Genomic DNA, 576,716 nt, shown 5'->3' on the forward strand with positions numbered 1-576,716 from the left:
AATTATTATTAAGTCTGTAAAATGTCAGAAAGTTGAGAAAAATGCTCAACGCTTTGTAACAGAGCCAAAAGTGGAATCTCTAAACTGTCTCTTTAGTCAAAACAGCTCTTTGAAACTCCTCCAAAGCAGAAGATTCTGGAATGCATGAAGCTGGAACTAAATCATGATTGATTTTTTTTTGCTTGACAGAAACTTTGAATGATTCATCGTCCGTCGAATAGCTTGGCAATTCACTTTCTTTCAATGAATCATTGCAGCTCTAGATCATACGCTGCATTTTGCTTACAATGCTAGTAAGTACTTTGAAATATTCAGGTTGCATTTTTGTGATCTTTGTCTGAAAACCCCCAAAGTTCCTGGCCTTTCTAGTGGTAAATAAGTCTCAGATCTGAGGACAGAGGGTTGCACCAGGTTGTCAACTTCACGAACAGTGAGAAGGAAGAGAAGGAGCAGGAAGCTGTGGCTCAAGGAAGGAGACTCCATTATAGATTTACCAGTCAGGGTTTGTTTTTTTTGTTGTTGCTTCCTCAAACCTGACATTTGACAGACAGATGAAGCTTCTGGAGGGTGTCTAGTCAGAGAAGAGACTGGCGAAGGACTGTCGGAGGCTGCGGATGGTCTCAGCTTTGGCCTCATCATCAGTCAGGCTTCCTCTTAATGTCTCTGTGAAGGTGTTGGTCAACGACTGGGATTTGCTGTGCAGTAAGAGAACAGAAGTCTAGTTTGGTATACCTCTACCGAAAAGGTTAAAGGTCAGAAGCATAAAAATAAACCTCGGCATGACAAATGTTGCTTATATCAGAGATATGAAGCAGCCTGTGAGTATAAAATGACACACATTGATCAGTGACATTTAAAGTGTTATTATGCTCATTGACCTCCCTAGAATGAATCATGTTGGGCGGCTCAGTTGAATCGAGTGTCGACCTACTTCAGCTGTGGTGACTGTTTCTGAGCTCCAGGCCCAGAGGTGGCTGGGATGGGACCCGGCTGGAAAGCCTGGCTGGGTGAGGTGGAGGCTGACCGGGCTCTCTGAGGTGAACCCTGGGCTGACTGGGATGGAGAGGCAGATGCAGAGCGCTGTCCCCCTGCGGCAGGTATGAGCAAAACACATGTCCATTAGTCGTTCTAACTCAACAGCAAGTACTGTGTTGCAATAATAATGAACAAATAAAACACAAAAAACTACAGGCACTCCTACCTCGTCTGGGTTGTGTAGTCTGTGGACAGAGAGATAGAGCATCATTATTATTATCATCATTATCATTATTATTACACGACAAAGTTCAGACATCTATGACCTCTGTTTCTTCAGGCACCTCTTGTTTTAGTAATCAGATGTTGTTTGATCAGAAAACATTTATTGCTACAACACAGTGCCATAAAAGTTTCTCAGAAAAATCTGAATCTTTTGTAGGTTTTAAGTAATAAATTGTTACATTATAAATAACGGTCACAGTTAAACAATAGAAGTGGAGACATTGGCTAAAGTAGTAATAATAGAAGTTGCTGTAAAAGAGAATTTTAAAAATGACTCATTCGAGCAGTTGTTCAATTTTAAAACGATGAACAAGTAATTATTATTGATTTCTTAAAGTGACAAAACAAAAATATACAAATGTACAGTATAATCATTATAGCAAAGTGGGACATTAAATCTGAGTGGGCAATGTTCAAAGCCTCTATTGTGTTGAACTGTTTGCTCACGCAGTCTCTCACATAGCTGTGATCCCCTTTCTATCTGTACTTTACTCTGCCTCCCTGGAATGCTTTTTAAACCCAGTCATGTTACTTCCTGTTGCAAATTGAACAAATTAGTTAGATTCATTTTGCTGGTTTTCTTTCTTTTCTTGCAATTCGCATTTTTCTCAGTAATTTGTTGTTATTTTTTTACATGCCCTTCCTTTTTTAAGCATGATGCTGGCATAAAAATTTGAATTAGCATAAATGTATTGTCATCTCATCTCTTCTCTCTGCACTATATTCATTGAAACAGTGTTTCAATCATTTGAAAGCCATCAAAATCTGTTTGAATTAGCATCCATGATTATGTATCCTGATTATCATGATGCTGTTTTTTTTATACAGCATCAAATCTTTTTTTTGGCATCTGAGTTGAACATTATATTTATATCCTTTCTTAGTGATGAAGTCAAATCTTCAATAGTTAGACTGTAAATAAAGTGTATATTTTGATGTAGTGCCTGTGCCTTGTTCATATACATGCTGTTTTAGCATATGCAGCAAAACAACAGTTCTAACTTTTTCTTACTTCAATCTATTTTAAGTTGATTTCATGTACAGCACTGTCATTGTAAGAAAAGCACTTTATAAATAAAGTCTGATTGATTGATTGATTGATTGATTGATTGATATCAGTAAATTCCTACAATTTAATATTAGTGTCTGTATTCAAAATGGTAAAAAACTAATTATATCACAGTTTGATAGATTTTAATAAGTATTTAAAGTTGGTTTTCACTAGTAATACATTATAAACAGCAGTATTACTGTTTTCATTTACATACTGTATATCTTTATAGTTATGAAAAAGGACATAACAGTAGCAGTTGCTAACATGCTACAATGCAAGGTTACATTTGTATAGTACTAATATTCACAGGTAATAACATTAGTAGCTGTTACAGTAGTAATTATAATGGTAATAGTTCTCATTAAGTACAGGTGGTGTGTGTGTGATTGTACCTTAACAGAGGAAGGCTGAGGTGTAGAAACTCCCAGCAGCTCCTTGGCCATCTTGTTGATGATGAGCTCTGTGATCAGCTGTCTATCTTCCTCCACGTGTTCACCAATCAGAGGCATGGAGCTGTCCATCACCTACAGAGGCACAGGAAAACACAACTAATCAGATTCCTGGGTGACTGTTTCTGCAGGGAAAATACAGAGAACTAAATCTTTCACTTTGTCCACTAGATGGCAGCATTATATCCCTTATAATGGAGATGTTGAGTGTGCTGCTAGAGAACAGTGTTCGGTTTAATGGGCTCTTTGGGGTTTTGCCAGCATGATGACTCATTTTACAGAGATCCCAGGAAATATATGCTCTAACACTGGATGATGGCCATAAATACTATTTATATACTGAGTATGACTTTTCTGATGGTTCCCATGCACTTTCATACTCTTCAGAAAGCCTCTTGTTCTAGATCTGTCCGGCTGCATCCTCTACTAAAGCTGCAACAACCACAGTGAGGAAGTTCACTAATTTAAGATCTCTGAAAAGGTTGCATAATTGTAAAAAATAGGGCAAGACAGGAAGGAGCTTTTCTTGTATGTTTGCATTAAATTCTGAAATCTATCAAAGACATCAGACCCTCAGTCCTCTAAACACACAAATCTCATCCTTCAATCTAACTGCTGTTTTTCTGTGCCACCAAAACGGGTAAAAAAGGACCCAAAATAAGAGTGAGAAGCAATACAATGTTTCTGAATCTGTAAATATTGTGTTGCCCAGTATATAACCTGGAAAGTCACAGGCTATTATCCACCGCAATACTCAATTAATTAACCCATAAGAAAGAGGAAAAAACAAAACTTTCCCACCGCTCAAGCTCACATGCACTCACACGTGCACTGCAGACCCACAAAGCACATGGAGCTCAGGGACCTGACGTCCTCCTCCCTGAGGAACAAAACAAACATGAGCATGGAAGTGTGGCTGCTGGGGCTGCTGGTTTTGGATGCGGATGCCCGATGTGGTGGATGAGACTGCTGCACCGCGCCCCGGCCACAGCACAGGGGGGAGCATGCATGTGCTGATCCGCATGTACACAGTGTCTGCTGCCATGTGCTGCAGAGAGGTGCTGTTCTAAACAATAACTGCAGAAGCTCATTTTGCTGAATTTGCTTCCCCTGTAAGCTGTTTTTATCAGGGGCATCACTTTTATTACATTCAAAATACTTTCATCCCACAAGAGCAAATCTCATGAGCCGGTTTGGGAGCAAGAAAACACATGGACTTCATAGTGTTTTCATTGATATAGAGCCACCTTTAATGGTGAACCTGATAATGTACAGAACTGTGCAGAGCAAGGGAGCTATTGTCACTGGAGTTACACTTCCTACATGAATACACCGCTCTACGAAAATAATTCTGATCCTATTTGGGAATGTATAAATATGAAAAAATAACACGTTTGTCATGGGACTGAGTCTCTTTTGAACAGTATGTTACTTGAATAAAAATACTTGGCTTTATCATTTCTTCTCACTACCATTCCCAGCTGCTCAATTTGTAAGCTTGTTAGTTGGTACAAACTAAGCCAAACCCAGTGGATTCATCCTAAAGACACCAGCAGCCTTCCATCTGGAGAATTGAGAGTTCAAGTTTTACCAAGTCATACAACATGTTCTGCCTCATTGCATTCTAAATCTTTACTGTTTTTGCCATTAGCACTGATGTTTAAAGGCATCTCCTTTCATGGTTGCACTTGTAAAATTCATATATTGAAGGCTTAGTATTATGGGTTTTTATATATCCCTGTAATGCCCCAGAAAGAGATACTTATGTGTCATGAAACTACGATGAATGGTTGAAATATGACTTCAAACATGATCATTTGCCAGCTTGGAAAATTTGAAGTTAGTAGCAGGCATAGAAGCCATGAAGTACCAATCTCAAATCCCTATTTTAAGATTTGACAGGACCAAAGGCAGCCAGAAGTATAAGCCATTACAACCAACTAATACAGCTAACGTACGCTTAATCTACGAGTTAGCCTTCATTTCTGTTGCTAATTTCTAAAATAAAGGCCCCTCCAACTAGTGAAACATGCACAACATTGATTTATTTTTTAGGTTTCAGTTCTATTATTTTTTATTGTTAAAACTCATTTTTACATTTTCTTCAGAATAACTCAAAGTTCCTTCCCAAAAACTCAACATTGATCTTTATAAGGACCTAGCCAAGCTATCCTTGTTAAGCCTCAGTAGGGTTCCTTCTTGATCATAAATCCTCTCCCACCATCATGTTCCATTTGTAAACACATAAAACCACATAGTAAGTCTAAAAACCTTAAACTGGACCAGATTGTTTCATGAATTCTCTTATGTAATGAATCTGGAGAATCCAAAGTACTAAAATATAATTTCAAGCTGAGCTGTGTTTCCAGTGTTTCTCTCTCTTTACTTTGTTTTTGAGAGGACTCTTAGATCCAAACATTTGAGTTCATACTGTTCTTCCTTTTCCTGAGTACCCAGTGTCCTGGCGAGGATTTGTTGGTGAGGTGGGGTGTGGCACAGTGTTTTGGCCAGTTGAGTCATCACCATAGAGGACTGAGCAGAGGCTTGGCAAGCCAGCACAAGGCCCCACTTCAAACGGTGTGTGGTAGCAGGCAGGGCTGGGATCCACCCTGCTGATTTATTAGGATTTAGAGTCATCGAGCAGGAGACCGGTGCTTCCACCAGCCTTTTCAGCTTCTTGACACATGGACTCATAATATGTTATTCTGCACGTTTACAGAGCTGTACAGTGCCCTGTTTGGACAATACACCCTGCTGAATGGGAGAAATTACAAAGCACAATGTGTGAAATGTGCTCATTCACAATCATAGAGCAATTGTGGTGCAGGCATGGTTAAAGGGTTGTTCCACTGGAATGAAAAAACTCTTTATTTTTCCTTCATCTGTTTAGCTCTACAACCTTCATAACTCTTTACATTTTTTAAAGTGCAAGTAAACAAAAGGCATGGAGATTTAATATCACTATATTATAATATAACAATTTATTTATAAAATCTATTTGCCAGATTTACCCTTTTTTTGCATAAATTAGATTAAATAAGTAGTATGAAGTTACAAAGACAGGACTTTTATGTAATGGGGACTGGTATGACAGGATATTATGGCCGTCATTGATCCTTGGGATATAACATATCTCACAAGACTAAATTCCATAATCATTCAAACTTGTGTTAAAAAGTTGATCAACAATCTTTAGAATCAGAGACATTTTTTCATCATCTCTATTTAGACTTCAAAATGCACAGCATGGGTTGCTAGAGGTGAGCATGCTAGTAACAAGCCTGGGAAAACCGATATCCACCCAAGCCACTAGTATCCATTGGGTTCGAGCCTTGAAAGCTAATCTCCAGCCAAGCCATAAGCTGATCCAGTGGTGATCCCTTACTTCCCAGTCTACAGCTCTGGAAACGGCTTTGGAAGGTTACATCCAGCATGCAGCTGATAGTTAGGTACTAGCCTCTGTAATACTTTTAAAAGGTACATTTATTCAGGCCAATAGCTAATTCAGTTAGCAGCCAAATTAACATGCTGCTAATTGCCAGTTCTAGCAAATAGCAGAACTGGTTCCTAACTTTTTTACACTAGTTACCATCTTTGAAGGATAATATCCAGCGAGGCTACAGGGAATTACAGCAGGCTGCTAGCCTTCACAGGGCAGTTAACAGGCCTTGGAGCTACTGTGAAGCAAAGACACAGCTCCAGTTCGTTGCTAGCCTGAACATCCTATGTAAAAGCTTTTAAAAGTAGCATCCAGCTAAGCCAGCAGCTGACCCAGTGAGTAGCTAGTGTCTGTATACTAGTATCCATCTTTGAAAGCTAATATTGAGCCAGACATAAGTACTTCTAGCAGGTTTCTGACTTTGACATGCTAATTGGAACCTTGGAAGCTAATATTCAGCCAAGCAACTAGAGTTACCACCTGTCACGTTTTTCCCAGAGTTGTTCTCTTTTTTCACCACCTGTCCCGGGAAAATAAAAGTCTCCCTTGGGACACAATTTGTCCCGTTTTTGGGGAAAATTCAAAAACCTCATTTGATTTCCTTCGTTCTGTAGTCCAGAAAGGTCCCCAGTGCTTCTGCAGTTATTTAAAATTGTCTCTGTTTTCTTCCCGTATATGCGTATGTCACACGCGCCCGCCGTAGCACTCAAAGCGGCTCAAGTTGCAGCGGCAGAGCTTACCAGTGTCCTCTGTCCCAATTTGATGTTCATTTGGTCAGTCTGAACTGGTAATAGTGGCCGAGCCCTCTGCCACAAACAATTGATCGTGTCCCTTTTTTTCATAAATCCAAGGTGGCAACCCTTCAAGCAGGAAGCAGCACCTGTAAGTAGCTGGCCTCTGATTACTCCTTAACAGTTTTGAAATGTAACATACTTTCAGACCTTAGCTGATTTCTGTCCGTTGCTAGTCACTGCATGCTATTAGCTAGCTTCAGAGGCTCAAGTCCAGCCAGCTCAACAGCTGATCTAATGGATTGCTAGCCTTTATATGATAATAACCATCTTTGAAAGCTACTATCCAGCCATGCAGGAAAAAATTCAAGCAGGTTGCTATTGTTAACATGCTAGGTCCAAAGCCTTGGAGGCTAATGTGTAGCCAGACACTGCTGGCGTAGGTCACTAGCCTTAGCATGCTGCTGATTCAGTGGGTTGCTGGCCTCTGCCTTCAAGTTTACAGTTTTGGAAGCTAAAATCCAGGTAGGCCAGGAGCTAATCTGTTTGGTTGCCAATCTCTGAGTGCTATATGCTGGCTTTGAAGGTAATGTTAAGGCAACTAGAATTATTATCACTGAGTATCTGGGTTGGACCATAGACTGTATAAAATATAGACGTAGTATCCGTGATCTCACCCATCTGTTTCTGAAGCGCTGTTTTGAGGCCAATCGTCGGTGGCAGCCATATGTCAATCAAGTCAGCTGTGCCTCTCATTGGAAGACTCATAATCTGAATATCTTCGAAATTGCCGCGTTAGAAAAAAATTCACCCCCCGTACAGTGTGTGCCGATCAAGAAATGAGCTATCCAGACTACACTTTTTTTTTAACCAGGCTGTAAACATGTTTATTTCTGCTGTAAAGATCGTCTTTTTTGAATTGGTGTGTATGTGGTTTCAGGTACTTCTGAGGCCAGCCTCAAGTGGATCCTCAATGAACTGCAGTTTTTAACACTTTCACATTGGACTCATATTTTTAGACCGGGAGGTTGCCACTTGGGTTGGACACAAAATTAAAACAGTTAGATGAATAGTTGGCTCCTCTATTCCCAGTATCAGCCATTAAGTGACTGGAGCTTGTACCATTTAGACCAGAAACTGATTTTGACAAAGATTTAGCTCCTGCCAACTTAGCATCACTTTTGACTTTTACTCTACACTATTAATAGTGTGGCTAAAATGACGGCATTAAATGGTCGACAGTACTTTGACATCATACGTTAGTGTTAAAACTGTAGTGTCTTGTTGTATTAACACCGTCACAACATTTGGCTTGGATCTTTTTTTATGATGTGTGATAATGTTGTGGGATATCATGTCATGCTATCATCTGTGCACTTCTATAGTGAACTGAGACAAAGCTGGAGTTAAACACCAGCTGCAGTCAAGTGTTAATGAAGTGTCTCTGAGCAGATCATTACTTTTCATTAGGGAGAGGTGTCGTGGCTGATGTCTTTGTCTGGAACAAAAAACAGATTCCCACTGTGATGCACCCACAACTCATCCCTGTCGTGGTTAATTAAATTCCATCACGCTGAAGGGTAAGACAGAAAGAAATACACACACACACACACACACACACACACACACACACACACACACACACACACACACACACACACACACACACACACACACACACACACACACACAAACACACACACACACACAGACCGGTAAGGCAGACGAGGAGGAGGAAGTGTTGCTCGTCAGGGAACATTGTTACTCGACTGTGTCACCAGTTTGCTCTGAGACTACACATCTCTGGGGACCTGGGAGGTATTTCCTGAGATACTTCAGTTAAAAAAGGAGGTTTATTTTTTCACTGTTGACCTCAACCAGTGTATAGATAAGAAAAAATGTGATGTCATGTTCTAGTTCTAAATATATGCACATCAGAGGTTCCAGACAGGCCCGTTTCCTCAGATTTGAAGAAATGAGAGACTGTTCTAAGAACAAAACTGATTAGAGATGGTACAACTATTTATACTCTTTTTTTCCCCCTAGTGGGTACAGCTCTTAAAATAAAGTTTCCTCCACAACATTGTGACCACCTGCCTGATACTGTGGAGGCCCTCCTCTCCTTAGGTCAGGGCCACAACAGCCCTGATATGACAAAACATGGCTCCACAAGACATGAACAGCGAATCCTTTAATTCCTGTAAGTTGCAAAAATGGGCCTCCATAGATTAGACTTTCATGCCCAGCAGATGTTTGAATGATTGAGATTAGGGATGCGTAATGATTTTCATATATTCAAATATTCATTCACTTCGTAAAAATCAAAGAGTTAATATGAATATCATATTAAAAGTACACTTTTTCATTGTTTTCACCGGTGCCTGGTTGTAATATGGTATTTCCGCCAAACGGAGGCAACAGAGTGTCTTAAAGTTGTTTGCTAACCGCATTAAGTAACAGAAGAAGAAGAATGATAACTGCAATAAATAGCAAAAGAAGAAGAAAACATTATCAACAGTCGCAGGGATTTTCTCTGTTTCATTATTTGATTAATTGTCAATAGATGCCAATGATTATCAAATAGTATTTTGGCTTGAAATGCCCATCCCCAGTTGAGATTTGGGGAATTGGGAGGCCAAGTCAACACCTTGACCTTGTTGTTGTGCTCCTCTTGGCCTCCTTCTTGCATTGCTCCATTGTCCAGGTCTCATACTCGCATGCCTATCCCAGACGCTCTCAGCTGTGGACAGCGGTCAGCACGAGCACCCTGACCAGTCTACTGCTATGCATCCTCATACACAACAAACTTTGATGCACTGTGAATTTTGATATCTTCTATAAGAATCAGCATAAACTTTTACAGCAGTTTGAGCTCCAGTAGCTCTCCTGTTGCATTCAACCATCTTTTGCTCTCCTGGCTCATCCATGAGCCATAGCTGCCCATGAGCTTGTTCATGTATCACTTGTTTTCTTTCCTTGGACCTGCGTACACATCCACCAGAGTCAGAACAAACTAAGCCTTTCATTGAAATCAATGTATTTTGCAGTTTTCCCTTTCGACAGGAGGTGACTAACTTTGGTTACATTTGGTGCTGAGCAGGTAGCTTATTTTGGCTCGGAGCTGTTTTGCTGCCTGGTGGAAACTGGGTTGGAGTTTGGTCTCAAATCCCGAGGGAAATATTTAACTAATGCTATAAGCTAATTTTGTGCTTTTGCAATTTGGCGCTGGGTCGTTAGCATACATTGGATTCATTAGAAATGTTCACTGGAAATTACCCGCTGTGTTAAGAAAAAACTAATCAGAGCAGAGACTGAACAAAACAGCAAATTTGGTGCTTAGGGTTCAGAGAAAGTTAGAGGATTACTATTATTCACACTGAGATGGGAAATAGGATCCCCAAAACTTGAGGAAACCCGAAACTTCAAAGAAAAGCCTCCACCAAATGAGTTGTTTGAGGTTATGTAACAGCCTTTTTATCCGTCTGAAAACAAAAAACTGCACGTCAAAAGACAAACTTTACTTCTGGAATTCAAACTCTACCAGCTGACTCAAAAGAAACATGCTGTGTTGATGGACACAGTGAGTCAAGCACTGAATGCTGATCTTGTTTTCATTCTCTTGGCTGTGTTTGGTCTACAGACAGATCATTCTTTCAAGGCTTTGGTCATCAGGGACCACCAAGTCTGGCACCACCCTTCCCTGTTGACTTAAGCGTGATATTACATATATTATCAGCAGGGAGGGAGACTAAATCAAAGGTAACATTTATACTGGATTTGATGATTGATCTTACATCATTCCATCCTTCTGAGAAGTGGTCTGAAGATGACTGTGGGTCTAGTGCTCATGAATTGCTGAATCAGAATCATTGGAAACGAGCAGACTTAGGAAAGTATAGTGTTCCAAATAAATGATCATCTGTTCTCCTGAGCACATTTCAGGGTCGTATCCTTGAAGCACTGTTGTTTATTTTCTGCTGTGTGACCTCAGGCTGAGGTTGGAGGCTATATGACAAACAACAATCTTACCTCAATGATATAGTCGTTGCCGTCTTTTCCATGGACAGCCTTCACTGCACAGATATCCAAGCCACCAAACATCTCAGAGCAGGAGTCCACCCACATCCGATATCTAGAACACAGTGACACAAATAACTGATAAATTATCTACAAACCCAACAGCCTCTGCAGATCTCATGAGAATGTGTTGTTCTTTTAGTTTCTGAAGTTATTACGTAATAAACTCCAACTGTAAAACTCTTGAAAGATGTAAAACTTCAGACGTGTACTGCATGACAGTATTTAATGGACCTGAAATTGACCAAAAAGACGGTGACTGTAATTTTATAAACTATACAAAGCAGGCTGCAAATTGTCTGACAGAGACAAACAGACCAGCCGTAGTTCTGAGTCAGCTGACCTGTCAGTCATGGCGATCTGTTCCAACATGGCAGAGCCCGTGTTAGCCTTCCAGTTCCCAGAGATGGACGTCCTCCTGCAAATCAAAAAGAAACAATTTAATCATCAAGACTTAGACACCACTTAGTCGTAGCAAACCTCAGAGGACACGCTATCAACTCATCAGTGATGATGACTACTTTCCACACCTACATGATGTTTGTGTCAGAGCTGTTTGAAGACGTGCCTTCATGGTGAGTCCACGGGGAGAAGATGATGAGATAAGACTTGGCTGGACTGTTTTTCTGCTTTTTGTTAAGTAACTGTTTAGATACAGAGACTTGAAAGTTAACAGGGTGTTGACTCATATTCTTTGTTGTTTTATGCCTCAGATGAAGTTACAGAACAAGGTCTCTTGCTTCCAAATGGGTGTGTGGGTTTGAAGGAGGAAAGGGACCATGACTCTGCACAAGTTAGGACATCTTAGAATCAAGGGAAACATGACTGCCTTATCTTTTATAGCTGGAGAATGCTAAGTCTCAGCCTTTTTATTTAACGTATTATGTCTTTAGGCAAATTATGTTGCTTGCTTGCTCTAGGAAGCAAGCTGGATACAACCTGTAAAATTTGTGTCACATCTCTCATGAATCAACTAGTAAGGACTTTCCTCTCCATTCAGATCATCACATATGTGGATATAATGAGAGTCAGGATGAGAGCACACAGCGCAGCAGAGCGATGAGATGCTAACAGCTTATCTCAGCCACAAAAGACACAGAACTGGAGCAAACTGCACAGAGCTGCGGAGCTTTGTGGGCATTTTTGCGCTTAAATATTATTAGTGCAACATGCTTTGTGAATTAGACTTTAAGACGGAGCAGATAGTGGGGCCAATGATACACATTTTATAGTGCTATTGGCTACAGCAATTCATTCTTAGTGAATTCCCCCTTGATTACCTTTATAAATTAAATTTTCACATTTAAATACGCTTAAATGTGATAATGTGTGTAACAAAGCACTTACAGTATCAGTCTTTAAATACCATAATAATGAAAATAACCTACAGTCTATTGGATGGATGGGCCTTGTACTGGCATATTTTCAATCAGTTTTTTGCTAACGTACTCAGAGGCACATTTTAAGACAATCCTTTTGGGCTCTCTGTCTTCAGACAGTACAATCTGATACAGCATATTTCTTGGTTGTTTGACATTAGTTTAATGTAACTGCATTAATTACCATTTCCTTAAAAATATAAGTAGTTGTGGTTTTATTTGTCCTACTGTTGTGCATAGTATCCAGACTGATACATAGTTCATTATGTCTCTCCATCGTCCATCCATCTGGCTTCACAGAAGTGAGTGACAGGTGACCTCAGCCATTACGGGTACACTTCATTTACAGATAAGCAGCGCTGGTTAATGTTTTAATGCAAAGTGACATTTAATCAATAAGCACAAATATAAAAAGATCCCACTTTTTCAGATGTTATGTTTTTGGCCTTTTACACTTTTTATTTAGAGAGGAGAGGACAGTGGATAGAGAAGGAAACCAGGAGAGAGAGTGAGGGAATTACATAGTATGGGCGCACAATTAACCACTGGACTAAATCTGTGCCCTTTTCCAATGTAATTTAAAAGAAATAACACTCTGTCTTATATTTTGGTCAGTGCAGTAGTTCCTTGAACAAATGGAGCGACGCCTGCGAGCTAGTTCAGGCAGACAACTCGAGCTGCAATGCCATACACGTCACATGTCCCACTCTCATAACCATCATCCAATCCTGCCCTCTGCCTCTCAAATTGGCGGTCTATTTAATCTGGGGAAAAATCTCCCATATCTCCCTCTGCCTGTCAACGCCTCTGCTGCTGCATGCCTATTGCTGATATTTTCTTCTTCCCCACCGCCTCCCCAGCATCCACCTGCAGGCTCCGGGGGTGTTTAGTATGTTTTGCTCATCACTCCTCAATGTCTGCATGTAAACTTATCTGCAGGGAGTGATGAGGCCAGAGCCTGGGCGCCAAACATGAATATGTATTTGCTGCTACAATAAACAATTTAAACGTGAGTTGTCTGATTGAACTGACTGTACAAGATACTGACAAGATAGTTGAAATGCTGTTTTCACTGTGACAAGAACAAAACTGAGGACAGAGGCCCAAAATAGGATTTTAATGGCTTTCCTGTAAAAGGTGCTAAATGTAAACTACATCTAGTTATGGTTCCTGTTGTCACTTGTATAACGTTGGTTGTCACCATCTTACATGTAAGCCTTGTAGTTGTTGCCGATCTTCTGGATGCGGATGTCGTACTTGGACTGCACGTAGGGTTCGGTGGTGGCGTAGGTCCCGGCCAGGGCCACCACGCTGGTGATGTCCTGAAAGTCCTGTTGGTTTTCAACTTTGATCTGCGGGAGAGACGCCACTCGTTAGTGAGCAGCTAATTAAAAAGCACGCTGTCGAAGCTGGTGGTGGCTGCTTTCTTTTTAAATCCCACAGGAATTTCACACTTGAACACTGGTGGGCTAATGAAGGGTCCCTGAATGGAAACATTGCCAGGGGTTGCTTTGAAATACGTCACCTCACCGCCATCAAGTGATTAGACTGTAGACACAGACTGAGGGGGAAATGACGCAATGGGACACAAAACATGGCTCTTAGAAAGAACTTAGAGGTATTTTCCACTATAACTTTTTGATAATTAGGTAATGATGAGGTGTGACATGGTAACACAGGAAGAAAGAACTCATTCCCCTTCAATAGGCCTGCAAGACCCTCATAGATTCTTACATACACAACACACACTCATTGGCTCCTTGACTACATTTCCCAGAGATCATCTGACATTTGAACATCTGTATTCTGATGTCTTTATCTCCCTGGACGATGTTTCTGTATGTGTCTTTCTTTTCTGACAATGCTGACGCACAGATTGATGATTTGCACTCTGCCAGGTCATGGGAAATGTAGGATCTTTGCAGACAAACTCATTAATCAGCCGTTTAAATGTATGGCAAACTGTCAGCGCCTAGTGTCTGAGATGCAAAATGATTCAGTCCAGAGCTTCACTCACTCATCACCACCTTCTGTCCCTGGTCTACATCGCAGAGGTGGGGTGGGAACACTGAGGTGCCATCATGAAATGGGATGAACCAAGAGGAGAAACCAGGAAACCCACTTTTACAACTCTAATATTTCTCCTCTTTAGCTGAGACTCTATTTCACTCTCTGTAAGGATTAGTTTGGGTGTGGTTTGTGTGCTCTAAAAAGGCATCTCCATTGGTGTACCATACATTAATATAGACTTTGATGAAATATAGCAGGTTCCAATCATATGGCTTATAAATGTAATTGAATTTTAATGATTTCTGCATGTCTTTTTCTGTAAAATGGGAATTGAAATACATTTAGAATTTAAATGTTAGAAAGATTCAGGACAAAAAAGATGATTTATTTTTTTTATAGACGATGAATTCAGTAGTTGCTTTCTGCTGATTCATGTTGTCCTATTGGGATGGGTTGGAGAGCATTGCATTTGGACAGTTTGTGAGGTCTTTTGGACTTTCTGTGTTAAAGTATTTCAGTTAAGTGCAAATCCTCAAGAGTCCTATAATTTGCCCAGCTAAAACAAAGAAATCCCAAAGAGCTTTTAAAAAATGATGTAACCCTCACCAAAAAACCCACAAGAGAAAAACTGTGGGATAATGAATAAAGAAAAACTAAACATGAGAATTTCACCAAAACAATAAAAGGCGCTTGAAATGCATAAATGACAGGCTAGCGACTTTGATGGTTAGTGCGGTCCAATAAACAGAGTTGTTAGTTTGATTGGTAATAAAATGAAAACGCTTGCTGGAACCACTTTAAAAGAAGTTCTGCAGCAAATAAATCCATTAACTTCTTACACGGGCTCATGAGGCAGACAAATTATTAAAGCCCTTTTAGTATCTGTCAGAATCACAATTTAAGAACTGTTTCTGTAAGAGCCAAGGGTACAATAGTAATACAGTACAGTCTGGCACACACTTTGCAGAACCTCATCAGGGAACAGCACCTGAAACTAATGATTTCATCTTTTAACCCTTTATATGGCTCCTGGTCTAGATGATTGAATCATTTTTTTTTTTTTTAGTTATGTTTTTGGCCTTTTTGCCTTTATTAGATAGTACAGCTGAAGAGAGACAGGAAATGTGGGGAGTAGAAAGCGTGGGAAGACATGCAGGCAATGGTCGACTGGCCAGGAATCCAACCGGCGACCCCTGCGACACTGTGTCACTGAGGGAGTCGTAACCAGGGGTGCAGCTCGCTGAGCTGGAAGTGAAGCTTCCACCAAAGTGTCTGCCCCCTGGTGGCTGGCTGCAGTATAGGTCAAAAACTCTGTCTCCCCCATTCATTTGAATGCACAAGGGATTGTAACCCAAAAGCAAGCTAGCTGACACCAAAAAGTTGTAACCTAAAAAAGTAAGCTTACACTAAAGTAGTAATAACCTCATAAAAAGCTATATGACACCACATAAATTGCACGTTAGAACAAGCTAGCCAACATCAAACAAGCTAAAACACACAAAAAAAGCTCTAAACTTAAAAGACACTTACCTAAAAAAACTAAAAACAAGCTAGCTGACACTTAAGGTATCATAACCTAATAGGAAGCTAGCTAACACCAAATAAGTTGTAATATTAAAAGAAAATAGCTAGCTGGCACTAAAGTTATCCCAACACAAATAGGCTACATGCTACCTGACACCTAAGAGATTTAACCCCAAAATAAGCTAGCTTACATTTAAGTGATCGTAACCCAAAAATAAGCTAGCTGACACCAAAGAAACTGCAACCTTGCTAACTGCAATCCTCTTATGTCCTCTGATGGACACTATAGCAATGCTAATTTTTGAAGCTGTTTTAATTAGTGCTCTGTACCATCTAATTTAGCTAAATAACAAAAGTGCTTAGATATATGGGTAGCAGTGCATCTTAAATACTGCTGTGTTGCTGTACTTTACTTTGTGCAAAGCATTGATGCCGAGCACTGAACCTGGCCTGCTGGAAGTAAATGGGCAGAAGTTAAAACAACTAGAACCAACTGAATGAAGGGAATTGACTCACAGCTCACATCATAGCTCCAGAGGAACAACCTGATAGCTAGTGGCAGCTCCAGCTCTGTGCTGTAAGCACGCAAAGCACCAGAGAATTACACAATTCGTCTGAGAAACCAAACAAACTGTAATGATGCAAGGAGAAAGTAATAAGGTAAGCCAGAGAAGGTGAAACACTGGCAGAGAGATAAAGAGCAGTGTCTGGTGGAAACAGTTATGTCATACCGGCCGTGTCCAGACTGAGTGACATGCCTGCTAACAAGCAGACCGGAATGATCTAACAACAGGAAATGGGGAAACGGTGTGAAAAACGTCACACTGCTACTGTTACGTCAGTAAAATGAGTGAAATGCCAGAGGCTCAGCAGAAACAATTATGTCATATAGCCTTTTGAGCTGCACCACTAGTAGTACTGTTAGCATGAATTAGCCCTTTCAGTGACATTAGCACTCAGTAAGTTACTTTGTTTCGGTCACGCTGTGTTGCTTATGGATTACATTTTTTTTTAAAAGATACCTTCAAAACAGAATTGTGATTTATCCATTAACATGACCCAGTGAGTAGCTAGTGTCTGCATACTAGTATCCATCTTTGAAAGCTAATATTTAGCCAGACAATAAGTACTTCTAGCAGGTTTCTGACTTTGACATGCTAATTGGAACCTTGGAAGCTAATATTCAGCCAAGCAAGTAGAGTTGCCATCCGTCCCGTTTTTCCCAGAATTGTTCTCTTTTTTCACGAGCTGTCCCGGTAAAACAAAAATGTCTCCCGGGACACAATTTGTCCCGTTTTTGGGAAAATATAAAAACCTCATTTGATTTCCTTCGTTCTGTAGTCTAGAAAGGTCCCCCGTGCTTCTGCGGCTATTTGAAATTGTCTCTGTTTTCTTCCTGTCTTTGCGTACGTCACACGCACGCCCTAGCGCTCATAGCGGCTCAAGCAGAGAGGGAAACTTGACCTAAGAGAGACAGCAAGCTGAATTGACCGACGTACTCCGCGCTGAGGTCTTCTTTTCACCAACTTTTGGTGTCTCCATTTGAAATGGGAGGAGAGACGACTGACGAGGAAGGAGATGGAGAAAATACATGCAAGCCACCAGCACGAAAAAAAACATACTAGTTACAATCCTGACTGGGCCACACTGTCAGAGTGTGAACGGGTACGGCCGACACAGGGAGACTATTTTTCCTCCACATGCGTTTTTCTGACCGGCGAAAATCTCTGTAAAATATGAAGGGAAAAACACATTGAAAATCCACGCTAAAACAAAAAAGCATCAAGCTGTGGAATCAAACAAACAAAAACAGGCAGCCATTGAACTTTTATGACCAAAAAAGGTTCACCAGAAGAAGACAAGATTGTAGCGGCAGAGCTTACCAGTGTCCTATGTCCCAATTTGATGTTCATTTGGTCAGTCTGAACTGGTAATAGTGGCCAAGCCCCAAACAATTGGTCGAGTGGAAAACCTATTACAGCTTGAGCAGCTATTCTCTGAATATATCAGTGATTTTTATTGTCTCTCATTTAAACTATTCAATTTGTAAGGTGTGCCAATGTTTAGTTGTTTTTTTAAAAGGTCCTGTACCTTTTTTTTTTTTTTACAATTGACTTGCTGAAGGCAACTTTGCTTTGAAGGAACATTGCCTCTTCCTGTTTTGGGCGACAAAGTAGTTCAGCAGATTTCCCCTCAAACTTCTGAGCTGCAAATTATATAATAATATAAATGTCCTAATGACTCAGAACAAACTGCTATAGCTCCCTAAGGTGCTGAACCGGTCAAGGCAGATGGTCATCAACCTTTAGTTTGGCTCTGTTCGAGGTTTCTGCCTGTTATTGTGTTTTTTTTCCCGAGGTCTGCTCATAGTGGATTAAGTTGGGGCCTCTGTAAATTTACACCAGAGTGCAGACTAAATGTTCTCTACATGTAGTGTCATGACTTGACGTTTGTCTGACCTGACGCAATAAAAAGAAAGATGGAGAAACAGAAATAATAGGCAGTGTTTGGATGTATGCTTTTTTTGCATGCTGAAGAGGTTTCTGGCAGAAGCAAACAAAACAGCAATGACCTAAATCCCACATGTTCTTGATGTTCTCATAGCTCTGTGAGGTCTGAGGGGTTAAATGAGGTCCTGCTCTACAAGTGCCTGCCAAGTTCCCCACAAGCCTTATGGGAAATTCTATAGCATGTCTGGCTCCTGAACAGGAAACCAAGCCCATCCAGACAGACGAGAGCCAAAGATGTATAGGCAGAGTCTCCTCCTGTGAATCTATGTAACTGGTGGGAGAGTGAAAGATGGAGAGATGTTTATCGGAGAGAAATGATGTGAATTTATTGTTCAACACCATGACTTCAGTTGATATAAATCAGATCGTATATGCATCTTGGAAATAAAGACTCCATGCTGTTCAGTGTGACAGTCATCAGTCTACATGGTCTCTGTGCTGCAGTCATGTTCAATAGTCTGAGGATGTTAGCCAGAGAGTAGAGAAGATCAGAAACTACCAGTTGACTGTGCACGACGTATCAGCAGTGTTTAAGTCTGTGAGCTCTTTCAGATAATCAGATTCAGTGAGAGTAAAGCAGGAACACGTTCTTACAGGCTGATTATACCTGCGATGTGACCACTATGAGGGATGTTGAAGATAATTCAGAGACAACACCGGTTTCTACAAACTAGAACAGAAAGAGGTTTGGGTTTTCTGATCTCTTATCTTCTTTTTTAACCTCAGATCAGTCTAAGCTGTCCTGATATAATCACATTTGACTGCATGCATGACTTGAAACCAGACATATCTGAGAGTGAGCCTGTAGTCTGGGCTTAGTCTGCAAAATTCTGACGTTGCAAGTGTCACGCAGACGGGTTAAGATTTTAATGGTCCTTTTCTTCCCGATTCCAAGGTAAAGTTAGATATTTTCAGGCCAAATTAATATATTAATACCATTGTAATATTATTATTCTTAATATAAAGCTCCAAATGGGCAATTAGAGTAACTACACAGAAAGATGAAGCAAAGGGGAATAACTGCCAAAAGCTTACGAAGCACATACTGTATGTAGTTCAACGATTGGGTACTCAAAGCTTCTGTAAGGAACTTTCAGGTTGTGTCAATTTTGGCGCCCCCTGTGGACAAAACAGGATAAAGACCCTTCGTCTTATACCTGTTAGTGCAAAAATATTCATCCTTTTAATGTCTAACCTGCAACTCAGTTAATCCTTTGCTTGGAAAATTTGAAAAAAATTGTATCAGCAGTGAAGTTTTTAAGACACCTAGACCCCGGCAGTGGTTCCAGAACTAGTCAGTCTGGTCCCTGATGGTCTTGTTTCCTTTTCAGGTCACAAAGATGCATTAATGTTTCTTTCAGACTGTTTCATTACCATCGAAAAACTTCTCACAGGAGCTTTAAGTGAGCCACAGTGACCTAGCTTTAGCTCAGAATCAAACCAATAGATGTGACGGTGATGTCCATCTTCGTCACCTGACTCTCAGCAAATAGTTAAGATCTTTGCTGAAAATATTAGAGGCTAATGGTAAGACCTCTTGATTTAAAGTTGTATCCTGATCTTATTGTTAGAATTCACACAGTTTTCTAAACCAGGGGTTATGTTTATGGTTTGATACCATTTCATCTGAAATCAAAGAGCCTCAAAGTTGAGAGTTATTTCTTAGAGTTGGAGGGATTTCAACTTAAAGTTAAAAAAAAAAGGTGTACAATTCGAGGAACTCACCTTTCCCATGCCAGCGTGGGCGTGTCCCATCTTGACCACCACAGGGTAGGTAGGGGATGTGACCTGCACACAGAAAAACATTAGAGAATTAGTTGATTCAGTCATTTCATTGTTGGGTGGATGTCATATTTGCTATATTTGTGTCTGGTCTACTGACATGACTGAATAAACTATTATAACCCATGAAGAGTGGCAGATCAAATTGAAAAGAATGTCAAGCTTATACTTGCTTTTATAGAATGTGTTGATCAATGAAATCAAGCTTTGAAAACACGCTGACACCACCTTTAAAGAATAGCAAACAAGCTAGGAAAATATCTTCTCCTCTGTCCTGACAGAAATGTTAAGTTCTCAAGCGGTGTATACACTGTGGTTTTGGCACATTTGATTTGTAAGAGTTGAGATGAGTGAGTAAACCAAAACAGTAAAGCTTCCATAAAACCAAAACAATGCACATACTAAAAATGCTTCATTCTTCTCAGGGAAATGCAAAATCAGTTGATTATTCTCTGTGGGTTAATATAAGCAGCATTACATATTTTTATAATTTCTTAAAATTAAATTGTTGAAACAGCTTTAGAGGCATTGCTAATCTAAAAAAAAAGGTATCATGCTATCATGTGGTTTAAAGTTGCTTTGATCTTATAATGAGAGCCTCCAGTATCAAAGTTGGAAGCTCAGGATTTGTTTGGGGAAGGATGTCACGATAAGTAGGGACACTGAGGACCGACCTTGTCCTCTAAATATACACTTCGACAGACATGTGGTAAACACCACACTAAGAGGAAACCAGAAGCGGGGGCGCTGTTTCCTTTGAGATGTATACATTGAGTGTCCAGAACCACGGCCTTGTAAAGAAGTGGCTTTCGTGCCATCACACTGAACTTAAAGCTGCCCTGTTTAGGAGCCATGAGGTGGAGACGGAAGAATGTCGGTTTATTACACTAAAGGTTCTGGGAAGCTGTGTGAGAGACCACAGCTCTGAGGGATGGGTTTGTACAAACCAGACACACCAAAAACATGTTGTTTCTTAAAGTTTGTAGAAGTGAAGTGGGTGAAACATCAACAGATTACTGCAAACGTCCCTGTGGGTTATACGCCCCTTGTTAAATCCACTGATATGATTGTAAATGAGATGTGATCTAAGAGGGACTTTTCCAGCTCGTCCCAAAAGGCTCATTGGCTGTAATACCAAGTTATTGAAGAGGCTCTTGGGTAAGCTACTTCTGAGATCATGCATTGAGGTGTGAAGACAAGAACTGTACACCCACTTTCACAAACAACCAATGCCACATTTGCACAAAGTTATGTGCTCACTCTGTGTGGGGTCAGTTACTCCCCAGTTAGGGGCCACTTAGGCCCATTTTTGTTCAACAAGGTGGTACTAAAACCAATCATTCTAACAACAGAAGATACACTAAACAATCAGTATCTTACTGGATAGGATATCTAAAATATCACTTGTGTTAAAAATATAACTGATATCAAAATATTGGGACAATCACAAAGTTGGTCCTTCCTCCCTGACTGCCTGATGAGCTGCAGTGGCTGAGAGTGCTAGAGTAGTTGAAAGGCAGTATCCACATTAGCTAGCAACACTCAAGCCGTGACTCAGGGAAAAAATGTGCCTATATTTTTTTATTGTTTCACAGTAATAAACACACTTCTAATTGGAAGTGATGATCAAGAGGGAATATTCTTGCATGAGTCTAAAGTTTGGAACAGTTTAACACTTAAACCTGATTTATACTTCTGCGTTAAATGGACAGCGTAGCCTATGCCGGAGGTCCGCATAGCTCCCATACCTACTCAGAGACCTACACACAAAGCTGACGTGCCCCTCCTCCAAAATGTAACTACCCGTAGAATCCACGCGGACCACAAGCCCTGTGATTGGTTGGCTCGGCGGCATTGTATTTCCTGCATTTAAAGCACTTCCGGGATCCCCACTCATCGGCCGCACATCGGCCGTGTATTTAATCTCCTCCTCTCTATTCCTCATGTAATCATGTCTGTGTGATAAACAGCAACATGTATCAGCTGTAGATTAACAGAACATGCTCTGAATCTCTGTGGAAAAGGAAACAGAGATCGTAGCGGGGCCGGAAGCAGGCTACCGGCTATCAGAGAGACCACACTGCCATCAAGTGTTTCGGTGGAGAACTGCTGCTCGACACGGACACATCGACGCACAAGTATGTGGGGGTCATGTCCGCGTCATCCCCTGCTGTGTAGGGGAGACGCAGAAGTATAAATCAGCCTTTAGACTAAATGCTGAAAAACTTGGTTTAGCTTGTTTGTTTAACTCTGTTTTAATTTAGCTTAGCTAGCATGCTACGTGTCGGTTTAAAAGCGGTGCAGTAATACTGAGCAAAAAAAGTTATTTCACAGCGGGAAACAAACTCCAACTGGTTCATAAATGATTATTAAGAAGGAATAGTTTAGTATGCGTCCACAGGTAGCAACAGTAACATCGTAATATTAAGGTTATTTTATTTTTGGCTATATTGATTTAAAAATCGCTATAAGCCAAGCTAGCATGCTGTGCTTGTGTAACATAAAGCTGAGTAGATTGAAATATCACCTGGTATGTTGTTCTTGGTAAATTGATGTACCTATGATTTATGAAGTATTGAATTTTTTCACTATTGTTTTGTTGAACATTATCATCAATTAATCAATCAAGCTTTATTTATAGACCACCTTTCATACAAGTCAAAGTGTTTTACAGCGATTGAAAAACAAGAAAGAAGCAGAAATAAAATAGTGGCAAGACATATAAAAAAAAAATTGATTTTAAAATAGAGACTAATGCACACCAACAACAATAAAATATGTGTAATTAAAATAAGTTCAAGCGTCAGATTAATATTAAAAATATAAATAGTTAAAATAAATAAATTAAAAAGGGTTAAGAGGGTAAGAGTTGAAAATAATATTAAGGCTAAATATGTCAATAAAACTGAATAGATAAATTAAAATAAATAAATGAATGAAAAAATAAATACAAAATAAAATAAGATACACAGTAAAAAAAAATTAAATAATAAAGCAACATTTAAATCAATATAACAGTAAAAAGTAATTAATATAATTTTTAAACCCTACATAAAAGCCAGACTGAATAAATACGTTTTTAGTTTACGTTTAAAAATGATGACACCTACAGGCTGTGTGTGTGAGAATGAGGACAACCCTTGCCCTGACGAAGACAGCAAAAGAAAGGCTGTAGTGTGATGATAAATCACATCAAAATGTTAAACTGTGCATGTAAAATAACAGGTGACGGAGCTTTGAAATAGTCTTTAATTAACATGATGTAACATGTTCAGGCCAGAGGCAAACAGCCAAATCGTGCATTGATTCATAAACTCCGACCTGTGAAGAGGAAGGCAACGCCTAAACAGCTGCTATCACTTCATCCAAACCCTCCCCGACATCTGACAGGACTACACATCCTTATGTTGCTATCAGCTTGTTTTCTGCCGAGCTTTGAAGGGACACCGAGCCGCTCAAGGGCGTGAGCTCTGCTTCTGCTGACAAGTTTTGACAGCACAGGCTTGGCCGACATGCTGCCAAGATAAAGAGCTCTCTAATTGTCTCCATTATCACTTCATGGGTGCCAGAAAACAAGAGGGAGGGAGGAGGAAGTTCACTTTGTAATACATGCTGAGGTGCTGTACTGTCAGAACGCATTTGGTAAGTGAGGGAAACGCTGAGCAAGCAGTGATGCATGATTCAAGTTTCTGGGAAAATTCATCTCACAAACCATTTCCTTATTAAAGCACTTGTTAGCATAAATAAAATGAGCTCAGATGGGAACACTTCTTAAACATTTGAAGTCCTTCCTTCAGTCTTTGCTATGCATTAAGGAAACAACAGCATTTGAAAATTTGAAAGTATTCTCTGTGAATGAGTTTTCCATTGGTTGCATCAGTATCATTTTTCAAGGTGAGTGTCAGAGTTCGCTGGTATCACACAGAACTCTCACTGACATAAAAAATGGAGGCCTGAAATCTTAGTCATTACAGCTTACAAAAGCTGACTGCATAGTTAAGGTTTCTTGTAAAGACCAAACTACACACAAGTTGAATTTGGCCCAGCCCCATCTACAGGATCATCCTCCAAAATGTCAGGTTTCTTTATTTCAACTCATTCAGGTTCATTAATCCTTTTCTTTCAGTAATGTAAAAAGATCCTTTTGCTCTTTATCTGACCTTCAAAATGTCACTATCATCCTTTGTGCACATATCCTCAAATAAATGTGTTGAAATAATTATTCACAGAGCTAATCTGGGATCAGGCTGAACTACAGGGGGACAGTAGTAACAGGGACTAAAGGGGGTCCACCTGCTAACTTTTGCCTCTGAGTTTGAGGCTATACTCGAGTTGTGCCATTTGAGGAGGTTAACATTTAATCTAAGTCAACAGTGCAGAGCATGCAGCACTTTTATTTTACATACTGTAATTCTCAAAAAATCATGAGCATCACAACAGCTACTCCAAATGAAGCCAAATCTTTTAGAGCTCTCCCTGGTGACCAACAGCAGTACAGGTTATATAGTCCCGCTCCTCCATTGCAACAGATAGAACATGAGTAAAACTCCAAAAATTTAAACACACGTCAAGTTTTTTTTTTTCAAACCCGCTTACTGTCACAGCAGTTAGTTCTTATCATGCTGGTTTATGTGCAAGTGTTTGTTTCTCTGAGAATTTAAATTTTTTCAAATTGTTTCATGTAAAAAAAAAAAAAGATTGGAATTGACCAAATGATTTTTACATAATAATATGAAATCGATTTATTGCATTTGTCCACCCAAAACTGGACTTTCATATACAGTACATATATGTGTACCAAGCAGCAACCTCCAGTCTAAAAATATGAGTCCAATGCAGAAGTGCTTAAAACTGCAATTCATTGAGGATCCACTTGAGGCTGGCTCCAGAAGTACCGGAAACCACATACACACCAATTCAGAAAAGATGATCTTTACAGCAGAAATAAACATGTTTACAGCCTGGTTCAAAAAAAAGGGTTGTCTGGATAGCTCATTTCTTGATCGGCATACACTGTACGGGTGGTGAATTTTTTTCTAACGCGGCAATTTCAAAGATATTGAGATTACAAGTCTTCCAATGAGAGGCACGGCTGACTTGACTGACAGGCGGGAACACTGTAGCTGTTGGCTAGGAGGCTCAAAGCCCACCTCTTTACCTCACAATATGGCTCCCTCCAACGATTGGCCTCAAAACAGCTATTCAGAAACAGATGGGTGACGTCACGGATACTACGTCCATATTTATAATGATGTATGATGTATACATGTTCAACTGATTGAAATTGCACTATGTCGAATTTCACAAAGTCAGACTAACATACTTAGACTTTGTGGGTGGGGATCGATTTTCTTTTGAATCTCAAGCTCCAAATTAGCCAATGTGTTCAGCCCATGCTCCACAATTCACCCACTGGGCTTTGACCTGGAATCTGAACAACATAAATGCATAAAAGGAAGCCGGGTAGTAAATATACACTCAAAAGAAGAAGAAGCGAAGGAAATGATATGAAGCAATTGTAATGAGAGATACTGTTTGACATTCAACCAGTTAACCTCTTGCTGACTTGGTTGTCGTTTATTTTAGTACGTGACCTAATAGGACAACTGAAAGGTCTAATACTAAGAGACGGCATATCACCTCCTACCCTAACGGAGGTGGACGTACTTAAGTCAATAAATCAATTATGCCTTTCTGCTTGTAGGGTCAAGGACAGAAGTCCAATTAAATAGCTTAATCCAGTTATAACTGTAGCTGGATTTACCCGTGCATGTTAACCGACTGAGAGTTGCAAGAAGGTGGTCAGAAAGGTCCCTGAAGCAAGCTTGTGGTCAATGAAGAAAATATCAAGTACCTGCTGATGTCAACAGGTCGTTGATTTTGTCAACAGTTACTGTTAAAAATGAAAGAACTCATACAAATCAGTGTTAAACTTTCATCAAGTTGTTGTAAAGAAGAATTGATGTAATCAATGCAGCAGTCTAAATTCCAAATATTACTCAAATTTAGAACAGTAGTCTGTCTTCACTTTAAGAAATAAGGCTGGGTCAGAAGAATTACAATAAATGTGTTTCAAAATATCAAATACAGACATGTCCATACGACCAGTCAGAAGTTCAAGCTTCTATAGCAGTGCAAGTTATGTGTTTGCGTCACATGACGAATGATAAACTGCCTGAGGTTTTAGCGAGTGTGTGAGAAGAACAGGGCAGAGTCACAGTGTGGATGTCTAGTCTGCTGGAGTGTTTTGGGTGGAAGGGGTCTGCAGCCACCCACTCTGTCTGGACATGTTCCTTCCACTCATTCCCATCAGTGTGGCAATGACGGCAGACGCTGAACATATTGGAGGGAGACGACCACATCCTCCCTGCCCCTGATGAAACCCCCAGCGTCAGACGGAGACGTGCGCTCACTGTTGTTTTCTGACAGACTCGAAGACCGCAAAAATGCAAATGATATTACAATATCAGAGAAAGAAAACATCAACAGAAGATCGCCTCTGTGCAAGAATGTTGACTTTAGTCATGTCACATGGAAGCCCTACAGTTATTTTAACAACCGCAAGAGCCAGATTGACAGCATGTGTGTTGTGTCTGTTCCAGAGTCTGAATAATAACTGCTTTAACACCAGCTAGCAGCAGAAACACTGGCAGAGATACATTGATTGTTTAGGAATATGTGGTTTAGTCAGGAGTAATCTGGGATATACCTCAAGTATGCTTGGAAATGTATCAATAGATTCCCTTTCTGGTCATCCACAACTTGTTTTCCATCTTAAGTAACTTCAGACATGAATGGTGTGTGTTCTTTGAGAAAAATCTATTTCATTAGTCACTTCTTCTGACAGGTTATGGTTTGAAAAGACTGATTTAAGTGTGCATGTGATCAGCATCTATGTTTGTTGATTGATCTGTGTTCCCAGTGAGTTAAGGTTTCAGACCATGGAAAAATGTCAAGAGTCTATCTGAATCTTTTGTAACCTCTGTTTTTTTAATTGTTTTAAATCAAGCTAGTCTGTAAACTAGAGTTTCCACCCGTCCCGTTTTTCCCAGAATTCTTTTGTCTTTCTTCTTTTTTCACCAGCTGTCCCGGGAAAATAGAAAAATCTCTCCCGGGACACAATTTGTCCTGTTTTTTGGGGGAAATGCAAAAACCTCATTTGATTTCCTTCGTTCTGTAGTCTAGAAAGGTCCCCCGTGCTTCTGCGACTATTTACAATTGTCTCTGTTTTCTTCCCGTCTATGCGTACGTCACACGCACCCTAGCGCTCAAAGCGGCTCAAGCAGGGAGGGAAACTTGACCGAAGAGAGACAGCAAGCTGAATTGACCGCACTGAGGTCTTCTTTTCAACAATTTTTGGTGTCTCCTTTTGAAAGGGGAGGAGAGACGACTGACGAGGAAGGAGATGGAGCAAATACATGCAAGACACCAGCACAAAAAAAAACATATACTAGTTTCAATCCTGACTGGGCCACACTGTCAGAGTTTGAATGGGTACGGCCGACCCAGGGAGACTATTTTTCCTCCACATGCGTTTTGTGTCCGGTGAAAAACTCAAAAACAAACAAGCATCAAGCTGTGGAATCAAACAAACAAAAACAGGCAGCCATTGAACTTTTATGACCAAAGAAGGTTCACCAGAAGAAGACAAGATTGCAGCGGCAGATCTTACCAGTGTCCTATGTTCCAATTTGATGTTCATTTGGTCAGTCTGAACTGGTAATAGTGGCCGAGCCCTCCTCCCCAAACTATTGGTCCAGTGTCCCTTTCCTTTTCACAAATCCAAGGTAGAAACCCTATTGCAGCTTTAGCAGCTATTCTCTGTATATATCAGTGATTTTTATTGTCTCTCATTTAAACTATTCAATTTTTAAGGTGTGCCAATATTTAGTTGGTTTTTTTTAAAAGTCTTGTCCCTTTATTTCACAATTGACTTGCTGAAGGCAACTTTGCTTTGAAGGAACAGCGTCCTCTTCCTGCTTTGGAAGGAAAGGAAACACGCATTGGAAATCCACACAAAAACAAAAAAGCATCAAGCTGTGGAATCAAACAAACAAAAAACAGGTAGCCATTGAACTTTTATGACCAAAACAGGTTCACCAGAAGAAGACAAGATTGCAGCGGCAGAGCTTACCAGTGTCCTATGTCCCAATTTATGTTCAATTGGTCAGTCTGAACTGGTAATAGTGGCCGAGCCCTCCGCCACAAACTATTAGTCCAGTGTCCCTTTTTTTCCACAAATCCAAGGTGGAAACCCTACATAAACTATTGTTGATATGTACATATTGCGATCTAATTTGGGTTTTTTTCAAAAATCTTGAAGCATTTTGAATGAGTGTGGGTGAAAACCTGTGACTCACATACACTACAGCTCTGTTCTTTCAGTGAAAAGACGCATTCATTCTAAAGCTCCCTCAGTTACCAATCTTGCTAGCTGTCGGAAAGCAAGATTGTTAGCATGGTACCACAAGTTCACACAGCTTATACAGAAGTTGTAAGCTGTTCTTGTCTTAAAAACCTTCCAATAAATCATTTAGCTTCCACGGATTAACTTTTACTTTAACAGAGGAGGGCTAAATAAGTAAACAAACTAAGCTAACTGGCTAAGACAGGGGAGCTTAGTTTGCTTGGTTAGCAGGTTCGTTAGCATGGTACCACAAGTTCACACAGTTTATACAGGAGTGGTAAGCTGTTCTTACCACAGAGTTTTGTCTAAAAACCTTCCAAGAAATCATTTAGCCCCCATGGAATAACTTTCACTTCAACAGAGGAGGGCTAAATAAGTAAACAATCTAAGCTAGCCTGCTAATGCGGCCAATTCCACAGATAGTGACATAACTGTATTTGCTTCAAAAGCTGTTTCAACAGTATGATCTGTTTAAATTTATGTTTCCAATGATTGTTTTTGGCCTTAAATTTATAACACTTGTCTTGGTTTTATGTATTAAGAAGTTAAAAATTATTTTTACTGTTCTTGGTCAATGTTTCTTTAACTTGTATTTGGACTCTGTTATTTAAACGACTAAATATTTTCTCTTGCTTTGTATATTTTGTATTGGCACGTCAGTTCCAAAATACAGCAGAGTTTCTGTGAACTGTAGCTTCAGACAGACTTTCCTCCAGACATGAGGGAAACTGTTCTATGGTCGAGAGTTGTCAATGATTGATATTCTTTACGAGATTGTTCAACAAAACAAGTTTCCGTCCTTAGAAAAGCCTTGGTGGCCGTTAGTGCCAGAAGGCTCTCAGATGTGGAAATTTTGGTTTAAAACTGCAGTTCTCTTTTTCATCCCAGATGCCAGCGTCTACGCCGCCTCTTGTTCCCAGCAGAAATCTGTAAAAGGCATCCCGTGTGGTAAAGACATTATAAAAGAAAAAAAAATCACATTTTAGAAAAGCTAATTATACGGTGGGTGATTTCACCAGTCTAGGTTTTATTTCGTAATACAGTCCCTCCCTTTCATTTACAGTAAACATGCCAGACGACCAGGTCTGGCACATGATGGAAATACTTCAGGGAAGCCCATCCGCTCACACATGTATCCCCTCCCTCCGGCTGTATATGGAAAGCTTGTTGTAGGTGAGTCACACAGGACTGTCGCTCATGTCTGTCTGAGGTGAATCAGGCTTCCCTAGCTTCAGAACACCAACATGTGACATTCCAATCCCAAAAACATTCATCTACACGAGACTGAAAGTTTCCAGAACTGAGTGTTCACAGCTGGAACCAAAATGGAGAGGTGAGTAAGAGAACTGGAAAGCATTTGCATATCAGCTTTCACTGAACAGATCAGTCTCTTTTAAAACAGATGGTTGCAGATGAGCACAGATAAAGATCTGATAGACTACATGCCTAGCTAGTGAATACAGTCAGTCCCTTTGGGCTACATGGGGCAATACCATTTTTTTCATATACATTTTAATTCATACAGTTATGCAAAATAACAACAACAAAATAAGCATGGATAAATAGTGAACTCAAAGCCAATCATACACAAACACCTATCCAATGAAAAGCACACTGAGGGCAGTGCAGAGCTTTAGTTAAGAACCAAAGGAGTCTGATTATTCTTTGGGGGCACATGCATATTCCAACAAGCACATGGTGCATCCATCCTCCATTTATGATCCCCTCATTTTTACTATGGCCACTCAAACCTGCCACATCAAGGAGAAGACATGAGACGCAATGGTTTAGGCAGACGATGTGAGTACGGTACCCCGACCCGAAATCCTTTTCAGCTGTCCGACCACAGTGGGACCAAAGACGGCGGGCCCACATCAAACCCTGCCTGCGGATGAAGTTAGCCCAAAGAGACCAATAGTGTTTATAATGCAGGTCGAAGCTGAGTTACTGACAGTAATCATGCACCTGAAAGGACTCCACTCCACTCTTTAAAAATGTGGATGTCAACAAATTGTTTGAAATGAGGGTAATACAAAAAAGAGAGGTGAAAGATGGTATTCAAAAAACAGCAAAAATCCTTATGTGAAAGTTCAGTAATGAGAACATGGCTCACATAAAGTGCAGGTGGACTTTTAAGAACAATAATCAGCAGAGGTGTTGTGTTTCAACTGTCTGAATATACAGGGCCAAAAGAAAAAACTTCTGGAAAACCAGCTGAGGCCTGGTCCACACTCAACACATATTCTAAATGTGAGAGACCCCCACATGAGGACAAGTAATGACAGGTTCAGCAGCTTTGTTCTTACAGTGTGTGGAGGCCAACAATATGGCCAACACAGCACACCACAGACTAACAGATTCCATTCACCAGCAACCACAGAGTGCACACTCTGAAAACTGGAAATCTCTCGTGGTCAAACGTGACTTTAGAGTAAACAAACATGGCTGATTAAGGCATGCTTGTCAAGTTAGCAATAGAAAACATGGATAACTGCTTTGCTAACTGGTTCATTCCTTGCGGTTGCATTTTAAGTTATTTTTCGGGGGCATCTTTTGCCTTTATTGATAGGACAGCTGAAGAGACAGGAAATGTAGGGAGAGTTTGGGAAGACATGCAACTATGGGTCTTGGCTGGGAGTTGGACCATCAACTGCTGCAGCGAGTACTACAGCCTCTGTATACAGCCACTTAAACTGATAGACCTGATCTTTCTTAAGGAAGATGAAGATGATCAACTTGTCTGGTAGAATGTGAATGATGTTAAGTTTGGATCTTTGAGGGTTTATACAGATAGTCATGAATTTCTAACTGAATTGTAGGAAATTGGAACACTCCATTTCTTTATTGAAGGAAACTGGCTACGTACTGTCTCTACGGCAGGTTTACATTTATCAGTGCAGTATTGGTCATCAGTTCGTCCATCTTAAAGATTCACTTTTTGCTGTAAATAGTGCTTATGTACTTAATTTTGGAGCTTCGTGCCTCCATAATTAATATCATCACTATGGGACACTTGTATGCCATCATTTGGTTTGCAGGATTTTTAAGCCCAAAAGATTATACTGTAAATCAGCCTAATCTGTTTTTTAAGCAATAACTATCTATCTATCTATCTATCAATCAATCAATCAATCAATCAATCAATCAATCAATCAATCAATCAATCAATCAATCAATCAATCAATCAATCAATCAATCAATCAATCAATCAATCTTTATTTATAAAGTGCTTTTCATACAATGACATTGTAACACAAAGTGCTGTACATAAAAACAACTTAGAATAAATTATTATTATTAAAAATATATATAAAAAAGACCCCCCCATCCTAATCCCCAAACCAATCCCACAATCAAAAAAGGGGTTAAGAACACAATATATGAAACAATAATAAAAACCATAAAAATACAATAAAGAAAAATAAATGAAGAAGTTTCTGAACCGACTGAGGAAACGCTCTCATGATGTCTTAATGAGGAAACACTGGAGATAAAATAAGATGTTAAAACTCAACACAGCAAATTAAACTCACCAAAATAAAATACATTTCTAAGATAATGAAACACTAAAATATTAAACCATTAAAAGAAAATAAGATGCTATACTTAAAAAAATAAGTACATAAATAAATAAAATAAAATAAAAGTGAAAAAATTTGAACTAGATAATAAATAAATCAATCAATAAACTACAACTTGAGGTGTTGAACATCTTAAAGATAAGGCCTTCTGCTTTTGTGTTAAGAGAATGAAAATACCTGTGTTTGCCTGAATATTGAATATGAGGCAAGAGTAAGAAACCTGATTTGCTTAGCTTAGCTTAAAGATTGGACACAAAATGAAACAGCTGGTCCAGCTCTGTCCAAACCTTATCAAAGAACCAACCAGCATGCCATAAAGCTCACTAAATAACACGTTTGGTCCCTTTCTTTAAAGAGTGAAATAACAAAGAGTAAAAATGACAAAGTCATGGCTTTTACAAGGTGTCACGTGTCGGCTATTTCTCAGCCAAGCAGATAAAATAGCAGCTGGCTCAGTTCCTCAGACTGTAAACCTTCAAAACAAATTTTACACATGTTCCAAAACCAAGAGTGACATAAGTGTGACACATACGGTAGTTCCTGGATACGCGCCCACAACAGCCTTTTACGAGTTGTCATGGTGATCCCTCTGGGCTAACATCTGCTTCAAACTCCCTGTACTAGTCATGCTCATTGTGTTTAAGTGTATACAGTGAAGCCATCTAATGGGCCGGAGTAATTATTGTTCTGGAATTTAAACTCATCTGGCTTCCATTAGAGTCTGTCCCGGTGAATTTCCATTAAGTCCACAGCTGTCTGGAAAACAGGACTTATTACTGGGGAAAGTTTCCAGGGTGGACGCTTCCTGTCAACACTGAGGGGCTGATGGAGAAGTGTCAGAGACGGGTGGTAGCATCTTTGAGTGGTCGAGCCACCTGCTTTGTCATCCCAACTTGCAAAGATTTGGAGGGAGGAAGAGAAGGTCAAGAGAGTCACGCCTCCCCGTACAACAGTCATTTGATCTATCACTTGTAACCTTTTGAGTCAGTGTCATCAAGCAGCAGTTACTGATCACTCGAGGTGATACTTTTTAAGGTCTTGTTGATTGTTTTGTTGAGGTTGCCATGACTGATTCATTTGAGTACACAATATTTCCAACACCCAGTAGACGATTACCTGACACAGCTAAACCACACACTTAAACTTTGTGGTAATTATTCTATAGACATGAGATCTCACGGAAGTTTGCGTGATTAAACGTGACTTCAGAAGATAAACAAACACAAAACAAAAGGGCGATTGACATTGTCAGCCGGCTGACCTGGCGTGTGTTCTGTCATGCAGCAACAAAAACGAGGAAAAGAATATAGGTAAATAATGCCACAAGCTGGTCTACTTTTTTAATATTCAACTTGGCTCCACTTGAGCTGTAACAGGGCGAAACATCTAGTTGGTGAGGCTTCCTAGTCTGCTCCTCCTCCTGTTGGTTACCTTGGTATTCCATTGGGAGCAGTAAGATAGATGTAGTGACACCACACACTTAATAATTTGGACAAATAATCGGTTACGACGAGGACACACAAGTTCAGCGAACGGCGATCACTGGAGATGGAATATGGGGTCCTAAATGTGGTTTCAAATCATCTTGTGTGTGGCTTTCCTTTAAGTTGTCTCTTCATTTAGGCCTCCATCAAGCCTTATCTTTTAGTTTTCCAATACTAGACAGGGGTTCCTAAACCTTTCAGCATGTGACCCCCAAAATATAGGTTCCAAAGACTTGCGACCCCCACTGTCCCTCAAAGTGATTTAATGTGTCTTCATTTAGCTGGTCTGCAGAAAATGACCCTACCTATGTGAGCATGTGTCTGTGTTTCCTGTGCTGTTATGAATGAACCTGCTGCTACTGATGCTTTTGATAATGAACTGTTCACTAACCCTCAACTTAGGAGTCATCTGGCAAAAAGAAAGGCAGAAAACTCATTACATTTTATATTTTCAAGGTTTTATTTCAAGTTTAGCTATTACTTTTGTCTATATTTTTTTTACTATAATGGGTAAAAAGTACTAATTTTTTTAGATAACTTAAAAAAAAAACCATTCTGGAAGACATCTCCACGACCCTCCATTTGTGTCCCGTGAGCCCCAGGGGGTTCCGACCAAGCAGCAACCTCCGGTCTCAAACTATGAAGCGGAAGTGATATAAACTGCAATTCATCGAGTGTCCACTTGAGGCTGGCTGCAGAAACACCGGAAACCACATAGACAGCAATTCAAAGAAGACGATCTTTGCAGCAGAAATAAACATGTTTACAGCCTGGTTCAAAAAACAGCTTGGCCCTACGTAGCAAATTTCTCCTGGGGGGACCATTTCTTCTAACGCAACGATTCAGAAGATATTAGGTTCACAGGGTTTTTGCCCAAATAAGGACATGACTGACTTGACTGACAGGCGGGAACACATAGCTGTTGGCTAGGAGGCTCAAAGCCCGCCTCTCTATGTCACATAATGCCTGGTTGAGTTCAGCATTTCCAATATGGCTGCCGACGACGATTGGCTTCAAAACAGCACTCAGGAACAGATGGGTGACGTCATGGATACTACGTCCATTATTTATACAGTCTATGGTCCCGACCCACACTTTGGGAACCCCTGCTCTAGTTGATGACCAAGTACCAGCAAACCAGTTCCTGTCCAACCAGGATCTACTTTGTGTTTAATGCTAACCAGCATTTGTTAACCTAGCAAAGAGGGTTATATAACATTTTATAGACTAGATATCAACAAATCTATATGTTAATACCCACAGATCAGGTTTAACTATTAAGAGCGCAGGAACACTACTTGCATTGAGTGTGTGTATTGTGAGGTAAGCAGTAAACAGCTCTGTGTAGGCACACATTTATACAGTCCTATCAGGTTGCTGGATTATTGAGTAGACCTGCTGCGCTTTAAGGGCTACGTGTGTCAGCCTCTTAGCTTCACCTATAAGTCCCTCTTTATTCAGTACATGTTTGAATATTCTGACAATAACTTCTATTATGAGAGAGTTGCTTGTAATATCTTGATGATCTCACAGGTGGTTAATATTACAGATGGTTAACTAGCTAAGCACAGTGTACTCGAGTCCAGTCCATTCATTTAGCATAAACAGGGATTTGTTTGAAAGTCAGTGTTAAGTAAATGTCCAGACTGCACTAAAAAAGAGCTTCTCAGTCCAGTTTGACTGCGGTCGAGCCATAATAGGGACCTGGACAGGCCTTATTAGCGCTAATCAATTCACTAACCTACATTCCTGCTTCAGAAGAAAAAAGGACAGACAGGCCTCGGGCGAGCCAGTCCTGCAAAAATCATCAACGCTGTGCCACATTCCTCCCAGTCTAAGAGGAAAAGCGATGTTGCTTTCCCATTTTCCAGAGGCTCCCGCTGTATTAAGTCTCGGAAAAGGCTGAGCAGAAATGAGGTGACTGCATGAAGTTCTGGTTCCCCGTCACATTATCCAAAGATTAAATGGAATCATTCACTCAATCCTCTCAGTTACGTGATACTGGGAAAAACAATCATGGATCCAAACGTGCATCAACATGTGAGACTGAGAGAACACAAACAGGCAGAGAACATAGATTTCTTTCTGTAATGCTTCTCATCCTTATTTAAACACTTCTGTCAACACACGCTCACAGGGAGGTCAGAGGTCAGAATCACAAGTCAGTGTTAGTTCTTTGGCTTCATTAAAGCTACTCATCTTCCCTACAACTATTCAGTTGTGTTTCCATTACACATGATTTACAAAATAACACTTTTACAACCGTTCCTGAAAATGTTCTTCCTTGATAATCCTTCCATCCATTATCTTTTACAGCTCGTTCACCCGTTATGCATCACAGGTTTGGCGAGAGGCAATGTACACCCTGGACAGAATGCCAGCCAGGACTAACCATTCATGCACACTCACACTTACAGGTAATTAAGAGTGCCCAATCAACCAGGTGAGCATGTTTTTGGACTGTGGGAAGACGCCGGAGTACCCTGAGAGAACCCCACGAATGCACGCGTAGGACATTCAAACTCCACACTGAAAGGCACCTGCCTGACCGGGGATTCGAACCACAAACCTACTTTGCTGTGAGGCGACAGCACTAACCACTGCACATATGCTCCTGATAAAATACATTAAAGTGAGGAAGCTGGATGCTCTAAAAAAGCAGCTTTATTGTAGCGTCCAGGATACAAAGCAGATGTCCCAGTCTGGATTTGATAATGTTGCTTTAACTACTGTTACACCGGGCTTTTCAAGCAGTGGTTTGCCACAGCCTCATGCACCAATGTCAGGAAAATTGAGTCAAATCCCACAAAGTTTGGATGAAGTTATTTTCAAATGCACTAACCGGCAGAGCGGCAGTGCGGGAAGTGAATCTGTTTAAATGTTTTTAAAGTGAACTCATTGTATTTGTTCACATATTTATCTATTTACCACATAATGCTGCATCAGGTGTTAAAATCATTGAGTTTCTCCAAAGGTTCTACTTTACATTTCCAATAACACAGTGACAGATATATTCCACAGACTGTATAAATAATGGATTCAGCCACCCTGACATCAATCAGTGGCTTGTTTACTGATTTTACAAAGTTAGTTTGGCGGTTTGGTCACGGCCATGTTGGTTTTCTGGAACCAGAAGAAACCGGGTTTAGATGGAGGGGTGGTGCTTGAGAGGAGCACAAGTTATTAAAGCTACACAGTCCGTGCAAGTGGCCGATTCATCAGCCCAAAAAACGAGTTAGTTATATTTCCCATAGAAGGCAGCTGATGAGTTATTCTGGTTGGACTAAAGAAGCTAAGGCCTTGCTAACACGAGAATGAAAGCATGCCTGCCAGACCAGTAGTTGGAGGAATAACTTTGGAATGAAACACCACCAAAAACACCACGTGCCTACAAATGAAGTCGTTCTTCAACAAAGTGGTGAGTAAACAAACAAGAAGACTATGGCGAACACAAAAAACTTGAAATCTGTAAACTTTGTCAGGAGAAGCTTTAATAAACTCAGTAGAGTCAGCAGCATAAATGCAGCTAAGTGGTCTGCCACTGTTGTTATTATTCTCATACTCACACATGGCTGTTTGACTGGGAACGTAACACATTAATACCCGAGAGGAGCTGTGACGTCCCCATTGCTAGAGGATTTGTGTAGTGCTCATTTACACAGCAACAGAAGGTGTTTCAGCTTCAACAATTCCACTCTGGAACCTGTTTTCAACAGTTTGTGATATTAGTGGCCTAAAACACTGTTTCTGTGGAAGTCAAAGGCCAATAGTTTACCATTTTCTATTGGGAATGTTACCATGTAAACAGAGCCTAAAAGAGCTTTTGGGATGGAACTAGGGGTGTAACGATTAATCTACTACATGTAGATGTATCGATTTATATTCCTACGATCCAACTACATCGATCTGTGCTCAGCAGGTTGGCCTTCCGGACGACATATATCGATCTAACATCGTTTTAAAAGGTAATAAATCGATTGTATCGATACCAGGAAATAACACATTAGATTTAAGCACGGCAGACTTTATATGGATGTGGTCTTTTTACACTTTTAATGATAAAGACGTTAAACGTTACTCAATTCAGGCTGCCTGTCTGTGACATCATCGCAACGCGCCAGCAGACAACAAAACAGCATGGTGGACGGCAGAGGAGAAGCCAGCGAGACAGAAATGATCAAGCCACCATTGCTGTCCAGTGTGTGGAAACACTTTGGCTTTTACAAAGATGGAGATGTTCTAAATAAGTCGCTCGCTGTTTGTAGGATATGTAAAGGTCAAGTAAAGTTACCACAGCAACACCACAAATCTATCCAACCACCTACTAAGGCGCCATGGGATTTCACACAACGCCGACCGTCCAGGCACCTCTTGCAGCGTTCATCAAGGTAACATCAGCTCTGCAGAAGCCTCAGGCCTCTCCAGCATGTTTAGTCTGAGACTAGGACAAAAACTCAACTCGAGGCAAAAACATCAACATCAGGACTCTAGGACTGTCCAGTATCAAGTGTTTATTTCACGTTTATTTCACAGTCACACTGGTTGAGTTTTTGGCTAAAAAGTTACTGAATTGATTTCAAGTCACTGAATCGTTTCAGATCGTATCGTTCTAAATGAACCAATATCGTCCTTTAATCGTATCCACAACCACGAATCATGATACGAATCGAATCGTTAAAAACAATCGTTACACCCCTAGATGGAACGTATAGGCTTGCCCATTTCTCTTCGTAGGGAAAGAGAAAGATTTGGGTTAATGGCACGAACCATGTCACTTAAAACAACCAGCTGCTCGTGTTCTCTGCAGGAAGGGGGAACACAACAATAACCCTGACTCCCATGCATCATCAATGTATACCAAACACTGAACAAGCCAAGTATGGTGTCCACAAAATTGATAACTGCTTATGATGCTAACATGAACTGGAGAAGAGTTAAAGCCTCTCAAAGGGATATTTTGTTGATTTTTAAAGCGGGGTTGTATAAGGTACTTGTCAATCTTAAGTGTTTAAGCCACAGATAATCCTGGTCAGCTCAAACCCTTAATTTAAAGGTGATCAGAGAACAAGCATGGAAGCTTGGCGATCAGCTGTAGCAGACAGGGTGACTTCTACCATGTACAGTATCTCACAAACAAAGAAGAAATTAGCTGTATAAACTGTGCAAATGTTTAATTCTGTATTTAATCTGAACATTCTCAAACTTTAAGAGGGGTTATGGAGGCAGCCTGTGGTTCAAAGGTAAGAAGACGACAGCAGCTGAAACCAGAACAAGTGCAGAAGGTCAAATACAGGAGCTTCATTCTGGATTTCTAAACCCAAACAGCATGGCTGCAACACATAACAATGACACATGCCCTCAAATCCCACAACATGACAGTAACGTTAGGACATGTTAAGAAGTGTTTCCTGCTCTCTGCTGCTGATAAGGCTCAGTGAATGAAAGGGTAGATGAGGTGTCAGCTATTTTTTGACAGCAGAGGAAGGAAAGGCGGGCTTCTGCAGCCTGCATACCAGGCCTCAGCCCAAATGTCAGCGCCGCCACTGTTTTCAATTACGAGCCGGTACAAAGGGAGGAGACAGGAGAAACATCAAGGAGGAAGATGTTTAGGAGCAGCTGGATGTGGCAGACGCAGACTGTATTGAATCCAGCTGTGCAAGTAGCATGACTGGGTGGCACCCTGTAATAAATTGCTGCAGTATTAAAGCAACGTCTATGATACACTAAGTTGTCGTAAACAACAAGTGCAGCCGGGCTGTGTAACCCTCTGACAGAAAGTGTTCACATATGGTATTAATAAGCTGTGATTGGCTGATGACAGCAATGGATTTTCAATGATTAAAACAAGGAGTTGTGCAACGTCTTAAAAGAAACAGATCCACAACATGCACATTCACATGTCATGTTAATGAGCATGATGGATTGCATAACTATGATTTTTTTTAACCATAAAAAGGCTGCAAAAAAACAAAATGAAAAAACAACGACTAATAGTTTTATTTAAAGATCTATTAAGATAGTTTTGAGATGCTTATATCAGTAGTATCTGTAAAACCAAGGCTCAAGTTAATTTGGTTAATTAGCCTTATTGATGATAAAGACTACAATTTGTCACAAGTGAAAAATAATATATATTAATAGAATATCATGAAATTAGAAGATTTTTGCAAGATAAACACACAAAACTATGAATCTTCAACAAATGTGAGCACACAAACTATAGCAATATATCTTTTTACATGCAATTCTTCACACTTTTCAAAGTTGTGGTTTTTTACAGTGTATTTTTGGGGCTTTTTCTGCCTTCATTCAGAGAGAATAGCACAGTGGATAGAGCAGGAATGCCGGAGAGAGAGAGTGGGCAATGACATGCAGGTAAGGAGTCGCCCGTTGGAATCAAACCTTGGTTGGCCACTTGGAGACTAGCCTCTGTACAAACCACTAAGGTAAACCGAGGCCCCTGTGTTGTAGTGTTCAGATATATTTTCTTTTCTTAAGTTGAATTTTTTGGGCATTTTTGCCTTTAATGGATAGGACAGCTGAAGAGAGAATGGAAGTGTGGGGAGTAGAGAGTAGAGGAGGACATGCAGCAAATGGTTGTGGCAGGAAGTTGAACCTGCAACCGCTGCGACAAGGATTACAGGGGTGCTAAGACTGCTAGGCCAACAGCACCCCATATATTTCTTATATATACATATTATATACAGTATATATCTCATGAAATGAGAACTCAAAGACGTTTAGATACTTTTATCTTGGATAACATCTGTAAAACAATTTTACATGTTATATGTACATGTAACTGTATCAATCAATCAATCAATCAACCAATCAATCAATCAATCAATCAATCAATCAATCAATCAATCAATCAATCAATCAATCAATCAATCAATCAATCAATCAATCAATCAATCAATCAATCAATCAATCAATCAATCAATCAAGCTTTATTTTTATATAACCTTTCATACAAATCAAATGCAACCCATAGTGCTTTACAGCAACTGGACACAAGACAGAAGCAGAAATAAAACAGTGGCAAGACATATTAAAAACCTAAATGGATTTAAAATAGAGACTAAAATAGAGACTAATGACCATCGACAACAATAAAATACATAAAATAAAATGTGTAATTAAAATAAGTTAAAGCGTCAAATTAATATTAAGAATATAAATAGTTAAAATAAACAATTTTAAAGGATAATAGTTAAAAATAAATTTAAGGCTAAAAATATCAATACAACTGAGTAGATAAAATGAATAATTGAATGAATAAATTAATAAAAATAAAACAAGATAAAAAGTTAAAATGAATAAAATAATAAAGCAACATTTAAATCAATATAACAGGAAAAAGTAAGTAATAAATTGTTCAACCCTACATAAAAGCCAGACTGAATAAATACGATTTTAGTTTATGTTTAAAAGTCTCAATATCTCCAGCTCCTCCTAAATTGATCTTGGATCAGGACTGGACAATCCACAATCTCTGAGGCTAGTTTGTGTTAGACCCCCAACATCTACATGTTGTCCCAACGTTACCTTCATCAACAGTCATATGTTGGATACAAACTATATGAAGAAAAACACTTTACCTTCCTTTGCAAAGAAGCCTGTGTTTCTATTTAAGAAGTATGATACCGAATAATGAACATACTATCTCTCAGGGCTGGTATGGGGTCACATGCCTAATGTTACTCAGTTTTACTGCATAAGTAACAAGGGTAACCAGGGTAACCAGGGTAACCACATCTTGTAGCGCAGTGCAGTTTGGAGACAAAAAGTTGAGATAAAGTTGTATGTATGCTGTGTCGGGTTAAACTGGCGTATAGATACTCAGGCATGTGGACGCTAACCTGCAAGGAGGACTGATAGCTTGTGGTGCTAGCTCTGCTATTGGTAGCCACACTCAGCACACTAATTTGACATTGTTCACATGCAGACTCTCTCATCCCATGTGGAGCCATGTTAAATAAATTGTGCTGAATTTGGACTGTTTTCAGAGTGTTTAGTTACCCTTTACTCAAGTCAATCAGACAGAATTTCAGTTTGAAAGCCAAAGAAATGAACAGAGGAACAAACAAGACTTTGGGCCTCTGCAGGCTTAACAAAGACCTTGTTACTGTTGCTATCTAAACAGCATTATCTATTACCAGTTAGAATATCAGGTACACTATGTGACTGTTTCCATGCTGTGAGTAAATGTTTGTGTCTCGTCTCATTAATGGGGGATTCCAGTTATAAAAATAAACATGGGCTGACTTGCCTCCTGCTGTGGTTTGTCCAGCAAATTATGGTCAACTCTGGTCAGCGAAGCCCACACCCTCTGGTTACAGCCAGGGGGAATGATCATTACTACCCACAGAAACACTGAGACATCCAAGGAAGAGCTTTTAAAGGGAAAACTCCCAACAACAATTTGTCACAGCTTAAACTAATTCTGGAGAAGCATGAGGCATCCCTATGTTGACACTGGGATAATTTCCCACTCCTGAACATCTATCAAAGATGTCTCATGTTGTCTCCAAGTTTGAGTGGTCCAAGAAGTGGTTCACACCCTAGGGAGCTAAGATTAAATCTAAGAATCAATAATAATGAGAAGCAGCTAATGAAGTGCTTTGGCGCCTAAACCTCGCTCAACAGCTGTTATCATGTCCATCAGGTGATGTCAAGTAACATAATATGACAAGGTATAAGGTCACGTCACACAAAGCCACCCTAAGGTGATTTGAAATTCAAGTGGGTCTCACTTGTTAAGTCACGCCACACCACGTCACACAACGTCACGCCACACAATGTCACGCCACGCAACGTCACGCCACGCAACATCACGCCACGCAACGTCACGCCACGCAACGTCACGCAACGCCACGCCACGCAACGTCACGCAACGTCACGCCACACAACGTCACGCCACGTCACGCCACGCAACGTCACGTCACGCCACGTCACGTCATGCAGCATCAAGTCAAGCCACGGCACGCAACGCGCCGTCACGTCAAGTCGAGTCAGATCACATCACGTCACTTCAATTCACGTCATGCAAGGCAAGTCCACGCAACGCCACGCAAAGCTGCGTCATGTCACGTCAATTCAGGTCACGTCACGCCACGCCACGTCACGTCAAGTCAAGTCAAGTCACGTCAGATCACGTCACGTCAATTCACGTCATGCAAGGCAAGTCCACGCAATGCCACGCCAAGCCACATCATGTCACGTCAATTCACGGCATGCATGGCAAGTCCACGCCACGCCACACCAAGCCACGTCACATCAAGTCACGTCAAGTCACGCCAAGTCAAGTCACGTCAATTCACGTCAAGTCAAGTCACGTCAGATCACATCACGTCACTTCAATTCACGTCACGCCACGCCACCAAACGCCACGTCAAGTCAAGTCACGTCAGATCACGTCACGTCAATTCACGTCATGAAAGGCAAGTCCACGCTACGCCACGCCACGTCAAGTCACGTCAGATCACGTCACGTCAATTCACGTCATGCAAGGCAAGTCCACGCAACGCCACATCAAGTCATGTCACGTCAATTCACGACATGCATGGCAAGTCCACGCAACCCCACGCCACGCCACACCAAGCCACGTCAAATCAAGTCACGTAAGATCACATCACGTCACTTCAATTCACGTCACGCTACCAAACGCCACGTCAAGTCAAGTCAAGTCATGTCACGTCAGATCACGTCACGTCACGTCACGTCAATTCACGTCATGCAAGGCAAGTCCACGCAACGGCAAGCCACGTCATGTCACGTCAATTGACAGCATGCATGGCAAGTCCACGCAACCCCACGCCACACCGAGCCACGTCACGTTAAGTCACGTCAAGTCACGTCACGTTAAGTCACGTCACGTCAAGTCAAGTGAGATCAGGTCACGTCAAATAAAGTCATGTCACGTCAAGTCACGTCAAGTCACGGCATGCATGGCAAGTCCACACAACCCCACGCCACACCAAGCCACGTCACGTCAAGTCACGTCACGTTAAGTCACGTCACGTCAAGTCAAGTGAGATCAGGTCACGTCAAATAAAGTCACGTCAAGTCACGTCAAGTCACGGCATGCATGGCAAGTCCACGCAACCCCACCCCACGCCACGCCACACCAAGCCACGTCACGTCAAGTCACGTCAAGTCAAGTGAAGTCAGGTCACGTCAAATCAAGTCACGTCACATCACGTCAACTCACGTCAAGTCACGTCAGGTCACGTCACGTCACGTCACGTCACGTCACGTCACGTCATGCCATAAGTGACTGAGCTGACTTGATGTAAAGCCACTTGTTGCACAGTTGATTTTTTCCCCTTTGAAATAAATAGCAAACAGTCATAGCTGAGACGATGTGTATGATAATGCTGTTTGATTCTATTGATAAATACGTAATGTAGCAGGATAATGCGTGCAGTACAACTAGAAGCTGTCCATGTGACTGTTATTCATGCATAATTACGCATCCATGTCAAATTCGCACAGGGCCTCACACCCCCCCTGCGACAGCCCTGGGTGCCAGTACATTATGGATCTGTGTTAAAATGACGTGACCATCATACATTTCTATGATATTAGGTTGACGCCCACCTGTTGAAAGCTTTATAGATATATTTGATGGTCTGTTGGGTGCAGTGCTGTGGCCTGTATGTAAGAATGTAGGTACTACACTTACATGAGTAGAAAGGCTAACAAGCTGTTAGTTTTTGCTGTTTATTAAACTATTTCTTTCACATTTCAGTGAAATGAAACAATAACCCACATGTCTAAAAATGATTCCTTCAATTTCATTCTGGTAACATTTCCTGATGAGTGATTCCTGTTGCATTTTTCACCACCCACAAAGTAACTATTCTTAAAATAATAACTCTTCTTTGAGCAAAGGTCAAATGAATCATTGGCTTATTGTTTCAGCTTCCTGCCTAATGTTTTAGGGAGATAACACATCTGTCAAACTGTTTCAAAAAGAAACTCCATATATGCTGGGACAAGAGGGAAAAAACTGACAGGGGTATCCTGACAGTGTGATGTAATCTCTAAATATAGCCCTGACTGAGTTCCTGCAACCTCCCAGTGTGTGACGTCAGCACCCCGTGGACCCTTTTGACACCCTTGGCTTTTGACCTGCTGGTGACTCACTGGTTCTCTATTGACCATCTTCTGTGAAATGAACTCTCCCTCTCCCCCTCCCACACACACCTTCTCTTTACTGCTCTGGTTTCTGGGAAACACAGGCTTTTTACTGTTTTCTGATTTACTGTGTCTCGCAAATGAACTCCACTTGAGGGGATTAATAGGGCGCACTGCGATACTAAGAAGGAGTAGTTTATGGAGGAGCAGAACAGGAAAACACACTCCTCAGTTTGCTGTCCTTTCTCAAAACAGTGCAAGTGGTTCTCAGAGAAACCGGTTTGTTTTCAGTCCTAATCTTTCTACAAGCCCATCATTGCAATGTGTGAACAACAATGTTAATTTCATCTGTCTTTGGTGTTTGGTTATAAGAGACAGGTATAGAGATAAATATTTCAATACGACTAATAGTAAGCTACAAAGGTTTCTCATGTTGGCTGTGAGTGTTTGGCTAGCTAGCATAATGACAGTATTTGAAGTTGATTGTAGGAAAAGCTGTCTATAAGCACAAAACATGGCACAGTGGTCAGCCAATATTTGAGTGTACTTTAAAAAATTACTTGTTTCATGGATTGTAAATGAGTTTGAGCCATAAATCCAAATAGAAACATTCTCTGTTAGCATGATTCACTGGGGGCACTGGACACAACAATGAGCAAAATTAGCATTCAGTTGGAGTTGTATCAACTTGATCAATCTTATATCACTCTCATTTTAGCTTTGTTTTGCTAGGTATCAACTCAAGAAGGAAGCTACCTGATAATTTCCTTCTACTGTACATCTGCTAGCTAGTTTGCTAGTTGCTAGCTTTGCCCGTCGGCATTTTCGTTTCTGTTCATTTGGTGTAGAATTGAATGTTAGAGCTTTTTATCATAAAACTGGGGTACACAGAAAATGCTAAATTGCCAACACTACCTCCAAATGCTAAAACTAGTTTTAGCTAGTTTAACTACCTTTTCATGCAACTTTAGACTATTCATTTACAGTAAGTACAATGGAAACAGCGTATTTGATCACTTTTAATGGCTCTTAGCACTCTTTTTAATAAATAACTATTATTTTTTCTTTTTGTTGTTATTGTGAGATAGCGCCATTCAACTTATCTTGTTTACCTTGTTTCTATTTGTATTTTTCCTTGTGTTATAGCTGCATTTTAGTATTAGTAATTTATGCTACTCAATGGTCACATTGCCATTCTTTTCAGATTTTTTGGTGCAATAGTAATTATAACTTTAGAGGCTGATTCAATATAACAGGGCAGGTTCAGTATAAGCTTGTTTTTGTAACTTTGACATCTGAAGGGAACATTGTACTTGCAGACAGCCTTGTGATTTCTGTGTCTCATTTCGTGTATTGTTTAATTGTGTGATAGATGTTCACATTGTGATTACAGCTTTGTGTGGCACTGTGGTCCTAGATAAATGTATCTTGTCTCTTCTTATTTCTTATCTTGTAGTGCTTTCCACAGAAAGACGCCATACCTGTGGGGGGGTAGGAGGAGGTAACAAGGGCTTCTGTTGAAAACATTTAAATATATGACACTATTTATATAACATTCTGTCATGTATCTATGTATGTAAACAACTTTGATTCATTTGTTTTTTGGGTCTGTCATCCCCCCCATACACACACTGCACCAGCAGCTTACCTCTATTTAAACACAGAGCAGCGTGTCCTTCCCTGCCTCTGTTAGTTGCTCTCTTCTGTATGGGTCTGATATTTGACAATATTCATCAGCAGCACGTTTTCTAAAGATGCCCAAATAACAGCATTTTGAAATATTTCCCTAAGTCATCACCAGAGGTGTCAAAAGTATTCACATTCATTACTCAAGTAGAAGTAAAGATACTAGGGTTTGAAAAGACTTCTGTAGAAGTTGAAGTATCAACTCAAGCTTTTTACTCAAGTAAAAGTGTAAAAGTACTGATTTCAAAACTACTTCAAGTTTTAAAGTAAAAGTAATGTAAGGGGAATAAAATGACATTAAGGACAAAAGCTTAGGCTGCACCACAGGGGCCTGTAGTGCACTACCCCACCTCCCAAAAAAACACGTTTCTTGAGGCCATAATGGCTATAATGTCATATTAATATGTTCATGTTGAAATATTTGGGTTGGACCTGTTTCAGCCCCATTGACGCCCATTGAAAATGAACGCATTTTCATACAATGCAAATACATTAAAGAACCATATATGTGTTCTATGAGCATTAACGTGTTTCATGGAGCGGAAGATACGATGACTAGTTGCCTATAAGTATTGTAATGGTGCAAAAAGTCAAACTTCACAGGCATGTTGCCTTTATTGGAATGTAAATGTACATCCAAGCATCAAGCACCCACACGCATTCAAGACCTGGAACAGCTGGTGTTGACCAAAAGGGTCTTACTCAACATGAAGGCTAGATCGCTTCAAACTAATCTAGGCCAAAATGTTTGAATACTTTATTAAGACACTATCACATCACGCGTATAAATGTTAAGAGTAAGAAACTTGGCCTCTTTTCAGACGGCGCAATTTATCTGGATAGGTTTTTGTTTTTTTGTGTTTTTATTTTGAGCGATGACAAGCCGGAATGAAAACAAGCCGAAATGAAATAAGAGTGACAAGGCTATTTTTGAAATGTAAGGAGTAGAAGGTACAGATAATTGTGTGAAAATGTAAGGAGTAGAAGTAAAAAGTGGGCTGAAAAATAATTACTCCAGTAAAGTATAGATACCCAAAATTTCTACTTTAGTAAGGTAACAAAGTATTTGTACTTCATCACTTGACACCTCTGGTTATCACAACAGGTGATCCACGTGTGGACGAGGCTTGTTAACCACATAGCATTTAACAACAATCCAAAACTATAGAGCAGAATGACATCGGCAGTAACCAGCTGCACATAAAACTACACTGAACCGAACAAGAACCTTTCGGACAATGACACCAAAACAATTCCTTTAAAGACCCCCAAAAAAGGGTGGAGCTGTGAAAAAGTTAAAAGTTTACATCGGTCATAGTTAATGTATTTGATAACGTAACAGGTTATTACTACATTGACCAAGTTCCAGGGTGCAGGATTCAAACTATATAAAAATAATGTAACATTTTGTTTTCACTGTGCTCAGCACCAGAACCACTATAGGCATTCCCTCATCCTGAAGGAATTCCCAAAGCTATTTCCATGCTGTCACTTACCCGTGGTTATGGTTAGGCCTGGTCTCATGCTGTAATACAACATAGTCATTTTGTGGGGTTTCCTGACCACAAACACACCAAATATGTACAGTAGAATGCAGCAGGGGACCCTGAGTCTGAGCAGTGAGCGCTGTGGTTGCATTTGGCCCACTTGAGTAGGAAGTTACTGACCGTTCATCATATTTTATTGCTGGGGGAGTCCCATTGTGAGCAGGATCATGGGTCATGGGCTGTGTTTGTGTTTCCTTCACTGATGTCTTAACTCCACATCAGATGACAGACGTGCCGGAGTTGGAAAGTGCTGAACATCTGTTGAAATATTCAGTGGAGCGTTAAGACTTAGCAGCTAACTAAAGCGCCACCAGCACTGGATATCACTTCCTATCCCACTGGGAGGGTGGAGAGGAGAATGCCACTCAACAACCAGTGACAGCTTCTGTAATCTTTGAACTGATTTCCAACAATTCAGCCTCGATTGTTCAGAAAAGAGCAAAAACAAACGCTAAGGTTATCAAATGTCACGTCTCTCAGACTAAATGGCTTCTGAATATTCTGTCCACAGAGGGTGTTTCTCGGTCAGGCTACTTTTCTAAACTTTCAGACTGGATAATATCTCTCCTTATGAAGGGGTATAAGCATGAGTGCAAAAGTGAACTATGTCAAAAAATGAAAACTGAATCTCTCCTTTAAATAAGACTTCAAGGCACACTGTAGTACTTGTGTAGGGTTAAAATTGTATATAGACACAAAACGTCCTACTAAGGTCCGTCAAGGTCATCCAACACAACGGGTCAGTTATTTTGAAGATAGTTTGTCATGTAATAAAGGCATTCTAATCCTACACCAGTACTACAGTCATGGCCAAAAGTTTTGAGAATGACACAACTATTAATTTTCACAAAGTCTGCTGTTTCAGTTTTTATAATGGCAATTTGCATATACTCCAGAATGTTATGAGGAGTGATCAGCTCAACTGCAATTAATTGCAAAGTCCCTCTTTGCCTTGAAAATGAACTTTATTACCAAAAACACATTTCCACTGCATTTCAGCCCTGCCACAAAAGGACCAGCTAACATCATTTCAATGACACACAGGTGTCACACACATTAACACAGGTGTGGGTGTTGATGAGGACAAGGCGGGCGATCAATCTGTCATGATTGAGTGACTGGACACTTTAAAAGGAAGATGGTGCATGACACCATTGTTCCTCATCTGTTAGCCATGGTTACCTGCAAGGAAACACGTGCAGCCATCATTGCATTGCACAAAAAGGGCCTAACAGGGAAGTTTATAGCAGCGAGTAAGATTGCACCTCAGTCAACCGTCTATCCAATTATCAAGAACTTCAAGGAGAGAGGTTCAATTGTTGCCAAACAGGCTCCAGGGCGCCCAAGAAAGTCCAGCAAGCGCCAGGACCGTCTCCTGAAGGTGTTACAGCTGCGGGATCGGGCCACCACCAGTGCAGAGCTTGCTCAGGAATGGCAGCAGGCAGGTGTGAGTGCATCTGCACACACAGTGAGGCGAAGACTTTTGGAGGAAGGCCTGGTGTCAAGGAGGGCAGTAAAGAAGCCACTTCTCTCCAGTAAAAACATCAGGGACAGACTGATATTCTGCAGAAGGTACAGGGACTGGACTGCTGAGGACTGGGGTAAAGTCATTTTCTCTGATGAATCCCCTTTCCCATTGTTTGGGGCATCTGGAGGAAGGCTTGTTCGGAGAAGACGAGGTGAGCGCTACCATCAGTCCTGTCTCTTGCCAACAGTGAAGCATCCTGAGACCATTCATGTGTGGGGTTGCTTTTCGGTCAAGGGAGTGGGCTCTCTCACAATCTTGCCTAAAAACACAGCCATGTATAAAGAATGGTACCAGAACGTCCTCCGAGAGCAACTTCTCCCAACCATCCAAGGGCAGCTTGGTGATGAAGAATGCCTTTTCCAGCATGATGGAGCACCTTGCCATAAAGCAAAAGTCATAACAAAATGGCTCGGGGAACAAAACATTAAGATTTTGGGCCCTTGGCCAGGAAACTCCCCAGATCTTAATCCCATTGAGAACTTGTGGTCAATCCTCAAGAGGTGGGTGGACAATCAAAAACCCACAAATTCTAACAAACTCCAAGCATTGATTATGCAAGAATGGACTGCCATCAGTCAGGATTTGGTCCAGAAGTTGATTGACAGCATGCCAGGGAGAATTGCAGAGGTTGCATGAATTGCATGAATTCTGTGTAATTCCCAACTTTTGGCCATGACTGTACAGTGTGCCTGAGCGATTTTTTGCAGTTGCAGTTTAATGTTTTCAAAATGGGTCAATTTAGCAAACTACTTAAAGTTAACAAGCCATTATTACTGCTGTGGGGTCTCTCTAAACCAGTGTTTGAATGGAAGTAGTGCTTATAAGTGATCAAATTTCTACTTTTACTTTACTTTCAATCTAACGTTACTTTTGACAACACTGTAGGTGGTGTTTTAATAAAACCTGAGGAGTTACCAGCTGCTCTAACAGTCATGACGAACTTGAACTTGAACTTTGCACAACAAACAAGACTTAACTTCATGAAGAGTCTCGCTGTAAGAGAGCGGACACTTTACAAAGATTCACCAGCTGCACAGAGGACTCAAATATTTTCAGAAGTGAATCAAGAATATTACAAATGTTAATACATTTTCTCCATTCTGAGTGACCCGTTGATTGCATTTTGCTGTACAATGTCTTGCGATTAATGAAACTTTCATGTAATTAACGTTCCTCTACTAGCTAGTAAGGATGGGCATTTCAAGCCAAAATACTATTCAATAATCATTGGCATCTATTCAACGATTAATCCAATAATAAGCCCCACCCCACACACACACAAACACATACACCTGTCCCATTAACAGCCCGTTTGTGTGACAGTCGAGTTAGTTCACCAGCAGCAGGACAAGTCAAGTCAAGTCAACTTTATTTATATAGCACATTTAAAACAACCAGTGTTGGCCAAAGTGCTTTACAAGGTAAAAAGTAAAAATTACAAGGTGCTGCTAGTAGCGGGCACTGTCAGTATCTGTCTCGATCTTTATGTCAGTGTTTCTGTGACGCAGTGTGGCGTGTGTGTTTACATTTTACAGCCATGCTCAGTCTCTGGAAATACGTGTGTAGTAGTGGGAGATTCAGAGATGGAGAAAATCACAGTGACTCTTGTGAATGTTTTCTTCTTCTTTTGCTATTTAATGCAGTTAGCATTCTTCTTCTTCTGTTACTTAATGCGGTTAGCAAACAGCTTTAAGACGCTCTGTAGCCACCATCTGGTTGGAATACCGTTGTAAGAGCCAGATTCATGTTTTGGGTCAAGCTTTGAAACACATTGTTTATTGTGCCACAAGGTGTCATCGTTTTGCTCATTAAGGGCACAGGTATAAAAGTACGTCACAGCCTGGGTATCAGATGTGTGTCTTGACCCGGAAGGGCAGTTGGTTTTTGACCGTTGTTGCGTTGTTGCGTTGTCACGTTGTTACGTTGTTACGTTGTTACGTTGTTGCCTTGTCACGCTGTTACGTTGGATGCTGTGATGCTGCGTCGGCAGGCGGCATGGAGAACCGCGTCTAAAATGTTTGTTCGTGCAATGAAGGAGAAACTTGTGGACGCTGTCTAACACTTCGTACGGTGATTCAATAAATGGATTGTTTTGTGCTGCCAACCAGAGTTTCGCTTAAGACCTGTTATTTCAACAACTACAGTAAACGGTATTGTATGGACAAACATATGACAGTACAACGCGTCAGACAAGTCATTCCCGGGAGTAATCAAAACACACCGGCAGCTTTAGTACAGGACTAAGCTTCTATAACCGTATTACAACCAGGCACCGGTAAAAATGAAGAAAAATTGTACTTTTTAAAATGAGAAAATATTCAAAGTAACTCTTTGATTTTCACAAAGTGAACGAATATTTGAATATTCGAAAATCATTGCCCATCCCTACTAGCCAGCAAGCAAATCAAGAAGCTTTTTGATATCATTACAGTCAGAGTTGCAAATTAGCACAAAAAATAAAAAATGAAAAATGCATGCTCAATGAATAATTATAATATTTAAAAAAAACAGATTTGCCAATGCAGCTAGTCTGTGATAATTCATGCATTCATTCATTAATTGGTTAATGTAACAAGCATGATAGATGAGTGTTACATCACACAACACTTCATCAGAAATATGTGGCAGATACAGCCAGCTCTTTGCTCTTTTTCTCCATATGTGATCATGCTGCTGTTGTAACCGATTTCCAATAACTGTAAATAATGCTGAGATCATCTGATTAAGACACCTTCATTCACAGCTGTCTAATGTTATAAATGCAGCAATCTATTCTGCTGTCAGGCAGCAGCAGAATGCCGAGTTGCAGTAATAGCCTCTGCACACAATGGCAACACACCAATTGAATCGTCTTCAGTTCACTTTTTTTACCCATGCAACATGAAGTATCCAAAGAGCACCTGTACAAGACTAACACTTTTTTATTATTCAACTCTTTAATTTGACTTTGTTTGTTTTTTGTACCAACACTTTATGACATCTTAATAATGTGATAAATACTTCAACGTGATTTGATTAATCTCTGTGAATTCTTTAAGAATCATTTTCATGATTATGCAATATCATTACCGTACCCATAATCCTATCAAGAAACACCTTAATAGCATTAGTCTTCATTACAGTTAGTGGTGTTTTCCCTGAGTCAAAGCAGCCACTCAAGAAGCTTTAGAAACGTCCATCTCAAGTCCTCGAGATCCCCAAATCCCCTCTCAACCTGAGATCTGAGGTCAGCACTTTTTGTAACTGGGAAACATCCAATTACTGATTTCCTTCTTTGACTCAACTTCCACTACCGGTTGTCCTCCCATGACAGAGCTCCAGAACTAGGGTCGACTTGTCTGTCCCAGTTAACTGAAACGGCATGTGGGCTGTGCAACAGGGCCAAGTGAGTCAGGGCCGGGCACTCTCCCTCGGCGACCGTCGCTCCCGGCGGTGTTATCTTTCCAAGTTTCTCCTCTTCCTGTGACTCTTTAGCGGCTTGTCAGTCGGATGAAAGGTATTTCCTCTGAGTCACCGCTCTGTTCCCTTTTGTCAACTGAGAACCACGCAGGCTTTAAAGACCTCCGGAACACAATGCTGTTGTTTGCTCCCCCGGCGGCCGCTCGGCCTCAAAACAGGCCTTTTACTATAATTGGACTTTTTCAGATGAAATGCACTTTGCTCTGCTTTATGCTTACAGTATGTTGTTGGCCTAGTTTGGTGACATCTTTTCTAAAGGCTCCTCAGTTTTTTTTCTTATTTTCAGTTCTGTTGATCAAGTAATGGTTACAAGCTGTGAGAGACACACATAACCAGAATATTCTGGACACACTTTCGTTTGATCTCGTCCCATTTCTGACAGAAAAGTAAAAGTAGAGCATAAAGTGTTGCACAGACATGGCCCATGGTTTTATCTAGATAACTACTATTTCAAACCCACTGACCTTGTTGCTGCTCTGAGATATGGAGGAGGACTTCATCTATCTTAATGCAGTCTAAACTATTCTGTGAGGACAGCTGCAAGCCAAAGAGACACATTGATCCCACACACATATGGTGAGCAGTTCTTACTATTCAACGAGTCACCCTTAAAGGGAAATCAATGTCTATCCAGATTAGGGAGAATTTTAACAGTGTAGATCATTGAAGGACAAGTTCATGCTCATACATAGCTCTTTTTCACAAGATGACTCAAAAATGAAGCTCAGAAATCAGTTATGGAGTGTCCCAAAACAAGACTTATAATTATACATAGCAGCCAGGGCTTGTGGCCTATTTTGTGCTATTGTGAACTCAGAAATTGGTCAAAGTCATGAGTGATGCTTCCCAGTTGGCAAGAAGAATAAAGGTGAAAAAGAGCAGCTAAAGACAAGACAGAAACCAATTGTCTTATAACATGGGGAACTGAACCATATGTGAAGTTAAGGTGATCAATTTTCACATCAAAGATACTGTAGACCACTGGTTCCAAAAGTGTGGGTCGGGAACCCCCGGGGGGTCTTTTTTAAATAATCTTAAATTGCCTATGTTACCCATTATTCTAAAAAATATTGAGTCACCCTTAAAGGGAAATCAATGTCTATCCAGATTAGGGAGAATTTTAACAGTGTAAATCATTGAAGGACAAGTTCATGCTCATACATAGCTCTTTTTCACAAGAGGACTCAAAAATGAAGCTCTTCTTGCCAACTGGGAAGCATCACTCATGACAAAAATGGTTACATTTCAAATAAAATCTTTCAAAATTAAAAATGTTTCATCAGTTTTCTGTCTTTCTTTGTTGCCTGATGACTCCTACGGTTAGGGTAAGGTAACAATGAATTAATAGAAGCATCAGTAGCAGCAAGTTAATTCACAGCACCACAGGAAATACAGCCAGGTGTGCATGAAGGTGCTTCATTTTCTGCAGACTAGCTAAATGAAGTATGAAACAACATTTAATCACTTTGAGGGGGGTTGCGAGTCTTTGGTACCTATGTTTTGGGGGTCGCAAGCTGAAAAGTTTGGAAACCAATGCTGTAGACAACGATTGAAAAACACGACGACACAATAGCCAAAAACAGGAAAAAGGGTAGGACTGTGAGATAGGTGGGGCTGTGTTAAATATTAGCTACATCCAGTGCTAATGTACATATTTTTATTACATTAAAAACAGTTACTCTAATATTGGTCAGAATAGCCTTTTATTGGCCTTTTGCACAGTTTTAGAAAGTAATAGGATTTAAAAGGCAGCCAAAGTTTTGGATGTCAGCATAACATTAGCCCTGTTGACAGTGACAGGTACTCTCAACCTTAAACCTGAATAAAGTCTGCTAAATGGTCTATAGCCTCATTAAATAGAGCTGGGCTAGCCATAGCAACCCAGTTTATGGCCATTAAATGAAAATGAAACAACATTGGTTTCTACGAGTCATGTTTTTCCTCATGTGGTTGAGGCTAACAGCTTCCCATCACTGCTAGCTCCTGCGGTAAGCTATCAAATAGCTGACTAATATTAGCAACCCAGATAAAACCGCCTAAAATGAAAAGACAACTTAGGAGTATTTATGTATTGGATTCTTTATGGTCGAGGCTAACAGCTGGCAAGTTAACTGGGATCAACACTGAACACACAAAGAACAAAATGTCAAACAGGAAAAAGCTAACACCCAAACTAATACAGTTGCACAGTAGCAAAAATTAAGTACAAATCTATCTCAAGAAATATTTATCAACTTTACGTTTTTTTGTGTTGAGAAGCTAAAAGTGGAGCTGAGTAGACATGTGTCTGGTCTTCATCAGTTAGCATGGTTTTCATGTCATGTATGCTTGTTCTGGTCTGTGAGGAACATCAAAACTAACAAGTATACATGAGTTATATTTGGCAGTATGGCTCTGTTCTAGGAGCTCCCTGCCCTTCCGTGCGCCTACGTGGAATGCCAAAGCCTGAGGTGGGGAGAGCACACCTCCCCTCTCTTTCATTAGCATACATAAAAAGCCAAGGCAGGGAGAGCAGCAGCAAAGATCCCATAGTGGGCATCAGTGACACTACATAGAACACTGGTAAAATCAGACACAGCATAAAAGGAAACATTTTACTTCAATTTAAATAATGGGTATTAATGGCTGGACTTCCCTTTAAAAATACCTTTAAGTGCAAAACCAGTGCAAAGATGTTATCTTTGTGACATTTGTTAGGAATGCACAGCTGTTTCACCTCTTCATGTAGTGAAGTCATATATAATGTTGCACAAGTGAATCACTCTTCTTCATGTGCGTATGAACCTGCTTCCATCCCCCTATTTGGTAAAAAAAGAAGAAGGAAATCAACTTGTTCTGCATGCCAATCAGTGGCGGCTGGTGGAGTTTTCTCCAGGGGGGGCTATAACTCCAAAATAGTACATGTTTGCTTGCTTTTTGGTAAATGTCTGGGGTATCACACCAGTGTATTTACATACACGAAAACAGCAAAAGCAACATTGTAATGTCATGTACTGTTCTAACTTTTGTACATAAATTTTGCTCTTCTTTCCTTGAGAGAAATACATTTCTCAATGACTCTATGGTTAAAGTCAGGGATGCTTTTGACAAGTTTCTTCTCCATAGAGAGCACGGCCAATGCATTGAGACGATCCTGTGACATTGTGTTCCTGAGGAAGGTCTTGATTCTCTTCAGTGTTGAGAAGCACCTCTCAGATTCAGCAAGATTCATTTGATTGTCTTACTGCATCACCTGTAATAGATAAGTGACCATGGTGATGGTGTCTCATGGCTGCAGTATTCAGGCTGCCACTGGTGCAGTAGGCTAAATAGCTTCAGTAGATCATTGATTAATAAGATTTGTGTTTACCATTTGTATAAGCTGTGTAAGCTAATCATTGTCTCAGTACTTATTTAAAGAGGTGTAGATATTATTCATGAATCCCCAATTAATGTGTGTGTAGTAATGATATTACATGCTCGCCAGCAGAGGGCGCTGTTACACTGTGTATAATGCTTGTTAACAAATAATCTGTCAAATAATAGCATTACTATTCCTGCCAGTTTAACTTTTCTGAAAAGTGCTTTAAATCAGTGATACCTGTCTTAATCCATGCTGGGTCAGATCCTGATGTTTGGAAAAGGAGGCAGGGAAAGCAGACTAACGCATTAGCATCACTGCATGTAGTTAGCCTTGTTGCTAAACCAGGTCCTGGAAAAAGACCGGGTGTATTGTCTCCCTCTGTCTTTGGACTGATGATTAATGTTGATGTTCGGCTGATCAGGTCCACGCTCTTTCACGTGGAGCTTCTCCTGATATGTTCTCCTCTCAAAAGGTGATGTTTTGAGTGACTTCACTGAGTTATTTACTTTCTCTGCGTCTCTGTCCGATCGTCTCCTACTCCCACGGCTCGAGCTGTCAATCAGCCGCGCTTGATGACAGACGGCTGTGACGTCAGCCCCATGACAGGAGGGTGATGGTTTGTAAATCAAGCTGCATTCAGCTCGGGGCGCAGGGAAGGTGCGCCCCGACACGGCCCTATCTCTTGTATTGAAGAGGAGCTACTGCGCATGTACAACTTTTAACGAGAGTCTATGGCCAAAGATTTCTGCGCCCCGGAGGAAAACCGGAGAAAACCAGTCTATGGGGAAAACCCATGGGGAACATACGTCACCAATCAGACAACACAGATGAACGAAACAGCTTTGCTAATAATTATTTAACTATACAATATTAATCTTGCTCATTTTAAAATATATATACATACAGTTCAGAATATTATTTTATTATTTAATTTTTTTTTTTATTTTTTTTATTTTTTTTTTAATGTCTTGTGGTGGGTGGTGGGGCGGCGCCCTAGCGCCCCTATTGGCCAGCCGCCACTGATGCCAATATAATGTCTAACTACTCTGTTAGTTCAGACTTTAAGGCAGAAGCTGAAATAATATCTGACCAGACATTATCAATGGTTAACAACCAGCAGCTGTTGTGTTTTCCCTAATGACTGTTCATATGGTCAGAGTCATCCAACCTGCTCCGGGGCAGCAGATTAGACTGAACCTCTGATAAAACATGATATCCATGACTGATACAAAAATTCAGAAGAAGGTAAATGTCCTGTTTGATTGTTCTTTCTGCTCGATAGAAAGCAGAAGTCTGTTGATGAACAGTACCCGAGCACATCGCTGAACAAACAGAAGTTGGTGGTGGGTAAAAGTGAAAGGACAAAAGCAGTGTGGATGATTAATTCTTGATGTAAGTCTGAGTCATGGGTGAAGGGTGAATGAAACCATTAACAACATTTCCTGTGTAATAGTCCAGTAGAAATAAAAATGCTGGTTGTTTTATAACGAATGGAAGTCAATCCGTCTCATGAAACCATCAATAACTGACTTCACTCACTTTTCAAACTCTTTAAATCAAACTTTTAAAACTGAAATTTGAACCCAAGCTTATCAGGACCATGCTTAGTGCATTACTGGATTTGGGGGACTCTTTAAACTGAGATAACTATTAATGAAGGCACATAAAGGGTCAGAGTTCCCCGTCCTGATTGTTTCTGGCTTGCTTATATAACTTTGACAAGCGTCAACTCTTAACATAACTCCCCCAGCCTCTGAAGATAAGCCTCCATCCAAAGTGATAATTCTGCTCCAGTCCGAACCACAGACTCAGGAGGGGAGGTAGTGAGAGGAGTGTTTAATTGGCTAATTCTTTAAATGGTGCCCTGGTGAAATCATTCATAATAAAAAGAGATTAAATTAGACTGTGAATGATGTCTACGTGGCCATAGGGGCTGCCACAGGTAGTGTTTAAATTTAAGGAAAATTAAAGTGGAGGCTTTTATGTCTTCACATTAGCACTGTTGGTAGTGCAGACTGAAGGAATGTGGCTGCGACCTGTATTTAATATAGTGCAAGTATTACTAATGAAGGAGGCGTCAGGACGGTGGGCAGGATGACTAAGTGAGACTCTCTAAGTGGGACTGGGTGAGGAGTGAGCAAAGAGATAATGCTGTATGATTGTGTTTCTAGATGCAACATGAAGAGACATGTTTCCAGGGTTGTAAATTCATTAAAATGTGTATTGATAAACCAATCAAAACCCAAACACCACCAGACTCTGAACCGACAATGTTTGGTCGAACTGCTGGATGTGGGTCACCCTCATGTCTTTTTGAAAAAATGGAATATTGATATTGTGCTAAAAATAAGAATGCAGTAATTTAGTGTACCTCATTGGTTCACAGTAGGGGGCGGTTGTGGTTCTTCATGCCGTTGCCATAAAACGGAGGATAGACAAAGAAGCAGCAGCAGTAGACGAAGACTCAGTAACCAGCTAGCTAGCTAGTCTTTACCACACTGTGTGGCTACAAATGCATCACAAATCATGTAGAAGGAGGCGACTGATGAAAACAAGGTGCTCTACCCATACCCAAAAAAACTTTCCATGCCAGTTTTGGAGTTTTGGGAATTTCACAAAAAGACAGGGTGTTTGTGGACAACCTGTACGCAGAATCACACACAGAAGATGGTGAGTTCTTGTTTATTTAGAGGTTTCTGGTGACGCAGATAAACATAGATTTGTCTTGCCTTTCTGTAATATGACTGACAGTTTTGTTATTTTTTCTAGGTTTTCCATAAACATCTACATCAAAATTGATCATGATGTTTTGTGGCCGAGATAATCATGAAGTAAAAATTTGATATCATAACAGCCCTAATTTAAACCATACTAAGTTGAGTTTTATGCTAATTTAAGTCATATTACTGTATTTTCTTACATGGTCTAAACCAGGGGTTACCAAACCTTTCAGCCCGCGACCGCCAAAATATAGGTGCCAAAGACTCATGACCCACACTGTCCCTCAAAGTGATTTAATTAGGCTTCATTTAGCTGGTCTGCAGAAAATGTGTCTGTGTTTCCTGTGTTGTTATGAATTAACCTCCTTATACTTTTGATAATTAACTGTTCACTAACACTTAACTTAGGAGTCATCTGGCAACAAAGAAAGGCAGACAACTCATTACATGTTCTATGTTCAGGGTTTTATTTCAAGTTTAGTCACTATTCTTGTCCATATTTTTTACTATAATGGGTACAATGTACTATTATTTGATAACTTAAAAAAAAAAAACATTCTGGAAGACATCTCACATCCCCCCATTTGTGTCTCGCGACCCTCCAGGGGTTCTCAACCCACACTTTGAGAACCCCTGGTCTAAACCAGGGGTTCCAAATTTCTTTTCTTTTTTTTAAAAAGTATTTTAAATTAGCTTATTTTACACATAATTTAAAAAATATAGACAAGAAGAGTGATTACATATGAAATAAAACCCTGTAAATAAGTACATTTCATTAACTTTCTGCCTGTCTTTGTTGCCACATGACTCCTAAAGTTTGGGTTAGCTAACAGTTAATTAACAGAAGGATCAGTAGCAACAGGTTATTTCCATAGACTGTATAAATAATGGACGAACTATCCGTGATGTCACCCATCTGTTCCTGAACGCTGTTTTGAAGCCAATAGTCGTCGGCAGCCATATTGGATATGCGGAACCCAACCAGGCATGGTGTGACGTAAAGAGGCGGGGTTTGAGCCTCCTAGCTGACAGATATGTGTTCCTGTCCAGGAGTCAAGTCAGTCATGTCCTTATTTGGGCAAAAACTTGTAATCTTAATATCTTCTGAACCGTCGTGTTAGAAAAAATTCACCCCTATAGTGTGTGCCGATAGAGAGATTAGCGATGTAGACCTCAACTGTTTTTTGAACCAGGCTGTAATCATGTTTATTTCTGCTGTTAAGATTGTCTTTTTTGAATGGGTGTCTATGTGGTTTCTGGTGTTTCTGCAGCCAGCCTCTAGTGGATGCTCGATGAAATGCAGTTTATAACACTTCCGAATGGGCTTCATATTTTGAGGCCAGAGGTTGCCGCTTGGTTATTTCACAGCAGCACAGTCACATGAGCATGTAGGTAAATTTATTTTTTATGAAGTATGAAACAACATTTAATCACTTTGAGGGACAGTGGGGGTTGCAGGCTGAAAAGTTTGGGAACCCCTGGTCTAATTTGCAGCATTAAAAGAGTTAGGATGAACTACCTGCATGTAGGCTATATATTATTTAAGTGGTGGAGTATTCTTCAAATGAGATCAACAGTTTTGAGCCAGACTTTCCTTTTTTATTTTTATGAGCACCTTAAAAACAATCTGGCCCCGTATTTTTTAAAGGAATTAAACGGGGCAGGTTTGAGTTCCAAGATGTCATCATGTCTGTGATTCCTGAAGGCATCCCCGCCTGCTGATTGGCCGCCCCGCCCGCGCGCTGCAGAGGTGGCAACGGGGCGGGCTCGTCTCTCCGGCGCGCGCTATATGTACGGGCTGTGCGCCGCTCCGGGATCAGGGAGAACTCGAGCGAGGAGAGGAACACAAGCGCCAGACCAGAGCAGAGAACTGGACATTACACACACAGAGACACAGACAGACGACTACAGCAGAGGAACCAGACGGACTCCATTCACTTTACTCCAGCAGCACAGAGGAGCGCGTAAAGTTTGGAGAGATGCAGTCAGTGTACCAGCACCTGGTCAGCCTGCTGTTTATCTTCAGCAGTCTGCACGTTCACCAGCTGACAGAGGGCTGCACATGCGCTCTGACGCACCCCCAAGACGCCTTTTGCAACTCCGACATAGGTGAGTAACGGGTTATATGGAGCCTTTTACTGCTGTATCATGTTATTAAGCTGCGTGGATGATGTTAAAGCCTGTCACAGAGAAGAGGAGAGGGGACTGATCTGCTTTCATGCCATGCACGTCATTCAAAAACACTGCCTTTCAGGTAAACAAGTGGTGTACGTAGTATTAATACACATTTATCAGCAAACACTTTGTATTTTTACCTCATATACATATATATATCATTTTACCAGAACCATTACTTTACATGTTCATTAAAAAAATATTTAAATTCACTATGGCATCTCCAGCAGACAGCATGTACCAAGAGTTCATTTGCAAAAACAGATATCTCCGTTTTGATAAATAAAAAATATATATGTTTTTAATTAAGAATTTTAACAAAGTTACATTTTTAAGATACCTCTGATTAGTAGTCATTTTGACTTAGTCAAAGCAACCCAACTTCAATTGATTGATAATTCCTAAAGCTAGAAAAAAGCTGAAAAAATATGTTTTTGAAAACATTTTGAAAATCTTTTAAAAGTGAGTTATCTGTTTTTGCAAATTAACTTCATTTATTTCTTTTATTTTGAAATGTATCTGTATTTAATGCTCTTCTGTGCTCCTGTCACTGAAGCACAGTACATTATTAAATTCCTCCAGCTACAGGTGTGTTGTTGTGGCTTAGGAGTAAAGCATGAGCGGTGTACAGTGACACCACTTGATAACAGGCTCAGAAGTTTGCATAGAGAATTGCAGTCATGCTGATTTATCCACACACTGGTATTTCTCTGTCCGACAGCCACCTGGTTGTACCTCACGCATGCTTGGCCTCTGCTTCAAAAACGTTTGGCATGGAGGAGAGTTTAGTGAGCTTGTTTTACTGCCTGCTTTTGCTTTCTTTTACAATCCAGAATAATATGAACTCAGCATCAGGCTTTGGCTGGAATTCTAGTCCAACCTGGCCTCTGTTTTTAGATAACACTGGTAAAGACTGTGGGATTATCTGATCTGCTCTGATGGGAGAGAGGCTGTTTAGGGGTTGAGAGACGAATGTTTCAGATAGGACAAGAGGTTGACTCATTTCTTGAGTGAATACTGAGGACTTAAGATTTGTATTAATAACCTGTAACTTAGGTTCCCCATCACGGCTGCCTGTCTGTACTGCTCCTGATATTTCGCTTCATTTTCATTTGACCCAAAAATGTGAGTCCGTCTCTAAAACCCTGACATATAAACGCACAATAATCTCTCAGTCTAAACTGAGCACACGCACACACAAACTTACACACACATACACACAATACACACTGCAGCCATGTGTTCACTCTAATGCCTTGTGTCGACTAACACGTTGCAAGGGAAGGGAAGTCCTAGTTTCTGCAGGAACGCCCCTCTTACATCCTCGGATGTCATTTAATGATATTGCTCTTACTACTGTTAGCAGTAGAGGCCAAAAAATGATTGATCACAACATTTTTAATGATGCTCTACCATCATAAGTACGTGAAATATATGGAATATGAACAAAATTACATTAAAAATACTATTTCTGGACTTAATGCCGATACTCAGAAGACAAAATCTGCCTTTCCAGGAAGAAAAAATTCTGCTTTTTTTCAGCCCATCCTTTAAACCACTCATCTATTTCTGTTCTCACATCAACCAAGGACACATATTTTTGAACCATTGTGTCCAACCAATCTGCCTTTCTCTACTTATCAGTTCTCCTATTGGTTTGAAATTTTAATAAGAGTCCACTGCACCAACAAATAAATTAAAGACTGATTTTTTTTAGCTAGATGGCTTTTTTGGTTTGTATTTAAGATATTTAACCTTACTTTTTCAGTTATTAAAACACTGTTGAAAGCAGTTCTGTTCTCTTGATGTTTTTGAGAACTGTACGCCACAACAAGAACACGGTGTACCTTTCAAATAATCTGTGTCCTATTTACTAGATACACCACAAAAGCATCACAAGGTTTCCTCTCCAAATGCTCTTCATTTTTCAGCCAAGAAAATTAGGCATCTTTGCCCAAATTTGGAGAACACAGTCGGTATATCTTGTGGGCGTCAGTCACTTCTTTTAGTTCCGACGTGGGTGGGAATTCACAAGGATGCTCTGGTAAATCCTTTGTTGAGTCTCCGAGAGAGAGAGAGGGGAAGTGCAGGGTTAGCCTGATAGCTGTCTGAGGAACCCAAATTTAAAAGTGAAAGTCTTGGAAATAGGGCACAGATCCTTGTGACTCTTCGGCTCTTCCGTGTTGGTAAACTTTGACCACCGGGCCTGTGGGAGCGTCCTCAGTCAAGTGACCCGGTTGGAGTGAGTGAAAATACCACCTCCACAAACACTCATGCCTTTCACAGTCCTTCAGATCTCCAGATAGCTCATGATGTTGGCACCCGCTGAGACTTGCATTTGTAGAATGTGGGACTGACTTCAATGGGCGCAGTGATCAGTGGTGAGCCCCACAAATCCCATTTCCAAGGTCCCGGCTTAGCTTGACGTGTGCTTAGAATACTTGCAGTCCTTCTTATACCATGCTGCTTTGAGGGAAACACTTGTGGAATAGCAGTGTGGCACAAGGTACAAGAGTTATCATTGGTAATATTTCTGTTACAAATCTCTGAATATTACAAGTCCAGAGTTGAACATACATTTGTGTTGCCTAGATGTTTTAAAGTGATACTGATTTTGCTTAAATGTATTTTATAAAACGTATGGTTTTACAGGACACATTTACAAACCAATGAGGAAGCAATGATCTCTGGTCGTCCAGATTTACAGAAGTTGACATCCAATTACAGAATTCAGTCCTCCAGTCTGTATCCTTTAATTTGATGTCAGTTTCTATCACCTCAAACCAAAACCTGCACTTCTACTCATGTCTACAAGCCTATTCCAACACAGACGTGGAAAAACAAAAGAGAAGCAGGGGGTTGAAATGATAGAGCCACGAGGGAGAAACCCTGTAATTCTCACCGTCGACTTCAAAGGTAACTGGCCCGAATCTTCCCAAAGTAAGATTTGAGGTTGAGTTCAAAGAGTTTTGCTCTTGTTTTCCTGGACTTGACCCATAGTCACCCGCAGGCACTCCACTGGATGAATCTCAATGAGGTTAAAGGGTTGGAAATTAGATTACTGGAGTCTGTGTCTCTTTATTTGACAAATTGAAGTTGAAATATAAAGCATGAATGTGCTCGACAGATGGACAAAGTGTCTGGTGAACATTTTCAGTGCCTACTTTCCTGGCGATAATTTGAATACCTACTGATAAATAGGCATTTTTGGGGTCACCTTTATGAAAGCAACAAGTGAGAAACCCTCCACAGGGCATTTGGCTCACTTCTCGGCTCTGATGAGGTGGGAAAGGCATCCTGTCAGTCCTCCCTGCTCACATACCTGGGCACCAGGCAATGACCTAGCTGCTTTCTCTTGTAGAGACCTAGTTGGCTGCTATTACTGGGTTAAAGTGGCCCATTCACCAAGGTGAAATGAGAAGCATTTGTTTTCCCAAAGTCCTCCCAAAGCAAGATTAGAGGCCCTGCAGTAAACTTTGACCCTGAGATTTAATATCGCTCCGTTACGATGCTGGTTCCCAAGCGCTCGGGGTGACAGGAGCAAACCTCTACATGCTTCCAACGTGAACCAGGTCAGTTGCTGGGGATTAACGTGATGTGTGTGCGTATGCTCGCTTTGGGATTGAGGATCAGGCCATTGAGAGAAAGGGATCCCGCCCTGCTGTGGGTATTTTGTTGCGCAAAGAGGAGCTTTGTCAACCAAGTGCAGCACTGCAGGTTTAAAGTGGTGCATGTTCTGGGGCTTTGTGACAACGCTCTCCTGGTGCCAGTACATCCTCATCAGTCTGCTAATGAGCTGTGCAGTGTTGAGTTAAATCACAGTTCTCTGTCCACTCAGCCTCCTCCAACAGGTGACAGATGATAACCTAAGTGAGCCAGAACTCCTCTTTAGAGAAGCATTATGTAAGCTTGTATCAAATGTCCATAGTATTCCCAAAAGTGCGCTAAAATATGACGAGATGTCAGAGGTTGTGGATTCCGTACAAGCCTGGGATGTCCGTTCTATGAGCCAGGCGTATCAAATCTCCAATCCGTCCCTCCCGTCTCTACTGACCATACAGGCACTTATGAATTCACTGTTTTAAACAGGGGGCCAGCACGAGGGGTTATGGACATGAGCCCAGCATAAATCAAGATGCTAACGTGACTATTTGACTGCAAACCAATGCTTTAGTCATCATCAAATGCTCTCTAAAAACAGACAAACAACTAGATCTTTTTGGTGTAGAGACAATGGTAAAACCATTTCTTAGTCACCATGATGTCTAGTTTCAGTTGATGTCAATGGTGGCCGGTAACAGTCCAATTGAAAGTGACAGATGTTTAAAAACAGTAGCAGCAAGTTAAATCATCCAATCAGAGCTTGACTACAGACTGGTTTTTGACTTAATATAAATGCAAATTACATTTAAATAAGAAAAGATGAGAAGCAACCAGTAAGAAAGAACTTCAGCAATGAATGAAGGGCAAAGTCAAAAAACAGAAAGAGAAAGGGAAAGCAGGCACACAGCGCAGCAAGGACACAGATAACGTCAGGCCAACCATCAAGGCTTCAAGAGTTGGTGGTGACTCTCTCAAAGCACACTCAAAGACACTCACTAATTTGGGGCCAGGGTTTCTTTTTGGAGGAGGCTTACTGGAGACATCAATTTTAGCTTAGACAAGTGGTGTTTTTGAGGTTAGCTCGTCTGACATTATAATTTAAATGGCCCAGTTGGTTAGAGATTCCCATGCCTCAATCCAACAGTAACATCTTGTGAAAAGACAATCGTCGCCTTCTTGAAATAGAGAAAATTAGCTCTAACCAAGAATGTTTTTGTCAACTGGAACTGAAATAAGAAGCTGGTTTAAAGACTGAACCCTCAAAGCTGAGAATACTAAGACTTCTATCCGTTTTACCTCTTCTCTGCACACAGTAACACAGATGTGTGCCCTGGGTTTGATTATGTGATGGCTAGGAATGTGCAAATTTAGTCAGCTGAACTACTAATCACCCTGGCTAGTTGGCACCAGAATTACAAGGCGGTTAGCAAAGTGTTAATGTGTCTTTAATTGTAGACTCAAAATGTTTGTTTTATGGGGACTGGTGTAGTGCTGTCGGCTTGATGCTCTACTATTCAGATGTAAACAAACACAGACGGAGGATGGCTTGTCGTAACATGGCATGTGTAAAAGTTACTTTCTGGGGACATTTTTTGCCGTTCGAAAATATGGGTACCAGAGAGTGGGGGGTGTCATGCAGCAAAGGGGTGAAGTCAGGGTTGAACTAGCAACCGCTTTGTTGATGACTGTAGCCTCTGTAAATGTGGCGCATGCTTCAACTGACAAGCGAAACCGCCACCCTGATATACTTTGAATGTTGCTGCTTCATTCTTATTCCCACTGGTGTGACCTGTTGCTCATTAGTTACATTAGCTAACATTCTCAAATGTGACGTTTTTCTCCCTGATATTCCCAGACCAGTCTGATACTTCTTTACTTTTCCTTACTGAAACCGGTAAACAAAATCTACATCAAACATTACATAGTGCATTTAAACTGAGCAATTTTGAAATAGTTTGGTAGAATTGGACTCAGATTTTGATGAATTATGATGTGTTCATTTCCCCATGAGGAAGTACAAGAAATAGAGACTCATGCTTCATTGGCCGCCTTTCAATTTTAGCCCGTTTAGGCCCCAGCGTTTCAGCGGATACAGTTTCAGTGTTTATTTTTGAGCGTGGTAGTGTGTCGTCCTGAGAATTCCTCTTCCTCCCACTCGCCTCCTCACACTTGGACCACTTTCTGCATACTAAAATCACCGTCACCTGCCCCATGTCTTGTTTTCGCTCTCTCTCTTTTACACACACACAAATGAATAACCTTATTATTGTCATGCCTGCAGTTTGCCACACCGTACGTAGGCTGAAATGAATGTTTCAGTAAATTACATGCTCACCTTAAGGTTTGGAATTTGCATTTGTGCTTATGTAATCCCCTGCTTTAGGCAGGAGTGAAAAATGGATTCGCTGCTTCTTTTCTTTTCTGTCAGACCCTGGTTACCTCTCTTATCACCACAAGCCTCCCACTCTTGAAAATGTATGTCAGATCCTCTGCAGGAGATGAATACATGTGCGTCACAGGCCGGGGCTGTAATTCCTTCTCTTTAGAAAAGTAAGAGTGAGAGAGAGATTGCATTACAGTAGAGAGTAGCTGATAGTGCTTTTCATGCTAATATTAACCACTGGGTTATTAACAAGATCATTCCATCCCTGTGGGTTGAACCCATTAAGATTACGTTAGTTAAGAAGGAGCGGTCACCTTCACTGTTCACACTGTAAACATGGTCATAATAACAAGACAGGGAGCACTGCTCTATGACCTGGTGTTACAAAGTCATTAAGGTGTTCTGGTTTAATGTGTTGCAGCTCGCCATGTTGCCATTACATCCACACGACCAACACCAATAGATACTATGGAGAAGGTCGGCATGTATTCGAGTTCTGTGTCCTGTGTTATGATACGTTAGCAAAAGTAGCTATGTCTTCTCATCACACTGTTAACAATGTCTTTAAATATACCTGGTGTTTGTTGTCATTTTTAAAAATCATATTTGATTAAATGTTTTTTTTAACTGAGGACTTAGATAGCACAAAAATGCTAGTTATATCTAGCTATGCTAACTAGCTTACACTTTTAAAGAGGAGGACATTTAAGCCTGTAAGATAACTTGTACTTTTTAAGGGGAGTAAAAAATTTCAGTGCACAATGAATTCTCGCCATGTCATTGAATGACATAACAGATAGATTACTTGAGGCCCTTATATAAGCTCTATAATATAAAGGTCTCAGGTTAGCAGGAGCTTACAGTATGTAGAGTATGGCTACATCTATTTCAATCAATCAACCAATCAATCAACCAATCAATATCTTTAGTATATATAATATATGTATACCGCCAAATCACAACAAACGTTATCTCAAGATACTTTTACAAACAGAGCAGGTCTAGACCACTCTATGTTAAATTATGAACAGAGACCCAACACCAAGACAGGGTACACTCAGTCTTACCCCACCTTAATCCACCATGAGCATTGCACCTCGCAATTGACTTCATCTGATAAAGTTCTGCTGAAAAAGGTTACAAATATGAGCTCTTACTTAACATGATGCTCTGTATAAACATACCAAACATCTAAAAAAGATTTCATGTGACTGGTGTTGAATAAATGAAGTAGGTTAGAATAAAGCCTCACTGTTCTTCTCTATTTGAATGAGTATTTAAATGCTCTAAAATTGGATCAGTTTATCTCTGTATGGTAAATAGTGGAGTTACTTACTGGAGTTCTCCTTTGCATTTCCCTCAATGCTCTATGTACAAAGACCCTAATATACCTAGAAATGTGTTGAACCTCTATGAAGTAGTGTGTAAGTGTACATATGGTGTAAGTGTGGATGGAAATAAAAACAGGGCTTATTATTGGAGAATGAGCTGACGCAGTATGTCCATAGTTTCAGTTGAACCAGGTTGATGTGAGATCACATTACGAAACTGGGTTAAATAAACATGTGTAATATAGACTTTTAGACCTGAGCAGGCAGCCTTTCAGAGGTACATAAATATATCTGCTGAATGGAGGGGGAGGTCAAGGGGTTACTGCAGGGGTATGACTCAAAGCCTCTGTCTCTGGAGCAGCTGAGGCCCTTCACACATTCCTTTTCATGATGGCACCATCACTAGCCAATTAGTGGCCGCCGTCCAACAAGAGGGGTCCTATCTGGACGTGCTTCAGTTAAATCAGCTGACCTGTGGCCCTTCCAACACGAACATTTGTTTCTCTTGGGGGTTGGTTTTGAGGTCAGAACAGAGTAGGAAACTAGGTTTTGGGGTGACACTCAAAATAACGCTAACAGTGTATCAAACAGAGGCAAAAGTATCCTGTTCTATCTGCACATTCCTCTGTAATTGAGCCCCAGTTCCTCTGTAATTGCAGCGACAAACGTCTGTCAAAAAGCATTTGGGTACATTTAGCAGAGGCCCGTCAGGCAATGGCACTCTGGCTCATATGAAAAGAGTTGACAGATTAATGGATTAAATGTTCGATAGCAGGTTATTGTGAATGGTCATAAAAGTGAAGGGCAAGCAGGGGGTCAGAACTTTCATTTTCCTTGGTGGTTTGATCATTGTGAAACTGCCAGTGAGTCATGTAACACAATGCTATCAGGTGAAAGACACAAAGCAGTGGTTTCTGCACTGTATTACCTCTAACGCAGCTTTTAAAGTATTTTCCTCATGGGAGTTCTATAGTGCTGCTGGTTTACTGCAAGGTGGTGGTAACTGATCTAACATCAGAGGACATGAGTCATTAAAGTGCAACAGCCGGATATTAGTCAAGTTTTCTCTACTCTACAACTTTGGTTGAGAGTATAATGTTTTAACAGCTTAAGATTGAAATTCAATTTGGTGTAAATATCCATCGTGTCAAGAGGGTAATTCCTAATGACTTTCATGATTCATGAAACAGGCTAAACTAAATGGTAAACACTTCTTAGCATGACATTGCATATTGGCATTTTCCTTGTTGGTATTTCATCATGTAGTCCAAAGTAAAATTTCACTGCAAGTGCTAGTTAGCTCATTTTGCTAAAAGGCTAAACTTAAGTTGTAACGGGATTTTCCAAAGCGACTCATTTTCTGGTTGTTTAGATTTAAATTTAAATTCTGACGTTCTGATTAATCTTAAAGTAAGAAAATACTCACAAAACAGTCATACATGAGCACAAGTTAGCTAACATGGCTAAACACAAGATCACTGAGTCTGTTGGTAAACAACGCCACACTGGTTTGTTGTGTGTGGCTAACATTAGCAGAGCTAGCACCACCAGCCTTTGGTCATTTGTTAAATGCATGAATCTAAATACTGCCAAACAGCACCACATTACCAGATGTCACCTGTCATGTGTATGTGTTTACATCTGAGTAGCAGAGCATCACAGCAATTTGTCAGAAGTCATTACCAAGATATGGCTGCGGCTAGTGGTGGGCGACTGCGTTACAGCTTAGACACAATACATGACCAGCAGTTTCAGCCTATGGTAATACAAACATTTATTCACTTAACCCGCTAGTCACTCTGGTGCCGCCAAGCAAGGTGACAAGGTTTAATGGTTTAGTCGACTAAACACACATACCCCTACTTTTAACCCAGTGCTCCTGAGGTCAAGATTTCATTAAGCTATAATTAACTCATTTTAATGCTTACACGCTAAAGTGGTAATCATCTTAATTATAACTTGCTTCATATTGGGATAATCGCATTGTCACGTATTAGCTTATAGCACCAAAGGAAGCGTCTCAGATCTCAAAACTCTTGGAACCACTGCTTGTGTTTTTGCTGTTGGCTAGTTTTAAAAAGCTAGTTGTTATTTTTGGTACTTTCTTTGAAGTTCATTCCTCAAACACACCAACTTAATACAAAATGTTTGGGGAACACTATTTTGAAGCTGCTGGGTGACTCACTTCCTTTGATTTGTTCAAACTGGCCTAAAATAATATTTTTAAGGATATTTCATTACAGCCTTGGTTCACATTGGGGTCTTTATCCGTAATAAGTTTGGGTTCCCCACTTGTGGGCGGTCATGCGGTTTCTGCTTCCTGTTTGAGTTTTATTTTTATACCTGTCTCCGTTTGCCTGGAAGGACAGCTCGACTGGAGACCAAACAGAAGATGCCACATGCCTCAGACTTTTCTCTTTTTTTTCCTTCCTGGGGAATGTGAGCCCCAGAAGAATGTGTAAAGGAAATTCCAGCAGGAGAAGATAACAAACATGGCCAGTGTTAGTTGTGTCTGCAGCCAGACAAATGTGGGCAGCAGGTGAACTTCACAGAGGACTGACTGCTTATGCAGGACTCTCAGACCTTCCACAATAAGCCCCCTTACTCTAACACGAGTGAAAGCAAACAAATCAAAGTCGCCAATGAGCTTTTGCACCTTGCAGATGTTTACATGGGGGTCCCCTAGCCTGATAAGATCTTTTTAAGTCCTGATCCCAATACAGATGGAAACCTGTCTAAACAGAGCAGACCTGTTGCCTCCTTATGTTTTTCTTATGTGTCTGTAAGGGTGTTTTTAAGTAGCAAAAATGTTGACTTGAGTCACATTAAGTCTTCAAAATTAAAATCTCAGCATTTAAAAATAGAGATGACATTATGATATGAGAAATCATCCATAAATCAGGATCATAACCACAAAAAAAAGGGCCTTGAACATGCATGAGGCCTCTTCTCCTTTAATTTCTGTATCAAACTCAAAAGTCCCTGTAGTGGTTTTTGCCTTGGCCTCTCTTGGCAAACAGCAGCAATGCAGAAAATCGGATAAACGGATTAACTGTGGTGCCAACCTAGTCCTGAAATGGTATTTATAATAGCTGTCCTAATGCCTCCTACTGGCCGAGGCAGTGTGTTATTTGATGGATTGGAGCGGAAAGCTCAGAGTAATTCTGTATGTGGACTGAGGGGAAGGAATGTGACGGCTAGTTGTGATCTTTTTCAAAGTCATTGACCGGACTGTTTCCTGTCTTTCACAGTGATTCGAGCAAAAGTGGTCGGCAAGAAGCTCCTGAGAGATGGACCTTTTGGAACGATGCGCTACACCATCAAGCAAATGAAGGTGAGAGCTCCCATCCTCGGCTGAAGTGCTGCCAGGAAGGATGCTAAATCCTTTTCAGCTTTAAAGTAACAGTAAGACATATTGGCAAGAAGAGAAGGTTGAGACCGGCCTCATGTTGTGGGTTACATATGAAGCTAGAGCTAGTATGCTTAGCCTAGCAAAGCCCATAAGGACTGCAGAAAGGGAAAGTTAGATTATTTCATTAAACAAACATGATAAAAATCAATTTGTTAGTTGAACTTTTTTGGTTTGACGAGGACAGGCTAGCAGTCCTTAGCCACTCTGGTAACATAAGCTAACTATATGAGCTCACAAAGCTAGAAAAACAAGACTGCTAGATTTTGTATGAGGCTCTTAAATCATTGAATGGTTTAAAGCATGTTGAAGAAGTTTCATCTTTTGGTTGCTAACATTCTGGGAAGTCTTGGGGGCAGGGGTGTCGCCAGGAATTCTGGGCCCCCTGAAAAGATATCTCAGTGGGCCCCATCACCACAGCCAACCCTACAGAATATAACATTGCTGCTATAATACTGGTTTATTTGCATTATACAACAATATATGCTTAAAGCTATCCTGGTTAACTGACTCTAATCTAAGATATATATAATTTTTTTTTTTTTTTTTACAATTTCTCTAAATGTACCTGCACAATATTGACCTTCAGACTGTCCACCTCTTTGAACAAGATTATTTGAAGCCAGGTGACTTGTTGAATAACAACAAGGGGGCATTATTTGGTATAATCTAACCTCATGAAGTCAATTAAAACTCCCAAAAAAACTAAAGTTTACTTTCAATCAGATTCAGCCACACCTGATGCTGTGAAAATATGACGATTCCCCACTTTAGGCATGAGACACGGATCTCACAGAGCCGTGGAATTCTGAATGTTTGACTATTTATTCAGACAGTTTTAGTTATCTTATTGCAGTTATAACAAAACAAAATAAAAGCATTTTATTTCAGGCCCACTAAGGCCCCCCCTCCCCACTTGGGTCCTAGGTAGTCAGTCCCACTTTTCCCCCCACTACGACGCCCCTGGTCAGGGGTCAAGTGGTGTCATTAAAAAACATGGGAAGATTAAGGTTAATCACAGATGTCAAGTAATCCAAGTAATTTGGGCTTATTGGGAATATATTAGGTTGTAATTTGTCTCTTATCTGATGTTATAACAAATTCCCATTAAATTAAAAGTTATAAATAAAAGAGAAAAAAAATGACTTCAATCATTTCTGACATTAAGGAACAGTCTTTGATCTCTTTTTGAACAGCGCAGGCAAATGTAACGTCATTAACTGGATGTTGCGGGAACGTTTTAGCTACAGGAAAGCTCCTCCGCCCCCTCAGCTGCTGTGTGATGTCTAAGAAGCAGGAATACTTATCCTGAAAGCCTCTTCTTCGCTTCCTCTATATTCTTACATAACGCTGCACATTTCTGACAGATGCTGACATCGGCCTGCTGCTCAGACAGGAGCCAGGCCTGAGGATTAGCGAGCCTACAAGCACTACAGTTCAACCAAACTTCTCCCTCAGAGTGTAAACAACTCAACAGAGTCATGCGCCACATCAGTACAATCCCAGTTTGTGTAAAAGCATTAAGTGGCCTCTTGCTAGTGAAGCACACCAATCATCACTGGAAGGATTATCCCCAGGAATTAGACCTGACCCCTGCACCTCTCTGTGTTATGTATTCGTATTACAGTATGCAAACAGTGCTTTTCCTTGTGAGCTGTAATAGAATACATTTCCCTCCAATTTTCAACAAATCCTATGAGACAAATGCCTTTGGCTTTCTCAAACCTCCGCAGTTTCAGGCTTAAGTCACAGTTTGTTCTGCTTTTCTGGGAGCTTCTCGTCTAAACAGGGATTTCCTGTTGTTCCCAGACAAATAAATTACACTGAAGAAAACAGTTCTCAGGGCAAACACTGTTCGCTCTGCATGCCTGAGCTGAATGGAAGTAGCTTAGGTACGTGGTTTGCTATGTCCTTGCCAAAGTAGCATCAAAGTGAAAGCATATTACACAACCTAATTATGTTAACCATGATTTAGTTACGAGCAGTGCCTAATACTACTTCTCCCACGAGGCAGCCCTTCAGGAATGTCATCTGATAAAGCAGGCGCACTGTTTTTATTCCTGATTACTAATGTGAGGAGGTGGGGAGGTTGCGTCTGGGGTTGTAACACCAGGGTGAAGAATACAACATCCCACTTTCAATCAGGTCCTAACTCCAGTTTTGTTTCTCCTGTTTTGCAGATGTACAAAGGCTTCGATAAAGTCCACCACGTGCAGCACATCTACACAGACTCCTCTGAGAGTTTGTGTGGGGTTAAGTTCGACATCAACAAGTACCAGTATCTGATCACAGGTAAGCTGATTGAATGTTATCAAAGAAACCTTACATGTTTGATATAGGGAAATGCAGTGAATTGCAATTTCATCATTGTTGCAACAAAAATTTGAAATTTAGAGCAAAAAAGCAGGGAAATGATCTCATGAAACCAAGCTCTGGGTTCTCACTTAGCATGTATATATTTACCAATTGGATGGAAACATTTTGAAGATATCAGGAGAAGCTATTGGTGCCAATTCAGTGATGAAAAAGATGATGTTTTATCCTTATTTTTATAGTGCCAAATCACAACAAATGTCATATCAAGACACTTTACAGATTCAGTCTGATCTCATCTTAATCCACCATGAGCAGAGCACTTTGCAGCATTTAGCAAGTTACAGTGGCAAGGACAAACTTCCTTTAACAGGCAGAAACCTCCAGCAGGACCAGACTCATGTTAGACACACATCTGCTTTGACTGTGTTGGAGAGAGGGATAGAGGGAGGTGAAGAAAGAGAGAGATGATAGTGGTGAGACGGATAGTAGTAGTTTTTTGGATGAACTAGGGGGGGAGATGTCAGCAGGAACAGGTTGCTAATATGAATGCTGCTTAAATATAGTAAGTCTGATTATTCCTGTATGGAAATTTGTCTAGGACTCATACGCTACATGCATTGAGCTGCCTCTACAGTCCTTTTAAAGAAAAGCAACCATGCATCTTTAAGTCATAATTCTCTCTTTGTATTGTTCTTCATGTCTCTATATTAACCAATGTATTCACAAACCCCATCATTTCTTATCCCCTACATGTCTAGTCTGCTACTGTTTCCAATAGTATTTAGCTTGAGTCGTGCTAGAAGCACTGCAAATTTGTTTGGCCTAAAGTACCCTCTCATTCCTCTCCTCACCAAGGACTTCCTCGTTTGTCCTGTGACACAAACTTTCCTACTATTTATAACCTACCACTTGTAACTGTGCAGGCAGACAGCAAGGCCCCTTTTCTTTCTCTTTTTTACACTTTTGCGTTTATTTTCCTCAACTTCGAGGAGAGAGAGCAGAAGCCAGGTTTCTCTCTCTCACAACTGGTAATTAACAGCTTGCAGGAAGCGACTGGTGTTTTCCAGCCAAAGCTTTTTATGAGTTGCTATTTCCAACAGAGGTGCAGTTTACTTTGGACCCTGCTGTGCTTGGCCTGTATAACTGTCGCTAAGTCCTGGACCTGTAAATACTGCAACTACACCCCACAGTGCAAGTGAATGAGCTGGCGTTGCCAAGCAGCGACAGTTTTGTTGATGCAGTCGGGGTGCGAGTGACATCACTGACGTCTTCACTGTTCTCAGGGTGTCTATAATAAGTCTCGCATATGATCAAGACTGCATTGCATGCAATTGAAACACACCAGAGCTTGTGAAACGAGCTGCCTGACCCTCCTTTGATCAAGCCCTCTCTGCTCTGGTCCTGATCAGTATTTTAAGAGCATGTCACACACTCAACACCATGTAATAAGCCTGCCAGTGACTCCAGTAATCCCAGTGCAGGGATGCAGGCCGAGCAGGAGGTTCAGGGGGGTCGAAGAAGCACATATTTGTGAGCTGTCAAATTCCCGCGTGGTGACAACACGAGGGAGGAGACATACAGTGACAAATCATGACGTTCCTGAGAGCTACAGGCCGCAGCACTGCACCTGTCTCAGGAGTCTGTGAGCTGCCAACGGTCCGGCACTATTAATAGACTTCTGTTAACCTTTGGACATTCTAAAATAAGGGTGTTGGTTTAATATGGGCTTACTGTATGGGATTTTCTTTCCTTGGATAAACAGGTTGGATTGCTTGAGCATTTTGTTTTTGTTATCCTATGTTACATGCAGAGGATTTTGAAATTAGCCAAATTACAAAATACCATGCATTGCTACATGGATTAGGAATTAGTAAGGATAATTAAATTAAGGTTTCTTTTTTTTTTTAAATGTCCAAAAGGACTCTTGTTTCAGTCTCTGCCCAGTTTCACGACACCGTGTTGCTTCACAGCGTGCAATCTCAAGTCACGGTCAAAGAGAAACGAGCTAGCGCAGAACATCTGACAACAGAATTCAGTAGGAATGAGTGTATACATGACTACACATGAATCAGTAAACAAAAGGAATACACCACCCCTTTTTACTCTGATTAAAACTCCAATCTGATTGTCAGTTTTGTTTTAATCTGAGTGTTTATACAAGTCATTTTCCCACCGATTGGGCCATTTTTCCAGTTTTAACCTGATTAGAAGTGGTTGTGCAAACCCACCTAATGTTGGTGATCACCTGACATTAGCTCATGCCCACCAAGTAGTTGACATCAATGGTTTGGACTGATATACCTCAACTATCTGATGGATTGTCCTAAATGATCAGATCATCTCATTCTGATTTGGAGAAATCTTTCATGCATGCACTACTGGAATTTTCTAGAAATGTTCAGGAGCTCTGCCCCCCATATTTCCCCCCAAAGTTGCTTTACACATGTCCCCCACCATGTGAAGTCTCCCCTGGTGAACAAGAGGGGGGAGTCTCAAGAGGCAGGATGTAACATCAAAAGCCTGCTTCTAAAGCCAGTGTAATGTTTTCAACATGAGGCAACAGAGACCTACGCTGTGATGACATTTGTTGCATCTATATTAATGCTACATACAAAGATGTGCAAGAAATTATTATCCCCTTCAACCTCTGAGGCTACCAGACACATGGTATAAATATCATCACCCCATCCACTTGCTTTGGGTGAATCTTCCTGAATATTTCAGCACAACAAAGTATTATATTAATCAACTTGTAATCCACCATGTTAACCAGCAGTTGTCTTCTTTCCTGTCTCCTTCAGGTCGAGTGTACGATGGCAAGGTCTACACAGGTCTGTGCAACTTCAACGAGAGGTGGGAGCGACTCTCATTGGCCCAGAAGAAAGGCATCAACCATCGTTACCAGCTGGGCTGCAACTGCAGGGTGAGTCAAAGCTCCATCCAGGAAGGTGTTACATTGAGGGGAGGAAGCAGGAGATTCAAGAGAAGGAGGAGCTCGATGACACTCCTCAGCAATTGTACAACAAGGACTGAATGTTAAACTAAGGTAGCAGGGTGACCGCCTCTGTAAACTCAAGTAGAGTGTTTATCAATGATTACAGGAGCACAAAAATACCTGAAACAGAAGTGCATTTCTGTGTGAGGGTTCAAAACAATCCAGACTCATTAAGTGTTCAGTTTCTTTGTGAGCAGCCCACAAATAGAAACAGAGAGCAGGTTTCAGTCGCTTCAACTGAAGTGACCTTCATGGTTAAACGGCTGATGTGCCATATTACTGTTATTGACTCTGAATTATGAGCCCTGTTTGCTCTTTTATACATCACAGCTATTCCACAGAGACGGGAATTCAGAGAAAACAAGTGTTACCACTGTCAATAGGAGTTAAGTAACAACTCTGGAATCAGCTCAAGTTCTCATTCCAAGTTTTCCGTATCTGAAACATGTAGCCTGCCGCTGTGCAGCTGCTGACTCGCCTCGTAAACTCTCTACTGTACAACAGTGTCCCGGACATCTGCTAACACCATCAGCCCCTATCAGTATAAGTGGATTAGCAGAGAGCCCTATTTGTTCCCAGTGCAGGCCAGCGCCTGTAAACTGTGTCCACTGTGTAGATGGCAGCAGCCCAGAGGCATCCAGAGAAGGCCATCGATCAACTTAGCCCTTCAGTGTGAGAATCAGTGAGCACCAGCAGGCGTAAACATCACCAGACTTATTAAATGCACTCCACCGTCCTCAGCATTCCTCAACATATGATGATTTACTCCACTGGAAAGCAGGCACAGCATTGCACACGTTAGAAAACTATTCTCCACACTCCATTTAAACCACACAAATCAGGAAGTCATGTTGAACAGCTCTGAACCGTGGAGGACAGGCTCTCGAAACAACAACAAAGAATGGGAAGTGTGCTCTCTGACAGGCGGGTTGGATTTGCTGGCTCATTCAGATCCCGATAAGTGCAGCTCTATGCAGCTGATGACTCCATTTTGCTGTCAGTAAATATAGAGTTTCCATTCATCACCTCTCGGAGCAGCTACGTGGATCTTCCTGTGAATTCATGATGGATTTGCATCCATAAAGCTGCTAGTTTTTTGTGCGAGCACCTGGAGATGTGACACGCCAAAGATGCTCAGTAAAATGTAATGGAATCATTAAGAGACAACAAAAACACACAGTCCCTGCTTCTAGAGGTGGCTGTTGATCTTTGAGTATTCCAAAGCAAATCACATGTGAAAGCCACTTCCTGACTTCACACTCAAGTTTTATAAAAGCTGCCGTTTTGCATCTCATTTACATGCTGCAGTATATGATTATAAGAAACAGCTGAAGAGCAGTAGAGTGAAGATGAGGCTCTGAGTTGTGGATATTTCTGCCACATCATATACTCCCTTCCTTACTATTTTCCTTCCATCGTCCTCGTTAATATAAAGGCTGAATTTAAAAGTGTGACAGTGTATTTAATATTTTGTGGCTCATCAAATGAATATAACTTTGATCTTTGCTCTCACTCTTGTTGACTCACAGTTGTTGAAGTTGTATACTTAAAATCCCTGTTAATTATCATTAAGCAACACTTCAGAAATGCCATTCTTTAAAATGTACTCATTTGCTTCTAAGCAAGATTTTAGTGGAAGGGATCATTGCCACTCTTTAAATGCTAAATTTGAAGCTAGTTGCAGCTAACTTAAGCCTAAGCAGGGAGGTAAACAGAGTTAAGCTAGCCATTTCCACTTGCTGACAAACTTAATAAGTGAAAACAGCTAGCTTAGCTCCATTTAAAGATTAAAAAGCCACCTATTAGCTCACTAAATAATACATTGAAATATAAGATACAAGTTATCACTAAGTTTGTATGCTAAACTTGAAGCTAGTAGCAGGAGACTAACTTTAGCCTCAGTAGAGAGGTAAATAGATTAAGCTAGCTATTTCTACTTACCGACAAACTTAGCAAGTGAAAACAGCTAGCTTAGCTCTTTTTAAGGTTTAAAAAGCCACCTACCAGCTCACTAATACATTATGATATAAGATAACTTATCACTAAGTTTGTATGCTAAACTTGAAAGAAAGAGCTGGAGTTAAGCCATTTCTGCTTGCTCACAAACGTAGCGAAAGAAAACAGCTAGCTTAGCTCAATTTGAGGTTTTAAAAGCCACCCAGCCAGCTTAATTTTTATTCACATGCTAGTTAAGCTAATGCATGCAAGCCAAAATGTAACAGAAACAAGAAATCATGCTAGCTTGATAATTTCATATTTAATTATTTCATATTTAAAGCTGCTGTTGGTAGTCACAGTGTAAACATCTGTTCAGAGAGAGGGACTTCAAATGTCAACACTATCCCTCCCAACCAGATTTCCTCTTAGCCCCCCAACACAGATCGCCATGTGCAGTCATGATAATACCGGACTCATGAACAATCGGAGGACGTAGTAGGGGCCGCCCCTTAACCAACCAGAACTGAGGATTGGAGATTAGCTCTGATTGGTCTGTCATAATGGGAACGAGGGGAATAATAACATTGCTTGATACAAAGGCATTGGAAAACACAGAGATTTCACAATAGTCTCAAATTACTCCACTTACCGATGAGTACCGATGGGCATTATGACCTTTTCTCCAAACCCAGCAGAAAAACAAAGTTACGTTTTTTACACCATTCCTACCAACTGCACCTTTAACTTGGCACACACACTGAGTCCTTGGTAGTTGTTGCTAATATCCTGTTTTGTTACTTGATTCACTAAATCTTTTGTTTTGCTTCTGTCTCTATAGATTAAGCCCTGCCACTACCTGCCCTGCTTTGTGACCTCAAAGAATGAGTGTCTATGGACGGACATGCTTTCCCACTTTGGCTATCCTGGATACCAATCCCGGCACTACGCTTGCATCCAGCAGAAGGAAGGCTACTGCAGCTGGTATCGGGGGATGACCGCACGTGATAAAACAACCATCAACGCCACCGACCCCTGAGCCGCAAATGGCACTGCCCAAAATCTACTGCCACCTCCCTGAATCCGTCCCATCCCTTTCAATTTTAGAGAAATGACAGGACTCTTAAAGCTCAGCGGCCTGGGTAACAGCCTCTTTTAAAGGGGCAAAAAGAGAGAGCAAATCTATTACAGTGCCTGTTTTGTAGCACTTCTGACAAAAACAATACCTTTTTTTTGGGACTAACTACCCTGTCACAGTTATTGACCAATCTTCCAAACCAAGAATTAGTCTTTCAACTGCAATGTCTCTTAAGAGATATTTGACAAACTCGTACACAATTAAAATGATCAAGAATCACAAAGGTTTATTAGCCACCAGCAGTTAGCCTATTGCTAACCTAGTATCATTACGTTTTTTTTTTATATTTTTGCAGATGTTACTTTAAAAATAAGCAAGGACTCTCACATGTGAAGGCCATGCAAGTGAAGTACAATCAAACAGTAAAACCAATTATCACCGTGTACATTTCAGATTTGCATTATTGCTAATGAGCTGCACTTGCTAGCTAGGCTATGGCCTTTTCAACAACACAGAAGTTAGACCTCTTATTCTGGCAAGTTTTGAAAACTGTATTGTTTTATATTGAAGTACACATCGATTATGTTCACAGGTTTTACTGTAACATGTGTTTTCATGAATGATAGTATCTCTGCTTACCTGAATGTTTGCAATGTAACTCATTTTGCAGTTATATCCCAAACAGCGCCCTCTATCTTTGAGCACTGATGAATATCAGAGAATGCTAAATTATGTCTGTCTTACAGTGCCAACGCAGGGAAGAGCTCACTTCTTGCAGAGATGGTTTTATTTTATTTTTGCTGTATATAACATAAGCTACAGAAATGAACTATCAACTCAGCTGAAACCTCTGTGATACATCTATTTATATGTTATTGGATTACACAGTAACCAGGTGGTGTATCTGCCAAATCAGACAAAATATATGTATAATAGCCAGTCGACAATACATAGTGACAAACATCACAGCCAGAGCAGCCAACCAGAATGAAGGAGCATTATATCAAAGGGTGTGCTACTTCTGGTACTTTTTTATGTTAGATTGGTCGTATTAGTTCCCCTGGCTGGTACTCATCACAGAGGACAAAGTAAAGTATAAGCAGAGGTTTCAAACAATGAGATATTTTGTAAGTGTATATTCAATCTTTTTGTATTTAACTATTGAAAATGGACATTATATATATATATATGTATATGAAAGTAACAATATTGTCACTAAATTCATTCTGCTTCACCTGTTCCATCTAAGGTTTTTTGTTATTTCTTCCCAGTGCTGTACCTTCAGTCCATTCCATTTCTCGACACAGACTTGCCTCAAAAGGAGTAATGGTTGTTTCGTCATCAAAACAGAAGTAGCTCTGAAGATACACACTGTGGTTTATATCAGTCTGTCCTCTCAGAAAGAGTGCTTTGATTAGTACCACTCTGTAGTCTGGACCTTAAATGTGAAGCAACATCAAACAGCCTGTTAGCTTGGCTTAGAGTAGCATAAAGACAGGAAACGGCTAACCTTTTCCTCATAAGTAACTAAACCCACGTACCCTTTCAAGCTAACCCTTAAAGCTAACAAATGATCATGCTATATCTCCATTGTTTGATTTGTAGCGATATAGTAAAAACTATATGAAAATAAAATATCACTGGTGGTCATGGGGGGTGGATTATCTCTTGACCAATGATCTAGAGTCACAACCTTTTACACAAACTTTTCTTAAGAATAAATTTAAGGGCAAATCACAACAGATCTAAGCTAGCTGTTTCCAGTTGTTATGCTAGGCGGAACCAAACATTGTGCGGCTTTGGCGTCATATCTTTGAACAGACTTAAGAAAAAGGCACCAGACTTCTCATATGACTAAGTGTATTACCCATAATAGCAACAATATTGAACTTATCTCCATTCCATCCTTGCAGTCATAAAATATTTGAGCTTTTAGGACAAGATACTGAGCTTTAGGGGATTTTTGTAAATCACTTGAGATATTTATTGTTAAGTCCTTTAAATGAAATGTCCAGGCTCTTTCTCCAGTTGAGGCATCTCTGTGTCGTTATTTCTGTGGTTCCCGATTGTGTAAATATTCTGTCTGCTTAACACAGAAACACTTGGTCAAGTTTGATCCTTAAAAAAAAATCCAATCCAGGAAGCTGTGTACAGTCTGTGTGTAAACACTGATTCCTGACGTTTGTGGGGGGAAAGTTTCCTTGTAGGGGTTATAGAAATGTTTGACTTAAGTTCTGTGTTTTATATTTTTATAATAAAGATTTAATGAAAAACGGGCAACAGGAAGTCTTCAGTGATTTGTTTGTGTTTGTTTGTTTTGAGCATGTGTCTGTTCTCTGCGTTGTTTAGATGAAGAATAATATCTGCGGGGCACTTACCATCTGCATGTGGTTGGGATAGAAGGTTTGTTCATTCAGGGGGAATTTCTCTGGACCCAGGGAGTGGTAGAGCTTGATCATCTGAGAAAACTGCAAAAGAAATAAACATGATGGACATCATCGTATGAGCAGCGCTGGACAGGAGAAGATAGTCTGAAGCTTATTGACTTAGCCTTTAATTCACAGTATAACATTAAGAACCAGACTTATTAGCATGCTTGATAATGTCAACATCAGACTGGACTACAAATGCAGAGTGGTTGTTCAGCTGGAGAGCAGAGAGATCCCTAGTTACCTGGTGGTTCAGGTGTGTAAGGTGTGAGCTCATACCCACCAACTGAGAAAACTGGGTAACAACAGTACCTCTGGATCTTTGGGAATCAGAATATGACAGCGGCTGTATCACATAAAAGTGTTGTGATGGGAAAAATACAGAGAAAATAGTATTCCTGTGTTGATTAGAAGATAGTAAGTTAAACACACAGAGTCCTTCTGTGATTTGTATATTGTTGAAACCAGGGAGTGAGAGGTCAAGAAGGTGACCAGGAAGCGAGAGGTCATAAAAAGCTCTCTGGTTCATCTCACAGCTCCATGGATTTGTTTAACGATGTGATCATCTGATACTCTGAAGATGATAAATACCATGCTGAATCTTCACTCTGGGTCAGTTGTGCAGACCTGGTCTTGTCAGATTACCATCTGAACGCTTTGCAAAGCTCACTGAAGGCCCAAATAAAGCTCCTAAAGACAAAGACATTGTTGTTTGAGTGTTTCATTTTCAGATTTCTACCATAGTGTCTCCTGGGTAACCTTGGGTATTTAGTGATTGAAATTATGTCAAACTAAGTTTCAAAAATATCAGAATTCGCAACACATTCATACGTCCTTGACTGATTAGCTGGTCAGTGTCCTGCAGATGAAGCAACACACATGTGTCGCACCCAAGAGTCATGCAAAACCGAATGGGCTTTTTGACAGCAAAGTAAAGTGCAGACAAATTTCCAGAGATAAGACTTACACGGAGTCGGGGCGCTGTTGGCCTAGCAGTCTAAATGCGCGCCCCATGTACAGAGGATGTAGTCCTCGTCACAGTGATCGCAGGTTTGACTCCCAGCCTGTAAAATTCACTGCATGTTTTCCCCCACTCTCTACTCCCCACATTTCCTGTCTCTCTCCAGCTGCCCTGTTCAATGAAGGCCAAAATGCCCAAAAATATACCATAAAAAAAAAAAAGACTTACGCAGAGAACATTACTTATATTGAAGTTTCTTAAAATGAGCTTCCATTCTGGTTCCACAGCCAGTTTCTCAAAAAAAAAAAGGCCGAACTGACTGGGATCCCCTGTGGGTAACACATTTACTATTGACAAGTACCCCTAACAAAAAAGCTGACTGTCCCTTTAAAAAAAAATTTCCACCACATGTGAAGTGTATGTGTCTCGGGTTAGACATAACTTGTTCCTTCAAACTTATACTTGAAGCAGCAAGACTTCAAGTTTGACCCCAGACAGAGCCAGGTGTCACACCCTTTCACTGCATTCTTGTACGTTCTTTTCCCTCCACAGGCTGAGTCTTAATGTGCAGCGGTGGAGGTTACTCGCTCCGCCGACACCAAACACAGGTGTTACAGCTCCCTTTAACAGCCCAAATAAATCAGGCGCAGGCAGCCGAGGGAAGGCCTCACAGCTCGTTTGTGTGGGTTAAAGCAGAGAGCAGGGGAAAGGTGCATTCAAAGAGTACTTACCACCCAGGGTTTGCTGCAGAAGTTGTAGATGGAATAGAGAGAGTTGATGCTCGGGACGCCGCCAAAGTGCATGCCGATCACAAGGTTCCTGAAGTCCTCGCCGGGGATCATGCTGTAGGCGTGTTGACGAATCAGGACGAAGTCTGGCTTGAAAGATCTGTAGCAGGAAAGAGAAAAGAGTAAAGACATTTACATCATATTCGATGGTAACAAACTTTGAGTCCATCTAACATTGAATCCATTGGCATCTTAAAATCCAGATTTTACTTTAGGTATCTGCAATTATATGATTATCTAATGACATCACAATCAGCCTTATCTGTGCTATTTTCTTGTTAACATTTGCAAGCTAGCATGCCTAACAAAAATGTCAGCATACTGATATCAGCTTGAATCTGGAAAGCATCACAGCATTTGAGAACCCAGAGACCTGCTTGCACAACTGTGGTCCTAAAAGTTGTGAGGGAATCTGTCATTCTTTGACTAAACAGTCATCTCCAGAGATTTTCTCAGGATGTGGCATGCTGAGCAGGATCAGGAAAGTTCATTCTTATTTACTTGTGTCGCCACATGCAACTTAATTCTTGCACAATTCAAAATTTCTGACTCATTTCAAAGCTTCTAAGTTCTTCTAAGTTGTCAAACTCACTGAAGTCTGAAAACTTTCCCAAGCACAAGATCTTCTATTGCTGTCATTTCTGGATTTGAAATAAGAATATTAAACTTTAACCTGTTGAGAGTCCCCTTGGTCCCGCCCTCAAGCCCACCCTGTCAATCATCATGAAAGCTGTCAGCTGTCACAGAACAGGTACGTGTAAACACAAAGTGAGGGTCAGATAACTTTTTGAAAGTCTAACACGAATCACCTCTCTAACCTGACAGTGCTCAGGTCAGACATGTTACCTGTCAGCACCTCGACACTCTGCATCTGGTCCTTGTGTTAACAGCCAAAGGCTCCATTATTCAGCTGCTGTGTTTGGTTGGAAGGGTGGAGAAATATTTCTTGGTTCACTTAATCTTTTTGGACCATCTATCCAATTAACACAATCGAATCCTTCCTTAAAACACTGTTCTGGGAGCAGGGCCAAGCGACCCATCAGGCACCTGGAGGCCTCATTTAAAGCAGCCTGCGTTTCACATTAACTCAGGAAACTCACTTTGACTGCAGTCATGGGTTACCCATTATTTTTTTCCGTTTGGATTACGGGTGTCATGCGTGTTTCAGATTCTTGACATTTTCTGTGGTTGTTTTTTAATCTGCAGTGGTAGCATGTTACTTATTGGATTGATCACTGAAGTGCCTATAGGTGCATTTCGACCAAGAGTTCTGGGGTCTTTCATCCCCCAGAACTACTTTCCCCTGAAATAAAAGGTTCCTGTACCCCCATTGTTGTCTGTGTTTCGACCGCGGGGCCAAAGCCCCGGGTAGATTGTGCAAATCAGGCCAGAGACGTATGGCGGAAATAAAAAGTAAAGGCAGTTCACCACCAGACCAGTAGAGGGCAGTAAGTCAAAGACGAATGCCATTCATCACAAATGACACCATAGAAGAAGATGGGCCAGTAGGTATCACAACAGTTAGCCTGTTAGCATGAAGAGACTCAGCTGGTGCTGTTTTAGATGGTGCTATATTTCATCACAGATGGATTCACTGAATCAACACGTGAGAGGAGATAAGCGCGAGTAGAAAAGACGTTTCAACACGGCTTTAAAATCCTTTTGAACTCAAAAAGCCGTGGCTGTTTTGGTTTAAACAGTGACCCTGTTAACTGGAGACTTTCAGCCTGATGCATCCCTCATAAACGTCTTTAGACGATCATTAAATATCTGATGAGGATATTGAATCTTAAAAATTCCTTTGTTGCAACAGCTGTGTAAACTCTACAAACACTGAAATGTTCAGCTGAGGGTCTCCAGTTTACAGGGTCACTTTTAAAACTGTAACACAGGGGGAGACACATTCATGATGGGCTGAGAGAAGACTACTGTTACAAGCTGCTAAATCAAGAGAATCACAGCTTCTTCTTTTGAAAAGTACACACACATACAAAAAAGATAGAACAAATAAAAACTAATGAAAGAAAGAGAAATCAAGTGAATCACAGATGTGTGTGATGTTATTGTGGACGGAGGGCAGAATAAAAACACTGCGGTTAATCTACCAATCAGACACGTTCAGCATTGCAGGCCCTGCCCCCCAAAAGCCCTGGGGCTTTTTGAAAAGTACTACCCCACTAGCAGGGGCTTTTTAGAGGGGAGATTATCTACCACTGAACTAAATTTAGACCCTAGTTCCACCGGTCGAAACGCACGTAGTTCAGGGGTTAAGTCCCGAGTTCCAGGGTAAAGTTCCTCCGGTCGAAAAACGCCTTATGATGTGAGTCACAGGATACGATGGAATCATTTACTTCCTGCATTATTTACATGATCTACATTGCAAATCTCTGTGAATCTGTGAAATTGGTGTAAATCATGTCGACAAATGCGGTAACCCATATGCAGTTTCCTTATGTTTTGTAGCCGCCATGACTTCAATGGCAACCCAGTGTGTGCTAATGCCTGCTGACAGTAACAGTAGCATGGTTAGCTGCATTAAAGACCAACCATGCTGCTGGTGGTGCTACTTTAATTATGTACAGCACTCTGTTTCGGCTGTGGTTGTTTTTAAAGTGCTTTATGAATAAAGTTGAGTTGAGTTGAGTTAATGAACCCATCTTAAAAGTATGTAGATTTGACATATGAGACATCAGCTACAACAGCCTGGTTACATATTGAAGAAATGAAAACTTCACAACCCGTTTAACACAACCTCAATTCCCCCCAAAATTGGGACACAGTGTAAAGTGATGATGGGAATCCATATTTAATTGCTGCAAATGATATAAAGCTGAAACTGAACATTTTTATTGTGTCATGAAACAATATGTGCTCATTCTATAAATCATGCTGTCAACATGTTTCGAAAAAGTTGAACTGGGACAATAAAACACTGAAAAAGATGGAAAAAACAAACAAAAAGAAAAACAGATGAAGGAACATTTCCCAACTAATGAGGTTCAGTTGCAACAGATTAGTAACAACTGTGTACAAAAAGGGCATTCCAGAGAGGCTGAGTCTCATTAATAAAAGATAGGAAGAGGTTCCTAACTGAGAGACTGCATGAGCAAATAGTTCAACATCTTCCAATGAATGCTTGCAAAGGATTTTGGGATTACACCATCTCCTGTACATAATATCCTCAAAAGATAGAAAGAGGTGAAATATCTGTACAAATGGAACAAGCCTGAAAACCAATACTGGATGGCCGTGATCTCCAGGCCTTTGGGATATACTGCATTGAAAATAGACATGACTCTGTAGTGGGAATCCAAAAACATCTATGAACACAGTTTTTTGATATATCAACAACTGTACCACAAAAGGAAAGAGGGAACCATTTATGAACAGGATATTGAAAAGCTGGCGACTTCTCGAGACCCAAGCCTGTTTAAGATGGACTGAGGTAAAATGGAAAAGTGTCATATAGTCAGACAAATCAAAATTTGACATTGTTTTTGGGAACTAAATATATATATACAGTATATTATTAAAAGTGACATATCACGCTTTTATCATCAAAATATATTGGTCTAAGAGGTCCCCAAAACATGTCTTTAAAGTTTATGCTCAAAAAAACACTTTGAAATCAGATTTTGGTCTGCTTGAAAAACCCTCTTCTTCAGCCCTCCTCAGAACACTCTGTTTTCTCTCTGACCACGCCCCCTCAGGAAGTGGATGTGGCCTCGGCTGTCCAGCACGTTGATCTAATGTTTACATGTTGGCTGAATATACACGGCTGCTCAGAGATCACGTTACTTCAACCCTCTGAATCTGATCCAGAATCTGATCCTGACGGAGAGGCGCCTGTAGCAGGACCTTTCTGAAGGATTGGTCACAGATTTAGTGTTTCTTGTTGTTTTATTTATCAGTATGTCGACGTGTGTCTTGGTACACAGCTATGTGGCTATGCTAACTAGCGCTAGCACTTATCCATGATAAATAAAAATCCTCCACTAGATCTTCAAATCTGCAGGCCTGGGGAGTAAAACCGACCTCTACCAGAAAGACAGCAGGACCTTTCTGAAGGATTGGTCACAGATTTAGTGTTTCTTGTTGTTTTATTTGTCAGTATGTCGACGTGTGTCTTGGTACACAGCTACAGCTATGAACATGTAGCTATGTGGCTATGCTAATTAGCGCTAGCACTTATCCATGACAAATAAAAATCATCCACTAGATCTTCAAATCTGCAGACGTGGGGAGTAAAACCGACCTTTGTGTTTATTAAGACAGCCTACAACTAGCATGCCTCCCTCCTAAGCTCCTTGTTAGCACACATTTGTGCAGGTAATGAAAAACGGAGGAGGGATTCAGTATTATTTTATACAGTCTATGGGCTGAACAAGCTCCGAGCTCTGACTCCGTGACAGACCGGATATTGTTGTTACGTAACAAAAACACGGAAGTCTGAAACGGCTCGTTTCACACACATTTACAGAAAGGTGTAGAAATCAGAACAGGGGCAGAATGGATTTTTTTCATTCTCGGGGGGTTTGTAGAAAGGGACACATATTTCAGGTAGAGAACCATTAAAAAGTCAATTTTGCATGATATGTCACCTTTAATATATATGGTTTGGTCAGGCAATCATGCAACACATTCAGAAGCATTGATACATGTATGCACAGCTATGCACGCACAGGAAGTGGAGCTGCAGGTTGTAGAGTGAAATTATATCCAGGCTCTTTAACAGCCTCTGGGTCCTCAAGTGTTGCTTATGTTAGACCGGGTCAGGACTGGCTGGATGACTGAGGACTGATCTGGTCTTGGCGACAGAGTGACTACAGCTGTTTCCCCCTGCTGCTATACTGCACTCAGCCTCAGTGGCAGCAGACCAAACGATCTGCTATTTATACTGCCTGAAGCTGTTTATTGGAGCTCAAGAAGCAAACAAGACCAAGCAGACCATGTGAAACACAAGTTGGCGATAAATACACTGGTTCGTTTGTGAGATGAGCTATTGGTAAAACTCTCGAGGACAACATTCTGAGGATGCATTGGCTGCATTGGTCACATCACTGACTCAAAATACACCTGTCTTATCAGCCTTGAACATAATGTAGTGCTGCATCCAAGGGATTGCAGGTACTGGAGCAAGTAGAGTTGCAACTATTGCTTCCTTCCACTAGCAGCATTTTTTTTGTCATTAACACAGTAACAGAAAACCCAATCTCAATGTGTTACCGCTCACATTGTATGACTGTCCTTGGTGATGGTTCTTCACCCAAGAGACAAGGATTCAAGTCCACTGTGAATCATAGTGAGAAAGAAGCTGCCATTTCTACCTAAATCCTTATTTTGTACTGCATTTAACATGAAGTAGATGTACCTACTGCTAATCATTGAAAACCATTCTGCAAGAAATTCCATAATCTGTGGGTGAGGATTCAGATTTTGGTATTTGGAGACTTTGGGGGTTTGTTAGTCACACAATAATATCATCCAGTGGTGTTCCATGGATGAACCCAGGAAAACTGTACATGAAGTCTGCAATAATACAATCATGGCCGTCATCTAATGATGATTTAGTTAAAGTTAATTTCTATAAACAGAGATCTGCATGCAAGTGTAGCTAATAACATCTTCAAAGATGTCAACTTGTTAGTTTGACTGTAAATAATGAGATTGCATGGAAAACTAAGTATCAGTTGGCCTGATCCCAATCTCAGCATCCATTGGCAGTCATCGTCTATCATCGGCCGTTGATGATATAAGCCTCTGGGACTGGATGCCAGGTTCTCTGTGATTCTGGTGTAGCCAGTGATTAGCGTTGAGCTACTTCAAGCCAACACTTCCTTTCCTTTCCAGCATCTACGTCAGCAAAATAAACACCAACATTTCTATGTCCATCACATCCCCCAGAGTATCGCCTGTTCATCTGTTACCAGTATACAGTATTGTCCCAGTTCAACAGTAGATAGTAAACTCAACAGAGGCTTCACTCTGGTTTACTTCAGAGGAATGAGCCTCAAAGAGAAACTGACTTTATGTGATTAACTTGCACTTAGCGTGTCGTCATTTTGCTGAAACGATATCATGATGCAGATTTGTGAGAAGGAAAATCACAAGCGTTGTCAGGTCTGTTCTCACGAGGACAACAGGGCAACCTCAAAGACCAGTCTGTTGAATAGAGCACTTGCATGCAAGTATGATTTTAAACAGACAGAAATAATTGTCCGACCACCAGTGATCGGAGCCAGGATGGTAATACTGCAGATTCTGTTCTTCCTGCTTTGGCTCTCCACACATGCAGATTTTTCTGCATACACTACAGCAGAAAAATAGATTGATTAATACAAATGACATGTAATTACTGTTCCCCCTGTTACTACAACATGCTAACTGTCTCCAACAAAAACAAACTCACACGCACCACAAACACTGCCACCAAAATCATCCGCCTCCCCACACCCAACCTGTCTGACCTTATCAACCTCATCATACGCAGAGCACGCACCATAACACTGGACCCCCAACACCCCCTCTACTCAGTCTTCACACTACTACCATCTGGTTGCAGATACAGATCCCTTTAATGTAGGCGAGCCCGGTTTGACAGGAGCTTTGTCTCGTCGGCAATAGCACTGCTTAATAAAATGCCCATGTATGTGTCCAGTGTGTATATACAGTATGTATCTGATGTGTTTATGTGTCCTGTGTGTTTATATGTGTCCTGTTTGTATATATGTGTCAGGTGTGTTCATATGTGTCCGGTGTGTATATATATGTGGGATGATGTGCACCTTTGTTGCGGGGCTGGGTGGATGTTTATTGTTTATTTGTTTTGTATATATGTATTTTTTGTACAGACGGTGACAACAAATGTCCTTATTAAGGACAAATACAGATCTATCAATCTGTCTGTCTGCCTGCCTACCTACCTACCTATCTATCTATCTATCTATCTATCTATCTATCTATCTATCTATCTATCTATCTATCTATCTATCTATCTATCTATCTATCTATCTATCTACCTACCTACCTACCTACCTACCTACCTACCTACCTACCTACGTACCTACCTACCTACCTATCTGCCTGCCTGCCTGCCTGCCTGCCTGCCTGCCTGCCTGCCTGCCTGCCTACCTACCTACCTACCTACCTACCTACCTACCTACCTACCTACCTATCTATCTATCTATCTATCTATCTACCTACTGTGGAATCTTGATTAATATCCTCTATTATAATCATGCATTTTCTTTAAATATAATCATGTTTTTCTTATTATGCTCATGTATTCTTCTTTTAACAATTATATTCATGTTTTCCATTTTATATGTTTTATTGAAGAAACCAGCAAATAGTAAGGCATAAGGCCAGAGATCTGTGCAGATCTCTGAATAAAGGTGAGACTGAGGTCAGAGCCCCAGCTTCTGCAAGTTCAATGCAGGTTCAGCCCGGATGTGGTTAATTCATCTATTTATAAGTTGTTTTGCAAAGACCGAGAACCGACCCTAGCCTCATATTGCAGTTGAATGTAAGCGAAGGGGATTTTTGGTAACTATGCCAAACGCTTTGTGTTAGATAAAAGAGCCGACGTACGCTTTTAAGAATTGTTGATATGTGCTTTTGATAATCACAAATGTCGTAAGATGAATACCATATGTGCAGACGTGTGCTTTTTGTAAACAACTAGACTGAGGAAATGTCTCTGTTGTTTCCAGGGTACCATGTTCACCTGACAAGACCCTTTGCTCACCCTTGATTGCAACTCACCCACACCTGTTACCCCCCCTCCTTTCTCCCCCAGCCTTTGTTCTTCCTTACATATGAACAACTGTATTAAGGTCACACGTACACATGTTTCCCCCCTCCCTTTTTCCTCCCTTATGTTTGAAGAACTATAAAGTACTGAGCATCTCTGTCATTCAGCGGAGAACTTCAGATGCTCTTGAGTATGCTGTAACTTCTCTCTCATGCTGCATGAATAAACTTTGTGTGTAAACTTTGATACTGAGTTCGAAGCCTCATTTCTGGTCACTGCTCCACTGGACGATCGCCTCACGGCTGGGTCACCCTACCACACTACCTATCTATCTATCTATCTATCTATCTATCTATCTATCTATCTATCTATCTATCTATCTATCTATCTATCTATCTATCTATCTATCTATCTATCTATCTATCTACCTACCTACCTACCTACCTACCTACCTACCTATCTATCTATCTATCTATCTATCTATCTATCTATCTATCTATCTATCTATCTATCTATCTATCTATCTATCTAATAACATCCCAACCATGGGACCCAGGATTGTGTTACTGCATGTTCTATTCTCCCTGCTTTTGCTCTCCACCCAGGCAGATTTTTCTGCATACTAAAGAAAAATAAATTGATTAATAAATCACATGTAAGAATCTTGTATATCTTGTTGAGATACAAAGGGCGGTGAAAAGTGTTTCATTTGATTGCATGGGCTGAGGATGCTTTGATTACACACAAACTTAATCACTGTTTTTTGACAGCCTTATGTCAAACACTTGCAAATACATATGTTTAGAGAAAATTGAATAATAATTTGGATCAGTTCTTTTTCAGGATTAATAATAAACCATATAGACATTGGTGACTTGCTGTTTTCTTTAATCTTATGGAGACGTTTTTATCCATGTGGTGGATGTTCACAGATGAACAGTATGTTGGAAAAAAACAACCTCTCATCCAATGCTCTAATCCATTGTGTGTGTTCAACTGCTGTACCACTGCACGTGTTTCCTCCATGCAAAGCTAAGCACAGACATAATATCACAAAGAACACACCTTTGTATTACCTCATTACCACAGAAAGGCCAAACTCAGGACATCAAGCACAGTGGGATGGCTTTCATGGGGCTATATTTAATGGAGCCAGTGCCCTGTAGCAGCAGAGCATTACAGAGGTTTGCCACCCATTAACTTTGTTTTCCTGCCTGAGCAGGGCTCCCTGCAGGTCGCAGATTACACAGAAGCAGCACATCTATGCTTTACGATCTGAATCAGCGAGGCCCTACAGTCATCACTTCTCGGGCGATATGCTAATGTGCCCTTTGAATGGGTTATCAGCGGTGCAATAAAGGCTGATAACAGGCACTGATGGGGATAAAGCAGGGTTATAGATCAGGACATGAGGAGGGAATGGATCTATGTGGAGTCATGAGCAACACCTTAACAGTAAATTGAGCGGGGTATGTGCAGATGGGCTGGTAGAAATATCCATGTAAACAAGTCATTCATATAGTAGAGACAAATCAACCTGTGAAAAGGGTGAGGAGGTATAAAGAAAACACAAGTGAACAGTTTCTCTTGTGTGTCTTATGCTGGTGAATCTGCCTTTTGTTGATGTTGAATATAACACAGACGGACACTACTCTTAAAAGGAAATCTTTCACAGCCTGGCTTATTTCTTGAGTGTTTATCATAAACTCATTAGTAATGACAGTGGCACTGCATTAGGGTTCATGATGGTGTCTTTGGGGGACTGAATCATGTTTCAAACCATAACTATGTCTGCAGCTACTTCAGTCTGATATTTCTCGGGTCTTCGGTCATCTCTCAGCAACATCCTATCAAGAAGCAAAGGTGTCTTTCTTTTAATCATGTTTCCTACCAGCCACCAAATAAAGATGGTAAAAGTTAATGACAAGAAAGTGAAAGTACAACAGATCCAAAGAGCGATATCAATCAACCACCATGAGAAAATGAGCACATGGTTATTATTCCTTATTAGAGGTGTGCAGAAATGTGAATATCTAGTGATATCTAGCTGTTATATTCTAGACTGAATGCTCCCTTGCTCACCCCTTTCTTTGGTGAAGTGACGGTGGCCTTTGAGGGACAAGAAGCTGTTTGTTTTTGTTTGTTTTTACCATCAAAAACTCAAAACAATACAAATTCTTTTACACACAACAACCACCACTCGCTTTTTTGTCCTCCGATCCGTGCGGATACTCACTTAATACAAAAACGTGCTTGGCTGTTAGTATTTTGTCTGTTCTGTGCTACTGTAGAAATGGTGGTGTAAGATGGTGGCCTTCATGGAAGGCTTTTTTAGTCTTGAGACCACTGAAAACACTTTCACACTACATGTCACATTCACCAACCTCACCTTTGAAAAACATGTCACTAACATCACCAAAACCGCCTTCTTTCACCTGAAAAACATCGCCCGACTCCGCCTACTACTCTCCAGCTGAAACCCTGATCCAGAATCGACTACTGTAACAGCATCTTATATGGTTCATCATCCAAAGTCCTCAATAAACTCCAGTACATCCAGAACTCAGCTGCCCGTCTACTCACTCACTCCCGTTCCCTTGATCACATCACCCCTGTCCTCCAAAACCTCCACTGGCTTCCTGTCCCCCAACGCATTCACTTCAAACTCCTCCTCCTGACTTACAAAGCCCTCCATCACCTGGCCCCCTCCTATCTCACTGACCTGCTTCACCCTCACAACCCCTCCCGTGCTCTCCGCTCCTCTGATGAAAACCTCCTCTCCCCACCCTGTAGGACCAAGCACCGAACCTGGGGCGACAGGGCTTACTCCATTGCTGCCCCCGCCCTCTGGAACTCCCTCCCCAAACACATACGCAACTCCACTGACCTCCAAACATTCAAATCCCAGCTCAAAACACACCTCTTCAGAACTGCTTTGAACTGTTAATGTTTTTATTTCCACTGTGTTTCTAACTTGTTTCTTTTACTGTGTCTTTTATTATGTGCTATTTGTGAAATGTCTTTGAGTTCTGTGAAAAGCGCTATATAAATAAAATGTATTATTATTATTATAATTATTATTATTATTTATTATTATTCACAAAACATTCAGTCCAGGTTGAGATGGTCAACAGTTTGGAATGAAACAGCGAAAACTCAGACTCCACTCAGATTCTTCTTCAGTGACTCAGACTTGACTCAGGCTTCAACATTGAGAGTGGACTTGGACTCCAGGCTGGGGGACTCGACTACAACACTGGCATTTAGTACCAGACCTTTCAATCCACCCACTCCCTTGAGTGGACAGCTTTGTGACATGGAACAGTGGTTTCCATGTTGAAAAAAAGGAACTGATCCAATGAGCGCTATTAAGTGACTACCACTAGCAAAGGATTCAAATCCACTGCTGTTGGCCACTATTGTCAAGCTTTGGAACAATATTAACTGAATTCAATGATATCTGTTTTATTTGATGCAAACAAACTGGTCTTGAGAAATAGAGCAGGTGAGGAAGTGCTAAAAACTGCAGTTCCTTGAATGTCCACTTGAGGCTGGCTGCAGCAGCACTAGAAACCACATACACACCCATTCAAAAAGCCCACTTACAGCAATAATCAACAAGTTTACAGTCTGGTATAAAAAACTGATTTTGGTCTGAGTAGCTCATTTCTTTATCGGCACCAGTATTAATTTCGTTAACGAAATTATGACGATAAATGTTCGTCAACGACTCAATTTTTCATGACTGAAACCAGACTATGACGAGCTAAAGTGCTTACCTGATAATAAAAACTTTGACAAAAATATGTTTTGATTTTGTTGACGAGACAATGACGAGACAAAAACATAGTGGCTGACCGTTGAACATTCAAAATTCATATTTTACCCTTCTGAGCGTCTAATCTTTAATAAAAGTGATGACTTCCTGTGACAGACTGAGTTATTATCTGAGGGGCTCAGTGTTAGCTTGGTCTCTACCTGCAGCAGGTGTGCTTTATGAACCAGCTCTCCTCACCTCCATGCATCTGTCTCGTCTTCATTGAGGATTTTTACCCCCGGTGTGCGTTAGTGGGGATGTCTGTTTCTGTTTTAGGACTATTTGAAGTTTGCCGTTTTTGCCGCCATCACTGTAAAAAGCTCCACGTCTACAGCTTGATCCATTCCAGTTTGGTGAAACAGACACATTTAATAAGTTTGGATCAACTCCTTGTTGAAAGATGCAGATACATTTCAGAGTGGCGTGAACTGACTGTCTGTCCAGTGCGCCTGTCACTGTAGGTACATTCAAGGACCGTCGTAAATGTGCAATGCAGTCCTTTCATGGCATTTTTCTGTGAATCAAGAGAATCAAAATACAGTCACAGTGGTCACAGAGAGAATGTTTTCTTTTGACATTTTAGCAAGGACAGGCTGAATTATTTAACTTAAGATATTACACAAAAGAGTTAAATGAGTGTTGACGATTTGAACTCTTGGTATAACCCTGTTACCAATATCTGATCGACTACATGAATTATTTAAAGACTAGATCAAAGACTAAAATGATTTGAGTTTTCGTCGACTAAAACTAGACTACAACTATAAAGGGCTGAGAAGACTAAAATGGGACTAAAACTAACAGGCATCTTCGTCTAAAGACTAAGACTAGATCTAAAATAGCCACCAAAATTAACACTGATCGGCACACACTGTATGAGGAGTGAATTTCATTATGACTCGTTAGCTTAGAATATATGAAAGGTACAGTATGAGTTTGTATAATTAGAGGCGTGGCTGACTCAACTGACAGGCGGGCACACTGTAGCTGTTCGCAAGGCTTCTTGGTAGGTCATCTGAAAGTTAGGTTGAGTCAGCGTTTCCAGTATGGCAACTACAATAGGCTTCCAAACTAAGCTTCAGAAACCATTTGGTGGTATCATGGAGACTACGTCCATATGCTATACAGTCAATGGTTCAAATAGAGAGTTTGTCTTCTCAGTATTCCCTGCATGTAAAAGTATACCGGTACTTTTTTCAGCTTTCAGGTAAGATGGTCTCAAGTGAGGGTCAGAGAAAATGTCACCCTGCTTCCTCACAGAAAACTCAGTTAAAGCAGAGACAATGTCAGGCATGGAAACTCATTTGTGAATTGGCTGTTATTTTGAAACAGTAGCAGTGAAGTAAAAAACAAACAAACATGGAAACCGATTGGCAAAGTGTTTCTGCCAAAAGGAAAACTTTGTAAGAGCTCATATTAAGCTAATGCTCAAGGTACCAATCGACATTTCTAAAAGCCCTGCCTTTATTTTGGTCTTGTATGAATCTGTCGCAGCCCTGAAAGTTTGATCAAACCATTATAAAATAAACTGCACACAGTGCCAAAAGGTTTTCATCAGTGTTCCAAGAGCAGAAAACCATTCAAACCCAAGACAATATGCTGCCATTTTGGTCTTCAGATCCATTTATCATACAGAATCTCTGACCTTCTAATAAGGTCCACAGAGATGTGTGAACTGCAGGGCACATTATTCTTCATAACACCGCTGTGCCTGGCTCAAAGGCTGGTGAAGGCTTTATCTCCCTCCCATCAGTCTGTCTCTCAGTGATAAGGATAATCGGGGTGGAACTCGGAGGGAATGCTACAAATGCCAAACAGTACATACCAAGGATCAGCGCAGTATTTGTACACAATGGTGCATTGTGCAGTGCTGTGCTGGCTCTGCGTCATCAGAGGGAAATGCACCTTGGAGAGAAAAATCTGTGTTGTCTGGTTAGAGGACAGAGACTGTACGGAGACTCGTTGTGCCATAACAATGTTATGTAAGTTTTTAACAAGGCTGAAGTCCGTTAATGGAAAAAGAATACTCTAAAGTTCATCCTTCTGGGAATGATACTTATTATAACCTGGAAGACAGAGCGTCTTACATCATGTACGAGTGCTGGTGCTGTGACTGAGCACTCTTTCTTTAAGGCAGCTGTGAAGAACTTTTGGTTTGAGTCAATCTTTGGGACCAAGAGGCAGCCTCTGGTGGTGAAAACCAATGTGGTAAAAGCTTCTCCAGAGTACAGTTGAGGCTGGCTTCAAGCCAAAGAAACCCCATTGGAGGCCATATTGAAATGCCCATTTTCCCAACTGAACTAAACAGCGTGGTGTTTTTGTAAAAACGTGGTGCTGACGTTATGGTACAGACGTCACACTCTTTCTGCTAACCATACCACACTTTTAACTTACTGCTAAAACATTAACCCATAGGTCAGTACAGTCCACAGCAGAACTAATTCTTGACTTGGTCTGAGGTTCTTGGTTGGTTTGACCCGCATGGCTTTGAGAAGTTTATTAACTCTGGTTTGCTACTTTGTCTTTCCTCCTCTCTGATAATCTGGTGCATGGTGCTGTAGAAGCCCCATTTGATAACAGAGCTGTCAATCAATCACTTTTTAGAAATTAAACAACTATTCAAATTAAAATCAGCATGATAAGAACTAACTATAATCACAGAGAGCATGTTTGAGAAAACATTATTTGACGTGTAATTTCATTTTATAGTTTGACCTATGTTCCATCTGTTAACATGTAACATGTCTGAGGCTGGGTTTATGACCTATACCCAAGCGGCAACCTCTGGTCTTAAAATATGAAGCCAATGTGGAAGTGTGAAAAACTGCAGTTCATCAAGTGTCCAGAAACATCTCAAACCACATACACACCCATTCAAAAAAGCAGAACTTTACAGCAAAAATTGAGATGTTTAGACGGGGGGTGATTTTTTTTTAATATGCTAAACTTTTGAGTTTTACCTAAATAAGGGCAAGAACAGCAGGCTTCAAAACTCTGCTTCAGAAATAAATGGGTAACTTCACGGAGACTACGTCCATTTTTTTATAGTCTATACCTATACTGCAGCCAGTTAGCTGGGGGAGTTCTAACCTATTGCCTTCTCAAAGGCAGTCTATGGAAGCAACTGAACATGGTGGGCATGTTGTAGCTGTTTGGCAGGCTACTAGGTGATGGCCTCAGCTACATCTCTTTGCTTGTTTAGATGATTTTGAAGTTAGTTGGAGTCAGTATTTTCATTTTGGGTCTTCAGAAGTTTATAAGAGGGGTCAATAAGGCAAGGTCCATGATTTATACAGTCTGTGTTTGGAACCAGTGTGGACAAACCAGTACATCTTATCGCTTTGCTTTTCTTGTCCTGTAAATGTGTTGGTTGTGTTTTTTAGCAATAAAATACCATCTTATGTTTCTGTAAATTTCAACAGTCCAAAGAAACTGTGCACTGATCAGCAGCAGAAGCAGCTAACAGTCACCCCTGAAACCAATCCACTGACAGTGGTAACAGGTATTAAAATGTACAATCTTTTAGGAAAATGTACCAACCTCTAATTTTGGATGTGATTGTTTTTCTATGTGAAAATTAATAAAGTTAAAACAAAAAAAGTACAATCTTTTTACAGTCTGTTTCATAAGTAGCTAAAACCCCCTGGACTTGAAGGTACTGTGTAAGATATTTGTAATGTAGTCCTTTCCTTTTTAAAAGCTATAAAGTCTTCCTCTGCTAGTTCAAGCAGCTTAACATCTTGGGTCCCCCATGGCTTAAATCAAGGGCACCCTGTGGATGTGGCTGTGGCCCCAGGCTCGATGGAACCACGATGACCTGGCAGCTGGTCAGATCCTGGTTTGGTCAGCACAACCAAAGCTCTGGATCTCCTCCAGCGTCAATCACACCCCAGGGATCATCTCCCAAAGGTCATAGAAAGGTCTAGAAATCAGGGATGCTCACCAATTACTATGATAACAAAGAGCTGTAGACATATTTGAATAACAGCCCTGAAATCCAAACAGAAGAAGGTGTAAGTTAACACAACAAATTAGAGATTGTTTAGTTGCTCAGCAGAGATTGTGTTGAAGATTTGTAGAGGAGTCCCGTGGGAGTCCGATGTAATGAGGAAAAGGAGCTGGAAGAGCAATGGAACACCCAGTGACCTCTGACAGGAGGGAAATGAGTGTTTGTTAGGAGCTTGAGTGAATTAGTGGGGCCATTTGTATTCATGTCTTAATAAGAAAACAGCGGCTGTATGCTTTCATTACATTCACGACCCGCCTGAGGCCATGTCTGAACTCACACAGATTGATTTGCTTGGTAACGAGATGAACCTGTCTGCGGTATTAGGTGTTGACGCCGCTCCGGGTAGACAGGTCCTTCCCTGAATAAATTGTGCTCTCACAGGGGTCAAACAAAGAGGGTTTAAGGCCTGACTTTCTGTGTGTATGTCTGTGTGAATCGTCTCTGTGTGGTCTTTGTGGTTAATCGCCACCTGAGGTAACTAGAGGAGGACATTCTTGTGAAGTGCAGGGATCGGGAAGGAAAGAAGGGTTGCCCCATCTGGCTGAGTCTAGCAGCATTAAGGACAGAAAATTAAATAGAAGGAGAGAAAAAAATGGACGAAGATCTGCTAATGTAATTTGGATGTCTCCCAACCTCCATCGAGAGGTCCAAGACACGCAAGGAATGTGATGAAGCAAGGACGAGAGCCACACCCGGGGAAAAACATACAAAACAAAGTATGACATTAACTCCCAGGCAATGTCTGAATAGCATTTTAGATTGGTTAAAGCTCATGTACTAAATATCTATGTAATAATCTTCATTCTTATTGAGAATGAAGGAACATCTACTCTATTACTTCTGGCTTTAATTACCAAACATGGCTTTTGGGGATTATTACTAAAAAGCTGTCACTTTATTTAACATTATCCCTTTGTATATATCTAAGATGAGCATATATCAGGGCTATTCAATCACCCTTCAACTGGGCCAGATTTCAGGACCTGGACAATTAAAGCTGGGGTTGGTAATCAGATTTAGATACACTTTTTGTTATACTGGTTAAAATGATCTTTATGATGTGTTCTTAAAAAAGAGCGAAGAAAAGCTGCTATCTACAGCCGGAGTAAACCTGGGAAAACACCAACCAATCAGCCTTTTTTGGGTGCCAAAATTTTAAACCATTCAAATCCCGTCTTGCCTTCTGCCCACCTCCTGCGCGTACATTTCCCCGGCGTGTACTCCGTGTCCCCGTCTCCTGCCGCTGCTTCCCCTGACTCTATTTACTGCCCCTCTCGCTCGTCCTCGGACCTGTCCCGATGAGGTGCTTTGCTCAGGACTGTAGTCCGGATCAGTCCGTCCGGACGCTGTAGTGATGACGAGCCGATTAATGAACACGTTTAGTTTTAATAACCGGTCACTGTCGGCCGTGATCACGCCAACCAACAAAACAACAATCAATGTTTGAATGAATGAAAAACTTCTCCTCTTGTCTCTCCTCTCTCCCACTCGCACTCTCTACACCTCTCCTGATGCCTTCACTGACCGTCAACACTGTAGGAATTAAGAGCATCTACACTGAACACGTTTAACAAACAGTAGAGCTGTTACAGTATTACATGTGTTATAACTTTTCTCCTGATATCGTGTCACTGGTACAACTGGATAATGCTAGAATGACAGTTGTGAGTACTAACAGCAGCCATATTTATTTGTGATTTTAACTTTCACTGTGAGAATGTTTTGGTGAGGACCGGTTTTGAATCAGTCACCATCATATGGTCGCAAGTCAGCGGCGCTCGTGCATGTGCATGTGAGCAGGGGGGGGGGGGGCGTCGTTTTGGAGGAGCTCTGAGGGAGGAGGGGAGGGGTTAGACGGAGTCATGAGGAAATGCTACATTCAAATTCATGCTAGTTTTCCGAGACTGCCAACCCCAGCTTTAAGGGGCCTGACATTTTCAGCAGCATTCAAAATCTTTTTTTCCTGCTTCTGCCAAAGGCAAACTTTGAATAAATGCAAATGGATGTAGTAAAATAGAAACAATTATTATTATTTCGCATTTGAAATAAAACACTTTTTTAGTATTATTATTTAGATTTCTCAAAAGTATAAGAACGAGAGGAGGGGGGAGAGGTGATATTTTGTGGATGCCCTAAGGTGCAAATTTATAACCAAATCATGATAGGTGAATTCAGGTACCTACATCCAGGCAGGTAACAATAATAATAATAATAATGATAATAATAATAATAATAATAATAATAATAATAATAATAATAATAATAATAAGAAGAACTATTTATATAGCACCTTTAAAATCAAATGTTTATCTTTTAAAAGTACTATGACAAAAAAAACGTGGTTCAAATAAAGTAAACATTAAACAGCAAGGAGGAATTTTAACGATGCAAAACTAAATTCAATGCAAGAGGTTAAAAAGAATACACGTACATTAGACAGACTGAAGTGGTGGGACAATAGACCAATAAATCATTGTTGAGAGGTTTTTCAAGGGTAAATAGATCATATAAATAAATGAATAAAAAAATAATTTAATAATGAATAAGTAAATAAAACCCTTAAAAGGACATTAAAGAGGTTTTCAGAATAAGAGGACGTCATCACATCGGGAAAATGAGAAAAAGTGAAAAGGATAAATTAGGATCATTAAAATAACAGATGAAAAATAATACTACTACTAATAATAATAAATTAAACAATACATAATCAAATAAAATAATCAAATAAAATTGAAAACAATGAGTTAGTTGGATAAAAACTCAAATTAATAATATAATAGAAGTAAAAGCAGTTAGACAGATAAAGTCACATAAAGTCTGTAAAAATGTGTTTTAAGAAGAGATTTAAAAGATGTCACTGACTCTGCGAGCCTTATCTCCTCAGGGAGGTCGTTCCAAAGTCGAGGGGCTCTGATGGAGAAAGCATGATCCCCTTTGGATTTGCGCCTCGACTTTGGAACGACCAAAAAATGCCCTACCTGAGGATCTAAGGCAGCGAGATGGCTCAGAATTTATCAGCATTTCTGCGATGTAGCCGGGTCAAGACCCAGGCGAGCTTTAAAAGCCAGTGGAGAGAAGTGAGTACAGGAGTGATGGGATGTTGTGTGTTAAAACCTGTTAGAAGCCGAGCTGTGTTCTGGGCCAGTCAGAGGCGAGAGAACCTCATTGCAGAGGATCATAAACACACATAATCACAGTACTAAGCAATTAACCCAGACATCTCCTGACAGTGTCCCAGTGCCCACTCAGGCCCCAGTCAAAGTCTTTGAAGACACTAGCTGCTGTCTCCACACTGAGAAAGTCAAGGTAATCCTCCAGCCATGAGTCCGTCATGAAGCATGCTGGCTCCAAATAAGAAGTATCAATCTTTTAACTGAGAGGCACCCAAGGGCCCACAGGCATGTGACAACAGGGCTGGTTTTATTTTGGGACTTCTCACCCAGAATGCAAACTTTCTACTAAACTAAAATTTCTGTCATGCACTTCTGATCATAAGGACTTAACCGCGGGACATTCCCATAGCAAATGAAATAAAGAGCCACAAGGATGAACTTTGGAGTATTTTATTCCATTAGCAGAGTTGAGCCCTGTGAAAAACTTACATAACATTGTTGTGGCACCATGTGTCTCCGGACAGCCTCAGTCCTCTAACCAGACAACACAGATAAAAACCCCACTTTTGTTCACATAGAGAATTGTACATATCTGTACAGTTGTGCTGTGTCAGTTTGTCTGCCGATTTATTGACTGCTATAGACGTGACGTCGGCCTTGTTCAGTTCATCCATAGCCAGAATTTCAACCCTGCGAATGGTTGAAGTGTCAGATGGGTACATTTTCAATAGCAGATGCCACACTAACTTTACTTTTGGCATCATCATCATCAGCACACATTCTCTCTCTACTTTGGAGTTTGTGAATGGCCACTTCATCATTTCCAACATCCATGACACATGGTGGGAAATTACTGTGGATCTTTGTTGGGCTGTGCAGGATCGCACCAAGCTAGTACGTCTTCGCCCGTAAAAGCTGCAGATCAACTCTGGTACTTTAGTCTCCCTCTCCTGTAATCTCCTGGGAAAGCTGGCCCCAGAAAGTCAGGTGTTTTTAAAAGTGATGCCTCAAAACATCACATTCTTTAACCCTCCTGTTATGATCCGGGTCAGATTGACCCAATACAAAGTTAAAAAAAATAATAAATGTTAAAAGTATTTTTTTGGTATGAAACTTCTTCTGCTTGGCTTAATTAGCGTAGTCAACATATAAAATAAAATGGTTAATTTAACATACTTGCAATCCCCCTGCATTTTTTTATTACATAGATCCTGTTCGTGGGTCAATTTGACCCTGTAGTTAAAGTGGAGGCTAAAAGGGGTCAGAAGTGTCAAATACTAATTGTTTCTTTGCAACTGTGTGACATATTTCACCCCAATCATGAACACACACATGAAAAACGAGTGAGTCATCCTCATTGAACCATGATCTGTAAGAACCATTGCACTAAATATTGATTTAATTGGTTAGCAATGGAGTTTATAATGAGATTTTAAAAAATTGTATTGGGACTTCTTTTGGGTTCTGACACATTTGGGTAATTAAATATACTCCGGGTCAAGTTGACCCAAGAACCTTATTGGTGTTCCTGAAAAACGAACATAACAGGAGGGTTAATCACTGCAACGCACATTGCAAATGATGCATGTTGGCTTTGCTTTTGGAGTTGGCAGTTGACAAATAAATACTTTGCAGACCAGGCAGTGCAGGTTTTCAGTTTACTTTAGTCTATTTTTCACTGTTTTCTGTTTTAGTGTGGACAGCAACATTAGAAGTGGTTCTTCATGCTGCTGCTCGAGTCCTAACAAGGACCAAAAAAGTAGACCACATCACTCCAGTTCTTAGATCCCTACACTGGCTTCCTGTCTGTCAGAGAATAGACTTTAAAATCCTGCTGATGGTTTATAAAGCACTGAATGGTTTAGGCCCAAAATACATTGCTGATCTGCTGCTACTGTATGAACTATCTGGACCTCTGAGGTCATCAGGTACTGGTCTGCTTTCAGTCCCAAGAGTCAGAATGAAACATGGTGAAGCAGCGTTCAGTCATTATGCACCACATATCTGGAACACACTCCCTGAAATCTGTAGGTCCACTTCAACTCTCACCTCTTTAAATCAAAGATTAAGACTTTTTTATTTCCCACTGCCTTCCTATCTTAGCTTATTTTAACCCACTTTAAATGCAAACGTTAATTTTATTCTTAATATATATTTCTAATTTTCCTTTTCTTTTCTGTTTTATTATATTTGTCATTTTAATTATGTTCTTTTATGCCTGTCTGAATGTCTCCAATGCTTTTAATGTTTTAATGTAAAGCACATTGAGTTGCCCTCGTGTATGAAATGCGCTATACAAATAAAGCTGCCTTGCATTGCCTTGCCTTCAGTACTACATATGTTCAACTCTCAACAACAACAGCAATGAAATAAGATGGCTCACTTGCTCGGTGCACACTGTGTTGTTCAACTACTTTTTCATATACTGGGTTTTGTCCACCCAGAGGCGTGGTTCATGAGGTACCTCATTTTTTTGGTAATGGTTTTTGGTTTGGTGGCCAAAGCCATGGAGTGTTTTCTTGGTGTTCCATTCTTTGGCATTTTGGGTGAATTTTACAGGAACAGGCAAAGAAAAAGAGAGAGAGATATAACTATTTCTGTTATTTACTTTGCTAAAATAAAAATCAGATCAATATTTGGAGCTAAAAGTGGACCATGGTAAAGTAAATAATAGTATAAAAAGCAGAACCTGATGTCTTAGCTTAAAATCAGTTTGTTTCATTAAAATTCACTATAAGTTTAGCTGACATAGTCCTCATGGGTGCAATATTAAGAGTTGTTGGTTTTAATTACCCCCCCAACACACACACTGGCCACTAGATGTTTTTTATTCGACCCTGAAGCTGCCTGTGCTGACTAAACTCTTTGCACCTCCACCTCCACTTTGCTTTAACATCCAAACTCCTCATCTGACACACCCGCTCCCCTCCATGAATCACCGCTCCCCTCCATGAATCACCGCTACCTCACTAATAGGTTTCATCAACCACACCAGCAGCTCTGCAGAGATACTGAAGGACAGAAACGCCGCTCTGTGGCTTATCATTCTTCATACTCCAGCCAGACCAGCGGTCCCTCTTGGAGCCGAGCAGCTCGCCGGAGGTTTTGGCAGCCGAGAATAAAGAAGCCAAAGGGCTGACTACAGCAGTGAGGCGGGACACAACACGCCAGAACTACTGTACCTTGTGGTGTGTTGTGCTGCTGTACTGTAGGCCTTGCAGAGCGTGCCACGTTGCACTCAGTGTTAACAAAATTGCATGGTGACTCAAAGTTACTGATGTCATTTACTGGAACTACAGATGTGCATTTAAGCTTTGTTACAATTTTTAACTAAAAATAATAATAATTTATAATAATAATGTATAATAATACATATAAATACAAACATTTGTGCAGGGTCAGACCTAATGTTACCATCTGCATATCTGTACAGCTAGAATAAACAAATCATATTTCAAAATGCTCCATAATTTCAAAATAAGGGCTTCTATTTCTTTACATGTCAGTTGTATAAAAATAGTGGAAAGGCACCTGGGAAGACTTGGGGAACTTGTGAGCTTACAAGCAACAGGTAAACCAAATTATTGACAATCTTATGGAATAAATATGAATGTTTGAGATGCATATTGCAGATTATCTCAAGACAAACATATACATTATCTCATATCAGGTATAATAATAATAATAATAATACAATACGAATTTGTTGGAAACCTGAGCCTCCAATAAAACATGATGCAAATCAAATGATTACCAAAAGCTACTGACTACATTTTGTTTTTAGAACTGGTTCAGATGCAAACTATTTTGGTTTGCAACTTGAAACGTTGCATAGAGCTGTTAACCTCCACAAGTCTTTGTACCGTGGCTGAGGATGGACATAAAAGGCTGAAGAACGGTGATAAAATCATAATCATGATACTGCAAATAAACTGCTAACAGCTTGTTGCTCCACAGACCATATACAGTAGATGATTTCACCATAAGTCCTGCCTTTGATAGCCAATCATAGTTCAAGCAGAGTGCAAGGAGGCCAATGCCACCATCACCATGCCTACCCCTAATAATATAATAATAATAATTTTATTTGTAGAGCACTTTTCAAAACCAGGTTACAAAGTGCTTCACATGGGCAGCAAAATAAAACAGGCAGATCATAAAAACACACAAGTCAAGATAAAGAAATAAAACATATTTTAAAAATACATATAATTCCCCTAAAGAACTCTAAAGAAATACAATTCTTTTAAAATGTATTTCTTAAGACGGTTAAAATTAAATTCAATTAAATTAAATTCAGATAAAATCTGGGGAGTCTCTTCGATAAAAGTATGTTTTAAGACTGGATTTAAAAGAGCTCACTGACTCACAGACCTGATCTCCTCGGACAGAAGGTTCCAGAGAGTCTGACCCCTCACTGCGAACGCCCTGTCCCCTTTTGTTTTCATTTTAGTGTTTGGAATGAACAGTAAACCTCTGCCCGAGGATCTCATTGCACGTAAGGTACTAAAAGGTCTACTATATAGCTCGGAGTAAGTCCATGTAGAGCTTTAAAAGTAATCAGTCAAATCTTAAAATCAATTCTAAAACATACAGGGAGCCAGAGCAAGGACCTAAAACCAGAGAGATGTGGTCATATTTTTTGGTTCTGGTTAAAACCCTGGCAGCTGAGTTCCGCCCCTACCAGCCCAGGTCATCACTACAGCCTCCCCGGATCGACTCCTATGAAATGGACTGTGCCACTTGCAGTGTGTATTAGTGTTTGTGTTCCTCTTACATACCCGGTTGTGTTCTCTGTATTGAGCTGTATTTTTATTTTTAATTTTTTATACTTTTTGGGGCATTTTTGCCATCATTGGATTGGACAGCTGAAGGAAGACAGGAAAAATGGGGAGTAGAGAGAGGGGGAGGACATGCAGTAAATGGTCAAGGCTGGAATCAACCCGTGACCTCTGCGATGAGGACTATAGCCTCTATATGGGGTGCACACTTAGACCGCTAGGCCAACAGTGCACCATTGAGTTGTATTTCTGAGATTATTTGTGCTGTCTGTATTTGTTTTTCCAGTATTGTTAGCACATAGCTAAGTTCTTAAACTCAGTCGTCTTGTCTGATTTGGCATGTTGTTGTATTTGCATATCTTGTTGTATCTTGTCATGTTGTCTATGTTTAGTCTGAATATGCACTATTTGTTGCTGTACTGATCTTGGTTGTGTCATCTTTTCTTGCATCATGTTTCCTAAATAAGTCCATGTTTTCATACTTTGCATGTGTTTTGAGTGTTGCATGTTTACTTCAGCTGCAGTGCATTGACCTCTCAGGGCCACCGTACTCTATCCCTCTGAATATAAGAGAAATACAGTGAAAAGATCAAATATGAGCTCACTGATTGTGTCACATGTCAAGTTCTGTGACACTACATCTGTCACTATTAACCCGCCAAAATAAAGTACAGTATACAAAAAGACCAATAGATTTACCTAATTCATCTATCATTATCATCATCATCATCATCATCATCATCATCATCATCATCATCATCAGTTTTTTTGTATAATGCCAAATCACAACAAACGTTATCTCAAGACTCTTACAAACAGAGCAGGTCTAGACCACTCTATGTCAAATTATGAACAGAGACCCAACACCAAGACAGGATAAGATCCAGTCCAATCTTACAGACAGGACTCAGTCTGATCTCATCTTAATCCACCATGAGCAGAGCACTTTGCAGCATTTAGCAAGTTACAGTGGCAAGGACAAACTTCCTTTAACAGGCAGAAACCTCCAGCAGGACCAGACTCATGTTAGACACACATCTGCTGAGACTGTGTTAGAGAGAGGGATAAATGGAGATGAATGGAGAGAGAGAGCATTGATGATGAAATGAAAATGAAAGTTATTAATTCCAATAATGTTCCCTAGATCTATTCATTAACTCAACACAGGTTATTGTATGCAGCCTACAGCTCTAGACATTCTGCAGCACCGAAATATTGCCGATACAGAGCTTTGTGAATTTATGAAAATGATGTGACGAGATGCCAGGTTCACAGTGAAACTGGTTCAAAAGGAGTTAATCATTTGACCTGGGGGGGGGGGGGGGCGTCCTGTTTTTTTGCTCCGTATCCCATGCCTAAGAGCAATAGATCAACTTTTTGTATTGCATAAAAACATGACACGAGGGAGAGAGACTTCACTGTACAAACAACCCTGAAACCTCAGAGCTGTGAGAAAGCGTGCCTCAGCTCAGAGCAAGCAGAGGAGGAGTGTTTAGAGAGCGTGCCTGTGGACAGAGGTCAAAGGTCAGCACTGAGAACACAACCAACAGAGGAGACAGGGATGTGAAGGAAGTTGCTTTGGATATGGACCAATACCAGTAACACACACACACAATCCACAAACTGCTATCAGAGAAATAATAAGCTCTCATTGGCTATGGTCTGAGATAAAGTCAGATGTCTATCAGTTTAGTCTTGTTGGACTCAGCTGATCTTTTATCGAAAGAAACCTCAGTGTTTGACTCAAACAAAGCATCTCATGTTAACTGTCCACTGCTAACTACCCTGAGATTATCTGTAATCAGCTTCAGGTACATGAGCAACAAACTGAGGCACATGACTCAATGGAAAACGTCACACCATCTGCAGTTAAAGTGGCCGTAATCATTACAGTAATATCACCAAAACATTCCAACCACACAATGAGCTCTGTGTCCATTCTTATGGTTGCACTGTAACACCAGCACCATTACTGCTCCCACTCTGTTGTTATTAACGCTTGATTTCCACTCCAGTCAATGCAGAGGCTGTTTCCACGACTGATAAGAACGTCATTTTTTAAACTATTTGGACTCAAGACCAAGATTACGTGATTTTTCTTCATGAAGGCGGACACTAGAAGGAACTTACAGTAAGCTCACTCAATGGACCAATCAGAATGCACAGTGCAAGTGCACAGCTGTTGTTTGTACGTGATCACTCTTTCACATTCGAAGGGAAAAACATATAAATATACAGTATATATGTTTTTTTTAAGTTATGTTTTTGGGCATTTTTGCCTTTAATGACAGGACAGCTGAAGAGAGACAGGAAATGTGGGGAGTAGAGAGTGGGGGAAGACATGCAGCAAATTGTCGACAGGCCAGGAATCATACTGGTGACCTCTGCGTCGAGGACTGTAGCCTCTAAACGTGGGGTGCTTAGACTGCTAGGCCACCAGCTCCACAAAAAACTGTAAAGTATTTTGAGAACGTTTCAGCAGGTTTAAGAAAAACTGTAGAAAATTCTCATGTCTATCACAGTGTGAAGTCTCCCCTCTCAGAGGGGCGGGTGGTGGGCAAAGGGAAAGGGGATGGAGAGTCTAAGGGGACAGGACAGGATATTAGAAGAATGCTGCCAAAGCACCCCTCTCCTTTCTTTCCTCTCGTTTTTGAACACAGTAGACATGAGGACATGGCCGTCAGCAGTTGTTTTCTGCATCATGTGTATTTGCAGCACGTTGTTTTCATTTACAGTTCATTTCAACTTTAGTGCTTGCTTTGGAGTTTAGCATGTGTTTTCAAAATGTGCATCATCTCTGCATTTGCAGTAAATTTCTTCTCACGAAGAGCGCTTGGACTGTTGCAGACGATCTACCCTTGTTGATCATCTTGATTGCAAGCCCCAACGCAGCTCTTTTGTTGGACTTGATTGACAGGCTCAGCACCATGACTATTTGTTTTACCAACTGAACTTAAAGGTACAGTGTGCAGAAATTCAGGTAGACATTTTTAGTAATATCTAGCAATCACATTCTAGATTGAAGCGCTCCCTTGCTCACTCTTCCCATTGGTGAAGCAACGGTGCCTTCAAGGACACGATGCTCCTGGCGTGCGTGGTAACTATGATACTCCATTTGTCAAGTTTTTACCATAAAAAACATTTATCAAATCAAATTCTTTAGGGAACATCAACAACCAGTATTTTTCTTTGTCTTCCAAACACTTATACGGTTCTTGTTTTTGTGTATAGAGGTCTGCATGGTCAGGCTCCTGAATATCTATCGCCGACCTGCTCCACCCCAACTCACCAGTAGGTCACTCACTCTTCTGACCAGGGCTTGCTGGTTGTCCCTCGAGCTTGTCTAAGGACAAAAGGTGATTTGAAGTGGTGGCACCAACATTGTGGAACGCTCTTCCTGTAAATATTCATTCAGCTGTCTCTGTTGTCACTTCTAAAAAACTCTTTAAAGACACAATTATTTAAACAGGCCTTCCACTCACCTTTACAGACTAATCTTTTAATTATGCCATTGCCTGCTTCTTTTAATATTTTATGATTTCGGGTTTTTTTATGATTTCATTTTAATTTTAATATTTTTCCTGTGAAGCACTTTGTGATCTTATTCTATAAAAGGTGCTGTCTTACTAGTTTGTCCGCTCTGTACAACAGGAGAAACATGGCAGAGGAAGATAGCAACCTCTGTAAGGAAGGGGACTCGATCCTTATGTAGATACAGCAATGATTATGTTGATAAGGTTGTATGAGCATTACAATTACTTTAACATCCTTTGTATTACATTTTATTAAGTCTTTAAGACTGAAAAGGTGAATTTTGTCAGAGGTTGTCCCTAGCTGGTTCCCAACAAATCAAGATTGAAATAAAGGATCCTAACAAACATGTAAAAAATGTCCTTTACCAACCTTTGACAAAAAATCTAATCATCCCTGGGTCCAGGGATGTTTGTACCAAATATTAACACATCGCCTCCAGGGTATCTAAGGTAACACAACTTGACCTTTTGGGAGAAAGGATGTCATCACCTCATCATCAAAACCTTTCGATACGTTGGTATGAAAATGAGTTTGTAAACTGTTGAGTTGTGCCAACACTTTCTCCAAAGGTCAGAGTCATTTGGACTGTTAAACTTCATAGATTTGTTTTTAACTTTGATTTCAGTTCATGTAGACATGATAACACATTTCAACATATCTCTTGCAGGCATCCTGTGATGTTGCATTAACCCATTTAAGATCTACATGGAAATGACTGACAACCAGAAGCTTCAAGCTTCCAGTCTATGGATGCTAAATGTAGTTAGTGTCCAACTTAAAGGTGGAATCACTGTTACACAGGCCAAATCTTTTCAAGCAGATCATTCCATCACCTGGCATTAAAGTAAAGAATGTTACATATGAGCTTAAATGTAATCTTTATGCCGATGATATGATACTATATTCAGTTATTATAGGGAAAGCAATGTTACTAAAACATTAAAGCTCCTGTGAGAACTTTGTTTGTTTCAAGGTTGACTCCCCCGTCAGAGTTTATAAGTCATAAATAGGCGTCAGACAGCCTGTTTCATGATAAGAGGGGCTTTCAATATGACTTTATTCATAAAAGTGTCTCTGGCCTGTTTGGCTAGATGCCTGGCAAGTAGCTTGAAGTTAGCTTGTATGTTGGAAACAGCTGTTTGCAGAGGCTGAGAGAGTAAATCAAAACAAAGATTAAAAGAAAAGAAAAGATGAGAAAGAACTTCAAGTCTTCAAAGAGCTACTAGGAATCCCTGGCTTCTGGAGTTGTCACTATAAGCAACCCATCTTATATCACACAGAGTCATGTGACTCATTGTTAAACTACAAATAGAATATCATAGCAGCTTTATAGCTTTGATCTTTCAATGTTGAGTAAAAAACAGTAATGATATTCATGATGTCGTTTGAAGCAGGAGCATGACGTCATCTTTTCTGCGTTGATCAGCTGATGATCCAACCGCTCATACCGGAGTCATCTATTTAAACACACAGCTTCATGTGTCCAACTGCTGCTGTCACTGGAGAGGCTCACTGAGCAGAGGCATCTTTGTTCTGCCACTTAGAGAATGTTTTTCTTTGTTGTTGTGCTACCTTGTGTTTTTTAATTGCATGATTACACACTTATGTATATATGCATAGATGTATACACATTCCCATACACAACGGTAATATGGTTACACTGTGGGAAGTAGAGCTAAAATAGATCTTTAAATAACATGAAAACAACAAAAGTAGAAACCAGATTCAATGTTTTGAATGCTTCTTATTTCACCATTGTCGGACACTTTTTCCACCAAGGTTAAAGCACTGTAATCTCTTTTTTTAGCTTTCCCATGGTATAATCACATCACAGCTCTGAGTGCAAACAGTGTTATAAACACACATTCATGCTCATTGCTACTGAGAGAAAAGAACTGGAGCCTTTATGCTGGCTCACTGAGGCAGATAACTGACTGCGTGGGTAAATGCGTCAGAGGAGTGGAGCTGGATGTAGTGCGTCTTACCTGACCACTTTGGAGCCACCCTTGTTGACCTGCATGTCCACCATACATCCAGAGTTCACGTAGGAGGCCAGGTTAATCTCTGTGAACTCAGCCTGGAAGGAACAAAGAAAAACAACACGTCAAAGTATGAACCCAGACCAATATGGGAGGTGAGACCTGTGTCAAAAATAACTTTGAAGGGGAAACTTAACCATGGAGTAGATTGAACCCTGCTGAACTATGAGATGACAACAATCAAAGCTTTATTTGACTGAGGAAAAGTTGCCATATTGGCCAATATTGGTTTAACAGGTACTCAGATACAGTTGTTCTGTGAAGGCCTGCATCAGCTGAAAATATTGTCAGATCATTTAATAATCCTTCAGACTAGATGGAACATTGTAAGTAATTCATCAAATTGTCTTTCTAAAGTATGAAAACTATATTTTCATTTTGACTGATTGATTGATTGATTGATTGATTGATTGATTGATTGATTGATTGATTGATTGATTGATTGATTGATTGATGTTTTTTTGTGCTGTTTGCCTTTATTGGATAGGACAGCTGAGGAGAGACAGGAAATGTGCGGAGTAGAGTGTGGGGGAAGTAAAAGCCTGGAGTTGAAGCAGCAACCACTGAAATAAAGTTTGTTATGGGAAAAAATTTGAGTCAGTCCAAACTGAATTTGAATTATTTTGATTTGAATTACTCAACTTTAATGTTTGAATTGAAAATTAGAATTTAAATAATGTCATTTGATTTTTTTCATTGGAAAACTAAAGTTGAAAAAAAGAATTAAAAATTTCACATTCAGTCTCTGATAAAAAAAAATTAAATATCAGGATTCAAAATCAAATCCTAATTTCAAAGTTGAGCCATCTAAATTCAAATTTTAAATCAAATTTAGTTTTCTCAGACACAAATTTCTGCTCATAGACTTTAGCTTCTGTACATGTGGTGCTCGGCCAACCGCCCAAATACATAGATTTTCAAAAGTGAAAGTAAAAACATTCTTGCTCCCTGAATTGACTCATGAAATCATGCTACTCAAGTGATGGAGCTACTGGTGCAGACTCAAGCACTTCATCCTGTCGCTCTTACAAACAGGATGGTTGAAAAGACTAGAAAGGACAATAAATTCTTTCAATTTGACGTCATTTTGAAACTTCTGCATTCTGCACAAGAGTCAGACAAAGTTGGTGAGAGAAGGCAAATTGAGTTATTCCCAATTTTTGGACTCCAGAACAGTGAGAGCCTTGTGAAAGGCCGGGGCTCAGCTACCTAATGACTCAGGAAAACTCCCAGAGATACCAGAGACAAGGGGGGTGGGGGTGGGGGGCAGTCCACTTCTGGGAATGATGGTTTAAATAGACAAAGGAGGGATAATTCAATTCTTCTGCTTACAAACGCCAGTATAGACGTATAAATGTCCCTGAACAAATCCATGAATCCTAACCCCTCTACATTTACGATTACCCGTCTTATAACAGGTTTGTAATTCACTAATTGGAAGTCAGCAGACAGGAAAAGTTGTCATCTCGTTCGGTTGGGAAAATTGTCCTATTCATTCAACTGTTGCTTGTAAGTATCAAGTTAGAAATAGTCAAAATGAAGTTACTGTGACCAAAAATAAAGCTTGAATGACCAATGGGTTAAATGCATTACCTCTAGATGCATAAAGGGATCTAGAAGCAAGGTAGAAGATTGCAACCAAATAAAAACTCTCCCACATTTTAGCTTGTGAGAGAGCCTAGAGGTCAAGACATTTTCAAAACTCAGAGCCAATGTCAGGTTTGTCTGTCCTGGGTTACTGTAGAGACATAGTGGTGCTACCAAGCGGCAACCTCCGGCCATGAGAATTGAAGCCAATGTGGAAGTGTTAAAAACTGCAGTTCATCAAGTTTCCTCTTGAGGCTGGCTCCAGAAGTACCAGAAACCACATACACACCACTTCAAAAAAAGTTTGATCTTTACAGCAGAAGTAAACATGTTTACAGCCTGGTACAAAGACGAGTGGAGTCTGGATAGCTCATTTCTCGATCGGCTCACACTGTGAGGGGGGTGATATTTTTTCTAACGCTGCGATTTCGAAGATATTAAGATTATGAGTTTGTCATAATGAGAGGCACAGCTGATTGACAGGTGGGAACACTGTAGCTGTTGGCTAGGAGGCTTAAAGCCCGCCTCTTTACCGCAACAGAAGTTAAGTTGACTTCATTTCATCCAATATGGTTCCCGCTGCCGATTGTCTTCAAAACAGCGCTTCAGAAACAGATGGGTGACGTCATGGATACTCTGTCCATGATTTCTACAGTCTATGGGTGCAACAAGGCGGTCCACTGGAAATGAGACACCATTTTCCTCTTAAGTTGACTCTGCTCCTGCTGAGATAGATATGTCATGTTCCACTTTTGTCAAAATCCCTTCTAACTCTTGAACATTGTTGTGTACAGGCAGAATGCTAGCATTTGTTAGTTGTACCTTTTAAACGCAACATTCAAAGTGGCCCTTACCCTCAAACGTTTATACTCGCCATTTATTACTTATGGTAGAATCCAGATTATAAGTCGCACTGATATACACTTCCCAAAGGAAAAAGGGTTTGAGCTGTCCTAGCAACGGATGGAGTGCACGCACATTAGCTTTAGCTCAGATGAGCTTGGACCCACTGCCCACGACTAATTCGCTCAGACTTACATCACTCCTCCGCTGGTCATTCGTTGTCTCAGGTTGAGATCAAACCAGCACGCCACAAGATTCATTTACTAACTGTACACCAACGTCTTCTGATTGCATAATGATACATTTAGTGTACGACACTTGTCTTCCTCACTGTGTAACCAGCATGCTTTGGAAGCAAAGTGCTCGCTTGTGTCTTTGAGCACCATCTTCAAGACAATATATAGAAAGACAATAAAATACTTCTCTCTTCATCTGATACTGTCATACTGGTATATTATTTAGATGACAAAAAGGTTTAAAATTGCGTCTTATACACATTATTACAATACACTGTACATTCCAATACTTACAGTTTATACTCTGCTTTATGACCCAATACGTAAAAACTCATGACTTTCCCATCAAACTCAACTGTCTGTTGGGTTTATCAATAATGATTAGCCTTTGTTACAGTGCTGACATACTGAATCAAGTGTGGGGAACTTAAATCACTGATGAAAGAATTCGGGTGAAAAACAAACCAAACATGTACCCTCTAGTGGTGTAACCATTCATCTACTACATCGATGTATTGATTTATATTCCTATGATCCGACTACATCGATCTGTGCTCGGCAAGTTGGCCTTCAGGACGACATATATCGATCTAACATCGTTTTAAAAGGTAATACATGGATTGTATCCATACTAGGAAATAACACATTGGATTTAAGCACGGCAGACTTTATATGGATGTGGGTTTTTTTTTGCACTTTTATTGATAGACGTTAAACGTTACTCAATTCAGGCTGCCTGTCTGTGATGTCATCACCACGCGCCAGCAGACAACAAAACATAGCATGGTGGATGGCAGAGGAGAAGCCAGCGAGACAGAAATGATCAAGCCACCATTGCTCTCCAGTGTGTGGAAACACTTTGGCTTTTACAAAGACGGAGATGTTCTAAATAAGTCGCTTGCTGTTTATAGGATATGTAAAGGTCAAGTAAAGTACCATGGCAACACCACAAATCTATCCAACCACCTACTAAGGCGCCATGGGTTTTCACACAACGCCGACTGTCCAGGCACCTCTTGCAGCGTTCATCAAGGTAACATCAGCTCTGCAGAAGCCTCAGGCCTCTCCAGCATGTTTAGTCTGAGACTGGTTGAATTTTTGGCTAAAAAGTTACTGAATCGATTTCAAGTCACTGAATCGTTTCGGATTGTATCGTTCTAAATGAAACAACATCGTCCTTTAATCGTATCGGCAACCACGAATCATGATACGGATCGAATGGTTGTTAAAAAGAATCATTACACCCCTACTACCTTCTAATAGCAGACATGTATGACTTCTTTAGCACTGACTGCAAAAATTGAAGCACTTTTGACCCTGCTCCCTGAGTTCCCTCAGAAGTGGGAGGAACAGAACTGTTTTCAGTTAACACTGTTGGATCAGAGTTCCCATATTCCTTGGCAGGGTCAACCCAAAGGCTTCTTTGTTGTAAAGCCAGATACAGAAAGCCCCAGAGAGCAGCTTAAGAACAGACAGTTGACCTCAATTACAAAAGGCCGCCATTTGCAAGCCTTCACATCACTTCGAATCATGAGAAGTGACATTAAAGTAGCAGATTTAATGGGCCCTAAACAAGCAGCCTGCTGACTGTGTGTGGAAAAACAAGAATTCAATTTGCCCTGACGTGGTCCACTACCAAACACAACACAACAACAAGAGCGCGGCTACATTTCACTGGCCTGTGAGTACTCTGAGCCTGAGCCAGTGGTGGAGCAGATTCAGTCACTGAGTTTCCTCTCAATACAACATAAAAAGCATTCTGTGTTTTATGATGAGATGGTACTCAAAGGAGAAGCAAATGAATCAAATGAAAATGATATCCGAGCATGTGCCATACCGAGGTACAATAGTTCAGCTTTGTTTGTCAGCTTCTGGTGTCACATGACCACAGTGTGCTGCCAGTGAGATCAGAGACAAACACATTCCATGTCATCACTGCTTTTTGCTCGAGAGCCTGACCTGAGATTAATGTTATAAAATCAAGGTGTTATTCTCATCTTGCTACACTTAACAAATGATGACCACATTAAAAAATCTCAACATAAGACTCCATTTATTGCAAGGCTGCACTTTTTTTGTACAACAAAAGTGACTTGAAAGCGTTTTAGTTTATTTTGGATGCTGTTCAGATATTGTTCAGACTCTCAGGAACCTTCTGAAGGACACATGGCACTTTGGATTGAAGCCCGACACATGTACAGCACATGGCTAATAGCACAGGGCAGTATGCTAATCAAAGCAATGGGTATGTGACTGGAGGGTCAGTGGATTACTCCTGGACTGACGAGATAAATAAAACACTCAGCCTGATTTGTACAGTATTCAAACAATGACATGAAGTTATAGTATAGCCTCTCTTCTAGCTGCAAAAAAAGGAATGTTACTTTATTTTTATATCAATCTGAACATCAGTGTGTGAACAGGGACTCTGTTTATCTGCTTGTAAGCTGATGTGGTGGTTGAAGGTGGCTAATTTAGTAGATAAAATATTAAATAAAATAATATAGTTTCAACTAACTGAATTTGTGTTACTTCAAAATTCTAACCATTGATATCTGATGAATAGTCTATTCCTGCTTCTCCATCTGTAAATGAAAAGACAACAAATGGAATATTTGAAAGGAAAACCAGCCATGTTCCAAGAGAAGGACAATGTGTAGTGAGCGGGTGGTTATGGAAAATAGAATCCCGACAGGGTGAGACAAGACCCGGGCGCTTAATTGGGGGTCAACAAATTGACACTAAGTCTTCATTTCGTTTTAAAGGTGACATATCACGCTTTTTTCATCAATATATATTGGTCTAAGAGGTCCCCAAAACATGTCTTTAAAGTTTATGCTCAAAAAAACACTTTGAAATCAGATTTTGGCATGCCTGAAAAGCCCTCTTCTTCAGTCCTCCTCAGAACACTCTGTTTTCCCTCTGACCCCGCCCCCTCAGGAAGTGGATGTGCCCTCGGCTCTCTGGCACGTTGATCTAATGTTTACATGTTGGCTGAATATACACGGCTGCTCAGAGATCACGTTACTTCAACCCTCTGAATCTGATCCAGAATCTGATCCTGACGGAGAGGCGCCTGTAGCAGGACCTTTCTGAAGGATTGGTCACAGATTTAGTGTTTCTTGTTGTTTAATTTATCAGTATGTAGACGTGTGTCTTGATACACAGCTATGAACATGTAGCTATGTGGCTATGCTAACTAGCGCTAACACTTATCCATGATAAATAAAAATCATCCACTAGATCTTCAAATCTGCAGACGTGGGGAGTAAAACCGACCTCTGCCAGAAAGGCAGCGGGACCTTTCTGAAGGATTGGTCACAGATTTAGTGTTTCTTGTTGTTTTATTTGTCAGTATGTCTTGGTACACAGCTACAGCTACAGCTACAGCTACGACATGTAGCTATGTAGCTATGCTAACTAGCGCTAGCACTTATCCATGATAAATAAAAATCATCCACTAGATCTTCAAATCTGCAGACGTGGGGAGTAAAACCGACCTTTGTGTTTATTAAGACAGCCTACAACTAGCATGCCTCCTTCCTAAGCTCCTTGTTAGCACACATGTGTGCAGGTAATGAAAAACAGAGGAGGAGTTGAGTTGTGTTTTAAACAGTCTATGGGCTGAATAAGCTCCGAGCTCTGACTCCGTGACAGACCGGATATTGTTGTTACGTAACAAAAACACTGAAGTCTGAAACGGCTCGTTTCACACACATTTACAGAAAGGTGGAGAAATCAGAACAGGGGCAGAATGGATTTTTTTCATTCTCGGGGGGTTCGTAGACATGCCAGGGACACATATTTCAGGTAGAGAACCATTAAAAAGTCCATTTTGCATGATATGTCACCTTTAATGTTTAAAATGTCAAATTGTTGAGTGGGGACTTCTCGCATATTTTCTGGGAATGCCCAGTAATACAACCTTGCTGGGACAGAGTGATGAGAGAGGTTGGAGGGATTTTACATGTTGGTAGACTATCAGAGCCACAACATATCATTTTGGGAAGTACATCATTTGAGGGGCTAGGACACAACAAAAGATACATACTCAGGGCTCTTCTCTTAATAGCCCATAAAATGATCACAGTGAACTGGTTCAACCCGCTTCCCCCGACTATGGACCAAAGGAAACAACGGCTTCGAGATGTGAACTGTATGGAAAACTTGACTGCAAAGCTGCAGCTAAGGATGGACTTATACCAGGATAGATGGAGATCTGTCATAGACTATTTAACACAATAAATGTCTTGTAAGGATGTTGTGCAATGAGACGGGGTAAATGCAAACAGTCACATTACAATATTTGCACCTTCTCCTCCTTCCCTCTTAGGTGCTCTGACTCTGCTGGTTGGTTTGCCTTGTTTGTTACACACCTGTACATTCTCTGTATAACTTGTTTATGATGTGCTGTATGTGAGACATTGTGTCAAGGAACATGTTTTAATAAATGTTCAAAAAAAAAAAATTGTCAAATTGAAGTTAAACCTAAGGTTTTCATGAAGGTTGAAGTCTTAATATAAGCCTGTTTTACTCACGTTATACTTCAGGTTTCATTCAGGGTAAAGTCAAATAAATATTGTTTTCTCTTGCTATTCTTAACAGATACAGAAAATAACAATAGCAGTATCTGTATACAGTCTTTTACCATTTTCTCCTCACTCAGCTAGTCCTGTAAAGCTCCAAACCCCACACTGCGTTGCTGTTTGTGGTTGTTTTGTGTCTGTTTTCTTCCATTTGTTAGACGTCTCTTTCCCTCAGCTCCCTGTGTGTTTTAACATCCCTCACTAGTTTCTGCGCTGTTGTACTCCTCCCTTCTCCATCTCTCTGCTGGTGAGCGCTCAGCCATTAACCACCAACATATAGTTTTGTGCTCTCCATTTAAATTGAGAGCAATGTTAAAATATCCTCCATGTTTATTAACTCTATTGTAAACTTTTGTTTTTGCCACATAGTCCACAGGCAGAGGTGAAATCATAAACTAGCCAATATAAATGTGCCTGATATGGTTGTCCCTGGTCTTACACTTTTTATTTAGACTAACCACCATTGTAATTAGGTTTTGGCCAATCAGAATCAAATATTGAATACAGTGGGTGATTTTTTAGAACGCCAGGTAATGACTTAACACAATATTTTAACCCATTAGCCACAATCTGATTACAGCTTACTTGAGCATTCACACTTTGTAACCATAACCGTTAGCTAGACAAAAGTGACAGCTAAAATTACCATTGGTAGTTCTAGAATACAATAAGAAAGGTGTAATAAACTCCTAGCTTACTTTATGTCAAGCTGGGTGTGGTGAAATTTAACATTTACTGTAACATTAACATTTATTTAACATTAGCTGACACATTGATAACCTACTAGCTACAATCACAGTTGCATTAGCATCCAGGCAGATTCTAGATTTCATTACAGTTAGCTTAGAAGTAGGTTCATGTAGTTTTAAAGGATAGTTTAGTAAAGGACTCAAATCCTGGCTGACTGTGTTAGCTAGGCCACGTGTTCCCAAAGTGGGGGACGGGATCCCCTGGGGGGTCGCGAGACACTTATGAGGGGTCCTGAGAAGTCTCCCAGAATTAAAAAAAAAAATTCTGAGTAATCTAAAATTGCATATTTTACCCATTGTAAATATATTGACAAAAGCATCAGTAGCAGCAGGTTAATTCATACCAGCACAGGAAATGTGATGATTTTCTGCAGACTAGCTAAATAAAGTATGAAGCAACATTTAATTTACTATGATTTGCGGTGCAATACCTCATAACCATGTGCAATATTGTAATTTATTCCATAACGCATTTTATTATTATATTCATCTACTACGTACATGTGCACTCTGGTAGTATTTTTATTTTTATTTAGAAGTTTTAGATTAGATATTAGGTTTCTATATGTATTGTCCTTACTGTCTCGTTGTGTCCTTACTGTCTTGTTAAGTACCAGTGTTCCATTCACCACGTAAAATTCCTTGTGTGTGCGAGCTCACTTAGCAATACAACTTTCTTGAATCTTGATTGTTGAATCTTAATTACATCGAAGGACAGTGGGGGTCGTGAGTCTTTGGCACCTATATTTTGAGGGTCGTGGCCTGAAAAGTTTGGGAACCCCTGAACTAGGCCATGGTTGAATGCTAATATTTGCTATTCTCAAAAGTTAGCTAAGAGATTAGCATTTACTTTGTCTCAAAGTGATGAATTAGCCAATTTTCCTAAAGGTTTTTACTAACAATTGTCGTATTGTTGCTTATTTATCAAAGAATGGTGAAATAATTGAAACCACAATACAGTACTACGACACTTCAATAGCATTTAACTTCCCACTCCAAGCTTGACATCAGATGAACTCTGTGTTGACAGTGATGTGGTGTAGCTTGAATCTTACTCATGAAGAATTTTGACTCTTTCTTCATCTTTTTACTGTTAAAGCAGTTTGGATTTGGACCTTAAAGCTAGCAAAAGAAAATGTGGTATTTGAATGAGGCAAAGCTGGTCATTAGTTAATGCTATGATAGCTTCAAAACAATACAAATATGCAGTAAGCCTCTCTGCATTGCATGCTCCAACACACAATGCAAACACGACACATAGATCAGCCCTTCCAAACATTGACATGCATGGATATGGAACCAAATCCTCCAGCTGACCCTCTACTCAACCCAGCTCCTGACAATTTGCATAGCAAGTTCAGTCAGTTGCTATCTACACATTCTCATACTGTGTGATCATCCTTTGAGACTTTAAGCCTGCTTTACTAAGCTGTACATGAGCTTTCATCTACATAAACAGAAATATTATCAGCAATATTCTCTCAGAGATAAGATTCCCTTTCATCCAGAGCCGTGGCCCGTGTAAACTCTGTATGGGGGAGTGAGTTGGTTTAGAAAAGAATGCACCAACATAACGAAACTGGGGTTTTTTTGCCAAGAGAAAAAAACACCCACCTCTTTTATTTATTGTGTTGCACTCTCAGAGGAAGAGCAGGGGGCGAGTAAATGCCGTAATCTTATTTAGGGGACAACAAGGCGCCACTCACACACTATGTGCCTCAAGGACATGCACTTGGCTCCCTTCCTTTTCTCAGCTCTGCTCTTCTGATACCCTCCTCTGAAAGAAACATCTGTGAGCTCAGCAGCACATTCCTCACTAAAAAACACTCACTCAAACACACACATTCACTCGCAGGTACACGCACATCATTTCATCTCCTCAACAAATCCCATCTCAAACACCGGGGCCTACGTTGACTTTTGCTGCAGCCAGATAAAGGCAGAGAGTGGGCAACATTTTGGCAAGGGCAGAGGATTCCACGCTGCCTCTGATTGGCTGGTTCAGGGTAAGAGGAGTGCGAACAACAACTGTCATTGGGTGGTAATGGATGAAGTGGCTGGTGCGGGGCACAGGCCCAGAAGCCAGGACAGGAGGTCTTTTCACAGCACCATGGTTACCATCACGGTAACACATTCAGACACTTGTCTTGGAGCAGCTCTTGCCCTGGGAAAGGAAAACAGGAAGTGATACATGGGACAACTGCCTCCAGAGCTGATTCTTCTCATCTGCTGACCTGCATTCAGGCTGCATTAAGACCTGCTTTTAGCCAACCTGTTAAAGGGAACAGAATTATGAAAGCCAGCATGGCTATAATGAACTCCACCTCATACCCGACAGATAGTACAGAGGCTTCAGGCACTGATTTAGCTCAACCACAGACATTTACAAGCAAGCCTCATTTGTCCCCGCAGCTCTGCTTGCACCCTGTCCTGACCAGGCAGCCATGTGAACCTGTGGACAGTACAGTAAACACCACTCGACAGCAGCTCATCTGGAATCTTTGGGGGTATTTTTAGATTTGGACTAACCCGTGTCCCTGAGGTTCAGGTGGTTGAGGTGCCTTTCATTTGGTCATGAGTCAAATTCTAAACACACTTTTGTCCTTGGTCAAAGTAACAGGAGGGAACCGGTCACTCTGTAACTTCCTCTCTTAAAGCAACAACCAGAAAAAGTGAGTGCTCCAAAGAAAAATGTAAACAAACCTCTGCTTAGATAAAGAGACAACTGTTAACAGATCAAAATATTAGACAGGAGGTGTGGTTTAAGGTGTAGGGTGTCGGGGTAGAAGTTCTGTTTTCATGAACATTTTTGCCTTTGATGCTGCTATAGGTCTGACTGTCTGCTTGCGGATGGTTTACCTACTATGGACTTGATCCTTTTGTCTCCACACAGACTTGCTTGTTATTATAGATAATGCTTTGTTCACTTGTTACTTATCATTTAATTACACTCATGTTATCTATTTGTTTTATTTTAATTTATCATATTTATCAATTTTTATTTACACAGTTCTCACTTATTTGATTATTTATTTATCTATTTATTTATTATTATTATTTATTTATTATTTTTAAATTGTATTATGTCATTATTATTATTTATTATTTTTAAATTGTATTATTTCATTATTATTATTTTTATTATTATCATTTTCCTTTCTGATCTTTATCACCTTCCTGTCTTGTTATAGCTTTTCTGGGTGTCAGGTGGTTCTGGGGATGGTAGGGATGTACATGTATGTGTTAGTACATGTGCTTACTTGTTCAAACAATCTGAAAAAATTATAAATAACATTTAAAAAATTAAATCATGAATTAATTAATTAATTGAGGAACTTTAATTACTTGAATTTCACTTTAATGTGGCATGGAGCAAGGTTATTATAGTTATCCAAAACTGACAAAACAGCAAAAATGTTAATGTCAAAAACTTTTTCGTTACTTGATATAAAAACAAACAAAAGCAAGGCTTTAGAATTAAAAAAAGTCCTTATACCCTCGTCTAGTCCATCAACATGACCCTCCCTTCTACAGGGATCATCTATTGCAGAGCACAGTAACATGATGTACTTGAAGTGAGGCACGTGCTAACGAGCAGGGGCGTGTCCAGATTGTTTTTGGACTGGGGTGGCCCAAGTGGGGCACTGACTTAAGCAGGGGTAACAGAAAGTATGTGAGCCCAAGCACCAATAAATGTATTTGTTGTTGTAACACTATCCATGTAGTTAAATCTGTAAGTCCAGCCTCGGACAATTTGCCTGACAAGACAAATAGGATAGGATTTTGAGGTGGCACCTGGAGCAGCCAATCAGATTCATAAAAAAGAGGTGGGTGTGGCTTGTCTTTGGTGTGTGATTGTGGACCTTTATCTTTTGTATTTGAAACATTTTTTCAAGTGGTTTCATGCTTGATGTTTTTCTCCCCTAGCCAGGACAGACTGATGACCTCATGTAGAGGGCATCCCTCATACACCTGAAAGTCCAGTTTGTAGGCCACCTCTGTCGGCCTGTTTTTCACTGTTTCTTGTATATTAGAGGGCATGTCTGTTTTACTACAGTGGCAACTTTTGTATGTCTACATTGTAAAACTGTGTAAATGTTCTTTGTCAGCATTAGTTGATTTTTGCATGTTCCTCTGGTCCCTAACACTGATCTAACACTGAACTGTCTGGATCTATGATTTTGTTTCTTTCATTATATTTATATATTTATATATTCACATATAATGGATGAACGGGGTTCTTCTGATTGTTGTATGTCTTGGGTTTCATTCAGGGAAACCTTGACTTACCAATCCATGGATGAAACACCCCTCTGAATAGAAAAGAATGAGCAGTTACATTACAGTCAGGTTGTAGTGCATGATCAGTTGGTGTGAATAGTTAGAGGTAAATGATGTAAGGCTGTTCAGTTTCTTGAACAAATATTAAGAGAGAACAAACTCTGGTGATTTGATGTGGAGTTGCAGAGCAGACTGACCGGTGGAGTCATTGTTGATAAGCTCTGTCGGATCACATACTGATGCAATTGAGAGGTCTGAAGTACAGTGGAGCATTCATGTGCACCCCAGAGAAGTATTTGCCACTAATCACTACCACCTTGTACAGCAGTGAAATAATCCATTCAGGCACTAAATGCTGAAATTGAAGAGATGCTGAATGCCACAGGGGCAACAGAAGGCATGAGGGTAGCGGGATCAACAAGGACCAAACCAAATCACCCATCTTGAGAAAGTCTCTGCACTGTGTGATGTGCAAATACCAACGAAAGAAAGGCTGCAGATAGCTGCCACTGCTGCAGCAGAAAGCAGCACAGACAGATCTGAGGTCATAAGTCTGCAGAGCAGATGTTGCCCTCTCTGTCCAGAACCACACATGGTCAAGCAGCCCTGAAGAACTACCCCCTTGTTCAGTCACAAACAACAGGCCTCTTCAATTTGTCCAATTGTGTAAATTGCAGTGTTTATGACCCTGCAGGACCTGTGGGGAGCCAACAGACAGATTGTTTGGCAGCCTCTGACTGGGTGTCGTCATGTCTGTGACCAACTTTGATTGAAATCAGTTCACTTTAGTTTTGACATTTATCACAATAGACTATAACATTGTTGGAATTGCCAAATGTACCACTTATAATCCTGCAAGTTTAAGGGGAACTTTGTTCAGCATGTCCATCATGCAAACTCAAGATACTCCAGAGGCCGTCAAAGGGTTGTACACAATACCTGAAACACAACCTGTAAAGACTTCTTAAATGCCCCCATTCAGATTGTGCCAAATCTCCCTGTTCCAGGTTTCAAGTGTCCAGTTAACAAATCAGTTGAATTTGTGTGCCAATTATAAACTCCAATCAGTGACATGCAGGGATGTGAAACAATGGATTTCTTTAGTTGTGATTCATCGCACAATTTCAAAAGTGAATCATGATTAATCTCATTTTAATAGCATATTTTATTATTATTATTTTTATTATTATTATAATTATTATTATTTTATTATTATTTGTATTATCATCATTATTATTATTAATATTATTATTATTATTAGTAGTAGTAGTATTATCATCATTATTATTATTATCTTTATCATGTATTCTAAAAATAATAACAATGTACGATTATATTATTATTCATATTATCATAATAATTATCATGATATTTGTATTTTTATTGTTATTATTAAAAATAATTATACACACATATATATACACAGTATATATATTGCATAACGTAACAGTCCATTTCAATAATTTAAATAAATTCAAATCACATTTTTGTATTTTGGAGTCAAATGAATGCAATGAAATGTACTTACTGATCTTGACTTTTGGATTTATTATTCAAATAAAGCAGTACTGCTACACCAGTGTGGTCTGAAACCATGACTTAGAGACAGGAGACAGTTTCAAAGTGGTGGTCTATGAAAAACTGTTTTTATTTGTATCTTCTTTAACATTCAGAAAATGATATACAGGTGCGCTGGTGGCCTCGCGGTCTAAGCGGCCCACGTATCGAGGCTATAGTCACAGAGGTCGTTGGCTCGACTCCCGGCCGGTCAACCATTTGCTGCATGTCTTCCCTCTCTCTCTACTCCACACGTTTCCTGTCTCTCTTCAGCTGTATCAATAAAGGCGAAAAAGCCCCAAAATATAACTTACAAAAACTAAAAAGAAAAAAGGAAAAGATATATATTATATAAAATGTCCAATCAGTGATACCATGCTGTGCAATGTGCAGTTATTCCAAGGTAATCTAGACTTCACACTGATGTCCAGTGATTCCTGGTTAATGTGACATTCAGGAGTTCCAGCTTGGTTGCTTTCTCTGTGTCATGCATGTCCTGTATGTGTAAAACTATTGTTCCCCACTGTAATTCATATGACTGGTCACAACGTGTATCAAGTCCCTTTAATCCAAGCCACAGCTCTGCTGAGATTTGAACAGACGTTGAAAATAGTGCTCTGCAAGCTTTTGTGAAGCGGCTGCCCACTGACATTGGTCTTAGTCCCTGCACCTGTATGCTTAGTTCATAGGTGGTAGCTCAAACTCAAAGCTGCATGTTACTTTTGGCTTTTCAACTGAGCCATCTGGGAGTTTTTTGAAGAGAAATGTGCCGTTTAAAAGTAATGTAGTGTCATTATTTTCCATCACAGTGGCAGCAGGAGCAGTGGTATAACTACGGTGTGCCAAAAGGGACAAAAAGGCACATGAGTAATCTTCTAGCATGTTACAGCATGTCTAAATGACAAAGCTGCAGATTACAATATGCTAGCATAATGCTGTTTTCTCCCAGGACTACAGGAGTGTGGTAAAGAGGAGAGGAACATACCGTTGAGAAAGAATACAGCAATGTTTTTCTTCATTGATCTTATCAATTTTTTCCTTGTTCTCATGATTTCAGCAAATTACAGACTCATGATGTATGAGCATTTACCTTGTGTTACTGCATATTTGACTGTCATTTAACGGACACTGAGTAAGAGTAAAAAAGTTGATATACGACTCAAACATGTATCCATGCTTGTAAACATTTCTTTATTTGGCCCTGTAATGATTTATCCATGGGGCAGAGCTGATACGATAATCTGACAGAGGACTTCTTGGAATGTTCTTGGCGCTTAGAGCATCAAGATCAGTTAGTGCGCACGTTTTATCGTTCCAGCAATGAGAAACAGTCTGCCTGCTTTTATTAGCAGACACTGAGAGGCAGAGAGAACCACCACCGGCTCTCCCATGAGGATCTGTTTAGTGGATAAAAGGAGTTACCCGCTGGACACTGGACCTCAGACGCCTGCCAAATGTAACTTCAAAGTAAGTCATGTAAATGAGAGAGACAGATCTCCAACAACGGGCTCATAAATGAGCTGTGGGAGCAGTGGCTTGGGAAGGTAGAGGGCAGCTTTAATGACAGATATTACAAGGAGGAATCAAAGCCACTCTCTCTCTCCTTGTCTTGCTTTTTCTATTTCATACAGGCTGGCATCAGGCCTCCGCTCTGCTGAATCACATGCTGTGGCGAGTGTGTGCTGCAGCCTAAAGATGGCACCTTATATGGCAGCGAATATGCCAGAGGAGAGTTCTGTTAGTTTGGGGATTGTGATCATGAGCAGGATAGATGACAGCTAGCATACTGTATGTCAGAAGAGGTCCATCCAAGTGCAGATTTTTGGACTGCTTGATCAAAAGTGAAGTTACTTTTTTCTTCACAAAGTCAGCTGAACAGAGGACACTGTGAACACACTGAGAATCACATCACACAAACTGCATTCAGTTACCAGGTTCTCTAAAATCTATTAAAGCAATTATTTTCTAACGCTAAAAATTGTTTTCAAAAGCTTTAAAAAAATTCAACACTGAAACTATGTTGATATAAAAATGAAAGAAAGGTGAGCAGACTAATTATTTTCAAAAGTTACAACTTAAAACACAACTGATCAGTCTCATCAGATGTGTGTCTAAGATGAGTCTGGTCCTGCTGGAGGTTTCTGCCTGTTAAAGGAAGTTTAACTTGCTAAATGCTGCAAAGTGCTCTGCTCATGGTGGATTAAGATGAGATCAGACTGAGTCCTGTCTGGAAGATGGGACTGGATCTTATCCAGTCTTGATGTTGGGTCTCTGTTAATAATAGAACATAGAGCACGGTCTAAGCCTGTTGTGTTTGGAGAGAATCTTGAGATAACGTTTGTTGTCATATGGTGCTATATAAATAAAGATTGATTGATTGAACCGATTTCAATTTCAGCTGCAAGCTCTCTCAGGTGTTTGTTTTGTGGCTATACAGACACATTATTAAGGGACAGAGGAAGTCCCCAAACAGAAGTCTACAGTCTGGGTGATTGTACATTGGGGCGTACCAATAAGTCAAGATCAGGGATTTGTGTGTAGTTAGTTCAATGATTCAAGTCCAGCACCAGAATGATACATCAGTTAAACAAATGATTGACGTTTAAATTATTGCCAGTCCAAAATAAAGGGGAAATATTGTGCTAATGCCATAAGGCTTTTAAGCTCAACTACCAGGATGTAAACAAGCACAGCCGACAGATGGGTTCTTGTAGCATGGTATGGTTTGGCAAAAATGGAGATAAAGATGTATTTAGGCTGTGTCTGGTTAAACTGGCTTATAACCACTCAACTAGAGAAACCTGTACGGAGGACCGAAGGGTGGTGGTGCTAGCTATGCTAATTTTAGACACACTTGGCAAACCAATTTGACATTGTTTACCCGTAGACTCTGTGATCCCATGTTAAATAACTTGTAAGACTGTTTTCTGAGTGTGCTCTTACCTTAAGACTGGTGGGTTAGTCAGAATTTGAAATGTCAGATGTATGATTTCTAGTTAGCCTCAAACCTCAAAAATCTAGTGCAGACAGTTGCCTTGAAATTTTGAGTTTTCACAGCTTTTTTATTTTAACAGTGCAAGAAATGAGTCACTTTGGAATATATCTAGTCGTCACTGTCAACAAAAAATAATGACTGAATTAGCTGCATACAAATTGATTGGTTGATAATCCGTCAGCTGTGTTATAACAAGTGTTTCATGCTCATAACATTGTTTCCTGGAGCCAAGTTATTGGGGGGGGGGGGGCTCTCACATCTGTACTATCTCTGCTAAGAGACGGATGGAAAACAGTGGATGGAAGTCACAGGTAAACATAACAGCAACACCATCACATCCTAAAACTTATCAGGTCTGGGAGTGTGAGAGATGCAAGAAAAAAGGATTGACTGCTAAGTTTGAAAAGTGGTCCACACTTTGAAGAGAAGGCATGTTAGACATCTTTCTATTAACCATTAATGTGACATTTAAAGTAACAGTCCTTTGCAAAAAAATAATGAATATAAAAAAAAATACAAATAACATATCTAAGTAAAATATAAATATTTGGCCTTGGGCTTATCAATAATTATATCACACAGGTCAGGACCATGACTCACTGCCATATCAATATGTTTTTGTTCCACTCCTCATATACAGCTTACAGAAACAGACATGACACGTACAGTATCTCACAAAAGTGAGTACACCCCTCACATTTCTGCACATATTTAATTAAATCTTTTCATGGGACAACACTGCAGAAATGACACTTTGATACAATGTAAAGTAGTCAGTGTACAGCTTGTATAACAGTGTAAATTTACTGTCCCCTCAAAATAACTCAACACACAGCCGTTAATGTCTAAACAACCGGCAACAAAAGTGAGTACACCCCTGAGTGAAAATGTCCAAATTGGGCCCAAAGTATTAATGTTTTGTGTGGCCACCATTATTTTCCAGGACTGCCTTAAACCTCTTGGGCATGGAGTTCACCAGAGCTTCACAGGTTGTTACAGGAATCCTCTTCCACTCCTCCAAGACGACATCAAGGAGGTGGTGGATGTTAGAGACTTTGCGCTCCTCCACCTTCCGTTTGAGGATGCCCCACAGATACTCAATGGGGTTTAGGTCTGGGGACATGCTTGGCCACTCCATCACCTTCACCCTCAGCTTCTTTAGCAAGGCAGTGGTCCTCTTGGAGGTGTGTTTGTGGTCATTATCATGTTGGAGTACTGCCCTGCGGCCCAGTTTCTGAAGGGAGGGGATCATGCTCTGCTTCAGTATGTCACAGTACATGTTGGCATTCATGGTTCCCTCAATGAACTGTAGCTCCCCAGTGCCGGCAGCACTCATGCAGACCCAGACCATGACACTCCCACCACCATGCTTGACTGTAGGCAAGACACACTTGACTTTGTAGTCCTCACCTGGTTGCCCCCACACACGCTTGACACCTTCTGAACCAAATAAGTTTATCTTGGTCTCATCAGACCACAAGACATGGTTCAAGTAATCCATCACCTTAGTGTGCTTGTCTCTAGCAAACTGTTTGCGCGCTTTCTTGTCCTTCATCTTTCGAAGAAATGTGAGGGGTGCACTCACTTTTATGAGATACTGTATATACTTAAAGAAACATTATAGTTTGATGTTGTTTGTGACATGCATTGATCACATTTTAAACTTAATTTTAATTCAATAATGTCACTGAAGCTCTGATCTAAATTTAGAGATGCATTTACAAAAACAAATAAAAGATGAGACGCTTCTACTTTGTGTTACTATGTTCCAGAGATGTTGCATTCCCCATCCAAAAAAGCCCTTTAAGCGTTTACTGCTTCATAAAGCTGATAAGAAAGTGGGATTGACGAGAGAGGACTTTCAGTGCTGCTTTTATTGTCATCCCTTAAAATGGTTCATCCCAGCATGTTGCTAACTTTTCACACAGAGATCGGGTTTCCTCCGTCCCAAGGCTCACAGCAAGGTGCACAAACAGCCTGTGAAGAGTCTGGCTGCCGAAGGCAATTAGCGACTGACTTATTATAGTCAAAGCACAGGGCTTCTGGGACATCGTGAAGGATGCGAGGAGATCTAAGTAGGTCAGTTTGAGCTGTAGCTGAGGGTTGGTGGGCTCATGTGGTCCCCCCTCAACATCAGCTGAAGGGGGCTCATTAAGTCTACCTCTTTTTATTGGGGTTCAATATCTGTGACACCCGGACTTTAACATAAACTATCAATGCTAGCTTTGATTTTATAGAAACATTTTCCAACCGCACCCTGTCCCTGAAGGAGGAGGTGACCACAACAGTAGAGAGTCTAGCAAACAGGCTATAAAATCACCGGTCCAGCTCTTTGTGGTCCCTTTTGCCTCCTCTCATAAAACCCTCAACTCCATTTCAAAGCTGCTCCGCTCTCAACAATGGCTTACAGATGTATAACTGAACACTTTTTGAGGTTAATGAGACGTAATCTACACACTGTAATATAGTGTGTCTACACTAATACACATACTTCTATTATGTTTCACCAAATCAAAATAACTTCAAAAAATGTTTCTTTTTTCCCAAGAGTTAAATAAGAGGACTGATGTCTGTCAGTTAGGTATGTAGCTAATGCTATTAAATGATTAGTGAAGCCTAGCTTAGCATAAAGACAGGAATAAAGGCTGAAATTCTGTTTTTTAAAGTTCTTTTTATGTAGAGGCTTAACAAATGAGATTTTAACATTCTTAATGGAGCTCTTTAGAGGCGCTTATATGGAGATTTTTAATCTTTGGGGTTTGTTTTTATACTAAGTTAAGCTAATCACCTCCTGATTATGAGCTCCATCTCTTAAGGAACAGGCATGAGGCTGACTTAATCCTTTTGTTTCACTTCTGAGAAGTAAATCAAAATCAAGCAATACATTTAAAGTTATGTCCAGAATGAAAGGCTGATTTGAAAGTGAAAGGTCTGTGTTTAATGGAACGTAATGGAAGAATCAAATCAATAATTCCATTATTAATACAGAGGCAGAAAAATAAAAGTGAAAGGCAGGATTACCTGCAGAAGCACACACAGAGGGCCTGATCTACTAAGATCCCAAATAATGAGCGCTAATTTGTGTGTGCAAATTATAATTTTCCACGTGCAATTTCTGGGTGTGCTGCGGTTGATCTACTATGACCGCGTGCGCAAATGATAACGAGTGCAAAAGTGGTGTGGACCGCCCTATTTTAATGAGGATTTTGCATGTGCTACCAGCTGTCACCATGGAGAGTTTGAGAGAACAGAGTGGCCGTAAACGAAAAATGAAGTTTGAAGCCATGGAGTTGGAGGTCTTTTGGAGAAAAATAAACACAATAAAGGAAATAAACAATGCAATCAGTGTTTTGATGGAGTTCAGAGAGCAATTTGATGAGCCTAAGCCTCCCACTCTTGCTCTAGCTACTAAACTGGGAAGTCATTTGCAGTTTGAAACAACCAGGGCCAGAAAAGTTAGGCGTCACTTTGATGAAGACAGTCACCTCTTTGACACAGAGAGCAACTTTCGGGTGAACGTTTTTAATGCCTGTCTTGATATCATCATCCAGCAACTGTCCCAAAGATTCACCAGCTTAAATGGAACTGTGAACATGTTTGAGGCAATTCACCCCAACACACTGCTGCAAGCACGAGATGAGGAGTTACACCAAGCTGCCTGGCGGCTTAGTGAGCACTACAGTCAGGACATCGACCCCAGCTTCGCTGGCCAGCTGCTTTCTTTTAGAACCTCTTTCAGGGACCAGATACCAAAGCAAAAGTATGTTGCGGATCTGGAAAAAATGCTCATTGTCAACCACCCAGCAGTAACTTCTGCATTCAGTGAGGTTAGCACCGCCCTCCTCTTATTTTTGACTCTTCCCGTCAGGGTTGCAACTTCTGAGCGCTCATTCTCCAAGTTAAAACTAACTAAAAACCCCTTGATGAGCACGGTGGGACAGGAGAGACTGAGTGGACTTGCCATGTTGTCCATTGAGAATGACAGATCAAAGAAAATGGACATACAGCGAATCGTGATCAAGTCCGCGGAGCTTAAGGCGCATCCACAGTGGTGAGTAGGCCGAGTACTTCATATTGATTTTTTGTTTGTATGTGAACATGTGGGCCGCTGTGCCAATTTAACTAAACTGTATATCTGTTGATACAGTGACCTACTGTGCTCTCATTAGTTGAAACAGTTAAAGTGGGTGTCAGAATGATGCGGTCGCTATCTGTGGTGCTGAACTGCTTTGAATTTGTGTTGTTTTATTATTAACTTAATGTTTTTGTTGTTCTCTTGGTTTGTTAGACTTCCTGTCTGTTTGATTGACTTCAAAATTACATAACTGTTAGTAAAAAATGTAGTAATGCTTATAAGCCCCGCTGTTGCAGGCATGTTGTTTGTAAAGCGGTGTTATGATGAGCTTTACAGTGACCGCAGACATTTGTGCGTAACACTGTGCCAGTTAGCACCTGCCTTTCAAACGTGCTAAATATAGACGCAAAAACACCGCCCGCTATCTGCTTCAGATTTGATAGATCACATTCCGTGTGCTAAATGATTACATTTGCATCTCCTCCTCCCAGTATTTTGCACATTCTGATAATCTGCATGTATTCTGCATATTAATGAAGGCAAACATGGTAAATGGATAGCAAGTGCTATTTTGCTCATTTGACAGGCGCAATCCTCGGTGCTCCATTAGCTTTGCGTGCACTATCAAGTTTGCATGTGTTTTTATACACGCATACCTTTAGTAGATCGGGCCCTTAGTGTATCTTCTGAAATGTCCGTGTGGGTTTAGCTAAGTTAGCAAAACTAACGTTAACTTAGAGTTCGCAAGTCCGAACACAAGAGTAACATCAGAACCAATGACATTAAGTCCCCTTTTGCCAGACACTTCAGTATTGCTGGTCATGGAATTGGCATGCTGAGATTCAAGGGGATAGAGTCTGTTGGGCCGCTTTATAGGGAGGGTGATAGAGACAAGACACTCCTTCAGAGAGAGTCTCATTGGATCCATTATCTGCAAACAGAGTCTCCTTGAGGCTTAAATGAGGAGTTCTCTTTCTCCTGTTCCCTGTAAGTTGTATTTGTATTTTGGTGACCCTCATTTGGATGGCACAGTGTAGAGGATGTCGGGGTGTCGTGATTTTTTGCTGATCTTTGTGTTTATTGTACAATCTTTAGTCTGGAACAGTAATAATGTGTTTTATTGTGACTACAAAGTGAGATGGTAATGAGGTTTGGCCTGATTTGGATCTGTCCTGGTTGTATATTTTTGGGTTTTATGGTTCCAGTTGGTTTTATAATCGATTGTTTTTTAGTTTGACCATTTCTTTCACTATTTTTGTTTGTGTTATTTTCGCTCATGAGTTTTCATGCTGCCGCTATATCACACATTGTTTTTTACTTAGTCACTGAAAGTGTCTGAAAATGTTAAATCAACCCACAAGCAGGCAGATAAGAATATACATGTATAGATAAATCATTTTTAAATCAAGAAAAAATGTCTTCTGATCAAAATATTTTCTGTTGAGTTGTTTGTCTTCATTTTTTAATTATTTTATTTTATTTTATTTTATTTTTATTTTTAATATAGCATCTTATTTTCTTTTGATGGTTTAATATTTCAGTGTTTTATTATTTTAGAACTTTATTTTTTTTTGGTGAATTCAATTTAATTCTTAAGATGTCATGAGAGCGTTTCCTCAGTTCGTTTAGCACATTATTTTTCTATTTTTAATTTATTAATTTATTTTATTTGTATTGCTATGATTATTATTATTGTTGCATATTATTGCGTTCTTAACCTTAGGATTGTTGGATCGGGCTGGGGTTTGGATTAGGATCTTTTTATTTTTATATATATATTTATTTATTTTGTATTTATTTATTCCATTTTAAGTTGTTTTTATGTACAGCACTTTGTGTTACAAAGTCATTGTATGAAAAGCGCTTTATAAAAAAAGTCTGATTGATTGATTGATTGATTGATTGATTGATTGATTGATTGATTGATTGATTGATTGATCGATTGATTTGGTAACCATGTAATATGTGGGATCATTTGTTGTAGCTGATTTGAATCCCTTTAGGGTGAGCAAGACCCTCTACTTCTTGCTCACCCTGTCACAATTCCAATCAGCTGTGATAACTCTCACACTACATTGTCCCTTATTTGATGATGTTTGTTTCATGTCATTATGTGAGAGTATGGAAATGTTTTCAATAAAAGGAAGCTAACCATGACAGAAATTAAAACCAACATACCTGCTCCACCCGGATCTCATACTCTCCATTCAGCTTCTTCCCTCGAAAGTACTTAGCCCTGCAGAGAATTAGAAGAAAAATGTCAAGAATGACACAATAATGCTTTTTATACACAGCCTTTAATTCAGTCTGCACAAATGACACTGTGAAATGGTGATCATTCAAACTGTTGGAGTTACAGCATTTTAAGAACTGATGTGTATTTTTAATTGACTTGTGTGCATGAATGTGTGGATTCCTCTCCTGCTCTAACACATCTGACTCCTTACAGTCCAAACAATCTTAAAATAGCCTTTGTTTATTTGATAGAAGGAGTCCTAAAATTTCAACAGACCTTCCAAAATACCTTGTGAGAGAAAAAACAATGACTCATATTTTCCATAAATGCAGGATCTGAACTTGCGTGGGTTCAAATGAACAGAATCTCTCAGCACAGATTAACTAGTGAAGAACACTGCCTTTAATGGAGGGATTGTCCTTGTGGTTGTTGTTTCCTGTTATGTGGTTAAGGTAAAAGTAACCCTGGTGACTGTATGTCATCCATATTTCTGTCACTGTAATCAAGGAAACCCACCAGCTGTTGTAGTTACACTGCCCACACTAGAGTTAAGAAGACATGTGATGGTCTCAGGGGAAATTAAAACGTGACCTCAAGCACTAATAATGTTTGTTTTCTGATCCTGTGAACTTCAGCTACTGGGAGAAATATCTCCATATCAATCAGACTGGAAATTCTAAGAATAGTTTAAATTTGTCTTGTTTACAATGCACCGATCACCTAGACCAGGGGTGTCAAACTCATTTCAGTTCAGGGGCCACATACAGCCCAAGTTGATCTGAAGTGGGCCGGACCAGTAAAATCACAACATAATAACCTATAAATAACGACAACTCAAAAATTTCCCTTTGTTTTAGTGCAAAAAGGTACAAGTACATTCTGAAAATGTTTACATTTAATGAACCATCTTTCTACAAAAACAGCTGTTGGATTATGCAAACAGCAAGTAATCTATTTTCTCACTTTGAGAAAAAAAGTCCCGGTAAAAAAAAGTGCTGTTCAGGTGCGCTCCTTCAGCACTATGATTTTATTCAAGCCCCAGAGGACAAATTTGAAATAGTAGTTACTTTTATTGAAAAATTGCAGTTAATGTCTTCTCTGTCATTTTTTCACTTTGCGAAGTCGTTCCGCCAGCCGGATTGGAACCTCTGGCGGGCCGGTTTTGGCCCGCGGGCCGCATGTTTGACACCCCTGACCTAGACAATCAAAAGCACACCTGCACCTTGGATGATGCTACCGATATGAAACAAAATTTCCCATTGAAATCATCTAAGGCTGCTCTTGTTACATGTCTGATTGTGGAGATAAGCTGTTAGCATCTCCCCTCTCTGGGTTGCAGAGCTGTGCAGTGCACTTTGATCCTGATGGAGCTCCACATATAAATGATGAGCTGGGGAAAGTGGTGACGTGTGTATTGAGAAAGTGTGCCTGTATGTGCTGAAGTTAACCCCCCTGTTACCCTCAAATTTACTAACATCTTTTATCCTTGGGTTCAATTTGACCCCAGTAATTTAAACCTCCAGAAGCTGATTGTTACCCAGGTTTGTGTGTCAGGTACTTCATGTTTATTTGCAGACTAACTAAATAGCCTTTTAAATAAAATAAATTTAAAGCATAAACACAAATTAACCCTCCTATTATCCTTGGGGTCAATTGGACCCCATTCAATGTTTAACGTCTCTAAATTAATGACTACCATCATTTTTTTGGCTTCATATTTCATGACTTTTCCTAATTTAATGGGGACAATTTGGAGAACGTTATGTTAAAATGTTATGTTCCAATTTCCTGTAAAAAAATTACGCATCGGTGCTCCATGGGGTCAATTTGACCCCAGGCTGTTTTAGCTGCATATAACATAAGAAATATTAACATATTACACACATTTGTTTTGGTTGTTTTGGATGATATTGAGGTCACTACAGCCAAGGACACTTCTGCATGTGACTGCAGGAGCTGGGATCGAACCACCAACCTTCAGATTGAGATATAATATTTCCAGCCACCATGTCTCTAAAGACATTCAATGATGAGTCCTGTGTCATACGTTTTGATAACATAAAAACAAGGCAGGGCTGATGAGAGCATGACAAACTCACAGCAGTTTGATGTCCTGTTTTATAATAAAGTCCTTCTGAATGCTTTAAGCATGGCATCCTCTGTAAAAAAAAGCCTAGGGGTTCAGTTGTGCCACCCATATACAGAGGTTATAGCCCTTTCGAGGGTTCAATTTCAACTTGCAGCCCCTTCCCTGCATGTCACTCCCCACTCTCTCTGAGTTTCCTGCTCTATCCTCTGTCCTGTCCTCTCAGAATGAAGGCACTGAAGCCTGAAAATATAACTTAACTATAACTATAAAAAAAAATGGAATCCACCCTCACTGAACATATCCATTACTATTGGCTTTGTGAGCTAAATGTCTTTTGCAACATGGTTTATTTGCATTAAAATAGGCTCATTTTGCCACAACTGAATGCATAATGGCTCATTCAAATACACGCTGACAAAACACATAGCAGCTTTTTTTTCTGCAGCAGTTTAGGGAGCATTTAACCCTTTGCATGTGCTCTATGAATTTTTCACAGGTTTAGCAGGAAGAGAAGCCATCCAATCCTTTTGTGTTTTAAAAGGATGTGTTAAACGTGTGTTAAATAACTGTCTCTGTTAGTTTGCACTTATCACCTAGTCAATCAAAGGCACACCTGCACCTTGGATCACGTCACAAAATGGAACAAAATTTCCCGTTAAAATCATCCAAGTACAAAATCACCAATAAGTGTTGTAGCAATGTTTGTTTCGTGTCTGATTGTGGAGATAAGCTGTTAGCATCTCCCCTCTCTGGGCTGCAGAGCTGTGCTGTGCACTTTGATCCTGATAGAGCTCCACAGGAAGTTAAGCCACGCCCAGTACAGATTCAACACCTTTTATCATAATACTACTTAAAGGTTATCCTGAGGCGTAACTGCTGTCTTGGAAAGTTTCAGCATGGAAATATCTGTATAGAATATGACCCAGCCAGCACAAACTCTGATGGACAACAAGATATTCACTCTTGGGTCTTGGTTTGGCCTACTGGTTAGTTTGCACAACCCATGTATAGAATCTTCAGTCCTCTCAAGTCCAGGTTCAATTTGAACTTACAGCCTCTTCCACTCATGTCACTCTCCCCGTTTCCTGCTCTATCAACTGTCCTATCCTCTCAGAATAGAGCCATAAAAGCATGAAATATAACTTTAAAAAAAAATTCACTCTGTGTGTAGCTGTTAGCACTGGCATTTGGGAGCTAGATGCCTTTTGCTACATGGATTAAAATAGGCTAATTTTGCCACAACTGAATGCATTAAGGCTCATTTAAATACAAGCTAAAAAAGTTAACATAAATAAAGGCTTTTTTTCCTGTAGCACAGATTAGGGAGCACTTAACCCTTTGCATGCACTCTGTGGATTGTGTCTGTTTGTCTAATTTTAACATGTTTAGCAGGAAGAAAAGCTGTGCAGGCCTTTTGTGACTCAGGCCGAGTCCTCTCAATTCACCTATCCATACAAAAATATTATTTCCAATATGTGCTTTTCAATGGGCACTTTTAAGCTACAAGACACATTCAGCCTAGAAAGGTAGGATATTGCCCTGCTCTCAAATGTTCTGTTTGCATCACAGACCACTTTGTATTGACAATATGCCAAAAGGCACTCTAAATATGAATCAGAGACATTATGTTCCTTTAAAAAATGGAGTATTCATATTTATCTTTTTCTCCAATCTACTCCAAATGTGCTCTGGAACTGCACACATCACAAGTCTAAAGCATGCCTGACCCAGAATGCACCTGTGTACTGCAGTGTACTGTGTTTTTCATCAGAGATCAGCTGCTGCACACTCAGTGATGGAGTTTATGGAGGATTTGGACTCCTCAGCTGTTTTGCTGAATCAGATTGTTTCCTCATGGCCCACATGCAACAGGGTTTCTGAGAAATGATGTTTTATTTAGGAGAAACAACACGCACACTTGGATGTACTTGGCTAACATGTTCATTATACAACTCTATCTAGTGTAGATCCCTCTTGGCTTGTGGATTTTAAACGCTATGATGAACATTTTCAGCCATTTTTTTTATTCATGGCCGTGTTGTGTCCCAGCGCTCTGTGAGTCTCAGGGTTGAACTCTCACCTCTTGCAGGCGTGGGACGGTTAACAATCTGTTGAGGGCTTCAGGCTGGAGTTGTGTGTAGCTGAGGATCTAGGCTACATGCTAGAGGCCTTCAGTTACTGGGACAGGCTGTTTGGGATTTAGAGTGCCTCTCGACCTCCTCGCACAAAAACACATTTTCCTTTCGCAGCGTGTTTTTCAGAGCCCCTTGTCAAACAAAGCCTCTCTCCTTCTCCACTTGTCCTCATTTGCTTCTCATCTCCTTACATCAGTCCTTTCAGGTCCCTTCATTAAGCTTCATTAAGGCCGCTGAGGGGGGATCTTGATCTTAACATCTCCCAGCTGTTGGGAGTTTGACGTTTCGGGTCCCTTAGCTCTCTCATTCTCTGTAATTCTGGAAGCCGTGAATCTTCGGCACGACTGACCTACATTCTCGACAGGCAATGCCCTCTGTCACCCTGGACCACCACCGCCACAGAGCACGAGGCCGGACCTGCAAGCTCACCGCCCAAAAATGACCGGTATGCGTTTCAAGGTATTGCGAAACATGTCGTCACTTCGAATGATCGGTGAAATTTACAGTCTGCTGCGCCCTCTGTTCAGAACGACCTCTTTATATGTGTTCAAATGTAAACAACCAGCTCCGCTAAGAGGTCTGGGCTTTCCTTCTCCCAGTGCACACACCCACTATAAAAACACCATGCAGCTAAACTCCTCTTTTTTTACCATGAGAATATGTTCCTACTCTTGTGTACTCCTAATAGAAAGCGTATGAGTCATGAATGTGGCCCTCCAGTGTGTGTTTGCATTTATCTCTGCTTCTATATGTAACCACAGTGCTATACTTGATGTTGAGCCAATACTGCTGTGTTTACAAAGGAGATTTTCTATACAGGAAATATGTTTTCATAAGAAGATTAAATTTCCCATATGTTGGTTTAGTGCATGTTTTGTCCTTTGAAGGACGCAGGGCTCCCAGTAATAGAATAGAGGGTAACATTTAAGATGAATTGACCCGTCAAGTTAAGACAATTTTATCTACTTGGCTCTCAATCACAACACAATTTATCTCAGGGCATTTTCTCATAAAGCAGTTATACATCATAGTCTCAAGAAGACCCAGCCCTCAACCTCTCTTTGAAAGCAGATATGAGAACCTACACAGGCTGAGAAACTTGCAGTAATGCAAGACGTGTGGTCTACGGCAAACAGGAGGTACTGCAGAAACATGGCCGCCGCAGTGAACAAGGCTTACTATTTCTGTAGGTAGTACAATGTCTAAAAACATTTTGATTCTGTGTAAATGTTGAGAAAAATTATGATTTTGAAATAATTTGAGTCCTTTATTTAATTCTAAAAAGTGCAACTACAACATATCAAATATTGAGACCAACTAATATTATTGTTTAATTAAAAATAAATGCTAGTCTTAAAATTGATGCTAGCATCCCGCTTAAAAAAAATTGGGCAGGGACCAAACAACACTGAAAAAGTGTGTAATGCTAAAAATAAAATGAATGGAGAACATCTCCAAACTAATTCAGGTAATCTGGATGTTGACTGGATATAAAAAGAACATACCAGAGAGGCAGAGTCCCTAAGAACTAAAGATGGGAGGAGGTTCGACACTCTGTGAGTGACTGTGTGAGAAAATATTTCAACTATTTCAGAATACTGTTCTTCAGAGAACAATAGCAAACACTTTGGTGATTTCATCATCCTCAGTCTATAATATCACTCAAAGATTCAGAGACTCTGGAGAAATCTCTGTACAAAGCTAAAAACCTGAGCAGTCGTGATCTGAGAGCCTTCAGGCAGCATGGCATTGAAAACAAACATGACTCTGTAGTAGAACTCACTGCATGGGCTCAAAATCACCTCCAAAAGCCAATATCTGTGAAAGTTTGGCACTGCATCTAAGATAAGATAAGATAAGATAAGATAAGATAAGATAAGATAAGATAAGATAAGATAAGATAAGATAAGATAAGATAAGATAAGATAAGATAAGATAAGATAAGATAAGATAAGATAAGATAAGATAAGATAAGATACTCTTTTATTCGTTCCACAACGGGGAAATTCATGGAGTTAGGCATAGCAGTTGGGCATAATTCTCTACGAATGCATGATACAACTGTACCATGCAAAGATGAAACCATACCTGAAATGTTAAATGGACTGAAATTTGACCAATCAAAGCAATTTAACATTACTTGTCACATTCACCCATTCACACCACATTCATAACTCATTCTGGTCCTACAGTGATGGCACAGCCACCTGGAGCAAGTGTCTTGCCAAGTTCACTTGGCGGGTCCTGGGATTGAATCCCAAACTTCCGACTGAGAGACGACTAACTCTACCACTGAGCCACAGCCGCCCCACAAGTATATCAAAATGATCCAAACACACTGGCAACTTCTCTGGGCCTGAGCCCAGTTAAGATGGACTGGGGTGAAACTCCTGTGGTCTGACAGTTCAAAATGTGACGTTCTTTTTGGAAGTCATGGACATCACGTCCTCTGCTCAATAAAGGAGAGGGACCCCCAGGCTTGTTATCAGTGCACGGTTCAAATGCCAGCTTCAGTGATATGGAGTTGCAGGAGTGCACATGGCATGGGTAGCTTTTACACCCAGCAGGACACCATTAATGCTGAACAATGCAGACAGATCTTGAAGAAACATATAATGCCATCCAGACAATTCCCTTTCATACTCTGGCAAAACAATGCCAAATCACATTCTGCATACTTTTCAACAGCATGGCTCTGTAGTAGAAGAATCTCGTGCTAAACCGGCCTGCCTGCAGTCCCAACTTGTCACCCATTGAAAACATTTGGCACACCATGAGACGACAAATATAACAAAGGAGACCCTGAGCTGTTGAACAGCTGAATATAATAATCAGGCGAGAATGGGACATTTATCTTTCACACTTTCTGCTCTCTAAGGAGGGACTGTATTGGTCCAAATATGATGTGACCTTTAATTTAAAGCAAGGGTTGGTAGTCTCAGTAAACCAGCATGAATTTGAATGTAGCTTTTCCTCATGACTCCGTCTAACCCCTCCCCTCCTCCCTCAGAGCTCCTCCAAAATGACGCCCCCCCCGCTCACATGCACGAGCGCCGCTGATTCTCGACCATATGATGGTGACTGATTCAAAACTGGTCCTCACCAAAACATTCTCATAGTGAAAGTTAAAAACACAAACAAACATGGCTGCTGTTAGCACTCACAACTATCATGCTAGCATTATCCAGTTGTACTGGTGACACGATATCAGGAGAAAAGTTATAACACATGTAATACTGTAACAGCTCTACTGTTTGTTAAACGTGTTCAGTGTAGATGTTCCTAATTCCTACAGTGTTGACGGTCAGTGAAGGCATCAGGAGAGGTGTAGAGTGTGCAAGTGGGAGAGAGGAGAGGAGAAGTTTTTCATTCATTCAAACATTGATTGTTGTTTTGTTGGTTGGCGTGATCACGGCCGACAGTGACCGGTTATTAAAGATCAACGTGTTCACCAATCGGCTCGTCATCACTACAGCGTCCGGACGGACGCTACAATAAATATATATTTTCTGTAGGACTTACTGAACGTCATTAATTATTCTGCTTGTTGGTGAGAGCTTTTTAGACTCTGATCCAGACTACAGTCCTGAGCAAAGCACCTCATCAGGTCAGAGGGGACAGGCCCGAGGACGAGCGAGAGGGGCAGTCAGTAGAGTCAGGGGAAGTAGAGGCAGGAGACGGGGACGAGGAGGAGTGCACGCCGGGGAAATGTACGCGCAGGAGGAGGGCAGAACGGCTGGACGGGATTTGATTGGTTTAAAATTTGGGGAGCCAAAAAACAGTGATTGGTTGGTGTTTTCCCAGGTTTCCTCGGCTGTAGATAGCAGCTTTTTTTCACTCTTTTTTAGGAGCACATTATGTATTGATTACCATCAGGACATAAAGATCATTTTAACCAGTATGACAAAAAGTGTATCTAAATCTGATTACCAACCCCAGCTTTAATCATGTTTAGGAAAAATATTTTTTTAAGACAAAAGCTTATTATTACGAGTCAATTGTATTTGAAATGATACTAAAAACACATTGAATCAAACAACACGTGTTGTGTTTTACCACCTTCTCTAAACAGAATTATGTTTTCAATATATTTTATATTTAATATCATACAAACAAACGAGCTGTAGTTTAGTCCACATAGAGAGTTTGAAATATTGGGAGCAAGTTTTCCTGACTGACTGCATTACTAAAGTTATCTTTAAAAAGTTTCTGCTGCAGTGTTTGACTCCTGGTGTTAGCTGTGTTTGGTGAACTTTTGCCTTGTTTGTAAGGTACGGCTTGGGTTGATGAATGCCAAAAAGATGTTCTTCCACTTTTTAATCCGGAGACGTACAGCAGTGTGTGGGCTCCCTGCATGACAAAACATGCAATTAAAACCCACTTCATATGGCTCAGGGCAACCGAAGGATCACATCATGCTCTGCTTGGTACATGAAGCAGTAAACACTTTACCAACGCAGTGCTGAATTGAGCAATCAGAGGCTCATATCATTCAGAACACAGAACAAACAGACTGACAGCTTCTTGGCAAAAAGGTCTTACGTGTCAGCCTGAGAGCGGGAGAGAGGGAGAGCAAGAGACACTGAGGCAGAAAAGGAGGGATTGTGGACGGCGGCGGTGATGCTCTCGGAGACTTTGCCTCGGTGTTGTGTACTGCTATTGTGCATCAGTCATTGCTGGAGGCCAAGCTTGTCAGGACAGAGCAGCGTTTCCCCAGAGACCTCAGCCTCACAGCTGGAATGCCCAAAAGGAAATTCAACCCCAAGGCAGGGAGCGATGGATGGACGGACACTGTGATACCGTCAAGTCAGGAGAGTACAAGACACTCCTGAACTCTTAAACACTGTGAGGCTCCACTGTAAGTTCACAGCTTTTAACAGGTACGGATGTTACTGCTATTTTAGTTTTACTGCTATCGTCTCATTGGCCACAAGTTTTCACCACTTTAACTTTGGCAAAAATCCAAAGAACACAACTGCATGCCTTCTCCCAGTGCCATGGAAGCCCATTTCCTCCAGAAAAAAAAAGAGTCCCAGATGTTCAGTCATCATTAAATACATAGAGTCAAAATAATGTAATAACAAGTCAAATTTATGAGATAAGTCATAAATATGAGATAAAAGTCAAAATTACTTAAAGGTCAAAAACAATCATGAGAAAAAGATCAATATTAAGAGATACAAAATAAGTAATTATATAAAAGAAAGTCTAAATGCATTTAAAAAACTCAGGATTATGAGGTACCAAGTCCTACTTCAAGCATCAAATGTTAAAACTCTGAGTTAATAAGTGCAAATGATTAAAAGTGGATCACAATTATGACACAATTAGTCAATTATGAGATAGTAAGTTATAAGCATGAGATTAAAAGTCAAAATTATGAGAAAGTTTTTTTTTTTTAATATTAAAAAGGTCAATATTAAGGGATTCAAAATACAAATTATGAGATTAAAATTCAAAATAACTCTAAAATGTCAAAGTCATCGAATATGAAGCCATAATCATGGCTTATTATGTCATATTAATTATTGGTCATAATTAAAATGTTTAAATTATGAGGTAAAAAACAATCAGGACATAAGAAGTCAAAGCAATGAGATCATAAAGTCAAATTTACAAGATACAAAATCTAAATAGCAGACTGCTGGCCGAGCGGTCTGAGCGTGTGTGACAAGGAGGTTGTTACTGAATGTGGACAGCACATGGTGAGGCACGCACACACACACGCAGACGCACACACACACGCAGACGCACACACACACGCAGACGCACACACACACGCACACACACACACACACACACACGCACGCACACACGCACACACCTCGACACAAACACACACCTCGACACAGACAGACAGACAGACAGACAGACAGACACACACACACACACACACACACACACACACACACTGGCTGTTTTCTAAACGGCCTGCTAGATCCTACCTACTAATGTAATATAATGCGTTTGAATTTAGTCTGTAGTCTGACTGTTCTGTTGGATCTGTTCTGCAGGATGCTGGGACAGACGTCACTGGATTTCCGGTTTCAGAAAGCGGAAGTAAACAACGGCCAAGCTGATAGAGAAACTGCTTCTTTAGCATCACTTATGATTTAAAAAGTTAAGAAGTGGTTTACATGAATTTAATAATTTTCACAGCACATAAAAACTGAGTTCCCCCGTCAACAAAGAAGAGAAAACAAAAAGCGGAACAAGCGCTGTGCATTATGGGAAACAGTACGTGAGGGAGACTGGTTCAATGCATACTGTAAAATTTTCCCGAATCAGTAGACATCTGGGGAGTTTTGGCTTACTGCAGATTTTGCTCTTGTTCACATACTACTTACTACATTCTGAATTCTGCCCAAATCAATACGTACTGCTAGTTTTTGTATTTGGAGCCTGTCATGACTTTTAATGACTCATTTGTTGGCCATAGACACCAAACTGGCTACGTTTGCAGTGGTGTTTTTACTATTTCTATTCCTGTCTGTGTCCTGAGATCCTTTGTAACCATGGTCGCAATGTCTACATAGGAGATCAGCAGTTAGCTGCCCGTAGCATGTTGATGCTAAACCATGCAAGGCCCGATGTTCCCTGCGAGCTGAGGAGAAAGAGGCAAGGACGACGTGCTGGTACTGAGGTGCAAGCTAAGAAAAGACGACATGGACCTGTCCTTCCACCCACCGTTATGGGGAATGTAAGATCTATCTACGATAAGGTGGACGAGCTAACCCAGCACCAGAGGGAATACTGGCAGAGTAGCATCATGCTAACAGAGCTAACACTGGACACGAACGCCACATTGGAAGGATTTCACCTGCTGTGGGCGGACAGGGTACAGGAGAGCAAGACTGTACTAACTGGGGAAGAAGGCCAGCTCAGTCCTGGACCCTGTGGAGGAGGTGGCTGACAGGAGGATTATGGCCTAGCTGTCGTCTCTGATAGACATTTTTTTCTATATATATTCTTGTTGAAATTCTTGTACTGTACACCTTCTGGTTTGCTGCTGTAACTCTGTGAATTTCCCCGTTGTGGGACGAATAAAGGAGTATCTTATCTTAGTATAGTAGGCGGTTTTAAAAACAGCCACTCTTTCTCCCCATGATTGTTGTGGTGAGTGCACGAACTATAACAATCCACTTTTCTTTAAAAAGAGACCCATTATGAGATTGTTAAAGTAATCTGTGTATTCATGTTCTGGTCACTCACCATGCTGATCTGCTCCTCCACAGCTCCAGTGTTGGAATAGGAGCTGAGGGTGCAGCCTCCTTTTATAGGGGGAGGGGAGAGTAAGCTCAGGTGTGGTGATGATGGAAGGAACCATGTGGAGCATAGTGAGGGGTTCATTCTCTTTTAGTCATGAACAGAGGGGGTTTATGAAGGGTATTTTGGGGTGAATTGATTAGTGATGTAGTGTAACACAAGTGTTTAAGGTAAGATGAGTTGGTGGTTGGATATATCGGGTAAAGAAGAGTTAATTGCTCCTAAGAGTTGGTTGGTCCAGAGGGAGGGGCTAAGCCCTTAAAAACCTCTGCCCACCATGTTTTTCGAGGAGTCTGAGGGTAGCTCTCAATGAGTAAGGTTTGTTTAGTGCTCAAATGTTGTGTTCATTTGTTTATTTTTGTTCCAGATATTTTGTTTTTCATAATGATGGTAAGATAAAGCCTCATGAGGCATGGAACCACTTGAGCCAATTGGTTTGAGAAAGGGTTAGTCTCTCAAAGCTTCATGTGCACATGAAACCACCTACTGGCCAGGTGTATAATCACAGGCAGCTGGATCTTAACCACATAATGTGTGATGCATTGAATTTTTGTGTCTGTTATTGGAATGACTATGAATTACAAAAATGTTTGACACAATAATTTCTGTAGGCCTACATAAAGGATCATATATGTGTATGATAAAATATTTTTGAATGTATTCTGTGTGTACATTTTCCCAAAATGGTAGTATCATATGATATGGCAGGTTGTGTAATTATATTTTGCTGTCACTTTGGGAAAATGGAATTGGCTTAAGCAGGCAGAGGACAGTGAAAGTGATTGTGGAACTAGGAAGGGGCACTGAATATGCTTGTGTTATTAGGAGTTATTAAATCAAAATGTTACCACACAGGGGAAATCCTCCTTTTTTTCTTTTTTTTTAAAGTTGACTTTTTTTGGCTTTGACACCTTTTATTTATAGAGAGGACAGTGTAGGTAGAAACTGGGACAGAGTGGGAGAAAAAATGTGGTAAAAAAGCTGCAGGCTTGACTCGAACCCGAGCCAAATGTTAAATAGGCGTGCAACTTAACCATTAGGCCAAGTCCGCACCAGTTTTGCACCAGGTCCACACCCAATCCTCCTTTCTTGCTGGCCCTGTCTTACCTGTCCTTCTCTCCTCACTCTCCTAAATCTTCAAACTATCTCTCTCTCTCTAAACTCTCCAAACTATATAAACACTATCAGGGTTCCCACTCTTTTCCAGAGATCATTTTCAAGGACATTTCCAGGACATTTTCCTTGATGATCAAGCTGGTATGACAGTCTAAATTGAGTTCCTAATTTAGTTCCTAAATAGTCTAATATGTTCCTCTCAGTGGAAGTCTACATCAAAAGACATGCAGTCTATGGCTATCAATGAAATCCTCTCTTGCATGCTTAAAAATTATGGCAAATTAATTATAGAACAATGCAACCACAGATGTACAGCACTTCACTTTATTAGTGCAACCAAGTAACAATGATGGGCAACTCTCATCTCAGCTTTCTCTTCTCTCAAAAAATATAAAATGAGCTAAGTAAAAAACAAAAGAGACAGCAAAGGAATCAGGAAGCTGCCTTACTGAAGTAAATAAATAATAATCAGAGGATCAGTGCATTAATGACATAAATAGAACTGAATGGCAAAATTGGCCACAAATGTTGACCGGGGATGTGTTTTTTTTTAACCTTGTCAGGTCACACGCAGTCATGTTGGAATAATTTTCTAGGACAATCTGTGATTTTCCAGGATATTTTTACTTTTTCTCCCCTTTTCCAGGTGTTTTCCAGTACTCGAAAAATGGTCAACTGTTTTCCAGGTTTTCCAGGAAGCGTGGGAACCCTGCGCTATCCAAACTCTAGTATCCGAGGTATCAAAACTCTATCCAAACTCTGAATTGACCGCAACTCTCCATCAAACACCCACATTTTGAATAGAGCCTGAGGGGTTTATATTGCTGTCAAACCTCGCAGCAAAACCTGAACCACTTGCCAAAGCAGTCACGTGGGACAGCCATAGACTGGGCAGATAGGGCAGCGAGGTTTCGGACGTCATCATTTTCGGCTCCTCCCCTCAATGAAGCAAGCCTTGATACGCACTTCTCGGAAACGCCCCCTCCGATACTCGACTCACGCTTCGAAGCTTCGGCACATCTCGTAACATCACTAGTTTTTCACTTGTTTTTGCAAATAAAAACACTAGCCAGCTTTGTGAGTCAAGCCATCATGTGTTTGATTGATTATGGACCTTTTTTTGTAACAGCGTGCTATAGTCCTCGTTCAGTTTCCACTCCAGGCCTCTACCACTTGCTGCATGTCCTCCCCCACTCTCTACTCCCCACATTTTCTGTCTCTCTAGCTTTTCTATCCAATAAATGCAAAAATACCCCAAAAACAAAACTTTAAAAATAAATCAATAAATCAAAAATAATGAGATAGTTAGTCATAATCATGAGATAATGGGTCAAACTTATGAGATAAGTCGAAGAATGAGATGAATAGTCAATATTTGGAGTTGAAATTTCATGACAATGAGATGCTTATTTGAAATTAAGACAAATGTGAAAATGATGAGATAGTAAGACATAATTCTGAGAATATGAGTTAAAATGATGAGATAAGAAGCCAAAATTATGAGAGAACTCAAGTTGATGACTAGATTTATTACACAGGGAAAATGTACTTCATAAAGTTTTAATGTTTTGTTTGTCTTATTTTGTTTTGCTGCTTAGCTTTCCCTTGCTTTGTTTTCTTAGCTTTTCTATACTACAATTTATTTTCCTGTAAAGTGTCTTGGAGAAACTTTTAAAGTGCTTTTATAAATTAAAAGTATAGTTATTATTATTATTATCATTATCATTATTATTATTATTATTATTATTATTATTATTATTATTATTATCATAAAGAGCCAGAAATGTCGCTCAGAAGGTGTTGAGACCAAAGCAGAGCTAGAAGTTAAAATCAGTGTTATGTTGTCTTTCACTCTCTTCACATTTTCACAAAACTCCTAAAAAAACTCCTGAAATGTACAGGGCAGGCTGCATGTGGGAACACAGACAGACAAGACTTCAGCACAGGTGGGTGGGCAGGGTGATGATGTTTATATCACGTAACCTGTGGTAAGTATCAGGTATCAGGATTAAAGATTTAAAAAATCATCAGAGATTCAAGAAGAGGAATCAATTTCAACAGCAGAGATGTCTGCACGGTCGTCCGTTTACACACAACATTGATATAAATGCACAAACTGTGGTCAGAGTGTAGTTCTCTGTCACGTTGTAAACATTAACACTGTGTCTTTTCCAGCATGCTTGTGATGTCAAGTCCTGCCTCCTGAGACTCATCTCCCGCCTCCAGTCCACCACCTCCCTCATTCATCTGCCAAGACTTCATGCTTTGAGGAACATGACTGAACAAGCACCCTCGGACAGTTTCTAGAAACATCCAGGAGTGTACGTGTGGAAGTGGCTTTTGTGATTGTTTGATTTTCAACAAACGGTTTGCTGACACAGTCACATGTTCACAGGTCAGGCCAGGAACTGGAAAAGCTGCGAGACGTCCAAATAGATGTCTAATTTCTTACACTACATGAATTGCAACCTAAATCATGACATGGTGAAGATAGACACTGCCTAAATGATTCAAACTCAATATGCTGCGTCAGTCATGCCCTTGCAGCTCATTGTGCTCCCTCACAGTGACCAAAAACATCAATTAATGCCTTTAAAAACACGATTGGCCGTGACCACAGGAGAGTATTTTCTTAAGGATGTGGTTCCAAACTTTAAACCACAGCAGTGGCTCAAAATGTGCAAAGTTTGCAATGACAGTACAAAACCTCCCTAAGGGGGCCCCATCTGACAGCACTCACTGTCATTGCGCTGTGAAGCATCCCATTCACATTATTCCTGCAAAAGTTCCTCAATGAAAATCATCCAATGAAGAGGATTCATCCATGTGGGAGTGAGAAGAGGAGAAGAGATAGGCTGATGGTGTAAGTGGAGCAGATAATGGTGATTAGCATAACCTCCTCTAGCATTACTGTACGTGTAACATTAGCTATCTTAGCCATCAAAGCAGCCTGGTGTGTCCAGCTCTGCTAGCTGTGACCGAGTTGAGTGGACACAACTGATGCCGACTTAGCTAACAGATGAAAGTTGTGTCTGTTTGAGCTAACTGTCAAGCTATGTATGAATGCTACTAGTTTTAAACGTGAAGAGATGTTGTGGTTGGTGTTGGACTATTCATAACATGATGGTGATGGACGCTAGAGGGTGACACGGGAGGGGATTTTAACTCCTGTCCCATCCCACTCCCACAGAAAAAATCTTGTCCTGTCCCACTCCCGGTAAAATGACTCCCATTCCCATTCAGAATGACTCCCGCTCCTGTACCACTCCCATTTTTTTAATCTTCTTTTATTCTTTAGGCAATAAACACCTCAAAGCACAAAAGTGCATAAAGACATTACCTTCACAGTTCACATACTGTATTGAGTTTAGGAAAACTAAGACCTGAGCATTCATCGGTTTAGGTGTTCACTCCACTTGTGATTTTATTCAGCACTTTCACTTCACATCAGATAGCCTGTTTGTTTTTGCATTATTTGAGGATGCATCACAGACGTGCTCCTCCGCATGCAACGCACTGATCAGCTGTTCAGGTCTGAAGCTTCAAAGAGACAAAAATACAACTAAACTTCATAATGAGGGATTCTGACCACGCCAATGTCATGCTGTTTACTGCGGACAAACATAGGCTGTTTTCAAAACGACCTGCTACATACTACCTACTCATTCAAACACAGTATGTAGTAGGCAGTACATACTGCCTACTACATACTGTGTTTGAATTTAGTATGTAGTATGACTGTTCTGTTGGATCTATGTTGCAGTCAAGCGTGCCGGATACGGCTCTGGTGGTGAGGCTTTCAGCAGTGTGTCTGCCCCCTGGTGGCTGGCTGCAGTATAGGTCAAAAAATCTGTCTCCTCCATTCATTTGAATGGGGGAGCAGTCAAACTTTACAAAATAAATACACGTGGTACGAATGTTTCTCACATCTGTATGCTGTGGTGATATGTAGTCAGTATTTGACTGTTTTGTGTTCAAGGCCTCTTTTTCCTGAAAAGTTTCTTTTTCGTTATTTATTAGAGGTTAAAAAACGGGGTTTTACTTCCGGGTTTCCTTTGATTCACAGCCGCCGTAGAGGGAAACTTCAAAGGACACACAGCGTCTTGTGACGTAATGCTGTAGGGCGGAGCTTTTTACAGTGGCTTCACAGGCTCTGGCTGCACAATGGCGGCACCAAGCGGCAACCTCCGGTCTAAAAATATGAGTTAATGCGGAAGTGTTAAAAGCTGAAGTTCATGGAGGATCCGCTTGAGGCTGGCTCCGGAAGTACCGGAAGTCACATATACATGAATGGGGAAAAGACGATCTTTGCAGCATTAATAAACATGTTTACAGCCTGGTACAAAAGATGAGTGTAGTCTGAATAGCTAATTTCTCGATGTCCTCTCACTGTGAGGGGGGTGAATTTTTTTCTAATTCGGCAATTTCGAAGATATTGAGATTACTAGTCCTCCAATGAGAGACACAGCTGCCTGTGGGAACACTGCAGCTGTTGGCTAGGAGGCTCAAAGCCCGCTTCTTTACGTCACACTGGCTCGACAGAAGCAATATGGCTGCCGCAGCCGATTGGTCTCAAAACAGCTCTTCAGAAACAGATGGGTGACGTCACGGATACTACGTCCATATTTTTTACAGTCTATGGGCGGCACCCAGGAGAGGGATTTTTTGGCTTCAGAACTGTACAACGGGAAGAGGCGGAGCAACGCTGTCCATTTCATTTACAGTCTATGGTTGCAGTATGCTGAGCCAGACGTCACTGGATGCTGGATGTCCTGTTTCGGAAAGCAGAAGTAAACAATGGACAAGCTGATAGAGGAACTGCTTCTTTAACATCACTTCATCAAAAATGAAGAGAAAAGAAAAAGCAGACTGAGTGCTGTGCATTGTGGGAAACAGTACGTGAGGCAGACTGGTCCAATGCATACTGTGAAATTTTCCCAAATCAGTAGACATCCGGGGAGTTTTGGCATACTGCAGATTTTGCTCTTGTTCACATACTACTTACTACATTCTGAATTTTGGCCAAATCAGTACGTACTGCTAGTATAGTAGGCGATTTCAAAAACAGCCATGCGTTACCTGGTGGTGCAGGTGATTAAACTGTGAGCTAATGTTAACAGTTTACACACAATGAACTGAGAAAACTTCATGCTGTCACAAGTAAGACTAATCCACAGTCCCTCTAGACCAGTGGTTCTCAACTGGTCTGGCTTTGGGACCCACCATCACCCCTTAGCGATAAGCTGCGACACAAATCAAGGAAAAAATATCAATTTATCAAATTGATTTAATATAAAGATGGTGCAATTTGAACCTGAGATACAGAATATCAGATCATGCCAACACACAAAATAAATAAGTGTGTTCGGGTAAACCCAAAACGACCAGCAGGTGGCGATGCTAGAAGAAGAAATATGCCCTTCCACACTCTTTTAGCTGCATTTTAATGTAAAACAAAAAGTGCATATTAGGGACACATGGTTTCAAGAACATTATGCACAAACATGAAACAAATAAGTCTAACTAGTGAGAACTAGTTTCAAAGAGATTCAAAAATATGTAGTTTTGTCATCATAACATGTTATAAAAAAATGATGCTATTAAAAGAGAGAAGAGTGTTTTGTTTCCAAATGCCGCTTTCATTTTGACGGCTTCATACTTTCATATGCCAACACCTCAGTGCACACAACACACTGAGGTTTTTGTCGTCCTTTGTTATCAATTTAATCAAGTCCATATTTAATGCAGTCGCTGTATTATTTGTGTTTAGCCATGCTTATTTCTCATAAGAAAACAAATTACTCTGATTGTCTTCTTCTACACTGTCAAAAGCACGGCGTCACAATTTCTATTTACATTTTTTATCCCCAGCCGAAAGCCCCACTGAAAACCAGTCCGCAACCAGTTGAGAAACACTGCTGTAGACCATCCCACTCCTGTCTGCTTCTGTTAACTTTTTTGTCCTGTACCGTCCCAATCACGTGATTAATAGCAAAATTGACTCCCATCTCGCGGGAATCCCGTGACCCCATGATTCCGGAAAAAATGTCAGCCTCTAATGGACGCTGGTTGAAGGGCCTCCTGTGAATCCTTGCCCTAACAGATTCTAGAATGCCTCTGACATTTATAGTTCTTTATTACCCGGCTTTCTTACTGAGCTTCCAGTTGTGTAAGATGCTCGAAAAGTTAACAACCATTGTCAAGGTGTTTTGAACAATCAATCAATCAATCAATCAATCAATCTTTATTTGTATCGCGCCAAATCACAACAAAGGTTATCTCAAGACGCTTTTACAAACAGAGCAGGTCTAGACCACTCTATGTCAAATTATGAACAGAGACCCAACTTCAAGACAGGGTAAGACTCAGTCTGACCCCACCTTAATCCACCATGAGCATTGCACATCGCAGTATTTAGCTAGTTACAGTGGAGAGGAAAAACTTCCTTTTAACAGGCAGAAACCTTGAGCAGAACCAGACTCATGTTAGACAGACATCATGCCTCGACCGAGTTGGGTCTGGAAAGAGGGATAGAGGGGAGTAAGAGAGAGAGGGAGCGGTGATAGTGATGAGACGAGTAGTAGAAGCTGTTGCCGCTGGAGTCCAGCACGTCCGTATCAGCTGGAGTCCAGATCGTCCGCAGCAGGAGGACGTCTACAGCAGCTCAGAGGAATCTACGAGACAATGGAGCTCAGGGACTCCAGAAGGGTCTATGGTTAGTAACTTTAATGGGACAGGAAGAGTTAAAGTAAGTGATGAGGGGGTTGGGGGGAAGGGGGTGAGCTAGGATCCCAGTGTGTCAGTGCGCCAGTTCCCCCGGCAGTCTAGGCCTATAGCAGCATGACAAAAGCTGGTCCAAGCCTGATCAAGCTCTAACTATAAGCTTTGTCAAAAAGGAAAGTTTGAAGCCTACTCTTAAAAGTGGAGAGGGTGTCTGCCTCCCAGACCCTAACTGGTAGATGACAATCAGAATCAAGCATCTTACATAACTGGAAGATCAGTAAGAAAGCTGGGTGATAATGTATGGTTAGCAGGTGGTTATGGGAAATAGAATCCCGACAGGGTGAGACAAGACCTGAGGTGAAATTTGCCTTACATGTTTGCCTGAGATGTAAAGTATAAATATGTAGAGGTGGAGTTTGAAAGTTTGTTGTTCTTATCTTGTAGAGATTTGATAATGCGATAATATGTAGCTCTAGTGAAAGTTCAGACAGGAAGACTATAAAGCAATCACAGCAGTTGTTTAACTCTCCTCTCCCTCGTTCAATAGCTCACCTGCTTCCAGCTGCACGCTCCGGAGCTGTCATTGGTTAATCAGCGGCGGCTGTCATCCAATAGCTCAGTGGCACGCCCTTATCGTCAGCCTATCAACTTTCTGCTGTTTTTTTAAATGTGTCTCTCTCTCCTGCTAGTTCCTTCTTGCATTGATGGTGCACACCCCTCCACCTCCCCATCTCCACCTGGTCTCTGCAAGTCTTCAATTCCTAGAATTCATCAACCACCACTACCAGAGTCTGGACTCTAGGGGGATTTCTTCTGCTGCCAAATTCACACATCCTACGCTCCCCAAATTATCCCCATAGAGTCCTTACACCAAAGAATTCTGTGAAGTTTCATTATTCACTAAATTATAATAAATAACATTTAATCTTCAAATTGTGTCTCTCCTGATTGAATTAAAGTTGTCCTGGCTCTAGCAGTCAGAGTTTCCCCCAGATCAGACTGTCTCATTGGCTTCAGTGGTCCCTGTCAGACTAGTGACCACATACAGGTTCAGATGAATGCTGATTTAAGGACATGCATGAAGAGAACAACCTGTCTGTTTATACAGTGACTGCTTGGAGTCTGAAGCAACAGCACAGAAATAAAGATCACCTCTGGAATAACTACAAGACCATAAAGTCAATAAGAAGTTTGGTCAGGGAGGTTCAAATTAAGCCTGAACAGCACAGAGATTTCAACAGCAGAGTACAGTCGGCCTTCTTCTTCTTCTTCATGACCCATGAATGGACTAAAGGATTTAGCTCCCTAAAAGCAGGTTCCTCATCCTCATTGTCCTCAGAGCAAACACCCTGAAAGAAAAAGCCAACACCATCACACAGACGGGTTGCCAAAGCAGCAGCCAAATATTTGGTCTCTTTTTTTTGTCGTACTCGTCTCAGGGGTCAAGATTTAACTGTTGAGCTGCTGCTTCACGCTCTACCCGCTTCTTTTCAACGTCTGAACTCAGAGACTTTCTGCTGTAACACTCCAATTAGCAGAGAAACGGCTCTGATTATACCAAATTAAAAGTCATTACGCTGTGTGTTGCAGATCAAAGCTCACAGACACTTTAAGATCTACTTAAATAGATATGACGCGTTTGACTCCAGTGAAAATAAAACACAGGGTAAGCTCAATCCCTCTCTCTGTGAGAGAACTCGTGAGGGTTAAAGTCCTTTTTTAAATGCAAGTTGTTTTAATTCCATCCAAGTATTTGTTAAGTTGATCAAGCCGAGCTACGATGACTAGATCTCCATTATTCTCACAAAGGTGTTAAGTTCACCTCGGGATAACCTGAGGGATGACATCACAGAGGTACCATCACATGGACCTGTCCTTAAGTTGTCATATCAGAGTTAACTTTGCCCTAATCATTTGGTTTTAATGCAGCTTAACATTCATCCACTGATTGAAGGAATCATCTCAGAGTGAAGATCTCACTTTGTGTTTTAATCCAATATCCTCCTTTCACTGAGAAGACATTATTGAACTTCTGTGAGTGCTCCATGTAAACATGAGAAGCTATCACACATCGCCATCTGCTGGCCACAGGCCATCACTTCTACTCAGAAATATCAAAGCAAGAGGAGAGCTGAGGAGCAGATCTGTGAGGCTGAATGTGAACTGCAGTGCCACCTGGTGGTCAGAAAAGGAACAGGTTGATTTTAAAAATCAAGCAGCAGTTACCATAGATTGAAGAAGGACTGTGTTTACATATATTATTCAACCAGGGGTGGAAAGAGGATTCAAATTTTCTACTCAAGTAAAAGTAAGGTTACATGAATGACATTTCAATTAAGTGGAAGTAAGACTACCAGTCTGTTAATCTGCTCAAGTAAATGTAAAAAGTACTTGATTTGAAATTTTAGGTACTCAGTGGTGTACTCAGAGAGGGTTGGATTAAATGTTAAAAGGCCCTCTGCATGACTTTTTCAGTAAACAAGGTAAAAAAAAAAGTGCCATGTGAATGCCCTTCAAGAAAACTCCAGGTAAAAAAGGGGCACTCTATAGCTGCCACTTTGGTAAGAAAGCACAAAAAAGTGCCCTTGTAATTAATAATGCTATATCATCAATTATATAGAAATATCAATCATTTTGGGGGTTTTTCCTGTTACATAAAAAAAGATATGTATTCACCACAATACAGGAATTGAAGTGCTAGATGCTCAAAATGTTCTAGGGGACAGACCCCCCTCTTGTTACCTCTTCCTCAGTACATTTAAATTTTTGTTTCTTTTCTCCTGCCCCTGAAACAGACCGAGTACACCTGGTACCAAGTACTGAGTACTGAGTCTTAACCCATGGCAGTAGGCCCCCCAAGTTAAAAAAGCATATTTTCCCAAACTAATTAACTGATCTTGTCAACAGCAGTAATGTGAGAAGTGACTCTGACTCTCAGTATTGCACTTTGGATACCCCTGCACACTAAAGTCAAGGAAGGCTCTGCAGAGAAGCTTAAATGGTCTGGCACCGTCTTATTTATCAGATCTTGTACAGCCTCACAGTACTTCCAGAGCACTTAGGTCATCAAACCAGCTGCTCCTGGCAGTACCTCGGTCCAGACTCTCTACTCATGGGGACAGAGCCTTCTCAGTGGCGGCCCCAAAGCTGTGGAACAGCCTACCTTTCCAGGTTAGAGCTGCACAGTCTGTTGAGCACTTTAAATCACTGCTGAAAACCCATCTTTTCTCCTTGGCGTTCAGTCCCAGCTAAGCAAGAATCCTTGGCTTCTTAATTTCTTACTCTTTTTTATTTCCTAAATTCAGCTCTTACTATTCTTTTATTGTTTTTATGTATTATTACATTTGTGTATGATTATATTGTATCTTAATAACTGTACAGCACTTTGGTCAACTGAGGTTGTTTTTAAATGTGCTTTATAGATAAAGCTTGACTTGACATGACTTGTTATTAAAAGTCAAATAACAGACTTGGAATCGTGGTGAGTAAAAATGTCTGCCAGTGCAGCAAGAAATAAAAATGTGTTTCTTGAAATAAGATGTAATACTTATTTCAAGGACATTATCAAGAAAATGTTGGCTGGAAATATCCTGAAACATGATTTATATTTGGACCTGTCTGGTCAGAATAGCTTATATTAAGTGAAATGAGATATTTTGACCAGAAATGAGACAAATTGACTTAGTGAGATTTGAGATTTTTGCAGTGTAGTCATCATCCAATCAGCTTGCAGTGGATTGTAAGCTTGTACTGGTTATCTCTGCTGTTTATTTTTTTTTATTTAAAATGTAGAGAGTTACGACTCTTTCTATGGAAAATACTTAAAGGTGATATATCGCGCTTTTTTCATCAATATATATTGGTCTAAGAGGTCCCCAAAACATGTCTTTAAAGTTTATGCTCAAAAAAACACTTTGAAATCAGATTTTGACATGCCTGAAAAACCCTCTTCTTCAGCCCTCCTCAGAACAGTCTGTTTTCTCTCTGACCATGCCCCCTCAGGAAGTGGGTGTGCCTCGGCTGTCCAGCACGTTGATCTAATGTTTACATGTTGGCTGAATATACACGGCTGCTCACAGATCGCTTTACTTCAACCCTCTGAATCTGATCCAGAATCTGATCCTGACGGAGAGGCGCCTGTAGCGGGACCTTTCTGAAGGATTGGTCACAGATTTAGTGTTTCTTGTTGTTTTATTTATCAGTATGTAGACGTGTGTCTTGGTACACAGCTACGAACATGTAGCTATGTGGCTATGCTAACTAGCGCTAGCACTTATCCATGATAAATAAAAATCATCCACTAGATCTTCAAATCTGCAGACGTGGGGAGTAAAACCGACCTCTGCCAGAGAGGCAGCAGGACCTTTTCTGAAGGATTGGTCACAGATTTAGTGTTTCATGTTGTTTTATTTGTCAGTATGTAGACGTGTGTCTTGGTACACAGCTACAGCTACGACATGTAGCTATGTAGCTATGCTAACTAGCGCTAGCATTTATCCATGAAAAATAAAAATCATCCACTAGATCTTCAAATCTGCAGACGTGGGGAGTAAAACCGACCTTTGTGTTTATTAAGACAGCCTACAACTAGCATGCCTCCCTCCTAAGCTCCTTGTTAGCACACATTTGTGCAGGTAATGAAAAACAGAGGAGGGGTTCAGTATTATTTTATACAGTCTATGGGCTGAACAAGCTCCGAGCTCTGACTCCGTGACAGACCGGATATTGTTGTTACGTAACAAAAACACTGAAGTCTGAAACGGCTCGTTTCACACACATTTACAGAAAGGTGGAGAAATCAGAACAGGGGCAGAATGGATTTTTTTCATTCTCGGGGGGTTTGTAGACATGCCAGGGAAACATATTTCAGGTAGAGAACCATTAAAAAGTCCATTTTGCATGATATGTCACCTTTAAGTCAAAGTTATGAGTACACCAGAAAAAGCCACTCAAATAAGATAATGATGGTAAATGTAGTTTGTTACATTCCACCCCTGAATTCAAATGACTACAAATTGAAAAATGTAAATTGTGTGAATGACTCTTCGTTAGATCTTTGAATTTTTATAAGTATTAAAATCTCAGACTTTATGTTTATTTACCTTCATTCAAAAAAGCCACAGTTGTGAGCTTTAACAAAACAAAGTACTACTCAAGGGCTGTGTAATGGTACCGTGGTTAGCACTGTCACCTCAAAGAAAGAAAGTTCCTGGTTCAAATCATGACTGGAGCCTTTCAGCATGGAGTTTGAATGCTCTTCCTTTACATGCGTGGGTTCCCTCCAATCACTCCGTCTTCCTCCCACGGTCCACAGACACGCTCGTCAGGTTGATTGGTCACTCTAAATTGCCTGTACATGTCCTCTGTCTAATGTTAGCCCTGTGATAGGCTGGCTGTCCCTGCCTCTCGACCAATGCCAGCTGGGATAGACTCCAGCCCCCTGTGACCCTGAATGGAATAAGCAGTACAGATAATGGAGGGATAGATGGCCTTGGACATGACTGAATTAATCAAATGAGCCTCCAAGAGAATGGAGGATATGATAAAGGTAGCATTCATTGTTGCAGCAGATTGCTTTATATTGCTCAGGTATTGCTGCATGCATTGTAAAGCTTGTGTTTAAAGAGAGTCATCCTCAGAGAGAAAAATACATTGACTGTTAGAGTGCGTCCACATCCTTAAAAATAGGAAACAGTCCTTTTCTAAGTGTGTAAGTTTGTTTAGGTGAATAAAAACACCCTGCTGTTCTCTCTCCAGTGAGAGTGTTGCCTCAGAGAGTCGGAGGGGGCCCTGAACGCCTCAGAGAGCGGATGATCCTCTTGACGACTCATTCCAGAAACACCAGGACGTGCAGATGAACAGGCACTTTGGGGATTTCAGTCAGACGGATTAAAGAAAAGAGGCGGCCCTGCTTTTCAGAATATGGAGAGCGATCTCTGTGCTTGACGCGGCTGTCAGCGGGAGGGCTTTAATTTAGTGATCATTTTTAGACCTCGGCTTGATCTCCCCGCAGAGCCTCAGAGACACACGCTTCGGAGCAGAATCATCCCGGCTAATTGTGTACATAAATTCAAAAGGCTGGAAATAGCTAATAACAGCTTCACTAAGGTCGATTTACCAGCAAATGTCAGGCAGCGGAATAACAATTCATGAAAAGGACGAGCGCTTTATTGATTCAGTGAGACAAACATGATAAAGTGGCTGCTGCATGTCTCTGCAGCGGGAAATCAATTCCTCCACGGTGTGCAGCTCAAGGCAGCAGATATCAACGATGAACACACGTGTGGGCTGCTCCTGATATATGATCCTTTCTTCTCTCATTAAAGTTCATTCATTTTTCTGTCATCTCCACAGTTAAAGACCCGCCTCTTGTTATGACGACGATTTTAAATTTAGACTACAGTGGTATGAGCCTGCATGAGCTAAGAGTCGAGCAGAGACATTAAGATGTCTTACTCCTTTCAATGAATCTGAGTGTGTTTATGTTTAGTAGGAGCTAAAAAAAACTCAGAGATAAACAAAGTCCACAGGTTTTTATGATGATTAGCTTATTGATGCTAATTAGTCACCTCTAAGGTGGCAAAGTGAAAGAATACATCAACATTATTGAAAATATTTGGACCTAGTTTGTTGGTAATAAGTCAAGTCAAACTTTATTTATATAGCACATTTTAAAACAACAGCAGTTGGTGCTGTATAAGCTTAAAAACAAATAGTAATTCAAAAAGCCACAATAAATGAAAGCAAAATAAAATGTTGGATGTCTCACTCAACATATATTAACTTTCCTCTTATGTTGCGGGTCAAATTGACCCTTTTTAAAGTCTATTTTAGGCAATATATGCCTTCCAAACCAGCCAAATGCAGCATACAAATCTGGGCAGCATGTGACAGAAGAGGTGTCGTGTTAATTTATCAACATCACTTCATAAAAATAAAAAAAATCTAGATGTAAAATAAAATAAAAAACAAAAATCTGTGTCATGTAAAACTGTTTTATTTATATTTAGGGCTTTCCAATATATATTGAAAAAGTTTTAACATGAATTTTAATGATAAATGAGTGAGTTATCCTCATTGAACCATGATCTGTGAGAATTAAAGAACACCAATGGACTAAATCTTGATTTAAATGGTTAGTATTGGACTTAAGGCGGATTTATACTTCTGCGTTGAATCAACGGCGTACCCTACAAGCCGGGGGTCCGCGTAGCTCCTGTACCTACGCCGAGGCCTACGCACGTAGCTGATGTGCACCTCCTCCAAAATGTAACTCCACGTAGAGCCGACGCGGACCGCAAGCCCTGTGATTGGTCCGCTCGGCGGCTTTGTCTTTCCCGCATTTACAGCACTTCCAGGATCCCGGACATCGGCCACACATCGGCCGTGTATTTCATGTCCTCCTCTCTATTCTTCATGTAATCATGTCTGTATGATAAACAGCAACATGTCAGCTGTAGATTAACAGAACACGCTCTGAATCTCTGTGGAAAAGTAAACAGAGATCGTAGAGGGACCGGAAGCAGGCGGCCGGCTATCAGAGAGACCACACTGCCCTCAGGCGTTTCGGCGGAGAATTGCTGCGCGACACGGACACACCGACGCACAAGTATGTGGGGCTCATGTCCGCGTCAGCCCCTGCTGCGTAGGGGAGACGCAGAAGTATAAATCAGCCTTTAGACATTAGATTAAAATAAATGTGTATTGGGATTTTTTGGGGTTCTGACACTTTTGGATAATTGAATATGCCTGGGTCAAATTGACCCAGGAACATTATTGCTGTCCCTAAGAAACAAACATAACAGGAGGGTTAATAGAATAGAATAGAATAGAATGCCTGTATTGTCATTGCATGACTTGCAACAATGAAATTAGCAGCACTGCTCCGTTGGCGCATCCATACATAAATGCATAAAAACAACAATAGCAGCAAGAGCAACAGTGGTGTGATAAATAAAACCTTTTAAAAAAAGAAAAGACTTTAAAAATAAATAGTATTTACAGTTATTTAGTATTTACAGTTGTTCTTGCAGTGAGTATTGCACGTTGGGTGGGGTGAGGGGGGGGCAGGATATTGCATATTGATTTATAGGTGTGTAGTCAGCGTGTTTTATGGTGAGTGTTCAGAGCGTTGATGGCTTTAGGGAAAAAACTGTCTCAGAGTCTATTGGTCCTGGTTCTGTGAATCCTGTAGCATGACCATGGTGGGACCATAGACTGTAAATAAAAATGGAGAGCGTTGCTCCGCCTCTTCCCGTTGTAGAGTTCTGAACCCAAAAAATCCCGCTCCTGGGCGCAGCCATTGTGCAGACAGAGCCTGTGAAGCCTTTGTAATAAGCTCCGCCCTACAGCGTTACGTCACAAGACGCTGTGTGTCCTTTGAAGTTTCGTTCTACGGCGGCTGTGAATCAAAGGAAACAGGAAGTAAAACCCCGTTTTTTAACCTCTAATAACTAACGAAAAAGAAACTTTTCAGAAAAAAGAGGCCTTGGGGGTGCTGGTGGCCTAGCGGTCTAAGCGCCCCACATATAGAGGCTATAGTCCTCGTCGCAGGGGTTGCCGGTTCGATTCCCGGCTGGTCGACCATTTCCTGCATGTCTTCCCCCGCTCTCTGCTCCCCACATTTCCTGTCTCTCTTCACTATCCTATCAAATAAAGGCAAAAAGCCCCAAAAATATAACTTAAAAAAAAAAAAAAAAAAAAGAGGCCTTGGACACAAAACAGTCAAATACTAACTACATATAACCACAGCATACGGATGTGAGAAACATTCGTACGACGTGTATTTATTTTTTAAAGTTTGACTGCAGGGGAGACAGATTTTTTGACCTATACTGCAGCCAGCCACCAGGGGGCAGTCACACTGCTGAAAGCCTCACCACCAGGGCCGTATCCGGCACACTTGGGTGGGACGTGTCCTTAGCAATGTTTGTAGCCCTGCTGAGGTAGCGAGAGCTGGCAATGTTGTCCAGGGAGAGCAGATATTTGACATGTTTCATCACGGTCCCAGCCTGAACTCATGTACATGTTTCTCATTGGAATAGTGCCCCCTATTGGAAACAAGAAGAACTTACTCTCAAACACTGTTTTTAACATGCTTGTGATCAGAACTGTTTCTATAATGATCTGGCATCAACAATCCTGCGCATTGTCACTTCTTTAAGTCATAGCCCCCCCGACTGGTTAAAGGCAGTACTGCAACGTACTCTTTACCTAAAACTATGAACTCATGCTCGTAGTATGGGCCCAGGCTCAGCTATGTGTACATCACGCTCATGCTGATTGCATCAATTGCTGCTGCACACTAATGGCTGTTGCACATGCCGATCCTGCTGCATATCAGGCCGTCGTGACAGGTGTGAGGGCCCGTTCATCGCTGCTTGCAGCTTTAATTATATTTGTGACTGAATATTTCACTTAAACTAAGTTAATACACCATTCTGACTAGAATCTTGATTTTATATTATTATATTACTACAATGCAAGCTAGACTAGTTATATAGAATGAGCTGAAGACAACTTTTAATTTGTTTACTTCTGTTATCTCTGTAAACAAACAGAAAAAAAAATGTGTGTGGATTAGGGATGTCAACAATGAATCTAGTATTGATTAATTAAAGGTTAAGAACTTACTCGAACACATTTTTTGTTTCTATCACGTGGAGCAAACATCATGAGGTCTCATATTTGGTTCAGCTATCAGGGAGGTGTTTGAAGTTTAAAGCATGAATCAGCTGACTGGAGGTGTTGCTCACAGCGGAGACACTCAGCTGGGGGCTGCAGCTGAGTGATAGGTCTCCACGAGCTGGACTGATTCTGACCCGGTTGCTCTCCCGGCTGACACCTGACCACGTTCACATGCTTATTTTTCTCAATAAGAACGAGTAGACAGAAAACTGGACACTGTGAGTCTGAAATATGTTTCTGTTCAGTTCTCTTGTTGAAGTCTGAGCCTTCACTTTTATGACTGTATGTCCACAGAGATTATGAGCCTGCTCCAGACGTTGATATTCAGCGTGATTAACATTTTGATCACCTCAATACGATCTGTAGATATTTAATACTGTCAGTTATATACATTGTGTCGTGAAGGAAAATTTGATTTAGGGAAAAAACGCATTTTGACATGGAAAACTTTTACTTTTTTCTAATGATCAATCAATAATTGATCGTTAACATTTCCAAAAATCGATCATGGAAAATACTTTTTTACATCCCTAGTGTGGATCTATATCCAAGGCAAAAACAAGGTTCAGATCTGTACTCTGTGTGGACACATACTCCATTCAAACAACCTGGATGGGGGCCAAAAAGGTGGATGAGGACTTCCTATTTCATACAATCTCTAATTCTAACCTCAGCAAGTCACCTTTCACAGCAGGCTCTACACTTAAAACAGACATGATAGTGAAATATACAGTCTCATCATATTCTCAGCTGAAATAAATTGTGTTATTTTTAGAAGAAAAACATCTTTTCTTTGAATAAATTACAAAATATTTGATCTGATAAAGATTTGAGGAAGCACAGCGACAGCCTCTCTGCCAGAGGGACTCCTGACACAGCTCCAAACACAGGTCTCCTCAGAGGTGTTCTTTTATCTCCCGTCCTCTTCTCTACACTAACAACATTTCCTGCAACACTTTCAATCATGCAGATGATATTGCCCTGCTGGCTCACCTGACTGGCACCAATTCTCTGACTCAATACCAGCAGGCCATCAGCAATCTGGTCCACACATCTGGTGTAAACTCACACATGGAGTTGTACTGGGGGGGGCAGAGAAATAATCTGTGCCTCTGCTCCAAACTCTCAGTATCCCCGGTTAGCTAAGTGGAGCAGGTTCAGTCTCCAAGCAGAGATAAACACCTGTCTGTCCTCACAGCACACTGACTGTACAGAGAAGCACATTAGCACCTCCAGCTGTCTGCTCAAGAAACTCAGGACATTTTAACTCTGGTACACTGCTCACTTTGTTAACATCCTTTAGTGTGATGACCGATTTGTGGGACAAGAAATAGTGCAATCAAACAAATCACAATCAAAAACAGCACAAGATGAATCTCCTCCATGCTAACAAGCTAGCTGTGGTGTCGTACATGACGACGCCGGCCTGTCTGTTGCCTCATATGGTGTCATCTTTGTTGTATGGCCTTCTTTTCTTCCTTACTGCCCTCTACTGGACTGTTGGTGTAAGGCAATCTATTTTATTAATTCACCATAGTAACTAGCCTTATTTGCATAATCTTCCCAGGACTTTAGGTGACAGTGGAAACCCAGACAACAATGGGCCACAGGAAGTAGTTCCTTGTAGAGAAGTTCCTGGTTACTTCGAAGAGCTCCTTAAGCGCAGCTCGAGTGGCTGCTAGTTGCAGCAGCTCTTTCTTCGTTGTTCTTTTTTCGACTCTTTTTTCATATCTGTTTAGTTCTCTTCAGCTGTGAGATCAGCTGTTAGCTGCCCGTAGCATGTTGATGCTAAATGATGCTAGGCCCGATGTTCCCTGTGAGCTGAGGAGAAGAGGCAAGGATGACGTGCTGGTACTGAGGTGCAAGCTTAAAAAGACGACATCAACCTGTCCTTCCACCCACCGTTATGGGGACTGTAAGATCTATCTACGATAAGGTGGACGAGCTAACCCAGCACCAGAGGGAATACTGGCAGAGTGGCATCATGCTAACAGAGCTAACACCGGACACAAACGCCACATTGGAAGGATTTCACCTGCTGTGGTCGGACAGGATACAGGAGAGCAGGACTGAACACACTGGTGAAGAAGGCCAGCTCAGTCCTGGACCCTGTGGAGGTGGTGGCTGACAGGAGGATTATGGCCAAGCTGTCGTCTCTGATGGACATTTTTTTATACTTGTATATCCTTGTTGAATTTGTTGTTCTGTACACCTTCTTGTTTGCTGCTGTAACTCCATGAATTTCCCCGTTGTGGGATGAATAAAGGAGTATCGTATCGTAAGGCGTTTTTCGACCAGAGGAGCTTTTCCCCTGAACTACGTGCGTTTCGACTTGTGGACCCAGGGTCTAAATTCAGTCCAGGGGTAGATAATCTCCCCCTTAAAAAGCCCCTGCTAGGAGGGGAGTACTTTTCAAAGGTCCTGGGACTTTCGGGGGCAGGGCCTGCAATACTGAACATGTCTGATTGGTAGATTAACCGCAGTGTTTTTATTCCTCCCGCCGTCCACAATAACATCACACACATCTGTGATTCACTTGATTTCTCTTTCTTTCATTAGTTTTTATTTGTTCTATCTTTTTTGTATGTGTGTGTACGTTTCAAAAGAAGAAGCTGTGATTCTCTTGATTTAGCAGCTTGTAACAGTAGTCTTCTCTCAGCCCACCGTGAATGCGTCTCTCCCGGTGTTACGGTTTTAAAAGTGACCCTGTAAACTGGAGACCTTCAGCTGAACGTGTCAGTGTTTGTGGAGTTTACACAGCTGTTGAAACACAGAGGGAGTTCCTGGGAATGCAAACTAGTTTAGTTTTTATTAAGATTTCAAAATATCCTCATCAGATATTTAATGATCGTCTAAAGACGTTTATGAGGGATGCATCCGGCCGAAAGTCTCCAGTTAATAGGGTCGCTGTTTAAACCAAAACACCGGCCGATCTCTACCACGGCTTTTTGAGTTCAAAAAGATTTTAAAGCCGTGTTGAAACGTCTTTGCTACTCGCGCTTATCTCCTCTCTCATGTTGATTCAGTGAATCCATCTGTGATGAAATATAGCACCATCTAAAACAGCGCCAGCTGAGTCTCTTCATGCTAACAGGCTAACTGTTACCTGCCTGTCCGTCTGCTTCTATGGTGTCATCCGTGCTGAATGGCATTCGTCTTTGTTTTACTGCCCTCTACTGGTCTGGTGGTGTAGTGCATTTACTTCTTTTCCTCCATACGTCACTGGCCAGATTTGCACAATCTACCCAGGACTTCATCCCACGGTCGAAACACAGACAACAATGGGGTTACAGGAACCTTTTAGTTCAGGGTAAAGTAGTTCTGGGGGCTAAAAGACCCCGGAACTCTTGGTCGAAATGCACCTTTAGAGTAGACACTGCATGTTTTTACCCATAGCATGTGCTTTAAATGTGTTTTGGGGGTAACCTTCTAAACTTCTGAACTGTATCCATTTTTGCCCTGCAACGCTCAAAAATGACTTGAACTGGAAGATTTTTTTTCAGCACATCAGTAAAACTAGAATTTATTATCTCAGTAATCATTTGTCTTGTACAATTAATCATCAGCATTTAGAAAACATTCAGCAAATGCCACCCAATGCTCCTTCTTACCTCTCAATCCATAAACAACCATAATGAAACTCTGACTCACCAGTCTGTGTGCTGATCGTCTATGACCAGCAGGATCTTGGGTTTGCGTACAACAGGTTTAGCTGGCTGGCTGCTTCCTGTTGAGCCTCCTTCGGCAGCTGTTGCCGCAGACTTGGCGTGCACGGCTGCAGCAACGTTCTGGGCCATCTGGGCACTCTTCACCACGCTGGAGAAGGAGCTGAGGAAGCCGCCTGCGCCTGCAGCTGAGCCAAAGCTTGGGGCTGGGGCTGGGGCTGGAGCCGGAGCTGGAGCTGGGGCTGGGGCTGGGGTCTGGGTCGGGGCCGGGGCCGGGGCTGGGGCAGTACCCGAACTCTGGGTCTGATTTGGGAGGCTCGGGGGCTGCCGCCTCTCTGTAGCTGGGGAGGCGGGAGAGGAGGTGGACGAACCTGGAGGGGTCGGCCTCTGCAAATCCATCATGTAGCCGTTTGGGAGGTTAGCCACAAAGCTGCTGTCTGACAGGCGCCGGCGGAGGTAGTTCATGGTGGTGGGCTGGTGGGTCAGTCAGGCCAAAGAAGGTGAGGGAAAAGAATGCCTGAAATCCTGCACAGGAGACAAGAAGGGGAAAGACTCTGCTCATATCCAATTCTGAATATTGTTCATACATAAAGCAACCGACACATCACAGTAAAACTCTGCTTCTCCTCATCCTGCAAATGATGTAGCCCATGACAACAGTTCTTTTACAGAGGACTTCACACCTACTCAGAGCTAAGTGTAAAATGTAACATGTAACATATGCCTACAGTGGAACGTTCTCGTTCTGGTTGGTTGGTGCAACGCCCAAAACTTAAGTAGAGTGTAAACTTCACCCCAAAAAATTAGGTAGGAATTGGATTCAAACTGTTTGAACTCACCCACAGCTGGTGCAACCCCGTACAGGGGAATACAGGTCATTAAGTAAATGCATGAAATAACGGTGCCCAACCCTAACCCTAACCCTATCCCTGAACCTAACCCTAACCCTCACCCTAACCCTGAACCTAACCCTAACCCTAACCCTATCCCTGAAACTAACCCTAACCATATCCCTGAACCTAACCCTAACCCTAACCCTAACCCTATCCCTGAACCTAACCCTAACCCTCACCCTAACCCTTTCCCTGAGTTTAACCCATAACCCTAAGCCTAACCCTTACCCTATCCCTGAACCTAACCCCAACCCTAACCCTAAACTTAACCCCTAACCCTAATCCTCACCCTAACCTATCCCTGATGCTAACCCTAACCCTATCCATGAACTTAACCCTATCCCTAAACCTCACCCTAACCTTTACCCTATCCCTGAACCTCACACTCACCCTCACAAAAGAGTACAGATATCTTGTCCATCCATTATCTTTACTGCTAATCCCAAACTCACAACTACAGGCAATTCAGAGTCACCAATTAACCCAATGAGCACGTCTTTGGACTGAGGCAGAACGCCAGAGTACCTGGAGAGAACCTACCCATGCACAGGTAGAACATTCAAACTACACAGTTCCTGGCCAAGGATTCAAACCAGGAACCAGGAAACAGTGCTAACCACTGTACCACAGTGCAACTCTACAAATAACTTGTGTTGACTGCAAAAGCCAAAGCCTGCTTGTTGCACTTCCTCCAAGAGGCCAAACAACTATTAATGTAGGTAGCTCTAAAATGCTATTCCAGAGTAGCCTTCTGAAACTTTGTCTGGTATGTGACAGAGTCTGTAGTTGGATTTAAGGATTAGTTAATGTGATATATACATTTTTTTTTATATAATACTCACTTTATACTCAATAATTATTTGAATAATCGTTGAATAGATGCTAATAATTATTGAATAGTATTTTGGCTCATCCCTAGTGTCTACCCCCTCTCTCTGCTCCCTTCATTTCCTGTCTCTCTTCAGATGTCCCATCAAATAGAGGCAAAAATGCCCCAAAATATAACTTTTGTGGCTTCATTTTGTGGCTTTTGGGCATTGCTATGTTCATAAAAGGAGGAGTCAATACTGATCTGTAAAACATGACCACTTCAAGGTCAGGATTCAAGATCAGAAAGGTTGAGACACAAGTTGATGTTCTTTTAAAATGAAAGGGTGTACCAAGGTGGTACACCCTGAGGCTCAACCTGATTAGCATAAGATGAAGTTACACAAACAGGAGGGGGGCAGAGACCTCAGGGCACATAATACAGTGACACAGCACTGATGATGCAAAGCTGGAAAGCCGTGATTCACAGCTCATTTCTTTGTAGAGCAGATAGAGCCTGCTGGGAAGAAGGAAAGGGTTATATAACACAGGGAACCCAGCGTGGCAGAGAAGAGACATTCAAACAGATTAGCTATCAAACTGCAACAACCCGAGCATGCTAGCAGAGACGAAAAGAAACCCTTAAATCTGATTAAAACTGGGTCTCTCTCTCAGCAGACGGAGCCAGGAGGAGATAAAAGTGCATTTCTTATGGAGGCGTCACGTCTCAGGCGGATGTGCCTGATGTTTGAGGCTGTGTTCTCCTAGTTAAAGGGGGTGGAGGGTCTAACACGGCAGCAGCAGGGAGAAAAGGAAGCGGGGCAAATGTTTCATCTTGACAGGTTAATGTAGTCAGATGATCACCATCAGGAAGCCTTTATGCAGAGTGTCGCTTCTGCCTGAGAGTCTGCACCAAAGAAACTGAATCTACAGAGGCAGAGAGGTATTATCTGCATCAGCAGCAGTTCTTGAGATACTTTCATTTCATCTCCTCATATCATATTACAACGACTCCCAAGGGGTAAATTCTCATTTCTGAAGCCGTTCTGCAGAGGTCAAAGTTCAGCAGATAGAAGAAAGGCTGTGGATTATACGTTCATATAAGTTCATATCAATGGAGATCAAACAGAAACACCTCTTAGTTTATAGAAATACAGCAGAACAAAACCTCAATCCACAGCTCCAAGACCATCAACACCTGTCTTCATCTGAACATCATCAGGCTTTATTCTACTGTGCTTGCTTTAGTTTATTCCATCATCAAATGGTAGGAAGTGCACGGCCTTTTTAAGAACTTAAAAACGTGACTGCAGCACTCACAAAAAATAGTCCCCATATCTATGCAGGGAAAAAAACCACAAGGCACACATTCCAGAAATAAGAAATCAGCCATCATCAGTGCTGATACTCAGCATGCAGTTGTTCTGATATACCCGAACATCTAGAACAGGTCTTGATGATGATTGGCTGATCTTTCAACATGCATGAACCACGTCAGCATGCTGTTAGCTTGTGCATTTTGCTAAAGGAAGAGGCTACTATGATGGCTAAGCAGTTTGGATTTGTTTCTTCCTTTGATGTGACAACTTCTAGGTTTTCTTGCAAAATCTTCACAGTTAATGTTAAAGGGCTGGTGGTAGCTAGCGCTGCAGGATTCATCTAATTGCAATCCTGATGTGAGAAGGTGCAATGTGAATTAAATAAATGTGCACCTGCGTGTCTTTGCACATTAAAACCTCTCTCAACCCTTAGGTTACTTAGTGTGTGTGTGTGTGTGTGTGTGTGTGTGTGTGTGTGTGTGTGTGTGTGTGTGTGTGTGTGTGTGTGTGTGTGTGTGCAGCATGTTTGCTTAGTTACATGAACAGAGTGCAAAGCTCAGAGTAAGCAACATATATGTTTACAAGCAGGAGCACGCAGGAGCAAGCCCAGCAACCCGACGCTGAACTGGTGGTGAAGAAGACGAAACGTCTGCTACGTGAAAGTGTTTTGGATTCAGATACAGCAACATTGAACAGAATGAAGTATTGTGGAAAACTTGCAAAGTTAAAGTCACTATGTCGCAATTTGTATCAGCCATAGACTGTATAAATAATGGACGTAGTATCCGTGACGTCACCCATCTGTTCCTGAGCGCTGTTTTGAAGCCAATCGATGGTGGGAGCCATATTGGAAATGCTGAACTCAACCTAACTTAGTGTGAGGTAAAGAGGCGGGGTTTGAGCCTCCCAGCCAACAGGAATGTTCCTGCATGTCAGTCAAGTCAGTCATGTCCTCTACCCACATTTCCTGTCTCTCTTCAGCTGACCTGTCGTTTAAAGGCAAAATGCCCCACCCCCCCAAAAAAATTAAATAAAACAATAGAATATTAGAATAAATATAAAATGATAAATTAAAAGAAGTTATAAAAGGTCTACATAAAGGCCAGACTAAATAGATGGGTCTTTCATTGACTTTTAATAGTCTCAATATTCCTGGCTCCTCTCAGATCCTAAAGATAATATTTTATAGTGGAATATTCTGCTGACTAAAGTACAAGTCATATAATATACTGTATATTTATAATAATAATAATAATAATAATAATAATAATAATAATAATAATAATAATAATAATAATAATAATAATGCATTTTATTTATAGGCGCCTTTCTTGGCACTCAAGGTCACCTTACATCATTAAAAACAAACAGAGTTTAAATAACAAACAGTAAATAAAACACAATTTAAAAAGTTTGAAGTGAATGGACAGAGGAGTTGTGGTCAGATGGAGTAAGCCAGTTTAAACAGATGGGTTTTGAGTTTGGATTTAAAATGTGGGAGTGAGTCAGTGTTGCGGAGGTCAGGTGGGAGAGAGTTCCAGAGCTGGGGAGCAGAGCGGCTGAAGGCTCTGCTCCCCATGGTAACAAGGCGAGCAGAGGGGACAGTGAGGTGGATGGAGGAGGAGGATCTGAGGGTGCGGACGGGTGTGGCAGTATGGAGGAGGTCAGAGAGATATGGAGGGGCGAGGTTGTGTATGGATTTGAAGGTGAGGAGAAGTATTTTGTAGTTGATCTGGTGTGTGATGGGGAGCCAGTGGAGCTGTTGCAGGATGGGTGTGATGTGGTGGATGGAGGCGGTGCGTGTGATGATACGGGCGGCTGAGTTTTGAACCAGTTGTAGTTTATATGGAGGGTTTTGGTGGGGGAGACCAAACAGGAGGGAGTTGCAATAGTCCCAAGGGGAGGTGACGAGGCTGTGAACAAGAATGGCGATGGAGTGGGGAGTGAGTGAAGGACAGAGACGGTTAATATTGCGGAGGTGAAAGTAGGCGGACCGGGTGACGTGGTTGATATGGGAGGGGAAGAGGGGTGAGTTGTTGATGGGAGTAGAGAAGTTATGGAGTTTTTTTTTGTTTTTTTTAAAGTTATATTTTTGGCCTTTTTGCCTTTATTTGATACAACAGCTGAAGAGAGACAGGAAGTATGGGGAGTAGAGAGTGGGGGAAGACATGCAGGAAATGGTCAACCAGACGGAATCGAACCGGTGACCCCTGCGACGAGGACTGTAGCCTCTGTATGTGGGGTGCTTAGACCACTAGGCCACCAGCACCCCATGGAGTTTGTTTAATGTAGATTCTGTGCCAATTAAAAGAAGTTCAGTTTTATTGCTCTTTAATTTGAGGAAGTTTGAGGTGAACCAAGATTTTATTTCAAGGAGACAATCAGTTAGGGAAGAAGGTGGAAGTGAGGAGTCAGGTTTACTGGAGAGGTAGAGCTGGGAGTCATCCGCGTAGCAGTGGAGGTGAATATGATGTTTACGGAAGATGTGACCAAGGGGGAGGAGGTAGATGATGAACAGCAGGGGCCCCAGGGCTCTGTCCTGGGGCACACCTGTGGTGACGGGGACTGGATGGGAGGTGAATGATTTAAGTTGAATGAACTGAGTGCGGCCTGAATGGTATGAATGAAACCAGTTGAGGGGTGTATTAGTGATGCCTATGGAGGAGAGTCGATTCAGCAGAATGGTGTGTGAAATAGTGTCGAAGGCCGCACTCAGATCAAGCAGAAGGAGAATGGATAGTGAACCGGAGTCAGCAGCAAGGAGGAGGTCATTGGTGATTTTGATAAGTGCTGTTTCAGTGCTATGGAGGGGACGGAAACCAGACTGGAATCCCATATTTATGTATTTTATATATACAAAAAAAACATGAGCAACATGGAAGTGCATATTTTTGGCACACATTTATTTATTTTATTCATATAATTTAGTTTAACACAGCTAGAAAAGCCTGATGTTGCAAAAGGTTCCAGTTTCATCTCACTAAGAGAAAAACGTCTTTAATAAATGAACTTAACTCTGGTATCATAGTGGTTGTTAGTAGATTCCCCATCAGGGATCAGGAGTTATATAGTTGGATTGGTGCATCATGAGTTAATATGGTTTGTGTTCACCTAATTTGTGACATCAGGGTTGATTTTTGTTTTGTTTTTCAGGGAACCCACATCACCAATTTTTAAAAAAGGTACACACTCCCTTTAAAATTGTAGTATCAAACATGCAAGCCAACAAACAACAAGCAAACAGAAACTTTGGTTCTGTTTCCTGCCACCTGATGAATCTTAATCCAACACTCATTTCCTGTTTAATCTCCACTGGAACGTTGTTTTCTGAAAGAAATGAATGGAGCTTTGTGATTGCAACATCACAAACATTCAATGATCATGATCACTTTGCATCAGTTTTTAGTCTTCCTTGAAAATAGTGTTAAAACATGAATATGAGCAGGAGTATTTCAACACAGTGCTTCATTCTAACACTGTTTTCACTCACACTTTACCTTCAGTTGTGACAGAAACAGTAAAAATAGTAAACGGACTGCACTTCTTTAAAACTCTCCTGGTCTTTTGACCGCTCACAGCACTTTAACGCTCCATCACTTCTATCCTTTCACACGTTCTCACACTGAGAGCAGAGGCTGCTACATGGAGGGCAATGCAATCATCAGCACTTCTCACATTCACACACACTCACACACCCACACACTGCTGCCTTTGAGAGCAGCCTGCAGTTCAGCGTCTTGCTCATGGATGCTGGGGATTGAACCAGTGAACTGGCAAACGCCCCGCTCTTCCACTAAGCCACAGCTGCTCCAAAGCTCTATAATATGGATCCTACATTGAACATTTTGGGGCTTTAATTACTTTTTACAGTCAAGCCTGTGCTGGCTGTCTCAAATAAAGGTGAGCTGAGTTTACAGATTGAACCAAATAAAAGCCAAGGCTACTAATTGAAGTTTCACTGTACTTATTTAGTAAAGAATTGGGTATAGCATCATGAATGACATCACTGTGTACAGCGGATAAGTAGAAGAAGAGCGCACTACAGTTAAACTTTCCATGATCAGAGTGTCGGCTTCAAACCGATACAAGAAGCTAGTCCGCTGGAGACCAGATCACCGCAGGGGGTATTGTGGTTTCATGTTTGCGGGAGGAGCTGTAGACAAACATCAGTTGTGTCTGGTATCAAATCCAGCAATTAAAAACTGGAGCTCATTAATAACTTGAAATACAACAACCCACGTCTCAACCAGCTACTGAGGGACTATCAGTCTCTTAAGCTCAAAACTCAAACCAGCTAGTGCCTAACTTTACCCATCTGACTCACTCTTTGTTTCAGGGCAGGTACTTACCTTTACCTACTTTACTTTACCATATCTGCTTAACAGCTGCCAGCTAACCCAAGGATGGGAGCACTGAGAGTGATCAGAAACAGTAGAGGAGGAGGCCATAAAACCAAAACAATTAGCTGACAGATAATAAAACCCTCAGTAAAGCAGAAGGGACTCAGAGTGGTGATACAAATGACGATTTTATCAATACTCTAAGTTATTTCACCAACTGCTTTGACATTTCATTCAAAAGTGCAGCTCTCAAAAATGTATACTTTAAAATGTGGTGGTTATATTCAGGCATTCAAAGAAAATGGTGGTGTACTATTTATCAAATAAACCTTATTGAGAGCTGGTTTGATTGAAAAGACTCTTTACTACAAGATGACAAGGGACGCAAGTCTCAGCAGTGTGTTGGAGCCAGTGAATTCGTCCATACCAGGGGTGCAGCTCGCTCGGCTGGAAGTGAAGCTTCCACCAAAGCGTCTGCCCCCTGGTGGCTGGCTGCAGTATAGGTCAAAAACTGTCGAGCAGTCAAACTTTAAAAAATAAATACACGTGGTAAATGTTTCTCACACACGTATGCTGTGGTGATATGTAGTTATTATTTGACTGTTTTGTGTTTGAGGCCTCTATTTTCTGAAAAGTTTCTTTTTCGTTAGTTATTAGTGTCACAGTCTGCTCACCTCCTCTCCTCTGTCAGTAATTTTCCACTCTCCTTGCCTCTGCTCCACTCTGCTGGCCAGCCACGCCCCCTCATCAGGCAACTCAGTTCACCTGCACACTCACCTGCTCCTCATCTGCAATCAAGCCGGTATATAAGCAGCAGCCACTCTCCACTCCTTGCCAGATTGTTCTTTGACCTCATGCAAGACTTTCCAGCGTTCTTCTCCGGACTGATCTCCCGTTGCCGACCCTGCCTGCCCGTGACCATCCCTCCTCGCCGCTTCCCAGGAAAACACCTACGCCTTCTGTCCCTGACTACGAGTTCTGCCTTCGCCCTTCCGGGGTTCTGCCTCTCCGTCCTTTTGGCCGTTTGGCGTCCTGTCCTCCTGCGGAGTACGAGTGAGTCTGTTCTTCAACTCCCTCCGGGATCTGTCTGTCCCCTGTGCTTGATTCGTCAGGCTGTCATCGAGCCCCGAGAGACTCAATTCCCTACCTGTGTTCGAGGTAGAGAGACTATTCACCTGTTGCCCGTGTCTATTGATGAACTGTTAAATAAAGGTCATTACCAACTTATCTCTTGGCTTCCGATACTGCTTGTGGGTCCTAACTCAACCCGTCACAATTAGAGTTTAAAAAACGGGGTTTTACTTCCGGGTTTGCTTTGATTGACAGCTGCTGTAGAGAGAAACAATAGGATCTCGTGACGCTACGCTGTAGGGTGGAGCTCGTTACCGTGGCAAAACAGAAATGATTGTGGCAACCACAGAAATTCTCTACAGCGCAGGCTCTGGCTGCACAATGGCTGCCCATTGGAACTGGGTTTTTTGGGCTTCAAAACCGTACAAAGGGAAAAGGCGGAGCAACGCTGTCCATTTTATATACAGTCTATGGTCCATACGCTGAACTACAAGTGGCAACCACCGGTCTTAAAATATGAAACCCATGCGGAAGTGCTAAAAACTGCAGTTCATTGAGCGTCCACTTGAGGCTGACTGCAGAAACACCAGAAACCACATACACACCCATTCAAAAAAGACGATCTTTACAGCAGAAATAAACATGTTTACATCCTGGTTTAAGTAATATGGTTACAAAAATGTAAAGGGGGGAATTTTTCATAACTTATTTTTGAAGATATCAAACTAAAGAGTTTTGCCCATATAAGGGCACGGCTGACTTCATTAACAATAGAGCACCCTGTAGCTGTTAGCAAAAAGGCTAAAGGCCCGCCTCTTTACATCACACTAGCTCAACAGAAGTTAGGTTGAGTTCCACATTTCCAATATGGCACCCACCAACGATTGGCTTCCAAACAGTGGTTCAGAAATAGATGGGTGATGTCATGGATACTACGTCCATTTACTATGCTGAACTACAGTAAGGGTAATTAGCTGGCAGGGGGACAATGACAGATGGTACTAGAAAGAGCTACATGATTGCATAGAAACTGCCTGTTGGTGAACGCAGTGGAAGACTCCACAGGAGGAAACAGTTGAAACCTTTTCCCTCTGGGAGGCCTCAAAAAACAGACTGCGTCGTGCCGGTGCGACCAATACTCCGGATTTTCTAGATGTTAGTTTCTTTTTCATTTACTTTCAGTAACTGAATTAAAAAATGGGGCACTGAGGAGGATGTATTTGTGCTTGCTTTGATTTTATAGACAGCAAACAGTTTTAGAAAACTTGAATCTGCGGATTCAGTGTTTTTGCCCAGGGGCTGTAAAGCGCAGCAGATGCTTGTTGTCTCAAAGAATAACACCATAATGTGTGATGTAATATGCCTCCCAGCTGCAGAGTGGAACAGCCTGCCATACCACGGAAAGTATGGGATTCCCTCAGCACGACCCCCCCTGCAGAGACAACTAGCAGGGCTTAAGTCAAATCAGAGGAAATTGCTAGATAACAGACAGAGTAATGACGAACAACAAGCAGTGGCAATTACAGTCACAGGGTCACTGACTGCCAGCTCAGCCCTCTTTGTGTAGTCTCAATCCCATTGGACAGATAAGCTGTCAGCTGAAATGCAGAAAATCACTATCTTTACACCACTGGATCGCTCCCCACCCTCTCAACAACGCTCTAAGCTGCTTTCTCTCTGTGCTCTCTGGAGCACATCTGAAACTATTAAATCCTTAAAGGCTTTGGCTCGTGGTTCTCTCTGCAGCACAGAGGGGACCTCGCTCACTGTGACCGCTGACTGGGTGGCTAACATTACTAATAAGAGTTTGTGAAAGAGAGAATAGAAGAAAAGAAACACATACAGCAATAGATAAAAGGAAGCCAGGGGTTATCCCAGTATTTATGATCCCCTATAATCTTTGTGTGGGAGAGTGTGTGGAGGCACACACTGAACAATGATAATAAGGAGGAGGCTTCTGTGGGAATAAAATGTGATGCAAGATTAAACCTGTAACTGCAAACAGATGTGCGGCCATTAAGCGATGTTCAAGCAATAATAAAATTGTAATTGCTATATTTATATTTACTGATAAATAAAGCTGTATATAGAGAGCCTCCATACTGTGTGGTGAAATGATGCTGCTGAATTTGCAGTCAAAACTTTCTTTTATGTTCTTTCTGGGCGGAAAGGAGCAGAAAAAAGCAGCAGAGACATCTTTTAAAAAATAAATTACTTCCCTAGATCACTGAGACGCAGATTCAGACTGGGTTAATGTTATCACAGGACCTCAGTGTGTCTTGAAATATGGGAGGTAATTTTCACTGGAAATTTCACTTTAAAAATTACAGTCATGGTTGATCAGCAAGGGATTACAAACACAGACGTCCTCCACAATCATTATAATTGATCAGAGGACCCCAGTTCATACTAAGCAAATAGGGCTTATGTCTACTGGTGACCAGTTTTGCCAACTCCTCAGTGAGGAAAGTAGCTATTGGCTGTCCTTAATATCGCTAGAAGTCGCTATATGACATCATCACTTAACTTGCATGCTTGAAATTGTAATGGACGCTGCAGGAGAGACGTGTAGCCTCCAGGGAGAGACAAAAAAAGGTTAAAAAACACCCTACATATGTTTATAACTACACTTAGGAGCCTACAACAAATCCAAGTAAAACATACAACTTTTCAACCACAACATTTTCTACATGTTTATTGTATACAATCTACATTAACTATCTAAATGGACCAAAGAGAGACAGTAGGTGGGATCAGCCAGCAGTGTCTTCGTACATGCGTGATACATTAACAGTCTGGATGCTGAGGGGTGAACGCCTCCTGCTCTGAATGCAGCTAGGAGAGACTCACAGCAGCATCCACTGCTGAGAACAATACATGCTTTCACGTCAGTCTCCAAAAGTCTCAAATAACACCAGGGAAAAGTCACTAGATTTGTTGCTAATCGCTTTTTTGAAAAGGAGTCGCTAGAGGGGTCTGAAAACTAGCTAAATACAGCAATGAAGTCACTATGTTGGCAACACAGCTGGTATCGTATCAGGGTCCGGAAGGGATGTCCCCAAGCGGCAACCTTCGGTCTTGAAATATGAAGCCCATGTGGAAGTGCTGAAAACTGCAGTTCATCACGTGTCCACTTGAGGCTGGCTGCAGAAACACCAGAAACCACATACACACCAATTAAACTTACAAATGTTGTATATGTAAGGACATGGCTGACTTGACTGACGGGCAGACACCTTGAAGCTGTTAGCAAAGAGGCTAAAGGCCCACCTCTTTACCTCACACTAGCTCGACTGAAGTCAGGTTGAGTTCAACATTTCCAATATGGCTGCCTCCGTCGATTGGCTTCAAAACAGCGTTCAGGAACAGATGGGTGACATCACGGATACTACGTCCATATTTTATACAGTCTATGATATGTAAGGACATGGCTGACTTGACTGACAGGCAGGCACCCTGTAGCTGTTAGCAAAGAGGCTAAAGGCCCACCTCTTTACCTCACACTAGCTCGACTGAAGTCAGGTTGAGTTCAACATTTCCAATATGGCACCCGCCAACGATCGGCTTCAAAACAGTGCTTTAGAAACAAATGGGTGACGTCACGGATACTACGTACATTTATTATACAGTCTATGATTGTCCCTTTTCGTGGGGGAAGATTTCACCACTGCTCTTTAACTCTGTTCCAGGGGGCAATGGGGGACTCTAAAACCAGGGTCGGGTTAAAAAATGAGAAATGGCTTTTGCATGATGGGTCTGTTTTCGTACGAAAGTAATGCACTTTTTTTTAAATACGTTCTTGTGGTAATTATGTTTGCACACTGCCTCCGAATATTTCGTCCGTTATGTTGTTGGTGCGTTTTTTTGCATGCGTCCAATTTGTTGAAACCGTCCTGTGAGTGGTGTCAGCTAAGAAAACAACCAAGGACTATGATTTAGTAACTCACAGATCCAGGTGTCTACGAACACTTTTCCAATGCTGTGTGTGTGAGTGGATAAATAGCGTCTCGGAAATTGGTGGTCTTCCTTTTAATGTGTGGTTCCAGTGTTGCTAGAAGCGTATCAAACCAGACCACTGACAACCTGAAACACACGTGGAAGCGATCAGGATCATTCCACAGCTCCTTAATCAGCACGTACAGTACATTCTCCTTGTTCTCGTCTTGTTGCAAGAGTAGATGGACCAAGTGTTTTCTTTTTCAACGAGTGCCGTACTGAGTATTTTCGCAAGGAATAGGAAAATAAACACATCAGACTCAGTGTGCAAGGTTTCTGTTTTAGTGTCAAGAATAAAGTTCAACTTGTAGAATAAGTGCCATACACAAGAAACAATAGAAAAGGGGTGATATTTTCACCATTAAGTTCATCTGTAGAGTCAATTTGAAATTTCAAGAATGAATGGTGGATTAATTTGAAATTTAGAGAAATCTTTCAAACTGAAACCCATTCAGTCTCAGGTTTTGGCTTTTTTTTTTTCCACATTTCAACTCAATCTCAAAGCAGGAATTAGGAAAATAACCTCTTTCTTTTCTTATTCCTTGTCCAATACTAGTCTAAATACACCACAGGACTTTTCCTCTGCAGTAATCACAGGCTCTGCTACATAATGATGGGGAGGAGCTGAATAATGCCACAGCAGACCTTAGGACCCCTGCTGATGTACTATGTGTGTGTGTGAGAGTGTGTTATTTCTGCATTGAAGAACCTTGTATGGGGGAGAAGGTGGGGATGTTCCTGTTGGTCTTAAAGTGTTAATGTTTCCTCTTGTTGTTTTGTATCCTCACTGTGAAACTGTCAAATCTATCACACTCTCTGTGGATTTTGTGTGACTTTACACTTCAGAGCTTGTTAGAGTTGTCGGCTAATTGGTTAAGGACATGCAGTGCTCTCATTCCATCTTGTCTGATAATAGCAGCTCTGATGCAAACTCTGTACGTTCAAGGTGCTAAATAATATATATGTGAGTCAACACAACAGATGTTAAATATTTAGGATGAACTCAAACGTTACACTCAAATGATAAATCTCAGTAATCTCTTTCATAGTGGACTCTTTGCAGATAGTGTCTCACAGTTGGATCAAAATTGAGGCCATGTGTATTTATTTTTGGAGGTGTGTGAAATTGGTGGACCGCCTGAGGGTGACAATAGGGGCCAATGGTTTTGTGTCGTCACCTGGAAGGGTGGTAGATGTAGTCCAAAAGCGTAATCACAGGGGGTTAATCATGTTCACCAAAGGACGCTCTCTCGCTGCCAAAGCAACACATCCTCAGATCAAATATGTCCTCTGACTTTAAAGGTGACATATCATGCAAAATGGACTTTTTAATGGTTCTCTACCTGAAATATGTTTCCCTGGCATGTCTACAAACCCCCCGAGAATGAAAAGAATCCATTCTGCCCCTGTTCTGATTTCTCCACCTTTCTGTAAATGTGTGTGAAACGAGCCGTTTCAGACTTCCGTGTTTTTGTTACGTAACAACAATATCCGGTCTGTCACGGAGTCAGAGCTCAGAGCTTGTTCAGCCCATAGACTGTATAAAATAATACTGAATCCCCCCTCCGTTTTTCATTACCTGCACACATGTGTGCTAACAAGGAGCTTAGGAGGGAGGCATGCTAGTTGTAGGCTGTCTTAATAAACACAAAGGTCGGTTTTACTCCCCACGTCTGCAGATTTGAAGATCTAGTGGATGATTTTTATTTATTATGGATAAATGCTAGCGCTAGTTAGCATAGCTACATAGCTACATGTCGTAGCTGTAGCTGTGTACCAAGACACACGTCGACATACTGACAAATAAAACAACAAGAAACACAGAATCTGTGACCAATCCTTCAGAAAGGTCCTGCTGCCTTTCTGGCAGAGGTCGGTTTTACTCCCCACGTCTGCAGATTTGAAGATCTAGTGGATGATTTTTATTTATCATGGATAAGTGCTAGCGCTAGTTACCATAGCCACATAGCTACATGTTCGTAGCTGTGTACCAAGACACACGTCTACATACTGATAAATAAAACAACAAGAAACACTAAATCTGTGACCAATCCTTCAGAAAGGTCCTGCTACAGGCGCCTCTCCGTCAGGATCAGATTCTGGATCAGATTCAGAGGGTTGAAGTAACGTGATCTCTGAGCAGCCGTGTATATTCAGCCAACATGTAAACATTAGATCAACGTGCTGGAGAGCCGAGGCACATCCACTTCCTGAGGGGGCGTGGTCAGAGAGAAAACAGAGTGTTCTGAGGAGGACTGAAGAAGAGGGTTTTTCAGGCAGACCAAAATCTGATTTCAAAGTGTTTTTTTGAGCATAAACTTTAAAGACATGTTTTGGGGACCTCTTAGACCAATATATATTGATGAAAAAAGCGTGATATGTCACCTTTAATTTATTGTTATCTCAAAGGCTGTGAGGAGTTCTGATTTTGAAATAGCATCCCTCTTACACTGATGCCTCTTCATGACCCACATAGAAAAAGGAGATTATCTGCAACAAGATTGTCTACTTCTTTATTCTAAGACTGCATCTGAGGAGTATTTTGGTAGTCGATGAGTCATCCCAACAATTATACGACTAATCCGATATTGATTGCACGCACATTACTGGTTATTATTTAGGGATCCATTTTTAATTTAACATTTCTCTTTAAAACTCCAAACATGCAATTCTCATAATGGAAAACTCGTAATCTTAATATCTTCAAAACTGCCGCGTTATGAAAAAAATTCACCCCCCGATCGAGAAATGAGCTATCCAGACTACACTTGTTTTTTGAACCAGGCTGTAAACACGTTTATTTCTGCTGTAAAGATCGTCTTTTTTCAATGGGTGTGTATGTGGTTTCCATTACTTCTAGAACCAGCCTCAAGTGGACACTCGAGGAACTGCAGTTTATGACACTTCCGCATTGGCATAAATTCTCGCAGCCGTAGACTGCTGCTTGGTTCCATTACATAAGGCTACGCAGGCAGCCTGATGTGCAACTCCTCCGAAACTTAACTAAACGTTGAAACAACACAGACTGCAAGTCCTCTGATTGGTCAAAATGAAGCAGGACCGGAAACAGGCGATCTGACTAGCATAGAAATCACAAGCCTACAAGCGTTTGCCTGAGTACTACAGAGCAACATGGACACAACAACACAGAAGTATAAACCAGAATTTATAAGGTAAAGATTTTAAGGTGAGGGACTGGATGTTAAACTCAAACAGTGTGGCTCTAACTAACTGTCTTTTTTTTTTGCAGAATTGAGTCATATGCTACCAGACTTGAGAAATCTTATGGCGCAATGGTGTTACATTACCTGTCATTTACTGTTCTGCATGTGATACACTCAGCAGAGAAAGTAAGGATGCAAAGTTGATAAAGATTGATTGATTGATTGATTGATTGATTGATTGATTGGTTGATTGGTTGATTGATTGATTGGTTGATTGGTTGATTGATTGATTGATTGATTGATTGATGGAAGTCTCATAACTCAGCAATACAACTCCAGAAAACAATCTTATGTCCGCACTTCATGAAAATGTGCGATCACGTCCCCAACTGCTCATTGACTTTTTAATTAATCAGCGACTAATCTTGTCTTTGATTTTTTTCCAACTAGGTCCATGAATCGTTGCATCTAGGACTGAGCGATAATTCAATAACAATAATTAGCGTGATATAATTCTATATATTTTAACTTGTACTTAGACCTCCCAAACACTGGAAACAGAGGAGGCGCTAATGTGCCTTAAATGCTAGGTGCCACACAACATTAGACAGAAGAAGAAGACAGCATGGAACAGCCAGTCATGTCTCAGGGTTAACGGTAGGCGGGGCTTAAAGACATTCGGAGCGGCACGGAAGAAAACTCAAAATCTACCAGTTCTGCACAAAAGACCTGCTTCCTGTTAGCACTGTCAGAAATTATGGATTCAAGAAGTTCATCAGAACGAACAAACTGTCTTCAACTTTCACTCAGGACCTTATATGTCATGATCCTCATCATGGCAGCCCTCTCCTCTCCCTCTTTGTGTGTGTTTTGTCATTTCCCTGTCTGTTGCTCCTCCTCCTGTGTCTCTTCCCCTTGTTTGTGTCTTGTGGGTGAATGTGGGCGGGGTTTCCATTCTGCAGGCAGCACCAGGTGAAGCCACTCAATAATCAACCCTCTACTATAAAGACTCCGGATTCTCTCCTACTCGTTGCCAGATCGTACTTCAGTTTTAAGGGGTACACTGAGTCCGTGGCTCCTCAAACATGTTTTTGTTTTGCTTGTCTTTGTGTGTGTCAAGCTGACGTCCTTGTGTGTTTTCATTTAGATTCAGAGTTTGCCGTGCATGCTTCCTGCTCTCGTGCTGATCGCTTCCCTGTCTGCTGCTGAACCTGCCTGCCTTTGCCTGAGCTCCAGTTACCCTCTGTGGAAGGACACTGGAAAGAGGGACTGCTCCGCTCGTTACCCACGGCGCCATTACCACGGAGTACACTCTAAATAAACACTTGTATTTTTCACAATCCAGCTTGCCTGAGTTTTGCATTTGGGTCCAGTCCTAGTGACAATCATAACATTATATCTGCCTTTAAATGTAAATGAAATTATGATTTGATATTTATCATGATATCTATATCGACTGATATGGAATATTTTATCGTGATAACATCATTCTCTTCTTTTTTTTTTTAAGTTAGATTTTTTGGGCATTTTGGCCTTTAATGGACAGGCCTGCTGAAGAGAGACAGGACATGTGGGGAGTGGAGAGTGGGGGAGGACATGCAGTAAATGGTCAACCAGCCGGGCGACCTCTGCGATGAGGACCATAGCCTCTATACGTGGGGCGCTTAGACCGCTAGGCCAGCAGCGCCCCGATAACATCATTTTCAATATCGCCCAGCTCTAGTTGCATCCCTACTTTATACTGAATTTCCGTGCCGTCTTCTGGTTGCATTTTCTGCGATACAAGCTAACACAATATTGGTCACTCGCTGAAGTGTCTGTTTAGAACTCTGTTGGTAAAGTTTTGCAGTGTGAAGAAAGTTAGCAAGGAGGAGGATTATTTTTTCGTTGGATTAATTTCTTTTTACGTGACATGTTGTCCTCATGGCTGATACTGGAGCAGGATTAGCAAACAGACGTATGTTTTCTGTTGAAGTGTTGTTTTAGATGGAGAAACTTAAAAACCAGGGCTTTGCTAGGTGAAAGAACAACACGGCTATGACAGGATTTAACATTAATGTCACTAGTTCACAAATCAAATGAAATTTCTTTGTTTCTTCTAACAACTTTTTCTGACATATTTGGCTTCCAGAAACTTCATAATGCAGTTCAGTTCATCTTTGCCTTTTACATCATCCTCTTGGCTCTTTGAATAACTCTCCTCACGGCCCACACCACGACACTCACTCATTCAGACACTTATTGTCCAACACTGCTAAACTGCAACAAGCTTAGAGGGATCACTGTGTAACGTGTCACCCACTCATACACAGCTTTAATTATTCATGACAGTGTGAGCTGGGGGGGGGGGGGGGCGAGGGGTGTAACCAGTTAAAGCGGAAGGTCACTGGACACGGTTCAAAGCGAGATAAATGAAATTAAAGAGAGGTGGGAGAGCAGAGAGGACCATACGCTGTGATCGGAGGAAGTGCTTAACCTGCCCCAAGGCATTCTGGGGGATTATAAATAAACGTGTGGGACCGGCTGTCGGATGGATGTATGTGACTGTCACTTTCATGGAGTTTTGCAGTAAAAAATGCCATGCAGTAAATGCCGTTGTCATGGTTACCATAGATTATATATATTCCTTCATGAGGCTCGTTTACTTCAGCTATCTGTCCGTCTGTACGTCAGAACGCTCCACAAGTCCAGGAAATGATTTAATGACATCTACCAGCCTGATTACAATGATGTCCTATGCAAGTATTCATGCTCCCCAGAGGATAGTACTGTTTATGACTGCTTGTCCATTCCTGCAGCGCCACCAACAGACCAAAATTCCACTAAGGCCAATACTTTGTACAATAAAGGAAGCCTGTTATGTCACTGAAATCTGCTAATAGTATTCATGGTCCCAAGACGTTGAATCCTTGTAATTCTATCACCATCTCAATTTATAGACGTTTTTGACCGGAGAAACTTTACCCCGGAACTTTGTGCATTTCGACCGGTGGACCCAGGGTCTAAATTTGGTTCAGGGGTAGAAAATCTCCCCCTTAAAAAGCCCCTGCTAGGGGGGTAATACTTTTCAAAGGTCCCAGGACTTTCAGGGGGCAGGGCCTGCAATGCTGAACGTGTCTGATTGGTAGATTAACCGCAGTGTTTTTATTCCACCCGCCGTCCACAATAACATCACACACATCTGTGATTCACTTGATTTCTCTTTCTTTCATTAGTTTTTATTTGTTCTATCTTTTTTGTATGTGTGTGTACTTTTCAAAAGAAGAAGCTGTGATTCTCTTGATTTAGCAGCTTGTAACAGTAGTCTTCTCTCAGCCCACCGTGAATGTGTCTCTCCTGGTGTTACGGTTTTAAAAGTGACCCTGTAAACTGGAGACCTTCAGCTGAACGTGTCAGTGTTTGTGGAGTTTACACAGCTGTTGAAACACAGAGGGAGTTCCTGGGAATGCAAACTAGTTTAGTTTTTATTAAGATTTCAAAATATCCTCATCAGATATTTAATGATCGTCTAAAGACGTTTATGAGGGATGCATCCGGCTGAGAGTCTCCAGTTAACAGGGTCGCTGTTTAAACCAAAACACTGGGCGGTCACTGCCACGGCTTTTTGAGTTCAAAAGGATTTTAAAGTCGTGTTGAAACGTCTTTGCTACTCGCGCTTATCTCCTCTCACGTGTTGATTCAGTGAATCCATCTGTGATGAAATATAGCACCATCTAAAACAGAGCCAGCTGAGTCTCTTCATGCTAACAGGCTAACTGTTGTGTTGCTCATAATGATACCTGCCTGTCCGTCTGCTTCTATGGTGTCATCTGTGATGAATGGCATTCCTCTTTGTTTTACTGCACTCTACTGGTCTGGTGGTGTAGTGCATTTACTTTTTATTTCTCCATAAGTCACTGGTCTGATTTGCACAATCTACCCGGGACTTCAGCCCACGGTCAAAACACAGACATCAATGGGGGCACAGGAACCTTTCAGTTCAGGGGAAAGGAGTTCTGGGGGCTAGAGGCCCTGGAACTCTTGGTCGAAATGCACCTTATGTCTAATACAACAATTAGTTCAGAATCTCTTTGGAATAGATTTATGTGTTTAAAAGAAAAGGTCTCAATAACTGACTGAGCCCAAAGTCTTTTTCAGATGTGTTACTTCCTTGACCTCTTTTGTAACTCCATCCTGGCTCCAGGCTCCAAGAATAATGAAATCATTGTTTTGTTTTCTGCCTCTGTTGGATGCTTTGTACCATCCTGCCTCAAAGTGGATTTAATATAATGAGATCTGTCTCTGTTGGAGGAAAAGATTCCCCTGTCTGCCTCTTGCCTTTTTATTCAAATGTATACGACTCTTGTGTACAATATTACAGTTTATCTGTCTCTACCTAACACGATTCAGTGCAGCTAATGAGGTTATTAGGCCTTACAGCAATTGTTCGGCTTCTGGCAAGTTTATCAAAGACTAAGTGGAAGCTTGTTTTTTCAGATCTCATTGTGAGCATTCATCGAATTAGTCATTGTTTAATTGGCTTCTCTGGTCTTTTGGCCGTGACAGCAACTCAAGGAAGAGTAATGTTAGTCTGTCTCTTGGCAAGTCCCTCTGCCACCTTGTTCCACACCATAGACCGTACAGAAAAATGAACGACATTACAGCTCCCAAAAGTGAAGCCAAAACATTTGGAGATGGCTGGCTGCTGGATAAGTCATAAACCTGTGACCTCCGTGTTGACAGATGGGACATGGGTCAAACGTTAAAATAAAAAAACATGACACATTTTGCGGTAGATGATGGGTCATTTGATACAATTAAAGGTACAGTGTGAAGAAATTAGAGTTTTTAGCGCTAGATTCTAAACTGGAACGCTCCCTTGCTCATGCTTTACGTAGGTAAAGCTCCATGGGCGACAGTAGCCTTTGAGGACAGGTAGCTGCTGTGATGCATGATTAATGACCAAATTCAACCAGATCCATCTCCGTTCCGTCACGGCATCAGATCTCATAGGTTTCTATTCTAGTCAATGTGTTAACTTCCACTGGATCCACTCCGTTGAGTTCCTGCTGCGTCTCTGATCCGGCAGGTCGGAGTCCTCCAGATCAGATACACAAGACTTCTATTTTTGCCGGATGCCGGAGTACGAATCATCAATCTCAACAGAGCAGATGGAACGGGACAGGAAGTCAGGCACCAAAACAAAATGAAATCATCCGGTTCAAATTCAGAATAAAACACTCTGTGTTATCACCAGATCGTATTTCACTTAACTACAACAACAATCCGTCATGATGAGCGGAGCCAGGCCTGGAGTCAACAGGTCAGAGGTTTTCAGAGGACCAGAAAGACAACATGAACAAGGAGAGGAGGAGGAGAATCCTTAATTCAGTAATTACCATGGGCAAACCTCGGTCACATGACTCCAGCTGTCCGGAGGTCCTGCTCTGTGCTGTGTTCTGAAAACGCAACCGGTGGGTGTTGACGGACGAGAGAGCATGGACCAGGACTGCAGTGGATCGGAGACAGACCGGACACGGATCTGGTGGAAGTCCTGTGTCAGTCTGATCCTCCACTTCTATCAATAGGAACTCTTTTGGGCACATCAACAATCACTCTTTCCTTCTACGTCTTCCAATCAGTGCATTTCGAATGGCCGCTCATTAAATGTGACAAACACTATGGCTGTTCCGAGTTCGTCGATTCTGTGCTACAGTAGAAACATGATGGTGCAAGATGGCGGCCTCCATGAAAGACTCTTTCTAAAAACAAAATAACTTTCATACTCGGGTAGTGATCCACTTATTTGAACATACGTATGAATATTATATTCCATGTTTACTAAGTCTGTTCTGCTAAATGTGGCTAAATGCTACACACTGCACCTTTGGAAGTGTATGACTCTATGAAATGCAGCTTCTGCCACAATGGCTACGTTTACATGAGACTTTTAATTCCTCTTTAATTCCGAATTAAGATTAAATCCTCTTTAAAAAGATTTAAAATGACCATGTAAACACCTAATTCCGAATGAAAATGATAATTCCGAATTAAACTTAAATCCGATGTAAGTAGCTGGTTTATTCTGATTTTAAATCCGAATTGAATAATTCCTCGATCATGTATACGTTCATTCAGCTTTAAATTAATTCCGGTCGTTCTGCGCATGCTCGTTCCCTTGTCCTGTCGCGATGACGCACATACTCCGCGCTGGAGGGCTCATATTTCAGGCTGAGGTAGAGCAGCCGTTGCACTAACCGGCTTTGAATCGCCACAGTCCGGTCTTTCGCCTCCCTTCTCCGGTCGTCTATCTCTCTTCTCCTCCTCAGCTGACGAAAGTGAAGCAGTACGTTTGTGTCGAGCTGCTTTTTAACAACTATAATCAAAATCAAAGCGACATTTGAACTTATTGTGTGGTCTTCCATGTTGTAACCGAAAATGAAAGAAGCAGGAACTGGAGTCTGTTTTCTTCCGGTAAACGTAAATACGTCACGCCCGCCCCTGTCCAATCAGAACCCTTCCCAACCCCCAGACCTTAAGAGGAATTGAATAAAAACAATTAAACGTGTTTTCCATGTAAACCTCAATTCGGAATTACTATTTCCATGTAAACACGAAGGAGAAAACTTTAATTCAGAATTATTTAATTCCGAATTATTAATTCCGAATTAAAAAACATCATGTAACCGTGGCCACTGTGAATACCAGATTAGCAGATAAAGAAACAAACACCAAAACAATATTGAACTTTCATGACTGCAAGCGTCCGGGTCAAACCGACACAAGAAGCTGTTCCGCTTTAGACTCCACTGACCCGAAGGGATCTCTGCAACTTTCTCTGTCAAGTTAAATGACATCAATATTGTGTCTCCGCCATCCAATCCCTACGGCGCAGCAGACACTGGCTCCAAATATCATCACCAGCAGAATAAGTCAGTGCACATAGCTGGGGGTATTTTGGCTTCAAGAGGAGGCGGCGACATGTCATCTATCTTTATATACAGTCAATGCTCCAGACTGAAATGTCAACAGAGACTTCTAGTTCACTTTGAGCATTAAATTTGGGACAGACATTGACCCCAGAGGAGTGAGGAATGACTCCTACTAATTCTGGACATCTCTTGGATCTCCAGACGTTTCCACCACTGTTACCAGCAGGTTGGAATTTGTTGTTTTAAAGCTTTCTTACCATAATTAACATGTTTTTTCAATCAAAACTCATCAGTTATTGCTGAACATCATGCAATGCTCCTCACTTCTATACAGCGGGAATCAGCATTATAGTTTCACACATTCTGTCACACTCACTGAAGTGAGAAACTGAATATAGACTGTAACATTACACCAACTCTTTTTACAGCACCAGATGAACTACAGTGTTTCTACAGTCGCTTAGCAACCCGCTCCTTGTTTTATTTCTGATCCTACATGTGGTGCAGAAGCCCACTGTAGAAGTAGAACACTACATTTACTTTTCAGGGAGCAGTGATGGTAACATTATGACTCATCTTTGTGTGTCTAGCACTCTGCCGTCCTCCCAGTGTTTCTACTGCTGCATGAGGGGACTGAAAGAAAGCCTCTGAGGAGCTTTGTTGGAACAAACTGACATCATGTATTGATGATATCAAAACTAGGGCTCAAGGATTGAATAAATAAAGCACTTATGGATGTATATAGAGCTGCACTGGGAGAAACACGGTAATGTTTCCGCCAATTATTCCCTTTATACAATTATCCGTATGCTGATGACGCCGTGAAATGAGTCATTGAATCTCAGCATGAATAAATCATCCAATGTTGGACAGCTAATATGGCTGATGAACACCAGGACTGCTAATTGGTGAGGGAAGTATGGACAATGTAATAAAGAAATGTGAAAAGTAAATCAAGTTCTTCTTAAGGACTGCAAGCACAATGAGGAGTTTGTGTTTTGGCTGTCACGAGGTATGCAAGGAATCACAGACGTCATTGTTTAAAGGTTGGAAACAAGAATACAATATCTTTTCCACCGATCAGTTACCATCAGGGTGATGTTGACTGCCTGTTGATTCAGAAAGCATTTCCATAAATCCCAAACACACTCTCTATCACAATTTAACCATCACAAATCTCTATACTGCACGTTGCTACTTGCCATAACCTATGAAAGCAGTAGGATTAACCTGAACTTCCTTTTTACTTATACAGTCATGGCCCAAAGTTTTGAGAATGACACAACTATTAATTTTCACAAAGTCTGCTGTTTCAGTTTTTATAATGGCAATTTGCATATACTCCAGAATGTTATGAGGAGTGATCAGCTCAACTGCAATTAATTGCAAAGTCCCTCTTTGCCTTGAAAATGAACTTTATCACCAAAAACACATTTCCACTGCATTTCAGCCCTGCCACAAAAGGACCAGCTAACATCATTTCAATGACACACAGGTGTCACACACATTAACACAGGTGTGGGTGTTGATGAGGACAAGGCTGGCGATCAATCTGTCATGATTGAGTGACTGGACACTTTAAAAGGAAGATGGTGCATGACACCATTGTTCCTCATCTGTTAGCCACGGTTACCTGCAAGGAAACACGTGCAGCCATCATTGCATTGCACAAAAAGGGCCTAACAGGGAAGTTTATAGCAGCGAGTAAGATTGCACCTCAGTCAACCGTCTATCCAATTATCAAGAACTTCAAGAAGAGAGGTTCAATTGTTGCCAAACAGGCTCCAGGGCGCCCAAGAAAGTCCAGCAAGCGCCAGGACCGTCTCCTGAAGGAGTTACAGCTGCGGGATCGGGCCACCACCAGTGCAGAGCTTGCTCAGGAATGGCAGCAGGCAGGTGTGAGTGCATCTGCACGCACAGTGAGGCGAAGACTTTTGGAGGAAGGCCTGGTGTCAAGGAGGGCAGCAAAGAAGCCACTTCTCTCCAGTAAAAACATCAGGGACAGACTGATATTCTGCAGAAGGTACAGGGACTGGACTGCTGAGGACTGGGGTAAAGTCATTTTCTCTGATGAATCCCCTTTCCCATTGTTTGGGGCATCTGGAGGAAGGCTTGTTCGGAGAAGACGAGGTGAGCGCTACCATCAGTCCTGTCTCTTGCCAACAGTGAAGCATCCTGAGACCATTCATGTGTGGGGTTGCTTTTCGGTCAAGGGAGTGGGCTCTCTCACAATCTTGCCTAAAAACACAGCCATGAATAAAGAATGGTACCAGAACGTCCTCCGAGAGCAACTTCTCCCAACCATCCAAGGGCAGTTTGGTAATGAAGAATGCCTTTTCCAGCATGATGGAGCACCTTGCCATAAAGCAAAAGTCATAACAAAATGGCTCGGGGAACAAAACATTTTGGGCCCTTGGCCAGGAAACTCCCCAGATCTTAATCCCATTGAGAACTTGTGGTCAATCCTCAAGAGGCGGGTGGACAATCAAAAACCCACAAATTCTGACAAACTCCAAGCATTGATTATGCAAGAATGGACTGCCATCAGTCAGGATTTGGTCCAGAAGTTGATTGACAGCATGCCAGGGAGAATTGCAGAGGTCTTGAAAAAGAAGGGTCAACACTGCAAATATTGACTTATTGCATGAATTCTGTGTAATTCTCAATAAAAGCTTTTGATACTTATGAAATGCTTCTAATTGTATTTCATTATACCATAGAAACATCTGACAAAAACACCTAAAAACCCTGAAGCAGCAGACTTTGTGAAAATGTAATATTTGTGTCATTCTCAAAACTTTTGGCCATGACTGTAAAAGTATGTTTTTAAAAAATCTCTGATAATCAGTCAGTCATATAAAAAGCTACAAAAGCTTCAAATTAATATAAAAAATATGATTAAAATAGGAAATAAAAAAATGCAGGGTCTGGAATTAACACCGCCAACGCCAAATGTGGACAGATTCTCTGTTTGGCGAGTAAATTTCTGAAGTCTATTCACCAAATTTTTGTGCCAAAATATTCACATAATGAAAAATAACTGAGCTGCAGCTCCTCTCCCTCCTGCTCCTCGGCTGTCTGCATGTCGGAGCTTCACAGGGACAGTCCACACCTTCAAATGCACCCAAACGCACACACAGAAACGCCACACGCCACTGTTTTGAGGAAAGCTAGAGCCCCTGCCCCCCATCATGCGCACCTTCTACAGAGGCACCATCCAGAGCATTCTCACCAGCAACATCACTGTGTGGTACGGGTGCCTGCACCTGCCGAATGACCCTCCAGCGCATCGTGAGAACAGCTGAGGAGATTGTTGGTGCCTCCCTCCCCTCCCTCCGTGACATTTATTCTTCCTGCTCCCCCCGAAAAGCCCTGCGCATAGCAGGCGACCCCTCCCACCCGTCTCACAGTCTCTTCAGCCTGTTGCCATCAGGAATGAGATTACGCAGTCCCTGGGCCAGAACCAGCACACTGAGGGACAGTTTATCCACCAGGCAGTCAGGATGCTGAACTCTCTCCCTGTTTGGCCCCCTCTTCCCATAGTGCCCCCTTCACAGACTAAACCCGGTCACTGACCCCCCCAAAATCAACGCTGAGCTCTATCATCCTCAGGACTGAAACGCACACACTCACTTTGATTTTAAATGCACTATAGCAAAGTTTTGCACTGTTTTAAACCATATTTTATTATTTCTATTAGCTTACCTCTTATCTCTTTCTAGCTATTTCCTATGTTTATCTGTTGTTGTCGTTGCTAGGGTCTGAGAGAGAAACGTATTATCAAATCCTCTGTATGTCTGGTGCATACTGCAGTTTATTTGACAATAAACAAGACTTTGAACTTTGAACTTTTATTACCCTGGATGTCAACTACCATGCTGAAATCGGGTTTTCTAGGGCACTTAAGGCACAGGTAACCACGTTTGGTTTTATTCATAGACTGTTTCATAATGGACGTAGTATCCGTGACGTCACCCATCTGTTCCTAAGCGCTGTTTTGAAGCCAATCGTCAGCAGGAGCCATATTTGTAATGCTGAACTCAACCAAACTTAGTGTGAGGTAAAGAGGCGGGGTTTGAGCCTCCTAGCCAACAGCTATTACCCCTTTGTGTTGCCAACTTGGATAGAAACTCTTCCACCATAACTTCACATCTGCGCCGACATCACCAAGCCATATCACTGCCTGAAAGCAAGCACAGACTGATAGCATCTCACAGCATGGTGTAGTCATTCAGTATTTTGATCCTAGTGGGCATTAAGTTATACATCATCAATATTTGATAAACTGACATCAAACTGTGTCATTAAGAGAACTTAGAAGAAGAGATCCAGACCATAATTTCATTTGAAAAAATGTACTATGGATGCAAATTAAATCCAGATTAGGTGTATTTATGAATGTTCAACCACGCTTCCTTTTGCTACCTTTTAAGTCTCCCTCTTCTGGTCATTACACAGAATGCAGGTTTTAGATTCTGGTGTTCGTTTCATCTCTGTTCTGCCCATAGACTGTATATAAAATGGACGTCATCTCGCTTGACTTGAAGTGAGGCCGCCACAAAAACTGCCCCCCCTAGTGGCTGGCTGCAGTATGGGTCAAAAACTCTGTTTCCCCATTCATTTGAATGGGGCTGCAGTCAAACTTTAAAAAATAAATACATGTTGTACGAATGTTTCTTACATCCGTTTGCTGTGGTGATATGTAGTTAGTATTTGACTGTTTAGTGTTCAAGGCCTCTTTTTCCTGAAAAGTTTCTTTTTCGTTAGTTATTAGAGTTTAAAAAACGGGGTTTTACATCCGGGTTTACTTTGATTCACAGCCGCCTTAGAGAGAAACTCCGAAGGACCTCGGAATGGTACGCTGTAGGGCAGAGCTTGTTTCCGTGGAAACACACAAATTCCCTACTGCGCAGACTCTGGAGAAAATGTACAAGATGTCAGCGTTCTGGAACAGGATATTTTGGCTTCAAAACCGTACAATGGGAAAAGGCAGAGCAACGCTGTCCATTATATATACAGTCTATGGTTCTGCCATGAAACTGATGCAGATTGGTTTCAATTCTAGTCCATATGTTTACTTCCACTGGCTTCCCTCTGTTGTGTTTCTGCTCCTTCTCAGCTCCTGCAATCCAAAGCCCTCTGCAGCAGAAACACAAGATACTAAAACATCCTGTTGATTTTCAGAATAAAACCCTCTGTGTTGATGCCAGATTGTATTTGACTTAATTTCAACAATAAACTGTGATTATGGGCAGAGCCAGGCCTGGAGTCAACAGGTTAGAGGTTTTCAGAGTCTACTGATGACATCATGATTGAAGAGAAGCTCATCATGGGAGTAGAAAACCATTGATTCAGTAATTACCCAGGGAAATCCTCGGTCTCGTGACTCCAGCTGTTTGATGGATCTGCTCTGCTCACACAGCCAATACGTGTTGACAGACGATTTTGTATTCAGTGTTGAGTTTGGCTTCATCTTTCCATACGATCCTCGAGGGGCACCGCTCACACCAGAGGCAGATCATATCTTCTAGTTAATGAACGGTGGTTACTGCTATGAATTTAAAGCCGCATGTTGTCTCCTTTGCTTTAGTGAGGCAAAAAAAAGAAATGATAGTGTGAAGTTGTTGTGCTAAATCGAGTGGAAGCCGGCTGCAATTGTTAATCAGCCACAAACTAAACTTGTACAATGCCAGATTGTGAGGACACTATTAGGCTTAGGCTGCTGATTTCAGGGCTTGAAATTGCATACATGCTGTGAAATGCTTTTAGCGCACTAGCTCTACTCTGTATCGACTTTATGGGGCACTTTCCAACAGGGGAAGCATAACCAGAGGAGACAGAATAAGAAAATGGGGACACAAGTAGGACTGCAGTGATCTACCACACACGGACTGACTTTTAAAATTGGTACCAGAGGAAATTCCTGCTGCTTCTGCACTTTCTGAAACTACCCATGGAGAACGGGAAAGTCATCCTTGAACTGTGAACCTTGACGGCTGCAGTGACAGATTGTGCTCAGCGACACAACAGTCCCAGCTCTCTGGGAAAGTGTCCGCAGCAGCAGTAGCAGAAGAGACGAGTTGGCGAGGCGAGGAGTCACGGCCGAGTCACCAAGCTGTGACCTCATCGCACCTCTCACTGCAGACGCCACATTAGCATCCACACAGATATGCAGAGATAATGGGGGGAGGAACCAGGAGGGGGAAGGAACTTGGGATCTTTCTTTTTTCTTTCTACATGCTGAGCGACACCAGAGATTAAAATGTTACTTGCCAAAATATCTCAAAGCTTCCTCTCTTTGATAAAAATAGACCTGCATGAACATCAGGGGGAGGAGCCTGATAAACAGGGTCAAGAATCCAGATATAAGCACACTGCAAAAACCCAAAATCTTACTAAGTGAAATTGTCTCATTTTTAGTCAAAATGTCTTCTCCCACTTGATAAATTTACTTACCTCCTTTTTTTATATATATATATTTTATTTTTTGGTCCACCTAGGTGTGCAGGCCCTCTTTTACAGAACATGATATTAGCTGTCAATAAAAGATAGGCCAGAGTTCTAAGAGGGATGGTGATAGTTGCATGCACACAGTCACAAGCACAGGAGAAAAATGCTTCCTTTCTTTTCTTTTGCTGCAAGAATAAATTGCATTAATATTTGACAGTTTGTGACAAACATGACACAAACCAGAAATATATATGCAGACAAGAGGAAAAATTAAAAAAAAATTAAAAAAAATAAGATACATTTACTAAACAAGTAAAATTTGAGCAAGATAGAGGGACTTGTTTTAAGACATCTTAAATATCTTGTTCAGTCAGACAATCTTGAAATGATCTTGTTTGAGTTTTAATTTAGAAGAAACAAGGTTTATTTTACATTTTATACATTTTTTCAAGCTGAGATCTTATTTGTAGAAGACGGATAATCTTGATTTAAGACAAACACTTTACTTGATTTAAGTAAATGCATTTTATTGGAGAATCTATCAGAAAACAGACCCATTGATAAAAGAAAGAAAGAACGTAAGAAAGAAAGAAAGAAAGAAAGAAAGAAAGAAAGAAAGACAGACAGACAGACAGAAAGAAAGAAAGAACGTAAGAACGAAAGAAAGAAAGAAAGACAGACAGACAGACAGACAGACAGACAGACAGACAGACAGACAGACAGACAGACAGAAAGACAGACAGACAGACATTCAGACAGACAGACAGACAGAAAGAAAGAACGTAAGAACGAAAGAAAGAAAGAAACAAAGACAGACAGACAGACAGACAGACAGACAGAAAGAAAGAAAGAACGAAAAAAAGAAAGAAGGAACGAAAGAAAGAAAGAAAGAAAGAAAGACAGACAGACAGACAGAAAGAAAGAAAGAAAGAACGTAAGAACGAAAGAAAGAAAGACAGACAGACAGACAGACAGACAGAAAGAAAGAAGGAACGAAAGAAAGAAAGAAAGAAAGACAGACAGACAGACAGACAGAAAGAAAGAAAGAAGGAACGAAAGAAAGAAAGACAGACAGACAGACAGACAGACAGACAGACAGACAGAAAGACAGACAGACAGACAGACAGACAGAAAGACAGACAGACAGACAGACAGACAGACAGACAGACAGACAGACAGACAGACAGAAAGACAGACAGACAGACAGACAGACAGACAGACAGACAGACAGAACGAACGAACGAACGAACGAACGAACGAAAGAACGAAAGAAAGAAAGAAAGAAAGAAAGAAAGAAAGAACGAACGACAGACAGACAGACAGACAGACAGACAGAAAGAAAGAAAGAAAGAAAGAAATTGGTTTTTTTAAGGGTGGGTTTCAGTTTTCAGACACTGTTTCTTCTAAATCAGATCAAAATATTCATCCTCAAACTACATGCACACAATGAAACACCTACTTTAGAGCATAGCTGGCTTATCCTAAAAAACAACATGACTGAATATTAGTATATCCAGCTCACTATGAGAAGACATTATATCTCAAAATGCTCAAATTAAACTTTGTCATCTTATTTCAAGTACAAGATGGTCTTAAACCTAGAGAAGTGCCACTATAATACAACTCAAATGAAGGTGAATATATCTCAAATGAAGAAGTTGACATGAAATGTATTAGTGCAGAAATCTTTTTTTTGAGTGAAAAATACTAATTGTTACCATTCCTGTCTTATTCTGAGACACTAAGATTTAAAATACTGGTCAAATATTTCTTAAAATAAGTTTTCCCTGCTTATTTTAGGATCACGTTTTTCTAAATATTACGTCTTATTTTAAGAAATCTTACCAAGCACATTTTCACTTCTTCTATTGGCAGATTTTTTTGCTTATTTCAAGGTAAAAGCACCTTAAATTTTTTCCAGTGCACAAGCTAATACCAATACACGTTTTGGATCCCTTTCATGCCAAAATGTTACAACTTCAAACATACTGAATAACCTAATTTTTGTTTTTTAATATTCCAGGAAAACCCAACAGCTCGACTACAAACAATACAGCATCCACTCCATTCATAATCTAGTTATGACTAACAGGCTCTTGATGAATCATTTCCATAAAAACGACATCAGCAGCATATTGATTCAAAGCTCCATTCAGACCGAACCAGCCCACACATCACTACAACTTGTCTCTACTAGCATCACAAAATGGGCACAAGTCTGGTGCACACTGAGGAGCACCAAACTGGCTTGATGAGGGACAAAAAGGTCACCGTTATTCTGCAATTCATCGCCGCACAGGGAGAAAAGAAAGAGAGAGGTCGTTAGTGACTGCAGCCAGCCTTTCACGCTGAGGAGCATCTGTTAGGAGGACAGAGCAGATAACTGGTTATGGAGGGAACACGTGCCTGCCTCATGATTGCTTTATTAATATTTCATGGTGTTTCTTTTGCAGTATGCTGTCATTATCTTCCATTTTTAGAGGTGGACAGTACCGCTACACCCATTGTACAGTATATCAAGGAGTCGTTTGTGTCATCTAAAAATAAAGGTACAGTATGTTTCAGAGTTTTGCAGAATGCCGAAAGCCACTGAAAATTTGGGTATTATGCTTACTCTGCAACATGTAATATCCAGGACCACAAAACTTAAAATAGATATATCTTAAGGCATTATTAAGAATTCTGCACACACACCGACATTAAGAAAAGAAAAACACTTACTATGAATACAGAATAAAGCATTACACTCTCCATTGGATTTAAGTGACAATTATATACATGTTTAAACAATCTAAAATTTCCACAAACAATATTTTAAGGTTCAAATGCATCCTCTGACTGCCTATACTTAAAATAAGTAGTTCATAGTAAAGACATATCCTCTAGCATTAAAGCTACTGTCAGTGCAATGAAACATTCAGGCTACCCCAGTAATGGATAGCATTTTAAGCTAGCTTCCTATTAAGCCTGTTAAGAGTTTTAAAGATTCCTATTTAGCGCTACAAGGCATTTCAAGATAGCCTCCCCTCTACTATTGAGTATTCTAAGCTATGTTCCCATTTAGTACTAAGGAGCAATTTAAGCTAGCTTTAACAGTGTGGACTCGGCTTTAACTATTAACTTCATACGCTTCATTAAATCTACTTTCAGGACGAGGGTAAAGGAAGAGCACAGAGACAACTTCTGCTGTGAACACATTTAATGTCCACCGCGACCGTAGGACAACTGAACACTGAATAACCATGATGCATTCACTGCACTGCGGGAAACAATAACACTCTGCCTGTAGCCCTTAGTAATCTTAAAGGGGAGAGCACTACTTAAAACAATACTCTATAAACTGATATACAGAACACAATCTGATATATCTTTGTTGTAAATGTGAATAACCTCAACCTGATAAAATAAGAATCTACAAACTAAAACTTCACAAAGATCTCATCTTACATTAAAGACCTGCTTCCTGTTAGCACCAACAGAAATGATGGATTCCAGAAGTTCATCAGAAAACTAAATCCAGATACAAACTAACAAACTGTCTTCAACTTTCACTCAGGAGCAAAAATCTGACTTTACATTTAAATGAAATAATGATTTAATATTTATCATGATAATTATCGATATCGACTGATATGAAATGTTTTATCATGATAACATAATTTTCAACATCGCCCAGCACTACTCTCCACTATAAAGCATTTCAAGCTAGCTTCCTATTTGAGCATGACAGAGCATTTAAAGCTAGCTTACTGTTATTAATTGAAGAGAGTTTTGTGCTAGATTCCTATTTAGCACTACAAAGCATTTGGAGCTAGCCTCCTCTCCACTTTGGACTATTTTAAGCTAGCATCGATCAGCGCTACAGAGACTCTGCTGAGCGCTACTGAGCATTTTGAGCTAGCTTCCTTGCCAAACACTTCTGTTTTTGACCCACAACTTAAAACTTTTCTCCCCTTAGAGCTTGTTTAGAGTCACAACAGGAAGCTGCTTCTCACAAAAGCAAGAAAACCCAACATATCCTACCAGGTTAGATTATAGACTTAAAAAAACAAGAACATAGTCTCACCCATTGGTTTCTGAAATACGCTAGTGAAGCCCAATGGTGGCGTCATTACAGTGTAAATGCTAACTTTAGCTAACTTCCAACTAATCTAGAAAGATGTGGTGGAAGAAGGTAGGGCTTCAGCACCCTGGCAAACAGCTATAATACATGCAACTGTCCATCAAATCAGCCATTCCCCTGATAATGCCCAATAATGCACAACTCTTACCTTTGATATAATGAAAACAGATGAGTTATAACAAATATTAATCCCCCCATAGAAACAGCCTGAATAAAGAACACTGTAATTCTGCTTTAAGAATTAGCATTCTAACAGCTACAAAAGGACTTTTGGAACCAGCCTCAAGTGGACACTTGAGGATGTGCAGATATTGAACTTTACCATTAACTTCACTGCTGCTGCTTAGCTCAGAAGTAAACAGCAGAAAAAAATAGCTTAGCAAATAGTGTGGGAACGTTGTGAAGCATTTGGCAGCTAAAAAGACAGAATCTGTTTATCTCCCAGGAGGTGGTGGAGAGTAAAACAGAGTTGAAAGGGGTCAGTATTGGAATTATAATGGCTATGCAAAGAGGGAACTGTGTGCTAAAAATATCATTTGAGGAAATGGAAGCATGTCCAAACTGTTTTCATAGCTTGTTTCTCTTAAACCCATTACCTCCATCCAGTCCTTTAATCACATTTGTTTTATCATTTAAAAACAAGCTGTTCCTGTTTCTGACGTGTGTTAATGTGCTTTATTGATGCCTTTATGTATTGTTAATGCGCCCTTTTTTCACGGTTTTGTTGAATGATGCGTGCTGGGTGGGTCCAGGAGTGAGTAAGGGTGAGGGAGAGCTGTCTGTGTTTGTGTAATTGTGTTTGTTGTGATTTACTGTTTTGTGTATTCATTTGCTTTGTGTTTTGTTGGGACCTCCTTGAAAACGAGATGCTGCATCTCAAGGGGCGATCCTATAATAAATACATTACAAATTACAAATTCTGTAGTTAATAGAGGTGTTCGTAGAATAACAGACAATACCTAAACAATATTAATATTATGAAACAGTGATTCTGCAATAATTGATGAATTGCAGGATAATTGATTATTTGATGATTCGTCATAATATCTGATTAAATTAGGGTTAAAAAAGAGAGCATATTTACAGGATCAGTGTCTGAAGTAAACAAATATAAGAGCTCATGAACATAATGTTTTGAATGTCAACACTACCCCTCCCCTCTCTGCTGTCGTAACCCCGCCCACAAAAGATCGTTGTGCGCGTTCTATGCAAGCGGCAACCTCCGGTCTCAAACGATGAAGCCCATGTGGAAGTGTTATAAACTGCAGCCAGCCTCAAGCGGATGCAGAAACACTGGAAACCACATACACACCCATTCAAAGAAGACAATCTTTACAGCAGAAATAAACATGTTTACAGCCTGGTGCAAAAAACGGCTTGGCTCTAGGAAGCTTATTTCTCTATTGGGACACACTGTACGGGGGTGAATTTATTTCTGACGCAACGGTTTAGAAGATATTAAGATTATGAGTTTTGCCCAAATAAGGACATGACTGACTTGACTGCCGGATGGGAGCACATAGCTGTTGGCTAGGAGGCTCAAACTCCACCCCTTTACGCGTAGGGATGCACCGATCCGATCCTGGTATCGGATATCGGCTAGATCGGACTCAAAAAGCTAGATCGGATATCGGTGACAATGGGCCGATATATAGTGCTGATCCATATGGCAGATCTATTCATCTCAGTTCTATGCTTTTCTGTGTTTACAACAGCCATGTGTGTCTCCTACGTCATCAGCGCCAGCTGGTCTGTGCATTTTGCCTGGTGGAGCATGATGGAGGATAACTACAGAGGCTCTGCAGTTTAGGTGCATGTCTTGCTTCTTTTGCTAACAACTCCGCCGGAAACTTGCAACATGTGCAGCAGTAATGTTTCGACGGATGGCAGTCGCACTGAAAAATATGATGGGAGCCCAAAGGAAGAGGTTTATGTCAGCTGTAGCCTACTACGGATTTAAAGTGTGAAAAAGCGGACAGGTTATTGGATTAATTGTTCCGGGTCCTTGAAATTTCCACCCTCTGGTTTAGCACTTGAAACCCAGGTACAGTCCACCATCAAGTCAGAAAAGCCTGAAGTTGTCAAAACATGATTCTATCCTCACATTAAAGGAATAGAGATTGTTAAATCAATACTAGGATCGGATCGGCTAGTATCGGTATCGGCAGATACCAAAGACCAGGTATTGATATCGGTATCAGGACCTAAAAAGTGGGATTGGTGCATCCCTATTTACGTCACACTTTGACTGGTTAAGTTCCGCATTTCCAATATGGCTGCCGCCATCAATTGGCTTCAAAACAGCGCTCAGGAACAGATGGGTGACGTCACAGATACTACGTCCATATTTTATACAGCCTATGGTTCTATGAGGAAGTAGTGGCTTCCCAGCCAATCAGGACAACGTAGTGGGGCCGCCACTCGACCAATCAGGACAGAGGATTGGGGAGTAGCTCTGATTGGTCCGTGATACAGGAACGAGGGGAATAACAACATTGCTTGATACAAAGGTATAGGGAAACACAGAGATTTAACCATAATCTCCAATTACTTCACTTATAGATGAGTACTGATGAGTAAAGAACAGTTTTTTACACCATTCCTACCAACAGCAGCTTTAAGTTAAAAAATATAAAGGCTCAAGAACATAATGTTATAATAAATCATATTCAACCTGGGTGACTCAGTTTGTGAAAGATGGTTTATAAATACAAAGAAACTGAGGCCAGAATGAGGTCAGAGGAACACATAAGCTTCATTAAGGTGATTCTGTATAAGTTTCATCATGTTAAAATAGGATGCACATGGTTCATTAATGTGAACACAGGTGCATTGACTCTGTAATCCACCTTCTCTCTCGGTCACAATCATGAAATGGATCCTCCCCCTCCTCCCCCTCCTCCCCCTCCTCCCCCCGACGCGCTCAGCGGAGGAGTGACTGGACAGGAGGCTGCAGAGACATGGCTGAGGGAATCCCTGCACAGACCTCCAGGAGAACCTGAGCAAGCTGTCACAGCATCCACGCCACTCTGACACAGCACAACGCTGCGTTCAATGCCCTCAATGCGTCTGTTTTAGAGGTATTGATAACGAAGACACCCGGAGAAGGTGAGCTTTAGTGTAAAAAAAACAACAACCGGTTCCTCCAAATGCAAACAACGCAGCGGGAACACACACAAGCAGAGAGACAAAAGCTGGAGACTAAACGTGGAAATGTTGGAGAGAAACACGCGACAATAAATTACCTGAGCGGCTGTCAGTGAAGAGCAAGTATCGGATGATGACCCTTCCTCTTTTTCTTCTTCTTCTTCTTCTTCCTCTTCTTCTGATGCTGCTGCTTCTTCTTCTGCGCTCTGGTCCACGGTCCTCCTCAGCCTCCGAGCCAAGCCCCCCACCCCTCTCTCTCTCCTCCTCCTTCTCTCTCTCTCTCTCTCTCTCTCTCTCTCTCTCTCACTCTCTCTCTCTCTCTCCTCCTCCTCCTTCCTTCTCTCTCTCTCTCTCTCTCTCTCTCTCTCTCTCTCTCTCTCTCTCTCTCTCTCTCTCTTTTTCCACAATGCATGCCGGGAACGTGTGGGGTGTAGTGCATTCATTATTACCGCAGTCGATCCTTGAAGCTCATTGGCCGACAGGGACATTGATTGAGGTTCTATCAGTAAATAAGCTTAAAGGAAAATTACTGAATGGAAAAAATAGATGAAATAATCATTTTTAAAAATCAATTTTATTCCTCTTTTTTTTAAGACTTTGACTGTTGTTTTATTTGGTTACCTGGCACGTTTGTGAAACAGATCATTTTAAATAATTTGGTGTTTTTATTTATACACACTGAAAATGCTAATTTTTTTTTTTTTTCAAGTTGTTTTTGGGGGGCTTTTGCACCTTTATTGATGGGGGAGAGGACAGTGGATAGTGTGGGAAACTGGGAAAGAGTGGGGGAATGACATGCAGGAAGGGAGCCGCAGGCTGGATTGGAACCCGGGCTGCCCGCTACATGACTCAAAACCTATAAGGCCAAGTCCGCTTGCAAAATGTTAATTTTGATTCTTGGGGGAAACTGCAATTGAAAAACAGAATTTGCTGATTCTGGACTGCACACTGATCAACATCAACATATGTGACATTATTGCAGTGGTGTACTCGGGGGAGTGATCACACCCCTGGTGCCCCCATGTCTGAAAGAAATCGCACTAAAGTGCCCTCTTGTATTAGATACTACATTACAAATAGCCTTCTTTGGTGCCCTTTCATTGGAAAATGCATGGAATAGTTCCCTCTGGATGACCCTTAAATGTATAAAAGGTGAAAAAAGTGCCCTCTGGATGCCCCATAAATGTATAAAACATATAAAAAGTCCCTCTGGATAGCCCTTAAATGTATAAAGCATAAAAAAGTGCCCTCTGGATGCCCCTTAAATGTATAAAACATATAAAAAGTGCCCTCTGGATGCCCCTTAAATGTATAAAACATATAAAAAGTGCCCTCTGGATGCCCCTTTAATGTATAAAACATATAAAAAGTGCCCTCTGGATGCCCCTTTAATGTATAAAACATATAAAAAGTGCCCTCTGGATGCCCCTTAAATGTATAAAACATATAAAAAGTCCCTCTGGATGCCCCTTAAATGTATAAACCATATAAAAAGTGCCCTCTGGATGCCCCTTAAATGTATAAACCATATAAAAAGTGCCCTCTGGATGCCCCTTTTAATGTATAAAACATATAAAAAGTGCCCTCTGGATGCCCCTTAAATGTATAAAACATATAAAAAGTCCCTCTGGATAGCCCTTAAATGTATAAAGCATATAAAAAGTGCCCTCTGGATGCCCCTTTAATGTATAAAACATATAAAAAGTCCCTCTGGATAGCCCTTAAATGTATAAAACATATAAAAAGTGCCCTCTGGATGCGATTAATGTATAAAACATGTAAAAAGTGCCCTCTTGATGCCCCTTAAATGTATAAAAGGTGAAAAAAGTGCCCTCTGGATGCCCCTTAAATGTATGAAACATGTAAAAAGTGCCCTCTGGATGCCCCTTAAATGTATAAAACATGTAAAAAGTGCCCCCTGGATGCTCCTTAAATGTATAAAAGGTGAAAAAAGTGCCCCCTGGATGCCCTTTAAATGTATAAAATGTGAAAATAGTGCCCCCTGGATGCCCCTTAAATGTATAAAAGGTGAAAAAAGTGCCTCCTGGATGCCCCTTGAATATTAAAAATGTTTTTAAAAAGTGCCCTCTTGATGCCCCTTGAATATTAAAAATGTTTTTAAAAAGTGCCCCCTGGATGTCCCTCAAATGTGTGACAAAGAAGTACCCTGGATGCACTTCTATTGAACTTAATGTTTAAATATTCTTGGATGCAAACAGTTAATAAATTCTAAAAAGTTCCCTCAGGTTTCCTCTTTGTTGGATTGAATGCACAAAAATGCCCTCTGGATGCCCCTCCAGTGCATTAAATGTGAAAAAGTGCCCTCTTGTTACCCATGTAGTTTATTATGAGATGTTATGCTCATTATATAATGTAATCAAATATATAGAAATATATCAATAGTGTTGTGTTTTCCTATTCCCCATTTAATTCAATTTTTCAACCCAATTTGTCACAAAAATATTAAGTTTTTCAAAATGTCTTGGGGGAGGACTCTGCTGTCCATGTGTCCTGTCTCTCTCCTGCTTTCCTATCCCACAAAGGCAAAAATCCCCAAAAGCATCACTTTAACAAAACAATAGCAAACAAGGAAAACCGACTCAAGGCAGACATAATGATCCAACGAAAGGAGAGGGGAAACAGAGAAACTAACTACACACGTTAACGAGCAACAGGTGTGTGGACACGGGACACAGGTGAAGCTAATCAGGGTCATCAGAGTGGAGGGAAACACACAAGAGCAGGAAGTAAAGCTAAACCAGACACACAGGGAGCAGGAACTACAAAATGAAAAAGGAAATTCAATCAATCAAGCTTTATTTATATAGCACCTTACATACAAATCAAATGCAATAATCAAAGTGGTTTACAGCTTCTGAAGACAAGACAGAAGCAAAAATAAAATACTGGCAAAACGTATTAAAAAAAAGTAATTGAAATAAGTTTAAGTATCAAATTTACTTTAAGAATATAAATAGTTAAAATAAATAAATAGAATAAGGGTAAGAATAAGAGTTGAAGATAAAATAAAGGCTAAAAAAAGGAATACAATTGAGTAGATAAATAATGAAAATAGATAGTTAAAATCAATAAAATGATAAAACGACATTAAAATCAATATAAAACATAAAAGTACTAAATTGTTACGCCCTACATAAAAGCCGTTACTGTACGTTTATAAATCTTAAAGCTGGGGTTGGTAGTCAGATTGAGATCCACTTTTTGTTATACTGGTTAAAATGATCTTTATGTCCTGATGGTAATCAATACATAATGTGTTCTTAAAAAAGAGGTAAAAAAAAGCTGCTATCTACAGCCGGATTAAACCTGGGAAAACACCAACCAATCCCTGCCATCAGGAGCCAAATGATGAAACCAATCAAATCCTGTCCTGCCGTTCTGCCCGCCTCTGACCCGATGAGGTGCTTTGCTCAGGACTGTAGTCCGGATCAGAGTCTAAAAAGCTCTCCCCACGGGGGCTCTGACAAGCAGAAGAATTAATGACATTCAGTAAGTCTAACAGAAAATGTAGATGTATTATATGTATCATGGCTTTTCTCCTGATATCATGTCACCAGTACAACTGGATAATGCCAGCATGACAGTTGAGTACTAACAATAGACGGAGTCCTGAGGAAATGCTACATTCAAATTTATGCCAACCCCAGCTTTAAGATCTGCAGCTCCTCACAGATCCTCCGGCAGGCTGTTCCATCGTCTTCTGTCATAACCAAATCATAATCACACCATATCAACCTGTCACTACTGAATCATTTTTAATACTGCCTGTTATTACCACTATTTACACCATCTGTAACATTTGTATATATCTTACATTTGTATTCTATCTTTATTTATCTATTTTTATTTTTACTTATTTTACTTATTGAAATGTTTTCTTGATTGTACTTATGTCTGGGTTGCTGCAACAATTGAATTTCCCCCCATCAATCAATAAAGTAATATCTTATCTTATCTTAATTAGGAGCATAGTGGCTGAAAGCAGAATAGACTGGTCTAAGACACACAAGAGAAACACACACATGTTGAGGGTCTCGTGGCCGTGCTTCCCTCCATGGGGCCTGGTTGTGCTAAACCTGAAGAAACACCATGGAGCAGACACCCTGTGGGCCCACCACCTGCAGGGACAGGCATGGGGGTAGGAGCTGAAACCCAACAGTACAGACTGGATTTTTTTTTTTTTTTTTTTACAAAGTAATCATGAAAATATGATTAGCTTAGTGACTGACATATTTCCTGGGCTGATACAACCAGAGGTTAATATTTGATGATGGCACTCTGGCTCACAAGACCAAGTAGAGCCACAGCTGACACTGATGTAACAGAGTGAAAAAACCTCATCATTCATGTCTTTGAGCTCACACTTCACAGACATGACACCACTGAGATGCTCCACTTTCTTACAGCATTTCAGCAATTTCTTTAAAGTTAAACAATAAAGGGAGAGTTTTCATGAGGGTTAAAACTGTGGTCACGTGTCAGAGTGTCTGAACAGTAATGAGAATATACAGTGCCTGATTAATAGATTTCAGTCTGCGTTCTATACACCACGGGATCCTGAGAAAGGAGCTGGATTAAGATGTTTTCATTAATGCATGAATGGATGTGTATGAACCTCCAAATCCGGGGATTGTAAAGGAGCTGATTACACTTTAATGAGAAGGTCCTGCTTTAATCCCCCTGGAGGCAAGCATTCACAGGTCCTGTAATGGCAATGAATCCACAGCACATGAATGTGAAATTACAGTGTCAACCTCCATCAGGACTGTTGTGGTATTCAATGACTAACATATGATCCAGGCCTTTATCTAGTATCCTAAGTATGTCTCTTTCTCTGCTTTGAGACTCAGTTTGGTTGTTTATTGGTGTCAGCATGAATTTATGACAAGTCTCTGCTATGATGCATTCACTGCCCCTGCTGATGCACCCGTCAGTTAAAAAGAGACAAGGCAGTGACACAGCCTGCACCCAGAAGTCTTCTGATCCAATCACAGGGAGACGCATCAGCATACAGCAGCTGTGCAAAAATAGCATCTAAGGTGAGAAGATGAGTGTTCAGCTACAGGGGAGTGATAGTGTGGATTTCACAGCAGAGGCTCATTGACATTCATTAAGACGTCATTTATGGGTTATGTATTTGCATTCTCTTCTTCTCTCTGGATCTCAAAGAAAGACAGTTTATTTTAACAGAGCTTTTTGAGTTAATATGAATAAAGAGATATAATACTAAAACTACTACTACTAACAATAATGATAATAATAGTATTATTCATAATAATAATAATAATAATAATAATAATAATAATAGTAATTAGTTCGATTTGATAAAAATAAAAAATTAAAGCTGCTGTGAGGAACTTTTGATTTATATCAATGTTGGCGCCCTATTGTGGACAAAGTGATACCTCTTATCTCTTGTTCTGTACATGCAAAAGTAGTGTTTTCAACAAAAACTCACCCTAATGTATTTTAACAGCCAGATTTATCACTCAATGTGATTATTTTCCATGAAAACAGCCAAAAAGGTGTTTCTAAAGCCAAATGTCAATCATGTGGTCTGACACCTACCCCCCTCTGAGTGGTTTAAGGCATTACAAATAACAACAGAGAAGGTATCAGTGTTGTTGTTCATGGTTTTGTTTGCTTTTGAAGGTCATAAAGAGGCATCAGTGTTGGTTACAGTCTGTTTCTCAGCTGGTGAAAAACTCCTCATAGTGCCTTTAATAAATAAACAAATAATTAAAAATATTATAACAAAATAGTAAATAATCATAGTCATGATAATAATAATGGTAATAATATCCATAGTACTAATTATAATTCTTAGTATCATTTACACCTTAACCTTAACCATCATCATCTCTGCTGCTCAGTAATTTATATCAACTCAATTTCTTACTTGCCCACTGAACTAGTCCTAGTAAATAACAGAGCTTTTTACCTCAAAGGGTCTATGTTTGTGCGTTTTAGTTGTTTTTAATCATACACAAGGTAACACGCAGTGATGTGCTTCAGCATGTTCTTCCTACCCTGATCACTTGTTGTAGCTTTGGTTTAATGTTTGCACTAAGGGAGCACTGTTTCAGCTCATTGACTGTTTATTACTATGGACAATGTCCTCACTCACACACTCACTGACTTTGATGGCGTAGCCTACGCCGGAGGTCCGCGTAGCTCCCGTACCCACGCAGAGGCCTACGCACATAGCTGACGTGCACCTCCTCTAAAATGTAACTACCTGTAGAATCGATGCGGACCGCAAGCCCTGTGATTGGTCCGCTCGGCGGCATTGTGTTTCCAGCATTTACAGCACTTCCGGGATCCCCGCTCATCGGCCGTGTATTTCATCTCCTCCTCTCTACTCTCTACTCTTTACTCTTTACTCTACTCTCTGTTGCTTAGCGCCGCTCAAGTGGCTGCTTGTTGCAGCAGCTCTCTCTTCGTTGTTCTTTTTTTCTACTCTTTTTTCATACCTGTTTAGTTCTCTTTGTATTTGGAGCCTGTCATGTCTTTTAATGACTCATTTGTTAGCCATAGACACCAAACTGGCTACATTTGCAGTGGTGTTTTTACTATTTTTGTTCCTGTCTCTGCCCGTAGCATGTCGATGTTAAACGATGCTAGGCCCCATGTTCCCTGCGAGCTGAGGAGAAGGAGGCAAGGACGACGTGCTGGTATTGAGGTGCAAGCTTAAAAAGACAACATGGACCTGTCCTTCCACCCACCGTTATGGGGAATGTAAGATCTATCTATGATAAGGTGGACGAGCTAACCCAGCACCAGAGTAGCATCATGCTAACAGAGCTAACACCGGACACGAACGCCACATTTGAAGGATTTCACCTGCTGTGGGCGGACAGGATACAAGACTGAACACACTGGTGAAGAAGGCCAGCTCAGTCCTGGACCCTGTGGAGGTGGTGGCTGACAGGAGGATTATGGCCAATCTGTTGTCTCTGATGAACATTTCTTTTTTAGATATATATTCTGATAGATTAGATATATATGGACATAGAGTGGTCTAGACCTCTTACGTTTGTAAAAGCGTCTTGAGATAACATTTGTTGGGATTTGGCGCTATACAAATAAAGATTGATTGATTGATTGATCCTGTAATCATGTCTGTATGATAAACAGCAACATGTATCAGCTGTAGATTAACATAACATGCTCTGAATCTCTGTGGAAAAGTAAACAGAGATCGTAGCGAGCCGGAAGCAGGCGACCGGCTATCAGAGAGACCACACTGCCCTCAAGTGTTTGGGCGGAGAATCGCTGCCCGACACAGACACATCGACACACAACTATGTGGGGCTTCATCTCTGTAGTATGAATCAGCCTTTAATCTGTGAGGCCTTAGGGCTGTCCCACTGACAAATCTTCAAGTGTGTGAGGGATGTCTTGAGCCCTTTGTGCACCCTTTCCATAAGTGAGAATATCTGCAGGCCCTGTCCCATTTCTCCACACTTAGCTGAGTGCGCTTGGTTGCGCACACAGTTTGGTGACGTTTTGCCACGTTAAAGGAACACTTGCATATAGTGTGTAAGCTCGTATTCAGTGGTCATGTGGAAGGGATTTTTGTGTTTTCAATATAAGGGAAACAAGATACAATCTACAGTATCAACGAGTCGGATTATTCATTCCTTATCATCAGGCAAAACTGTCTTCATCAGAGCATCAAGTTAATAGTAGAACAAGAACTTATCCCATCCTCAACCCTCCCTCACCCCTCATAAGGAGTGCTACCTGACAATGTACACAACAACTTATTTATTTCAGCTCTGCAAAAAGGAGATCAGTGGGTGCCAATTATTTTCAAATTTCTCAAGTCTGTTCTTAGGAATAAATCGTATTATCTCTAAATGAGGTGTTTCTGTCATCTCTGTAGGAGGATCAGTTTCTTAGCAGTAAGCAGCCACAAAAAAATGCAGCTCATTGTGCTTGCATTAATTGGAGTCCTGCTTGGGCCATTTCTAAAGATGAGTCACCAGAGATTAATGGTAAGACTGAGGCCTAGAGAGCAAAATTTGTACTTTTATCCCAAGGATGATTTGCTGTTAACACAGCAACTGTAATATGTGCAGTGGTGGACAAAGTACTGAAGTCAAAGTATAGATACTTCATGTCAAATATTACTCCAATACAAGTGAAAGTTGCTCTGTCAGATTATTACTTGATTTAAAGTACTGAAGTACTTACTTTTAAAAATACTCAAGTATTCAAAGTACTTCTTAAAATATCTCAAAATGTTGTATTTTCACAATACACAAGCACAGCCAAGATTACATATGAGTACATTCTGTTACATTCTGTTTATTTAGAAACCATTACTTGAAATCTCTAAAAACTATACCATGGAATAAAAACAGAAACTGATACCTCTTTTCGACCAACGTGAACCGGGTTGTATTTCCGGGCTGGTGCTCGCCCTGGTTGGGAGCTGGTTGAACTCTCGAACTGACACGGCACCCTTTGGTTTTTTCGCCCGCTGGAGCCCGTGGAAGAGGCACGTCATGACGTCAGATTTACATGACCGCTTTTCCCAGCAGCGCTAGCACAAACTTTCCCTCACGACAACAACGATGGCGGACCCTTATTAAAAAACAGATGAACATCCTTTCCACAACCATAGGTTATGTCTTCTGACATGGTTGTTTAAGAAATGAGAAGCTACTCACCTCATCAGCTAGAGTTAAATAAGAAAACATATCCATCACTGCAGTAATTATGCAATGGAAGGCTCTTACCTATTTGCTCCATAAAATCCAGGTGGTGCCTTTTATTTGGACAACAGTGTATGTAAACCAGTCTTACTTTTTATCCAGTCTGCACGGCAGGAGCCTGGCTCACATGAAAATCAGACAGTTGGTTCCATTAGAGGCGAATATTTCGGTAGGGCCTGTTTGGTGGACTTATTGACAATCTGACTTGGTTTTAGGGGTGTGCGGTAAACCGGTATCATTACCGTCACCGGCAGGGGTGCCGCCAGGGATTTTGGGCCCCATGAAGAAATATCACATTGGGCCCCATCACCAAAGGCCAAAGGAACCCTGTGCAACTGCTGTAACCACATCTCCAGGATCCAATCGACCCAGTCAAAGCTTTACATAACTCTACCTTTTCGGCTGTCTTGCCTCTTGGAGTCAAATATTTACTGTCTGACTGGTAAAAATGAAGGATTCCCTGCACACAAGGTGCCCCTTCTTTTATTATGTTTGCATGGCTTCATCATGGAACCAAAATGAACATATCAGATATCACAATATCGGATCAAGTTTATTATTTACAATTATTAAGAGGTTAAAGCTACTTAAACAAATTGCCCCTCGTGGGACCGCCCAAAATTCAGTAAGCATCAAAATATCTGATGTTAAGGTATTATTTCAGTAATCTCTGTGACATTAAAACAGACTAAATCACTCAATGCTTCAACCTGCCCAGCATCCAAAACAGACTGTAGGTTGTAGCTTATGTAGCTTAGCTATAGCTTTGTTTTTATAGGCTTTGCAATGGTACAAATAGAGAGAGAAAAAAGAGATCCCCACAGACCCCCTTCAATAATGCTAATTGACATGCTACGTTGCTCACCTTCTTGTTCATTGGGTTGGGGGGAGTTGTGGGGTGACAGTGCACCTGCTGACAAATCAGCTGCTGAGTCTGGTAGGGAGGGCGGGGAAACCCATTTAGTAGAATTAGCTACAACATAGTTCATCTCATTGTGGACATTAAACTAGCAAACAGGTTGATTTTAACCACTCAAAGACTAGACCAACCTTTCCTGGAGGAAAACTGGGTGACATACTGTCACCAAAAATTCATTAAGCATCAAAATATCTGATTTGAAGGTATTATTTGAGTAATCTCTGTGACATTAAAACAGACTAAATCACTCAATAGCCACCATGGTGCTGCGTTCAAGGCAAATTGGAAATACGGGACAAACCTCTCGTGTTTATTCAAAACGGGACACAATGTATAAGTGTGAAATATGGGATAATTACGTATTTTATGGGACAGGTGGAAACCCTGGTTGGATGACCACTCTCCTCCAATCGTCACGTGGGTTAATCCTGCATGTATAATGAGAGGTGAACCCGAGGTGAACCTCAATAATTACTACTTCTTCTCCTGTAATTGCAGCGGTGGTTTACATTCAGGTTGAGTGTATTACTGCCACCATCTGTTCTGGTGGAGAACTACTCGTTAGGATTGCGTCCCTGTGGGAACACCGATGCAGAGAAAGGTTCAGCAAAAAATTGCCAGCAAAGTGGTGGTGAGGGGGGGAGTCGTGGGGTGGCTGAAGATTGATGGATGGTGGCCGTGGCCACATTTTTTCACATCACAAAACCTGATATTTTAACAGGGGTGTGTAGACTTTCACTATCCACTGTGTATTTGATGTGTATTTTAATTACGTACCCTTACATCTCTCAGATACGTCACTTTGGACAAAACACTGACCCATGTTCCATCTTTATGATGGAGGAGGCCGGCTTTAAAACCTGTACTGCAGCCAGTCACCAGGGGGAGCTCTTAAGACTCTGCCTTCACAAGGGATATCTGCTGTTCTGTCCATCCCTTTAAAAAGTCTGTGATGAACAACTCAAATAAGACACAACTCCTTCAATGTTTTGCTGCATGAGTATGACTTCCTGATGCATTTGTTGATGCACCCTGTATAAAAAGAGCTACATGTTCAGCATTTTCATCCCAACATATAGAAATACTCTCTTAAATATTTTTAGGTTCATTAAATCCAGATTAATCTAGGCTTATGTTTGTTAAACATTGAAATAAATTGTGTGTGCAGAATTTTCTGGTGTAACAGAACTGGGTGATGTTCATTTTGAAAACAGAAACACAAAAATAATCACATCAAGAAGCGTACCTGAGAAAATAATGCATCAAAAGCTTTTATCACCCAAAAACTCAATGCACACTAAAATGTTTTTAAAATGATGTTGAAATGTGTGAACTTTGTTCAAACAAGGAGCATGAAACCCATTATTGATTTATTTATATTGATTTGTTTTTTATTTGATAGTTGAGAAGACAGAAATGTATGGGGGGGAATAGGGGATTAGGGGGTGTGGGGTTTAGGGGTAGAGTTAGGATTTAGGGGTAGAGTTAGGATTTGACTTTTTGGGGTTGATTGGAGAGAGAGGCCGATTGAAGAGTTGAAGGGTCTTGGCTGTGGGTGTCAGAGGTCTGAGAGGGAGTCCCTGTATCTCGTTTAAAGAACTGCAGGAACCTTTTCCTAAAAGACTTCTTTGGTGGTCTCCTAGCCTCCTCTACCAGAGTTTCTAGGATCCTCAGTCTGTCCATTAAACTGTCATTAGTCTTTGCTCTTTCTTCTTGTTCTTCCTCCAGAGACTTATTAATGGCGGCTAAAGACTCCATGAGAGAGGCCCTCTCCTGCTGCCACTGGACCTGGTGTTTTTGCAGGTCCTCTTTGGCCTGGTCCAGGCAGGTCTTCATCTTGAGGGTTTCATTCTGCTCTGCAAGTAGTTGTGATCTGTCCATATCCCACTCTCTTTTTTGTTTTTGGAGGTCCATTTTTGCCTGCTTCAGTGCATCCTGCATCTTGATGGTCTCTTCTTCATGGCAGGATATGTCCTCCTTCCACTGGCATCGAAGATTATCTTGTGCCTGTTTCTGTGCAGTCTTCATCTTTTCCTTTTCCTCCATCTGCCCAACAAGGAGCTGGAACCGGTCCTTTTCCCACTGGCACCTCTGGGTCTTTAGCCGCTCTTCAGCTTGAAACAGGGCAGCCTTTATTTTGGATGTGGTCTCCTTTTGCTCTTGTAGGAGAACAGACTTTTCATTCTTCCACTCCTGCTGCTGTTTCTTCAGTTCACCCTGAGCCTGGTACAGGGCAGCCTTCAACCTGCAGGTTTCCTCTTGTTCTGAGAGAAGATTTGATGTTTCCTTCTCCCACTCCTGCTTCTGTGTCTTCAGGTTCTCCAGGGCCTGGGTCAGGGCAGCCTTCAACCTGCAGGTTTCTTCTTGTTCTGAGAGAAGATTTGATGTTTCCTTCTCCCACTCCTTCTTCTGTGTCTTCAGGTTCTCCAGGGCCTGGGTCAGGGCAGCCTTCAACCTGCAGGTTTCCTCTTGTTCTGAGAGAAGATTTGATGTTTCCTTCTCCCACTCCTTCTTCTGTGTCTTCAGGTTCTCCAGGGCCTGGGTCAGGGCAGCCTTCAACCTGCAGGTTTCTTCTTGTTCAGAGAGAAGATCGGATGTGTCCTTCTCTCTCTCCTGTTTCTGTTTCTTCAGGTCTTCATGGGCCTGGTGCAGAGCAACCTTCAACCTGCAGGTTTCCTTTTGTTCTTCGAATAGATGAGATGTTACCTTCCCCCATTCCTGCTTCTGTATCTTCAGGTCCACCTGGGTCTGGTACAGGGCAGCTTTAAGAGATTCGTTCTCCTTCATGACCTCGGCCAGGAGACATGAGTTCTTCTCCTGGCACTGGTGGTCCTTGTTGGCTGGGACCTCTTGGGTCTGGTTTGGTGCAGCCTGAATGGCACAGGTGTCCGGGTTCCCCTCCGCCTGGAGACCGGCCTGATGCTTCTGGTTCTCCTTTGCCTGTTCCAGTTCAGCACGCAGTTTGTAGATTTCTCCAAGGAGAATAGATCTGTCCTGCGCCCACATGCGTGCCTGATTCTGCAGGACATCGGCAACGTGAGTCAGACCAACCTGCAGTCTGAGTCTTGGCTGGGCTGGATGTTCATTTGTCTCCGTTGGCTTCTCCTTTTCAATGTCAAGGGCTTTCATGGGTTGGCTGTGTTCAGTGACAGCCACCTCTGCTGTCTCCTGCTCACTGGAAACCTTAACAAGGTCCAAATCCATATGATGTGATTCAGGCTCAGGGATCTGAATCTGAGCCTGGCTGGAACTTGGGTCATTGTCCCCTTTCGGCTCCTGCAGAGATTGCCTTTCTAAAGGCTCCTTCTGAAGTTGAGGAAAGTCTCCTGTTTCCATCTTTTGGACGACCTTCACTCCCAACATCCTGACTGGGATGACTGCATCCTCCTCGTCCTCCAGGTCCGCAGGCTTCATGTGTGTTCTGAGAGCATCAGCTTCTTCAGTCCACACCTGCAGGACAGGGGCGGTTGTTTTCCTGTTCTTTCCTTTCTTGTTGTTCTTCCCCATCTCGACAATAATGTGGATGTTCTGGTGAACTGTTGTGTGTGTGTGTGTTTGTCTCGCTCTGGTGGCTGGACTAAAATGACTGCAGGTTATAGTCTAGTCTATAAGCATTCTGGCAGCACTGTTCAACTATGACACTGTTCAACTATGACATCACAGTTCAGACAATAGAATGCAGTAGATCCCAGAACTGAACCATCTCCTTGGAAACAGTGTATGGGCTATATTTTGTTTTTTCCAAACCTTAACCCTTACAACATTTTCAGGTCCTCACTGCAAAAAATTGCATTTTCTTCCTTTCAAAATATTTTAGCAAAAGCAAATAACCTGACAGACTGAGTTATATTTCACTCATTTAAAACATGTGGTTCAATGCCAGACAATGATCAATCAATCAATCAATCAATCAATCAATCAATCAATCAATCAATCAATCAATCAATCAATCAATCAATCAATCAATCAATCAATCAATCAATCAATCAATCAATCAATCAATCAATCAATCAATCCCTCTTACTGACATGACTCAGTCTGATCCCATCTTAATCCACCATGAGCAGAGCACTTTGCAGCATTTAGCAAGTTACAGTGGCAAGGACAAACTTCCTTTAACAGGCAGAAACCTCCAGCAGGACCAGTTCATCCAGGTCATATTGCCCACCACTACTTGGTTTCCATGGCTGTGCTCATTTATAGCTCAATACAAAATGAGTATAGAGACTTGCTGATTTTGTATGAAGTATCTTTAAGGATTTGAAATGTATCACTAAACAGCGTTACCAGACCATACACAGCTCTTACCGAACACCTTTGATAATCTGCAGATCAACAGGTGCTGCGCTGATCTTCTGAAGCTGCACACACACACACACACACTTCATCTGCTGACCACAGCTGTTATTAAAATCGCCACAAACATTTCAGAAACTCAACAAAAACTTCCCCCGCCATCAGCCAAATAAAGATCTGACTCACTTCCAGTCACCCTGGGTTTTTTTTGCCACCAAAGCATTCTTCCATCAACTGGAACAAAACCACCATGACTCAGCAGAAACAGAAACACCTCAACACCAGTAGGGATGCATGCAAACAAAGCAGAGGAGTCATATTTAATTCATAAGCTCAATGTAATGCAGGAAAACCAGATTCTCCAATATGCCGAGGGCCCAGGCCGAGGATGATCTAGTGCGTCTATGAGGAAACAATAGCCGGGACAAAACACAGCAGCCGCCAGGGGCACGCATCACACAGGAAGTAGCTGCTAAGGCTGGTTAATGTCATTGGATATTTACTGTCACTGGGTGGGCTGTTTCATCCTGCAGTGCACAGCTGCATTTCCTATAGGAGTGCTCCACTTTAATGGGCAGCGAGCACATAATGAAGCTCAGATTGTGGAGTAATGGGAGCAGCTGTTGTTGTAGCCAAATTCATTTTTACTCTAGGAAGATTGTCTACCACCTGAGCAGCTGGTCTTTACTGCACACATATACATGTATCTATATCTTTTTTTTTTACTTTCTAAATTTGAGCTTATTTTAACTTAAAGGGAATTCATTTTCTCAATTGTTTCTTTTTTACTTGAATGTTCCCATACGATAATTTGTTGGTCTTCCACCACAAACCACAGTGCAATGCTGTTTGTTATTAAGCTATTGAATGCTCTAATAACACAATTGTATTAAGTAAACAGTCAGTATTACATAATTCAGAAGCACTGATTGTGTTTTTATTTTAAGCATTACTATCAGCTCAGAGCATATCCCAACTCTCTATAAATCACTGACAGTTCAGAAACTACATTAGCCAGGGTGCCAGTTTGGCCCGGTGGTTGGGTGACACGTCCAATGAGCAGAGGCTGTAGTCCAAGGAAGTGTAACCAAGGTTCGATTTTAACCTGTGGCCCCTTTCACGCACGTCACTCTCTCTCTCCCAGTTCCCTACTCTATCCTCTGGCCTATCCTTTCAAAATAAAGGCTTTACATTTTTTTCTTTTTTTTTTTTTCAAAGATCTTTTTATTTAGATTTTGACACATTACAAAAAAAAAATCAATGCAAACAATTCAAGAAAGTGACGTTTTTGTATAAGAAACATATTAAGTAAATGAATAATTTTTTTTTTAAAAAGCCAATAATATGTGATAATAACTTAAAATAAAAGATTGACAAGTACTCAAACAGGAAAATAAAGAATAGTGAAATTACAATACGATGAGTAGGTGAATATAAAAAAATTATAATAATTAAAAAAGATAAAAGAGCAATAAGTATAAAAAACCCCAAAAAAAACAAATATACATCCATATATATCCAGATACACCCATATACATACATACATACATACATACATACATACATACATACATACATACATACATACATACATACATACATACATACATGTACATACAAATACATACATACATACATACATACATACATACATACATACATACATGCATACATACATGTACATACAAATACATACATACATACATACATACATACATACATACATACATGTACATACAAATACATACATACATACATACATACATACATGTACATACAAATACATACATACATACATACATACATACATACATGTACATACAAATACATACATACATACATACATACATACATACATACATACATACATGTACATACAAATACATACATACATACATACATACATGTACATACACACACATGGAAATAAAAATATAATCGTACAAGAAAAAAAACCCCGGATAAATTAATAAATAAACAAACAAAAAAATAATAATAATAATAAAAGGAATGAAAGTACCAAAAACAAGTTAAGAAGTAGAATAAACAAAACAAACAAAAACAAACAAACACACAAGCAAACAAACAAAAAAAACACCACATATGGCAATGTCAAATAGGAACAACCGAACATGTTCTTCATTGAAAATAGTTGTTGTGCTCTCGAAGGGACTCAAGGCCTCAAAGTATCAAGTAAAAAAACAGTCTATGAGGAAGTAAAATTAAGAAAAGATCTCAAGAACTACAACCAGCTTCATTGAGGTGCGTCTTTGAACTGCAGGGTTTTTACTAGGTCAAAGAAAGGCTGCCATACTTTAAAAAAATTATTCCCTGACCCAACCCTCATAGGATGGAGGGGAGGCAGATTTCCAGCAAAACAAGATCCGACGTCTGGCCAACAAAGTGAGGAAGGCTATAAAGACAGTTTTGGTTTTTGGGAGGACCATCGCCTGAGGAAGTACCCCAAAAAGTCCAATTAGTGGAGTTGGTTGCAGGGACACTTTAAGTGCTTTTGAATGGACATCAAAAACATGAGACCAGTAATTTTGTAGAGCTGAGCAGGACCAGAGCATATGTATCAGTGAGGCAGGTTGTTGCTTACATCTGTCACACAAAGGATTTATATCAGGGTAAATTCGGGAAAGTCTAAGCTTGGTCTAGTAAGTACTACATTTTTTTCAAATGGGATTTAAAAATTAAAAAAATGTGCTATCAGTCGCCAGCATTTGAACTGTGTCAGCATATGTGATGGCATATTTCCCTTTTCAGTTTTATTTTATAGTTTCATGAAGAAACCAGAGTAGCCCATCAGTTTTTTAAAGGAGCCCCAATGGATCAAATAACAAATGTTTAGTACATTTATGGAACTTTGTCCCTGATAGTTTGTGGATTAGTGTAATAATTAGTGTGATAATCCTGAGCAATAAAAATCAACCCAAAATGTGCTTTGTGCAGTAGTTAATGATACTGAAAGGTGCCCATTTTAAACATGTATCTGTGATTTGCAAGATTTTCAACAAGCTAAACAAAAAGGTTTAAAATCGTAAATTGAGTTTGGGATGAAAAACAATCAGATTTTATTTTTAGGCCGTATCGCCCAGCTCTACCTATATGTCGAATACACCTTTAAGAGTGTATTAAACAACCTGAACCATTGGTAATATGAAAACTTGATAAGCACAACTCTGACTCAGACTTTCTCAGGTCTGAGCAGCAGTTTATTTCAACATCTTTAATGTTCGGAATGTTTTGAATGTTAAGTGATTAGAGTCTGGGTTGAGGCCAGGGCCCGTATGCACGTCCAGCCATTACACAATCAGGACCATTAGTCTTAAAGTACCGTTATGGAACGGCCCATTTGGCCGTAGCATTAGCCGCATGCACGACTGCAAATAAATGGATGGTAAATGGACTTGTACTTATATAGAACTTTTGTAGTCTTTCTGACCACTCAAAGCGCTTTTACACTACTCGTCACGTTCACCCATTCATACCCATTCACTCACTGATGGTAGAAGCTGCTATGTAGTGAGAGACCATCAGTGTTAGCTATTCTCATTCGTTCACATTCACACCCCTCTGAACAACAGAGGGAGCAATTCGGGGTTCAGTGTCTTGCTCAAGGACACTTCGGCATGTGACTGCCAGAGCTGGGATTGAACCGCCAACCTTCCAATTGATAGAGGACCGACTCTACCCACTGAGCCACAGCCGCCGCCATAAAATAATTGGCCAGTTAACCAGTTGTGCCATGAAAGCGAGGCTGGTTCAAAACATCATACGTCCAGGGAACCTCCTGGAAAACCCTGACCCAACAAATTCCAACTGCGCATGCCTACTACGCATAAACAACAATAAACATGGCGAGCGGTACCGCTGTGACTGAGAGAAGATCAAGAAGAAACTATTTTTCAAGAAAGAAATGGACATTTTATTAGAAGAATATAGAATGAACAAACAGATGTTATCAGCAAGTCAATCTCAAAGATAACAAACAAGGAGAAAGGGAAAGTTTGGCTTCAGATCTTGAACCGGGTAAATGCGTGTGGTGTTTCTGAGCGCGCTCAGTAGAAGACCTACAAAATAAAATAAGCAACATGAAAGTGGCTTTGAGCAACAAGCACCGCCACCAACGTGGTCCAGGTGGAGGACCACCTGTCCCCCCCATTGCAGGATGAGGACTTGTTAACGGAGTTGTTTGGGAAGGATTCACTTCAGGGTGTTGCTGGTAGGTTACCTGGATCCCTGAATATCCATTGTCTTCACATATTTCATCTTCATTTAAACAGGTGTGGTACTCACCATTAAACCCCATTAAATGTAATACTTTGTTGGGGTGTTAACCTGACTCATGCCATTTTTTTTTCACCATTAGTACATACAAACGGCCCGTTTTCATTGCTAATGGCTGGACGTGCATACGGGCCCTGAAATATTGAGGATGGGATGACAACGGCAAGTTTGAGTGATTGAGGCATAGATCCAAGGCTGAGGAATGAATTGATGATTTCAGTGATGAGTTGGGAGATGACCCTCCATAACCTGGCCCCCTCCTATCTCAATGACCTGCTTCACTATCTTCTGATGAAAACTTCCTCTCCCCACCCTGTAGGACCAAACACCAAACCTGGGGCAACAGAGCACATACCATTGCTGCCCCCTACCTCTGGAACTCTCTCCCCAAACACATTGGTGACTGCACTGACCTTCCCATATTCAATTCCCGGTTCAAAACTCACCTTTACAGATCTGCTTTTAACTCTTACTGTTGTTATAACCACTGTTTCTTTCTTTTATTGTGTCTTTTAATGCGATTTGTAAAGTGTCTTTGAGTGTTTAGAAAATTAGTTTTATTATAACTATTATTATCTTTATTATTAGAGTATATCTGCTCCAGGGCTGGAAAATCTGGATCTACAAATATGCCTACACACTGTATCCCCATTTAAATCAGCACTTCTACATTTCATTGCAAAATGCCTAACATGTGGACTGCAGTAGAACTTCTGAAAGAGTTTTTTTTTGTTTAGAAGAAGGAATAGTTTAACATGTGAAAAGATTCAGTGACATAATCAGGATGCATAACTATAGTTTTATGTCATCTTAACCTGAAAACAGACTGTTTGTCAGGAAACCCAATAACAGGCGGCTGGTTGTTTAAGTGAATTTGTTTGTGTGTGTTTTTAGGGGAGCGGTGGGTGATTTACAGTCTTAATGTCTAACGTCAAAGGAAGCACCGGCAGCCATAATGATCATTTTTCATGCTCTGCCTCATTTCACTGAGAGGCCCAACCCGACTGCTGGTGGCGTTTTTTTATTCACTTATGACACAGACGGAGAAAAACAGAGAGAAAGACTGCACTGCAAAAACTCAAAACTAAGCAAGTGTTCTGGTACAAAAAAAAAACCTTATCAGACTTCATATAAGCCACATTACCCGAACAAATCCAGAAAAATGTCTTATTTTAAAGGTGACATATCACGCTTTTTTCATCAATATATATTGGTCTAAGAGGTCCCCAAAACATGTCTTTAAAGTTTATGCTTAAAAAAACACTTTGAAATCAGATTTTGGTCTGCCTGAAAAACCCTCTTCTTCAGCCCTCCTCAGAACACTCTGTTTTCTCTCTGACCACGCCCCCTCAGGAAGTGGATGTGCCCTCGGCTCTCCAGCACGTTGATCTAATGTTTACATGTTGGCTGAATATACACGGCTGCTCAGAGATCACGTTACTTCAACCCTCTGAATCTGATCCAGAATCTGATCCAGATGGAGAGGCGCCTGCAGCAGGACCTTTCTGAACCATTGGTCACAGATTCTGTTTCTTGTTGTTTTATTTGTCAGTATGTAGACGTGTGTCTTGGTACACAGCTACAGCTACGACATGTAGCTATGCTAACTAGCGCTAGCACCTATCCATGAAAAATAAAAATCATCCACTAGATCTTCAAATCTACAGACGTGGGGAGTAAAACCGACCTTTGTGTTTATTTTTTTTTTATAACTTTTTTAACTATTTTATTTGCTTTTCTTGACAAGGTTACATCAAAACAAACACATCAAACAAACATTGGTGTCAGTTAACAAACGTTGGTTTAGCCTCCTTTAAAATCAACCATTCTCTTCAAACTTTTTGATGGGTTATAAAGTCCGTCCATTTCTTCCATTTTTCTTGGCAGGCAGATTGTTGAAGTCTTAAATTATGTGTGAAGTTCTCCATATCGTGTAGTTTTTCAACAATGTCCAACCAGTTTCTCCGAGTGGGGGGGTCCTCCGTATACGACCTTAGTGTTTATTAAGACAGCCTACAACTAGCATGCCTCCCTCCTAAGCTCCTTGTTAGCACACGTGTGTGCAGGGAATGAAAAACGGAGGAGGGATTCAGTATTATTTTATACAGTCTATGGGCTGAAAAAGCTCCGAGCTCTGACTCCGTTACAGACCAGATATTGTTGTGACGTATGAGAAACACGGAAGTCTGAAACGGCTCGTTTCACATACATTTACAGAAAGGTGGAGAAATCAGAACAGGGGCAGAATGGATTTTTTTCATTCTCGGGGGGTTTGTAGACATGCCAGGGAAACATATTACAGGTAGAGAACCATTAAAAAGTCCATTTTGCATGATATGTCATCTTTAAGATCGTAGACATCAAAAATCACACCTGAACTGCTTACAAATTCTGCCACTGGGGTAAGAAAAATGTACTTCTGAACTTCCTAGAATTAAGAAACTTGATAAGTAAAGATTTCTTATCCCTTGGGAACATTTGTTTTACTCATTTCAAGGAATTCAAACCTCCTTTTTGGCATGTAAGATCTCAAAATAAGTCATTTCCAGGTTTCAGGTTCAGGTTACTTTATTTGTACCCATAGGTACATTTTTTTTGCAGCCAGTGAGATATCAGATCATGACACACAGAATTACAAAACAGATGTAACATGAAATAACACAGAGGAGTGAAAGCAGACTACTAGATTCCATGTATAAGGCATATCAGAAAACAAACAACTAATAAAAACGATTAAAATCATTTGAATAAATGACTTCAGTTTGTGTCAGTGTGAGAAGATCTGCAGCCTGTTGCACCAGCTGTGCATAAGTTGTGTCCTAAGTTAGGGTGTAAAGTCCTCCCTAAAGCATACGTTGAGACTAGTTAGTTTGTAACTTAAGTTGTGACATAGTTTGGTTGTACCACGGAGACGTAAGGTTCATCTTAACTAGTAGACAGTAACGTCCAAACTAACCAAAACATTGTTGCAGATATGACGTTTACATTTCCAGCAGCCAATCAGAGGAAAGCACCACTTTTGATGCATTGTTATCTTTCGTGCCTAATCGTCTCAGAACTGACCAACAGCTGAAACAAACTAAAGTAATGTGATAACTACAGCCTCAATCCTTAATCTACGGTGTGCGTGTAATAACAGTGACATCGAGTGGTACAATTATCAACTACAACATATGTTAATCATAGGAGAGCAAATCTTGGTCATCATATTTTTCCAAAGGATTTAATCTCTCGCAGATATTGCGTTTATACAGTCTATGGTTGCAGACGTCATATAGCTGGGAGGACCCTCTGTATCTCTTCATCATCCCACTTTTCAAAACGACGCGCCATGGCAGCCGATATACTGTACGGAGGACTTTACACCTACTAGGACCCAAGTGTAAGAATTAAGTTGCAACTTAGGCTTACGTTGGAACTATCTCAGCCGGTGCAACGCCCAAAACGTTAGTAGAGTGTAAACTTCATCCTAAATGAGAAATTACGTTCAAACTAGGCTACGTTTGAACTTACGCACAGCTGGTGCAACAGGCTGCTGGACTCCAGACTTAAATGTGACATATCATGCAAAATCGACTTTTTAATGGTTCTCTACCTGAAATATGTGTCCCTGTCTACAAACCCCCCGAGAATGAAAAAAATCCATTCTGCCCCTGTTTTGATTTCTCCACCTTTCTGTAAATGAGTCTGAAACGAGCCGTTTCAGACTTCAGTGTTTTTGTTACGTAACAACAATATCCGGTCTGTCACGGAGTCAGAGCTCGGAGCTTGTTCAGCCCATAGACTGTATAAAATAATACTGAATCCCTCCTCCGTTTTTCATTACCTGCACAAATGTGTGCTAACAAGGAGCTTAGGAGGGAGGCATGCTAGTTGTAGGCTGTCTTAATAAACACAGAGGTCGGTTTTACTCCCCACGTCTGCAGATTTGAAGATCTAGTGGATGATTTTTATTTGTCATGGATAAGTGCTAGCGCTAATTAGCATAGCCACATAGCTACATGTTCATAGCTGTAGCTGTAGCTGTGTACCAAGACACACGTCGACATACTGACAAATAAAACAACAAGAAACACAGAATCTGTGACCAATCCTTCAGAAAAGGTCCTGCTGCCTTTCTGGTAGAGGTCGGTTTTACTCCCCACGTCTGCAGATTTGAAGATCTAGTGGATGATTTTTATTTATCATGGATAAGTGCTAGTGCTAGTTAGCATAGCCACATAGCTACATGTTCGTAGCTGTGTACCAAGACACACGTCTACATACTGATAAATAAAACAACAAGAAACACTAAATCTATGACCAATCGTTCAGAAAGGTCCTGCTACAGGCGCCTCTCCATCAGGATCAGATTCAGAGGGTTGAAGTAACGTGATCTCTGAGCAGCGTGCTGGAGAGCCGAGGCACATCCACTTCCGGAGGGGGCGTGGTCAGAGAGAAAACAGAGTGTTCTGATGAGGAATGAAGAAGAGGACTTTTCAGGCATGCCAAAATCTGATTTCAAAGTGTTTTTTTGAGCATAAACTTTAAAGACATGTTTTGGGGACCTCTTAGAACAATATATATTGATGAAAAAAGCGTGATATGTCCCCTTTAAAATTAGAATTTTGAGTCTGTATGTGCAAAGATAACGTGGCTTAGATTAAGTCTGATGAGATAGAATCAGAAACACTTTCTTAGTTTGGGGTCTTTGCAGTGTGCTGCAGAATGAACAAAACATGTCCATGCAGTGAAAAGAAAACTAGAGTGACTGTTTACATTTGACATGAATATTTTATTCATTTATTTTAGTGCACAAAACTTGATAGTTTGCAAAAATCAACAATTTTTAAAACAGGAATATTTTTAGACACATTAAAGATGGAACACAGAACTGAAAACGTCAAAATAATGCAATCTAGCATCAGAAACTTGAGCCCTCAACATAGTGTAGAACAAATTTCAGTTAGAATAAAACACTCCCCACCAAACATTGGTAACTGAATATTTATTTTGAGGCATTTGGATTGTTAAAAAAATTCCTGAGCAGATTTCTGAGTTAACAGCAACTGGATTTGTTGATTTATCATTAAACAGACTTTGATTTTTTAATCAACCGTATGATATTTAAAATAGATGACAAATAACGTTTTTTTATTATATATTCGCAAACACTGAAAGAAGAAGAAAAATACAACAAAGCAACACCAAAAATAACTCATTGACGAAATCTGTGTGAACAAGATGCATTTATCTACGACGTCCACTTCCAAAAACTAAAAGGTCAGATCTGGATGGAGCAGTGAGGAGGCTGAAACATTTGACGTATAAAACACGAGACTAACAGGCTCGTCATTTTCTCTCAGGTCTTCTTGTCACTCCTAATTTCCACAGGAAGTGAAGTTAACAAGGCTAACAGCTAAAAGTCTTAATGTGGTCAAAAACAATCACAGATTTGTGGCTGTAAGTAATATATCCATTATCAATAAGTATCTCTTCTCTATATGATGTGGTATATAGTTGGGATTCCTACCGGGTGTTTTATTTTGAAATTGAACAGAAGGTATATGCAAGCAGCAACCTCCAGTCTAAAAACATGAGTCCAATGCAGAAGTGTTAAAAACTGCAGTTCATCGAGGATCCACTTGAGGCTGGCTGCAGAAGTACCAGAAACCACATACACACCAATTCAAAGAAGCCGATCTTTACAGCAGAAACAAACATGTTTACAGCCTGGTTCAAAAAACAAGTGTAGTCTGGATAGATCATTTCTTGATCGGCTCACACTGTACGGGGGGTGAATTTTTTCATAACACGGTAATTTCAAAGATATTGAGATTACGAGTCTTCCAATGAGAGGCACAGCTGACTTGATTGACAGGCAGGAACACTGTAGCTGTTGGCTAGGAGGCTCAAAGCCCGCCTCTTTACGTCACAATCGCTCAACAGCAGCAATATGGCTGCCGCCGCCGATTGGCCTCAAAACAGCGCCATCCATACGTCACTGGCCTGATTTGCACAATCTACCCTGGACTTCAGCCCGCGGTCGAAACGCAGACAACAATGGGGGCACAGGAACCTTTTAGTTCAGGGTAAAGTAGTTCTGGGGGCTGGAAGACCCTGGAACTCTTTGTCAAAATGCACTTCTAGAAATCGACCAGTTCTTTATTTTGCTATTTGAGTTGTTAGCAAGAAGGTAGAGCCGTTGTAATAGAAATGCTGCTGTTGCTCCCTGCCATCAAACTTGAAAAGAGAGGAGCACATTTTCACCTGACTGCTGAGTCCCATTTTATTTCTACTGGTAATGACGTCTGCTCTGAGACAAGGCGCAGGAGGAGGAGGACGTGCACTTTGTTTTGGAGCATTGCTGCTAGGTAGCATGAAAGGGGAACATGGAGAAGGCTGGGATTCTATCTACATTGTCGTTGGTCATCACTTCATTACACAATCTTTTTTACTCTGTACCAAGACTGCATCAGTGTTTGGGAAAGTGAATATCAGTCATGTGCGCTTTAAAACCAAAACATGTGGGCAGAAATAACGAAAGCGCGTGTTCACACTAGTGATGGCGGTAATGCCAAAATCCATGTTGTGGCAGAACATGGTACCAGTGATAGTATTAAAACTGGTACCACTACTTTGAGTCCGAACTTTGCTATTACAACTTCCATTTCATATCATGTAGACTTTTCTCTATCAGCTTACATTTTATAGAGAAGTCAGTATTACCAGCTTTTTTTTCACTCGGTGAAACAACCTTAAAACACTTAAATAGCCCTTATTTAAATATTTATATACTGTAATTATAATCCACTTTCAGCTCATTTAAAAGTTATTTTTTTCAATATAATGTACACCAACAAGGGTTTATTGATGGGTTGTAGGATACTCTGTTAAGGCTGATTTATACTTCTGCGTCGAACTGACGGCGTAGCCTACGCCGTAGGTCTGCGTAGCTCCCGTACCTACGCAGAGGCCTACGCACGTAGCTGACGTGCACCTCCTCCAAAATGTAACTCCGCGTAGAGCCGACGCGGACCGCAAGCCCTGTGATTGGTCCGCTCGGCGGCTTTGTCTTTCCCGCATTCACAGCACTTCCGGGATCCCGGACATCGGCCACACATCGGCCGTGTATTTCATCTCCTCCTCTCTATTCTTCATGTAATCATGTCTGTACGATAAACAGCAACATGTATCAGCTGAAGATTAGCATAAAACGCTCTGATTCGATGTGGAAAAGTAAACAGAGATCGTAGCGGGCCGGAAGTAGGAGACCGGCTATCAGAGAGAGCACACTGCCCTCAGGCGTTTCGGCGGAGAATTGCTGCGCGACACGGACACATCGACGCAGAAGTATGTGGGGCTCATGTCCGCGTCAGCCCCTGCTGCGTAGGGGCGACGCAGAAGTATAAATCAGCCTTTACTCCTACTCATTCCACTGAATGATTTGTAAGCTATTTGAAAGATCTGGCATATTCAACCAGCCTTTATAGCAGTGAAACTCACTCCTTGTCTGGAGCCTTACTAGTTAGCTAAACACATCCTCGGTACAAACAAAAACAACATCCAGGGTTTTCATTTTGTCTGTATCTAAAACTTTATGTCACAGTTAGGATCTGTGTTAAAGCCAGGTCCGAAAAAACACGCCTGTAGTAACCGCTCATCACCACAGGTGTCGCCAACGAGAACCAAACTAAGCTCTTCCACACAGATACTTAAAGTCATTCTGTCATGTGTTGGTTAAAAGTCAGTCTAGTCTTTACTGCATACTTGAATTGATGTCTATTTTACTGACAACACGATATTACTTTTCGCAGTAGCTACATCAAGCTCCTTCAAATACAAACAACTGACATCACGGTATATCTGAATCTAAGCAATGACACAGGAGTCAGATTGTTTCTTGGGCTTTGGGGTTGGGGAGGGAGAAGACTGTGTGAATTGGCTTGCAGGTGTCCTGGTCTGGTATTGGTAAGTGGATGTGCTGGGTTGGTAGGACAATTTAGGTGGGGAGTAGGCTGGACTGCTGGGTTGATAGATTGGGTTGGGTGCTAGTCTAGGTGCAGGTGCTGGGGTTGGTGCAATTACTGGCCTCGGTGCAATTACTGGCTTCGGTGCAATTACTGGCCTCGGTGCAACAACTGGTGTCGGTGCAACAACTGGTCTATATGCTGGACCTGATGAGGTACCATACATTACAGAGACTGTGTCAGTGGTCTTGTACTGCAGCAGGTACTCAGGGTAGATCTGGTGCTTCTCAAACACAACAAAGATGGAGGGGGTTAGGACGTCATCTACGCAGCTGTCATAGAAGTTTATGTCTCCACCATCTTTGGAAGGAGGCCTGCGATAGTCAGAAGATCCTCTGGTGTAGTGTCCCACCAGCACCCGTGCCACAAACATGGATCTCACATCAGAGTCACCAGTGTAGTTGTGGGAGTATCTGGCATCCCGGGCGAAGTAACTACCTGGGTTAGGACACAAAACATTTTAAAATGTAAAATGTAAAATGTATTGGTGTTCAGTGCAGATACTGAGTTTGGTGCAATAACTGATTTTAGTGCAGTTACAGGTTTTGGTTCAATAACTGGTTTTAGTGCAGTTACAGGTTTTGGTTCAATAACTGGTTTTAGTGCAGTTACATGTTTTGGTGCAATAACTGGTTTTAGTGCAGTTACAGGTTTTGGTGCAATAACTGGTTTTAGTGCGGTTACAGGTTTTGGTGCAATAACTGATTTTAGTGCAGTTACAGGTTTTGGTGCAATAACTGGTTTTAGTGCAGTTACAGGTTTTGGTGCAATAACTGGTTTTAGTGCAGTTACAGGTTTTGGTGCAATAAATGATTTTAGTGCAGTTACAGGTTTTGGTGCAAGAACTGATTTTAGTGCAGTTACAGGTTTTGGTGCAATAACTGGTTTTAGTGCAGTTACAGGTTTTGGTGCAATAACTGATTTTAATGCAGTTACAGGTTTTGGTTCAATAACTTGTTTTAGTGCAGTTACAGATTTGGTGCAATAACTGGTTTTAGTGCAGTTACAGGTTTTGGTGCAATAACTGGTTTTAGTGCAGTTACAGGTTTTGGTGCAATAACTGGTTTTAGTGCAGTTACAGGTTTTGGTGCAATAACTGGTTTTAGTGCAGTTACAGGTTTTGGTGCAATAACTGATTTTAGTGCAGTTACAGGTTTTGGTGCAAGAACCGATTTTAGTGCAGTTACAGGTTTTGGTGCAATAACTGGTTTTAGTGCAGTTACAGGTTTTTACGTGCAATAACTGATATTTAGTGCAGTTACAGGTTTTGGTGCAATAACTGGTTTTAGTGCAGTTACAGGTTTTTCGTGCAATAACTGGTTTTAGTGCAGTTACAGGTTTTGGTGCAATAACTGGTTTTGGTTTAATAATCTGTTTCAGTGAGATACCTGGTTTTAGTGCAATGACTTGTTTCTATGCAATAAGCGGTTTTGGTACAGTTGTGGTCGTTTGGTTCAGTGCAGTTTGATAAGGTACCATCTTGCTTGTGTTTCCATGGCGAACTGTACCCTTCAAACCCAGGACAGTTATTTGGTGAAAGAAGTAACTTGCTTTGCGCTTCATTCAAGCCTTGAGTGACCTTTAGTTGGAAAAAGGGTTGTCATGAAATATGTTAGCTGCAGGTTAGCTGTGTTAATTATTTCACAACACCAGGTTACAATGAATATTTTGTCTTGTGCGATCTCCCTCCCCTTTACGTCCATCTCTGTGCGCTCTCTGCTCAGCTGGTTTCTGTGTTAAGCACAGATTGTTTTTTTTACACCATCGTTTCCAGATAAGAGCAACCCTGACACTTCTATAAAACCCCCAAAACACCTTGTGATATGAATATAAACATACATAAACTGAGTCATAATAAGTCAAGGTTCAAATCTAAACTGTTCAACTCACACCAGGTTAGAAGAGATAGAGTAAAATCTCTCCTCCCCCTCCCTCTGTCTTATTCGACAGATTGCAGCATGTATAGCTTCACTGTTGAGGGTTGGATGGTTAGGCCTGTTACTAGGGGTGTAATGATTCATCCACTACATCGATGAATTGATTTATATTCCTATGATCCAACTACATCGATCTGTGCTCGGCAAGTTGGCCTTCAGGACGACATATATGGATCTATCATCGTTTTAAAAGGTAATAAATGGATTGTATCCATACTAGGAAATAACACATTGGATTTAAGCACGGCAGACTTTATATGGATGTGTTTTTTTTACACTTTTAATGATAAAGACGTTAAACGTTACTCAATTCAGGCTGCCTGTCTGTGACGTCATTGCCACGCACCAGCAGACAACAAAACATAGCATGGCGGACGGCAGAGGAGAAGCCGGCGAGTGAGAAACTATCAAGCCGCTGACCTGCCAACACTCCCGATTTAGGCAAGAGTCTCCTGCTTTTTAACTTATTCTCCCGATGTACTCCTGAGTTGATATTTCTCCCGATAATCTCCCTATATCACGTTGATGTCAATCTAATGAGGGTCCCTCAACTTCTATGGGGGGATTGCATGCTCATTCAATTGATGGGGCATGTGTCCCATCAGATATTTTAATACCTTAAGTTTTTAAAAACCTTAATCTAATTTTCATACTATATTTTTTATTAGGATCCTCTAATCTCTAAGCATTTTTAAAGAAGTCCTTTACTTGAGCTTCATATTCAAGCCTCAAAATCATCCACCCCTGCTCTCCCTGTAGATGGTTTGATCCAAAAGACGCTGCATGAGATGGTTTCTGACAGCAGGTAAACACAGACACACAGACACTGAGCGACAGGTCGATCTGTGACACCGCTAGCTGAAGTGTTCATTAGACGAGTTGTTATGAGTTCAACAAACTTCTGCACTTTTTAAAGATTTGATCCATCCCTCATTAAAGTGGGTTAGCCCTGTTCTTGCTAGATAACTTAAGATGTGACGTGCAATAACGCAGCATCCAAAGTTCATCAGGAGAGTTTAGAGCTGTGTGAGTCTGATGACAGAGTGCTGACAGTGTCACTATCACAATATCACAGGTGAAGTTAGTGCTGTGCGATATGGACAAAATTTTATATCCCGATATAGGTGATTTTATATCCTGATAACGATATATATCCCGATATAGTATTTTTCCTTAAAATTACATGAAATGAATGGCAGTTTTCTCTCATATTTTTCAATTTATTTATGAAACACATTTTATGTATAAAAACATAATAAAATGTATAAAAGACAAATTAAAATAAAACACAAATATCCAGTGGACAAGTACCATTCAAAATATCTGGTAGTACAACCAGTTTTAAAGGAATGCACTTAAGTGCAAAGAATTAAAATAAATACAATAACAATAACATAAAGTGCTTGAAGTACCATTCAAGTATGCCAACATTTAACAAGTGCTAATTGCATTTTGTGCATTAACACGTATGTGCACATAACAAAAGTGCAATAAATGAACTGTTTCAGAGGTTGAGTTTTATGAACACAAGTTTGTCAGGCTTGTTCTGACATGAAATGAAACCTCTTAAAATAACTTGTTGCTTTTTTTTTACATTTTGTTTCACGTTTCACAGGTTAAGATATAGGAAGACAAGCTGGTCAACTCTTTCAGGCTTGAGACATGATCTCTTGCATGTAACTATGTTGATGTCACGTTAGTGCTTTGTCGCAGCTTCACGCTGTCTCTGTACTGTTCTTCGTGTCGCGTCTTTAAGTGGTAGAAAAGATTAGATGTGTTCGAGTCGGTCGTAACGACTTGTTGGCGACATGTTTTGCAGATTACCGTTTTCTGGTCGGTATCCGACTTTTTAAAACCAAACCAAAGCCAAACCATGGAATTGCGGTTCCCTCTTTTCGGCACCAACTCCTCTTTCGGTTCTGTTTCCACTTTGTTTTCCGCTAAGCTCTCCGCTTCTGCCATGTTGTTACATCCATGCTCTATCAGTGCCGTAAACTAGTAGTTGTGAGTGACGTAAAAATGCTACCGCCAGTATCAAGGCATTTATCTCACAGTCACACTGGTTGAATTTTTGGTTAAAAAGTTACTGAATCAATTTCAAGTCACTGAATCGTTTCGGATCGTATCGTTCTAAATGAACTAATATCGTCCTTTAATTGTATCAGCAACCACGAATCATGATACGAATCGAATTGTTGTTAAAAATAATCATTACACCTCTAGTTGGTTGGATAGGGGTTGAACATATTTAAAACAATGATACATGAATTCAATTGTTAATTACAGTGCATGTTAGGAGTGATATTGATGGAATTATTTCATAGATTTCAGCATTAGTCTACATTACTGTCTGATCCTGTTCTTGTATTTTCTTCAACTTACCTTTGCCATAAGCAGTTCCATGAGTTCCACAGATTCTCCAGTCGAAGTTGGTGTGGCTGATGACGTCTACGAATTTGGAGTCCGTGCCATGAAACAGCTTCTTTTCTGTCACATTACGCCCCTTGTTGTTGTTCACCATCTGACTTCTCTGCCTTCATTTAAAAACAATAATAAAGAAAAACATTCAGTTAATACTTTTAGGAGCAAAGAAGGTAAATTGAGACAAAGTTCATTTTTAATGAAAAGTGGCTGCTGTGGCCTTAATCGGCAAATAGTGGCCGTATGTCAATTTTAAAACTTGGGAAAATAATTCAACAAGTGGAAGAAAAGTTTGGTCTCAGCAGATGTGTGTCTAACATGAGTCTGGTCCTGCTGGAGGTTTCTGCCTGTTAAAGGAAGTTTGTCCTTGCCACTGTAACTTGCTAAATGCTGCAAAGTGCTCTGCTCATGGTGGATTAAGATGAGATCTGACTGAGTCCTGTCTGTAAGAGGGGACTGGATCTGATCCTGTCTTGGTGTTGGGTCTTTGTTAATAATAGAGCATAGAGTATGGTCTAGACCGGCTATGTTTGTAAAGCGTCTTGAGATAACATATGTTGAGATTTGGCGCTATGTGAATGAATATTGATTGATTGATTGATTGATTGATTGATTGATTGATTGATTGATTGAAGTTCAAATGACTTAACCAAGGTTCAGGTACACAGAAACATCAGTATCTTTTCTACCAATAGCTAGTTTTTTAGCCACTGTAGCCCTCATGTTTCATTGACAAGTTTCCTGTGTAAACACATGAATCACATACGTACCACTGGAAGACTTCCCAAAGAGCTTTGTTCTGAATTCTCTCGATTTTGACGATATCAAAGCCTCTTACAGTTTGACCGAAAAGAGCTTCAATCTCTTTAAATTCATCCGAGCTGGGCAGGAGGGAGACTCTCTGGTTAAACAAAGTGGAAAGAAAAGTTATTCAGCAGCTGAAACTCTGGGCCAGCTCAGACTCTGAAATGCCATGCATGGTAAAGGTGCGTTCACAGTACCTTGTATCCTGTTTGTGGGACCTGAGTCTTGTCCCAGTAGTCTGGTAAAGCAGCGAAACTTGATTGACCTGGAGGCCTTCTGTGGTCAGAAAGAAAACTAGATTCAGTTTTTTTATCATCCAGGTTGTTTGAATAAGATGTTTGGTTTTTTAAAGCTGGATTCACATGAAACCTTTAGGATGTCTCACCTCACTCTCTTTGCCCGGACATCCGCTGCAGAGAAAAAGCGTGGTAGTCTTTTCACCAACCTCTTGGTACCATAGTGCTGGTTTGTTTGTATCATGTCTGTGAAGAGACAGAGATGTAATTATCATTCCCTAACATGCTTTCAATTAGCAGAGTGGAGAAGTACAGCAATCTTTGTTTACCTTGGAAACTGAGAGAATACGTCTGAGATCCGGCCTTGAACACCACCACGTCTTTGTCGTTGTCCAGAAACTTCTGCTCCAGTGTATCGCTGTCCATGTCTGCTTGTTTGTGTCCACCAATCTGTAACACAGGACGGAGAGGTCTTTAACTTCAACCTCCAAAAATACCAAATGACCTCATCTGTTCACTAAAGCCTGATTTATACTTCTGTGTTGAATCGACGGCATAGCCTACGCTGGAGGTCTGCCTAGCTCCCGTACCTATGCAGAGGCCTACGCACGTAGCTGACGTGCACCTCCTCCAAAAATGCAACTACGTGTCAAATTGATGCGGACAGCAAGCCCTGTGATTGGTCCACTCTGCAGCATTGTGTTTCCCGTGTCTACATCACTTCCGGGATCCCCGCTCATGTCTGTATGATAAACAGCAACATGTATCAGCTGTAGATTAACATAACACGCTCTGAATCTCTGTGGAAAAGGAAACAGAGATCGTAGCGGGACCGGAAGCAGGTGACCGGCTATCAGAGAGACCACACTGCCCTCAAGCGTTTTGTTGGAGAACTGCTGCACGACACGGACACATCGACGCACCAGTATGTGGTGCTCATGTCCGCGTCAGCCCCTGCTGTGTAGGGGAGACACAGAAGTATAAATCAGCCTTAAATGTGAAGCTAGAGCCAGCAGCGTTAGCTTTGCTTAGCACAAGGAGTGAAACAACTAGCTAGAAATGCTAAAGGGGATTTTGGTTTTACAGGATAGGCTAGCTGTTTCCATTTGTTCCCAGTCATCATGCTAAGCTAACCCCCTCTGCTTACATCAGTGTTATACATTGCACAACAACATGAGTGGTATTATTATTGATTCAAAGCTTCGCAAGAAAGTGAATCACTTCTTTTATATATTTGATGTTGCTGAAAATAAAAATACCTTACATTTTTTCTCTCTTTTTTATTTTTACTACTCTTTACTTTTCTTTACTTAACTCAAGTATGTAACAAGTGAGCTTGGAATGATTATAGGGACTTATAAAGTCTGGGAAATGAAAATAAAGGAGATCTATTGCTGCAGTTAACATTTAAGTCTTCACTTTCTCATTTTTTTAAATCACTATTTTTTAGCTCATGTAAGAGCTCTATGAGCTTTGAGCATGAAAGAAATGTAAACTTTGTCATGCAAAGGACCACCTTCTTGCTAGAATTCCTTGTACGTCATGAGATCAAAAATCAAACAAAAAAATTCTCAATACATTTCAGGTTTTTGTGAATAACTAAAAATCTTTATATTCCTTCATTTCATTAAATGTTTTTTTTTTTTTTTTAAAACAGTCATTTATAACTTCTCTAACAACACATTTGGGCTCTTCACTCCTCTCTCACTTGCCATTCTTTCTGTATGTTTGTTCATACTAATGATCAGCTGGTTCTCTGTAGCTCCTCTACAGCTGAGTCATGTTTAGTCTGGTCTAGGGATGTCAACAATTAATCGACTATCTATTAATTGATTGTTAAGAACTTACTCCAACACATGTTTTTGATTTGATTTTCTATCATGTGGAACAAACATCATGTGGTCTCATATTTGGTTCAGCTATCAGGGAGGTGTTTGAAGTTTAAAGCATGTTTGGATGTGAATCAGCTGGTGTTGCTCACAGTGGAGACACTCAGCTGGGGGCTGAGTGACAGGTCTCCAGGAGCTGGACTGATTCTGACCCGGTTGCTCTCCCGGCTGACACCTGACCACGTTCGCATGTTTATTTTTCTAAATAAGAACGAGTAGACAGAAAACTGGACACTGTGAGTCTGAAATATGTTTCTGTTCAGTTCTCTTGTTGAAGTCTGAGCCTTCACTTTTATGACTGTATGTCCACAGAGATTCTGAGCCTGCTCCACATGTTGATATTCAGCGTGTTTAACATTTTGAACACCTTAATATGATCCGTAGATATTCAATACTGTCAGTTATATACATTGTGTCGTGAAGGATATTTTGATTTTGAGGAAAAAACACATTTGGCATTGTTTTTGACATGGAAAATGTTTACGTTTTTTTTTAGGATTAATCAATAATTGATCATTAACATTTCCAAACATTGACCATGGAAAACACTTTAAATTGACATCCCTAGTCCGGCTGCATGGTGGTCTTTCCTTTCTAGAAATGTATCTATGTTAACGTTAGGAATAACCATTCTTAAGACATCTCAGTATAATTGGATTTCTTTGTTTTACCCCACGAACATTAAGTTGTCAGACTGTGATAAATGTTGATTACATTTTTCTTTTGATGTTTTGTGAATCATTTAAAGCCTATAATTCACTGAAAATAGTGAAAACACAACCTTACATGTTGAGATAAGTAGCTAGAGTCCAGTGGTACAGCAGCTTTCTTTTTTTAAGTTATCTTTTTTGGGCATTTTTGCTTTTATTGGATAGGAAAGATGGAGATACACAGGAAATGATGTGACCAGAGAGAGGGGGATGACACGCAGCAAATGGTAGAGGTCAGGAGTCAAACCTGCGACCACTGTGACAAGGACTACAGCCCCTGTATATGGGCACGCGCTTAAAACGCTAGGCCAATGGTGCCCCTGTACAGCAGCTTTCTGACATATCAGTGTCGCTCACAGCGGCCGCTCGAGTCTGATTGGCTAGAGTTGTACGTGTCATTTTTAGAATTTAAACGACTGGTATAAAATAAGAGCAGCCAGATTTCCATATGTACGGATAAATAATATCAAAACATTGTATTTTACCATGTGCTTGTAACAAATAATGTTATTATATTATTGTCATTATTGTTAGATTTTCCATTCCCCCCTCTTTTCTTCAAGTTTCACAATCCCCTCTTTCAAAAGCACTGATGAAAAGATCAAATTGGACTAGGGGTGACCCCAAATAGTGGAATATTCGACGATTCGTTCTAACGAGCCTTAGTCGACTGCCAATCTCATAGTCGAATATTTGCATATGAAACGTGGATCATTCCATTCAAACCATGGGGGTGCTCAATGTCTAATTTTACATTATTTTCCTGTTTCCCTTAAAAATAGTGTCTCATTTAGCCTAATTTTATATAAATATAGACTTATTTAATGTAATTCTGAGAACAGCTCTTGAAGTGTTAAATCTCCTTAAAGTGGTAATTAAATCTCCCCTGGTAATTAAAGGTGGACTCTCCCATTTAGCGGGGACCTGTGGAGCAGACGTACCTCAGCTGGTCTTTAAATCTTTCTACATTCATGGCAGCTCAAAATGTCAGAAATAAAACTTCAGTTGATCCTAAAAACTAGTGATGAAGATGAGGAGCAGCTTCATGAAGAGGACTGTGAGATCAAGGATTACCGGACCACACAAAAACTGTACGAGGCCAAAAGAACGAGGAGGGATACCCAAAGCTGTCTGAAGCCTCAAAAACAATCCACAGCATCCCATCCACCTCCACATCATCAGAGAGGATATTCTCAAAGACAGGATTTACAGTCAACAAAGCAAAGAGCGCACTTCTGCCCGTACACACGATGGTTTTCCTCACGTTCAATTTGAAAAGACTCAAGCGGACAAAGACGCGATGAAAGACTGTTTTAAAAAGCCTTAAGTTGGACAAACTACCCTCCACAGTGCTGCTCTCCTCTGTGTGAACACCGTTTAAATATCTCCTGATTCCTTATTCTATAACGGCGCGTTGTTCCATGTTTAACGGATGGTGGCCTTATTTGAATTTTCTCTCCTTCATCACCTTGTTGTTTTTGCAATATAGATTTAAAAAATCTAAGTTTTATGCTTATAATATTCTGTTGTCCCTTTTACTTTAAGCTATGAGTCTCTTAATTGTAAAAGGTTATGTGTAATATTGTCATGCGGTCACCATCATGCAGACTTTGGGTCAATAAGGAAAAACAACAAACATTCCACTATTCGTCGACTTTGGGCAAAATCTGATGAATCTGATTCCACTAAGCAAATCCTTAGTCGGGCTCACCCCTAAATTGGACTTTTCTGAGCAGATCAAAACAATGTCACAAGGCCACTTAAAACATTTAGTGCCTACATTGCTTTTGTGGACTGTAATGTAATGAATCTGTTACAGGAACACTTTATATTTTTAATCAGATTCAGGCAGAAATCCTGGGTCATCAGTCTTCCTCCTTCATTTTTGTTTTTTTATCCCTCCAAATAAATAAATAAATAAATGAATGAATGAATAAATGAATAAAAGATAGTGTTACACATGCTGCTTTGGAAGTCTGGATCCTGGTTTACATGTTTCATGGATGCGTGGCTCCAAAAAAACTGCTTGAAAAACATTCATCCTTGAATCATCGGCGCAACGCGAGCATGACAAATTAAGATTTATGCAATCGAGCTACAATCTCCTCTGCCTCTTATCTCTTTCCTCAAAAGTGCTGCCACACAGCCTGAGCACACAGCTCGGCCTCTTGTGCTTTTTCTTCTACTTCTTCCAGAGTGCAGAGTCACAGAAGATAAGATTAAAACTAAAAACGATGTCCACAGGTACCAGCCGGAGGAAAATAGGACAGCAGGGTGAGGAAGAGTCAACAGAAAGATGGAGCTACAGAGTTACATAAACAGAGTCTGTGGTCATGTCAGTGCAGGTTTAGTAGATCATGCGTGGGAAGGCAGAAGTGAGAAGTTCAATCCTAGTGTGACTGTCGATTTCCCGTTTCTGTCCCTTTAAAGGGCAAAAGCTGACACGGCTCTGATAGCTGCCAGAGTCCACTTGGACTCCACCCAGTGTGGCTCAGATGACAAAGTCTATCACACGATACATTCCAACTCAACAGCAGAGCTTGCATCACCTTACTTCTTTTACGTCACATACAAATATTTCCAGAGCGTGTTGCAGCAGATTCTTCATAACAGCAGTGTTTAGGGTTTTACACTCTGACTAAATGTCACTGGAATAAAGGTAAAGTGACCATTTTTGGCCCAAATCAGCTCCACTAGCTTAGCTTGCTGAGGCAGGTTGTCACTGTGCATCTCTTCAACACAAACTGTTTTCTTCTTCTGCTTCTTTACTTGCTGCTCCAGTGTTTTCTAACTCACAGTTATCTAAAAAACAGATCAGTATATATTTAGTAAGTAAACTGATCTTTAGTTGGTAAACTGGTGACCTTGAGTGTCAAGAAAGGCGCCTATAAATAAAATGCATTATTAGTATTATTATTATTATTAGTAGTATTATTATTATTATTATTATTAGTATTATTATTATTATTAGATTTAGAGGAGTCTTTTCAAAACATGGGCCCTGATTGGCTGTAATATTAAAGATGACATATCATGCAAAATCGACTTTTGAATGGTTCTCTACCTGAAGTATGTTTCCCTGGCATGTCTACAAACCCCCCGAGAATGAAAAGAATCCATTCTGCCCCTGTTCTGATTTCTCCACCTTTCTGTAAATGTGTGCTGAAACCAGCTGTTTCAGTTTTCATTGTTTTTTATACGTCACAACAATATCCCGTCTGTAACTGAAGTCAGAGCTCAGAGCTTGTTCAGCCCATAGACTGTATAAAATACAACTCAACCCCTCCTCTGTTTTTCATTCCCTGCACATATGTGTGCTAACAAGGAGCTTAGGAGGGAGGCATGCTAGTTGTAGGCTGTCTTAATAAACACAAAGGTCGGTTTTACTCCCCAGGCCTGCAGATTTGAAGATCTAGCGGATGATTTTTATTTATCATGGAAAAGTGCTAGCGCTAGTTAGCATAGCCACATAGCTACATGTTGGTAGCTGTGTACCAAGGCACACGTCGACATACTGACAAATAAAACAACAAGAAACACTAAATCTGTGACCAATGGTTCAGAAAGGTCCTGCTACAGGCGCCTCTCCATCAGGATCAGATTCTGGATCAGATTCAGAGGGTTGAAGTAACGCGGGTCTGTGAGCAGCCTTGTTCAGCCAACATGTAAACATTAGATCAACGTGCTGGAGAGCCGAGGGCACATCCACTTCCTTAGGGGGTGTGGTCAGAGAGCTCATTCTCATTTAAAGGCACAGACACAGAAAACAGAGTGTTCTGAGGAGGGCTGAAAAAGAGGGGTTTACAGGCAGACCAAAATCTGATTTCAAAGTGTTTTTTTGAGCATAAACTTTAAAGACATGTTTTGGGGACCTCTTAGACCAATATATATTGATGAAAAAGAGCGTGATATGTCACCTTTAACATTGGAGACTGGAGACTATACAGTATGTAAATAACAGGGTTTTTCCTGGCTCAATATCAGTCATTCAATCAATCTTTATTTATATAGCCCCAAATCACATCAAACGTGGTCTACACCGTACCCTGTGTTCTATTATTAACAAAGACCCAACATCAAGACAGGATCAGATCCAGTCCCATCTTACAGACAGGACTCAGTCTGATCTCATCTTAATCCACCATGAGCAGAGCACTTTGCAGCATTTAGCAAGTTACAGTGGCAAGGACAAACTTCCTTTAACAGTGCCCAGTACTGAGACTGAGCATGGCCCCGCCCCTAGGATTTACCTCATAATCGTTATGTTGTGTTTCTGCCATAGACTGTAAAAATAATGGACACAGTATCCGTGACGTCACCCATCTGTTTCTGAAGCGCTGTTTTGAAGCCAATCGTCAGTGGGAGCCATATTGGAAATGCTGAACTCAACCAAAAGAGTGTGAGGCAAAGAGAAGGGGTTTGAGCCTTCTAGCCAACAGCTATGTTTTCCCACCTGTCAATCAAGTCAGTCATGTCCTTATTTGGACAAAACTTGTAATCTTAATATCTTTGAACCGTCCCATTAGAAAAAAATCCTCCCCCGTACAGTGTGCCAAGCCGTTTTTTGAACCAGGCTGTAAACATGTTTATTACTGCTGTAAAGATAGTCTCTTTGAATGGGTGTGTATGTGATTAGTGGTGTTTCTGCAGCCAGCCTCAAGCAGTCGCTTGATGAATTGCAGTTAGTAACACTTCAGCATGGGCTTCTTATTTTGAGACCGGAGGTTGCTGCTTGGTTTCTACCCAACAGTTTGCTTCGTTCTGTTGGGTGCGATGTATTGTGCATTGTTGTGTGGTGGAGTCAGAGGTGTGTCAGAGGTGTGTCATGCTTGAAATGTCTCAGTGAAAATGTCTCTTGACTATAGCTACTCACCGCTGAAGCGTACACGTTCCACGTTCCAAACTCATCCTCCCAGTACCAAAGCCACTCGGTGGTGTGGATGAAGTCTGGCTGGAGCAGAGAGTTCATGGTGGAGAGTCGTCGCACTTTGTTCTGTCCTTGGGTCATCGTGTCGAAGTGCACAGATGGACTGCTGCTACTACAGACATGAAGCAACAACATGTAGTTTCATTCATCAAACATGCAAATGTGTGTGTTTCATCATTGAATTCATCTGCTATGGCATTTGAGTATTAGACTCAGAGTAACTCAAACTGCATATTTTATACATAAATATAAAAATATAAACTAAAATAGTGTTTATCTACTTTTCTGTTTTTATGCCCCTGAGCTGTGGAACTCTCTGCCTCTGGACATTTAAACGGCGAGCTCTCTGGGTGTTTTTAAAATTAAACTTAAGACTCACCTTTTTAATCTAGCTTTTAACTTGGAGTAATTTATTTTTAGCCCTGGACTGCATTATTATTTTTATTATTATTATTATTATTATTTTAATAATTACTTTAACATTTATTTATCTTATTTAATTATTTATTTCTTATATTCATCTGATCTTGTCAACGCTGCCTTATTTTTTTAACGTTTCTTTCCACTATTACTTATTTTATTAATTTTACTGTATTGATTTTATTTTATTTTATTTATGATCATGCCTTTTTTAATTTTACCATTGCTGTTGTTTTCTGTCTCTGTTATTCTGTGAAGCACTTTGGGCTGCATGTTTATATGTATGAAAGGTGCTATGTGACATGTGTGTGCAGACCAGGACTTTCTGCACATACAACAACAACAAGCCCTGGTTCACACCTCAACTTAGGAAGCTGCGTCAGGCCAAAGAAGAGGACGGAGACGAGTCTGCTTACAGACAGGAGGTGGAACAGCTGGCACTCTGGTGTGGTCAGAACCATCTGGAGCTGAACCCGCTCAAGACGGTAGAGATGACAGTGGATTTCAGGAGAAGCCCCCGCCCCCCCCCCCACTCCCCCCCCCGCACCATCCGAACAGCACTGTGTCTACTGTGGACTCTTTCAGGTTCCTGGGTTCCACTATTTCCCGGGACCTGAGGTGGACCTCCCACATAGACACAATCAGAAAAAAGGCCCAGCAGAGGATGTACTTCCTGCGTCAGCTCAGGAAGTTCAACCTGCCCCAGGAGCTGCTGATCATGTTCTACACCTCCATCATCCAGTCTGTTCTGTGCACCTCCATCACTGTCTGGTTTGGATCTGCAACCAAACTAGACAAACACAGACTGCAACGGACTATAAGGACTGCAGAAAAAATCATCGGTGTCCACCTGCCCCCCATCCAGGGGCCAGGAAACGGGCAGGTAGCATCACCGCTGACCCCTCACACCCTGGACACAAATTCTTCAAACTCCTCCCCTCCGGCAGGCGCTACAGATCACTGTGCGCCAAAACAACCCGCCATAAGAACAGTTTCTTCCCCCAGGCTGTCACTCTGATGAACACTAAACCATAACAGTGTCAGACCTGTCAGATAAATACTCTCTGTAAATATACATGTAGATATACAATGCAACAATTCTCCAAGCAGAATTCCATATTTCTATTTTTTGTATTATTTAACTTCTATTTTTATAATGTAAAAACTACCTCTGCTACTCACCACTGCACTTTATCATATTATTTCAGCCTGTACATATTAGTCAAGCCTATTTTTTTGTTTCTTTGTATTTATAGCTAAGGTTATTGTTATTATTTTTATTTTATTTTTTATTGTAGTTCTTATTCTTATGTCTTGTACAAAGAGAGCACAGTTTACTAAAGTCAAATTCCTTGTGTGTTCAAGCATACTTGGCGAATAAAGCTGATTCTGATTCTGATTCTGATATAAATAAAGTTGAGTTGAGTTTAAATCTTAAACAAAACCATGAAAATAAAACATCTTTTATCTGCTCTCCACTTTCCTTGGACCATTGCTGGCTCAATAATGTCTTTGCACTATTTTTAATCAAATATGGTTTAAATCATTGACAAATCCCGAAATTCTATTTTTATTAACATTTTCCACAACATTTTATTTTTGGATCGCATGCATCCTAATGAGAGAGGAGTACCTGTACGTGTTTTTGGGGTCACAATAGGCCTTCTCAATCGTCTCATTATCATCCAGGGCGGTCCATTGACCATCCACGTTGACTTCCCATCTGTACGGCATCTTGTCATGAACTTTGTAACACCGCTCTGAGAACAAAGATTGGCACCAGCTCAAAATGATTACTCCAAAGCTCATCATTTTAGTGCAACTACTACTGTTTTGGCAACAATCTATCATTGATAACTCACCATCACCATGTATGCAGTGGCCTTTGATGAAGTACAGACATATCTCAGTTTTATCTGACGGAACCAAAAAAGAAGAAGAACATTTTAAACAGCCTGTTCAGGAAACACTTCAAATAAAGCATCTGCAGCCGGTGTACTTTACCTCTGACAGGCCTTGACCTTCTGGAAGGTCCATCATCACGGTTTGCATCAGCGTTGACTGCAGCAGTGTCGCTTGATGATTGTTGCAGCTCTTGTTGGTTTCCCTGGTTGCTCCAGATGAGGCGGTTGCCACCTCCCCCTCTGATAACTACAGGAGTGTTATTGGCTTGTTCCAAATCACTGTTGCCTTCGGTTGGTCCACCATCGCTGTACAGGTCTATCAAATCAAAGTCAGAAGCAATGTCACTGCTGGAAAGGGTTTTCTTCTGCAGTGGACGGTTGTCCTGGTTTCTCCTATTGCCCCTAGCACCTCTGTTGCCTCTATTTCCCCGAAAACCTCCCCTCCCTCGTCCTCTGAGCCACTCCTTTTGTTGCCAGTTTTGACCAGCTACCCAGGATGTACCGATGTTGTCTGTAGCTACAGAACTTTCCCCAACTGCAGAGTCCAGCTGCTGCTGGTTGTCCTTGTTGCCCCCATCACCCTTTCTGGCATTGAACCTCAAAGCCGCTTTGTTTGCATAAACAGACTTCAAGCAGGGAAATAGGTCGTCAGGAACGCCTTTTGCCTGCAGGAAAGTCAGCGGCTGTTGGGCGTTGAAATCATGAGTCTTGGGGCAGTTGCAGCCTCGGTTCAGGGACCTTTCACAGATATGCAGTCTACTGCAAACATCACCATCCAGACATTTGCCGTACAAACCAGGCCCGTTGTTGTAATTGTGGCATACCTGGTATAGGGAGGATAAGACAAGGACACAAGACAGTTACAATCAAGCAAAGCAAAACGCTTGGAAAGGAACCCCTTATGGTACTCCCACATTAGATTTGAAAAATGATTCATGAGTGATGGTTTCCATGAAGTCAAACTCACAGAAGGCAGGAGATTGTTTTCACTCTGCAGCAGAATTGTACACAGCTCTGTCCGGCTTAAACTCTCCAGCTCATACTGTTGCAGAATCGTCTGATTGTAAGAGGAGCTCAGATCATGGGAGTATTTGCATCCATAACTGTCATTAAAGAAAAACACACATGAAGTTTAGTCATGATACAAAGCCAGCAGCTGCTATTAAAAATCCAGAAAACCAGTATATTGATACTACAGTAGTAGGGTTGCCATCTTGGATTTGTGAAAAAAGGGACACTCAACCAATTGTTCGTGGCGGAGGACTCGGCCACTACCAGTTCAGACTGAACAAATGAACAACAAATTGGGACATAGGACACTGGTAAGCTATGTTCTGTAATCTTGTCTTCTTCTGGTGAAAGTTCAATGGCTGCCTGTTTTTGTGTGTTTGATTCCACAGCTTGATGCTTGTTTTTTTTTGAGTTTTTCCCTTCATATTTTACAGAGATTTTCACCGGACACAAAACACATGTGGAGGAAAAATAGTCTCTCTGGGTCGGCCGTTCCCGTTGAAACTCTGACAGTGTGGCCCAGTCAGGATTGTAACTAGTATATGTTTTTTTTGTGTTGGTGGCTTGCATGTATTTGCTCCATCTCCTTCCTTGTCAGTCGTCTCTCCTCCCATTTCAAAAGGAGACGCCAAAACTTGGTGAAAAGAAGACCTCAGCACGGAGTACTTCGGTCAATTCAGCTTGCTGTCTCTCTTCGGTCAAGTTTCCCTCCCTGCTTGAGCCGCTATGAGGACTAGGGCGTGTGTGTGACGTACGCATAGACGGGAAGAGAACAGAGACAATTCTAAATAGCCGCAGAAGCACGGGGGACCTTTCTAGACTACAGAACGAAGGAAATCAAATGAGGTTTTTGCATTTTCCCCCCAAAAAAGGGACAAATTGTGATGGGTGAAACTCTATACAGTAGGGATGCACTGAAAATTCCGCCAATGAAAATGTTGAAATACTTTCACCACTGAAACAACACGGCCAAAACGGAGTGTTGTGATGACGCAAGCCAAATCCGCGGCCAGTACGCGCTTGTCTGGATAAGGACCAACATGTCTGCATCCGTTCTTCCTTTAATGCAGCACTAAAGCGTCTTCTAAGCAAAGAGGTTGAGACGGACCACGGAGTGAAAACAATGAAAAGTACACTCTTAGAGTCTGTCAGGACACGTTTCACTGAGATCTATTCGGATCCTCTGCACTTCATCGTGACTGTACGTGATCCATGTTATAAAGATCATTACTTGGATGTGGGAATAAAGCAGTGCACACAAGAAATGATCAAGGCCGTGATGGATGAGGAGAACCCGCTTGGAGACAGAGAAGGAGAACAGAGCGCAGAAAAAAGGACTGGTCTCTCTGAACCAGATGAGGGGCATGCATGCACCCTTGCTGTCTGATATGTTCAATGAGATCCTTGATTTTAGTCAGGTTAGTACACAGTCAGAGCCAGAAATGCAATGGTAGGGGAGACCGGGGACAGTGGTAACATTTCTGACATTTCTGTCTCTAACTTTGAGCTCTTTTAACCCAGTGTGTTCAAACTGCTATACAACTAGATTCAAGTGTCTGCTAATAAATGGCCTAGAAAATGTCAGTGCAACACAAACAGAAAATGCATGGCTTAATCTCAAATCCAAGGAGTGAAATGTTACAACTGTCCCTGGTCTCCCTACTAAGAATTGGCATAATCATTTATTTTGGTGTTTCGGTTTTCGGCCTTAGTTTCCTCCTTTTCAGTTGGGCCAAGGATTTACATTTTGGTGGTCCCTAAAGGTTCTGTGTTGAGACCTCTCTCATTGTTGAATAAAGATACACCTAGCAGCTAGCTAGCAGTGTCAAATGGCTTAGCAACAACGAATGACGGTTGAAGCCAAAAGCATTTTGCTTAGAGGGTGAGAGACACTACAGAGTTAGGCACCTAGCCAAGAAATAGTCCATGACCCAATAACTCACCTATTGAACTAAACTGCTTTGTTTTTAATTTAAGTTTTGAGAGTCAAGCTTGTTCTCCCACTCTCTGATATGTTCCATGCGAAACTATGAGTAACACCAGCAGCTCGTGTTATAGTCTAAAAACAGAGTGACATCAAAAGGTGTGACTATCTGATAGATATGAAGTACACAACATGTCAGACTTTTTCTTGCAATGATTCAAAATTAAACCCAGCAACATATTTGAGCAGTTCAACGTGTGAAGTCAGCCTGTAGGCCTACACAATGTTGTTTACTTGACGAAGACACAGGGGAGCGTCAACTCAAGATTGAGGAGCTGGGTCGGACTTGAACGCACCACGTGTGCCAAGGCCTTTAAAAAGTCCCATGATGAGTTTAACCTCATTAAATGTCATTGCATCAGCCTTTCAGTGACTTCCCTGTGTCTTTTATGACAGTCAGAAAACACGGTTTGAATGTTAACAGTAAAAGTTTCATTTAAAACAATCTCTGAGGAGCCACCTGCCTATCCCAGTCCCTGCTCAGTAGGCCTACCTCAGTCAGGCAGACCATAAGGTGAAATCATTTAAAGATCTCCTGCTAATTTAAATATATTTACCTCATTTGACTGAATTTACAGGATCCGCTGAAGAGGAAGTTTTTACACAGGTGCAGCGCTTTGCATGTTCCCAGACAGGCCTTGGCTCTGCACAGTTTCAGGCTGGTCCTGGCCACCACCTTCGGCTGTCCGAAAGGACAACAAAATGCAAATTTCTCTGGGTTACTGATGATCTCAGTCGCAGACTCTCCAAATCCGAGATTTGACATCAAATACTTCGTATCAACTGCTCCTTGATTGGCGCAGATGATTTTTAAAATCTCGGTCTCCATCGCTTTATCGCCCATCCTGAGTTTCCTTCAGGTTTCCTTCATAGACTGTAGAAATAAGGTTTCCTCTCCTTCCTCCTCCGAGCATAGACTGCAGCTGGAGTGAGGCTGGTGGGTTCACGGCGATCGGAAAGCTCAGTGTCATCTGTGGAGTTTCATTTCTGATGATTGGAAAACGAAACTTAACTTTATTTACCAGGAACAGGCTGTCACGCTGCTCTCCTCCACTTGAGGGCGTCCCAGTGTCATATGACTTCCCACTGCCCTCAGAGGACAGAGGAGCTGAGGACAGAGGAGCTGAGGATAGAGGGAACTGAGGAAAAACTCTGAATCTTTACTGTGACTCATATTAACTTCAAATATCTATCCTGAACAGCATTATAAGAACAATGCATGAATGCTACCTTTGATATGTATCTTCTATTTTGGTAAGAGAAATGTAGCCTAGTGAAAAGAAACTCACTCTGACTTGATGCCTGCCTCTACAGATTACATCCCCTGGTTTTGATTTGTTTATAATATATTTTGGTTGTTTGTGATATACATTTTTCGTCTCGCTTTAACTGAGTTTCATTCTTATAACAGTTTTATTTATCTATTCATTTATTTATTTATTATCTAGTTCAAAATGTAGTCACTTTTATTCTATTTTATTTATTAATGTACTCATTTATTTTAGCATCTTATTTTCTTTTAAAGGTTTAATATTTTAGTGTTTCATTATCTTAGCAATGTATTTTATATTAGTGAATTTAATTTCCTGTGTTGAGTTTTAACATCTTATTTTACCTCCAGTCTTTCCTCATTAAGATATCATGAGAGCGTTTCCTCAGTTCGTTCAGCAACTTCTTTTTTTTTATTTTATTGTTTTTATTACTATTGTTGCATATTGTGTTTTTAACCTTAGGATTGTGGGGTGGGTTTGGGGTCAGGGCTGGGGGTGGGATCTTTTTCTTAATTTATTCAATTTAGATTGTTTTTTTATGTACAGCACTTTGTTTTACAATGTCATTGTATGAAAAGCACTTTATAAATAAAGTCTGATTGATTGATTAAAGACAGCCGAAGGTTATATGTAAATCACAAGTCTATTGGTTTTAAGGAAATAAAGTTAACCCTCCTGTTATGTTTGTTTCTCTGGAACAGCATTAATGTTCCTGGGTCAATTTGACCCGGGGCATATTCAATTATCCAAAAGTGTCAGAAGCCCAAAAAATCCCAATACACATTTTTTTAAATCTAATTTTTAACTCCATTACTAATCATTTAAATCAAGATTTGGTCCATTGGTGTTCTTTAATTCTCACAGATCATGGTTCAATGAGGATGACTGACTCAGTTTTCATTAAAATTAATGTTCAAACTTTTTTTATGTACTTTGGCAAGCCCTAAATATAAATACAATAGTTTTACATGACATTGATTTTTGTTTATTTTATTTTACATTTTGAGTTTTTTCTGAAGTGATGTTGATGCACGACACCTCTTCTGTCATATGCTGCCCAGATTTTTATGCTGCATTTAGCTGGTTTGGAAGGCATATATTGCCTAAAATAGACTTTAAAAAGGGTCACTTTGACCCGCAGCATAACAGGAGGGTTAAATACGATTAAAAGATAGGATACTGTATATTTTCGGTCGCTGACTAGAAGCAACTCAGCACTTTTCTCAGTGCTCCTTTGAAGTGCCTTTAATCTGATTACTGTGTTTTTGCAGTAGGTGTGTAAGATTACATTTGCCACTTTTTAATGCGATCACTGTAATAGTATTAATGTAAGCTGTAAGATTCCCAGCTAATGCCAACACATACCTCGGCTGCAGTAACTGGACTTATTGTGAGAACACAAATTCCTTACAATGAAAAAATAAATCTCTAGTTATTGCCTCATCTCAAACGGTATACTATACAGAATAAAAATAGGCCTATAACAAGATTTTTATACCTATTTGAGCTTCAAAAACTATTCCAGAATGTATGCTTTTGCAATTTAATACTGTAATGCCAATAAAAACTGCATTTGTAGTGTATATTTTGACTCAAATTTGGACCAACAAAATGCTGGCCCTTCAAAATAAAGTGCCTTTACTGTTGACCTCAAAAATTATTGCCCACACCAGTAATAGTAACGTATATAATTTAAAAGGCAATATCAAAAAATCTTATTTTAAGAATTCAAAATGGATTTGAGTACATTTGTTTAAACATGATTCACTGTTTTGTTCTCCTGTAGTTCAATCAATCAATCAATCAATCAATCAATCAATCAATCAATCAATCAATCAATCAATCAATCAATCAATCAATCAATCAATCAATCTTTATTTGTGTAGCGCCAAATCACAACAAACGTTGTCTCAAGACGCTTTTACAATCAGGTCTAGACCGTACTCTATGTTCTATTATTAACAAGGACACACCATCAAGACAGGATAAGATCCAGTCCCATCTTACAGACAGGACTCAGTCTGATCTCATCTTAATCCACCATGAGCAGAGCACCTCACTGTATTTAGCAAGTTACAGTGGCAAGGACAAACTTCCTTTAACAGGTAGAAACCTCCAGCAGGACCAGACTCATGTTAGACACACATCTGCTGAGACCGAGCTGGGGATGGACAAAGGGATTTCATGAAAAGACCCATATGGTTCACACAATTATCGTTGTATTAAGAAATAAATCAACTATAATTAAAAAATATCTCAATCCAATATTTATTCTGGTCTCAGTCTGAAGCATGAGGATATGCATTCATTATCCTCAGCTTCACTTGTCTGCCTGGTGACTTGCAGCAGATTTCCCATCAGCCTCTATCTTCCTGCCCCCTCCCTCTCTGTGAAGGGAATATACACTACATGTTGGAAGCAATTATTCCAAGATCTTTTTTTTTTTTTTTCTCCTTTCTTCTCTTACACCATCTGCCGCCACCAGAAACTCTGAAGCTGGAAGATTCTGCAGCTCTAAAAGAACAGAGCTTTCATTCTGGTCACTGAATCTCATCTAAGCTTCAAACCTGTGGGCAGTTGTTTCACTCCTACATCATCAAACACAAAATGAGGAGATGACCTTTGAAAGAGCAGTGACACCCCCATCTTGTATAGTTTCAAGGACCTGAGGAAACCACAACAAGGAGAAGTGAAGCTGATCTGGAGACCTGACAACTTTCAAAGACATTTTAATTTGGTTTTACTTCTTAATTTGCGACAGATTAGTTTGTTAATTTAGCTCTGTGCACCATCTGTCAGGGAAACATGCCAATCAGGCTGCTTCTATGGGGGAATCTTTGCTGTTCTGATATATTTAATAAACAATGTTTGATATCCTGTGCAATATTACTCTACACCATGTCATGTGGAATACATATTTTATATTTCAAAAGCATGGGCAACAGTACTTTAACTGTTATGTGAAATACCATGTTCATAATTATTATACAAAATAATGTGTCATCTGGTTGGCAATCTTAAATTCATTATTTATTCTATTTCTAAACATTTGATTCGAAATGTTTGAAAATTGTTTTGATTTCACTAGTCATTCATATTTTTGTATTGTAATCTGGAGCAATATGGTACTCAAATTTCCATTGAGATAAATATATATTTTCTAAATAATTTATGACTGTGCACCAATCAAATAAATAATTAAATAATTCACTAATTTTTTTTGCCACTTGGGGGCAGCAGAACGTTCTCTTCATACAATACTGACGTATTATTAATGTATGTTCATGGGGAAAGTATACCATGCAGTTGAATGTGGTTGACGACTCATCCGTCAGAGAGAACAGCAGCATATAAAGCTCCTGTAGGGAGTTTTTAGCTGGTTGTGAAACAAACTGAAATATTAATTATTATATTTTTATAATGTAAAAAAGCAAACAGGACCATTAGCAAGAAGAGTGGCTATTTCTGTACGGTTATTTTAAATGTGAGAGACCACTGGCGGGGGGGAGGTATCAGACCAAGTGATCGACTTCACGCTACTGACACAGCCTTTTTTCAAATAAGCAAAGATTCTTGATGAGCGATATATTTAACTAAGAGAGCGACATGAGACACATTAACTACACATGTGCAAGACAAATTTGGCAAAGACCTCTTTGTCCACTCTGGATGCCAATATTGACACAAGCTGAAAGTTCCTCACTGGAGCTTTAAGTTAAGCCTCTGATGAAATACTCAGAGTGAAAAATGTGTCTGTAACTCCTCCACTATGTTCACCCTCTAATGCTACCTCTGCCTGCTGATGTCACACAAACCAACCTGTTACACTGGTACTCTACATCTCTTTTATTATAGCTTTCATGCTGTGAACTGAGGACCAGGGTAGCTATCACCTATAGTTTTTGAAAATCTCTATTAAAACACTTAAATCTGGCATGCTCTTATGTCTGAAGTCATTTAATTCACAAACCAAAAGATTTTGCAAGACTTAGAATCTTGCAATTACTATTTTACAACACCACACCTCCTAAAACAGCTGTGTGTGCAGTGGTTTGTGTTTGCTGCAGTGATTGAGGTGACAAAGTTAACATGGTTAGTGATAGGAGATAGCAGAATGTGAAGAAGGCATGTCCTTCACTGTTTCAGTGGAGCTACCTGCATGTGCACTTCTGCTAATGGTTTTGTGTGAACACAAAAGGCTCGATCTTTTTACCTTCACTTTTTGAAAACTTCGTCCTGACAGCCCAAAAATGTTCATATGCAGTCAGGGGTGAGCTGATCTTCAATTTTGAGATACATGTGTGAAAGGTACAGTAATTAGTAATCCCTGCATGTCCTTAAATTGTCAAGAAACTGTCAGGAGTTAAGGGGTTAAAGTGAATCAAATCAGTTACATTTCAGGTCAAATAAATACAGTGATGTAATTGAGTTAAAATGCCCAGTTTATGAAAGTATAAGTTCATTGTTGTATTCTCATGTCCTGTCTTGTAAGCTGCTGGAACAAACAAATTTCCCCCAATGGGCGATCAATGAAGTCTATCTATCTATCTATCTATCTATCTATCTATCTATCTATCTATCTATCTATCTATCTATCTATCTATCTATCTATCTATCTATCTATCTATCTATCTATCAATCTATCTATCTAATCAGAATTTCAAGTCAACCTCATCTGAAGTCCAAGATCTAACTGTGAAAACTCTTCCACCATGAAACTGCTTTTTTCATGGAGCTGATCCACTATTAAAAAATGCTGCTCAACAAGTGGAGAGTCTGCCAGTACATAAAAGTACATCTAATGTTTCCAGTACAACTTGATGTACTGATTTCTAGTCACCATGACAACAAATAATTATGCAATGAGTAGGCGTATTCCCTTTGTGTTATGTTTTTAAAATGCAACATCTATTGAGAGAAAATCCGTTATTGACTTTAAGGTGACATTTTCCTACTTTTTAGCAGCATAATTCATATTACAGCACATAATAATTCTGTCCACGTGAAGTTAAAGGTTGTTTGGTTGCGTCTATCTCTTTTTTTTTTTAACTTTATTTATAAAGTTTTGAGTTTACACAACATATAAACATAAACACACACATACTGAACTTGTACAGACAATACCCCACAATAATACCACTCAGCCCCCCTGACCTAGAGTACACCCAAGAAGAGGAACAAACAGAATAAACAAAATGACAAGCCAACAGATAGTAATAAAAAAAATAAACAATTAAATAAACAAATACAAATAAAAGGAGAGATAAGCTTACATTAAGCTGAATATAGAAATTGACATCTATTGACAAGTAGCAAGTAAGACAAAACCTAGATATATTGAGAGAAATGTATTCTTTTTTTAAATTAACAAATAAATAAATAAAGATCTAATGCATAAGCATCACAGGCCAACCTAGTGGGCATCAATCAGCAGGCACCAGAGTCAACTCCTTTACAAATTCAACAAATGGAGACCATACTTTAGGAAATTTGTCAGGGAAACCGATCAGTGTATGTTTAATTTTCTCTAGTTGGAGCAGAGACAGCAGCTCATGTACCCATCTTCTAAAAGCAGGGGTTCCCAAATTTTCAGCCCACGATCCCCAAAATATAGGTGCCAAGACTTGTGACCGCCCACTGTCCCTCACAGTGATTTAATGTGGCTTCATTTAGCTGGTCTGCAGAAAATGACTCTACCTATATGAGCATGTGTCTGTGTTTCCTGTGCTGTTATGAATGAACCTACTGCTACTGATACTTAGGAGTCATCTGGAAAAAAGAAAAGCTGAAATCTCATTACATTTTATATTTTCAAGGTTTTATTTCAAGTTTAGTTGTTGTTGATATTTTCTAATAATGGGTAAAATGTACTATTTTTAAATAACTTTTGTCATTCAACTTTTTTTATTGCTTTGTTCACACAAGTTAACAAATTATATATAAGTAATGAAAAAAACAAAGAGAGAATAAAAAATTAATTAATAAAAAAAATACAATATTAATATTAATAATAATAATAATAATAATAATAATAAACAAATAATAATAATTAACAGTCAGGGCCGTATTAGTACCCCTAGAGGCCCCTGAGCACTGAGGCTCATGTGCCCCTCACATACAGGCACACACTCGCACGCCACACACACACACACACACACACACACATCTCTTCACTTTTTTGTTCGTCCCTTTTCTGTCGCTTGGCGAGTTTTCCAGCACTTCTTTCTGATACATTTTGTTTAAACTTTAATTACACATGATCGGTTCGCTAGGCTGTCGCTGAGCACAGTTCTGCTTCAGCAACGCCCTGTTATACTCTAACACACGTTCACACATCTTAACTGATAGTGGGTCAGGTAAAATGAATTACATTTTTACTACAGACTTTTCATGAGATACATATTTATTACAACCTATAAAGTGCACTGAACTTTGCTAATTAGTCATCACTTTTTTAGCCCTCTGATAGGATGGAAATGCAACTTTTTTCCCCCAACTCCCATCGTGGAGGGCCCTTACGTGCGCAGGGGCCCCTGGGCACGGGGCTGTTAACAGTTCAAACAAAAAGGAAGATAAACATGAGAAAGCGAGGTAAATCAACAAATATATATTATTATTAATAATAATAAGAATAATCAATATTTATAGATTTTTTTTTATAAAACATTCTGGAAGACACCTCACGACCCTCCATTTGTGTCTTGCGACCCCCCAGGGGATCCCGACCCACACTTTGGGAACCCCTGTTCTAAATGGAGGGGGGTTTATTAGACTTCCAATTCATTAGGATGAGTCTGCGTGAGACCCTGAGTGGAAAAGCTCATATTTTTAAAGCAAATCTGGGATCCTTTCTTATCTCATGTGGAGAGGTCAGCTTGCTGTGTGTCTTTGGACTGAGCATCACCATGGTGTGTCTTACTATGTTCATATTATTGCTTTCATCTATTTATTTTTATTATACTTACTTTTGGTCTTATGTTCTTCATTTTTAGAGTTCTATTTAGTTTATCTGCAGAGTATGTGTCTGGTGATGGGTTATTTGTTGTTTTGTATTTCGTATGTCGTCTATGATGCTTCTTAGTTTAAAAAAAAGGAAAATGTACCAACCTCTAATTTTGGATGTGATTATTTTTCTCTGTGAAATCAATAAACCAACTTTGAAAAAAAGGATGAGTCTGCGTGCAGTGAGTGGTTGCGCCTCTTTTGATATATTACGGTAGTGCTTGTACTTTTTGCGCTCCTCGCCGCCTCATTGAATCATGGTGATTAAGCCTGTTGTGTAACCGCATTGGAATTAAGCTTTGATTAAAATATTATGCGTGAGAAAAGAAGTCTGTCAGTCTGTCCGCCTGCAGTTCTCTCAGCTACACCAAGACCTGCTGCGATTTCCTGCTACGGGTTTCCCTTTAAAAGGGGGCAAGGCTCAATGCTGGGAATTCACGTCATTTCGCCGTTTTACACACATCCAGATCAATGAGAGAGACAGAGAGAGAGAGAGAGAGAGAGAGAGAGAGAGAGAGAGAGAGAGAGAGAGAGAGAGAGAGAGAGAGAGAGAGAGAGAGAGAGAGAGAGAGAGAGAGAGAGAGAGAGAGAGAGAGAGAGAGAGAGAGAGAGAGAGAGAGAGTCTTGCTCTTCCAGGAAGGGATTATTAACCAGCACGCTGCCGTCCTCTGAAGGGAAAACACACGCAGACAAAAGAAGTTTTCACTCCTTCAGCCGCGCAGTGATCCACACCAGCAGGTAAATAAAGACAAAGCAACAACACGGCTACATGAAAACAAGAACTTCTTCAACACCGAGCCGAGCAGTCGGACTGCCGCTTCTGCCGCTTCTGCCGCTCCTGCCGTGTGGGTTCCTATAGGAGAGAGGAACGCAGATAAAGAAGAGGGACGCAGCGTAAAAGTGGAAGGACAAGGAGAGAAGTTGACGGGAGATCATGTCTGAATCCTCCTCCTCCGCTGCCTACAAGGTAACACAAGTCTGCTCAATCTCTCCTCTTCGTTTACCTCCAGCAGACACTCTGAACCCTCCTCAGTGTGTGATTATTCCTGCAGAGACTCGTGCCGCTCCGTGCTGCAGATCATGGATCTCCCCGTGAGCACAGCGTCCATTCAGTTTGTTGTGCTAGTCATCTGTTGCTCGCGGCTCCACGCTCTCAGTTCGCCTCCACGCTGCTGTTGCTGCTGCTGCCGCTGTCGCTGATGGGAAGAAGTCGTGACTGTCTGTGACACGCAAAAATGTTTGATTTACCGCCCACCCCCCTCAAAAGTGATAGAAGCGGCTCGGTCAAACCTGTTGTATCTTGCACACAGACGCACTTAGAGACGCCAGTAGTTTGAGAAGCACCGTTAAAACGCGTCCTAAAGAAAGGATCCTCCTGCAGACACAACAACACAGAGCAGCTGGAGCGGGGACAGGCACTGTTGAATTGGCCTATACATCAAGATATAGTAGAGGTGTAACGATTCTTTTAACAACGATCCGATTCGTGGTTGTGGATATGATTAAAGGACGATATTGGTTCATTTAGAACGATACGATCCGAAACGATTCAGTGACTTGAAATTGATTCAGTAACTTTTTAGCCAAAAATTCAACCAGTGTGACTGTGAGATAAATCCCTTGATAATGGACAGTCCTAGATTCCTGATGTTTCCTGTAAGGGAATCAGGTCTAAATTAATTATGGATATAAGCATTGTGTGAAATCCCATGGCGCCTTAGTAGTTGGTTGGATAGATTTGTGGTGTTGCCGTGGTAACTTTACTTGACCTTTTACATATCCTACAAACAGCATCTACATCTTTGCAAAAGCCAAAGTGTTTCCACCAGGGGTGCATCTCGCTCGGCTGGTGGTGAAGCTTTCAGCAGAGTGTCTGCCCCCTGGTGGCTGGCTGCAGTATAGGTCAAAAACTCATTTGAATGGGGGAGCAGTCAAACTTTAAAAAATAAATATACGTGGTACGAATGTTTCTCTCATCCGTATGCTGTGGTGATATGTAGTTAGTATTTGACTGTTTTGTGTTCAAGGCCTCTTTTTCTTGAAAAGTTTCTTTTTCAGTTTTTAGAGGTTAAAAAACGGGGTTTTACTTCCTGTTTCCTTTGATTCACAGCCGCCGCAGAGTGAAACTTCAAAGGACACACAGCGTCTTGTGACGCTACGCTGTAGGGTGGAGCTTATTACATTGGCTTCACAGGCTCTGGCTGCACAATGGCGGCACCCAGGAGAGGGATTTTTTGGCTTCAGAACCATATAATGGAAGAGGCGGAGCAACGCTGTCCATTTTTATTTACAGTCTATGGTATTGATACAATCGATTTATTTCCTTTATAATGATGTTAGATCGATATATGTCGTCTGAAAGGCCAACTTGCTGAGCACAGATCGATGTAGTGCAATATGGTGGAATTGAAGTCACTTATTATTTCATCAATTAAAACTAAACAAAATAGGGGCGCTGGTGGCCTAGTGGTCTAAGCGCCCCACATACAGAGGCTACAGTCCTCCTCGCAGGGGTCGCCGGTTCGATTCCCGGCCGGTCCCTGCATGTCTTCCCCCACTCTCTACTCCCCACATTTCCTGTCTCTCTTCAGCTGTCCTAACAAATAAAATTAAAAAAATAAAATAAATATTCAACACAATAGAACATCTGTCACGATTAATACAAAATGCTAAAAATTTGCACCATTCTGCTCATCATAGACAGAGAGAAGCCACAAACTGGAAAACCTCATACATTAGCCTAACTTCAACACAGGCGCTGTAAAATAGCAGAGATTCTTTGAGGTCAGCATCCAGGAGATGACTGCATCTAAAAACAGCTTTCATGATGGAAAGTTTCACCTTTATTTGTCTTTTAAAGAATCATTATATCCTGCATAGTGGGAAAAGTGGAGCTTCAAATGCTCGTTTTTTTTACAACCAAAAATCCCATATTTGGAGACATCTAAGTCACATTCATGTTTTAAAAACTTCATTAAAGGATGAACCCTGAAACATTTAGCATTTTAGTTCTTGATAAATAACAAACAGATGATCAATTATCAAAGTACTGGTTCTGATTGCATACCAGAACCACCTGTTTTTGCTCCCTTTAACATCCGACATGCTCACTAAAATATCTTCTGATGTCATTCATTAAAGCTCCCGTAAGGAACTTTCATCTGGTTATGAAACAGACTGCAAAATTCAGCTCCTCTGATGAGACAGTTTGCATTCTTCTTTGTTTTATTCATGATAACTGAGTGTGTTTGCATTCTCCACTTCTTCTTGACATGTTAGATTATCGCAATATGAGTAATGAAGTCATTGCAATGAAGAGGAAAAAATATTTCATGCAAACTTTGCTTAGCATGTTACATTTTGTCTAATGATGGATGCCTTGATATTAGGGCCATGCATTCTCACTATTTTGATGCAGCCAGATGAAGTTGAAGCTTGCTTTTTGCTACCACCAGATGAATTGGTAGCAAAGTAAGAGAACATGTTTTTTATAATCTATTTTGGACTCAGCAGAAATAAGTTTCAAACACAAGTGTTGTGTAAGACATCAGAAACAGCAAGAAGCTGACTTATAGCTTTACAACATTTCCTTATTGCAACTTTAAATGATGTAATTGCGTATTTTTCTTATATTGTGCAGGCCTTCTGGAGAGTGTAAACATAACCTTTCCTAACAAAATCTCAAAAGCAAAATGTTAAGCTGTAGGCTGAATTAGGTGTGTATACAGCTTTAAATAAAATGCATGAAGTTTCACCGTTTTTATATTAGAGTTATTAATCTTACAAAGCCACTAATAGACACATCACATAATGCAAATACATCCTGCAAACAGCTTTGTGTAAAAAAAAAAAAGATAGCTTTAACCCTCCTGTTATGTTCGTTTCTCTGGAGCAGCAATACTGTTCCTGGGTCAATTTGACCCGGGGCATATTCAATTATCCAAAAGTGTCAGAACCCCAAAAAATCTCAATATACATTTTTTTTAAATCTATTTTTTTTATCTCCATTACTAAGCATTTAAATAAAAAAAATAGTGCATTGGTGTTCTTTAATTTTCACAGATCATGGTTCAAAGAGGATAACTCACTTGTTTTTCATTGAAATTAATGTTAAAACTGATTTTAATGTACATTGGAAAGCCCTAAATATAAATACAATAGTTTTATATGACAGGTTTTTGTTTATTTTATATTTAGAATTTTTTGAATTTTAAAGTAGTGATGTTGATTAGTTAAAAGGACACCTCTTCTGTCACATGCTGCCCATATTGTTATGCTGCATTTAGCTGGTTTGGAAGGCATATATTGCCTAAAACAGACTTTAAAAAGGGTCAATTTGACCCGCAACATAACAGGAGGGTTAAGAGGTGAAGCGTCTCTTATGATTGTGTTTTTGCAGGATACTAAAAGTACTGCTTTTGTCCACAGGGGGCGACAAAGTGGACATAAATAACCGATCCGTATAGCGGCTGTAAAGTCAAAATTGATTGACATAGAATCAATTTGAAAACCAAGGAAGGAAGTTTACTCAATTACTATGTAAAAGTCTTCATAACTAAAATAAATCCTCATCACTTATTTGATGTTTTTGTGTTTTTAAATCTCAGTAAATACAAAATATATTGATGGGTATAATCATTAGTTGGACACAAGTACAATCATAGGGGAATATAATTTCAGATGCTAAGGTCAGCCTGAAATATCTGAAATAATACCAGCTGTTCAGAGGCAGAAGGTGAAATATGGTGTTCTGTTTATGAGGGATGTGTAGTCATTACTGAGTCTGATGTCACTGCACGATTGCAGCCGCATGCTGCAGAATGAGCCGCTCTTCACCCTGAGAAGTTTCCCCACCACAGCTGTCAGTGGACAGGACTGCAGCCCAGTTCTGCCTCAAATCTCTCTGCGTTTTCTGCAGCATCCTCATCCCCAGATTCGTCCTCATAGCCCCTGATGTATTGCAACTCACCTGACCTTTCTTTTCTGGGCAGAGGAGATTCTAAAAAGTGGATGTAAAGAGAGGCCTCAGCATCTGAGAGGAGGAAATAAAAAAGACTTAGAGATTATTGCTTGGCTTCCACAGGAAATTCCTGGTGCGTACAGTTGGTGTGCAGGTCTCGGAGCGGCTGGGCGGTGAAACTGGGGGAGAAACGGCTAAAATGAAGCTTCACTTCCTTAAGAAACTTAAGTGGCTTCATGCTCTGCCCACATTTACAGGAAAAGAAACCAGTCGACAAAGAGAGGCCACAAACTGGAAAACCTCATACCTTAGCCTAATTTCAACACAGGCGCTGTAAAATAGCAGAGATTCTTTGAGGTCAGTATCCAGGAGATGACTGCATCTAAAAACAGCTTTCATGATGGAAAGTTTTACCTTTATTTGTCTTCTAAAGAATCATTATATCCTGCACAGTGGGACAAGTGGAGCTTCAAATGCTGATTTTTTACAACCAAAAATCCCATATTTCGAGACATCTAAGTCACATTCATGTTTTGAAAACTCAGAACAACTTCATTAAAGGATGAACCCTGAAACATTTAGCATTTTAGTTCTTGATAAATAACAAACAGATCAATCATCAATTATCAAAGTACTGGTTCTGATTGAATACCAAAACCACCTGTTTTTGCTCCATTTAACATCCAACATGCTCACTAAAATATCTTCTGATGCACCAACATTTAAGAAAAATGTCATTCATTAAAGCTCCCATAAGGAACTTTCATCTGGTTATGAAACAGACTGCAATTATTTGTGATCCTCTTTATGAAGCAAACCAGACCGTTAACACCAAGGCTGACAATTTCTGCCGCTTTTTTTAATACCTGTAACCGCTGTGACGGGGTAGGTGTCAGATGAGGCATTTCACAGAATGCTGTAGAAACAGCCTTTTTTTTTTTTTCACTTTCCACTGCAAGTACCACGATGAATGATACATTTCATTGTTAAAAGACAGCAGGTTTTGAAGTTTTGTCAGGAAGCACCAATCAGCTAAGAGGTAAGAAGTATCACTTTAGCCAGAGGGGGCGCTAACACACACAGAGATTCCCTCATAGGTGCGCTAAGTACCAAAATAACCTCCTAGATTTTGTTTCTTCCACACGTGACCTGTATTATGTGTGTGTGGATAGCAAAAAGAAGTCGTGTATCATGATATTTTAAGGCCTCACCATAACATACAACCAAGACTGTATAATAAATGGACGTAGTATCTGTGACGTCACTAGTCTGTTTCTGAAGCACTGTTTTGAAGCCTATCGTCATCACGAGTGCCATATTGGAAATGCTGAACTCAACCTAACGTCTGTGGAGCTAGTGTGAGGCGAAGAGGGGAGCTTAGAGACTCCTGGCTAGTAGCTAGAGTGGTCCCGCCTGTCAGTCAAGTCAGCTGTAAGTCTAATTCAAGCTGCAACCTCTGGTCGCGACAATTGAAGCCAATGCGGAAGTGTTAAAAACTGTAGTTTCTTGAGTGTCCTTTTCAGGCTGGATCCAGAAGTACCAGAAACCACATACAAACCAATTCAAAGAAGCCGATCTTTACAGCAGAAATAAACATGTTAACAGCCTAGTTCAAAAAACAAGTGTAGTCTGGATAGTTAATTTCTCAGTGGCACACACGGTTTCAAAGATATTGAGGTTACGAGTCTTCCAATGAGAGGCACAGCTGACTTGACTGACAGGTGGCAACACTGTAGCTGTTGGCTAGGAGGCTCAAAGCCCGCCTCTTTACCTCACACTCGCTCCTAAGAAGTTCAGCTTTTCCAATATGTCTCCTGCTGACGAGTGGCATCAAAAATCTGCTTTTTTGAATGGGTGTGTATGTTGTTTCTGGTACTCCCGGAGCCAGCCTCTAGTGGACACTCAAGGAACTGCAGTTTTTAACACTTGCGCATTTGCTTCAATTCACTTGGCTGGAAGTTGCCGCTTGCGTACAACTCAGGGATGTTTCCGTTGAGTTTTATTTTGCAGAGAGTGAACAATTTATTTTAAGCAATTATGGAAATGTAAGTCTGTTCATTCCTGGAAGGTAGAAAAGTTTAATTTGCTGAGTACAAATTTCTTCTCTCTGAGTTTCAAGTTGAACAAAATGTTTCTGTTTTTCTGTTTTTATTCATACTTCTTCATTTTCCTTTCATTTCCACTGAACAGTTGGTCATACGTTTTAAAGTGTCACAGATTTGTCTGAGTGAATGAGTTATGACGTGATGTCTCTGAGCCGCTAATGATGTTGTGAATTCAAACTTTGCAAAGATAGCACAGGTCAGTGAATGGGTTAGTGCACTGCAAAAAAAAAACAACACTTAAGATGAAGCATGTTCGGCATTCTGGACATTTGCATCTCCAGAATGTGTCTCCCCAGCATGTCAGGTGTGTTTATTAGAAGCACATACTCCTCTGTGTACAGGGATGAAAACCGAGGCTAGCTGATGCTGTGGGTGCATGTTGAGGTGAGGCGAGTTGGCGTGGGGCTGTTTGGGTTCAGGGCCGGTGCGTTGTGGAGCTTTGTGAGCCATGCTTTGTGTCTCTGTGTCTATTCATAGCAGGAGAGGAGCTCTTTCAGTCCTTCCGCGAACCCGCTGCCAAACTCCACTTCCTCCCCCGTCCATGCTCCCGCCGCGAGGCCAGCCAGCCGAATGAAGGACGAGCCTGCCAGGCTGCCTGCGCACCTGCGTGAGTCACACACACTCACACACAGACACACACACACACCCAGATGAGCAGTGACTCCGACACACTGATCAGCCGGTCATTTAAGTTTAACAGACACATTATTGCCAGCTTTTTTTCATTATCTCTCTCTTTGGATGTTTATTTGTTTATCTTGGAAGTCAGATTTTAATTCAAGCTGTCCCAGGAATCACCTGTCAATCAATCTCTGTGGGCGGGACTTTCACATCTTTTGATTCTCTATAGATCCGGTTTAAGCTTCTGCAGGTTGCGTTATCAAACTCCTAACTGAAACCATAGACATCGTCATCAGAAGAGCCGCCATGAATAAATAAAAATGCAGTGAGATAAAGCTTTAATAGTTAAAACCCTTCACATCCAATTATGACGACACCCACAACATTATCACTGCATGAGCGCCGACCCCTCTCACTGGACCTCTCAGCTGTGAGGCGTTGAGGCAGATCCGGGGGTCAGGCACTTGAACCGTACATGCTTCCACTGCACCAGAACTGACAGAGCTACTGCACTGGAATAACCAACAGGTACACTGCAGGCAGGTACAGATGATGAGGAGAGGAACACACAGGGGCCGGAAATCACAGAGGAAGAAGGAGGAGAAAAAGGGAAGCAGAACTCTTGGTGCTAACTACTTAGAGAACAAAACCCACCCAACGTGGAATAACACATCAGGATCAGCTGGTTCATTCCTCTCAAGGATCATGTTTTCATTCAGCCCATTTCATACACAACATGCTCTCTTTACATTTCTTCTGACGGTTTGGAGGCGTTCTTCAATCTCAGCTAGGTGAATCAGTCCCCTTCTTCTCACTGCAGGAAGAATAATCGAGTAGAATAAAATTAGGTTGGGATTGCTTCCGACGTCTCTGATTTTGTTGTTGATTTAAAAGGCTGGTTTATCAGTGACTGCCGTTCTCCTGTTGATGGGAAACTCAGCCAATCAGGACCTGTAAACTGGATTAGGACCAGGGTTGTCATATGTCAGGAAGAGTGTTATTGACAGAGCGGTGACTTTAAGAAACAAACACTCTAGCTGTGAACGGTACATACCTGCTCATAGAATCTGTGAAACATGGACTCAATCTTGGTAACATCACTCGTTTGTTTCTGATGAGGCACCATGAAGCCCATATATGACAGTCTTCATCATAGAAATGACTCCATTCAGCCTCAGCTGATTGAAAACATGGAGATGAGGCCACTAGACCCTCCCCCTGGCACACGCCTACGGTACACTTATGTATCATTGAAATCAGCCACACTTCCAATTATGCCAATTATGCTAGATCCAACCCCTGAAGAGACAAATAAGGTATACAGATCAATACATCTCGTTTGTAACAGGCTGATACCACCTTTAGTTCTGCTATTGACAATGTTACATGGAGCCTAATGGGGTTTCCTTGGTTTTTGAGTAAGCCTCAAGTGGACACTTGAGGAACTGCAGTTGAGGTTGCTGCTTGCTCTTTTATCACCTCAGCTAAAAGTGGCTTATGTTAGCTAATGTTAGAAATATCAAGAGACTGTTTTCAGCTTGTTATTTTTGCTGTTGCATTATACTTCTTTGAACATGGCTCACTGAAAACTCTTGATTTAAATTGATACATGTGTAGAAAAATATTAATTGCATTTGCAAAAAAAAATAAGCCCCTCCCCCAAACAGATAACAGCTGTGTTGACAGTGTCAGTGATGAAACTGGGGAAAAAATGTATTGCAGTCTGATTATACGGCCAAGATTGGTCAATAGGGATGTAAAGGTGTCTAGTGAGACAGTTGAAAATCAGTAAAAATGAGTGTGTCGTTTTAGCATTTTTTAATCCATGTAAGATTACATTCCACAGCTGTTAAATTAGTGGATGATCTCTCTCTCTTATTCCTTTGAAGAGAGAGAGAGAGTGAGAGAGAGAGAGTGAGAGTGAGAGAGAGTGAGAGAGAGAGAGAGTGAGAGAGAGAGAGAGAGAGAGTGAGAGAGAGAGAGAGAGAGAGAGAGAGAGAGAGAGAGAGAGAGAGAGAGAGAGAGAGAGAGAGACCACTGTTTTTATGTTGATTGTTGTTTTTAGCTGTTTTTATTCACATTTAGAATATTTCAATGTAGCAGAAATGCCTACGGTGTCCTTTCAAAATAAAAGCATGTTTGTTATCAATACAAGAAACACAGTGAGGTGAGGTAAAGCAAAATAAAACAGTTTTTGAGGCAGTCTCTTCAGCAAAAAATTTACTTACTAACTTAATTAACTCAAAAATTGTGCGGGAAAAAGTAACATTTTGTTTCTGACACTAAAATCATGAACAAAGTTAACATTTAACCTTCTGATCTTAAGAAGACATTTGTTTTAAAAACCCACTTTTGAAAAATCACTCGAGCACTTTAATGCACATTTGGACATTGCTGATGTTAATGCAAATGTATTGGATATTGTGTTTTCCATCATACAGCACCTTTGAATTATTAAGACATGCATTTAGATGCAGTCACAACTTAAATTTTTAACATGCAATAACTGCTCTAAACTTTTTTTGTTGAACTTCATCTGACATCCTTTTCTGAGTACAGTGTTGACAGTTTTCTCTGAAGGTGTGAATTGAGAACATTGATTGTATCTGTTTTTAACATCAACTACTGCCATCACTAAGTATAATCAAACCAATCAGCCTGTTTGTGTGTCACCTCCAGCAGCAGCACTTCTGCTTGAGAACAACTGAAGATTTTTTGTTCTGTAGTTAAATACGCATCGGTTTATATATATATATATATATATATTATTTGTTGAAATTGTGCATGCCAAATATCACTTTTCTTCTCTTTTTTAGTCCTCTGTGGTTTGGGGCAGTAAAGGGGCATACACCTATGTTAAATGGGAACATCGAGGAAAAGCTCTGAGGGCATGCTGTTCATTTATTTAATAATAATACCTTTTATTTGTATAGCACTTTTCAATACAAGTAACAAAGTGCTTCACAAAAATAATAAAAACACAATAAAAGCAGAGAAGCAATAAAAGCAAACAGACAGTAAAAGCAGAGATAAAAGGTTAAAGATTCAAATAAATTCACAAAATAAAAGCTTTATGATAAAAGTGTGTCTTTAAGAACACCGATGCAAACAATTCTGCCGTTCAAGAACAGGTTCATGAATCTGCCTCTGACTTCTCACAGAAACCGTCTCAAGGAGACGTTTGTGAATGAGGCCCATTGTTTTTCAAAGTGGGCCAGTGTGTTAATTGGTAATATGCATGAAGCGAGCAATCAGTCCTCAGACTCTTTGTGTCGGTGAATGAAATGCATTTAGCATGAATTTTACACCCCAAGGGTAGAGAAAAGTGTAACCATGAATCTAAGCTCCAGTGTTTGTTTATGAAAAAAAGACACAAGGCGTCTTTACTATAAGGTTGACTTGATCTGTAGGCTTACTCACCGGTAGCTTTAACTGGTAAAAGCAGCAAAGTGTTGAAGAACAGACAGATGTGTCAAGATCAGCGTAAGCCGGAGAAGCAGAAATCAGGCTGTTTTTAATGAGACAAGTAAACAAGCTAATTGGTAGCCATGTGGCTTTTGTTTAGAAGGCCTGTCTCCATTAATTGGCTAATCAAAACAAATCAAACATATAGCAGAGATACAACAAGGGCAACGTGCACTCTTTCATGTAGACCGAGGAAAACCAACAGTAGGCTCTATGTTTACCTAGATTAGACTACCTGGAATTTCAGGTGTTTGTTGAACCAAGAGAGGAAGCAAAGTGAGAAGCAAACAGTCTGCAGGTGAGACAGGGAAGGAGATTTTGAAAAGGTGGAACTGAGGGGAATTAAGCAACACTGGGACATTTACGGCCCCTCGGGGCTCCGGTTGGGTCGCTTTGGCTCACTGTTGCTTAACCAATCGTAGAACAGGCGGGGCTGGAGCTGCGCCAAAAGATATGCTCTGTGTTCAAAGTGTAATCCCGAGCTGCTTTGTCCGTGCGCCCGTCAATATTTAACCCGTTTATTTATTTTTCAAGCAAGTGTGAAGTTCAGGGCTTTTGTGTGGGTGCTGGGCCGGGTGGCTACACAGGCTAAGGCTGGGTGAGACGCACAGGAAACTCCCACAGCCCACTTCCTCTTTTGCATTGTTGCAGAAAAAGGAAGAACGCTCAACAGGTCCGCGTTCAGTTTCCTGTCGAGTTAACTGATGGGTCAGTTCACATCCGCAGACATGTGGAAGTCCTCTTTGTTTTCATCAGATTTCAAACACAGTTCCTCACATAGACGGGACCGTCACACATTTTGGGGTCCGGAAAATGTCTCTCTCTTTTTCCTCTTTAAGTTTTCAATCTTTAGTTTGTGCTGCTGCTCTGAATCCACTCTCTTCCCCCTGACAGACAGCCACACGTCTTTGTTGCATGCAGTCCAAACACCTCCACTCGTCCTCTCTCCTCTGCCTATATAAACTCACGTGCCGGAAAACAAGCCGTCCATTAACCCCGCACACTCAGAGGGAGTTCTGTCCTGAGGGGGAGAGGGAAGGAAGAGAGCAAAGAGGGGGAGGGAGAGGAGAGACGGGAAAGGGGGGAGGGTGGAGGAGGAGGAGGAGGAGGAGGAGGAGGAGGGAAGGGGAAAAAAGACAGAAAGAAAAAGAATGAGGGAGGAAATTGCAGTGTGGGCAGAAATCCGCCTTCTCCATTTCCTGGGGAGGAAGTGGATTAGATCGGGGAGAGTTGCAGCCTGCTCCTCACACTAAAGAATGCTACTAGGCTCGCTTTAACCCTCTCTGCTAGACACCACACAAACCCAACAGACTGAAAATACTTGGAATCAGCTCGTCTGTTGTCTAGACATTCCCCACATTATTCTTTATTTTTATGCTCTCACTTTATTTGTACTTAATTGACTTTATCTTTGTGGTAGTTTTTTTTATTACAGCAAGTTGTATAACATATGTCTGTTGTGTTTCTTGAAGATATAGTAACATCTCTTTCCATTAATTCACAAACCTATGCATCTATGTAGTGTGCTCAGCTCATTGAAACAGAAACAGTAGGTCATCTATACATCCATGTGTTATAATAGTGGAAATACAGTCAGTTCATGCAGGCTTATTAATCCTTCAATCCTATGTACACAGTCCATTTTTCCCAGTAATGCAAAAAAATTTCTGTACTAAGGTTTAGTGAGTAAGTCATTCTCTCCATATTTTCAATATTAGATACAATGTCTATCCACTCAGTCTCTGTTGGGGAATTGGGTTGCCACCATTTTCATGTCACAGCCTTTATGCTGGCTGCTAATAAAATCTTTATCAAGTATTTATCCTTGGCTGAGAGGTGGGCTGCAATGTTCCCCAGATAAATTGTTGAGAATGGGCAGTCAATCCCTGCTCCAAAAATGTTTTGTAATGCTTAAAGTACTTCCCCCCCCAATACGACTTGATTTTTGGGCAATTCCAAAATATGTGACAATGGTCTGCCAGCTGTTCTCCACACTTCCTCCAACACAGACAGTTTCCAACCTCAGCTGTTTGTATACATTTTGTTTTTGGGGGTAAATGTATTATTAAGTTAAAAACACGGTTTATTATCTCAAGCTTGGTAAATATCGACTCGTAAGATGAAAAGCACATTTTACAGACTTTACCAAGAAGTGCAACATGCAGCAAGTCAAAGTATCATAATTCTTTATACATTGGGTAATTCTAGTTGAATAATAAAGTCATCAGCATAAAAACTGAGTTTTAAGTTAATGAACTGCATTGTAAGATAGTTTACTTCTGTAGCGACTACAAAGAGCCAAAAGCCGCTGAGAGGCTGACGCTGGGCCTAGTTATTGCCAGACGCGCTAAAGCAAAAATCACTAATGCACAAAAAGTAAGTTTAACCTTTTACTACCAAAAAAAGGTTGATAAACTCATGATAAAGTGCACAAACAGAAAATAGGAAAAATAAGTGATAAATAGCTTTCATAAGCGAAAAGTAAGCGATAAGCAAGCGGTCAACAAAAAGTACGGAGACCCAGCTCACCCCCTCTCTCTACCTGCCAAACAAAGGAACACAGGTGCCCTAAATTAACTCAGTATCCCCGCCCCTAACACATGACCCGTAAATAACCTAATTAACTAATCCCACAATAAACTATATTGTAAACAAACACCATAATAACACCACAAAAAGTATACACACAATATCCTACCCTAAACCTCAAAATAACATAATATAAACACTTCAATTCCCTTCATGGCTCCAACAACTTCTATTGTTGCTGAATCATCGTGAAGGGATACAACTGAGACCCTGAAAGAAGACTGTTCAAAATACGGTGCTTAATTACAGATCAAATCCTCAAGTTCTTTAGATGGGTCATTTGTTATGAGACAGTGTGCAGTGCAAAGAAACAGCATGGCAGGCTGCAAACTTAACAACCAAAATCTCAGAATGTCTCAACCACGGTCTACCTTCAGATAGTTTTTACCAAATAATTCACAAGTGGCAACTGGAAAAAATGTAACCGATGTAGGAGTGCAGAAAAACTGCAGTTCCTTAAGTGTCCACTTGATGTTGGCTCCAAAAGTGAAGAACCCACATTACAATCCCCAACAAAAAATGCTCCTTTAAGTTGAGGATTGATGTATTTATACCCTGCACTTTGGTTCGGTTTCACTAAGATTAAATAATGGACAAGTTTGTAGTCACTACATTTACATTACAATTATTGTAACTGTGTTTTTAATAAGTCAATAAAGGGATCATCCAGCAGTATAGATCGTTTAACCAGGTGTTTAGTTCAAAAGAGTGACCCTGTGAACTGGCGACTCTCAGCTCAATGTGTCAGTGGTTGTCATGGTTTCAGCTCATCCTCAACAGATATGTCTTCAGTGAAAAACTAGAGGCATTTGTGAGAAAGTCATCTGACCGAAAGTTTCCTGTTAATAGGGCCGCTCTTTGAAACTGAAACAACAGCTCTCTGTGGCTTCAAGTTGTTGAACGTGTGTCGACTGTATCCAACCTCAGCTCAGTCAGGTTCGACCACAATACATAAAACTAACTACCTGAATTCTGAACCTGATTGCTGCTGCTGTGCGTAGTTGTTGTAAAAGTCAGTTCCAAGCCCTGTTATGAGTACGTTAGAGGGAGTAGGCAATTAGGACTTAACATGGAGAGGTTAGTAATAAGTGAAAGTTGGTGTTACAGTTAACAGACGACACGCTGGTGTCTCCTCCAAAATCTCTGGCCATGTTATATTTACTCACTTGCTAATGTCTTCTATCTACTTGCTAATAACACACAGATGTGGAAGTCATTTTCCATTAGTCAAAATCAGTTCATTAAGCAAACAGTTGGGATCAATGGTGATTAGGAATGTAAGGATTTATCGCAAGACGGTAAAAAATGATACAAATAAGGGTGGATTAAAATCGATTCAACAACATTTGTATCTGGATATTATTTTTAAACAGTAGAAGGCGCTATCTGCATTACTTGGTTTGTGGGGCTGCGGCTGCAAAGAGAAAAAAATTGCAGCTATCAGAGAGACAATTGAGGGAGTGTTGGGAAATAACACCATTGGGATGTTTTGCTTTACCTAGACCCCAAGTGCATTGCTTGTTTCCACGCAAAACTAGATCCAGCTAACTGCATTTTTGTTTTCAACACTATATAATAGAAACCTACAAAAGCCACTTTTCTTATGACCATTCCAGCCAAGAGTGCAACAAACTGATCCTGGTATTGTTATCAGTGCGATACTTACTCAAATATCAGAGACAATGAGCGGATCCATGTGGCCAATCTATTTGATTCACTTCTATGTAGGGATGACCACAATTAATCGATTATCGATTAATTGATTGTTAAGAAATTACTCGAAACACACATTTTTGTTATCAATTTTCCGTCACGTGGAACAAACATCATGTGGTCTCATATTACACTCATCTATCAGGGAGGTGTTTGAAGTTTAAAGCATGTTTCGATGTGAATCAGCTGTTAAAGGTGTTGCGCACAGCGGAGACGCTCAGCTGGCGGCTGCGGCTGTGCGTCAGGTCTCCACGCGCGCTTTTTAAAAGAGGATCAATACAAAACTGCTGCCAACAACAACACGGACACAAAGGTTGACAGCTTTAAACAGGATTTTTCCCACCTTTGGATACAAAAGCAACAGACAGGTGGGAAATTCTGGTACGCTACGTTTGCAGATCAGCAACATCAGAGCCGTCTGAGCTTTTCTCCAGCGGGACTGATTATGACCCAGTTGCGCTCCTGGCTGACACCTGACCGAATACACATGTTTATTTTTCTCAATAAGAACAAGAAGACAGAAAACTGGACACTGTGAGTCTGAAGTACTTTTCTGTTAATATTATGAGCCTTCACTTTATAAGACTATGTCCGCGGAGAATATTTTAATGAGTCTGATCGTTGATATTCTGCGTGTCAAACGTGTGCCCGTATTCAATCCCGTCAGTTATATGCATTTTGTTGCTGTAGAAAATACAATCTAGGGGGAAAACAACCTATTGGGCATAGTTTTTGACTTAAGAATAATAATGGGTTTTTTTTTATCAATTAATCGATAATTGATTGTTAACATATCCAAAAATCGATCACGGAAAATACTTAAAATGTACATCCTTACTTCTATGCTATCAAGCATTAACAGCAATAACATGTTGGAGCTTTAGTCTTGAGTCAGAAGTGACCGAACAAAAGCAGTCAATCCTGTAAGCTGCAAAAATGTGAGGAACTTCCCAGTCAGGGTTAGAAAATAGGAATGTAAGGATATATCACAAGACGGTAAAAAATCAATACAAATAAGGGTGGATTAAAATCCATTCAACAACATTTGTATCTGGATATTATTTTTAAACAGTAGAAGGATCATCTGCATTATACTCCTCTTGTTCAACATCATGAAGTCTCTTGAGGTGCTCTCTCGTCACTCACTGAGTGGAGGTGTTTGAAGTTTAAAGCATGTTTCAGAATCAGCTGACTGAAGGTGTTGCTCACAGTGGAGACACTCAGCTGGGGGCTGCAGCTGAGTGACAGGTCTCCACGAGAGCTTTTTTTCTCCGCCGCCTAACTATGACCCAGTTACACTCCAAGCTAAACCCTTACCGTGTTGAAATGGTTATTTATCTCAATAAGAACGAGTAGACAGAAAACTGGACACTGTGAGTCTGAAATCTGCTTCTGTTCAGTTGTCCTGTTGCAGTAAATCCACATGTTGTAGTCTGAGTCTTCACTCTATGACCATGCGTCCACAGAGATTATTTATAAGCCTGCTCCTCACGTTGATATTCAGCGTGTTAACATGTTGAACACCTCAATATGATAAGTAGATGTTTAATACCATCAGTTATATACACTGTGTCATGAAGGAAAATTTGATTCAGGGGAAAAAAAAACACATTTGGCATTCTTTTTGACATGGAAAACATTCACGTTTTTTTAATGATTAATCGATAATTGATCGTTAACATTTCCATGAACCAAAAGTCGGGATTTGAATCGAATCGTGGGTTGAGTGTATCATTACATCCCCAATGGTGATGATTCCCCTCACATAGCTTGTTGGCCACACTTTGGTTGCCAAAATGCGTACGCACCCCTACGTAAATCATTGTCCGGAAACTATCAGGATCTAGAAGTCTGTGAGGAGACGTATGTACAGCTTTAAAAAGCTAGTGATGACTTCAATCACATCGTGATGTTTCATTTGTTGTATTGTGTTGAAACATGCCCAGAGTTTTTTCGCCCACTCAGACAATAAAGCAACGCTGACGTCGAACCGCTGATCGGGCTTTGTTGGGTTTTATTTCGGCCGCAATCCAGCCAACAATCGCTCCACATGGAGCCCACATACTCGGTGCATGACGCAACTAAGACTCTCGTCAGTAAGACAAAAACACTGAATTATTCAAAGGCCAAAAAAAAAGAAATAATAAGACGAGACAATTCAGTGATATTTTACAGTTAACAGACAGGAAATACAAAAAACTGTGGCAGCAAGAGTAGAAATATCTTAGAGGATGATTAAAAAAAAAACTATGTCCATGGAAACAAGACTGGCTGGTTTCCTTGGTGTGTTTGAGTGTGTGTGTGTGTGTGTGTGTGTGTGTGTGTGTGTGTGTGTGTGTGTGTGTGTGTGTGTGTGTGTGTGTGTGTGTGTGTGTGTGTGTGTGTGTGTGTGTGTGTGTGTGTGTGTGTGTGTGTGTGTGTGTGTGTGCTCTCACAGCTGGGTTTGCACTATGCATGCTTGTATGAGTGGGTGGATGAGTGTGAGTGAATCTTGTGTCTTTGTGCAGAGCTTGCCAGAGGTATTGTAGGTGTATAGTATGTGTGTGTGTGTGTGTGTGTGTGTTTCAATGTACAGTATATGACTGCAACCCCCCTCACTTTCTTCCTTTGGTCTCTTTCTTTGTGGTACTGTTAGGGGGGAATTGGTGTCAGAAGGTATGTGTGTGCGTTTGGGTCTGGTGTGTGTGTGTGTGTGTGTGTATTTGGTCTTTCTGAGGGGAAATTTCCTGCCCCTGGAAGCAGCTCTTGTCCTCAGGAATTTCCTGAGTGGGCAGACGGCGCTTCCTGAATAAATGTTGTTGTTGTTGTGTGTGCGTGCATGTGTGTGTGTGTGTGTCTGTGTGCTTTAACTGGCTCTCTTTTCTCTTCTGAAAGGGAAACTGTTCTCACATGCCAGCGAGTGAGCTGAGCGCAGCCCCCTTCTCTTCCTGTTCGCGACACACTCCACATGGCGTTTCTAACAGGGAGGGGGATGCTTTAGGCTAAACGTCACAATGAACACACGTTATACTGACTCGCGGCGTTGCATTGAAAGAGTCAACAAAGCATTAATCCTCTTCCTCTTGATGAATATACACTACCTCGATTGAGGTTTGGTTGATGCTCTTGAGAAAAAGAAAAGACATGCTGGGTATTGAACAAAGAAGTTTTTCATGAATATAGGGGATGTGCAACAGATCCTACAATCCCCATAATGCAATATCAATGCCCACTAAACTCCATACTATTTTCTCAACTTCAGTTTTAATTATTTTTAGAATTTCTTTCCACTTAATCAGTAGAAATAGTGAAGACAGGAAAAAAAAGGGAAACAAACCTAATTCTGACCTGTGACTTATCAATCAATCAATCTTTATTTGTATAGCGCCAAATCACAACAAATGTTACTCACCAGACGCTTTTCCAAACAGAGCAGGTCTAGACTGTACTCATGTTCTATTATTGACCAAGACCCAACATCAAGACAGTGTAATGGCTTGTTTCCACCAAGCGGTCTGGTATGTATCAGTGCAGTTTGGTACGGGTCGGATCGGTAAAGCCAGATCCTGTTTGCGTTTCCACAGCCAACCGTGCCCTACTTGGTGGGCGGCGTTTAAGCCGGATGCCGATAGCCACGCCAGCTACGTAATAGCGTGACGTCATGGCAGCTCGACACAGTGTACCCCGCTAATAAATGCAACGAAGAAGAAAAACGTGAGGAAAGTCTGCGCCTCCACGGTCGACCATTGAACGCTGTTTCTTGACGCCATTTTCAAAGCAAAAAGTCCACTTCCTGAAGTCCACTGGAGGTTTAAACATGGCAGGGTTATGTGTTATATTTATAACCGCTGTTGCACGGGAAGTAATGATTCTTTCGACCAATCAACGGACTGCAGTGTTTATAGCTCCACCTTCTGGGGTTGGATCAGTATGTCTGGCAGCCCAACAAAAGGGTACCAAAAAGTGGAACAGTACGGCTCGGCAATTTGGGGACCTGTCCCGGTTTTAAGCAATGGAAATGCCACAAAATGTGTGCCGTTCCAAGTTGAACTGAACTGAACCGCTTGGTGGAAACGGGGCAGAAGAAGAAGAAAGGTACTTTATTGATCCCCAGGGGGGAAATTCTATTTTTTCACTCATGCTATTTTGGACATGCTACACATACAGTTTTTGGTATATACATACAAATGCACACACATGCAGTGAACATGCTCAGGGAGAGATGTCAGAGTGAGGATACTGCCGTCAACCAGCGCACCCTGAGCAGTTGGGGGTTCGGTGCCTTGCTCAAGGGCACCTCGGCAGTGCCCAGGCAGGTGAACCAGCACCTCTCCAGCCACCAGTCCACTTGCCAAACTTCGTCCATGCTGGGACTCAAACCGGCGACCATTCGGTTCCCAAGCCAAGTCCCTATGGACTGAGCTACTGCCGCACCCAGGTCTAGACTCAGTCTGATGTCATCTTAATCCACCATGAACAGAGCACTTTGCAGTATTTAGCAAGTTACAGTGGCAAGGACAAACTTCCTTAAACAGGCAGAAACCTCCAGCAGGACCAGACTCATGTTAGACACACATCTGCCTTGTTCCAGTTGAGATATGCATGCATGTGTGTGCATTCATGTTGGTGTGTGTTTGAACTGAGAGCAGTGTGCAAGCCCACTCACATCAGTCTGATATGCTGCGCCTGCATGCCTAGCTTGCAGGTTGCAGCTCAAACTTGATACTTGGATGATATTTTAATCCTGCTTGAGACAAAGTGCATCTTACTTCTGACTTGTCAACTAAGCTGGCCTAGGAGGTTTTAAGAGTGAGATGTGCCACTCACACTCTGCTGTGGAACAAAACCTCTGAACAACAGCTGTTTGTTTCTGCAAATACACACTATCATGTTGTCCATGACTTTTTTTTATGTTCCAAGAATTATCTCTCAAAATAACATGCACTTCATTAAGCAGAAAACTTCACTGATTAAACATTTCTTTGACGGGAGTCGGAATCGAGTCACTGGCGTGTGATCCATGGAAGTTTGCAGCTACACCGCACTTTGCAGCAAGCAACTAGTGTCCAACCAATGTACTGTTGAACCTCATTGCTGTTTCAGCTGAAGCGTTTGCACACTTCCTTTTAGAGTTCAGGCAGAGCAACCTCCAAGTGTTCAGCTAGGTATAGTTCACCCAACACTTTCAAATAGGGATGTAAGGATACACTCAACCCACGATTCCATTTGAATCATGATTTTTGGTTCACGATACGATTCACTAACGATTTTCAAGAAAACTGGATTGAACTCAAAATTTAAATAACTATTATTTTATTTCAATTCTGAGATATGGACAGTTGCAGTATATATCTGTTCTCTTATATTTCTTTGTAAACAAAGTCATCCTTTTCCATTTTTAAGGTGTGTTGGAACTCAAATAAAACCACTGCACACTTTTTTTCAGCAACTTGCAAAAAAACTAAAATCACCATACAAAAATATCTTGTTGGAATATTTCAGAGCAATTATAGAGAAATGGAAAGTGAACAATTCCCAAATGAAAGTATTAAATATTAAAATAAATAAGGTCAATCTGTTTAAATAAGGAATGTAAATTTTAAGTATTTTCCGTGATCGATCTTTGGAAATGTTAACGATCAATTATCGTTTAATCATTTAAAAAACGTGAACGTTTTCCGTGTCAAAAATAATGCCAAATGCATTTTTTCCCCTGAATCAAATTTTCCTTCACGACACAGTGTATATTACTGATGGTATTAAACAGCTATGGATCATATTGAGGTGTTTAAATGTTAACACGCTGAATATCAACGTGAGGAGCAGGCTTATAAATAATCTCTGTGGACGCATGGTCATAGAGTGAAGACTCAGACTACAACATGTGGATTTACTGCAACAGGACAACTGAACAGGAGCAGATTTCAGACTCACAGTGTCCAGTTTTCTGTCTACTTGTTCTTATTGAGATAAATAAACATTTCAACACGGTAAGGTGTCCGCTTGGAGTGTAACCGGGTCAGAATCAGTCCGGTGGCGGAGAAAAAAAGCGCTCGTGGAGACCTGTCACTCAGCTGCAGCCCCCAGCTGAGTGTCTCCACTGTGAGCAACACCTTCAGTCAGCTGATTCTGAAACATGCTTTAAACTTCAAACACCTCCACTCAGTGAGTGACGAGAGAGCAGCGCAAGAGACTTCATGATGTTGAACAAGTGGATTATAATGCAGATGATCCTTCTACTGTTTAAAAATAATATCCAGATACAAATGTTGTTGAATGGATTTTAATCCACCCTTATCTGTATTGATTTTTTACCGTCTTGTGATATATCCTTACATTCCTATTTTCTAACCATGACTGGGAAGTTCCTCGCATTTATGCAGCTTACAGAGTTGACTGCTTTTGTTCAGTTGTCTGCCACTTATGACTCAAGACTAAAGCACAAACATGTTATTGCTGTTAATGCTTGACAGCATAGAAGTGAATCAAATAGATTGGCCCCATGGGTCCGCTCATTGTCTCTGATATTTGAGTAAGTATCGCACTGATAACGATACCAGGATCAGTTTGTTGCATTCTTGGCTGGAATGGTCATAAGAAAAGTGGCCTTTGTAGGTTTCCATTATATAGTGGAAACCTACAAAGGCCTAAAAATGCAGTTAGCTGGATCTAGTTTTGCGTGGAAACAAGCAATGCACTTGGGGTCTAGGTAAAGCAAAACATCCCAATGGTGTTATTTCACAACACTCCCTCAATTGTCTCTCTGATAGCTGCAATTTTTTTCTCTTTGCAGCTGCAGCCCCACAAACCAAGTACTCCCAGTGACTCTTTCTAGCATATCTGGTGTGTTCTTGTTTATTCCAGGCATGGTGACACTGCACTCATTGCATTAGTATGCAGTGTAGATAGGAATTGGGATAAAGTGCACTTCCTCATTTTCTTATGCTGACTTTCTGTCACATTTTTGAAGTTAACAAGCCCGTACAAAATGTACACTGACACCAGCGGTACACCAATTCCTTTCTTTTCTTTAACTCTCTGTGACTTGTCAGTTTGACAGGTGAAGTCAGCAGGTGAGTTTGGAGAAATTAGTGTTTCCACCTTCCACATTTCAGCCTTCACTTAGACTCCTTTAGATGTAGAAAAATGTGGATATGAATTGCATAAATCAGAGGATTGTTAGTACTAATGGGCACAGGTTAGGAAACCAATTAAAACCACATCCATGTACAGATTTTTTCTTGAAGATTATTTAAATGAAAAGTATTCTGTGGGGCGCCGTTGGTCTAGCGGTCTAAGCGTGCGCCCCATGTACAGAGGCTATAGCCCTCATTGCAGAGGTGGCAGGTTCGATTCCAGCCTGGACCATTTACTGCATGTCCTCCTCAAGCGGCAACCTCTGGTCTAAAAATATGAGTCCAATGCGGAAGTGTTAAAAACTGCAGTTCATAGAGGATCCACTTGAGGCTGGCTCCGGAAGTACCAGAAACCACATACACACCAATTCAAAAAAGACAGCAGAAATAAACATGTTTACAGCCTTGTTCAAAAGATGAGTGTAGTCTGGATAGTTCATTCTTCGATCGGCACACACTAAGGGTGTTGAATTTTTTTATAACGCGGCAATTTCGAAGATATTTTGATTCCGAGTCTTCCAATGAGAGGCACAGCTGACTTGACTGACATGCGGGAACACTGTAGCTGTTGGCTAGGAGGCTCAAAGCCCGCCTCCTTACATCACAATATGTCTCCCGCCAACGATTGGCCTCAAAACAGCTCTTCAGAAACAGATGGGTGAAGTCATGGATACTACGTCCATATTTTATACAGTCTATGACTGCTCCCCACATTTCCTGTCTCTCTTCAGCTGTCCTGTCCATTACACCGAGTTCCAAATAATTATGCAAGATGCATTTTTGTGAATATTTAAAAAACTATGTTAACAGTCATTTTCAAATTTGTGAAGAAGTCAGATAGTGAATATATTTCTTCAACTGTGTGTTTAAAATGATGCTTTTCGGCAGATTTTTTGGAATAAATGCAGAATCTACAGAAATGAGTGTGCCAAATTATTATGCAAGTTGGTGATATGAGCATATAACTTGTGAAAATTAAAAACTAGGCACCATTTTTAATGTTCTATTGATTGAAAATGATAATATTTACTTCAACTGAATTCAAACTTCAACAAAAACAACAGTTTTCTTTACATTTGTATACAAAATAAAACTAAATAAAAACATGAGGATCGCCTCATGAACTGGCCTGCCTACCCTAACCCAATGTACTTTGAAAAGCATCATTTTAACCACACAGCTGAAGAAATATCACTATCTGACTTCTTGACAAATTTGAAAACGACTGTTGACATAGTTTTTAAAATATTCACAAAAATGCAACTTGCATAATCATTTGGAACACGGTGTAAAGGTGAAAATGCCCCAAAAAACTTAACTTAAAAAAAGGAAAGAGATGAAAACTATTCTGTGATTGGTCCTCGGTGTTGTAGTTACATGCAACCTGGAATGAGACCTCACAAGTAGAAGTTGAAAACAAAAAGGTTGCGAGACTCCACAGTAGAAACTTTGCATCAGAAGTGGTCACTTAAGAGCTACGCTGAACAAATGCTGACCTCACTTTGTCTCAATGGAAAGAAAACAAAGTGTGAACCATGCTCATTGAGTGTGTGTTTGTTAACCAGATCAAAAGGCCCCTGCTTGTCTCCAACACACAAATGTCTTTGAAGCTTCTGCATTTTGGAAAAAAAAAAGAGAAAAAAGTTGGCTCCTGAACAAAAGGAAGAGTGGCAGTTGACGCTGGATTCAGGAACTAACCTACAAGAGCCGGCTTGCTCCCGCACTCAACAACAAGCTATCAAAAACAGGTCGTGCTACTTCCTGGCCATAAAAGTTCTGTGTGATTGATGATCTGTTTTATGTTTGTTTTGACTGGATGGAGTCCAGATTTGCTGGACGGGGGACAGGCTCATGCATGCTGGTGGAGGAAGCAGAGGATGAATATGAGAGAAGGGTGGGGGTTGGGGGTTCTTTTGACTGAAAAAGTAAAAGTGTGCATGTGTGGAGGTGGATTTTCCCCTGCCGCACCCACCTGACAGGGAATCAATGTACAGAGACACACAAAGCGTGGGGGATGAATAGTGTGCTGAGGACTAGCTGTGGAAATGTGTTGCTCTCATACCCACATGTCCCTGAGTCAGGGTGTCAGAAGGTCACGGCCAACCCTCCGCCTCCTTCTCCTCCTCCTTCCTCCTTCCTTCTTCCTCCTCCTCCTCCTCCTCTGTCTGGAGAATGAAAAACCTTTTCTTTATTGAGATAGCAAGTCCAATATCCGCCTACTTCTGCTTTGAGAGAAAAGGCAAACATTTACTGAAGAAGTGAGTGACTAAGGAGCTTTGAGTTTGGAGAGCAAAGTCCCATCTTACTGATGCAGCAATGCCTTTTTTGTTTATTTAGTTATAGTTCAGTCAGGTCAGGCTAAGCTGAAATCCACTGTCTGAGATTTTAGACTGTTGGAAGTCAAGATTTACTGGCAGGATACAATATGTACTTTCAGATTCCAGCATGTGCACAGTTTTGTTCCAGCCTTACAAAAGGAAATGTTCTGAATTGTATGACACACTTGAAAGGCTGAACACATTCAGTCACTTGATGAAAGGATCTGTAATGAATATACAAGAACTCAGGTAGACCTTACTCTTTGTGCTACAAATAATAAGGTAGACCTAAACTGTTCCTTTGAATATATTTAATATACATTGGAACTAAACTGAGACTCAGGCATGGAACTAATGCAGCTGAAACAGTCATCCATTAGCTTAAAACCTAACATCCCATCTACAGACTAAAGGCTAACATATGCTAACGCTGTGACTCACTAACTAATATGTACTGCGCTAGCAAAAACACAAAGCTAACATATTTATACTAATGTCTCCTCAGTTGTTTCTCTACTTTCCACAATATGTTAATGCTATTAATTACACCTCACTTTATGCTCACCTAGCAAAAAGACCAAATTTCAATGCTAACATCCAAATCTGGGTTGTTGTGTTCAGTTTTAAACCATGTATGGAAATGCTAACATTGTAATTCTAGCTCCTTGGAAGTTGTTTCCTAATTTTCATTTAATTTCAGGAAGCTGATGCTTTAAATTGAAATTAGCATAACTTGCAGAAACACGGTTATCGACGCTAACATCTGAGTAACCAGGTTCTCTGAAGATGTTTCCCCATTTTCTTCTATAAGCCTATTAAAAATCTGAACTTTGTGGTTAACTAGCAAACAACACTAACGTTAACAGCAACGCTAACATTGTAACGCTAGCTTGACTAAGGTAGTTTAACAATTTGCCACTATATAGCTTATAACCCTATTAAGATACATAAGCTACCTGGGAGCAAAATAAGGCTTTTGTTGCTAATGCTAGCTTGACTGCAGTAGTGTACCAATCAACCACTATATAATCGACAAACCGTCGTACAATTAGCTATATGGTAGCAAAATAACCTAAATGATGCTACATTTGTAATGCTAGCTGGGCAAAACTTGTTTCCCAAATTTTGGCCAATACTACAAAACTGACCTTACTTTGTTGGCAACTTACCTCTATATAAACAATGTATACCTATAATAACATTGTAAAATTAATTTCACTTAAATTGGCCCCAATTTGCTGCTACATACAAATCCTGTTAGATCATACAGGCTTTGGACATATGGCTAACAGGGCAATACTTGATGTTGCTAACTAGCAAAATTGTGGATATTTATGCTAGCTTTGTAACACTAGCTTCTCTAATATTTTCCGCCAATTTTCAAGTAGAAGCTTTTATAAAATAATCTTAAATATTGTGCTCCCCTTGCTCACTGTGGCTAGCAGTAACACGTTAGTGTTACCTTACACATTTTTAAAGTGATTCAAAGACACTAGAAGATAATGCTAACTTTCACAACATGCATTGAATAAACCTCTTCAGTGTGTCACACAAACAAAGAACCTCTGCATCACAATAGTCCTATCCCATTTTCCATCAGGCTTACTTTATACAGTCTCTTTGGTGTGTGGTGCAAAGAAGTCATCAGGCCTTAAATGGTGGACTCTACTGGAGTGCAATGAAAAAAGGTTGACCCCACTTTCATCACACAACAGAGACAGACGAGGATAGGAGAGGACAGGGGGTGTTGACTCCCCGATGATAACAAGCAAATAAACCTGTGTAAGGGCACAAGTGTCACGCAGTGTGCCGTGGATATTGTATTTTAGGTTCTATTATGAATCACCCAGAGAAATTTTAATATGGAGAGGGCAGGAATGGGTACTTAAACAGCACTCATTTTGGTATTCTGACAGTGCATCAATGAGAGCAGCTTTTAACCTGGGATGACGACAGATGCACAAACACTGAGGCAGACAAACTCAAGTCAAACAGACAAACATTTGTGCTATGTATCTTGTGTTTTTTAATGTATTTGTTCCTATTTTGGATCCATCTATTGAGGTTGCACAGATACAAAAATAATCTATCACACAATGTTTCCAACAATGATAAATGACCTTAAACCAATCAGATAGATCAGTGAAAAAACAGTCCAGACAGATGAATTGACCCTGTCTGGTCACCAGCTGAACTCAGACACAGCTATTAGCACAACATTGACCCTACAACTTAGAGATACAGTTACAGTTAGGATCTGTTCTAATCACGCATAGAGGGGCAGTTACTTTAGCTCTCTGTTGAGTGAGGGAGACTTTTACAACAGGAGTGGTGTGAGGGTTAGTGAGACGTGACAAGGAGAAACCGTAATGCTGGATGGGACCTTTTAGCTTCCCAGCAGGACGGACCTCATTAACTCGTCTGGCTGTGAGGGGAAGTTGAGGGCTTCTGTACCGCAACAACGAAACTAGATACCAGTGATCTCATCCTCCTCTTCTCTTCATTCATCCCAAGCGCTTATGAGTTGCCTTGGCAACTTGCGCGCTGTGCGTGTGTATGTGTGTTGTTGAGCAGGAGCGGGGGCCTGAGAATCCACAGAGTGAAAATTATGTGTCATCAGAGAGGATTAGGAGCCCACGGTTTAGTCAAGGGCTTGGGATCCTGCTGCTGTCGTTCTTGAGGGTTTAAGTCAATGTAAATAGTACTCAGAAAACACACACAAACACACTCTCATGAAGACTGTGGATCTGAGATGTGTTCAAGAAAGGCAGGGGCTGAAATTGATGTTCTTCCTTTAACCTGTTCAAATCTGTAATTGAATTTCAGGCTGATTGAACCGAAAACTGATACATTCATCAGCTTTGGAAAAAGTCTAATGCATTGTTCTAGAGATGCTTGATCAGTTCTATCTCTCTCTCACTTTTGAATAAGCAAAAGATGTGTCTCACAAGTTTCCCATCATGTTAGGTCCAGCTCCTGTCTCAATCCCACAGATCTAGGAAGCACAATCCAAAAAGTCCCAAATTGATAGCAGCTGCAATTTTAAAACTGAAGTCTAAAATAATAAACAGGGACACGCTGCAAATAAATCTCCATGATTCAACTACAGCTGTCATAGTTCTGACAGCTTGCTGAGCAATGTTACAACTGAGGACAAAGACTAACGTCAACAAAGAGAGATAGACGGAGTGATCAAGATTGGTTGTAAAGATAAAGATGGAGTAAATTTCAAGGGTGTGTGCAAGCTCCTTTGTTTCTAATGCTTAATACCTCTTTTTAACTTATCTGCCAGTGTGTTTTTATATTTATCCTATTTACCCTATTTTTAGGGTACCGGGTTGAATTCAGGGTCTTACCCTGGAAAGTGAGTTACACAGGCAAGAGTATCAGAAAGCCACATTTCAGGGAAGAAGTTTTAGAATTGAGGTTTTGACTCGAGTCTGAAAATCAATACTGACTTTTCAACTTATTTGTTTGACCTTGACTTCTTGAAGACTTTACTGACTCTTGAAGGATGTAAGAAAAGTATTAAGACCACTGAATCTCAGCTTTACATCAGAACTTGAAGCTAAGAGTTGGAGGACTTGTGACGAGTAGCAGAGTTGTTTGATTCATCTGTGAGAGTTCATCTTCAGGAATCAGTAAAACAAAAGCATAATTTGTTTTATCTTCGGCTAAGCTGTCAATCAACCAGCCATGGGCAGATCTACTTTTTAAAGGTTTAATACATGAGTAAAAAAAATTAAAAAGTGAAAACGGAAAAATGCAAGAAATTCAGAAGCTGCCCTGTATTTCAATGCATACATTTTTTTTTCTTTATTTAAAAATATGGCAATACACTTTGGGGATGTTCTGAAGCAACTCATTTCCAATTCATTTAAATGGACACTTATATCCCAACTAATGGCCTCCTCTAGAGATAAGATAACACTGAAAAGATGGCCCAACTACCATTAGCAGAGCTAGCACCACCAACCTTAAATTATCCCTGCAGGTTTACGTCCACATGCCTGTGCTGGTTGCACATTGCTCTGGTCAAGTCAACCGCAATCCGCTTTCCTGGTTTCAGAAAGCAGAAGTAAACTACGACCAAGCTGATAGAGAAACTGCTTCTTTAGCACCACTTAGGATTTAAAAAGTTCAGAGGTGGTTTATATGGAATTTAATGATTTTCACAGCACCTAAAAACTGTGTGCCCCTCATCATGTATGGAAAAAATAAAAGCAGAATGTAAGCGCTGTGCATTGTGGGAAACAGTACACGAGACTGGTCCGCTGCATACTGAGACATTTTGCTGAATCAGTACGACATCCGGGTAGTTTTAGCATACTGCAGATTTTGCTCTTGAATTTTGGCCAAATCAGTACGTACTACTAGTATAGTAGGCGGTTCAAAGACAGCCAGTCTACACACAACTTCATCTCCATTTTCTGGATCAAAATGCTGCCCAATGGCGCTACGATATGAGATACCATCTATTTAGAGTACTGATTACATCGGGGTAGTAGAGAATTAAAGCATTATGACAGTGGACATTAACTGGAGCAACAGCCCAGACTACAGGGAGGTGGCAGTGTTGCAGCTTTGACACAACATATACCGTATGACCGTATGACCTGGACTGCAATAACAGAAACATAATGATTAGTTTAACCCAGTGATTCCCAAAATGGGGGTCCGGACCCTCATGGGGATCGCAAGACACCAAGTGTGGGGTCATGTTGTGTTTGGATTTCATTAGCGAGTGTACACAGCAATGCACAATGTGTAATCATGAGGGACAGTGGGGGCCACCAGTCTCTGGCCCCATTAGTTGGACTTGGATGTGAGAAGTGCTGTTTGTATGACTTCAACAGAGGTGGTAGTAACATTAGTTTGATTGCTGTATGAACACCTGAGCTCAGATGTAAGGGCTGACTCGAGTAGGAAAAGTTTGCTGGGCTGACTTCATAAATTGCTTACATCCCAGAGTATGAAGAAGTCAAAAGAATCAGATATGAGCAGGAAATCTGGGCTGAGCATGATGTCCTACTTTGTGAACTTTTTTTTTTTAGCTCTGTCTTAGTATCCGTTTCCCTTCCTGTTTTCCTTTCTCCTCTTTGTTTAGTTCTCTCCTTCCTGCTACTTTACCTCATCTGCCTTTTATTTTTTTTCCCACCTTGTAAAACACTTTCCTCCGCTGCTCTCCTCACTCTTTCCTTTCTGTTTCCACTCTTCCTTTTCTCATGTCTGTCTTTGCTTCTTTCTGTTAATAAACCTCCCGGCGTCACTCTCTAACCTTAACACAGGAAGTTTCCTGTGCTGAAACAGAGCCCACGCTGGATTGCTTCCTGCCAAAGTGCGTTGTGGGACACATTTGTTTGGGCCCCCTTCCTCCTCCCCTCCTCCTCCCTTCTGCTCCCCTTGTAGCTTCCTCCTTTGGGCTCTGTGCAGATGGCTGAGGCCGGCAGACCGGATCTCGGAGGGGTTTTGGCAGAGCAGCACCTCTCTCCGGCCCTGGAGAGAGCATACCGCAGCCATGACCCCGTGACCCGGACTGCACTGCTGCCCGCCCTGGCCTCGCGGCTCTCACAAGTCAGCCACGAGAGACAAACGTACAGCTGGTGCAGGCAGTGCAGATGGCGGTTTGATTCAATATTGATAGAGAGTCAGTGAAAAGTCAGGAGTGTTCCTAGATCTATTCTTGTCATATAGTCCAGTTAAATTTGGTCTGTCTGTTAATCTGCCTCTCCCTCTATCACACTTCGGTCCTGCTGGAGGTTTCTGCCTGTTAAAGGTGATGTAAAGTGCCCTGAGATCACTTTTGTTATGATTCTGCGCCATATAAATCAATCAACCAGTTTTTTAAAAGAGGTGCAACTTTGATGGAGAAAAATGTTTTAAATCTGTGTTTTTTGTTGAATATTTCAAAGGGCTTTCCCATGAGTGATGCTTTAAATGAATCTATAATAAGTTTAATTATCAGGACTGAATATGAAATAAAAAGACAGTTGGGGAAAACTTGAAATATGTGGCCAAGCTTTGATTCTTCTGTGGCTAATAATTTGGAAAAGGCAGGCATTAGAGAAATATGTGAAGTAATATGGCCCCTTATCTGCCTACTACAAGCTCCTGTGGTTGTGAAACACCTGTACCCCGCTCCCTGACACTTTCTCAGGATCCTTGTCGACACATTGAGGGTCAGAACTTGACAGCCTGTGAGCTGTGCCTCAGATAACCAAGGCCATCCCGGGCTTATCGGCAGGACTCGTGCCAATATCTGAATGTCGAGGACTAGAAGGGGGAAGAAGAAATGGGAATCCGACAAGCCGGGCAGGGTTTCATTTTATATTGATTGCTCTCTCTGAAAACTTCCTCTGTTTGACGGATTGGGAGGGGGAAGGGGGTCGAAGTGGAGGAGCGAGCAGAAGGTTCCTATTACTTGTGCGACAGTGACATTGGCGGCCAAAGATAACAGCTGACGACTCCCAGAGGAAGTGTTTGAGGCCAGGCGATAAGTAAGATGTAAGGGGGAATAGTTCTACTCCGTGTGGGTGTCATGGATGTTGTGATCGCAGCAATACACCGTCACAAGTCTGTTATATGTGCAAGTGAAAAGGAGAAGGAGGCGAGTCTGAGTCATACTGTAAGTCATTTGGTTACACGGAGAAGCAAAATGATACCGTGAGGTGGCAGCTACTGTGCTGAAAGGGACAACCAAGGGTGAAAATGTTTACATCCTTGTATTCAAACAATAACACAAAGAACTCTCAGAAATGAGGCCTGCTATATGAGGAAATCCTCAATGTGTGGAGGCCAGAGGAAAAAAGCTCTTCTGGTCTAACGGAATTTAAATATGATCTTAAATATCTGTAGCTGGCAGATAAAAAGGAGGCTAATATAAAGAAGCCTAGCGCTCAGGTTATCACTAAATCATTCATGAAGGGAGTTAGCTAGCCAAGTTAATAAGCAGTAGTGGTGTGTGTGTGTTAAGTAGTAGTCAGTGACATCACCTATTGGCTTCTGAAGCTGAGTTTTGAAGCCTGTCTTCTTCTTCTTTGAATGTTATTCCGGCAGGGTATACACTGGGGAGTATAATGCTGCCCTCCATAGGCTGGGTTTTAATTCCTGTGTCCAGGGTGTAAAATTAACTTTTTACCTCATCTGCCATTAGCTAGTGACCTCAAAAATTTACCGGCCAAAAACATTTTTCACCGGCCAAATAAAAAAATCATGCCTTATTTGATCAGCCAGGACCGAGGTCGTCCAGCCTTGTCAATTTTCCAGTTTTCTTTGAAACATTGTATAGTGACATTACTCCATTTAACTGTCTGTTCCTCTTCTTGATCGTCTCCTGCCTCTTTGTTTATCCTTTTTGTTTGTGGTGGCTTCACGCCAGGAATGTGTCCCCACATCTTCCTCGAAACGCTCTTCCCTTCGTGCTTCTTCAAGCAAAGGGAATGAATAGAACTCCAGTAGCTGCAGACGCGCCATTCCCGACGTACCAAATCACAACACAAGTACAGTGCGCCGCGAGGGTCAAAATCGCCTGACAGTCGGCAGAAATAGGCGAAAGTATGAAAACAAAACCTCACATGCAATGCAAAATTTTCCATTGGCCACTGGCAGGTGTGTGTTCTTTTTTTTACACGCCATTTGCGCTTGGCGGGTGTTCATTTTACGCCCTGCCTATATCATATTCTGGCATACAGACCAGTTGATTTTAAAAACCATAATACTGCTCTACCAATTAGTGGAAACTGTGTATCAGAGGAAAAGATAGCTTTAAAGGAGAAGATAGAAACCCCCAGATCCGATAAATCTCTGAACAATTGCCGCCTTTCATGTTCATAACTGCTACAAGAGAAAATGACATGTTCAACTGTTTCAGACGCCCCACTCTGACATAAGCCGTCTGAGTGTTTCCCTATAACTCTAAGATAGTTGGCCAGCTCACAGTGCCCCAGTTTGAGCCTGTTAGGATCACCTCGTTCCTTCGCCCAGTCTTTAACCCCATCCTTTTCTTTTTAATAGATGGCTGCACAGAGAAATAATGCCATCCTCTTTTTTTTCTTCTTTCCATTCTTTTTGCCACTGTTGCTCTAGTTTTTCTTTGCAAATACTGCACCATTCACATTTCCCAATTAAGACCTCAAACTCAACTGAGTCTTTTAGCAGAGACTTTCTCGCCAATCTATCCGCTATTTAATTTTCTTCTATCCCTGAGTGACCAGGCACCCACATAAACGCAATAGAACACCCTGATTTTTCAACCATGAACAGGCAGCATAGGATCTCCCACAGCAGGTCAGGACGAGCCCTAGGTGTCCCATGTTTGAGAGCCAACAGAGCAGCCGCTGAATCTGAGCATATTATGCTTGTAGCCGGTTTAACCTCCTCTACACACCACATAGCCCAGAGAATTGCCAAAAGTTCGGCTGAAAAAAATTGACAACTTGTCAGACATGCGGTTGCTCTCTTGGATCCCAGGATTAGCCACATACATCCCAAACCCAGATCTTCCTGACTGGATCCACAGACCCGTCAGTAAAAATCTGCAGATACTCTTTCTGAAAACTATTCACAAAGTTGTTAACCACACTACTTTGAAGCCTGTCAATAGTGGTTGCAATGTATGAAATGCTGACTCAACCTAACTTTCAGTCAATCTAGAAAGAGGCAAAGATGCAGAGCTAAGGTTGGCCTTTAGCCTCCTTGCTACAGTGTGCCCACCTGTCAGTCAAATCAGTTGTGCCTCTTTTATGCAAAACTTTGAACCTTAATGTCAAATTATTGGAGGCCCTGAATGCTAGTGAAATGTTGTGTCTAAGCTATAGCACAGCCACTAGCCTGGACTGTAGCTCCAATTAACGGCTGCTACCATGTTGCTGTCACGCTCTACTACCTGGATTTAAACAGACACAGGTGACAGATGGCATCCCGTAGTGTAGGACAGGTTGTTAGTATGTTGATCAAGATGAAGTTGTATGTAGGCTGTATCTGGTTGAACTAGCATAATGACTCATAGGTGCAGTTAGTAGGAATGGTGTAAAAAACTGTACTTGGAGAAAAGGTCATAATACCAATCAGTACTCATCTGTAAGTGAAGTAATTTGAGACTATTGTGAAATCTCTCTGTTTTCCAATGCCTTTGTATTAAGCAATGTTATTATTCCCCTCGTCCCCGTTATCACGGACCAATCAGAGCTACTCCCCAAGCCTCTGTCCCGATTGGTCAAGTGGCGGCCCCACTATGTCGCCCTGATTGGCTGGGAAGCAACTACTTCCTCATAGCACAACGATCTTTTGTTGGCAGGGTTACTCACATTCTTCAAAATCTCAGCTATGTATCACAGAGTTAGCTTAAGTTTTTATGATTACCTCGAATAAAGTTTGGCAATGAGATTATTGTTGCTCTCTTAAACAGCCTATAGCAATACACAAGGTTATTATTGGCTTATAAGAAAATGTCTAAGCTGTCGGCTTTGTCATCCAGCTAGCTAGCTTGCGCACCAGCTTTTGACGTCGCTAAAAAAATAAGACCGCGACAAATCCAAAGGACTTGTTTGGAAAAAAAGTATCAACTTAGTCTTTATAGATTACAGTCTGAGTTTATTCCTAGAGCAGTGTGTGTTTCTTGTCCATTGCCTTAACATATTAGCATTAGCCTTTCGCTGTAGTAGCATGGTTTCTGTTGGTGTCAGAGCAGCTTTCTATGTAAGTTAAGAAGTTGTAGCGCTGGGTTAGCTTAATTAAGCGCTTTGTCATCATTAGTCTCTGAAATTAAATGTAGCCTAGCTGTCATTTATATTCTATTTATTGTGAATTTAAGATTGTAGCCTAAGTAGCCAGCACCAGTACACAAGACAGGGTCTGTATTATGGGGGGTTCCAAGTGGGACAAAGTTCCCTGTGTGAAGACCTCCCCTACATTCAGTAATGTGCAGTATCTGTGCAGCTGTGGATCTCTATCTGGGACCATCTGCTTTTCATTATCCTGCTAGCTACTGGTACGGCTGTTGAGCTTAGCCTATGGTGGAGTTGATAGCTGTGATGTATGGACAGGTACATGGTCCTGGACCTCGGTGTGCGCCACCCCCTCCTCTGGTCACTCCACAAGGTTTCCTTACTGATATCTTTAAATGCATGATTATGACCTAATACAGGAGAACAGCTCCTAAAAAGACTGATCAGCCTTGATTTGTACCCAGCATGCTTTGCACACCGAAGCAGGAGCATGCTTCTTCAACACCATCTTCTGTGTGAAATAGCATGACGTAATAAACACCTCTCTGTGCATTGTATACTGGTATGCTGGTTGTAACAGTGAACAGGATGTAGCCCACTTTCAGGTGACAAAGAAAGCACTACGTGTGTCTTATACTCTGGATTTTACAGTAGGACCGGAAAGGTTTGCAGTTTTGTTATTACCTAACTTGTGCACTCACACAAACATTTTTACACTTCATCCCCACCAACTGTTGTCAACTCCTAAAAGATCATTTCAGCACTGACAGCCGATGTGAGTAATGTTTCACGAATAGAACTCTTTCTTCACGTTTAGGTTTCCTTCCCGCTCACACGCTCGCCTCTAAATGCTTGTTGCTCACCAGTGCAGATGTTTTACACCCCTGTTCCCACGGCAATGAAAGCAACATTTCAGAGTGCGAGGGAGGTGAAAATGAAAAGATACTGTCGTTACGGTTTCCTCTGCTCTCTTTCCCTCCGTGTGTCCTTGTCTGTTTTTCCATACAAACTAATAAAGTGTCCGTCCTCTGATATGCTCGTGTGGAGTCAAGAGAGCAAAGAACGGCACAGATCACAGCAGATCAAATAAGATAACAGTCTGACCGTCTTTCTCATAAACCCGCTCCTCCTTTTATCCTTGTGATTTTTTCTGTATTCTTCGCCTTAACCCATCATCTTTTAATCTTTTATTCTAACCTCCCCTCCCCATCTGACTCCGTCTCCTCCTTCATCTTTTTTTCTTTATCTCTGCTGCCGTTCCCGTAATCACTCCCTCCTTTTGGCTTTTATCTTCACTTCCTCAATATCCTTTTTACTGCCTCTGCCTCCTTCCTTCCTCTCCCTCCCCCCTCCAACCTCCCCTCCTTCCTGCCTTTCCTTCATTCTTCCTTCCTTACCCCCAACCCCCCCATCACTCTGCCACTTCTTCACAGATCTCATTCTTCTTTTCTTCACCTCCACTTGGTTACCTTTTTTTATTTATATATTTCTAATCTAACTGTGATGGTAACTTCCTTCCCCTCTCCCCCCCCTTTCCTCATATCCCCCCCCCCCTCCCCTCCAGGTCTGCAGCCGGTGTTTTGGAGCAGGGAGGATGTGGCCCAGTGGCTGCGGTGGGCAGAGAAGGAGTTCGCCCTGCGGCCGATCACCAGCGGCTCTTTCCAGATGAACGGCAAAGCTCTGCTGCTGCTCACAAAGGAGGACTTCCGCTACAGATCCCCCCACTCTGGTACATCTCTTCTTTTATTTCCACCTTTTAAAGAATGTCCTGAAGACTGTACTGATCTTTCAAACGCTGGAAATCTTTGAAACAGCAGTGTTTAAAAAAAAAACAACAACAACTGAAGCAAACATAAAACTCTTAAACCCTGACCTGTTGCAGAAAAGGAGAAAAAAATGCTGCAACAAAGCAGAAAGGCAGCTGAAATATCCTCTCATAATCACATTTATCATAAAAGACATGTTCTCAGGGTCAACTCTTTAAGCTTGGTGGTTTCAGTCGCTTTATAGTTTGTAGTACATGAACACATGTGCCTGCCAAGCTTTAAAATCAATGTGTTTACCACAAAACTACACCCTTAAAAAATCAATAAAGTCAGCTGGAGCAGAGGAGGGAGAGCTGCGGTGTCAGGCGACAGAGGAGGGAGGCAGCTGTCACAGCGAGGCTGCCGGTGGAAGGAAGTAGGAGACGGTTCATCAGGAAGTACAAACCACCCTCAAGTGTTGCCCCGGCAACACCAGCAGCCAGAAACATGACAGCAAAGTTAGCGGCTCTGTTTCAGCTAGTTTTGGATCCCATTTTCCTTTTTAGGTTTTTAGACTTGTCATCGTTCGTGAGAGTGAGGTGTGGTCCGGTTTAGTAGTCACAAGAGGAGTGGGATGGAGTGAGTGATCAGGGTTATGAAATCTAAGATAATGTTTCAGGGAAAATCCTCCACAGCCTCCAAAACATGTGAGATCCAGAAAGTGTGGGAGGAGGAATGTTTCAAATTTGAATATGTGGCTGAAAATGAAAATATATAATAGAATAATTACTCAGAGAAATGCTGAAATGAAAACAGAAACAGCTGATTGCTGAAAAAAAACAATGACAGCTGAACATCGAGCAAAAGTATTGACATTATGTAAGGGATAGGTTAGCAGGGAGTAATATTTAACATTTAGATTTAACATTTTGATTTATATTTATATTTAAAATTTAGTTTATATTTAGAAGAAGAAGAAGAAAGGTACTTTATTAACCCCCAGGGGGGAAATTCAAATTTTTCACTTGTGCTATTTCTTGGACATGCTACACACACAGTATATACATACAATCATGCACACACATGCAGTGAAAATGCTTAGGGAGAGATGTCAGAGTGAGGATGCTGCCATCAACCAGCGCACCCCAAGCAGTTGGGGGTTCAGTGCCTTGCTCAAGGGCACCTCAGCAGTGCCCAGACAAGTGAACCAGGACCTCTCCAGCCACCAGTCCACTTGCCAAATAATCATATTTAACATTTGTATTTAATATTTAACATTTATATTTATTTGTAACATTTATATTTAACATATATATATATATTTAACATTTATATTTATATTTAACATTTATATTTAACATTTAAATCTATTTTTAACATTTAGATTTAACATTTAATATTTTTAAGATTTAGATTTAACATTTAGATTTATTTTTAACGTTTATATTTAACATTTAGCTGTCACAATTCGATTTATAATTAACATTTAGAGTTAACAGTGATATTAACTTAAATATATATTTTTTAAAGTTAAATGTGAAGAAGATCTCAAATATTGCTCTAATTAGGATTAAAAAAAAGTGACTTTTAAAAATGTGGAGAATTGTTCCTGTTATTTTCAGTGTGCAGAACTTTACAAAGGGTGCCTCATACTTCAACTACCTGCTAACCAGACAGTATCCTGCTTTTAACCCGACTATTAAATTCAAATGCAAACACTTTGGCAAAAAATATTGATAACAAGATTATTTTATTGATTTAAAATGATTTATATTTACAGTTTTTTCAAAAAATAGTCCCAGTGATTTCACAGAAGTTAGCATTCCATGGCGATGGATTCTTATCTGCCTTTTCTGCTCTGCTGTTCACACCTTTAAAATAAAGCAGACAAAAGTCACACCTTTTAACACTGCTGCTGTCTCACCCCCGCTCATGGTTAAACTTTCTCTGTGGCAACCGCCCACCCAAAATGACACTCACCTGCTCTGCTCCATGCTAACATTGCTGGACAGCATCCAATATGGAAGTATCTGTGTTGTTTAGCCTATCAAATTAGCATGCTAACCAAAACTAGGGTTTTAGCCACATTGTTTACCAATATGATGCTAACAGAAACTAATAGTTTTACCTCACCTTAGAAGCTAAATGTGTCTGAACTCTTTTCTGTGGATTGATTTGACATGACGTGTGATCAGTTTGTCTCTGGTGTTGCTCATAGAATAGATAGAACAGAGTGTACTTTATTAATCTCTGAAGGGAAATTCGGTTGTCTGGCAGATAAAATGATAAAAATCACATAAAACAGGTAATTCAGATGTCTGTCAGCTCATCTCCCATTGGCTAGAGAGTTCTGAAGCCTAATGGCTGCAGGGATGAATGATTTTCTGTATCTCTCAGTCATGCAGCGCAGAGAAATGAGCCGTCCACTGCTGCTGTTTCTCTGGTTCATAAAGAAGTTGTGAAGTGGATGATCTGTGTAATTTAGAATGACCTCTAGCTTCTTATGTGTGCATCTCTCCACCACAGCTCCCAGTGAGTCCAACCTGGTTCCAATCCCAGTGCCAGCTCTTTTCACTAGTGTGTCCAGTCGCCTCGCATCATTGTGTTTTATACTGCTTCACAAGCAGACTGCAGCATAGAAGAACACACTTACCACCACAGACTGATAAAACATCTGCAGCACCTTTCTGCAGATGTCTATGGATCTGTGTCATCTTCTCTATGTTAGTGAAAGTTAATAACTATTGTGAAGGGGTTTTGACCAATCAGAATTAAGCATCTTACACAGCTGGGAGATCAGTAAGAAAGCCGGGTAATAATGATTGTTACATATCGGATCACTGGTTCCCCTATTCATTATACATTCTTCTTCTCTTCTTCATGTATTTCTTTTTTTACTGATCTCAGAATCATCCACAGGGTTGATCCAGCTCTGCAGTTGTTGTTTGCTCTGCTCATAATGAAGCTAAATTTAATGTTGCTACTAATGCAAGTTTATTCTTAATCTCTAGCCTTTGCCTGATTTGCCATCAGACCGATCGTGATGTACTTTACTGACACAAGGAACAAAAAGAGAAGGAAAACAGTAGATTTATTCGATCAATTTAATTGTTTCATCTTTGAATAAATGATTTAAAAAGGCCAATTTTCTTCTGCAGAAGATTCAATGTGACATGAAGTAAAATTGAGACTGTTTTGGTGTTTCCTTCAACCCGAGGTCCCGTTGTGTCCCCTTTTTAAATTTCCTTACGTTACAAAGATTAGTCTGTGGAGACGTTCGGCCCAGCTGACAGCTGTTGTCAAGCTCATCTTAGAATGTTTCCATCTCAGCTCTGCAAAGACTTTCACATCCTGTGAGAACCTCAGGTTTGGGAGGAAAAAAGACTGGAAAAGCTGATTCATCTTCGCAGACTTTATTGGTTAGTTCTAGCCTTCTTATGTCACCCACTGACATAATCTTTGTGAAAATGCGGCGGTGCAACTTCAGAGCTTTGAGCCCGTTTTGTTTCTGCTTCAACACTTGTATGGTGTTGATGGATAGAGTGTGCAGTGATTTATCACACTGAGGGATACACATGTATTCGGCCCCCTCTATGAAAATATCATTTTAAGGAACAGAGCAGATTCTTTCTCTTGTGACTCGTCTATTTCCTCCTTCAGGGGAATTCAAAAGTACATTTCCCATCAGTCCCTGCTTTGCGCCATATTTTCCTCTTGCAGCAACCCAGATAATTACACTCCCTCCCTCCTTGATTTCTAAACCTCATTTCCAATAGTAATGGGCACAGTTTGTGAAGCTCTGTAACACCTTCATGTTTCATGAATCAGCCGTGACTAACTTAGAGATTTTCACCTGTTCCTTAAAATTCCTCATAATTATGATTCATAAAGATGCAATATAACTTTGTGTGAAGTTTTTGATTGTTTGAAACAAGCTTTTTAAATCCTCAATCAAAACAAATTCATATTCATAGCAAGCAGGAATTTTGCTCACACTTGGACTCCGCTCCACAGGAGCAGAAAGTGAGAACCGAAAGAGGTGTCTGAGTTTGTGTGCTCTTGTTCAGCATTACTTCCTTCATTAGAGTCATTTCCTTGTTATGGTGAACTTCTAACAAAACCCCAAAGATTGTTGTAATGATTGTCTTGAAATGTTAAAATCAAATCCACCATATCTCTGGGTCGTCTGTTAGGCATACAAATGCTCCGTCATGCTTGGAGTTGAGCCGTTGTTATCGGTGTTCAGGGGAAACAAACAGCTGTTAATCATTCAGTGGACTTCCTGCTCAGGCTTTGTGCCTGGTGTCACCACTACAGTATCACCACTTAAAGGAGAATACCAGGGTCATACAGAGCTACAGCCCATTTGCTTATATCAACAAGTAGTTCACGCTGCCTGCTAAGTGGCTAACAATGCCTGGTGTACTGCAGCTATGTAGATTTGATTGTAAGGACATGTGCTTGTTCTTTAAAAATCCAACTGAATTAAATTTTATAAGAATAAACTTTCCATCATTGGTTAAAATGTTAAAATGTTTTAAAAAAAGTTACTTTTTTGGTTTAAGTATTTTTTTTTTTTTTTTCAGTTATATCCTTTTTTTTTTATGAAGTTAATTATGAAGAAACATTTCCATTTAAAGTAAAGATATAACACCTACAATCACTGACACACACAAAATAAACAAAGAACGAGTAAAAGTTGAGGGATAAAAGAAAACACACGTTGAAAATGAATGTAAACATTGAATTAAATAAATAAATACAAAGGTATAAATAAGTAAGTATGAATTAATAAATACAATAATTAAATAAATAGATAAATACAAGTGAATACAATAATAATTTAATGTATTAATACATTTGAAAACTACTCAATTGTAAATGAAAATAGATAAAAATAATTTAATTGAAAAAACATTAAAAAATTATATTTGATTTAATAGGACAGAACTACAGTTTACGATTAGAATCACTTTAATGAATATAACAAATTAAGATTTTTAGAATAAAGTCGTAACGTCACAAGAAGTACAGTTGTTATATTATGGGACATACGTCTTAATTACAGGCTATTGTTAATTTATATGTAGACAAAAATATCATATAGCAAAAATATTAAAAGAGCATCCAGCCGCCTGCAGCAGAATGAGGAACATGGATCATTCTGTGGAGTTTGACAGGTTGCTGTTTATGTTGTTTTTTACCTTCCCAGGGACTAGCAAGATACCTCAGTTTGTTGTATTCAGAATCCTGATTCTTACAACACCATGGTGCTGGTGTTCTAGATGATTAGGTATCATCTTTTTTTTTGTAATTATATTTATATTAAATTCTAACCTCACAGGATGATCACTGTCTTGATACGAGATGAAGAGCAGCCTCATTTAAGGTTGGGCGTCTGCAGACTGCACTACTGATCCATTCCTTTTAAAATAGCAAAATTATGACCTCACTCGTATAATTTTAAATACAACTTTATTTTCTCAGTATTAACACTTTGATCTTGTATGACTCAAATGCCAAAATCTCAATTTTTGAGATATTGATCAAAAGGTGTCCCGAACACTTCATCATGAATAATTCATGAATGTACTTAAATTGCATAATCTTGAACTGTCATGTTTCTAGTATTTAGTGAGTGGTGCCCAAAAGGCCTTCACAGTTAGAGTTACTGTTGTTTTGCTTAAGTCTTTAAAACACTGTATTTGTCTTTTACACTACTGACCCATGATAAATCTGATTGTTGTAATATGTCCCACGGGTCATGACGCCCGCTCCTGAAATCGTCACTCCAACCTGGTTCCGCCTTTTTACTGACTCTTCCATTATTGCCTAAGCTCTACATTGCCTGGAAAGCAAAAAGAAGAAGAAGAAGAAGAAGAAGGAGGGGGACCTGATTCCTCGGAAGACGGCAGTGTTACAATTCCCATAATATGCATCTGTACACTGTGACCAGACGTATGATGACCTTTGACCTTTGTATCTCTGCAGGGGACGTCCTGTATGAGCTGCTGCAGCACATCCTGAAGCAGAGGAAGCCCCATGTGTTCTACCCGTCTGCCTACTTCCCTGGGAACTCCTTCCACTCGCTGCCTGAGAGCGCTCTGCAGCACCTCAAGCTTGAAGGTCAGTTAAATATACTTGGTTTGCTTCCTTGTAGTACACATTTCAGATATTTTACAAACACAAGTCAACATATGAGGGGTCACGTATCAACTTTCACAACCTGAAGCATCCTCCTTCGATACCTTTAGTCTACTTTAAGAAAGGTTCACGCTCCTTGAGACTCAAACCCTTCTGTAACAAATTCCAAGCTGCAGGAGAAGCATACCTGGAATTCTTTCCCCCACATTTCAGGGCGCACCCTCGGGTAGAGATGTGCATGTTGAGTCGACTAAATGACTAATGATTCAACAAATAATGAATTTTTTTTTACTCTTGGTCCTAAATGCTGATCATATGTAATGTTAAAGCTGTAGCCAAGCAAACCACCACTAGCAAGGGGATGTAGCTGTGGTTGATGGCTACTACCATAATGCTAAACATTTTACCAGCCTGATGTAATTAATCATAGATGACAGACATCATCTCGTTGCATGGTGCGGTTTGGAAGTCATTTGATCTAGAAAATGGAGAGGAAGTTGCGTGTTTGCTGTCAGGTCAGTTTTGAACAGTCTTTGAAGGTGAGTCTTTTCTTACCTTCAGACAAGTTTGTCGGTCACGATTAAAATTTCTGTTCTAAGGACTCCAAAATGAGTCACCTCAGTACAATCACACCATTGGAGTCTTGCGAATGGGTCACAGCAAAGACTAGCTTCCAACATTTTTGCATTGGCATGAATGGAATTACATAAATAAGAGGGAAGCAGTTCAAAATTGCGTTAAAAATAAGGACATGCTAGTGATCCAGTCTACACCAGGGGTTCCCAAGCTTTTCAGCCCGCTACCCCCAAAATAAAGGTGCCAGAGACCCTCGACTCCCCGAAGTGATTAAAGAAACATCATTTAGCTGGTTTACAGAAAATTTGCAAACTACATGTACATGTGACTGTGCTGCTGTGAAATACCCTGCTGCTACTGATGCTTTTATTCCTTCATTGTTAACCAACCCTAAAGTTAACCCTAACCTCAGGAGCCATCAGGTCACAAAGAAAGACACAAAAGTAATGCAACATTTTAATGTGCTATTTTTATTTATTTTAAATTATTTAATTTTGTTTAATAATATTTTTAAATTAATTATTTTGAAATGTATTCATTTATTTTTATTTAATGGCTTTATATATATATAATTTTTTTTAAATCTCTCCATATATATATCTATATATAGATATATATTTTACAATAATGGGTAAAATACGCAATTTTGGATTACCGACCCCTCATTAATGTCTTGCGACCGCCCCCAGGGGTCCCGACCCCCATTTTCGGAAACACTGGTCAATGCAGGCCAGGCTACTTGAGCATACAGGGAGCAGTGATCCGTTAAAAGCCTTAAGTTCTATATCTCCAGAGTGTGCAGTTTTAAGAGAGTTAAGGCAATGCATGTATACATCACTATAGTCAATCAGGGGTGTTAGGATTTTTTTATTTTAATTTTGAGATTTAAGTCATAGTTTTACAAGATTCAAATTTCAATATTGTGAAAATAACATTGTAGAATTACAATAATAAAGTTGTACAATTAAGAGATTAGTCATAATTTTAGGCCTATGGTTTACCTTTATGCTATTACAAAAGGATGGACATCAGCTCCAGGTAGCAACAGGTCTTGCTTTTGCAGAAAAAGAAAAACAGGCCTTTTTTTGTGAGAAAGAAAACTTTCTTTACAAGTTTCTGAATATGAAGCTTAAAGGAAAGTGAGTCATCAGTTAAGAGTTTCAGGATATTGTAAGAAGAAGAGATGGAATGTAATGTTTTTTTTCCCTCAAAGCTCTGTCTATATGAATTTTAACACATTGTGTACAGAAGATCAACTTTAAACAGTCCAGGCTAGTTTTTATAGGAAACATGAAAAAATAGTTAAAATCGATTTATCAGGGAATAAAAAAATAAGTGTGCACTTTTTTTCCATTGTTTTTTTTTTTGCATTTGCAAGACAACACAGACACTGCTATCACTGTTTCATTTTTAGCTTCAAGATCAAACCAACAGGAGCATGCAGTCTAGCTAAGAACAAGGGATGGGACATGATTTTTGAATGCTCGAGTATTCATTCACTTATTCAAATTTAAAGAGATAAAGCTAGGGTTGGTAGCCTGGGAAAACTAGCATGAATTTGAATGTAGCATTTCTTCATGACTCTGTCTTTAGTGCACAAGTATGATCGTCTATGAAGGTGTAGAGCACATACAAATCCTGTACTGACTGACCAAGGGTTGAGTTAGAGAGAAGAGTCTGTGTTATCTACTAAGCTAAGTCCCTGAAGTATTAATCTAGAGCTGTGAACACATATCATGAACAACAATGACACAAAACAATTAAATATATCATTCAATCAGCTGCTGATTATAAATCATTTAATTGGGGTCAAAATACAATATATGGTTTTATTTTTTTGTAATCCCTCAAGGAGGAAAATTTCATGTTTTTCATGTTTTGAGGATACAAATTCCAACATGTCATTATCACTCATCTATTTAAAAAATCTTAGTTAATAATCTTGATGTTATTGAAAATACAGATGATTCAAGATAGTTTAAGTGATTCTAAATCCCAGGTGAAATACATGCAGAGCTGCAGCAGGCCTCTCTTGAGATTTCTTAAGCATGCCTTCACCTCATGTTCTTCTTTCTAGTACTCCAGGAAGTAATGTTCAGTAAAACACCCGGGACTGTCTGCTGGCTCTGATCTGAGGAAATGTACCGCAGTGACAAACATCACAACTTGAAATGTTAAGAGAAAAACCTGTTCCACAAGGAAATGCTGCTTTATTCAAACATGCTGCTGCACAACAAACCACAGGCAGCTCCAGAAGCTCAGAGCACTAATCAGTTTTTTTATGATTTCTTTGGCTTGAGTACAACTCTGTGGACGAGGGTGCATGTGATTGAATGAGTCAGGACTAAACTGGGCTTCATTTAAAACAAACCTTTACAAGAAGTCATTAAAAATCATGTTAAAGGTGCTCTGAGCTAACTGTAGGACGTGAGCGACATCTTGTGGTGGTTTGTGTGAAGTTGGTGTGCTGAGGAGCAAGGAGCTGATACAAAAAGCACCTTTTCACTGGTAATGTGTCAAAACAGAATAAGAATTCTGGAAAAATCAATGCTTGCATCTAAAAAATCAATGCTTGCATCAATTCAGTGTTTAGTCAAATCTTCTGTGCTGCAGTTTGATGCCTTTGATGCACCTAAAAGTACACGAATGGGTGCAATAGAGCATAACAGATAAGATTTAACTGGCAGATATTAAGTCAAGCTACTAATAATGCTGGAATTGAGTGTTATTGTAAGTTATCAGGCTTTATTTGTATTGTAGTCGCTCTCTCTGTGCCAATGATTGCCCGCCTGTCTTTATTTGTTGTACACCTGCTCAGCAAACTCAAACCAGCTGAGGACAGATGACAGAGATTATTCTGTTTTCCTTCAGTTTAATGATTTTTATGTTATAAGTTAACCAGTGAGTGAGTCAGGGGAAAGAAAAATACTCATAGTGTTTCAGAACTAAGCCAAGACACTCTGTTAAATAGAAGCCAGGATTGGGGTCTAGCGGTCTATGCGCGCCCCATATACAGAGGCCCTCGTCCCAGAGGTTGCAGGTTCGATTCCAGCCTCAGCCATTTACTTCATGTCCTCCCCCTCTCTCTGCTCCCCACATTTCCTGTCTCTCTTCAGTTGTCCAATCCATTAAAGGCGAAAAATGCCCAAAACAAAACATATATATACAGTATATAACAAACCAGTCAAAAGTTTAGAAACACCTTCTCATTCAAGGGTTTGTATTCATTTTAATGATTGTAAACACTGTAGATTAATACTGAAGACATCAAAACTATGAAAGAACATATATGGAATTATTGAATGAATAAAAAAGTGTTAAAAAAAGCAGAATATGTTTTATATTTTAGATTCTGTAAAGTAGCCCCCTTTTTCCTTCATGACAGCTTTGCACACTCTTAGTATTCTCTCAGTCTGCTTCATGAAGTGGTCTCCTGGAATGGTTTCTAATTAACATGAGCCTTGTCAAGAGTTCATTTGTAGAATGACTTGCCTTCTTAATGTGTTTGAGACCATCAGTTGTGTTGTTCAGAGGTAGGGTTGGTACACAATGGATAGCCCTGTTTGACTACTGTTGTAATCCAGATTATAGCAAAACCAGATTATTTCATAGTTTTGATGTCTTCAGTATTAATCTACAATGTTGAACATAATTAAACTAAATAGAAACCATAGAATGAGAAGGTGTGTCCAAACTTTTGACTGGCGGTGTATAAGCCAGGACAAGTAGAGCAGTAATTGTCATGTGTCTAACCAGTCGTGTTAAAGTTCCTATAAAATAAACAGAGTGTTATATGAGTCTGTATATTTTGGTGTTAAGTTTTAATCAATGAGCTACTGAGGCAGTTGTTTCTCACATTGACTGGCAGTGTTACAGTAGCCATTGTATTGGTCCAAATATAAAACCACCCCTATTATAAGAAGACTCCCTCTATTTTCAAGACCAATTCTTAGGAAGACTCTTTTATGAACAAATCTGTATTTTATAGGGGTGCCAGTTTGACCGAGTGGTTATATCATGCACCCCATGTACAGAGGCTGCAGTCCTCAAGCAGGTAGCTGGGCTTGATTCCAACCTGTGGCTCTTTTCTGCACATCATTCCTGCTCTATCCACTGTCCCATCCTCTCAATAAAGACATACAAGCTCTAAAATGAAACTTAAAATGAAAATTGCTTTCATGAAGAAAACAATTTTAATTTAAAATATTATTAAAACAAAGTCTCAGTTTTTTTGGTACTAGCCACTTTCAGACATCATACTTCGTGACATCATTTTTCGGCTATATGACAGTTGTTAAATATCTTTAGTGCATTCATAAACATCTTCAAAAGGCATAATACAGGCACCTTTGGCCTAGTGGTCTTAGTGTGCACCCCATATACAGAGGCTATAGCCCTGTTCACAGAGGTCCCAGATTCTATTCCAGCCTGGACCATTTACTTCATGTCCTCCCCCACTCTCTACTCCCCACATTTCCTGTCTCTCTTAAGCTGTCCTGTCCATTAAAGGCAAAAATGCCCCAAAAATACAACTTTATAAAAAGGCATCCTCACCCCGCCCCAGATTTTGATTAACTTGTCCTTGTTTTGTGCACCTTCGTCCACCATGTCACTCCACCTTTCATCCCCTTTGCATGGTAGCTTTAAGGCACAGCTGGCCTCAGTCATGAGGGGTACACTCTCTTCACAGAGAAGTGGTGCCGTGAACTGTTGTAACAAATGCTGGAATTTAATTTCGGGCAGTGCTACTTTTTCCAAGGCTGCATAAACGTTACACAGGGGGGACAGAGGAGACACTAGACAGAATGATGAAGCAGCAGAGGAACTTATAGCAAGTTGAAAATCTGTGAACATTTTGATATCATCTCCCTGTAATGCGTGCAATATAAGTATCTAGAACTGTTACCAGTTTACTGAGATGTGCTGACAGAAAGAAGAGTCTTTGAAAGTTATGGATTCCATTTTTTTGGGATGCATTTAAACAAAAAAGTACATCTTCCATTCTTTTCAATACAGTAATAGTGACAGGGGCTTGTCCAAAGGGGCTGCCTGCCCAAGCCCCCCCCCCTCAATCCCAGAATGGCCTCCCCGAGTGCTAACCCAAAATATTTGCCTTGCTTAAGCTGTGCTTTCTCTCACGTGTACGTCGCTTCAGACAACAGCATCTGCTAAATGAAATGATAAAGAATATAACAGAATAAAACACTGAACACGTAGAAGTCTTAAAAGTTTCTGCTGTTGTGTTCAAGAAAGTTAGAAAATTATACAAAGGAATTTAACAGCTAATATGTGTTAGTCATCATATGATTAGTTGAGACATGCTGGTCATTAATGTGTGCACACAAGCTTAATGCCACACCTGCGTTAGTCAGTGCCCCAGTCGGGCCACTCAAGTCCAAAAAGTAGGGATAGACCGATTATCAGCGCCGATATTCGGCATTTTGACGCATTTCGGCATCGGCCTTTTTTGAAAATCCAAAGGCCGATAAGAGATCAATTTAAAACTGGGTTATTTTGGCTCGAAATTCATTAAATCACATGGCAGAAATGACACCGTCTGCAGAAACTGTAGCCTGGCTTGTGTTCCATTTCTCCTGATGTTCTCATTACAGGGGACGAGCTGAGCAGCATCTGTTGTGGCCCCTACAATTACTATTGATTTAAAACTCATACAACCCCCCTTCAAAAACACTGAAATATCCCCATAAAACAAAGATAAGTGAAACATTAACATTTCACTTATATTGACATTTTGAAAGACTTTATTTACTATAGAAAACTTTAGGGAGCTATTTATTTATACACCCCCTCCAGGAGACCATAACAACACTAAGTAGCTCGTTCAGTGACAGACTTCTTCAGCCGCAGTGTCTCACGGAGAGATACCGCAGGTCTTTTCTTCCTGCATTGGTCAGACTCTATAATCAATAATATATATATATATGTGTGTGTGTGTGTGTGTGTGTGATTTTAAGCTATGCGTATCTTTTACCTCTTTAATTTTGAATTTAATTCTAATTGCTAATAACGTTTTAATAATTGTTCATTTATAGGCTCTTGTTTGCTTTATATATTTCTTTTGCACTTTGTCATCTTTGTTACTGTAACACCTGAATTTTCCCCGTGTGGGACGAGTAAAGGAATCTCTTATCTTATCTTATTTGTTTAAGTTTTCATTGAACTTTATAAGACATGCTGCTGAGCCTCAGAGCTCCCTGCACTTTGTGTTAGAACTTTAAAACAAAGATGTCTATTGTCTAAGATAAAAAAAGAATCTTTAACATGTTGCAAATCTGAAAAGCTGTTTAATGTACATATGCTTAAAGGCATTTAAACAGGGTTAAGTGTTGGAGTTTGTATTATTCAAAATTTTGACGCCAATATTTCCCTGTTTACTGCAAATTAATATCGGCTCCAAATATTGGTTATCGGCCTCCTTGACTACTAATAATCGGTATCGGTATCGGCCCAGAAAAAAACATATCGGTTTATCTCTACCAAAAAGTCTATCCACTACTATTTTGACATTCACAAATGTTAGCCTACCTGCTAGCTACCTAGAAGGCTATGTGGGACACGTGTAAGGAATTTAGAATTTGCTGAGAACCCTGCTGAACATTATTTTATGTTTAGCAGAAATTGAAAAACACAAACACATCCTGAAGAATCCCTTCAGAACTCTGTTTGGTCATTATTGAGTTTGATACGCAGAGAAGAGTATTTGATCTGTTTTTAAAAAAGGTAACAAAGTGTCATTGAGCTGTAGATATTCATCCAGTATTGTATCTGTTTGTTACTCAGAAACGGTACGGAGGGCTCCCCGTGGTACAGAGACCCTCCCCCAGCATCCACCCACCATCGAGCTGCGGCATCGCTCCCGCTCCCCCCACCACCCGAACGCCAGGCAGTCTCCCCCAGAGCCGAACCATCAGTCCCGCCAGGCCAACGAGGACTCCCTGCAGACCTTTTCTCAGCTGCCCGACAGCAACCACCACCTGCCTGAAGACATGTACCCCCTGTCCGTTTCCCCAGCGGCACCCAACGGTCGCTGCACCACACCCCGGGAAGCTCCGTGCCCGGGCAGCCCTGAGGGCCAGGAGGCGGGCCCTCCTCGCGTCATTCAGCTCATGCCCAGCACCATCATGAACCCCCTGCTCCTCAGCCCCAACAGGAGTGTCGGGGGCGCAGCCTTGGACTTCAGGCACAGCCGCGGTGGACCTCAGTCTCAGGCTGCGCACGAAAACGGCCGTGAGGGGAAAGTCCATGGCCACCACCACCAGATACCTCTGTCCCAGCAGCAACAGCAGCAGCATCTACTGCAGCAGCAGGAAGAGGCGCTCTACAGAAACCATGTCATCATGCCCGTGTCTCCTCCAGAGGAGCAGCAGATCCCCATCGGACGGATAGCAGGTCAGAACCAGCCCCTTTGATGTATCTGTTAAAGCCACACAAGGTTTATCATGTTTATATTTATCTCACCATGATGCGTCTCCACAGACTGCAGGCTGCTGTGGGACTACGTCTACCAGCTCCTGTCAGACAGCAGGTACGAGAATTACATCCGCTGGGAGGATCCGGAGAGCAAGGTTTTCCGCATCATGGACCCCAACGGTCTGGCCAGACTCTGGGGCAACCACAAGGTGAGCACGCAGTCTGTAGACTCCATGAGCTTCATTTATAAGGTCTTCGATCAGGCTGTGGACCGCTAAGAGAACAAGGAGATCCCAGTTAATAATAATAACGCACCAATTAATTTATATTGACAATTCATCTAAAGCTGATCTGTGGGTTGTTTGTTGGATTCACAGAGAACAAACTCCCACCACAGCTCGTCCTCTCAGATTCAGAGTTTTTAAGCCTCTTTGATTTCATTGTTTTGGTTGCATGGCTTACATCTAGTGTCTTCTGGGTGTCTATAAAGATAACAATTGAGCAATTACCATTTTATTCAACGACAGATTATCAGTAAGATGGAAAAAAATGACAACTGTAATAAACTCAATTTAAAATGTTACAATGTCATTTAGCAGACGCTTTTATCCAAAGTAACGTACATACGAGAACAAGAACAACACAAGCAAAGATCTAGACAAGAGGAAACAAGATCAGTACGAGTAACAAAGTGCTTCAAGTCCATTTGGGTGCAGGTACTGCCAAGCAGTGTAAAGGCAATGCACAAAAATAAATAAGGAACATCTACAATGAAGCAACCAAACAAATTAAGACCTTCCATTATCATCATCAACAGTTAACTTGTCATCACCACAATAATGACCAAAGTACCAAGTGCTGGGTCACTCCAGACCTGAACACAGATTCCCAGAGTAGAGCAGGACAGTGTGAGTCAACTGTAGCTGGAAGACATGATCTGCCACTGGGAACAACAGTGGAGAACAGTCTAGCTAAGTGTATAGTGCTTCCTAAAGAGCTGGGTCTTTAGCTGTCTTTGGAAAGTAGAGAGGGACTCTGCAGATCGAATGGAGTTGGACAATTCATTCCACCATTTAGGGGCAACAGAAGAGAAGAGTCCAGCTAGTGATTTTGAGGCCTTATGTGCTGGAGGCAGTAGGTGCCTTTCTGAGGCTGAGCGTAGCGGGCGAGAAGGGGTTTAGACCTGGATGAGGGGTTCCAGGTAAACTGTATTCGTTTACCTGGCAAACAATGTATTTGAAGACATTTAAGTGGCTGCGGTAGACCAAACAGCTGGACTTAGTAACCATCTAGCTAGTTAGCATCATGTAGGATGATTACTGGAGTCTGTGTTTGGATGGTGACCCCAGAGCATGTCAACCTGCTCCATGTCTGTCCTCCAGGAGTTTGCTGTTTGTATCTTTTTCTTAGCAAAAAATAAAAATAAAACTTGTAGCTTTACAACGAAACTATGACTGTCACAGTGATGGTCTTGTGCAAAGTTGCAGTATGGTTTGGTTTGGTTTAAGCGCCTGGGGGGTTGCGGTTTGAGGTTTGGACTGAGTAGTCAAGTATGCTTAAAAGTAAAGATGCAAAGATCTCATATCTCACGGTTTGGTTCAAAGATTGAGGCTTGTAATTCTGATCATTTTTCAGATCAGCAAAAAACAGAGGTCTTATTTCTATACCATGGCCCTGACTGTTCGTTTCAAGGCACAAAGAATCACAATGCCTCTCTGTGCCATCTCAATAACAGGGATGTCCTCAGATATTTTTTAACAGAAGCTTTTAAAAGCCTCACTCAGTAAAGATAAGAACTTGATAAAGACCGTTTCAATGTTGCTTTCACATTCAACTGTAAAAATAACTGCTCAACAAAGTGAAATAAATGCCCACGTATTCCCACTCTGCTCACGTTTTGGGACTTTTTGGGAAAGTCTTCATGGCGTATTTGGGACTATTTTTTCATGTTGACCTTGAAGGCGTCGTGTTGCTGCCACCAGTCTTTCCTTCGTGAGCTTGTAACAAACATCCTTCCTCCTAGCTCAGGAAATTGACATTATTACTCTTATTGGTCATTTTTTCTGCTAAAATCGAATGAACACTGTAATTCGTGTTCCCATCTTCCCTCACTCACACACTCAGAGCATGCGAGGGCAGGGCCGGCTGAGACTGACAGGCATCTTACTCAGGCTTTTATTGATTTGAAGCACATGCAAGTACTTGTTTTTAACTTTTTGTGCACTGTGATGAGTTTGTCATCGATGCGTGGATCACATGCCAACTGAACATAGGGGCGTGGCCTGAACGGATTGAAGTAAAACTGGGATTTTGTGCAAGTTGTGTACTATGTAGAAAATAGCATCTAAGCAGACGTATGTTTGACTAAAACTCACATTTAGTGCCTTTCATGTTTACAACTCAGGTTTTAAAGGTGCATACGTCATTTTTTATTATCAACAATGACTCAATGTTCAATATAAAACGAATGGTGTTGCTCTTATTAATAAGCTCACATATATTTCACACCCAACTCTCAGGGTAGTCTTAGCTTCACAGTGCCTTTAAGCCTCTTTTAGGTCTTTGTTTTGATTTTAGTGCCAAAAAACTTTACATCTGCTTAATTTTCAAACAGAAAATATTTACTAACTACTGATCATGACAATATGAAGAGATAGCCCTCAGGTCTTCAGGTAGTGAACTTTTAATGGTAGACCAACCTTTTTAGTCTCGCTTTTAGAGTTTTATTCTAATAACAGTTTTATTTATTTATTTATTTGTTATCTAGTTCAAATTTTAGTCATTTTTATTCTACTTTATTTATTTATGTGCTTATTTATTTTATTATTTAAGTATAGCATCTTATTTTCTTTTAACAGTTTAATAATTTAGTATTTTATCATCTTAGAAATGTATTTTATTTTGGTGAGTTTAATTTCCTGTGTTGAGTTTTAACATCTTATTTTACCTTCAGTGTTTCCTCATTTAGATATCATGAGAGCGTTTCCTCAGTTCATTCAGCAACTTCTTTTTATTGTTATTATTTATTTATTAAATTGTTTTTATTATTATTGTTGCATTTATAGTGTTCTTAACCTTAGGATTGCGGGATTAGGATGGGGGGTCTATTGAAAATATTTTTCTTTATTAATTCTATTTGAAGTTGTTTTTATGTACAGCACTTTGTGTTACAATGTCATTGTATGAAAAGCGTTTTATAAATAAAGTCTGATTGATTGATTGATCGATAATACACAACATGATGTTGTATTTTTCTGCCCCCTTGTGGCCAAAAACAATTACCCAGTGCAGCTTTAAATGGCACAGATAATTAGAAACTGTTATACTACATTATTATTATTATTAATGACTCTTGTGTTCTTTTACCCCTTACAGAACAGGACCAACATGACGTACGAGAAGATGTCACGCGCACTGAGACACTACTACAAACTGAACATCATCAGGAAAGAGCCCGGACAAAGACTTCTATTCAGGTAAATAACTTCAAGACTGTTTAAAAAGAAAGAAAAGGCTATTTGTGTCGCTAAATAAACAAAAATGTTCTAATCTTGTGCTCCAGGTTCATGAAAACTCCAGATGAGATAATGAACGGGCAGACGGACCGGTTGGAGCACTTGGAGTCTGACACATACGAACAAAGCTACATCAAAGAGGAATGCTTAGAGTCTCCGGGAAAGCGAGCCCAAGAACTTCTTCCTTCTACCACCACAGCCGCTGATGCCTTTAAGAAGGAGCCTGAACAATCGGCCTTGAACCTGGAGCGTGTCGGCGTTCACTCGTATCAGTCGGAGAGGCGCGACATCTGATTTCTCTTAAGTTTGCCTTAGGTTGGTGTTTTCCTGAAGGAGCAGATGTTTTGATTCTCCTGATGGACGGAGCGGAAAGGACTTGTAAGGTGTTCCCTTTTTTTTTTCTGAATGAACTGCAAAAGCCAATCACTTTGTGCTTATGTCACTTTTATAAATTCATCGTCTCCTCACATGCATTATACTGCGGAGTTTTGCTGTTTGTACAAAGAAAGTTGGGTGTGTGCGTGTGTGACAGGAATGTTTTCACAGTGGAATAAACATTTTTGATCAAACTGTATTCATTTGGTGTCGACTGTGCTTTACATTTTACACATTTATCTGAAAAAGAATCGATCAATTTTTATTTATATAGCACCAAATCAAAACAAACGTTATCTCAAGATGTTTTTACAAACAGAGCAGGTCTAGACCACTCTGTCAAATTATGAACAGAGACCCAACACCAAGACAGGATAAGACTCAGTCCCATCTTACAGACAGGACTTGATCTTAATCCACCATGAGTAATGCACCTCGCAGTGTTTAGCTAATTACAGTGGCAAGGACAAACTTCCTTTAACAGGCAGAAACCTCCAGCAGGACCAGACTCATGTTAGACAGCTTTCTGCCTCGGCCAAGTTGGGGTTGGGGTTACAAACAGAGCAGGTCAAGACCGTACTCTATGTTAAATTATTAACAAAGACCCAACATCAAGACAGGATAAGATCCAGTCCCATCTTACTGACAGGACTCTGACCTCATCTTGCCACCTTACAGCGGCAAGGAAAACTTCCCTTTAACAGGCAGAAACCTCGAGCAGAACCAGACTCATGTTAGACAGACATCTGCCTTGCCTGAGTCGGGGTTGTAAAGAGGGATAGAGGAGATTAAGAGAGAGAGAGAGATGATAGTGATGAGACGCAGCAGGCCGTCTACGACTCAGAGGAATCATTCTGTTAAAACTAGGTAAACCTTTTGTCCATGTGATGGAACAGCTAAAGGGAGACTGGAAATGTGGGCAGAGAGAGTGGGAGATGGCATGCACCAAATGGTGACAAGACTAGGCGACGAACCTGGGACTGGTGTAAGGACTGTTACATGGGGCGCCTGCTTCACTGAGCTAAACCAGCCCGGACTAGGTTGTTTTTTTAAAATGTATTTATTGAACTTTTCCCAATATAGACCCTCAACAAGCAAACAATCAGAAGTTGTCAAAAGGGAAGTCTATGCACATATACCAACTAGGTATTTTTTTTACATTTTCATGACCCGGCTCTAAAGGTCACAACAAAACAGGGAGAAAAACACCACGTTCAAAATTCAAGTCATCTTTTATCAAATCTGATTAAACCAAGTTAAACCAAATTGTAATTCCGAATTAAAAATTTACAGAGTGAGGTGTGGAAATCAAAAAGTACATTTAAGATAACATAACTAAACTACAGTGTAACTGAGGAGGGAAGCAGAGAGAGTGTTAATCCAGGAGCAGGACTTTAATTAACCTCAGCACACTGGGCTCAGGTGTGCTGCATTAACCTTGATTGCTGTGCTGAAAACACTACTTAGACACAGCTCCATAATGACATCACTAGACTATGACCCTACAGGGGCATCACAACATTTAATCAGTAGCACACTGTTTCTTTAAACAACATTGTACTGTTAGACTACATTAACTGTGTCATTGCTTCACAGATTGCTGCTGTGAATATTCACAACAGGAAACATTCTGGTACCTTACTTTAGCTCTTTATGAAAATACATCCATCGTTATAAAATGAAGGAAAACTCAGGTCAAAAATAAGTTCCCCCAGATGACATACAAAGGTTGTGTAAGTCAAACCAGTGGTTTTCAAAGTGGGGGCTGCCAGGGGGCACGAGGAGGGCCTCAGAAAATTAGAGGGAAGGGAAAAAAATAGAATCTAATTTTTTTTACAACACGTTCGTTAATAATTTCCCATGCTAAACAAATGTAACAATTATTGAAAAGTTCATAAATGTAAGAAAACACATTCTAAAAGTTGATGTATCTTTACATATTTTGAAGCATTTGCTGTGGGTTTGCAAAGGGGGTCCCCTGCCAGAAGCTAATGCTGTTTGGGGGGCCTTGGCATGGTAAAGTGTGGGAACCCCTGGATTAAACAACTGCTTTAAATACCTCTGGGTGAAAACCACACCTCTCTTGCAGAGGGTAGATAATTTTAGTGATTATTAAACAGTAAAAATGTCACACTTTTTAATTAGCCTGAAATGTAAAATGCACAGTAACTCCACAAAATGCATCCAGATATTTAAACTCACCTTGACTTGATTGAAACAAAATGTAAAAGAAAACTAACTTTACCAAGTCCCCCATCCCAAAGTCCCATTGTAGTACAGTCCAAACAGTTGACTCATGAAAGAGCAAGGAGCAACAAGAAAAATGTAACAACACACTAATACTAATGAAGTGCATGTATAATCTACTTGAGTGGGCTTGAGCATTAGCTGATAAACACATATCAAGTTACAACTCAAGCTGCAGCTACCAATGCTCATGCAGCTGCAGCCTCTGTTGTCTGCAACTTGCTCCCGCAATTGAAAGCCCATGAGCACCATCTACAGGTGAGGCTGTCAGTTGGTTCAGACTGGTTAACATTCCCATCCAGGAAACTTGGCCATTGTGAAATATTACGCCAAACAGTTTAAACTTCAGCACCCGTATTGTAAAATTAGCATGTTAAGATATTACTGCAGCTCTCCAAGTGGGTAGATCTAAATATTTGACTTCTAATCGCCTAATTAAGTGCTCACAATGCAATCATGCACAAATGCCTGTATTATCAGCGAGGCGATCATGATAGACTATAAGTTTCAACTCATCACCTCTGAGTAAACTCATGAACCTTATCAAGACACAAGGCAATGACATCACAAATGTATTTTGAGTCATTCGGCCTGGAAACTGAAAATGCTTACAATATGAAAATTAGAATAAGGTATAAAAATAAAAAATAAAAATATAATAATAACAATACTACTACTACTACTACTACTACTACTACTACTACTAATAATAATAATAACAACATCAACTATAAACACAAAAGAATAACAAATAGGCATGAGTAATATGTACAGGCTAAAAATAATATATGATAATAGTGCAGTGGTTTGTAGTGCAAGATGCTGATGTGAACGTGAGGTAGTTTTACATTTAAAAAAAGTATAAATATGTTATAGTTAAATAATAAAATAAATTAAAATATGGAATTCTGGAATTTATGTAATTTTCTTCTCTTTGTTGGTTTTGTGTTACTAATATATAATCTATTAACTTGCGGTGCACAAAGAAATACTGAAAAAATGCAATAAAAAATTATGAATGACAAAAGTAATGTAAAAATAGTAAATTTTACCCATTATAGTAAAGAATATCAACAAAAATAAACGCTAAACTTGAAATAAAACCTTGAAAATAGAAAATGTAATGAGTTTTCTGCCTTTCTTTTTTCCAGATGACTCCTAAGTTTAGGGTTAGTGAACAGTTAGATATCAAAAGCATCAGTAGCAGTAGGTTCATTCATAACAGCACAGGAAACACAGACACATGCTCATATAGGTAGGGTCATTTTCTCACTCACTGCGAGTCTTTGTTGTGGGAAATGTGAACATGGCCAACTCTTTTTGTCTGACGCCTACCCTAGCACTAGTAACAAAAACACATATAGAAATCATGAATTTTGTCTCTTATAGTCTTGTTTGCATTTTGCGTGGAATAGTTAGTAAAGACCTCCCGGAGGATCTGAGGTTACATGATGGCTCGTAGGGAGTCAAGAGGTCAGCAATGTAGTCTGGAGCTGACCCCCTACGAGCTTTAAAAGTTAACACCATCATTTTAAAATCAATTCTAAAACAGACTGGGAGAGCAGTGAAGTGATTTTAAAATGGGTGTGATGTGGTTTCACCTGCTGGACCTGGGTATGAGTCTGGCTGCAGCATTCTGGATTAGTTGGAGTTTGTTGAGGTTATTTTGTGAGAGACAGGAGTAAAGTGAATTGCAGAAATCTAACCTGGATGAAATAAAAGCATGGATTACTGTTTCTAGGTTTTTGAATGATAGGAATGACTGAATTTTTGACAGTTTTTGTAATTGAAAAAAGCTAATTGGACAACAGAATGAATGTGTTTATCAAAACTGAGGTGAGAGTCAAAGATGATGCCGAGGTTTCTACAGGAGTCAGTGATAATAAGTGGAAGTGGACCAAGGTGGGCTGAAATGTTATGTTGGTGTATGTCTGGACCTATAGTGATTATCTCTGATTTATTTTAGTTTAGTTGTAAAAATTTGGTTGCCATCTGTCGTGGAATTTTCATAGTCTTATATATATGTGTATGTAAGAATGTTTAACTATTGTATTCTTTCAGTCTAAATGTCATGTTTAGAGTAACTTGTTTCCTATGTCGTCTGTGACGGGTGAGATCGTGTCAGGGTAGTAGTCAAGGTCTCTCCCCCTGCTCCTGTCTTTATCTATGTGTTATGGCCGACTTACTGTCTCCAGAACTAGAGCACAGGTCTTCTTCCTACTTGTTGTGTTCCTATAGTCCAAACATGGTTATCTAACTTTAGTGTCGTCTTCAGAGGGAATAAATACCATGCCAAGGGTTTTGTCTGGCAGAACTGACTTGGCATTGCACTGCACTCTCCTGCATGTGTACTGTTATGTTATTTCTCCTTGATCAAGTTCTACATAGACTATTTCAACGTAAGCCATCCGAGTCTCCTGAGTCTTCTGTGTCCAGTGTCCAGTTTGTTGCTGAATTCCATCACACCATCTAATTATTAATATCTGCAATGCACATGTGAAGGCTGTTTAATTGAATTGTATCTTTACTGAGAAATATAACTGTGTGTCATCGGCATAGAAATGGTAATTAATATTGTGTTTCTTTGACTTACTAATAGTTAATATAATGCTGGTATTAAAATAAGGAATAACTACTTCATGGTCAATACATTGGCTTCCGGTCATTTACAGAATTCATTTCAAAATCCTTCTGTTAGTTTATAAAGCACTTCATAGTTTGGCCCCCTCTTACATCTCAGAACTCCTGTCTCTGTATCACTCTGTCAGAGCACTCAGATCATCACACCAAAACTTCCTGTCTGTCCGAACAGCAAGGACAAAGAGATATGGGGACAGGGCCTTCTCCATCTGTGCCCCAAAACTGTGGAATTCTCTTCCCCCCCACCATCCGGTTCTCCCCCTCGGTCGAGACTTTTAAAAGTCGTCTCAAAATGCACTTTTATTCATTAGCTTTTAACTGCTTTTAACTGCCCCTGTTGTTATTATTACTGTTCATTTCATTTTTTAATTATATTGCTCTCTTACCACTTCTCTTTCCCTCTCTTTCCCTCTGTTTGTGTGATTTTTCATTTTCTCTGTGGTCCTCATTTTCTGTTGCAAAGCACTTTGGATCAACTGTGTTGTGTGTAAAGTGCTATATATGAATAAAGTTGATATGATCAGTTTTGTCTGTTGAAATGCATCAAATATCCACAAGATGGCAGTGCTGGACTGCTTTACACGAGGAGAACTGAGCAACAGAACTGCCCCACACTTCAGCAGTTCATCAGACATGTTCATCACCTTCACATTAACATAGATATTGTTAGGGCTGCACGTGGCAGCTGCTCTTGCTATTTTCAGATCTGGTGTTAAAACTCTCACCTTCATCATCTGTTGTGATTTCCAGCTTTTGATGGAGGCGATGACGTCTCAACAGGACTGTTGAGCTCATCTATTCAAATCCTGCTCATTACTCATTAATTGCAGTTGAAGTGATTTAAGTCGGTAATGCCTCATTTGCATTGCGCTGCCTAAATTAGTGATTATGTCTAAATGAGCCTACTCCGAAAATATCCAATTATTCTGTTTTTACGTTTTTTCAATCATCATTCTACAAATGTCCAAATGAGCAATACACTTTAATGATAATACAGTTTATTAGTTCAAGAGTATCTCATTTTATTTGCCTTCCTAATTAGAATATCAATGACTAATGATCACATTGGGCTTCATTAGGAAGTGATAACAGATGCAACGCATGCGTCTTCACCGATCTGCTGTTGTGACTCCCAAAATAAGACATCAAATGACAATGTGACACCAGCCCTCCACGGTAGTCTGCGTACAGTAACGCGTTACCGGCGAGTGTAGCGGGCTGTGCGCTCTGGAGTCTCCATAAAAGTTAGTGCGCACGAGCTCGAGCTGTCAGACTGGGCAGAATCGCGGCGGAGCAAAGGCAGGAGGCTGAAGTGATTGATCAGGATCGATCTCCCTCGAAGAGATTCATCCATTCATATGAGGTGTGCGGTTTGATCCTCTTGGTGGAGGCGCAGCAACAGGACGCAATTAAAGCTCAGAACGCACAGTTTGAAGTGACACCTGGTTGTTTCTGGACTCTATCGGAATAAAACCACAGGGAGGTTTGGATGCAGGAGAATCTCGGCTGTGCGGTAGTGGAGGTGCCCTGTCTGCCGCTTTAACAGAAGTAGAAGAAGATTCGTTCTTTGCTGTTTGATTTTAGGCGGAAAAAAAGCCACTACCGTTTTGTACTCTCCAATCCATGCAGCAAATGTCTCCACATCACAGAAACAACACTGGATTGTAGCAGCAGCAGCCCCACAGATGGTTTGAGAGGAGGTTAAGGTGCGGGAAGGGAGTGGGACAATTACAGGTAAGAGCCATTCAAGCGTCTTCTCTCTCTGTCCTGTTAAAGAGTTTCCCCGGCGGTGAGTGCGCACAGCCAGGCGCGGGGATCCACTCAGCTGGTGGAGGCATTCCACTTGGAGAATTTCAACACTGCACAAATACCAGACTGAAACATTTACTAAAAGCAAGTGTGAGGTGTGGTGTGAATGTCAGTATTTGATATTCTCAGAGGGAGGAAAAGGATGGAGAATCTTAATCGTTAAGGATGTCTTTGAGATATTGGTTTCCCTTGGACATACAGACATCACACGGTCTGCACTGGAACTAGTATAAGGAGTTTCATGCTTCAAGTGGAGTCACACTAGTTATCTTTACTAATTATCATTACAAGAATCATGTATTTTTCTTTACTTGACAGAGTATTTTTGCAGGATCTTCAAAAACTGGAAGCTGATCTTGGTTAAACTCAACCTCACACCAAACTCCTGCGTAAAAACATGGATTTCTTAAAAATGAGAAATAAAATGGCATTTTATTTTAGCAAGTGCATATTTCTTATTTTCAATCTCTGTCATATAGCTTTGAATTTAATTCGGCATAGCTAATAAGGGATCCTTAACACATCCATACCTAAGTAACAGAGATTAGAAATCACAAAAGTCTCAAAACCAGACATCTTAAATTTAGATCAAGTGTTTATTTTAAATCCATATCCTGTGACGTGTGTTTCTTGGAGTTCCCACAAAACATTCAAATGTTTTCAGAGCTAATACTCCCCACTGAAGAACATTTCAAATCTTAAGTTGTGGTGTTGTAGTCAGGTGTGGCATCACTAGTATGTCTTCTTCCAAACTGCTGTCAGGAAGTGAACTTTTGGGAGTATTGATTTGACCTCCAGCACTGAGACTAATGTCAGCTCACCTGAAGCAAACGGTGCGACTCCTCTGATGATGAAATGCGGTGACACAGTGGCAGCAGGCACAGACTGAGTGATGTGGATGCTTTCTCCACCACTTACTGCAGCATAAATAATAATAATAATAATAATAATAATAATAATAATAATAATAATAATAAGGCAGTTAAAGAGAAACATGCAGCTAGTTAGCAAGACGACCGTAGTGATGCTGTAGAGGGTAGAACACAGCAGGAGACTGCATGGATATTTACAGTGGCAGGTTGTGGTAGACAGGATGACAAGAAGGGATAAAAAAGATGACAAGAAGGGATAAAAATAGCTTGGTAACAAGACGTTTTACTGCGTATGCTAACTCTTCACGTGGTCATCACCGTTTCCCTGATAATTGGATTAACACCCCCAGACTGTGGGTCCCTTACTGCATGTGTTTAAACAACTTCTTCATTTATGTTTGAAATAAGCAACTTTTAATTATTTATTAAAAAAACAATGAATTAAACAATTTAATTCAGCACAGTGATGCAACTTTGAGAGTGAATACAACACAAGCAAAGATCTAGGGACACAACATGAGGAAGTCCCAGAAACAGCTTCAAGTGTCCCAAAGAAAAGGAATAGATTATTCTAGTGCTGTCCTTTGTTACTTAAACTTTATTTAAAACATATCCAGCTCTGCCATTTCACACTTCTACTACAGTATAAGTAGTCCATTTCAATTGGTTTGACCCTCCTATTATCCTTGGGGTCAATTGGACCCCATTCAGTGTTCAACGTCTCTAAATTAATGACCATCTGTTTTTGGCTTCATATTTCATGACTTTTCCTAATTCGATGGGGACAACTGGGAAATGTAAAATCAAAATGTTGATATGTTCCAATTTCCTGTAAAACGAAATTATGCATCTATTTTTCTTTGAGGTCAATTTGACCCCAGGCTGTTTCAGCTGTATATAACATAAGAGATATCAACATTTTACACACATTTGTTTTGGTTGTTTTGGGTGATATTGAGGTCACTATAACCAAGGACACTTCTACATGTGACTGCAGGAGCTGGGATCAAACCGCCAACCTTTATATTGAGATATAATATTTCCAGTCACCATGTCTCTAAAGACACTCAATGATGAGTCCTGTGTCATACATTTTAATAACATAGAAACAAGGAAGGACCGAGAGCATGAGAAACTCACAGCAGTTTGATGTTCTGTTTTACATTTAAGTCCTTCTGAATGCTTTAAATTGTGTTTATGCTTAAAAAATATTTTATTTTAAGGTAGTTAGTCAACAAAGAAACATAAAGTACCTGACACATAAACCTGGGTAACAATCAGTTTCTGGAGGTTTAAATTGCTGGGGTCAAATTGACCCCAATGATAAAAGATGATAGTAAAATTGAGGGTAACAGGAGGGTTAAATATTGTTAGCATTTGATGCTTTGTACCGGAGCTAGCTTAACGCTAATTTACATCTACAGTCTAAGAGGGAAGCATTGTAGTTTTATAAAAATACATTTGTTTGACAACACAAGTTAATTTAGAGAAGAGGACTTAACACTCAAACCCACATGAGGAATTCTTTAAATTCACTACACTGGCTTGTTTTTATGGTGATCACTCAGAGTACTGTGTCTGGTCTTATGTTCCCAGTGTCTGTGAATAACTCCCAGTTCTACCAAAGAGACGTCTCAGCTCTAAGATGGTTTCATTCAGAAATTGTGTATTGCTCAAGGAATATTAATGAATAGAACATTTGTACAGATGATCTTCATGCATCGTCCATCGTATATCCCATGGTTTCTTCTTTGATTTCTTCTATATAGAGCTTCATGAACCTGTTTCCAGAACTGTGCAGACTTGTTCGCACCTATCTTGTTAAACTGAGGAATGCCACGTCCTTGTAGGTTTGAAGCTTGTGCCAGTTTTTCTCAATTAAAGTAGGAAAATGGCCCACAAATGCCTTTTTATACAAGGAATTAGTCTGCACGGCTGAGTGCCCACACAGAAATTACACAGGACTGAAGAAGAAGAAGAGAGAAGTCAGAAATGACTAAATTAAAATGTATTAATGATTGCACAGGAGAAATAACGTAGGTAGTTCTGAAATGGAGGTGGTGTTACCACTGGTGGTAAAATAAAACAGGCTAATTTGATATATTTGGAAGAGGATATACAGATATGAAATAATATGACTGGTTAAGAAAACGCTGTCATCAAAGAAGGGCGGAGAAAAAATGTTATTTTAATTTGAGCATAATGGTTTATTATTATTCACCTAAGATACTGCTTAATTTTAAACTCTTCTTTTAGTGCTTAATTTACATTTATAATTTAACATTTCGCAGCTCAGACCAGACATTACATAACTGGAAGAATAAAAGATAACTACAACAAATCATACATTTAAATGTATAATTTAATAACATAAAAGTGCAAAATGAAGGGAAAACAATCACTGACATATCAGCACTTAAATTTGGCAAGTGAGCTCTTTCTTTCTCAAGAGCTTATCCCAGACTTGACAACATTGGTGACCATCAAAACCTTGGAAACTGCCTAAGTGGGTTCAATGAGGTAATTTCTTCCTAGGAACAGTCGGTGAATAAAGAATGAAGTGGTTTTTTTTTTTGTTTTTTTACCCCTTTTGGGACTTTTTGGAAGGCCCAACCTCACGTTTGAAAACACTGTTCAAATGTACAGTTGTGCTTATATGTTTACATACCCTGGCAGAATTTGTGATTTTTTTTGGCCATTTTTTAGAGAATAGGAATGATAAGAGAAAACCTTTTTTTTCACTCATGGTTAGTGGTTGGGTGAAGCAAAATTTTTATCAAACAACTGTGTATCTTATATCATAATGAAAACAGAAACTACCCAAGAAACCATACATTCTGCCAGGGTATGTAAACTTGTGAGCAAAACTGTATCTGAAAATATCAGTCAAGATAATTTGTATTCAGAAGGCATGCAATCCCTTTTATTCAGCATATAGTTTATATTCAGAAGTTGTGTAAAAATATTGTATCATTAATTTAAGAAAAGTGCTGCTTCCTCCACTGCTGCTGCTGTCTCTCAGCTAGAGGGAAAAGGGACGCAGCAAATCACATAATGACGTCTCTGGCAACTTCCAGCAACTTTGTAGCAGCCAACATCTCCCTCCCTGTGCAGAGCCCTGGCAGACCCGGCACTCCCCAGTTAGCTGAAGCATTTGCAGCAGTTTCTCCACCGTGAATGCTCAGGTTCAGGCCGACTGGCTCAGGTCAGGCTAGACCCCCCGCCCCTCCAGCTGGCCGACCTGGTGCCGACCGTCTGGCCGACTCCGGCGGATCGGCCAATGTCACCTTCACGTGACCCCATCCCTGCGCTGCCTCGCCATTGATCTGGAGCGATGACACAGAGGCTGCATGGTCCACTGCGCCGCACCAACCAGGGCCGATTCAGTCCTGCATGTGAACAGCTGTGACATGCTGCACAGCGGCAGTGGGGGGTCCATGAATTTGCCTGTCTGTGTTGTTGTCCCCAGTCTTATTTATGAAGCATCTCTTTGAATTATTAAGAAACAGGGACGTTTTGGACCCACATTTATAAATGAGTGATTTCAAAGAGTTGGAGAGAAGAAATAACAGAAAAGCAGTGACAAAATTTAACATTTTCTTTAGGCCTATTTCTTCAACACAAGAGACTTACCATTTAAAAAGCATATGAATACAAATTAAACATGAACTATAGGTATACTGTACCCAATTAGTCTTGACATTTAAAGAAACTGTTCCCACGGATAATTCCCTCTGAAATGGAAATTGTCTTTAATGTATTTGATAGAGTTTGCAGGGTTCCCACGCGTCCTGGAAAACCTGGAAAACAGTTGACCAGTTTTCCAGTACTGGAAAACACCTGGAAAATGGGAGAAAAAGTCAAATGTCCTGGAAAATCACATATAGTCCTGGAAAATGATTCCAACATGGCTGCGTGCGACCTGACCCTATTAACAAAACACATCCCCATTCATTGAAAGTTGAGTGCACGCTGTGCTGGAAAAGACAGCAACACTGCACAACTTTTTTCACATCTTTTCTCCTTCACTTCATAATCATGCATTCTCAGAAAACGGGGGTATGTTGTTTATGTTTTATGGTACATGAACCTTGTAGAGTGCTCTTTTGATTCAAAGAGTCTTATATTTAAGTTATAGTGTGACCAGTGGAGTCGGGCAGAGAGCTTGGGGGTCTGTGCCTCACAACTTTCTCTGCAGGCTGAGAGCTCAATTACCGTACTCTAGCTCAGTTGTTCTCAAAATGGGGTCCTGGGACCCCTGGGGGTCCGTGAAATAATTTGAATACATTTCTAATAAATTTTAAAATTGTGCTGTGTCATTACAAAACAGCATATACACCATTGTTCTAATACCATTTGGTGGCTCGAAGGGATATGTGAGTCTTGTTACTGTTCATTTTCTGAAAGTGTTTAAGATCAATTACTTGAAAAGTATAAATGCTGTCATGTTGAGTCCACAAGGAATGAAATGACCCTCTGTTTTAAAGTATACAAGTGGGATTTACTTGATTCAAATTGAAGTGTTATCTGTTTATCACTATGGTACAGGTCTGAAGTATTTACATTGATACGTTTTACAATACAAATAGTTCCAAGGGCAACAAAGGGTGCAAATGGTAGTAAGCATGTGCTTTAGTGATGGGAAGTTCAGCTCTTTTCAGAGAGCCGGCTCTTTTAACTCGGCTCCCAAAGAAGAGCCGGCTCCTTCATCTCCCGAACGGCTCTTAATTTAGGATCTTTTGTAGCCGTATATTTTACCTTAACTTTGCAAAAACTAATGGTTTGTGTTGAAAACCCTTTAACAGTGTTTTTATGAGAAGCCTTATAATTGCCCAATTGGGTGCATTTATTCTGTTATAAAACCATTCTTAACCTAACCCTAGGGTTAGGATTAGGGTTAGGGTTGTGATTAGGGTTAGGGTTAGGATTAGGGTTAGGGTTAGGATTAGGGTTAGGGTTAGGATTAGAGTTAGGGTTAGGATTAGGGTTAGGGTTGTGATTAGAGTTAGGGTTAGGGTTGGGATTAGAGTTAGGGTTAGGGTTGGGATTAGAGTTAGGGTTAGGGTTAGGATTAGGGTTAGGATTAGGGTTAGAGTTGTGATTAGGGTTAAAGTTAGGATTAGGGTTAGGGTTAGGGTTGTGATTAGGGTTGTGATTAGGGTTAAGGTTAGGATTAGGGTTAGGGTTATGATTAGGGTTAGGGTTATTATTAGGATTAGGGTTAGAACCAGAACTAAACTTAATCAAACCGAACCAGAACCGTACCAGAATAGAACCAGAACAGAACCGAACCAGAACTGTACCAGAACCGAACCAGACCTGAACTCAAGAAAACAGAACCAGAACCAAACTCAAGGAAAGCCAACCAGGGTGTCAGTGGTCAGCATGGTGCAGTCTGTGGCCTCCATTACTGTTCAACACTCCCCATCAGCCACAGCTCATCAAGGAGAGGGTGAGAGGGGTTGTCCAGGATGGCTCGCAGTTTGTCCATCAACCTCCTCTCAGCCACTGACTCCAGACTGTCCAGTTCTAGGCCAACCACAGAGCGGGCCTTCTTTACCAGCTTGTTGAACTTGCTGACCTCACCCGTCTTGATACCTCCACCCCAGCACGCCACAGCAAAGAAGAGAGCACTGGCCACCACAGACTGATAGAAGGTCTTCAGGAGCCTGCTGCAGACACTGAAGGACCTGAGTCTCCTCAGGAAGAATAGTCTGCTCTGTCCCTTCCTGTAGATGGCATCAGAACCGAACCAGAACCCTTCCAGAACTGAACCAGAACCGAACCAGACCCGTACCAGAACCGAACCAGAACCGTGTCACAATCGAACCAGAACCGAACTGTACCAGATCCGAACCATAACCGAACCATACCAGAACCGAACAAGAACCATTCCAAGCAAACAGAACCAGAACCAAACTCAAGCGAACAGAACCAGAACCGAACCAGACCAGTGCCAGAACCGAACCAGAACCGTACCAGAACTGAACCAGAACCGTACCGTACCAGAATTGAACTAGAACCAGAACCGAACCAGAACCGAACCACAACCGTACCAGAACCGAACCAGAACCAAACTCAAGCAAACAGAGCCAGAACCAAACTCGAGCAAACAGAGCCAGAACCAAACTCAAGCAAACACAACCAGAACCAAGCTGGAGCAAACAGAAGCAGAACCAACTCAAGCAAACAGAACCAGAACCAGAACCAAATCTCAAGCAAACAGAACCAGAACCAAACTGGAGCAAACATTATAAATGTCCTCAGGTTGGCATTGAGAAAAATCAGATGCCTCAGCTTGGTTGGGCTGATCCGATTTCTCCTCTCAGCGAGTATTTGCCCGGTCTTCAAGAAGACTCTCTCTGAAGGAACAGATGTAGCCAGGATACACAGCCTCCCCTCCATCACCTGTATCCTATATCCTCACATATGATTGGCCACATGGTCGCCATGCTGACCAATCAAAACAAAGTTCAGCTATGAGCAGAGCTGGGGCTGAGCACTGTGAGAGCTAAGCAGCGAAAGTAAAAAAAACTGGGAGTCGTCTCTCTCTCGATGCAAGCTTTTGATCATGACACATCACTAATGTGCTTTATCTGTGTTACAATTATGAGGGGGCCTTGGACAATTTTCTCACCTGGCTCCAAAAAGTTTGAGAATCCCTGCTCTAGCTAGTACAAACTCTTCTGGAGCCAGCCTCAAGTGGATCCTCGATGAACTGCAGTTTTTAACACTTCTGCATTGGACTCATATTTTTAGACCGGAGGTTGCCGCTTGGAAATGAGCTATCCAGACTACACTAATTTTTTTGCACCAGGCTGTAAACATGTTTATTTCTGCTGTAAAGATCAGCTTTTTTCCATTGGTGTGTATGTAGTTTTTGGTACTTCCAGAGCCAGCCTTAAGTGGACACCAGAGGAAGTGCAGTTTTTAACACTTCTGCATTGGCTGCAATTCTCGTCGCCGGAGGTTGCCGCTTGATCCCGTCACATTTGTGTTTACCGGCATGGTAAAGGTGTGGACTTTCAGTTTTTGAACACAAGCATCCAGAAACCAAAATTCCCTACTTGAGATTTATTGAATTCAACTTCATTAAAAGTAACAATTACAGAGACATTTGACTATCATGGATAAACTTGTACCTGAATTCTGATGGATAATCAACAACACTCAGTAACACCACTAGTTTGATGACATGTCTCTGGTGGTGAAGCTACTAAACCATGAACAGATTGGGCTTTGTTCAACACCACATTCCCTTCTGACTGATGACAGGAGACACCAACAGCAAGAGTAGATGGATTCGTGTACCTGTGTTAAACCTAATTATTAAAATGGATATCAGTGCTCTACATATTTGAAGCATCTGTCACAGCAAGTCCATTATCTGAACAGTGTAACTTTTATTTTTATAATGAAGACAGCTCCAAGGTGGAGCAGGTCTTATCATGTCATTTCTCATCTGTCTGGAACACGTATGATTCATCATTCGTAGACTTTCTCCGTTGTTTTCGTACATGAATAATACACTGGAGTATTTCCAAAAGCTTCATATGCTTTCTAACCACATTAATCCAAACAATAATCACTATTACAAGTTTTTAAAAAAGCACAATGTATTCTTTATAACCCTAGAGAAGGTCTGGAACAGCAAATTCACATTGGAAGATAAATTGTGATAAAGCCATCTTCTCTGTGCAGAAACATTGTTTCAGATGAGACTGGACATTTATTTGAAGTCACGCATAGAATACTCTTATTGTCAGCCTCAGAAAAAACTGCCCAGGGATTTTGTTCTCGACACCTCAAATGAAAGACTTGAAAAGAGGTCAGGTTCTCTGCTGTACCGCCTTGATAGACGAGTTTGTGCTCCTGAAACCGGTGGAATTTGTGCAAAATATCGGTGGCTGATTGGCACCCTCTGTGCCAGCGTTTGATGTGAGTAGGAAGGAAGCGAGGGCTTTTTTTCCCCCCCCCTCCACTCTCACATTCTATTTGATCTGCGCCTGGCTCTGCTCTCCCTCTGTTTCATTTGAAGTAAAACAAATTCCGAAGCAGAATAAACAGGACCTCTGCGAAAATGATAAAACAATAGCGTCTAGTTCTGGTACATTTTTCACCATGACCTGTGCGGTCTTCTCCTGGTTCGATTTCTGTATCACTTTCCTGCTGACAACTTTTAGGTCCTTTACCTATTTTTCACGTTGCCTGCTGCAGACTTCAGCTCACCAAATGTGTGATAAATGTAACTGTAACTCCCACCATTGATTTTTACTTTCTCTTTCTTTAACACCCTCTAACCACACTGCTGTGATCTCTGAATACCCGCACTGTGACCCAGAGGTCCACTGTCTAATACCCTCACACTTCCTGGGAGAGTTACAGCCTGTCTGCTTCAAGAAAACAACATTGCAACGCTTTTTTCTTCACTTTCCTTCATCTCCTTTTTTCCTTTTTGCAATAAACTGAGTTTCGTATACGTTTTACTTTTTAAGATCATTTTGGGGGGCTTTTTATCCTTTATTAAATGGAACAGCTTGAGAGATAGACAGGAAATGAGAGGAGAGAGAAAGGGGCAAGGCATTCACCGAAACTTGCTGGGACCAGGATTGTACATGGGGCGCCCACTCTACCAACCGAGTTAAACCCTTGCTCCAGCTTTGTATGTGTTTAACCGTGACTAGGATTTCAACATTTGCAGCTCTGTGGGACGAACTTTTTAAAAAGTGTATTTAGAAGTCAGCATGTAAGACATTCTGAATGTGTAAACTTGAGGATTAAATAAAACTTGCTGAAACAGCTGACGGTTCAAGCAGAACAATTACACTGAATTTTTCTGGTGTTTCCTCGTCTTAGTTCTCATAGTGTGGATGTGTGTGTATGTGTGTGTGTGCCAAGCCTAGAAAATAATTGCAGCTGTATATGAATCATTATTGTCTATTTTAGTGAAACTTTAGGCCCACTGTAGGTATTGAGATGCTGTATAGTATATCAATATCACACTATAATGTAGCTGCAAGACCATGTTGGCATTATTTAAGTATTTTGTATGTGTTATAATTTATTTAAAATTATTTTTGTAAAACTCTGTTGCCAATCCACCACACAATTTTCTTTGTAACTTCACAACATGAACATCGTGACCAAATTCCACTGGATCTGTGTCCGGTCCGTCACAGCACCAGATCTGATAGGTTTCTATTCTAGTCAATGTGTTAAATACCATTGGATCCACTCAGTTGTGTTCAGACTGCGTCTAATCCGGTTCCGTTCTGAAAATGCAACCGGTGGTGGAAGTCTCGGGTCACTCTGCACTGTTGGCGTTTAGTGCCAAGGACAACCAGTAGCGTTTTAGAATTCGTACAAGAAGGCATATTTGCTGTTTTATCAATAATTAAAAATAATTCATGAATGGTGTTCTTCTGTATGACTTTATCGTAGAGCTAACAGTCAACTGGGGTAGAGTTTTTGGTCTTTAACATACAAGCGACCGCATATTAACAGAAAGGAGTGGTGGGAATTTAGGCTCAAGATACTACAGGATACGATTATAGAATAGATACAATATTATACAATGTGAGCAATACGACAGGGTAGGATGCCATACGAAATCATGCGATAGGATAGGATGCTATACGAAACCATACGATAGGATAGGATGCTATACGAAACCATACAATAAGATAGGATGCTTTACCAAACCATAAACTAGGATAGGATGCTATACGAAATCATACAATAGGATAGGATGCCATACGAAACCATTCGAAAGGATAGGATGCTATACGTAATCATACAATAGGATAGGATGCTATACGAAACCATACAATAGGATAGGATGCCATTAGAAATCATACAATAGGATAGGATGCCATAGAAAACCATACGATACGATAGGATGCCATACGAAACCATACAATAGGATAGGATGCTATACGAAATCATACGATAGGATAGGATGCTATACGAAACCATACAATAAGATAGGATGCTATACCAAACCATAAACTAGGATAGGATGCTATACGAAATCATACAATAGGATAGGATGCCATACGAAACCATTCGAAAGGATAGGATGCTATACGTAATCATACAATAGGATAGGATGCTATACGAAACCATACAATAGGATAGGATGCCATTAGAAATCATACAATAGGATAGGATGCCATAGAAAACCATACGATACGATAGGATGCCATACGAAACCATACAATAGGATAGGATGCTATACGAAATCATACGATAGGATAGGATGCTATACGAAATCATACAATAGGATAGGATGCTATGCGAAAGCTTACGATAGGATAGGATGCCATACGAAACCATACAATAGGATAGGATGCCATACGAAACCATCAGATTGGATAGGATGCTATACGAAACCATATGATAGGATAGGATGCTATACGAAATCATACAATAGGATAGAATGCCATACGAAACCATACGATAGGAAAGGATGCTATACGAAACCATACAATAGGATAGGATGCCATACGAAATCATACAATAGGATAGGATGCCATACGAAACCATACAATAGGATAGGATGCTATACGAAATCATACAATAGGATAGGATGCCATACGAAACCATACAATAGGATAGGATGCTATACGAAATCATACAATAGGATAGGATGCCATACGAAACCGTACGATAAGATAGGATGCCATATGAAACCATGCGATAGGATAGGATGCTATACGAAATCATACGATAGGATAGGATGCTATACGAAATCATACGATAGGATAGGATGCTATACGAAATCATACGATAGGATAGGATGCTATACGAAATCATACGATAGGATAGGATGCTGTACGAAATCATATGATAGGATACGATGCTATACGAAATCAAACAATAGGATAGGATGCTATACGAAATCATACGATAGGATAGGATAGGATGCTATACGAAATCATACGATAGGATAGGATAGGATGCTATACGAAATCACACGATAGGATAGGATGATATACGAAACCATACAATAGGATAGGATACCGTACGAAACCATGCGATAGGATAGGATGCTATACGAAACCATACGATAGGATAGGATGCCATACGAAACCATACAATAGGATAGGATGCTATACGAAACCATACGATAGGATAGGATGCTATACGAAATCATACGATAGGATAGGATGCCATACGAAATCATACGATAGGATAGGATGCCATACGAAATCATACGATAGGATAGGATGCCATACGAAATCATACGATAGGATAGGATGCTATACGAAATCATACGATAGGATAGGATGCTATACGAAATCATACGATAGGATAGGATGCTATACGAAATCATACGATAGGATAGGATGCTGTACGAAATCATACGATAGGATAGAATGCCATACGAAATCATACGATAGGATAGGATGCTATACGAAACCATACAATAGGATAGGATGCTATACAAAACCATAGGATAGGATGCTATACGAAACCATACGATAGAATAGGATGCTATACGAAATCATACAATAGGATAGGATGCCATACGAAATCATACAATAGGATAGGATGCTATACGAAACCATACAATAGGATAGGATGCTATACGAAATCATACGATAGGATAGGATGCCATACGAAATCATACAATAGGATAGCATGCCATACGAAATCATACAATAGGATAGCATGCCATACGAAACCATACAATAAATATGATGGGATAGGATGCTATACGAAACTATACAATAAATATGATGGGATAGGATGCCATACGAAACCATACGATAGGATAGGATGCCATACGAAACCATACAATAGGATAGGATGCCATACGAAACCATACGATAGGATAGGATGCTATACGAAACCATACAATAGGATAGGATGCCATACGAAATCATACAATAGCATGCTATACGAAATCATACAATAGGATAGCATGCTTTACGAAATCATACAATAAATATGATGGGATAGGATGCTATACGAAACCATACGATAGGATAGGATGCCATACGAAAACCACACGATAAATAGGATAGGATAGGATACAATCAATACGATACTATACTTTAGGATACCATACTATAGGGTACGATAAATATGACACTATACGACATAATCAATACGATACCATACGATACATATGATACCATACGATACATATCATACGATAAATATGATACCATACAATAAATATGATACCATACAATACATATGATAGGATATAATACTAAACGATACGATATATATGACACTATAAATATGATAGGATACGATATTATACGATACAATCAATATGATACTTTATGATAGGATACCATACTATACGATACGATAAATATGACACTATACGACATAATCAATACGATACCTTTTGATAAATATGATAGGATACATTACTATATGATAAATATAAATAAACGATACAATCAATATGGTACTATACAATCAAAATGATATGAAAGACTACAATACGATCAATTTAAGACAATAAGATCAATATGATAAGATACAATCGATGATATGATATGATTAGTATCTATCAGTATGATTTGATACGTTATGTTATAATAGCATATAATAAGCAGCCAGTGATCTATACAAATCGCAATATAGTAGTACTGCAAGCATCCACATATTGCAAGACTAACATAATGATACATCGCAATATCTGACTGACTGAAGACTCAATGTAGTGTTTCCAGTGCTTCAGTTCTTTTTTTCTTTCTGGTTTGTAAAGTGGTTTGAACATCTTTGTACTCTGTCTTCTGTCCATTAAACCAAGGTCGTCCACTGTTATCATGATGTTGTCAACCTCTTCAGCCAATTCACTTCTGTTGTCATCACCCTCATTCATGCCAGGAGCCCCACTGTGTGGAGTCATGAAGTAGTCGGGTGGTGGGTCAAAATTGGTGTGGAAGTCTACATTGGGTATTGATTGTATCACACATGTGAGGATGACTACAATATACTGCTGAACTGATACTTTGTCAGACCCCGATGGATGTGCATTTATTAGCTTTATGTTATTAGTGAATAGGTTTCCTTTGATATTAGGTCCAATAGAATTGTCAAATAAGAAACTACACCACTGAATCTGTTTGAATTTGTTGTAAAGCTCAAGGTCTGTGTTCCTTTTCCCTTAGAAACCAGTGACAGAGGTTTTTGATGAAATACTGTGGTATCTGCTGATGATAGTGACCGCAAACACAAACATCAAGACTAAAATACATCCCTCAAACCGCTTTAATCCTCCAGTGAACCCTTAAAGCAGCAGTTTTCTGGAACATGACAGTGAATGTGGTTAATGAGTCCAGGGTTACTCCATCTACAGAATCTGAACCTCTTTATGGACTCTTGCTTGCTCTCCTCATGCTTCAACAATCTACATTTCTCACCATCCCAGAATCCTTGGCAGGGCCTCCCCTGGCCTTCCATGTTTGCATTCACACTACATCTCCACACAGCAGCAGCCCCACTCCATGTTAACTCTGATCCTATTTCATGCAGAGGGAGAGAAAGAGAAAGAAGGAAAACAGGAGAGATGGAAGCTGAGTGAGAGAAACAGAAAAACACGGGGAGATAAGACGGAGATCTACCCGTCCGTGTCCAAGTTTTTTGCCCCGCTGTGCCCGTTTTATCTCTTCAGCGGCGTCTTAGCGCTGCTCAGTGTGTGGCCCAGTGGTGTCTAAACATGTGCTTGTCATGCAAGATAACTTCAGCCTCCAAACAAACACACCAACGCATATTTTGGTCAGCAGAAACACCTCTCTCTCTTCCCTTCCATCCATCCTCTTCTCTCTCTTTCGTTTCTACAGATGATGGTTTATGCAGAGCTGAGGGCCTGTGGTACCTTCATGTTGTTAGCCAAACCCATCTGGGAGTCTGTGTCCTGTTTACCAGCTCTAAGATATCTGAAAACCACAACATTCTTTCCATGTTTACATGGTCAGAATGATAATAAAGTGTCCTCTATTCTTTGATTGATTCTTGAGGCAGAAGTTTAGAGATACATTCAGGTTAGAGTTAAGGTAGAAGTTTCTCTCTGCTCTGTTCCTCTGTCATGTCATCTTCTCCTCTCCAAATATATATATACACACATACTATTTACACAGGTACTGTATACATATACACACACACCCATATGTACACTACCAGTCCAAAGTTTGGACACACCTTCTCATTCAATGTTTTTTATTTATTTTAATTATTTTCAACATTGTAGATTAATACTGAAGACATCAAAACTATGAAATAATCTGGTTTTGCCATAATCTGGATTACAACAGTAGTCAAATAGGACTTTCCATTGTTCTAACCCTACCTCTGAACAACACAACTGATGGTCTCAAACACATTAAGAAGGCAAGTCATTCTACAAATGAACTCTTGACAAGGCTCATGTTAATTAGAAACCATTCCAGGAGACCACTTCATGAAGCAGACTGAGAGAATACCAAGAGTGTGCAAAGCTGTCATGAAGGAAAAAGGGGGCTACTTTACAGAATCTAAAATATAAAACAGATTCTGCTTTGTTTAACACTTTTTCCTTTATTCAATAATTCCATATATGTTCTTTCATAGTTTTGATGTCTTCAGTATTAATCTACGTGTTTACAATCATTAAAATAAATACAAACCCTTGAATGAGAAGGTGTTTCCAAACTTTTGACTGGTAGTGTATATAAATGTTACGCTATGGTTCTCTAGATACGTGTTACTGAGCTTACTGAAGAATGATCTGTTATCCTTTGCTTGCTGATTTAAAACATTATAAGATTTATACTGTGACACAATGAAATGACATGTTCTCTATTTACCCCCCATGCAGTCTGACATTTCAGTGTGTTATCTTCTGTAAAGGGAGTATTTTCTCTTTAGACTCTTATTAGTCCGTGCTGTTTTTGATACAGGGAATAAACTGAATGAGAAGAAAACATAAAAAGACATGAAAATTGCTGCAGATTGTTTCTGTAATCAAAAGCATGAAGAAAATAAAAGGCAATGATGCGTAACATTCAGATGGCTATAGCTAGCTTGTGCAATATCTTATGTTAGCTTGTTCAAATAGTTCTTACTTGTTTCCCAGTCCTTGAGACCCCACCCTGACTTTGCTTATTTCAACTGTGCACTTAAATCTTTAAAAATCGTTTCCTGGAATGCCATTGGCAAAGTGGTCTAAGCTCATGCCCCATATACAGACCCCGTATACAGAGGCTATAGTCCTCGTTGCAGGTTAAACTCCCGGCCTCCACCATTTGCTGCACGTCTTCCCCCTCTCTCTACTGCCACATTTCCTGTCTCTCTGTAGCTTTCATATCCAATAAAGGCAAAAATGCCCAAAAAAAACACAACTTGAAAAAAAAAAAGTTTTCCTGTAATAGCTGAGCACCGCACATTTTGGCTAGCATTACTTACAAGGGAAAAAAATGTAGTATTTCATCCTCTGAATGATTTGAGCTGCAGTAGTAGTCACACACTCTGGTAAGGACTAACTAGCTAGCTGGTTACTGAGTCTTCTTCTGCTGCTGCGTCTTCCTCATATTCCCTTTGTTGTAAGGTGAGTGGCAAACAGAGAAAAGACCCAATACTGCCCCCTTCTTTAAACTGATCAGTTTCACAGTATCTAGTTAGCACTATATCAATATTAAACTTTTTTAAAAAGACAGTAATTTCCAGTTTGATGGTAAATTGCAGCTGCACTAATTGGAACCCATAAAATTCACCTTTAGGAAATGCATGAACAGGGCTGCTTAAAAACGGTAGACCATATCTGAATCAGTAGTGTCAACATGACTCTACTTTATGTTCTAGTGGGTGCCAAAATATTAAAAAAAGCATGACAAATTTTTTTTAAAGAAGAAATAATTTATATGAGGAATAGGGGTGTAACGATTCTTTTTAACAACGATTCGATTTGTATCATGATTCGTGGTTGCCGATATGATTAAAAGACGATATTGGTTCATTTAGAACAATACGATCTGAAACGATTCAGTGACTTGAAATCGGTTCAGTAACTTCTTAGCCAAAAATTCAACCAGTGTGACTGTGAAATAAGGACCTTGATACTGGACAGTCCTAGATTCCTGTTGTTGCCGTGATGTTTTAGGCCCGAGCTGAGTTTTGTCCTAGTCCCTGACTAAACATGCTTGAGAGGCCTGAGGCTTCTGCAGAGCTGATGTTACCTTGATGAACGCTGCAAGAGGTGCCAGGACGGCCGGCATTGTGAGAAATCCCATGGCGCCTTAGTAGGTGGTTGGCTAGATTTGTCTTGTTGCCGTGGTAACTTTACTTGACCTTTACATATCCTACAAACAGCGAGTGACTTATTTAGAACATCTCCATCTTTGCAAAAGCCAAAGTGTTTCCACACACTGCACCGCAATGGTGGCTTGATCATTTCTCGCTCACCGGCTTCTCCTCTTCCGTCCACCATGCTATGTTTTGTTGTCTGCTGGCGTGTGGTGATGACGTCACAGACAGGCAGCCTGAATTGAGTAACGTTTAACGTCTTTATCATTAAAAGTGTAAAAAAATCACATCCATATAAAGTCTGCCGTGCTTAAAAAAATCTGTTTCGCCTTCATTAGCAGCACAACCTTGCAAAAATATTCACTTTTGTTGATTCGGTCTGGAACTAAGAGAAAAATTCATACATGATAAAAAAACAGAGCGGAGGGCGTGACAGTGCTGGTATTAAAACTGAAAGTTTGAGATTCCCAGTCTCCATGAGAACAGTAAATGCATCTCTGTGAAGGGATTGTGATATTAAAGCAAGTTTTCCCTGTACGTGCTGCTGTCCTGAATATGGCACCTGTCTGCCTGTTAGAAATCTACAGGAAACAGGCTTTGATGTGCGGACACGAGCTTCTTCACAGAGAATTTGTTTTGCTCATTAGAGACAGATGTAAAATACGAATACATTACATCAATACAGAGATATATTAGAACGACTCTTTGAACACGTGAGCACATTGGGTCTGTATGTCAGACTTTATTCATGATAAGTATTCATTGTGTATGTTGTGGAAAACATACAGACAGCCCTGTCAAGTGTGTTTCCCTCTGGCAGACTTTCAGCCCCCCCCACACACACGCTCTCTCTGAGCTGCACGCCTGGTTTGGCTCACTCTGCATCCCCGGGCTATTTAACCCGGGGGCTGTAACCTAAAGACCTGATACTGGCAGCCTGCGGCTTTCAATCTGACCACTCTCCCCCACTTATCTGGCAAATAAGCCGTTTTAATTGCTTACACACAGAGCCCTATCAGGCCATGTAGTGAGCATGGAGATAAAGGTTACACAGAGTCAGGCATTAGTAACAGGATGAGAGGACCGCAGAAAAACAGAGCTGCAGGGTCCCAAGAGGAGGGAGAGTCAAGAAATAGCTGCGGCCTTCCTATTAATTTCTAACTCGCAGAGCTGTTTCTGCAGCTAACTGTGGGGCTCAGGAGATGGCTGTTGTGCACCAAAATCAAAGCAAATTGGAATTATCTCCTTAAGGTGGTGGTGTACCGTCTACTGACAGTATCAATGTTCAGACTCAGAATGAGTAATGTGTTAAATCAGACCTGGAATTCTGCAAAAACACCTTCAGATTTCCAGCTTTAAATGCTTTTTTGCTGCAAAAAAAAGCAGGAGAAAAATGTCAAACACTTGCACAACATTTCACACACTCTATGCTAACAGAACACAACTCAGCAGAGCAAACAATGATGCTTCAAATGTTGCCCTTTCTTCAAATTAGACCACAAGGGTCATTTATGAATGAATGTGTATCAATATTTTTACATCTCAGAGCTTCATTGTGGAGTTCTAGTGTCTGTTATTCTCCCCACAGGCTCCAGCGACCTTCCTTTCCACAGAGATTTGGATTGCTGAAGTGTCGCTGTGTATTGTTTTGACCCGCTTGGCCCACATGAAGAGCTAGTCAACACGGCAGCCGGGTAAATGTCAGATACACTAGGCTTCTAATGAGACCAGAGACTAAGGAGAGGGCTGACACCATCATAGGCTCTGCACTCAGAGGCTCATTTACATTCCACCAAGCGACAGCTGGAGATATGAGGGGAGAGAGCAGGGCAGAAGAGGGAAAGAGAGAGAGAGAGAGAGAGAGAGAGAGGGAGAGAGCTGGAGCAATGGAGATGCAGCAGAAGAAAAAAAGATGTTAGTTTTCAGTTTGCAAACATCACTCTGAAGACAAAATGATCTCACTGGCTGAATGAAACTTCAGCTGGTGGAGCCGGCATTGATTATTTTCTGTGTAAAACTTCACACGTCAAGTTTTTTACACAACAATGTGAATAAAATAAAGAAGTTAAATGTAGACAGAGTTGCTCTTAGTGGAAAAATAAAGGATATTATTATTAGGATACTCTTTAGTTTCCTCTCAGCGACTCTACTTCTTCACTTCAGCTCAGAAAGTTCAACCTTCACAGTAGCTGCTGATCTTGTATCAGTCCAGGGTCAGAAAACAGACAGGTGATACAGTATCTCTGGCTGCAGACCCCTCACACTATACTATCTGTCTCACCATCATATCTCTCTCTCTTCATCTCCCTCGATCCCTCTCTCCAACACGGTCTCAGCAGAGTCCTGTCTGTAAGATGGGACTGGATCTGACCCTGTCTTGATGTTGGGTCTTTGTTAATAATTTAACATAGAGTACGGTCTAGACCTGCTCTGTTTGGAAAGAGTCTTGAGATAACGTTTGTTGTGATAATAGATATTTATCATTATAATCTTTGTAATGATTATAATTCGCAACAATTCTCAATCCCACATTCTAATCATGTAAATATCATCCCTTCATCTGACATGTACCTTTGCACACTGATATCAATGTTAAAATATAATGTCTCATGTAGGCTTGTACACATTAGTGTCATGTTCATGTTTAATGTTGTACAGAGAGCAAAGTTCACTAAAGTCAACTTCCTAATAAGTGTACACATAGTTGGCCTATAAAGCTACTTCAGTCAGGAATACTTCGTCAAAACAACTAATTAATTATTTGTATGCAACAACATGGAATGCCAAAGCATGAGGTAGGCAGAGCACACCTGTCTCTTTCATGTGCATGAAAAGGGAAGGCAGGGAGAGCAGCAGCAAGGACCCTGGAGTACGGAACACAGCAGGCATCAGTGGCAATACATATGCAATGCGGGTTGCAGGTAAAGCAGATGAAATAGTACACCCATTTTGCCATTTACCAATTGGTTGCATACATTTCATCACCTGAGCTGTCAGCTGATAGGGGACTGAAGTTAACCCTCCTGTTATGTTTGTTTCTCAGGAACAGTAATAATGTTCCTTGGTCAATTCAACACAGGGCATATTTAATTATCCAAAAGTGTCAGAACCTCAACCCTTTAAATCTAATTTTTTAACTCCATTACTAACCATTTAAATCAATATTTAGTGCGGATTAGGATGAGGATAACTCACTTGTTTTTAATGAAAAAACATGTTAAAAGGGTGTGTGTGTGTGTGTGTGTGTATGAGCGGGGGGAAATATGTCACACAGTTGCAAAGAAACAATTAGTATTTGACACTTCTGACCCCTTTTAACCTCCACTTTGTATATATATATATATATATATATATATATATATATATATATATATATAAGCATGCAAGGGGGGGTTTTCAAATATGTTAAATGAACCATTTTCATTTTATATGTTGGTTTCACCTATTGAGCCAAACAGAAGAAGTTTCATATCGAAAAATACTTTTAACAATTTTTGGGGGATTTTTGAACTTTAAAAAGGGTCAATTTGACCCGCAATATAACAGGAGGGTTAAGAGAAGCTGATGTACTGGGGGCCAAGCTGGCCTGAACTGAAGTTATGCTCAGTTTCTAATTCTGAAACATTTAGGTCCTGAAACGAGGCAAGCATTGTCATATATTTTAGCATTATCAATGAACTACTTCCTAATACGTCTTTGAATTCACCAAAAGATAAAATCCAAATACGATCTACAGTTAGCAGCTGTGTAGTCTAGCCTAGCATAAAGATGAAGTCTGCTAACATTGTTTTTCTGGCTATGCTAACTGGCAGCTAGCGTAGGTGATTGAGTTTGTGTTAACTGTCTAAACATGAATGCTTTGTAAGTCTTGTTAACACTCCTGTTATGTTTGTTTCTCAGGAACAGCAATAATGTTCCTCGGTCAATATGACCCGGGGCATATTTAACTAGCCAAAAGTGTCAGAACCCAAAAAATTCCAAATAAACATTATTTTAATCTCATTATTAACTCCATAACTAACCATTTAAACTGATATTTAGTGTAATGGTGTTCTTTAATTCTCACAGGTCATGGTTCAAAGAGGATAACTCACTCGTTTATCATGAAAATTAATGTTAAAACTTTTTTTAATGTACATTGGAAATACCTAAATATAAATACAATAGTTTTACATGACATAGATTTTTGTTAATTTTATTCTAAATTTTTTTTCTTATTTTTCTTTATGAAGTGATGTTATGATGATACATGAACACGAGACAACTCTTCTGTCACATGCTGCCCAGATGTTTATGCTGCATTTAGGCAAGGCAAGGCAAGGCAAGGCAAGGCAAGGCAAGGCAAGGCAAGGCAAGGCAAGGCAAGGCAAGGCAAGGCAAGGCAAGGCAAGGCAAGGCAAGGCAAGGCAAGGCAAGGCAAGGCAAGGCAAGGCAAGGCAAGGCAAGGCAAGGCAAGGCAAGGCAAGGCAAGGCAAGGCAAGGCAAGGCAAGGCAAGGCAAGGCAAGGCAAGGCAAGGCAAGGCAAGGCAAGGCAAGGCAGCTTTATTTGTATAACGCATTTCATACACGAGGGCAACTCAATGTGCTTTACATTAAAACATTAAAAGCATTGGAGACATTCAGACAAGCATAAAAGAACACAATTAAAATAAAAAATATGATACAACAGAAAAGAAAAGGAAAATTTGAAATATATTAAAAATTACATTACATTTTTAATTTAAAGTGGGTTAAAATAAGCTAAGATAGGAAGGAAGTGGCAAATAAAAAAGTCTTAGTCTTTGATTTAAAAGAGGTGAGAGTTTGAGCAGACCTACAGCTTTCAGGGAGTGTGTTCCAGATATGTGGAGCATAATGACTAAACGCTGCTTCACCATGTTTTGTTTTAGTAGTTTTGGAGGGCATATATTTCCTAAAATGGAAGGAACCTCTGAATGCCACTAGCCTTTTATCCACTGCGACATTAGGGCCTGGGTTATAGAGTAGTGGATGTTGCTCTTCCCACTTGTCCCTCACTGTCCCAATGGCTGCCAGCTTGTCTTTTAACATTTTTTTTTTTAGATTTCTGAACTTTAAAAAAGGTCAGTTCGACCTTCGAACAAAACAGGAGGGTTAAAGCTGGTGTTGGTAGTCAGATTTAGATCCACTTTTTGTTATACTGGTTAAAATGATCTTTATGTCCTGATGGCATCAATACATAATGTGTTCTTAAAAAAGAGGTAAAAAAAAAGCTGCTATCTACAGCCGGAGTAAACCTGGGAAAACACCAACCAATCCCTGCCATCAGGAGCCAAATGAGGAAACCAATCAAATCCCGTCCTGCCGTTCTGCCCGCCTCCTGCAGAGCGTACATTTCATGTTTGTTTGTGTTTTTAACTTTCACTATGAGAATGTTTTGGTGTTTTCTTACAGCTGAGTGAGACATGAGTTGACGTAGTGCTGAGGACCGGTTTTGAATCAGTCACCATCATATGGTCGTGAATCAGCGGCGCTCATGCATGTGAGCGGGGGCGTCGTTTTTGGAGGAGCTCCGAGGGGAGGCGGGGAGGGGTTAGACGGAGTCCTGAGGAAATGATACATTCAAATTCATGCTAATTTTCCGTGACTACCAACCCTAGCTTTTATCAAGTCTCAGCACCACCCGAGTGTTAAATAGTCATTACTAATTACCATGGATATAATGTAACTCGCCAGATAGTTAAATATAAAAGTGCACATAAGGTCTGATTCAAATCGGTGAGGTGTAAAAATGAATCATAACACCCTTTCATTTTTCTAACTACAGAGCACACTCCTTCCACTCGTCTCATTCAATGTTATTATGTCTCTTCTGTCTGTAGCTAAAGAGAGGCATACAGACACGGTGGCAGCAGGTGAAGATTTTCCAGTAGAGCATGCACTGCCAGTGTTTCCTACACACACCTGGGCAGCCCATCAAAGTACACTCAACAGTCTATTAGTATTTTCCTTCTGTCATTTTGTTAATCCATATAACATTATCATCCACTATCAATAAATTATAACGTACAACTTCTCTCTCTCTCTCTACTCCTCAAATACAGTATGTGTCTCGAGCAGTGTGGCCAGAGAGGGAGAAAGAGAAAGAGACCACAACAGATGTTACAACAAAAAAGCCTATCCCCCTTAGGGTGTGATAGCACGGTACATGTTTGTTATCAAAACAGGAAATAGAGTAATCTAGGTGTAAAAGTGGCGAAATAAAAGCATTCAAATAACAGTCATTTGAAGGGATCTCTTGTCTGAAGCTTGATCACAAGCTGGGCTATTTACACCAGATACAAAGAATGTGAACAAACACAGCATGACGCCAACAGTGTGAATCGTATTGGACTGGAAATTGAAGCTTGTGAGAAAAATCCAGATAAGCCTGTTTTTTATTTACTTATTTATCCCTCCTGTCACCCTCAAATTGACTAACATCTTTTATCCTTGGGGTCAATTTGACCCCAGCAATTTAAACCTCCAGAAACTGATTGTTACCCAGGTTAATGTGTCAGGTACTTTATGTTTCTTTGTTGACTAACTAAATAACCTTTAAATAAAATATATTTTAGGCATAAACACAATTTAAAGCATTTAGAAGGACTTTATTTGTAAAACAGGACATCAAACTGCTGTGAGTTTGTCATGCCCTCGTCGGCCCTGCCTTGTTTCTATGTTATCTAAACGTATGACACAGGACTCATCATTGAATGTCTTTAGAGACATGGTGGCTGGAAATATTATATCTCAATCTGAAGGTTGGTGGTTCAATCCCAGCTCCTGCAGTCACATGTGGAAGTGTCCTTGGTTATAGTGACCTCAATATCACCCAAAACAACCAAAACAAATGTGTGTAAAATGCTGATATTTCTTATTTTTCATACAGCTAAAACAGCCTGGGTCAAATTGACCCCAAGGAACACCGATGCATAATTTCTTTTACAGGAAATTGGAACATATCAACATTTTAATTTGATGTTTTCCCAGTTGTCACCATTAAATTAGGAAAAGTCATGAAATATTAAGCCAAAAAAAATGATGATGTCATTAATTTAGAGAAGTTCAACATTGAATGGGGTCCAATTGACCCCAAGGATAATAGGAGGGGTAATATATATTGTAGAGGCTTTCTATACGCCTTTATTTTAGAGAGGAGTGGAAAGTGGATGGAGCAGGAAACTGTCAGAGAGCAGGGGAGTGACATGCAGGGAAAGAGGCCACAAGCTGGGATCGAACCAAGGCCGATATGCCCGTCTTCTGATCCGCCATCACTTTCTCCTATCAATGAAAAAGGTTACAGTGTAACCTCATACATGCACGAGGAGATGAAGAGTGCAGGCTTGAGGAAGTGTATCTGAAAGTGATCTAATGTCAGATCATGTCCACTGAACGCGGTGTGCTGACACAGTCTCCCTACCCTTTAATGAATTGGAAACACTCACACACACACACACACACACACACACACACAGAGAGAGAGAAAGAGATAGATCCATCTTTGTATCAGTCTCATTGACTGGAAATCTAATTCTCAAAGCAAGACTTCGTATTGATAATATTGATACATCAGCTTATTGATCCAGCCAACCCGAGATTGAACGTCCAGAAAAGGCCTTACATCAGGGAGTAGAAAGCTAATATTGTGAGGCCTGGAGCTCAGCTGCTAAATAAAGCAGACCTTTCAAGTTCAGGCCAGCCACATTAGCCCACAGCTATCCACATAATCTTGTTTGCTTGCTTGGTGACCTTTCAACAACACAAATGCCATGATCACTAATGAATAATATACAGAGAACTTGCATTATTTGAAATATTCGTTATGAGTTTATGTCAGTCTGTGGTGTTTATCCCCTGTCACGTAGAATGCCTCATGCTTTAAAGGGGTGATCTCAGGGTCCCACATCAGCTGCTGTTTTTTTTCAGTCTAACAGAAAAAGACATCATTTGTTAAAGAGAATACAGGGCAGTGGAGGTGGTGATGAATAAAGTCAACACCATGTCCCTGCCTCCGTATCTCTATATCCTCACTGGCTTCATGTCAAGATACTATACACTCGTGGGAGAGAGAGATAAAAGAGGAGGAAAAAGCATTCACATTGGCTGGCAAGCGCTGTAACACACCAGAGATGAGTAACAGCAAGCCTCCGTGCCGACTGCAGAACCCACCTGAGTCTCAAGGCTGCGGGATGTGTTGATTTGTTGATGTAGCTGGTGCCTCTTGAGATTTTTTGACAGCCTTTTAAAGTTGTCAGACAGATTAGTGTTCAGATTATTCAATTAGCATTAGACTGTGGATTTTAATCTTATAAAAGAGGGAACCATCAACTTCCAATAAAGGCCTGTCCCAATTAAAGGCAGGGCACTTTTCAGTAGCTGGGTGTGGCTGTACTCTTTAACCCTCCTGTTATCCTTGGGGTCAATTTGACCCCTTTCAATTAATTTAACGTCTCTAAAAATGTGGTTAACACATTTTTCTTGCTTAATATTTCAGAGCTTTTCCTAATTCAAAGGGGACAACTGCGTAAACAGAAAAAATAATATGATGATATGTTCCAATTTCCTCCACACATTTTATACACATCCCTGTTCCTTGGGGTCAATTTGACCCCAGGCTGTTTTAACTGTTTAACCCTCCTTTTATGTTGCGGGTCAATTTGACCCTTTTTAAAGGTGACATATCATGCAAAATGGACTTTTTAATGGTTCTCTACCTGAAATATGTGTCCCTGGCATGTCTACAAACCCCCCGAGAATGAAAAAAATCCATTCTGCCCCTGTTTTGATTTCTCCACCTTTCTGTAAATGTGTGTGAAACGAGCCGTTTCAGACTTCCGTGTTTTTGTTACGTAACAACAATATCCGGTCTGTCACGGAGTCAGAGCTCGGAGCTTGTTCAGCCCATAGACTGTATAAAATAATACTGAATCCCTCCTCTGTTTTTCATTACCTGCACAAATGTGTGCTAACAAGGAGCTTAGGAGGGAGGCATGCTAGTTGTAGGCTGTCTTAATAAACACAAAGGTCGGTTTTACTCCCCATGTCTGCAGATTTGACGATCTAGTGGATGATTTTTATTTATCATGGATAAGTGCTAGCGCTAGTTAGCATAGCTACATAGCTACATGTCGTAGCTGTAGCTGTGTACCAAGACACACGTCGACATACTGACAAATAAAACAACAAGAAACACTAAATCTGTGACCAATCCTTCAGAAAGGTCCTGCTGCCTTTCTGGCAGAGGTCGGTTTTACTCCCCACGTCTGCAGATTTGAAGATCTAGTGGATGATTTTTATTTGTCATGGATAAGTGCTAGCGCTAATTAGCATTGCCACATAGCTACATGTTCATAGCTGTAGCTGTAGCTGTGTACCAAGACACACGTCAACATACTGATAAATACAACAACAAGAAACACAGAATCTATGACCAATCCTTCAGAAAGGTCCTGCTACAGGCGCCTCTCCGTCAGGGTCAAATTCTGGATCAGATTCAGAGGGTTGAAGTAACGTGATCTCTGAGCAGCCGTGTATATTCAGCCAACATGTAAACATTAGATCAACGTGCTGGACAGCCGAGGCACATCCACTTCCTGAGGGGGCGTGGTCAGAGAGAAAACAGAGTGTTCTGAGGAGGACTGAAGAGGGTTTTTCAGGCAGACCAACATCTGATTTCAAAGTGTTTTTTTGAGCATAAACTTTAAAGACATGTTTTGGGGACCTCTTAGACCAATATATATTGATGAAAAAAGCGTGATATGTCACCTTTAAAGTCCATTTTAGGCAATATATGCCTTCAAAAACCAGTTAAATCCAGCATAAAAATCTGACAGAAGAGGTGTTGTGTTAATTTATGAACATCACTTCATAAAAAGAAAAAAATCTAAATGTAAAATAAAATAAAATAAAATAAACAAGAATCAATGTCATGTAAAATTATTGTATTTATATTTAGGTCTTTCCAATGCAAATTTAAAAAAGTTTTAACATGAATGAGTGAGTTCTCCTCCTTGAACCATGATCTGTGAGAATTAAAGAACACCAATGCACTAAATCTTTTTGGGTTCTGACACTTTTGGATAATTGAATATGCCCTGGGTCAAATTGACCCAGGAACATTATTGCTGTTCCTGAGAAACGAACATAACAGGAGGGTTAAAACATAAGAAATATCTACTTTTGACACATTTGTTTTGGATTTTTTTGGATGATACTGAGGTCCCTATAATATACAATTGTATTATCTAGAAAAACCTCCCTCTGCTTTAGAGCCTTAACCTGACATCACCATACCTGTCGTACTGTGAGAACTTCTGATAGGTCAAACAACATGGGACAAGGGGGGATTTCTTTCCCATGAGAACATTGATATTTGCTGTTCTGTGGGGTGGAAAATATTGTCCTTTGAAGACTCGCACAACATAGGGGCGGAGCTGACAGATAGAAGAATGCACAGCTCAGTAAAATTTGAAGATAACAGGAAGGTTAACAAATAAAGGCCTGTCTCAATTAGAAGCCTTGATACATTAACTGTTTTTTCTAGCAGTCTGTGGAAGAAAGTCCCTGATTTTTTTTCTTCTTACTGTCACTGAAACACCACACATCACATTTATTGATCACGGAAGCAGCACGGACAAAAAAAAGGGGGACCTGAATGTCATCACGCTGTCAAGTTTGCCCAACAAAAAGCATCAGGAGGACCTTTTTCTATTGATTTTCAAGAGAATGACAGGAAACATAGCAGAACTTTTACTTAAACCTGAGATATTGGGTAATAGACCAACTATGAAGTGGCGGAAGGAGGAGGGTAAATGATTAGCTGGAGTGTATGCGCAAGTAAATCCACAGCATGCAAACATCAGTGATCGGTTTTACAGTCTCCTACGAGTTAATCAGGTTGAAAGCTGAAGAAACGTACGCACCAGTGAGTGACAAGTGGGGAAATTAAGGCTAAAATAACAGCAGAAAGCTCATCTTTGGAAGGAAACGGTGCCATTTAAAAATAATTAAAAGCCTGTTTCCTATAGAGACCTGTCCCGAATAAAGGCAGGGTGAGTTGACAGGTTGAAACAAATAAAAGCCTGGGCTAGTAATAGAAGTGTTACGGTAAATGGGTCTTGGGTGGGAGGACATGCATCAGGATACGGTGGCTTTTTTTTTAAGCCACTACTACTATGTTAGCAGTATGTAGTGATTTGGCCAAAATTCAGTATGTAGTAAGTGAACAAGAGCAAAATCTGCAGTATGACAAAACTACCTGGACGTTGTACTGTTTTGGGAAAATTTCAGAGTGTGCATCGGACCAGTTTGCCTCACGTACTGTTTCCCATAATGCACAGCGCTTGTTCCACTTTTTCTTCTTTTATTGACGGGGGAACTCCGATTTTAGGTGAAAACTATTAAATTCATATAAACCACTTCTTAACTTTTTTGATAATTAGTGATGGTAAAAAAGCAGTTTCTCTATCAGTTTGGCCGTTGTTCACTTCTGCTTTCCGAAATCGGAAATCCAGTGACGTCTGGCTCAGCATACTGTAGAACAGATCCAACAGAACAGTCATACTTCATACTAAATTCAAACACAGTATGTAGTAGGCAGTACATACTACCTACTACATTAGTAGGTAGTATGTAGCAGGCCGTTTTGAAAACAGACAGTGGCTGTTTTCGAAACGGCCTACTATACTAGCAGTACGTATTGATTTGGTCTAAACTCAGTATGTAGTATGTGAACAAGAGCAAAATCTGCAGTATGCCAAAACTCCCTGGATGTCGTACTGTTTAAGGAAAATTTCAAAGTATGCATCGGACCAGTCTCCCTCATGTACTGTTTCCCACAGTGCATAGCACTAATGTTCTGCATCTTCTTTTTTGACAGTGGCCCTCTGTTTTTAGGTGCTGTGAAAAGCATTTAATTCTGTATAAACCACTTCTTAACTTTTTAAATCATAAGTGATGCTAGAGAAGCTGTTTATCTATCAGCTTGGTTGTTGTTTACTTCTGTTTACCGAAACCAGAAACCAGAAACCCAGCGACGCCTGACCCAGCATCCTGCACACCAGATCCAACAGAACAGCCATACTACAGACTAAATTCAAACACAGTATGCAGTATGAAGTACCTACTACCTACTGCATACTACATTCATAGGTAGTATGTAGCAGGCCGTTTCAAAAACAGACAGTGTTAGGTTTACAACATGAAGGTTGATGCAAAGGAGACCTACACTATAATAACAGTTTTTGCACGTATATCAATGCCATGTCCAAACAGCTGGATGTGCAGACATTTTCACTGTTCTTGTCTTGATAGTGATGCTCCCTCGTCAACCTCAGTTTTTATTATGTGTGTTGTGGCTTTTTGATTTTGTCAACTTTACAAAAAAACAAAACTCAAATCAAAACCAGCCAGGGGCACAGGGAGAGTGGATCGTACACGGGATCCAAAAATTGCCAATGTAAGAAATGTATTTATTGGGATAAAGCCCTTGAGATGTGCCATCTCGTTTTAGAGGGGGTCCAGCCAAGGATGCAGTTTCTTTGGTGGTTTATTGAACAACAAAAAAAGGGCTTCTTTCAAACAGTAGGGGCGTCTCTGTGCTCTCACATCTCCTGGTAAAAAACAGTTCACCTTTCCCGGTGTCCCCCCATCCTATCTTACCTGCCCAAGTTAACCCTATAGTTACCTTAACTGAAATAACAAGGAATTAATTCATTAAATTAAAAATATTCAAAAATATGAAACAATGTAAATAGCTCAGAAACTCAATAAATGTGAAATAATGTAATGTAAATGCACAATCACTTATCAATATATGAAAGGAGCTATTCTCTTAATCTTAATCTCAACTATAAAATAAATATTTGAATGTCTTCTGTCTTCTTCATAGCTGCTGTAAATATCTCCAACAATGTGTGCAGTTACTCTTCCTGCTACGTTCTCACATCCGCTCACCTTAACTTCACTTTAAAGGTGACATATTATGCTCTTTTTCATCAATATATATTGGTCTAAGAGGTCCCCAAAACATGTCTTTAAAGTTTATGCTCAAAAAAACATTTTGAAATCAGATTTTGGCATGCCTGAAAAACCCTCTTTTTCAGCCCTGCTCAGAACAGGCTGTTTTCTCTCTGACCACGCCCCCTCAGGAAGTGGATGTGCCCTCGGCTCTCCGGCACGTTGATCTAATGTTTACATGTTGGCTGAATATACACGGCTGCTCACAGACCCGCATTACTTCAACCCTCTGAATCTGATCCAGAATCTGATCCTGACGGAGAGGAGCCTGCAGCAGGACCTTTCTGAAGGATTGGTCACAGATTTAGTGTTTCTTGTTGTTTTATTTGTCAGTATGTAGACGTGTGTCTTGGTACACAGCTACGAACATGTAGATATGTGGCTATGCTAACTAGCGCTAGCACTTTTCCATGATAAATAAAAATCATCCACTAGATCTTCAAATCTGCAGACGTGGGGAGTAAAACCGACCTTTGTGTTTATTAAGACAGCCTACAACTAGCATGCCTCCCTTCTAAGCTCCTTGTTAGCACACATGTGAGCAGGGAATGAAAAACAGAGGAGGGGTTGAGTTGTATTTTATACAGTCTATGGGCTGAACAAGCTCCGAGCTCTGACTTCTGTTACAGACCGGATATTGTTTTGACGTATAAAAAACACGGAAAACTGAAACGGCTGGTTTCAGCACACATTTACAGAAAGGTGGAGAAATCAGAACAGGGGCAGAATGGATTTTTTTCATTTTCAGGGGGTTTGTAGACATGCCAGGGACACATATTTCAGGTAGAGAACCATTCAAAAGTCGATTTTGCATGATATGTCATCTTTAACATTTTTCAAGGGGACTGGAAGGAAAAATTCTGTAATAAGTTTGGGTGAAAATTTGCAACCGTTTGCTTTCAAACAAGCAGCTCACGTTAGGCTACTTTTTAGGAGTGTAGTGCATGTGTGAATACAGCCGTAGCTGCAGGCAAAAGAAGGAGAGTGCTGTCTTTATCAAACCATCAGCAAGAAAGCAAATGAGCATATCTCAAAATGTTGAACCTCCCTTTAAATTCAATGAGGTAGCTTCGATTTCTGGACTGAGAAGGTGACCTAAAGAAGTTCCCACTGCACAATATGGCAGTGACAAAATAAGTTGGCTTACCTGACTTAGCCTTTTGTTTGCTTTGAGATAGACGAGGTTCTTCTCCACCTCCTGTAATTAAGTGGGTCCGACTTTATGATTAAGGCAGTGCTGAAAGAGCTTGTCAGATTATAAAGCACTTTAACCAAGGCGACTGTCAGGTCTTCCTCCCAGCTCTCAGTAATAAGAGGCAGAGCTGTTTCAGGGGGTTCTATGCGACAAATCCAATAACGTGAGATTGAGGTGGCCATGGTTTTCATGTGATCCAGCAAGATTTCGAATTGAATCACACACAAAACACACAGATCAAAATCCAAAACCTCACACCATGATTTGCTGTGAACCTTAACAGGCACTTTGTGGAAACAGAGGAAGATCACACTCCTGCAGCGAGCAGCTGCTTCCTCAGGTGTTGGTCTTCCTGTTTTTATTGAAAGGTGTAAGATCAGATACATGTACTGAGGAGTACCTGATAAAATATAATTCTCCAGTTGTACTGGAACAGAGAGACTGCACCTAAACAAATCAGTGCTTAGTCACTATGAAAACTGAGAAAAGACCTCACAAATCCTTAAGTACTGTCATGAAACTACTTAGTAGGGGTGTAATGATTCTTTTTAACAACGATTTAATTCGTGGGTGCTGATATGATTAAAGGACGATATTGGTTCATTTAGAACAGGGGTGTCAAACATGCGGCCCGCGGGCCAAAACCGTCCCGCCAAAGGTTCAAATCCGGCCCGCCGAACCACTTTGCAAAGTGAAGAAATTACAGAGAACACATTAACTGGAATTTTTCAATGAAAGTAACTACTATTTCAGATTTGTCCTCTGGGGGGTCACATCAAATCATAGGAGTAAACCAAAACCTGAACAATGCTTTTTTTCTTAAAGTGAGAAGATAGATTACTTGCTATTTGCAAAATTCAGTCGAGATCAGGCGGCAACCTCTGGTCTATAAAATATGAGTCCAATGTGGAAGTGCTAAAAACTGCAGTTCATTGAGGATCCGCTTGAGGCTGGCTCAAGACGATCTTTACAGTAGAAATAAACATGTTTACAGCCTCGTACAAAAGACCAGTGTAGTCTGGATAGCTAATTTCTCTATCGGCACACACTGTAGGGGTTGAGGTTTTTTCTAATGCGGCAATTTGGAAGATATTGAGATTATGAGTCTTCCAATGAGAGGCACAGCTGACTTGACTGACAGGCGGGAACACTGTAGTTGTTGGCTAGTCAGCCAGCCTCTTTACATCACAATAGCTCGACAGCAGTCGAGCAGCATATTGTATACAGTCTATGGTGCTGACTGAGTGAACCAGAAGCTGAAAACGTTTTGTTTTTTTCAGGACTTTTTTTCTCAAAGGGATAAAATAAATGACTTGCTGTTTGCATAATCCGATTGAGATTCATAAAGATTTTTTTGGGCACTATAAGATGATCCACTAACTACTAACACTAGCACTACACCGCTGCATACAACACTGTCCAGCAAGCAAACTGTTCATGCTGGAACTGAGGAGTCCAAAATAGTCAACTTTACCTTCTTCATTATTATAATCTATCTGTTCTTTTGCAGTAAACATTAAATTCGGTGTCAGGTGAATGGATAACTTGTGTGTTTGGTGTGTTCGCAGCAGGTCTCAGTGCTTAAATAGCAAAAGCCCACTGTGAGACTCATCATGGCAAAAAAGACCATACAAACATATTATGTTATGATTTTGCTGGTCCGGCCCACTTCAGATCAATTTGGGCTGTGTGTGGCCCCTGAACTGAAATGAGTTTGACACCCCTGATTTAGAACGATAAGATCTGAAACGATTCAGTGACTTGAAATCGATTCAGTAACTTTTCAGCCAAATATTCAACCAGTGTGACTGTGGAATAAATCCCTTGATACTGGACAGTCCTAGATTCCTGTTGTTGCCGTGATGTTTTTCTCCTGAGCCGAGTTTTGTGCTAGTCTCTGAAATCCCATGGTGCCTTAGTAGGTGGTTGGATAGATTTGTGGTGTTGCCATGGTTCTTTACTTGACCTTTAGATATCCTACTAACAGCGAGCAACTTATTTAGAACATCTCTGTCTTTGCAAAAGCCAAAGTGTTTCCACACACTGGACTGCAATGGTGGCTTGTGCTATGTTTGCTATGCTATGTTTTGTTGTCTGCTGGCGTGTGGCGATGAGGTCACAGACATGCAGCCTGAATTGAGTAAGGTTTAACGTCTTTATCATTAAAAGTGTAAAAAAAACACATCCATATAAAGTCTGCCGTGCTTAAATCCAATGTGTTATTTCCTGGTATCCATACAATCGATTTATTACCTTTTAAAACGATGATAGAGCGATATATGTCGTCTGGAAGGCCAACTTGCTGAGTACAGATTGATGTAGTTGGATCATAGGAATATAAATCCATACATTGATGTAGTGGATGAATCGTTACAACCCTAATAAGTAGTATATCTGATTAATCGTAATCTGTTGCGCCTTCATTAGCAGCACAACCTTGTAAAAATATTCACTTTTGTTGATTCGGTCTGGAACTGAGTGCAAAATTCATACAGGATAAAAAAACAGAGCGGAGTGGGTGACTGTGCTGGTATTAAAACTGAAAGTTTGAGATTCCCAGTCTCTATGAGAACAGTAAATGCATCTATGTGAAGGGATTGTTATATTAAAGCAAGTTTTCCCTGTACGTGCTGTTGTCCTGAATATGGCACCTGGCAATCGATTTATTACCTTTTAAAACAATGATAGATCCATATATGACGTCCAGAAGGCCAACTTGCTGAGCACAGATCGATGTAGTCGGATCATAGGAATATAAATCCATACATCTATGTAGTAGATGAATTGTTACACCCCTACTACTTAGCCATAAAGAATCTGAATTGGGTAACAATAGATACCCCAAATAAATATAGAGTTTCAATGAATTAGCAAACCATCAGTTTCTGTTTTTATCAACATTTAACACAGCATCCTATCTACTGGGGGAATTGGGGTTGTTGTTTTGATTAAGTTAAATTTTTGGTCATTTTTGCCTTTATTGGATCGGACAGCTGAGGAGAGACAGGAAATGTGGGGAGCAGAGAGAAGGGGAAGACGTGCAGCCAATGGTCGTTGCTGGGAGTCAAACAAGGACTATAGCCTCTGTATATGGGGCGCACACATAAACCACTAGGCCAATGGCGGTCTAAATTACGGCTGTTTTTAAGAGATCCAACATTACACAATGGTCTCCTCTGTGGACAGGATGGAGTGACATCCAAATCATAAACTGTTGATTTCCCCTTGATATACTGCGCTCGAGGGGAGTGTCACACTTGTCAGTGATAGATGTAAAGCAGTGCCTCCCGGTGCTCATTGACCAGCCAGTGACGCAAAAGGATAACAAAGTAAGCCTCTCAGCTGTTTGCTTTTTCACAGCCTCACGTGTATATTGATGGAGAATAGGTTTTCTACTGATTGGTTGAACTGAATAAATCCCTTTCAGTCACTCTGAAGGACACGGCACAATGCACAGCTCTGAAAAAGTCCACTTTAATGAGTTTAAAGCGTCATAGGAACCAATTATATCGTCAAGCTCAAGGTGCTGACAGCTAATTACTGAACCCCTGGGGAGGAAACACACGATGAGATGTCTCTCTAAGACAGCTCACCTGATTGTTAAAAATCATCATGTTAAGGCAGCGCTGAGAGTAAAAATATAAGTAACAGGGGAGACTGTCCCATGCTGAGAATAAGAGCTGATGTAGTCACCACATTTAGCTTATTTTTGCTGTCCCTTAGCTTCTCATGCACACAGGGAAACTGAATCAAGTCTTAAAGGCCTTGTTTAATCCACAGTGACCAACCACACTGCTAAAATACAGCTGATTTAAGCTAGCTTATAGCCTAGCTAACTGGTTATTGACAAACTTAGTTACTTCTTCATCTTCAAGCTCATAGTCAGATAAGGTTCAGTGTTTAGCACAAATAAACAAGATAACCAGTAGACATACCTGTTGGCCAGCTAACTTAATTGAACAAAAGCTAACGTTAGCGTACCAGTATGACCTGGGGCGGAGCTGAAGTCTCAGCCTAAAAGGGGCGGGGCATCCTCAAGCCAATAGCCAATTTCAAACGTTAAAATTCACAGCTGATGCACTCTCTCATCTCTTATCAATATTTGATAGACAAGGTTACCTGTCAGATGTACCAGGGACAGCACACAGCGCTCCACGTGCACTGATTGATGAATGTCTCAGCACCAATGCAGACAGACAGCGACAGGCAGATGCACTGTCCAGTACTATGTCTTTCTCAGGACTAACATAAACTTAAAACAGACACAGCAAGGTGTATTCAAAGTGAAAAACAGAGAGTGCTTAAAATGTACACAAGGCCTATTCAAATGAAAAGAAGGCAGTCTAAAATACCTCAGATGACAGGTGCTGAGATCCGTTACGCATGGAGTTAAACAGTGCAGGAACATCCCAGTTGCTTGTGGCGGTACTCGCCCTCCAGTATGCAGCTTCCATCGATGCTAGCTTAGTTGTAAGCGGCTGCCAGACTATTGCCACTGCTAGCAGTAACGTTGGATTAATTGGGCCTCACTCACCAATATCTTCTTAAAATGTTCTTGTTCCAAGAGAAGTCTACATCGGATTCATGACGTGTTCTCAAACAATGGAATTGTTCGCACCTGTGTTTTTGTTTTAAACTGATGAATGCCATGACTTCTTAAGTTTGAAGCTTTTGCTCAATGTTCCTAATTAGCATAGATATACGCCCCTTAAATGCCCATATAAGGGCATGACATTGCAGGGCCACACAGAAATCACACAGGCTTATGAGAGGAAGAGGAGAAAGCGTGAATTAAATTAAACCAATCGCGCACTGCAGTATATTTATATTATATTTCAAACCTTTATTTATTCTTGAAAAGACATTGAGGTTTCCCTCATTTCCAATGTCGTCGAGATCACAGTTAGATTAGAAACAACAAACAAACAAACACAATCATACACAAAATAATAGATGAATTAAAACAGATACAGTTTGAGACACAGTGGTCAGAGATCAAGGTCTTGAACTCTGCAAGAGATGGAAAGGATGTCAGCTTCAAAGTCTGTTGGAGGGTATTCCATGATTTAGGAGCATCAATGGAGAATGCTGATCGACCCAGTTCAGTATTTATTCGTGGTATTATCAGAATGAGCCAATCGGAAGAGCGAGTGCCATAGGATCCGCAATTCCATTCCAACAAGTCTGTGAGGTAGGTGGGGAGCTTTCCAACAAGCGCTTTAAAAATAAATAAAAGCCAGTGTTTGTTCCTCCTTTGCTCAAGAGAGGGCCAACCAACCTTCTCATACAGGACACAGTGATGAGTGTCATATCTGTCACCAGTTATAAATCTGAGAGCAGAGTGGTAAACAGAGTCCAAGGGTTTTAGTGTTGAAGCTGCAGCATGTCTATAAACCACATCACCATAATCTAAAACAGATAAAAACACTGCTTCAACAACTCTCTTTCTACAAGACAGTGGGACAGTACTATATTTATATAGTATGTGTATATTTATAGCCTCAGTAGTGAATGTATATAAATATATTGTGACAGATCAGTCATTAAATACCCGTTTGTAAAGGTGAGATATTGAGAGGTATCGTGCCACCTTTTTCTCGTCAAGGCTATCATGGCTGGTTGGGTGAAGAGGGAGCTGGGATTCCTATGCTGCTGCATCACATCTGATAAAAGGGAAAGCCCTCCGACCCAGCCTATCACATCCCCAGCTGAAGTCCAACCAATCACCGCCATGAGTTTGAGCGCTTTGAGCGTTTAGAGTGAGAGAGAGGCAGCATCATGCAGGTGCATCTCCATCACCGACTCTAATAAATACAGGCTACACCAGAAAACACACAGGATTTAATATTAATCACAGCCCAGTGATACCAGACACTTCTGCACTTCTGACTCCTGTCATTTACAACATAGGAGGTCACCTCTTGGTTTTGGTGCAATAAAAGGATGTCATTTCAGGGAATATGATCCTCTGCTTTATTAAATTTGAGCTTTAACTAATATTTTCTTCCATCAGGACCACAAAGAAATGACTCTGACTTCTTCACACCAATTTGGTGTTGGTGGCTCAACTTTTGATTAAGTTATGAGCCCTGTTTCCACTAAAATATTTTGATTTAGACTAATAAGAGAATACCTCAAAATGTGTTCTTACCAATCACAGCTATATCTGATTGGGAATTTCAAAATGAAAACCATTGGGAATTTAGCATATACATTTATTTTTACATTCCATCTTGCATGGGATCCAAACTCTAGTTTCCTTTAAGGTCCTTTTCTTTGTTTCAGCCAGCCATTGACTTTAACCTCTCCATACAACCTTTGTAACTCTTCATATATTATCATTAGGGGTGCAACGATACACAAAATCCACGGTTCGGTTCGGTTCGATACGTTTTTGTCACGGTTCGATACGTTTTCGATACAGAAAAAGAGAAATTTCCATGCCTTTTTTTTTACTTGTAGTTTATTGATATTACCAACATTTGTTTCAGCTCAAAAGCAGTTTTTAAATTAAATCAAATGTATCAGGGGCAGCTACACCTGACACATGTTCTGCTGTACATGGGGAGGTTGTGTGTGTGTGTGTGTGTGTGTGTGTGTGTCTGTCTGTCTGTCTGTGTGTGTGTGTGTCTGTCTGTCTGTCTGTCTTCGTGCGCATCTGCCGTGCGCGATAGAGAGCAGAGGAGAATTGTGAACGCGCGACCATGTAGAGACAGAAATGACATCCCATCATGTAAATAAGATAAATAACATAAGGATATTTAGTCTGTTAAATAAAAGAACAAGGTATAGACCTGATCTATGAGAGAGGGAACCTTAAATCATTTCTGCTTTGACTTCCAAGGGGGGGCGGGACCCGGCGGGTGCGCCCCCGATATAACGGCAGGAAAACACTGTCCGGTATCAGGCTGAAGTCTACAGAGCATGCAGTATAAGACCACAAGTAATCCATATATGAACTTTAAAACCACATCACCCAGTCTAGCATCACTACAGGACCACGGAACAACTCTGCTCTGCAACCAAAGCGGACACTCGTGCTTCCCTCTCGTTCGGGCGCGCGCTCACACACACATACGTGAACATATGTACCAAGCAGACCGTCGTATGGTGAAATATAGATTTCCATATGAAGCACAGTTTAAACAAACGTGACCAGCTTGGACTGAATGAATGAGGAAGGAGCGCACAGTTCAGTGGACCTGCGCTCGACAATGCAGCCCAGAGGAGTGGAGCGCAGATCCTCTGAACTTTCAGCACAGAGCGCCTCGTCAGAAGTTGATCAAATGAACATAAAATTGCGTATCGTTCGGTTCATAGGGCGTACCGAATCGTGACCACTGTATCGAACGGTTCGATACAGATACACGTATTGTTGCACCCCTAATTATCATAACCAAAGCTCATAGGTTTCTTCCAATTTGCATATTTCTGTGGTGCTAGCATTGATGTTCAACATCCTTGTTTTTCATATAAACCAAGTTACTCTCATCCAAAGTGGTGAAACTTTTGGGGGAGTGTACGCAAATTGCTTAGTTAATAAGCTCCCTGGTCTCAGTCACTTTAGCATCACTAGCTGTGCTTAGTGGGAATTAGAAGTTTGGTCATTTCGAGCTGTGACTGATTGACTGCTCACTTGGATGTTGTTAGCCTGAACCCTCCGGCGTTTGGCATTTGTCTCCCAAATAAATAAGCACAGACAAAGAGACGGTCGACTTTGTGTCCGACTGTTATCTGATTATTGGTTGCTGTTAATTCCACAGCTCAATGATGCCTCGAGGTCACAGTGGCGTTTACAGAATTATAATAATTACCAAAAGAAATCATGACTCAGTAATGAGACATGATTCTGGGGGTTTTATTAGGGTATTAAGTTCTGTGGGTGGTTTTTGTATTAGTGCTTGTTGCACCCATAGACTGTTTATTAAGATCATATGATGCTAAAAAAGAGGATCTTCACAGCTCTGTTGACAAATGAGGCTCATGTAGCCTTCTTAAGGGTGAGAGAAAACGTGACAAACTCTTTCACAGAGTCATTAAACTATCCGTTACCGTGAGTGTCTGCTTCAAGCCAAGGGCGTGACGTCAATCACATGGATCCACCAGATAGATTGCTTTTGGCCGTTCTTTGGCTCCAAAATAACCATAACCAGTGCAATATGTGAGCATCCACCACTGAAGAATTCTGGCTTCATTTAGTAACAATGTAAGGAGATGGGGTATGTTGTCCATATTTATATACAGTCTACTGGTTGCACTGTTCTTTGATCCTTAGCTCCTGAAGGATGGAAAAAGTTTCCTGACCCTTTACAACTTAATTCTCAAGTAAAAGCCTTTCTAGCTCATAAGCTGGTGAAGATACAGAATAGAAGTAAGGCCAGCTTAGTTTACAAAAAAATGTGCTAAATTTGAAGACTGATGGACAACAAAGCCAAGAAGAAAAACTGAGTAATAGTTACCTTTGTTAAACGATCAGTATAAGCTCATGTAGTATTAGCCCAGCTAGCATCTTGATGACAGACTGCACAGATTAGCAGATGACATGCAATTCTATGCTTTTCATGTGTTTTGGCAATTCAGAGGCTTTTTAATCACAAGTTCACTGACACAGCGGGAAAGTAAGTGTTTACTGCAGAGCTAAGGAGGACACAGTTTTATGCCGATGTGTGAAAATTAGGGATGCACTGAATATTTGCCCACCGAAAATTTTCAGCCAAAATACTTTTATCACCGAAACAACACGTCCGAAACAGAATGTTGTGATGACGCAAGCAGAAACCGCGGCCAGTACGCGCTTGTCTGTATATGGGCCAACATGTCTGCATCTGTTGTTCCTTTAATGCAGCACTAAAGCGTCTTCAAGGCAAAGAGGTTGAGACGGACCACAGAGTGAAAACAATGAAAAGTACACTCTAATGGTGTGATCACACCAAACGCGAATAGAATCATTCGCGCGAATGAAGTACATGTAAAGTCAATGCAGATGCGTGAGTAGATGTCTGGCAGCGCGTATCGCGGGAATGGTGCGCATCATTCGCGCGAACGACGCAAATCAGTTGCGCGTATGAAGCGAATTCATTCGCGCGAACGATTTGCAAGAGTTGAAATATCTGAACTCAAGCGAATGAATCGCGGCGCGATAGCCAATCGGCGTGCAGATCCCCCGGTGACGTGTGTTGTGTGACGTATGGACCAGCGGAGATTCCAACGGGGATTCCCTCATCTGGAATATATGGGACACTTTGATTCTATCAATGTGCAGCTTCCCCAAACTCTGTGACTCCACCTGTTCTTATGGGATGAGGAATAAACAGGAGCTCACTGTGAGGACAGAGAGGGAGGAGGATTATCTGCTGAGTTGTGAAAAACTTTGTCTGTCAGCTATCGGTTGTAGTAGTAGGAAGTTATCTCTGCCCACTTTAGTATAACCGGCTTCCCCATTCAATGTCCGCGAGCTCAACCTTGTTACTGCGGTCAAGCCAGCCTCCACTTCAGAAATGAAAGTCCACGCCACTGTCTTCTGTTTGATGACAACAGACAGCTGTGGCGTGGGAGCCCCCCTCCCTCTCGCGTATATCAGCGTCTTGGCACTCGTTTACACGCGATTTTTACACACGAATTGAGCGAATCATTCACTCAAGTAAACACAAATCATTCGAGCGTCCATATTCGCGCATCTAGCGCGATCGTTCGCGTTTGGTGTGAACGCACCATTAGAGATCTATTCAGATCCTCTGCACTTCATCGTGACTGTACTCGATCCATGTTATAAAGATCAGTACTTGGATGTGGGAATAAAGCAGCGTGCACAAGAAACGATCCAGGCCGTGATGGATGAGGAGAACCTGCTTGGAGATAGAGAAGCGCAGGAAGGAGAAGGAGAACAGAGCGCCGAAAAGAGGACTGGTCTCTCTGAACCAGATGAGGGGCATGCACCCTCGTTGTCTGACATGTTCAATGAGATCCTTGATTTTAGTGAGGTTAGTACACAGTCAGAGCCAGAAATTCAATGATACTATGAATTGGCAGAATAATTACTTTTGGTTTTTCGGTTTTCGGCCTTGGTTTCCTCATTTTCGGTTTTCGTTTTCGGCCAAGAATCTTCATTTCAGTGCATCCCTAGTGATAACCCCCATGGCAAATTTTCAACGTCTCAGTGGGTAGAGTCGGTTGTCTATCAATTGAAAGGTTGGCGGTTCGATCCCAGCTCCTGCAGTCACATGCCGAAGTCTCCTTGAGCAAGACACTGAACCCAACAATTGCTCCCTCTGTTGGTCTGAGGTTTGTGAATGTGTATGAATGAGATTAGCTAACACTGATGGTCCCTTACCATATCAGCCTCTACCATCAGTGAGTGAATGGGTATGAATGGGTGAATGTGACGAGTAGTGTAAAAGAGCTTTGAGTGGTCAGAAAGACTAGAAACAGCTATGTAAGTACAAGTCTATTTAAGGTTTGTCATTCTGACTTATATCACAAAAACATTTTATTCTCAAAATTTCAACTTTTTCCACAAAGAAGTATGAAACTATATAAAAACATCTTCCTCTAAGAATAATTTTTTTTCTCACCCTTACCCTCACAGTCTTCGAAATGAGGATCAGATGTAGCTGACATCTCCAAAGGCAGCCTTTTAAAGCCATTTAGAAAACTAACACTGCAGTGGATATACAAGTCCCTCATTCATCTGCATGTGTCATGTGACCCAACATTAGCCTCATCGTACATATTGGTTTTATTGGAAAAAACTGAATGCAGCTCAGCTTTTGGCAGCAATATTGAATCATTGTACAAAGTGGAGCAAAGACCAAATTAATCTACCATCTCTCTATTTGATTCCATCATGGCTGCCGTAGTTGTGAAAAATAATTAGCAATCAATACATTTCTATTACTGTAGTTCCAGTGTGTGTATGTTCAGCTCTGTAATCGTTCACATCTCTTTGTCTAGTTAGCTGATGTGTAAATGAGGAACCTGGTTTATATTGTCTGTGAGCTAGCCTTGTGTTCTCAGCGCTGCTCTCCCTGGAGAGAGTCCACATTTGAGAATACATGTGACTGAGGTTTTAATTAGCTCTTTGTATGTAGACATGAGCATGGAGCACATTTCAATGTCACTGTTGAGCAGAAAGATCATGTCATACAAACAACTTCTGTATTTAGTTTGATTCTCCTTTCATAAGGAAGTCTTCGCCGTCCTTTTACTCTCCATCATGTCCATTCTTTATGTGTTGATTTACTTGTAACTATATAGTAAAGACAAGAATATCTAAAACACTTTCCTTAAGAGCAAACAAAGGTGTATCAGGTAGGTACTGACTGCAGAGCTTTGAGCAGCAGCTGTGTATTCTAACACTGTTTGCACACTGAGGCGAATATCGACTCTGGTTCCACTCTGAGCCAGGCAGAGGGTGTCCTGCTTTAAAGGGGACATATCACGCTTTTTTCATCAATATATATTGGTCTAAGAGGTCCCCAAAACATGTCTTTAAAGTTTATGCTCAAAAAAACACTTTGAAATCAGATTTTGGCATGCCTGAAAAGTCCTCTTCTTCAGTCCTCCTCAGAACACTCTGTTTTCTCTCTGACCACGCCCCCTCCGGAAGTGGATGTGCCTCGGCTCTCCAGCACGTTGATCTAATGTTTACATGTTGGCTGAATATACACGGCTGCTCAGAGATCGCGTTACTTCAACCCTCTGAATCTGATCCTGACGGAGAGGCGCCTGTAGCAGGACCTTTCTGAACGATTGGTCATAGATTTAGTGTTTCTTGTTGTTTTATTTATCAGTATGTAGACGTGTGTCTTGGTACACAGCTATGAACATGTAGCTATGTGGCTATGCTAACTAGCGCTAGCACTTATCCATGATAAATAAAAATCATCCACTAGATCTTCAAATCTGCAGACGTGGGGAGTAAAACCGACCTCTGCCAGAAAGGCAGCAGGACCTTTTCTGAAGGATTGGTCACAGATTCTTTGTTTCTTGTTGTTTTATTTGTCAGTATGTCGACGTGTGTCTTGGTACACAGCTACAGCTACAGCTATGAACATATAGCTATGTGGCTATGCTAATTAGCACTAGCACTTATCCATGACAAATAAAAATCATCCACTAGATCTTCAAATCTGCAGACGTGGGGAGTAAAACCGACCTTTGTGTTTATTAAGACAGCCTACAACTAGCATGCCTCCCTCCTAAGCTCCTTGTTAGCACACATTTGTGCAGGTAATGAAAAACGGGGGAGGGATTCAGTATTATTTTATACAGTCTATGGGCTGAACAAGCTCCGAGCTCTGACTCCGTGACTGACCGGATATTGTTGTTACGTAACAAAAACACGGAAGTCTGAAACGGCTCGTTTCACACACATTTACAGAAAGGTGTAGAAATCAAAACAGGGGCAGAATGGATTTTTTTCATTCTCGGGGGGTTTGTAGACATGCCAGGGAAACATATTTCAGGTAAAGAACCATTAAAAAGTCAATTTTGCATGATATGTCACCTTTAAAAAGGACGCCCACCCTTTCTCAAGATCATTACCCGGGACTTTTCCAAGACATTCTTAGACACAATTTAGCTTGTATGACAGGAACGTGTCATGCTTATAAACTAGGGGTGGGAATTGATAAGATTTTATCCATGTCATTGTCGATTCTGCTTATCAATCAAATTCCTTATCAATTCTCCTAACGATTCCTGAGTATTTTTTAGAGGGGAAAAAAGTAGTTCTACACAATCCTCCACAACAAAAGAAACCATTTTATTTTTTCCAAAATTATGTCTGCACAAGACTGAACATGAACATATTCAACTTGAACATACTGAACAATAGGTTGACCTCATTCTTGCCCACGTGGGTCGGACGTGGCCCCTCCATCCTGGATGAAAAGACTTTGAATTAGGAGAGGAAAATGCTTTCCTCCAGGGGTCATCGCGGAGGTATTTTACCTGCTCTCGGTGCCTCATTCTCAGCTGCGTGAGTCTGGACGTCTTATGGTTGAAGGAATTCTGCATTGCAGAAGAATCGATAACATTTGAGGTGTACAATTCCAATGAAATTGATCAATTGAACCGGTTCCAAGTCGGATCCGGTTTTCGATTCCCAACCCTATTATAAACCAATACGTTCCTCTCTGTGGAAGTTTGATACAAAATACAACTTATTGAAATAAAAATAACAATGGATGCACAACAGTATTTCACACTATGGTTAAAACCTTAAGTTAGACTCTGAAGTTAGTGTAAAGTTGACTAGGGCTACTAATGGACACTGACTCTTACTAGTTCATCAATACATACTTTAACACCTTTAATACTAATATTAAGTAGAGTCTTCAGCGGTGCTATGAGACACACAAACAAAAGTTACACTTTTTATGTCATGGTTTAGCTCATTTTACCAGAAAAGTGCAGCATTACATGAGAGGAGACCATGCTAGCGCAGAAAAAAAAATAGGAGTTTGTCAGTACTCACCTGTTGTTTTACTCACAGTTTAGCTGCCATATCAAACTTTCCCAACAATAGCGGGCGGCAGTAACACAGTCCATAGGTACTTGCCTTGGGATCCGGAGGGTCTCCGGTTCAAGTCCCAGTATGGACGAACTTTGGTAAGTGGACTGGTGGCTGGAGAGGTGCTGGTTCACCTGCCTGGGCACTGCCAAGCTGCCCTTGAGCAAGGCACTGAACCCCCAACTACTTGGGGTTATCTGGTTGATGGCAGCATCCTCACTCTGACATCTCTCCATAAGTGCTTGTCCATAGCATGTCTGTGTATAAATTGTATGTATATATCAAACTATGTGTGTAGCACAAGCGTCAACCTCCCGTCTCAAACGATGAAGCCCATGTGGAAGTGTTATAAACTGCAGTCCATTGAGCGTCCACTTGAGGCTGGCTGCAGAAACACCAGATTCAAAGAAGACGATCTTTGCAGCATTAATAAACATGTTTACAGCCTGGTTCAAAAAACAGCTTGGGTCTACGTAGCTAATTTCTCTATCAGCACACACTGTACAGGGGGTGAATTTTTTTCTAACACGTCAGTTCAGAAGATATTAAGATTATGAGTTTTTGCCCAGATAAGGACATGACTGACTGTTGGCTAGGAGGCTCAAACTCCGCCTCTTTACGTCACACTCTGCCTGGTTGAGTTCAGCATTTCCAATATGGCTGCCGACGACAATTGGCTTCAAAACAGCGCTCAGGAACAGATGGGTGACATCATGGATACTACGTCCATTATTTATACAGTCTATGGTGTAGCATGATCAAAAATAAAACAAGTGGAAAAATTGAATTTCCCCCAGTGGGATTAATAAAGTATGTTTCTTCTTTCTTAATAACCAAAACACAGTTGAAACCAACACTCCAAGCCAGAGTTAAATCACTACCCGTAAACCTTTGCACGCTAAACAAGCTAGTTAGCATGCTATCTTTAGCAAGTGAAACTAACATGCTAACCAATTTCACATTATTCAACGTTTCATAAAATCAAGACAAGAAAAAAAACACCTCTAGTACAAGGTTATTATAGTTAACGAAAACTAACGAAATAACGAAAACGAGAGGTGAAAAAAACATTTTCGTTAACTGAAATAAAAATAAAAACGAGGCTTCACAAATAAACGAAAACTAACTGTAACTGTATTGTGAGTTTACAAAACTTTCGTCTTAAACTCAGTATTTTGAGTGGATATGTAATAAAGTTTGAGAATGATCGGGTGGACCTCTCTGCTCTCTGCATCTGAGCGTGAGCGCGCCAAACGGAGCCTGCAGCTGACGGGCGCGCGCACTCACCGCGAGGCAGAGCTGCAGGAAGATTAGAGACGAACTCTCTCGCTCCGACTACCTGCCCTGTTTATAACCGTTCCTGTGTGAATGCCCAACAGGTAAGTATAAGGAGACGGAGAACTGACTTTTCCTGTCCATAGGCATTCACGTGTGTTAAAACTCCAGAGAGAGCAAATAGACGCCATGAGGGCATGCGTCATCTCATATTATATGAATCACCCATATGATCCTGTTCTGTTCATTTATCATTATAAGGCAAGGCAAGGCAAGGCAAGGCAGCTTTATTTGTATAGCGCATTTCATACACGAGGGCAACTCAATTTTTTTCTGAAGGATCTTCTGAAAATCGTCCACAGTGAAAGGAGGCATTTTGGTTCCAGTTAGCTTAGCTGCTAACAGGCTTTTGCCGATCAGTAGGCCACGTTTGCAGTTTCGATAAAATGTCGAGATAAGGCAGTAGTTTACTTTGTCGACAATAGATTATAGTCCCAGTGGTTTCTAAGTATCCTGGAGTGACTGCTTGTAGTCTCTCAGTGAAGAAAAAAGAGTTAAAATGAAAAGAATGCAAGCATAAGCAAGAGCAAGCAAAAAAGCGTCTGCACTCCTCAAGAGCAGGAAGTAAAGATTATATTATAAGTGTTAATGGTTAATTGGTGGCAGTGGTATTACAGTGATATGATTATTAGTATACTTGTAGTGGTAGTATCTGAATCATTATCTCTGTATCAATGATTATTGTTTATTGCTTATTTTATTGTTAAGGATGTATCAGTGAGTCACCATATTATTTAACACTATAGAGGGTCAGTAATGCTAGCTTAAGAATATTAACTAAGCGGTTAAAGCTCCCTCCTGTCTCCTGTCCAGTGTGTTCTGACCGACACCCCAGGGAGAGTATCCACCAGTATTCCCTATTTTTTAGGATATGAATTTTTTGTTTGTTTTCTGCCAGTTTCACTTCAGTTGGCTCATTCGCACAAGCAGGCACGCGTCCACACTTTGCCCGCAGAGCGTTAATGGCAGCGAAAGTCAGGAGAAAGCGGCAGAGCCCCATTTGGGATTACTTTGAATATGACTGTCTCTGATAGGAGTTAGTGCCTTGCAATGGAAGGTGATAAAATATGTGGACCATTTCTCAAGGGGGAAAATCCCACTAATCTTAAAGTCCATTTGAAAAGCTCACACAAGACGGCTAACCTAGCATACCTTGTCAAGGCAAGAGAGAGCACCCAGCCCCCTTACCCTGAAACAGAAGCTAACCCCCGGCCAGGCACACAGGCAAAAAAGACTAAAACTAATACTGAAACTAATAAAAACTAAACTAAAACTAAGCATTTTCAAAAAATAGAAACTAAACTAAACTAGCAAACCCGCTTCAAAAACTAATTAAAACTAAACTGAAATTGAAAACAAAAAGTCAAAACGAAATAAAAATAAAAACTAATGAAAAATGCAAAACTATAATAACCTTGCTCTAGTATATATACCTTACATAAACTACATTAAGCTGCCTGCAGTGACTCATTGTTTTACATTGCAGACATATTTAGGCAGTTAGGCTGAAGTCATTCAGCCAGGTGATGCTCCTGTGTGATGTGACTGCAGAGAGTTTACAGAATGTAGTCTGTATCTTAAAAGTACAGGCCCTAAACTGCACTCACTAGTTGATGTAGACCTTAATATGATTCAGCCCTTTCAGATGACAGTTTCATCTGTTTCGTTGAACTCTGATAGAAGGTTAGAAGCTGAATATTTTCCAGGATGTATTGTTTTGATTCTCTTCCTTTCCATGACTGAGAATTCGGTCGACTGTTTTCCAGGATTCGTGGGAGCTCTGTTGAAGCCGTCACCAGCAGCTAATAAGCAGTTAATATCCATCTGTTCCCAGAAGAATTTACTTCACCTAACTACGTGTGTGTATTTGCATGCATTGAACCTGTGTGGCAACCCTCACGCTTTCCAAGCTCACCACATGCTGAGCGCAATCATTTACCCGTCCACACAGCACGTCAACAGCTCGCAGAGTGACAGGCCCTTTAATGTCAGCATTTCAACAGATTTCAGTTGTCGCCGTACCAAATATGAGGAGTCATGTGGCTGTGGTGGTTTGTAAGGGGAACTTCTGAGTGATAGTAATGAGCTCGAGGAGACAGCAGCGCGGCGGTGGTAGCCGGCACGGCGCCCAATTATCCGCTAGCACCTGTCGAAGTTGGTCGTGGCTGTACGGAGCGGCGCTTTCAGACGGCATGAATGCAAACCCACCTCTTTACTTTCTGCTCTGTTGTCTTCTCTCATAATGAGAGCAGGTGCTGCTATGGCACGAGCACTATAAATTATATATTTTAAAGGGTTCTATGAAAGGATTTCTCTTCTCTCTGAATTGTCTGGATTCTTTGGAGCAGTTTCACATGAGAGATGGAAAGATTCATCTCAGCAAGATTCAGCTCAGCTAGAAAAGCTGTTGTCTTCCATCAAGTGATAAGCAAACACAGATGTAGTGCAATGACATATTGATGAACTTTGTTTTTGCACGTTCTAGTTAAGAATCAGTGTGTTTACAAGTCTCTAGATAACTGCATCTCTGTGCTTTTGACTGATCTTGAACCATGTGATATAGGACAGCAAGAAAAAGGCAGATTGAAAAATCACCCTCTTTGAATCTATCTAGAACAAACTGTAATGGTGACAGACTTCATTATTTTTGTGGGCAAAAGCAAGTGTTGCATCAAAATATATATATTAGATGTAACGCAGGTTTAGCTCAGGTGGTGGAGCAGGCATCACGTGTACAGAGGCTGCAACCGCACAGGTTGTGAGACCAATTTCTGGTACCAACAGGTTTTGGTGCACCTCATTTAGTCAGACAAAAAGGTTGTGCAATCAACATACAACACATTTTGTTACAAGTAAGCCCAGTTCAAATCATGGTTAAAATTTGAGAGCAGCAGGATTGTGGGAGATGCAGTCCTTTGCATGATCCTGTTTAAAATGTTCTTAAACAAGCAGATTAACCTAGAACAGGGGTGTCAAACTCAAATACACAGAGGGCCAAAATAAAAAAATCGGTGCAAGTCAAGGGCCGGACTGGTTTAATGTTTATTGCAAAACTTATTGAAATGAACTTATTGCACATATTGAACATTGAATTAGCAAAGCTTAAGTTATTGCTATAAACATTTAAAAAATTAAAAAATATGTTGCATTCATTTCTTATTGCTCAATCTGCAGCTTATCTAATGAATGAGCTTTACTAATTTCTTATGAAAATATTTTTCTACAGGCCAACAACATTAGCAAAAAAAAATCTGCAAAGAAAAACCCAAAATGCCCTGTGGTAGTGAGAAAAAGTGCAAAAAGGAAACATATTTCAGCTCAGTCTGCTGCTCTGTGATGCACACTAGTCTAAGATACTCAGCATCTCATCTTGGATGCAAGTTCATCAATGCTTGGGGTCAGGCTCTGAGCTGAGGAAATCCTCAGGATTGAGTGAAGGTGTTCATCAGTAAGACGACTCCTGTGAGATGTTTTGTTTAACCTCATCAAAGAGAACAGTTGTTCACACAGGTAGTTCGGCAGCACGGAAAATGGCTCAAGTTTTCTTGCAGCATCTGCGTCTCCCACAGGCGCTGCTTGGTTTTAAAAGCCTTCACTGCAGCGTACATGTCTGTGATCACACGGCCCCGCCCCTGAAGCTGCAGGTTGAGCGCGTTTTGATGGCTCGTGATGTCACACAGAAACACCACTTCACACAGAAACTTTGTATCACGGAGCTCTGCTATGTCTTTCCCTTTGCTCTCCATGAACTGACAGATCTCCTCACGCAACTCGAAACACCTTTACAGCACTTCTCCCTGGCTTAGCCATCGCACCTCTGTGTGATGGGGCAAGTCACCATATTCTGAACCAACTCCTCCAGAAAAGACTTGAACTGGCGCTGATTTAAACATATGGCTCTTATGAAGTTAACTGCTCGTGTTACGGTGCTCATCACATGGTCCATTTTCAAGGCTTTGCCACACAGTGATTCCTGATGTATGATGCAGTGATAAACTGTCTGCTCACCTGCGCTGTTTTCCTCCCACATCTTCTCCCCGATCCTGCCCACTAATCCACTCTTTTGCCTGCACTTTGCAGGCGCTCAATCCGTCGTCAGTCCCACACGTTTATCCCAAGGCAGCCTCATTTCATTTACACATCCTGGATACCTCTTCAAAGAGATCTTTCCCCGTAGGGCCGGATTTGGCCCGCGGGCCTTGAGTTTGACACATATGACCTAGAACCTCCAGAATTAGAACCTACAACATTTACACAAGCTTACATTTAAGGAAATCACTCCAATCAATCAATAAAGCTAAAGTTATATTGATCCTTTTACACAAATCAAATTGAATTAGTAGTGCTTTACAGTGATTGAAAAAATAAAATAAAATAATGACGAAATATAAACAGAAATAGATTTGGAAGTAGATTAGGCTAATGCACATCAATTGCAATAAAATGCATATAATGAAACAACAAAATAAGATAGTTAATACATTAATAAATGAATAAATTAAGTTATTAATTAATACAATTTTAAAAAATATTGTCACAAGATTATTTAATAAAAAAGGTAAAAATAAAAGTTTAAGATGAATAAATAATAAATAAAAATCACTTAAACTAGCATTAAAAAAAGTATTAGTTAAATAATACAAATTGAAGAGTTAATAAATAAAACAATAGATTATGAAAATAAGTTTAACCTTTCATTAACATGATGATTTTATTTGAAGTTATAAAGCCTTACATAAACACCAGACTGAATAGATGGGCCTTTTATTTACTGTTTAAAATCTCAATATTTGTGGCCCCTCTCAGATCCTCTGGCAGGCTGATCCATCATCTTGAAGAAGTTCAATAAATGACATCACAATAAGCTAAATATCAACTTAGGCACTTGTAAAAAAAAACAAAACAGAGCGTTCCTAAAAAAGTCAAAAAATATTTCTTTCTTTCTTCAAAATTCAAATACTTATTGATCATGACTTAACATGTTTTAATGTGCAAAAACAGATCTAACACAAGTCACACAATTGGTATTTTTTGTCATATTTCACACTAGACAAAGTGAAATTTTACAGTGTTTGTGTAAATTGTGGTCAAAATATCTCATTACACTGAGTTTAAGTCACATTCACCCAACAAATCCAATAATAAACTTCATTACAACATGCTGTATAACAAGCCAAAAGAAAGCCCTGAATTTCTCATAGTGAGTGAAAATATCTGCCAGTGCAGCAAGTTGAATTATTTGATAAGTCTCTTGAAATAAGATGAAGCGATTGACCTGAATACAACACGACCCTGGTGATAAGATGATTCCCCATTTCAAGTCTGTTTAGAAAAAGACTCAATTATTAATTTTATGATGAAAGAAAAATCACTGAAAATGATGAGAAAATGAACTTAGTGAATATAATAAGGTATGTGGCACACACAGCTGCACACACGCACATGCACGTCCCTTTAGACTCCCCTCATTTTGCTGATAGATGATGTAATAACTCAGAGATGTAACAAGTTGTGTCTTTAACCTGCTTAAAAATGCATTAAAATTTGGTGATGCAATCCCCACAGTATTACATTATCTGCTATCATGTCTCCATGTGGAGCATTACATAATGTTACATGATGAGCCAGTGATTAAATAAAAAATATTCAGGGCAACTAATGTGATGAAATGATTCCACTTCTTACAGCTTGTCTCATTTCATGTAGTACGTTTACTGGACCGGCCAGAAACGTGGTCAAACACTGTCTTCATTAACGATGAGGCTCTTTTTATCCTTTGCCGATTGGAGGAAAAAAAACGGTCTTCGGTATTTTCACAGCTGGATCAGTTGGAGATATTGCACTGATACAATCCCTTAGCTTGAATTGTTTGGATATGTGTGAAATAGTGATGTGTCATGATCAAAAGCTGCAGCTCTGAGAGCCAATGCTTGATAGTGAATCAGAAGAGCCGGCCCTCAGGTTTTTCCTTTCACTGCTCAGCTCCATAGACTGTATAAAATATGGACATAATATCCGGGATGTCACCCATCTGTTCCAGAGAGCTGTTTGGAACCATAGACTGTAAATAAAAATGGACAGCGTTGCTCCGCCTCTTCCCGTTGTACGGTTCTGAAGCCAAAAAATCCTGCTCCTGGGCGCCGCCATTGTGCAGCCAGAGCCTGTGAAGCCACTGTAATAAGCTCCGCCCTACAGCATAACGTCACAAGACGCTGTGTGTCCTTTGAAGTTTCACTCTGCACCGGCTGTGAATCAAAGGAAACAGGAAGTAAAACCCTGTTTTTTTAAACTCTAATAACTAACGAAAAAGAAACTTTTCAAGAAAAAGAGGCCTTGGACACAAAACAGTCAAATACTAACTACATATCACCACAGCATACGGATGTGAGAAACATTCGTACAACGTGTATTTATTTTTTTAAAGTTTGACTGACGGATTTTTTGACCTATACTGCAGCCAGCCACCAGGGGGCAGTCACACGGCTGAAAGCTTCAACACCAGGGCCGTATCCGGCTCCCCTGTTTGGAAGCCAATCGACGGCGGCAGCCATATTGGAAATGCGGAACTCAACCAGGCAGAGTGTGATGTAAAGGGGCGGAGTTTGAGCCTCCTAGCCAACAGCTATGTGTTCCCGCCTGTCAGTCAAGTCAGTCATGTCCTTATTTGGAAAAAAAACTCGTAATCTTAATATCTTCTGAACCGTCGCGTTAGAAAAAAAATCATCCCATTTACAGTGTGCGCCGATAGAGAGATTAGCTTCGTAGAGCCAAGCCGTTTTTTGAACCAGGCTGTAAACATGTTTATTTCTGCTGCAAAGATCGTCTTCTTTGAATGGGTGTGTATGTGGTTTCCGGTGTTTCTGCAGCCAGCCTCAAGTGGACGCTCGATGAACTGCAGTTTATAACACTTCCGCATGGGCTTCATCGTTTGAGACCGGAGGTTGCCGCTTGCTTTGCTCTCACAGTGCTCATTCCCAGCTCTGCTCACGGCAGAACTTTGTTTGGATTGGTCAGCATGGCGGCCATGCGGCCAATCACATGAGGATATAGGATCATACCATTATGTGAAAACAGAGAGGGGGGCAGATGCTCACAGAGTTTGGTTCTGGTTCTGTTTGCTTGAGTCTGGTTCTGGTTCTGTGGATATGTTTGCATTTTTTTGTTAATTTGTGCAATAAAAAAGTTTGATTAAAATACTAAACAAAAGTAAGAATGATTTTGTAACAGAATAAATGCACAAAATTAGGCAATTATAAGGCTTCTCATAAAAACACTGCGTAAAACACACAAACCATTCGTTTTTGCAAAGTTAAGGTAAAATATATGGCTACAGAATATACTAGATTAAGAGCTGTTCGGGAGTCAAAAGAGTCGGATCTTCTTTGGGAGCCGAGTCAAAAGAGTCAGCTCTCTGCAAAGAGCTGAACTTCCCATCACTAATGCGAATACAGCAATTGCACCGTGAAGCAGAACAAAACAAAACACACGGGCAGAAATCGCACGCTTCCAGTTGAACCATCAACACTTTGTTTGTAATTAGAACGCAATAAACCCAGCAACTTGAATAAATAGCTACTGGAATCGTCATAACAGTAGTGGTAGGCTAGTAGTAACAGATGCAGTAGTTCGGCTGCAAGGCTTCATTTACAACTGATTGCTAGCATAATAATAGCAATAGGCTAACGTTACCCCCGTCTCCATCCAATTAACATCAACAGAAGAGCTAGCAACATCACTGGACTCACCAACATCCACTGGATCAACAGCTGGTTTAATTCAGAGAATTTTGTCCAGCTCGTCGAATCACTTCAAACCTTCATTTTTGCCAAGCTGGACTCATACCTTTGCATACGGCTCAGCAGTGCAGTGAAAGCACCTCTCGTTAATGCTCCTACTCACAAGTTTGTAAACTCCTGTATCTTTGATAGTAGAGTCGGACATTTAACATACAGTAGATGCTCATTTGATGAGGCATTTATTCTCCAAATCAACACAGTCATTTTTTGTAGGTTAACCGGCCAACGTTAGTTAGTGTCTTAGAGTCGGTGTTATGGTGTAAATGGTGACCCTGTCAAGTGGTGACTTTCAGCTAAAGGCGTCTCTTGCAAATGCCTTTAGTTTTTCATTAAAGACATGATTTGATGAGAACATTTCGACATGGGAATAAAAAGATAAACTAAGATGTCATCTGAAGGACTCTTTCTGCGTTTCACCAGCTGTTGGAACAGCGACAACTGCTGACACCTTTGTCTGAAAGTCGCCAGATTACAGGATATTCTTCAAACGCTAGCTTCTTACTATGCAAAGTGCAACTAGCCCTGGTACTTTTACCTTGAAATAAGCAAAAAAATCTGCCAATAGAAGAAGTGAAAATTTGCTTGCTAAGTTTTCTTAAAATAAGACGTAATATTTAGAAAACTGTGATCTTAAAATTAGCAGGGGAAACTTATTTGAAGTAATATTTGACCAGTATTTTAAATCTTAGTGTCTCAGAATAAGACAGGAATGATAACAATTAGTATTTTTTCACTCAAAAAAAGATTTCTGCACTAATACATTTCATGTCAACTTCTTCATTTGAGATATATTCACCTTAACCTGAGTTGTATTATAGCGGCACTTCTCTAGGTTTAAGACCATCTTGTACTTGAAATAAGATGACAAAGTTTAATTTGAGCATTTTGAGATATAGTGTCTTCTCATAGTGAGCTGGATATACTAATATTCAGTCATGATGTTTTTTTAGGATAAGCCAGCTATGCTCTAAAGTATGTGTTTCATTGTGTGCATGTAGTTTGAGGATGTTTATTTTGATCTGATTTAGAAGAAACAGTGTCTGAAAACTGAAACCCACCCTTAAAAACAACAACTTCTTTCTTTCTTTCTTTTATCAATGGGTCTGTTTTCTGATAGATTCTCCAATAAAATGCATTTACTTAAATCAAGTAAAGGGTTTGTCTTAAATCAAGATTATCCGTCTTCTACAAATAAGATCGCAGCTTGAAAAATGTCTGAAATGTAAAATAAACTTTGTTTCTTCTAAATTACAACTCAAAACAAGAATATTTCAAGATTATTTGACTGAACAAGATATTTAAGATGTCTTAAAACAAGTCCCTCTATCTTGCTCAAATGTTACTTGTTAAGTAGATCTTAAATCAAGTGGGAGAAGACATTTGGAATAAAAATGAGACAATTTCACTTTGTAAGATTTTGAGTTTTTGCAGTGAGTGCACGAGGTGTTCGTTTACCTACGCAGGTAACACACAACAAAACATATTTTTTATCATCTGAATTATGAAATTCAATCAAGCCTTTGGTGTGAAAATGGTCTTCATGAACTAAAGCAGTCACTGAGTTCACTATGCCATATTTCGTACACGTTCTGAACCACTGTCAATGTGATGAGCTCAGTAATACACAATGCACTGAGTCAATAAAAGTTTACAGTTTTATGAAAACTTTCTCATAGAAAAAACAGACAAAACTCAAATCTCAGTTGTTATTAGAGTCAGTACATACTAATAGATTCTTACACATGTGCTGTTACTTCCAGCACGATCTGCATTCAAACTGCGTTCACGTCCTTAATCTCGTGTGTGAATTGTACCCTGAATTCTCTCCGACAGCGATGGGATTCTTTCTATGAGAAATTTCATATTTTAGCATTCATTGTCATATATTACATTTTCTCTGACAAAAGCAGGACCGGGGCCACCATGTTCTTAATCACTTAAATCCACATGCAATCTGGCTCAGCCATCTTAGCCAGGGCCACGGATCCATTAGTGCCTCCTCATTTCAGGGAGGGGGGAAAGAGCTGCCAAGCCATTAGTTCTGCCATGCTCTGCTACATTTCCATATTCTTCCATTTCTACATTTCCAGCAAGAAAATGGGAAAAGTTGTGGATTAATTTGAACTAATCCTCCATTTTTCTATTGCCTTTAATTACTTGTTCCAGCCTCTGACACTGTGAATGGTCATCAGCGGTAAGTTGACTTAGCAGGAGTCCCGTGGTATTGTCAAGTGAAACCATCTTGTGTCTGGTATTCAGGCGTTTATCTGTTCCTTTAGCGACTCCCCAAAACCCACAGACACTCCGCACACACTTTTTGATTTTCCTGCTGATGTTATCTCTGAAAGGATTTCTTCTTCGTCTAACTATCGATCTGTTTTCACACCCTTGGAGTCGCCTCTTGTTCTGTTAAAGGATTTCCTTGCAGAAACCTACTTTCTAATTCTACAGACCTGTTTTCCAATTTAACTCTGATCATTTATTAGAAGCAGATTTACTTCAGACTTACATTACACTGAGCTGAGATCACCTGCTCGGCTCCTTTGAAGTATCCCCATACCGCTCAGCTTTTCCTACTTGGCTCCATCCTTCTTGCTTGTTCTCTATCTGCAGAGAAAAGATTGAACATGACTGAGGAAATATGGCCTCCGAGAGCTGATGTAACCCCCCCACAGCATCCACCCCCCCCCCCTCCTGCAATCACACAGCATACAAGTCAATGTGACCGCTGAGGCAGAGCAACCTTTTCATAGCACTAACGTTCAAAGCAGAGCCCAAATGACCCAATGAAAGCAATCTAATACCACAAATTAGCCTGTCACTTAGCCTGGATTATTCGCCTCACGAGGGCCGCGGTGGAAATAACTTGAGCCTGGTTGTTCTGTGATGTCAAACAGCAGCGTGTTAACAAAAATTAAAAAACAGGTGCAATTTAATTTTAATGTGTGTTTGCTCTACTGAAATGCTGTTTACTAAATAGATTTTTTTTTTTTTTTTACTTCTTCTCATCCTCAGCACCTTGCACTTGCTTCTCTGTCCTAGCACCAAAGGCCTGGTGCATCTGGGCCTGCTGTGCATTGGCTTTGACATAAAAGGCTGGTCAGTACTAGAGGACGACACTAATTAAAGGGATATATTAGCATATTTGAAGTGGGGTTGTATGAGTTAGAGGGTGACAAGGGAGTGGATTTTCACTCCTGTCCCTGAAAAAATATCTTGTCCCGTCCCAGTCCTGGTAAAATGACTCCCACTCCCATTCAGAATGACTCCCGCTCCTGTACAGCTCCCATTTCTTTTTTTTTCCTTTAGGCAAAACATACCGCAACTAACAAAAGTGCATAAAGGCAATACCTTCACAATTCACATACTGTACCTGAGTTTTGGAAAACCTGCAGTACACTGACCAGCTCATCAGGTCTGTAGCCTCTAGTCTGAGTTACATGTCACTAGTAGGTTAACTAGCCACAATGGATGCTGGTCAGCTTGGCCCCCTCTAAGAGAAACTGCAGGGAGAAACAACACGCAAGCTAGGCGACAGTTTTCTGCAGATGGGGCCACAGCTCTAACAGTAAGCCTTCCTGTATTCGTTAGCTCATCATGTAGCATCATTATTCTACTTAGTTAAGAAAACATTCCAGAAGCTCTTCAGTTGGCTTTAACTAGTCAGGTATTAAAAGGTACAAAGAGGCAGGGGGAGAGAAGTATATAGGACAACACTTTGACGAATGCGTGCACTGGCTGTTCGTTTAATAATGATGATAAATGGCGTGCTACCTTAGCGTGTAATGTATTCGTATTCTCCTTTGTCATTTCTTAAATAGCTTTTCTTCCCTGATCTTACAGAGAGCTCGGCCCTGCTTTGAATTTGAAATGAATAGTTGGGCTACAATAGCAGTGATCAATCCTTCCACACTGCCCTGGAGATCAAACTTTAAGTAGATTGTGTTTAAATGACACAACACACATTGTGAAGACTCCCCAAAAACTAAAGGACGATTTTAAGCATATTGGTGTGACGGTTCTTTAGAGCTCATAAGAGTCATCAAAACACACAGCCAACAAATAGGCTAAAACATACAGTCTATGTGACGTCACCCATTGAGTTTCTGAAGCCCAACCGTGGCAGAAATGCTGTCTGAACCTAACTTTTGATCAACCTATAGACTCGGGTAAAGGGGCGGAGCTGAGGCAGGATACTAGCCTCCTGGCACACAGCTACAACCTGCCCACCTGTCAGTCAACTGAACCATGTCCCTGGTTACACAAATCTATGAACCGTACATACCTGGAAGTGTTTGTTCAACCAGGCTGTACACATGTTTGAATTTGCAGCTTAGTAAAGGAAGCATTGAGGATTCCTGAGATTTTGAAGCCAGTGTCAAGTTGACACTTAACTGCAGTTTAGTGGCTTCATTTTTTATCACCAGAGGATGGAGGTTGCTGCTTGGATTGACAGTGACTGTAAGTTTGCTTTCATAATGTATTGATAAAGTGTCAGATGCAAGTCAGGTCCAGTAGCACAGCATTACTTTTTACATGATAATTGGGTACATTCAAATATTTCAATACAATTAACAAATATCAATAAATTATGTAAACTACAAAAATAAAGTAAATATGTATTTGTTTAAAGGTTAGCAATCAAATAGGTTTTTTTTTTTTCTCAAGATTTGTTTTTATTAGCAAAACCCAAACTTTACAATACTCCAATATTCAAACATATTTTTATGTGATTTCTGGTACCAGTCAAGAGTTTGGAAACACCTTCTCATTCAAGGGTTTGTATTTATTGTAATGATTGTAAACACTGTAGATTAATACTGAAGACATCAAAACTATGAAAAGAAAACATATATGGAATTATTGAATGAAGGAAAAAGTGTTAAACAAAGCAGAATCTGTTTTATATTTTAGATTCTGTAAAGTAGCCCCCTTTTTCCTTCATGACAGCTTTGCACACTCTTGGTATTCTCTCAGTCTTCTTCATGAAGTGGTCTCCTGGAATGGTTTCTAATGAACATGAGCCTTGTCAAGAGTTCATTTGTAGAATGACTTGCCTTCTTAATGTGTTTGAGTTGAGACCATCAGTTGTGTTGTTCAGAGGTAGGGTTAGCACACAATGGATAGCCCTATTTGACTACTGCTGTAATCCAGATTATGGCAAAACCAGATTATTTCATAGTTTTGATGTCTTCAGTATTAATCTACAATGTTGAAAATAATTAAAATAAATAAAAACCATTGAATGAAGTGTGTCCAAACTACTGAATGGTAGTGTATATATACAGTATACACACACATGCACATGTAAACTTAAATAAAAAATATATAATAAATAAATACAACTCAAATAATAATAGCAAGCAAATAATTTTAATCTGTAAATGAATGTGTATATAAGAGAGGGGGACTGTGTGTTAGATACATGTGAGAGATCTGTCATTCAAGAATTAACTGAAACATGACGTTAAAGTCAAACAGTACTGAGCATTTATACAATGCCAATAAAAGGAAAGCTTTCATCTACATTTTAGTGCCTTTTAAATCACCTGCACTAATAATAATAATAATAATAATAATAATGATAATAATAATTATTATTATTATTATGATGTGCTTCTATCTGCTATATACAGGATATAATATACTTTTAACAAATAAAAATAAACACTATAATCTGAGATCTTTCAACTGTCAGATCAACTCAATATACTTCTACCAATTTGGGCTACATATACTGTGATAATCCCGGTGCCTGCTCTCTGATAAACTTGCAGTTTTGTCTTATGTTATAAAACCATGGCAAAAAGATATTAAAACATTTAATATTCTCAAACATTTGAAAATTAAAAGCCTCCACTCAGGCTTATCACATAACTGACAGAAGATCTGAGGGACGGCAAAGAAGGCTTAAACTCAGGTGGCCATGTCATGCTATCCTCTTTTTTTTATCCATTATGTCACAAATGTAATAATCATTTAATAACAATCATTTTCTCTGAGGTGTTAGTGTCACAGCAGAAAGACAAGCACCGCAGCTAATGAGTTCAATCAAATCTAACATCCCAGTGCGTTAGAAACTGTAATAGCATGAAATTGTGACCCACAGAGCTAAAATTAAATCAGGCTGAAAGCTTCCTGCTCACTTCCAAACACCTGACTAGCTGTCAGGGATAAATATAATTTTCCATACATCATTTATTTATCATCCTGCATGTTGTTCTGCAGTCACTGAGCTGACACCCTCATCCACAGCCACGCAGCAGCGAGGGAATCAGTGTCTCACACAAGGACGCCAAGGCTGTCACAGCGATCCAACCCGTGTCCTTCCACTTACAGGAAGGACTCTATAACCACGAGAACACGCAGATATGACAATGTGACACTGATAGATTTTTTAAAGGAGCTGACAAAAATGCCACTCTGTGATTTAACCTTCCTCAGACCTTGATGAAGTTTTGACAGTTTGATATAAGTCCCTGTATGTCCTTCACAACACTGTTGGGTTTGAGAAATTGAAGACTTTTGCAGCAGCTTTGCTGAGAACCATTGTACTTTTTTTAAACGTTATTTTATTGCCAACAATCACAAGTTCTTTTATGTCTGGATACCAGCTGGTAGGCTTTTGATTTCTTTCTCTTGTTGGAGCAGAAGACAAGGGTTTGATTTGGAGTTTGTTATAAGAGCTGTTTATTTTCTAATTAAACACATAGAGAGTTCACTTTCTCCATAATTGTAAAACTTTATTTATTATTGGTTCTTAAAGTTTACAGAATAATTTAAGCAAATTGCACTAGAATAGTTCAAATCAACAGAGTAATTTATAATAATCACAGATGGATAAGGGCCTGTGTCCACTAATGGCATTTTTGGACCTCAATTTTAGAGGATTTCAGTGCTTATTGTTGCCAGTTTCAAAAGTTTGCCCTCTGTACTTCCACATCCCTAGTAGTGACCATTAAGTCTGTCTTAAAATGCTCGTTATTCTTCATATTCATGTTCATTCAATGGTAATTTACAAAGAATACATGAAATATTTGATAGCAACCATGTCATGGCATTAGCTGAAGTTCTGTACCCTGGAAATTGTGCCCTTAAAAAATGGTTGTGGTTAGTTTCTCTTTCTCTATCTCTCACAAAGGTACTTTTTTTTTTTTTTAAATGCACTTTTGCCTTAATTGGATAGGAAAGCTGGAGAGAGACTGAAAATGTGGGGGAGTAGACATGTAGCAAATGGTACAGACCGGGAGTCAAACCTGCGACCACTGCAACAAGGACTATAACCTCTGTATATGGGGCTTATGCTTAGACTGCTAGGCCAAGGGTTCCCTGACAAAAGGTGCTTTTTGCCCCAGGAACTAGGAGCTTTTTTAAATAACTATGTGCTTTTGGACTGCAGGAACCTGGGTATAAGTTTAGTTTTGGGGTAATTCATCTCCCCCTGAAGAGCCCCTGCATCCAGAATATTACTTTTTAAAGGTGACATCAGAAGGCCCACCCCTCCTTGACTTTGATTGGTCAGTGATGGAGGAGTAGCACTGTGGGGATGCTCCAGAAGTTGAACCTTTTTTAAAACAAGACATGAACTTCAGTTTTTTTAAGGCAAGGCAAGGCAAGTTTATTTATAAAGCACCATTCATACAAAGAGCAATTCAAAGTGCTTTACAGAGTTAAAAACAAAAACCAGAACAGTAACAATCAACAAAAACACACAGCAAACACTTCAAACATTTACATTTTATATGCTTCCAGTTATGTTTGATCTACTCTCTCTCTCTCTCTATTTACCATGTATGTTAAGTTACATAAGTTCACAGTGTTGGGTCTTATTATTTATTTAAATTAGGAGGGATTATAATAAATAATCAGCCCCCTTCCCTGCTCTGAAGTCCATAAATTACAGAGTCTTACTGTCCTGCTGGACACAGAATCAAAACTGATCTTGTCTTAACCAAAATGAACCTTTAATTATTCAATTAATCTCAGAACTTCTTCTCAATGATTAAGGTTCACATATTGAGTCTTCACTGTGTCGAGTCGCAGCCTAAAGCTGGCTCAGACCTCTTGACACCCCCGCAGGGTGCCCAACAGCCCAACATTTAATAGATCCAATATCAGGTTCATTCCATAACGCCATACCTCATCAGAAAATATTCAATTTAAAATGTGACATTAAACAAACATAAGCATGAAAACAAAAAATATTTTAAAATCTAGGATCAAGAAAGAAAGAATGTAAAATTAGTTACAAAATGTCATTAAAACTCAGTTTGTTAAAATAAATTAAAAGTTTGTAGTTACAGAAATAAAAGCTAAGGTTGAAAGATGAGTCTGCATCCTTTATTGAGCAGTGTAAGCAGCTAAAAAGGGGAATGTTTTTTAGTCTGTTGGGTCTGTTTTTTGTACAGGAAATAGGCGCTGTCAGAGCAAAAGAAACAAAAAATGCCTTCAGTGGACACAGGCCCTTAGATCCTAATTCTGAGGAATTGCTTACCTTTGTTCTTTCATTTAAATGGAGACATTTTTGACTCAGTATTTTTAAGGTAAAATCAGCCATGATGAACTAGTTTTTAAACATATTTAAACATGAACAACTTTCCTGATTCTGAAAAATAACTATCAACTTTTGCTTTCAAAAATTGTAGTAAAGCATTGAAGTGTAAGTGTTCTACCTGAAGAGGGTTTGAAGGGCAAATCTGCACAAAACTTGATCTTCAGTCAAATATAAAAAATACTAAGTATACTTGAAGAGCTTAGCTTTTCAGAGTGTCTGGTATCAACCTACAGATTTGTAAGTGCTTACACATTCTGATGTGTTGTAAACATACCATTCATTCCTCAGTGTTTAAACTCTTCTCATAAGAGCGCCACTGAAAGCAATAAAAGTGAGGCACACACACCAGGCATTATGAAAACTTGCCTATAAAAGAAAGATGACTTGTTTTCAGAGTGCACTGTGAGCTGTGTGAATGCTGCTTCATGCTGATGTTGCCTGGCAATGCTGAAGGTGGATTTAGACTGAAATAGCACACTGGATCATGAGACGGTGATGCATGGACACTTGGATCAAAGGAAAACTAAGGTTGAGACCATTTGGCTGCTGCGGTTTTGATGAGCGCTGCCTCTCGGATAGCATCTCAACGTGTCGTTACGGAAGGTCGTTATGGTGGTTAACTCTCTGAAAGGGCACTCAGCATCAGTGTCGGGTAACAGCGCTGATATTTGCTCCTCCTCAGCTCCTTTCTTGGTGAAATTTGAAATCAAGGCCTGACTTGCTCCATTCTCTCTGCAGCTGGAAGTGTCCCAATCGCTTTGCTTCTCGTACGTGACTCAAAGATGGCGTTGTATAATCAGTGTGAGCAGGAGAAAGCTGAGTGGTGTCACTTTTTACAATTTTAATCAGTAAGCAAACAGAGTTAGTTGTTTTTTTGTGCTGAAATCCAAAAGTGAAGTTTTCATTTTTGCAATTAAAAGCAGCAGAAGCAAGGAGCGAGCTTTGATCTGTGATTTTAGGAGATTGAACAATATTTCTGCAATAGGCTCGACTGAAATCTGATACAAACAAATGAAGCACTGATACAAAGGGGTACTTATTGCATGTGGATATTTCAAAGTGCTGTCAGGTCCTTGGTTTGTGAAAAGAATTACATCCCAGAACTGATACGAACAGTCATCCAAAAATAATCAGATGCGCCAGCAAATCAGGAGTGAGCATGAAGGCCTGAGGACTGATTCAAGCCTCTTAGAGTCTTATGACAGAGCGTGGATTGAGAATCACACAGCGGAGTCTCTCAGTCCCGCTGCGGGCTTGTGTATAATGATTTGATTAGCAAGTCGTCAGGACAATGTGCTAAAGCAGAAGCTCCTTTTACAGTCCCGAGTTCATACATCAATTTCAGCACAGCGCTGACAGCTGTCTTGATGCATTTATGAAGTGAACTGAGCGGGATTCGTGGCAGATGCTTCACAAGGCGCGTGACAAAGAGTGGGCAAACTCCCTTGTTTGGCGTGTCAGGGTTGAAAGCTTCACTCCTCAACTGTCAGAAGGGAACATCTGTGTTTTGGCGAATGAACGATGTTTGTTCTGCGGCGGAGCAATCGGCTCGCAGCAGCCGTCTGAGGTGACAGACTCTGTCACGGTCCAAGTACAGAGTTAGATAGAGATGGAGGGGAATGAAAAAGGAGGGGAGGGGAGGGGAGGGGGGGTAATCCCTGTATCGAATCCTGCTGCAGAAACAGAGCAGGAAAGTCCAGCTTTTTATGGTTCGGTAACACTGCCTCAGCCCGCCCTGCCATCTCTGTGATACTGCGGATTACACACTTGCCCCGTGCATTTCAAGGATGCATCTTATTACAATTGAGAGAGACAGAAAATTGAATCTTTCACATTTAAAATGATTACTGCCTCAAAAGTCAAATACATTATGGTTTACTACTTAAGCTGCTTTTGCAGGCTAGATATTTATGGAAAATACGCTCGTCTCATAAGCCTTAAAATGTCCAGAACCAAAGGACTTCACATCCCTGCAGGGAATGACACTGAAGTCCCCCTGCTTTTAAATATATGTCTGTCTCTGTATTATTTGATTTGGAATTTAACTTCACTGGGATTGATGTGCAGTGCTTCTGGACTCATCTCAACTCTTGGTTTAAAAAAAATGAGCCGTTTGGAGGTCAGTTAGAAACTTTAACTTAAGCGTTGTTGAGAAAGCAGTGATTTACTGTTTTACTGATGTGTCATGGAGCACTTTGAGATTTGTTCTGAATTTAAAGTGAGTTATTACTGAAGCGTATTGTGTTCACATGAGAAAAAAAATCTGCTCTGTTTCTCTGAATTAACGAGTTAATGATCTCTGAATTATGAGAAAAGTTTTCTGTTTTTCTGAGTAAAAAAAAAATCTGCTCTGTTTTTCTCAGAACAGGCCTCACGTCTAAACAGCTGCAGAGTCCTCAGGTGCCTGTGCAAAGATGACAAGCTAATCCAAAAACCATCCATGTTAATTAGAGACACTAGTATCTCCCAATGTGTTAAACACAGAGCAAAATAAAACAGGATTAAACTGAACAACAGGGGCATGTTTACTTCCTTGTGTAGCCTTGTCGTGCTATTAGGATCTTACTATAGAGGTGTAATAATAATAATAATAATAATAATAATAATAATAATAATAATAATAATAATAATAATAATATATTATTATTATTATTATTATTATCTTCTTTAAAGCTTCTAAATGACTTCATACAGTATTATATTGGAATTTTAAATGTTAAATGAGTATGAATTCTATTGAGCCTAAAATATCACCCTCTGTCACTTATCTTCTTGGTGTCTTCTCAAATCAAATCTATTATTTTAAAGACTAGGCCAGATTTTTATCAAGAAACCCAGAGGGGCCTCACAGTTTAAAGGTGACATATCACGCTTTTTTCATCAATATATATTGGTCTAAGAGGTCCCCAAAACATGTCTTTAAAGTTTATGCTCAAAAAAACACTTTGAAATCAGATTTTGGCATGCCTGAAAAACCCTCTTCTTCAGTCCTGTTCAGAACACTCTGTTTCCCCTCTGACCACGCCCCCTCCGGAAGTGGCTGTGCCTCGGCTCTCCAGCACGTTGATCTAATGTTTACATGTTGGCTGAATATACACGGCTGCTCAGAGATCACGTTACTTCAACCCTCTGAATCTGATCCTGACGGAGAGGCGCCTGTAGCAGGACCTTTCTGAACCATTGGTCACAGATTTAGTGTTTCTTGTTGTTTTATTTATCAGTATGTAGACGTGTATCTTGGTACACAGCTACGAACATGTAGCTATGTGGCTATGCTAACTAGCGCTAGCACTTATCCATGATAAATAAAAATCATCCACAAGATCTTCAAATCTGCAGACGTGGGGAGTAAAACCGACCTCTGCCAGAAAGGCAGTGGGACCTTTTATGAAGGATTGGTCACAGATTTAGTGTTTCTTGTTGTTTTATTTGTCAGTATGTAGACGTGTGTCTTGGTACACAGCTACAGCTACAGCTACGAACATGTAGCTATGTGGCTATGCCAATTAGCGCTAGCACTTATCCATGACAAATAAAAATCATCCACTAGATCTTCAAATCTGCAGACGTGGGGAGTAAAACCGACCTTTGTGTTTATTAAGACAGCCTACAACTAGCATGCCTCCCTCCTAAGCTCCTTGTTAGCACACATTTGTGCAGGTAATGAAAAACGGAGGGGGGATTCAGTATTATTTTATACAGTCTATGGGCTGAACAAGCTCCGAGCTCTGACTCCGTGACAGACCGGATATTGTTGTTACGTAACAAAAACACTGAAGTCTGAAACGGCTCGTTTCACACACATTTACAGAAAGGTGTAGAAATCAAAACAGGGGCAGAATGGATTTTTTTCATTCTCGGGGGGTTTGTAGACATGCCAGGGAAACATATTTCAGGTAAAGAACCATTAAAAAGTCCATTTTGCATGATATGTCACCTTTAATGCCAGCTGTTAGTATTCAAATCTAATCTGATTACTTCAACAATTGACAGACATCCTAACCTATTTTAATTCTTTGTTTTGGTTCTTATTGTCTGTTTTTATCTTTGCTGTTTTAATGATGCGTCTTGTAGCACTTTGCGTTACACATAAAATGTATTATTATTATCATTATTATTACGAAGCCTAAAGTCCAAAACAAAGCACAGTTTTTACCTAGTGAGGTTGGTCTCACCAAATAGTTACTTGTCTTTGAAGGACAAATACTCTACCTATGTCCAGAACTGGGTGGTCGGACTTTCAACAAGTTTTACCCAGAATGTTAAATTAAAAATTTAAATTTTGAAGAGAAATAATGGATTAACGCACAACCCCCACCTCCATATAAACTACCTTTGTGGGAACACCCTAAAACTTTGATTTGTGAACTTGCTGTTTCTGTGAAGTTGACAATATTTCAATCAGATATATTTATATACCCCAACTCGGTCTCAGCAGATGTGTGTCTAACATGAGTCTGGTCCTGCTGGAGGTTTCTGCCTGTTAAAGGAAGTTTGTCCTTGCCACTGTAACTTGCTAAATGCTGCAAAGTGCTCTGCTCATGGTGGATTAAGATTAGATCAGACTGAGTCCTGTCTGTAAGATGGGACTGGATCTTATCCTGTCTTGATGTTGGGTCTTTGTTAATAATAGAACATAGAGTATGGACTTCAGATAACATTTGTCGTGGTTTGGCGCTATATAAATAATGATTGATTGATTGGTAAGAGAAAATAATGTAACAGTGAGTACATTGTATTTACCTCACAAAGACAGGACACTGAGACAGACCCAACAGACGGATGTACTTTCCCATAACAGATGGCTTTCTTAGAAAAATGCAAAGTAACTTTCTCCATAGAGATTTTGGCTTCAAAGCTGTTTTTATCAGCAGGGGAACAAAAAAAAAACTACTGGCCCTACTAGTGATTTTAGAACACTTGGTGGAAGGGTGGAACATGAAGAAAAGATGAGCCCATTACATCAATAAGCAGAGCTGGACGTGACTCACTAACAACGCACTCACAGATTTGCTTGTCATAGGAGACAAGAGTATTAATAATAATAATACATTTTATTTATAAAGCGCTTTTCTAAAAACTCAAAGACGCTGCACAAAGGATAAAAACATCATATAAAACAACAGAATAATAAAAACATGAATAAAATACATTTAAAAGCAATCATATGTTAAAAGCAGTTCTAAACAGGAGGGTTTTGGTGAGTGTTTTGAAGGTGGACAGGTTGGGGCAGTTTCGAATGTTAAGTGGTAAGGCGTTCCAGAGGGTGGGGGCGGTGACAGAGAAAGCTCTGTCCCCCAAGGTTCGGTGCTTGGTGTCAGGTGGTAGGGAGAGAAGGTGGGCGTTGGAGGATCGGAGGTTACGGGAGGGGGTGTGGTGATGGAGCAGGTCGGTGAGGTAAGAGGGGGCCTGGTTATGGAGGGCTTTGTGGGTGAGAAGGAGGATTTTGAAATGTATGCGCTGTTTAATAGGGAGCCAGTGGAAGTTTTGGAGGACAGGGGTGATGTGGTCACGGGAGCGGGTGTGGGTGAGCAGGCGGGCGGCAGAGTTCTGGATGTATTGTAGTTTGTTGAGTTGTTTTGAAGGAAGGCCATAGAAGATGCTGTTACAGTAGTCGAGTCTGGAAGTGATAAAGGCGTGGATCAGGGTTTCAGCGGTGGAAAAGGAGAGAGATGGACGGAGACGGGCGATATTTTTAAGGTGGAAGAAGGCGGTTTTGGTGATGTGCTTGATGTGCTGTTCCAGAGTGAGATGGGAGTCCAAAATGATACCGAGGTTGTGAACATGTGAGGACGGAGTGAGGGAAGCATTGTCGATGGGGAGGTTGAAGTTGTTGGTGGTTGTGGTGAGGGATTCGGGGCCGACGATTATGAGGTCAGATTTTTCACAGTTGAGTTGGAGGTAGTTTTTTTGCATCCAGGATTTAATTTCAGTCAGGCAGTTGGTCAGGGTGGAGAGGGTTGGAGCAGTTATGGAATTGGTGGAGATGTAAAGTTGGATGTCGTCAGCGTAGCAGTGGAAGCGGAGACCGTGACGACGGATGATTTGACCGATTGGGAGGATGTAGAGAGTAAAGAGGAGGGAACATTGTCCTGGTTAGAGGTTTGTGCTCTCTGAACACCACTTTTGTTGCTGTGTGCGCAACTATCCGTCTTGTTGTTGTCGCTGTTCATTTTTCTCCATCGTTCTCTCTCCTTCAGCCTCCTTTTCTATCCCACTTTCTTTTTTTTTTTAAGTCAATTAGCATATGACAGAAGGCAGTTGACCAATAAGTCTGGTTCTGCTCAAGGTTTATGCCTGTAAGTTATTATTTTTGTGTTTGAATATAGTACATTTATGCTAGGTATCTCTAAATGATATGCCAAAGAGTACATGCTCCATTTTGCACGGTGTCTTTAGATAACTTACCATTTGGCGCTTGGTTGTAATTTTAAAGTATCTAAATTCATGATACAGGGTTTGCCTGGCACAGAAATTACTTCCTCTTTATTTGCAATCACCATAACAACTCATCCTCAGCCTTCAGAGAGCAGGTGAAGGATGGATTCCCTTGTTTTATCCTCTTTTGCTAACAACATTTACTATTTATGGGCCAAGGACAACGGTGTCCTTAACTCGCTAATGAAAGTATTGTGGCTTTTCAGAGCACATCAAAGTGGCAAAGTAAGTGACACAAATGGGACAACAATTAGGAAAGAGGTCAGATTCAGGAGCTATTTGCGGTCCTTGATTTTACACAAGTGTTCTGCTTTGTTCTTTTCAGTCAATCATATGAGAAGACACCAGCTTATCCTCCCCTTGAGGTTTAATTTCTTGTAAATGCCTGAGATGTTTGTCCTTGTTCAAGGCTGATTTCAACTGAGAAATCTTAGGCACTAGATAGGGAGGTATGTCTTTGTCTTCCATAAGTTGTGTTCTGGCTATTGCTCTTAGAATTACATTGGACAGTTTACATTTTTGTTGAGCCCTCACCTCACACGTGTATAACAACTGAATGTGTACTCAGAAATCTGCCAAGAACCAAATCTGCCCCTGTACGGAAAGTGTAAAGAGGCAATGTGGATAACTATCATTTATTTATTTAAAGGGACAGTGCATATTAATGAACATTTCAGCATAGCATCCATGTCAATATGCTAGAGTTAGCCATAAGACTAATTTTCAATGTGGTCTGACTGATCAACAATTGACATTCTTTTTGGAAATCATGGGCTGTTTTTGAAACGGCCTGCTACATACTACCTACTAATGCAGTAGGTAGTATGTACTGCCTCCTACATACGGTGTTTGAATTTAGTCTGTAGTATGTCTGTTCTGTTCAATCTGTGTTGCAGTACGCTGAGCCAGACGTCACTGAATTTCCGGTTTGGAATGCAGAAGTAAACAACGACCAAGCTGATAGATAAACTGCTTCTTTAGCATCTCTTATGATTTAAAAAACAAGGAAGGGGTTTATATGTAATTTAATAATTTTCACAGCACCTAGAAGTGAAGAGTTCCCCCCCTTCAAAAAATAAGTGAAAAGAAAAAGTGGAACAAGTGCTGTGCATTGTGGGAAACAGTAAATGAGTGGTCTGATACACAGAAATTTTCCCAAATCAGTACGACATGCAAGGAGTTTTGGCATGCTGCAGATTTTGCCCTTGTTCACATACTACATACTGAATTTTAGCCAAATCAGTACGTACTGCTAGTATATTAGGCGGTTTGGAAAACAGCAATGGACACTGCATCCTGAGCTCTAAAGAGGAGAGGCACCACCTGGCTTTCATCAGCGTGCACTTCAAACCAACATTGGTGATGGTATGGGAATAAGTGCCAGTGGCATGGGTAGTGTACAGATCTGGGAAGACACCAATAATGCTGAAAAATAATCACTACCAGACCAAAGTTTGGACACACCTTCTCATTCAATGGTTTTTATTTATTTTAATTCTTTTCCACATTGTAGATTAATACTGAAGACATCAAAACTATGAAATAATCTGGTTTTGCCATAATCTGGATTACAACAGTAGTCTAATAGGGCTATCCATTGTGTACTAACCCTACCTCTGAACAACACAACTGATGGTCTCAACTCAAACACATTAAGAAGGCAAGTCATTCTACAAATGAACTCTTGACAAGGCTCATGTTAATTAGAAACCATTCCAGGAGACCACTTCATGAAGCAGACTGAGAGAATACCAAGAGTGTGCAAAGCTGTCATGAAGGAAAAAGGGGGCTACTTTACAGAATCTAAAATATAAAACAGATTCTGCTTTGTTTAACACTTTTTTGTTCATTCAATAATTCCATATATTTTCTTTCATAGATTTGATGTCTTCAGTATTAATCTACAGTGTTTAAGATATAATCATAGATAAAAACCCTTGAATGAGAAGGTGTGTTCAAACTTTTGACTGGTACTATACAGTTTTTTGGAGCAACATATGCTGCCACCCAGACAAGAAGATTCCATACTATGTTTTGCATGTATCACAACAGCATGAAACGTCTGGCTGCTAAATTGGCCTGTGTAACGAAGAGCCTTCGTTACTCATGACGGACGGCTGTTGTATTGTAAATATTGCACCAGGGTTTGGGCTCACGGCACTTTAATAAACACACAGTATTGATGGCACTTTGCACTTTATTAGCGATCTTTGCACAGTACATTTGCACATTGCGTATTTGCACATTTGTTGTTGTTATTTATTGATTAAGGAATTAAGCCAGAGTTAGGCAAACCATAGTGTGTGGTTGAGGTGTAGTGGTCCGGGGGTTGCTGGCGTGGGGGCGCTGCTCCACCTGAAGAAGAGAGGAGAGTTAGAAGGTTCCGCGAGACGATGTTTAACGTCAGCAATAAGTAATCATGTGTGCAGTGTTTATGAATATGTGCGGTTGTATTAACGTTAAAATGTGCCAGGGCGGTAGTGCAAATAGGTCGAAATTGTTTGACTTACCTGGGGTTGCTGTTCTGTGTCCGCTCCAGGATGTTCCCGTGAAAAGATTCCCCGAGGAACTGACACCCAGATAAAGGTTCCGGGGTGGGACCAGAGCACAAATTGGTCAGGGGGGAGTCTGAATTTAGTGGTGCAGGGGAATTAATTAAAGGGCATGTTTTAGATGTATTTTAGGAAATGTGGGAATTATAAAATATGGTTAATATTCTGGACATAAAGTCAGAAACAGGGGAAGGGGTCTAAGTTAAGGGAGAGCAGAATAAATCATTTGTGAACACCTCCAGATGGTTTGGTCCAGGAGGCCAATTAGTGCCACACTATAAAAGGTGCCAGTTATAATCTGTCTGTGTTCGTCGTTTGTTGGTGTCTGATGTCACGGTGGCTGTCTGTTCAATAAACCCGTATATGGTACACCTGAACCACCGCCTATGATTTTGTTCGTCATGCCTACGGTATCATCCAGCCGCTAAAGGGTCATTCTAACAGCCTGCCTGTAGTCTGTCAAACATGACAAAGGAGATCCTCATCCGTCAAGCTTCTGAAATCTTATACCAGACAAGACCGGGACAACATTTCACATTCAAAACTCCAGAAACTGGTCTACTTGGTTCCCAAATGTTCACAGTTGTTGTTAAAATAAGAGGTGATGCAGCAAAATGCAAATTTAGAATGAACGCCACTTTTTCTAAATCAAATTTTCAACATTGAATGTGTTGTCTTTGCACTATTTCCAGTCAAATAGAAGGTTTGAATGATTTATAAACCATCAAAATCTGTTTTATGAACATTTCACACAATGTTCCAACTGTTATGGAAGTGAAGGTGTATATACTGTATATGCAGTATATATAGAGACAAGTTAGTCAGAATGTGTATAAGCTTTTATGAGGATAGAACTTTAATTTGGCTGCCAGATGCTACAGGGGGAAAAGAAACACATAACTTGAAACTTTTTTGATTTATGGTCAGGTCTCACTGTCAGAACAGAAGGCAAAAAAGAATATTGGGCAAAGTGTCAAGCTCGGGGGTCGTTCACTCTGCCTCCAGGCAACAGTAAACCAAATGTTATTATTTCTCCATTGACAGCAATAAAGTGAAAGTAGACTGTGGGCGGTGCTGCTTTCAGACTGTCAAACTTTTTCATTATGTTTTTTTTTGTTCCTTACAACACTTAGGAACCTTTATTGCAAACTGAATCTGTCAAATAATGTAAATTGCTAATGTTCTCTAATAGAAAACAGCAGAAAAAAATGAATGCGTGCATAAAAAAGTCAGCAAAGCAGTGTACTTGCCTTGTTTATAATTTATGTGCAGTTATTGGATGCTGTAATGAGATGTGGGTAGTGCAGAGATAAAGTAAAGCAGAGATAGGTGGGTTGCCAGCGTTTCTGCAGAGCTTAAATGCCACTTTTTCTCCCTTGATTTAATTAAGACGGGACTTTTCTGTGGTAGTTGCAATAAAGAGATTTTAACTGTGTGCTTCACAAGTCTGCTAGAAGCAACTGATCCTCACGAAGTGTGCCGACTCTTCAAGGGCAAATCTTGAGTGGAGGTTTTTTGATCACACGCATTGATCTGCTGCCATTCAATTTATATCACGGGGAGGCAGAGAGCTGGAGGCGGGGGATCACAGACGATCACCGTTTTGGCCGAAGAAAAGGATTTCTTGCTTTATTCAGTTTTAAGTAAATTCACTTTGTATCCTTGAAAGGAAATCTTATGATCTACATCTCGGCTTATATACTGTATATACATATATGCCACATCAGAGCTGTCTCATAACAAAAGGGATATAAATCTAATCTCTGGATACATTTAAGCACAGACATCCAGGAGAGTGACTGAGGTGGCAGCACTAAAAGGAATCTGCATATTTTTTAAAGGTGGTCATTTGCATTTGAAAATGTCTTCAAGTGCAGGGAACAATATACTCTAGACAAGGAAATGTTCTGTTTCTTCTGGCAAGAGGAGAAACAAAGCAGAAACAAAGCTTTGCAGACAATAAGAGGATAATTAAACACTTCATTTCAACTTCTCTTTCTTTGTCTTTGTTTTTATCTGCTATCATTCAAACTTCAGGGTATTGTTCATCTTTCATGCTTATGGCAATCATTTGCATACATTATGCATTTTGCTTCAGGGCATATTCTGTTACAAAAGGTATACATTATAGATGAAGCATTGTCAGACTGAGATGCAAATTAAAACTTGAGAATATTGTAGACAGAAAAGATTCAAATGGATGTTTAGAAGAACTAAGACCTGCTCTGTAACTTACCACAGACATAAAAGTGCTGTTTTCAAATGTGTATTAAAGCTGGGGTTGGTAATCAGATTTAGATACACTTTTTGTCATACTGGTTAAAATGATCTTTATGTCCCAATGGTAATCAATACATAATGTGTTCTTAAAAAAGAGGTAAAAAAAACTGCTATCTACAGCCGGAGTAAACCTGGGAAAACACCAACCAATCACCGTTTTTTGGCTCCCCAAATTTTAAACCAATCAAATCCCGTCCAGCCGTTCTGCCCTCCTCCTGCACGTACATTTCCCCGGCGTGCACTCCTCCGAGTCCCCGTCTCCTGCCTCTGCTTCCCCTGACTCTATTTACTGCCCCTCTCGCTCGTCCTCGGGCCTGTCCCCTCTGACCTGATGAGGTGCTTTGCTCAGGACTGTAGTCCGGATCAGAGTCTAAAAAGCTCTCACCAACAAGCAGAATAATTAATGACGTTCAGTAAGTCCTACAGAAAATATATATTTATTGTAGCGTCCGTCCGGACGCTGTAGTGATGACGAGCCGATTCATGAACAAGTTGATCTTTAATAACCGGTCACTGTCGGCCGTGATCACGACAACCAACAAAACAACAATCAATGTTTGAATGAATGAAGAACTTCACCTCTCCTTTCTCCCACTCGCACACTCTACACCTCTCCTGATGCCTTCACTGACCGTCAACACTGTAGGAATTAAGAACATCTACACTGAACACGTTTAACAAACAGTAGAGTTGTTACAGTATTATATATGTGTTATAACTTTTCTCCTGATATCGTGTCACCGGTACAACTGGATAATGCTAGCATGACAGTTATGAGTGCTAACAGCAGCCATGTTTGTTTGTGTTTTTAACTTTCACTATGAGAATGTTTTGGTGAGGACCGGTTTTGAATCAGTCACCATCATATGGTCGCAAGTCAGCGGCGCTCGTACATGTGAGCGGGGGGGGGAGTCGTTTTGGAGGAGCTCTGAGGGAGGAGGGGAGGGGTTAGACGGAGTCATGAGGAAAAGCTACATTCAAATTCATGCTGGTTTTCCGAGACTACCAACCCTAGCTTTAAGTTTATAAATACAACCTGTAACAATACTTCATCATAGTCATTATAACAAAGAGAATTGCATTTATGAAATTATAGGGAATAGTCAAGAGCATGCTGGGGCTGATAATTCCAAAATCTCAATCTCCATCAATCTTTATTTATAGCACCAAATCCCAACAAACATTATCAGCATATTATATTAAGATGCTTCTACAAACATCTCGTCTTGTCTGTACTATATGTTATATTATTAACTAAGACTCAAAATCAAGACAGGATAAGACTCATCTCATCTTAATCCACCATGAGCAGAGCACTTTGCAGCATTTAGCAAGTTACAGTGGCAAGGACAAACTTCCTTTAACAGGCAGAAACCTCCAGCAGGACCAGACTCATGTTAGACACACATCTGCTGAGACCGTGTTGGAGAGAGGGATAGAGGGAGATGAAAAGAGAGAGTGATGATAGTGGTGAGACAGATAGTAGTAAAATATATGAACCATTGTTTACAGTACATCGCACAAGTCCAGTTGTGACATGAGATCTATATCCATCTCTGGAAATAGCTCAGCAAAAACACTGAAAACAGCCAAGAAGAAACCCAACATGGTTCTGCCTAAAGTAAAAACTGCTCACACACTCTCTTGGTTTTCTTATTTTCATGACAGACCATGTTTATTTTCCCCTTTACATAAATGTAATATAATTCCAGTGTGATTATATAATGAAGCTGTACAGTCCAGCATTAGCAGATGCATTTTCAAACCATTCAGTGTTTAGGTAGACCCAAGACAATTAAGCCACGCTTCAGGCTGGATTCAATTAGTTCTCAAATTAATTAAAGCAGTATTAATTAACTACTTTTTTATTTATTTTTTTATTTTTACAGCACTTACATTTTATCATGTACAAAGTCATTATGTGACTCATGTTTGCAAATAATTACCTAATTACACATCCAGCGGAGAAGAAGCTATTTTGAATTCATTGAATTCGTGTGACTCGAGTATTAACACTCCTTTGAGTGTTGGCATCGTGTCCTGAGGGAAATATCTGCTTTCCACATGCTAAATGCTTCACTATGGTTACCATTAACTACTTACTTTCAGAATCTGCTGTTTGATGCCAGCATTACCAGAAAAGTAATATTTGCTGTGATTCAAAACAATAGTGTTGGTAACTTAGAGACAAAACCAACATTTTTGGATACCCCAACTTGATGGAGGCAGATGGCTGTCTAACATTAGTCTGGTCCTGCTCAAGGTTTCTGCCTGTTAAAGGAAGTTTGTCCTTGCTGCTGTAACTTGCTAAATACTGCGAGGTGCAATGCTCATGGTGGATTAAGATGAGATCAGACTGAGTCTTATCCTGTCTTGATGTTGGGTCTCTGTTGATATAACATAGGGTACAGTCTAGACCTGCTATGTTTGTAAAAGCGTCTTGAGATAACATTTGTTGTGATTTGGCCCTCTATAAATAAAGATTGATTCATTTGGACATTAAAGTTGAAGACAGGCGCGCCGGTGGCCTAGCAGTCTAGGTGCGCCCTGTATACGGAGGCTATAGTCCTCGTCGCAGCGGCAACTGGACTCCCAACCTCTACCATTTGCTGCATGTCTTCACCCACTCTCTACTCCCCACATTCCTGTCTCTCTTCAGCTTCCCCAACAAAAAAGGCAAAAATGTAACTTTAAAAAAAAAAAAAAAAAGTTGAAGACAAAAGGTGCCGGTTTAGCTTACCAGTTCAAAATTGTGTGACCCATGTATGGAGGCTATGCAGATGAATCTCAAATTAGGCAGACCATTGTGAGAAAGTTTAATTTTTGGAATTTAATTTAAAAAAGTAAACTTTCATATATTAGAAATTCAGACAGTATGATGTTCCAGACCTTCACTTGAAAAGATTTTCTCTCACTGGACCACTAAGAATTTAAATTGGTGAATGCTGCTCTAGAATATATTACATTTTCACTCCCTTAAATAACTGAAGGAAAATATTGAACTTTGTAATACTATTCTAATTTATTGAGATGCACCTGGAGTTCTCATAATGAACAGCCCTGGTGCAATTCTGACCTGTGGCCCTTCGCTGCACGCCATTCCCCACTCTCTCTCCAAGTTTCTGACTCAATCCATCAATCAATCTTTATTTGTATAACAAATCACAACAAACGTTATCTCAAGATGCTTTTACAAACATGGCAGGTCTAGACCACTCTATGTCAAATTATTAACAAAGAGCCAACATCAAGACAGGATAACATCCAGTCTGATCTCATCTTAATACACCATTAGTAGAGCACTTTGCAGTATTTAGCAAGTTACAGTTGCAAGGAAAAACTTCCTTTTAACAGGCAGAAACCTCCAGCAGGACCAGACTCATGTAAAACAGCCATCTGCTGAGACTGTGTTGGGGTTGGAATGAAGGATAGAGGACATTAGGAGAGAGAGAGAGAGATGATAGTGATGAGATCGACAGTTGTAGTTCTGCTGCTGGAGTCTGCCATGTATGCAGTAGCAGGCTGTCTCTGGCAGTGACTCAGAGAAACCTACGAGACAAGGGAGCTCAGGAACTCTATCCACTATCCTCTCAATGAAGGCATGAAAACACCCAAAAAAGACATTACACAAAAAACTGAAATCATTGGTATGAATTCTATTTGGATAACTGTAATAAGTGGGATCCTAAAAATCAAACTTGAAGTCACAGGGTTTATTACAGAAAGTTCAATTAAGATAGTAGTGTGAAATGTTCTTATTAACTTTAATCTTGTGCAGGTGTTTCATGTTTGTGTCTTTTAAGCCACGTGTATGTTTTCAAACCTCAGCAGGTATTTCTGTTCCTAAAACCTGGTACTAAACATAATCATAGAAGCGGCAAATCAGAATAATGTCCCATTGATCATTTTTATAACAGGAGTGATACATTTATTTAAGCTATAACATAAACAATTCATGTGCAGCTAAAAGAGCAGTGAAAGTTTTTTATGAACCATAAATATCTTGTTTTTTTAGTCGTACCAGAGACAGAAGAGCTTGTAGAGACACGTATTTTTAAAGAATGGTAATGTTGAAATCTGAAAAAGCAGGCAGTTGTTGTTTCATGCAGCATCATTTCTATAGTCATCCAAAGTTAGTTAGACCTCCACTACAAGGTTACTCTCTAAAACGGCCTCAAATGCAGCAAATCTTTTGTGACTGGCTTTGCCAAGCACATGGCCGCACCAATGACAACACAGCACATTCAGGGACAATGAGGTGTCATTTACAGAAGTGGACCCTCAGACAGCACCAAACAAATGATGCTGTAGTTCTCTGCCCTGCACTCTGTCACTTCCCACCCACATGGGCATACACACACACACACACACGGACCCACACAGATTAAATTGCCCAACAACTGCTACTGGCCGCTCTTTTAACTCAGCCTCCAATTCTTCGGCTAACCAGCGGCTATAAATCTGTCGCCATGAAGGTGAACATTAGCAGCTTCCTTCTCAAGTACAAGCACCTTGGTGCACAATTTAAGGGCCATTCGAGCAAATATAACCCTCACTATTATGTTGCTGTATCACACTTAAACTCGGAGAGAATTTCTCCCCACGTGTCACTCCAGCTACCTTGAATTCTCTGCTAACTGTGACAAAGCTAGCAATCTTGGCCTCAGTGGTGATGGAAAAAACATCCTGATAACATGAATTGTCCGTGGAGTAGTTTCCTATTTTTCCTTCTTTTTGTGTTGCCAAAGTGGCTTGACAATATGTTCAAGTATTTTTCACATTCTCACCTGACAAACAGCTCGTCTGACAAAGCTTATAGCTTACAGACCAAACGTATTCTTCTGTATAGTGCAATTTAATGTAATTCCACACAAACATCAAAAAGATATAAGCCTTTAGTGAAACATGTAAACATGAGTCATACGTTCTTCTATGACCATCTAAAGATAAAAGCCTTTTCTTATTCTGGCAGTTGAGCTCTCTGCTTGCCACACTGGAAAAAATGCCCCTCCAAAAACAAGAAAAAACGTATTTCAAGGTCATTTTACCTTGAAATAAGCAGAATGAAATCTGCCAATAGAACAAGTGAAAATTTGCTTGCTAAGCTTTCTTAAAATAAGACGTAATATTTAGAAAACTGTGATCTTAATATTAGCAGGGAAACTTATTTTAAGTAATATTTTACCAGTATTTTAAATCTTAGTGTCTCAGAATAAGACAGGAATGATAACAATTAGTATTTTTTTCTGCACTAATACATTTCATGTCAACTTCTTCATTTGAGATATATTCACCTTCATTTGAGTTGTATTATAGCAGCACTTCTCTAGGTTTAAGACCATCTTGTACTTGAAATCAATCAATCAATCAATCAATCAGTCTTTATTTGTATAGCGCCAAATCACAACAAACGTTATCTCAAGACGCTTTTACAAACATAGGAGGTCTAGACCACTCTATATCAAATTATGAACAGAGACCCAACTTCAAGACAGGGTAAGACTCAGTCTGACCCCACCTTAATCCATCATGAGCATTGCACCTCGCAGTATTTAGCTAGTTACAGTGGTGAGGAAAAACTTCCTTTTAACAGGCAGAAACCTCGAGCAGAACCAGACTCATGTTAGACAGCCATCATGCCTCGACTGAGTTGGGTCTGGAAAGACAGATAGAGGGGAGTAAGAGAGAGAGGTGATAGTGATGAGACGAGTAGTAGAAGCTGTTGCCGCTGAAGTCCAGCACGTCCGTATCATATAAATAAGATGACAAAGTTTAATTTGAGCATTTTGAGATATAATGTCTTCTCATAGTGAGCTGGATATACTAATATTCAGTCAGGTTGTTTTTTAGGATAAGCCAGCTATGCTCTAAAGTAGGTGTTTCATTGTGTGCATGTAGTTTGAGGATGGATATTTTGATCTGATTTAGAAGAAACAGTGTCTGAAAACTGAAACCCACCCTTAAAAAAACAACCTCTTTCTTTCTTTCTTTCTTTCTTTCTTTCTTTCTTTCTTTCTTTCTTTCTTTCTTTCTTTCTTTCTTTCTTTCTTTCTTTCTTTCTTTCTTTCTTTCATCAATGGAGCTGTTTTCTGATAGATTCTCCAATAAAATGCATTTACTTAAATCAAGTAAAGGGTTTGTCTTAATTCAAGATTATTCGTCTTCTACAAATAAGATCTCAGCTTGAAAAATGTCTGAAATGTAAAATAAACCTTGTTTCTTCTAAATGACAACTCAAAACAAGATCATTTCAAGATTGTTTGACTTAACAAGATATTTAAAGGCTGATTTATACTTCTGCGTCTCCCCTACGCAGCAGTTGCTGACGCAGACATGAGCACCCAAGCGGCAACCTCCGGTCTAAAAATATGAGTCAATGCGGAAGTGTTAAAAGCTGCAGTTCATCGAGGATCCGCTTGAGGCTGGCTCCGGAAGTACCGGAAGTCACATACACATGAATGGGGAAAAGACGATCTTTGCAGCATTAATAAACATGTTTACAGCCTGGTACAAAAGATGAGTGTAGTCTGAATAGCTAATTTCTCGATGTCCTCTCACTGTGAGGGGGGTGAATTTTTTTCTAATTCGGTAATTTAGAAGATATTGAGATTACTAGTCTTCCAATGAGAGGCACAGCTGCCTGCAGGAACACTGCAGCTGTTGGCTAGGAGGCTCAAAGCCCGCCTCTTTACGTCACACTGGCTCGACAGAAGCAATATGGCTGCCGCAGCCGATTGGTCTCAAAACAGCTCTTCAGAAACAGATGGGTGACGTCACGGATCCTACGTCCATATCTTTTACAGTCTATGTGAGCACCACATACTTGTGCGTCGGTGTGTCCGTGTCGCGCAGCTATTCTCCGCCGAAACACTTGAGGGCAGTGTGGTCTCTCTGATAGCCGGTCGCCTGCTTCCGGTCCCGCTACGATCTCTGTTTCCTTTTCCACAGAGATTCAGAGCATGTTCTGTTAATCTACAGCTGATACATGTTGCTGTTTATCATACAGACATGATTACATGAAGAATAGAGAGGAGGAGATGAAATACACGGCCGATGCGCAGCCGATGTCTGGGATCCCGGAAGTGCTGTAAATGCGGGAAAGACAAAGCCGCCGAGCGGACCAATCACAGGGCTTGCGGTCTGCGTCGATTCTAAGGGGAGTTACATTTTGGAGGAGGTGCACGTCAGCTACATGCGTAGGCCTCGGCGTAGGTACGGGAGCTACGCGGACCCCCAGCGTAGGGTAGTTGATTCAACACAGAAGTATAAATCAGCCTTAAGATGTCTTCAAACAAGTCCCTCTATCTTACTCAAATGTGACTTGTTAAGTAAGTTTATCTTATATCAAGTGGGAGAAGACATTTGGAATAAAAATGAGACAACTTCACTTCACTTGTTAAGATTTTGAGATTTTGCAGTGGTGCTCCGCTGCGGTTGCTACTTTTTCTGGACAGTATCCAATACGAAAATATCCATAGCCTGCCGATTAACAAGCTTGAAAGTGAAAGTTAATAACCGTTGTCAAGTGGTTTTGACCAATCAGAAGTGTCTTCCCTTTAAAGTGTATGGTGTCAACTAGCAGGAGCAAAATATCCCAGAACTCTTTTCTGCGGATTGATTTGACATGGGGTGTGATCAGTTTGCCTCTGGCGATGCTCATGTTAGTGAAAGTTAATAACCGTTGTCAAGGGGTTTTGACCATTAAGAATCAAACATATTTAATCAGTCCCTCCAGGATTTCGCGGGATTTTTTTGTGATTGTTGCGGCCCAAAAAGCCTGAATTTGCGACAGCTTTTTGAAAAAATTGCGGTGAAAGTTGCGATTTTTTTGTGCTTTTTTCCCCCCAATAACATCTCTGGGGCAAGTAAATACGCTAAATTACAGTTGTTTTTAGAAAACATTCTTGATGTGACCACTGTGACTGTATTTTCATTCTCTTGATTCACAGAAAAATGCCATGAAAGGGCTGTATTGCACATTTACGACGGTCCCTGAATGCACCTCGTAGTGACGGGCACTTGACAGGCAGTTCACGGCACTCTGAAATTAATCTGCATCTTTGACTACAAGGAGTTGATCAAAACTTACTAAATGTGTCTGATGTTTCACCAAACTAGAATAAATCAAGCTGTAGACGCAGAGCTTTTTACGGTAATGGCGGCAACAACGTCAAACATCAAATAGCAGTACCTTAAATATTAAACAGACGCCCCGTGGATGTGTCTGTGTCGCTAACACACACCGGGGGTAAAATCATCAATGAAGATGAGACAGATGCATGGAGGTGAGGAGAGCTGGTTCATAAAGTACACCTGCTGCAGGTAGAGACCAAGCGAACACTGTGCCCCTCAATCTATAAATAACAACGTTGTCATCGCCACTTGTCCCGCCTGCTGTCCCCTCTCTTCACCCGTTCTCTGTGCGCGTTTTGCTGTTCAAAAGTGCCGATCAAGTGAGGACTTACGTTTAAGGAAGTGAAATTGATGACAAAACCGATGACGTACAGGGGCTGAGGTTAAGGTAATTGGTCAAATTTGCGGGAAAGTTGCGGTGATTGTATAAAATTGCAAGGCCGCGAAAAAATCGCGCTGATTGGTTGAATTTGCGTTGATAGTTGCGATCGCGAAATCGCAACTTCCTGGAGGGACTGTTTAATAGCCTGAAGAGCAGTAAGAGAGCAGGGTAATGATGCCTTAGATCATACAAATTGCTGCCCCTGTGAGGATGCAAGGCAAATATAGAAACTGTAAGTGTAATTCTGTCTCAGGTATGCACGCTAATCAGACCATAATCATGCCTTCCTAAATATTTTCAGAAAAGGTAAGAAAAGAGGATCAGTCTTTCCCCAAGAGCTGAAATGTAAGAAGTCATCTTTCATCATTTCTGAGGGCACACTAAACTATACTCCTCCCTGTGCCGTTTTGATACATCATGCTTTTAATATCTGCAGTCAGCGGTATCACGAAATCTGCACGAAAGGTCATGTTTGCTTGCTAGACTAAACGTAATTACACAAATAATATGAGAAGCCCGATGAGGTTTAGCCAATCTATATGTCAATGAGGCAGGCAGAGACGAGGCGGGAGGCGGTAAATAAGGCGTAAACCCAGCTTGTAATATTGTCCGCTCACGCCATACGACACGGCCCTCTTCCAGTAATTACCGCACTGCTCCTGCATCTCTGTTTGAAATCTGATCATTGTCAGTCAATGATAACACACTCTGCCAGATGGTTTATGCAGTGTGGCCTCAGCTTCCCCACACTTAATTAGGGAGAGCGAGTGCAGGAGAGAAGGTACAACGGTGGAGGGATGGATTAGCCACTGCGGCCTGCTCGCTTTCCAGTCTCCCGAGGAGCCCAAAGAGGCTTACAGAAGCCTGTCGGGGGCAGCACAGGGTCTTCACCTTCTGTTCATGTTCCCGCTGTAAGAGCCGAGTGTTTGGAGAAAAGAGAGGGGAGGAGATGCAGGCAGGGAGAATGAGAGGATTTGGAGACAGTGATCTAGTGTACATTCACAGCTGTAGTTTGTTTTGAAAGGCAAGAAGACGGATAAGAGCCTGTCTCTCTGCTTGATACGAGCAAATATGCATTCAGACAAGCTAAGCTATTGTCAAGTTAAACTATGAGCTAGTGGAACTGCATCTTCTCTCTGTTCTCTGCCATTCACTTCATTCACACAGCAGTTTTCTCACTCTAAAGACACACTCACTGTGAGAATTTCAAAGGATGTTATCAAAAGGGATAACTCTCTGCTGGGATTCAGAATGGAAACTGTATAAACCTGAAGGGGAAATGACAAATGCTTAGCTTTTTACTATTTCCTATTCATTTGCAACTAAGAAGGCTGTGCAGATTTGGACATTCAAGTAAAACATATTTAACCTTGTAAATGACCTCTTTGCTAAAGTTCCACTGAGCATCATGTTAAAGTTGAACACCTTTAAAGTTATTTTTAGAAAGGGAATGATTGGAAGGTTTAAATTAACCACACACATATATGTTCCAGTTACCATTTTTAACCTGGTTGACTGTTATCAAAAGGGATAACTCTCTGCTGTGATTCAGAATGGAAACTGTATAAACTTGAAGGGGAAATGACAAATGCTTAGCTTTTTACTATTTCCTATTCATTTGCAACTAAGAAGGCTGTGCAGATTTGGACATTCAAGTAAAACATATTTAACCTTGTAAATGACCTCTTTGCTAAAGTTTCACTGAGCCTCATGTTAAAGTTCAACACCTTTAAAGTTATTTTTAGAAAGGGAATGATTGGAAGGTTTAAATTAACCACACACATATGTGTTCCAGTTACCATTTTGGACCTGATTGACTGTTTAAGTTAGCTGCTATCTAATGAGCGCTAACTGGCGATCAGATATATTTAGCTATCTTAAAATATGGCGATTAATATGTGTCTTTACTAGGGCTGTCGAAGTTGATGCAATAATAATGAGTTAATTCAAATTCTCCTTAACACCACAAATTTATTTGACGGGTGTTTAATGCGCGCACGTTCTGTGTATGACCCCCGCCCAGTAGTTTGGGAGATCAGGAATCGATACAGCAGTAACATAACATTGTGGATGACAAGAGGAAATGAATAAAGAGGGTGTTTTGAATGGCAAGTTCAGCTTTGAAGCACTGCTATATGGTTCTCTGGACAAGACCAAAGTTGTCTGCATTTACTGTCGATGTGAATTCAGTTATCACCGGAGTACAACAAGTCTCAAATACCACTTGCTAGCCAAGCATACAGGGGCAGCAGAGAGCCCCCCCTCCACCTCGCCAGAGGCAGACCACGCAGCAAAGTTTGCAACAGAGACGCATGGACAAAGTGTCTGTTGTTGTGATGCATGAGCTCAATCACTTTAAAAAAACAGGATGTTTAGTTAGTTGGATATTACATGGTGGTAGTATTACTTAGTAATGTTACATTCAGGTCAAAATGCCCTTTCAGCATATTGGGTGGCATCGTTGTGTGGCGATTGTTCTGGACAGTATGTATCATTGTTTTGGATTGCTGCAATAATAATAAACATGCATTTGCATAAAGCAAGCATATTTGTCCACTCCCATGTTAATAAGAGAATTAAAAACTGGAAAATTATCCCTTTAAGGTACATTCAGAACAGAAAAAAAAATGTGTGATCAATTTGAGATTAATGCAAGTTAACTATGGACAATCATACGATTAATTGTAATTAATTGTTTTAATGGATTGACAGCCCTAGTCTTTACGAATATTCATTTCCTTTATCGAATACTTAACCACCTGCGACGTGGAGCACCGTTCTGTGACATGAAAACAGCAGAACATTTGGAGTTTCATAGATATGTCGAAAGATGGTGCTGTTTGGAAGTGTGATTGAGCTATAAAGTTTAAATAATGCTTCTTTTTTTCCCCACAGGATGAGTGAGCGATACTCGCAGATCGGAAGTAAAGGGGCTCTACTTGTAATGGTGCTTGTGATTACCTTCTGGGAGATGACTGTACCAACAGAAGGAGCAACAGGTGAGTGTGCATTACTCGGCAGCGTCCATGATTTCAAAAAAGAATGTCACATTTGATTTTGTCAGAGCACAGGACAGTTTTCCACTTTGCTTAAGTCCATCTTAAAGCTGGGGTTGGTAGTCAGATTTAGATCCAGTTTTTGTCATACTGGTTAAAATGATCTTTATGTCCCGATGGTAATCAATACATAATGTATTCTTAAAGAAAGAGGTAAAAAAAGCTGCTATCTACAGCCGGAGTAAACCCAATAAAAGATCATTTTAACCAGTATAACAAAAAGTGGATCTAAATCTGACAACCAACCCCAGCTTTAATATAGACTTAAGGCTGATTTATACTTCTGCGTTGAATCAACGGCGTAGCCTACGCCGGGGGTCCACGTAGCTCCCGTACCTACGCCGTGGCCTACGCACGTAGCTGACGTGTACCTCCTCCAAAATGTAACTCCCTGTAGAGCCGACGCGGACCGCAAGCTCTGTGATTGGTCCGCTCGGCGGCTTTGTCTTTCCCGCATTTACAGCACTTCCATTCAAAAAAGACTATCTTTATACCAAATAATAAACATGTTTACAGCCTGATTCAAAAAACAGCTTCGATCTGAATAGCTAATTTATCTATCGGCACACACTGTACGGGGGTGGATTTTTTTCTAACTGGACGGTTAAGAAGATATTAACACTATGAGTTTTGCCCAAATAAGGACATGACTGACTTGACTGACAGGCGGGAACACATAGCTGTTGGCTAGAAGGCTCAAACTCTGCCTCTTTACCTCACACTAAAGGCTGATTTATACTTCTGCATCGAACCGCCGGGGGTTTGCGCAGCTCCTGTACCTACGCAGAGGCCTACGCACATAGCTGATGTGCACCTCCTCCAAAATGTAACGACGCAGGCTGCAAACTCTTTGATTGGTCCGCTTGGCGGCATTGTATTTCCTGCATTTACTGCACATCCGCACATCGGTCGTGTATTTCATCTCCTCCTCTCTATTCTTCATGTAATCATGTCTGTATGATAAACAGCAACATGTATCAGCTGTAGATTAACATAACACGCTCGTAGCGGGACCGGAAGCAGGCGGCCGGGTATCAGAGAGACCACACTGCCCTCAGGCATTTCGGCAGAGAATTGCTGCACGACACGGACACACCGATGCACAAGTATGTGGTGCTCATGTCTGCGTCAGCCCCTGCTGCGTAGGGAAAACTGTCCTGTGCTTTGACAAATTCAAATGTGACATTTTTTTACTTTTCTTTCCACTCTTACTTATTTTATTAATTTTACTTTGTTGATTTTATTTTATTTTGAAGTATTTTATTCATAATCATGCCTTTTTTTAATTCTACCATTGTTGCTGTTCTAATCATTTGTGCATGTTCAACTTTATTTATAGAGCACCTTTCATACATATAACCATGCAGCCCAAAGTGCTTCACAAAATAACAGAGAGACAGAAAACAACAACAATGGTAGAATTAAAAAAGGCATGATTATGAATAAAATACTTCAAAATAAAATAAAATAAAATCAACAAAGTAAAATTAAAGGAAAGAAAAGTTAAAAAATTTAGAAATAAGGTAGTGTTGACAAGATCAGATGAATATAAGAAATAAATAGATAAATAAATAATTAAATAAGAAAATGATTGCAATGATTAAATAATAAAAATGCAGTCCAGGGCTAAAATTAAATTACTCCAACATAAAAGCTAGATTATTAAGGTATTCTAAAAAATATATAGGATTTAAATGATCCCCAAACCAGTTTTTGGACCTTTTTTAGACTTGGGGTCGTAATTAATTTGTTGAAAACCATGAATAGTAAAGAATATGATCCAATCCAATCCAATATGTATATATGATCTAAACCCTCTATGGATTTTTTGCAGTGAATTGGTGCCAAAGTTTTGAGCTGGGCTACTTATCTCAGAGTGAATTGAGCCAGATTACTTTCACTATGTGTCAATAACTTTGTAATATGATCAATGACAAAAACTATCCTCTTGCTGGTTGTAATTAAAGAGTGTTGAGTAATCTGAATTAAAAATTCTCAAAATTGACTTTTATATGAGCTTGGTTTACTGAAACTACAATACCCAGACAATTAAAGAACTAAGGTTTATTTTGAAAAGATAAATTGCATAAAGTGCATGAAATAAGTAGACAAACACATGAGACTAATTCCAATATTTAATGTTTGTGATAAGCAGTGATGTTTTTTATGTAGACTTCGTTCTCTCAGGTTGGTTGATGTGTACTTCTGTCAAACTCCACACCCAGTTTTTTAACAAAGTCATACTATTCTATTAAAAATGAAAGGCTGTCTTGAGATGTGACCTCGTCTCATGTTCTTTTCTTAGACATTACAAAGCTCCTCCAGAAAAGACAATGAAGAAGTGTTTTCAAAGTCTGAGTCACTCTTTACAACTAGTTCCCTGACACTGACGTGTAAACTTGGAGCTTCCTTTAACGTCTGTTATTGCAACAGATGCAGGGCAATGAATGAATGATGAGTGCGAGGAATCTACCCCAATATATCTTTCAAAGGGTTTAAAAAGGGAGACCTCTGCTCCAGCTGTCCCAGTACCATCGTGTGTGTGATGTGATCGTTGTGATAGGTGGTCTAAAGAGGCTCCAAATGAGGTCGAGGCTCTCAGCCGTGTCTCTGCAAACAACCCCACTCAGCATACGAGCGAAGGGAGTCTCCATTTATCAGTTTACTCAGTCAGGACAAGCCAGGACTGTAGAGACAGTTTCTTTTTCAACCCTAGTAGTCAAAACATCAACCCTGAAAGTGGCTTGTTGTTCGATGTGGCGAGGACTGCAAATATTTAAGGTTGTGATAAAAGCCAGTGAGTGTGTGAAATACAGGACTTTGATGCTGGTGTTTGATCCTGTTTGAAACAAATACACTGCAAAAACTCAAAATCTTACCAAGTGAAATTTTCAAAATGTCTTCTCCCACTTGATTTAAGATAAATTTACTTAACAAGTAACATTTGAGCAAGATAGAGGGACTTGTTTTAAGACATCTTAAATATCTTGTTAAGTCAAATAATCTTGAAATGATCTTGTTTGGAGTTGTAATTTAGAAGAAACAAGGTTTATTTAACATTTCAGACATTTATCAAGCTGAGATCTTATTTGTAGAAGATGGATAATCTGGATTTAAGACAAACCCTTTACTTGATTTAAGTAAATGCATTTTATTGGAGAATCTATCAGAAAACAGCTCCATTGATGAAAGAAAGAAAGAAAGAAAGAAAGAAAGAAAGAAAGAAAGAAAGAAAGAAAGAAAGAAAGAAAGAAAGAAAGAAAGAAAGAAAGAAAGAAAGAAAGAAAGAAAGAAAGAAAGAAAGAAAGGTTGTTTTTTTTAAGGGTGGGTTTCAGTTTTCAGGCACTGTTTCTTCTAAATCAGATAAAAACATACATCCTCAAACTACATGCACACAATGAAACACCTACTTTAGAGCATAGCTGGCTTATCCTAAAAAACAACATGACTGAATATGAGTATATCCAGCTCACTATGAGAAGACATTATATCTCAAAATGCTCAAATTAAACTTTGTCATCTTATTTCAAGTACAAGATGGTCTTAACCTAGAGAAGTGCCACTATAATACAACTCAAATTAAGGTGAATATATCTCAAATGAAGAAGTTAACGTGAAATTTTTTAGTGCAAGAATCTTTTTTTGAGTGAAAAAATACTAATTGTTATCATTCCTGTCTTATTCTGAGACACTAAGCTTTAAAATACTGGTCAAATATTGCTTAAATTAAGTTTTCCCTGCTAATTGTAAGATCACAGTTTTCTAAATATTACGTCTTATTTTAAAAGGTGACATATCACGCTTTTTTCATCAATATATATTGGTCTAAGAGGTCCCAAAACATGTCTTTAAAATTTATGCTCAAAAAAACACTTTGAAATCAGATTTTGGCATGCCTGAAAAGCCCTCTTCTTCAGTCCTCCTCAGAACACTCTGTTTTCTCTCTGACCACGCCCCCTCAGGAAGTGGATGTGCCTCGGCTGTCCAGCACGTTGATCTAATGTTTACATGTTGGCTGAATATACACGGCTGCTCAGAGATCACGTTACTTCAACCCTCTGAATCTGATCCAGAATCTGATCCTGATGGAGAGGCGCCTTCAGCAGGACCTTTCTGAAGGATTGGTCACAGATTTAGTGTTTCTTGTTGTTTTATTTGTCAGTATGTCGACGTGTGTCTTGGTACACATCTACAGCTATGAACATGTAGCTATGTGGCTATGCTAATTAGCGCTAGCACTTATCCATGACGAATAAAAATCATCCACTAGATCTTCAAATCTGCAGACGTGGGGAGTAAAACCGACCTCTGCCAGAAAGGCAGAGGGACCTTTTCTGAAGGATTGGTCACAGATTTAGTGTTTCTTGTTGTTTCATTTGTCAGTATGTAGACGTGTGTCTTGGTACACAGCTGCAGCTACGATATGTAGCTATGCTAACTAGCGCTCGCACTTTTCCATGATAAATAAAAATCATCCACTAGATCTTCAAATCTGCAGACGTGGGGAGTAAAACCGACCTTTGTGTTTATTAAGACAGCCTACAACTAGCATGCCTCCCTCCTAAGCTCCTTGTTAGCACACGTGTGCAGGTAATGTAAAACAGAGGAGGGGTTGAGTTGTATTTTATACAGTCTATGGGCTGAACAAGCTCCGAGCTCTGACTCCGTGACAGACCGGATATTGTTGTTACGTAACAAAAACACTGAAGTCTGAAACGGCTGGTTTCACACACATTTACAGAAAGGTGGAGAAATCAGAACAGGGGCAGAATGGATTTTTTTCATTCTCGGGGGGTTTGTAGACATGCCAGGGACACATATTTCAGGTAGAGAACCATTAAAAAGTCCATTTTGCATGATATGTCACCTTTAAGAAATCTTACCAAGCAAATTTTCACTTCTTCTATTGGCAGATTTTTTTGCTTATTTCAAGGTAAAAGCCTTGAAATAAGGTTTTATTCTTGTTTTTTGGATGGGCATTTTTTCCAGTGTGGCCAGTGTTACTCCTTTTAAGAGGTTGACTTTTATTTCCATTAAGCTCTGTAAAGTGTGCAACATGCAACAGGGATCATTCAGCCCTGGTAATAACATGCATGTCTGAGTGTGAGCATTTACACTTTGCATCATCACACATCTCAAAAGGCCTGTTCATACTTATGATCTGATCTCAGCTTCCCGCTCTGTGTATGAAAACAAACAGAGTCTCTGTGGACAGAGGACAGATCCATGTTAAACAATGTCTGCGTAATTACTGCACTGCATCACTGTAATGATGAACAACATGCAGGTCTCACCTCCAGATAGTGTGAATCAAAGCAAGTGGAGGTGTAGCTCCTGTGTTAAAGTATGTGTTATAGTAGGCTGCACATGGAAATACAGACAGGTTGCGTGCCTTGTTGAATGGGTTACGCTGCATAACAAACACACAGACAGATCAATGCTATATTTGATTGTCTCCTCTGTAAGTTATCAGTGTTTTCACTGTTTTATCATAAACTCTAATCAACTTTTTTTTCATTACATCTCTGACTCAAACTGTCTCAAACTCTTTCCTCATCACTTCAGGATCGCCAATATATGTTTTTCACAGGACACAGCTGAATGGACCTCAGTGTGACCTGAGAGAGATTACATCCAACCATTCAGCTGTCCATCCATCCATCCATTATATTGGATGGACAGCTGAATGGTTAGATCTTAATCTCTCCTCAGGTCACACTGAGGTGTGTTGACACCTGTAGTTAAAGCTTGTGATCGGATCACCTAGAAACAATGTTCGTACAAGGTGTAATCGCCCTCTTTTTATTGACCTTACCAAGTAGCAGCCAGTGTTTTAGTCAAGTCACCAAATCCCGAGTCAGATTTGGGTCTGAAGTCCTGGGTGTTGGTCAGAGTCACCAGGGAAGAAATTTGAATTGAGTCAAGTCCCCATTACTTGATTCCTAGGCCAGGTCGAGTCCTCATTACAAATCATCTATTTCAAGGAGGTTGGCTGTTTCACACTAAACTGCTCCCTGTATGAACCTGGTCTCACTGTGTGAGACCTTTTGGATGTTAAGAAAACATTAAGATCCAACTATTCAGCTGTCCGTCCATCCATCCATTATCTTGGATAGACAGCTGAATGGTTAGATCTTAATCTCTCCTCAGGTCACACTGAGGTGTGTTGACACCTGTAGTTAAAGCTTGTGATCGGATCACCTATAACCAATGTTCATACAAGGTGTAATCCGCCTCTTCTTATAGACCTTACCAAGTAGCAGCCAGTGTTTTAGTCAAGTCACCAAATCTCGAGTCAGATTTGGGTCTGAAGTCCTGGGTGTTGGTCAGAGTCGCCAGGGAAGAATTTGAATTGAGTCAAGTCCCCATTACTTGATTCCTAGGCCAGGTCGAGTCCTCATTACAATCATCCATTTGAAGGAGGGTGACTGTTTCACACTAAACTGCTCCCTGTATGAACCTGGTCTCACTGTGTGGGACCTTTTGGATGTGAAGAAAACACTATTCATTTAATAATCAATCACCAAGTTACAGCAGTGTGTCATGCATAAATACAAACAATAACAATACTGTTAGCTTTCTAATAGTACTGTTATTGTGTACATTTTATGCATTATGCAACATTATCATCAGTGCTTAGTTTTCTGGGTGCCTCCTGCACAGTTTTCTGTTTAAGTCTGAGCTTGACCTTCTTCTCAGCCATTCTTTTACATATTGAACATGTTACACTGATCTTGCCTGCAATTAATATAACATCTTTGAAAGCAAAACACACGATTTGCAGCGCCTCTCCAAACACCCTGGTAGGAACTGTTGCTGAACAAGACGTGCACGCAGGCAAAACAATGAAACAGTCTATGCTAATAAATAAGTCTGAGTCCTCCTCTCCATCACCTCATGAAGTCAATGCTCTTGTACGAGTACAAGTCTGAGTCATCAGTATAAGGTGGCGTGTCCGCTGCCCCCTAGGACGCTTGGGGAGTGCCTAGGACCTCAATTTCAGAGTGCTTCTCAGGATAGAAAAGTTGTTTCGCGTAACGTCCGCTTCCCTAAGAACCGTTTGGTCTGTTTTAAAACTCTCAGCATGCTTCATATTTGCTTATGAAGTATCTGATATTCAACCACATAAGATTAAGTATATGTTGCTAGTCTGTGTTGTTTAAAATAAGTCCAGGGGCCCACAAGAATGAGTTACAATAGTAGGCTCCAGAAGTCTCTAGGAAGGGCCTAAAAAAGATCACCTTTGACCTAGGCAAATATATGATTGACAGTGACAGCTGACGTCTTTGTCAATACTTAGAACAAGGCGTCCATAAATAGAGTCAAATAGCAGCTAACTTGAAACTTGTATTGAAGAGTCCATATATGTGTATGTTTGAAGGACACCCTCATTCTAATTTGAGTGCACCTTCATAGTATTTAAGCCAGAACGTGGAGACAGAAGAGAGGCGACGTCATCTGGCCCGGTCGTCCTCCAAGCAGTCGCGATGCTTGTTACTGATGCTGATTGATTGTAATAAATCGAATTACTATTCAAGCTGGCCAGTGTCACGAGGTTCATTCTACATCTGCACATCACGGGCTGTTAAGACACGACACTTACATTCAATGACATTTCATTGATAGAAATCATGTCCTAGCATCAGCAGCAGCTCTAAAATCAGAAATTGTACCTTGAAAAAACAAGTGTTATAGCCTTTCTCCTTCGTCCAGACCTCCACCATTGATTTTGACAAAGTTGATGTCAGAAGTTCCGCCCCTACTTGATTCTGATTGGTCAGAAATAAAGAAGTGACATTGATGAGCTCAGCTCATTTTTATCGAAAAGTGTAACTTTTTTCAAATGAGAGGGTTGCGACAAGAAACAGCTGATGCTGAGGGCGTTTCTGCGCTGAGTGCTGAAAACGCTGAATCACATAGTGTTTGAATAGCAAACCGGCGCTGCCAGCGCAAAAAAAAAAGGAGGCAGTGGACACGCCTCCTAAGAGTCCAAGTCGAGTCGCAAGTCCTACAAATCGATCAAGTCCTAGACTTGAATCCTACAACCCTGGTGGTTTTTATGCCCAGACTTAACGCTGGGGTTGGCAGTCTCGGAAAACTAGCATGAATTTGAATGTAGCATTTCCTCATGACTCCGTCTAATCCCTCCCCTCCTCTCTCAGAGCTCCTCCAAAACGACGCCCCCCCCCCGCTCACATGCACGAGCGCCGCTGACTTGCGACCATATGATGGTGACTGATTCAAAACCGGTCCTCACCAAAACATTCTCATAGTGAAAGTTAAAAACACAAACAAACATGGCTGCTGTTAGTACTCACAACTGTCATTCTAGCATTATCCAGTTGTACCGGTGACACGATATCAGGAGAAAAGTTATAACACATATATAATACTGTAACAACTCTACTGTTTGTTAAACCTGTTCAGTGTAGAGGTTCTTAATTCCTACAGTGTTGACAGTCAGTGAAGGCATCAGGAGAGGTGTAGAGTGTGTGAGCAGCAGAGAGGAGAGACAAGAGGAGAAGTTCTTCATTCATTCAAACATTGATTGTTGCTTTGTTGGTTGGCGTGGTAACAGCCGACAGTGACCGGTTAGTAAAACTCAACGTGTTCATGAATTGGCTCGTCATCCCTACAGCGTCCGGACTGACGCTACAGTACTTATACATTTTCTGTAGGACTTACTAAATGTCATTAATTCTTCTGCTTGTCAGAGCCCCGTGGTGAGAGCTTTTTAGACTCTGATCCGGACTACAGTCCTGAGCAAAGCACCTCATCAGGTCAGAGGGGACAGGCCTGAGGTCGAGCGAGAGGGGCAGTCAGTAGAGTCAGGGGAAGCAGAGGCAGGAGAGGGGGACTCGGAGGAGTGCACGCCGGGGAAATGTACGCGCAGGAGGCGGGCAGAACAGCAGGACGGGATTTGAATGGTTTAAAATTTTGGCACCCAAAAAAGGCTGATTGGTTGGTGTTTTCCCAGGTTTACTCCGGCTGTAGATAGCAGCTTTTCTTTGCTCTTCTTTAAGAACACATTATGTATTGATTACCATCAGGACATAAAGATAATTTTAACCAAGTATAACAAAAAGTGTATCTAAATCTGATTACCAACCCCAGCTTTAACTACATTTTCTGCCCTTAAAATAAATTAACTGAGAGACCATTTTATACTGAGAACAACATGGTATAGATTGTTGCACATCTTAAACTAAGAAAGAACACTGTGTAGCTTAATTTATATTTCTTTACTTTAAAGTCTGTTGTCTGTTGTTTTTTTTTGCTAACATATCTGCCAAGCTCTGTTTGTGCCGAACTGAAACTAGAGATACCTAAGTCCTCATTTTTTGAAGCCTGGGGCCTCAGAACATGTCGCCATATCAGATGCAATGGGAGTGAGAACTTCTTGATAGAAACCTGTTATACTTATTTCACTTGATCACTGCTTGAAGCCTGAGCTTTCCATCAAAACATAGTGACCCAACGCACCAATGCAAGGAAAGACGCAGGACAAACACGCTGAGGATTACTGTCACAGCCGCTGCCACTTCTAATATGATGTTTTGAGAAAGGATTCTCTCTCTATGCAGCCTCACAAATAAAAATGTCACTGTCGTAAAAGGGGGAGTAATTGGATTGAAACAGCTATTTTGGAGGTATGACTCAAACCCGTCTCGGCTCGCCTCATTAAAAGTGTTGTCGAGTCGTCACTAGTAAACCCGGGGAGATCAATTATGGCAACTCTGCAACATTACAAGAAGAGGCCAACCCACATGTTTCATCTTTGGGAGTCCCGTTGATGATACACGGCAGCAGATAATTGGTGGTGCACAGGCCGCGCTGCTGCCCAATAGGATGTCCAATTGCGAGCCTGACGGAAACTCTGCATACCTCTCCTCTCTTTGTCCACCAATTAGATGGGAGTGTAGCGGCACTCAGATGCGTGCGGCTTTGATTGGCAGCAATCTCCACTCAAGGCGCTCATCATTTCAGCAGGAAGTGGATCAGCATAATCTCACAAGCATTCACTCTGATAGCCACCGCAGCCCTGCTAATTTCCCCAGGGTGTTATTTCTGTTGCTGTAAACCTGTTATCATTCAAGGGATGAAATGAATCCTGAATATGTCCAGAATAGAGAGAATGTATTTCTGCCATTCTGACAAGCAGGGCAAATTGAGTTCATTAAAGCAGGCACACTAAAAGTGCGCTGATGTTTGTATCAGCTCTGACTTCTTTAAATAGCTGATTTGTGTCAGAAGTGATGGTTACTAAATTAGCTTCATTTTCCTCTCCGTCGTGTGAGAAAAGATTTGCCTTTCCCTGCTGAGACATTGATACTGCACAGAGATCTTATTGTGTGTGTTTACACTAACTTCAAAAGTCTCAGTGGTCATTCGGTTCGCCTTTGAGCTTCTTCTGTAACGACCAGATGCCGGGAAGAGCAGAGAGGAGAAGCACTCAGGATTCCTCCACACAAATTGTGAGGACGTATAATTTGTTTTCATTAGCAGGTGTTGTAATCAATCCTTTGAGTTTCCTGCTCCCCTGTGCATACTCACGCCCCCTTCCTAATTCAACTTGTTCGTCCTTTCCCTGTCTTTAACTTCTTACACGGAGAAGAAAAGAAAACCAACACTAGATTGAAGCCATAGCATGATACAGTAATTATCAGATAAACTACATAGCCGTTTATTGTTCTTGGATGCATTCTTAAAGGGGACATATCACGCTTTTTTCATCAATATATATTGGTCTAAGAGGTCCCCAAAACATGTCTTTAAAGTTTATGCTCAAAAAAACACTTTGAAATCAGATTTTGGTCTGCCTGAAAAGTCCTCTTCTTCATTCCCCATCAGAACACTCCGTTTTCTCTCTGACCACGCCCCCTCAGGAAGTGGATGTGCCTCGGCTCTCCAGCACGTTGATCTAATGTTTACATGTTGGCTGAATATTCACGGCTGCTCAGAGATCACGTTACTTCAACCCTCTGAATCCGATCCTGACGGAGAGGCGCCTGTAGCAGGACCTTTCTGAACGATTGGTCATAGATTTAGTGTTTCTTGTTGTTTTATTTATGAGTATGTAGACGTGTGTCTTGGTACACAGCTACGAACATGTAGCTATGTGGCTATGCTAACTAGCGCTAGCACTTATCCATGATAAATAAAAATCATCCACTAGATCTTCAAATCTGCAGACGTGGGGAGTAAAACCGACCTCTGCCAGAAAGGCAGCAGGACCTTTTATGAAGGATTGGTCACAGATTTAGGGTTTCTTGTTGTTTTATTTGTCAGTATGTCGACGTGTGTCTTGGTACACAGCTACAGCTACAGCTACAGCTACAGCTACAGCTACAGCTACAGCAACAGCTACAGCTACGAACATATAGCTATGTGGCTATGCTAATTAGCTCTAGCAATTATCCATGACAAATAAAAATCATCCACTAGATCTTCAAATCTGCAGACGTGGGGAGTAAAACCGACCTTTGTGTTTATTAAGACAGCCTACAACTAGCATGCCTCCCTCCTAAGCTCCTTGTTAGCACACATTTGTGCAGGGAATGAAAAACAGAGGAGGGATTCAGTATTATTTTATACAGTCTATGGGCTGAACAAGCTCCGAGCTCTGACTCCGTGATAGACCGGATATTGTTGTTACGTAACTAAAACACTGAAGTCTGAAACGGCTCGTTTCACACACATTTACAGAAAGATGGAGAAATCAGAACAGGGGCAGAATGGATTTTTTTCATTCTCGGGGGGTTTGTAGACATGCCAGGGACACATATTTCAGGTAAAGAACCATTAAAAAGTCAATTTTGCATGATATGTCACCTTTAAATGTGAAGAAAGTTGCTGAGCCCCTTCTTGAGGCCTAGGAGATCAAGACACCTGCCATATAACTGCACTGTTCTTGGCTAATGCTGGATTGTTTTGCGTACAATTGCGTCTAGATCTAGAGATAAGTATTTGTGAGTTTCTGAAGTGACAATTGTACTAGTCATTTAAATGGAAATTTGAAGTCTGACTAACTCTAAAAAGTAAGGAACACTCAAAGAAAATAAAAGTTGTTAAACATGGCCGACTACAGGATCACAGAGGTTTGCAGAGTGTGGCTAGCATCAGCAGAGCGAACACTACCAGCCTTTGGTCCTCCTTGCAGGTTAGCATCTAGAGGCAGGTATATACCGTAGACTGGATGTAGTATATGTGACATCACCGATCTGTTCCTGCAGCCCTGTTTTGAAGCCAATCATCAGCGGGTGCCATATTGGAAATGCAAAAACCTACAACAACAAAACCTAAAAACCTAACTTAGTCTGAGCTGTTGTGAGGCGAAGAGGCGGGCCTTTAGCCTTTTTGCTCACTGTCAATCAAGTCAGTCATGTCCTTATTTGGGAAAAACTCATAATCTTAATATCTTCTTAACCGTCCAGTTAGAAAAAAATTCACCCCCTGTACAGTGTGCCGATAGATAAATTAGCTATTCAGATCAAAGCTGTTTTTTGAATCAGGCTGTAAACATGTTTATTATTTGGTATAAAGATAGTCTTTTTTGACTGAGTGCGTATGTGGTTTCCTGTGTTTCTCAAGCGGATGCTGGATGAATTGCAGTTTTTAGCACTTCCTCATGGGCTTCATATTTTGAGACCGGAGGTTGCCGCTTAATTGAAACAAACTTTCAAGCAGTTTCAGCTGGTGCTCTTTGATTAGAGTGACTCTGATCTGTAACACAGAGAGAAGAAGGGTCCAATTGAAGTTGTTTTTGATCACTAATTATTCTGCTACACTATTTGTTTTGCCTGCCACTTTAGCTGCACAAGTACTGGGGTAGTAAATCTTTGTCGTCTGTGCATATAGAAAAGTCATAATGTGTGTTTAAACAAGTGATTACAGTTTTAGATCTGTGTCATGGCAGAACACTACAGTCATGGCCAAAAGTTTTGAGAATGACACAAATATTACATTTTCACAAAGTCTGCTGTTTCAGTTTTTATAATGGCAATTTGCATATACTCCAGAATGTTATGAGGAGTGATCAGCTCAACTGCAATTAATTGCAAAGTCCCTCTTTGCCTTGAAAATGAACTTTATCACCAAAAACACATTTCCACTGCATTTCAGCCCTGCCACAAAAGGACCAGCTAACATAATTTCAATGACACACAGGTGTCACACACATAAACACAGGTTTGGGTGATGATGAGGACAAGGCTGGCGATCAATCTGTCATGATTGAGTGACTGGACACTTTAAAAAGGAAGATGGTGCATGACACCATTGTTCCTCATCTGTTAGCCATGGTTACCTGCAAGGAAACACGTGCAGCCATCATTGCATTGCACAAAAAGGGCCTAACAGGGAAGTTTATAGCAGCGAGTAAGATTGCACCTCAGTCAACCGTCTATCCAATTATCAAGAACTTCAAGGAGAGAGGTTCAATTGTTGCCAAACAGGCTCCAGGGCGCCCAAGAAAGTCCAGCAAGCGCCAGGACCGTCTCCTGAAGGTGTTACAGCTGCGGGATCGGGCCACCTTCAGTGCAGAGCTTGCTCAGGAATGGCAGCCGGCAGGTGTGAGTGCATCTGCACGCACAGTGAGGCGAAGACTTTTGGAGGAAGGCCTGGTGTCAAGGAGGGCAGCAAAGAAGCCACTTCTCTCCAGTAAAAACATCAGGGACAGACTGATATTCTGCAGAAGGTACAGGGACTGGACTGCTGAGGACTGGGGTAAAGTCATTTTCTCTGATGAATCCCCTTTCCGATTGTTTGGGGCATCTGGAGGAAGGCTTGTTCGGAGAAGACGAGGTGAGCGCTACCATCAGTCCTGTCTCTTGCCAACAGTGAAGCATCCTGAGACCATTCATGTGTGGGGTTGCTTTTCGGTCAAGGGAGTGGGCTCTCCCACAATCTTGCCTAAAAACACAGCCATGAATAAAGAATGGTACCAGAACGTCCTCCAAGAGCAACTTCTCCCAACCATCCAAGGGCTGTTTGGTGATGAAGAATGCCTTTTCCAGCATGATGGAGCACCTTGCCATAAAGCAAAAGTCATAACAAAATGGCTCGGGGAACAAAACATTAAGATTTTGGGCCCTTGGCCAGGAAACTCCCCAGATCTTAATCCCATTGAGAACTTATGGTCAATCCTCAAGAGGCGGGTGGACAATCAAAAACCCACAAATTCTGACAAACTCCAAGCATTGATTATGCAAGAATGGACTGCCATCAGTCAGGATTTGGTCCAGAAGTTGATTGACAGCAAGAGGTCTTGAAAAAGAAGGGTCAACACTGCAAATATTGACTTATTGCATGAATTCTGTGTAATTCTCAATAAAAGCTTTAGAAACTTATGAAATGCTTCTAATTGTATTTCATTATACCATAGAAACATCTGACAAAAACACCTAAAAACCCTGAAGCAGCAGACTTTGTGAAAATGTAATATTTGTATCATTCTCAAAACTTTTGGCCATGACTGTACACACCAGTGATTGCACTGAAACCTGTACACCACCCGACCCTTTCCTTCACACAGTTGGCCTAGTCAAGTGCTGTGGGGGAACTTAATGCTGAGTGGAATGACACAGATTTGTTGATTCATGCTCAGAAATTTCACACAAATAGTTTTGGCATATATTTTATTTGCAGTGTATCCTAAGAGCTTTTTCCCTTGCTCTTAAAAATCTTGCACTGACGTATGACCGTGATGTCTAACATTGTTGCTTGCTCTGCACCTTGGAGATTCTGCTCCCTGCAATAAAAATGACTTACACCATGCATAGGAAGTGTCTTGCCAAGAAGGGTAAGCACTGCTTTGCACCCTTGAGGGAGCAGTAACATTCACACTCTCGTGATAAACATATTAATGAATGCACATTCTCAGTGTTTTTGGGCTGCGTCAACTTTCCCTAAATCTGATCAGTAAATCCCAATTAACACCTCGCTCTGCTCCTCATTACAGAGGTTTGTTCAAAAGGAATTCCTTATGAAATACGTCTCTGTAGGAGAGGTATTTGTTTTTGCTCCTTATAACAAGCGTTTAAAGAAAAGCTATAATTACATTATTACATTATTCCCAATGGTTACATGAATGGTGCAGATTCTGAATCACTCTAAGTTTCTCATTTGTCTCTAGAGACAAAGAATGAAAGGAAAATGCTTCCTCACTTCATAAAGCACTCTCAGATGGAAAGTCTCATTAAAGTGAACAGAGTCCTCACAAAAACACAAAACTGCCAGATCGTCAGCATCAGAAGTTGACAGTTTATGTTGGAATAAATCATCAAGTCATGAAGTCCAAAAACTTGATGGAGTTTTAAAGTACAAGTAGAGATTGGACCAATAATCCAACATCTTACTGCTTGTTGCCTGGCAACCTCACAGTGATGTGTTGTTTCTATTTTATTTTATAATTTTTTTCTTGTACAGGTTAAATAATGTGTTAATTACTGAGCTGTAGAGGTCCTAATGGGTTTCATGTTTTACAGTCAGAAAGAACCAAGCTTCCAATATCACCCTGTTTTAAGTCTAAAGGCTGATTTATACTTCTGCGTCTCCCCTACGCAGCAGGGGCTGATGCAGTCATGAGCATCACATACTTGTGCGTTGATGTGTCTGTGTCACGCAGTAGTTCTCTGCCAAAACGCTTCAGGGCAGTGTGATCTCTCTGATAGCCGGTCGCATCTCTGTTTACTTTTCCACAGAGATTCAGAGCGTGTTCTGTTAATCTACAGCTGATACATGTTGCTGTTTATCATACAGACATGATTACATGAAGAATAGAGAGGAGGAGATGAAATACAGGGCTGATGTGCGGCCGATGAGCAGGGGTCCCGGAAGTGCTGTAAATGCGGGAAATACAAGCCGCCGAGTGGACCAATCGCAGGGCGTCTATTCAACGTGTAGTTACATTTTGGAGGAGGTGCACGTCAGCTATGTGCGTAGGCCTCTGTGTAGGTACGGGAGCTACGCGGACCCCTGGTGTAGGCTAAGCCGTCGATTCGACATAGTGTTAAATTTGTTAAAGAAAATTATGACAAAATATGTTTGTCAACGACAATTTTTTTATGATGAAAACAGGACTAAGACGCCCTAACGTGCATCACTGATAATAAAAACTCTGACGAACGTACGTATGTTTAGTTTTCGTTGACGAGACGAAAACATTAGCGCTGGAGATTCAGAATCCATGTTTCCCCCACTGTGCGTCTAATCTTTAGAAATACAAGTGATGACTTCCTGTGACAGGCTGAGTTATTATCTGAGGGGTGCAGTGTTAGCTTGGTGTCTACCTGCAGCAGGTGTGCTTTATGAACCAGCTCTCCTCACCTCCATGCATCCGTCTCATCTTCATTGAGGATTTTTACCCCAGGTGTGCGTTAGTGACACAACCGGGGGTCGTCTGTTTACTATTTGCCATTTTTGCCACTATTACCGTAAAAAGCTCCCGTCTTCAGCTTGATTTAATCCAGTTCGGTGAAACATCAGACACATTTAGTAAGTTTGGATCAACTCCTTGTCATCAAAGATGCAGATGCATTTCAGAGTGTCATGAACCGACTGTCTGTCCAGTGCCTCTGTCGCTGCGAGGTGCATTCAGGGACCATCGTAAAAGTGCAAAACAGCCCTTATATCGTGTTCATGGCATTTTTATTTGAATCAAGAGAATCAAAATATCTTCATAGTGGTCACATCAAGAATGTTTGCTTTTTACTTTTTAGCAGGCTAAATCATTTAACTTAAAGGTGACATATCATGCAAAATTGACTTTTTAATGGTTCTCTACCTGAAATATGTGTCCCTGGCATGTCTACAAACCCCCCGAGAATGAAAAAAATCCATTCTGCCCCTGTTCTGATTTCTCCACCTTTCTGTAAATGTGTGTGAAACGAGCCGTTTCAGACTTCAGTGTTTTTGTTACGTAACAACAATATCCGGTCTGTCACGGAGTCAGAGCTCGGAGCTTGTTCAGTCCATAGACTGTATAAAATAATACTGAATCCCTCCTCCGTTTTTCATTACCTGCACAAATGTGTGCTAACAAGGAGCTTAGGAGGGAGGCATGCTAGCTGTAGGCTGTCTTAAGAAACACAAAGGTCGGTTTTACTCCCCACGTCTGCAGATTTGAAGATCTAGTGGATGATTTTTATTTATCATGGATAAGTGCTAGCGCTAGTTAGCATAGCCACATAGCTACATGTTGGTAGCTGTGTACCAAGACACACGTCTACATACTGATAAATAAAACAACAAGAAACACTAAATCTATGACCAATCCTTCAGAAAGGTCCTGCTACAGGCGCCTCTCCGTCAGGATCAGATTCAGAGGGTTGAAGTAACGCGATCTCTGAGCAGCCGTGTATATTCAGCCAACATGTAAACATTAGATCAACGTGCTGGAGAGCCGAGGCACATCCACTTCCGGAGGGGGCGTGGTCAGAGGGAAAACAGAGTGTTCTGATGAGGAATGAAGAAGAGGACTTTTCAGGCATGCCAAAATCTGATTTCAAAGTGTTTTTTTGAGCATAAACTTTAAAGACATGTTTTGGGGACCTCTTAGACCAATATATATTGATGAAAAAAGCGTGATATGTCCCCTTTAAGATGTTACACAAAAGTGTTAAAAGAGTGAAATATTGACTATTTGAACACTTGGTATAACCCTGATACTGATATCTGATTGGCTACATGAATTATTTTAGAGAGAAAATGTTTTGGCAAAAATCAAAGACTAAAATCTGATTAAAAAGACTAAATCTAAAATAGCCGCCAAAATTAACACTAATTTGACGCAGAAGTATAAATCAGCCTTTGATGTTTATCTAACTATCTCGCACTTTTATACTGTATTTAGCATATAGACCAGACAGCAAAGTGAAAGCAAGTGTCATAATGTGAAACAATTTCTTCGAATATCTAAAAAGCGTTTTGGGGTGTCAATGCAACTTTTGAGGGATGAATTTTCATTTCCACATTTTCTCTCTCTTTTTTTTTTTTTTTTTTTTTTTACCAGGACATACCCCTTATTTATTCTAAAATGACTGAAACATTGAAGGTATTTTTTGACCACTTGGAGGCAGCACAACAGGCTGTAAACACAACAATGACATATTTGTATTAATAGACCTGAAATGGTATCAGTCTTCTCATTCACCCCCCAAGGATGAGTCTGAACCCAGATATAAAATTGGAAAGTCACGGATAATAAGATCGAAACGGATATTTTTTTATATCCTAATATGCTCATTCCTATCCAGAAATGAAAAAAAAAGGAAAAACATCTTTATCTTACATGCTTCATTAATGCAGCATGCGCTGCCTGAATCCTGCAGCTCGAGACATCTTCCTCTGCCCCTTCCCACACAAACCATTCACTGAGGCTGTTGCTTTGTTTTAGTCAAACATTTGCAACACACATCACAATTTAGCTAAGAGACGGTTATTTTGGCAGAATGTGTTCATTTGTGTGAATGTTCCCCATTTGGAAAAGCCCCAGTCAAAAGCCATTTCATTGAGTCTACATTATTGAAGTTGTTGGGACTATAAACTGTAGTGTGGACCTTGTCTCTCTACACGCAGGCAGTGGGCTGTTCACTGGTGATTTATTTGCCTAGAAAAGACAAATTCTGAAATACATTTCTGGTACCTGCTCTGGTAATGACAATTGTGCAAGATGTAGTAAAAACGACATACAGTCATGGCCAAAAGTTTTGAGAATGATACAAGTATTACATTTTCACAAAGTCTGCTGCTTCAGGGTTTTTAGGTGTTTTTGTCAGATGTTTCTATGGTATAATGAAATACAATTAGAAGCATTTCATAAGTATCAAAAGCTTTTATTGAGAATTACACAGAATTCATGCAATAAGTCAATATTTGCAGTGCTGACCCTTCTTTTTCAAGACCTCTGCAATTCTCCCTGGCATGCTGTCAATCAACTTCTGGACCACATCCTGACTGATGGCAGTCCATTCTTGCATAATCAATGCTTGGAGTTTGTCAGAATTTGGCATTCTTCATCACCAAACTGCCCTTGGATGGTTGGGAGAAGTTGCTCTGGGAGGACGTTCTGGTACCATTCTTTATTCATGGCTGTGTTTTTAGGCAAGATTGTGAGAGAGCCCACTCCCTTGACCGAAAAGCAACCCCACACATGAATGGTCTCAGGATGCTTCACTGTTAGCAAGAGACAGGACTGATGGTAGCGCTCACCTCGTCTTCTCCGAACCAGTCCCTGTACCTTCTGCAGAATATCAGTCTGTCCCTGATGTTTTTACTGGAGAGAAGTGGCTTCTTTGCTGCCCTCCTTGACACCAGGCCTTCCTCCAAAAGTCTTCGCCTCACTGTGTGTGCAGATGCACTCACACCTGCCTGCTGCCATTCCTGAGCAAGCTCTGCACTGGTGGTGGCCCGATCCCGCAGCTGTAACACCTTCAGGAGACGGTCCTGGCGCTTGCTGGACTTTCTTGGGCGCCCTGGAGCCTGTTTGGCAACAATTGAACCTCTCCCCTTGAAGTTCTTGATAATTGGATAGACGGTTGACTGAGGTGCAGTCTTACTCGCTGCTATAAACTTCCCTGTTAGGCCCTTTTTGTGCAATGCAATGATGGCTGCACGTGTTTCCTTGCAGGTAACCATGGCTAACAGATGAGGAACAATGGTGTCATGCACCATCTTCCTTTTAAAGTGTCCAGTCACTCAATCATGACAGATTGATCGCCAGCCTTGTCCTCATCAACACCCACACCTGTGTTAATGTGTGTGACACCTGTGTGTCATTGAAATGATGTTAGCTGGTCCTTTTGTGGCAGGGCTGAAATGCAGTGGAAATGTGTTTTTGGTGATAAAGTTCATTTTCAAGGCAAAGAGGGACTTTGCTATTAATTGCAGTTGAGCTGATCACTCCTCATAACATTCTGGAGTATATGCAAATTGCCATTATAAAAACTGAAACAGCAGACTTTGTGAAAATGAATAGTTGTGTCATTCTCAAAACTTTTGGCCACGACTGTACACACAACATGACAAAATCAGCAAAGAGAGAGGAGGTATCCCTCCACAGGGGGCGCCAAAATTAACACATGCCAAAAGTTGATGGACAAAAATGCTAAAACATCTGTTTGGTGATCCAAAGCTTGATCCATAAGGCAACTGGACTGGTAGAAATTCTTGAAGACATTTCACCTCTCCTCTGAAAGGCTTCTTCAGTTCTGACCAGACTGGGGAAAGAGCTTGAAAATATAAGCCTCTCACAGAGTCACAAAAAGGACACATTGATGAGAGGTAAAACGTCTTCAAGAATTTCTACCAGCCTAGTTGCCTTAGGGATAAAGCTTTGGATTACCATGACCTGGATAACAGAGAACCTTCACAGACATATTTGTTTGGTGATGAGTCATTACAAATAAAGCTCACTGGTAATAAATCAATAGGGAAATAAAAAAAGGAAAAAATGGTTAATTCCCACAGAATACAGAACAGAGCCTGCACCAGTGACAATACATGTACCACTAGTAAAATCAGAGACTGCATAAAATGGAGAAGCTGTACTGGAGGTGAGCTGCAAAGCATTTGTGGAGGAAGCAGGAAGCATAGGCAGGCTAAAGCAGTTTGAAAAGAATGCACATGTTGTATCTCACTTCCATTCAGTATAAAAACAAACATGCGTTAGCCTGATAACCAGCTTCATGGTGCATTACCATGTATGTCCAGAGGAGGCACCAAATCAAAGCAAAAATGAAGTTCCTTGTTGTTAGTTTAACGCAAATAAGATGTCATGTTAGACTTTTATGAGAAAATATTTTACTTAAATTATGTTTTCTTTACAAAGTGTGCACTTACTCTTAACACACTCCATTAATGTTTAAATTTTCCTGAATTCAGGTCAGCACTTCCTGCATGTTAACTCCAGCATGATTCATTCCTGTTGTTGTGTTGCAGCATTCCAGTCTGCTCAGATTAGCCATGAAAAGCTGGTGTTTTATTTTCAAACAGGTTTTCTTTTTCTTGGCGAGATGACTGATGCGTTGGCTCCCTGGGTGTTGCTTTTGAAAGCTCCCACATCTGATGCAAACAGTGTCTTCGTTTTTCAAACACAATCTGTTGATGAGTGTCATCAAAACAGAAACATCAGACCTTGCTTCACCGGGGATCTTTTAGAAAAGGATTAGTTGGGCTGCAGCAGGTCGGTGTTGAGGGGGTCTGGGGAATGTCTGTTAAAGATTTGAGCTTGAGGTCAGCTGCCTCGCTGTTTGCCAAACACTGGGTTTGTTAAATCCAGACTCTGAATGCTGAACGTTACACTGTTTTCATATCCTGTGACATCTTCTATTTAGTGCTTGTTTTGGCAGAGGATTTAAGGACTTGTCTCTCCGTTTTTACAACAGCATGTCTGATGTGAGCAAATAGCTCTTAAAACAACAGAACATGCATGCTGGCTTTCTAACAGGAAACTTAATTAAAAGGGACACACAACAGAGTTCTCTTTTGTTCTTCTGTTAGTTTTTGGAAGTACATCTTAACTGTGAGTGATTTTATCTCATCCACCTGCAGGCAAAGTGATGGAACATGCCTCAGGGCTTTCATTTCTAACAGGAAACAGTCTGCATTCAATTCTCTGTGAACACACATTTCCATTTCTGCTTTGATTCTAAAACTGCACTCTTAAAGCAAACCTCTCCATAAACGTCCACATAGGATCATAGGATTTTCCATTTGCAAAATAAGTTGGAAGTGGCTCCATCTGTAGGGACTTGGACAGAGAACTGGAGAGTGGCTAGTTCAAGGAAGTTTGGAAATAGGGCTGGTAGCTGGAGAGGTGCCAGTTCACTTCTTAGGTACTGCAGAGATCCCCTTGAGCAAGACACCAAACCTCCATCTGCTTGAGGTGCTCATCCATGTGCAAGCCCCCTCACTCTGACATTTCTTTATTAATGCATGTTCTCAGGATCCCCACTCTGCTCTCGCCTGTGTGTTGCATGATTCAACACCAGAGTGAAAGAAATTATTTCTGCTCTGGGTTTAAAATATAAGTATATATTATTATGTAACATAGTAATGATAATGTACGGATTAAGTGTCTTTGTAGTGATCAGTAACCCAACGTTGCTTTCACCTGCTGTGCTGCTGTTGCTAGGATTGCTGTACAGCAGAGGCCTTAAATAGGCGCCCCCCAGAGCAGTTTGCATATTGGCACTTTGCCAGATGTAGGACCCTAAAATGCACGAAAATGGCGTGTTTTAAGTTTGTTGCTCAAAGAAAAGTGGACAGTGAAAATTTGCAATTGAAGGAAGAATGGAGTGAAAAGTTTGCATTTATTGACCGTCCAACCAGCAAAAGAACCATCCCAGAGGAAAATGTTACTGCTCAAGGCTTTCTCTTCTAAGTCTCAGGAGACAAAATTGAGATTCTCACTTCAGCCTCATTCAAGTTTCAAATTGTTCTCATTAGTTTCTCCTAAAATTCACTAGGAGAAATAGTTGAGACCATGACATGAGCCTTATTTGAGACTTAAATGAGAGATCTCATTAATGGCTAATTTTCTTCTTTTTTTTAAAAATATATGTTTGGCCTTTTTGCCTTTGTTGGACAGGACAGCTGAAGAGAGACAGGAAATGTGGGGAGTAGTGAGCCGGGGGAATGAGAATGAGAATTGTAAGTTTGTGGACAATTACATTGAAATCTTAATTTTGCAGGGCACTATAAATGTTCATGAAAAGATGAGCTCAGGCTCTTTCTTTGCTCCATCTGAGCTCAACTTGAGACACAAAAACTGAGTCTGACAAAAACAAATGGATGAGGTTAGATTGAGACAGTTGAGAGAGCTCCCTGATTTCTCCACCTGAGCTCAAAAGGAGTCACAACACTTGAGAAATACCTGAGAATCATTTCAGAGTTTGACCAGATCTCCTTTTGAACTGAAAGGGAGACTAAGCTGAGACTTTTTACAACTTTTTTCTGGAGGCAAGAATGAGAAACAGGAGACATAAGCTATAGTCTCATTTAGCTTTCAAACAGATCTCATTGTTGTCTTGGAGACATAAATGAAACACTTTTGAGATCTCCTCTCTAAATTTATTTTCCTATGGGATGTGCTGAATATGCCAGGAGACTATAGCTGTGCTGAAGATTTCCAATTTGAAACAGCATTATAAGACGAAGCATAGGAATTTTAAAGAGACATTTCCTCAAAATTCAGAGGTAAGAACTACAAAAAATAAATGCACTGAAATCATCATAAATAGATGCAAGCAGGACTCTACACATCTATGACAACACAACAACAAATACATTGTAATTCATATTTCTGTTTTTAACAAAAAGGACATTTTGCTTTAAATATTACATTATTAACGCATGTGGCTGACCAACCTCAATAAATGGACCTTTGACTCATTGAAAAAAATATTTCTGGCCCTTTAAGATTTGTATTTGAGTACCCCTGCTGTACAGGAACCAATAAGAAAGTATCCATCTTGTTTAGCATGCCAACCAAAACTAAAGTTTTAGTACTACATTGTTTTAATGCGATTTACCTCACTTTCTCCTTTCCTCAGCAGATTGATTAGACATGACGTGTGTCTCTCAGGCATTGCTCATATTAGTGAAAGTTAAAGGTGACATATCATGCAAAATTGACTTTTTAATGGTTCTCTACCTGAAATATGTGTCCCTGGCATGTCTACAAACCCTCCGAAAATGAAAAAAAATCCATTCTGCCCCTGTTCTGATTTCTCCACCTTTCTGTAAATGTGTGCTGAAACCATAGACTGTATAAAATATGGACGTAGTATCTGTGACGTCACCCATCTGTTCCTGAGAGCTGTTTTGAAGCAAATCGACGGCAGCAGCCATATTGGAAATGCGGAACTCAACTATGCAGAGTGTGACGTAGTGTGAGTCTCTTAGCCAATGGCTGTGTGTTCCCGACCGGGAGTCATGTCAGTCATGTCCTTATTTGGGCAAAACTCATAATCTTAATATCTTCTTAACCGTCACGTTAGAAAAAAATTCACCCTCCGTACAGTGTGTGCCATTAGAGAGATTAGCGTTGTAGGGCCAAGCCGTTTTTTGAACCAGGCTGTAAAGATGTTTATTAATGCTGCAAAGATCGTCTTTTTCCCATTCATATCTATGTGGTTTCCGGTGTTTCTGCAGCCAGCCTCAAGCGGATTCTCGATGTATTGCAGTTTATATCACTTCCGCATTGGCTTCATCGTTTGAGACCGGAGTTTTACGCTTGGCTGAAACCAACCGTTTCAGTTTTCAGTGTTTTTGTTACGTCACAACGACATCCGGTCTGTAACAGAAGTCAGAGCTCAGAGCTTGTTCAGCCCATAGACTGTATAAAATACAACTCAACCCCTCCTCTGTTTTTCATTCCCTGCACACACGTGTGCTAACAAGGAGCTTAGGAGGGAGGCATGCTAGTTGTAGGCTGTCTTAAAAAACACAAAGGTCGGTTTTACTCCCCACGTCTGCAGATTTAAGTCCCTTCAGGATTTCGCGGGATTTTTTAGTGATTGTTGCGGCCCAAAAAGCCTGATTTTGCGACAGCTTTTTGAAAAAATTGCGGTGAAAGTTGCGATTGTTTTTTTTGTTTTTCCCCCCCCCCAACAACATCTCAGGGGCAAGTAAATACGCTAAATTACAATTGTTTTTAGAATACATTCTTGATGTGACCACTGTGACTGTATTTTGATTCTCTTGATTCACAGAAAAATGCCATGATAGGACTGTATTACACATTTACGATGGTCCCTGAATGCACCTCGCAGTGACAGGGGCACTTGACAGGCAGCTCATGGCACTCTAACATGAATCTGCATCTTTGATGACTATGAGTTGAACAAAAATTACTAAATGTGTCTGATGTTTCACCAAACTGGATTAAATCAAGCTGTGGACGCAGAGCTTTTTACGGTAATGGCGGCAACAACGTCAAACATCAAATATTAGCACCTTAAATAGTAAACATTAAATAGTAAACAGACACTCCGTGGTTGTGTCTTTGTCACTAACACACACTGGGGGGTAAAAATCCTCAATGTAGAGGAGACAGATGCATGGAGGAGGGAGAGCTGGTTCATAAAGCACACCTGCTGCAGGTAGAGACCAAGCTAACACTGAGCCCCTCAATCTATAAATAACAACGTTGAAATCGCAACTTCCTGGAGGGACTGAGATTTGAAGATCTAGTGGATGATTTTTATTTTTCATGGATAAGTGCTATCGTAGTTAGCATAGCCACATAGCTACATGTTCGTAGCTGTGTACCAAGACAAACGTCTACATACTGACAAATAAAACAACAAGAAACACTAAATCTGTGACCAATGGTTCAGAAAGGTCCTGCTGCAGGCGCCTCTCCGTCAGGATCAGATTCTGGATCAGATTTAGAGGGTTGAAGTAACGCGGGTCTGTGAGCAGCCATGTATATTCAGCCAGCATGTAAACATTAGATCAACGTGCCGGAGAGCCGAGGCCACATCCACTTCCTGAGGGGGCGTGGTCAGAGAGCTCATTCGAATTTAAAGGCACAGACACAGAAAACAGAGTGTTCTGAGGAGGGCTGAAGAAGAGGGGTTTACAGGCAGACCAAAATCTGATTTCAAAGTGTTTTTTTTTAGCATAAACTTTAAAGACATGTTTTGGTGACCTCTTAGACCAGTATATTTTGATGAAAAAGAGCGTAATATGTCACCTTTAATAACAGTCGTCAAAGGGTTGTGCCCAATCAGAATCAAGCATCTTACACAGCTGAAAGATCAGTAAGACATCCAGGTAATAAATATATATTAAAGTATATGATCTTCTTCTTATTCTCCACACAAACTTGTAATTTTATTATTGAGTATATATATACCATGAATGTGTTTTAAGCGCTTTTCTAAGAACTCAAAGTCATACTTTGTGGTAATACAGTGTAACTAATTGGTTCATAGCAGGGGGCGGTAGTGATTATTTATGCTGATTGCCACTCACCTTAAAAGAGGAAAGACAAAGCAGCAACAGAAGAAGAACCAGCTAGCCAGTCTTCACTACCACGTGTGGCTACTACTGCAGCCCAAATCATGTCATAGAAGATAACAGATGAAAGTGAGGTACCCTACCTGCACCCAAGTCTCCTTGCCAGTCGGGAAGCGTGAGGATGGCATTGTTGATTCCGCTCAAAAAACTAGGCATTATGTACAGTCCAGGTCTGGGGGACGAGGAAACAAAATAAAATACTTGTAGGAAAAAAGGAAAGGATGAAAAAGGAAGTGTTAAACAAAGGTAGGGACAGAGCTCTCCACAATGCCACTTGGGCCCTTGTGGCTCAGTATGCTCTTTGATTTGTTGCAACTCTCTAACAACAGATGTGACTTCGACTTCAACCAACCAACTCCCCAAAGGACATCCAGCCTCCTCTTATATAGCAGCTGGCTTCAACCAAGAGTGAGGGATAAATTACTTGTAATCAATTAACTCACCTCAGCCTCCTACCTGGTCTCCAATTGATCTAAACTGATGCTAAGGGGTTACAAAATCATTATCCAAACACATTTACATAAAGTTTATTCCCAAATTGCGCTTAAAGAGCATTTCTTATTTCACCTGTCAAAACACCCCTCCACTTCCTTTATACATAGCGCCTTCCGCTTGGCATGCCTCCATATAAGCCAATGGGAGGCCTTGGTTCTGGTTGGCAGTTCCTGGTTTTGCATGTGGAAGACAGGTGGCAAACAAAAGCTACCTTTTTTAAACCTTTTATGGACTAAATGGCTTATGTAAAGAAATAATAACTTTGTTTGATTTGCTTTGAGATATGGCCTTTGCAGACTTTCTACATTCAGGAATTTTGGTGTTTTAAGGGGCTTTCACTCACAGTGGGTAACATGCTATGCTAAATTGAAGAGAGGTCTCTCAGCCAGCTTGATGTTTAAAAAAAGAGTGGCTGTGTAATCTCACAGCATGCATATGAGCATTTGACTCTACAGGGCTACAGGTTGGCCTCATGACAGGGAGTTTTGGAGATTTCATAAAAAAGACGGGGTGTTTGATGAGGATAGGAAACGCCAAAGAAGAAGAACAGTTTTTATTTCATTAGAAGTTTGATCCAGCACCATCTTACAGACAGGACTCAGTCTGATCTCATCTTAATCCACCATGAGCAGAGCACTTTGCAGCATTTAGCAAGTTACAGTGGCAAGGACAAACTTCCTTTAACAGGCAGAAACCTCCAGCAGGACCAGACTCATGTTAGACACACATCTGCTGAGACCGAGTTGGAGAGAGGGATAGAGGGAGATGAAGAGAGAGAGAGAGATGATAGTGGGGAGACGGATAGCAGGCCACTTACTGCAGTGACTCAGGAACCTACGGGACAAGGGAGCTCAGGGACTCCAGACAGATCTAAGGTTAGTAACTTTAATGGGACAGGGAGAGAGAAAGTAAGTGATAGGCTTGTCTTGCCTTTCCTTACTTTAGTGATGTGTTTCTTTCAAAGTTTATTATAAATTGTGATTTTTTTTTTGGCCATGCATTCATGAGTTGAAAACCTGCCCTGTTTAGATATTCATTATAGAATTATGACCAAAAGGGGAACTCTGAAAAACATCATTATACTTTCATTGCTTCCCCAGACAAAAAGACAGACACTCCAGCACTTAGAGAACAACTTTCTAAGAATATTTCCAGGGTTAGTTATTTTTAGTCGCTTCCTTACAGATTGTATTTTTTTCTTTGAAGAACAAATAATTCAAACCTTCATTCTACATTTAATTGACTTGTCAGGAAGGACTGAATTGCAGTTTAAAGCTACTTTAAAGGACATAAGCCATACCATTCCAAACTCATTTCAGGACACTCATTAGACTAAATAAACCTTCAGAAAGAAACAAAACCCACACAAATCTGCTTCACAATTCGTTTTATTGATTTTGTAATTACAGTGCATGTAAGCATTGACAGTGTAAAAAAGTAGACATAATGAGTGTGTGCACCAATGACAGTACTTAAATACAACACAATACAACAATTTTACTGGCCTTTTCATGACCATGACCCAAAGCTCCTTCCACCCAAACCTCATTACTTACATAAGGAAAAAAAAACAAAGACAGACAGAAAGAGAGAGGGGAAGGGGGGCAACTAAGCTTCATCTGGGTGGACAGTTGTTTTGTTTAAAGGTGACATATCATGCAAAATTGACTTTTTAATGGTTCTTTACCTGAAATATGTGTCCCTGGCATGTCTACAAACCCCCCGACAATGAAAAAAATCCATTCTGCCCCTGTTTTGATTTCTCCACCTTTCTGTAAATGTGTGCTGAAACGAGCCGCTTCAGACTTCCGTGTTTTTGTTACGTAACAACAATATCCGGTCTGTCACTGAGTCAGAGCTCGGAGCTTGTTCAGCCCATAGACTGTATAAAATAATACTGAATCCCTCCCCCGTTTTTCATTACCTGCACAAATGTGTGCTAACAAGGAGCTTAGGAGGGAGGAATGCTAGTTGTAGGCTGTCTTAATAAACACAAAGGTCGGTTTTACTCCCCACGTCTGCAGATTTGAAGATCTAGTGGATGATTTTTATTTATCATGGATAAGTGCTAGCGCAAGTTAGCATAGCTACATAGCTACATGTCGTAGCTGTAGCTGTGTACCAAGACACTTCTACATACTGACAAATAAAACAACAAGAAACACAGAATCTGTGACCAATCCTTCAGAAAAGGTCCCGCTGCCTTTCTGGCAGAGGTCGGTTTGACTCCCCACGTCTGCAGATTTGAAGATCTAGTGGATGATTTTTATTTGTCATGGATAAGTGCTAGCGCTAATTAGCATAGCCACATAGCTACATGTTCGTAGCTTTAGCTGTAGCTGTGTACCAAGACACACGTCGACATACTGACAAATAAAACAACAAGAAACACTAAATCTGTGACCAATCCTTCAGAAAGGTCCTGCTGCCTTTCTGGTAGAGGTCGGTTTTACTCCCCATGTCTGCAGATTTGAAGATCTAGTGGATGATTTTTATTTATCATGGATAAGTGCTAGCGCTAGTTAGCATAGCCACATAGCTACATGTTCGTAGCTGTGTACCAAGACACACGTCTACATACTGATAAAAAAAACAACAAGAAACACTAAATCTGTGACCAATCGTTCAGAAAGGTCCTGCTACAGGCGCCTCTCCGTCAGGATCAGATTCTGGATCAGATTCAGAGGGTTGAAGTAACGCGATCTCTGAGCAGCCGTGTATATTCAGCCAACATGTAAACATTAGATCAACGTGCTGGAGCGCGGAGGCACATCCACTTCCTGAGGGGGCGTGGTCAGAGAGAAAACAGAGTGTTCTGAGGAGGACTGAAGAAGAGGGCTTTTCAGGCACGCCAAAATCTGATTTCAAAGTGTTTTTTTTAGCATAAACTTTAAAGACATGTTTTGGGGACCTCTTAGACCAATATATATTGATGAAAAAAGCGTGATATGTCACCTTTAAATACAACACAATACAACAATTTTACTGGCCTTTTCATGACCATGACCCAAAGCTCCTTCCACCCAAACCTCATTACTTACATAAGGAAAAAAAACAAAGACAGACAGAAAGAGAGAGGGGAAGGGGGGCAACTAAGCTTCATCTGGGTGGACAGTTGTTTTGTTTAGGTATTCCTTGAAGGGCCTCCACGTCTTTTCAAAATAACTTCTTGAACCTGCAAGTGAGAATCGGATCTTCTCAAGTTTAATATGACTAAGGATCTCCCTGAGCAAGCTGTTATGGGAAGGATGGAGTGTGTGCTTCCACCTGAACAGGATGAGGCATCTAGCTAGCAGAGTCATAAAGGCTAAGACATGCCGTTTGGTCGCTGAAAGGTTGGACACTCCAGAGGGTGGGACTCCAAATAGGACAGTGAGTGGGTCAGGGAGAAGGACTGTGTGAAATACTGTTCCCTATGTGTCAAAAAATTTGACTCCAAAAACCTTGTAGTTGCGGGCAGGACCAGAACATATGGGAGTGATTAGCAGGTGAATTCTTGCATCTGTTACAGGTGTCGTCAGAGTCCGGATACATTTTAGCCAGTTGAGTATTTTTGTAGTGTTCTCTGAAAATATCCTTACACTGCAAAAGACCGTGTCTGGCACACAGCAAAGCTGTGTGGACAAGAGCAAGGGTTTGCTCCCATTGGCCATCGGGTATAGACATGCCAAGTTCCTGCTCCCAAGTCTGCTTCAAACCAACACAAATCAAGTTAGTCTCAGGTGTTTTCCATTATTTGTTTTGTAAATGTATGTTTCAGTGCATGCAGTGAAAACAAATGTACATGTATGGATAGTGAGTTCATTTTTTCTGCATTGGGTTGTGGGTCATAAGAGTTAAAAGTACAGTAAATGTCTGCACTGCAGAACTGCTCACAGTCTCAGGTTGTGAGACCTTCTCTGTTAAATATTCCTTGTATTTTTCATGCAGGGAATCCTTTATTTATTTATGGCATCTTGCCTTTTTGGCTAGCCTCAGGTGAGAAGCAGACAGGGCTCCACCTGGGTAGAGTAAAAGGTTAACTGGGGACTTAGCGTCCATATGGTGAGTTCTTAACGACCGTGCCAACAGGACAAACTGAATTCTGTTATTTATACACCCTGGCATCACACCAGTCTTATAAAACTTTGACACAAAATCCACTAAACAACCACCGCGGCAGCATGTCCAGCGCTGGGGGGATCCTCTCCGTCACAGCAGCTGTGCAGCAGATCCAAAGCTGGGCTGTGGGATTCCCACGTGAAATGCTTTTCTCTGTATATGCTGGCAGGGGAAGCAAAGCAGGCTTCCACGTACAACTCTAAATCCAGTCAGAGAAACCACAGACTCTCAATGTGAAGCGTGTCCTTCAGAGAGGTACTGGCAGCACTTCTCTTTCATCTAAAGCGGCTCGGCTCGCTGTGTGTTTGTTCCTCACATCTCCTTTGTTGCGGGAGAGCAAGAGTGAGTATCATGCCGATTTTAAGTATCCACCTGCATTATCATTGATGTATAAAGAATCAAGAGGAGGTTAGTCTAGAGACGAGTAAAGAGCATAATCAAAATGGAATTTTCTCCCTTTCCCATCCTTCTGTCTTATATTTGACTTATCATTTTCTACCTGCTGTTAGCTTATATAATGTCCCAGCAGCCACAAGTTAGTGTTTGAAGCTGTGTTATTACAGACAGAATGAAACCAAAATTCATAACACTCTGAAATAAACATGTAGGGCAAGAGTGACTAGGCGTCCTTTGATACTGATATCAGTGGTTCAAAATGAACTTATAACCAATATGGCAGTCAATAAAGTGAATTAATGATAATGGAATAAAGTAGTACCTTAAGTATATGTAACTTTGGGAATACAGTTGTGCTCATAAGTTTACATACCTTGCAGAATGTATGATTTCTTGGGTAGTTTCTGTTGTCTTTATGATATAAAAAGAGTAAACACAGTTGTTTGATAAAAATTGTGCTTCACCCAACCACTAACCATGAGTGAAAAAAAAGTTTTTCTCTTATCATTTATATACTCTGAAAAATGGCCAAAAAAAACACAAATTCTGCTAGGGTATGTAAACTTATAAGCACAACTGTATATAGGACAATTTGGTTACTTCCCTGAACTTTGTGTCACTACCTGTGTTTTATGGGATCAGGATTAAAAAGGAGCCCACTTGGAGGAAAGGGAGTGAGGAGGTCAGATTATTTGTTAAACTGTGACAACCTTTGTCTGTCTCTTGATTCCAGCTATTGGTTGTTCTAGCAACTTAGCACTGCCCGCTTTAGCATAACCGGCTACTAGTGATGTGTAGGTCGCGAATGATCCGGCTCTAAGAACCGGCTCTTTGAAGTGAATGACGGGAGCCGGCTCCTGACTAGGAGCTTTTTCTCGTCTTTTTCTGTTAAAGCCTCACGTGATTGGTCAAGACATGGTGGCGTCTTGACCAATCACGTGTCTACATTGAGCAGAACGGGGAGGTGAGAGGTTACAGACACACACAGCACAGTGAGCACACCAACAGGAGGGAGACGAGAGGGAGAACATGCGCGACAGAGAGAACGCACTGGAAAGGTGAGAAAACGAGTGACTGCAGGAAACAGTAAACTTTAGACACATTTAAAAGGCATAGACTGTTTAAGGGCAGAGTGTAGACTGTGCAAGGTGAAAGTGTCATCAATCAGGGTCCACAAAAACCCTGCAAAGGCACATTAGAAGTGTCTGTGAAGGATCTCAGTCATCCAGGTCATGGACATTAGAACTGTTTATCCATTAGTGCAATAAGTGAAGAATAAAGACAGTGAAGGGAACCTGCTGTTAATGAAGATGTTTAAAAGTTTATAAATAATATACATACAATCAGAGATTGGACCTTTTTGTCTAATTGAGATGAGTCTTGTTTTTGTACTTTACAATTATTTTTTTAGAACTCTGCTCCATGTTGAGTATATAAATAAAGCCTTATGAATAATAAACATTTTATATAATGTATGTTTTTTACATTAGTAACTCATTTTACATGTAATTTTACATTATTTTAGGTCATACATTAATTTAAAAAAGAAAAAATCTGAGGAGCCACACAGGAGTCGAAAGAGCCGGCTCTTTGTAGTGAGCCGAGCCAAAAGAACCGGCTCTCTAAAAAAAGCTGGAATTCCCATCACTACCGGCTACAGCATTCAACGTAGTCCAGCTCAACCTGTTTGGTGACAAGAGACTGGAGTGCACTGTTAAAAGGAAAAAGCTGTGAAAACTCAAAATTTCAAGGCAACTGAGTTTTGAGTTTATCTAGAAATCTTACTTTTGAGCCAACTGTTATTTTTTGTTGAGATAACTTCTTATTCATATGTAGTGTAACTTAAAGTTTTGAGTTCTACAAACTAAGAAGTGAAAGTTGTGCCAACTTATTATTGTTTGTTCAGAAAATGTAGCTTTGTTACTGCACTTTACTGCACTGTTTTCACACCTGCAAGGTAGCTAGCTAATGTTCAAGGCAGCAGTTGTTGAACACAGGTAGTTGAGATAACTACTCTGATGTAGTTTGCAACAGGCCAGTTTCAGGCTAACAATTTTAAGTTTTCATTTTTAAAGTGGGGCGTTTGAAGGGAACCCTCCCCACTCATGAAAATCCCCGCCTTGGGCACTTGCGTACACGTGACATTGACGGGCAAATTAAGTGAGTTATTTGTGCAAATAAAGTGACATTTCCCTTGACTGAGCTCCCTATGTACCGTACAATTAAGGGTGTAAGACACGCCTTTTTTTGTCATCTAAAATATCAGCGATGTCTTGCATACTAGTGCAACATATATTCAGATTTTTACGGTAGGTACGAAAGAAGATGTGACAATTTATCAACTTCTAGGCACAATATTGATGCAAAACAGTGGTAGAGTAAGCCTTAACAAGATTACATTTATCAGGAATAAAAGACATTTAGAAACCTCCCAGAACATTGGAAATTGACTTTCCTATAGTACAACTCCATGACTTAATCCTTTGTAAACCAATTGATCGGTTAATTCCCATATCTTGAAATGTATAACTTTAAATTGATCACAGATTGATCCAAATACTGCCGTCTTTGTGATATTCAAAATGTAGTCTTGTCTGAGTATCATGAAACAACTGTGATTACTGTATAACTTTAAAGGTACTCTGGGTTTTTTGTCCACCTTTTGCACCACTGACAGTTGTTCCTGTGAGCCCTGTTGGCTTGTTTGTATCTTGTACACAAAGACAAAACTATCCATTCTCCTGCCAAACTGTACTGAACTTTGCCACTGGTCAGGAATGGATTGACACTGGAGAAGTTTATCAAGAGGTCAGCAACAGCAAGAAAGAATGTCTGCTAGCAAGTTAATGCTCGTGTAAACAGAGCAGAATCTATCCAGGGTTAGAACATTAGTCCATGCAATTACTTTTGCATTAAAATAATGTATTTAAAAATGTTAAATGTAACTTTTGTATGTTAAAAGAAAACTCCTCTGGATGTGTAAACTCAATCTGTTGCCCTTTTTATATTAATGACACTGTACTGTCTCGCCTTCAATAGGTGCATTTCGACCAAGGTTCCTGTGCCCACATTGTTGTCTGCGTTTAGACAGCGGGCTGAAGTCCCTGGTAGATTGTGCAAATCAGGCCAGTGACTTATGGAGGAAATAAAAAGTAAATGCACTACACCACCAGACCAGTAGAGGGCAGTAAAACAAAGATGAATGCCATTCATCACAGATGACACCATAGAAGCAGACGGACAGGCAGGTATCATTATAAGCAAAACACCAGTTAGCCTGTTAGCATGAAGAGACTCAGCTGGCGCTGTTTTAGATGGTGCTATATTTCATCACAGATGGATTCACTGAATCAACACGTGAGAGGAGATAAGCGCGAGTAGCAAAGACGTTTCAACACGGCTTTAAAATCCTTTTGAACTCAAAAAGCCGTGGCAGAGATCGGCCGGTGTTTTGGTTTAAACAGCGACCCTGTTAACTGGAGACTCTCAGCCGGATGCATCCCTCAAAAACGTCTTTAGACGATCATTTAATATCTGATGAGGATATTGAATCTTAAAACTCCCTCTGTGTTTGAACAGCTGTGTAAACTCCACAAACACTGTTACATTCAGCTGAAGGTCTCAAGTTTACAGGGTCACTTTTAAAGCCGTAACACCGGGAGAGACGCATTCACGGTGGGCTGAGAGAAGACTACTGTTACAAGCTGCTAAATCAGAGAATCACAGCTTCTTCTTTTGAAAAGTACACACACATACAAAAAAGATAGAACAAATAAAAACTAATGAAAGAAAAGAGAAATCAAGTGAATCACAGATGTGTGTGATGTTATTGTGGACAGAGGACGGAATAAAAACACTGCTGTTAATCTACCAATCAGACACGTTCAGCATCGCAGGCCCTGCCCCCCAAAAGCCCCGGGGCTTTTTGGAAAGTACTATCCCCCTAGCAGGGGCTTTTTAGGGGGGAGATTATCTACCCCTGAACTAAATTTAGACCCTTGTTCCATTGGTCGAAATGCACGTAGTTCAGGGGTAAAGTCCCTAGTTCCGGGGTAAAGTTCCTCCGGTTGAAATGCCCCATAAATGAATATCACAGCGGTGTGATGGTGGGACTGCTGTGTTGCCATCCAAGGTAAGGATGCCAACAGAGGACGAGAAGACGGTAAAGCGGAGCACTGTTCTATGTGTGTGCATGTCTGAGTGTGTGTGTATGTGAAGCTCCTGCTGTGTGTTCAGCTGCCGTGCTTCTGCAACGCGGTAATGCAATGTGAAATCACACACTAGGACACCAATGATGGGCTGTGTGGAATCAATATGGAGGTGTGATGACAGCGGAACTTCTTTACAGCGCTGTTGTGGACGCTTGTGCTAACTTGAGACTTAACAGAATTCCCTAAAACTGCTCTGTCATGCCAAATTGTACTCTTTTTGGCATTATCCTCCTGTGTTAAATTGGTGGAGTGTTCCTTTAAGACCATTTAGTGCAAGCTGCAGCTCTAAGCAGTGTAATTGAGGTAGCCTATCACATACTGGCATTTCAAAGCAAGGAACATTCCCTTAATCTTCTGGGGGGAAAAAAAGTTACCTTTTGAATAAACAATATCTCAGGTATATATTCAATGACTGGAACTGATCCTGCTCCAGATCTCTCACAACAAAAAGCAGCTCTTAAAAAAAACCTCAGACATGTGATGGGAAAAGCACAGCTCTGCAGTATTTGGAGCCAATTTCCAGATCATGCTCCATTGTCTGAATTATTTAGAGCCTGAGCTGCTCCTCTCTCTTCTAATTGCTTGTGACATTTTCTTGAGGTGTCCTTCTGCTGAGACTCTCTTTCTCCTGCAGCAGCGGTAAACAGTAAATCCGAAATGACTCTGTGCGATCCTCCCTCACCGTCTGTACTGAGGCAGCTCAACCAAACCCAGATAATTACGCTTTCACTTCAGCATGTTGTATTAGTGGACAGCAACACTTTCCAGCTGCTGTAACAACCGACATCTGAGACTAACTGTGATGAAATCAGCTGCTAGAATGGGAAGATATGAAACCTGGCAGAGGTGTGCAGCAGCTGTTGTGTATCACGATGCCTCTGGAATCGACTTTCCCTCCTTTATTTAATATTCAGAAAACACAGAACAGTAAGAAAAACTTTCAGCCTGACTGATATACACTACCATTCAAAAGTTTGGACACACCTTCTCATTTAATGGTTTCTATTTATTGTAATTATTTTCAACATTGTTGATTAATGTGGGGGTGGCAGTAGCTCAGTCCATAGGGTGGCTTGGGAACCAAAGGGTCGCCGGTTCAAGTCCCAGTATGGACGAAGCTTGGCAAGTGGACTGGTGGCTGGAGAAGTGCTGGTTCACGTGCCTGGGCACTGTCGAGTTGCCCTTGAGGAAGGCACCGAACCCCCAACTGCACTGGGTGCGCTGGTTGACGCTAGTATCCTCACTCTGACATCTCTCCCCAAGCATGTTCAATGCATGTGTGTGCATTTCTATGTATATACCAAAAACTGTATGTGTAGTATGTCCAAAAATAGCATGAGTGGAAAAATTGAATTCCCCTCCTGGGGATTAATAAAGTGTCTTTCTTTCTAATACTGAAGACATCAAAACTATGAAATAATCTGGTTTTACCATAATCTGGATTACAACAGTAGTCAAATAGGGCTATCCATTGTGTACTAACCCTACCTCTGAACAACACAACTGATGGTCTCAAACATATTAAGAAGGCAAGTCATTCTACAAATGAACTCTTGACAAGGCTCATGTTCATTAGAAACCATTCCAGGAGACCACTTCATGAAGCAGACTGAGAGAATACCAAGAGTGTGCAAAGCTGTCATGAAGGAAAAAGGGGGCTGCTTTACAGAATCTAAAATATAAAACATATTCTGCTTTGTTTAACACTTTTTCCTTCATTCAATAATTCCATATATGTTCTTTCATAGTTTTGATGTCTTCAGTATTAATCTACAGTGTTTATAATCCTTAAAATAAATAAAAACCCTTGAATGAGAAGGTGTTTCCAAACTTTTGACTGGTAGTGTTTCTGTAGGCCAATATCATCATGCTGATATTTGACCTATCAGGCTATCACACATTTACCCATATAGGATTTTCTATATTATTTATTAAAAAAAATAAAATAATAATTCTATAAAAAAATGTTTTCTTATTTTTAAAAGTTAATACATTTTCTATAATATTTGCCTTTAATTAATGTTGTTATTTACAGCTTCATTAGAAAAAAAAAACTTCTCTTAAGGAGACTTTCTTTTTGTTTTATATTGAAGTGGGGTTATATGAGGTTCTTGTAAAGATAAAGTTTATCCAAAGGGATGCTGGTCAGCTCTGCTCCTGTGTGAACAGCTGCTTGTTTCTGCAAAGGTGTGCACTAAAATAACTCTAATGAAATATACATGATAACGGTTTCCCACTATTTAGCAAACACCTGAACATGTAACAACCTGCAGTCTGTTAATTTTGTGTCCTGCTTAGAACAACACGGCCATCTCCACCTAAAATAATGTGTCATTATTAAATACATTTTACTTATGGGCGCCTTTCAGAACACTCAGGGTCATCTTACAAATGCAACAACAATAAAACAATATAAGAGAAGACAGTATGCGATAAAACAAACAACATAACAATATAAAAAAGAACATTATGAATGGAATAATGAAATGCAATAAAAGGCACGTGTATATAGTGAATATGCATTTCTAAAAAGATGGGTTTGTAGGTGGGATTTGAAACTTGGAAGAGAGTTTAAGTTACAGATGGTTTGTGGTAAAGAGTTCCAGAGACCATGGAGGTCAAGTGAGCATGAGGTACGGTGAGGAGGCTAAGTTATATTATTGGGGCATTTTCGCCTTTATTGATACAACAGCTGAAGAGAGACAGGAAATGTGGGGAGCAGAGAGTGGGGGAAGACCATAGACTGTATAAATAAAGGACATAGTATCTGTGACGTCAACCATCTGTCTTTGAAGCTCTGTTTTGAAGCCAATCGGTGCCATATTAGAAATGCTGAAGTCAACATAACTGCTGTCGAGCTAGTGTGACGTAAAGAGGCGGGCTTTGAGCCTCCCAGCCAACAGCTACAGTGTTCCCGCCTGTCAGTCAAGTCAGCTGTGCCTGTCATAATGGAAAACTCGTAATCTTAATATCTTAAGAAAACATGTTTATTTCTGCTGTAAAGATCGGCTTTTTTCAATGGGTGTGTATGTGGTTTCCAGTATTTCTGGAGCCAGCCTCAAGCGGACACTCGAGAAACTGCAGTTTTAAATGGTTGAGGCTGGGACTTGAGCCAGCAACCTCTGCGACGTGGACTATAGCCTCAGTACATGGGGCGCGCTTAGACCCCATACTGAATATTTTGAAGTTACATTCCATATTTTGTCCTCACTCAAGGGCGCCAGGTAGGAAGATTCTAAGAGCCAATGACAAACAGGGGCCCCAGAATTCATAAGAACATTTGAGGCTCAATCAATCAATCAATCAATCAATCAATCAAGCTTTATTTATAGGGCACCTTTCATACAAATCAAATGCAACCCAAAATGCTTTACAGCGATTGAAACACAAGAAAGAAGCAGAAATAAAATTATGGCAAGACATATTAGGGGAAGATAATAATAATAATAATAATAATAATAATAATAATAATAATAATAATAATAATAATAATAAATAATAATAATTACAATTAAAATTGAAATAATATATAATAAAATAGAGAGTAATGCACACCAAAAACAAAGTATGTGTAATTAAAATAAGCTAAAGCATCAAAATTAAGGATACAATAGTTAAAATAAATAGATTTAAAAGGTAAGGATAAGAGTTGAAAATAAAACTAAGGCTAAAAAGATCAATACAACTGAGTAGATAAATAAAAATAAATACATGAATGAATAAATACATAAAAATAGAATAAGCTAACAGTTAAAATTACTAAAATAATAAAGCAACATTTAAATCAATATTACAGTAGGAGGTAGGTAATAAAATTGTTAAACCCTATATAAAAGCCAGACTGAATAAATATGTTTTTAGTTTACGTTTAAAAGTCTCAGTATCTCTATCAGCGCCTCTCAGATCCTCCAGCAGGCTGTTCCATAGTTCAGGAGCATAGTGGCTGAAAGCAGCTTCACCAAATGTTTCTGTTCTCCTCTGAGGAACAGCTAAAAGAGAGGAGCCGGAGGATCTGAGAGGCCTTCCTGGTTCATACAATAAAAGCATCTCTGAGATGTAGTCTGGTGCAAGGCCATGCAGCGCCTTAAAAACTAGTAAAATCATTTTAAAATCAATACAAAAAGCCACAGGCAGCCAATGTAAAGATTTTAAAACAGGCATTATGTGTGCTCTCCTTCTGGTCTTGGTTAAAACTCTAGCTTCTGCATTTTGTATTAGTTGCAGTTTGTTTATTGTGTTCTTTGGAAGACCAGAAAGGAGAGCATTACAGTAGTCCAGCCTGCTGGTTATAAAAGCGTGCATTAGTCTCTCTGTGTTGCTCATTTGCGGTTGTGAAGTCGTTGGGCCCAATATTCTAAGTGTACAACTGTTCTTAGTAGTCAATTAGACACTTTTAAAAATCTAGCTCATCACCTACTTACTGTTTAAAAACTAATGTATGTTTATGATCTGTTTCAAGGCACCCATCATTGACTGTTTCAAGGCCTGTCTTTTTTTCTGCTGTTGAACTCCAGTGATATCATGAAGTTTCATTGATGTCCAACACTGGTATCTGTCAGTGTCTGTCAGTTAAAGCAGACTGATCAGTGGTGATCAGCTGAACCGTTATAAATGGATGGAGAGAAGAGGATGTTTCCTTGTTTCTTTCCCCCCTTTCTTAATGTCCTTGCATTTCTCCTTGCATCTCTAGTTGGAGGAGCTAAGACGTGAGGAAAAGATGCAAGTGGAGTATGCATGAATGCAACTTCAGAGACATGAGGCACAGCCAAAAGGGCACAAAGAGAGTTATGTGTATGTATATGACTATTGTATCACTTCTGCATCAACTCCTTTTTTTGATTACTCTTTCTCTCTTTCTTGTGTCTCCAGCAGCGCATCATGTCCGGACAGGAACCTGTGAGGTGGTGGCGTTGCATCGCTGCTGCAACAAGAACAAAATCGAGGAGCGGTCACAAACTGTGAAGTGCTCCTGCTTCCCCGGGCAAGTGGCCGGCACCACCAGAGCCGCCCCGTCGTGTGTAGATGGTACGCTCCAGCTGAATATTTCATGGGTCATCTTCTTCTTCTTCTTCATTTTTGCTGATGCTCCTCTCCACAAATCTGGAGGATTAGTTTTGCTGAGCTCAACGATAAGTGTTCCAGCAGACACTAAGTCACTGGAGTATCATTTCTTAGATGCTGTGAGGAAGGAACTTAAATCAAGAGAGAAAAAGGAGTCTGAGATTATCTTAACTGAATACAACTAATCCTGCGTTGGATCATTAAGAATCGTCTTAATTATATTTTCAGTTAAAGGTTACATATCATGCACTTTTTAATGGTTCTCTACCTGAAATTTGTGTCCCTGTCTACAAACCCCCCGAGAATGAAAAGAATCCATTCTGCCCCTGTTTTGATTTCTCCACCTTTCTTTAAATGTGTGCTGAAACGAGCCGTTTCAGTTTTCAGTGTTTTTGTTACGTCACAACAATATCCGGTCTGTCACGGAGTCAGAGCTCAGAGCTTGTTCAGCCCATAGACTGTATAAAATACAACTCAACCCCTCCTCTGTTTTTCATTCCCTGCACACATGTGTGCAACAAGGAGCTTAGGAGGGAGGCATGCTAGTTGTAGGCTGTCTTAATAAACACCAAGGTCGGTTTTACTCCCCACGTCTGCAGATTTGAAGATCTAGTGGATGATTTTTATTTATCATGGAAAAGTGCTAGCGCTAGTTAGTTCTTCTCAAAGGGCTAGTAACTCTTTACACCCAATACAAGTCAACTCTTTTGTGTTTCAAACATAAAAGAATTAGGCGAACATTTAAAACTCACTTACAGAGTGGTTCCTTGCAACCTGCAGCCCTGCAGCCCTGGTTTTAAATAATAATCTGAAGTAATATTAACAGATATAATCTTTAGTAACTGATTATCAACAAGTCTTTGCTGACTAAATGCAAAAATCAAATAGTCAAAAACTAAATCTGGCTCCAGAGGTCAAACAGCAGACAGCGTTGCTTGGTCTCACAGCAGTTTTCTTAAAGCGATCCTGCTTCTTCCTCAGGACACTAAACTGCTCATATTTGTGACAGTTCAAATATCAGGGTTTGAATTCAGGCCCTTGAACCTTGAACCTTCTTATATAATGTGTTGATGCAGGTGTTCCATTCATCTTGATATTTCACTGATACAGTAACACTCATTTACTTATTTTGATTTATTAGCCTTGTTGGTGTGCAATTGTGTTTGTAGACCACCCGTCCATTATCTTGACCGCGTATCCTGTTTTGGGTCACGGGGAGCTGGAGCATATCCCAGCTGACTTTGGGTGCAAGGCAGGTTACACCCTGGACAGGTCGCCAACCAATCACAGGGAAAACATGGAAAGACAGACAACCATTCACACACACACTCACACCTAAGGGCAATTTAGTGTAACTAATTAACCTGGAGTGCATGTTTTTGGACTCTGGGTGGAAGCCGGAGTACCTGGAGAGAACCCACGCATGCACGGGGAGAACATGCAAACTCCACACAGAAAGACTCCTCCTGGTCAAATATTAATCCAAGACAAGTGGAAATTGTTCCATTAGATTCTTACTTGGGTTAAATGTATGTATATACATTAGGGGTGACCCCAAATAGTGGAATATTGGACGATTCGTTCTAACGAGCCTTAGTCGACTGCCAATCTCATAGTTGAATATTTGCATATGAAACGTGGATCATTCCATTCAAACCATGGGGGTGCTCAATGTCTAATTTGACATTATTTTCCTGTTTCCCGTAAAAATAGTGTCTCATTTAGCCTATTTTGATATAAATATAGACTTATTTAATGTAATTCTGAGAACAGCTCTTGAAGTGTTAAATCTCCTTAAAGTGGTAATTAAATCTCCCCTGGTAATTAAAGGTGGACTCTCCCATTTAGCGGGACCTGTGGAGCAGACGTACCTCAGCTGGTCTTTAAATCTTTCTACGTTCATGGCAGCTCAAAATGTCAGAAATAAAACTTCAGTTGATCCTAAAACTAGTGATGAAGATGAGGAGCAGCTTCATGAAGAGGGCTGTGAGATCAAGGATTACAGGACCACACAAAAACTGTACGGGGCCAAAAGAACGAGGAGGGATACCCAAAGCTGTCCGAAGCCTCAAAAACAATCCACAGCATCCCATCCACCTCCACATCATCAGAGAGGATATTCTCAAAGACAGGATTTACAGTCAACAAAGACAGGAGCGCACTTCTGCCCGTACACACGATGGTTTTCCTCACGTACAATTTAAAAAGACTCACGCGGACAAAGACGTGATGAAAGACTGTTTTAAAAGGTTCTGTTAAGAGATTGAAAAACCCTTTAGCTGGTTCAGGTTTGATTTTTGAACATTATACAAATGTTTAGCCTTAAGTTGGACAAACTACCCTCTGCAGTGCTGCTCTCCGCTGTGTGAACACTGTTTAAATATCTCCTGATTCCTTATTCTATAGTGGAGGTTTTTCCATGTTTAAGAGATGATGGCCTTATTTGAGTTTTCTCTCCTTCATCACCTCGTTGTTTTTGCAATATAGATTTAAAAAATTTAAGTTTTATACTTATAATATTCTGTTGTCCCTTTTACTTTAAGCTACGAGTCTCTTAATTGTAAAGGGTTATGTGTAATATTGTCATGTGGTCACCATCATGCAGACTTTGGGTCAATAAGGAAAAACAACAAACATTCCACTATTCATCCACTACGGGCAAAATCTGATGAATCAGATTCGACTAAGCAAATCCTTAGTCGGGCTCACCCCTAATATACATACATATAGATATATATTCATATATGTATATACACCTGAGAGTAAGCACAACACAAGGCAAGGCAAGGCAGCTTTATTTGTATAGCCCATTTCATACACAAGGGCAACTCAATGTGCTTTACATTAAAACATTAAAAGCATTGGAAACATTCAGACAGGAATAAAAGAACATAATTAAAATGACAAATATGATAAAACAGAAAAGAAAAGGAAAATTAGTAATATATTAAAAATTACATTAAAATGTGCATTTAAAGTGAGTTAAAATAAGCTAAGATAGGGAGGCAGTGGTAAATAAAAAAGTCTTAATCTTTGATTTAAAAGAGGTGAGAGTTGGAGCAGACCTACAGCTTTCAGGGAGTGTGTTCCAGATATGTGGTGCATAAGGACTAAACGCTGCTTCACCATGTTTCATTCTGACTCTTGGGACTGAAAGCAGACCAGTACCTTATGACCTCAGAGGTCGAGGTGGTTCATAAAGTAGTAGCAGATCAGCAATGTATTTTGGGCCTAAACCATTCAGTGCTTTATAAACCATCAGCAGGATTTTAAAGTCTATTCTCTGACAGACAGGAAGCCAGTGTAGAGATCTAAGAACTGGAGTGATGTGGTCTTTTTTTTTGGTCCTTGTTAGGACTCGAGCAGCAGCACTCTGTATGAGCTGCAGCCGTCTGATGGACTTTTTAGGGAGTCCTGTAAAGACCCTGTTACAGTAGTCTAGTCTGCTAAAGATAAATGCATGGAGGAGTTTTTCTGCATCTTGCTGAGACATAAGTCCTTTAATCCTTGATACGGACAGGAGGAAACAACATGAGTAAGTGCCACAAACTACTTCATGTCCAATCTGACACAAGAGCTGTCATTCAGATAGGATATGCACAGTGTTTAGAAGCAGGTTTTTATTTATTTATTAATATCATCACCACCAAAGCATCAGCAACAATGTAATCATCATCATGAAATCTCTATATCATCATCATTTCCAATTTCATTAACATCATCTCTCATAAGCCAGCATCTCTAGCAACATCATCTCTACCAAGTGAAGAGCTGTTCATCAGTGTGGGGTCAAAAACTTTATATAGAGCTTTGAATCAGCTGTCAGACAACGTTGCAACACCACGTGACTCTTCTGAAGACGACTGCAGGAAGTTTGTAGTTTAAATTATGCCATGGCAAAAAAGAAAAACACACAAGTTGTCAGCAGAATGTGGTTTCAGTTATAGTTGTAACATGAGGTGATCTTTGGGTTCTAAAAGTAGACATATTCATTTTAATGAAGGTAGATCTACAGTGGTTTTAGAAATGATCTAGCAGTGATATGAGTGTTTTCATCCACAGGACAATCACTTCATTTATATTGTGTCTTACTCCTGACATATAGACTGACATAACCCTTTTTAAATGTGTCTTCTTCACATCCAGGGAATCAAGGGTGCCGAGTTGAGTCGCCTACAAAGAGTTTCCTGAAGGCTTTTTAATCACCTCTTAATGAATGTGAAGCTGTTCTCGGTACACTGTACAGTCAATGACCTATAGAGTCTTTAGCATGCTAATGCGTCTGACCCCCGACTCAGCTCGAGTGTCTGCCTCACTTCAGTCTGAACAGTGGACGTTTCTGGCTAAACTCTGGACCCAATCGTGTTTGACCTATTCCTTGACATTTCACTATTGACATTTTCTGCAAATTAAAGCTGTGAGCCGCCGGCCTCAGTTTAAAGCTCCACGGGTGATCTCAGTAAAAAATGATCAGCACTTAACCTTTTAATTATTCTTTCTTCTACAATCAAGGGATTACCTTTAGCTCCGCTCTGTGTGAGACAAGAGCCTCTTTATATGAAGATAAATGAACCTGAAGACATCTGAGGAAAAAATGTGAGCAGATTTAATTTAAAATTTAGGGATAAAAAAACCCACCAAACTTTAGGAAATTAACTTTTTAAAGTGTCACAATCATGATGTAATGTTTTCCTCATGTAAACTCAAATGACTCATCAATGCAAAAACTTCCACAAGTTATAACTGAGTTTATATTTTATGCAACAAAGGATGCATTTTATAGAATAATGTTTTTGAATAGTTTTTTAGAACAGTGAACTGAACTCTGACCTCTCCATTATCAAATATGTTTACAGCCCAACATTTGAAAAAAGTTAGTGGAAGTACAAGCTCAACACCCACACATTAAAAAACTTAGATTCACATTCTGAGTTGCAGCAACTGAAAATATGGAGACTTTGTTTGATGACTCTTTCAACTAGGACAGATATGAGGACCAGGATGATTTAGCTGGCCGGACATTTTCAGCAGCATTTAAAAAAATGTTCTGCTTCTGCCAAGCACAAGTTTGAAATAAATGCAAATAGATGTAGTAGATTAGAAACAGTTATTATTAGTTCACATTTGAAATAAATACTTTTTTGTCACATATCTGGTAGAAAATCAGACATATATGCACAGTTGGGCCAAATCAGTTTTGACTGTGCATCCATTGATTGCTATTGAAATGACCTGAGCCTCAATCAGTTAATCTGTAGACAGAGTTTTAAAGGTGACATATCACACTTTTTTCATTAAAATATATTGGTCTAAGAGGTCCCCAAAACATGTCTTTAAAGTTTATGCTCAAAAAAACATTTTGAAATCAGATTTTGGCATGCCTGAAAATCCCTCTTCTTCAGTCCTGTTCAGAACACTCTGTTTTCCCTCTGACCACGCTCCCTCAGGAAGTGGGTGTGGCCTTGGCTCTCCAGCACGTTGATCTAATGTTTACATGTTGGCTGAATATACACGGCTGCTTACAGACCGCGCTACTTCAACCCTCTGAATCTGATCCAGAATCTGATCCTGATGGAGAGGCGCCTGCAGCAGGACCTTTCTGAACCATTGGTCACAGATTTAGTGTTTCTTGTTGTTTTATTTGTCAGTATGTCGACGTGTGTCTTGGTACACAGCTACAAACATGTAGCTATGTGGCTATGCTAACTAGCGCTAGCACTTTTCCATGAAAAATACAAATCATCCACTAGATCTTCAAATCTGCAGACTCGGGGAGTAAAACCGACCTCTGCCAAAAAGGCAGCAGGACCTTTCTGAATGATTGGTCACAGATTTAGTGTTTCTTGTTGTTTTATTTGTCAGTATGTCGACGTGGGTCTTGGTACACAACTACAGCTACAGCTACAAACATGTAGCTATGTAGCTATGCTAACTAGCGCTATCACTTTTCCATGAAAACTAAAAATCATCCACTAGATCTTCAAATCTGCAGACGTGGGGAGTAAAACCGACCTTTGTGTTTATTAAGACAGCCTACAACTAGCATGCCTCCCTCCTAAGCTCCTTGTTAGCACACGTGTGCAGGGAATGAAAAACGGAGGAGGGGTTGAGTTGTATTTTATACAGTCTATGGGCTGAACAAGCTCCGAGCTCTGACTTCAGTGACAGACCGGATATTGTTGTGACGTATGAAAAACACTGAAAACTGTAACGGCTGGTTTCAGCACACATTTACAGAAAGGTGGAGAAATCAGAACAGGGGTAGAATGGATTTTTTTTATTTTCAGGGGGTTTGTAGACATGCCAGGGACACATATTTCAGGTAGAGAACCATCATAAAGTCGATCTTGCATGATATGTCACCTTTAACCTGATGAATTTTCATTTAATTTTGGCATCATCTATCATTTCACCCACAACAACCAGCACACATTCTCTCACTACTTTGAAATGTATGAATTGCGACTTCTTCTTTTCCAAGATCCATGACATATGTTGGAAAACTGCTCTGGCTCTCTGTTAGACTGTGGTTGACTCAATTCATAAGCTGCAGATCAACTCTTTGGTCGTTTGGTCGCCTGCTCCAAGGATCTCTTGGGAAAGCTGGTCCCGGAGAGTCGGATGTTTTTTCAAAGTGTTGTCCCAAAACATTTTTAAATTACTGCAACACTCTTGTTGCAAATGAGATAAGTTGGTTCTGCATTTGGAGTTGGCAGTAAACAAAGTGTGGACAACAACATTTTTGAAAGCAAGGCTACTACACACAGTGGCGCCATATAGGGGGGAAAAGTTAGGATGATTCTAAGGGCCCATGACTGACAGGGGGCCGGAACATAATAATACAAAATAAAAATAAAATAAAATAATCATAATTAACATTTTATTCAGCATAAGGTTATTAAAAAAAATGATCCTGTTGTCTTCATAAAATGTCAAATGTCAGTCAGACAGAAGTTGCACAGTGCACAGAGTGCGCTAAAGGCAGCTAAAATGTCTGGAAAGACAAAGTCTGGGTCCCAGAAAAGGAGGGAAAGAAAGGAGAGAGAGGAGAGAGAGAAGAAAGTGCGACAGTATGTCACCCAGTTTTTCTCCAGGAAAGGTTGGTATAGTCTTTGAGTGGTTCAAATCAACCTGTAACAGTAAATATTTGACTCCAAGAGGCAAGACAGCTGAAAAGGTAGAGTTATGTAAAGCTTTGACTGGGTCAATTGGATCCTGGAGATGTGGTTACAGCAGTTGCACTGGGTTCTTGTGGCCTTTGGTGATGGGGCCCAGTGTGATATTTTTCCCTGGCGGCGCCCCTGACTACGCTGCGTAGTCTACGCATGGTCTGAATGTTTTCAATACGACAACTTCTTTGAACCTCCGTTCTGATCAGTACTGCACATGTGCAACTATGAACAAAGATAGGAATGAAGTTTGGTTGGCTCACTCACAAGCTACTTTTGAGCACGCTGTTTGGACTGCTGGATTAGTTTTTCATACCTTGGATTCATGTATGCAGGTCAGGTTGGGGCGACTAAGAGGTTGCCTGCGGGCCAATTGAATAGCCGGGCTCAGGAGCTACATGTTACACCAGGAGTTGGATAACAAGATTAATAAGCAACCACTCTTTTTTTTCTGTTTGATAATTATGAAGACCTCTTAAGGCTGCAGGCTATCTTAGCTTAGCCTAGCACAAAGATTATGGATACTGTGGTTCTGATACTTTGATACTGCAAAACATTTATTTGGTATCGATTCATTTTCAAAAGTCCTGAATGAGTACTGTCACACAACTATGCTTCTGCTTCTATCTGCTCTATTTTTCTCACCTGTGTCACATGACTGTGGAACCCAATCAGAATTTAAACTAAACAAAAATGGGTGCAACAACTGTGAACACAGACACACTCAACACTTCCTCCTCAGTTCTCTCATCATCCATCCATCATTATCTCTACCACTTATCCTGTTCAGGGTCACGGGGGGACTAGATCATATCCCAGCTGTCATTAGACAGCTGTTTATCATTTTTACTGAGTTCATACTTTCAATGCCAGACTTTTACTAACCAGATTTATTTGTCAGTTTTTATAATTACAGAAGAGAAGTATTCAAACACCTCTGCTCTGGTTATGACCTCTGCTGAGGACAAGGCAGTGTTTTTTCTTGGTATTACCTTCACAATCTCACTTTGTATTCTGTTATAACAGGAGGTTAATCAGAGTAAAACAAAATACAACTACATTATGAACATTCAAATAGAGCTAACCTTTTGTAATAACAACCTCAACTTAAACTCATTGAGGTGCAAATGGGCATGTTTATTGTGTTGGTATTTCAATGCAATGATTATTTATGAAATCATAATTTGTTTAATTTCTATTGAAGAAAGTTATTTCTTCTTCATATTGGGAATTTTTAAAACTTATTTGCAAATACATTGATTTGAAATCATTTTCTTGAGATATTTATTGATGTCCTAGTTGTGTTGTGTAATTTCCTTTTAAGTGCTCACATTTTTATTTTTATTATGGTGTTAATTTCTAATATCTCATTTCTGCTTAAGATGTATTGATATCACTACCATAATTGGTAAATCTGCATAAAAAATAATTTGTATTTTATCCAATTTAAAAAGGATGGTATTGCCTGGGGCCAGGGGGTGTCGTAGTGGGGGAAAAGTGGAACTGGCTACAAAGGGCCCAAGTGGGGAGGGGGGGCCTTAATGGGCCTGAAATAAAATGTGTTTTCTACTACGCTTTTCTTTTGTTTTGTTATAACTTTCTGGAAAAAAGGGGAGTCTCTCTCAAAGCCCCCACCCCCCCTTCTGATTGCACAGAATGGTTTGGTCCTTCCCGTTCCTGTCGACTGGATTGATCTGTCAGCAGTCAGTCAAGAGAAGAGACAGTGATGGTGCAGCACCATGTTCCCCCCCCCCCCAAAAAGCCAAGTCTGGGTTTCAAAAAAGAAAAGAGAAAAAGGCAAACGAAAGCAAGCAAGCTGAGGGAAAACAGCATTTAACAGCTTTCTTTCAAAAGAAAGATGGGCACAACTACAGTTTAAGAATGCTTTAGCTAATACTTGCAATTTAGATTCAAGGCAGTCAGCCAACAGGAGTCTTCCTTGGAGTATATTTGCACTTTATATAAAAGTTTATTATATTCATAAATTATTCAGCATCAAAGGTTAGGTATGCTAAAAGCTTTATTTTACCTCATGAGGTTAGATTATACCAAATAATGCCCCCTTGTTGTTATTCAACAAGTCACCTGGCTTCAAATAATCTTGTTTAAAGAGGTGGACAGTCTGAAGGTCAATATTGTGCAGTTACATTTAGAGGAATTGTAAAAAAAAATAAAAAAAATGATATGTAGCTTAGATTTGAGTCAGTTAACCAGGATAGTTTTAAGCATGTATTGTTGTTTAATGCAAATAAACCAGTATTATAGCAGCAATGTTATATTCTGTAGGGTTGGCTGTGGTGATGGGGCCCACTGAGATATCTTTTCAGGGGGCCCAGAATTCCTGGCGACACCCCTGCCAGGGGCTCAACAGCTTTCCTGGCACTATTCTAAGTAAATAATCGATCTACAAGCTCCTTCAAAACCCCCACATAAATGACACACTGTATCGTATTTGTGTAGTTGGCGTAAAATCTGAAGTGAAAAAATGACTGTTAATTTTAAGATGTTTCATAAAAGACTACTGTACTTCTTGGTTTGGACAATGTTCCTGTCCTGAGTCACTGCTTGCCATAAATCTGTCATGTGACCAGGTCAAAGCTGACCCTTTCCATCCACCCCAAATGTACAGTTCTAGTGACTACACATAATGTCAGAGCTGTTATTATTGAATGATTCAAATTAATGCAATTTTCTGTAGACCCTTTCTAGCTCACGTCTTGACAGCTGGACATGACCACCAAGTTTGGACTTGCAACTAAAGCAGAATTAAAACGTACAAACTGCTGCAGTGTCTGAGCTACACACGACTATTCATGCCAGAAATGTTTGGCTCCACTCCAAAGACACTCAGCTTAAACGCTCACATTCCAACCTTCAGTGTGCGCTCTTCAAAATCAGCTGCTTTTTAAATACGTTTTTTGAAGTGGTTATATATGCTTTGAATTTCAGTTTTTATATCAATGTGTGTTGAAGTAGAGATCAAGGTCAAAACAAAAACTTGTAGATGTTTTTACAGCTCCAGAGATAAAACAGAAGCAGATATATTTTAATGGTTTGCTCCCTGACGGTTTTTTTCGGTCGGAGCAGCCTTTGGGTTTTAAAGCATCATTTACTGTTCAGTGAAATTGATCCCATGCACTTTATGCATGCTTGGTTATCAATATTCCCATTTCATTTCATGAGAAACCTTTGTGGCTTTTTAATAGCTGCTGTTACACAACCACCATCTGCTTGCACTTGACGTGATGCCTATTTTACACCACACTGCTGCTATAACCAAAGCTTAGTGATATAAGTGAATTCCCTTATGTCATAAAGTATTCATTCTGTGCAATTTACCACAGTGACGATCTGGTGTTATGTGCAGATCATAATAACCGTCCTCTTCATTAAGAGGGCCGCTAATGCTGGTGAAACGTAGATAATGACCTCTGTAATCGGCCAAATTTGAATAATATCGTGTACAAAAGAGTAACTGAAGCTTATAGTTCTCTTTTATGGAGGCAATTTAGGTGACGCTAACACAGCAGCTGAAGGTTTTCCCCCTGAATAACTTGAGTCACACATTTTCTAGTTCCTTCTTTGAGGATGTGGATGTTTATGACAAGGCTCCCAACATTGTGTGTGTTTGAACACTCAAAATAGATGTTGTGAGTGTTGCTATTCAAAAATAAATCTTACATCAGATTCCTGAGACAGCTGTCAAACTGTTTAACGACCTGATGGGAGACAGCTACAGTGTAATGATTTGATTGTTATAGTAGGAGACAACTCATGTCAGAGTCTGAAGGTTGTGGAAAAACTGCTGTCTTGAAATAATAGAAGTCCAAAGTGATAATGAGGTGAAGATGAAACGGTGCTGCTAATTTTATTGTCTTTTAATTTTCATTTGGTTTTAGTTTTTGTGTTTTAGAAAGCTAAAGCTAACCCAACGTTAAAATTAAAAAATTTGGACACCATAGTAATTTCTGTTCAAAAACACCTAGGGGATTATTATAATGCATTTACAGTCTTTGTCTTTTGGGAAAGCATCAAATTAAAACTTGCAGGCTAGCAACATTGACAAAAACAAAGCTAACGTAAGTTAGTTTCAGTTTTTCGTTGTCGCTGCTCATTTAATTTTCAATAGGACTGTGAATGATCAGAAATCATTCTAATTGGCCCAGCAGCAAAACTTGAAAAAGGGGGAAAAGCAAGTGGAGAAGAGAAGACATTGACAAAAAGCTAAAGCTAAACCAACGTTAAAAAAAATAAATTTGGACACCATAGTAATTTCTGTTCAAAAACACCTAGGGGATTATTATAATGCATTTAAACCCTTATTAATCCTGCTATCAATTATACAAATAGCAACAAGTAGGATAACTGACAGCCTCTGATCGACCTACGTTAGCTAACTTTTTCAAATGGTGCTGGTTTGCATGTTTTGTAGCTAGCTTACTGGTGAATTTAGAAATGATATGCTTGAATAAAAAAGTTCATACAGATTCTAGGTTGAGCGTTAGGTATTTTAGTTTGGCAAAGTCTTTGTCTTTTGGGAAAGCATCAAAGTAAAACTTGCAGGCTAGCAACATTGACAAAAACAAAGCTAACGTAAGTTAGTTTCAGTTTTTCGTTGTGTCACTGCTCATTTAATTTTCAATAGGACTGTGAATGATCAGAAATCATTCTAATTGGCCCAGCAGCAAAACTTGAAAAAGGGGGAAAAGCAAGTGGAGAAGAGAAGACATTGACAAAAAGCTAAAGCTAACCCAACGTTAAAATTAAAAAGTTTGTACACCATAGTAATTTCTGTTCAAAAACACCTTGGGGATTATTATAATGCATTTAAACCCTTATTAGTCCTGCTATCAACTGTACAAATAGCAACAAGTAGGATAACTGACAGCCTCTGATAGACCTACGTTAGCTAACTTTTTCAAATGGTGCTGGTTTGCATGTTTTGTAGCTAGCTTACTGGTGAATCAGAAATTATATGCTTGAATAAAAAAGTTCACACAGATTCTCATTTGAACGATAGGTATTTTAATTTGGCACAGTCTTTGTCTTTTGGGAAAGCATCAAAGTAAAACTTGCAGGCTAGCAACATTGACAAAAACAAAGCTAACGTAAGTTAGTTTATATTTTTCGTTGTCGCTGCTCATCTAATTTTTAATTGGACTGTGAATGATCAGAAATCATTCTAATTGGCCCAGCAGCAAAACGAACCCTCATCACGCCCAACCTCGATCATTTAGCAATCCCCTTCATAACATTAGCAAGGATTCTTTGAGTCATTTTAGACCAGGACTTATGTTTCAAGCCACAGATCAAGAAAGTTGTCCAGTCCTGTTTTTATCAGCTCAGAAACATTTTAAAGGTAAAGTCCATTATTTCATCCAAAAACATAGAAAAACTCATTCACGCTTTCATTTCCTCCTTCCTTGGCTACTGCATCTCACTACACTCCTGACTCAACCAAAATCAATCCACCGACTTCAGACGGTGCAAAATGCAGCAGCTCAGCTTTTAACCAGAACAAAAAACATGTCCCACATCTCCCCAATTTTTAGCATTCCTACACTGGCTCCCTGTTGTTTTTAGGATACATTGTAAGATACTTTTAATCACATTTAAAGCACAGCATGGACTCGCCTCTCAATATATCTCTGAGCTCTTATTACCCCCATAAACCAGGACGCAGTCGGAGATCCTCTGGCAGTGCTCTGCTTGCTGTTCCACGGTGTAGACTAAAAACTAAAGGGGACAGGGCCTTTGCTGTCAAAGCCTCCCGACCGTGGAACAGCCTGCCAGAGGAAATCAGACCTGCAGAGTCAGTCCCTCATTTTTTTCACTACTCAAGACACACTTTTATAATGAAGCTTTTATTTTGTGAATTTATTTTAATCTTTAACATTTTACCTCTCTGCTTTTACTGTCAGTTTGCTTTTATTGCTTCTCTGCTTTTATTGTGCTTTTATTATTTTTGTGAAACACTTTGTTACTTGTATTGAAAAGTGCTATACAAATAAAGTTATTATTATTAATAATTTACTTCATAATTCTGGTATTTTCTCATTCCAATAACTGACTATATTAGCTAACGTTGCTAGCAGAGGTGTTACACTACTGAGCAATATGGGAGATCCTGCTAACTACGCTTCATTAGCTTACCCTTTGTAAATGTCAGCGTATAGACCTGCGTGTTTTTAATGTGGCCAAGCAGTTATTTTGTTTTTTTGTGTTTATTCTTGTCCAATTTGATGCTAATTAGTGCAACAGGTCATGCTAAATCAGGCAGCTAAATCAATTTGTAGAGCAGATACTGTAGTTTAGCTAGTTGGTGGATACAGTGTGAACAAACACTCCAATTGATGCACTGGATACCAGGACAAAGGTCAATAGGCAATATGACCAAGGGTACAGTGATTGTCTCTAAATGATCCTTGACCTCCACATCTCTTCACAGCTTCAATCGTGGAGCAGAAGTGGTGGTGTCAGATGCACCCGTGCCTTGACGGGGAGGAATGCAAAGTCCTTCCCGACCTGAAAGGCTGGAGCTGTGCTACAGGGAACAAGATCAAAACTACAAAGGTAAGTTTAAGAAACAAAACTATTGTCACTTTCAGGGCAGGTCCATATTCTGAGCTCTTAAATCTGACCCAGCATATTTCAACTCTCAAGGTTAACAGGCTGCGGCTTCCGTTACATTCTCCTGCCCCTGCCCTCACCTAAAAACAGCTAATGTTTGCAGTCTTTGCCTGGATCCCTGGGGGCCTGTAATCAATGGGCTGCCATGTCTCCTTAGCACTTCCAGGCCACTCTGAGCACCCAAACTGGCCAATTACTCACTCCAATTACCTGCTTTTAACATTGTAACACGACGCCTGTATCCTTCACTGTTATATGACGACCCGTTGACTTCGGTTCTGTCTCTCTCCATGTACTTAATTATTTAAACTGCCCGCAAACACCTGCCTGGAGCCGAAAGCCTGGAGCCTGGGGCTATTGATTCAGGGACTTGTCGGGACCTCAAAATGAGATACATATGATGATTTTTTCTTTTAACGGTTGAGGGGTTTGGAGACCAATATCTGGTGATGTCTGGAAATAGATTGCGGTAGTTTTCAGACCTAAAAGTTAAACTTCTCTTTTCTTTGTTTGTCTTCTTAACATGTGTGACTGGAAAGATTTCTGCTGACAGAGACCAGCTTTGGTAACGACAGATGCTTCACTGTGGAGTACAGGTAATACATCTGATTCTCTTGTTTGTTTTTCAGTAACTTTAAAGGTGACATATCATGCAAAATGGACTTTGTAATGGTTCTCTACCTGAAATATGTGTCCCTGGCATGTCTACAAACCCCCCGAGAATGAAAAAAATCCATTCTGCCCCTGTTTTGATTTCTCCACCTTTCTGTAAATGTGTCTGAAACGAGCCGTTTCAGACTTCCGTGGTTTTGTTACGTAACAACAATATCCGGTCTGTCACGGAGTCAGAGCTCGGAGCTTGTTCAGCCCATAGACTGTATAAAATAATACTGAATCCCTCCTCCGTTTTTCATTACCTGCACAAATGTGTGCTAACAAGGAGCTTAGGAGGGAGGCATGCTAGTTGTAGGCTGTCTTAATAAACACAAAGGTCGGTTTTACTCCCCACGTCTGCAGATTTGAAGATCTAGTGGATGATTTTTATTTACCATGGATAAGTGCTAGCGCTAGTTAGCATAGCTACATAGCTACAAGTTGTAGCTGTAGCTGTGTACCAAGACACACGTCTACATACTGACAAATAAAACAACAAGAAACACTAAATCTGTGACCAATCCTTCAGAAAAGGTCCTGCTGCCTTTCTGGTAGAGGTCGGTTTTACTCCCCACGTCTGCAGATTTGAAGATCTAGTGGATGATTTTTATCTATCATGGATAAGTGCTAACGCTAGTTAGCATAGCCACATAGCTACATGTTCGTAGCTGTGTACCAAGACACACGTCTACATACTGATAAATAAAACAACAAGAAACACTAAATCTGTGACCAATCCTTCAGAAAGGTCCTGCTACAGGCGCCTCTATGTAAGGATCAGATTCTGGATCAGATTCAGAGGGTTGAAGTAACGTGATCTCTGAGCAGCCGTGTATATTCAGCCAACATGTAAACATTAGATCAACGTGCTGGACAGCCGAGGCACATCCACTTCCTGAGGGGGCGTGGTCAGAGAGAAAACAGAGTGTTCTGAGGAGGACTGAAGAAGAGGGTTTTTCAGGCATGCCAAAATCTGATTTCAAAGTGTTTTTTTGAGCATAAACTTTAAAGACATGTTTTGGGGACCTCTTAGACCAATATATATTGATGAAAAAAGCGTGATATGTCACCTTAAAATGTGTAGCAGTAACTGTAATTCCCAACAGGGATCATTAATTTGTCTCATTACTTCAGCATACAAAGACAATACATATGAATTATTTACAGTTAAGTGTCACTTCTTATTTTTAGAAAGACAGACATGGCTAATGATATTGTTAACCACATCTCCCAGTAGTGCGAGTCGGAGAAGGGAGTGGGAAGACGCGTGCGATCCAAAAGACAACAACAACCTGTTCAAAGCAGCAGCATTACCCAGCAGATTTATTTGGTACACCTTTGAACTAGAGCTAGAGAAACAAGTTTGTACGTTTCAGATGTTTCTGCATGCTGCTTGAAGCAGTAGGGGGTCAGGCTTTCTTCTTCACCTCAGCAGCTCTCCTGGGAAAACAGCAAAGCATAAACCTGGAACTTTGAGCGGTACTGACCCGTATCAATCTGTATCATAAATGCAGGTTCACAGACTGATAACACCTCGAGAATTCAAAGTAAATGAGGCAACAGAAAGAACCCACGTCAAAAAGGGAATACAGTTATGAGCAAAGCTCTGAGCGTCTGATGTTATTTTGAGATTCCAAGACAAAATTTGTACATTGCAGTCCCAAAATAGCAGACAAAGGTAACAGGTTAATTTGTGTCGTGTGGACTTTTGGTACACAGAGCAATCACTTCTGTTGACAGAGATAGTTTTATTTCTTTTAATTTTAAATTTGTCAATCCCTGTTTGTCCTGGGCTTGAGATCTTGCAGTTTAATCAAGGCAGACAAGAGAGTCTGCAGTGTCTTAGTTTCAGGTGCACACTCAGCACTCCTGTCTGATTTGTAGAATCACATGATAACAGAACCATTCTTTCATGGTTGTGATGACATGAGACTTTGTTGATGAAAACATTATCAGAGCACATTGAGTTTTAATATCTTTACTTTTGCATAGATTCAAACTATAATCCGTCACCTCATGGGAAAAAAACATGTTTCCAAGTACATCATCACACAGTTTTGATATTTTCTTTAAATTGCCCAATTTTTGAGTCTTTAAGAATCTTAAAAACAAAACATTTTACTGGGGTTGCTCGGTCCAAGAGCAGGTTTTTTAGCAGCGTATGAGAGGTCTTACCTGAGCTGCAAAGTAGTGAAGTAAATAAGCTCTGTTTTATGTCCTCTTTTAAAACCCACAGTTAAGTTTTTCAGGTTTGCTGTCCAGGCATTCCAGATGTACCTGGATTTCAGAATCAGAATCAGAAATACTTTATTTATCCTGGAGAAATTCAGTCATTACAGTTGCTCCTATCCACAATAAGTAAGAATATCAAATAATGTTAATAGAAGAAAGTAATTAATAAGATATAAATACAAATACAATGAAAGTAATGATAATAGAAGTATGTACAGAAGACAGAATAAGCTCTGTAGAAAATGAATAGATGGTTGAATTCCTGGGAGATCAGGAAGAGGGCACTCTTGTGGTCTGTCTGTAGATCAGGAAGAGGGTACTCTGGTGGTCTGTCTGGAGATTAGGGAGAGGGCACTCTGGTGGTCTGTCTGGAGATCAGGAAGAGGGCACTCTTGTGGTCTGTCTGGAGATCAGGAAGAGGGCACTCTGGTGGTCTGTCTGGAGATCAGGAAGAGGGCACTCTGGTGGTCTGTCTGGAGATCAGGAAGAGGGCACTCTGGTGGTCTGTCTGGAGATCAGGAAGAGGGCACTCTGGTGGTCTGTCTGGAGATCAGGAAGAGGCCACTCTGGTGGTCTGTCTGGAGATCAGGAAGAGGGCACTCTGGTGGTCTGTCTGGAGATCAGGAAGAGGGCACTCTGGTGGTCTGTCTGGAGATCAGGAAGAGGCCACTCTGGTGGTCTGTCTGGAGATCAGGAAGAGGCCACTCTGGTGGTCTGTCTGGAGATCAGGAAGAGGGCACTCTGGTGGTCTGTCTGGAGATCCGGAAGAGGGCACACTGGTGGTCTGTCTGGAGATCAGGAAGAGGGCACTCTGGTGGTCTGTCTGGAGATCAGGAAGAGGGCACCCTGGTGGTCTGTCTGGAGATCAGGAAGAGGGCACTCTTATGGTCTGTCTGGAGAATAGGAAGAGGGCACTCTGGTGGTCTGTCTGGAGATCAGGAAGAGGGCACTCTTATGGTCTGTCTGGAGAATAGGAAGAGGCCACTCTGGTGGTCTGTCTGGAGATCAGGAAGAGGGCACTCTGGTGGTCTGTCTGGAGATCCGGAAGAGGGCACACTGGTGGTCTGTCTGGAGATCAGGAAGAGGGCACTCTGGTGGTCTGTCTGGAGATCAGGAAGAGGGCACCCTGGTGGTCTGTCTGGAGATCAGGAAGAGGGCACTCTTATGGTCTGTCTGGAGAATAGGAAGAGGGCACTCTGGTGGTCTGTCTGGAGATCAGGAAGAGGGCACTCTGGCGGTCTGTCTGGAGATCAGGAAGAGGGCACTCTGGTGGTCTGTCTGGAGTCTGGCTATGGCAGCATTGAGAACGTTGGACGCTGTAGTCGGGTTGGCAGAGGGGGGATGTAAACAGCTACCAGTATGACATGTGAGATCTCCCTGTGCAGATAATATGGTTGGAGGCCCACAGCGCTCTCGGTGCTATCCCGGTCTGCCCGGACAGTCTGGAAGCCGTCAATGGAGACGTTGTGGTCGGGAATATCCTGATGCAGCCACGTGTCCGTGAAGCACACCATGCTACATTCCTGAAACTCCGTCTGACTCCTGGGGAGTCCTGTTAGCGAGTCCAGCTTATTATCCAGAGATCTCATGTTGCCCATGATGAGAGAGGAGAGACACGGCTTCTTTCTCCTCTCCATAAACCTCCGTCTTCTTATACCAGCTCTCCTCCTCATAGCTCTATGCCTCCTCTGCCTCTATACATCCCAAATCTCCAGAGTTCTGCAGGAACATCCAGCGGCCCGAGCCGATGAGTCATCAGTTTGATGAAGAAAGAGAAGAAAATTCAGACAAAAGGAGCGACTCTAAAAGGCTGCATGCACAGTTGGCGTATGCACAAAAGCAATGATGAAGATGACCGCGACAATGATCCCCTGGACTTTCACTCTAAATTAGACTCCAGTTAAATGGAAATCCTTTTCTTAGCTGTCATCATGTCGATAGCTCTTTCCAGCTGAGACTGTAGACGCCAAATTACATTCAAAACTTGTAGCTACAACCAAAGAGATGGACAGTAGAAAAGTGAGATGTTGTTTTAAAGGTGACATATCATGCAAAATCGACTTTTTAATGGTTCTCTACCTGAAAATGTTTCCCTGGCATGTCTACAAACCACCCAAGAATGGAAAAAAATCCATTCTGCCCCTGTTCTGATTTCTCCACCTTTCTGTAAATGTGTGTGAAACGAGCCGTTTCAGACTTCAGTGTTTTTGTTACGTCACAACAATATCCGGTCTGTAACAGAAGTCAGAGCTCAGAGCTTGTTCAGCCCATAGACTGTATAAAATACAACTCAACTCCTCCTCCGTTTTTCATTCCCTGCACAAATGTGTGCTAACAAGGAGCTTAGGAGGGAAACATTCTAGTTGAAGGCTGTCTTATTAAACACAAAGGTCAGTTTTACTCCACACGTCTGCAGATTTGAAGATCTAGTGGAGGATTTTTATTTGTCATGGAAAAGTGCTAGCGCTAGTTAGCATAGCCACATAGCTACATGTTGGTAGCTTTAGCTGTAGCTGTAGCTGTGTACCAAGACATATGTCGACATACTTACAAATAAAACAACAAGAAACACTAAATCTGTGACCAATCCTTCAGAAAGGTCCTGCTGCCTTTCTGGCAGAGGTCGGTTTTACTCCCCGCGTCTGCAGATTTGAAGATCTAGTGGATGATTTTTATTTTTCATGGAAAAGTGCTAGCGCTAGTTAGCATAGCCACATAGCTACATGTTGGTAGCTGTGTACCAAGACACACGTCTACATACTGACAAATAAAACAACAAGAAACACTAAATCTGTGACCAATCCTTCAGAAAGGTCCTGCTACAGGCGCCTCTCCGTCAGGATCAGATTCTGGATCAGATTCAGAGGGTTGAAGTAAGCTATCTGTGAGCAGCCGTGTATATTCAGCCAACATGTAAACATTAGATCAACGTGCTGGACAGCCGAGGCCACACCCACTTCCTGAGGGGGCGTGGTCAGAGAGAAAACAGAGTGTTCTGAGGAGGGCTGAAGAAGAGGGTTTTTCAGGCATGCCAAAATCTGATTTCAAAGTGTTTTTTTGAGCATAAACTTTAAAGACATGTTTTGAGGACCTCTTAGACCAATATATATTGATGAAAAAAGCGTGATATGTCACCTTTAAAGAGGTAGTATGATGCCAAACATTAAGACAGGATAAGATCCAGTCCCCTCTTACAGACAGGACTCAGTCTGATCTCATCTTAATCCACCATGAGCAGAGCACTTTGCAGCATTTAGCAAGTTACAGTGGCAAGGACAAACTTCCTTTAACAGGCAGAAACCTCCAGCAGGACCTGACTCATGTTAGACAGCCATCTACCTCAACTGTGTTGGAGTTTGAAAGAGGGATAGATGTGTTTTGCCTCCATTAAAACACTTTCTACATTGCTATTTGCTTATCAGAAGGCATTCTAAAACAAAGATAGCAAAGATTTGTTGATGTAGCAGAACAAATTTTGCCAATTTGCTGATTGTGACAGACGGCTGACCATCAATGAGTCTGGCTCTGCTCAAGGTTTCTGCCTGTTATAAGGCAGTAGTTTCTTGACACTGTTGACTAGTGCTTGCTCACTGTTGGATTTATGTTGGGTGTCTGTGTTAAAAACGACAGTGTGGTCTAACATTGCTCTAACTTAGGATATCTTCTGTCATGATTTGGCAGTATGCACAAGAAAAACTGACTGATTTATCCAAAACCAAATTTGAATTTACTCCAGTCACACTGCCCAAACATCAGGATTACTGTTCATCAATCGTTTAAGTCTCTTAAAAAGGTTTGCTGTCTTTGCTTCTTGAATGAAACATTTTAGTATTAGTTTTATTTCACTGTGAATACTCAATAATAACAGCCTGATGCATTTCAAGGACAAAATTGAAAAAAGCAGATGCTCGTGTCTTCACAAAGAGTCAGAATTCATGTGATAAAATCGTATCTGATGGATAAACTAATGGGAAAGGACTCCTTTACCACTTAAACGAGCACTTGTCAGTCAGTAATTAAAAGAACAGAGCAGGCATTGAAGACGTAGCGTTCTGCTCATTTTTAGCATTGTTTCAGACTCACTCAAGGACTTTTAATGATCCAGCCCCTTTCAGTAGTACGACACAGTATAGATCAATCTCTGGAGACATCCTCCTCTGACAGGAAGCAGCTTCGCTCTTTGTCTTTACAGCTTGGAATTATTCTCAGATTAGTACCACATTAATCACAGTGACAGCTCAGAATGTAAATGACTCTGTAAAGGGAAAAATTTATTGCAGCCTGAGGAGAGACCAGCAAAGTGTTGCGAGAAACTAAATTTATGGAAACTCCTTACCCTGTGTTTGATATGATTATGCAGTTTTTCTTGCCAAGTGATGGCCTGATGGTTTTTGGATTGTTTTGCCTCTCTGCATAATTGAAGATGATTTATAAGACAGTTTGCAGTTTGCCTCCTCTGTGTCAAACGACCCATTCGAGAATTAATCTAACCGGGCTGTCAGAGCTGTCTGTTTCCTATCAAAAGTTCAGCATCGATAATGGAGCCTTACAAATTTGCCGACGGCTTCCCTCGATCCCTCAAACCTTCATGGCGTCTGACAGACGGTTAGAATCGATAGCGGATGTCATTATGAAGGTTGTTATGTTGCGTTCTTGGAGAGTCTTATCCAGAGTGTACTTTCGGAGGAGCAGAAGAGCTGCCAGTCAGACACAGAGCTTCATGACAGGCAATTTAATCTCAAGGAGAGAGGAGGTCTTCAGAGTATCTGACAACATTGAACAAGGAGAGAGAAAACCCAACTCTCGGGCAGCCTTTATCCTGAATACTGGATAACACTCTAACTGATGGATGGATGTGCCAATAAAAGCCTTGTCTGCTGGAATGATGTTAAATCTGGCAGAGTTTTAAAACTTGAACTTCCTTCACAAGATGGTACTGCAATGCTCACAGCCGATGATGTATCTCTCCAAAGAAAGCTTGGCTTGAAATTTGAATAATTATTATTCAAATGATTATTTTCTGTCAGTATCAGACAGTTAAGACGTTTTTATCCCCCCTCCAGGCTTCTGAATTAATCAATACATTCGTTTAAAGAAACAGAAACTCCTGTTAGCATTCATCGCACACAGGGGGATGGACCTTAAGATTAACAATAGCATTTTAGTAGTGATAATAAAGGTAAGGCTTGTGTTAATTGATGGCAGCAACGATCCAGAGGAACCTACGAGACAAGGGAGTTAAAGAACTCCCAGGAAGACATATGGTTAGTAATAGGAATGCACCAAAATGAAAATTCTTGGCCGAGGAAACCAAGGCCGAAGACCAAAACACCGAAATAAATTATTATGTCAATTATTAGTAGGCAAGGCAAGGCAAGGCAGCTTTATTTGTATAGCGCATTTCATACACGAGGGCAACTCAATGTGCTTTACATTAATACATTAAAAGCATTGGAGACATTCAGACAGGCATAAAAGAACACAATTAAAATGACAAATATGATAAAACAGAAAAGAAAAGGAAAATTAGAAATATATTAAAAATTACATTAAAATTTTAATTTAAAGTGGGTTAAAATAATCTAAGATAGGAAGGCAGTGGTAAATAAAAAAGTCTTAGTCTTTGATTTAAAAGAGGTGAGAGTTGGAGCAGACCTGCAGCTTTCAGGGAGTGTGTTCCAGATATGTGGTGCACAATGACTAAACGCTGCTTCACCATGTTTAGTTCTGACTCTAGGAACTGAAAGCAGACCAGTACCTGATGACCTCAGAGGTCGAGGTGGTTCATAAAGTAGTAGCAGATCAGCAATGTATTTTGGGCCTAAACCATTCAGTGCTTTATAAACCATCAGCAGGATTTTAAAGTCTATTCTCTGACAGACAGGAAGCCACTGTAGAGATCTAAGAACTGGAGTAATGTGGTCTACTTTTTTGGTCCTTGTTAGGACTCGAGCAGCAGCATTCTGTATGAGCTGCAGGCGTCTGATGGACTTTTTAGGGAGTCCTGTAAAGACCCCGTTACAGTAGTCTAGTCTGCTAAAGATAAATGCATGGACGAGTTTTTCTGCATCCTGCTGAGACATAAGTCCTTTAATCCTTGATATATTCTTAAGGTGATAGTAGGTGGACTTTGTAATTGTCTTAATGTGGCTGCTGAAATTAAGGTCTAAGTCTAAGACTACACCAAGGTTTCTGGCTTGGTTTGAACATTTCATCATTGCAGATTGGAGCTGAGCAGTAACCTTTAACCTTTCTTCCTTGGCTCCAAAAACAATCATAGTAGGGAGACCGGGGACAGTTGTAACATTTCACTACTCCTTGGATTTGAGATTGAGCCATGCATTTTCTGTTTGTGTTGCACTGACATTTTCTAGGCCATTTATTAGCAGACACTTGAATCTAGTTTGTATAGCAGTTTGAACACACTGGGTTAAAGGAGCTCAAAGTTATAAACAGAAATGTCAAAAATGTTACCACTGTCCCCGGTCTCCCCTACCATTGCATTTCTGGCTCTGACTGTGTACTAACCTGACTAAAATCAAGGATCTCATTGAACATATCAGACAGCAAGGGTGCATGCATACCCCTCATCTGGTTCAGAGAGACCAGTCCTCTTTTCGGCGCTCTGTTCTCCTTCTCCTGCACTGTGCGCTTCTCCGTCTCCAAGCGGGTTCTCTGCATCCATCGCAGCCTGGATCATTTCTCGTGCACGCTGCTTTATTCCCACATCCAAGTAATGATCTTTATAACATGGATCAAGTATGAAGTGCAGAGGATCCAAATAGATCTCAGTGAAACGTGTGCTGACAGACTCTAAGAGTGTACTTTTCATTGTTTTCCCTCCGTGGTCCGTCTCAACCTCTTTGCTTAGAAGACGCTTTAGTGCTGCAGTTAAAGGAAGAACGGATGCAGACATGTTGGTCCTTATCCAGACAAGCCCGTACTGGCCGCGGATTTTGCCTGTGTCAACATTCTGTTTCGGCCGTGTTGTTTCGGTGATAAAAGTCTTTCGGCCGATAATGCCCTTTTGGGAATTTTCAGTGCATCCCTAGTTAGAAACGTTAAAGGGGTTCAGATTTAAAGTTAGACAGATAGAGGATAGATCGGGAGAGATGGGGGTCTAAATGCACCAGTTACCCAGGCAGTCTGAGCCTATAGCAGCATAACTAAGAGCTGGTCCAATCCTGAACTACCCCTAAGCTTTATCAGAAAGGAAAGTTTTGAGCCTACTCTTAGAAGCAACTAGTTATCTACACCCAGACCCTGACTGGTAGAGGATTCCAAAGGAGAGGGACCTGATAACTGAACGCTCTACCTCCCATACTACTTTTAGAGACATTAGGTACCACAATCAGGCCTGTATTATGGGGGCAGAAACACATAGTACTTAGAAGGAACGAGGGCATCTACCCCCTGGTCCCTGAATGGTCGATGATTCCAAAGGAGAGGCCTGACACCGAAGGCTCTACCTCCCATACTACTTTTAGAGATGTTAGGTACCACAATCAGGCCTGTATTATGGGGGCAGAAACACATAGTACTTAGAAGGAACAAGGGCATCTACCCCCTGGTCCCTGAATGGTCGATGATTCCAAAGGAGAGGCCTGACACCGAAGGCTCTACCTCCCATACTACTTTTAGAGATGTTAGGTACCACAATCAGGCCTGTATTATGGGGGCAGAAACACATAGTACTTAGAAGGAACAAGGGCATCTACCCCCTGGTCCCTGAATGGTCGATGATTCCAAAGGAGAGGCCTGACACCGAAGGCTCTACCTCCCATACTACTTTTAGAGACGTTAGGTAACACAATCAGGCCTGTATTCTGGGAGCAAATACACATAGCACTTAGGACGAAGGAGGTAATCCACTCCCTGGACCCTGACTGGTGGATGATTCCAAAGGAGAAAGACCTGATAACTGAAGGCTGTACCTCCCATACTACTTTTTTACCCCATTTCAACCGAGGCAGTTTCAGGGCCGGTTCGGAGCCGGCGCTCAATTGAGAACTGCTTTTCTGTGTTTCCACTGTGAGTGAACCGGCTCCCGGCCGGGAAAACTGGTTCAAGAGCGTCTCCAAGTCTTTGCTGGTCTAGAAGCGCGAACCACTTACGTCAGGGGCGAGGGGCGGGGACTAATGGATTCCAAGGCAAAGCAGTACTTAGAAGGAACGAGGGCATCTACCCCCTGGTCCCTGAATGGTCGATGATTCCAAAGGAGAGGCCTGACACCGAAGGCTTTACCTCCCATACTACTTTTAGAGACGTTAGGTATCACAATCAGGCCTATATCCTGGGAGCAAATACACATAGCACTTAGAACGAAGGAGGTAATCCACTCCCTGGACCCTGACTGGTTGATGATTCCAAAGGAGAAAGACCTGATAACTGAAGGCTGTACCTCCCATACTACTTTTTTTTTACCCCATTTCAACCGAGGCAGTTTCAGGGCCGGTTCGGAGCCGGCGCTCAATTGAGAACTGCTTTTCTGTGTTTCCACTGTGAGTGAACCGGCTCCCGGCCGGGAAAACTGGTTCAAGAGCGGCTCCAAGTCTTTGCTGGTCTAGAAGCACGAACTACTTACGTCAGGGGCGAGGGGCGGGGACTAATGGATTCCAAGGCAAAGCAGTACTTAGAAGGAACAAGGGCATCTACCCCCTGGTCCCTGAATGGTCGATGATTCCAAAGGAGAGGCCTGACACTGAAGGCTCTACCTCCCATACTACTTTTAGAGACGTTAGGTACCACAATCAGGCCTGTATTATGGGGGCAGAAACACATAGTACTTACAAGGAACGAGGGCATCTACCCCCTGGTCCCTGAATGGTCGATGATTCCAAAGGAGAGGCCTGACACCGAAGGCTCTACCTCCCATACTACTTTTAGAGACGTTAGGTACCACAATCAGGCCTATATCCTGGGAGCAAACACACATAGCACTTAGAACGAAGGAGGTAATCCACTCCCTGGACCCTGACTGGTTGATGATTCCAAAGGAGAAAGACCTGATAACTGAAGGCTGTACCTCCCATACTACTTTTTTTTACCCCATTTCAACCGAGGCAGTTTCAGGGCCGGTTCGGAGCCGGCGCTCAATTGAGAACTGCTTTTCTGTGTTTCCACTGTGAGTGAACCGGCTCCCGGCCGGGAAAACTGGTTCAAGAGCGGCTCCAAGTCTTTGCTGGTCTAGAAGCGCGAACCACTTACGTCAGGGGCGAGGGGCGGGGACTAATGGATTCCAAGGCAAAGCAGTGGTCGGCCGAGGAGACAAGATGCTGTTGTCCGCCATTGCTGTTGTTGTGAGGGAAAGTTCATGCTAGCGCTGCTGGGAAAAGCGGTCACTTCAATCTGACGTCATGACGTAGCCCTTCCACGGGCTCGAGTGGGCAGAAAAACAAACAGGTGCTGTGTTGGTCGAAAAGAGCCTGCAAATACATCCCGGTTCGCATTGGTCGAAAAGAGGTATTAGAGACTTTAGGTACCACAATTAGGCCTGTATTCTGGGAGCATACAAACAGCACGGTTTCTGTGATGGACTAATTCAAAAAGAAACCTCTTCCAAAAACAGAACTGCAGACGTGCTTTTCAAACACTCAACTTTTCCGCAGAGTTTAGCCTCTGAGGGCCACCAGCAACTTTTTGAACCTTCTGACCTTTTTATTCCTCAGAAGATAATTTGTTTGCTCAAAGCAGCCAACATAAAAGTAAACTACATGCTGAATAATGCATCTAGTCATGTAGTTTCTCTGCCAACATCTGTGTCATGTCAGTCAGTGTAGGCGGGAGTCTACTGTTTTGTTGTGTTTTATTACTGGAGGTCACGCTTTCTTTTCATGTGCTCTCATAGAATCATCTATGCTCATGTCAAGTACTCAGATCCACCGACTCTTCTTTGTGTTATACAACTGATATAAAGAGACGCTGACAATTATGAATTAAACAAAAGGACATTATGTGATCTATTAAAAACACATTAAAATAGACTTGATTTTGGGTTTCTTTCGCTGCTTTGATTGCTCTGATTTCATTCTAACACTTCTTTCTGTCACAGGAGAACCAACAATTCTGCTTTGGGAGAGGAGAGTAATGCAAAGGACCTTTCTGTAAATAAAGACTTCCTTTCTTCTGGGCTACGATTAATCTTTGGAAAAACCTGAATGCTTCTTTTTGGACTCCATGGACATCGAAAAGAGGATTGCATTCTAATGAAAGTACTGAACGTTCAGAACTTCTTTCCAAGGACTCCCTATGATAAGCCTTACAGGACTGCAGGATTCATTCTGGACATTGTACTGCATTAAGTGGAAGACAATGTACTTCACCTATATGTAAATTTTAAGAGCATTTAAATTCTGAACAGAGGATTCTTCGTCACAAGAAGAGCAGGTCAATTTGATGTAATACACAATACAAAATGGTTTAGTTTTATCACTCAAGGATTTCTCCTCTACAGTTTCAAAGGTGCAGATAAAGATGAAGTTATGTGTCCGAGTAGCAGATATTCAGGGTGATTTTCAAAGAAATACACAAACACATTCATCACTGCTCCTTTCATACTGTGAGCTGATTCCCAAAGTGGAAACCCTGATACAATTACAAACCCTGCATAAACCTACTAAACCAGTTATCATTGTATTAAGGACTCCAAGCCAGATATTGTTGACAACATAAGGACTACTGAGCTACACCAAATATATAAAAAAGTTCTTAACTCGTCAAACAGCTTTTGACAGAAAGTTGAATCCAGATGTGGTTTATTTTTTTCCCTCTGAAAATCATTCACTCTGTCATTTCCCGCTTCTTGTGCCAGATTTTGTTTTTGTATCACAGCTCTGGAGTTCAGATTCTTGACAGTGGCAGTGTAAATTAAACGCACAGCATCTGGCTGCCAGCTGGATGATGACAAAACTGTTTCCAAAAATTGTCTCTGACTAGTTACTCAAGTAAGATCACCTTCTAGTAGGTATCGCTGGCACATCCTTCGTCTGTGTAAGTGATGACAGTAATAAACTATGGTTGTGTAACTAAAGCCTTGTGTCTTTAAAGCGTCTTTTTGCTAACTTTTTAAACTCATGAGTAGTGTGGCTCTATGGATGAATGTTCTGTTAAGGTGCATTTCGACCAAGAGTTCTGGGTACTTTTAGCCTCCAGAACTACTTTACCCTGAACTAAAAGGTTCCTGTGCCCACATTGGTGTCTGCGTTTCAACCACGGGCTGAAGTCCCGGGTAGATTGTGCAAATCAGGTCAGTGACGTATGGAGAAAAAAAAAGTAAAGGCAGTACACCACCAGACCAGTAGAGGGCAGTAAAACAAAGAGGAATGCCATTCATCACAGATGACTCCATAGAAGCAGACTGACAGGTAGGTATTATCTTATACACAACGACAAAACTATCCATTCTCCTGCCAAACTGTACTAAACTTTGCCACTGGTCAGGAATGGATTGACACTGGAGAAGTTTATCAAGAGGTCAGCAACAGCAAGAAAGAATGTCTGCTAGCAAGTTAATGCTTGTGTAAACAATGCAGAATCTATCCAGGGTTAGAACATTAGTCCATGCAATTACTTTTGCATAAAGATAATGTATGTAAAAATGTTAAATGTAACTTTTGTATGTTAAAAGAAAACTCCTCTGGATGTGTAAACTCAATCTGTTGCCCTTTTTATATTAATGACACTGTACTGTCTCGCCTTCAATAGGTGCATTTCGACCAAGGTTCCTGTGTCCACATTGTTGTCTGCGTTTGGACCAAGCGGCAACCTCCGGTCTAAAAATATGAATCAATGCGGAAGTGTTAGAAGCTGCAGTTCATCGAGGATCCGCTTGAGGCTGGCTCCGGAAGTACTGGAAGTCACATACACATGAATGGGGAAAAGACGATCTTTGCAGCATTAATAAACATGTTTACAGCCTGGTACAAAAGATGAGTGTAGTCTGAATAGCTAATTTCTCGATGTCCTCTCACTGTGAGGGGGATGAATTTTTTTCTAATTCGGTAATTTAGAAGATATTGAGATTACTAGTCCTCCAATGAGAGGCACAGCTGCCTGCAGGAACACTGCAGCTGTTGGCTAGGAGGCTCAAAGCCCGCTTCTTTACGTCAAAGTGGCTCGACAGAAGCAATATGGCTGCCGCAGCTGATTGGTCTCAAAACAGCTCAGCTTCAGAAACAGATGGGTGACGTCACGGATCCTACGTCCATATTTTTTACAGTCTATGGTTTGGACAGTGGGCTGAAGTCCTGGGTAGATTGTGCAAATCAGGCCAGTGACTTATGGAGGAAATAAAAAGTAAATGCACTACACCACCAGACCAGTAGATGGCAGTAAAACAAAGACGAATGCCATTCATCACAGATGACTCCATAGAAGCAGACGGACAGGCAGGTATCATTATGAGCAACACAACAGTTAGCCTGTTAGCATGAAGAGACTCAGCTGGTGCTGTTTTAGATGGTGCTATATTTCATCACAGATGGATTCACTGAATCAACACGTGAGAGGAGATAAGCGCGAGTAGCAAAGACATTTCAACACGGCTTTAAAATCCTTTTGAACTCAAAAAGCCGTGACAGAGATTGTCCGGTGTTTTGGTCTAAACAGCGACCCTGTTAACAGGAGGCTTTCAGCCGGATGCATCCCTCATAAACGTCTTTAGGAGATCATTAAATATCTGATAAGGAAATTTTAAAATCTTAATAAAAACTAAACTAGTTTGCATTCCCAGGAACTCCCTCTGTGTTTCAACAGCTGTGTAAACTCCACAAACACTGACACGTTCAGCTGAAGGTCTCCAGTTTACAGGGTCACTTTTAAAACCGGAACACCGGGAGGAGAGACGCATTCACGGTGGGCTGAGAGAAGACTACTGTTACAAGCTGCTAAATCAAGAGAATCACAGCTTCTTCTTTTGAAAAGTACACACACATACAAAAAAGATAGAACAAATAAAAACTAATGAAAGAAAGAGAAATCAAGTGAATCACAGATGTGTGTGATGTTGTTGTGGACTGCGGGCGGAATTAACACACTGGGTTAATCTACCTTTGAAAAGTACTAACCCCCTAGCAGGGGCTTTTAGGGGGGAGATTATCTACCCCTGAACTAGACTTAGACCCTGGGTCCACCGGTCGAAACGCACGTAGTTCCGGGGTAAAGTCCCCCTGGTTGAAAAACGCCTTTAGTCATAGTTGAGTCACAAAACATTGAGTTTGAGTTGAACCTTGAGTCCTCAGTGTTTGTCTAAATTGAGTCCAAGTCACAAAGAAGAATGACAGTGGAGTCCTTCATTATTTACTTTTATTGTTGTTATAAGGAGGACGGCTGTTTCACTTCAAAGTATTTATTGTATGAACCTCAACTGACTCTGTGAGACCTTTTGGAGTAACATTAGATTCTGACTGACCCTGTCGGTGTATCTTGAGCTTTAGATTATCAATGAAGTTACAGCGTGTTACATTGTGCATAAATCTGTACCAGGCCTCTCTTACTGGGGGAGTGGTCCCTCAGGGCCTGGCTGCAGAAGCAACAGAAGAGAACTTATCCTTACAACCATATTAAACATGATTATATGCCAGTTCGAAAAAATCAATTTTGTCTGAATAGCTTTTTCTCAGGGTATCTTTCCTACATGTCTTTCCCCACTCTCTCTTCCTGATTTCTGACTCTGTCCACAGCCCTATCTATCTAATAGAGCACAAAAAGCCCCAAAATACATCCTAAACATCCAGTAGCTTGACTGGTATTAACCTTTGTTCAAACATTCATGGCTGGCTGAGGATCCTTTTTTTCTTCTATCGTTTTTTTTAATGTTTTTTGGGGTATTTTTGCTTTTATTGGATAGGAAAGCAGGAGAAAGACATGAAATGTGGGCAGAGAATGGGGGCAGACATGCAGCAAATGGTAGAGGCCAGGAGCCGAAGCTGTGACCTCTGCAACAAGGAATATAGCCTCTGTATATGGGGTGCACACCTAGACCACTAGACCAAAGGCGCCCCACAGAGGATACTTTTTGTTGAGTAAATGACCTTACCTTTCCCCCCGGGATGAATCAAGTATTTCTACCTATCATATGGAAAGTAATACTCCTGCAGACATCATGTACCCTTAAGAATCAATGAAATACCTCTGACATTCCCCAAGTGTCTCTTCTTGAAAACAACAATCCAACAAACATGTACTCTATTAAACCCCATGGGGGAAATTCATTTTTTTCACTCCGGTGTTAGTTTTTTTTTTAGATCACACATAGTTTGATATACACAGTCATGCACAAACATGCACCAATAGAGAGATGTCAGACTGAGGAAGCTGCCGTCAACCAGCGCCACCAGAGCAGTTGGGGGTTTGGTGCCTTGCTCAAGAACACCTTGGCTGTGCCCAGGCAAGTGAACCAGCACCTCTCCAGCCACTAGTCCAATTGCCAAACTTTTTTTTTTTTTTCAAGCTTTGTTTTTTATTGGCAAAACGCAAACTTTACAATACAGGTCCATTATTTCAAACATATTTTCATGTTTTAAACATAGTAATATGAAAGCATATATATATACACATACACAAAAAAAATAAAAAAAATAATAATAATACATATTCTATATAAACATACATACATACACACATACAAATAAAATAAATATAAAAGCTAAAAATGTTAAATAAAATAATTGTATTTATGTACTTCTAATGAGTAAACAGGTAAGGAGCTGAATAAAGCAATGAATATAACAATGATAATTAAAATAAGAGTAATAACAGTTATAAAATAAAAAATGTAGATTCAAAGTAATGATTAAAGTTGGGGTTGGTAATCAGATTTAGATCCACTTTTTGTCATACTGGTTAAAATGATCTTTATGTCCTGATGGCAATCAATACATGATGTGTTCTTAAAAAAGAGTGAAGAAAAGCTGCTATCTACAGCCTGAGTAAACCTGGGAAAACACCAACCAATCACTGTTTTTTGGCTCCCCAAATTTTAAACCAATCAAATCCCGTCCAGCCGCTCTGCCCTCCTCCTGCGCGTACATTTCCCCGGCGTGCACTCCTCCGAGTCCCCGTCTCCTGCCTCTACTTCCCCTGACTCTATTTACTGCCCCTCTCACTCGACCTCGGGCCTGTCCCCTCTGACCTGATGAGGTGCTTTGCTCAGGACTGTAGTCCGGATCAGAGTCTAAAAAGCTCTCACCAAAAAGCAGAATAATTAATGACGTTCAGTAAGTCCTACAGAAAATATATATGTACTGTAGCGTCCGTCCGGACGCTGTAGTGATGACGAGCCGATTCTTGAACATGTTGACCTTTAATAACCGGTCACTGTCGGCCGTGATCACGGCAACCAACAAAACAACAATCAATGTTTGAATGAATGAAAAACTTCTCCTCTTGTCTCTCCTCTCTCCCGCTCACACACTCTACACCTCTCCTGATGCCTTCACTGACCGTCAACACTGTAGGAATTAAGAACATCAACACTGTAGGAATTAAGAACATCTACACTGAACACGTTTAACAAACAGTAGAGTTGTTACAGTATTATATATGTGTTATAACTTTTCTCCTGATATCGTGTCACCGGTACAACTGGATAATGCTAGCATGATAGTTGTGAGTACTAACAGCAGCCATGTTTGTTTGTGTTTTTAACTTTCACTATGATAATGTTTTGGTGAGGACCGGTTTTGAATCAGTCACCATCATATGGTCGAGAATCAGCGGCGCTCGTGCATGTGAGCGGGGGGGCGTCGTTTTGGAGGAGCTCCGAGGGAGGAGGGGAGGGGTTAGACGGAGTCATGAGGAAAAGCTACATTCAAATTCACGCAGGTTTCCCGAGACTACCAACCCCAGCTTTAAGGAATTGTGAAGAGAAATAAAAAATAAATATAAATGAATGTACTTAACACACATATCTAGTTTGAGTTTGAATCATCTAATGAATGAGTCCCAATTAAAAAATTTAATCCAAACCAGGGACCCACCGCTTCCCAAGCCAAGTCCCTTTGGACTGAACTACTGCCGACCAAGACTCGACTCTGCTCCATCATCATCATGTCAAACAACTAGTTAGTCCAGTAGGTGTACGACCAAATACCATCAAAACTAATCACATCATCATCACACTATAATCATAGCACTATTTAGAACATGTTGGCATCCAAAAACACTGTATTAATATTATAAAAATGAAAGATGTTAAACCTGCTAGTGTTAATGTTTTAGCATTGTCATTGTGAGTAAGTTAACATTGACTCACACTAGCATTTGGCTCAAACAACAGATATACCTCGGTAAAGCTTCACAGAATCGCTACCAGAGCTTTAAACAAGTACATTTTTTAAAGTGTTTAGTGCTTACAATTTGACATTGTAGAAGGCAATTGATGACTCTGCTTTTACCTCCTGATTTTCAAGAGTTTTGGATCCTTCACAGATGATTTTCCGTCAGATGTTGAGGTAAGACAGAAGATCAAAACAGCATAGCTTGTGGTTAAAAGCTCCTGAAACAGCTGGGTTGCAGTTTTTTTTTTTACCTTGAAAAACATAAATCTAACAGAATTTTTCATCAAAGTTTGTTGAGCTCATAACAGGGACTTTGAGGGATAGAGAGAAAAGAAAATGCAACCAATTTTTGATCCAAAAGTTGTGCCATGTACATCAGGATTTTTACGCCTCAATAATTCATTTTTCAATCATAGAGAGGCTAATCAAAAAGTGTGTGTTCGCTCATTGTTTTCCACTTGAATCTTAATTTAATTCAATATAATAACATTACAAATTTAGATGTTACTTATTGAATTCAGCTTTGGATGACACTGTCCAAGACTTGTGTTGATGCAGTTGTGAACAGTGAAAGTTCTCGCTGGTAGGGTTAATTTGACCTACTTGAATGGAAGGTTGTACCTAAGGGTGGGTGGATTGATCCCAAAATATCGATACCACAGATACTTCGCCTCGTTTTTGAAGATTGATTCTAGTGTCAATAGGATCGATACCAGTTTCAGTTTCTCTCTTCTAGGTTTTACCCATTTCATCAAAGAGAGTGGAGCTGTCTGTGCAAACACCGTTCTGTTCTCTTGAACACACTTAGTGCATGCACTCTTTGCTTCTCCACTGCTGCTGTCAAACAACCAACAAATGCATCATGCATTGCGCAGCGCACCACAGCGCACACCCTGACTAACGGTGCAAATCAGACATGCATTGCATGCTGTGATGGCTGAAAGTAAGAGGAGCATCTTGTGGAGCTATTTTACAGCTGTCACTGAAAATGTAGCGAACTGCGACGTGTGTAGGAAAGCTGTTGGCTACTGTGGTAACACCACCAATTAGTTCAAACATATACAAATCCACGTCAAAGAGAACTCTGAGTTTCAAGAGAAAAGAAGGGAGGAGGAGGGAAATGCTTCAGGCAGAGTATTTGTTGTTTGCCTTTAAAAACTGTCTTGTGTTTTAACACGCATGTAATACATCAGAGTACATAAGATACTTTTGATAATAGAAAGTATCAGATCAAAACCAAAATTTATGGTAGCACACACCCCTAGCTGTACCTATTTCAACATGTCGTAAAGCTGTATAACTGAATAGTAAACAACAACCTCCATAAAAGATGGTTAATTAATGTTTAGAAGATCATTTTGGTTAAATATATAGATGTACACATCAAAAGACATGCATACAGGTTATAGTATTACTATCAGTATTGTCTGCGGCTTATTACCCAAGTTTCTTGCTTATCACCAGGCTGTGTTAGATACTTGATTCTGATTGGTCAAAACTCCATAACAATGGTAATTAGTTCACAATAACAATAGTGATGCTGGACGCAACCTGGTCATATGTAATATGAAATCAATCTGCAGAGAGGTGTTCCAGCACATTCTATCTCTGACACTGTGGCCAAAAAAAAGGGCTACAATTAGCTAACATTTTCACTATATAGTGCATTAGATAGTTAATATGCCATTTTGCAGTGGTGTCTGAATTCTGAGTGAGAGCTTTATTATCCTGTATAGTGGACTCATTGTTTCCCACTATGCATCCAGTGTATCCCATCATGCATCGCGGTGTAAAGGAAAATGTCAAACGGACAAGAGTACTGTGATCAGGGCTCTGCGGGATAATAATTCCGATTTTTCTTCAAATCAAAGTGACTTCAATAACAGCGAAACAGAAAAGTTTTTGGTGACATTTTTAGAGAAATGATGTGTTAATAATGACTACAGTCTGTGTGCATGAGACAAATAAATACGTTATGTTGAATGACATTTAGGATTAAGAAGAGATTGATGTGTTTTCTTTGTTTGTGTAAGTACACCCAGTATAACACTTAACAGTTATCATTCATATTCATGTCAATAATCTCTATAAATCTCTGGCTGGAGTTGAGCAGCGTGTTTTAAATGTGCAGCAGCAATACCCATTAGGTAAGTAATGTCCAAAATGATTTGTAATGCTCACTATTGAGCTCACTTTTGATTCCATGGGATTTGGCTACAACCTTACTTTCTACCAGGTGTGGGGTACAGATGTGAGAGCAGCTTGATTTCAATCAGGAGAGACACAATTTGAATATTAAGGTTATTTATTACAACTGAATGAATGATGGAACTTGACAGAAATATTTGGTGTAAGGACTCTATGGGGATAATGTTATGAGAGTAGGATATGTGAATTTGGCAGCTGAAGAAATCCCCCTAGAGTCCAGACTCTGGTGGTGGTGGTTGACGACCCAAGGAAATGAAGATTGCAGAGACCAGGTGGAGATGGGGAGGTGGAGGGGTGCACACCATCAATGCAAGAAGGAACTAGCAGGAGAGAGAGACACATTTAAAAAGACCGCAGAGAGTTGATAGGCTGACGATAAGAGCGCGCCACTGAGCTATTGGATGACGCCGCTGCTTATTAGCCAATGACAGCTCCGGAGCGTGCAGCTGGAAGCGGGTGAGCTATTGAATGAGGGAGAGAGAGTTAAACAACTGCTGTGATTGCTTTATAGTCTTCCTGTCTGAACTTTCACTAGAGCTACATAAGCTACTGAGCCCCAACTACCTCTGATTGTGAAAGTGGAGCAACAACTTCATAACCAACTTTATAGGCTCTTGTTTGCTTTATATAATAATAATAATAATAATAATAATAATAATAATAATAATAATAATACATTTTATTTAAAGCACTTTTCCAAACACTCAAGGACACTTTACAGAGAGGATAAAACACAATAAAAACAACACAATAAAATAAATAAAAACAACAAGCAAAGTAACACCAAGGTAAAATGAGGCAGTGAAGTTAAACAGAGAATGCGGATTTGAACAGATGTGTTTTGAGTTTTGATTTGAATACAGGAAGTGAATCAGTGTGACAGATGTCTGGTGGGAGTGAGTTCCAGAGTTGGTGAGCAGAGCGACTGAAATCTCTGCTCCCCATGGTGCTGAGACGGGCAGGGGGCACAGAGAGGTGGAGGGAGGAGGAAGACCTGAGGGAGCGAGAGGGGGTGACGATGTGGAGGAGATCAGACAGATACAGGGGGGATGAGGTTGTGGATGGCCTTGAATGTGTAAAGGAGGATTTTGAAGTTGATTCTGAAGATGACCGGGAGCCAATGGAGCTGCTGGAGGACGGGGGTGATGTGGTGGAAGGAGGGGGGTTCTGGTAATGATGCGGGCTGCAGAGTTCTGGACCAGTTGAAGCTTATGGAGGGATTTGTGAGGGACACCGAAGAGGAGTGAATTACAATAGTCAATACGGGAGGTGACGAGACTGTGGACCAGGATAGCAGGATAGGTGTGAGGGGTGAGAGAGGGGCGGAGACGGTTGATGTTGTGGAGATGGAAATATGCAGACCGGGTTATGCTATTACATATATATACATTTTTTGCACTGTCTACTTGCTACTGTGATACTTGAATTTCCCCGTTGTGGGACGAGTAAAGGACTTTCTTATCTTATCATCCGGTCCTGCAATCCAGGCAATGGTAGCAGAGCAAGTCAATGTATCTCTGAGTTACTGATCTCTACAAAGTTACTTAAACCATACCAGGCCGCTACAACTACTACTATCCGTCTCACCACTATCATCACTCTCTCTCTTCATATCCCTCTATCCCTCTCTCCAACACGGTCTCAGCAGATGTGTGTCTAACATGAGTCTGGTCCTGCTGGAGGTTTCTGCCTGTTAAAGGAAGTTTGTCCTTGCCACTGTAACTTGCTAAATGCTGCAAAGTGCTCTGCTCATGGTGGATTAAGATGAGATCAGACTGAGTCCTGTCTGTAAGATGGGACTGGATCTTATCCTGTCTTTATGTTGGGTCTTTGTTAATAATAGAACATAGAGTACGGTCTGGACCTGCTTATAAAGCACCTTCAGATAACATTTGTTGTGATTTGGCGCTATATAAATGAGGATTGATTCATTGTTTTTAAAGGTACACTACCGTTCAAAAGTTTGGGGTCACTTAGAAATGTCCTTATTTTTGAAAGAAAAGCACAGTTTTTTTCAATGAAGATAACATTAAATGAATCAGAAATACACTCTATGCATTGTTAATGTGGTAAATGACTATTCTAGCTGCAAACGTCTGGTTTTTAATGGAATATCTACATAGGTGTATAGAGGCTCATTTCCAGCAACCATCACTCCAGTGTTCTAATGGTACATTGTGTTTGCTAATCGCGTTAGAAAGCTAATGGATGATTAGAAACATCTTGAAAACCCATGTGCAGTTACGTTAGCACAGCTGAAAACGGTTTTGCTGGTTAAAGAAGCTGTAAAACTGGCCTTTCTTTGAGCTAGTTGAGTATCTGGAGCATCACATTTGTGGTTTCGATTATACTCTCAAAATGGCCAGAAAAAGGGAACTTGCATATGAAACTCCACAGTCTATTCTTGTTCTTAGAAATGAAGGCTATTCCATGTGAGAAATTGCAAAGAAACTGAAGATTTCCTACAACGATGTGTACTACTCCCTTCAGAGAACAGCACAAACAGGCTCTAACCAGAGTACAAAGAGAAGTGGGAGGCCCCGGTGCACAACTGAACAAGAAGACAAGTACAGTAGAGTCTCCAGTTTGAGAAATAGACACCTCACAGGTCCTGAACTGGCAGCTTCATTAAATGGTACCCGCAAAACGCCAGTGTCAACGTCTACAGTGAAGAGGCGACTCCGGGATGCTGGCCTTCTAGGCAGAGTGGCAAAGAAAAAGCCATATCTGAGACTGGCCAATAAAAGGAAAAGATTAATATGGGCAAAAGAACACAGACATTGGACAGAGGAAGATTGGAAAAAAGTGTTATGGACAGACGAATCAAAGTTTGAGGTGTTTGGATCACACAGAGGAAGATTAGTGAGATGCAGAACAAGTGAAAAGATGCTGGAAGAGTGCCTGACGCCATCTTTTAAGCATGGTGGAGGTAATGTGATGGTGTGGAGCTGCTTTGGTGCAGGTAAAGTGGGAGATTTGTACAAGATAAAAGGGATTTTGAATAATGAAGGCTATCACTCAATTTTGCAACGCCATGCCATACCCTGTGGACAGCGCTTGATTGGAGCCAATTTCCGCCTACAACAGGACAATGACCCAAAGCACACTTCCAGATTATGCAAGAACTATTTAGGGAAGAAGCAGGCAGCTGGTATTCTGTCTGTAATGGAGTGGACAGCGTAGTCACCAGATCTCAACCCCATTGAGCTGTTGTGGGAGCAGCTTCACCGTATGGTACGCAAGAAGTGTCCATCACGCCAATCCAACTTGTGGGAGGTGCTTCAGAAAGCGTGGGGTGAAATTTCTTTAGATTCCCTCAACAAATAAACAGCTAGAATGCCAAAGGTCTGCAATGCTGTAATTGCTGCAAAGGGAGCATTCTTTGATGAAAGCAAAGTTTGAAGGACAAAATTATTATTTCAACAAAAAATCATTATTTTTAACATTCTCAATGTCTTGACTATATTTTCTATTCATTTTGTAACTCATTTAATAAATAAAAGTGTTTTCATGGAAAACACAAAATTGTCTGGGTGACCCCAAACTTTTGAACGGTAGTGTATATCACCTCTCCCCTGCTCATCTTGTCAGGACTCTAAGTTGCATGATCACCTGTTCACTATACATTGTCCCTTATTAAACTAACAGCAGTGATGATGCTCCTCTTGTTAAGGCCACCCACATTTACAAACCATTCTGCAGGGTTAGTGTTTGTTTGTCCTGATTAACGGTCTTGTTTAATTTGTCACATTTCACAACATCTATAAACACATTTTTCACACAGTTGGAGTCAGATTTCTGTGAATGGAAATGCAACTTATAGGTAGGATTTACTCATCCATATTATTTAGATGCAGACAGCTGCAGACTCACACTCTCTCCCTTGTCTGAATGTTGACTGTGAGTTCATGCGAGTTCAATCCGCAGCTTGCCTGTCACTTCAAACTTTACAGTGACATCAAGGGTCCTTTACTGACTTGTAACAGAGTGGATGCTGGAGTTACTCATCCAAAGCTGGGTTTGAACATCAGAAAAGACAGACATGACTCCTGTTATCACAGTGAGGGCAATCTAACAGGGAGGAGAGACGAAGCAGTTTCATGTAAATCAGGCAGAAAATGGTCAGTTCATTTTGAAAAACACGGCCCTGCTTTGTTCTCTGTTGAGTTGTTTCAAATAGTGGTCTTTTTTTTCCCTCCACCCTGCTTTCAACAATAATAAAACCATCTGTTCTCCTCATGTTGAGATACTGCAAGTCCAACTTTTTCTCCTCCTAAATTATTGAAACAGCCAAAAACTATCCTGTTAATAATAACTTTTTTTTGTCTGGTAATGCTGCTCTTGAATTTGTTCCAAAAAAAAACAAGCTGATGCTTCAGCACAGAAAAATAGTTGCTGCATTTTGTAACATTTGTTAAGCCCCTTCATGTTTTTAACCTGTTGCAGACACACAAGTTGGATTCTAACCTAAAGCTGCTATGATCACATATACTGTATGTTCACCAAGGATTGAAAGAATGGAGTGATGCCGGGTCTCTCCATCACCTGTTAAAGGTGACATATCATGCAAAATTGACTTCTTAATGGTTCTCTACCTGAAATATGTGTCCCTGGCATGTCTACAAAGCCCCCGAGAATGAAAAAAATCCATTCTGCCCCTGTTTTGATTTCTACACCTTTCTGTAAATGTGTGTGAAACGAGCCGTTTCAGACTTCCGTGTTTTTGTTACGTCACAACAATATCCGGTCTGTCACGGAGTCAGAGCTCGGAGCTTGTTCAGCCCATAGACTGTATAAAATAATACTGAATCCCCCCTCCGTTTTTCACTACCTGCACAAATGTGTGCTAACAAGGAGCTTAGGAGGGAGGCATGCTAGTTGTAGGCTGTCTTAATAAACACAAAGGTCAGTTTTACTCCCCACGTCTGCAGATTTGAAGATCTAGTGGATGATTTTTATTTATCATGGATAAGTGCTAGCGCTAGTTAGCATAGCCACATAGCTACATGTTCATAGCTGTGTACCAAGACACACGTCTACATACTGATAAATAAAACAACAAGAAACACTAAATCTGTGACCAATCCTCCAGAAAGGTCCTGCTACAGGCGCCTCTCCGTCAGGATCAGATTCTGGATCAGATTCAGAGGGTTGAAGTAACGTGATCTCTGAGCAGCCGTGTATATTCAGCCAACATGTAAACATTAGATCAACGTGCTGGAGAGCCGAGGCACATCCACTTACGGAGGGGGCGTGGTCAGAGGGAAAACAGAGTGTTCTGAGGAGGACTGAAGAAGAGGGTTTTTCAGGCATGCCAAAATCTGATTTCAAAGTGTTTTTTTGAGCATAAACTTTAAAGACATGTTTTGGGGACCTCTTAGACCAATATATATTGATGAAAAGAGCGTGATATGTCACCTTTAAGACTTGCCTCAAAACGCACTTTTATATTTTAGCATTTGAGTTTGTTGTTTGTTTGGTCCCACATTGTGTTTTTTATGTATTGTACAGCATTTTGGTCAGCTTCTGCTGTGTTTTTAAATGTGCTTTATAAATAAATTTGATTTGACTTGACATGACTTAAGTCAAGTCATCTCGCTGCAGTTTTTCCAGCTAAAGCCTGCTGCTCTTTTCATTGAAAAACGATGATGTATATGACCTCCTGTTTGCAACCTGTCTGTTATCAAAAATATATATGCATGATCAGATGATTAACTACCTTTCCTCTCTAGCTGAAGGAGACTAGATAGGAAAAATAAGTGTACAAACACAATACTCCAGTGTATGAACTTTTTGAGTTGATGTTGTGTCAGTTTTTGCTAAAAGCATATTGGCACTGCCTCTGGGAAATAAATAATGCTAATTTGGGATTAATACAAGGCACAGAACTGGGCCACTGGCCCAGAAAGCATTCTTCCGATGTTCAGTAGACAGCACTGTAAATTTGTAAATACAATTGTCTGAGTGTAAGCAGCTCCTGTTACCCTGACAACTGACTCTTTGTAGAATCAGAAATGGAGTTGCATTAAAATTAACCGAAAGGAAGTCAGCTAGTTCAGCCAGAGAAAGTCCCTGACGTGTAGAGTTTTATCCTCCGTTCCTCGCTTCCCTAAGGACCAAACATGGGTGTGAAGAAGCCGACTGAGGCTTTTCCTCTGATCATGGGCCAGCAGTAAACAATATATCAGTCCAAAGCTGCCATAAGCATCAAACTACTGTAAGTTGAATCACATGATCAATGGTATGTTCTTTTATCCACTTTAACTCACATTTTCAAGAATAAATAGATTCACAGATTTTTGGTCAATACATTTACTTGTACTGAAGAAAAAAAATACACGCTTTGTCTTGACTTTGGACCATTGCAATGTTATCTTCAATGAATAAAGAATAATATGATGTCTCCACAGCCATAAGTGCATGACAAATATTCAATTCTGATGGTTAACTTGGGATACATGAGAGCTCATTTATCCCTCCGATTCCCAGACAGCTATGGATGGAGCCTTCTGTCCATACTCTGCATTTAGTTTAACTTTATTTCTTCATCATTTCTGGATTATTATCAATATGGACCAATATGTCCAGAATTCAGCTGCCCAGTTACTCACCCACTCCTGCTCCAGAGCCCACATCACACCCATCCTTCAGCACCGAATCCACTTCAAGATCCTGCTCATCACCCACAAAGCCCTCAATAACCTCGCCCCCCCTACCTGACCGACCTCCTCAAATGCCACTCCCCATCTCGCCGCCTCAGATCATCAGATGCCAACCTCCTGTACCCCTATCACCAAGTCAAAGCACCGCACCTTGGGGGACAGAGCCTTTGCCATCGCTGCCCCAGCTCTCTGGAACTCTCTCCCTCCACACATCTGCAACTTTGACTCACTTCAATCATTGAAAAAACACCTGCTGTTCAAAAAAGCCTACAACCTCTACCCCCGCCCCACCTCTGTCTTTGTTCTGTTTTATTTACCTGTTTTATTTGTACTTTTATTTTTATGTTAAGCGACTTTGAGTACCAAGAAAAGCGCAATATAAATCTGATTAATTAATTAATTAAATGTTGCAGTGCCACCAAAAATCATGGGGGCAGTGCTGAGCACTGCAGTGATTGGATGGGTCAAATTGGATGGCAGGTCTGGTTTGATCAAGTGCTCACTCATGGATGCATTGTTTAACATCCATCCACAAAGGACACGTGGGACCATGGTGGGTAGTGACATTTGTATTATTTAAAACATGCATATCTACAACATTTCATACCTACAAGTAGTATAAATGAGCCTCAATGATGCTAATATTCCACATTTATTTATTCATTTAATTAAAGGGACAGTGCATATTAAGTAACATTTCAGTATAGCATCCATAAAATATACCAGAGTTAGCCATAAGGCAAATTTTCATCTGGAGTCTCTGGTACATGCTAACAAACAGAGGCTACACAGAGCTAAACTCATGGCACAGAGCTAACAAACTGACTACTTTTGTTCTTGGTGATTGGGCCATCCCCCCTCCCTTCTTTTTTTCCACTAAATTGAGTACTCCCAGTTCTTTATACTGTGCTGGAAATTTCTTGAAGAACTTTTCCATGACTGGCTAGTGCTCGTTAGCTTTAAGCTATCCTCCAGGGCTAGGGTCTCCAGGGTCTGCTTGGAGGCTTGTTAACTAAGGAGAGACTGTGTAAGAGTTGTCTCCAGGGGGAAAATCCTGTGTTTGAACAATTTAGCATTCCTGTCCAGTAACAGCACAGTAAGGGTGTTGTAAGCAGGACTATGTGTCCACCACCAGTGTCTGAGCTCCATGGGGGGGATAGATTTTGCTGCATGCAGGGCAGACACCCTTCAATCACACTATAAAAAATACCCATCCAAAAACAAGAAAAAAAAACTTTTTACCTTGAAATAAGCAAAAAAATCTGCCAATAGAAGAAGTGAAAATTTGCTCTGTAAGATTTCTTAAAGTAAGACGTAACATTTAGAAAACTGTTAACTTAAAATTAGCAGGAAAAACTTATTTGAAGCAATATTTGACCAGTATTTTAAAGCTTATTGTCTCAGAAAAAGACAGGAATGATAACAATTATTATTTTTACACTAATACATTTCATGTCAACTTCTTCATTTGAGATATATTCACCTTAATTTGAGTTGTATTATAGCGGCACTTCTCTAGGTTTAAGACCATCTTATACTTGAAAAAGATGACAAAGTTTAATTTGAGCATCTTGAGATATAATGTCTTCTCATAGTGAGCTGGATATACTAATATTCAGTCATGTTGTTTTTTAGGATAAGCCAGCTATGCTCTAAAGTAGGTGTTTCATTGTGTGCATGTAGTTTGAGGATGAATATTTTGATCTGATTTAGAAGAAACAGTGTCTGAAAACTGAAACCCACCCTTAAAAACAACAACCTTTCTTTCTTTCTTTCATTCTTTCATTCTTTCATTCTTTCTTTCTTTCTTTCTTTCTTTCTTTCTTTCTTTCTTTTTTTTTTCTTTCTTTATTTCTTTCTTTCTTTCTTTCTTTCTTTCTTTGTTTAGTTCTTTCTTTATTTCTTTCTTTCTATCTCTCTTTCTTTCTTTCTTTCTTTCTTTCTTTCTTTCTTTCTTTCTTTCTTTCTTTCTTTCTTTCTTTTTTTCTTTTTTTCTTTTATCAATGGAGCTGTTTTCTGATAGATTCTCCAATAAAATGCATTTACTTAAATCAAGTAAAGGGTTTGTCTTAAATCAAGATTATCCGTCTTCTACAAATAAGATCTCAGCTTGAAAAATGTCTGAAATGTAAATTAAACCTTGTTTCTTCTAAATTACAATTCAGAATAAGATCATCTCAAGATTGTTTGACTTAAAGCTGGGGTTGGTAATCAGATTTAGATCCACTTTTTGTCATACTGGTTAAAATGATCTTTATGTCCTGATGGTAATCAATACATGATGTGTTCTTAAAAAAGAGTGAAAAAAAACTGCTATCTACAGCCGGAGTAAACCTGGGAAAACACCAACCAATCACCGTTTTTTTGGCTCCCCAAATTTTAAACCAATCAAATCCCGTCCAGCCGTTCTGCCCTCCTCCTGCGCGTACATTTCCCCGGCGTGCACTCCTCCGAGTCCCCGTCTCCTGCCTCTACTTCCCCTGACTCTATTTACTGCCCCTCTCGCTCGTCCTCGGGCCTGTCCCCTCTGACCTGATGAGGTGCTTTGCTCAGGACTGTTGTCCGGATCAGAGTCTAAAAAGCTCTCACCAACAAGCAGAATAATTAATGACGTTCAGTAAGTCCTACAGAAAATATATATTTATTGTAGCGTCCGTCCGGACGCTGTAGTGATGACGAGCCGAGTCGTGAACACGTTGAGCTTTAATAACCGGTCACTGTCGGCCGTGATCACGACAACCAACAAAACAACAATCAATGTTTGAATGAATGAAGAACTTCTCCTCTCTTCTCTCCCACTCGCACACTCTACACGTCTCCTGATGCCTTCACTGACCGTCAACACTGTAGGAATTAAGAGCATCTACACTGAACAGGTTTAACAAACAGTAGAGCTGTTACAGTATTATATATGTGTTATAACTTTTCTCCTGATATCGTGTCACCGGTACAACTGGATAATGCTAGCATGATAGTTGTGAGTACTAACAGCAGCCATGTTTGTTTGTGTTTTTAACTTTCACTATGATAATGTTTTGGTGAGGACCGGTTTTGAAACAGTCACGATCATATGGTCGAGAATCAGCGGCGCTCGTGCATGTGAGGGTGGGGGCGTCGTTTTGGAGGAGCTCCGAGGGAGGAGGGGAGGGGTTAGACGGAGTCATGAGGAAAAGCTACATTCAAATTCATGCTGGTTTTCCGAGACTACCAACCCCAGCTTTAACAAGATATTTAAGATGTCTTAAAAAAAGTCCCTCTATCTTGCTCAAATGTTACTTGTTAAGTAAATTTATCTTTAATCAAGTGGGAGAAGACATTTTGACTAAAAATTAAACAATTTCACTTCACTTTGTAAGATTTTGAGTTTTGGCAGCACTCTAACTTCCTGTAGAGTTCAAGCACCAAAGAAACTCTGACAATAATTCATGAACAAATTTCGGTGCTTATGCCACCTCATAGATTCAATATCACCCATGCTTTGTAAAATAAATATTCTCTTTACTTCACTAACTTGTCTCTCCTGATTTAAATTTGGTTGTCTAGATGAGTGCTTCTTTAATGTTGTTTGAGAGCTTCAGTGACGGTTAGCTTAGCTTGCTCAAGAAAACAGGCTGAATAAAAAAAATGCACACCCTTGTAATAAAAGGACCACCCTTACTTTGGATACCCACAGCTAAAGATGATTCAAATCACAGTTGAATAATTTGAATGGGTTTCTGTTGACGTGCTGATACGTCTCAATTCTTAAATTCCCAATGCTTCAGATATTTGACAGACACTGAAATTAAGTCATTTGAAAAGGGTATTTCTCTAAATTCTTAAGATTTCTAAACCGACTGCGGCCTCCCTTTATGAACACGAGATGTGTGCTTTCTGTAGACGCTGTAGCCTTTCTGTGCCTGTCAAACACAGTGACAGTGAATGGCTGCATCTTTCAGCCTACTATCCCTTCCAAACAGCAACTCTCTGAAACACATTTCACCCAGAACAGAAGACGAGCGATGCCTAGAGCGTCTTCCTCATGTTTCACGAGCAGCGAGCCTTCAAACATCAAACCTCAGTCTTCCTCACCGAGGGCGTCTTTTGGCAAAACGACAAACATTCCCCATGAATCAAAAGGCCGTGGCCTCGGCGTGTCGAAACAGTTTGACATTTCCAGGGTCAGCGCCAGACTCCCGGTTGGTACGTGAGTCACTTCAGAGGAGTCGAGTCCGGGGGTGATGGAGCTGCTAAACACAGAAAAACCTCGCTTTGATTCTTTTCAAGGGATTCCAATAAAGTAAAAGCATTTCTCTCTTTTTTCATTTTCTCTCTTCTCACCGCAGTCATTACAAGAGCACATCAAAGGAATCTCCTCCTAACACCATATGCTGTAACGTTTCATAATCTAATGAGGGTTTTGTAATTACATAGTCTACCAGGGGAATGCAGCTCATCGATTCACTGGGAATAGAAATGTCTTTTCATAAGCAGACTAAGTGTAAACTATTGATGCAATTGCTTTGTAAGCTTTATGTAAGGGATAATGTATGGCTAGCTGGTACTTATGGGAATTAGAATCCCGACAGGGGGGACAAGACCCCAGCATGAAGCGGAGGGGTCTTGTACAACCTGTAAGTGCATTGTAAGAACGTTGCTGTATTCCAGTCCCTTGTAAACTGCTGTAACAAAATAATTCTCCCCAATGGGGGATCAATAAAAGTATATTCTATCTCTCTTCTGTTAGCTGCAAATCCTTTTTGACATCTAAATAGAAGATAACAGTGCATATGTTGTTTTTCTACCTTTCTGCTATGTATAAAAAACTATAGTGTGTTGCTTGTGAAATCAATGAAGTGCTACAGGGAAAATTCAATTTTATTTCTGTATGCAAAGAAAACATTTTGAACATTTTAAACTCTGGGGAAAAAAACCCATTGGGAAGGTTTATGTCATAAAAAGCCGGATTTAAATCATCCATCTGCAAAACAATAATGCTGTGTGCCGTCATCCTTGGTGTAACAGAGCGTGTAGCAGAGTGTTGACCTACATTTGATTTTTTGATTTTTAAAAGCGCACTATTTCACTGAACAATATAAAATACATATTTGCAAAGTATAAGTGCCGATGTGTGAGACCAGACAGTGGGAATTTTGAAGATTGTGATGCATATTTTGAGCGACAACAAATGAAACAAATAAAGCAGCTTTTGATTTTAATGTTACAAGTTAACAATAATCTTCAAATTTAGAATGACAATTAAGTTGATTACTCATCTTTTATTTTCCAAAGCCACAGGGAGCCACAGCATAAGGATGAAAGAGCTGTATGCGGCTCCAGAGCTCCACGCACCTTTGAAAATAAACCAGGCAAATGTCAAGCCCTTTAACACTGCTGCTATCACCACCACTGCTCATGGTTTCACTTTCTCTGTAGCGATCAATAACTTAAAGTTGCACTCACCGGTACCACTGCCTTTGCTAATATTGCTTGACAGGATGCAACAAAGCCTGCCATTTAGCTTGCCAACCGAAGCTACCATTTTAGCCACATTGTTTTGATGTGAACAAAACTAACAGTTTTACCTCACTTTAAAGTCTATGGCAGGGGTGTCCAAAGTACGGCCCGGGGGCCAATTGCAGCCCAAGGTTTATTTATTTATGGCCCCAAAGCTTCCATCTTAAAATGTGTTGTTTATAGCACATACATTAATCCCATTCTGAATCATCTGTACAAATGCAGTTTCTTTGATACACACAAAGAAAACTAAAGTCAATCCAGAAACGTTTCAAACAGCTTCATATGGACTACTTCAGGGGTGTCCAAAGTACGGCCCGGGGGCCAATCACGGCCGCAGGTCCATTTATTTATGGCCCCCCCAAGCTTCCATCTTAAAATGTGTTATTTATAGCACATAAATTAATCCCATTCTGAATCATCTGTACAAATGCAGTTTCTTTGTTACACACAAAGGAAAATAAAGTCAATCCAGAAACGTCTCAAACAGCTTCATATGGACTACTTCAGGGGTGTCCAAAGTACGGTCCGGGACAAATCACGGCCCAAGGTCCATTTATTTATTGCCCCCAAGCTTCCATCTTAAAATGTGTTATTTATAGCACATAAATTAATCACATTCTGAATCATCTGTACATATGCAGTTTCTTTCAAGGGTACACACAAAACTAAAGTCAATCCAGAAACGTCTCAAACAGCTTCATATGGACTACTTCAGGGGTGTCCAAAGTACGGCCTGGGGGCCAATCACGGCCGCAGGTCCATTTATTTATGGCTCCAAGCTTCCATCTTAAAATGTGTTATTTATAGCATATACATTAATCCCATTCTGAATCATCTGTACATATGCAGTTTCTTTGGTAAACACAAAGAAAAATAAAGTCAATCCAGAAACGTCTCAAAAAGCTTCATATGGACTACTTGTCTAAAGCCAAAGCTCTGGGAATTCTGCAAGATGGCAATAAAGAAGAAACACAAAACATCTTAAAGCTGACAGGTTTTCAAATCAATGTTTTTATCATGATGTGAAAATGTTCTTGATGAACACTAAAAGTTCAGAAGACACAAAAGAGGACACAAGTCATAATCAAAATTATGAAATTGTGCAGAAAAGGCAAAATTTGATGCATAAAAATTGTTCAGAACTCAGGAAAATAATTATTTTGTTCTAAAATTGTTGTCTGCTGGTCAGAAAAGTCTTAAAAACAACATGAAAAAGAAGTGTGATGAAATCCAGATCGTGATCCTGCCATAGGAAAATAATGAGACACTATTTTTCCCACATTGCCCGACCTGAATGAAAAACATTTTCCTCCAGAAGAAGATAAAGTTTGCTGATGTTTACTTGTGGAGAACTGAGGACTACCTAGTTACTGATTCATTGAGAAAATATGTAAAATAATTGTTATTAAATAGAGATTTCATATAGAACTTGTATGATAGGAGCCACTGGCCCTGAGGTATTCTGACAGCATCAACTGTGGCCCTCTTTGAAAAAAGTTTGGACACCACTGGTCTATGGGGACAACAAGCAGAAGCAAAATTGTGGCGGAACTCTTTTTTTGCGGAGTGATTTGACATGACCATAGACTGCATAAAATATGAATAGTATCCGTGACGTCACCCATCTGTTTCTGAAGAGCTGTTTTGAAGCCAATCGTCAGCTGCAGACATATTGCTGCTGTGGAGCCAGTGTAAAGAGGCGGAGTTTGAGCCTCCTAGCCAATAGTTGCAGTGTTCCCGCAGGAAGCTGTGCCTCTCATTGGAAGATTCATAATCTCAATATCTTTGAAATTACCGCTTTAGAAAAAAGTTCACCCCTCACAGTGAGAGGACGTCGAGAAATGCTGTAAACATGTTTATATCTGCTGTAAAGATCAGCTTTTTCCCATTCATGTGTATGTGACTTCCAGTACTTCTGGAGCCAGCCTCAAGTGGATACTCGATGAACTGCAGTTTTTAACACTTCCCCATTGGACTCATATTTTTAGACCGGAGGTTGCCGCTTGGAGATGACGTGATCAGTTTGACTCTGGCGCTGTGAATGTTAAAGGTGACATATCATGCAAAATTGACTTTTTAATGGTTCTCTACCTGAAATATGTGTCCCTGGCATGTCTACAAACCCCCCGAGAATGAAAAGAATCCATTCTGCCCCTGTTCTGATTTCTCCACCTTTCTGTAAATGTGTGTGAAACGAGCCGTTTCAGACTTCCGTGTTTTTGTTACGTAACAACGATATCCGGTCTGTCACGGAGTCAGAACTCGGAGCTTGTTCAGCCCATAGACTGTATAAAATAATACTGAATCCCCCCTCCGTTTTTCATTACCTGCACAAATGTGTGCTAACAAGGAGCTTAGGAGGGAGGCATGCTGCATGTAGGCTGTCTTAATAAACACAAAGGTCGGTTTTACTCCCCACGTCTGCAGATTTGAAGATCTAGTGGATGATTTTTATTTATCATGGATAAGTGCTACCGCTAGTTAGCATAGCTACATAGCTACATGTTCATAGCTGTAGCTGTAGCTGTGTACCAAGACACACGTCGACATACTAACAAATAAAACAACAAGAAACACAGAATCTGTGACCAATCCTTCAGAAAAGGTCCCGCTGCCTTTCTGGCAGAGGTCGGTTTTACTCCCCACGTCTGCAGATTTGAAGATCTAGTGAATGATTTTTATTTGTCATGGATAAGTGCTAGAGCTAATTAGCATAGCCACATAGCTACATGTTCATAGCTGTAGCTGTGTACCAAGACACACGTCTACATACTGACAAATAAAACAACAAACACTAAATCTGTGACCAATCCTTCAGAATGGTCCTGCTGCCTTTCTGGCAGAGGTCGGTTTCACTCCCCAGGCCTGCAGATTTGAAGATCTAGTGGATGTTTTTTATTTATCATGGATAAGTGCTAGCGCTAGTTAGCATAACCACATAGCTACATGTTCGTAGCTGTGTACCAAGACACACGTCTACATACTGATAAATAAAACAACAAGAAACACTAAATCTGTGACCAATCCTTCAGAAAAGGTCCTGCTACAGGCGCCTCTCCGTCAGGATCAGATTCTGGATCAGATTCAGAGGGTTGAAGTAACGTGATCTCTGAGCAGCCGTGTATATTCTGACTGTTCTGAGGAGGACTGAAGAACAGGGATTTTCAGGCATGCCAAAATCTGATTTCAAAGTGTTTTTTTGAGCATAAACTTTAAAGACATGTTTTGGGGACCTCTCAGACCAATATATATTGATGAAAAAAGCGTGATGTCACCTTTAATAACCATCATCAAGGGTTTTTGACCAATCAGAATAAAGCATCTTACACAACTGGAAGATCAGTAAGAAAGCCAGGTAATAATTCATTTTAACAGTGATTGCCGAACAAAAGAACTTGACAGGTTTGCACAGAATCACAAATATCACCATGATATGGTTTTACCCTGCAATATAAGAGATGCTGAAAAGTGTCAGGAACATACAGGGAACTTTTCCTGTGATCATTTTACTTTTCCCTTGTGAAATGCAGTAGTCTGCATGACATTTCAATATACACACCATCTACAACATTCACATTCTGTTTTTTATTTACTTATGTATACAGGGCGCTCCTCGCCAGCAGCTATAGGAAATCCTATGACTCATTCATCACCCCATCAGATGACAAATGAGACCCTCGCTGAGGTGGAATTATCCTTTTCTTTCTGCAGGTATAATAAAGGATGGAGCTGTTAGAGGTGTTGATTCACAGTAGCCCTCTCGCTCCCTCTATGTTGAAATCCTTTTAAGTCGAGCCTGGGAACTCCGGGCTGAAACTCTTGCTTTGTCTCAGCTGTGAGAGCTCCATCGTCTCTGCTCGTGACCAGAATGCAGACAAACAACTTATGGAAACTTTTCTGAAGTCTTCATTTGATTCTTTGAAGCTGGTTTACTCTGGCCGTCTCAAACAAGATAAAAGTTTATTTTTGTTGCGTTATATTTCATGTTTTATTTCAAAAATTCGAAAGAGTTATCATTTCAGCTCCTTGGGTTTTGATTATTGGGATCTGTAAGCTACTTATTGCCCTCAAAATCCTCATTAGTCAAGGTTTGTATTCTCCTTTGTTTTTCCTCCTCTTTCGCCAGATAATCTTCACCGCTCTTGCAAACGACTGGCAGACAAAATCTAATTTGGCTGTTTATTACAACTCAAATAAACTCCTATCTCAGCCAACATGATCCTTATGTGCCTGTCATTACCTGTACCTTCTCCCACTCGGCAATATCTTCCGCAAATTTGGCATTCACTTTCACTGCTTCGCGGATGACACCCAGCTCTACATCTCCAGCAAACCCGACTCCACTCTCCCACCCTCCTCCCTCACCCTCTGCCTCTCTGAGATCAAATCCTGGTTCACCTCCAACTTCCTTCAACTCAACAGCAATAAAACAGAACTCCTCCTTATAGGTACTAAATCCACCCTATCCAAAGCCGACAGCTTCTCCCTCACCATAGACAGTTCAACAGTGTCCCCCTCCCCTCAGGTAAAGAGTCTGGGTGTCATCCTCAACAGCTCACTTTCCTTCCACTCTCACATCAATAACATAACCAGGTCTGCATACTTCCATCTCCGCAACATCAACCGTCTCCGCCCCTCTCTCACCCCTCACACCACTGCTATCCTGGTCCACAGTCTCGTCACCTCCTGTATTGACTATTGTAATTCACTCCTCTTCGGTGTCCCTCACAAATCCCTCCATAAGCTTCAACTGGTCCAGAACTCTGCAGCCCGCATCATTACCAGAACCCTCTCCTTTCACCACATCACCCCCGTCCTCCAGCAGCTCCACTGGCTCCCGGTCATCTTCAGAATCAACTTCAAAATCCTCCTGTACACATTCAAGGCCATCCACAACCTCTCCCCTCTGTATCTGTCTGATCTCCTCCACATCGTCACCCCCTCTCGCTCCCTCAGGTCTTCCTCCTCCCTCCACCTCTCTGTGCCCCCTGCCCGTCTCAGCACCATGGGGAGCAGAGCTTTCAGTCGCTCTGCTCCCCGACTCTGGAACTCACTCCCACCAGACATCCGTAACTCCGACTCACTACCCCGGTTCAAATCCAAACTTAAAGGTGACATATCATGCAAAATGGACTTTTTAATGGTTCTCTACCTAAAATATGTGTCCCTGGCATGTCTACAAACCCCCCGAGAATGAAAAAAATCCATTCTGCCCCTGTTCTGATTTCTCCACCTTTCTGTAAATGTGTGTGAAACGAGCCGTTTCATACTTCAGTGTTTTTGTTACGTAACAACAATATCCGTTCTGTCACGGAGTCAGAGCTCGGGGCTTGTTCAGCCCATAGACTGTATAAAATAATACTGAATCCCCCCTCCGTTTTTCATTACCTGCACACATGTGTGCTAACAAGGAGCTTAGGAGGGAGGCATGCTAGTTGTAGGCTGTCTTAATAAACACAAAGGTCGGTTTTACTCCCCACGTCTGCAGATTTGAAGATCTAGTGGATGATTTTTATTTATCATGGATAAATGCTAGCGCTAGTTAGCATAGCTACATAGCTACAAGTCGTAGCTGTAGCTGTGTACCAAGACACACGTCTACATACTGACAAATGAAACAACAAGAAACACAGAATCTGTGACCAATCCTTCAGAAAGGTCCCGCTGCCTTTCTGGCAGAGGTCGGTTTTACTCCCCACGTCTGCAGATTTGAAGATCTAGTGGATGATTTTTATTTATCATGGATACGTGCTAGCGCTAGTTAGCATAGCCACATAGCTACATGTTCGTAGCTGTGTACCAAGACACATGTCAACATACTGATAAATAAAACAACAAGAAACACTAAATCTGTGACCAATCATTCAGAAAGGTCCTGCTACAGGCGCCTCTCCGTCAGGATCAGATTCTGGATCAGATTCAGAGGGTTGAAGTAACGTGATCTCTGAGCAGCCGTGTATATTCAGCCAACATGTAAACATTAGATCAACGTGCTGGAGAGCCGAGGCACATCCACTTCCTGAGGGGGCGTGGTCAGAGAGAAAACAGAGTGTTCTGAGGAGGACTGAAGAAGAGGGCTTTTCAGGCAGACCAAAATCTGATTTCAAAGTGTTTTTTTGAGCATAAACTTTAAAGACATGTTTTGGGGACCTCTTAGACCAATATATATTGATGAAAAAAGCGTGATATGTCACCTTTAAAACTCATATGTTTCAAATTGCATTCCTTGTCTAATTGCACTGTCTCATTTTAACCTGGTGTAACTGTTTGTTTTTATTTATTTTATCACGTTGTTTTTATTTATTGTGTTTTAATCTGTCTGTAAAGTGACCTTGAGTGCTTTGAAAGGTGCTTCTAAATAAAATGTATTATTATTATTATTATTATTATTATTATTATTATTATTATTATTAGAGTTTCCATGAGCAGCCACAACAGTCATTGAGATGTAACAGATCAACAGTATTCTATGAAAGCTACAGCGTAATGTTGACATCATGACTGTAGAGGAATCCATGGCATTGATGACATTTTTAGCATTCATTGCAATTCTAAGTGTAAACTGGCAGATGTGCAGATGTCTTTGATTTCTCATCTTAAGAGTGGCTGAATCTCAATCTCCTCCCTAAACCCTAAACCCTAAACCCTGAGCCTTTAAAGGTGACATATCACGCTTTTTTCATCAATATATATTGGTCTAAGAGGTCCCCAAAACATGTCTTTAAAGTTTATGCTCAAAAAAAAACACTTTGAAATCAGATTTTGGCATGCCTGAAAAACCCTCTTCTTCAGTCCTCCTCAGAACACTCTGTTTTCTCTCTGACCACGCCCCCTCAGGAAGTGGATGTGGCCTCGGCTCTCCAGCACGTTGATCTAATGTTTACATGTTGACTGAACATACACGGCTGCTCAGAGATCGCGTTACTTCAACCCTCTGAATCTGATCCAGAATCTGATCCTGATGGAGAGGCGCCTGTAGCAGAACCTTTCTGAAGGATTGGTCACAGATTTAGTGTTTCTTGTTGTTTTATTTGTCAGTATGTCGACGTGTGTCTTGGTACACAGCTACAGCTACGACATGTAGCTATGTAGCTATGCTAACTAGCGCTAGCACTTATCCATGATAAATAAAAATCATCCATTAGATCTTCAAATCTGCAGACGTGGGGAGTAAAACCGACCTTTGTGTTTATTAAGACAGCCTACAACTAGCATGCCTCCCTCCTAAGCTCCTTGTTAGCACACATTTGTGCAGGTAATGAAAAACGGAGGAGGGATTCAGTATTATTTTATACAGTCTATGGGCTGAACAAGCTCCGAGCTCTGACTCCGTTACAGACCGGATATTGTTGTTATGTAACAAAAACACTGAAGTCTGAAACGGCTCGTTTCACACACATTTACAGAAAGGTGGAGAAATCAAAACAGGGGCAGAATGGATTTTTTTCATTCTCGGGGGGTTTGTAGACATGCCAGGGACACATATTTCAGGTAGAGAACCATTAAAAAGTCCATTTTGCATGATATGTCACCTTTAAAGACTTAATTGACGTCACAAGGCTGTAAGGACTCTAAATGGTAAAACTAGGAAACTAGGTCGCACCTTCCATGCTTTTTTTAATCGTCTTTTTCTTTTTCCGTGATATGGTGAATGTTTACTCTTTTATGCTTGCGGGCTTCCCCTGGCATTCCCCTGTTTCATGTCACAATGCTATGAACTATGGGTAATTCCCTTAAGCTATGTCTGCAGTTCAGTCAGACAACTCACGTTTACCTAAGATAAGTTTATTGCAGCATACAGTATTGTGTTTGGCATATGAACCTCCTCATAGATTATTTAAATGCAGACATTAAGGAGTAATGAGATAGTACTAACTCCCCTCAGAGCCTGCAGGCAGTGGCGCCGTATAGGGGGGAAAAGTTAGGATGATTCTAAGGGCCCATGACTGACAGGGGGCCTCTAAAATAATAATAGTAGGAAGAAAAAATCCTAATTAATATTTTTTCAGAATAAGGTAATTAAAAAAACGGTCCTGTTGTCTTCATAAAACTGTATATCAGAGATCTCTACTTTATTTGGGCAAATTCATATTAATCCCCCCCCTGTATCAGCATGAAATGGTACAGCCCAGCCTGAGTTGCGCTAATCAGCTGTGCCGCACAGTCAGACAGAAGTTGCACAGTGCACAGAGTGCGCTAAAGGCAGCTAAAATGTCTGGAAAGACAAAGTCTGGGTCCCAGAAAAGGGGGGAAAGAAAGGAGAGAGAGGAGAGAGAGAAGAAATACTGTCGCCCTGTCACCCAGTTTTCCTCCAGGAAAGGTTGTTATAGTCTTTGAGTGGTTCAAATCAACCTGTTTGCTAGTTTGATGTCCACAATGAGATGAACTACGTTGTAGCTAATTCTACTAAATGGGTTTCCCCGCCCTCCCTACCAGACTCAGCAGCTGATATGTCAGCAGGTGCACTGTCACCCCACAACTCCCCCCAACCCAATGTACAAGAAGGTGAGCAACATAGCATGTCAATTAGCATTATTGAAGGGGGTCTGTGGGGATCTCTTTTTTCTCTCTCTATTTGTACCATTGCAAAGCCTATAAAAACAAAGCTATAGCTAAGCTACATAAGCTACAGCCTATAGTCTGTTTTGGATGCTGGGCAGGTTGAAGCATTGAGTGATTTAGTCTGTTTTAATGTTACAGAGTGTAACGAAGAGCCCTTCGTTACTCATGGCGGACGGCAGTTGTGTTATAAATATTGCACCAGGGTTTGGGCAATATAGTGCTCATTGCACTTTAATAAACAGCACACAGTATTGATGGCACTTTGCACTTTATTAGCGATCTTTGCACAGTACATTTGCACACTATTTGCACATTTGTTGTTGTTGTTGTTGTTATTTATTGATTAAGGAATGAACCGGAATTAGGCAAACCATAGTGCGTGGTTGAGGTGTGGTTGTCCGGGGGTTGCCGGTGTGGGGGCGCTGCTCCACCTGGAGAAGAGAGGAGCCGATCCAGGGTGTTCCAGTTAAAAGATTCCCAGAGGAACGGACACCAAGATAAAGGTTCTGGGGTGGGACCAGAGCACAAATTGGTCAGGGGGAGTCCGACTTTAGCTGTGCAGGGGAATCAATTAAAAAGCATGTTTTAGATGTATTTTAGGAAATGTGGGAATTGTAAAATGTTGTTAATATTGGTGGCATAAAGTCAGGAACAGGGGGAGGTGTCTAAGCTAATTGGAGAGCAGAATAAATAATTTGTAAACACCTCCAGATGGTTTGGTCCAGGAGGCCAATTAGTGCCACAGTATAAAAGGTGCCAGTTATAATCTGTCTGTGTTCGTCGTTGGTTGGTGTCTGATGTCACTGTGGCTGTTTGTTTAATAAACCAGTTTGTGGTACACCTGAACCACCGCCTGTGATTTCGTTCATCATGCCTGCTGTATCATCCAGCCGCTAAAGGGTCATTCTAACACAGAGATTACTTAAATAATACCTTAACATCAGATATTTTGATGCTTACTGAATTTTGGGCGGTCCCACGAGGGGCAATTTGTTTAAGTAGCTTTAACCTCTTAATAATTGTAATGAATATACTTGATCTGATATTGTGATATCTGATATGTTCATTTTGGTTCCATGATGAAGCCATGAAAACATAATAAAAGAAGGGGCACCTTGTGTGCAGGGAATCCTTCATTTTTACCAGTCAGACAGTAAATATTTGAGTCCAAGAGGCAAGACAGCTGAAAAGGTAGAGTTATGTAAAGCTTTGACTGGGTCCATTGGATCCTGGAGATGTGGTTACAGCAGCTGCACAGGGTTCCATTGGCCTTTGGTGATGGGGCCCAATGTGATATTTCTTCATGGGGCCCAAAATCATTGGTGGTGCCCCTGGATACACCTCCTGCCCTAAAGCGTTAAGGAATGGAGACAGATGACAGGAGGAGAGACTATGGTCTCAAAGCTCTCAAGCCTGTAAGTATTGATATTGTAACATTTTGGCACATTTGGCTTCTTTTAATGCACCTTACAACCTGGAACATGGCTGAATTACTTTATAACCCCAGCACGGTCTCAGCAGATGGCTGTCTAACATGAATCTGGTCCTGCTGGAGGTTTCTGCCTGTTCAGGGAAGTTTGTCCTTGCCACTGTAACTTGCTAAATGCTGCTAAGTGCTCTGCTCATGGTGAGATCAGACTGAGTCATGTCAGTAAGAGGGATTGATTGATTGATTGATTGATTGATTGATTGATTGATTGATTGATTGATTGATTGATTGATTGATTGATTGATTGATCATTGTCTGGCATTGAACCACATGTTTTAAATGAGTGAAATATAACTCAGTCTGTCAGGTTATTTGCTTTTTCTAAAATATTTTGAATGGAAGAAAATGCAATTTTTTTTGCAGTGAGGACCTGAAAATGTTGTAAGGGTTAAGGTTTGGAAAAAACAAAATATAGCCCATACACTGTAACCAAGGAGATGGTTCAGTCTACCGCATTCTATTGTCTGAACTGTGATGTCATAGTTGAACAGTGTCATAGTTGAACAGTGCTGCCCTACATACAGTGCTGCCTTTCCAGAATGCTTAGAGACTAGACTATAACCTGCAGTCATTTTAGTCCAGCCACCAGAGCGAGACACACACACACACACAACAGTTCACCAGAACATCCACATTATTGTAGAGATGGGGAAGAACAACAAGAAAGGAAAGAACAGGAAAACAACCGCCCCTGTCCTGCAGGTGTGGACTGAAGAAGCTGATGCTCTCAGAACACACATGAAGCCTGCGGACCTGGAGGACGAGGAGGATGCAGTCATCCCAGTCAGGATGTTGGGAGTGAAGGTCGTCCAAAAGGTGGAAACAGAAGACTTTCCTCAACTTCAGAAGGAGCCTTTAGAAAGGCAATCTCTGCAGGAGCCGAAAAGGGACAATGACCCAAGTTCCAGCCAGGCTCAGATTCAGATCCCTGAGCCTGAATCACATCATATGGATTTGGACCTTGTTAAGGTTTCCAATGAGCAGGAGACAGCAGAGGTGGCTGTCACTGAACACAGCCAACCCATGGAAGCCCTTGACATTGAAAAGGAGAAGCCAACAGAGACAAATGAACATCCAGCCCAGCCAAGACTCAGACTGCAGGTTGGTCTGACTCATGTTGCAGATGTCCTGCAGAATCAGGCACGCATGTGGGCGCAGGACAGATCTATTCTCCTTGGAGAAATCTACAAACTGCGTGCTGAACTGGAACAGGCAAAAGAGAACCAGAAGCATCAGGACAGTCTCCAGGCAGAGGGGATCCTGGACACCTGTGCCATTCAGGCTGCACCGAACCAGACCCAAGAGGTCCCAGCCAACAAGGACCACCAGTGCCAGGAGAAGAACTCATGTCTCCTGGCCAAGGTCATGAAGGAGAACGAATCTGTTAAAGCTGCCCTGTACCAGACCCAGGTGGACCTGAAGATACAGAAGCAGGAGTGGGGGAAGGTAACATCTCATCTTTTCGAAGAACAAAAGGAAACCTGCAGGTTGAAGGTTGCTCTGCACCAGGCCCATGAAGACCTGAAGAAAAATAAAAAGGAGAGAGAGAAGGACACATCCGATCTTCTCTCTGAACAAGAAGAAACCTGCAGGTTGAAGGCTGCCCTGACCCAGGCCCATGAAGACCAGAAGAAACAGAAGCAGGAGTGGGAGAAGGAAACATCAAATCTTCTCTCAGAACAAGAGGAAACCTGCAGGTTGAAGGCTGCCCTGACCCAGGCCCTGGAGAACCTGAAGACACAGAAGCAGGACTGGGAGAAGGAAACATCAAATCTTCTCTCAGAACAAGAGGAAACCTGCAGGTTGAAGGCTGCCCTGTACCAGGCTCAGGGTGAACTGAAGAAACAGCAGCAGGAGTGGAAGAATGACAAGTCTGTTCTCCTAGAAGAGCAAAAGGAGACCACATCCAAAATAAAGGCTGCCCTGTTTCATGCTGAAGAGCGGCTAAAGACCCAGAGGTGCCAGTGGGAAAAGGACCGGTTCCAGCTCCTTGTTGGGCAGATGGAGGAAAAGGAAAAGATGAAGACTGCACAGAAACAAGCAGAAGATAATCTTAGATGCCAGTGGAAGGAGGACATATCCTGCCATGAAGAAGAGACCATCAAGATGCAGGATGCACTGAAGCAGGCAAAAATGGACCTCCAAAAACAAAAAAGAGAGTGGGATATGGACAGATCACAACTACTTGCAGAGCAGAATGAAACCCTCAAGATGAAGACCTGCCTGGACCAGGCCAAAGAGGACCTGCAAAAACACCAAGTCCAGTGGCAGCAGGAGAGGGCCTCTCTCATGGAGTCTTTAGCCGCCATTAATAAGTCTCTGGAGGAAGAACAAGAAGAAAGAGCAAAGACTAATGACAGTTTAATGGACAGACTGAGGATCCTAGAAACTCTGGTAGAGGAGGCTAGGAGACCACCAAAGAAGTCTTTTAGGAAAAGGTTCCTGCAGTTCTTTAAACGAGATACAGGGACTCCCTCTCAGACCTCTGACACCCACAGCCAAGACCCTTCAACTCTTCAATCGGCCTCTCTCTCCAATCAACCCCAAAAAGTCAAATCCTAACTCTACCCCTAAATCCTAACTCTACCCCTAAACCCCACACCCCCTAATCCCTATCCCCCCCCTAATCCCCTATTCCCCCCCCCCCCCCCCCCCCCCCCCATACATTTCTGTCTTCTCAACTATCAAATAAAAAATAAATCAATATAAATAAATCAATAATGGGTTTCATGTTCCTTGTTTGAACAAAGTTCACACATTTCAACATCATTTTAAAACATTTTAGTGTGCATTGAGTTTTTTGGTGATAAAAGCTTTTGATGCATTATTTTCTCAGGTACGCTTCTTGATGTGATTATTTTTGTGTTTCTGTTTTCACAATGAACATCACCCAGTTCTGTTACACCAGAAAATTCTGCACACACAATTTATTTCAATGTTTAACAAACATAAGCCTAGATTAATCTGGATTTAATGAACCTAAAAATATTTAAGAGAGTATTTCTATATGTTGGGATGAAAATGCTGAACATGTAGCTCTTTTTATACAGGGTGCATCAACAAATGCATCAGGAAGTCATACTCATGCAGCAAAACATTGAAGGAGTTGTGTCTTATTTGAGTTGTTCATCACAGACTTTTTAAAGGGATGGACAGAACAACAGATATCCCTTGTGAAGGCAGAGTCTTAAGAGCTCCCCCTGGTGACTGGCTGCAGTACAGGTTTTAAAGCCGGCCTCCTCCATCATAAAGATGGAACATGGGTCAGTGTTTTGTCCAAAGTGACGTATCTGAGAGATGTAAGGGTACGCAATTAAAATACACATCAAATATACAGTGGATAGTGAAAGTCTACACACCCCTGTTAAAATATCAGGTTTTGTGATGTGAAAAAATGTGGCCACGGCCACCATTCATCAATCTTCAGCCACCCCACGACTCCCCCCCTCACCACCGCTTTGCTGGCAATTTTTGGCAGAACCTTTCTGTGCGTCGGTGTCCCCACAGGGACGCAATCCTAATGAGAAGTTCTCCACCAGAACAGATGGTGGCAGTTATACACTCAACCAAGAATAATTTTTAAAAATACTATAAAATCCTGACTGTTTATCTATATACAAATATGTCATCCTATTTCCCCCTATGGATCACAGCAGCTGAGTTGACACAGGTGTACCACACAGTCAAGCACAACCTGAGCTACAACAGTTCAGACTGTGGACACAAACTTAATCAGATTTGATTTAGTCTGTTTTAATGTCACAGAGATTACTTAAATAATACCTTAACATCAGATATTTTGATGCTTACTGAATTTTGGGCGGTCCCATGAGGGGCATTTGTTTAAGTAGCTTTAACCTCTTAATAATTGTAATTAATAAACTTGATCTGATATTGTGATATCTGATATGTTCATTTTGGTTCCATGATGAAGCCATGAAAACATAATAAAAGAAGGGGCACCTTGTGTGCAGGGAATCCTTCATTTTTACCAGTCAGACAGTAAATATTTGACTCCAAGAGGCAAGACAGCTGAAAAGGTAGAGTTATGTAAAGCTTTGACTGGGTCAATTGGATCCTGGAGATGTGGTAACAGCAGCTGCACAGGGTTCCTTTGGACCTTTGGTGATGGGGCCCAATGTGATATTTCTTCATGGGACCCAAAATCCCTGGCGGCACCCCTGCCCGCAGGTGGATGCCAGGGAGGAGGTGGGTACGAAGTTTGCACACAGCACTGAGCAGGACAGCAGGATCACTTGCAAAGCAGAGGCAGAGACAGGGAGACTTGCAGCTTAAATAGACCGCCAAATGAGGATGTTGAGATCAGCTGATAGGGAGGATGATGACATGTCCGTATGAATGAGCGTTGTCTGCCTGAACTAGCTTGCAGGCAGTGCTCCATTTCTGCCCACTTTGGGAAAGGGTGCACAAAAGGGTTGAAAATGTCTGCAAGAGATCCCTCACATACACTTGAAGATTTGACGGTGGGACAGCCAACAATTCTTCAACCTCAGATGTTTTTATATATCCTTCCTATTCCAGGTTTGTACAGATCAAATGATATAAATCATCATCCTTTCAGGTTTTGTAAGTCTAAGATCCAAAAAACAGAGAGGTGGCACAGTTCAAATTTGAAGTGAAGACAGTAGTTGTGTTTGAGGCTCTGTTTGAACAGAAGGATCTAGAAGCAGGGTAGGTTGAGACAAAAACAAATGAAAACCCAGGAAGAGTTGTGATCCTGAGAACAAGAGTGAGACTGAGAGGTAGTTTCAAATTGAAGGTTTCAAGAAAGTAGTTTGGCTGCAGCACATGAAGAACTGAGCACTCCAGTGAAGACTGGTTGTGGAGCCGGGGTGTATATACTGCAGGAGCTTAATTAAAGGATGGATCTCAGGTGTGCAGGTTGATTGGCAGCAGGGGTGTGACAGAGAGCCACGTCCTGACAGACATGGACAGAAATGGTGAAAAGAAACACAACAACACACAGCATTACTAATGAATATTTGATATGCCAAGCAGCCTTGAAAACCAACGAGCTGATTGCAAACGAAAACAGAATTCTTCTGCCTGCTGCAAAAATTCTGTGAATCAAGTCTTCTTGGATTATATATAGAGCGCATAATCCAATTTGCCGTAAATGCAAGTTCCCATAATATCTGAAATGACCTCATTCCTGTGACAATTTGTGCAGTGCAAATAAATATGGGGAAAATCTATGATTGTATAATGTACATTATATATACATAATATGATGACTCTGGTGATGAGAGCTAAATATAATGCAATTTCTTCTTATAGTTGCAGAGGATTTATGTATGCTTGAATGATAACTTTTCGGAGGTTTTCTATTCATCCTCTATCCTTGATAAGGGTCAAAGGAAGGTTAAGCCAATCCCAGCCATCACTGAGCAAGCACTGGGGTACACCCTGGACAGGTTGGAGGTCAGATAAACAACCATTCACTCTTGTTCTCAGGATCACAACTCTTCCTGGGTTTTCATTTGTTTTTGTCACCACCTGCACTGCTTCTAGATCCTTCTGTTCAACCAGAGCCTCAATAAAGACTGCAGAAAAAATCATCGGTGTCAACCTGCCCCTCATCCAGGACTTGTACCGGTCCCGGGCCAGGAAACGGGCAGGTAGCATCACCGCTGACCCCTCACACCCTGGAGACAAATTCTTCAAACTCCTCCCCTCCGGCAGGCGCTACAGATCACTGTGCGCCAAAACAACCCGCCATAAGAACAGTTTCTTCCCCCAGGCTGTCACTCTGATGAACACTAAACCATAACAGTGTCATACCTGTCAGATAAATACTCTCTGTAAATATACATGTAAATACACAATGCAACAATTCTCCAAGCAGAATTCCATATTTCTATTTTTTGTATTATTTAAATACTATTTTATAATGTAAAACTACCTCTGCAACTCACCACTGCACTTTATCATATTATTTTAGCCTGTACATATTAGTCATGCCTATTTGTTGTTCTTTTGTATTTATAGCTAAGGTTATTGTTATTACTTTTATTATATTTTTATTTGTAGGTCTTGGATGGGGGGCAGGTCGACACCGATGATTTTTACTGCAGTCCTTATAGTCCGTTGCAGTCTGTGTTTGTCTAGTTTGGTTGCAGATCCAAACCAGACAGTGATTGAGGTGCACAGAACAGACTGGATGATGGAGGTGTAGAACATGATCAGCAGGTTGAACTTCCTGAGCTGACACAGGAAGTACATCCTCTGCTGGGCCTTTTTTCTGATAGTGTCTATGTGGGAGGTCCACCTCAGGTCCCGGGAATTAGTGGAACCCAGGAACCTGAAAGAGTCCACAGTAGACACAGTGCTGTTCAGGATGGTGGGGGGGGGGCTCCTCCTGAAGTCCACTGTCATCTCTACCGTCTTGAGCGGGTTCTGCTCCAGATGGTTCTGACTACACCAGAGTGCCAGCTGTTCCACCTCCTGTCTGTAAGCAGACTCGTCTCCGTCCAGGATGAGACCGATGACGGTGGTGTCGTCTGCAAACTTCAGGAGTTTCACCGAGGGGTCCCCTGAGGTGCAGTCATTGGTGTAGAGGGAGAAGAGCAGTGGGGAGAGAACACATCCCTGTGGGGCGCCAGTGCTGATGGTCATTTATGGAAATTTACTGTAAATTTTCCACCCCTTTGCAACCCTATTGACAACACAATTTTGTTTTGCTTGTATTGCTGTTTTCTGCACTACATTTCCCAGGATTCACCAGCTGAGCCATTTGTCCTAAGCTGACTTAAACTCTCATGTCATTTATTTAAGATTTCTGCAAATAAAGAGCTTAAAAAAGACAGGAAAAACAGGAAAGAGAAACACATAAAATCAGTACTTTACATAAATATGTGGTTCTTGGTGTGGCAGCCAATGATTTCTGTCTGCAGCTGTGAAACACTGGAATCGTACACGAAATGCTCAGAATAAATATGAGACATTATTCCTTTTAATCAACAAGTACTATAGTTTCTTCCAAGCAATATAACAACCAAAGACGTGTTCAGAATACTAATAAAAACACAGAACAGTGTTAAGGAAACTTTCTATTCAGACCACACACATCTGTAAATGTTGCATAAAAGCTGAACTCCCCCTGAGGATCTCCTTTTCTGTTATTATCTGTGCTACAGTGATTCATCACAGTTTCACCCATTCATGTCATTAAGACTGCCCTCAGGGGTGTTATCGCTATATTTAGTTATCGGAAATTTGATGAGGAATGGATCCCTGAGCACGTACGCCAGCCAGCGCTAACGCTATGAGTGTTATCCGGTCCTTCTCATGCCAATAAAACAGAGACAACGCTAATTAGCACCAAGATGGATCACGCCTGTTTGCTGCCGCCCTCCCCTGAGCTCTGTGAAACATCCCTCACTGCGCGGGGTTGGATTACATGTGGATAAGACAAAAGAAGCAGCAGGGACTCATCCTGGTGATACATATTACACTGACTTCCTGTCCTCCTGGGTCAAATGTAAGCACACCCCCTAACATGCTTTAGATCTGGGTGTGCTACATCGGTGCTACAACAGCAGGCTCCAACAGGTGACAGAGTAGGCTACGGTAGAAAACAAAGAAGAAGGGAAGCTGGAAGTTTTACCCAAACTGATCACACCTTACTTCTCTTGGGGCCATTTTCCATTTTTCCATTCTGCAACCATGGCAACAATGAGACCCATGCTGAGAAAGCAATGGATTAGCCAATTAAAACTCTCTTCTAACACCCAGAATTAAATGACACCTTTGCCGTCATGCAAAGAGTCATGAATAAAAATAAATTGGTATGGTGCAACTTTGATATAAGAATGTTAACAATTAGATTATATATATTCTACATTACACTCACTATATTAATAGTACCATATTGCCAACCAATGCCTTATATTCTTAACAACAGCCCCTTTAGAAATACTGTATAATGAGATGTTTGAAATCTCAGAAATAAAGAGACCTGTAGTCTCAAAGCCTCAATAGTGAAAATCAGTTTGAAAGCTCATTAAAGTGAAAATCCTTAAAGCCTCTGAGAACATGACTGGGAATATTAGAAATTCATATAGAATAGAAAAACTCAGAGTCTCAGCCTCCTGGTGCACTTTCTCTGGTGATTTGAAAAGTCGACCTATTAAGGTGAATGTACCGGATGATGTTTAAAAAGGAGAGATGTCAACCATGCCGTCTCTTCAAATGTTCAAACCCTGTTAGCATGCTGCCATGATGAGCAAGTTCTGGTTTTCCTGATCTTTTAGGCAGCTCTTTTCTCTGCAGTGTTGAGGGTAAAATTCCCCTCAGACTTATAATAATAATAATAATAGTAATAATAATACTTTATTTATATAGCACTTTTCAACAAAGTGCTTTACAGTGGGCAATTAAAACAAGAAGAAGTGCAAAGCAAAATGAAGCAATTAAAAATAAAAATAAATAAAAGCTTAAAAACCCTTCAAACTTATAAAACAGACCAGGGGCGTCGCCAGACCCCCTTTACTGGGGCACGTGCCTCAGTATAACTGAGCTGTGCCCCCGTATCAGGGGCAGACTGGCCATCGGAAGTAAAGGAAAAGACTTTAGGCGTAGTTGTTGATGTGTTTCCCATACATTCATTAATTCCTAAACAAGTGAAGTCCCACTATCCCCAGCACTGCTTTGGGTTAAAAAAAAAAAACATCATTAAATTCACAATGGTTTGAAAGCTTTCCCTGGTTATAATACTCTGTAAATAGAGATGCAGCTTTTTGTTTCTCATGTAGGATGTTTGGTAAACACATGAAACATGACACATTTGTGAGCACTGGTTTCACTAACTGGAAAAAAGCTCTGGATCTCTTAAAGGTGACGTATCATGCAGAATTGACTTTTGAATGGTTCTTTACCTGAAATATGTGTCCCTGGCATGTCTACAAACCCCCGAGAATGAAAAAAATCCATTCTGCCCCTGTTCTGATTTCTACACCTTTCTGTAAATGTTTTTGTTAGGTAACAACAATATCCGGTCTGTCACGGAGTCAGAGCTCAGAGCTTGTTCAGCCCATAGACTGTATAAAATAATACTGAATCCCTCCTCCGTTTTTCATTACCTGCACAAATGTGTGCTAACAAGGAGCTTAGGAGGGAGGCATGCTAGTTGTAGGCTGTCTTAATAAACACAAAGGTCGGTTTTACTCCCCACGTCTGCAGATTTGAAGATCTAGTGGATGATTTTTATTTACCATGGATAAGTGCTAGCGCTAGTTAGCATAGCTACATAGCTACATGTCGGTCTGGTTTCTATTCTAGTCAATGTGTTAATCAGACCCGGTGCCGTGGCAGATCGGAGACGGTGGAATTGGGCCTTAAAAATGTAACGACACAATGGTGCTGGGTTGACCACTGCCATGCTATGTTCTGTTAACATCCCACACTCAGCAGTTGTAAGAACACAAGATATCTTACTCCTCAGTTATTTGTTTTGTGATGTTGTGTTTACTTGTCATTTTTCAAACACTGTTACTCATGTACCGCTGTCAACAAAGATAGTAATGATGCGAGATGTGTCACTCCATAGCTATTTAACTCCAGAAAATGAGGTCATGTCTGCGCACAGCCTGAATGCATGACGTCATCACCACAGATTATTGCCTATTTATTATCTTAGTGGACTATGTCAATGAATCGGTGCACCCCTACTTGCTATTGTTGCCCAGTGCTATAGGTCAGGGGTTCCTAAAGTGGTGGTCGGGACCCCTTGGGGGGTCGTGAGATGTCTTCTAGAATGTTATTTTTTTAAAGTTATCTAAAATAGTCAATTTAACCCATTATAGTAAAAAATATCAAAAAGAATAGTAGCTAATAAAACCTTGAAAATAGAAAATGTAATGAGTTTTCTGCCTTTCTTTTTACCAGATTCTGTCATATAGTCATAACTATATGACATTCTCATATAGGTAGGTTAATTTTCTGCAGACCAGACTGAACAAACTGGTGAAGAAGGCCAGCTCAGTCATGGACCCTGTGGAGGCGGTGGCTGACAGGAGAATTATGGCCAAGCTGTCATCTCTGATGGACATTTTATATATATATATATATATATATATATATATATATATATATATATATATATATATATATATATATATATATATATATATATATATAGTTATATAGTGACATCATGAGAGGTTTCTAGGGCGGTAAGAGAAAAGTGTAAAATCAATCCAAAACAGTCCCAGGTCAGGTTCAACAAAAAGAAGGGGTTTATTTAACCACAGGTGTAATCACACAAATCAAAAAGGTAACTCAGGTAATTCTTCAAACAAGGTTTCAACGGTAACTTAAAACATCCCAGAGGAGAAAATAGTTCCTTTTAAAAGTAATCAAAAATGAGTCCAGTTCAACTTAAAGTCTTGGTTATCAAAAAAAAAAGGTTCCTTTCAGTCACTTTCCTGTGCTCTTTCTCCTCTTCCAGCCATTTGCTCCCCTCTCCCAGTCTGACTTCCAGCCCCTTTGTCCTGCCTCAATCAAGGCTCTTAAGCACCTGCAGCTGTCCAGGTAGTGGTGGCTGCTGGGAGTTGTAGTGTGCTTACTGGTGGCCATTTTGTCTGGTTGCTGATAGTCATGGCTGACAGTGGGGAAAAAAAAGTATTTAGTCAGCCACTGATTTTGCAAGTTCTCCCACTTAGAAAGATGAGAGAGGTCTGTAATTTTCATCAGAGGTACACTTCAAATATGAGAGACAAAATGAGAAAAAAAATCCAGGAAATCACATTGTAGGATTTATTTATTATTATTATTATTTATTTATTTTTTGGCCTTTTTGCCTTTATTTTATAGGACAGGTGGAGAGAGACAGGAAATGTGGGGAGTAGAGAGTGGGGGAAGACATGCAGGAAATGGTCGACCGGCCGGGAATCGAACCGGCGACCCCTGCAACGAGGACTGTAGCCTCTCTATGTGGGGCGCTTAGACCGCTAGGCCACCAGCGCCCCACATTGTAGGATTTTTAAAGAATTTATTTGTAAATTATGGTAGAAAATAAGTATTTGGTCAATAACAAAAGTTCAACTCAATACTTTGTAACATAACCTTTGTTGGCAATGACAGAGGTCAAACGTTTCCTGTAAGTCTTCACCAGGTTTGCACACACTGTAGCTGGTATTTTGGCCCATTCCTCCATGCAGAGCTCCTCTAGAGCAGGGATGTTTTGGGGCTGTCGCTGGGCAACATGGACTATCAACTCCCTCCAAAAATGTTCTATGGGGTTGAGGTCTGGAGACTGGCAAGGCCACTCCAGGACCTTGAAATGCTTTTTACAGAGCCACTCCTTCGTTGCCCGAGCGGTGTGTTTGGGATCATTGTCATGCTGGAAGACCCAGCCACGTTCCATCATCCATATGCTCTCTGGCAAACTTCAGACGGGCCTGGACATGTACTGGCTTAAGCAGGGGGACACACCTGGAGCTGCAGGATTTGAGTCCCTCTTGACGTAGTGTGTTACTGATGGTAGCCTTTGTTACTTTGGTCCCAGCTCTCATTCATCAGGTCCCTCCGTGTAGTTCTGGGATTTTTCTCACCGTTCTCATGATCATTTTGACCCCACGGGATGAGATCTTTCGTGGGGACCCAGATCGAGGGAGATTATCAATGGTCTTGTATCTCTTCCATTTTCTTACAATTGCTCCCACAGTTGATTTATTCACACCAACCTGCTTGCCTATTGTAGATTCACTCTTCCCAGCCTGGTGCAGGTCCACAATTTTCTTCCTGGTGTCCTCTGACAGCTCTTTGGTCTTGGCCATGGTTGAGTTTGGAGTCTGAGTGTTTGAGGCTGTGGACAGGTGTCTTTTATACAGATAACCAGTTCAAACAGGTGTCATTAATACAGGGAACGAGTGGAGGACAGAAGAGCTTCTTAAAGAAGTTACAGGTCTGTGAGAGACAGAAATCTTGCTTGTTTGTGGGTGACCAAATACTTATTTTCCACCATAATTTACAAATAAATTCTTTAAAAATCCTACAATGTGATTTCCTAGATTCTCATTTTGTCTCTCATAGTTGAAGTGTACCTCTGATGAAAATTACAGACCTCTCTCATCTTTCTAAGTGGGAGAACTTGCAAAATCAGTGGCTGACTATATACTTTTTTCACCCCACTGTATATAGCACCCATCCACAACTTGTCCCCTTGTGATGCCAGAATTTATACATATATTCTTGTACATTACACCTTATTGTTTGCTGCTGTAACTGTATTAATTTCCATGAATTGTGGGACGAATAAAGGAGTATCTTATTAAAACATGTGGGGGTCGCAGGATGAACATTTCTGGAACCCCAGCTATAGGTCATTTGTGGAATAAGTTAAGGGATCTGGAGTTAGACTTGAAGTGAGTTGTAACGGGTTGAGTTAGGACCCACAAGCAGTATCGGAAGCCAAGAGATCAGTTGGTAATGACCTTTATTGAACAGTTCAATAGACACGAGCAACGGGTGAATAGTCTCTCTACCTCGAACACAGGTAGGGAATGGAGTCTCTCGGGGCTCGATGACAGCCTGACGAATCAAGCACAGGTGACAGACAGATCCCGGAGGGAGTTGAAGAACAGACTCACTCGTACTCCGCAGGAGGACAGGACGCCAAACGGCCACGAGGACGGACAGTCAGAACCCCGGAAGGGCGAAGGCAGAACTCGTAGTCAGGGACAGAAGGCGTAGGTGTTTTCCTGGGAAGCGGCGAGGAGGGATGGTCACGGGCAGGCAGGGTCGAGCAACAGGAGATCAGTCCGGAGAAGAACGCTGGAAAGTCTTGCATGAGGTCAAAGAACAATCTGGCCAGGAGTGGAGAGTGGCTGCTGCTTATATACTGGCTTGATTGCAGATGAGGAGCAGGTGAGTGTGCAGGTGAACTGAGTTGCCCGATGAGGGGGCGTGGCTGGCCAGCAGAGTGGAGCAGAGGCAAGGAGAGTGGAAAATTACTGACAGAGGAGAGGAGGTGAGCAGACTGTGACATGAGTAGAAAATAGAATTTAGAACCAAACAGGCTCAAAGGGAAATCTTTGAAGATGTTGCACCATTTCTGTTAAAAAATACACACTGACTCATACTGGGACCAGATTTGGAGAAAAAATGAAACTGTCAAAGCTCTCAAAAAGTTAGCAGCTTTGCTTTGTGCGTCAGTGAATTTCGCAACCAACTTATTAAGACATGGATACAATGAGCACTAAGGAATCTGCGGCTGCATAATGCCTGTTGAAATCATTTTTTCTCAGAGCAGCCTCTTCATTGTCTTCACACTGACACATATTCCTCATTCTATTGTGGAGCTAAAAACTGGTTAAAATGTAGTAAAAGAAGCAAATGAGATGTTTCCCAGCGCTGCATCAAATGCAACAAAGCCGAAAGAAGGATGGAAGTAATGATTTGAGTTGAGCTGTCGTTCTCATCTTACTTACCTGGGCGCTGCTAGATAAAGCACAGGCTGTGATAGCCATTTGCTGTGCTATTGTGTGAATCAACACTTCTATAATTCACACAGGCTGGGATGGATTTGCCATCAAAGAAAAAAAAAACAGGTCTGCGACAATAAAAAGTGCAAGGAGACTGACGAAAACCAAATAACACGCAAGTGAGAAAACAAGCTTATTCATAAAAGCCAGTCATTTCAATAACTGTCAGATTTCTGGTGGCACATCAGAACTAAACGAATGTCTCTTTTGTCAGTTTTGTCGCCGTCTTTGTTCCCTGACAGCGTCTTTATCCGACTGATCCAAACATGTCGTCTAGGTATGCCTCTGTATTCATCAAGGCCCCGTCAGAGATATTTTTCCCAGAATGCCTTGTTGCTATATATGCCAAGCTACAAAACCCTAATAGAGTTTCTCTCTCTACTCCCTTGTGGTGGCTTTTCTTATTTTACTCATTCAATTATGAAGAATGAAATATGGGATTAGATATTTTCCGGGCTCTTTTTCCTCCGTGCACAATCCATTCTATTCCCTGCAATTTCACGCTTTGTGGAATTTTCCAGTCACAAGTTAATTAATCAGGTAGAGATGGTGGGGTTACTGCGTCTCAAGACTAAATGACCCATATTTAGCACAAAGAAAAACTAAAGAAGAAGAAGCGGCACTGCGAGCCTCAGTGTTCTTAGTGTTCAGCAGCAACGGTCGCTGTTTCATCTCAGGGCCGCTTTAAACGAGATAAACCCTCCACTGACAGTGACCTGAGATGAAAGTAAGAGACACAAAGCCAGCTAGAGTTCAGGGAAAGTTCTTCAGCACCCCACCTACCCACCCACTCACCCCGCCTAAACCCCTCTCAACCCAAGTCCTGGTTCTTCTGAGTGATGGGAGGGAAGTGCGGCGGACTACAAAAGTTCCTTTGCCTCTATTACAACTTTGCGGTTGATCCCACAAGGAGGCCTCGCAAGGTGCTAAAGACGCCGGGATTGACGGCTCTAATCTCACCGACTCTCTCCGTCTCGCTCTAACTTGGCCTCTTCTTTTGTTCTTTAAGCCAGGGATTCTCTTGTTTCAACAACTCTATTTGGACGCAGGACTGGTTTCTGCCGGGGGGGGGAGGTGGTTGGATGCTGCTGCAGGAACCACAGAGGGAGAACAGAGGCTGCTGCCACAGTGGAGGCAGCAAAGTTCAATGTCCTGTGAAGGAACTGGTGCTTGTTGACCTGTGCAGCCATGTCAGTAATGACTGAGTCTTTATCAGTGATTTCACCTGTAATGTAATATATACAAAAATAAAACAAACAAAAACACTGAGTTGTGCCACATTTCACTTAATTCTATGTAGGTGTTTATTTCAAGGTTTTTATTCTAACTGCTTTTTATTGTTGACATCTTATCAGTGAATATTTTACAACGAGGATACAAGTTGAATGCAATTAACTACCTGCAAAGACGGATAATAAACAGTAGTACCTCACAGGTCAAACACAGAACCAATTTAATTTGTCTAACACAGGAATATTTTTTAACACCAAGCTGCTTTATTAAATGTACAGTCTGAGCTGCAGTGTTTCTCTCCACCTTTATCTTATTACTGACTCTTATTGGCTCAGCACAGCCTTAAACCTTACTTTATTTATCTTTTTATTATCTGGTTCAAATTCTAATCACCATTTTTTAAGTATAGCATCTTAGTTTCTTTTACTGGTTTAATATTTTAGTGTTATATTATCTCAGACATTTATCTTATTTTGGTGGGTTTAATTTCCTGTGTTGATTTTAAACATCTCACTTTACCTCCAGTGTTTCCTCATTAAAGGTGACATATCACGCTTTTTTCATCAATATATATTGGTCTAAGAGGTCCCCAAAACATGTCTTTAAAGTTTATGCTCAAAAAAACACTTTGAAATCAGATTTTGGCATGCCTGAAAAGTCCTCTTCTTCATTCCTCATCAGAACACTCTGTTTTCCCTCTGACCACGCCCCCTCCGGAAGTGGATGTGCCTCGGCTCTCCAGCACGTTGATCTAATGTTTACATGTTGGCTGAATATACACGGCTGCTCAGAGATCACGTTACTTCAACCCTCTGAATCTGATCCTGACGTAGAGGCGCCTGTAGCAGGACCTTTCTGAACGATTGGTCATAGATTTAGTGTTTCTTGTTGTTTTATTTATCAGTATGTAGACGTGTGTCTTGGTACACAGCTACGAACATGTAGCTATGTGGCTATGCTAACTAGCGCTAGCACTTATCCATGATAAATAAAAATCATCCACTAGATCTTCAAATCTGCAGACGTGGGGAGTAAAACCGACCTCTGCCAGAAAGGCAGCAGGACCTTTAATGAAGGATTGGTCACAGATTTAGTGTTTCTTGTTGTTTTATTTGTCAGTATGTCGACGTGTGTCTTGGTACACAGCTACAGCTACAGCTACAGCTACAGCTATGAACATATAGCTATGTGGCTATGCTAACTAGCGCTAGCACTTATCCATGATAAATAAAAATCATCCACTAGATCTTCAAATCTGCAGACGTGGGGAGTAAAACCGACCTTTGTGTTTATTAAAACAGCCTACAACTAGCATGCCTCCCTCCTAAGCTCCTTGTTAGCACACATTTGTGCAGGTAATGAAAAACGGAGGGGGGATTCAGTATTATTTTATACAGTCTATGGGCTGAACAAGCTCCGAGCTCTGACTCCGTGACAGACCGGATATTGTTGTTACGTAACAAAAACACGGAAGTCTGAAACGGCTCGTTTCACACACATTTACAGAAAGGTGGAGAAATCAGAACAGGGGCAGAATGGATTTTTTTCATTCTCGGGGGGTTTGTAGACATGCCAGGGACACATATTTCAGGTAAAAAACCATTAAAAAGTCAATTTTGCATGATATGTCACCTTTAAGATATCATGAAAGCTTTTTTATTTTTTTCATTTTTTATTCTATTTTATATTTATACTAATCATAATAATAACCATGATAATAATAACTATTATAATTATTAATGTGTTCTATTTTAAGTTGTTTAGTTTATGTACAGCACTTTGTGTTACAATGTCATAGTATGAAAATAACTTCTGAATAAAGTCTGATGGATGGATGGATGGATGGATGGATGGATGGATGGATGGATGGATGGATGGATGGATGGATGGATGGATGGATGGATGGATGGATGGATGGATAGATAGATAGATAGATAGATAGATAGATAGATAGATGATTGATTGATTGATTGATTGATTGATTGATTGATTGATTGATTGATTGATTGATTGATTGATTGATTGACTGATTGATTGATTGATTGATTGACTGATTGATTGACTGATTGATTGACATTATTTATAGGCGCCTCTCTGGACACCCAAGGTCACCTTAAAACATAGCAATGATAAAAACAACACTCAACAGTAAATACATAGATAAATACATTAGAATAAAGAATACAATACTAGAAAAATTAAAAGGGGAGGGGAAGTCATTCAAGTCCCAAGGAGACGGATTAGAGTGCGTATGCTTGGTGGAAAAGGTGAGTTTTGAGGCTGGATTTGAAGGTGGTGGGAGAGGTGGAATTTTGTACATCCAGGGGGAGAGAGTTCCAGAGGTAGGGGGAAGAGTGGCTGAAGGCTCTCGACCCCATGGTGGTCAAGCGAGCAGGTGGGAGGATGAGTTGGTACTGAGGAGCTAAGTTGTTGATGGCCTTGTAGGTGAGAAACAGAATCTTATGCAATATGCTCTGTGAATTGGACCTTACTGGCGGCAAATGATGCACAATTCTTGGAACTTTTAGTGGCCTCCACCCTTTCTTAGAGAATTCTCTCTATTTGTGTGTGAATGTGCTCACGAGCCATACATTCCACTGACAGAGTCTCCAGATTTTCAACTTTAGAAGTAGTCTGCTGTGTTAACATCATTTCACATTAAGGTCATAGAAGCAGGCGACATCATTTTAATGCATCAGAAATATTGAACTCAAATCGCTGCACATATGTCAGCATGAATATCCACTTCAGTGAAACCATGTTTGCCACTAGTTACGCTGTGTAATGTGGCAGCACCTCATTAACAGTGTTTGAGGAGTTGGGTAATGAATATGTCCCTTGCTGCTCCAATCAACATATGGAGGGTATGGGGGTATGACAGTAAATCCTGACCCCATCTTACTAACCCTTTGTTCACTGTCTATTCATGAGTGTGTGCAGTCGTGGGATTTATTAGAGGCACGGCTCCCCGGCTCTACTGATCCCCACTCTCCGGCAGACAGCCTATTTGTTTTGCAGATAGAAACACAGACAAGCAGCAGCGCTCAAGTGGACTTCAGGCTTCTGCTGTGATACATTAATGACCACTCATTTCCACATCGCCCCGGCTCACAGTAAGCACCTGTAAGCATCAACCAAATGACAGGATATCCCCCTCATCTTCACAAATACCAACACACACACACACACACAGAGGCAGCTCAGCTGAAAGACAGAGAACTCAGCTACTGAAAATGCCTCTCATGGTTTATCCTCCTCGTATTACTGAAGACAAGCTCACCAGGACATGTCCAACATATCAAAATAATGAACCAACACATGAAAAATACAAGAAATCTTTGGTTGCTCCTCATTTCTGTCTCTGTACCAAACTGCATGCAGTCTAGAAAGCTGTATTCAGATCCCTGAACAGAGTACATCAGGAACTCTGAAACACAAAACAACCGAACTAATCATGAATCTAATAGTGGCACAGTTAACCCTTACATGACTGATAGTCGATGATGCGACAAGTGACTACAGAAACCAATTTGGAAGAGTCAGTGCTTTTATCTCATAAAAAAGCTGTGCTTCATTGTTGGCATTTACATGTCAGTTCATTAATTTTTTTAATTTGAAAAAGGGACAATTCACATTAATTGACATTTAGCCAAAAGGCTCATTTTCATCTGTAGTCTCTTTGTCAGATGTTATTAGGCAACATACAAATAAGACAATATGTTCAATAGTAGAGTGAAAAAACATCAGATAACAAATAATATAATTCAAATCATGAGAGCGTTTCCTCAGCTCTTTTTTTTTTTTTTTACATTTTTTAAAATCTATTTATTTTATTTTTATTGTTTTTATTATTATTGTTGCATGTATTGTGTTCTTAACAGGATTGTGGGGTGGGTTTGGGGTCAGGGCTGGGGTTTGGATTAAGATGGGGAAGTCTTTTTTTATATCTTTTTCTTAATTTATTTTATTTTAGGGTTAGATTGTTTTTATGTGCAGCACTGTGTGTTACAATGTCATTGTATGAAAAGCGCTTTATAAATAAAGTCTGATTGATTGATTTAATATGATTTAAATAACAAAAGTTGACATCAAGGTATAATTGATGTAATCAGACGGTATACACTATATACAGATACAGAGTTTGAGAGAACAGAGTGGTCTTAAACGATAAATGAAGTTTGAAGCCATGGAGTTGGAGATCTTTGTGGAGGAGGGAAATAAACACATCCGTCAACTCCAGCAGAGACATCTCAGCGTTAGAAACGCGATTTGGGAGGCCATCTGTGAAAAGGTGAATGATATGAGAAAAAAACAGAAGATCTGCCGATGAAATAAACAAATCTACTCTACTCCAAAATGCAATCAGTGTTTTGATGGAGTTTAGGGAGTGATTTGATGAGGCTTAGTCTGCCACTCTTGCTCTAGAAAAGTTAGGAGTCACTTGGATGAAGACAGTCTCCTCACTGTCCCAGGGAGCAACTTTCAGGTGAACGTTTTTAATGCCTGATATCATCATCCAGCAACTGTCCCAAAGATTCACCAGCTTAAATGGAACTGGGAACATGTTTGAGTCAATTCACCCCAACACACTGCTGCAAGCACGAGATGAGGAGTTACGCAGAGCTGCCTGGCGCAGCTCAGTGAGCGCTCATTCTCCAAGTTTAACTAAAAACCCCTTCATGAGCACGATGGGACAGAATAGACTGAGTGGACATGTCATGTTATTTATTGAGAATGACAGATCAAAGAAAATGAACATACAGCGCATCGTGGACAAGTCCGCGGAGCTTAAGGCTCGTCCAAACAGTGGTGAGTAGGCCGAGTACTTCATATTGATTTTTTGTTTGTATGTGAAGATGTGGGCCGCTGTGCCAATTTGACTAAACTGTATATCTGTTGATACAGTGACCTACTGTGCTCTCATTAGTTGAAAAAGTTAAAGTGGGTGTCAGAATGATGTGGTCGCTATCCGTGGTGCTGAACTGCTTTGAATTTGTATTGTTTTATTATTATCATTTTGTTATCTTGGTGTGATTGACTAAAAAATGTAGTAATGCTTGTAAGCCCAGCTTTTGTGGGCATGTTGTACAGCGATGTTATGATGAGCTTTACAGTGACCGCAGCCATGTGTGCGTAACGCTGTGCCAGTTTGCACCTGCCTTTCAAACGTGCTAAATATAGACGCAAATACAGCGCGCGCTATCTGCTTCAGGTTTGATAGATCACATTGCGTGTGCTAAATGATTACATTTGCATCTTCTCCTCCCAGTATTTTGCGCGTTCTGATGATCTACATGTATTCTGCATATTCATGAAGGCAAACACACTAAATGGACAGCGAGTGCTATTTTGCTCATTTGAAAGACGCAATCCTCGGTGCTCCTGGTTAGTACGTCAGCTTTGCGCACGCTATCAAGTTTGCACGTGTTTTTATACACGCAAACCTTTAGTAGATCGGGCCCTTAGTGTCTGAGAATGTTAGCAGCTGACTATATGAGATCCAACAAATTCAGACGACACTCAGAAACATTACACCATCGATAAACAATTGACATTTTTTCACACAAAAAAGTTGCTAAATACAGCCAGCAAGCATATCGATTTGTGAAACCTGCAGCAGTGAACAACATAGCATTAACTACTTCATACAAAGTAGGCTAAAACAGAACTGCCCAGTGCAAGACAGCACACTGACAAAAGTGATTGGAAATTATATTTAGGTTTTGTGTACTTAAGGCAAAGAAAAAAAAAAGCAGACTGTAACAATCTGACAATTTGACAAAACTAATTGAACTAACTGCACATGCTGTTTATAATGCTGTAATGTATTGATACATATCAACAAAAGTTGTTTGATAGATGGAGATGGGATGAATGATGCTTCTTTTAGATTTGCAAATGTTTATATTTGCATCTCCTCCTCCCAGTATTTTGCGCGTTCTGATGATCTACATGTATTCTGCATATTCATGAAGGCAAACACGCTAAATGATTTGCGAGTGCTATTTTGCTCATTTGAAAGACGCAATCCTCGGTGCTCCCGGTTAGTACCTCAGCTTTGCGCGCGCTACCAAGTTTGCACGTGTTTTTATACACGCAAACCTTTAGTAGATCGGGCCCTATGTGTATTGCCTGTGTTGTATATGATGCTTGTGGGGACTTCAGGTTCAAACCAGAGACAATAAAGATTTTCCAAATCTAATCTCTCGCTGTATTCACTGTGAATTTCAAGAGTAAGAGTAAGGCTTCCTCACCTGTTTTGTTTGTTTTAGGAGATTTGGTTGTTTTTCTTTTGGATCCTGTCAGATATCTGTACAATCTGTCAACTCTGTGTTAGAATGAACACCATCGCTAGTATTCATGCCTGGTTTGTTTATCATTCCACAGTGAACAAACTTCCAATGCCGATACAATAGTTCCATACTCAATGTTCCCCCCAGCCCATTCAACAAAATAAATCAGAATAAGTTAGGTGCCATCATCAGACTGAAGCTTTGTTTGTCCAGCTGTTATGTTTATGATCATATAACTACAGAGCTAATTAAGATTCAAGACTCAGAGTTAAGTTGAATGTGGCTTTAAACACATTTCTCAGAATGAAATGTATAATTTAGACCTTTCATGTTAGTAACTGATCCTGAAGTATCCACGAGAATAAAAGAAGAGGATTTCTTCACTGGCTTTCATGCTGAGGCCGGGTAATGCTGTTTGAACAAGCAGATGCCACTGTAAAAACGAGAGCCTCTCTCATCTCAGCTGCACTCTCAGTTTGAACTAGAAGGCATGCTCCGTCTTCTCCTCCTCAGTTATTTGGAGGGAGAAAGGAACGGCGCTCCGTGTTGGCTGGAGATGACGGTCGGATCTGGACTGGAAGTGTCGGTGCAGCGGTGCTGAGTGTGTGATCTGTGCGATTGCACCAGGCAACAGGAACTGTCTGGCCAAAGTCACAGATGGTGTTTGCAGCCGTTGGGGCTTTGCAGTCACAGAGGCTCAAGAAGCTCTCAGCTCTAACACTGTCTTCATTGTGGGGAAAAGCAGAAGCAGACAGCAGCAGTCTGAAGCACAGTCTAATACAACAGTGGTCAGGAACTTCAAAGCTGCCTTTAATGCCAGACTGGTTTTTGTAACTTTTTATGCTGCTGTCTTGGGAGGTTTTATAAAAAAGTTAAATTCCACTCAGCAATATAATCTCTTTTAGTTTAAATGCTGCTTTTGTTAACAGACAAGGGACATGTAATTTGGTAACACTTTACAATAAGGGTCCCTTAATCAGCATTAGTTAATACATTATTAAGCATTAATTAACAGTTTAATAATAGTTTAATAATCGTTATAATGTATTACCTAACATTAACTAACACATTAGTTAGTGCATTAATAAGAAGTTAATTAATGTCCACTGCTCAGAGTTAATTAATACATTATTAAGCATTAATAAAAGTTACAAAACTTAATTAGTTAACCATTAGTGAATGCTTTCTGGACCCTTATTGTAAAGTGTAACACATGCATCACTTAAGTAACACATTATAAATGCTAAACTGCCTCATAAGCATAAGCATAAGCATAAGCATAAGCGTGTGCATCACTTTTAAGTGTCCTCTGGAAACACTTCTGTTGTGTTGCTGTCTATTTGCAGCACGTTTTTCTAATGTATTGTGTTGTGGTCTTTGCATCGCATTTTCTAAATGCTGCGCATGTGTTGTCAAATTGATGAAGATGTTTTCTTAATTTGCTTGTGTTTTGTCTTTTTGCATGTGTTTTCTTAAGTTGCAGTGCTGTGAGCTCTCAGGGCCACCGTACTTCTCTGTGCCAGTTGAGATGTTATCTGTGATTATCTGTTTTATTCTAAATAAAATGTGTTGAATTCTTTATATGCGTTGCTTCAACTACATTTCAACTCATTTTGCTTCAGCGTATGTGTTACCTAAAGGATACATGTGTTACACTTTACAATAAGGGTCCAAAAAGCATTCACTAATGCTTAATTATGGTTAAGTAATGCTTATGAGGCAGTTTAGCATTTATAATGTGATACTTAAGTGATGCATGTGTTACACTTTACAATAAGGGTCCAGAAAGCATTCACTAATGGTTAACTAATTAAGTTTTGTAACTTTTATTAATGCTTAATAATGTATTAATTAACTCTGAGCAGTGGACATTAATTAACTGCTTATTAATGCATTAACTAATGTGTTAGTTAATGTTAGGTAATACATTATAACGCTTATTAAACTATTATTAAACTGTTAATTAATGCTTAGTAATGCATTAACTAACGCTAATTAAGGGACCCTTATTGTAAAGTGTTACCGAATGGGGTCATACATGCTAGTGAATTACATGTTAAGGAAGATTACATAATAATAAAAATAATAATAGAGGTGTTAATAAAGAGGGGTGAGGAGGTTGGTCTTGGTGGAGCAGAGGTTGCAGGGAGGGATTGTATGGCTGCAGAAGGTCGGTGAGGTAGGAGGGAGCTAGATTATGGTGGGCTTTGTAGGTGATGAGGAGGATCTTGTACTGTATTCTGGAGGTGATGGGAAGCCAATGGAGGCTCTGGAGGACTGGGGTGATGTGGTCTCTGGGGCGAGAGTGAGTGAAGAGGCGTGCAGCTGAGTTTTGCAATAATCCAGTCTTGAGGTGATGAAGGTGTGGATGAGAGTTTCAGCGGCAGTGAAGGAGACAGGGAATGTTTCTTAAGGTGGAAGAAAGCAGTTTTTGAAACATAAGTGGACGTAAGTTCTTGTTGGGTGGTACAAACTATACAAATTTGGCTGTGGTGCATGTCTTCCTCTTTCTGTCTCCATACATTATAGTCTTTGAAAAAAAGGAGAGAGTGGGTTTAGATCAGATTTGCTGTAGATCTGTGTTTATACATTTACATTTTACCACTACATCTACAACTCCTGATGGACAGGACAAGCCACCATACAGTTAGTCCTGGGAATACACTGACACAATCAAAGCTGTCCTGTCTCTTTGTAGAATAGACAACCAAAGGAATCATTGGTTTCATCTAAAATGAATATCATCCCCAGCTTTTGTTATGCTACTGTAAGTTCTTCTTACTTTTACTTACAGGTCTCAAATCTAAGAGGGTCAAAAGGGCCCCATTTGATTTTCAGCCTCTTCTGACACCGGCGTCTGCTTCAGTGTGTCATCAAAAGAAATCCATGTGAATGCTTGTTCCTTAAACAGATGAAAAGGACCAAGGCAAAGCTAAAAGCTTGTAATTTTATGGAGGAGCTAAGGCCTCTCCGTCCTCTCTCAGTCCTCATGATCTCCATGTCTCGGGGGATTTTCTTGTCTCTTTATCACACACACACACACACAGACACACACACACACACACACACACACACACACACACACACACACACACACACACACACACAAACACACACGGCCACTGCTGTGGACAGGAAGTCAAGAAGGTTCAATAGGGACGGTGGCACCTCACAGAAACCAATTATACACGGGCTCCGGAGCCTTCATTTCTCCACTGGAGCTTTGAATGGTTTTGATATTCCATGATGAATTACCACGACCAAATGAGAGGGAGAGAGAGACCGAGGGGGGAGGGGGAGGGGGGCGGAGGAAGAAAGCGAGAGAGCGAGTGACTGAAAGAGAAAATCCAGGAGGAATTGGTTGCCTTAACTCCCTCGAGGCGCGCAGTGTGTTGGTGGAGAACTGTACGTTTTTCTGGCAAGCGTATCTCGTCTCCTCCGCCTACGCAAGTCTCTCAAACTGAAAGAAGTCTCGATGGAGGAGTTCCTTCATCCAGCCCGAGTGTGCACGCTCTCTTGTGAAGCACACCTCCTCTTAATTAAACAATGACGGGAGCTGAAAACATTGTTTGACTGAGACTGTGGAAATTATCTTTGTGCAAGGGAAAGTGTAATAAAAGTTGACGCCGATCTCGCAGGATGTTCGTTCATTAAACAGTGAAAGTTGGGCTGAGCTCATTGTTCTTTGATAACATTCTAAGTCAGCGCTTCACATCATTTCATTTCACACTATCTCTGCTTTAGCCTCAAAGTATCCCGAGATCCATTCGCCTATGTTTCCTCCAGTTTTTACTGAAGCAGCAAACACATCCTGACTCAAACAATACAAAGAAAGCAGTACACAGAGTCCTCCAGAGACTCTTTCCATCCAAAGCAGAATTCTTTGATCAAAATAATCAGCTGGGAATAAAAAGTCAGGTCATATTTCTTTAGTGAAGCGCTGAGAACATGCACACATACTGTACATGTTGATCAGCAGCAATAAAAGGCTGCAGGGTGTTTTTTGTTTACAGTGTTTGAGGGCTGCACACTTCAAAGTAATGAAATGATTTTAATGAGCTCCTTTCTTCACTCTTTATTGAAATGATGTAATAGTCGGACTAAGACTTGCCTGCAACAGCACAGTGCTATGTGATTAGCTTTGTTAATTAAAAAACGACTTAGTCTACTGATGACGCACAGCCGAGGAAATCACTGCACTCAAGTCTGCATCCACAGAAAATAAACAACAAAAGCTTTACTACATGACTAAATGTGTTGTTTTCATTAATAAATGACTTAATGTTGTTGGTTTACCATTCACAGATCATCAGATAACTAATGTTTAGTCACTAGCACTAGTGACTAGCAGAACAAATCAGTGTTGGGCCGGGGGCAGGGCACATGACCGGGCCCTTATAAAATTCTTTACAGCATACATATGCCTGCAACAGCAGGGCTTACAAGCATTACTGCATATTGTACACACAGTTATGTAATTTTGAAGTCAATCAAACAGACCTGAAGTCTAACAAACCAAGAGAACAACAAAAACATTAGGCTAATAATAAAACAACACAAATTCAAAGCAATTCAGCACCACGGATAGCGACCGCATCATTCTGACACCCACTTTAACTGTTTCAACTAATGAGATGACAGTAGGTCACTGTATCAACAGATATACAGTTTAGTTAAATTGGCACAGAGGCCCACATCTTCACATACAACCACAAAATCAATATGAAGTACTCTGCTTACACTGAAAAAAAGCAACATGGTTGTCTGTTTTATCAACATAAGTATAACATGTAGCTTCTATTATATTAATTCATGTTAGTGGTTAAGTATTTTGAAATCATGTAGTTTTAACATGACATGCAAAATCCTTAAAACTACAAGATTGCTGTATGTCCACACAACCTAAAGGATTTAGTTAGGAATCCCATCTGCAGTACCTCTCCAGAGCAGAAGGTGGCAGTAACGTGCGGCATCTACGGTGGAGAAATGTCTTAATCAGTAAGCACTTATTTTAAAGGCTACCCAGTCAAGATCCATATTTTCTGTCAACTAAGTTGGCACGTTTAAACTGCTAAATGTAAACATTCTTGATATGTCAAAAAGGTCTTATTTTCTCAATAATTACTATTTTAGAGTTTATTTTTACATGATAAAAATGTTTGTCTCACACTTCAAATCATTTCTGATGATTGAACATACGGGCTGCACGGTGATGCAGTGGGTAGTGCTATTGCCTCAAAGTTAGAAGGTCAAGTAAGGTGCCTATCTGTGTGGAGTTTGCATGTTCTCCTTGTGCATGCATGGGTTCTCTTAGGGTACTCCAGCTTCCTCTCACAGTCCAAAAACATGCTCACCAGGTTAATTGGTCTCTCTAAATTGCCTGTATCGGTCAAGATAATGGATGGATTGAACTTACTTTAGTTTTGTTCAGTCAGCATGATTAATTAGTGTTATTGTACCATTCAAAATTAAATTGAACCCATACATTGCAAATAAGTAACGGTAACATCAATACTTTATGTTCACTCAACATATTTACAATTAGTTGGTTCAACAAAATTGTGTCTTGCTAAATGAAAGCATTTTAATTAGGTGGAAATTCTTTCCATATTTTTTATTACGTTCACCCAACAAATTATTTCTTTGAGTGTACTCACAACTATTTGAAGGGCATATGACGAGCCTTGCGTTCCGTGAACTCGTCCACGATGCGCTGTATGTCCATTTTTTTTTTCTGTCACTCTCAATGGACAACATTGCAAGTCCACTCAGTCTCTGCGGTCCCACCGTGCTCCTCGAGGTTTTTTTTAAACAGTTTAATCTTGGAGAACGAGCGCCGGTGGGCCTGAAGCGCTGCCAACAACGGCAGGTTCATCTCCGGGAGGACAAACAAAATATGTATCCAGTTTTTGTAACTTGGCTTTTCCTTGTTCTCCTTTTTCCTTTTCTTTGCGCTTTGTCGCTCCACTGTTATGTTTATATAACCTGTCACTCATGTTTGGTTTATCAGGTAAAAATGCTCCACCTAGCTTGCACTTTGTTGACAAGTGACTGATGATGACGTTGGGGTTGATGACTATTTTACCCAAAATACACTGTGTGGTAGGGTGACCCAGCCGTGAGGCGATCGTCCAGCGGAGCAGTGACCAGAAATGAGGCTTCGAACTCAGTATCAAAGTTTTCACACAAAGTTTATTCATGCAGCATGAGAGAGAAGTTACAGCATACTCAAGAGCATCTGAAGTTCTCCACTGAATGACAGAGATGCTCAATACTTTATAGTTCTTCAAACATAAGGGAGGAAAAAGGGAGGGGGGAAACATGTGTACGTGTGACCTTAATACAGTTGTTCATATGTAAGGAAGAACAAAGGCTGGGGGAGAAAGGAGGGGGGGTAACAGGTGTGGGTGAGTTGCAATCAAGGGTGAGCAAAGGGTCTTGTGAGGTGAACACCGTACCCTGGAAACAACAGAGACATTTCCTCAGTCTAGTGGTTTACAAAAAGCACACGTCTGCACATATCGTATTCATCTTACGACATTTGTGGTTATCAAAAGCACATATCAACAATTCTTAAAAGCGTACGTCGGCTCTTTTATCTAACACAAAGCGTTTGGCATAGTTACCAAAAATCCCCTTCGCTTACATTCAACTGCAATATGAGGCTAGGGTCGGTTCTCGGTCTTTGCAAAACAACTTATAAATAGATGAATTAACCACATCCGGGCTGAACCTGCATTGAACTTGCAGAAGCTGGGGCTCTGACCTCAGTCTCACCTTTATTCAGAGATCTGCACAGATCTCTGGCCTTATGCCTTACTATTTGCTGGTTTCTTCAATAAAACATATAAAATGGAAAACATATGAATATAATTGTTAAAAGAAGAATACATGAGCATAATAAGAAAAACATGATTATCTTTAAGAAAATGCATGATTATAATAGAGGATATTAATCAAGATTCCACAACTGGGAGACAATATCTGCGCTCCACTTGTAAATCTGCACGTTTTTAAGTTAAAAGTGAGAGTGTAAGTGAAGCCAGTCATGCAGCACAAGAATTTATTCAATATTTTACACTCAACTACACGACTCAAGTCAGTCATGTAGTTTGGTTTCTTACCAACCATGACTCATACTGACTGGGGCAACCTATATAAACGCACACACATCCGCTACGTTATGCACAGCCTGTCAAGAAAATAATTAGCTCTAAGAACGGAGCTCACTGCATCCATCAAACCAAGCCTTCCCGGTAGTGGAAGGGGCCCGCCTCCCCCAGCTCCCCGGGCCCTCCACAATCTCGAGCCGGGGGAGTGCCGCCCCCCAGTCCCCCTGTAAACTCCACCCCTGCTTCTTACATAAATTGATATGCATCAAGTTTAATGGATCACATGGATTGATTTAGTTACTGTTTTCTATGTGCAGAAATGCTTAAAATAAGGATCTGTTAAATACAAAACAAGCCTGGTCTGTGCAATTAAAGCGTGATCAAGTACCTGACTGCCACTTCAGCTCACACATGCACACACAACAAAAAGTGTCCTCTACATGGAGCCTTGTATGTAAGATTCAAAAATGCACGTCAATTTTTTGTTTAAAAATAGGTCTTTTGGGCCCTGTTGGTCTAGCAGTTTAAGCATGTGCCCCATATACAGATGGTTTGGGTAAGAGGTTTGACTCTGCTGCATGTCCTACCCAACTCTCTACTCCCCACATTTCCTGTCTCTCTTCAGCTGTCTGTAACCCAGGTTAACAGCAGAGTTTCATAGCAGAGTTTTATTGTGAAGGGGCGAATCCAGCCATGTGTCGTACTTCCTGTGTGGCAACTGCAACACAGGTGACGGTGATTCAAGCATTCCCCTATGAGCCACTGCCCAGATGAGCAGCCACCACGAGCACACGTGAAAATAACGGCTGAGAGCTGATAAAGAGACCCCCAGCAACGCACACACCTCTCATGGGAGAGGAGGAGAGGAGAAGATTACAAAGAAATCTGTTATTGAGGATTTGCATGGTCAGGTTTTTTGGACCCACCAGGAGTTGGAGCATGCATCCAGTGGATCCATGATGGCGAGCTACAACCCTGAGGAGATGGACTGAACTCAAGTGCACATAGTAGGTTGCAAGCAAGGACTGTGTCCACAGTCCCAGGGGTAGGGAACTGTTCACCAGTGCGGGGGCAGCGCACACTTGAGTAACCAGAGTTAAAATACTGAGTCTAAAGGCCTGTTTTTTACTTGCCCGGGTAAGACTTGTGATGCTGTTGTGATTAATTTTGTGTATTGTGATGATCGTGTTTTTGCTCCTCAATTAACAGTTAGTAAATATGAGGAGAAATCCTTTAAAGGAAGATGCTGTGTTGGTGTGGTTTCTTCTGATATTGTTTGGTTCACTTTAGGCTCCGTAGTTGTTCCTGTGTTTTTCTGTTAATTAGCCCATATTAGCGTTTATTTACTTAAACACAATTTCTGCACGTTAAGCTAACCTCAGTTAAAGGGTTACAATCCATAAAGGCAAAATTGTCCCAAAATATAACAAAAAAAAGGGGTCTTTCATCAGACTTGGGGAAGCATTTGATAATGAATGGCATACATCCTCCCAATCGGTCAAATCATCCGTCGTCACGGTCTCCGCTTCCACTGCTGCGCTGACGACATCCAACTTTACATCTCCACCAATTCCATAACTGCTCCAACCCTCTCCACCCTGACCAACTGCCTGACTGAAATTAAATCCTGGATGCAAAAAAACTACCTCCAACTCAACTGTGAAAAATCTGACCTCATAATCGTCGGCCCTGAATCCCTCACCACAACCACCAACAACTTCAACCTCCCCATCGACAATGCTTCCCTCACTCCGTCCTCACATGTTCACAACCTCGGTATCTGTCATGATCCTCATCATGGCAGCCCTCTCCTCTCCCTCTTTGTGTGTGTTTTGTCATTTCCCTGTCTGTTGCTCCTCCTCCTGTGTCTCTTCCCCTTGTTTGTGTCTTGTGGGTGAATGTGGGCGGGGTTTCCATTCTGCAGGCAGCACCAGGTGAAGCCACTCAATAATCAACCCTCTCCTATAAAGACTCCGGATTCTCTCCTACTCGTTGCTAGATCGTACTTCAGTTTTAAGTGGTACACTGAGTCCGTGGCTCCTCAAGCATGTTTTTGTTTTGCTTGTCTTTGTGTGTGTCAAGCTGACGTCCTTGTGTGTTTTCATCTAGATTCAGAGTTTGCCGTGCATGCTTCCTGCTCTCGTGCTGATCGCTTCCCTGTCTGCTGCTGAACCTGCCTGCCTTTGCCTGAGCTCCAGTTACCCTCTGTGGAAGGACACTGGAAAGAGGGACTGCTCCGCTCGTTACCCACGGCGCCATTACCACGGAGTTCACTCTAAATAAACACTTGTATTTTTCACAATCCAGCTTGCCTGAGTTCTGCATTTGGGACTCCCATCTCACTCTGGAACAGCACATCAAGCACATCATCAAAACCGCCTTCTTCCACCTTAAAAATATCGCCATCTCCGTCCATCTCTCTCCTTTTCCACCGCTGAAACCCTGATCCACGCCTTTATCACTTCCAGACTTGACTACTGTAACAGCATCTTCTATGGCCTTCCTTCAAAACAACTCAACAAACTACAATACATCCAGAACTCTGCCGCCTGCCTGCTCACCCACACCCGCTCCCGTGACCACATCACCCCTGTCCTCCAAAACCTCCACTGGCTCCCTATCAAACAGCGCATACATTTCAAAATCCTCATTCTCACCCACAAAGCCCTCCATAACCAGGCCCCCTCTTACCTCACCGACCTGCTCCATCACCACACCCCCTCCCGTAACCTCCGATCCTCCAACGCCCACCTCCTCTCCCTACCACCTGACACCAAGCACCGAACCTTGGGGGACAGAGCTTTCTCTGTCGCCGCCCCCACCCTCTGGAACGCCTTACCACTTAACATTCGAAACTGCCCCAACCTGTCCACCTTCAAAACACTCACCAAAACCCACCTGTTTAGAACTGCTTTTAACGTATGATTGCTTTTAAATGTATTTTATTCATGTTTTTATCATTCTGTTGTTTTAAATGATGTTTTTATCCTTTGTGCAGCGTCTTTGAGTTTTTAGAAAAGCGCTTTATAAATAAAATGTATTATTATTATTATTATTATTATTATTATTATTATTATTATTATTATTATTATTATACATTTCAAGCAGGGGTTGTTAGAGCCATATTTGTGTAACACTGAACCAAGAAATTGGACCCAAAAGCAGAACTCCACAGTTCCAAAGTTCAAATCTGTTTATTCAGTCCAAGGTTTGGTACACAAGAGGTCAGAAACAGCACAGGCAAAGCAAAGCAAAACCAAAGTCAAACTTATAAAACAGGTCAAAACTGTTGGGCAAACATGAGGGGAAAAACAAGGCTGGAACGCTGACACACTGTTCAAAATAAACTGGCACAAAAGGGAGGGAAGACTGAGCTTCAATACACACAGGGAGTAGGGTTAACAAGACACAGGTGTAACACACTGAGGTAATCAAGGGGCTGGGAAACACAGAGGAGCAGGGAGTCAATGGACCTGAAACGAGAAACAAGGATGAGTATCAAAATGAAACAGGAAACACAAGACAAGAAACATGAGGGAATGAAATGACACAACTAGACTAATCTGAAGCAGTGACAATGTGTATCATTGCATTGTGTGCGGAATGTTTGATTGTTGTAATTCCTTGTTAACACAGTAGGTGGCGTGTGTACTATGGTATTATGGGAGGGTACAAGTAGAGGAAGGAGCTGCTTACTGGGGAAAGCACAGTTCTTTTTACCACAGTTTGGCTTATCATTTAGCCTGTTGATAATCATGTAAGTTATAAATGGATATAAGTGCAGGTAGATCAAGAGAGGCTTTATTGTTAAATCGTTCACTCATCCTGCTAAGCTAAATGAAGACGACACGTCAGCTGGAAGAGTCCCAGGATAGCAGCCCCTCAGTGGCTTATAGGTCACTAGAGGGGTGTCCAGACTTCTTCCAAAGAGGGCCACGTTTGATTTTGTGAATATGCCAATGGTAATAATAGCCACTTCTTTTGAATGATTTCCCAATGAAATCAGTAACTAGGTAACTTCTTTGTTTTAAAAAAAAAATCTATTTTCTTTTAACATTTCTTTTCCTGCATTCTGTGCAACAGTTTTTGCATCTCTGCACCATTTCGCAATTTTCATCTAGTCCTGTATCCTCTTTGAGTCTTTTTAACTTTAAGTACTCATTAAGCACATTCTCACATCATGATAAACATCATGATAAACACATATTGTGTATGGACCATATGGACGTGTCCCTACCAATCTGAAACAATGGCTGAAATGTCCCCACCAATATTAAAGGTGACATATCATGCAAAATTGACTTTTTAATGGTTCTTTACCTGAAATATGTTTCCCTGGCATGTCTACAAACCCCCCCGAGAATGAAAAAAATCCATTCTGCCCCTGTTCTGATTTCTCCACCTTTCTGTAAATGTGTGTGAAACGAGCCGTTTCAGACTTCAGTGTTTTTGTTACGTAACAACAATATCCGGTCTGTCACGGAGTCAGAGCTCGGAGCTTGTTCAGCCCATAGACTGTATAAAATAATAATGAATCCCCCCTCCGTTTATCATTACCTGCACACATGTGTGCTAACAAGGAGCTTAGGAGGGAGGCATGCTAGTTGTAGGCTGTCTTAATAAACACAAAGGTCGGTTTTACTCCCCACGTCTGCAGATTTGAAGATCTAGTGGATGATTTTTATTTATCATGGATAAGTGCTAGCGCTAGTTAGCATAGCTACATAGCCACATGTCGTAGCTGTAGCTGTGTACCAAGACACACGTCAACATACTGACAAATACAACAACAAGAAACACAGAATCTGTGACCAATCCTTCAGAAAAGGTCCTGCTGCCTTTCTGGCAGAGGTCGGTTTTATTCCCCACGTCTGCAGATTTGAAGATCTAGTGGATGATTTTTATTTGTCATGGATAAGTGCTAGCGCTAATTAGCATAGCCACATAGCTACATGTTCATAGCTGTAGCTGTAGCTGTGTACCAAGACACATGTCGACATACTGACAAATAAAACAACAAGAAACACTAAATCTGTGACCAATCGTTCAGAAAGGTCCTGCTACAGGCGCCTCTCCGTCAGGATCAGATTCAGAGGGTTGAAGTAACGTGATCTCTGAGCAGCCGTGTATATTCAGCCAACATGTAAACATTAGATCAACGTGCTGGAAAGACGAGGCACATCCACTTCCTGAGGGGGCGTGGTCAGAGAGAAAACAGAGTGTTCTGAGGAGGACTGAAGAAGAGGACTTTTCAGGCATGCCAAAATCTGATTTCAAAGTGTTTTTTTGAGCATAAACTTTAAAGACATGTTTTGGGGACCTCTTAGACCAATATATATTGATGAAAAAAGTGTGATATGTCACCTTTAAGGTTGAAGAGAAAATAAATGTGCTTCATGTGGCACACAAAGGGTTAAATCTCACCCCACTTCGCCATTGCCTCCCAAATATGTCTTTGAGACCGGTCTGTTTTTTGATTGGTTTAGCTCCCTGTTGGCCGTTTCGCTTGCAGGTTTCGCCTGCAGTGTTGCGGTGCACTCATGTCTGAAGAAAGATGGACATTAGGAGCTATTTCAACAAACAAAGTGTAAGTCACCAGAGGGAAATAGTCCCTCCTCATAGGCAACCGCTAATGAATGCAAAACATTGTTTCTGTTGCAGCCGGAGGATGTTCTTCTTCTTTCAATTTTATTCATGTCCTTAACAAAGATGTACATTACACAAAACTCCTTCTTGGCTCCACTTCTCGGCTGTTTGGGATTAGGGTTGCAAAGGGGTGGAAAATTTCCGGTAAATTTCCATGGGAAGTTAAACTGGGGATTTTGGAAATATTCCAAAATTGGAAACTTTATGCAAATTAACTGTGAATTAAGGGTAATTTAATGGAAAGGTATCATATCCAAGCATAAATATTTATTTTGTTATAAGCAGACATCCATCCAAAACAATACAATTAAAACAGATTTATTTGTAAGTAGAACTTTATCAAGTTTTAAATATTTTATTGAACAATCAATTCTTTCATTGAAGAACAAAAACATGAATGGTGAGTTAAATATTACTCACCCCCCCGACCCAACCCATTGATATTTGTAAGTTAAACATTGGTACATTCATCAAAAGTGTTAAATATATTACCACATATTATCATCAAAACGTACATCACTTTGTGTAGTCCACAGGCTCAAATGTGTGGCTTCAATGCTCTGGTGCTCTGGGCTCAAAAGTGTGGTCCAGGATTCTAGAAATCATGTGTGCTTCATGTGATGGAGGAATGCACAGTGTATGTAGGGGGTGTGGTCTCAATAGCCCTGCAGTAAGCAGTGTGCTATGTGCATGTGATTGAGGAATGGCATAGATAATATACTGTACTTGATGAAATCTGTTTGTTTTAGTCAGGATTATGCTCAAATATATTTCCCCCAACTATATTTAAGTTCCCTATTAATAGCCAACCTTCAATTTAGCCAATTCCTGGTTTATTCACGTTTATTCCCATACATTCCTGTTAATTTCCATGGAAAGTTTCCAACTCTGAAAATTCACAGAATTTTGCAATCCTATTTGGGATATTGGCGCTTCTTTCTTTCACTGCTTCTCTCAACAACATTCTTCCTCTCACGAAACTCCTGTGAGTTGTTCTGTCCCTAACTCATAGGCGCCACCTAAGGGTGTAAATAATACATGTCCCTACCAATAACAAAATCAAACCTACGCCCTTGCTTTAGGCTGTGATTTCAACTAAAAGGTCCAGAGCATTGCCTGTATGTAATTATGGACGATGAGCCTCCATCTCCTACAACTGAAAAAGTGAAGCCAAAATGACTGCCGTGATGGATGCAGACATATTGTGCTTGTGGAAGCCAAGGCATGCACTGAAGGAATCTGCTGCATTGACACATTGATCTCATGCACGTTTCATAAAGCACTGCCTCCTCCTTCATAATGGCAGAGGCGGGGCTTTATGACCTAAACTGCAGTCAGTTACAGGCAGAGCTCTTGATGTTTTGGCTTCACTTTTGAGGATCTGTTTTGCCGTTCATCTTTTTTGTCTGGGATTCAGAGACTCTATAGAGGGAGCAGTTTTAAACCCACAAAAGATGGAAAAGGGAGACTGTTATTTGCAGCTTTGACTATGAAGGCAGGAACACTCCTTGATACTGTTGTAGTTTTTTGATGTCTTACAGAAAAAAAGACCTCAGAAGACCTCGGTAGCTGAAGGCGATAAGTGCTAGTCATGAATGCAGCTGTCAGGTTTGATGCCAACTCTCATATTCAACTTTTTCAATGGTGGCTGTGATGCACCTCTCTATACATATAGACAGATTCACCCTGCCAGAATGCCACAAAAGGTCTCCATAAAGACCTGCTGTGTGCTCTTATGCACTACAAATACAGGCTGCTCTGTATTTTAATCCCTGTGTGATACAGCACATTGTAAATAATAAAAATAATAATAATAATCAGGTGCACAGAATTAATTAAAACATTAGTGTTGATGAAATTATGTTTAATTTTTCATATCCATAGTTAATGTGATATTGTATCTCATCAGGTGATTCAACCAGGTAGCAAAAAATATCTGAGAATGACGATGAGTCTTGTGTCAAAGGTAGATTACAGGGTGAAATCAAGCGGCAACCTCCGGTCTTAAAATATGAAGCCCATGTGGAAGTGTTATAAACTGCAGTTCATCAGGCATCCACTTGAGGCTGGCTGCAGAAACACCAGAAACCACATACACACCCATTCAAAGAAGACTATCTTTGCAGCAGAAATAAACATGTTTATAGCCTGGTTCAACACATAGCTGTTGGCTAGGAGGCTCAAACCCCGCCTCTTTACGTCACACTAAGTTTGGTTGAGTTCAGCATTTCCAATATGGCTCCCGCCAACGATTGGCCGTAAAACAGCCTCAGGAACAGATAGGTGACGTCGCAGATACTACATCCATTATTTATACAGTCTATGGGTGACGTATGATCTAAACTTCAGTGTTCAATCAACGCCTTCAAAACAGTTGGTGAAAGAACTTGAGCCAGTTTTGAATGTCTTTTCGACAGTGGCTATTGATGTTTAAAAAGTGTCTCTTCAGCCTAAAAATGCTCAGTGGGTCAGAACCTCCGGTCTAAACGGTGACATATCATGCAAAATCGACTTTTTAATGGTTCTCTACCTGAAATATGTTTCCCTGGCATGTCTACAAACCCCCCGAAAATGAAGAGAATCCATTCTGCCCCTGTTCTGATTTCAACACCTTTCTGTAAATGTGTGCTGAAACGAGCCGTTTCAGACTTCCGTGTTTTTGTTACGTAACAACAATATCCGGTCTGTAACGGAAGTCAGAGCTCGGAGCTTGTTCAGCCCATAGACTGTATAAAATACAACTCAACCCCTCCTCTGTTTTTCATTACCTGCACACATGTGTGCTAAGAAGGAGCTTAGGAGGGAGGCATGCTAGTTGTAGGCTGTCTTAATAAACACAAAGGTCGGTTTTACTCCCCACGTCTGCAGATTTGAAGATCTAGTGGATGATTTTTATTTATCATGGATAAGTGCTAGCACTAGTTAGCATAGCCAAATAGCTACATGTTCGTAGCTGTGTACCAAGACACACGTCGACATACTGACAAATAAAACAAGAAACACTAAATCTGTGACCAATCCTTCAGAAAGGTCCTGCTGCAGGCGCCTCTCCATCAGGATCAGATTCTGGATCAGATTCAGAGGGTTGAAGTAACGCTATCTGTGAGCAGCCGTGTCTATTCAGCCAACATGTAAACATTAGATCAACGTGCTGGAGAGCCCAGGCCACATCCACTTCCTGAGGCGGCGTGGTCAGAGGGAAAACAGAGTGTTCTGAGGAGGACTGAAGAAGAGGGTTTTTCAGGCAGACCAAAATCTGATTTCAAAGTGTTTTTTTGAGCATAAACTTTAAAGACATGTTTTGGGGACCTCTTAGACCAATATATATTGATGAAAAAAGCGTGATATGTCACCTTTAAAATATGGAGCCCATGCGGAAATGCTAAAAACTGCAGTTCATCAAGCGTCCACTTGAGGCTGGCTGCAGAAACAACAGAAAACACCCATTCAAAAAAGACGATCTTTGGAGCAATAATAAACACGTTTACAGCCTGGTTCAAAAAATGGTTTAAGTCTGAATAGCTCATTTCTCTATTGGCACACACTGTACGGGGGGGGGGGGGGGGGGGGGGGGTTATCATTTTTGAAGATATTGAAATTATGAGTTTTGCCCATATAAGGACATGACTGACTTGATTGATAGGCGGGCACCCTGTAACTATTAGCGAAAAAAGGCTAAGGGCCCGCCTCTTTACCTCACACCTGCTCAGACGAAGTTAGGTTGAGTTCAGCATTTCCAATATGGCACCCGCCGGCATCAAAACAGGGCTTTAGAAACAAATGGACTGTAACAGATACTATGTCCACTTATCATACAGTCTATGGTCTGATATCAGCACAATCTGATGCCCTATAGCTTTCACAGGGAAATCAAGAACCCCAAATGAAAGGGTGTTCCAACTGCAACGACAACCTGCTGGAAGTATTCCTGATAGTCTAGCTTTTTGCTTGCAAAAAACAGAACAAAAAAGACCCACAGGAGCCGCGGACACTCTGACCTGTACACCCCCACTACATTAATTACAAGTCCAAATCCCTCCCTCCATTGGTTTTTGACCTCATGGTGTGTCTTGGCATATAATTAGATGCAATTGGACACAATCAGGCCAATGTGCAGAGCTCAGTTGGAACATGAAGTCCAGAACTAAGCAGACAAAAAGGACATTAAGAGAAATAGAGAAAATGGGATAATATACTGTAAAGACATGAAGCGGAGAGGGAGCACATTTATATGAGAATTTCTGCATAATATCTTTTCGTTGCTGAAGGACTTTGTTATTGTTAAGCAAAACTAAAACTAACATGCTGAAAATGTTGAAGTCGACATTTCAAAGCATCAAACTGTTGAATTATTGAATTATTTCAACACTTAGTGTGATTAAACAGTGATTTATTTGTTTGATACTAACCCTCCCTTTAATTACACTGAAGGAAGAAAACAACAACTGCAGTACGACTTGTTGACTTGTAGAAAAGTCTTTGTGATAAAGGTTGAAGTTCAACCCCAGTTAGAACTCACAAAGTTTATCTCTAACAAGGTGAAGTGCTTCACAGATTTTGGCCGACATCTTTGCAAATGTGATTTATGCTTACGGCACAGCGAGGGGCTCAAATCTTTAATTACCGTGCAAATTACTGCCCGCTGTAATTCATCAGTACACAACCACCAGAACCTCATTTCCACACTAATTTAATGAATAATTGCCTTCTTGGAAAACCTGCCTCTTCTACTATAATGGCAGAGGCCTTGGAGGATATGGATGCTAATGTGAAGCTGAGTTCACGCACACCAGCAGAGCGGCTACTGCTACCTGTTTTAATGAAACTCAAGACAGTGCCGTGAGGACAAACCGGCGTTAATTGCATTGACGTTCACATCTTCATGCTGCTGGGAATTCAGCTGTTGTAAAACAGGTTGTTTGAGATCTCTGGTGCTTCTTTTTTTCAGTTCAGAGGAAGGAGGCTCATTGAGCGTCTGCTGTAATTTGTTCCCAGCTTGAGAGAGGCCACTGACCACCAACTCCCACTGGTACTTGAAATATAAAACCATGGACACGAATTACTACAGCTCATAAGACTGGGTCCTATTCATAGCATGAGGCTTATTACTGAACCCTTGAGTCTGACTTATTTCTACACACAGAGAAATCAGAGGCACATAATACAATGGAATCATTTACACCTGCTCACCTTCTCCTCTTTTGTTCTTTTATTACTTCTAAACCAAAGTGCTCCTTTCTTTGTCATGTCTCAGTGTCTGTGTCAATGCCAATGACTCAAACTAATAATGAATTCCAATTGAATTCACTGGTATTCCTCGCTTCTGACAACCGGAATCCAGGTTATTGTGAAAAAACAACAACCTCTGTCCAAGATCTCAAATTTACCTGTTTTGTTTTGCAGACAACTCCCTTTTTTAAACATGACATCAACATATTGTCACCCTATTAAAATAATGGCCTATGTCATTCTTTTAAGTTTTTGGGAAAACACAAAAAACCTTAGCAAATGCAGAGCATATGATAATTATTAATCATTTAAATCAAAAAGGCCTTGACAGCAGGGGATGAAAGTGAAATACAGTTATTGACCAGTTGTTTTGTGACAATGTTTTACAGCCATTCTCGTATCTCCAAGAAAAATTCTCTTTACCTCAAAGTGATATGTTCCGTTTTTTTCAGATTAGGCATTACCTCACGAGCAGTAAAGATTGGAATTCTATAAAAAAAAGCTCCATCAAACATAGAAACTTACTTTATCAATATAATAAAACAGCAACCTAACAAAAAGCATGTTTCCAATATATACAGAAATCTGTTATTGGATACACCAGACAACACTTTGTATATCAAAACTAAATGGGAGATGGAGTTTAATGTTATAATTGAGGATGACGAGTGGGAAACAATATGCACTGGATGTCATAAGGGCATTAATAGTAACATGTGGAAGGAGTTTGATTGGAAGATGAAGACAAGGTTCTTTAGGACGCCTTCGGTGGTTTCCAAATTTGTAGATATATCAGCTGCAATATACTGCTGGAGAGAATGTAGAATGGTGGGTGACCACTCGCACATATTTTGGGATTGCCCAAAGTTGCTGCCTTTCTGGAAAGGGATAAAGAGCGAGATAGATAAAGTTCTGGGAATTGACTTACTATTTACCCCATGTCAGTTTCTTTTAGACATAACCCCTGTAGAAAAATACAGTAGAGACCAAGAATACCTATTACATATACTCTTGATGATTGCTAGGAAAATGGTGACAATAAAATGGATGATTTCAGAGCCACCTACAGTGGCACAGTGGAAACAGAAGCTAAGGGAGGTGTATGGAATGGAGGCTCTGACTGCTCAAGTACAACTACGATCTGATAGCTTTGTGAGGAGATGGCTACCTATAGAAAAATATCTTGTTAACTGAAGGGAACCCCTCAATGTGCTACAATGTCTTAAATGTCCACTAAATTATTTTTCACTCATTAGTGTTATTCAGCTTTCTAGGCCCTAATGTGTCTCTCTCTCTCTGTATGTTTCTTTTTTTTTTTTTTTTTCTTTCTCGCACTGTCATACATTTTCTGTGATGTTGTCAAGGAATGTTCTGTATTGTATGTTTCCTCCGTGTTTAAAAAACTGAAAAATAAAAAAGTTTAAAAAAAAAAAGAAAGTGAAATACAGAGTGCTGATCAGGTGGTCACCATGGAGGTTGCTACAGATCTGTTGAGGTCAGTAAAACATTATCTATTTACACTGCCCGTCTCAAAAATAGTTGCACACTAATATTTAATTGGACCGCATTTAGCTCTGAATACGGCCCATTTTCACTGTGGCATCGTTTTGATAAGCTTCGAGAAGCAATCTCACAACATTTATTTCCGTCCAGAGTTGCATTAATTTTCTACCAAGATCTTGTATGATGGGAGGGTCAGAGGGTCTTTTCCACTCTGGACTCTGTGTGGGCCAATCCATGTGTAGAAAGGATGTCTCATGCTCCCTGAACCTCTCATTCACAACGTGAGCCTGATGAATCCTGGCACTATCATCTTGGAATATGCCCGTGCCTTCAGGGAAGAAAAACTCCATTGATGGAGAGACCTGGTCCTTCGGTATACTCAGGTAGTCACAGAGATGACCTCATTTTTTGGGTGCATAATGTTGTTGACCCCAGACCTGACCAACTGCAGCAACACCAGATCATAAGACCGCCCCCACAGGCTTGTACAGTAGGCACTAGGCATGATGGGTGCGTCACTTCAATCGCCCTTCTTCTTACGCTGATGCACCCATCACTCTGGAACAGAGTCAGTCTGGACTCGTCAGACCACATGACCTCCTTCCACAGCTCCAGAGTCCAGACTGACCCATTTCAAATTTTGAAATGGGTCAATCTGACACAGAACATAACAGGAGGGTTAAAAGTGGAAATAGTCAAAAGACAACATGTTAAATGTTCAAACTGAAACATTTGATTAATTTATTCAAAACTACATGCCAGCAAGAAGATTAGTGGAAGATCTCTCAACTAATTAGGTTCATTTGCAGCTGGTTAGTAACATGACTGGGCATAAAAAGGGCATCCAGTGTTCTCTGCAGTATTTTAATCATAAGAATTCATAGGACTTATACAGTGCTATCTAAGTACTCAAAGTCGCTTTACATGAAGTGCAAGAAATAAAAATAAAATAAGTAGAATGCAAAAACAGTGATGGGGAGGGCGAAGAGGTCACGTAATGTAGGCTTTTTTGAAGATTCAACTCAACTCAACTTTATTTAAAGGGGACATATCACGCTTTTTTCATCAATATATATTGGTCTAAGAGGTCCCCAAAACATGTCTTTAAAGTTTATGCTCAAAAAAACACTTTGAAATCAGATTTTGGTCTGCCTGAAAATCCCTATTCTTCAGTCCTCCTCAGAACAGTCTGTTTTCTCTCTGACCACGCCCCCTCAGGAAGTGGATGTGCCTCGGCTCTCCAGCACGTTGATCTAATGTTTACATGTTGGCTGAATATACACGGCTGCTCAGAGATCACGTTACTTCAACCCTCTGAATCTGATCCAGAATCTGATCCTGACGGAGAGGCGCCTGTAGCAGGACCTTTCTGAAGGATTGGTCATAGATTTAGTGTTTCTTGTTGTTTTATTTATCAGTATGTAGACGTGTGTCTTGGTACACAGCTACGAACATGTAGCTATGTGGCTATGCCAATTAGTGCTAGCACTTATCCATGACAAATAAAAATCAACCACTAGATCTTCAAATCTGCAGACGTGGGGAGTAAAACCGACCTCTGCCAGAAAGGCAGCGGGACCTTTTCTGAAGGATTGGTCACAGATTCTGTGTTTCTTGTTGTTTTATTTGTCAGTATGTCGACGTGTGTCTTGCTACACAGCTAAAGCTACGACATGTAGCTATGTAGCTATGCTAACTAGCGCTAGCACTTATCCATGATAAATAAAAATCATCCACTAGATCTTCAAATCTGCAGAAGTGGGGAGTAAAACCGACCTTTGTGTTTATTAAGACAGCCTACAACTAGCATGCCTCCCTCCTAAGCTCCTTGTTAGCACACATGTGTGCAGGTAATGAAAAACGGAGGGGGGATTCAGTATTATTTTATACAGTCTATGGGCTGAACAAGCTCCGAGCTCTGACTCCGTGACAGACCGGATATTGTTGTTACGTAACAAAAACACTGAAGTCTGAAACGGCTCGTTTCACACACATTTACAGAAAGGTGGAGAAATCAGAACAGGGGCAGAATGGATTTTTTTCATTCTCGGGGGTTTGTAGACATGCCAGGGAAACATATTTCAGGTAAAGAACCATTAAAATGTCCATTTTGCATGATATGTCACCTTTAAAAAAGCACTTTAAGAACAACAGCAGTTGGACACAAAGTGCTGTACAGAAACATAATGGATAAAAACAAACAATAAAATCATAAAATCAAGAAGAACAATAAGATAAAATAAAGTTGAAAAATAAAAATAAAAATAAAAAGGCACTAAAACAAGAGCAGGGTCTCATGCTGAGTCGAAAGCCAGGGAATAAAAATGGGTTTTAAGACGAGTTTTAAAAGTGGACAGTGAGGGGGCTTGTCTGACGGCTAAAGGAAGATCGTTCCACAGTTTGGGAGCAGCGACAGAAAAAGCCCTATCCCCCCTGAGCTTCCGCTTGGACCTCGGTACCTCCAGGAGCGGCTGATCAGCTGACCTGAGGCACCGAGCAGGGGCGTAGCGATGGATCAGCTCAGAGAGGTAGGGCGAGGCGAGACCATTTAAAGATTTAAAAACAAATAAAATAATCTTAAAAGACGTAGGTTTTGAGTTGATTTTTAAATGAGTGAAGAGAGACATTATTTAACTATGTAAAATTAAATATTGGTGGCCATCCTATCCAATGTCTGCATTGGAAAAAGAAGGGTATATCTACACTTGGGGACATTTATAGTGATGAGGGTTTACGATCCTTTCAAGATTTATGCTCAGAGTTCAACTTACCACGCTCTTCCTATTTCTTTTCTTTACAGTTGAGGTCCGCTTTACAAGCTGGTGGAGTCCCCTTACAAAGTCCTCTTACACAACACCCATTTCAAAAAATGTTGTGTAGCACAAGAAGCTCAAGTGGCCTTAAGCAGATATCCCGGAGCTTGACCCAACTTTTGATTGGGATAAAGTCTGGGCAAACATTCTATTGACATCTAGAAACCCAGACCACCAACAAATACATTAGAACTTTGTTCACAGAGTTTACTTAACACCAAGGAAGCTTTGTTCAATGAAAGGGATTTCTGACCCTACCTGCACATTGTGCTCTGAGAACGCCCCCGGTACTTTTGCACACATGTTTTGGGAATGCCCTCCGGTGGCCCGTTTTTGGGGGATGGTTGCCTCCAATCTATCTATGATGTTTGAGATCAAGTTACCTTTCGCCTGCTACACTTGTTTTAAATGATCTCTCTAATACAGGCTTAACAATTAATAAAAAAAAGGTGATACTAGCTGGTCTCACATCAGCGAAAAAGCTAATTGCAACACCCTGCATGTACCCTGCATTTTCTTTTGAGTATGGGTTCTAACATACTTAGATATTGTGTACCTTGAACTCTCAACATTTTGATTTATGGTGGCCTGGAATGGGGGTGGAATGAGGTTTTGGGCTTCATTTTTTTTATTATTGCAATTTATTAATATTTTTTTTATTATATTGACTATGGTTTGTTTTTGCTCTTCTCCCCTTATTTGTGTGAGGTTGACTTATTGCACAAGCATGATGTTTCAGCTTGCACTGATCAATATATTGTTTGTATCAACCTGCATACACATATAAATAGAGTTGTAAGTAGTATATTTGATCACAAAAAAAGATTAGTGAAGAGAGACAAGAGTTGTGGATGTTTTGAGATAGAGAGTTCTAGAGAGTTGGGGCAGCGATAGCAAAGGCTCTGTCCCCCAAGGTGCTGTACTTGGTCTTGGTGATGGGGGAAAGGAGATTAGCGTCTGATGATCTGATTTTCAATTCAATTCAATTCAATTCAATTCAATTCAATTCAATTCAATTCAATTCAATTCAATTCAATTCAATACATTATTTAAATGTAAAGCACAGAAAATTGCTGTATCATCTTTTTATACAGTGTCCCAATTTATTTGGAATTGGAGCTGTACATGATATGGCCTTGAATGTTGTGGTCTGCGATTATTTCAAACATGATCTTATCTTTAACTTTTTACTGTTTTTATGCAAATGGAGCTGCTGCATGGAAAGAAAAAACTCAGACTCTTCATAGTCAGAGAAGTAATACAGATCGTAATCTTACTGTGCAGAGATTTTTGGTTTCAGTGAAAGTGCGACTACTGATTACAACCTCACAATCTATTCCTTACTCCACAGAGACATCCCGAAACATAAATCCAATCCCTTTTCTATTGATTTCACAGGTCATGTTAACTGTACTTCTTTCAACAGAGAGGGAGAGGAATTCGAAGGTAAGCTGGTACAAACGTGCTGACCTTCACTCTCTCCAAAAACACAAGATCCCAGAACTGCGGACTCAAATCCAATCAATTACTCGGTGGCTTAATTGATTTGCAAAGGTAATCACTGGGCATACATCCACCAGGGCCGACTATTTGATGTTTTAATAAATGGTTTAACAGCAGAACTCTACGACCGCATCGATTCAGCCTCTCACAAGCTTGATTATAGCACAGGCTGGGAGAAAAACAGCTGTGTAGCAGCTGGACGAGCCAAACCATGTGACTGGCTGGGCTTACCTTCATTGTTTACACTGGAGTGTTGTATAGCCGTGCCGTAAAGATCAAAGCCGACCACATTTCTCAATTTCCTCTTACAGGAAGGAAACTGAGACCAGAGGCTTACTGTAGATATCATAACACTGTGGAAAAAGCAGAGAATGGTAAAAATAAGTATGAATCAGGACAACTCCTTTATGAGTCATCTACGGATGACATTTACAACGATGGACATACAACACTAACACCTTTAGATCTTCAATATCAGCTTAGCTTCACCTATAATTGGTTTTGTAGAAGCAAATTTAGGTAAATGTGTTTTGCATCTTAAAGACCTTGAAAACGGTACTAGTGAGTCTTTTACAATTATAATGACATTACAATAGAGAGTAAATGATTTGGCAATTAATTATAAATATCCCCTCTTTTAAAATATTTCTTTAAAGCTTCTGTGAGGAGTTTTTAGCTGGTCTTAAAACAGACTGAATTTAATATTGATGTCTCTTTATGATATAAAAAAGCAAACAAGGGGTGCTGGTGGCCTAGCGGTCTAAGCGCCCCACATATAGAGGCTATAGTCCTCGTCGCAGGGGTTGCCGTTTCGATTCCCGGCTGGTCTACCATTTCCAGCATGTTTTCCCCCCTCTCTGCTCCCCACATTTCCTGTCTCCCTTCACTATCCTATCAAATAAAGGCAAAAAAAAATCCCCCCCCAAAAAAATATAACTTTAAAAAAGCAAACAAGACCAATAAGAAGATAAGTGACTCTATAGGGTTATTTTTCATGCCTGAAACCACCTGCTGCTGGTAGGTGTCAAACAAAGTGATGTACTGTGTGCTGCTGATACAGCATTTTAACACGTTCCACCCAGTCAGGATTGTAACTAGTATATGATTTATTCAAACTCTGACAGTGTCGCCCAGTCAGGATTGCAACTAGTTTATGGTTTATTCAAACTCTGACAGTGTCGCCCAGTCAGGATTGTAACTAGTATATGGTTTATTCAAACTCTGACAGTGTCCCCAGTCAGGATTGTAACTAGTATATGATTTATTCACACTCTGACAGTGTCGCCCAGTCAGGATTGCAACTAGTTTATGGTTTATTCAAACTCTGACAGTGTCGCCCAGTCAGGATTGCAACTAGTTTATGGTTTATTCAAACTCTGACAGTGTCGCCCAGTCAGGATTGTAACTAGTATATGATTTATTCAAACTCTGACAGTGTCACCCAGTCAGGATTGTAACTAGTATATGGTTTATTCAAACTCTGACAGTGTCGCCCAGTCAGGATTGTAACTAGTATATGGTTTATTCAAACTCTGACAGTGTCGCCCAGTCAGGATTGCAACTAGTATATGGTTTATTCAAACTCTGACAGTGTCCCCAGTCAGGATTGTTACTAGTATATGGTTTATTCAAACTCTGACAGTGTCACCCAGTCAGGATTGCAACTAGTATATGGTTTATTCAAACTCTGACAGTGTCACCCAGTCAGGATTGTTACTAGTATATGGTTTATTCAAACTCTGACAGTGTCACCCAGTCAGGATTGTTACTAGTATATGGTTTATTCAAACTCTGACAGTGTCGCCCAGTCAGGATTGTAACTAGTATATGGTTTATACAAACTCTGACAGTGTCGCCCAGTGAGGATTGTAACTAGTATATGGTTTATTCACACTCTGACAGTGTCACCCAGTCAGGATTGTAACTTGTAAATGTTTTTTTCGTGCTGGTGTCTTGCATGTATTTGCCCTATCTCCTTCCTCGTCAGTCGTCTCTCCTCCCATTTCAAATGGAGACGGCAAAAGTTGGTGAAAAGAAGACCTCAGCTTGGAGTACGTCGGTCAATTCAGCTTGCTGTCTCTTTTCGGTCAAGTTTCCCTCCCTGCTTGAACCGCTTTGAACCATAGACTGTATAAAATATGCACGTAGTATCCGTGACGTCCCCAATCTGTTCCTGAGAGCTGTTTTTGAAGCAAATCGACGGCAGCAACCATATTGGTAATGCGGAACTCAACCAGGCAGAGTGTGACGTAGTGTGAGCCTCCTAGCCAATAGCTATGCGTTCCCGACCGGGAGTCACGTCAGTCATGTCGCTTGCTTTGAACGCATGCACGTGTGACATACGCATAGACGGGAAGAAAACAGAGACAATTTTAAATAGCAGCAGAAGCACGGGGGGGGACCTTTCTAGACTACAGAACAAAGGAAATCAAATGAGGTTTTGCATTTCCTCCACAAAAATGGGACAAATTGTGTCCTGGGAGAGATTTTTATTTTCCCAAGACATACACAATTCTGTGAAAAACAGGATCGCGTGGCAGCTCTACTAGTATGTCAGTCTTGAAGTAACTGTGACTTGAATTTCAGTTTACTAAAAACAGTTTGGAACAGTTGAAAACGTTATTAACTTGAATAAACAGCCTGTTTCCACTTTAAAGAGTATATGTGTGTAGTCTTACAAGAGGCGTTAAGCTAACTTGGCTAGCAGGTAATATTTCTTGATGTGTACTCTTGTTAATTGTATCAGATTTGAGCTCAACTATTAGAAACAGACTGATATAAATAAGTTTGTATTTATTGTGTGTTTTGCAGCCGATCAGAAGGAGAGACTTCAGTACCTCCTTCCAATTGATGCAATGGTTGAGGTCAAAGCCTCATGTTAAAAATAACCTTCTCACACTGCTGTTATAATATTGCTGTGCTGCTGTTGCTGCACTCTCAGTTTGGGCTCATCATTAAGCCTCGTTCACACACGGATCACCTGTTGTGATAATGGAATGTGAGACTGTGGAGCACTGAAACATTTCAAAACTCCTGTTGTGTTGTTTGGACATCTATAAATGGACTGCTGATGAGTACTGGTGAAAGTTTAAACACACACACAAATGCATTAAGTCATGGTAGGAAGTTAAGACACGTAACTGCTGTGAGGATTGAAAGAGGGGAAGTCGAGGCATGTTGAATATTTTGGATCACATTTTTTATATTGTATTCCATACGAAAAGAAACAATACGCTTCTGCATTTTGAGAAAGTTTGAAAGAAAGTCACTCATTGGCCACCATTGTTACACTGTGCCGCCTGGAGCTAAAACGATAGTATCTGTACTGTCGCTCAATGCAGCTCAGAGGGAAGAGGTGTGGGGTATTCTCAAGTGATCACACACAGATCTGCGCTCTGAAACTTCTATTTCATTAACGTGCTACTGATAAACCACTCCAGAGTCACGTCTCTTCCTCCTGTCATTCACACCATGTGGATACGTAGTTCATATCCATACTGAACCCAGTTCATTTCCATTTTTTATACAGAACATAGGTGTTTCTTGTTTAAGAGAGGAGACGAGCACATATAAAGCTGATCTGGCTGTCATGTTTCCATGCTCTGTTCTGTGCTGCACTCACGGCACAATCAGATCTGGATCTCCTTGCACAGCCTGATATAAGGCATGATCTAGGTCTCAACATGCTTTAATAACACCAGCAGGAAATGTGACTGTGTAGCGGTTCACCAGCTGTGCAGTACTGAAACAAAAGTTTCATAACACGGATCTGTGCGTTTATTAGCAGCAGATTTTTCAGATTTTTTTTGTGTTAACCAAATCTCCAATCCTTTGTGTTGGGCTGTTACTTCAATTATCAGTCCCTCCAGAATTTTGAGGGATTTTTTTGTGATTGTTGCGGCACAAAAAGCCTGAATTTGCGACAGCTTTTTGAAAAAATTGCGGTGAAAGTTGCGATTGTTTTTTTTTTTTGCTTTTTTCCCCCAATAACATCTCAGGGGCAAGTAAATATGCTAAATTACAGTTGTTTTTAGAAAACATTCTTGATGTGGCCACTGACTGTATTTTGATTCTCTTGATTCACAGAAAAATGCCATGAAAGGACCTTATTGCACATTTACGACGGTCCCTGAATGCACCTCGCAGCGACTGATGCACAGTCAGTTCACGGCACTCTGAAACTCATCTGCATCTTTGATGACAAGGAGTTGATCAAAACTTACTGAATGTGTCTGATGTATCACCAAACTGGATTAAATCAAGCTGTAGATGCAGAGCTTTTTACGGTAATCACAGCAACAACGTCAAACATCAAATAGTAAACAGACGACCCCCGGTAGTGTCTTTGTCACTAACGCACACCGTGGATAAAAATCCTCAATGAAGATGAGACAGATGCATGGAGGTGAGGAGAGCTGGTTCATAAAGCACACCTGCTGCAGGTAGAGACCAAGCTAACACTGAGCCCCTCAATCTATAAATAACAACGTTGTCATGGTCACTTGTCCTGCCTGCTGTCCCCTCTCTTCACCCGTTCTCTGTGCGTGTTTTGCTGTTGAAAAGTGCCGATCAAGGGAGGACTTATGTTTATGTTCCAAGGAAGTCAAATTGATGACAAAACCGATGACGTACAGGGGCTGAGATTAAGGTAATTGGTCAAATTTGCGGGAAAGTTGCGGTGATTGTAAAAAATTGCAAGGCCTCGAAAAAATCGCGCTGATTGGTTGAATTTGCGTTGATAGTTGCGATCGCGAAATCGCAACTTCCTGGAGGGACTGAATTATGAACAGCAAAACTGTAAAGAAACATCAGGCTTCATATTTAACCATAGACTGTTTGAAAAATGGACGTAGTGTCCGTGACATCAATATGGCGGGTGCCATATTGGAAATGCTGATCACAACCTAATTTTGTTCAACCAAGTGTGAGGTAAAGAGGCGGGCCTTTAGCCTTTTAACTAACAGCTACAGGGTGCCCACCTGCCAATCAAGTCAGCTATGTCCTTATTTAGGCAAAACTCATAAGTTTAATATCTTCAAAAATAACGAGGTTTTTTTTTAATTCACCAGTTTTGGGTATTTATTCAGCTAGCCTCAAGTGGACACTTGATGAACTGCAGATTTTTGCACTTCTGTATGAGCTCCATATTGTAAGATCAGAGGTTGCCACTTGTATTAAACTTAGTTTTATAGCAAGATATAACAGGAGATCATATTACACATATATGTGATTATTGCGAACACATTTCATCAACACTGAGAGGAACTTCTTCATTATTGTCCTTTACATTTGCACTGCCCTCACAGTACCATCACTCACACAGGGAAAGTTTTGAGGAGACAAATGGAGCGGCCACAGCTGAGCTACCAACTGATGTTGCAGTGTAACAATGGCAGCCTATGAGGGAATTTATTTTATACAATGTCTCAAAATTTAGAAATCTAAAGTTTCTTTGTATGGCATACATATATAACATAAAGGTGTAAATCCAATTAGGTCAACATGTCATATTATGCAGGGTTCCTTTAAAGGTGACATATTATGCTGCTTTTCATCAAAATATACTGGTCTAAGAGGTCCCCAAAACATGTCTTTAAAGTTTATGCTCAAAAAAACACTTTGAAATCAGATTTTGGTCTGCCTGTAAACCCCTCTTCTTCAGCCCTGCTCAGAACAGGCTGTTTTCTGTGTCTGTGCCTTTAAATGAGAATGAGCTCTCTGACCACGCCCCCTCAGGAAGTGGATGTTGCCTCGGCTCTCCGGCATGTTTATCTAATGTTTTCATGTTGGCTGAATATACACGGCTGCTCACAGACCCGCGTTACTTCAACCCTCTGAATCTAATCCAGAATCTGATCCTGATGGAGAGGCGCCTGCAGCAGGACCTTTCTGAACCATTGGTCACAGATTTTGTGTTTCTTGTTGTTTTATTTGTCAGTATGTAGACGTGTGTCTTGGTACACAGCGACGAACATGTAGCTATGTGGCTATGCTAACTAGCGCTAGCACTTATCCATGATAAATAAAAATCATCCACTAGATCTTCAAATCTGCAGACGTGGGGAGTAAAACCGACCTTTGTGTTTATTAAGACAGCCTACAACTAGCATGCCTCCCTCCTAAGCTCCTTGTTAGCACACACACGTGTGCAGGTAATGAAAAACAGAGGAGGGGTTGAATTGTATTTTATACAGTCTATGGGCTGAACAAGCTCCGAGCTCTGACTTCCGTTACAGACCGGATATTGTTGTGACGTATGAAAAACACTGAAAACTGAAGCGGCTGGTTTCACACACATTTACAGAAAGGTGGAGAAATCAGAACAGGGGCAGAATGGATTCTTTTAATTTTCGGGGGGTTTGTAGACAGGGACACATATTTCAGGTAGAGAACCATTAAAAAGTCGATTCTGCATGATATGTCACATTTAAAGATTAATATGTGTCATGTTACTTTATTAAGTTAGAAAATAACATTAAGAAATACCACCATAGTGAAAGTCAGTGCCCCAGTTTGGCTACCCGGTCAACAAAATCTGGATCCATCCCTTGCATGGATGAGTCTTTTGATAAAATGGCAAAACAGCACAATCCATACCAACCTAAAAATGATATATCACATAATCTAAAGTTAATGGGGTAATTTATTTTCAAACAATGGAACCCACTTATTTCATGTCCATAAAAATTGTATTTCGTTATCTATTAAAACCTTAGGAGACTTGACTGGGATTTGCTGCTGCGTTCACAGACCTTAGACTTGACTTGCAGTTGCAAAAAGTGACTTGTGCCCATCTCTTTGTATCAGTTTTGGTTAAGCATTCAACCTCTCAGATCCCTGTCCGCTGTTTTATCTTGGCTTATGTTTGTGCTTTTTCGTGTGTTGATGTGTTTTCTTCACGGCCAATGCCCAGTACAGTCCAGCCATCACACACTAAAAGGTCATGTCTCAGGTCTTATCAACCAGATTTATACTTCATTGCATTTTTCTTACAGCTATGATATTTAAAAATCCATAAGCGCCGTCAGCCAAAAGGTTGATTACATCGGGCAGCAGAAGAGAAGAATCATCTGGCAGCAGCTGGTTAGGGAGCATTTTTCCACCGTCAACACTTGGGTAGAGAAAGTTACCATCCTGTCTTGTGCTCATGTGTCAGCCTGTGTTGCCTGATAAAACCTGACACAGCTTGGAAAGAGTGCAGTGACTCACCTGACCTCACAAAATTTGACTTGAGGGGATTTCTGACAGATGATCATGTCATCATTGTTTACTGGGCAGCCATGCTGTGCACCCAAACACTTTGCAAGATTGAAAAGTTGTCAAGAATCTGTGTCTGTATCTGTGTTGAGTTGTACAGGTAGCTAACAGGTAACCATTTATGCTGTTTTATTTAAAATGCTGCCAGATATCTCAGAGTTCTCACTGACCATTGTCTTTTAAATTGCTGGTCAGCTGTTCAAGGCAGTGACTGGTCCAATTCCCTATATTTTAGAGTCTGACAACCAGGACACAGCAGTAAGACATTTTAACGTTGACATTCAAAGACAATGGGCTTATACTACCTATACTACCACGCCCCACTTCATCCATATAAGCACATCTGTTCGGTGCATCAAGACAAGAGGGTTGAGGCAAGAAACACATATCAGCAGGAGTCACCATGACAAAAAAAACAAAGCCGGGTTTCTTACTGAGGCTGTTAGTGCTGTGTCTCCTGAGGTTCGCACAGGGGCTCAGGTTAAGAAAAAAATGTTTTTTATTAAAGTAGACACACAAAAAAAAAAAGACTAGCATAAGAGAAATGAAGGAAGGATACTGGAAGAGGACAAAAACCACCTGATCTGACAGCTTAGGATTAAAGAACAGCTGTGAATTATATATTGAAGACACCTCCATATCAGGAATATGTTCCCAAAACGAGGGATAAAGTGATCATATTCAACCGTTGCCTAATGGTAATTCATTTAATTTAATGAACACAGCACGCCACAATTATCTTTCACACTGTCTCAGGGGCGTAGAGTAACTTGCCACCAGCTGTGTCCAAACCAAGCGAGCCGGATGCGACCCTGGTGGTGAAGCTTTCAGCAGTGTCTCTGACCCCTAGGGGTCTGCTGGCTGCAGTATCGGTCAAAGAATCCATCTCCCCCATTCATTTGAATGGGGGAGCAGTCAAACTTTAAAAAATAAATATACGTGGTACGAATGTTTCTCACATCCGTATGCTGTGGTGATATGTAGTTAGTATTTGACTGTTTTGTGTCCAAGGCCTCTTTTTCCTGAAAAGTTTCTTTTTCGTTAGTTATTAGAGTTTAAAGAACGGGGTTTTACTTCCTGTTTCCTTTGATTCACAGCCGCCGTAGAGGGAAACTTCAAAGGACACACAGCGTCTTGTGACGTTACGCTGTAGGGTGGAGCTTGTTACAGTGGCTTCGCAGGCTCTGGCTGCACAATGGCGGCACCCAGGAGTGGGATTTTTTGGCTTCAGAACCTTACAACGGGAAGAGGCGGAGCAACGCTGTCCATTTTTATTTACAGTCTATGGTCCAAACACATCCAACGAGCCTTCAGCAGCCCAAATGTGCGCTCCACTACGGCACTCGTGTGGGCATGGACATTGTTATAGCGCACCTCTTGGGGGGTTTCAGGATTTGCAAGTCATGGGGCGGCAGTGGCTCAGTCCATAGGGACTTGGCTTGGGTTCGAGTCCCAGTATGGACGAATTTTGGCAAGTCGACTGGTGGCTAGAGAGGTGCTGGGCACTGCCGAGGTGCCCTTGAGCAAGGCACCGAACCCCAACTCCTCGCTGGTTGACGGCAGTATCCTCACTCTGACATCTCTCCCTAAGCATGTTCACTGCATGTGTGTGCATTTGTATGTATATACCAAAAACTGTATATGTAGCATGTCCAAAAATAGCATGAGTGAAAAAATTGAATTTCCCCCCTGGGGATCAATAAAGTACCTTTCTTCTTCATAAGCCAGGTTTTAAGGCCATATCCCCGGGGACCTACAAACAACAACATTTTAGCATGAACAGCATAGAGACTTTAGATAAATAAAATATAACATAAATATGCTCACCAACTAGCCATCTGTTTCTTAAAGCTCCTGCCTCCAAACGCATCCCCACAGTGCTGTTGTTTAAAATGAATGTCTTCATCAAGGCTAGATCTGCCATTGTTTACTTTCTTGGACATAAACTGTTATCAATTTTGTTCACTGCATGCCCTTAAATGGGCTCCAACTAAACTAGTTAGGCTCTAACTAAACTGGTTTGGGCATCAGATGTTCTAATTCATGGCACTGTTGGTGGGAGTGGTTGACGATTTAATCAACATCAAAAATGTGACATTTTAATGTGTAAATTGTCATATTTCTAATTGTAAACAAAGTATTTTATTTAAGATTCAATATTTTAAGTATGATAAGGGTGAAAAGCCATCAATTTCATGCTTGATTGACACATTAGTCAATTCATCGTTTTTATTATTGAAATCTACTAAAGGCTTTTTTCCTTTTACTGAAAGTAGTTTAAATATGTCATGCATTTAGTTAAAACAGTATGAGTTTACAATTTCTGAGAAAGTTGGTCATCACTTGTGCGTACGCACGGTCTGAGGAAGTTCTATTTTTGTTTGCAGTGTAAGAATAAATTTAAGTAAGAACACATTGATGAATCCCAGATTCGTGCTTCAAACGTGCGTACGCACAGTTTAAGCTCATATTTGTGCTTACGTCAAAATCTGTGCGCACATGGATCAGAATCTTATCCGCCCTCTAGTGTACATGCTGACAAATTCACACATGATTAAAGCAAAGAAAATGAGGCGGCAGTTCAAAGGTTCTTACTAGGGCTAAACGATTTTGGAAAATAATGTAATTGCGATTATTTTCCTTAATATTGCGATTGCGATTTAGTATACGATTATTTTTTCACTTTGGTGTCATGCCAGCTGAACCACAGGGCTCATAAAGCACAAAAAACTATATAGTTTGTTCTTGCTAAGTTTGCTGTAAAGTTTATTCTCATGTGATTTATATGAAAGCCTTCTTGAATAAGTCCTGAGCTCACTTGAACAAAGTACTATGATTACAAATGATCTGAAGTTGAACCTTTACGCCTTCGTGGCTCATCAGAGGATCCTGCAGATGCTTCACACTCAGCCCCCCACCTTCACACTCTGCCACAGTGTGGAGGAAACGGCACCTCTGGGAAACATATCTGAAGTTTAACATTCCCGTGGGTTAACTTGTGTGAAGGAAGCCCGGCAGCCAGTTTTAATTGCCTTTGGGGGCCATTAGGACGGGTCATCCATTGCTGTGGGTCACGGCATTATCTGCATGAGTCTGTTTACTTCCTGCTTTGAATTGCTTTATTCTCGGTACTGTACATGTAATTGTGCTTGTATGCATGCACATTAAATCTGACTCAGGTCTCGTTATATAACATGAGCTTATTCCCAGACCAATAAACTGAAACAGTTACAGAACAGGCAGAGAATCTTGAAAATACTATGAGTGGGTGTGGTGCAGAGCTGACATGGAAGGAGGTTGTATGGGACAGTGAAGGCAACTGTTTCGCCTCCCTAAAAAGGACATGACTGTTAACCACTTATGAATATTCTAAATGAACAATCATGTCCTTCATTTCAAAAAGTTTGCAATAAACTCTGGGTAAGTACTATACTGTTAAATCTGCAGAAATGCAAACTCACAGAAAGTGTGTAATTTGGCAAAATAAAGTCTGAATTGGAGCCCTCAGGTATGGGACAGTGGAACAGCCAGAAGCACTCACACACTTATGGGAACGTGTCTTTAAGACTGTGAGTGCAGAGTTTGAGATTTGGCCACCCTACACTATGATTTACTTTCTGCCTGGTCAGAGGCAGAGCTTAAGTTCAAACCAATTTACATGGTTATCTTTAAATAGACTGCTATAAGTTTTTGCAGAATTTCAATAATGCACTTTTCTTTTTAAGTACTTTTCTATATGATTTCAGAAATACATTCTTCCGTGTCCTCAAATAATGAAACATGAACGATTGATATGCTGCCACTAATATTTTATATTTTTAGATAAAGAGCATGACAGTTGTGAGGTACTTTCAGTGTCAGATGTCAAAAAATAAAGTATTACAAGTGAAAGAAAAGGTAAACAAATGCTGTTTGGACATGTGTGTGCAGACCATAGACTGTTAAATAATGGACGTAGTATCCGTGATCTCACTTATCTGTTTCTGAAGCACTGTTTTGAAGCCAATTATTGGCGGGAGCCATATTGGAAATGCTGAACACAACATAAGTGCTGTCGAGCGAGTGTGATGTAAAGAGGCGGGCTTTGAGTCTCCTAGCCAACAGCTACAGTGTTCCCGCCTGTCAATCAAGTCAGCTGTGCCTCTCACGATGGAAAACTCGTAATCTTAATATCTTCAAAATTGCTGCGTTATGAAAAACTTCACCCGCGTACAGTGTGTGCCGATCGAGAAATGAGCTATCTAGACTACAATAATTTTTTGAACCAGGCTGTAAACATGTTTATATCTGCTGTAAAGATCGCCTTTTTTGAGACTTCTGGAGAAACTGAGAAACTGCAGTTTTTAACACTTCCACATTGGCTTCAATTCTCGTGGCCGGAGGTTGCCGCTTGGTTCAGACATACTTTGTCACCCCTGCCTAACCTAGTGTCCCAGTTGGGCCGACCCAGTCAAAAGGAGGGGGTGGAGACCAAAAACAGGCAATTTTCCACACACTATTTCGTTGTTTCTTTCTACTTAAAATTTGTCCAAGTTTTTTTTTTTTTTTCCAATATATTTTTATTGATTTTTCATGGACATACATTCATAATAATCAGGGATACAATGTTGAATATAGACACAAATATCCATAGAAGAGTCAAAATTAGCCTAGAAAGGAACATCAAGGGTGCTGGTGGAACGTACCAGACACCACTAAACCAACCAGGAAATTGAGGAGTGTATTAAAATGTTAGAAAAGATAACAAACACTCTCACACATGGGGGGGGGGGGGGGGCTCCAGTTGCACACATATGTGAAGTGTTGCCAGTCAAAGTATTTTAACAGTATACCAAATGTGCTGGGTGTTAATCAGTCCAACTGTCACAGTTCAGGAAGGACCCAAGAGCAGATTTAAGGAAGAAAGTGGATTTATTCACGGCAGGCAAATACAAAAAAAACAGGCCAACAGGCAGTGGTCGAATTTCCAAGGATACAAAAGAACACACAGCAGGCCAAAACACAAACAGGCAAGAGCACACATAACAATCTGGCAACCAGCAAAGGTACTGGCTGGCTTATATACCAGGGAGTGATTACCAACAGGTTGCAGGTGTGTGTGATTAGGAGAGCGCAGAGGGGGTGGGGCTAGGAGGAGCAGGCTGCTCCAGCAGTGTCCATGACACCAACTGCAGCCCATCAAGATCCTTGACAAAGTTCATGAAACCATCCCAAGTGCTATGGAAGTTCAAAATTTGTCCAAGTTTGATTGCAAATGTCATTTTACTGTTTCTTAAAATGCACAATACATAGCGACAAAAATGAGCATTACAACATTTTTGATATGGAAATGAAAAGACATGTTAGGTTTACGTTAATGTGTTTTTTGGAAAATGCTTCATTTAAATTATTTTGTTGTTTCTTGTCTACCAAATGAATGAATAAGTCACTTTTTAAGTTTCAGCTTAGCTTCAAAGTTTTAAAACTGAACTCTTCTGAGCACTTTTGGTTAAAATTGACACTCAATACGATGGCGCTCTTTCCTTTAAAAGGCGTGTCTGAAAATCAAACATGGCCACAGATGGAATGCACTTCAGTTGTTTGATAATATAAGACAGTACCAGGAGTGCCAGTTTGGCTTAGTTGGTGAACCTTGCGCCCAATGTACAGGGAATATAAACTTTGTTCTGCATTGTAGTGATGTGTCGGTCGCGAACAATCCGGCTCTAAGAGCCGGCTCTTTGAAGTGAACGACGGGAGCCGGCTCCTGACTGGGAGCCGTTTTTGTTTTTTTTTCTTGTCTTTTTCTGTTAAAGCCTCACGTGATTGGTCAAGACATGGTGGCGTCTTGACCAATCACGTGTCTACATTGAGCAGAACGGGGAGGGGACAGTCTATGGGAGGGGAGGGGTCAGAGACACAGACAGCACAGTGAGCAGCAACAGGAGGGAGACGAGAGGGAGAACGTGTGCGACAGAGAGAACACACTGGAAAGGTGAGAAAACAAGTGACTGCAGAAAACACAGTAAACTTTAGACACATTTAAAAGCCATAGACTGTTCAACGGCAGAGGGAAGACTGTGCAAGGTGAAAGTGTCATCAATCAGGGTCCACAAAAAACCTGCAAAGGCACATTAGAAGTGTCTGTGAAGGTTCTCAGTCATCCAGGTCATGGACATTAGAACTGTTTATCCATCAGTGCAATAAGTGAAGAATAAAGACAGTGAAGGGAACCTGCTGTTAATGAAGGTGTTTAAAAGTTTAGAAATAATATACATGCAATCAGAGATTGGACCTTTTTGTCTAATTGTGATGAGTCTTGTTTTTGTACTTTATAATTTAATTTCTGTAGAACTCTGCTCCATGTTGAGAATATAAATAAAGCCTAAATTTTACATATAATTTTACATTATTTTAGGTAATACAGTCATTCAAACAAGAAAAAATCTGAGGAGACACTTGGGAGCCGAAAGAGCCGGCTCTTTGTAGTGAGCCGAGCCAAAAGAACCTGCTCTCTAAAAAGAGCCGGAATTCCCATCAATGCTGCATTGACTCTATGCCGTAGTGGCCAACTCCGTCGTGAGCGCTACATACTTGTGCATCGGAGTGTCCATGCCACTCTGCAATACTCCTCCAAAACACTTGTGGGCAGCGTGATCGACGTTGTAGGAGATAGTTAGGAAGAGATAGGAGAGAGTTCAGCCGATGTACAGTGATTTGGAAAATGTTGTACATGCATGCATACCATTTTGCCCAGTGGACCAATCACAAGGCTTGCGGCCTGCATCGTTTCAATGTGAAGTTACATTTTGTAGGAGGTGCACATCATACTGTGTGAAGGCTTCTGCTTTGAAACAGGGTTGCACAGAACTATGTGAAAGGTTACAAGGTTGATTCAACGCATTAGCATAAGCCTGGCTTGAACTTCACCCCCCACTCTCTGTTCCCTATTTCTGACTCCCACCACTTTCTTATCCTCTTATTTAAGGCATAAAAGTCACAATCTATTTTTATAATCTGTCATATATTTGAATCAGTTCTATGCAAAAGCATAAAACATGTGGAAAGAAACAGTGAAATTGTAAAACTGTAAGTGATACTGGCACTGGCAAAAGATGTAAGAAAGTGTGAAGAATTAAGTAGGCTGAAAGCAGATAAGCAACATTACAAGTCTGTCTTAAACAAGACAGGCATAGACACAAATAAACTAAAGAGCTGGATTGTGCAGGAGCTAATGGGAGCTGACAGAAGGTAAAAAGTCATTTCAAAAGGAGGGAGCGATGTATTGTTGCACGGCTCCGCTTGCTGCCGTGCCCATGGCTGCGGCGGGCCCTCAGAGAACTGCAGTCCACCCTCACCTGATTATTTTTCACCTTGTTTATGTCTGCGCTCCTTCATGGCCCTGCCTCCATCTCTCTCCCTGCATGGACCTGTCTCATTACGTCCATCTCAACGATTCACTCAGCCGAGAGAAAGATGGAGGGAGGGAGAGAGGGAGGGATGGGTAGGGGACAGGTAATACAAGGACGGGTAAGGAAAGGCGATTAGAAAGAAATGAATATATAGAGGAACATTGTCTAAATCCATCCCGACAAGAGACGAGCGGGTGTTGAGTGTGGAAATCACTCTGAGCGTGTAAATTCATCTGAAGCAGGAGAGGCGGGAAGGACAAAGTAGCACCTTACATAAAGTGTGGCCCACGTTTATATCAGATCTACAGTAAACAGTTGTTACACAGCACATCTATGAGGAAGGAGTTGCACAGTGCTCTCTGTAACTTATTAATCTGTCCTCATGTGCTGTCAGTCTCTGACAAGGTATGAGCTGACACGTCACATTAAGGAAATTAATGTGTGACATTTCTTTTCTTGTGAAATATTCAACTTATCTGCTCAAACTTCTAAAGCAGGATCAGACCTGATGGTGCTGGCAAATATTCAGCCTACTGATGCCATGCTAGTGTGTGCCATTATGTACAGTCATGGCCAAAAGTTTTGAGAATGACACAAATATTACATTTTCACAAAGTCTGCTGCTTCAGGGTTTTTAGGTGTTTTTGTCAGATGTTTCTATGGTATAATGAAATACAATTAGAAGCATTTCATAAGTATCAAAAGCTTTTATTGAGAATTACACAGAATTCATGCAATAAGTCAATATTTGCAGTGTTGACCCTTCTTGCTGTCAATCAACTTCTGGACCAAATCCTGACTGATGGCAGTCGATTCTTGCATAATCAATGCTTGGAGTTTGTCAGAATTTGTGGGTTTTTGATTGTCCACACGCCTCTTGAGGATTGACCAGAAGTTGTCAATGGGATTAAGATCTGGGGAGTTTCCTGGCCAAGGGCCCAAAATCTTAATGTTTTGTTCCCCGAGCCATTTTGTTATGACTTTTGCTTTATGGCAAGGTGCTCCATCATGCTGGAAAAGGCATTCTTCATCACCAAACTGCCCTTGGATGGTTGGGAGAAGTTGCTCTCGGAGGAAGTTCTGGTACCATTCTTTATTCATGGCTGTGTTTTTAGGCAAGATTGTGAGAGAGCCCACTCCCTTGACCGAAAAGCAACCCCACACATGAATGGTCTCAGGATGCTTCACTGTTGGCAAGAGACAGGACTGATGGTAGCGCTCACCTCGTCTTCTCCGAACAAGCCTTCCTCCAGATGCCCCAAACAATGGGAAAGGGGATTCATCAGAGAAAATGACTTTACCCTAGTCCTCAGCAGTCCAGTCCCTGTACCTTCTGCAGAATATCAGTCTGTCCCTGATGTTTTTACTGGAGAGAAGTGGCTTCTTTGCTGCCCTCCTTGACACCAGGCCTTCCTCCAAAGGTCTTCGCCTCACTGTGCGTGCAGATGCACTCACACCTGCCTGCTGCCATTCCTGAGCAAGCTCTGCACTGGTGGTGGCCCGATCCCGCAGCTGTAACACCTTCAGGAGACGGTCCTGGCGCTTGCTGGACTTTCTTGGGCGCCCTGGAGCCTGTTTGGCAACAATTGAACCTCTCTCCTTGAAGTTCTTGATAATTTGATAGACGGTTGACTGAGGTGCAATCTTACTCGCTGCTATAAACTTCCCTGTTAGGCCTTTTTTGTGCAATGCAATGATGGCTGCACGTGTTTCCTTGCAGGTAACCATGGCTAACAGATGAGGAACAATGGTGTCATGCACCATCTTCCTTTTAAAGTGTCGAGTCACTCAATCATGACAGATTCATCGCCAGCCTTGTCCTCATCGACACCCACACCTGTGTTAATGTGTGTGACACCTGTGTGTCATTGAAATGATGTTAGCTGGTCCTTTTGTGGCAGGGCTGAAATGCAGTGGAAATGTGTTTTTGGTGATGAAGTTCATTTTCAAGGCAAAGAGGGACTTTGCTATTAATTGCAGTTGAGCTGATCACTCCTCATAACATTCTGGAGTATATGCAAATTGCCATTATAAAAACTGAAACAGCAGACTTTGTGAAAATTAATAGTTGTGTCACTCTCAAAACTTTTGGCCATGACTGTACATACATTATTGTCAGTTCTTGGAAAAAGAATTAAAAGTTAAAGTATGAATAACTATGCCCTAGTAATCTAACTACGGTTATGTGTGGTTACACATAACCTATCAATTATTATTTATCATTATCATTCTCTTTCTTGCTGACCTGATGGGCCTTGTGTTTTTTGTAGTACATGGTATTTTAATGAGTAATTCTAGCAGTCACAGTCAGGTATGACTGAGGAGTCTTACTGGACCTGTTGTAATCTTCCACAAGGCTGATGCTGGATAGGCATGAACACAACATCAACAGGATCCCCAAAGGACACGGCTGGAACAAGACTGTATCCTATTGAACATCAGTGTCTGGGTATGCTGTTGCATTGTTGTCAGGTTGCAACAGCGAGGGCAAGCAACATGGTGCCATTGGGGTATTGAACTGCTCTGTGAGACCATCGCCCATGGGATGATAGGTGGTGATATGAGACTTAGCAATAATATGAAGGCTGGTAACCTGTGAATGTGCTTTGAGAAACTGTAGACAAAGCTTTAAAATGACCCAGAAACATTACTGGCTGTTGGCTCAGCTCCAGATTTTCCCCTTTTTAATTCCCCTTTCCTTTCCTATTTCCTCAACACTCTGTTGTACTATGTTTTATCTCACTGTTTTAATTGGTCTAGTGTTTCAGGATGTTTATATGTTCTGACCAGTGGCAGCTGGCCAATAGAGGGCACTAGGGCGCCGCCCCACCACCCACCACCCACCACCTTACCAGACATAAAACAATTAAATTAAGATTAAATAATAAAATAGTATTCTGAACTATATGTATATATATTTTAAGATGATCAAGGTAAAGGCTGATTTATACTTCTGCGTTGAATCAACGGCGTACCCTACGCCGGGGGTCCGCGTAGCTCCTGTACCTACGCCGAGGCCTACGCACGTAGCTGACGTGCACCTCCTCCAAAATGTAACTCCCTGTAGAGCCGACGCGGACCGCAAGCTCTGTGATTGGTCCGCTCGGCGGCTTTGTCTTTCCCGCATTTACAACACTGGGATCCCGGACATCGGCCGCACATCGGCCGTGTATTTCATCTCCTCCTCTCTATTCTTCATGTAATCATGTCTGTATGATAAACAGCAACATGTATCAGCTGTAGATTAACAGAACACGCTCTGAAACTCTGTGGAAAAGTAAACAGAGATCGTAGCGGGACCGGAAGCAGGCGGCCGGCTATCAGAGAGACCGCACTGCCCTCAGGCGTTTCGGCGGAGAATTGCTGCGCGACACGGACACATCGACGCACAAGTATGTGGGGCTCATGTCCGCGTCAGCCCCTGCTGCGTAGGGGAGACGCAGAAGTATAAATCAGCCTTAAGTGTTATATAGTTAATGATGAGTAAAGTTGCTTTGTTCATCTGTGTTGTCTGATTGGTGATGTGTTTTCGCCCTGGGCGCAGAAATCTTTGGTCATAAACTCTGGTTAGAAGTTGTACATGCGCAGTTGCTCCTCTTCAATACAAGAGATAGGACCATGTCTGGGCACACCTTCCCTGTGCCCAGAGCTGAATGCAGCTGGACAGGGCCAACGTCACATCCTTCTGTCATAAAGTGCGGCTGATTGACGGGTCGAGTCCGGTGGAGCTGCGGGAGTTGGAGATGATCAAACAGAGATGCAGAATGGAGAAAGATAAATAGAATAATTCATTGAAATCACTTCAGACTAGGGGTGAGCCCGACTAAGGGTTTGCTTAGTGGAATCTGATTCATCAGATTTTGCCCATAGTCGACGAATAGTGGAATGTTTGTTGTTTTTCCTTATTGACCCAAAGTCTGCATGATGGTGACCGCATGACAATATTACACATAACCCTTTACAATTAAGAGACTCATAGCTTAAAGTAAAAGGGACAACAGAATATTATAAGCATAAAACTTAATTTTTTTAAATCTATATTGCAAAAACAACGAGGTGATGAAGGAGAGAAAACTCAAATAAGGCCACCATCCGTTAAACATGGAACAACGCGCCACTATAGAGAAAGGAATCAGGAGATATTTAAACAGTGTTCACACAGAGGAGAGCAGCACTGCAGAGGGTAGTTTGTCCAACTTAAGGCTAAACATTTGTATAATGTTCAAAATCAAACCTGAACCAGCTAAAGGGTTTTTAAATCTCTTAACAGAACCTTTTAAAACAGTCTTTCATCTCGTATTTGTCCGCTTGAGTCTTTTCAAATTGTACGTGAGGAAAACCATCATGTGTACGGGCAGAAGTGCGCTCCTTGCTTTGTTGACTGTAAATCCTGTCTTTGAGAATATCCTCTCTGATGGTGTGGAGGTGGATGGGATGCCGTGGATTGTTTTTGAGGCTTCGGACAGCTTTGGGTATCCCTCCTCGTTCTTTTGGCCCCGTACAGTTTTTGTGTGGTCCGGTAATCCTTGATCTCACAGCCCTCTTCATGAAGCTGCTCCTCATCTTCATCACTAGTTTTAGGATCAACTGAAGTTTTATTTCCTGACATTTTGAGCTGCCATGAACGTAGAAAGATTTAAAGGCCAGCTGAGGTACGTCTGCTCCACAGGTCCCGCTAAATGGGAGAGTCCACCTTTAATTACCAGGGGAGATTTAATTACCACTTTAAGGTGATTTAACACTTCAAGAGCTGTTCTCAGAATTACATTAAATAAGTTTATATTTATATAAAATTAGGCTAAATGAGACACTATTTTTAAGGGAAACAGGAAAATAATGTAAAATTAGACATTGAGCACCCCCATGGTTTGAATGGAATGATCCACGTTTCATATGTAAATATTCAACAATGAGATTGGCAGTCGACTAAGGCTCGTTAGAACGAATCGTCCAATATTCCACTATTTGGGGTCACCCCTACTTCAGACATCACCTTTTGAGAGGAGGACGTACCAGGAGAAGCTCCATGTGACAGAGCGCGGACCTGATCAGCCCAACAACACAATTAATCAGCAGTCCAAAGACGGTCTTTTTAAACCAGGACCTGGGTCAGCAACAAGGCTTGGCTAACTGCATGTAGTGAGGCTAATGCTTTATTCTGCTTTCCCAGCCTCCTTTTTCAAACAGGATCTGACCCAGCATGGGTTAAGACAGGTATCACTGATTTGAAGCACTTTTCAGAAAAGACAAAGAAGCATGAACAAACTGGGATCCACATGGAAAATTAACTGTGACGAGCCATGTTTGGAAAAACAAACATTTCATGTCAGCTTGATGAAGGCTACAGGATAGGGATCCGTAAGCACAATGAGGAGGTTGACAAAAACAGGCACATCCTATCTAAAATAATAGACTGTCAATGTCTGTGGTGTGATACCTTAGTACATGTTTGTTTGCTATTTTGGAGTTATAGCCCCCCCAGGAGAAAACTCCACCAGCCGCCACTGGTTCTGACTACAGCACTTTGTCCACGCCTGTTTTTGTTACTCCTGTATAAATGTGCTTTATATATAAGTTTGGATTGGATTGGATTGGCACTGCTTCAGGTCCATCATGAGATTACCGTCTCCCAGCATTTGTAACCCCTCATAGCTGTAAAAAGGACTTCCTCATCAAGGAAAGTGATGACATGGAGGTCGTCTAAATGGCAGAGCTCAAGTTGCGCATAGTATGTGACAGAATTTGCATAAAGGAAGTTGAACTGTTGGGCACTTCGAGTGGTCAGAAAGACTAGAAAAGCGCTATATAAGTACAAGTCCATTTACCATCCATTTACCATTACCACTCCAGTCCACATCACTGAGGTCGGACATGTCTCCACCTTCAGAGTCCTCCTCACTCATCTCCTGGCTCATGGCCAGAGCCTCATCCAAAGAAAAATACTTTCTGTGGTCCTCTCTTCATCTTGTTTGTATTTGTTAGGCTAATTTGTCTCTCTGTCTGTTTATGTGTGTCAGTCTGTTTGTCTTATGTCGCGTTCACACCAGACATGAACTATCGTGAACAAATGTCTTGTGTTTCCTCGCTCTATTCACGTGTCAAAATCACATGTACACGAGTCTCCAAGACGCAAATTTCCACAAGAGGGAGGGGGGTTCCCACACCACAGCAGCCTGCTGTTATCAAACATTGTTGAGCTTGCGGACATTGAATGGGGAAGCCGGTTATACTAAAGGGGGCAGAGCTAACTTCATACTACAACCCATAGCTGACAGACAAAGTTTTTCACAACTCAGCAGATAATCCTCCTCCCTCTCTGTCCTCACAGTGAGCTCCTGTTTATTCCTGATCCCATAAAAACAGGTAGAGTCACAGAGTTTGGGGAAGCTGCACAGAGATAGAATCAAAGTGTCCCATATATTCCAGATGAATGAATCTCTGATGGTCCACACGTCACACCTCACGTCACAGGGTGATCTGCACGCTGATTGGATATCGAGGCACAACAGATTCCCTGGAGTTCAGATAATTCAACTCAGGCATATGAATTTGGGTCATTGCTATAAGCGACCACTATTGACTCGTGTCTCTACATTGACTTTACATTTAATTAATTCATGAAAATGATTTTATTTGCATTTGGTGTGCATAAGTCTGTCTGTCTGTATATCTCCGTCTGCCTCTCTTTGTTTGGATAATTCTTGTGCATGAATATGAAATAAAGACATAGACTATATAGAAGCAATGGATAATGAAAAGAAAAAATACAAACAAAAAACACACAAAAGCTGCTGGAAATGAGGCACACGAAATGTTATCATTATGTATCATCTTTGCGCAACCCTCTGTGTAACTGCAGCAGCGGGAGGAAGTCAAAAGCATAAACCTTTCATATAGGGGCATACAAAACACATTTTTAGAAAAAGTCATAGAATGACAGGCTTGTAGTGTTTATTCACAGAAAATTATTTACATGGCGTTTCTAGTGTTAATAAAGTAAGACATACTGTAGATATAATACAATCAAAAGCAGTTGCATTCAAATTGACCCAGGGTAAATGCAATAACACTTTACTTAACCCTCAAAGACCGAGACGGCCGCCGGCGGCCACAAATAGCTCTTATTCTTAAATGTTTAATAACTTTTGAACCGCTGATCCTATCAACAAGCTTTAAAAACTCATTTACAGCGGACATTCTCAGCTTTCCATCGATACCACATTTACCTCAGTCTCATTTGCATATCCAGCGGCTGCGTGGTGACCGTGGTGACCGTGTTGACACCATCAAATTTAGCAGCATTGATTCGTCAGGGAAACCTACGTAGTTTCTTCCTCTAAGCCAATTGGCAATGGGTGTAGATGCTTAGTCCCACCCCTGTGTATCGATTGGTTCAAAATGTAAATGTCCAGGATGTGTTTCACCATGATAACCATCTACTCCACCAATAAACCTGTTTTGGGGGGAAATTTGAATGTAAAGAGCGGAAAACAAGACGGAGAATCGGTATACAAAACCGACCAGCAAAATCAAACAGATTTGCACGTTATTTAAACTCAACACAAAATAAAAATGACAACACGAAGGTACACAACAGAAGAGTCACTGTTTCTAATTTTATCAAATGACCAGCTTGGTGATTTTGCCGAGGAGTCATCTGATTCTGACGCAGACACAGCTGGGGCAGAGAGGAGGAGTGCAGCAGCTGCATTGATCCTGTCCAGGACATATATATATAGTATATATGTTTCTGTAATTTATGTGTATAGTTGGTGAAGATCATCTGAACTTTTTGCTAATTTTTATCAAAGAATTTACATCTCTCATTTTGTTCAGTTAGTGAAAATAATTTGCAATTTGATTATTTGTATTTCAATTCATTTATGAACACAGTTTCCTGTATTTGTGACCATGTTTGCATGTGTTCATGATCAAAATGCAAATCTGAAAAGTAACTTTTACCTCTGTGTCTTAATTTATGATATAAAAACATCTCTACTTACTCTCAGACCTTTTTTACACACATCCACAGGGTCAGTAAATCAAACATAAGAATACATCTGCTTTTTCCACTAAAAAACGCCTTAGAAAATACTATAATAAATGGCTGTAACTTGCTCAGTAAAGGTTTGATAGTGACAAAAATTCATTTGGAAGTCTAAAACACCTAAGTACAACTTTCTAACAAAACAAAACAAAACTTCCATGATGTTCTGTCTGAGTTCACGGTAAAAAATGACCTAAATTTCCAGACGATTTTTAAAAAACTTCAGTATTTTCATCCATTATCAGACAAAACTAAAGTAATACTGGTACTTTAAATGCAGCACAGTGAAAGATAAGGTTCTCCTGAATAAAATGATGTATGGCACTTGATGCTGAGTGCTTCAATAGGTTTGAAAAACAAGATAAATACAGGAGAGTCTGGCGCCCCCCAAAATGGTCTAGGTCTTTAAGGGTTAACAAGTCAAGTTTGATTGTTCAAGCGTTGCCATGATGATAGAATGTTAAGTGGACTTTGCTTTTTCTAATCATCTGACCACTCAAAGTGCTTTTACATTGCAGGTCACATTCACTCATTCACAGCACATTCTTACACTGAGGGCAGAGGCTGCTAAGTAAAGAGCCAATTAGTGTTAATTAAACCCATTCACACACCGCTGGTACAACCACCGGGGCCGTTTGGGGTTAAGTGTCCTGCCCAAGGAGACTTCCACATGTGGACAGCAGGAACTGGGATCGAGCCCCCAACCTTCCAGTTGATAGACAAGTGACTGTACCTTATCCACAGTCGCCCCTTGGTTAATGTCATGTAAATTACATGAGACGGTGGTAACAGAACAATCACCTCTGCCATTTTTCATACTCTCTTGCACTATCATGTGATGCTGTCATTATGGAGTTGCAAGAAAAATGTATAATAAAGGAGCAGAAGTCCACAGCTACAAAGGTGTACTAGGGCCATTATAAGGAGAAGTGCAATTTGGGAGAATAAAATGGCTAATTTATGAAATCATAAAGTCACTCATTTGTGAGATTAGAGTAGCACATTTGTGAGGAAAAAAAAAGAGAAAACTTGTGAGATTATAAAGATGATAATTTGTGGGAAAAACGTTGCTCATTTGTGGGATGAAAGTAGCACATTTTTTAGATTAAAGTAGCACATTTGTGAGATTATAAAGACTAATTTGTTAGAAGAAAAAAGGCTAATTTGTGAAAAAATAATAAGCTAATTTGCAAGATTAAAGTAGCAAATTTGGGAGATTACAAAGTTGCTAATTTGTGGGAATAAAGTAACAAATTTGGGAGATTAAAGTAGCAAATATGTGAGATTAAAGCATCTAAATTGTGAGATTTTAAAGCAGCAAATCTATTAGAATAAAGTGGCAAATTTGCAAGAGAGAAAAAGGCACAGCTGTGAGATTCTAAAGTTGAAAATTTGCAAGAAGACACAAAAGCTATTCACACGTGCATTATGTCTGCTATATTGTACTTTTCAATCTGATCTAGCATTGGATTATGATCATCCTTCCAAAATTACAGCAAATTCTCAAATTTGTGGCTGTGCCCCTTATTATGATCGATACATGACCTTTACTAGGGAAAAAGGACCAGCTTCCTATTAGGGGAACTTTTGTATTTATGTCACGGAGAACCACTTACCGGTAAGTTCAGGAGCATGCACCTGCCACACGTTCTGTGCAATTATAACTATGTCAGATTTTAACTACATCACAAGTCATCTCGGTGCAGTTTGCTCCAGGGTTGCATTTTGTTGTGGCTGGGTAAACTGACAACATCTCCACTCAGCTGATCCAGATGGACCAAAATTCTATCCATTCTATCTCAGATGTGAGCTGGATGTAGGGGGGAAGCCCAGTCCATCCATACATATATCACAAATGTCACAGTTTATAACCAGCTAACTTCCATCCATCCATCCATTTTCTTCCGCTTATCCGAGGTCGGGTCGCGGGGGTAGCAGTCCAAGCAAATTGACCCAGACATCCCTCTTTTTCCAGTTTACACTTTCCAGCTCCTCCTGGGGAATCCCGAGGCGTTCCCAGACCAGGCGGGAGATATAATCCCTCCACCGCGTTCTGGGTCTACCCCGGGGCCTTCTCCCAGTTGGACGTGCCCGGAACACCTCTAAAGGGAGGCGTCCGGGAGGCGTCCTTATCAGATGCCCGAACCACCTCAGCTGACTCCTTTCGACGCGGAGGAGCAGCGGCTCTACTCCGAGCTCCCTCCAGATGTCCGAACTCCTGACCCTATCTCTAAGGCCGAGCCCAGACACCCTTCAGAGGAAACTCATTTCAGCCGCTTGTATCCGCGATCTTATCCTTTCGGTCATGACCCACAGCTCATGACCATAGGTGAGGGTTGGAACGTAGACCGACTGGTAAATCGAAAGCTTTACCTTCCGGCTCAGCTCCCTCTTCACCACAATGGTCCGATACAACGTCCGCATCACTGCTGACGCCGCACCAATCCGCCTGTGGATCTCACGCTCCATTTTACCCCCACTCGCGAACAAGACCCCGAGATACTTAAACTCCCCCACTTGGAGCAAAGTCTCACTCCCCACCGAGAGAGAGCAATCCACCTTTTTCCGGCAGAGAACCATGGCCTCAGACTTGGAGGTGCTAACTCTCATCCCGGCCGCTTCGCACTCAGCTGCAAACCGCCCCAATGCCCGCTGGAGGTCCCCGCTCGAGGAAGCCAACAGAACCACATCGTCTGCAAAAAGCAGAGATGAGATTCCAAGCTCCCCGAACTGGAGACCCTCCTCCCCCCGGCTGCACCTTGAGATCCTGTCCATAAAGATTACAAACAGGATCGGTGACAAGGGGCAACCCTGACGGAGTCCAACACGCACCGAGAACGCTTCCGACTTTGTGCCAAGTATGCGGACACAACTCTCACTTTGTTCGTACAGGGACCGGATAGCTCGCAGTAGCGGCCCCCGATCCCCATACTCCCGCAGTACCCCCCACAAGACAGCTAACTTCCTGCAGCTATTAAAACAAAATTTTAATCTCACAAATTCCAGACTTTTTTCTCACAAATTTGTGAGTCTAATCTCAGAAAATGACTCTTCTCCTCCTCCAGCTCAGTTTTTAATATATTTTTTATGGCTCTAATATGCCGTTGTACACAAAAGGCAGTCCTTGGATTTCAGCCAAGTCACTTAGGCAGAGAAGGAGCATCTCCCCTTTTCAGCATCAGAATTCATCAGTCTGCAAATAACACTTTGATGTACTGTTGTCTGCTGCATGACTCTGGATCTTCTCCTATACAGTCCAAGGCTTTCAAGCATAGAAAAAGCAGGTGCTCATCATTCCCTTCTTTCATGAAGACCATGCCAGGGTCATTCCAGTACAAACCTGGACAGAAGATTTACTTTCACAAAGGAGAAAGTCCGCGGCCTGAGGTCATGTTGACTGAGATAGAAATTTGTTTACGAGGAGCTAACACTTTTTCGATGAACTGGCCAGGATTTGTTCCTAAAACGATATTCACACTGCTGGGACACAAAGCCCACTGCCACCCCCATCAGTTATTAAGATTTAAGCCTCCTCCGTGCTTTCTCCACTTCTCCGCATGGCTGATCCAGGCATCAGCAAAAAAGCACATTTTATCAGTCGCAGGGCTTTGCCAGGAAATCATTCACCTATATAATTACCAATCGACAAAAGGCAATTTGTACAGTATCTGATCGCAGGTGAAAGACATACAGGAATCAATATACCTATCCATCTTTTCTTGTGGCATTAAAGTCTTCTGGGTGGTCTTTGTCCCTGCTCAGACACCCTGTTCCAGACCCTCCAGATTGTTCTATTGTAGAGGGTTCAATTTAGTCCCATTTTCAAACTGACTGAAGAAAATCTGTAAGTAAAAAAAAAAGTATCAATAGCTGTTTCTTTCCCTCTTGTGCTTTATTGTGCCTAACCAAATATTACAAGAACAGCAGACTTCATGTGTTCAAAGTGTTGATAACATCGTTCAAGTACTGCACTTACTTTACTTTGTTACAGACCTGCAGCTTTCAGGGAGTGTGTTCCAGATATGTGGTGCATAATGACTAAACGCTGCTTCACCATGTTTCATTCTGACTCTAGGGACTGAAAGCAGACCAGTACCTGATGACCTCAGAGGTCCAGATGGTTCATACAGTAGCAGCAGATCAGCAATGTATTTTGGGCCTAAACCATTCAGTGCTTTATAAACCATCAGCAGGATTTTAAAGTCTGTTCTCTGACAGACAGGAAGTCAGTGTAGGGATCTAAGAACTGGAGTGATGTGGTCTACTTTTTTGGTCCTTGTTAGGACTCGAGCAGCAGCATTCTGTATGAGCTGCAGCCGTCTGATGGACTTTTTAGGGAGTCCTGTAAAGACCCCATTACAGTAGTCTAGTCTGCTAAAGATAAATGCATGGAGGAGTTTTTCTGCATCCTGCTGAGACATAAGTCCTTTAATCCTTGATATATTCTTAAGGTGATAGTAGACTGACTTTGTAATTGTCTTAATGTGGCTGCTGAAATTAAGGTCTGAGTTTAGAAAACAAGGAAGGCCTCACTAGGCTAGGCTATGCTCGTGTTCTGCTATTCAGGCTTACTATTTTGTAAACCGTGTACCTTGTGTTTCAAAATTAATCATCAGTCATTCAATTTTCAAATACTTTCCTTTATATTCTTTAATATGTTGGACATCCAGAAAAACAATACAACATAGGAATAGGTTATATTAGCAAAAAGAGGTAACAGTTGTTTCTAGCTAATCAAGCACATTCAAAAAGAAACCTTGTAAGAAATGTCTTCAAATAAACACATCAATGGATTATAGTCATAATTCTGTAAACGATCTCATAGTCAGTGGTAGACTGGGCATTCAGGCATTGTGCAGCTGTTACCATTATATAACTGCATGAGGTTATGAGAGTTAGAAATGTTAGAACTTCCCAGAAATGCTTAAAGCTACTGTGAGGAGTTTTTAAGTGGTCATGAAATGGACTGAACTTAACAGTGAAGGCTTTTTATGACCTAGAAAAGCAAACAAGATTCTTAGAAAAGGTATTGATCATTTCTGTTTTGTTATTTTTAAGCCCGAAATCGCTCTGAGGGGGTAGGTGTCAGATGAGGTGATTGACAGCGCATCAAAGAAGAACCCTTTTTCTGCAGTAAATATTCTTAATGAGTGAAATAGTTGACTGTTAGTTGAAAGCGGGAGGAGATAACATAATTTACACATGTACAGGACAAAATAAGCAAGAACACTTAGTCCACAGGGGGGCGCCAAAGTCAACACAAAGAGAAAGTTCCTCACAGGAGCTTTAAGTAGTGCTGGGTCACTCCCACCTGGAACATGACATGTGTTGGGGGTAGATAAACATCTTTTTTGGCTAGCAGCAATAACTTGAGTGTGAGTGTGAGTGTGAGTGTGTGTGTGTGTGTGTGTGTGTGTGTGTGTGTGTGTGTGTAACTGAGAAGGAAGCCACAGGATGCTCTTGAGGAATATTAATCAGTGTTGTCAATGGACCAGAACATTGCCAAATATACCTCTTTTCGACTAACGCAAATCTGGTTCTAGTTCAGGGCTGGTGCTCGCACTGGTTCGGAGCTGGTTCAACTTGCGAACCAGCTTGGCACCAGCTTGTTTTCCATCCGCTCGAGCCCGCAGAAGAGCCACGTCATGATGTCACAGAGCAAAGCAAACTTTCCCTCACAGAAACTACGATGGCGGACAACGTAGCATGCTTGCCGGTGTTGCTCCTGGCTTTTCGTAATCACGAGGTCCCGAAGAAAACTTATCTAACTTCCTTGGAATTCATTAACTTCATCTTTGTTATTTTTTCGCTGCAGGAAAATGGCAGGAACTTGTTTTTTTTTTTTTCCTTTTTCGTCACGGCAACCGGTTTATTGAGACCATCACATAGCCAAGATTGTGTGAAGCTGTTGTGAATTGTATAAAAGCAGAGTGTGATCTATCATTAAACAAGCCTCAGACCATCAAGCCAGACTGTCATTTTGTTTAAGAACATGCTACAACAATGGAAGTAAACATGCTAGCAGATAAGCTAGCTCCCTAGTATCAGTGTTAGCTTTGCTACCACTAAATTGGCGTATGACCCTCATCAAGTATTTCAAGTATTCCCTCATGTATGTGGTCATGTTTGAATAAAATCCAATACTTTTTAAGTGGCAGAGTCATACCTGAGACTCATACCTGAGAGATTGTTTTTTCCATCCTTGTTTCCAAATTACAGTGAAACTAAAACAACCAGAATGCTGTGCTTAGTGACTAGATATGACACTAGTTAGTTAAATTCAATTCTCTTAAAATAAACTGTATATCATTGTAACAATTGACTTTACTTCTCGTCGCTGCTACACTCTTAGGGGATTCTTGTGGAAACGTGGAAACCTACCCAGCTCAACACAGCAAAGAAAAAGTCACCAACGCCCCCACAAATCCTTTCACTTGAACGTTCAAGTGGATTCAAAATAAAGATACATTTATTTCCAAATGAAATCTATAACAAACAACATTACTTCACTAACAAGAGTCTTTTTAGTCCTTTAAAGTCTGTTAAGATGCGGCCATTCTTCAATAATCCGTGCCCAGAAGTCAATCCCAATAAAAACATGAAGCCATCCAAAAGAAAACCGATCAGTCCCCACTGGTATACCAGAGAAAAAATAGTTCGACCTCAC

At 40.7% G+C, this 576,716-nt stretch overlaps 5 protein-coding genes across 9 annotated transcripts; 3 read left to right on the plus strand and 2 right to left on the minus strand.

Moving 5' to 3' along the window:
• Window positions 1-485: 485 nt before the first annotated feature.
• LOC117805130 (synapsin-3-like) lies at window positions 486-205,846 on the minus strand. Its single transcript, XM_034673744.1, has 14 exons — window positions 205,707-205,846; window positions 169,374-169,912; window positions 136,649-136,706; window positions 113,508-113,599; window positions 84,459-84,615; window positions 82,716-82,805; window positions 20,159-20,221; window positions 13,599-13,741; window positions 11,354-11,428; window positions 10,963-11,065; window positions 2,707-2,838; window positions 1,202-1,220; window positions 932-1,088; window positions 486-695 (listed from the first exon to the last, which is right to left on the minus strand). Exons 2-14 carry the CDS (start codon window positions 169,850-169,852, stop codon window positions 572-574), a joined length of 1,692 nt encoding a protein of 563 aa, XP_034529635.1. The 5' UTR covers window positions 169,853-169,912; window positions 205,707-205,846; the 3' UTR covers window positions 486-571.
• On the plus strand, window positions 60,921-82,617 carry LOC117805131 (metalloproteinase inhibitor 3). Its single transcript, XM_034673745.1, has 5 exons — window positions 60,921-61,221; window positions 71,856-71,938; window positions 74,194-74,305; window positions 77,131-77,252; window positions 80,101-82,617. The coding sequence occupies exons 1-5, from the start codon at window positions 61,092-61,094 to the stop codon at window positions 80,296-80,298; spliced, it is 645 nt and encodes a 214-aa protein (XP_034529636.1). The 5' UTR covers window positions 60,921-61,091; the 3' UTR covers window positions 80,299-82,617.
• A 22,767-nt stretch (window positions 205,847-228,613) lies between the features above and the next one.
• si:ch73-252i11.1 (uncharacterized protein LOC553517 homolog) lies at window positions 228,614-251,177 on the minus strand. Its single transcript, XM_034673733.1, has 12 exons — window positions 250,670-251,177; window positions 248,085-248,220; window positions 247,218-247,941; window positions 247,076-247,129; window positions 246,847-246,973; window positions 244,740-244,905; window positions 237,597-237,717; window positions 237,417-237,513; window positions 237,229-237,307; window positions 236,998-237,128; window positions 236,189-236,340; window positions 228,614-232,307 (listed from the first exon to the last, which is right to left on the minus strand). Exons 1-12 carry the CDS (start codon window positions 250,954-250,956, stop codon window positions 231,712-231,714), a joined length of 2,670 nt encoding a protein of 889 aa, XP_034529624.1. The 5' UTR covers window positions 250,957-251,177; the 3' UTR covers window positions 228,614-231,711.
• A 7,800-nt stretch (window positions 251,178-258,977) lies between these two features.
• Window positions 258,978-312,981, plus strand: etv6 (ETS variant transcription factor 6). Of its 2 annotated transcripts, none has more exons than XM_034673904.1 (8): window positions 258,978-259,352; window positions 265,928-266,057; window positions 294,561-294,725; window positions 300,733-300,867; window positions 308,263-308,871; window positions 308,959-309,101; window positions 312,268-312,368; window positions 312,455-312,981. In XM_034673904.1, exons 1-8 carry the CDS (start codon window positions 259,320-259,322, stop codon window positions 312,699-312,701), a joined length of 1,563 nt encoding a protein of 520 aa, XP_034529795.1. In that variant the 5' UTR covers window positions 258,978-259,319; the 3' UTR covers window positions 312,702-312,981. The 2 variants fall into 2 exon arrangements, with proteins under 2 accessions (XP_034529795.1, XP_034529796.1); XM_034673905.1 differs by having other exon boundaries at window positions 265,931-266,057.
• Window positions 312,982-318,764: 5,783 nt separating this feature from the next.
• Window positions 318,765-472,843, plus strand: LOC117804716 (chemokine-like protein TAFA-2). Of its 4 annotated transcripts, none has more exons than XR_004629235.1 (6): window positions 318,765-319,403; window positions 404,686-404,789; window positions 444,944-445,099; window positions 458,753-458,877; window positions 459,460-459,530; window positions 471,872-472,843. XR_004629235.1 is itself a non-coding variant. In XM_034673043.1 (6 exons), the coding sequence occupies exons 2-5, from the start codon at window positions 404,687-404,689 to the stop codon at window positions 459,501-459,503; spliced, it is 414 nt and encodes a 137-aa protein (XP_034528934.1). In that variant the 5' UTR covers window positions 318,769-319,403; window position 404,686; the 3' UTR covers window positions 459,504-459,530; window positions 471,872-472,843. The 4 variants fall into 4 exon arrangements, 2 of the variants coding, with proteins under 2 accessions (XP_034528934.1, XP_034528935.1); XM_034673043.1 differs by having other exon boundaries at window positions 318,769-319,403; window positions 459,474-459,530; XM_034673044.1 differs by lacking the exon at window positions 318,765-319,403 and adding an exon at window positions 393,661-393,688 and having other exon boundaries at window positions 459,474-459,530.
• Window positions 472,844-576,716: the final 103,873 nt, after the last annotated feature.

Source organism: Notolabrus celidotus, chromosome 21, assembly GCF_009762535.1.
Source record: "Notolabrus celidotus isolate fNotCel1 chromosome 21, fNotCel1.pri, whole genome shotgun sequence".
Lineage (NCBI taxonomy): Eukaryota > Metazoa > Chordata > Actinopteri > Labriformes > Labridae > Notolabrus > Notolabrus celidotus.

Coding starts and splice junctions, on each gene's coding strand:
- si:ch73-252i11.1 (XM_034673733.1), bottom strand. CDS start 250,956: ATGGGCGATAAAGCGATGGAGACCGAGATTTTAAAAATCATCTGCGCC. Junction 237,514..237,596: donor GTATTCTCTCAGTTTCCAAG/GTAAACAAAGAT, acceptor GTCTCTTCACAG/ACATGATACAAACAAACCAG. Junction 236,341..236,997: donor CTTTGGGAAGTCTTCCAGTG/GTACGTATGTGA, acceptor TTTTAAATGAAG/GCAGAGAAGTCAGATGGTGA.
- LOC117805131 (XM_034673745.1), top strand. CDS start 61,092: ATGCAGTCAGTGTACCAGCACCTGGTCAGCCTGCTGTTTATCTTCAGC. Junction 74,306..77,130: donor GTACCAGTATCTGATCACAG/GTAAGCTGATTG, acceptor TGTCTCCTTCAG/GTCGAGTGTACGATGGCAAG. Junction 77,253..80,100: donor AGCTGGGCTGCAACTGCAGG/GTGAGTCAAAGC, acceptor CTGTCTCTATAG/ATTAAGCCCTGCCACTACCT.
- LOC117805130 (XM_034673744.1), bottom strand. CDS start 169,852: ATGAACTACCTCCGCCGGCGCCTGTCAGACAGCAGCTTTGTGGCTAAC. Junction 84,616..113,507: donor GGTGGCTCCAAAGTGGTCAG/GTAAGACGCACT, acceptor TTCCTGCTACAG/ATCTTTCAAGCCAGACTTCG. Junction 20,222..82,715: donor ATCCCAACCACATGCAGATG/GTAAGTGCCCCG, acceptor TTCTGTGTGCAG/GTCACATCCCCTACCTACCC.
- etv6 (XM_034673904.1), top strand. CDS start 259,320: ATGTCTGAATCCTCCTCCTCCGCTGCCTACAAG. Junction 294,726..300,732: donor CTACAGATCCCCCCACTCTG/GTACATCTCTTC, acceptor GTATCTCTGCAG/GGGACGTCCTGTATGAGCTG. Junction 300,868..308,262: donor GCAGCACCTCAAGCTTGAAG/GTCAGTTAAATA, acceptor TTTGTTACTCAG/AAACGGTACGGAGGGCTCCC.
- LOC117804716 (XM_034673043.1), top strand. CDS start 404,687: ATGAGTGAGCGATACTCGCAGATCGGAAGTAAAGGGGCTCTACTTGTA. Junction 445,100..458,752: donor CGCCCCGTCGTGTGTAGATG/GTACGCTCCAGC, acceptor ATCTCTTCACAG/CTTCAATCGTGGAGCAGAAG. Junction 458,878..459,473: donor ACAAGATCAAAACTACAAAG/GTAAGTTTAAGA, acceptor GTGACTGGAAAG/ATTTCTGCTGACAGAGACCA.